The 451,393-nt window shown below is 42.2% G+C and overlaps 5 protein-coding genes and 2 non-coding genes across 20 annotated transcripts; 3 read left to right on the top strand and 4 right to left on the bottom strand.

Annotated features, from left to right (window-relative positions):
• Positions 1-11,265: 11,265 nt before the first annotated feature.
• CNGA3 (cyclic nucleotide gated channel subunit alpha 3) lies at positions 11,266-71,180 on the top strand. Of its 2 annotated transcripts, none has more exons than XM_042932056.1 (8): positions 11,266-11,307; positions 40,408-40,529; positions 49,854-49,967; positions 52,206-52,385; positions 61,900-61,971; positions 63,302-63,409; positions 65,674-65,780; positions 68,560-71,180. In XM_042932056.1, the coding sequence occupies exons 2-8, from the start codon at positions 40,444-40,446 to the stop codon at positions 69,969-69,971; spliced, it is 2,079 nt and encodes a 692-aa protein (XP_042787990.1). In that variant the 5' UTR covers positions 11,266-11,307; positions 40,408-40,443; the 3' UTR covers positions 69,972-71,180. The 2 variants fall into 2 exon arrangements, with proteins under 2 accessions (XP_042787990.1, XP_042787989.1); XM_042932055.1 differs by lacking the exon at positions 11,266-11,307 and adding an exon at positions 25,219-26,237.
• LOC122216685 lies at positions 32,796-32,904 on the bottom strand. The gene has a single exon (XR_006201044.1). It is a non-coding gene; the product is annotated as a U6 spliceosomal RNA (small nuclear RNA).
• Positions 71,181-81,520: 10,340 nt separating the features above from the next.
• On the top strand, positions 81,521-237,722 carry INPP4A (inositol polyphosphate-4-phosphatase type I A). Of its 10 annotated transcripts, XR_006200627.1 has the most exons (26): positions 81,521-81,732; positions 155,348-155,418; positions 156,263-156,471; positions 157,023-157,067; positions 165,966-166,084; positions 168,337-168,453; positions 168,734-168,813; positions 170,388-170,499; positions 171,304-171,394; positions 171,874-172,021; positions 174,885-175,015; positions 176,869-176,973; positions 177,502-177,610; positions 182,437-182,620; positions 183,866-184,084; positions 185,153-185,408; positions 189,050-189,082; positions 193,185-193,357; positions 194,368-194,491; positions 195,666-195,792; positions 196,103-196,243; positions 198,646-198,743; positions 201,996-202,108; positions 205,719-205,873; positions 232,389-232,559; positions 237,694-237,722. XR_006200627.1 is itself a non-coding variant. In XM_042932045.1 (25 exons), the coding sequence occupies exons 3-25, from the start codon at positions 156,366-156,368 to the stop codon at positions 232,402-232,404; spliced, it is 2,802 nt and encodes a 933-aa protein (XP_042787979.1). In that variant the 5' UTR covers positions 81,521-81,732; positions 155,348-155,418; positions 156,263-156,365; the 3' UTR covers positions 232,405-232,657. The 10 variants fall into 10 exon arrangements, 9 of the variants coding, with proteins under 9 accessions (XP_042787979.1, XP_042787978.1, XP_042787973.1 ...); XM_042932045.1 differs by lacking the exon at positions 237,694-237,722 and having other exon boundaries at positions 232,389-232,657; XM_042932044.1 differs by lacking the exons at positions 232,389-232,559; positions 237,694-237,722 and adding an exon at positions 215,064-220,701 and having other exon boundaries at positions 185,153-185,291.
• On the bottom strand, positions 136,106-136,209 carry LOC122216695. Its single transcript, XR_006201051.1, has one exon. It is a non-coding gene; the product is annotated as a U6 spliceosomal RNA (small nuclear RNA).
• On the bottom strand, positions 229,654-238,203 carry LOC122215963 (cytochrome c oxidase assembly factor 5). The gene is made up of 3 exons (XM_042932054.1): positions 237,771-238,203; positions 231,721-231,804; positions 229,654-230,139 (listed from the first exon to the last, which is right to left on the bottom strand). The coding sequence occupies exons 1-3, from the start codon at positions 237,867-237,869 to the stop codon at positions 230,098-230,100; spliced, it is 225 nt and encodes a 74-aa protein (XP_042787988.1). The 5' UTR covers positions 237,870-238,203; the 3' UTR covers positions 229,654-230,097.
• UNC50 (unc-50 inner nuclear membrane RNA binding protein) lies at positions 238,112-256,325 on the top strand. Its single transcript, XM_042932052.1, has 6 exons — positions 238,112-238,188; positions 239,869-240,152; positions 240,938-241,058; positions 254,180-254,319; positions 254,405-254,506; positions 255,974-256,325. Exons 2-6 carry the CDS (start codon positions 239,873-239,875, stop codon positions 256,108-256,110), a joined length of 780 nt encoding a protein of 259 aa, XP_042787986.1. The 5' UTR covers positions 238,112-238,188; positions 239,869-239,872; the 3' UTR covers positions 256,111-256,325.
• A 6,248-nt stretch (positions 256,326-262,573) lies between these two features.
• MGAT4A (alpha-1,3-mannosyl-glycoprotein 4-beta-N-acetylglucosaminyltransferase A) lies at positions 262,574-377,986 on the bottom strand. Of its 4 annotated transcripts, none has more exons than XR_006200628.1 (16): positions 376,852-376,955; positions 373,146-373,472; positions 335,561-335,728; positions 333,058-333,198; positions 311,364-311,497; positions 291,706-291,752; positions 289,840-289,953; positions 288,132-288,207; positions 279,394-279,508; positions 278,189-278,319; positions 275,188-275,295; positions 274,868-275,061; positions 270,385-270,463; positions 269,669-269,758; positions 262,775-262,887; positions 262,574-262,667 (listed from the first exon to the last, which is right to left on the bottom strand). XR_006200628.1 is itself a non-coding variant. In XM_042932050.1 (16 exons), the coding sequence occupies exons 2-16, from the start codon at positions 373,237-373,239 to the stop codon at positions 262,641-262,643; spliced, it is 1,608 nt and encodes a 535-aa protein (XP_042787984.1). In that variant the 5' UTR covers positions 373,240-373,472; positions 377,912-377,986; the 3' UTR covers positions 262,574-262,640. The 4 variants fall into 4 exon arrangements, 3 of the variants coding, with proteins under 3 accessions (XP_042787984.1, XP_042787982.1, XP_042787985.1); XM_042932050.1 differs by lacking the exon at positions 376,852-376,955 and adding an exon at positions 377,912-377,986 and having other exon boundaries at positions 269,692-269,758; XM_042932048.1 differs by having other exon boundaries at positions 269,692-269,758.
• Positions 377,987-451,393: the final 73,407 nt, after the last annotated feature.

Genomic DNA, 451,393 nt, shown 5'->3' with positions numbered 1-451,393 from the left:
CAGATAAAATGTATGTAACCACAGTTTCCAAAACATTGGACATAGGCAATGAAGTACAGGATCTCTGAGAAACAAGTGAGGTAAGCCCCATGAGTGTGCTGCTTATTTCCTGGAGTCAGTTTCCAGGCTACAACAAAAGGATCAGGAACCCAGGCAGAGCCCGGTACCTTCTTTGAATGAAACTAGGATTCTGGAAAGACCAAGGCAGCTGGAGTCTACAGGATAGAGGGCTGGAGAAGAGACAGCTACTCACAGAAACAACTCTGGATATATGTACATAAGCTCCTTTGAGTCTTCAACTCTGTACTTACTAGTGCATGGCTGTGAGGGAACTACTCAAGGTTGGAGAAAGAACTTTCCAGAAAGGTCAGAGGGAACAATCCTTACAGCTCACATAAGGCTGGGAATACCTCCTGTTTCATCCAGTCAGTGTAGAAAACAGATATCTTTATTCAAGGAGCATCAGATAGAGTACTCAGAAAATGTTTGCTTCAATAGTGGAACAAAATTGGCCTTAGACTAAACACTTCTCTGGTCCCATATAATAAGGCTTAAAAGCAAACCCTAGAGGAATAAAATTGTTTCCAAATAACCTATGTCTCAACACAAAGCTCAAGAATATTTGTAGGGATTAAAAAAAGACCACCCAATAAAGTAAAATTTACAGTGTCTGGCATTCAATCAAAAATTACCAGGCATACAAAGAAACAAGGAAATAAGACCCATAATAAGTTGAAACTAACTCAGAAATTGCACAGATGTTGAAGACTACCAGAAACGGTTACTATGTTGGTATATATAAAAGATTTTATATTTTATTATTTAAATCACTTTTAAAGATAGTTGGCTGTGTGTAGTAATTTCAATAGTACACTAATGCATTTCATCCCCATACAGTGCACATACATCTGTATTCATTGCCTCAGGTGATTGTGTGTTTGATTTTCACTGAATAAATCTATGCTTTTTGCATATGCCAGCCAGAAGTAATAAATGGGGTTCAGTCTGTCAAAAAATAATAACAGTTATGTATCCAGATTTTATGGCCACCCCATATAATTGGCTTGGATCATAAGTAGGGGTGGGGCGAGGATGGAGTGATTGACAGCAATACAAGAACTATATGGAATGGGTACAGTTTGACTCTCTGAAAGAGATCTGCTCTTACTAGAAGAAATGGAACAGATGTTCAAGAGACTGGATGACCACTTAAGTGATGTAAAACAGATCCATGCATCAAGTGACAGACATTATCTCTGAGTTCCTTTTCAACTCCAGGAGTCTATGGATCAATGAGTTAGCCTACTACCAATTCAGAGTAGTTCCACATAGATGAGAAACAGTCCTAAAAGGGGGGAAATGTTGTAGCCAACACATTTAGACAAGAGAAATTAATTAAGAGAATAGAATTGAAAAATAAGTAAAATTATATTTGCACATGATAAAAGAGCATACCTGAAAAACCAGAGAGAATCAATGATAACAATAATTTAAATAATGTAAGAGCTTAGTGAGGTGCAGAATAGAAATTTGACATACAGAAATCAGTAGCCTTTGTATGCACAATGATCAGTTAGAAGATATATTGATAGAGAAAAATCTCATATACAGTTGCAAGAAATAAAATAAAATATAGCTGATTCTTGGGGCGCCTGGGTGGCTCAGTCAGTTAAGTGTCCCAACTTCAGCTCAAGTCATGATCTCATGATTCGTGGGTTTGAGCCCCACATCGGGCTCTGTGCTGAACGCTTGCTCAGAGCCTGGAGCCTGCTTCAGATTCCATGTCTCCTTCTCTCTCTGCCCCTCCTTGCTCTCACTCTCTCAAAAATAAGTAAATGTAAAAAAATATTTATAAAAATATAGCTGATTCTCATTATATGTGGTGTTTATGTCCTGTAAAGTCATCTATAACACTGAATTTAGCAAATACTGAATCATTGCCCATAGAGAAATACAAGGTTAAGTTCCTACAAGCCTCTGATCACATCATTTTCATTTATAAATATATAACCTTCTTTTGTCTCTCTGTTTAAAGATACCTTACTTAATATATATCTATAAACATAGAACCACAGCCAACAGCACTATTACTCATGCCTGAATGAAGATTGTATAATACATATTTTCTTCTTGCACTTAGGAACACTAGATAGTACTTCAACATTACACTTGGGGACAGTTTTAAACAGCGAGATCACTAACAACACAAAAATGTAGAAAATGTGACACTAAATTTACTATTGAGAGGACACTTTTTTAGAGCAGGAGAGCTGAAACAAGGCAGTCAGGTGACTCATTTTTTGCCACTCTGAGCATATGTATTTCTACAAAATGTATTGACTATTGATTTTAGAATTACAAATAAATTTTAGTGAGTAGGTAAATTCACAAATAGAATCCATAAATAATGAGGATCAGCCATACCTAAAATAAACTTAACAATAAATGTGCAAAAACAATGAGAAAAACTTTAAAACATTCCTGAAAGACAAAAAAGTAGATGTAAACCTCTGTTGGTTTTAGAATGGATGGCTTAATGTCATCAAGATGTTAGTTTTCTGTGAGTTCATTTATTAAAGTAACACAATCCCAATAAAAATAACTGCAAATATTTCATGGGGTTTAAAAAGTTGACAGTAAACTTCATATGGAAAAATAAACATGTGAGAGAGGCTAGAAAATACTAAAGAAGAAAAACCACAAGGAAAAGGACTCATGCTAATACATAAAACACTGTAACATCGTTATGCCTGTATGGTGCTAGCACAAGAAAAGAAGACTAATGGAATAGAGTAGAATCCAAAAACAGACAAATATATGTGGAAATTTAGTGTATTCTGATGATAGCATCTCAAATCACTGGAACTTTTTAGTAACTGATGCTGAGATGGCTAATGGCCATTGGAAAATAATAAAATAGATCCATGTTTCATACTACATATAAGAATAAACTCCAAATAGATCCAAGTCCTAAATGTAAACAATGAAAACATTCAAGTATTAGAAGAAAACATGATTGAATTCCTCTATAACATGGTTGCAGAGAAAGGTTTTTTGACTATGATTCAAAATCCAGATGCAATAAAAGATTGCTCAGCTACATAAAAGTTGATTTTCAAACATGCATTACCAAAGAGGATCATAAGCAAAGTCAAAAGACAAATGATACACTGGGAGACATTATTTGTACAGTATACCACACAAAGAGCTGATGTACTAAAATATAGAGAACTTTTAAAAATTCAGGTAAAAGAAATGACCAAAAAACCTGGCATAAAAAATAGGCAAAAGATATGAACTATTCACAAAGATTAAAGAATAGACCTTAAAATGTGAAAAGATGTATAACTTCACTAATGATAAGAAAAATGGAGATTAAAACTACATTTAGAGAACTTCTGGTAATATGACAATGTGAAGTGGTAATGCAAATCATTTCACAAATAACAATTTTAAGAACTGGATAAAATTTTTTAAAAATCAAGTATTTAAAGGTACAATAAAATGTTCAAAAGCAGGCAGAATATGAGGCGTTTATTCTCCAAAAACTATGAATGGAAAAGTTAAGAACTGTGAGGTTGTGACACTCTAGCCTAAGGACACTCCCCAACTTTCATGGCCAAGACAACAGAAAAATGTAGCCTGACTGGCTCAAGGTGCCAGAGATGAGTTCAAAGCTGAAGTGGAAATTTTAAAGAAGAAATCCTGGCATCAAGAAAGCACAGTAAGAATGAGCCATGAAATCTTGAGCAAAAACTCTGTTCTAATTCCTGGCTGATCACTAAATTATGCATGTGTAAGGGCAGACCCAGGAAACCCTGTTTTGTTTTGCTTTTTTTTTTTTTAATGGAAAGTAGAGAGGAATATACTTTTGCGAGATAGAGCTATGTGGAGCAAAGTCTGTGTACTTGTTACTTTTGAACTGAAATACATTTCCAAACCACATACAGTTTAGGCAGCAGTAATCTACTCTTAAGGGATTAAAGTGTCAGGGGAAAGAGCCTCAGGCTGGCAGAGCAGTTGAAAATTTAAGCAACTAAATTGCTGAAAGAGTATGCTCCAAAATCTGCCCAAATCTTTGGCTGACCACTAAATTATTGGCCATAGGGGAAACACTGAAGGTAGCAGGGTAAAAGGCAGCAGTGAGAATCCATAGAACAGAATCGAGATTTGAACTGCTTCATACTACAGGAAAGAACAGTTTGCAGTTTGAGTACAGGCATGATAATTTATTAGAATAGAAAAAAAAAAAGCAAGCAAGCCAAAAATTTTTTTTAATTTTAAAGCCTTGAAGAACGCAATAGAATCCAGCATAACAAGAATATAGTCCCTAAAGTATCCAGTTTTGAACCAAAAAAAACTGAGTAGACATACAAAGAAACAGGAAAATGTGTTCCATTTTGATGGATCAAAGACCATCATTAGAAATTTTTATTGAGTCCAGATGTTGTATTTAGCTGACTTTAAAGCAGCTATTATAAATATATTTAAAGAATTAAAGGAAAATATAGTAAATATGAAGAAATTAATAGAAAATCTCAATAGAAAAATGAAGGTATTAAAAATGCAAAAGGAAAATTCTAGAGCTGAAAAGTACAACAAAACATATACTAAATGGACTGTGAACAGCAGAGTGGGGAGTCTTTGAACTTGAATATAGGTTAATAAAAATTACCCAATCCAAAGAAAAGCAGAAAGGATTGGAAAAAAGCAAACAAAACCTTAGAGACCTGTCGAATGATTTGAAGTGTTTCAAAATACATAAAATTGGAGTCCTAGAAGAAGTAGAGAAAAAAATTTTAAAAATTGGAGACTTACAAAATGTTGTGGAAAACATTAGTAGATCTAACAAGCCTAAGTAATCCTAAACATGATAAATACAAATAAAACTGTTCCAAGGCACATCATAGTCAAATTGCCAAAAGATGATGATAGTGAAAAAACCTTGAAAGCAACCAGAGAAGGACAATATGTTACACTCAGGGGAACAATGACACAACATGAAATGATTTCTCAACTAAAACAATGGAGACTAGAAGATATAGGAATGGTAAAGTGCAGAAAGAAAAAAACTTGTAACAATTATATATTCAATGAACTATCTTGCAAATTAAAGGTGAGAGGAATTCCACTGCAATATGTTTGAGTAAACTGTTAACACAGTACCCTCTGACAGATAACTATAAACTCTGGACAAAATACAAGTAATAACTACCCAGAAACTCTGGAGAGTGACTTAAGGCAAGCAGATTCTGATGTGGCGAATTTCCTAGCATTACGTATTTTAGCTGGAGAGCAGGCTGGGGCAGGAAATGGTCAGTGCCACATGTGGAGGCTTACTCTCTAAATGAAAACACATAGTCTTTCTGGGTTGAAAAACCAGAAAACCAAGTTTGGAGATAAGTTCTGGAAAGTGCAGAGAGCATCCAAACAAGGAGAAAGCCAGAAACAGGGAGCCACAAATTTTGTGTATATAAACTTTGCCCAAATCTCTCACTGACTCCTTAACCACATATGCACAGGCAGGTTACAAGATCACCATCCAAGGCTAAAATTGCACAGAAATTTGATCTGCCATCCAAGAGGCAGAGATTTCCATTTAAGCTCAAGAAAGCTAAAATCTGCTTAAATAAAAATATCAAGGGTTCTGAGTGATGTTACAGAGTCCAGAATGTCTGCAATCTAATATTCATGAACTCTGGGATACAACTTTTAAGTTATTCAACATATAACCATGAAAATGTGATCCAGTTTCAAGAGAAAAGGCAATAAACCTGATATGACCCACATGTTGGATTATCAGACAAGGAATTTAAAGTAGCTATTACAACTATGTCCATTCAGGTAAGCAAAAGACGCTTATAACAAATGAAAAGACAGGAAATTCCAGCAGAGAAATGATAAAAAAAAGGAAATTCTAGAACTAAAAATTATATCTTAAGTTTAAAAAAAAAAAACAAATAGGGTTATCAACAGAAGTGTCAGTAGATCTGAGATAGATCAATAGAAATTATCTAATCTAAAAAAGAGATAAAAGAATTTTTTAATGAACAGAATTTCAGGGAATTGTGGGACTATACCCCAAAATTGAATATACTTTGTAACTGGTGTTTTAAAATGAGAGGAGAGAGAGAATGGAAAAAAATATTGGGAGAAGCATTGGCTGAAAAATATCCCAAATTTCTTGAAAGACATAAATTTATAGATTCAAGAAGTTCAGTGAACCCCAGATAAAATAAATAATAAGAAAATCATAGTTACAGTGTTGAAAAACAAACTAAAAGAGAAAATCTTGAAAGCCTCCAGAAAAAAAATGACAAATTATATAAAAGGGAACAATAATTAGAAATCACTGACCTCTCATCAGAAACTATAGAATCTAAAAGGTAGTGGAACAACATCATTAAAGTGTTGAAAAATAAAATTTCTCAACCCAGAATTCTATCAAATTTGAATATATCAAAGGAAAATATTTTTCAAAAACAAAAGCAAAATAAAGACATTTTCAGATAAAAGTAAACCAGGGGAAGTTATCATCCGAAGACTTGTACTGTAAGAAATGCTAAAGGAATTTTTTTAGGCTAAAAGAAATATATATAATATAGAAAATCAGATCTTAAGGATGGAATGACCAGCATCTGAAATGGTAAATATCTAGGAAATATTTTTTTAACTGTTTTTTCCTCTCAATTCCCTTGATATAGATACAATACATATGGCAACTATAGCATTAAAGGCAACTGGTTGAGTGGTAAATGGGTCTATATGGTTGCAAGGTTTCTAGATTTTAAGTAGTGGGTTTTAACTTCTTTCTCTCAGCTCTCAAATACGCCAACACACACACACACACAATGACTAAAGATATATACATCATCTTAACCTTGACTTATATTCCAAATTCTAGAAAACATTCTTTTCCATTGTGCTTGGTACTTTCACCAAGGTAGTCCACATGCCTCTGCCATGAAATAAGTCTCAATAAATTTAAAAGAATTTAAATCATACAGAATATGTTGTTGAACTGCAATGAAATTAAGTGAAAAACCAATGGCAATAAGATATTAAAATGTCAAAATATTTGGAAATTAAACATATTCCTAAGTATAGCACAAAGAAGAAATTACCAGGTAAAATGACAAATCAAAAAGTTAGTTATTTGAAAAAAATCAATAAACCCCTAATTAGTAAGAAAAAAGGGAAAGAACAGAAATTAACACAGAGTGGTTATCACTAGAGATCCTACAGACATTAAAATCATAATGAAAGAATAATTTGAATAAATTTTATCCTGAAAAATTAAAAAACTAAGGAGAAATGGACCTTGAAAAATAAACTAAACAAAACTGACATAAAATGAAACAGAAAATCTGAATGACCTATCTATCAAGGAAATTTAATGGGTTATCTAAACCCTTCCCACAAAAGAAGTTCCAGGCCTGGATGGTTTCACTGATGAATTTTGTCAAAGAGTGAAAGAAAAAAATAACATCAATTTACACAAAATCTTTCCGACAATAGAGGAAGAGGTAGTATCTCAACTCTTAAGAGCCTAGTAGAACACTAACATGAAAACAAGGGTTACAATAAAAGCAAAATACTATATAAATTAATCAACCTATATAATACTATATAAGTTAATCCAGCCATACATAATACAGATACTACCTCATGACCAAGTCAGATTCATCCCAAGAATGAAAGATTGTTTTAATAATCAAAACTCTGTTGATGTAATTCAATTTGTTGCAACATAAAGGATTATCTCACTAGGTACAGAAAAAATGATATGACACAACTCAAGATCCATTCATGATACAAACTTTCAGGAAAAATGGGAAAAGAGAAAAAAAGTCCTCAAACTATTAAAGGGTATTGTTATGTAAATGAGTCCAAAATGGCCCTCAGGTGGATTATCTCTTTACTGCTAGCTGAGACCCGTTAATGCAAGATCCTGATGGCACCAAATTCAAATTTAAGTTTATTTATTTTTTAGAGAGAATGCAAGCAGGGGAGGAGCAGAGAGAGATGGAAAGAGAATCTCAAGCAGGCTCCATGCTCTGTGCCAAGGCCAACACAGGATTGATCACAGGGTGGTGAGATGATGACCTGAGCTGAAATCAAGAGTCAGTTGCCCAACCAACTAAGGCACCCAGACATCCACAATCATTTTTAAATAGTCCAAACAAGCATTTTTTAAGCTATTGACTGCTTTGCATACCCCACAAAACCTCACTCAAAGCTCTTACCTATTGAGCCTTGTAGTTATTAGACTCCAAGCAACTGCTGCTCTTTGGAGCTCTCTCACCCAGAGATTGCCTGCCTTGATGCTGAGTGACATCACCTAGGCACATAAGCCCCCTCTCCAGTCTTCCTCTCTCAAAGCCTCTGAGAGGTTTCATGTGAGGGATACTCTCATTCAATCCTGTCCACGTGTCATCCAATAAAGTTTGTTGTGTGTAAATGCTGCTTCTGATGACATCTTTTTCCTTGATCAGTCCCTAAATCCCTCAAATTCTCTACCAAAAAAAAAAAATCTACAGCACTATGAATGCTTTTCCCTATGATTGGGAACAAGGCAGGGATACCCACTTCCACCACTTCTATTAAACATTGTACTGTAGTTCCTAGTCAATGCAATTGGCAAGAAAAAGAAAAGCCATTAAGGTCAGAAAATAAGTCTTAAAAAATCTTTATCTGCATAAGTCATAATTATTTACATAGAAAATTCTAAAGAATATTCATCACTACTATTAGAACTTGTATGTGAGTTTAGCAAAGTCACAGAATGCAAGCTCGACATACAAGACTCCATCGTATTTCTATATACTGGCAACAGACAATTGAAAATGAAAAATTTTAAATGACATTTAAAATAGTGTCAAAAACCACAAAGCACTTGGTAACAAATTTAACCAAAGAAATTACAACTTCTACATTGTAAACTACAAAACACTCCTTAGAGAAATTAAAGATGACCAAAAATAAGTAGATATGCCATGTTCATAGATTGGAAACAATCAAAATTATTAAGACGTCAGTTCTGAAATCTGTCTATAGAGTCAATGTAATTCCACACATAATTCCAGCAGACTTTTTGATAGTTGAAACTAAGAATCTGATTCTAAAATGTATGTGGAGGGGCACCTGGGTGGCTCAATCGGTTAAGCATCCAACTCTTGATTTAGCACGTATCTGCTAAATTCTGGGCCTGCTGCTTTCATCTGGGCTTCCAGGGACATTAGGCTCACTGTCTTCCTAAAGGGGCTACACAGGGTCATTCACTGTCCCAGGAATATTCTGCGGCTTCAGGGCCAACCTCAGACACTTGCTCACATCATATTTCCAACCCCCAGCCTCCAAAGAAAGACTTGTATCTAACTGGGAGTTCTTTTTCCTTTACTTTCCCAAGGGCTAGGATTTGGAGGACTGTGGTCAGGGACTTTTAGATCTGGGACTTCTATGGGAGGTTAACTGAATAAGGCTCTTCCTCCTGCTTCTTTTCCACATCTCCTCTCTTTGTTAATATATTTAACCTACACCTCATGCCCAGCAGAGAAATATCTCATTTGCTGTTTTGCTGTGATTGAGATCAAGGGAAAAACATCAAGGTCCACCAACAGCTCACTTCTCAAAGCATGTCTTGCATCTTTGCTCCCTAGGCAGTGATCTAGTCTACTTTTTCGATGAATTACCTGTTTTCATGTTTGAGTTATTCTAGACATCTGTAGAGAGCCATCTGGGGTTTCTTCTTAGTCTCCATCAAAGCTTGGGCATTCAGGCAAGGTGGTATCATTTAATCAGGACTCTGCACCAGGCAGGTCTTCTATGAACCCTGCAAGAGTGTTACTGCAAAATCTTTGCTTAAAGCAAAGGCTGGGATGCCTCATGCTCCTTGAGGTGGACTTTTTCACTTTCAAGTAACTCTGCCTTTATTTGGAATTACACCCAATCTGCTGGAGAGTGTCACAAGGTTTTAAACCTCTCCCTGGGAGTTTTTGGAGGTACAACCTAGCAATCTTGTCCACATTATCAGAAAGCTTCATTTGTGCTTCTCTGCTTCCAGAGTAAATTTGAATATATATGATTGCCTCTTGCCAGGAATCCAAAATTATATTCCTTATATGTGAGTCTTCCCAATACTCCATCCTTTTTTGTCAAAGAAACAGTCCAAGGTAGGAGTTATACCATACAGTGGAGGTTTGCAACTTTATATGATTATAAATTGCCCCGTTGAAGATGCAGAACCCCTGGCCCCACTCCCAGAGATTCAGATTTACTCTCTGGGCCTGGGGCAGAGCCTGGCATTCTGTATTTTTAACAGGTTCCTGAGTTGGATCTCAGCAAATCGTACCTGAGGACCCAGCACCTAAGCAGGTGATCTGAGAGGAAATGCTCCTCCCCACTATGCTTCTCCCCTCCCTCTCAGGTCTGAGCCCTGAGCACCCTCCCATCAAGGCAAAGGATCTCCAAGACCCAGAGCTGGTTTACTTCTTGATGTCAGGTTTGTGGTCCCTACAGAAGGTCCTCTGGGCACCTGGAGTGAAGACTATGCCTGCCTCACAGGGCTGTCATGGGCATAAAATGGATAGAGGGCTTGGAACAGAGTCTAGCACATAGTAAGAACTCAATAAATGTTATCTGTTCTATAATCATTATTCTCATTACCTTTCCTACTGCCATCACTCACACTCACACTGAGAAAATGGCAGGGGGCCTCCTAAATGCCTCCACCCTCATGCCTTGTGAGGAAGAGAACACCACTCAGAGAAGTCCAGAGCCACGTGGGACAAATGATAATCATGAGCTTGGCATCAGTACCAAACTCCTTTTACCAATTTCACTCACAGGCACTAGGAGAGTTTCCCAGGATCTTAGCCCCTGAAGGAGCAGCCCATGCACCCCTCTCAGCGGTGAACCATCCTGCCACTGAGAAGTTGGTATCCCACCACCCCTCTCTATAACTGCTTTCTTCCTATATGCCACTGCAATCCCCAGATCCCCTTCTGTACATCCTAGATATGTGTGGTGGTCTCATTCTGATCCAGCTCCTTCTTCCCAGGCACCAAGTAGTCAGTGGAAGCCCTCACCAAGCTCCCCCCCCCCCCATCAGAGTCAAAGTGCTGTGACTCTCCCCTCAAGATATTGATGACTATGTTGAAGTTGGTGCCCTTCTTGGTGTTCCTCAACCTTTGAAGCTCATCAACCTTTGTTCCAAGGAGTGAATGACTGTGTCTTGAGACTCCACCAGCCCATTCACAAAGAGTAGGAAGTCTTTCTCAATGTGATAAGATGAGCCAAGCACATAAGGTAGGTGCTAAATACATATTTGTAGAATGGTTGGACCTTGGTTTAGGCAACCTTCCTCCTGGGCTTCAAAATTCCCTGATGGGTGTGTATATTTCAGAGAAATTATTCAATCTAGGCCATAGCAGTGGCAGCATGGATGAGCTGGTGCCTCCTCCGGCAGTCCCTCTGGGATGTGGGATTATAGGGAGGATCTTCACATTACCTAGAGCCTGCAGGAAGGCCCTACCCTGTCCTTTACTATTTGGCATCTGGTAAAGAGGCATGTAGTATGGTCCTTTTACAGAACCTGTAGTCAGGAGCTTTTTGATCCCTACTTGATAATAGTTTGCATTGTATATCGAATATCCTCTGGCTAATATAACAAGTATGGGTGGGCCAGATGCTACAATCAGGAATAAAATAGGAGATCCCAATCTTGGGGGATTTGGCCAGGAAACACTCTTTTCCAGTACTCCCACCACTAGGTATGATTATCTAAACCAAAAGAGAAGATGTCTATCTCTCATAAAGGATTACTGTTTGGGGGCAACCAAGGAGAGAAGGCATCATCCATACTGGGGAGATGCCCATTTATTGATTCCTCAGTAGTTGACTCATCTGAAAGCTGGCTATTCAGGAAAAGATCAAAGGGACCACACCTTCTCCCAGCCTATTAACCTTCTCTGTGACTCTGCAGATGGGTTTAGATGGACTGAGAGCTTTATTCACATATCAACAACCATTTTTGTGGCCTAAGAGTTCACACCCTGGTGTGCGGCTGGATGTGTCTGGTGGGAAAACTCTGAGTCCTGAAAGGTTCCTGGTGTGCAGAAACCACAGAGACACAGTTTAAATGCGTGCTTAAGAGTCCGCCTCTGGTGCCAGGCTAGTCCTGCAGTGGTGGGTGCCACTCCTTGCCTCAGTTTCCCCCTTTTTTGTTGTGGAAATTCAATGAATTAATTTACAAGTGCTTTGCATAGTGTGTAACAGAGTAAGCACTGTGAACACAGTATTGCCACCACCTGAGTTCATGTTTTCTCAGCATCTGCCTCTAACAAGCAGGTTTCATTCTAGTAGGATTGTTGAAAAGTATCTTCTGTGAAAAGAGCAAACCTTAGTTCTTCAAAAACCACAAAGTTGTCAGTGTGTTTGATAGTTCTGCAAATTCTGTATTGAAGCCTCTTTTTAATAGGCTAGAGGCACAAGCAAACCTATTGGGCTCCCCATCTCCTGTCATAACCCTGAAGGAACTCAGGGGACATGTGGGACAGATCTGGCTAGAAAGATAGTCATGACCTGATCACAAAAGGTGGTCACTAGCTGAGCAACACAGACTTGCCATTTAACCTTGAGGGGGGGTTGTCTTTTCTGTACAGGAGGCGGGTTTGAGGAATGGGATCAGGTGCTTGGGAGGAGATCTACTGCATTCAGTGATCTCTAAAGAACTTCCCAGGTATCCCTCCTATGACTCCTCTCCCCCTTCTTCCATAACCCAAACTAGCATTAACAGTAACCATGGGGCCCACACAACACAGATTGTGAGCTCACAAGGGACAGGGAAGAATGGTAGCTGTACCCTCATCTCCAAAGGGGAGGTGGAAGCCAGGGTAGGGAGTGGGTGAAACAGAGAAGAGAAATGAAGAGGAGAGAGAGAAATAAAGAAAGGATAAAGATTGAGAGGGAAAAAAACAAAAGAAGGAAGGAAGGAGGGAGAGGCAGAAGAAAAAAAAGATAAATTCCTCTATCCACTTGTTAAGAAATCACAATTCAATAGACAAGAGAAATTCACAAGCAGCACTTCACAAAGAATCAAATGGAAATGTAAAATACTCTTGTCTCCTCTAAAATACATTATTCATTGCTCTGTGTCACTGCAGATGTGTGTACTGTGTCCACTCACAGATAAGCAGGATACATTTGCATGATTTAAATGTCAACCAGTTCCTGTGAATAATAAACTGCGTGAAGTCAGTCCAGAGGGTCTGAATCACTTTCCCTGGAAACTTACTTCATCAGCTAAGCTTCCGCTCAAGAATTTGAAATTCTGGGGGCCTAAAACTTCTTGTTGTCCTGTTTCATTGCTCCAAGAGGAATCAGGGTCAAAATAAACCATATTCTCTCCATCAGCAGCTTTCAAACACCCTCATACACAGGACCACTTCATCGTCATATCAAATAACTTAGTGTCTGGCCCCCTGGGAATTTTAATGTCCAGGATTGAAAGAGGTAACATAATAACTGCAGGATGAGAAACAAGTAAGGTGGTTATCAATATGTAGGGGAAAATGATGACCTTCTTCCAGAATGGCACTAATTGAAAGTTGAGCATTATTTATTTTTCAAGGCATCTTGACATATATTGTCCCAATTATCCATTATCTCTATGATGGAGAAGAAATTCCTCCTTTTATTTTGACCTACCTATAGTGTTGTACATAAAGTAAGTTTCATGTATATAGTATATCATTGGCTCATGTTATTCTATACACTCTGACAATCTGTTTTAATTGGTTTATTGAGACCATTTACATTTAAGGTATTTTTTACATGCTTGGGCTTAAGTCTTCCATTTTATTATTTGTTTTCTGGTTTGTTTTCACTGTTTCTCATTTCTCTATTTCTCTTTTCTGTAGAAGAATTCTGTGAAGAATTTTTAATTATTCTATGTTGATTTATTTATAGTTTGTGTTTTTTTTTAAAGAGAGTGAGTGTTCATGAGAGAGAGCAGGGAAGGAGCAGAGAGAGAGAGAGAAAGAGAATCTTAAGCAGGCTCCTCGCTGGGCATGGAGCCTGATGCAGGGCTCATCTCACAACTGTGAGGTTATGACTTAAGCTGAAGTCAAGAGTCAGACACTTACCAACTGAAGTACCCAGTTTTTTAACTATTTATAGTTTTTTAGATATATCACTTTGTATAGTTTTCTTAGTGGTAGCTGTAGGTGTTAACAGTGCATTTATGAAACATCATAGTCTACTGGTATTAATGTACCATTTTGATAGAAATGTAGAACATTTACTGTCATTTGGGTATCTTTACCCTTCCCTCTCTTTAAATATAATTGTTTTAAGTGTTTCTTCTTTATACATTGTGCACTACATCAGATGGTGTAATAATTTTTGCTTTAACCATCAGTTTTACCCATTCTGATATTACTTTTTTCTGAAGTTCCAAACTTTCTTCTGTTATTTCCTTTTCTAGCCATTCTTTAAGGGTAGATTTGCTAGCACAAATTCTCTTAGTTTTTCTTCATCTGAGAATGTTTTTATTTCCTCTTTCATTTCTGAAGGATAGTGTTACCAGATATAGATTTCAAAGTTGACAGGTCTTTTCTTTGAAAAACATTTGAAGACTTGTGCCCTTTCCTCCTGGCCACCATGGTTTCAGAGAGAAATCTTTTTTCATATGAATTGTTCCTCATCTACATATCTTGTGCAAAGCTTATCATTTGTCTCACAATAATATCCTTTATAGAAAAAAAAAAAGAATTGCTAGAGTCAGGATCCAAACCAAGATCGTGTTGCACTTAACTGTCATTAATCTTTAGACTTCTTTAATTTAGAACAGTCCCTCAGTCTGCTTGTCTATCTCTCTATGTATTGTCTTTCATGACTGACGATTTTGAAGAGTACACACTTTATTTTGAAGACTGTCTTCATTTTCTTAATGGTATCTTTGGGTGAGGAGAAATTTTTATTTTGATGGAATATAATTTATTGGAGTTTCTTTATGGTTAGGGCCTTTTTTTGTCCTAAGAAAATTTTGCCTACCCCCAAATCATGAAAATATTCCACTTTTTTGTTCCTATGCATTATGGTGGTAGCTTTATATTTAGGTCTGTGTATGGTTTTTCTCAAATTAAATTTCCTATGTGGACTGAGATAGGAGTTGAGATTTGTTTCCATTCATACAAATTCCAGTTGTTTCATCACCATTTCCTACAAATGAATTTTATTTCTCCACTGAATTGCCTTGGCACCTTTAGTAAAAATCAATTGACTGTATGTACATGGAATTTCTACTTTGTCCCACAAGGCTGTTCCTTATGCCAATACCACACTGTTTTAATTGTGCTAGCTTTATCCTAAATCTTGAGATCAGGTAGTATAAATCCTCAAGCTTTGTTCTTCTTTTTCAAGATTATTATGTATAGTCTAGATTCTTTGCATTTCCATAAAATTTTAGACTCCAGTTTCTTCAGAATAAAGCCTATTGGGATTTTGATTGGGATTTCGTGAAATTTTAAATCAGTTTTGGGGAAAAATCTTAAAACTACCGAGATTTCATAAGAGTATACCATAACATAGTATATCTTTACATTTACTTAGGTCTTTAGTTTTTTAGCAATGTCTTACAAGTCTTGCACATAGTGTTAGATTTATTCTTAAATAATTATGTCTATGACACTGTTGTAAATGGTATTTCTAAAATTTCATATTCTGTTTTTTGTTGCTAGAATATATAGAAGTACAGTTGAGTTTTGCATCCTGCAATCTTATTAAATTTACTTATTCTATTATTTTTTATAAATTAGATAGGGTTTTCTATGATTATGCTGTCTTTGGATAATGACAGTTATCTTTTTCTCATCTTTATGCCATTTATTTCATTTCTTTTTTTTTCCTGTGCTGTAGTGGCTGGGACTTGCACTACAATGTTTAATACAAGTGCTAAAACTGAACATCCTTGCCTTGTTCTTGATCTCAGTCTTCAAATTAAGCATATTATTAACAGTAAGCTTTTCTAAAATGACTTCTATAAATCTGAGGAAGTTCCCTTCTACTTCTGATTTGCTAAGAACCTTCCTTTTCCTTCTTTCTTTCTTTCTTTCTTTCTTTCTTTCTTTCTTTCTTTCTTTCCTTCCTTCCTTCCTTCCACATGAGTGAGTGTTGAATTTTGTGACATTGACCATATGTCCTGAAAGTCTAAAATACTTACTATCCAGCCCCTTAAGAAAAAGTCTCTGATCCCTTCTCTAGATAAAAATATAAAAGATACCCTGGTTCATTATATGTATATCAGTGTGGATCTAATCAAGAGACAGAAACCACACAATAATTCAAACAGGAAACGATTAAAATAAAGATTACTAAACATAAGATGTAGGAGAGTTTACATGGCACTACAGGACTGAAGGAGAGTAACCAAGGAAGGACAAACTTGGAACGGGGATCCCCCTCCCCAAGACTGGCATTTAAACCTTGTTGGAGCTGGTATAATTGCAGCTCAATGTATGTCAGAGAAATTCACAGGTTTGCACAGACCTGAGGTGGCCTGCAGTTCCTGAGCCAGAAGGAAGCAATCCCCAGAATGCAGGTAGGGCAAGCCACAGCTAGTGGCTGGCCACACAGGAGTGCAGAAAAGGTGGGGGCATCAGTGTGAGTACGAGGCTGGAGCTGTGGTGCTTGTATCAAAATGGTTGTGGCACCATAGGGTCACAAGAGACAAACCTGGGGGGTGTGAGGCTAGGGAAGCAGAGAGAGTTGGAATACCATTACAGGCAGGAGGGCTGCACATTGGGTGTCCATGCTGAGACAGGTGCAGGAAGGTGACCACCAGGTCCAGCTGGGGCTGGGACATCATCAAGGAACTGTATATTCTAGGCATGTGGCTGAAGCATAGCACCACTGGACATTATCACATGTCCACATCAATGGTGCAGCCACCAGAAACAACTACATAGTCCGCTCCTGCTTCAGTGTTTCTCCAGCATCCTCTACTGAGAAAGCTTACCATCGTGCTCACTGTAAAAGAAAAAATGCTTAAAATAATTCAATGCTGAGAAGTGATGAATTGATAACTGATATAGCATTGTTAAAGAATGGAGTATCCTAGGCAATCAAGTATTGGACCCACCGATATTAGAGATTTCTGGAATAAAAGTGAGAAGTAGGTACCTTTTTTATCAGATGAGGAAACTGAGTCCCACATTAAATTAATTGTCTACACCAATTGTATTAAAGAGTTAATATTAAAATAAAAATATATGAAACTATCAAAAAAGAGTAGAAATCATATATGTGAGGGAATTATGCATTCTAGGCTTTCAATGAATTAAATGAATCTCAGTGGGAAATGTTTGCAAGTCTCTACAATAAATATTATCATAACTCAAAAAGGCAAGCAGACTGGGGGAAATATTTTCATCAAATAAGCTAGGAGAAAGTCTCTGTCAGTATTGCACAAAAAGCTCATGAAAATTGAAAGGAAAAACATCAACTTTAATATAAATGGGCCAAGGACATGAATAGATGATTCACAAAGAGGAGACACAAGTAGCAAACAGACATAAGAAAATGTTCAACTTTACTATCTCTTATTGAGATGCAAATTAAAACTATAATGGGGTGCAGCTTATGAACAAAATTTGAAAAATAAAATAGAATGCTGGTAAAAAAAAAAACTGGTGGAACTGGTAAATGATTGATAGCAATAGAAATTGCTAAAACTTTTCTTGAATTCAGATGCTTATATCCCTAGGGTATATTCTGGGAATATAACCTGAGGAAATAGTTACAAAAAATAGGAAAAAATGTTTCTTGGCAGTTGCTTAAAGGATTGGAAATGGGAAATAATTTAAATGTACATAAAAATGTCAATAACTATATAAATCATTCTATTAATTGTGTAATTCATTTGGTCATGATCATGGCTAGTGATAAATAATTTGGACATTGACCTAAAGTCACTGGAAACTAACACAGTAAGATAGGCTATTTCTCAAGATATAACACCTGAATAAAAACTAGAATAACAAAATTGTATTTACATGTTAGTATCACCATGAAAGAGAATAATGTGTATGTGAAGAAAAACTAGAATATAACATAAAATGTAAAATTAATTTATTGAACTGATTTTAAAGTTCTATTATGAATATAATTTTGCAATGCAACCCTTCTTTAAAATGTGGCAACCAAAATGAAAATAATCCAGGTATGCTGAAAAGAAAATAGCTGATCAAGACTCATTTTTGGGGTGCCTGGGTGGCTCAATTGGTTAAGCATTTGACTCTCGGTTTCAGCTCAGGTCATGATCTCACAGTTTGTGGGATCAAGCCCCCCATGGGACTCTGTGCTGGCGGCATGAAGCCTGCTCGGGATTCTCTCTCTCTCTCCCTCTCTCTCTGCCCCTCCCCCACTCAGGCTGTCTCTGTCTCTCTCAAAATAAATAAGTAAACTTAAAAATTTTTTAAAGACTCACCTCTTTTATACATTATATACTTCTATTAAGTCAGCATTGTCTGTCATTAGCTTTTTGCCAGTTTTTGTGGAGACGTGTCATTCTCAGGCTTCACATCATGGTGAATGAGGTCTGCCAAGCAATGTCTCCTCTCTCTGTGTGTGGATGGCTGATAATTTTGGACCCTGCTGCAGAACCTTATATTTGTTCCTGTTATATTTTTTTCTCAGTCTGTATATTCAGCCCATCATTAAAAGCCCTCAAGATTTTTTTATATACTGATTTGCACTCCATATTTGCCATATTTCCTGAATGCATGTTAGCTATACATCCTATCCACATTAAAATATACAGAAGATTCCATACATTTACCCAAGGCCTTGATGAAAATGTTGACCTGAGCAGTACTCAGCCCAGGGCACATCCCATCTACTAATGAGCACCTTTGATGACATTCAGATTACAATTCGCTAAAATAGCCTTGTGTCCAGTACACATTTGCCAGCTGTAACAATTAGAAAAGGTGATTGTCCTTCTTTTGTAGATGGAAAATGAAGGTTGTAGGCTAGAGGAAAGCTCAGGTGATTTTACTGAGCCCGGACCAGGCTTAGCTGTGGTAGGGACCAAGTTTGCCCTCAGTATTCAGCATCTGTCACCCAGACCTTTGCCCCTGCCCATCCTACCTGCCCCTGCTGTGGTATCTGTGCCATCATACCCTTATTGGTCTCCAGGGTCATCAAATGCTTCCCTCAGTCACATGCTTCTGGAGTTATTTGCATTTTAAAGCTTCACCTGCCTGGCTTGGTGGGTGGAGCATGTGACTCTTGATCTTGAGGTTGTAAGTTCAAGCCCCATGTTGGGCATAGACATCATTTAGAAAACAACAACAACAAAGTAAAAGGGATAAAAATTTGAAACTAAAAGGATGAAGTTCTGATGGTGGAATTCCAGGCACTGATGGTCAGATAGATTTGGATGGTCAAAATGTGTAGCTTCAGCCTCTTCTGGACCGCCTTTGAGGCTCCAGAGCCTTACCTGACTCTCCCAGAGAGAGAGGGAGATAACAGACTCCACTACCTACAAGGCTGGCCTGAAGGGGCATCTTCAGGGGATGAGGTAGATTAGATCTCTGAAGACCACTCTCCTCCATAGCTCTTAATCATATTTGGACAGAATTTACAACTCTTCAAATCTCATTAATTTAACTTTATTTTCCTTCTATTTTGTCAACTGCCAGGTAGGTGAGGGAAACATACTATCATTTTTGTTGCCTGAGAAGCAGAAAAGGGAGCCTTAAAAACTGAAAACCACTGCCTCTGCCACAGCAGGGTCTTTTCCCCTGATGACTTTGCACTGACTGAGAAAATGCCTGGGGAAATTTATGCATCATTGCTTCTCATGTGAAGCTCACCTGCCTCTGAATAAATATTTTATTTCCCAAAAGCCATTCCTGCAAATTGCCCTATCATTTGCCAAGGATCTAAACCATCTGCCAGAGTAAGCCCACACTCTCCTCCTTACTGATAACTGGGCTTATCTGTTTGCATTTCTACTTATCATCTGCTAGTCTGGCTTATCTCCTTATCAGATTGTGTGTTCTTTAACACACTGGACACCGTATTTAATGTGCCTTTCAAGTCTAATCTATAAATATCAGATCCCCAGCACTTCTGAAATTTGTTTGGACTGGGTAGATTTTACACAAAATAGGAAAAATTTAATTCCTCCCCCCAATTTTTAAAATCAAAATGTATAATATGCACCCAGAATAAATAGCAAATTGTATATTTACACAGTAAAACTGAAATAACTATAGCTAGAAACAACAATATCACTGAATCCTAAGATTGGGGGGAAAAGCAAATCCCAGACTATGTAGACCATAATCACATATTTTCTAAAATTTAAAAACAATTAGGGGCACCTGGGTGGCTCAGTCAGTTAAGCCCAACTGTTGATTTTAGCTCAGGTCATGATCTCATACTTCATGAGAGCCTGATTGGGATTCTCTCTCTCTCCCTGGCCTCCCTGCTAATGCTTCCTCTCCCTCTCAAAATAAATAAAAAAACATTTAAAAATTTAAATTTAAAAACAATTAAAACTATATCTTACTGGGGAGTCCCCTAAACCACACCTGTTCATGCTCATGCTTGAACTCAATCCCTCTGGGCATGGCTAGTATTTACCCTTTTATTTCTCAGGCAGTGAAATCACAGGCAGGTAGAACTAGTCTCACCAGGTTCCCTGGGTCCAGTCTTCCTCAGCTATTGATGCCTGGGTATCACCTTTTCCCACACAGAACCCTCCTCATTTCCTTAAGAAATATTGACTGAGGCTAAAGCAACCTAGGATTGACCTAATCCTCCCCCACTCAGATATCATCCACCCAGTTAGAATGAGGAAGTGGTGCCTTCTCCATAGCTCTCTTCTCACTGATGTCTCCCTATTCTGACACAGGCTTTGGGTATCTGAGGATCCCTCTCCTGGGTCTCTTGGTGCCATGGACCTCTTAGGACACCCCACTCACTCATCTGGGATTGCTTGGTGCTAATTGTATCCTGCATATTGACAAAGGACTTCTGTCCCTTCCATGCTGTGCCATACATATTTGGTTGCACTTCAGATGAAACCTGAGCAATAGGACAGACCCCTAGAGGCTACCCCTGAGTCTTCAGCCGAATCTGGATCCTCCTTCCTGACAGCCCAGGATCCTGCTACTGGATGCCTTGTGCAGGCTAATTCACAGATATATCCCCTCTAGGCTCTTTCTGCTCATTTTCAGTCTCAGTTTATCTGTTTGTACCTTACAGGTATGGAAAATTCTTCAGTGATATCTATTGCCACACATATCATTTCCCAAGGGCCAATTATGTGCCCAATCCTGCAATGGATGCTCTACCTCATTTGGTCAGATTCAGTGCACTTCTCCACTTCATGGTTAATTTTATAAGGTCTTATTTCCCTCCTAAGATCTTAGGAATGGTCTGCATTTCAAAAACAAAGTCCAGAGGGATTTTTCACTTTCAGGATTGTGCATTAAAATTGTCTCATGGTAACAACCACCTTCCCCAATATCCGTATGTAAGATTCTTTTGAAGCTCTGAAATGTTTCTGGACAACAAATGATAACCATCTGCTTCCAATCTTCCCATCCTTTCCTATGGGAAACAGCTTTAACTTGTAGTGTAAATTACTGGGACTAGAGAAAATAAAGTATTTCCTGACAATGAGGGCTGTAAAAAAAATTGCACGAGGTAACTGATGTATGTTGGAGATTCTCTGGATTAAGGACACCAAAGGTCTTGATGAGGCATCATCTCATGAATTACGTCTTCTCTTGTGTTAAATCCACTTCATATTTCTTCCAGAAGCCCAAATGACAAAATAAGAACTCTCCTCTCCAACTTCTGTGGCTTCAACTTTGTTTTGTTGATTCACCATTTCCATTTATTTGCTTTCTCGCTACCAGAATCCCTTAAATCTGAACAATTAAGCTTGACTTTTCTTTGGGGAAATTTTTTCTGGGTTTTGCTTCCCTTCTTTAAGGAGTGTGTGTGTGTGTGTGTGTGTGTGTGATTCTAATTCTTTATTTCTCCAGTGAATAATATACACTTGATCTCTCCAAGTGTTGCATGAACTCGAGAACTTAAGCTTTCTAAAGACAATCTGTTCCATGAATACATAATTATTTTAATGTTTATTTATATTTGAGAGAGAGAGAGAGAGACAGAGTGTGAGTGGGGGAGGGAGAGACAGAGACTGAATCCAAAGCAGGCTCCAGGCTCTGAGCTGTCAGCACAGAGCCCCAGGCAGGGCTTTAACCCACGAGCCATGAGATCATGACCTGAGCCAAAGTCTGACACTTAACCAACAGAGCTACCCAGGTTCCCCTTCATGAGTAGATAATTTAATAGATATGTTCAGAAAATATCATAAGTTACAAATCCTCAAAGAAGCCTCTCCTTTTCAGGCTGCTGTGGGATCTGTTCCTGCAGTTTCTTCCCATAAGGGTGTCAGCCATGGGGACCTGGAACCCAAGAGGCTTCCAGACCTTGTCCCAGACAGGAAAGCTGGATTCCTCCTGGGACCTGCTCCTGCAATTCAGGACCAGAGAGTGAAGGGGAGGTGCATTTAGGTTTTCATCCTTGATGAAGAGGTGTGTCCTTAGATATATGCTTTCTGTGGGGAAAGTGAGTCCGGAGAAATGTGGAGGCTTTGTTGTTATTTTCTGCAAAAAGAGTTTAAATTCTTTTGGCTGGATTGGCGAGTTTTAATTTTTAGTTCAGGGAAGCTGGTGGTGTCTGCTGTGGTAGAAGGAAATAAATCTCTGCAAGGAGATATCCCTAAGAGAGATTCGTTTCTAAAACCCTTCCTAAGATTGCAAACAAGTTTAAGGGGATATATATTCCCACCTTTAAACTTCAGACTCCCAGATCTCCGCTGTGTCCTCATCCAGTGTGGATTACATTACTGGTAAAACATCTCAGGAAAGAGTCCAAGGTGGCGGGAAGCTCGCGGTTAGAAGAGTCCAGAGTTGACAGGCAGACTTTCCTGTTTTCTTGCTCCTGGCTCGCCCCCTCTTCTCTTGGAGGGTATGCTGATACGAATGAGCGGCTTCTGCCTCTTCCGGGACCGCCTTTGAGACTCCAGAGCCTCACCTGACTTTCTCAGTGAGAGACAGGGAGGCAACAGACGCCTTCCGCCGTTCGCAGAGGAGGGTCCTGGGGCCGAAGCGTGGGGGAGGGAGCGAGGCCAGAGCTGTTACCCAGAACCCAGAGGGAGCGAGCAGCAGAGACTCTCTGCCAGACAGAGGCGCATCGCGGAGAACTCAAACTTTGTCGGGTAAGGATTTTAGGGTCTCTTGAGCTGGGAGTTTTTAGGGCGCTGGGAGGTCTGCTGGGTCGCTGATTCCATCCAGCCCGGAGATGGATTAAAGAAGTCCGCGCAGGGCAGAGGGGTGGCTGAGCCCAAGTGCAGGCGCGGCGCTGTCCGCAGCCCCCGGTGCTGAAACGGGCTGCTTCTGGGCGCGCGAGAAAGGGGCCTGCCCCGGCATCTGTTCCCAACCCCGGCACGCACACAGTCCTCCAGCCGAGATCACAGGACAAAGCTCTCCGCTGTGCCCAAGTCCATCACACTCCTTACACTCACATCCGGCGGCCCCGCTGGGCCGATTCGGGCTGAGCCGTCGGGGCAGGAGGCAGAAGGAGCTGGACTGTCTCCCGCTAGAGACAGGAAGGGAGTCTGGCCACGATACTACCCTGGAGACACCTCCCTAAGACACCCTGTAACCCAGATGCCTGGCCACGCGCCTTCATGGCAGCCTGTCCTGGAAGAGGCTCTCTGGCCGCCTCGTTTCTGCGGCTTCAGATCTGGGACTAGAGCAGAGTCTCTCCGAGTATGCGCCAGGCGTGGGGCAGTTATGTCCATGGGCTTGGAAGGAGCAGGAGCTAGGGAGGTCAGCAGACTGGGGTTGAGGGACTGCCTCCGCTAGACCCAACTCAGCGTTGGGGATCCAAAGAGACATGTGGCTGAGGAGGAGGCAAAGAGTTCATATTATTTAGTGAAGTGAGCAGTCACTGTTTCTATTCTATTCTTTCTTCCTTTTTTATTTTTTATTTTTTTTTTAATGATGGACTCGTAATCTACAATCTTGGCCAGTCGGTGCTTGGGGGCTTAGTGTTTAGGTATGGAGGAGAAGGGGCAGCAGGCTCTCTGATCCCTTGCAATCCCCTAACCGGATAATCATATGGGCTCTCTGTCCTCGTCCTCAAGCTTTTCTCCTCAGCTCAGCTTCCACCCCCACCTCCAACACCAGAGGGGGCTAAGCCAGCTGGTCCTTGCTCTGGCCATCCCAGCAATCTCTGACAAGGGCTGGACTAGGTAACTAGGGGGATGGAGGGGTGTTTCATTTTTCTCCCCTTGTAATTCCTCAATTCATAACTGCCCTACTTTATGCTGTTGTCGAGATTTTAAACTTTGTCATTCTAAAGTGGCTATCTCCAGCTAGACATGAAATGTGGAGGAGGATGAAAGGAGGGAAGAGCAGAAAGGATCCGAAATCCCCCCCTGGGCCACTGGCCATGGGTCCAGCGCCTCCAATATGCAGTTTACTTGCTCAGGACTCCCAATGGGAGTGCTGCCACCTCTCTCCTGGAAAGGAGAGACTTTATGGTGGATGCTCCTCACCAAATCTTTCAGACGGGCAAACTGGGGTCAGTCCTTGGCACCCCAGACTAGTGGGCAGTTGCCCCTCCACCTGGGTTCAATCTCCCTCCTAGAGTGGGCTGTACAGACCCCTAACTTTATGGACAGTCTGCCAGCAACTACCCACCCCCCGCCCCGCCTTCCCTCGGCATACGCGCGTGTGCACACACACACACACACACACACACACTTTCATTCATAAAACCCAGTAACAACATCATTGTCTGGGCACGGAGTCACATACTCCCTCTGAGAAATCATTGGAGGGGGCAGTGAAGAGTTGGTCCTGTGAGAAAGGAGGTGACTACTATTGCCATTGCTCTCTGTACCAGGTCTTGTATGACAAAGTCATGGATTCTTGAAAATTCTGCCAGGCCAGGGAACCCCATTGGGATTTCGCTGAGCTGGTGGGAGCTCCTTTGGCAGGAATGGGGCCCTTTCTTCACATGAACGCCCAAGCACATGCACTTTTCCTCCTCAGCCTCTGTTCAGCTGTAAATGGGGTCCTTGCTGGGTGCAGGATGCCAGGATAGAGTGAATGGCTGCTCTGTGGGTAACTGACTGGTCAGAGCAAAATCTCAGTCACTTTAGGTGGGACTTTGGCCAGGACTGCATGTGCCCCATGCCTTTGATATGCCCTTTTTTTGCCTTTTCTGTCCTCATTCACTATCTGCCAGCAGTTGCTCTGCCTGGTTAATAATGGTTGCCATGGTGACCAATCTCCCGTCGCCATGGTACCCAGGAGGTAAACAGTTGGAAGCTGTAGAGGCTCTTCCTTAACTCCCCCAAACTGTGCAGGAGCTGTGGGTTTCCTGGAGGAGTGGGGAGAAGGATGGCAATGACCAGGGTGAAGACCCGCCCACACACACACACAAACACATACTCATGCCCTGCCTAGAGGCCTCTTCACCTGAAATCTTCTCTAATCCCTGCCAACCACTGTGCCCTCCAGGTTCAGAGGGGTCAAGCTTTTATTCTCCATGCCCAGCTGCATACACTGAGACCAAGGGGTAAATGGTTTTCCCTCTGACCTAATTACTGTCAGGTGCACACTAACTACTCCTGAGTACAAATCACAAGGCTAAGTCCAGTGGGAGATAGAATTACTTAAACAAACACAGTCCATGCTCTCTGGACACCACAGTGTAGTGTGGGAGACAAGCCCTTACATTTTCTGTTAGCTGGGCTCTGCTCTGGGCTGAAATAGAGGTAATAATAATGCCCGGAAAGTAGAGAGAGGTGCGAGTGACTGACTCCCAGGGGAGGACATACAGGAGTTGAAACTTAAAGGATGATAGGAATTTCAACTGGCAAGAAAGAGGGAAAACCTCTCTCTAAGCAGAGGGATGAGTAGGACCAAAGGTGTGTGGAGTCATCAGGAGAGGGTAGGTCCTACTCTGGTAACATACAGAACCTCTCAGGGGCTAGCCCATTCATCGCTTATGCAATTTCTGAGGTTAGGAGGAACTGGGGGAGTCTGCATCATGGGACAAGTCCACTGGCCAGAGCCTGTTATTCAGTCCTAACCTGGCCTGGAAGGGACACCGAGAAATACAGGAAGCCAAAGGTGAGATTGGGTGAGCCTGACAATAGGAGGGACAAGAAAATTCATGACATGCTTCAGGAAAGCATGAGTAATTTGGTTTGAATGGAGCTACCCCTTTAGGCCGAATGTTATGAAAACTCGTGAATGTTAGGTTAAGACTGCATGCTGGAGAAAACAGGCAATCTCTGAAAGTTTGAGTTATGTGATTCAAACTACCTTTTATAAAACCCTGGTGTTAGTGCAGAAGATTCATTCATTCAGTCAGTCATTCCATACCCACTGAGAACCTCCTAAGTGCCAAGCCTTGGATGGATTACAGACGTGAGACAATTATTTCAACAATCCTGGGGAGGGAGGCCAGGGTCTGGACAGAGTGGGGAAAGAAGAGGCCAGGATGCCCACCCTCGCTTCATTTCTGGATTAGTGAATGACTGAGTGGAAGGGGACACAGGGGACAGATAGTAGGTGATGTAAGTGACAGGACTTGGGGATTTGTGATCTGGGGAAGTGAGGAAGAAGGAGGAGTGGAGGCTCTTGCTGGGTCATCGGTTGGCTTGGGTGTCATCCGTGGTGTTGGCAAGACAAGGCTCAGGGGAGAGAGGGAAATTTTGAGGTAGTTGGGCTAGTGCCATTCAGTATAGTTTTGTACCAATGACACTCTTCCATGGCTATGCCGCACCCTCACACACTGCACCCTGGACTTCATCTAGTCCCCACAGCACTTTATTTGCCCTCTATTGCAGATTTCACACATTCCCTCTCTCTTGCATTATAACAATGCTCTGTAGGGGTTAAATTCAAACAGGCTTTTGTTTGCGTGTTCTGCCACTAGATGACTTTGAACAAGTTATTCAACCATTCGGAGTCTCAGTTTCTTCATAGGTAAATTGCAAGTAATGGTTATAATACCTGCTTCAGTGGGTTGTTGGGAGGAGTCAGTGAAGGTAATTGGAGTGAACTCCTGGGCACAGCACCTGTACAATGATTGATCAAAGTTAGATATGAACATCTTATTATTTTTCATAATGACAGCATATTACTTTTATAATCACATCACAAAAATTAATTAAAAAAAAAACAACAGTTTACCTCTGTGCCCACAGCTAGGCTCGGTGAAACAGGTCCTTGGGGAGGGAAGGGAGGTTCCTTGCCTGGCCTTGTTTGCCCTGGCTCTGTGTGTGTGTGTGTGTGTGTGTGTGTGTGTGTGTGTGTGTGTGTTGGGGGGAGGGGGGGAGACAGAATTCTGAGGAGAGCATTTATAGGGCTGGCTACAGACATATGGGTTCTCCAGCTCTAGCAACATCTGGAAAGCAGTTACATTCTCTTGGAATCTCAATCTGAGCAGCTGAATCTTATTGCAAATCACTTAGAAACTGAATACACTTAAAGTGGAGGAGGAAACCAGAGTCCCCATTAATTCCGAGTCATCTCTGCAGAAGACCAAGACACTTTCTAGGCATGAGACAGACCTCTCTCTGTCTGGTGGTTGAGTAACATAATTTATAACCTTGTTACAAATTCAGATCCTTTCATCCCAAATCTCTTCCTGTTCTTGGGAACAATGTTAATTTTTTCTCAGACAGGAATTGAAAATCTGCACCTGGCGTATGCAAACTTGCCTTTGCTTGCGTTATAAAAATTCACAGAGTTCAGAAGAGAGAGAAATCCACCTCATGGCCACTCAAAGGTTTCCTTGGAAAGCCAGACACAACAACCTTAACTCAAACTCTCTCTTCATATCTTGGTGTGGGGACATTCATGGGTTTGCCTATCCTCCACTCCGCAGAAAGGGGAGAACGTGAATTCTGAACTCCATTTCCCCTCATCACCTCAAAGCTCAATTTGAGCTTCTGGATACACCCTCATGGTCTAAGACCTGAGCTGCCCTTTTGGATCTTTATCGGGAAGATGGAGACGGCTTTGATACCTACCAGTCCCAGAAATTGGGCTTGTTTCTTGAGAGGCAGGAGATTGACTTTGCAGGCTCTAGGACTCAATTGCCTGCTATAGTCCTAACTGTGTGAAACGTGCACCTTGGCTTACTCAACTGTACGATAGGGATAATAACTTACCTCGTAGGGTGATTGTGGGGATTAAATGAGTTTGTCCATGTGAAGCATGTGAAACTGTGGATCAGTGCTTGGCATAGTGTGAGCCCTCAACAATGTGACCAATATCATTATTATTAATGTGATATTTTGACATTTCTCCCCTTTATTACACTTGTATTTTGCGAGTTTCTTATAGCAGATATTGTTAGTTTTACATTTTAAAAGCAGCTTTGCTATTATATTTAACATTACTTTTTTAGAATTAGTTCATAGGCCATAAAAGTCATCCATTTAAAGTATACATTTCAGTGCTTTTTAGTAATCTTCACAATGGTGCAGTCATCGCCACAATATAATTTTAAAACTTTTCAACACCTCCAAAAGAAACCCTGTAGCTATTAGCAGTCACTCTTTTTTCTGGCCACCCACTATCCCAACCCTTTCCCCAAGCAACCACTAATCTACTTTCTATCCCAGTGAATTTGCCAATTCCACATTTCACATAAATGGAATTATACAACATGTGGCTTTTTGTGTCTCGCTTCTTCCACTTAACATAATGCTTTCAAGGTTCATCCATGTTGTAGCATGTATCAGTATTTTGTTCATTTTCATTGCCAAATAACAGTTCACTATGTATATATACCACATTTTGTTTATCCAGTTAGCTGATGGACATTTAGGTTGTTTCCACTTTGGGGCTATTATGAATAATGCTGCTATGAATATTCATGCATAAGTTGTTGTGTGGATATATGTTTTCCTTTCTCTTAGGTATATCCTTAAGAGTAGAATTATTGGGTCATATGGCAACTATGTTCAACATTTTGAGGAATTGCCCCACTGTTTTCCAAAGTGACTGTACACTTACATTCTTACCAGTAGTGTATGAGGATTCCAGTTTCTCCATATCTTTACTAACCCTTGTTATTGTCTGTATTTCTATTATAGCCATTGTAGTTGGTATGCAGAGGTATCTCATCATAGTTTTGATTTGCATTTCCCCATGATTAAATATGCTTATAATCATGTGCTTGTTGACCATGTATCTTCTTCAGAGACATGCCTATTCAAATCCTCTTCCCAATATTTAATTAGCTTGTCTTTTTATTATTGAGTTGTAACTGTTCTTTATATATTCTTTATATATATATGCCTTACCAATACATGATTTTAAAATATTTTCTCCCATTCTATGGGTTGTCTTTTTACTTTCTTGATGGTGTCATTTGATGCAGAGGTTTTTTATTCTGATGGAGTATAATGTATTGTTTTTCTCTTTTCATTTATGCTTTTGGTGTCATATCTATGAAACCATTGCCTAACCCAAGGCCATGAAGATTGTGTTTTATTCTAGGAATTCTATAGTTTTGGCCCTTACATGTAAGCCTATGATCCATTTTGAGTTCATTTTTGTGTATGGTGTATATTCTTTTGCATATGGATATTCAGTTTTTCCAGCATTTGTTAAGAAGACTATTCTTTTTTCCATTGATTTCCAATTGATTGTAAATGTGGGAATTATTTCTGGACTCTGAATTCTATTCCATTAATCTATATACCTATCCTTATTCCAGAACCACACTATCTTGATTTTTATAGCTTTGTAATAGGTTTTGAAATCTGAAAGTGTGAGTTCTCCAACTTTGTTCTTCTTTTTCAAAATTTCAAGATTGTTTGGCTATTTGTGTCCCTTGAATTTCCATGTAAATTTAGGATCAGCTTGTCAATTTCTGCAAAAACTCCAGCAGGGATTTTGATAAGGATTGCACTGAATCTGTGGATAATTTGGAGAGTAAACACCATATTAATAATATTAATCCTTCCAATCTATGAGCAGAAAATATCTTTCCAATTGTTTATATCTTCAATTTCTTTCAACAATGTTTCATAGTTTTCAGTGTACAAATCTTTAATTTCCTAGGTTAAATTTCCTAGGTGTTTTGTTCTTTTATGCTGCTATTATAAATGGGATTGTTGGGGCACCTGAGTTGATTGAACATCCGACTATGGCTCAGGACATGATCTCACTGTTCGTGAGTTTGAGCCCTGAGTTGGGCTTTGCACTGACAGTACAGAGCCTGGTTGGGATTCTCTTTCTTCTCTCTTTTTGCCCCTCCCCACTTGCATGCTCTATCTCAAAATAAATAAACTTAAAAAATGGGATTATTGTCTTAACTTCATTTGTATTATTATTCAATGCTAATGTATAGAAATACATTTGATTTCTGTATGCTGACTTGTATACTGCCACACTACTAATCTTATTTATTAATTCTAATAGTTTTTTGGTGGATTACTTAAGATTTCCGATATACCAGATCATGTCATCTGCAAATAGAGATAATTTTACTTTTTCTTTTCCAATCTGGATGCTTTTACTTGTTTTGTTTTGTTTTTTCCTGTCTAATTGCCCTGGTTAGCAGTACAATGTTGCATGGAGGTGATAAGAGTGAATATCTTTGTCCTGTTCCTGATTTTAGGGGAAAGCATTCAGTCTTGCACCTTTAACTGTGACATTAGCTGTGGTTTTGTCAAGATGCCCTTTATCAGTTTAAGGAAATTTCCTTTTGTTCTTACTTTGTTGATTGTTTTTATCATGAAAGCATGTTGGATTTTGTCATATGATTTTCTTATGTCTATTGCACTCATCATGTAGTTTTTGCCATTTAATTAATATGGTGTATTACATTGGTCGATTTTGGGTGTTAGATCAACTTTGCATTCTTGGGACACATATCACTTAATCATGATATGTGACTAGATTTTTGTTCGCTAGTATTTTGTTGAGGATCTTTACATCATAATGTAATTTTCAAAGTGCCCTTTCATATAAGTTCTGATATTCAAGTTATGTTGTACCACGTCCAGAGAATTTTGACATTATAGAGTTTTGTCATTTCTGCTTTTGGAGCTCTAGAATGTTTTTATTTCTTCCAATAGGATCACATTCATGCACAAACAATGAGAGGACCTTTAGACACAATATTTGCATTCTACAGTTCTGTTCCATCATGAAACTTTTGAAATGGAAGGACCTTTCATGATCAACTGGGCCTTGGTTTTCAGCTCTGTTCCACAGAGTTCCCTAAGGTTTTCTGTGCACACTTTAAGTTTCTTTATGTATATTTAAATAATTAAAGAACCCAAATAAAGATAAAATTGACATGTGCCCCCTACCAAATTTTTTTAAATTTTTTTTCATGTTTTTACTTATTTTTGAAGGAAAGAGAAACAGAGCATGAGCGGGGGAAGGAGGAGGGGCAGAGAGGGTGGAAGGCACAGAATTCAAAGCAGGCTCTAGGCTCCGGGCTGTCAACACAGAGTCTGACACGGGGCTCGAACTCACCAACTGCAAGATCATGACCTGAGCCCAAGTCAGATGCTTAACCAACTGAGCCACCCAGGTGCCCCATCCCTACTAAATTTTAATATACTGGAAATCATGGTCAAAATTAACTTGTGTCCCACTGATTGTCTTTTTTTTTTTTTTAGAGAGAGAGAGAGAGAGAGAAAGAGAGAGAGAGGATGAATCACAAGCAGGCTCCATGCCCAGCACAGAGCCTGATGTGAGGCTCAATCCCACAACACTGAGATCATGACCTGAGCCAAAATCAAGAGTCAGAGGCTCAAATGGTTGAGCCACCCAGGGAACCCATGTCTTTATTTTTTAATTGAAGTGTAGTTGATCCACAATGTTACATTAGCTTCAGGTGTACAGCATAACAATTTGACAACTCTATACATTATGTGATGCCCACCACAAGTGTAACATCATCTGTCACCATACTACACTAGTATAGTATTATTGACTATAGTCCCTATGCTTTACCTTTTATCCCCATGACTTATTCATTCCATAACTGGAAGACTATATCTTCTACTCCCCTTCACCCATTTTGCCACCCCCCACCAATCATCAGTTTTTCTCTGTATTTATGGGTCTCTTTCTATTTTTTTGTTTGTTTTTTGATTCCACATGTAAGTGAAATCATATGATATTTGTCTTTCTCTTTCTTTTTTTTCAATTTTTTAAATATGAAATTTATTGTCAAATTGGTTTCCATATAACACCCAGTGCTCATCCCAACAGGTGCCTTCCTCAATGCCCATCACCCACTTTCCCCTCCCTCCCACCCCCCATCAACCCTCAGTTTATTCTCAGTCTGTAAGAGTCTATTATGGTTTGCCTCCCTCTCTCTAACTTTTTTTTCCCTTCCCCTCCCCCATGGTCTTCTGTCAAGTTTCTCAGGATCCACATAAGAGTGAAAAACATATGGTATCTGTCTTTCTCTGTATGACTTATTTCACTTAGCATAACACTCTCCAGTTCCATCCATGTTGCTACAAAAGGCCAGATTTCATTCTTTCTCATTGCTGAGTAGTATTCCATTGTGTATATAAACTACAACTTCTTTATCCACTCATCAGCTGATGGACATTTAGGCTCTTTCCATAATTTGGCTATTGTCGAAAGTGTGGCTATGAACATTGGGGTACAAGTGCCCCTATGCATCAGCACTCCTGTATCCCTTGGGTAAATTCCTAGCAAACTTGCATGTCATCCTTGCACAGGGGCCATGCTAATCTTCTCTGTATCATGCCAATTTTGGTATATGTGCTGCCAAAGTGAGCACTATCTTTCTTATTTCATTTAGTATAATACCCTTGATGTCCATCCATGTTGTCACAAATGGCAAGATCTCATTTTTTAAGACTGAATAATATTCTGCATCTTCTTTGCCCATTCATCTATTGATGGACACATAGGTTGCTTCCTTATCCTGGCCATCGTATATAATGCAGTGAACATAGGGGTGCATAGATCTTTTTGAATTAGTATTTTCACTTTTGGAAAGGAAGTAAACACTCACTAATTATCTTTATAAATGTTTTCAAGTACATTTATTTTTAAAATTTTTTAACATTTATTTATTTTTGAGAGACAGAGAATGAATGGGGGAGGAGCAGAGAGAGGGAGACACAGAATCTGAAGCAGGCTCTAGGCTCTGAGATGTCAGCACAGAGCCCGACATGGGGCTCAAACCCACGAACTGTGAGATCATCACCTGAGCTGAAATCGGCAGCTTAACCAACTGACCCAGGCGCCCCTCAAATACATTTAAATAAAATATATACGTAAATGCTTTATTCATTGGGTTTCTGTGGAAAATTTCATTTGCAATAAGTCCATGTTCATCAATGTATAAAGAAACTAAAATGCTGGTCACTTGCCCAAATTGTAGGCTGAGCTAAGAAGAGATCCAGCTTTTCTTTCTCTCAGTACAGTGTCCTTGACCACCTATATTGTCTTTCCAATGCCACTTGTCTCAAACAAAAGGTATTTTACTAGTGCTTTCCCCCTACATAAGCCTAGGGCTGCTTAAAAATACACAACCCTCATCATTGCCTATAGTAATGTCTGTTCTGTCCTTTGTGTTTGTTCTGTGGACTGGTTCACAGGTCTCAGAGTGATTAAGTGGCTTAGCATTGGATATTTTCCTTTCATCCTGCAGTTTCCAGATGAGATAGGGGAAGAAGGGAGAGGCAATCCAACTTTGGACGAAGTTCCAAGACTTGTAGATCCTGTGGGAGTTATTGACTTATCTTTGGCTTTTAATTTGACAAAGTGAGCCTGTCCAACTTCACATTACTGAGAATTTGCTGAATGCTTTTGCCCAAGTGATGCTGAGAAAGTTGAGTTGTGGAGAACTGAAATGAATGAAACCCAGAGAGATATTACTTCTGAGAAGATTGAAGACCTTAGGTGGTAAAAGTGATCTGTCTCAGCTGGAGAAAATGCAGGCTTGTGCCCAGTGTGCCTGTCCATCAGACTGTGGGGCTGTCCTCTGGTTGGGGTTGTCTTTTTGACATGGCTTTGTTCTAGACTCGGTTTCTCACTAATGGAACCTTCCAGCCCCTGGCTGCATAGATGTCATAACCAAAGACAATGATAACTCAGATAACCTCCAGTGAGTCAGAGGAGTATGCATCTTGGGCTCTTGGCACCTCTCTATTGTCTCAGCTGCATTTAAGTCTTGGGAAATGATAAGGTTTCAAATGACACAAATTGAACCAGGACTGGTATTCATGTTTAAGCCATAATAGAAAAGGACACAACATGGACAAATTTTTTTTTTAGTATAGTTAGTCATCGTAAGTGGGGACCAAGATTTTTTTCCAGAAGCACATTTTAGTTTAGAAGAAAGGGCTTTACATGTTTTGACCTCCTTTGTTGCTTACTTGCTTTCTCCCTTATAAAGTCCCATCCATTTCTAAACAAGACAGAAATGTTCAGTGTGACTCATTCACAGAGCATTGTGAGAATCAAGTGAGTTAGTACACATTTAAAGTTATTAGAACAGTACCATGCAGAGTGTAAATGCTCAGCAAATATACTGCCATTATTAGTGTCCTCATTGCAAGTACTCACCTGTTACTCCATTTATGCCACCCAATTTGATTACCCACTATGTGTATATATGCTGGTGTTTAGGAGAATAAAATATTTTTTAAGTAAAAGAAAATAGTTCTAGCCCTTAAATCTTTTGGAGTTAATAAAGGAATGAGAAAAGTATGAGAACAACTGGAGTACAGGTGAGGTATGTTAGATTCCTGACCTACCTAGGTGTCCAGGCCAAGAGCAAAGGAGGTTAAAGGTAGGCACCAGAGCACAGATATCACAAATTCTTAATCGTGCACAGCACAATGGCCAACACATGGTAAATGTTAAATAACATGAAATAATGCCCCTCATGAGAAGCCTCCTCAGACCTCGGTGGTACCTGAGGCAGAATTAGTGCCTCCTCCTTCCATACTGCTCCCCACCATGCCTCTACCTCTATTTCAGCACCTCTGTATTCTACCCCCCTCCCTGTTTCCATTCGTGTTTCCCCCATGCAGTTTTGTGTTTCAAAGACAGAGACCTATCTTCCTCTTCTTCATAATCTTCAGGGCCAAGTATGATGCCTGGGACATGGAAGGAGTCAGTAAGTGTGTTGGGGGGAAGAAAACATGCTGGATTTAGTAATGTTGTTAAAAAAGAGAGAGAGAGAATTGTCTGAAGTGATGTGTTGTTAGTTCCTCAGTCAAGCCCCAGAAAACTCACATTTGTTTGAGAGATGCTCACAAATCACTCTTAGACTCACACCTAAGATCCACTTCAAGGTCACCCTGGTAGTTGGCAGGACACATCTTCTTCCTGTGCTTGAAAATTAAAATTTTATTTGTGCATTTCTAATATCCTGCAGTGGGTGTGATAAACAAAAGAAAGCACTACATGGGTTTCAGGGTCAGACAGACCTAAGCCTGCATTTCCTCATCTGCAAAACCAGTGTTACTATTTATTACCTTTTGGGTCTCTTGAGGATTAATGAGTAATGGACATGCAAGTGCCTCACACTCAGGGGGCCCTGGCTGGGTGGCAGTTTTCATTTTCAACAGGCGCCTCAGGATCACTGATTGTAATTTCATGATCTCATCTGTGAGTTCTAGAGTTTTTCTGGGCCAGGAAATGTGAAAACTCACAGGGCAATTGGGGAATCACTTAGGATGTTATGACTTAAAAACTGGTAAACAAGGGGAAAAGAATTGTTTATTCCGCAATTCCTCTATGAACGGTACCACTGAACAGCCAAATAAGTTACATTTTATTTAAGAATATGTCAGCTAATCGCTGAAGAAGAAATGATAGAATGTCACCAATTTGCAACTCGTAATGAAAGCATATGTCCAGGCAATAATCATCAATGGCTGCTAACATCACACAAAGAAATGTTCTTGCGAAAAAAATTGAACCCAAATTTGACCATATCTCTGAGTGCAACTACCAGTTTACAGAAAACATGGTCAAGTTGGAATTGGCAAAAAATTCATACTATAGCAAACTCGGGAGTACAATTATGTTTTTTCCACAATGAGGAAGAAGAGAAATGCATGAAAAACTTTAAAAAGTACCAATCAGCAATCAGAACATGTGGGCCTTATTTGGATCCTTATTTTTAAAGTAATTTTTAAAAAAAGACAACCATTGTGGAGCCTGAGGGGCTCAGTCTGTTAAGTGTCCAACTTCGGCTCAGGTCATGATCTCACAGTTCATGGGTTCGAACCCCGTGTCGGGCTCTGTGCTGACAGCTCAGAGCCTGGAGCATGCTTCAGATTCTGTGTCTCCCTCTCTCTCTGCCCTTCCCCTGTTCACACTCTGTCTCCCTCTCTCTCTATCTCTCAGCAATAAATAAACTTTTTTTTAATTTTTAAAAGAATGATTAAAAAAAAGACAATGCTTATGATGTTTATAAACAATTGGGAAAAAATGATCTTATGACCTATCTTAAGCAAACATTTTCCTTTAATGACACACATTTTTCCCTGTCCTACCCTTCAGGGGCCCAAACCAGGAGTACATATAACCCACTTACCATTTACCTAAATATCTAAAAAAAAAAAAAAAGAAATTCTCTTAGCTGAGGTAATCACCTCCTCCTACAAAAACAAAACAAAACAAACAAACAAACAAAAAACAAAAGCCACTTCCCAAACCCAGAACCTTGGACAAGATCATGTAAGCAGACAGTTCATTTAGGGAGTGATTCCAAGGAAGAGAAGTGGAAGTCTCAGAAAAAAAAACAAGGGAGGAAGGGAAATCCAGTGCAAGTGTACATTATCAAACCGATCACCACTCTGGGCAACTGACTTGATCCTTCCAGGGCTTCTCCAAAGAGCCATGGAGAGAACCACTGAATTATCTTCCTGAGGAATAGAAGATAGAACCAGGGAATATTTACCCCTGGTTCCTGGGTTCTGTTAGTCAAGGGTTGTCCAAGGCAGGGTTACCTCTCTAGCACCTCTGGGTTTGCATGTTTGTCAGAATGGCATGAGCATCCTACCATATGTTCTCTGGGGGAAATAGGGAAGCCCCAGGAAAGAAGGTGAGCAATCCACAGTGTAGCTGAGGCAAGGTGCTGCTGGGTGACCCTGCACGCAGCTGGTTTCCATAGCAACAGCTGGACTGAAAAACGGTCAAGAAGGGTGTGAGGTAGAGGGCTAGATATGACTGTGACAGGGATCAGGGTACACTGTTGAATCAAACATGCCCTGTCCTCCCATCTTAAAAAAATCACTTTCACAATGACCAGGAGACCAGATTCATATAGAGTTCTTAGACCCCTTTGAGTTCAGCCTCAGAACATGGTGGCATGAGGAGATTTGATCTCTGGTCCACCATCCATGGCCTGCCTCCTTCTCTGCCTGCCCTGTGTCCACCCCATGTCACAAGGGGCCTTTCACACATGTGTGTGAACACCCTGTCCATACTTCTGGCCTCTACTCACTCCTCCCTCCAAACAGCTGCTCCTTGGCCACCTGTAGCTCTAGAGGAGTGCACACTGATGCCCTTTGAAGGAAAACAGACCTGGGAAGAGGCCTGGGCAGGCTCTAGAACCAGTCTAGAGCTTCCTGAGCCCACAGTTTGGGCGTCTTGGGCACCCAGAGCATAGTCTAGAGCACGGGGCAGGGGTGTAAGTGGGCATGTTCCATTGGTCTCATGGGCTGTGGATGAAGGAGAGTCAGAGTAGAGTCCTTTAAAGCATGGAGTCCCAGGCAGGGGCCCCTCCTACTCAGGCCAAAAGATAATGCCAGTTTTTTACCACCCATTAATTTTACACCATCGGGTTCTAGGGTCAGACCGAACTTTGTCAATCCTGGCTCAGGCTATAAGCAACATTAGGGAAATTATGCACCTGTTTGGTTTCTTCACTTGTAAAAGGGAAGAAAGGGAGAGGCTATTCTGAGGGTTAATGGAGCGGTATTGCATGAGCACCTACTCTGTTTCTGGCATATAGTAGCCTTCCATAGCAGGCAGGTAGATGTGCTGCCTCCATACAACGACATCTGGGGCCAGGAGTTGTGCAGTTGATGAGGGCTGAGGGAAAGGGACACAGGCTGGAGGCAATGAACTTTTTCTCCTGGAATTTTCCTGGAAATGTACAAAAAAGAATAATTTGATAGATTTTCTTCAGAGTCCCAAAACTTTTTTTCAATTTTTTTTATTGAGAGAGAGAGAGAGAGAGTGAGACAGAGCATGAGCAGGGGAGGGGCAGAGAGAGAAGGAGACACAGAATTCAAAGCAGGCTCCAGGCTCCGAGCTGTCAGCACACAGCCCAATGCAGGGCTCGACCCCATAAACCGTGAGATCGTGACCTGAACGGAAGTTGGACGCTTAACTGACTGAGCCACCCAGGCACTCCAGAGTCCCAAAACTTTTTTTAAGACTTGCTCTAGAACCCACTAGACTGTAAGCTCCTTGAGGACAGAGATGTGTATCCTTCTCTGTAAAACCCTAGCTCTCCATATTGTCTCACACATAGTAAGTGCTCAATAAAAAAGCATTGGATGGATGATTTCAAATTGGGATTATTGTTTTTAGTGGAAGACATTTATTTCCCATATTGGCTCTAAAATTTCCATAGACATCTCAAACTGGAATCGTTCTCTTTATCAAACCCACTTCTTCCCCTAGTTCCCTACCTCAGTGTGTAGGACCACCAACACCCCAGACTATCATTCTCATTACCTCCCTCCTCATCACCTCCTATACCTGATCAATGACCATGTACCAGTGAGTCTGTCTATATGGGAAGTTTTTTAATTTATCTGATTCACTGCCACAAACCTAGATCAGGCAACTATTCTCTCTCCGCTGAGATACTGCAGCATTTATCTGCTCATTTAACATCAATTTATGTTCCCTGAATATGTCCTCCCCAATGCAGCTGCAGTGGCCATTACACATCTGACCATATCCTTGATGGGCTCAGGGTAAAAGCCCAAGCTCCTTAACACAACCTGCAGGATCCTCTGATATCCATCATCTGCCCTGCTGGACCATAAGATCCTTGAGAGAAGTCTTCGTCTTATATTTCTTTGTATCTCCTGTGATAGGCCAGAAATTCACTAACTGTTACATAAATGGGTAAAGTATTTAAAAATCAAAACTATTTTTGATCTATTGGGAAAGTACAAAATTTAAATCATAGCCTTAAATTATCAAATATCAGAGATGAACCAAGACCTTTGAGCCAACAGTTGACCCTGAGTAAACCCATGGTGGATTGACCTTGATAAGCAGGAACTACATCCATCCTTTGGTGCAGTGTTCTGGGCTCCTTGCACTGACCTTCATTTGGATATGGAATTAATTTAGTCTTAGAGTGAGTCACTGGGCTCTTTCTAGAAACCACCATCTTTCTCTGAAGTGGTCTCTGGAGTGGTCTCTACTTAAGCCATCTGACTGCTCAAGAGAGCCTGTGTTTGTCCAAGAGAAACTGTACTCAGGGATTCATCTTCCACTTGGAGGGCTTTGATCAAGGATGATGGAACTGCCCAGTCTTTGTGTTCTTCACACCAGCCCTGTGCTCATACCAGCTTTCTTTTTTCATCAGTCATAGGGGCACCTTCCAATGTTTGCTGAAGGGAGAGTATTCACGGTCTGATTTCTAGCACCAGGATCATGCCATCAACAGGTTTTACCTATTTTTTTAACCTGGATAAGCTGCTTGACATCTCTGAGTCTCAATTTAGCCATCTTTAAATGGGGATAAAAATTGTAAATATCTGATAAAGTTATTTTTGAGGATTAAAGTAGATGAAGTGTGTTTTGAGTGTAACATTACATTGTAAAGGTTTTATGGATGTCAAAGATTGTTAGTTTTTCATGTTTTGTTTTGAAATGGGATTTGGGGGAGCTACTAAAACGTGAAAAATTATAAGATAAAAAAAGTAAATGAGAAAAAACAGGGTCAAGAGGAACATCACATCGTTCCAGGGAATCATGAGGATTTTAGCTTTCTTATATCAAATACCAACTTCACCAATCATTCATTCATTTGCTAGATCAGCATATAAGTTTGAGCAGCTCTTTGGCATGGGAGCATACACAAAGTGAAAGACCTTGCTTGTGCTTCAGGCTGGGAAGAAGAGTCCAAAAATACCCAACTAAAACACGGTGTAGCTGCAACTATGGGAGAAATGGAAGAGAGTGTGTGTGCCAGGGCTTGCCTGGGGAAATAGTCCTCACGCACAACAACGTGGGTTTGCAGCTGCTTCCTCATCCTGATGTGATCTGTGTTGTGTTCATGTTTCAGCAACAACCTTGAAGCTGAATGTAACAAAGCAAGAAGATGGCTAAGATTAGCACCCAATACTCCCACCCTACTGTAAGAACCAGGGACAGAGATCTGGACCACGTTGAAAATGGCCTCAGCAGGTGAGATGGGCTTTCCATTTCACACTCATTTTAGAGAGGTGGAAAATGAAGCTCAAAAAGTTATGTGACTTCTAAAAGGTAACAAAATGAAGATTCAAATTCAGCAAATTAAATTTTACTGTAAAACTTCTCCAAACTTCTCCAAACATTTTCCTGTGTACATATTAAACATTTGTTGGACTCTGCACCAGACATTGTCCTGGGCACTAGGAATGTGGTACAAATCAGATGCCCTGTCCCTTGCTTCCAGGGCAAGGTCAGGATTCATGCTGTGCTCATGGGCCTGCAGAGAGTGGGCTGTGCCTTGCCAGCGAAGCCATCAGCCCCATCAACCACATGCAAGCAGCCATAAGGAAATCTGGACCTGAGTTCTACTTCTAGCCCTGTTTGTAGCTTTAGTAGATTGGGGAAAACACACTTAATTTCTCTGTGCCTCAGTTTCTTCAACTGCAAAATGGAGCAGCATCTTTTCCAAGCTCCTAGCATAACAGTGAGGAAATGGGAAAGTACCTATTTGGTGCAAATAGACTTATATTTTTAGGTTTCTTAAACTCTCAACAAGTTGGTTGAGTTGAACTATAAGAAACCTTATTTCCAATATTTACATTATTGTTGTTATATATGATACACACACATATGACATACACACACACACACTCACACACACACACACACACACACACACTGAAAACTTCTCTCTCCCATGAAATCTGCAGAATATCATATGGTCACAAATTGCAATGACAGTCTCTCAGTGCTCATATCCCCAATACTAGGTCCTCATCCACCATTTCTCCTCAGTCAATTATATATATCACACCCTCTCTCAGATGCACATTTGGTTTTTACTCTGTCTAGATTCTTAGTACCAGAACCTTAGTTAACTGCTCATGAATGATGGACAACCATTTCCAAAGAGATTTGAGTTCCTATTATCATACACCTATGCAGACCCAGGACCCTACATTCTGGGATTCAGGCAAAGGGAGGAATATCTCAAAGCATCCCAACAGATATTTATTGCTGCCAACCATTTTAACATGGTACTGGAGCCCCAGGAATCTTGCTATGACTTAGGGCCATCAGAAATTCTCACCCTGCTCAAATTTCTCCCTCCTAACTGGCCTACTGTCAATACCAGGGTCCTGCCACTGGGGACTTATTCTTTTAGGTTGAGCCATTGCCCTTAATCTAGAAGAAAATAAGAACACTCTTAAGACACATAACTGCTTTAACACTTTGGTATGCATTAATAGCTTCTTTTTCACATCTGAGCTAATAAACCTTTGGGGGTGGGGTGTTCAAAGAAGATTGGGGTGGAAGGGAGAAAAGGTCCACAACAATAAAGTCAAGCTCCCTGGGCAGCACTGGGCTCCTGGGATCTTGGGCCCAATGTGAGAAGGACAGAGGCTGTTAGGATCAGGAAAAATTTGAAGTAAAATGGAACTTTCCCCCATTGCTCCCTTTTGCCTTGAGTGGGACATAATCAGAGCATATCATGGAACTTACAGACTCCCTAGGGCCAAGAAGGCAACAACAGGGGCTTAAGAGAAGACACTCAAGATACTGAGATACTCAAGAGAAGGTAGGCCCAGTTGGTGGGCTGGGGCTCCTGCCCAGAATGCCCTCTCAACCAGACAACAACTGTGGTCCAGCTCTGCCTGACTTGTCTTGCCTCTACCTCAGCCAGTGGCCTATTAGCCAAGCCTGATGTGTGGGCTGTCCAAGAGGGCTCACCAGGTCTCCTGGAAGATGACCCTTTGCAGAAGAAACTGTTAGCTCATTAAGCCACACAGATACCTGCTGATGAGCCTCTGCTTCCAAGGGACTCTCTGTGGGCTCACAGTGGGTTTGTGTACACACAGAAGATTAGTCAGCCACACAGTGGGGGGTTCTGAATTGATTCCCTGCAACAATACTATTTGCCATATTCATGGATGGGAATATGCCCTTCCTTCTCCCTCCTATCCCTTATCCCCTGACCAGCGTGATGACTAACAGGCTCAGGGTCAGACTGGCTGGGTTTGAACATTGGCTCTGCAACTGACCAGCTCCGAAAAATTGTGCAGCTGTTCCAAACCAGTTTCCTCATCTGTAAAATGTATTAGTACTGACTGCAGAGGGCTATAGTGAGGTTAAAACAGGTGAAAGCTCCCAACACAGTCCCTGCTGTGAGAAAGTACTCAGTCAGTGCTCACTGTCAGCCTTGGAAATGATTCTCCCTCCTGTGGTCCTTTCCTGGTATTCCAGGCTGGAAGACTTCTCCTTCTCTGACCTTACATAGCTCCAGCTGTCCTGACATCTGGATCTAGCCATTTCCTGCCTGTGACCAAGTCATGCTTTCTCAGCTTGACCACTAGTCCAGTCTCACTGAGCCTGCCCTGGGGACTTGCCCAACCACTGATGTGGTAAAAGCTTGTTGACAGATTAATACAGAATCCCATGGAGACACTATGGAGATGTCAAAAGGAGAGAGAGAAAGAATGCTCCCTTCATAAGACAGATGTTTGCTTTATCTTATGGAAGCAGGAGTGGGTTAACAAATGGAAATTTGCAGAATGGGTTCCTTGGTGCTACCAAGGATTGAGCATGTGTGTTCAGGCTGAAGGTGAAACAGCGTTCGGCCAGAGGCTGAGTCCAGGCCCCTCCTCTGCTTCCCAGTGCAGCCCAGCATCTGTCTATACACAGACTAGTTTTCCCTATAAGATTTACTTGAACAAGGGACTCTGGCAAATACACATAAGATTTTAAAGTTTCAAATCACTATTTTAGGGGAGAAAATGGTGCTTGAACAAACCGTAGATCTTGGCTTTAAAATTCAAATACATTTAGAAAGCTTATAGGAGAAAAAATTGAGGTTTAAAAAATGTTTATTTATTAATTTTGCAAGAGAGAGAGAGAGAGATCATGTGCACAAGCAGGGAAGGGGCAGAGAGAGGGGGACAATGAGACAGTCCCAAGCAGGCTCTGAACCGTCAGCACAGAGGGTGACACAGGGCTCAAATTCACAAATTGTAAGATCATGACCTGAGCCAAAATCAAGAGTCAGATGCTTAACCAACTCAGCCATCTAGGCTCCCTTGGAAGAAATAATTGCTAATGTGTGTCCTTAAATATTAATCATTCGGGAAGCCTGGGTGGCTCAGTAGGTTAAGTGTCCGACTTTGGCTCAGGTCATGATCTCACAGTACATAGGTTCAAGCCCCGCATAGGGCTCTGTACTGACAGCTCAGAGCCTGGAACCTGCTTTGGATCCTGTGTCTCCCTCCCCCTTTTTTCCCTCCCCCACTCATGTTCTGTCTCTGTCTCTGTCTCTCTCAAAAAAAAAAAACCAAAAAATTAATCATTCTTTATCCTCAATGATATCAATGAAGCTGTTCTGGGAACCTGCATGTCACTGTGACCCTTTGCTGAATGCCCCCAGCAGGGAGGAGATATCATGTCCCCATCCCCTAAGACATCCCTGTCTCCAAATTGGAAAGCCCTGTCCCCATCCCTTTCACTAAATTGGAAAGCCAGGTTTCTGTTTCTCCTTTTAAATTATTGGGATCATTTTCCTAGTGACAAGCCATAAGGAAGGATGGAAACATTTCATTTGAACAAAGAAGTCAAGTTTATACCCTGGAAATACCAGAAATAGAAATGTCTTGATTTTTTCCTTTCTATTAAATCTATTTAGTTGACTTGATTATTTAAGAGCTGTCTGGCATATTTGAAAAGATAATGCAGTAGGGAAAGATTTCAGAATCTGCTACAGAGAATTGCAGCTAGAACCGAGGGCACCTCAAATCTCAGATCAATCTCCTAGTGTAGCTATTTTAGTCGAGCTTTGGGGCATAGGGGTTTGTGTCCTACAGAAGAGAAGCCTTCTTCATGCTGCTCTCTGAGCAGAGCCCAAAGCAATTATCACCAAAGAAAACCACTTTCCGCCTGCTTCCCTAGGACTAAAGACAAAAATGCACTCAATTCAGTTCCCTGGTTACATGTGGCCAATGACAGTGCATGTCGGTCATTCACGGTCCTCAGGGCTTGAGAAGAGGAAAAGAAAAACAAGGTATCACATTCTCCACCCTTGTTCTCCAAGGTTTGTCTTCGCTTACGTCCCCAAAGTCACTGAAGGAAGACACCAGGTGCTCCACAAAGTACAAAGCTAATGACAAGCTGCAGTTCTGATGAGAACCCTGTCTTCTCCCAGTGATAAGGGAGACCTTTACCTCATGGACATGAATTCTCCTTTATAAGAAAACTTAGAAGATGAGCATCATAAGTTGAAAACTACCTTGTGTTTCAAAACAGTCGTATCATTGTGTTGTGCTGGTTGCTCTTATTCTTGCTGATTACCAACTTCATGGAGCTCCTTCCTGAAAAGGTATCATCACTACAGTCAGTCAGTCGGCAGCTTCAGGGGTGTCCTGGCCTGACCTGATTGTTTGTTTACAGATGAGTCCCTGTCAAGTCCTTGCCCCAGGCCTCTCCTCAAGCTCCTGGCAGGACAGCTCCTGACTCTCAGTCTCTCTTGCCTCTGTATTTCTCTGGGCGGTTCTGGATCCTCATTTTTTGCATTGGTGGCTCCCTTTTTTCAGTAACTGTGTGTCCACGGGGACTCAAAATGTCACCTCAAACTTTGGTTCTCTTCTCTTTCCATCTCTTCTTCCATCTGCTTGGTAAAATCAGTTTCTCTGAGGAATAACTAATCAGGTTTACTATTTAAATAGCCCCAGGCAAGAGGATGTGGAGAAACGGGAACCCTCTTGCACTGTTGGTGGGAATGTAAACTGGTGCAGCCGCTCTGGAAAACAGTGTGGAGGTTCCTCAAAAAATTAAAAATAGACCTACCCTATGACCCAGCAGTAGCACTGCTAGGAATTTACCCAAGGGATACAGGAGTACTGATGCATAGGGGCACTTGTACCCCAATGTTTATAGCAGCACTCTCAACAATAGCCAAATTATGGAAAGAGCCTAAATGTCCATCAACTGATGAATGGATAAAGAAATTGTGGCTTATATACACAATGGAGTACTAAATGGCAATGAGAAAGAATGAAATATGGCCCTTTGTAGCAACATGGATGGAACTGGAGAGTGTGATGCTAAGTGAAATAAGCCATACAGAGAAAGACAGATACCATATGTTTTCACTCTTATGTGGATCCTGAGAAACTTAACAGAAACCCATGGGGGAGGGGAAGGAAAAAAAAAGAGGTTAGAGTGGGAGAGAGAGCCAAAGCATAAGAGAGTCTTAAAAACTGAGAACAAACTGAAGGTTGATGGGGGGTGGGAGGGAGGGGAGGGTAGGTGATGGGCATTGAAGAGGGCATCTTTTGGGATGAGCACTGGGTGTTGTATGGAAACTAATTTGGCAATAAATTTCATATAATAAAAAAAATAAAATAAAATAAATAGCCCCAGGCATTTAACAAGGGTAGAGACTCTGGAGCTAGAAGACATCATAGAATTTTAAGCATCAAAAAACAAGTGGGGACTCCAAGTCAGGAAACTACAGATGCTGGCAAGGATGTGGAGAAACAGGAAACCTCTGGCACTGTTGGTGGGAATGTGAACTGGTGCAGCCGCTCTGGAAAACAGTGTGGATGTTCCTCAAAAAATTAAAAATAGAACTACCCTACAACCCAGCAATAGCACTACTAGGAATTTACCCAAGGGATACAGGAGTGCTGATGCGTAGGGGCTCTTGTATCCCAATGTTTATAGCAGCACTTTCAACAATAGCCAAATTACGGTAAGAGCCTAAATGTCCATCAACTGGCATGGATAACAAAGAGGTGGTTTATATGTACAATGGAATACTACTTGGCAATGAGAAAGAATGAAATCTGGCCATTTGCAGCAACGTGGATGAAACTGGAAGGTATTATCCTGAGTGAAATAAGTCAGTCAGAGAAGGACAGATATCATATGTTTTCACTCCTGTGTAGATCTTGAGAAACTTAACAGAAGACCATGGAGGACTGGAAGGGGAAAAAATAGTTACAAACAGAGCGGAAAGGAGGCAAACCACAAGAGACTCTTAAATACAGAGAACTGGGAGTAGATGTGGGGCAGAGGCACAGGGAAAATGGGTGCTGGGCATTGAGGAGGGCACTTTTTTGGATGAGCACTGGGTGTTGTATATAAACCAATTTGATAACAACGTATATTTAAAAATTTTTTTTTCATAAAATAAAATAGACTCACACAAAAAATAACAAAAAAACAAGTGGGGAGATGCAGCAAGAAGAAAAGGCCCTTTAGGTGCTTTGAATTGACTTCACAGAAAACTTTCCCTATTCTTCACAGCTAAATGTGCCTTTCTGGATTTGGCTGTTGGAACAATACTTAAGTTGATAAAAAAAAAATCACCAATTTTTCCTTATTTCCTTTTTGAAGACTAGGGAACTTTAGGGAGGGTAAGTGACCAGCCCACAGAACACCTAGCTAAGAGGTGTTAAGGTAGGGATTTGAATCCAGGGCTCCCGGCTCCCCATTCTGCCTCCTGCCCTTCGAGTGGGTGTCCTAGATCCTAGCCCTCACATAGGAGCCCTCACTGCTGCCAGTAGCAGGCCTGCTTTGGAATCCAGGGTCAGGTTTTGCCTTCCTCACATCCTCACCAGCTCTGATGTTACTGATTCCTTTGCTGCTAATGCAAAAATAAATCTATTCTTAGGATGTGCCCTCATATAATTAACAGAAAGCAGACTAGGCAGAAATGCTAGGCTGACTTCTTGGTGCCCAGAGCTCCCTGAGGATCTGCTGGTAGGGACAGAACACCTTCACCCTTGGGATTGCCTCCAGATCTTCCAAGCACACCTGCTCAGCTGTGGGCTGCTGCCCCCCTAACCTCACCATGTGCCAGCTGCCAGGATCCAGGGACTTGAGATATGGACTCACTTCTGTCACTGCTCCCTACACCAGTAACTGACCTGGGTGCCTTGGAATGCACATTCTACCTTCGTCGTATACAGATTATTAGAAGGGCAAGGGGATCAGAGCTTTCTGGACCGACATTCAAATCTGAGCTTTGCCACTTGGCAGGGCCTCTGACAGGGTGTCTCATACATATCAGGACGAAATGTGAGTGGTCTTTTAAAGGTGTAGAGGGAGAATTCAATTAGATGGTTTGAAAATAAAGAGCCACCCCCACATAGTGTAGCCAGGTGGATCAGAGCCATGTCTCTAGCAGCATGCCACAGGGCTCAGTCCTCAGCCATGTCCTATTAAGCTTTTTCTTTAATCAGTGCTGTATATGAAAATATAGACAGCAGCTTCATGGAGTGGATTAGAGCAGGCTTTGACATGGGATGGAATGCCATTCAAATCAGCTTTGCCACTTGGCCATATGATCTTGGGGAAGTCACTTAAGTTCTCTGAACCTCGGTTTTCTCTCTTATAGGGTGATTATGTGAATTAGTTGATAAGATCTATGTCTGACATACAGTAAGCAGTCAATAAAGGGCATATAGTTTGTGTATTGCGTGTGAAAGTGATGGAGTTTGGGAGAAAAGGCCAGTATGGTGCCACTGCATATCATGGGTCCCAAAATATCAGGTGACTCAGATCAATGGAAAGATCCAATACTTACTTCCCACAGATCAATTGTATATGCACAAGATAGGGCCTTCTGGCTTAGCAGCAGCCCGTGTTACAGGACTACCGGCTTTGGCTGATGGTAGTTGATAATGGGGACACTAAAAGCACATGAACTCACAAACTTACAAAGATGTCTGGTGTGGGGTCCAGTAACAGCAGTGTTCTCAGTGTCCTTGCCCAGTTGGGCAGGAATGCGGGAACCTGCTCACAGGAGCGTGACCATGATGGGGAAGAGCCTTGAACCTGGGGAGACATGGCTGGGTGAGCTGGGGGTTCTAGCCTGGAAAAACAGATGTGGCACAGTGTGACAGCTGCCCCATCATTGGAGGTGGTCATGTGGAAGATGAAGTGGCCTGACTGTGTGGTTCCAGCAGAAAAAAGGTAGCCTTGGTCTGCGGAAACTGAGGGAGGGAAGAACCTTCTACAAAGATGGCCCAGATGGGGCATGGGACAGTAGTGAGCACCCTGCTGCTAGAGACGGCAGGGATGTTGTACAAAGAGGAGTCAGCAGATCAGTGGCTGGGATTCAGGACTCTCCCTTCTAATCACTCACCAGGGAGAGATAGAGCCTTTTCCTGACATTAATTATTGCTTACTTCCTCAACTGTGTTGCCACCTTGTTAAGAAGGCTGATTAGGTTGGAATAGGTCACGTGATGGAATTAATTTGTCCTGCTTGGGCTCTTCAAGACTCCGAATGAAGTGCAAATCCCTAGGGGCCAACGCCTGGCTGGCTTTTAATCAGGCTGATCAAACTTCAGCCCTCGGAGCTTTTAAAAGACAGGGAATGAAAGAAAAATATGCCCAAACACACTGGTCTTATTCCACGCAGTTAAACAAACCCCAAGCCTCTGCTGATGTGAATGGTGCTCATCTTGAGTCGTGGGCACGTGTCCTCTATGTACTCATGCTTTTCATCCTGAATTGCACAGGTGAGTCTCTGGCCCAATTACCTCTGCACTGCAGGGGACAGAGGTTAGGCTTTGACAAAAGGGCACAGTGGGACTGAATTTTCACATGAAAGCACTGAACAAATGCACTTGGGGAATTAGGCCAATTCCGTACAATATTCCAGGATGCTCCTCTTAACCAAATACTGAATGGATTCCTAGGAAAGCTGCCGAGCAAGCACACAAACAACTGCCCAGGTGGTGTGGCTGTGGTGTCCACACAGTCCAGCCTTAGCAGATAGGATTTCAGTATGCAGAGATGTGTTTGAAACTGAATTCTTGTTCTGGAATCATTGTGTAGAAACAGCTGCTGTGGGTGTGGATGCTGGGCACTGGGACCCGCCTCCCCCTCCCCTGCCAGTGCTCTGATGAGGACCGGGTGCTGCCGGCCTGCCCCCTTCTCCCAGTCCATGGGCAGTGGCTCGGCAAACTACCTTCCCTGGTCAGCCTGGCTGTAAAGGAAAGGCCATGATTTTTTTGTTTTTTGTTTGTTTGCTTTGTTTTTGTCGTTGTTGTTTGTCATTTCTTCTTTTTTAAAAATTAATTAATTTATTTTTTAATTTACATCCAAGTTAATTAGCATATAATGCAACAATAAGGAAAAGCCATATTCATCCTAAAAGCCAGGATCTGCGAGATCCTGCTGGAGCACAGACTGACAGAGTGAAGACTGGGGTCCGCAGCTTTCCTCATTAAGCAGGGCATCTGGCTATCTCATCCCTGAGTGTGTCCAGGAGGCGATGAGCTTGAAATCAATTTAGCCTGCTGCATATTTGATTTCCTAGGGTCCACTCGCCTTGCGAGGAGACTTCATCAGAACTGCAGCAGGAGATCGCCATGGAGACCAGACGACTGGCTGAATCCAGGCGAAACTCCTACACCAGCCAGGGGCCCTCCAGGTAACCCACCAGGCTCAGCACTCACCTTGGGAAGGGGGAGACTGAGGCAGGAGGAAGGGAGATGAGTGTTAGGAAGAAACCGGCGGGGTGGGGGGAGGGGGTGGTGGAGGGGTGGAGGCAGCGTTGAAGATTTGGAGAAGAAAGGGGCAGGAGAAAAGCTGTCAGAAATCTATCACCGAGTAATTTCCTCTCAGGTCAAGTGTTCTGAGCTCAGAAAAATCTAAGAAAAACTGCTGTTATCTGAAATTGCTTTCATATAAAGTGATATTGAGGCACTTGCTCAATTCTGGAAGAATTTAGAAAAAGCCAGCCAGGAAGGGTTCCAAAAAGAATTGAGAAAAAAGACCAGCCAGCCGCAGGAGACCGCTGGTGGACTTCAGTGGCGTGCAGGTGGTACCAGTGGCACCGTCCGAAATAGCCTCTGGCAGGTCCTCACAGGTGTGTGTCCAGACTTCGTAGCATGCATCTTGCAAAAGGATGGGGAAGATTATCCAGCCTCCGAGCTGATGACATCTGCACTTGAGCATCAAGAGCTGTGCCACCTTAAAGAAGTCATTTCACCTTTCCAGGTCTCATCTGGAAACACATCAAACAGTGGGAGGGCTGCGCGGGAGCCAAGCACTGACTCCCGACAGGTGCTCAACAAATGCGGAGCTCATTGTTTCCTTCCACTAAATTTGTTTTTCTACCAATGCCAGAGTTTTATATAATCACGTGTTCTACAGTTTTGGCTAAGATTATTGCAAAAGTTAATTTGTCTAGTTATTCTTCATATTTTTCACTGCGGAGGAATGTTTCTTTCACCAGCCCCTTGTAGCTGGGCATTTACATGATTTCCAGTGTTTTTGTCTTACCAATACAATGTGGTCTTAAGGCTCATTGATTGCAAGGAAGAAGACACCTTCAAACCAGTTCAAATCGAAAGACCTGGGGTAGGGCCGAGGCAGGAGGCTGGTGCAAGCTCAGACAGACCGTCCGGTGGAAAGGGAACCAAATGGGGCTCATGAGACGGGAGCAGGGGAGGCACCTGCCCTCTCCCTTTCATTTTCTCCTGGAGTGTCATGATCGTTGTGATTTTTTTTTTCCTGCATGTCTCCTCTGTTTCAGGCTTTCTCTGTTCACACATCAGTAGGCACAGGCTGGAAATGGCCTTTGCTATACAATCTTGTGTTGAAACACCCAACCCCATCCTGGAGTGGCTTTTAATTCAGAGGCTTGGGTGACTCTCTGTGGGTCACTTGTTCATTCCTGAGCCTGTTGGCTGAGCTGGAGAAGGGGGTATGATCTTGGTTCCAGCCCCTCAGCACAGGGAGGATGGGGGGTGGGAAGAGTGTCCAGAGCAAAGAGGCTGGGCTGGGCAGGCACCTCAACATATGTCTGCAGCAGCTGTAAACATCTTTGAGCGTGGAATGTTTTCTTGCTTTAACTTAGTCTTCTTAGGCAAAGCTCTGAAGTGTGTTATTAGGGTGAAGGCATATGACAACTCATGATGTTGTTCTAGGTTGCTCAGAACTGATTTTGTTGGGAACAGTGGCATGCACTGTAGGTGCCAAGTCAGGGAAACCAGATGCCAAGAAAGAGGGTTCAGGCTGTCTTCCCATTCCCCTCTGGAGGAGACAGGGAAGGCAGGAGGCAGGGCTGAAGGAAGCCTTCTTACGGAAAGCTGGAGCTAAGACAGGCTCTGGAGACATAGGCTAGCTGGTCTCAGGCACTTGAGGGCCTAGCAGGGTCTGGTTCCAGGAGAAGGGTCAGGGAAAGCTGCAAGGAAACTTGTGCACAAGACTGGGAGGAAACAAGAATTTGTATAGCAAACAATGAGACAAGGGTTAGGAAAAGAATCTAAGTTGTATCTGGGTGCCTGTTCCCTTAAACCTTATTCTAAATTTTATCACCATTTACAAATTGTATTTTTTCTATTCCGGTGCCTACCAGTCATAAAGAGCTCTACAAAGGCAATGTAAGCAGAAAAGCTGCTAATTCCCCATTTGAAGGATCATGTCTTTGGCAGAGTCCTCGTGTTAAAAGGACAAAGCCATAATGAAGACAATGTCCCTTATCTGGAAAGCTGGGTCCCAGACTGCAGGTGGTATAGGACCAGGGAATAAGGCCCTGACAGAGTGGAGGTGCACATCTAAGCCTAGGATCCTGCCAGTCATCTCTGCTTCTGCCCCAGCCCTGGAAAAGAAAGCTTTCCATCTCCTTCCTCCCTGCACTAGCTGCCTGTCCATGTCCTTCCAGGTTGTCTCGCCTGATCATCTCACTGCGAACATGGGCCACCGGGCACTTACACCACGAGGACCAGAGACCTGACTCCTTCCTGGAGCGTTTCCGTGGAGATGAGCTCAAGGAGGTATCCAGCCAAGAAAGCAATGCCCAGTCAAATGTGGGCAGCCAGGAGCCACCAGACAGAGGGAGAAGGTAAGGAACCAAGAGGATGGGCCACTGGCACCAGGTGAAGCATTGGTTTGCTCCTGCAGCTTAGAGCCACTGTGTGGGTGGCCCGGAGCACCAGCCTCATGACCTGTACCTTGAAGAAGGTGTCTGTTGTGGAGGAATACTGCATGCTCTAACAGTGGCTGCCCGAGTCAAAGAAGGATTGCAGGAGAGGAAATCCTTTAACCAGAATCTCCACCCTCATTTGACCCTGCACAGAGTACCCACCAGTGCCCCCTAGAATTGGTGCTCTCAGAAACACATCTGGGGATGCTAGTCTCACTTGATCTCTCTCCATCAAAGGGCCCTCATCCCAGATTGCACTGTGACCCACTTTACTAAAAGCCAGGGGCTTTAATACCATAGCTTTGAGATTACCTAAATGGTACCCACAATTTTACATGTAATCTTCTGGGAGGGAGGTCTGAAGGTTGGTCAGAATTTTCAAGAGGAGCCATCATAACCCAGATCAGGATAAGAACCATGGGGTTGGGGAGTGTAGGTGGGGGTAGAATGGGGGATGGGGAGAATGTTTACTTTTCGGTAGGAGAGAGGTCTGCAGAACAAGGGCTCTGAGCATCTTCTTGCATGGCCCACTGCCTGATTGGGGGCTGTGGCTGGTGCTGTCTGGTGTAGACATAGTGAAAGAAATCTGCAGGTGCTGACTTATATCCCCCAATCCCACACCCTACACTCAGAGCTGCTGCCTCCCCTCCTCTCTTGTTCTTGGGAAGTCTCCCCAGCCTGTGACCAGTAGGGAGACCACTGGGCCACCACAGGTTGAATTGAGTGTGGCTAGTAGCAGAATGTCTCTTCAGGACCCTCTGGGCTGTTGGAGGGAAGGAGAGGTAAGACATGGAGGGGGAGGTTGACCGCCTCTGAGCTTCTCAAACAGGAAGCCTCTTGCTCAGAATCTGCTTTCTGAAAAAGGGGGCTGAATTCTGTAGATAATGCCAAGATTTATAAGATGTAAAGGTGAAAACAAGCCTGGTTATTGCAGACCAAATGGTCCCTATATAATTGTTGGAAAAAATCCTGTGTATTTTTTTGTTGAACGAGAAAAAGGGCTCGGGTGTGAGTCTCTCAAATGGGCATCCAAGGGCCCCTAGGGAGTGAAGGTCATGAGGCCTCAGAGGAAGCAAAATGGATCTTCCTGGTACTTCCATTTTGCTTCCATGTTTGTATATACGTGTTATAGGTTTATTATAGATTATGCAGTAGATTGCAAAATGTGCAAGCATATTTAAGATAAAATATGAGAGTTCAAGGAAATTTCTTGCTAGCAACCACTCTAGGGGAGCTACGTTTAGTCTCCCTGCTGGGAAAGGTGTGATAATTGGCTGGCTCACGTTTTCACCTGGGCTTAGACCACAAACCCTTGGGGTTTCTGGGCTTGGGGAAGGACCACCCAGGGCCTGGGTGCTGGTGGGAATGGGGATGTGTGCAGGGCCATCGCAGGTTCCCAGGGCCAGGCATCCTAGACTGAGAGACAGCTCCATGACTGCAAGGCCAGCATGCTGTTCACTGCTGAGCCATAAAGAAAGGATGGATGGCAGATAAGGGAGAAGAGAAGATGGGGGAGGAGGATGTGGGGAGAGAGGTTTGCTACTGAGCCAACCAGAGTGGTTCAGTTCCTTGTGGACGAGCAAAGACTTCTTTTGTTAACTTGATCAAATTATCCTATCTACAACCTTAGCCTAATGAAGATGAACATAAGCCTCTTTGTCCATTTCCCAATGTGACCAGATGAGCAAAGAGCTGGGCTAGGATCCCAACAGGGCCAGGTCCCGACTGTACCACAGATGCCTGGTCACTTGCCTGAGGGTTCAGAGTGGGCAGGCTCATGCAGGCTAGTGGCGGATCAATCAGAGAGGCTTCCTGGGGGAGGAAGACTTTGGATTTTCCAGGCAAATCCCATTGGCAAAGCAAAGTGTATGCAGAGACAGGTCTTGGTTATTCTAATGGTTTGGCCTTATGACATCCCAGACACAGAGATGTGGTAAACACAGGCCACTGCATCTTTCCTAACTTCATAGGAATTGGGAAATTGCTTGGCAGGGGAGCGGGGTGGGTCTGGTGATCAGAACCAATCCCAAAACAAATAGAGCCACGTAATGGATGGTGAGAGGGAGACTTGAGCAGTGGTGAGCAGAAGTACCAGGATGGCATTTGGCTGGATGTTCATCATCACAGAAGAGAAGAGGTGCTCTGAGAGTCAGGCAAGAGGATCACAGGCCACTGGCCTTGGTCCTGGAGGTCTTCTATGAGGTGTCTGCGGTGACAGCAGACAGGCAAGCCACCCACCAGCTCTGTGAGGCCATGCTGGCTTCCTTAAACTAGCTGTGTCAGAAACGTCTATTGGCAATTGAGCACTCTGAGATAATAGCTTTTCCTACAGAACGCCACAAAGGACCGTGTGATTCAGCTTTAAAAAAACGTGTAGCTGGGCGCAAAACCAGCCTCCACTTTCTAGCAGATTCTCACATAAATCTGGGGTAGCAAACCCTGAAGTTTTAAGATTAATGTGGGGACAAGGGCCAAGAGCAGGATAGATGCAGAACTGGGACAGTTCTGCTCATGGTCTGTTTTTTGCCCTGCAAGCCGGAAGTAGCTGCTGTGATTGGGTTTTTGAGGGAGCGCCTTTTTTGAGAGCTCCTGCCTGTGCAGATGAGGGGGGCAAGTTGCTGCTGCTGCTGCTGCTGCTGCCAAATGTGTCCATTCTGCTGCTGAAGGTGCTCGACTCGCTCCACCTGAGTGCACCCAGTGGGCAGGAACCACATAGGGTTCATGTCTGCATCCCTCAGAGCTCCTGGCACACTGTTAAACTGAATGAAATGGGGTGGAACTTGAGGCCAGGATTCTGGGTGGGATGTGCATAGTTAACTCTCATTTATTCAGAAGCCTCAGTTGAGCCAAATGTTCATCTTCTCTTCCCCCTAGAGCTAACCAGTCAAAAAATGTTTGTCCTGACAATAACAACACCCCAGGTCCTGAGAGGTGTGTGAAAAGGCCCGGGGGACAGGGTGTGGGAAGGTGCCAGCCTAACCACCTGGGACGAATGGTCCCCAGTAGTTGGAACTGAGTTCAGATTCCCATGCCGCGTTCTCTTTACTTTCCAGCAGTGGCTGGCCGCTGGCCAGAAACAACACCAACATGTGCAACAACTCAGAGGAGTGAGTACCTCTGCTCCCCAGCAGAACCCCCTCACCCTCCCTGGTCCCACTGGCCACCTACCTCCCCATAGATGTCCCAGCTTTGCCTCCCTGCTGAAATCCTTTCGCTTCCCACACTTCTAGAACACCACTAGATCATTCTAGAATCTTGTTCCTTTCTCTGAAATTCCATCCCCATGGACAAATGGAGAAGGGATCTGGTCTGTATGACTTCTTTGAGCAACCCTCATTTTTCTCATCTATAATGCATACATGGTTTAAGCTTTGACATCCTCTATCGCTTGTGTATTTGAGGGTGCAAACTCAGAGTTCCTTTACAGAGCAGTGGATATTCTCCTTCATGATGAGAATGCATTTTCCATTCGACAACCCCAAGCTCCAGGGTGCCAGTGAAATGCCCTTGTCATAAGGCCAATTCAGGCCAATTTGGAGGGAGTAATTAGGACATTGGGAAGAGGGGATCTAAATACTGTATTTCCAGAGAATAGCCTCTTGAAATGGTGACCCTGCTGTAATTACTTTTTATCACCAGACGCTGAGCTGGCAGATCAGTTTGATGTGTGATTCTGGCAAGTGCCACTCAAGAGCCCAGGGAGGAAGTGTTGCATGTGTGTGATCATACACGTGTGGGTGTGCACCATTCGCCAGACTTCTTTATGGAATACCCCGGGGGCAGGCACAGGAGGGAGTCTCAGTTGGAACTTAGGGAAAAAACCATCAATATCAGCAAGAAATCCAAATTACCTGCCTTCCAACTGAGGAGAAATGTGCCAAGGCTTTTTCCTATTTCCTTTTGTTCCTTGGATAGAAGATTTTCCCATTTCCCTCCATTAAACTTAGTTGCATTTTGTCTGCAGAAATGTGGATATCAAATCCAGAGACCCAAATGCCAGCAATCAAGATAAATGAAATTATTTAATTTGCAAAATAGTAGCTATTGTGATATGTGCTTGATCTAAAGCCAAACTTGATATTAAATACCCTTGAAACCCCCATGTTGAGTCCCACAGAGACAGGCTCAGGGCACTGGAAACCACGGACAGAGGTCCTGTAGGTCTCTAGGCTCCTCTGTTCTGCGGCTGGAATGTGGGCGAGGATGGGGGCGGATGGTGTTGGTTGCATCAGGCTCTTATAAATCTTTTCAGATGGGTTCAAATCATGGGTCCACACTGCAGGCCAAGGACCGAAGGAAAAAATTGTGGACTGTCCCAAAATGTGACAATCTGGGCACAGAGTTACAGAAACAATTCTGATGGACACCCTTCCCCATTTTTCCACCATGTTTCTGGCATTTTAACTTAGTCCCATGGGTCCTTGAATAATTTTTCTGTCTCCCAGAGCAAACTGCTCCCAGCCCAACAGGCATCGTTTGCAGCTCTGTATAGGTCTTTCGGGGCAGTGCTGGGTGGATTGGGGGATGCAGTTGGATGGTGGTGAGTCTTTCATGGGCCCACAGCAGGTTGGTAACCTCCCCCAGCCCGTCCACAAATTGTGGCCTGATGTAATTAAACTCACAGCTGGTCTGAGCATGCCTGATAAGCTTGTGGGCAGCGCCCTCTGCTGGTGCCTTGACATTAAGACTTCAGTGGCAGAAAACCTTTCAAAGGACACTTCATTATAGATTCAAGAGGAAAGAGGATGAGTGACTGTCCTTAATCTTCTCATTTAGCAAGTTTAATATTTTTTAATTTTTATTCAGTTTATTCATGTACTAACTGTCGAAAACTTGGAAAACACAGAAAAGCACCAATGAGCATACACCCTCAAAAAATATACTTCATTTTAACAGTAGAATCCCATTATCAGAGATAACCCCTCTTAACATGTTGGGAAATATCCCTCCAAGGTTTTCCATATATATTGAGTATATATATGTATATAGACAGAACATATTATATATGTAAATATATAATATATACTGGTATATATTATAATTATTATATGTTGTATATAATAATTATTTTATTATTACAGCTACACATAATTACATATATATGATATGTTTATATATTACACATAAATTACATATATATTTTTAAGTGCCTTTGTATCCCAATTCATCCATGAAGAGCTTTGCGACCATGGGCAAGTTACCTGACCTCTCTGCATCAGTTTCCTGACTTGTAAAGTAGGGTTTGTATTAATGTTTTACTTACAAGATCGAAGGAAGACTAAATGTACTAATACATGTACAGTGCTTAGAATAGTGCCTGGTTACATAGTAAGTGCCCAATAAATACTGACTAGTGATGCGAGCAGAGCAATTTCACCGCCACCTCCCTAAAGATGTCTACGCCCTAATCCCTGGAACCTGTGGAGGGGAGGTTGAGGTGGGGAGGTTGTCCTGGATTAACAGGTGGGCCCAATGTAATCACATGCATTCTTAAAAGCAGGAAGGGGAGGTGGGGAGAAGAGTGGGTCTGAGAGATGAGTTGGAAGGAGAAAGGAGGAATTTTTATTGTAAGAAGGACCCCATAATTGCTGGCTTTGAAAAAGGAGAAAGGGGGACACAAGGCAAGGAATACAGCAGCCTCTCAAAGCTAGGAATAGCCCTCCATTTTCCACAGCAAGAAAACAAGGACTTTGATTCTACAGTTTCAGGGCACTTAATTCTGCCCACAACCCAAGTGAGCAGGAAACAGATTCTCCCCAGAGTCCCTAGAAAGAAACACAGGCTGCCGCCAACACCTTGATTTTTATCCAGTTAGACTTATACCAACCAGACTTCCGATCTACAGAACTGTAAGATAACACATTTGGGTTGTCTTCAGCCACTACACTTGTTGTAATTTGTTAGGGCGGCAATAGAAAACTAATAACACAGCTTTTGATACCATGAGTGGGGTGCTGCTGTAACAAACAAAGGGGAAGTGGCTTCGGAGCAGACTCTAAAAAATTTTTGAGGAGCATAATTTTATTTATTTTATTTTTTATTTTTTAATGTTTATTTTTTTTGAGAGAGAGAGAGAGAGAAAGCAAGCTGGGCAGGGGCAGAGAGACAGGGGGAAAGACTCTGAAGCAGGCTCCAGGCTCTGAGCTGTCAGCACAGAGCCTGATGTGGGGCTCGAACTCATGAACCGTGAGATCAGGACCTGAGCTGAAAGTCGGACACTCAACCGACTGAGCTACCCAGGCGCCCCAAGGAGCATAATTTTAAAAAGGAAAGCCTAGATAGCTTTGAACAGATTGGTAGTAGAAATATGGATGTTAAAGACTCTGCTGGTAAGGGCTCAGAAGGAAATAAGGAGTATCACAAAGAAAACCTGTTTCGCTGAAGCACCTTGTGCTTGAATGGTTGTAAACTGACTACTAGTAGAACCCTGGGCTTCCAGGATGCTGCTGGTAAGGACTTGCACATAAGTGAGGAGCAGGCTATTGGAAATTGGAGAAAGGGGAATCTAGGTTTACAGTGGCAGAAAGCTCAGTGCAATTACATCCTGCAGGCAGGTGGATAGCAGATCGGATAGGCAATGAGCTTGAATATTTAGCTGAGGATATTTTCAACCAAAGGTGTTGAAGGTGCAGCCTGGTGTCTTCTTGCTGCTTACAGTAAAACCCAAGAGGAGAGGGAGATATTGAGGGAAGAACTTTAAACAGAAAGGAAGCAGGACTTCATGATTTTGGAAATTCTCAGCCTACTCAAATGGAAAAGACACTAAATTTTGAAAACTGTCAGGAAAGCGTGCTTTGGGAAAAAGTCGGGTGTGTGGCTGAGCAACCTGGTAATACCTCAGAAAGATCAAAAGTTCTGAGTATTCAACAAAAGGCTCTCTGAAGAGATGAAGGGTGTGACTCATAACTCCCCTCAGCCATCCCAGCAGAAGCCAAAAATACCAGAAGGGATTTCACAGATCCGAGGATGAGCCTCTTGTCTAACACAGTGAATCCCTCTGATATACATGACATGCAATGTTCTGGAAGATTCTATACCAGCAGAAACACTGCTGGCTGGGACGTGAAGCAAGAGAAACAATATGAAATAGAGGAGGATTATGGGACCCCTAAATTCTAGATGCAGGAAACATCTTGATTAGAATACTCAGCTACAAACAGACAGGTACTCCCTTAATGAGAAGGAAGAGATGGCTCAGAGAGAGCCTTGAGCCCAGAGCGTGGAGCCACCAAAACCACAGAGGATTATTCCTAGGCCTTGAGATGAACTGGCAATTGCCCTGCTGGATTTCAGAACTGCTTGGGACTAGTAACTCTTCTGTCCTTCGCTTCTCCCTTTTTGAACTGGAATATCTATAACTGATATCCTAAATCTGCCCTTCCGTTGTATCTTCAGAGTAGATGATTTTAGTGTCACGGGATCACAAGTTGAGCGACTCATGCCCTAGGATGATTCACACCTAGAGTCTCCCCTCGACCTGGTTTAGATGAGAGGATTTGGGACTTTTGAGCTGATGAGAATTTGATGCTACTTTTGGACTCTGAGTCGATTTAATAATGGAATGGAACTTTAGGGGTCTTGGAATGAGGGTGAATGCATTTAGCCCATGGGATGGATGTAAATCTTTGAGGGCCAGTGGACAGGCTGTGGAAGGTGACATAAGGGCTCCCCCAAATGCCCATGCCTTAATACCCACCACCTGTGACTTACCTCACACAGCAAAAGGGACTTTGCAGTTGTGATTAAATTTCAGGACCTTGAGATGGGGAAATTATCCTGGATTATCAAGGTGAGTCCGGTCTAATCGCATGCATCCTTAAAAGTGGAGAACCTCTCCAGCTGCAGAGAACCAAAGGGATGGCATCTCAAGAAGGACTCTACCTCTTGCTGCTGACTTTGAACACAGAAGAAGGATGCCAGGAACCAAGGATACAGCACCCTCTGAAAGCTGGGAAAGCCCTCAGCATACAGCCAGTGAGAAAATGAGCATCTCAGTCCTCTTCTTGCAAGCAATTAAATTCCACCAACAGTCCAAATGAGCAGGAAACAGAGTCTTTCCTGGATTCTTCAGAAAGGATCATGGCCCTGACGACACCTCAATTCCAGTTTGGGGAGACTCAGACTTCTGACCTACAGATCTGCCGTTTGTGTTGTTTTAAGACACTAAATTTGTGGCAGTCTGTTCTGGCAGCAATAGAAAACTCATACAGCTATTACTCTAAGCTCTTTTGTAGTCTGCTTTTAACTTGGAGAAATATTAAAAACGTTTTCCTGTGTCACCAGATATTCTTCCACAACATCATTTTAAGGGGCCTCCTAGAATTCCATGGCTGATGGATCTCCTCCGGTTGTAGGATTAGATTGCTTATGCTTTTGACTGGTAGAAATAAGTAGTGATTATTTTTCTGCATGCATGTTTGCACACATCTTTGATTATTTCCTTAGGAAATGCTGTGTGAAGTATATTGGTCTTTTTCAATGAGTGTTTAATCAACAAACACTTATTTTTCAACCCGTGACTTGCTCCAGGATGTGGAGTAGGGGAATCAGAGGGGTCTGTGGATGAGTCTGATGGGTTCCCCGGAGGCAGGGAGGGTCTTTTACCTTTCCCCTTGGTTTCCTCAACTGTTCGATGGGCAATAATGCCTGCTTTGCCGAACACATATGACTATTAACACATAACCTTTATAACAGCGCTAATCCATAACGTTGTGCAATAAAGAAGAGGAAGCAGAGTAAAGCCATGTGTTGAGGAGACACCTGCACTCCCAGAACCTTCCTGCAGATGGGACAGAAGGGGGCTATCCAGCCCCCAGCCTCACAGTCCAGCCAACTCTGGATAAGTGTCTGAACATGGCTGTGTTTGCCTCAGATGACTCCGAGATTTGCCATTACGTGGCAAACCTGTTCCTGTCTGTGCAGATTTTGCTTCCCTTTTCCTCCCTGGCTTCTCATCAAGGGCCAGCCTTTCATTTGATACACAGATGGGTTTTAAGAACAGCCAACAAGCCATATCCTTCCGTTCAGAACAAAAAACCTTTACATGTGACTTCCAAAACTGAGTGACTTTTCCTCCCTAAATGTGTGGATCTGGGTTCATTTCCCATTACCTCAAAATGGTCTCAAGCTCTTTGTGACTTCCTAGAGGCTCATGAAATTGGGTCAGAATTGCAGAACATCAGCCACTATGTATACTTTGATGTGTATATACAATGTATGCTTTAATGGGGCAGTTCACCTGGGGGGGGGGGGGTTCACCTCACTCCTCAGGAATAATAGTAACAAAATCAGTAGCCTCCTGTCATCCCACCGTGCTAGAAATATCCATTTCCTACACCACACCCTCTCCTCCATGTCGCTGTTGCCTACCCTCTCCACTGCGGTAGCATCCTTGGCATAGGAAAATTGCTAAATGTCACCCTGTATCATCCAGTGACAAGGCGAAAAAGGAGGAGAAAGAGAAAAAGGAAGAAGAGAAAAAGAAAAACAGCACAAAACAAGAGGAGTAAGTACTGAGAAGAGCTGCCTCCAAAGAGAGGGTGTGTGGTCATAGCAGGCTTGATCCCTGTATCGGTCCTGTGAGTCTGAGAGCCTTGTTGTCAGGCCTTAGTGTGGGCCCTTGGAGAAGGGCTGCCTAGGGCTGCGGGAGCAGAGTTGGACCCAGGTGGGGATCAGGCTTCCTGAGATGGTGTGAGGGGCCCACTCACTCTGCAGGGAGAGTCCTGCCCCAGCTCTGAGCACCTGGAGGGGGCTTATAGGTAAAGAGGGTTGTCTGCAGCCTTGGGTGAGCAATTAGGGGCTGTCCCTGGGAGACTCCTCCTGTGCTCACCCACCCCTCCCCCGCCCCCACCCCACATTCTGTTTGCCTGTCTGCACAGTCGGGGTAAGCTGAAGCCTAATCCTGGGCACTAGAAAATACTATATTCATAAACTTTACTCCACACGCAGGGGTGGTGTGCATTGGGAACATTCCAGAGACATGTCAGTGAGCTGTTGATCTTGTACCTGCTGAGTCAAAGCAAAGGTGGAAGGCATGCCGGTGTCTCCTCTGGGGCATGGGAGCAGCTCCGCAGGCCTGGGCCAGCACGTGGGACATATGGGGTGGGGGAGAAGACACATGGAGCCAAAGAAAAAGAAGAATCTCCAGTACCATCTAGAACCTCTAATCCTCAGAAAATCCTGACAATAAAAACAGAAAGCACCCTAAGCTATTGCTTCCTTCAGTGTTGGCCCACATAACCTAGAAGATTCCCAGGCTAGTTGTTTTTGATGGGAGAATGGCTCCAAGTGCTCGAAAATGTCTTCAGGTCATCTGCTCAAATGCAGTTAGCAAGTCAGAGACTCCCTCGGGAATGCTACAGGGCTCCCAAATGCAGTCCAGAGAGAAGCCGCCTCAGAACCACCGGGCAGTGTTTAAATGTACATTTTCAGGCCCCGGTCCTGGGCGGGGGCGTGTCTGAGTGGGCCCTGGGAATCAGCGTTTCACAGAACTCCCCCCAGATGGTTCCAACATTACCACGCGGCATTTTATTCTCAGCACGCTGAAGGATGTAGGTGATACCACAGGCACATGGGAAATCATCACCATGATTTTATTGTCAACTGTGGCTTCCTAGGAAGCTGAGCTAGGAGGGAAGGACCTCCAGAGTCTGCCTTCTCCAAGCCTGTCCCCTCCAGTGAGGCGACACCCCATGTGACCCCCTGAGACTGACAGGACCTGCGTCTCAAGTTTAGCCTGCAGTTGCCCTAGGGTCTCTAGGCTAATCCAGGTCTCTAAGACCCTCCAATGCTGTGATTTTCAACACACTGCACTGTTCGTGTGTCGGTGTTTCCAGAAACAAGAAGGACACCATGGTGATGGACCCCTCCAGCAACGTGTACTACCACTGGCTGACGGTCATCGCCCTGCCTGTCTTCTATAACTGGTGTCTGCTGGTATGCAGGTAGGGGATGGGGCAGTGTCTCCACATGGGCAGGGGGAGGGGTAGAGGGGCAGGGAGGGGTGAGGGCAGCCAGGCCTCAAGACAGAGCTCTGAGTCCCACTCAGGGGGCTGGATTTCTGGTCCCCACACAGCCACCATCCAACTGAGTGTCCCCATTTCTCCATCTATAAGGAGGCTCTAAAAGAAGACCACCAGAGTTCTCTGAAGCACTGGTGAGGGCCTCTGCTTGCTAGGGACAGCAAGGGTCCGGTCACCTCGGGGCCTTCTTAATTTGGCTGTAGGAGGAAGATGCAGGGCCAAGTAGCTACTCTTCTGAGGGGAAGGGGGGGGGGGCATTCCTGAGCAGCCTGCAAGACAAGGATGCAGGGGAGGTCACAGTTCTCTGACTGTAAGCTTTGGGCTGTGGGCCTCCCCCAAGCAAGTTGCAGGGCTGGGATGCAAGCTGCTGCTCTTGTGAGGGCAGCCAGGGCCTTTCGGGTGCTCCTGAGAAGGCCCACAGGACAGAGATGCAGGGTGAGGGTACACAGGGGCTTCGGGAAATTCCTTGCAAATGTACTTGTGAGATGCAGGGGCAAGTTATTGTTCTTCTGGGGAGAAGTGGAGGCTGTGGAACTTTTATAAACAAACTGTAGGAGGCAGGTGCAGGGTGAGCTGCTAACTCCCCTAATAAGGGGTCAGGGGAGTGAGGGTTTAGGGTCCCCTATGAAATTTGTGTTTTGGGAATACAGGAGCAAGATGCTGCTTCTCTGAGGGGGAGCTGGGGGCTTGGGCTTTTCTGAGCAAACCTACAGGATGGGGATGCCAAGGGGCTATGTTCTTCTGAAGGCAAACAGGACCTTTGAGCATCCCTGATTAAGCTGCAGGACAGAGATGCAGCTCCCTGTGGGCAAGGGGCTTTGGGGCATTGCTGAGAAAGTCTGTAGGAGAGAGATGTAGGGATACCTTGTTTCTCCTCTGATGGGGTTGGCGGGAGTCTGTGTGGCATTTCTGAGTAAGGTACAGGGCATGGAGGCAGAGACAACAGGCCACGTTTCCTAAATGGTGGTCTTTTGAGCCTTCCTGTGCAAGCCCAGGAGGCAGGCACACAGGGGCGGGCAGCGGCTCTTCCCGGGGTGGGCGGGGCTTGGGCGCTTTGCACTCGAGGGTGAGGCTAGACTCCTGAGGGGGCGGGGCCTGGGCTTTCTGTAGGGGGAGGGGGAGGCTAGGCTCCTGAGGGGCGGGGCTTGGGCGTTCTGCAAGGGGAGGGTGAGGAGGCTACCCTTCTGAAGGGGTCAGGGCTTTGGGAAGTTTCAGAGCAAGCGTTTGGGGGACAGAGAGGTAAGCGGCTGCTCTTCTGGAAGTACATGAAAGGCTTTGGGACTTTTCCAAGCAAGCTTTAGGGCAGGATAAGGGGAAGCTGCTACTCACTGAGAGTAAGTGAGGGGGTTGGGGGCCCTTTCAGGCAGGCCTTTAGGACAAGGATGCAGGCTGATGTGCAGGGAAGGTAGGGGGGCTTTGGGACAATCCTGAGCAAGCCTGCAAGACAGCCGCTGCTTCTGTGAGGTTAGGGAGGAGACCTACTACTGAGTGTAAGAGGGGGCTTTGGGGATTATCTGCATAAGGGGGGCATCTCCTGCTGTTCTGAGGGTAAGTGTGGGAGTGAGAAAGGGGAGAACTTGGGACCCCTCCTAGCCTGCCTGCGGGATGGGGATCCGTGGGCGAGCTGCTTCTGTGCAAGCCAGGCTCAGGGGCTGCAGGGACACTGCTATTCTGAGGAGGCAGCAGGGGGCTCCAGTTGCTGAGTAAGCTGCAGGGTGGGGACACAGGAGCTGGCTGCTGCTCTTTTGAGGTGAAGAGGGCGTTTGGGGGTATAGTCTGTATGAGAAATAGTGAGCATAAAGATCTAGAAAATAGAAAATATTTACTGGCTGGTTTGGTTGTTCATGTCTGAGCAATTCTTAGACCCTAGGAAGGGCAAGTGCTCAATCTCTTCACATGACTCCACCAGTGAGGCCTAGAAAAACTTCCCTTCCTGGGATCTCAACGCTTACTGTTGAGAGGCGACAAGGGCCCACTCTTTGGGGTCCATCCCAGCTCTTCGCAGGAGCTCTGTGACCTTTGGGACAGAAAAGCTTCTCAGAGCTGGGTCTCCTCATCTGAGTCTGGGGTGATGACACTGGGGCACGAACCCTGCAGGCAGGGCTGATACCAAGATGAAGGCACAGAGCTGGTCCCTGTGTTGGACCCAGCCCCAGACACACCCACTCCTTCCCTCGCGTGTTTAGGGCCTGTTTCGATGAGCTGCAGTCTGACCACGTGATGCTGTGGCTGGTCCTGGACTACTCGGCAGATGTCCTCTATGGCTTGGATCTGCTGGTGCGAGCTCGGACAGGTGAGTGGGCCCAGGCCCAGGGATTTCTCATGGCCAGGCCACAGATTGACTTTGTGCATCAGGAGGGGGACCACAGGGACCACAGGGCAGGTTCAGGAGATCTAAAGTGGTGAACATTACCTACCTCTGACCACAAGAGCCCAGGCAGGTCTGAGGATGTACCAACGGTGAGGGCATGATACCGCCTCAAGATCTCTCTACAATGACTCTTTAGCAGAGGTCAGGATACCTGGGTTTTGGTCTTTGCTATGCCAACAAACTGTGTGACCTTGAGCAAGTCAAGCTGTCTCTCTGGGCCTCATTTGTATGACCTGTGAAATAAGACCATCATCTCTCAAAGGATGCTTCCAGCAGTGACCATTCAATATCGCAGGAAACAGGAGGGAGAGCTCTGTCGATCTTGGAGTTCTTTTCCTGGACAGTCAGAGGATCCAGGACATGTTACTCCATGGCTTTTAGATATATGGAGGAATAAAATTGGAAACAGGGCCCAGGTGAATGATGACCTCTCTCAGATCGCCTCTGGTTGTGAGTGGAGGCTAAAATCCCTTAAGCTCCAAGCTGTTCATTCTTGGGGCACCTTTTTCTGACCTGCACAAAGACATCACATCAGCTGGCAGAGGCCCAGCTTGCCATTCTCAAGATTTTTGAGCTAGAAACCAGGCCATAGTTGTCAATATAAATACCACCAGATCCCAGCAGCAAGCCTCTGTGTGGCTTCACAGTGTACAAAACATTTCAAGTACATCTTGTTTTCTTATTAGAACCGCTGCATGAGACAAAAAACACAGGTGTGGTTATTTCCATCTTGCTGATTGAGAAACCGAGGCCCAGCAGCACCTGGGTGGCTCAGTCAGTTGAGCATCCAAGTCTTGATTTCAGCTCAGGTCATGTTCCCAGGGTTGGAGAATCGAGCCCTACATCACCACACTGAGGATGGAGCCTGCTTGGAATTCTCTCTCCCTCTCCCTCTGCCCCTCTCCCTGACTTACACTCTCTCTATAAAATTAAAATAAATTGAATTGAATTGAATTGAATTGAATTGAATTAAAAAATGTAGAAACTGAGGCCCAGAGACACTGAGTGACTGGCCTAAACTCCACAATCACTACTTCACAGGGCCAGACTGGCAACCCTGCTTCCACGTGGTGCCCAGTACCATAATCGAGAAGATCTCTAATATGCAGCTTGAGGCTTGTGTGGGTAACTTAGACAGTCCTTGTGGCCTGCCACTTCATGGTCACATAAGCCTACCAAGACACAGGAGCTCCGTGGGTGGCCCTACTCACTGAGCCACCTATCTCTATTTCAACCAAGTTTCAGTGGGACAAGTTACCTGCACTCGGACAGTGATCCTACCCCTTTTTGTGCTTGGGTACTATCCCTGGCAATCTGAGATTCAGCAGAAACCCTCATGGGGAAGGCAGGTAGGCACAGAAACCAAATGGCCGTGGATCATACTCCAAGGGGAAACATCTTCAGAATTGAGAAAAGATATTATTAAGAAAGTAGTGAGGAGCCCCAAGGCACTAGGAGTGCCACATAGTAATGTAAGTACTCAATAAACACAAGGGTAACCAAAGAATGAAACAGGGAATGGGGGACTGGGAAGCAGGGTGGCCCTACCATGTGACAGCAGACTTAAGGTTTGCTTTTCACAGGGGGCAATCCTACCTCCATCTAGCCCTCAAGTGTGGCCCTGGTTCCAGCAGCATCACCCAGACCTTGTTAAGAGGTAGACCTCGGACCTACGGAACCAACTTTGGGAACAGCCCAGCACTCTGGATTTTACAGAGTCCTCAGTATAATTCTGATGCTTACCAAAATCGAAAAAAAACCCATGCATTATATTATTCTCTCTACTTTTGTTCATGTTTGAAAATGTTTAAAAAAAAAAAAAGACGAAAGAATGCAAATCTCTGCCTATTTGATTGATTTCACCAGTAATAACGCCTAGTGACTCCCCAGTGTCCAGCTCAGCTCCAGTCTGATTCTTTGGGGGTGGATCTCAGCTTCATATGTTTTCAGAGCTCCTTGGATGACAGTAATGTGCAGGCAGAAAGAACTACTGCTTCCCTAGGCAATGTTTTTAAAAGACAGGTCCTGCCCCATTAGGGACGGGTGAAATCAGTTTGATAGGCCATGACCTATGCTCTTAAAATTTGTATCATTAGTATTTTCCAAACCTACACAAAATCAGAGACAGTAGGATCATGAATCCCCACGTACCTTCACTCAGCTTCAACAGTTACCAATATTTTGCTAATGTTTCATCTACCTCCCCACACCCTTTTCTTGGCTGGAGTATTTTAAAGCCAACCTTGGACCACTTTAACATGTTATCTCTAACTTTAAAGGATGCATCTTTAGAATACAACATCCAGGGGCTCCTGGCTGGCTCAATCAGAAGAGCATGTGACTCTTGATCTTGGGGTCATGAGTTCAAGCTCCACATTGGGTGTAGAGATTACTTAAATAAATAAACTATATATATATATATATAAAATATATATGTAGATATAAAACACCAGTCCACATTCAAATTTACCCAATTAATCTACATTTTTAACTGAATAAACAGGCTAGGACATCATAGACTAGAAAACATCAGAGTATATTTTCATAGTAATGGGTAAATGTGGCTTTTGAAATTTTTTCTGTTATGTATGTATAACTACATCTTATTTAGTCAAGGTGTATATCTTTCTATGGGCTATGGTTAAAAAAAAAAAAATAGCAGCCTCTTCCATGCCCAAGTGACTTCCATCTTTTTCTTCAGGCTTCCTTGAGCACGGCTTGATGGTCAAGGATGCACAGAGGCTGTGGAAGCATTACACAAAGACCGTGCACTTCAAGCTGGACATGTTGTCCCTGGTCCCCACAGACCTGGCTTATTTTAAGTTGGGTGTAAACTACCCAGAGCTGAGGTTCAACCGCCTACTGAAGCTTGCCCGGCTCTTTGAGTTCTTTGACCGCACAGAGACAAGGACCAACTACCCTAATTTATTCAGGATTGGGAACTTGGTCTTATACATCCTCATCATTATCCACTGGAATGCCTGCATCTACTTTGCCATTTCCAAGTTCATTGGTTTTGGGACAGATTCCTGGGTCTATCCAAACATCTCAAACCCAGAGTATGGGCGCCTCTCTAGGAAGTACATTTACAGTCTCTATTGGTCCACCTTGACCCTGACCACCATCGGAGAGACCCCACCCCCTGTGAAGGATGAGGAGTATCTGTTTGTGGTCATAGACTTCCTAGTGGGAGTCTTGATTTTTGCCACCATTGTCGGCAATGTGGGATCCATGATCTCAAACATGAATGCTTCACGGGCCGAGTTCCAGTCCAAGATTGACTCCATTAAGCAGTATATGCAATTCCGCAAGGTGACCAAGGACCTGGAGACACGGGTGATCCGGTGGTTTGACTACTTGTGGGCAAACAAGAAGACAGTGGATGAGAAGGAGGTGCTCAAGAGTCTCCCAGACAAGCTGAAGGCCGAGATCGCCATCAACGTGCACCTGGACACTCTGAGGAAGGTCCGCATCTTCCAAGACTGCGAGGCGGGGCTGCTGGTGGAGCTTGTGCTCAAGCTGCGGCCCGCAGTGTTCAGCCCAGGGGATTACATCTGCAAGAAGGGAGACATTGGGAGGGAGATGTACATCATCAAGGAGGGCAAGCTGGCTGTCGTGGCCGACGATGGGATCACCCAGTTCGTGGTCCTCAGTGATGGGAGTTACTTTGGGGAGATCAGCATCTTAAACATTAAGGGAAGCAAGGCGGGGAACCGCAGGACAGCCAACATCAGGAGCATTGGTTACTCAGACCTGTTCTGCCTTTCCAAAGATGATTTGATGGAGGCTCTCACTGAATATCCAGAAGCCAAGAAAGCTCTGGAGGAGAAGGGACGGCAGATCCTGATGAAGGACAACCTGATTGATGAGGACGTGGCCAAGGCTGGGGCGGACCCCAAGGATATTGAGGAGAAGGTAGAGCACCTGGAGTCCTCCCTGGACACCCTGCAGACCAGGTTTGCACGGCTCCTGGCCGAGTACAATGCCACCCAGATGAAAGTGAAGCAGCGTCTCAGTCACCTGGAAAGCCAGGTGAAGATGTGTGGAAACGACCTTCTGTCTGATGGGGGTGCTCCTGGGGATGCTGCAAAAGCAGAGACCAAACAAGAGTGAAATGCAGGTGTCCATCTCCTGCTTCCCGGAGTCAGCCATCCGTGTGATGCATTGTGGCCGCAGCTGCACAGCCCAGGACTCGACAGGGTTGCATTCCAGTTCTCCTTACCCTTTGCAATTGTGTGGCCCTGAGAGAGAGCCTCAGTTTCCTCATCTAGAAAGGGGGACTCATGCCAGCCCCACTGAAGTGGGAGGTTACTGTGATGTCCACATGGAACACTGCATAAGGCAGGACTTTGTATAATGTGAGGTGTCCCCAATCCACGCATATGAAAGTGTGGGCACAGAACACTTATTTTTTTAATCCACGAGGAATTTTGAGACTTTTGAACTTTATTTTCTTGTAAATGGAAGATTATTTAGTCATCTACCCCTTCTCGCACCCCACTCCACCAGCTTCTCATAAGGGAGATGTAACAGAAGCTAGAAGTGCAATGTGGGATCTCAAATCCATCCTTACACGAGACAGTTTGGGGCACATTTCTGAATCTGGTTTCTCCTCATGTACTCTTTGGGACCCTCAAAATCCTGGCCGTTGGTCATGCTATGATAAGCACAAGGGATGAAGCCAGGTCACCCCATTTGAGGTCACTTTGAGCCTATGAAGCAAATCCAGACTCCCCGCCATCCAGCCCCTGTGAAACTGGAATCTGTTTAGAAAATATTTTGATGAGAGAAAGAGACATCTCCTAACTCACCAAAGGATTTAAAGACAGCCTCTCCCCTCGTTCCTCAGTCAGGAACAGGGACAGCCTGTTCTGGCTTGAGGAGGAGAATTATGCTCTGGGAGAGCCTTTCAGGTGGAAGGTTGGAATGGGGTCCTGGGTCAAGCAAAGCTGACAACTAGAATTTTTAGAAGATCGGACCCTTAGGCCATATCTTTGCAAACTGCCCCTCCTCTCAAAGAAGCAGCCTCACTCTCCCTTGGAATTCTACCCCGAGGCAAAGCTCTCAGCTAGCAGGAAGTGTGCACAGTGAAGGACCTAGCTTTTTTCCTTTTTTAATCTGGTAAATAGAATTCCATTACCATCATATAAGGTATTTCTGTATTTGGGTTCTATGATTGCGAATTATAACCTTAATGGTCCACTTAAATACATATTGTAAATTACCCAAAGGTGAGTCATTTTTCTGTTGCAGAGAAGTTATATGTACAGGTTTTCCTTCTCTGTCTCCTCCTTCCCTCCCTCCCTCCTTTCTTCTTTCCTCCTTTCCTCTCTCTCTCTCTCCCTCCTTTCCTTCCCTCTCCCTGTCCCTCCCTCCCTCTCTTCCTCCCTTCCTTCTTTCTCTTCCAACTTCTCCTCTTCTCAGAAAACAATGCCCCATTTTGCTTTGGGAACTTCAAAACCTTTGTGGTCTGATGTTATAATCCATATGCTATATAACTGGACCCTAATGTAGTTCATACAAAAGGTGCTACATTTTCAAGTATGTATTTTGGATTTATATGAGTCTCTTCTGATTTTTATTATGGATCATGTGACCATTTTTAACTTTCTAAAATGAATTTAAAAGGACTATTAAAGGAAGATGTGATCCAAGCCCATATCATCAGCAAACTGTAACTAGCAATGTATTCTCCAAATGCATATATTTTAAAAAGCCTTAACTATTAATTATGCCTATGTTTATATTTGCACAAGAAAAATAGAGACCTGGATTTAAAAAATATTGAATGAGTCTTGCTTCATATTTTGTCATAAGGGAAGATTCGGTTCTAGATATGTGTCTAGGGCAGTGAGCCTACCTTCCCCAGGAAAACAGGCACTGGTGAATAGGGGACAGTGCACACTCCACGTGAAGGGAGCCAGAAACAGGTGAGACAATGCAACCAAAGCTGCAACACTTGTCAGAGGAAATAAGTCAAACCATTCAAATATATAAGAAGTGGGTCTCAGGTAGATGCTAAATTTCCTGGTATCAATTGTCCATCGGGGACATTTAGGCAGTTTGGAAAGGCATGAGTGGGCAGGAAGCTGTAGGCATGTCCCTGTTAAGCATGTCTCCAGATTCTTCCACTGCTTATGCCCTAGGAATTTAGGTGGTAAGTTAGAATGTGGGTTTTGGGGATTCAGGCCTGAGCTTGTTCAAGTCACAGCACTGCCACTCAGGCAAGTTACTTTCCTTTTCTGGGCCTCACTTTCCTTAACTGAGAAGTGGGAAGGATACTGCCCACCTCACCTCACAGGGAATGATCCTGTGAATAAACTTTCAAATAACATAACAGGCATGGCCTGTGAAACTCCTTGGGTGCAGAAAACATCACATTGTTTTCCTTGAGAGATAAATGAATATGGTATCATCTAGTTAATCTCAAGCTGCCAAGATTGTTGGGAGGTGGAATCTTGGGCTGTTTTCAGGACTCCTATTCACTGTCTTGGAATCTGAGACAGCCACTCATGTTCTTATAGTCACTGTGGCTGCTGACTGGAGGCCATCCTTCTTGCTGTACTGGGTTCAGCCACAGGGAGCTATGCTGGGAGATAGCTTTGTGCCTTTTGTGGGAGTCTAAGCTCATGGAAGTGTGTGTGTGTGTGTGTGTGTGTGTGTGTGTGTGTAGAGAGAGAGAGAGTATCCCTGAGACAGGAAAGGAAGAAAATATTGGTGAGCACTCCTCCAGGTATGGAGGGATGCAGGCTTCCTGGCAGAAGTCCAGGGACATGGGAGGCAGCAAGATCTCAGAGGAGAAGACTGAACTTTGGCTTTGGGGAACCCAACCTGGCCAAGATCCCAGTGTGTCAAGCTTGGAAAGTCCCAAAGCTGCCAGATAGCAAGGAACCACACAGAGTTAGACAAAGGGTATCTTGTCAGTAACCAGGATAAAAAATGTCTGAAGATATTCGTAACTCAACTAATTTATCAAGACAGATGCCTGCTCCATTGCCCTGAAGCATTGGCCCTCAGAGATCTGATGTACCAGCTATCAAAATTCAACAGGGCCCGGGATCTGTCATAGCTTTATCAGGCAAACTCTGGTCCATCTGAGACCCTTCTTCCAGGAATTTATCAAGTAGAAGCCAAGGCAGCTTCCTTCTCTGGGCCTCAGGGCCATTAGTATTACTCCAAGGAAGGAAAGGTGAAAAGCAAACTAATGAACAAAGTGGAAAATAAAATTCTCCTTTGAAGTGCAGGGGGTGACTTTTGTCTAGTAAAGTGAAGATGCTCATACCTGTGACCTAGCAACCCTACTTCTGGCTCTATATTACGGGAAAATTTTCACATATGTGTGCCCAGAGGCATGTACAAATGCTTATTGCATCGGTTTTTAATAGAAAAAAGGAAATAGCCTAAATACCAGAATCTAAGAACAAATTAGGAAAAATATGTTAGGTATTTCACCAAAGAGAATTTAATAGAGGGAATTAATCAAATAGACATCAGGGGGCTGAGAGAGCAGAAAAGGAGTACTGAGCTTATCCGGAAAGAGTACTGCAGAAAATAGCCATTACCCTTAGGGCTAGGGGAGCAAAAGAGAAAGGGTGCTCGGAGAAGAGCGCCTCAGAGCTGCAACCCAGACCTTTGAAGAGGGGGTGCTGCTGGCTGTTACTGGTAATTTAGGAACTCAGAGTAGTTTGGCAAACATAGGACTTTGGACATTTTCTGAAAGGGGGCATTGAATGGTGAGACTGGTTCTGGGGAGTCCCGAAAGAAGTTCCCAAAGGAGGCTGGATCCAACTGCCACTGCCAGGATAATCTGCCACAACTATGGCTACCTAAGCAGGACAGCAGGCAAACAGAAAAAAAGTCCCTTCACCCCTCCTCCTTCCTTCCAATCTTCCTCAGTTGTTGCCTAGTAGACAATTCTAGGAACGTGAAGACAGAGAAGAAGGAGGTCTTGGACTTCACAGACAGAATGTCTTCTACAGACTGGAAGCCCTACCTCAGATGTACTTAGACTAGGTGGTAAAGACCCTCTCTCCACTGACTGTTGTCTGGAAGCCTTCCATCAAAGATTTTTTCCTTTGTCCTGAAGCTTTTTCCTTTTGAGAATGCAGAAATCCCTGAGAAAAGACAAGATGGAAACAAGGGAAAGTAACACTTCTCAAGCATCTGTGCAAAGGCATTGCTCTTTGTGCTAAAGCATAAATTTCCTCAGCTAATGACTGCTTCCTGTTGGGGGAAACTTTTCACTTTCTTTTTCTCTAGGCATTTATTCTTTTAATATAATCAACATCATGTATCAATTGATTTTTTACAAATGCACACTCATTCTGCAAAGCAGTTTATGAATTGCTTTCCTAAAACTCATTTATTAGAAAGGCTAAATCCAAGAAATGAGCAATGCCAAACGTTGTCAAGGATGTGAAGCACCAAGAATTCTCATTCGTTGTCTGGTAGGTATGCAAAATGGTACAGCTACTTTGAAAAACAACTTGGTATATTTTATAAAGTTAAAAATACAAATAACATATGATTACAAAGGGGGCACAGGGGAAAGTTTAGAGTAATGTGTGGTATTGAGGTGGTGGGTATAAGACTGTATCCATGTGTCCAAACTTATAGAACTGAACATCACAAAGAGTGAACTTTATGCAAATTTTAAAATATCAAACAGGATGTGGTACAGTCCCAGGATGAAAAAGAAAATTGTGACAAATTAATTTAACTGCATTAAAAAATATGATGTGACCTCACTAAGGGATTTAGGGTAAAATGATGACCTAAGTAATTTTTGGTCAGAATAAGTTCTCCAACTTTGTTAATCCTTTTCAAGATTGTTTTGGTTATCCTGGACCCCTTCCAATCGCAGGCGGCTGGGATTTTGATTAGGATTGCATTGGATTACAGATCCATTGGGGGAGATAGTGCCATCTTATAACTATGGAGTCTTCTGATCCATAAATGCAGGATGTCTTTCCATTTACTTAGGTTTTCTTTATTTCTTTGAACAATGTTTTGGATTTTCAGATACAAGTCTTGGACTCCTTTTGTTAAATATGTTCCTAAGTATTTTATTTCTCTTGATGCTATATTGAAAGGGGTTGTTTTCTGAATTTCCTATTTGGATTAGTCATTGCTAGTTTATAAAGAATATTGATCTTGTATCCTGCATCCTTTTTGATCTGGTTTATTCTAATTCTTTTAAGTGGATTCTTTAGGCTTTTCTATACATAAGATCATGTTACCCACAAATAGAAATGGTTTTACTTTTTCCTTTTCAGTGTGAATGCCTTTATTTTTTATTTTTTCCTTGCGTACCTGCTCTAGCTAGAATCTCCAGTACAATGTTGCATGGATGTGGTGGGAGACATCCTTATCTTCTTGCTCCTGGTCTTAGGGGTAAAGCATTCAGTCTTTCATCAAGTATAATGTTAACTGTGGTTTTTCAAAAATACTCTTTATCAGCTTAAAGAAATTCTCTTCTATACCTTGTTTGCTGTGTTTCGGGTGTTGAATTTGGTTAAATAATTTTTCTTCCTTTAATGAAATAATCATGTGTTTTTTGTCTTTTATTAATATAGTATATTACCTTAATTGATTTTTAGATATTAAAGTAACCATGGATTCCTGGAGTAAATTCCACTTGGTCATGGTGTATAACCTTTTCCCTATGTTACTAGACTCAGTGTGTTAGCATATTTTTTTGGAGGATTTTTAAAATCTATATTCATAAGAGATATTGAGAATTATTATTCTGATGTCTATGTCTTGTTTTAGTATGAGCAATACAGGCCTCATAGAGTTTGGAACTTTTTTCCTCCTCTTCTAATTTCTGTAAGAGTTTGTAAAGGATTCTTTAAATAGTTGTTAAAATTCATTAGTGGAGATATCTGGGCCTGAGGATTTTTTTAATGGAATGTTTTAAAGTTACTAATTCATTTTTTATTTTTTTGTGGTTATAAGTCTATGCAGGTTTTCTATCTCTTTTATTTCTTTAATTTTATTTTCAGTTATTTTGAGAGATAAAGAGAGCAAGTGAGGGAGGGGCAGAGAGAGAGAACAGAATACCAAGCAGGCTCCATGCTCTCAGCTCAGAATCTGATGTGGGGCTCGAACTCACGAGCCACCATGAGATCATGACCTGAGCTGAAATCAAGGGATCAAGAATCAGATGCTTAACTGACTGAACCACCCAGGTATCAAGCAAACTTTCTCTTTCTTTTGAGTCTGTTTTATTTGTTTGTTTCTTTCTAGGAATTCTTCATATGGTCTAAGTTATACAGTTTGTTGAAATAAATTGTTCAGAGTTTCCTTTGTAATGATTATTTATGGAAGGTCAGTAGTGATGGCTCCTTTCTCTTTCCTTATTTTAATAATTTGAACCTTTTCTCTTCCTTTTTCTTGGTCAGACTAGCTAAAAGTTTGTCAGAATTGTTAATATTTTTAAAGAACCAACTTTTGGTTTTATTGATTTTTCTGTACTGTTTTTCCACTTGTATTTCATTTGCTTCCATTCTAATCTTTATTATTTCCTTTTTTTCCTTTTGGTTTTGTTATTTTTCTAGTTTCTAAAGGAGAAAAGTTAGGCTATTCATTTTAGATCTTTCTTCCTTTTTAATATAGGTGTTTGTAGCCATAAAATTTCCTCTAAGCACTGCTTTAGCTGCATCCCAAAAGTATTGGTATGTTGAGTTTTTATTTTAATTTTTCTTAAAATATTTTCTCACTTTCCTTTTGAGTTCTTTTTTGACCCCTATGTTATTAAGGGCTGTATTGTTTAATTTACACCTACCTATAATTTCTTTCTGCTCTTGGTTTTTATTCTAATACCATTGTGATCAGAGAACATACTACGTGTGACTTCAATCCTTTTTAACTTACTGAGTTTTCTTAATGGCCTGCCACATATTCTATCCTGGAGAAAGTTTCATGTATAACTGAGAAGTATGTATGTGTGCTCTGATACTGTCGGGTGAAGTATTCTATAGATACCTGTTACGGCTAGTTGGTTTGTAATGTTGTTCAAGTCTTCTATTTCCTTGTTGATCTTCTGCCTCATTGTTTTATCCATCATTAAAAGTTGAGTATTGACATTTTCAATTATTTTTATTACATTGTCCACTTCTTAAATTCTGTCAGTTTTGCCTCATGTGTTTGGGTCTCTTTTGTGGATGCATGATCCTTCTAATTATAATATCTTTCTGATGGATTGACCCTCTTATAAAATGTTCCTCTTTGTTTATTGTTTTGTTTGGTTTTGAGGTTTATTTTGTCTGATATTTGTGTAATCACTGAAGCACTTTGTTGGTTAGTGTTTCCGTGTTATACTTTTGTCCATTATTTTACCTTCAACCTCCTTATACTTTTGAATTTTAAGTTTGTTTCTGTAGACAGCACATGGTTGGATTTTTTTAAAAAACGCTTCTGCCAATCTCTGCCTCTTGATTGGAATGTTGAGTTTATTTACATTTAATATGACTTGTGATAAGGTAGGACTTATGTCTGCATTTTGCTATTCGTTTTCTATACTATATCTTACATCTCTTTTGTTCTTCTCTTCCTATTACTATTACTGTCTTCTTTTGTGAATAGTTATGTTCTAGTATACTATTTTAATTCCTTTTCTTTTAATCGGTAGCTGTATCTATATCTGTATCTGTCTATACCTATGCCTAGTGTTTGTCCTGGGAATTATCATTTTAATTTAAAACAATCTAGTTGGCATTAATACTAACTTAATTTCAGTGGTATACACAAACTTTGCTCCAATCAAGCAGTTTCTCCCACTCCTTTATGCTATTATTGTCATACACATTATATCTTTTTCATATTATGATACCATCAACACAGATTATATTGTTGTTTTATGTAGTTGTCTTTTTAAAAAAATATATTTATTTATTTCAGAGAGAGCGAGAGAGAGACAGACAGAGCATGAGCAGGGGAGGGGCAGAGACAGAGGGAGACACAGAATCTGAAGCAAGCTCCAGGCTCTGAGCTGTTAGCACAGAGCCTGATGCAGGGCTCGAACCTACAAACCAGGAGATCATGACCTGAGCCGAAGTTGGATGCTTAACCGACTGAGCCACCCGGGCGCCCCTTATGTAGTTGTCTTTTAAGTCAGAAAGAAGAGTGTCAGAAATTAACTTTTATCTTGCATTTGCCTTTAGTTTTTATTCCTTTGTGTGATTTTGAGTTACTCTCCAGTATCCTTTCAGTTTTAGTATTTCCTGTAGAGTGAGTCTGCTAGCAATGAATTATCAGATTTTTGTTTGAGAATATCTTAATTTCTCCTTCAAGTTTTTTAAATTTTATTTTAGAGAGAGGGTGTGTGAGTGGGGGAGAGGGGCAGAGGGAGACAGAGAGAGAATCCCAAGTAGGTTCCACACTCAGCATAGAGCCTAATGCAGGCTCGATCCCATGACCCTGGAATCACACGACACTTAAAACAATATAATATGGCAATTCTAGAAATCATTTTTCCTTCTACCTCAAGGTTTGTTGTTACTTTTTGTTTGTTTAGTGACTCTCTTGGAATAATTCTCTAAAGTCTGTATTCTTTGTAATTTTTAGCCACTGAAATCATTGCTTGGCTAGCTTAATGATTTGCTAATGATTAGACAAGGATATTCTCAAATGCTGGAACCAGTATGTCTTCCTGTCTTTATGGACAGCTGTGTGTGTATGTTGAGGCATGTCTTCAATGCTTAGGCAGGCACTCCACAGTTCTGCCTCAGCCTTCTTCTTGTTTGCTCAAAGCCTCAAAGTCTGCCGAAAGTGAGAAATTATGGTCTTCTCAAGTCTTTCCTGGACATGTGTACATGTCCACATGTCCTATTAGAGTCCCAGAATCTAAAGATTCTAGAATCTTCTCAGAAGTATGTCAGATCTTTCTGAAGTTCCCCAAGGGATAGCAATGCCTGATTATTTCCTTTTAAGATTTTTGGTCAGTCTTTTGTTAGCTCCAACTGGTGTCATTACCTTAGCCAGCTGCAGTGTTAGACAATTGCTGCTGGTTGCTTTTACCAAATGCCCTGTGCACAGGACTATTTGTGGAGAGTAAGCTCTCAGTCAAGTCAGTTAAAGGCAAGCCCTGAGAATGGAGCTTTACCTGTGAGCTGCCATACCAGTCAAATAGTGCATGTCTCTGGAGATAGGACTTTTTGAGGTGCTCCAAATACCTTTGTCCCCTCCAGTGGCTGCTAGGCTACTGGTTTTCACAGCTCTTATGACAGCAGGGCTGTTGGTTTTCAAGGCTACATATATTCTCTAATGAAAACATATAAACGTAAACATATCATGTTTAGTGGCCCAAAAAGAAATTCTTAAGTTGGTTGGTTCTAGTCCCCAAAATAACACTGTTCAGCTCTTAATTATCATGTGCAAATTATCTAAATCAGTTCTTTATTTGTATATAGGTTATCTAGGTCCATGTGTTTATCAGAATCCCCTGGAGGGCTTGTCAACATACAAATTGCTCTGAAAGGTCCCACTTTCAGAGTTTCTGATTTAGCAGGTCTAGGATGGGCCTGGGATCTTGTGTTTCTAGTAACTACTGAGAGGATGTTAGTGCTGCTGGTTAGGGACCTAAAGGGAATGCATAGCACCGTATTTACTAACAAGCTTGGTTCCCTTTTCACTTGATAATGTTCACTCTACAGTGGAATTGGGGCCCCATTCCTTGTCACACTGAAGCATGGTTCTTCTGCTTTTAAGACTATCCCAAATTACATACCGGCTAATTGGCAAATGTTTATCAGAAGCCCGATCCTCATTCAGTGTTTGTTACTACACTAAATGAATGAATTGTTGAAATTGCACTGATGTCTATCTTTAAATGTTTGTGAATTTATATGTTTCTTTTTTTAAAGCTTATGATTGAAAAATGCTCTTGGTTTGATTAAAGCTTGTATGGCCATAGGGTTGTCCAAACACTTTTAAGACCACTTTTGAGATGGAAAGGGAATCCTATTAATACTTTTGCTGGATAAAAGTTGTAAACTGGGCTGTTCCAGGTAAACCAGGGATATTGGTCACCCTAATTTTAGAAAATAAGTTATAAAAACATTTTTGCATTTCCACAAGTTTATTTGGCTTTCTTGGATTTAATTTTATACTAGGGTTAAGTATAATATATTTTCTTTTTCATATAAATTCTTTTTCAGAAGAGAAGTAATATAAAAAGTCAGTAAAAAAATTGAACTTTAAAAATAGTTTTATATTTATTTTTATTCCAAATTATTGCCTGCATTTGGTTTTTGGTGACACAGGGAGGCTTAGATCTAATTCTATTTAAAAAATTTTTTTTGTAACGTTTATTTATTTTTGAGACAGAGAGAGACAGAGCATGAATGGGGGAGGGTCAGAGAGAGAGGGAGACACAGAATCTGAAACAGGCTCCAGGCTCTGAGCTGTCAGCGCAGAGTCTGATGCAGGGCTCGAACCTGCAAACCAGGAGATCATGACTTGAGCCGAACAGACACTTAACCGACTGAGCCACCCAGGCGCCCCTAGATCTAAATCTAAATGAGATTACAGAACTTGTCCTTATTTCATTTTTATTTCTAACAAGTTATGTCTTTTCTTTTAAAAGCAAATTATAAATGCTTGCTTTTACACTGGAAGGATGTGAACTCTGATAAGTGCTCTGGCTTTTTGAATTAAAATAGTTTCCATTAAAAATTTTTTAAGGATAATTTTTTCTGATAAAATTTAAAGACTTCAAAATAAAATACATGCTTATAGTTAGTCTGGGATTTACCCTTGCTCAAGCAGAAATATTTAAGGTTTAAAAAAATTTTTTTTAATGTTTATTTTTGAGAGAGACAGAGCATGAGTGGGGTAGGGGGCAGGTGGGAGAGAGGGAGAGAGGGAGAGAGGGGGAGAGAGAGAGAGAGAGAGAGAGAATTCAAAGCTGGCTCCAGGCTCTGAACTGTTAGCACAGAGCCCGCAGGAACCTAACCCTGAGATCATGACCTGAGCCAAAGTCGGACTCTTAACCAAGACTGAGTCACCCAGGCGCCCCATAAGTTTAATTAAAGTCATATTAAAATGGAAAAGTTCTTCCAAAACTTTTATTTTACATATTGTTTTCCTATGAAAACACAGGACTTTGGGGGAGAAGCGTAAGGAGCTGATATTTGGTGAGAGTCTATAAATGAATATTCATACAGTTATGCCAGAACAGGTCTGCAAGGATGTTAGTAGTTTCTTCTTTTTGCTTATCTTTATTTTCAAAGTATGATTTTAATTTTTGCTGGGTTGAATGTTCCATTTCCTAAATGTCTCCTAGGGATTGCCTGCACTTGCACCACGCGAAGCGCGCTCACCACGGGGGCAAAGGGCCAGAACATTTCACCCGGCCTTCTGATGTGTCAGGGCCTCACAAGGCTCAGTCTATGCGAGGGCGAAAATGCCATCATCCGATTAAGTCCAGAAGTTCAAGAACTCCTTGCAGGCGATTCAGTCCCAGTTGAGAGTGGGGTCTTGCGGGAACCTAGGAGTTCAACCCAGCGCGAGGCGCTCGGACGCCAGGACTCCTTGCTCCACCGCCTGCCAGGCGGACCCGGTGGGTGGGGCGGCCCGGCCAGGGCTCGCGGAGCGCGCATGCGCGGCGAGGGGGCGGGGCCGGGGCGGGGCTACGCGCAACCTCCGGAGCAGCAGCAGTGGCGGCGGCGGCGGCAGCGGAGTTCGGGCTGCGTCTGGGGCGGCGGGTTCGCGGCCGACCTGGGCAGGAGAACCAGCACGTAGAGCCGGGCCGCGGCCCGCGACTTGGCGACCAAGCAGCGGCGCTGCTGCTGCAGGGCTTGGGCGCGCGGCCTGGCGGGACTGAGGACGTCGGGGCTGCAGGGCACGGGCGCCGCGGGCCGGGGCGCGCCAGGTAGGTGGGCCAGGCTGGGCTGGGGGCGACGCGGCTGCGGTGAGCTGCCGGGCGCAATGATGCACCCGGCGGGGCGGGGCGCGGCGCGCATCCTGATACCGGGGTGCTGGACTGGGAGGGCGCCCGCGGTTGTCATGGAGATCCTACAGCCTTGTGGTTCACCGGCGGTTGCGTCTTTGGAGAACAATCCAAGCCTGGCCGACCCCTAACTGGGAGACCCGGGCAGTCTCCTGCTGAGGGGAGTGCGGGGCTGGAGCGGGAGATGGGGAGCCGGGATGCAGGACGCGGCGACTCCGAGGCCATGTCTTGGCTCTTGCTTAGATCTAGTGACTTCAGACGCTGAAGGCCTTTCTGTGCATTGGGTGTAAACAGAACCGGGTAAAAATAAGCATGCATCTCAATGTAGGACATCTGGTCTCCCCGTCCTCTCAACTCTTCCCTTTTCTGCCTGCCCATAGTCCCCAGATATTTCTGGCATCTTTGCTTTTTGTATGTTAATTTTTTCTGGCAGTGCTAGTCAGTTAATTGAGGCCTGAGAAATTTGCAGAGATCTGTGACCGTCTCTTGAAAAGCCAGTCATGAACATGTAGGCCATAGAAGATTGAGACACTCAAAATGTCAAAAGTAAATTTATGTCTTTGTGGGCGAAGGGAGCGGGGATGGGTTTGCTTTCCCTCGGTCTTGTCGCCTGCCCTCTGACATTACATAATGTTGTGTTCCTCCTGCCCCGAGTTCATCCATAATAACAGATCATGAAAATATTTCTCTGGCTAAGAAAGAAGTATAGGCAGTTGTAAAGCCCATTTTCTTGTCTTTTGCTTTGCCACTGAATGTGTTTTTGTTGGGAGGCTGCTTAAGAGTAGAATGCCCATAGCACATCTAAACCAAGGGATTTGGGGGTGAGGTGGCCCTTTGAATGTTGCGATGAAATTCTGCCTGATTCATCTTGGTTCACAGTGGATTGTGTGGACTGTGGGCAAGCCAGTGGGATTGGGGCCTGAACAGGCTGACTTGGGTGTGAATCCTGGATCTTTCACTTGCTAACTCTGGTTCTCAATTTTCTCACCTCTAAAAGGTGAGAACAGAACCTGCTTTGCCATTTGTTTTGGAATGGAGATACTGTTGGCATTGGTAAATGCACATAGAATAGCTGTAGGTTGTCCTAGAAGTAAACTGAATTTCTCATTGGTTGAAGACAGGCTTTCTTTAAGAGGAATTTTGTTTTTGGATCTAGGTCCTTTGCTTTGGGGATTTTTGCTAGAATGTTTACTCCTGGAAGATGGAATCCGTTGGTTTCTCTGAAGAAAATGAATGATGGTGCCCACGTGGGAAGGCCAGTGTGATCTGTTGGAGGGCTGCTGTCAGAAGACAGTGATGCTGTCCCAGGGGTGGTTATTGCATGTGAACAGAGATCCACAAGGCCTCATTCCCTGTGGTGTCTTGTAAACACACCTCTGTAACAACAAGCCACAGTTACTGGGAGGATGTGCCCTGAAGATAGGGCTTAAATGAAAGGACGCCCGACAGATGCAGAGGGAAGGGAAGGCTGTATTTATTTCTCCTGGGCTCAGCAGTAGATTTGGCTCTGCTGATTCTAGTGGCTGCTCTACTTCTGTTTTTCATTAAGCTTATGACATCTCAGTGTTTATCTGCTTTAGACTCTGAAGTCAAGGGTAGACATTACATTTTATTCCATTGTTTGGGAAACTGGATATTTTCTTGTATTGCTGTTAAACTGAATATTAGGATTTTTAAAAAAAAGTTGCTTTCAGGAAAGGAGGAATAAAATAATATACACAAGAGCTTGTTGTAAACTGTAAAGCACCACAGAGGTGGGGAAGAGGTCAGAGGTCAGAACTACTGACCCTGCAAGTCCCTTTAGCCAGCGGCCTACCTGGGAACATCCTGCTCAGCCTGCAAACCTGTAAATGCAGCTGAGGATTGGAATGGAAAGGCACATGGGACCAGCTGACCCCTGACCCCGACCTCACAGCATCTCAAGAATCAGTAAGACAGAGGGATGTGGAGACTTTGGACCAAGGTTGGTCTTAGCTTCTTATGAAAAACTCCTTTATTGATTACGTATTCCACGAAAGTCCTCATAGTATTATCAGCTACTCATGGTATCAGGATGCTTTGACTTTCACGGAGGAGAAAATAGCACAAATCTGCAGGGAAGAAGGCTTGATTATGTGGTTGCTTCTTTTGTAGATTAATGAGCTGGTCTTGAGAGATCCTTCAAAACATATTTTTCTAGTGTCCTGGAACAAAAGCTCTGTGAGGAGAGCATATTCTGGGGAGACCAATATTAACACCAAAGCAGGCCTCCTTTATTTTGTCTGTGCTTTTAAGGAAAATGCCATCATGCATCTAATTCCCAGGAGTTTACCTGTATTTCTATACATATGCACCCCTTGCTCTCTTTAAATTGTTTAAAAAGTATTATTTCAGATTTACTGAGGAGTTGCAAGAATAATCCAAAGAATTCCCAGATAAACTTTACCCACATTCTCCAAATGTTGACATTTACTACATTCGCCTTATTCTTCTCTCATGTTTGTTAGTGTGTGATTCCTTTTTTCTGAACTGTTTAATGGTAACCTGCAGACTTGATACTCTTTTACCTCTAAATACTTTATTATGTATATCTTAAAAACAAGGACATTCTCTTACATAACAACAGCACAGTTATTAAACATTAGGAAATTAAACATTGATACAATGCTATTATTTAATATATAGGTCTTTTTCAGATCTTGCCAATAACTCCAATAATGTCCTTTAGAGAAAAAAAAAATCCAAGATTATACATTATGTCAAATTGTGCTCTCTCTTTAGTTTGCTTTCATCCGGAACAGTTACTGAATCTTTCTTTGTAGTCCATGACATTGACATTTTTGAAGACTGCTGCCTATTTTGTGGATAAAGTCTCCCAATTTGGGTTTGCCTGCAGTTTCCTTGTGATTAGATTCGGATTATGCACTTTTGGCAGGACTAGCACAGGGGTGACCCTGCAGTGATCTCAGCGTGTCCTATCAGAAGGAGGCATATGCTGTTGATTAGTCCCATTCACTGGTCAGGTTAACTTTGATCACTTGGTTAACGTGGTGTCTGCCAAGTTCCCTTACAGAAAAGTTACCATTTTCCCATTGTATTTAATTTTTTTTTTTTAACGTTTATTTATTTTTGAGACAGAGAGAGACAGAGCATGAACGGGGGAGGGTCAGAGAGAGAGGGAGACACAGAATCGGAAACAGGCTCCAGGCTCTGAGCCGTCAGCACAGAGCCCGACGCGGGGCCTGAACTCACGGACCGCGAGATCATGACCTGAGCTGAAGTCAGACGCTTAACCGACCAAGCCACCCAGGCGCCCCTCCCATTGTATTTAATATGTATCTGGTAGTAAGATAACTTGAGACTCTGTGATTATACTGTTACTCCTCATATTCTGACTCACTAGTTTTCGAATCCATTGATGATTCTTACCTGAACCAGTTATTCTGGCTGACAGATGGTGATTTTTCTTTGTCTTCTCTCCTCTTCTTTTTTTTAATGTTTATTTATTTATTTTGAGAGAGAGAGAGAGAGAGAGAGAGAGAGAGAGAGAGAATCCCAAGTTCTGAGCTGATTAGCGTGGAGCCCAACTTGAGGCTTGATCTCATGAACCATGAACGGCAATCAAGGGTTGGATGCGTAACCAGTGAGCCACCCAGGTGCCTCAGATGGTGAATTTTCTAATTCCGTATTTCTTTCTATACTTACCAGTTGGAATTATACTGCAAGGAAGAACATTTATTTCTTCCTTGTTTATCCTTTGATTTATACCTCTGCACTCATGAATTCCAGCTTTATGCAATAGATTATAGTCTCTTACGCTCATTATTCATCTTGTTGCTTAAATTATCCCGGACTTGGCTTGTAGGAGCCCCTTATGTCCTTTTGACATACCCTCATCCTTCTTTGAGGACTTCTTTACTCTCTGGTACAAAACCCTCAAGACTCAGCTTATACTTTCCAGCCTTGGAATTAGCCATTTCTCCAAAGAGTCTTGGTATTTAAATGGTATTTATGTATTTATGAATGGTATTTAAAAACCAAGATCTGGATCCTAGGCGTGCTCATTGCTACTGAGGTGTTGCTGCCTCTAGGCCTGTTTAGTGAACGTATTGCTCTCATTTACATATTACACAAAATTTTCTCTGATTTGCATTTTAAATTTAATGCTATGTCACTGTGTCCTGGAGATCTGTATTTACAGACATTAAAATATTTTTTTTGGTCTGTATTCCAGAATATGGGTTTATCACAATTTATTGAACTATCCTTTATCAGTGGACACTTAGGTTATTCCCAATGTCCTGCTCTAAAAGTAGTGGAGAATCTGTGAATCAAATCATTGTTAATACTCGCTAATATTTCCATCTTCTAGCTCCCTAGAAGTAGGATTTCTGGGTCAAAGAGTAATTTTAAATGGAGAGCTTTGCCAAATTGCCCCCACTTCCAGGAGGCTTTCACGTTGTACTCCTTCCATTAGGGTGTGAAACTATTTCTTTTTAACTCTGCCAATACTGAGTATAAATCTTGTCAATTTTTGCCGATCTAATGGGTAAAGAAGGCATTATTACTTTATGTTTCTCAAATTACCAAAAATATTGAAAACCTTCTTGTGCTAGCTTATACTTTTGCTTCTATGAATTACCTGTGCATATCGTTTGCCCACTTTTTTCTCATTAGGTTCTTCTTTATATTGCTGAATTGTGGAAGTTACTGTGACTTTAGACTTTATTTTTGGCAGCCTTAGAAGTCTCCTTTAAGGATGATCCATTTTTCATTCGAGGGGACAAGGAAACTACCATTTTCTGAGCCCCCCCTACATCCCAGGCTCTGGGCCGAGTATTTATTTATATACATTCCCTGCAAGTCCTGTGGGAAGTTGAGCTGTGGTGTTGAGAAAGCTTAGTGAGGTGTGGTTAAGGTATCCACCTAAAAATGGTTGTAAGAGCTTGAACTGGGACTCAAACCCAGGTCTCTCTGGATCTCATGCCATTTCCATTAAAGCATATAGCTTCCTGCACAGGATTTGAAAATAATTGCTGTACTTTATTGTATCAATGTAGGACCGGGAATTCATTACTTGGAGCCTCCAATATCAGTAATTTCTATTTCTAATATTTTGATTTGTAAGTAAGGAGCTTTGAACATATACATCTTTCAAAATCATTTATTTTATTTCTGGAACTATTGTAGACTCTGGAGCCAAAGTCCCTGTGAGCTTCCAATCAGCTCTGTGACTTTGGGCAAATAGCTTAATCTTTCTGTGTCTTGGTTTGCTCATCTGCAAAACTGGGCTGATGATAGTAGCAACCCCAGAGTCTTGTTGGGGGGGGGGGGGGTAAAGTGAGTTAATGCACATCAAGGGCTTGGAATGGCACCTGTTGCCGGCTAAGCATTCGGCAACATGAACCGTTATGATGAGTTCATGTGTGTAGCAAGTGCAGGCAGTGTGGAACTTGGAATTAGAGCAGCCATTTCTCTGCAGGTTTAACCATCTCTTTCATCATAAGCTGTCTGGGAAATGGGGGATCAGGGCCCCTGGGTGCTGTGTGCTTGTCTTTTCAATATGGTCTCTGCACACACCTTGCTCATACTCAGCCCAGCTGGCCCCTAGCGTTTGCTCACAGCCCTTAACCTGGGGCAGGTGAGACCTTGCAGCCCTTTCAACGTGCAATCTGTTCTTGAGGCTCACCTGGTGAAGTACTCAGAAGCAGAAGTCTCCAGTGGGGGAGGGTCTGTGGTGATAAAAATGTGTCCATTTTCTGGTATGGGGTCAGGAAGACAGAGGGGTGTCTTCTGGGAGGGGACCTCTGGAGGAGAAAAGCATTCAGTTCCTTGCAGCTCCCTTCCTGGGACACCATCAGAACCTTTACTTCAGACATATAGTAATTCTCCTGGCCTTTATGCAGTGCCCTTCCTGTTGTACCTACCAGGTAGAATTCTGAGGCTGAAATCCCCCGCCTCCCTCCCTGTTCCCCACACCTCCACCATAGCCCTTGTACAGCTGGTATCAGCTGCTGTCTGATAAAATTCATTCACTCCAGGATGTGGAACTCTTTCTTTTGTTTTGTGTTGCTTGAATTTCAAATGGTGCCTTCTCTAACCTGCTAATTAGAATTTTTAAGGAGGATGACCTAGGTGTACAAATTCTGAAGTGTGAAGGAAATACATCTAGGCAGGTGTATATTTCTGGAGTACAGGGTCCTCTTAGGAAACAGGGATGCCCAGCAGTTCATGAGTCTCCCTGGATTGTGGGGTGTGTCATTTGGGGTCTTTGGGCTGACAAGTAAACAGTAAGGTCATTTATTATCTCATAGAATCGGAGTTCTACTCTATCAACAGTTCTGCAGTTTCATCAAGGACCTGGATTCTTCTCTTCTTTGCAGCCATCACTGCTGGTGTCAACCCAGAGTGAGCCTCCTCATGATGATGAGGTTGTCCTTATGGTCAGTGGGACTGCATGTTTCCCCACTCCTGACACCAGCCAGTCTCTAGCCACAGCCACTCTGGTGTGTGGGAGCAGTGAGGACCACGTAGCCTCCCTTGGACGCGGACTAGGAGGCTGCGAGGATGCTGTGTGCTGATTGGCTTAGGAGTGTTCCTCCATGGGTGGGCCCCAGACCAGTGGAATCAGCATCCCTTAAGATATTAGGTGTGAGGCTCAGGCCCCACTCCAACCTACTGAATTAGAAATTCTGGGCTGGGGCGCAGCACTCTGTTGTAGCAGGCCCTCCAGGTGATTGTGATGCAAGTTCCAGTTTGAGAATTGCTCTTAGTGTAATCAAGGCCACTCCCATTCATCAGCTGGAGTTGGGACTGGCTTTTCCTGAATCCAGAGAGGATTGCTCCCAGAATAGGAAGAAGGGAGAAGAGCGCTGGTGGTCAGCCCACAGCGTAAACTGAGGAACCTGTGGGCACCTTTGTTCTCCATGTCTCCCTCCCCGCCCCCGGCCTGGGCCCCAGTTTACTGGCCCAACTGTTTCCTAGCCCCATGCCTGCAGCCTCTTCAGCTCCTCCGAGAGTGGCCCACATCCTCCCTGCATGGAATCCTCCCTGCAAGGAATCACCATGGTTATACCCCAGCCCCAGCTTCTATCTCTGGTCCAGCAAGGTTGGGAGTCCACTGGACCAGCTGCTGTGGATCTAGACCGGCCCTTATGACTCCCTTTCCAGAGGCATTCTGGAAGTATGTTCTGATGTATAGAGTTTGCTTACCATGCTACTCCTTGCTCAGTTAGAAAAAAATAGAAAGCAGTACAGTTAGTAGGGGCTTGAGAATGCTTAAGGAGTTGGCCTGGGGACAGCCTAAGGGACTACTTTCAATGGCAATTTGTAGTTCTCTCTGGCTTTGCCCAGTGTGACCTGCTTTGTTGTTCCCTTTTCAAGTACAGCTGCAACTTTATGTTTAGGTGAAGTGAAAGAGCCACCTCCATGGTGTAATCTGTGAGCTCAAAATCTCTCACCGTTCCACATTTTTCCAGAAACTAGTGAGCTGAGGTATTTCTAGATTTTCTTGATTTTCCAAGGTTCCTGTTAATCCAGGCAATCTCATACCTGCTGTACCACATCAGTGCTAATTGCTGAGGAAGGAAGAGCACCTGAGGAGGAGACCGGGTGGGCCAGGGTCCAGAACAGTGTTTTTCAAACAGCAGTGGTTCTGAAATCAGTTTGAGATTGTAACCAGCATTTAAACATATTTTTTTTTTGAAGGATGCCTGGGTGGCTCAGTGGGTTAAGCATCCAACTTCGGCTCATGGTTCATGAGTTCATGGGTTCGAACCTCATGTCGGACTCTGTGCTGACAGCTCAGAGCCTGGAACCTGCTTTGGATTCTGTATCTCCCTTTCTCTCTGTCCCTCCCCTGCTCACACTCTCTCTGTCTCTTTCTCAAAAATAAATAAACATTAAAAAAATTAAACATTTTTTTTGAAATAAAATAGAAAATATCCAAGTACATTTCTTATAGAAAGGGTTGGCATTTTTTGGTAAAAATGTAGCTATGTGCATGAGGTGTATGTTCGGGTACTGTTTCACTGTGAATGCTTCCTACTGTGGGTTTGGCAAAAAGGTGTAAAATCTGGAAGTTGAGCACATAGTGGAGGGGGCTACCCTGGCCATGTACAAAAACACATGCACACACATATGGGGTCTTTCCCCAGGGAGAGGGTCTCTGGCCTTCATCAGAACCTCAGAGGTCTGTGACTCACCACAGTTGGAGAACCACGGATCTAAAATAAAAGGGGACTTTTTTTTTTCTTGAGCAGCAGGCAAAAGTTTATTAGAGTATAAGATTAGAAAGTAAGAGTAGTAAGAAAGCTCTCTTCACAGAGAGAGGACATTCGAAAGTGAATGTCCCCAAAAAAGGACTTTTAGTGGTGTGGGCCAGTGGGAGTGGAGCTGGAGCCCAGGGACAGCAAGAAAAAAAGGCGTAGATGTTCTGGTCTTGCTCTGACTTATTATCTGTGGTATTTGATCAATCCTCCTGATGATGTTGAGGGTCCTTAGCATGGCTACTCTGAGGTGAGGAGGCAAGGCAGGGAGTGTGTGGATTTGTCAGAGGTTTAAAATTTAACCATGGACACCTGACTCATCCTTCTCCTAACAGGGTGGATCAGCGTGTCTGCCTAAACACACACACACACACACACACACACACACACACACACACACACACACACACACAGAGAGAGAGAGAGAGAGAGAGAGAGAGAATATGAGATAGGTAAATAGGTTGATATCTGGATCTCCCTTGTTTTGAGGCTGGCCCCATTGGAGCCATCACTGCCTGTGATCCCCCTGCAATCCTTTGTGACTTAATAACAGGAAAACTTCCAAGTCACCTTGGCTGCCTTTGGGATGCATTAATGTAGGTGTTAGTCTGGTTTGTGTTACAAAGCATATGTAATAATCTCTTTGGGGTGCCTGTGTATGTTTTTTGAGGGGGCATAAGTTGGATTATGAGACATGAACCTGAATATGCCTCCACAACCCATGGCGGGTTATGTAGGTTGAGATAAGCAGGAGATTTGTGCATTGCAATGCTCTGGACCAATGCAGGTGGGAAGTTACAGTCTTGCAGGAGACTTGGTATCTTTCCTCTCAGTTTTACAGTCTTGAAAGCCATTTTTCCCATAGTGCCCCTATTTTTTTTAAATGTTTATCTATTTACCTTGAGAGAGAAAGAGAGAGCGCTAGCAGGGAAGAGGCAGAGGGAGAGAGAGAGAATCCCAAGCAGCTCCATGCTGTCAGTGCAGAGCCCAACACAGGGCTCAAACTCACAAACCGAGAGATCATGACTTTAGCCAAAATCAAGAGTCGGATGCTTAACCAACTCAGCCACCCAGGCACCTCCATAGTGCCTCTATTTTAAAAAATGTACTGTGTTCAGTTTTCTCAACATCCTTCAAGTCCTGTCCATGCTTTAAGAAATTTCTCTGTAGGGGCGTGGAGCCTGCTTAAGATTCTCTCTCTCCTTCTCCCTCTGCCCCTCTCCTGTGTGCACGTGCACGTGTGCTCTCTCTCTCTCTCTCAAATGAAAAATAAATGTTAAAAAAAAAAAAAAAAGCATTAACAGCCATAAAGAAATGTATTCAGAAGGCTAAAGTACATCAATCTCTGACTCCTGCCCAGGGCACCTCTGAGGGGAAATGTAGAAGAAGGAGGTTCTGAGAGGCAGGGGACTGCCAGTAAAGGTCAGAGAAGGATGTGGGCAGAACAGGGAAGTAGGAGGAGCCTGGGCTCATAATGTTTTGTCAGGTGATCACTGACCCAGCTAAGCCTTCTCTTCTACTGACACTTTTTTTAAGCACATAAAAACTTGTGATTGTGTGAAGTGGATGTTGAGTATTTTCACATTTCTTATTCATTGCTTTGACTGTGTTCTGCATAGACATATGTTAAAATGATCACATTATGTAATTGGGTAATAATCAAATGGCTGATAAAATGCGGTAATAGAGCCCAATTAAGATGGGACTGTGTGCCAAAAAATGTCAGGGTAACCCAGAATCTTTCTAACATTGTTGCTCCTTGGTTTTGAAGAGGACAGAGTGATGGGTGAATGGATTGCCTTAGGGAAATACCGTGCTGGTAGACAGTGCCCACCTCAGGCGGAGGAGAAGCGTGCATTTGGATTTTGCCCCTAACCTGCTGGTGACTTGGTGAAATCATGCCTGAATCTGACCTCCTTCCTCATTCATCTGGAGCAGGTGAATCCCTCATTTCTTTCTTCCTTGACCCCCAGTCCAACAATGAAGCAGAGTTGTGATTGTGCCTGAGGGCTGCATAGGTAAAGTTGGCATCGAGGGAGACACACATACATACACAGTATTTAGGGAAGTACTTGTTTAGTCTGTGGCCTTGGAAATCAAGGTCCTGTCTCTACTCTTCTTTCACTTTCTGGCTCCCCTCTGCAGTGATTTATGAGTATCTTTCTAGAGTACATAAACTTAGTGTCAGAGACCCTGGAATACCCTGGATATGTCCATGAAGGTTGAAGCTGTCTGTATATCATGCAGACCAAACTCTTCCTGGTCCAAGTAGAGTGTCTGGTACCTTTCTCTGGCTCTTCTACCCTGCACTCCATCCCCACACCCGCCTTCTGAGGCCCACTGCATATAATCCCCCAGTACAGCTATAGGCTTTATGTTGATGCTCAAATCCTTGTCATTTTCCATGAACTGATGAATGCCACTTTACTCCCTGAAGTTTTCCCCTGATAATGTATGCACAGCTGTTCGGATCTGGATTGTCTCTCTCTGGCAGTTTGATATCCTCCCCTGAATACTTCACCTACCTCTCTGTGACCTCCTTTTACACTATTTTTGACCTATTTTATTTTCTATTATTCATTCCTGACATTTTACAGAAAGGGTGCATGGATTTAAAGTTATCAGTTAAAGCATAAACTGATTAAAAAGAATTAAAGACAGCTTCAAATGGATACAACCGTATGAGTGCCGTCCCTTCAAGAAGAGCCCTGAACTTATTTCAGGGATGCTTGTGTTACCAGAAGCTGTCACGTTCTTCATCTGTGTGTCTTTCTCCTTGAAACACTGCAGAACTCATGAGAAGAGGAACCTGACTTTCTTGATAATGCAAATAGTCTTGCAAATAGTGGGTGACGTACCAGTGATTGCCCAAGATACATATTTTCTGATTATCATTGTAGGCGCCTTCAAACTACATGATCTTTCGAATAACCTTCCTACAGGGAGAAAGATGTTTGCATTTTGAGTCAACTTGATTATTTAATCATTCCTTAATTAGTCAGATATCTTTACCAAGCTAGGTATTAGCCTCATTGGCCAAAAGGAATAGAAAAGCCAGCAGACAGGTTGTGAAGCAGTGAGAAGTCTTTGCAGCTTGTGGACTGGCTCAAAGAGAAAGGATGCTTCTGTGACGGCAGTGCCACTCTTGCACTGAAGGGGCTTCAGGCCCCCCTGTCTGGCGTTCGTGTCTGTCCTCATTACAGCAGCCAGCACAGCCTCAGCCCCATCTCTAGCAGAGAAGGTTCTAAACTGTCATGGAACAGATTCGTTCCAAACAGGATTAGATGAGATATGAAGTCCCAGGGCAGTAATCTCTGTGTCATTCCTTTTCGAGCAGGGCATCGCGGGGTCTCACCAGTATTACATACGCTCAGGCTGGCTGGTTTGTAAACTGTTAAGGATCGCACCCGTATTTATCATGGCCACTAGCAGCCTGTGGCTTAGACTCTGAACCTCATTTAATGGGCTCACTGAAATGAAAAAACAAAAAAACAAAAAAACAAAACGGGCTATTTTTGCCTCATAACCTAGATTCGTCTGCACTAAATATGCAAGCCAAGCTATTAAATGTTTGGGGCAGTCAACAGGAATTCGGCATATTAAGGCTTTTTGAATTTACTACTCAGACAGGCCTAGAAATAAGATAGGTTGCCTTTTTTAGATTATAAATGTTGATTATATTGGGGAGAAGCTATTTTATAAAATAACTCTACAACAAAATGAATTTTAATATGCTTGTAGGGTCTTGTGAGCATGCACTCACTTGAGCCTAGGACCTAGGGTAAATTTGAGAATGCTTTATTTAAGGCATTAAAGAAGGAGAAGGGGACTGTTCATGAACTTAAATCTAAAATAGTACCCTTCTCTGTCAGCATCCCAGTACGGTGACCTTTGCCACCATTGGATATAAGTGGGGAATGGTAAAATTGTGAGGATTAATATTTGGCTGCATATAACAGGAAAACATCTGAAGGAAAAGAGGCCTAGTCAGAGAAGGCATGTCTTTCTTGTTGTCAGACCTTGTGCTGTACCTGCCTGTGGTGAGGCCCAGTGCCTCCTGTCTGGGTTGGCAGCTAGAGGTGTGGTCAGCTCATGGGCCTTCCAGACACCAGGCTGGAGGAAGGCACACTTCCCAAGAACTCCTCATCAAATTTCTCCTTACGTCTTGTTGGCAAGAACCGAACTCCTGGCCATACCTAGCTGCAAGGGAGGCGGACAGCCCTGGGCCAACTAAACGTCAGGATCCTAGGGCTTCTGTGGAGGAAGCAAAGAATAGACATTGGAGGCAACTGTGTCTCTCCTGCAAGTTGTCTTTTTTGGAAGGTGAGTTTTTAATGCTTGTTGGAAAAATGTTGGCAAAACTTTGGGAAAACTTCTCTGGGGAGGCTGTAGGCATGGAGAGCTAACTAAAAAGTTGAGAACTTGAGACCTTTCTTGCTTCCACACTTCTTTCATACGACAGCCTGAAGGAGGTCACTTGATCCCTTTGTTCCTTCATTTCCTCATTTAGAAAACAGAAATGGCCAAGTTCTGAGCTAAATTCTCAGGGCCAGTGCCAAGGCTTACAGACCAGAGCTGCTTCCCACCAGTAGTCCCTCTGGTGCCTCTGGACCTGTGGGTGTGTCTGGAGGGAGGGGCTGCTTGGGTGGGGGGATTTCAGGAAGAATGTGAGATCCAGGCAAGGGCCTGTGGATGAGATGCCCTGGGGCCCAGGAAGAGGAAGACAAGCTTGTCCCCACTGTAGTCTCCAGGGCTGGCTTATCCTTCCCCACCCTGAACCCACCACAGGCAGGTCCCCTCCCCAAGTATGGGGAGGGCCAGCCTCATTAGTGGAATTGAGGGTGGCACCTGGGTCTGTGCTTCTCTCCTGCCTCTTTCCCTCCTTGCCTTGCTTTCCTTCCAGAAGGGAGATCCCAAGTGTCTGCTCTGTCAGATGAAAGGGATCAAATAACCAGTTTATTCTAGGTGTCAGCGAAATTTAATGTGTTCTTTCTGAGGCATTTGGATTTTAAGAAGGATATATGTGCTAGCAGTCCCTAAACTCAGAAGAGAGCCTCTCCAATGGTCAGATGTCAGGCCAAGGAACAGGCATGGATAGAAGTTGGGGCCCTCCTTGTGCCTGCCAGTCACTGGGTACAAGCATTTGTCTGCTGCACACCTGGGTAATGCTGGCCAGCCCAGCTGTTCCTGTCCTCTTCCCTCTACCCCAACCCAGCACGTGTGAATGACACACACACCTCTCTCACCTCTTGTGTGTGCTCACACATGGCATTCACACATGTACTTACAGCTGTCATTTGCACATGTGCATACACACCTTTTGTGTTCACACACACACACACACACACACACACACACACACATCCTAAAAAGGCAGTAGCTGCTGAGGAGCTATGCTTTGCTTTCTGTCTGATTGGAATCCCTGGGAGTTAGGGGTATAGACGTGCATGTATGTTCAAGAATCTTTATAAACACTCTTTGAATTCATGCCTCTGAAATACGGAAGTTTCTTTTTGTGTTTCCAAAACTAATGATGAAAATTTGCTAATCTGTAGTAATGTTTCCTAGCCTTAGAAAACTTTTTTAGGGGTGCCTGGGTGGCTCAGTTGGTTAAGCTTCTGATTCTTGATTTTGGCTCAGGTCATGATCTGATTGTTCATGGGTTTGAGCCCCACGTTGGGCTCTGTGTTGACAATATAGAGCCTGCATGGAATTCTCTGTCTCTGTCACTCCCCTGCTTACTCTTTATCTTTCTCAAAATAAATAAAAATAAACTTAAAAAAATTTTTTTAACTTCACATTTTTAAAAAGGCAAGGATTATCAAATGGCCCTTTCTCACTTTCTCTACCCTATGAGTGGCTTTTGTAGGCAATGGATGAACATAGCATCTTTCCTTGTATCCCAGCAGTAATCATCACTTCCTGGTGATTATCTTCAGATTGTTTTGCTATCCACTTTTTTCTCAGTATAAACATAGGTTGTTTTGTTTTGTTTTTTCATCTTTGAGAGTGAGATATTTTACTTAAGGGAGGTATCTGTCAAACTTCATAAAACTACTTTTCTTCCGCCTTCATGGGTGTGCTGGTCCATGTGTTATGTGGACCTTGCCTTCCCATTCCACAGGTGCCAAGGGTGGGTGTCTGGCCCCAGTGAACTAGATGCTGTACTTTTTCAGAAGAAACAAAAACCGTTGGGACACCCTAAGTGTGCAATGTAAATGAAGAAAGTGAGGCCCTGGCCAGGAGGGAAGTGGTTCTGATTTCCATGTTTCATCTTCCACTCTTAAAGGGGAAAGCACTTTCAAGGGAGTATGATAGGGGAGAGAAGTGCAGAGAAGGCAGAAGTTCTTGAACGCATTGCTGACTATAGAATGTTGCTGTCATGTGGCCCCTGGCCCGGTAACCCTTGCCAGGGGCGTAGCAGGCATTTGGGCAGCATCTGAGTTCAAGATGGTGACCACCACAGGCCTAGAGACACCTGAAGTGGAGCATCCATGGGGCACAGAATAAAGTCCCAGGTCGGGGCACCTGGGTGGCTCAGTTTGTTGAGCATCTGACCCTTGATATCAGCCCAGGTCATGATCCCAGCATTGTGGGATTGAGCCCTGTGTTGGGCTCTGTGCTGAGTGTGGAGCCTGCTTCAGATTCTCTCTCTCTCTCTCTCTCTCTCTCTCTCTCTCTCTGTCATTCTCCCCCCCCCCCCCCCAAAAAAAAGAATAAAAGTCCTAGGTCAGGATCATGTGATGCTCAAGCAGAGCTTTGTCCAGTGGGAGTGACACTCACTGTGAAACAGTGTGGATGGGGCAGATCTGAACTGTCCCAGGGGAAGGAGTGACACTGATTGAGTAGACCTGGGTCTAGTGCTCACTCCCGATGCTGGGAACTTGGCAGTCTGATTGCCTGGCCTGGGTCTGTTGATCGCCTGCGCCCCCAATTTGAGTGGCCTGAGAGAGGGTGGGTACACACTTCTGCTAACGGAGTGTAATTAGGGAGTGAGTGTTGGGCTGCCAAAAGGAAAACAGCATCAGAGTAAGCTAACCTAGTCCAGGCACCCTGAAGGCCTGGCTCCCCTGAACCACCTGTTTGGGAGCCCCCTTACCCTCTCCTTCTTGGTGTATAGCTCCTTGACAGTAACTCCTTAGGGGTCTAGAGGAATCACTTAAAATGTTCAATTCTTCTTTGCTGTGTTTTATTGAGAGGGAGGGTGTTGTGTCCCACAGTGGTACTGACATTTGTGAAGATTGTTCTCTGGGGACGTTCCCAGTGAACATAACAGATCTGGAGTGTCATAGGACATAAATGTCCTTCAGGGAAGGAACAGCAGCTCTGTTTTCTTTGTATCTCCAGAGTATCCCACAGTGCCTGGTACAGTATAGGTGTATAATTAGTGTTTGTCGAGTGAATGAATGAACAAAGCTGCCATTTCATTGTGGAAAGTGCAAGAAAAGGCTCAGCCTGTCCTGGGAAGACAGCCCATTTCCCGGAGGTCAAGTTGGGGTTTGGTCTAACTCAGGAGAGGGAAGTGAGACTGGGGCTTGTGGCACACCTGGTGTTGCAGTCAGTCTTTGGGTGAAGCCAAACCTGGCAGCTTGTGTCCCTGTACCTGATATGTCCTCCCTGTGCAGTGGCATTCGTGTCCTTAGCACACAAGCCCTGTCAGCCAGCTGGCTGTGACCTAGCAGCTGCTTCTGTTCCTCTGGGAAGAAAGTACCACACCTTAGGGCTCAGTCATCTTGGATTATTTTCTTTCTAAATTTTATCAACTTTCTCACATCTGCACAGGGTCGCAAGTGTGGTATCATAGGTGCTAAAAGAGAAGCCCAGTAGGGTGGGGTTCACAGGAAGGGTGGCCTCCTCCTCTTCTGGGCCTTGGGGACATCACAGGGCTTCACGTAGAGTTATGTGTCAAGGGTGGGGGTGATAGCTCGAGCTGGGAGTTTCAAGAGAGAAGCGTGGGGAGGACAGGGATAACGCATCAGGAAGGAGTTTCAGGAGACGCAGGGTCAGATCACCGAGGGGCTCACGGTCCATCATCAGGTCCTTTTCAAGTTTGGGACTTCATCCCACACAGGAGGTTTCTCAGACTTTTTAAAAAGCTTTTTATTGTTTTGCTTATATCATTGTTTTAAATGAAAAAAGCAATTCCAAAGTCTTTTTAGGGGTTTGAGGAGGTCCTTTCTTAGATGGTAATTGTTCTTGTAACCATACCTGTGTTCTAACCAGGTTTGTGGGCCAAGATGGGCTCCCTCATTTCCATTCAGTGGTGTGGGCACCGCAGTTCACTGAATCCTGATGCAGGGTCCCCAGAGCCCATAGTGGTGGCGATGAAGCCATGTCTGTGACATGATGGAAATGAAACCAGGACTGGGGAAGGATATTCTAAACCACCTGTAAAAATTGAGCTGGCTGTGAGGAAAAGAAAGTATTGGGGTGTGAAGAACCCCAGAAATCTGGGTTTCTAGAAACAAATATTAATTGTCTCAGGGTCCTCTCCCTGCACATTGAAACAGCTGAGCGGGCAGCTTCAGTTGGCCCTACCTCCTCCATAGTCATGCTCTTGCTATGACCTTGTGGGGTCTCTACACTGGGCAGGGAGGGGGGTGCAGTATAGACATAAAACATAGTCAAGCCTGATGGCCAGTGGCTGGGGGAGGGGATGAGGTAGTGAGAGATTATGGGGACAGGACTTGGCTTGTAGTTGTGTTAGGACATGCTCCTGCTCTAAGATTTTGTGACTTGGGGACTGGGAGCATAAACTTCACTGTGCCATATAGTGGGGTGATGTGGTCAGGGAGAAAAATGTGGCAGAAGGGCAAGGCTGGAGAATAAGGAAGTGAAGGGCAGAGAGCAAGGGACGAGGCGATGGAAATTGTTGCCAGCAGCAGGTGCAGCCTTGTCGATTTCCTCACCTGCTGGGGTGACACTGACCCAGAGAAGCACCCCTTTGAATTCCCACCCTCTTATTAGTGACTATACATTAATATCACGTGGTGGGAGTCCTCAAAACCTGCTTGTACTTAGCTTGATTTGCCACATTTGATAACATTTTATGTTCTGTTTTAAATAGGCATACATTTTCATGATTCAAAAATTAGAAGGTACAGCAGGGTATATGGTAAAGTCAGCCTCCTGCCGCAGCCACCTAGATCCCCTCCTGGAGACACCAATGCCATGTGCTTTTCTTGTGTTCTTCCCAAGATATTCTGTGTATATGCCAGCAGATGTGTGTGTGTACACATTAAAATGTTTTTATGCCCACAGTGTCACATTCCATGTCCACTGCACCCCTCACCATCTCCCGTTACTATTTCTGGGTACTCATTGCATAGAGTTTCTCTTTGTTTTGCCCAGCTACACAGCATCCCCCTGCCAGGCTGTGCTGTAGATTCTTTGACTAGTGCATTCTCTATCTCTTTTTTTTAATTAAAAAAATTAATTTATTTATTTTGAGAGAGAAAGAGAGAGAGAGTGCACATGCATGGGAGGGGCAGAGAGAGAGGAGAGAGAGAGAGAATCCCAAGCAGGCTCTGTGCTGTCAGCATGGAGCCCAACATGGGGCTTGATCCCACAACCCTGAAATCATGACCTGAGCTGAAATTAAGAGTCAGACACCTCACTGACTCAGCCATCCAGGCGCCCCTGACTAGTGCTCTCTTGAGCTTGGTAGGCTCTTCCTGGTCTGTGCCGGGCACTAATATGTTAGCTCTTTGAAAGAGCACCCCCCACCCTTGCCCTAAGGTGTGGATAGAGTATCCCCCTATCTGGAAGGAAAGTGTGGGATTGGGTGATATTTGGAAGTTCCCATTTACTGCTATTCTCATCTGGACTATAACTTTCTTTGGGGAGTAGAGGGCAGCTAATGGTTAGATACTATTGTTTGTAAGATACGCTTCTTTAGAATATTACCTTTCGTTACACATAGGCCTTTTAAACCCACCCATAGCATCCTGAATGAGGCTTGTCAAGGCCACATTTGACCCGAGCTTCAAGAGCAGTGGTTCCGAGGGACTTTGCAGGGCCCACTGCACGTTTGAGCTACTACAGGTGCTGCAGATGGTTCTGGAGGGATGTCTCTGACAGCCAGGACCAGGAATGCATAGTGCTTGTGGCATCGTGTTTGTGACATGATGATATCTAGCTGAGGCTGCTTCTTCCCGCCCAGTGAATCAGTTGCTCCTACCACCGTGCCATGTGTCTGAGAGGGAAGGGAACAGCCTGGACATTGTAAATATGTCAATATGTCTTGGAGTCATGTTGGATGGTCCCTGTCAGCTTCCAGATCTGCAAGACAGTCCTGGTAGTTTACCACAGTGGAGCCGGTGTGCAGTCATCTCACATGGCAGCATTGTAGAGGCAGCGGACATCTTTGAGGGCCCCACCTTCAGGCCTGGGGGAGGGGCAGTGGCGGGCTCTTGCCACATGTGGGGACGCTCCAGAGAGCAGGACTTGATGGTAGCCCACCCCCAGAGGGTTCACAGCTGCAAGGCTGCTTATCAGCCCCTGTGCAGGTGTCAGCAGGACACATTCAAGCCATGAAGCCTCTGTGGGAGGGAGCCAAGGGCTGGCAGATGTTAGACGTTAGCCCCTGGGGTCTGTTGTGTGCAGTGCCAGTGGCCAAGGGGCGCTGAGATGGCTCTTTCTGCCCCATTAGTGGCTGTCAGCTAGCTCAGGGCACCAGTCTGCTGGATAAACCCAGCTGTTGCAGAAGGTCAGAGAAGAATGGGAGCAAAGAAGGCAGTTCAGGGGGCCCGCCAATGACTGCTTTCAGGAAGTGAACAGGCTTATTCATGTTCATATTTTCTCTAAAATACTCTTGAGGTTTTGAGGCTCCACCCTGAGCCCTGTGTGGCCGAGGGCTGCTTGTCCTGGTGGAAGGGATGGTCTTCAAATCTTGTGCTAGCCTAAGTCTGGATGGCGGGGTCCTGGGGCAGCTCAGTCCTGCCTCTGAAACTGAATGGAGGCAGAGGGGAGGCAGAATTGCTGTCAGGGTCATGGGGCCTCCTGCACACAGAGCCCAGGAGGAGGTCGCTAACAGTGGAGGAAGTGGAATTATTGCACATGGTGCATTTCGACATTGGGACTCAACCCTCAAGAAGGAAAACCAAGTGTGGGGGTGCATGGCGCCCGGGCTGAAGAAATGAAAAGTGGGCAGAAGGCTGAACGTTAACTGCCTTGTCTTTTGCTCACCCACTTGGCCCTTCTCTTGGGCTGGCCCTGGCAAGGCAGAGTTATCTCACCCCACACCAGCTTCAAGGCCTGTGGCTGGGAGAAGTTCTCTTGCTGTGTTTATTCAAGGTAAGGGTTCTCTCATAACAGCTTGTGATGCCTGAGGCCAGGAGGGTCTAGTCCATGAGACATCAGGAAAGCTTTCCCTGTGAATACCTGAGTTAATTGTACTGGATGTTACAATGTGTAACATGCCTGTGGCAATATTGTACTTGTATGGGATGAGCTAAGAGAGTCCTTGAATAGCTTTGGAAACTCCCTTTTGGGATGTAGTTGAGAGAAGCAATAAATATGAGAGTATTTTTTAAATGTAAGCAAGCTAGGGGTATCTGGGTGGCTCAGTTGGTTAAACTTCCAACTCTTTTTTTTTTTTAATTTAAAATTTTTGAGAGAGAGGGACTGAGCACGAGTGGGGGAGGGACAGAGAGTGAGGGAGACACAGAATCTGAAGCAGGTTCCAGGCTCTGAGCTGTCCTCACAGAGCCCGACATGGGGCTCGAACTCACGAACTGCAAGACCATGACCTGAGCTGAAGTCAGACGCTCAACCCGCTGTGCCACCCAGGTGCCCCAAGCATCCAGCTCTTGATTTCGGCTCAGCTCATGGTCTCACAGTTGGTGGGATCAAGCCCTGCGTTGGGCTCTGTGCTGACAGTGTGGAGTCTGCTTGAATTCTCTCTCTGTCCCTTTCTCCCTCTTTCCTCTCCCCCACTCATTCTCTCCCTCTCTCTCTCTCTCTCTCTCTCTCTCTCAAAATAAATAATCATTAAAAAAATGTAAGCAAGATAATCACAGCATAAGGCAGTAGTTCTTCAGTACCGCTAGCTGGTGGTCTAGGGAGGGTGGCAACGATTGTCCTTCACCGATGGACATTTCTTCAGTTCCTGCTGTGCCAGGCACCTTGCTGATTGCTTCACATGCCCGCATTTAGTGTCCTTGTATTAGTTTCCTAGGACTTCTGTATCAAAGTCTTACAGATTTGGTGGCTTAAACCAACAGAAATGTATTCTCTCACAGTTCTGGAGGCTGGAAGTCTAAAATAAGTATCACAGGCTCCAAATCGAGGGTTCAGCAGTGCCATGCTCTCCTTGGTAGCATTAGTGGGGAGCCTTGTCCATCTTCGGGTGGCTGCTGGCATTCCTTGGCTCATGGTCCCTCCCCGCCTCCCCTACCTCCCCGCCTCCATCTTCAGTGCCGGCTGTGTAGCATCTTCTCTGTGACTTCTTCCTTCTGTTTCTATCATGTGCCCTTCATCTGTCTGAAATCTCTCTTAGTCTCCTCCTTGTAAGGGCACTTATGATTGGAATTAGGGCCCACCCGTGTCATGTAATCTGTCTACCTCAGGGTCCTCAATTTAATCACATCTGCAAAGTCTTTGCCATATAAATAGCATTCGCAGGTTCCAGGGATTAGAGCATGGACATTCTCTTTACTTGCCCTGCCACATCCCACAGCAGCCTTTGGAGGACACTCAGTGGTTGTAATGAGGAAGCCAAGGCTTGGAGAGGCTGAGCAGCTCTTGGGTGGCCACGGTTCTTTCTTCTCTCTGATGCCACATTTTGTAATGTTGCTGGACATTCACTGATGAACAGATAAGCCCCTGTCATTTTCCCATGATGTTACATTGGTTTGGAAAAAATACGAGCTTCGGGTCAGGTGTCATCGCTGCACCTTGCTAGGGACATGTTTGTTAAATGAATGAATTTGTTTCACTGTGGCCAGATGGCTTTGGGCAGCCTCGTTTTCCTCATCCGTACGTTGATGATAGAACAACCTGGTGTAAATAAGATGGTATCACATGGGTGAAATGGTCCAGCATGGGCATGTGTGCTGTGTCCTTAGTCAGTGTGAGTTCCTGGACCCAGCCAGGGAGAAGTCACATGGAGGCCAGGTGATGTCTAGGATGGATTTGGTTAATCTCTGAAAGAAATAGTGCATTGGGAGGTGTGCAGATAGCCAACTCACTGATAGGACAAACATCTCTCGAATACCTCCTTGTGCCGGTCAGTCTGATAGGTGGAAGGAAAAGAACAGCAAATAGAACATACTCTTCCTGCCTTGGGGTTGGGGGCCAGGGAGCCAGAGGACAGATATTTGAACAGTCTTTCCACGATTGTGGACTGAGGAAAGTTGTCTTTGATGTGTGTGTGAACAGATATATGCATTACATATTTATTTACATTTATATATTATAAATAACATGAAAATTGACAATAGCCCATGTTCCTGAGTCTGGTTCATATCTTCAGCTTCCTTCTTCTCTCACCACCTACCTCAGTGGCTATTTGGAGGTCCCTGATAGTTGACTGGGCCCCGTTAATCTCCTTCCCCAGAGAGTGGAGCCTTCTTCCTACCTCCTCTCCACGCTGAGCCCCTGCTCAGGTGGGTGGGGCCTGCGGTCTCTCCCAGGCTACCCTGGCCTTTGGGCCTCTGACCTCCCTCTGATCATCTGGCCTCACACCCAGGCCAGCTCTGCCCACCTTGCTCAGTCTGCTCTCTGTCCCCCACAAGTCTTGCTCCGACATCTCCCCAGATAGGAAGGCACCTGTCTTGTTGTATTTCTTAAGCTAACCTTGCACTCACTGTATAACAGGGCCTGACGGCTCTGTGGGGTGACCTGCATTCCCTGTCACAAATTATGAGCTACTAAAGGAGCCTTGCTGAATGCTGGTTGCTGTGCTCTATCCATGTGCACACCACTCGTCTTACAGATGAGAGAATTGGGGTGCAGAAAAGTTCAGTCACCTAGTTGGTCAGTGGCAGGGCAGGAGTCATGGGTCTTTCTGTCCATGTAGCTCCTTACTTACAGCTAAGCCAGGTAGGCCCTGCCCAGTGATAGACCAGCCACCAAATGCATAGCAGTGGCAGGTGCCACAGGTGACAGTGTCTGTCTGCGTGCTTTTTGATGGGGACCCACAGTTTCATTTCCAGCTCTCTTTTATTTTTTTTAATGTTTTTTTAATTTTTAGAGAGCAAAAGAGCAAGAGAACATGCACACAAGCAGAGGGGTGGGGGAGAGGAAGAGAAAGAGATCCTAAGGAGGTTCTGCTCAGCGCTGAGCCTGATGCTAGGCTCAATCCCACGACCCTGGGATCATGACCTGAGCCAAAAATCAAAAGTCGGACACTTGGGGCACCTGGGTGGCTCAGTCGGTTAAGCGTCCGACTTCAGCTCAGGTCACGATCTCGCGGTCCGTGAGTTCGAGCCCCGCGTCAGGCTCTGGGCTGATGGCTCAGAGCCTGGAGCCTGCTTCCGATTCTGTGTCTCCCTCTCTCTCTGCCCCTCCCCCGTTCATGCTCTGTCTCTCTCTGTCTCAAAAATAAATAAAACGTTAAAAAAAAATTAAAAAAAAAAAAAAAAAAAGTCGGACACTTAACTGACTGAGCCACCCAGGCGCCCTCCATCTCTCATTTAAATGCTTGTCTCATGCTATGTTCTGGCAGTCACTGAATGAGCATGCCAGACTTTTGGACTCTTGAGTCTCTTCGAGTAGAGCAGGGGAGACAGAGTTGCTGAGTTTTCCCCTTGGATGGCTGGAGCCCATGCAGTACACGCCTCTCCTTCCCCCTTGTCTGTTTACCCGTCACCACTCTGTTATCTTGATCTGTCCATCTGTTTACCTCCTTTCTCTGTCTGTGTTAACAGTTTAGACTGAGAACTCTCTGGCAGTGTTAGCGGCCACCCCCCTCCCCCCAATGTGGTACAGGTACAATGGAGACTCAGATTCATCGTGTCCTCCACCCTCGGAAGTAAGCAGAAAGTCTCTTCTTAACCTCTGTGGTTTAGCATCTGAGTGATGGAAAGCTTCTTTTCCTTAAGTAACAGATGTTTTGCATATACCTGGCACACATCCACTCACATTTGATTTTCTTGTATGTGCACATGTGAACACACTCTTGATTTTCTTGTATTCTAATAATATTTTCCTTATTTAAAAGAGCAAAAGAACAAATGAGTTAAATAGGTATTTGCCTATTGGCTTGGAAGCTTAAATACCATCTTAATGGTAATTTTATGTGAAAAATATTCTCTGGGTTCCAGATAACTTATAAATGGACTTTTGGAATGCAGCCTGTTGATTGAACTGCCCAGAAGTTCAACCTCTCCTTTGTGGAATTCCAGAACTGAGTTTTAAAATATTTATCAATTATAGTGCTTTGTTTACTTTCCACTGCAATGAGACCATGAACTAATTTAGCATGTGATAGCCATAAATAAGTGGAATAATAGTAAAATATTGAGGTTTTACAGTAAGGGGTAAGACACCCCAATTTTTTACTTTTATTTTTTTAAATTTACATCCAAATTAGCATATGTTGCAACAATGATTTCAGGAGTAGATTCCTTAATGCCCCTTACCCATTTAGCCCATCCCCCCTCCCACTACCCCTCCAGTAACCCTTTGTTCTCCATATTTAAGAGTCTCTTATGTTTTATCCCTCTCCCTGTTTTTATATTATTTTTGCTTTCCTTACCTTATGCTCATCTGTTTTGTCTCTTAAAGTCCTCATATGAGAGACACCCCAATTTTGATGTCTCAGTAAAGAGAACAGAAAATCTAAAGGTGCCATCAGGGAGGTGTAATAAAGGAATGGAGGGGAATAAAACCCAAACCAGAGTCAGTACTGTGTGGGGTGAGACTGGTGGGTCACGTTTTTGGTCCTGAGACCTGCGGCATTTCTTTTTTGATAGTCTCAATCCTGAACCCAGTGAGGCTTCAGTTTGTGAAGGATGAACAATACAGTCTTAAATGGTGAAGGGTTAAAGTCTATTACCCTTCATGGTTCACAAGGGGACTGTAAATCCTGCTGAGACCAGACACAGGGCTCACGGCTGGACATTGAGGGCAAGAGGGATCTCGGGTCACCAAAGACCCCTGTTACTGGGAACTCCCAGCCTTGGGGATTGGGTGGATGCCTCTGGAGATCGTGGCTGAGATGGCAGAGGAGGAGCCAGCCCGGCCGAACACCTGTGGGCAACCTGGGGGAAGGAGGTGCTGGGGGTTAGGGAGGGATGGAGACACTGCAACTTTCTCCACCATGGCTACACATTACACTCAGCTGGGGCTTTTGACAAACACGGAAGCCTGCTTTCCACCCCCTGCCCCCCACTCAGGGCCAGTAAAATAATGTGGGAGTAGGGCCAGCACTGGCATGTGTTACCTTTCCATTAAGTAATTCTGAAGTGCAGTTGGGGTGGAGTGGGTGGGCCCTGGGGGCTCAGAACTTGGGCTTCTACCCTGGGGCCAGCCTGTTTTGAATCCCCATGGCGTCCAGTCTTTTAAGTGCTGAGCCTCAGTGCTCCCATGTCTCGGGCTGGAAGGTGAAATGAGGCCATGTGCGCAGGGCTCTAAATTCACAACCACAGAGCGTGGGTGGGACCACTTGGCATCCAGAGCATATTTCGCCACAATCCTAGACCAGGGGTTGGCCTGCTTTTTCTGGAAAGGACCAGATAATATTTTAGGCTTTGTGGACCATACAGGCTCTGTCACAGCACCAGCCAGCTCTGTTGTTGTAGTGTGACAGGTGCCACAGACAGGGGCAACAAATGCATGCAGCTGTGTTCCACTAAAACTGTCTAAAAACAAATGGTGGGCAGGATGTGGCTGACTCCTATCCTAGACGGTCATTTTTATACCTCTCCTCAAACTTCTAATACCTTTGGTCTCCACCTCACCCGACCCTGCTCATCGCTGCTGGCCTCTCTTCCAGCAGCCTGGATTGTACTTCCGTAGACCAGCCACCAACATCAGTGCTGCTCCCATGGTCTGGGGCCAGCCTCTCATACACCACTCCCTGACCCCCAGTGGTGGCCGGTCTCCAGCCTTCATCACTCCCTCCCGCATCTTTGGAACATTCTCCCCACAGCTCCCGGGACCCCTCACTTTGGATTGCCCTCCTGTTTCACTCATTCTACTGGGCTGGTTTCTCCTCTACTCCCCAATACCTCCAGGGCCCAGTCCTAGGACCTGTCTTCTGCTCCGTTCTTTGGTGGGGTCATCCACTCTGGTGTCTCACTTAACTTCCTACAGGCTGACAGTCCCTCAATATACTACTTCAGTTCAGGTGTCTCCCCTGGACTCCAGGCTCTTGTATCCACTGCCCTCCTGACAGTAAACATCTCACCCATGACATCCCAAACCAGACTCATTGTCATACTCACCTGCTCTTCCTCACCTCTATGAATGACCACATGCTCCTTCTGTTGCTATAGTGGTCAGCGAAGCCTTGGAAGTGTCCTTGACAGCCCTTGACTTTCTGCATCATCTGGCAGGAAGTTCTGCTGGCTCCATCTTCAGAATACATACATATCTCCTTTCCTCATGCCCTCACCTTTGCCTTGGTTACTGCATGGGCTATAGGGCATCTGCTCTCCTTCCTGCTGCCCTTGCACCTGCTCAGGCTCTTTCTAGCAGAGCAGCCAGAGGACTTTTCAGAGCAAGATCAGATGAGCTTGCTCGTCTGCTCAGAACCGTCCAGAGGCTTCTCATGGATGTGAGCAGTGGTCATGGGGCTCCACAGTGCATCCTCCCTCCCCCCCCCCCCCCCCCCCCCCCCCCCCCCCCCCACAACTCATCTCCTCCTACTGTCCCTTCTCTCGGGCAGGTTGCCCCAGCTTGCCTTCTGCCTGGCATCTCTTCTCTCAGATACCCACATGGCTTTCTTGCTCTCAGAGCTTCCGTGGGTCTCTGCGCAAATGGCACCTTCTTCGCAAGGCCCATCCTGACAACTGTATTTAGAATTGTGATTCCCCTAATCCCTGCTTTTTTTTTTTTTTTTTAAATCATTCTCTGTAATGGTATCTTGGGTACTCTCCCTGATACCATGGCATTGGCATAGGATGCGACCCACATGAGGCCCACACCCAAGCAACTGTCTCCAGATCTCTTGCAACAAGGTGCAGCCATGTTTGTAGCAGGCGTCATGTGAGTGGCCCCGGGCATAGCTCAGCCAAGTGCCTGGCATAGTGTTGGGAGGCGAGGGGGAACAGCTGCAGGAAAGCCCCACTTGCTGCTTAATAACAAAGGCTACTTTATTTTTCATTAAGAGTTTAGGAATTATAGCCACAAAGTCTTCTTAGTGACATTGATTATGAAGATCATGTTCCTCTTAGACATATAAAGGAATAGTATGTGGGTTGAGGCTGTGAAGTATTAACCCATCTGGCAGGGTCTGTATCCCATAGGATTTGTGGCTGCTATGAAGACTTTCCTCCACCTTTTCTTTTTTTCCTTTTTCCTCTCCTTTTCACATCTTGAGATTTCATAATCCTACTCTTGCCTTGTCATGTCCCTGGATTTTAGGGAGCGCAGCCTCGACTTGGAGGTGCGGAAGTGGGGAGAGTTGTCCTGTGGGGCTGATCAAGCACAGATGTACCCCACCCTGGCTGTCTCCTGAACTCATGACCCCCATCTGGATGCCTCTTGCCTGGAGCCCTGCATGCCTGTAAGCGCCCACTGCATGAACGGGAGAGGGGAGGCCCATCTGCCACTAGTTCTGAGCTCTAAGGGAGCTGAGAGCCTGCCTGTGGGTCTGTGTCCCTGAGTGGACACCCCTCCCCTTACCCTCCATTGGGGGGCACGGGCAGAACTGGAGCCCGGAGCCTTAACCTGCTGTGCCTCAGCCCCATGCAGGGAGAGTTTGGTGGAATGTTTCTCCCTTCTGGGCCAGGCACTTAAGGAGCAGAAGGGGAAGAAGTATGACTCCAGGACTCTAGAAGAAGTGGTAGTGAGTTGGGTGGTCACTTCCTTGGATGTTGCTTCCTGTCAGGCATGGTGCAGGGAGAGGCTGTAGGAGGAACTAAAAGACATTTCAGGGAAAACTTTGCTGACCTTCTTTGAATAGGCTTCAATATGGATTTCGTTATTGCTGTAACCCACTCAATCAGTAGCGTCAGGAACCAGAATGATTTGGGCAAACTCTTGATTTGAGGTCACATTAAAAGGTTTTAGCCATGGGTGTTAGATGTGTGTGTGCAGATGGCCAATGTGAATGACAGTCTCATCTATTCCCTGTGAGAGACACTGTTTCATTATTTCACAGCCATTCCGTGGGAGGCTGTATGGGATGAATGACCCTGTGGGGTTAAAAAAACATTTGGGTTTTGCAAAGCTTTTTTTCTTTCCTTTAAACTTGGCAATCTCACTAAGCTATCAGGGGAAAATGTAGAATTAAAATATGTAACAGGTGGGAGTATTTTTTTTTAACATAAGATATCTGTCATATTTTGTCACGTTTGGAATATTCATGTTAGGCTGTCTGAGAAGTTTAAACTCTTGTGGATGAGGGTGTGGATGATGGTGAGGTGTGCTTGGACATTAGGCTTATGAATCTACTGCTTCTCAGAGGCTAAAATCCTACGTTGAGCTTTCAGGAATCAGGGATGAGCTCAGTGTTTGCTAAGTGGACTGCAGGTTTGACATGCTTAGCCCAGTTATCTGCAAGCTTCCCTCCATCCTCCCAAATATCCCATAAATATTGAAGCCCCCAAGGGGTGTCTGGGTGGCTCAGTTGGTTGAGCGTCTGACATTGGCTCAGGTCATGATCTCGTGGTCTATGAGTTCGAGCCCTGCATCGGGCTCTGTGCTGAGAGCTCGGAGCCTGGAGCCTGCTTCCGATTCTGTGTGTCCCTGTCTCTCTCTGCCCCTCCCCTGCTCACGCTCTGTTTCTCTCTCTGTCAAAAATAAATAAACATTTAAAAAAAATACTGAGGCCCCCAAGATGTCGTTGACCCTGTTAGTGGATTTACCCCTGCCCTTTTGGCCCCCAGGAGGGCCTGAGAAACCCCCATGTGGCTAAAGTCATGGCACATGGAGATCAGGTTATGGATCTGCAATTCCACCCTGTGCCGGACAAACTGTGCTGGAGGGTCTGGTAGGGGTGTGGGCTGATTTAAGCGGGGAACATCGTGGGCGACATTGAAAGTGCTGGGGAGGCCCTCCTGACTGTGGCATTGGTGCTATGCTCATATTTGAGACCTGCCTGTCCTTGTCTCTCTTTCTGTGCCCCACAGGAGTATGTGGGGACCAAGAGTATCGACTGGGCTGCAGGCCCCTCCAACAAGGCCCCTTTTCTGATCTCCTGTGTGATTCTGTTTTCTCTTCCTTTTCTGTGGCCAGGCCTGTCTCTGCCCGCACCTCCCTTGCACAGGACACTGGCAGAGAGCTGGGGAGGGCCTTGGTGGTGATAAGGAGCCACGGATGGGGTCCTTGGTGAGGGGAGGAGGGTGTAAGGCACATGGCTGGACTTGGACCCAGCACCCCTTGGCAGTTCCCTCAAAGCCTATGCGGAGCAGAAAGGTCAGTGGTGTGAACATGTACAAATTGTAGCACCCAGAACCTTGTGCCTTCAGCAGGTGCTCCCTGCCATTCCCCATGCAGGGCCCTGCCCCCAGCACCTCTGGGTACTGTAGGGAGAAAGGCGTTAGCATAAAACTCCTTGTGGGAGCTCAAAGCACAGGGGAGAAACTGACCCAAAATGAAAGAGGCAAGCACTGGGGCAAATATCCGAGGGACCAGGCGGTTCTTGCAAAGGGACCTGGTGCAGATGCCCATTCCATTCTCCAGTTGCTTCTGCCCAGGCGCTTTTTCCTTCATTTAGCCTTTTCGTGTGTGTCACCCTGCTCTGCAGACTGTGCCTTCATGAGGGAGGGGCCACAGTGGAGTTCTGCATCACCTCCCCCAGGCCTGGCCCACTTCACTGACCGTCTGTGGTGGGCCTTGGCGTAAGTCATCTGCAGAAACAGGCAAGTGACTAGGGATCCGAGGTACTCCTGTTGTAGAAGAGGGATCTGGAGGCCAGAAAGGCTGAGTGACTTGCCCAGAGCCGTGCAGCTTAGCCCGGGATGGAGCTGGATCTCAAGCCTAGGCTCCTGGCTTCCCTCTCTCCATGAGGTGCTCCTTTCTGCTATGCTGAGCTGCTCTTTCACTAGCCACAGAGCAGAGGGAGGGAGGGAAGGCATCACAGGTGCAGTACAGAAAGGGAAATAGCCAAGTCGTCGACTCCTGCCTCTCCCGAAATCTCTGGGCATTGGTCGTGGTGGGCTGCTTTAGAAAGCTGTGGTGTGGTCAGAAGCCTCACACAGGCCAGGCAGTGGCTGCAGGGCTGGTTGCTGCCTCTTGAGCCTTGGTGAGTCAGTGGGAGAACGTGACCCCTTGCAGTCTGGAGCACCCTCACTCCTGGCCCATGGACTACCCCACCTTCCCCGTGTCCATCCCCTCATCCTGCCTTCATCTGTCCATCTCACATCCTGGGGGTGCACCAACTCCCATTTGCACAGTGGACAGGGTGCTTTATGTCTGTCCTTCTGTCCCATCTAGCCTCCCCTGGAAACAGAAGGGCATGGTTTACTTGTTTCTCAGAAGCTGGAAGTGACACTTTTGTTAAATGGCTGCTCAAGGTCACACAGCATTAAAAAGCTGATCTGGGTCTTGAATTATCTTGACTTTCCACTTCACCAGAATTGAATGAAACATGCTTGAGAGTTAATACATATGATATTGGGAAAAATACAATTTGTTCACTGTGGGTCATTTTCAAAATTTGTTTGAGGCTATTACCTATCTTACATAGTTACATGCTATGAGGGTGTTACTTACCTGTGATCTCACTCAAAAATTACAAAAGGGTATAGAGAGAAAAATCATGGCCCCTGTCTTGTCTTCCATTTCCCCTCTCCAGGGGCAACCAGTGGGCCCAGCATTTTTGTGCATCCTTCGGGAGGTGGTCTGCCATATACAGACATGTATGTTTCTGTGTCTTCTTCCTTCTAAAGCATGCATCAATTTAATAGTTTGTGTGGAAAGTCATACACACAGGTTATGGAATCACTTGTGGTTTTGTTTTAGTCTCCCTTTATTTCTCTTTTTGTGTTAATAGTATCTAAAATTACCTTGTTAGTCTCAAGATTAGCCTGCTGCCAAGTGGATTTTGGTGTCCATGGTGCAGTAGGTGGGCAATCTCCCATCCTTCTGGGTGCTTGGTGGGGTCCGTGGCAGGTTTTGTTTTTTTAGGTAGCACTCCTGCATACAAGGATGTCCTCCAAAGTGGTTGGGCTTGGAGGAGTGTGGTGTTCTTTGCAACATGGAAATGCCTCAGAGAGACCTCACTGTGCTCTGAAGAGCCTGGGCTGACATGAGCCCTGACTAGTGCTGTGTGACCTTCACTCCAAAGCCGTCATTGAGGGCTGGAGCAGATAACTGGCTGCCCACCCTCTCCTGGCTGCTGAGTGACAGACGAGATTAAAACCAAGCTCCTGACCCAGGTCTTGGCCTTCTCGTATTCCATGAGGTGCTGGAGACTGCAGACCCATTTCAACGAGACTGCCATTACCTTGGCAGTTTGCCATCTCCCTGGCAGTCTGCAGCCTCTCTTTGCCCATTGCCATTGGCATCAGCCTAAGTGAAGTGCAGGAAAATCAGTTTCATTATTTTATAGTCATGGCTTTTAAGAAAACATCTATTTTATTGATTAAAAAAAAAACCATTCCAAATAATTTTTCTAATGTACTGAACCCATCTGGGGCACTGGAGATACAAAAGTTATTTTTTTCAGTCAGTCAGTCATTTAATAAAATCTTGTTTGGTGCTGCTTCCGTGGGTCAGCTCTGTGCTGAGCACTGAAGGGTTAAAGATGGAGATGACTCAGTCCCTTCCCTTGAGTACAAGGGAGATGGGGATTTACAGGGTATTAAAGGTTTTTTCCTTTATGGCTATAGAGAAGGCTGTGTCATAAAGAGCAGAGGGTATTTATTTCTGCCTGGATGTGGGAGAAGCTTCACAGAGGAACTGCTATTTAAAATGGTCATGAAGCATGAGTAGGAATTGTCAAGCCCAAGCCCACAAGAACAAGAACAGGGACAGCCTGAGAGAAGACATGGAGATACATACTTGAAAGCCTGAGAGAAACCACCTGCGTTGTGGCGTTTAGTAAGCCTGGGAAAGGTAGCTGGGCCGCAGGTTCATGCTGCTGAAGGACTTTGGATTGCATCCTGTGCGTCCTGAGAAAGCCGTGGAACGGATTTCATTTGAGTCATAGAGTTAGCCTGTCAGATTTCTAGGTCACAGAGAACCTTCCAAAACCCCATCCATGGGCTGTGGTTCAAGTACCGAAATCATCTCTGCCCCCCAGCTGTTGAAACTCAACTCTTGATCAACCAGGAAGACAGATGAGGTCAGAAAGGGAAGGGGCAGACCTTGGATAAAGCAAAATCACAGGTAATATAAAAGGAGTCAAAATGTAGTTCAAGATGAGTTTAATTTGGTAAAAGTTACATGTAAAATTGAGAAGCACGGTTGAACTTCACCGATACATTGTTTTTATACTTTAAAAGATCAGTATTTCACTGCATGACCAAAAATGGTTATGGCTGTGGCAAACAGGGCAGCCCACTCCTCATCCAGTTTTCCTTACTGGGGTGGGGATTCTGGGAGGAGGGGAGCAGCACTCTCCATGATGGGGAAGGACCTGTTTCTGTGGGGGCCCTGTGTGTCCCCCTTTGTTGTCAGTAGTTCCAAATAACTGTAGAGTGCAGTTGTAATGGTTTTAATTTTTTCCCACAGATACACTGCTTTCTCATTGTTTACCAAGGCTAAATCCACAAATGTTTAATCCACCCACAGGTAGTCAAGATCTGATGGTAGAATCTTACTAAAATCAACTCCAAATAGCTTGGTGGTAACAAGCGTCCTTAGCAATGAGATTTTGCCCACGTTTTTCTCCATAATAAAACGAGTCATACTTGCCACCTGAATTTTTTTTTTAACTCTCAAAACTTTTAAAAGAATTTAATTAGAATGGGCACATAGGATAATGAGGATTCATATTGATTCATATTATAAATTTTTTTTAATGTTTATTTATTTTTGAGAGAGAGAGAGAGACCGAGTGCGAGTAGGGGAGGGGCAGAGACAGAGGGAGACACAGAATCTGAAGCAGGCTCTAGGCTCTGAGCTGTCAGCACAGAGCCTGATGCGGGGCTCAACTCACAAACCGTGAGATCATGACCTGAGCTGAAGTTGGATGCTTAACCGACTGAGCCACCCAGGCGCCCCCATATTAACTCATATTAGCTTGATTTGTTTTTTTAAATCAAGATTGCAGAAACCTTTTAAAAATTTGAGTCTTGATACTTCCTAGAATTTGAGTTTTGCTGATTCAGTGCTAGGTAACCCCAGGTTTCTGGTCAGGCATTGCTAGGACACACACACAGTGCTGTGCTAACTGCACTGGGGTCTAAGGGTCTGTATATACTCACCCCTGACTGGATTCTCGGTCAAGTCTCAACATGGCTCCACACTGAGTGGAGGTTGCCCTGTTGGTCTGCCCTCAGGAGGTTTCAAGCCCAGGAGTTCCTCAGAGCAGAGACTGTCTCTAGCTGGGTTGTACACTTTATTTTGGGGGTGAGCAGCAGCCTCCCCCCATGCCCCATCAGGTTTCCGGTCCCCAGTCCTGGAGTTCAGCAGACACTAATCACAGTGCTGTGGCCCAGCCCTGGGTGTGTGCAGGGAGGAAAGGGCTGGAGGCCTAACTCTGCTGAGGGTGTGGTCCGGAGTGGAGTTCCAGGAGACCTGTCCAGCTCCAGAAGGGAGTGGGGCCTGCCTCTGAGTTCCTGGTTGCCAGAGTAGAAATTCTCAGGGGGCCCTCTGGCCTATTCTTTTCTAGCCAGGTTTTTAATGGGTGCTTTTAATAGATTTATCGACTTTCATCAAGGCCTTATTTCCTGTTGTAAGTTTTCTGTGTTCTCCGGGTGCTTACAGTCTTTCTCTGCTGTCCTTGATCCAGTGGCTTGGCACGAGTGCTTCCAGAACCCTTGTTTCTGAATGGATGGAAGAGTCCCGGGGGCTTGGGAGTGTCGCATAGCCTTGGTAGTAGTGATAGAATAGCAGCAAACGCTTGTGTGTGTGCCACGTACAGTTTACGGGGATGAAATCATCTCGTCTATGCAACAGCCGACGAGGTAGATGCTTCGTAGGACAGTTTCAGAGGGGGAAACTGAGGAGCAGGAGGTTGAGCTATTCAGCCCTGGTTATGTGTGGCCTGGGAGGTGGCAGGGCTGGGAAATGAACACAGATGGTCTGGTTCTGGGCTATGCTCCTGACTGTGGGGTAGGCCCCCTTCCAGGAACAGGAGGCATGCTGCGTCAGTCCACCTGCCGCCCTGACTCCCTGAGGTACCCGCAGCAGCACACTTGTGGCCTTGAGTGGTGCTGAGCAGGTGTGGTTGCACATTCTGGTCACCCTGCCTGAATTGGGGAAACCATGGTCTCAGCAAGTGACTGCTCCAGGCTCTGTTCCCCAGTTCTAGGGGCATCTTTGCTTTGCAGCTTCTCTCTGTATGAGGTACAATACCATGTTCGCAGACCACAGCCTAACAAGAAAGGATTAACCAGAGCCTTGATTCCAGCAGATCTTGAGCCATTTTGGCTGGTTGTCACCTTTCCCTGCCCCTTGTCCCCAGGACACAATGTTGGTGTTATGGGAACTTCCTTCCCTTTGTGAGAGAATAAGATTATGCTAGTCACAGTCCCTCCGTGAGTGACTCACCCTCTTTGGCCAAAAGTTTGGCTGATGAGCAGGGGCTTTCTCCCTCTGCCACACCCTGCTCCCACCTCTTCCTGCCTGTGTCCATTTATCAGGGTCTGCTGCTCCTGCCCCAGACACTATGGTGGGTGAGGGAGGACAGGCTGGGGGCTTCTCTGACTGCCACTGCCTGAGCCCCCACATGGGAGGAGAGCCGTGGAGGATAGAATCTGAGTCAGGAGGACTTAGTGTCTCAGTCTCCTGGGCCTTAAGTGGGCTGGAGTGGGAGGTGGTTATACACCATCTATAGCCTCTAACCTTGTGTTATTACATAGTCCTGACTTTCCAAACTCTGGGTCTGTTTTGTGGCCCATTTAGAAGCTGCCTTTGATCTCCCTAAAATAGGATGTGTTATTTTGGACATTGCTTTCTATGAGAGGGATGTGTGTTTAGAGCTAAAATAGGGTGTACTTTTTAATTTGTGGGTATTTCCTTTTCCTGTCTCAAGCACACTGTGTTTAAGTCATAGTATCCTCCCTCCCACCCAAGAGGATAGCCTCGGGCCGGCCAAACAGACAGACTGGGCTTGGTGAAGGCCTCTCTCTTCAAGGTGTGAGGGGAGGCCTCCTGCTCTGTCTGGAGCCAGGATGCCTCTGTGTCTGGGGGGAGCTTTTGCAACATTCTGTTTCTTATCTGTTGATCTGAGGACCAGGTCATTTGCCCAAGACCTGAGGGATTCCAGAGCATAGGCAGCAAAGAGCCTTCCTTATAGCCTAGTTGCTGAGTGGCTTTCCACCCAGCTGTGCCGAAGTTCCAGTCAGAGTGGGGACAGGGCAGCGCTTAGCCCAGATTCTGAGTTAACTGTGGGGAGGTGTTGAGTTACACACATACACACACACCTTGCACCAAACAGCGGTGATCTCTCTTTTGATCTTTTTCTTGGCCAACTTTGTGGCTGGAGAGGGTGCCCCAGTAGGGGGACGGTGGGAAGCTGGAGTGGGACGGCTGAGGAGGGTGCAGCTACCAGTCCCATTCTGTCCTGGCTTACTCTGCATTCCATTCTTCCATCACTGCACATGGATATAGCCCACACCCTTGTCTTTGTCTTGTGCTTTTTCAGTTTATTGAAAAGAGGGAAGTCTGATTTTTCATAGAGCATGAGGACTTAATTGAAACAGTTGTTTCAAGCTTCAAGCCTCTTTCTAAGACAGGAAACCAGACATATGTGCCCCAGCTTCAGTGCCATATAATCATCTGGAGGCCTTGTTCCAGGCACATTCCTGGGCTCCACCCTCAGGGAGTTGGCTCTAATAGGTCAGGCACTTCCTACAAGCTCCTGCATGACCCTGATGCTGCTGGTCTGTGGACTGCACTTCAAGTTGTCCTGGACACTTGTCCCTCTTCCAACCCCCAACTAGAGATATTACCTTATTTGTGTTACCTTCCCCAAATTGGGCTACTTCTTTCAGTGCCAGTTGCTCACACTTCTAATTCTAGGAGTGTTTGGAGGGGCTCCTGGGCCCCCTCTAGTGGGCAGCCATTCTGATGGGGGAGACAGAATCTGCTGTACTCTGGCAGGAGCTCCTCCTGCCTGTGCCTCATGAGATGTCCCAACGGCTACCCCACCACCATGAGTGGTAGCAAGGTGGCTTAAAAGCTAGGAGCCCACTTATTTCACTGTAATAATCACATGCCAATTCTAGTTCACAGAGGCCTCAGACATGAATGGATAGTTGGGTTGTTGGCATATTTTCATGGGAATAATTGGTCTGAGCCAGCTTGTCCCAGCCATGGGGACCAGAGTTGTGACCCCGCTGTTTATAAATTGGCAAGGTGTGCTGCGTTAGGTTCTTCTCAAGTGTGTCAAGAGGCACAGAACCCACTTGTGGCCTGGAATCCATATTGTCTGTGACACAAGCAGGTGGTCGATTGGCAAAAACCACGTGGACAGAGTGTAAAGATGAGGTCCCATTTGGTTTACTTTGATACATAAAACATCTGTCATGTGCCAGCTTCTCTGAAACAAATAACAATCACAAATGCAGTTTGGGGTACAGAGGATACCAACAAACTTGTTTCCCTCTCCTCTTCCCCAAGGGATAGTCATTTAAAAAAAAAAAAATACTGAGCCCTGCCCAGTCTCCTTGGTTCCTGGGTGGCCACTTGGGTTGAGCTGTTACCATGTGATGATCTTTAGAGCCCTATTGTGCCTGGCCCAATAAGCTGGACTCCTTCCTCAGGGTCTTCATTGGGCCATACCAGGTTTTAAAACCGCCCCTCTCCCTCAGGCCTGTTGTATGTGACTTTCTAGAATGCCTTTCCTAGACATACTTTTATCTTCTTATGGCCTTAGAAATTGCCTCCACGTAGTCCAGTGGGGGGTGGGTCTGTCTTTGGGGGTCCGTCTGCCTGAGGTCAGTCTCTCCCAGTGGGAGCTGCAGGGCTTCCTCAGCTAGCAGTGTCAGCATCCTTCCCTCTGGGCTTGCCCCTCTCAGCCTCTGGGAAGCAGAAAGCCTTTCTTCCTGATTTGCAAGGATACCTGGAAGAGCCCCTGGAGGATCCTGTGCCCTCACTGTCTTGGACAGGTGGAGGACTCCCCTGTCCGGAGAGGTTGGCTCACATGCCAGGCATCATGTCAGGTGTGCTTTGTTCATGAATCCCCTGCCACCTGATGAAGTAGTTATTATTTATTTCCAAATGCAGAGGAAGGAAGGGAGGCTCAGAGACAGGAGGCTCAGGTGACTAGCCTAGATTTTATCCAGTGTCCTGTCATGGTTTCTCTTGGCTCAGTATAGTTTTTGCTGCAGAAAGGACTCCTATTGTAACTTTACCTGTTAGGAACATCATTGCTGACTGCTCCCTTGCACTGTCAGTTCTGGAGAGCCGGGCCTCGGTCTGGGCTCCCTCTCATGCGGTCTCAGGTCTTGGTAGGCTCCCTTTGTGTTGGAGACTAAATGACCAAGGTGGCCAGCCAACCACTGTGCATTTGCACACTTGGTCCCTTGCGCCTGGCCGGCAGCCTTGTCAGGCAGAACGGGCCCCATCTCCAGCCCTCTGAGTAGCCAGCTGCAGCCTCAGCCCCTCCAGGGCACTGAATCTTCAACCAGCCTGACTTGTTGCTAGGTGTGGCCCTGGTGCCCGTGTGTCTGTCTCTCCAGTCACACTCCCCTTTGGAGGGATAGCAGGCAGGCAGGGCCGCCACATGCCTTTGACCTTCCAGCCATCAGAATGAGGAGTTGTGTGACCTGTTCCCATGCTCACATGCCAGGCACCAGGCATGCTGCCAGTTCACTTGCTGGTTACCTTTCAACTCCAAACTCTTTGGAGGTGGGGATCCTGACAAAACAGAATTTAACTAGAGCACCTGTAAAATTTTCCTGCATCTGGTGCTTCTATCGTGAGGTCATGGGTGTCACTGTGTGTCACTCAGTGTAAGTTCTCGCCCCACAGAGAGGCCAGGGGATTGTGAATAGGAGGGGTTGGAGGAGCATCTGTGGACATGGTGTGAGCCTCTGAGTGGGGTCAAGATATCTTCCTCTGAAAATGCTCCAGAAGGAAAGAAACTGCATATCTTTCCCAAAAGCCTCAAAGCATTTTATGTGGCAGAGCCAGCTCGGTCACTTGGCATGTTTCAAACATACCACTCTTGGCCACCAGAACCCTTATTCATTTGCAGTCACTGGGTCTGGTTGCCATCGACCCCTGGGTAATCTCGTGGCCCGGCGAGGGTGCTGGCTTCTTTGTGGAGCTGCATTTGGCTTAAGGTTGGCATGTGTTTTACCTGTCTGAAGTGGTTTTAGGTATAAAGATTCATTGACACCATCCCTCATGTAATTTAATGCCACAGTTCTCCATATGAGATGATCTTACTACGTTGAGCCTCGATAGCAGATTTATGAGGACGTTTTATTATATCTCCAAGTGACCCAGTGTAAGCAAGCAGGGTTATCCTTGGAGAGGTTTTCTAGGCATTTGGCTGTCCTTCCTGCTAAAATGGTGTCTTGCAGAACCCCAGGAAGGGGAGGAAGGTAGCTGCAGTCTGCAGTGGGATGCTTGCTGGATGTGAGCGTCTGGCAGCTGGTCTTCAGGGTGCGCCCCACCCCTGCCTCCGCGCCAGGCTTTCTGTTCTTTAGTGAAGGCTGCAGCAACAGCACTTTTTGCTTCTCTTTTCCCCTTTATTTCGGGTCTACCACATTGGAGTTGGGTTGTGTGATATCTTTTCCTGGCCTATTAGCTCAACACTGTACTTTAAAAACTGGAAAAGTTTCGATAAACAGAAGCAGTGGTAAAGAAAGTGGCACAGCAGGTGATGTGAGGGACCCTGATTTCTGATCCCTTTTTCCCCTGCTTTGTGCCTGTACCTCCTACATTATCACATTTTGGGGGTGAAGACCTTGGAGGTCTGGGTAAACCCACTCCTCCGCCCCAGGGATGGCAGGTTAAATCGCCACTTAGGAACCTCTTGGCCAGGAATGCTTTAACTTACTGGTGCAAGTCTAGGTGGGCCTTGTGGAGGTCAAGGATGAGTCAAGCCTGGTCTAGGGTGTGAGGGCCCCACGAGGAGGGCAGGCTGGTGCGGGTTGAAAATGAAAGGTGGGCACTTCTAGACAGGTGTAACTGGCTCTCCTGGAAGGTAGAAAGGGGCAGGCTGGGTGCAGCTGTGCGGTGGCCCCTCCACTTGTCACTGCTGCCTGAATGGAGTTGTCTCCCAAGTGGGCCTGTCATGGGGGATGGATGCCAGCAACCAGCAAGTCAGTACTGACATTGGGCAAGTGTGGTTGACATCCAGGGATGTGATCTAAAATGATGGGTGCATATCCTCTCATTTAACAGAAATGCATGGCTTTAGAATTTTATTACACCTATGTTACTTTTTTGAAAGAAAAGTAAAAGGATTGGTGAAAATATAATACAGATAGGGATTTGGGATCTACCTTATTTTAATAACAAAATTTTTAGGTGATGCTTTATGTGAAAACCTACAGGAAAAATAATACACGGAAATGTCTTCAGCTTGACAATTTAATTCCTGATACAACAGAAACTACATGGGCCCCGACTCTCTCCTTGAGGTTACCACTGTCCTCAATTCACATTTTATTGTTTTTACCCACTTAAACCTTTGTATTTTGTGACTCAGTGTTCACAGATTTTGGTTGCTGGGGGATGGGAAGCAAGCACTGCTTATTAATTCTCAGTTTCAGTCTTGAGATGCCTATGGTCAGAAATAGCTTGTATTTGGGCTTCTGGCTGCCTGGCCCCCCAAGTGGTAAGGGAATAGTCAAGTTCAGGGTGGGGCCAAGTCCCAATGGACTGTGCTCCCTCCTCTTTCTCATCCTGCCTGCCCTGCTGTACTGGGAGCATGCTGGGGCAGGTATGGGCCTGCCCTGATTCCCATGGCAAAGCACAGGCTGGTCTTGGGTCCACCTTTGCTTCAGAGTTGGCTTCATTTGGGCAGGTTCTGTCTGCCACTGAGCATCCCCTTGGTCTCTGCTTTAAACACTTGTCACTCACATGGCTCGTGAGCCCTGCCCTAAAGATAGCATCTCAGACAGGCTCTCTGTTCCCCCCTCTTCCCAGGCCTGTCCCACCTTCCTGTCAGCTGCTCTGTCCCCATTCACGGTGGGACAGGGACACACTCCGCTGTGCGGCCATCCAGGGTTGGGTGAACAAATGGTCTGTGTCTGACAGATGGCCTGTGTTTTTATTCAGTGAAGTCTTCCTTCCCACTATCTGCTGGGAGCCTTTCCTTTTGCATAAAGAAGCTCTTGCTCCCCACCTCACTCCCCCCTTTGCCTCCTCACATAAACTTAAATATGCATGATTCTCTCTAGAGAGCCAGAGGCCTCGAAATGAAGTTGGGGGCTCTTTCTCTGCTCATCCTACATCTCCTTCCAGAAGTGGGCTTGGGAGTCCCTTCCTCCTTGACCCATGACTGTGCCATACTCTCCACCTCCAGTCACTGCCCTCTGTCACTTCAGGTTACCCTGGGTTCCAGAAAGGACTCAGCACCTGCCTCTGAAGTCCTGTTACCTCCTTACTTTTCTTATGTCTGCAGGGATGTCTAGCATCACCAAGCTAGACTTCTGGACTTCTGCTTCCCTCTCTGTGGTTATTCCTAAAACTGCCCCCAGGGTGCCCATCCCTGGAACCCAGCCCTCTGAATCCCCGCCTCCCCTTCTGCTGTGTAGCCTGCTCTTGGCTCCCCCTTACTCCTTGTCTGCCAGGCTCACTGGAGCTTTATGTCCATTGGCCCTGCAGTACAGGCATGGCCAAGCCCCAATCACTGCCCTGAGAGCTGAGAGTCTGAGGTGTGAACTTGCCATGTGACTAGGGTGATGGAGGGGATGTGTGCCAAGCACTGTGTAAGATTGGGGGAGGGGTTAGGCATTTGAGGTCCCCTCTTTTCAGCAGAGCTCTTCCAGCAGAGTTTGGGAGGCAGGAGGAAGAATTATCCCCAGGAGCAGCGTGGGAAGGGTAGGGTACTACAAGAAGGCTCAAAATAGTGTGGAGATACTAAACCACCTAATGTGGGTACAGTTAATAAAATTTTGCATGCTTATTGTAAAGGTTTAGAAAAACATGGTCCAGTAGATAGACAATAAAATCATGGCACAACCATTACCAGTGTTAACATTTTAATATATTTTCTTCTTACGTCTTCCACTTTGTGTGTGTGTGTGTGTGTGTGTGTATGTGTGTATGTATGTGCACTTCTGTGTATTTATTCTGGTAGATCTTAGAATTTTACTTTTTCACCTGTCAGTTGTTATAAACTCAGTGATTTCCATTTCAAATTCTACACGGTTTTTCACCATATTTTACCATATGACTGAACCATAATTTACTGTGTCCCTAACAGGCATTTAGGCTGCTATTAAATCTTGTGATTTATGGTATAAAATACGTTACTGGCAGTGCTGTAGTGAATGGCTTTGCCTGAGATCCTGCCAGAGAGCAGGGGCTCCAGTCTTCTCATGCTCACTCTTGCAGCAAATGTACCCCCACCCCTCCAACACATACACATGGTGGCGGAGCACACTCCAGTTCTGCTATGAGTCTGCTTTGTGCATGGATGCTTTGTGCACAGGCCCGACCCGAAGGGATGTAACTGCATTCTACCAAGAGGTCTGGCCTTCACACCAGCAAAGACTATCCCTGCCTCCACCACCACCACCGCCACCACCACCACCACCACCACCACCACCACCACCACCACCACCATGCAGGGTCTTTATAGCCTTGCTGCCCGGCTGGTGGCTGCCTTAGAGCTGAAGAAATAGCCACACGATATCTTCTTCGTAAGGCATATTTTATTTTATTACTATTTTTTTTTAATGTTTATTTATTTTGAGAGAGAGAGAGAGCGAGAGAGAGAGCGAGAACGAGAGTGTCTGCATGTGAGCAGGGAAGGGGCAGAGAGAGAGAGAGAGAGAGAGAGAGAGAGAGAGAGAATCCCAAGCAGGCTTCTCTCTGTCAGTGCAGCCTGACGTGGGGCTTGATCTCAAACTGTGAGATCCTGACCTGAGCCAAAATCAAGAGTCAGATGCTTAACTGACAGAGCCCTAGACATAATTTTAGATTAAGTTAAAAACTGAATGTGCATGAAGATGTTGATGTGGTCTTTAATATATGAGCCTCATGCAGCCTGGCCAAGCATGAGATATGTTTACAATCTAACACGCAAATGAAAAAGCAGGCTGCTCTACCTTTTGTACACACTGGTCTTATCTGTAAAACTGGAGAGCTAACTGCAGTGAAGGTGTGGTTATGAGTGGGAATTTCCTCCTTTACTTTCCAAACTTGCAGTAAGAGAACTGTGGTGGTTTTTCCTTTTAGCGTTCCTGTGCTTGCTTTCCTTGGCTGACTACAGGGTCGGATTCCTCAAAAACCCCCAGGGTGGGTCCTGGCATGACGTGGGTACTGGGCAGCTGGCGTCTGTCTTGTTGTCCCCACCTGTAGGGCCAGCTGTCACTTAGGGACCACTGCTGCCATTCTTCTAGTGATGGCAGTTCAGCTGTGGGTTCCTTTATTTTGTTGATTTCAGAGTTTAAGCATCTTATTAATTTGAGAGTATTTTGATTTTTAAGTGAGACTTTTGAGAGCTTTCTTCATTCATCATACTTTGAATGGGTTAACCCAGAGTTCTGTTGTCATTGTAGAATATTCTTATCTTGAGGTAAGTCTGTAACTGAGAAAATAGTAATCTGTTGGAAACACCTTGTCTAAAGTACTAAAATGTGCCATTTGCTAACCCACCCAAATTAAATGATGTCTTCTTCTTAAAAATTATTTAAGTTTCATTAAAATGAAGGGAGGGGTGCCTCCTGATGAGAAAGTTAAATTAGAAACAGAACTCTGTAGAAGTTTTGAATCACCACCTTCAATGGGAAATTTGCCACAGCCCCATGGAGTGGACTGTGGTTTTCCAGGGTCCCTGGCAGCAGGTTTGTGTTTCCTGATTCCTCCCTATAACAGAAGGCTCAATTTCTAGCTTTTTCTGGTCTGTTTCCGGGTATCTTCCTGGGGAACTGTAATGACATTGACTGATTTTATTTTGTTTCCCGAAGTCTCAGTAATGAATTAGGCCAAGTTTTATGGAAATACACATACGTTGTGGGCGCTCTTACAAGATGGTCCAAGAATCCGACGTATCCTGTTGACAGTGATGACAGTGACGCTTTGTGAAACAGCAGAGGTGCTATGAACGCTCCTGGGGCTCTGCAAGTCTGGGCAGTTTGAAAAATCTTGCTCCTAATCCAGCACAGCGCTTCCTTGTTCTCTCATCTTCTCTCTTTCTCTTGCTTTTTTCCTGTCCTTTTCCTTTCCTTGCTCTTAGTTCCTCAAGGAAGAGGAACCCCTTCCATTTCTCATCAGCCTATGTACCCAAGCAGTGGTGCATCTCAGTGGCCTAAAAAGGTGGAAACTGGTGGATTTGCAGGGGAGCCAGAAGAAGGGAGACCTGGCTCAGGCCAGGCAGGGGCTTCCCAGAGTTGCCCAGAGGCCCTACAGCTGGGGTGGGTGAATTAGGCCCAGACCACAGAGCTTTTAGATCATGTGCTGGATTCCTGCAGATGAGTTACATCAGAGGAGTCTAGGAATAGAAGCCAATTCTTAGAAGGCTGGGTTGCATGAAGGGGAAGGCAGCTGCTTCTCAAATGTCTGATTGCTCTACTTCTGAGGGCCTCAGCCCGGTGGGAACTGTCGTGTGAGGAGTCTGCCCGCCTTGACCTGGAGCCATTGTATTAGTGACCTCAGCCAACAGCAGGAAGTAGGCATGGGCGAGACTGGAAGTGAACACTCAGCAAGCCCCCAAATGTGCCGTGATTGGCTCCTAAGGAGGCCAGAGGTAGTTAAGTGCTGTGGGGAGATAAGTATAGGTTACCATTCCTGCTTTAAGAAAAGGTGGGGGCGGAGGGAAGCCTAGTTGATTCAGAGCTAAGATTATTTTCTTAAATAAACTTCTAAATTTTAGAATAGTCTTAGGTTTATAGAAAAGTTGGGAAGATAGTACAGAGTTCCTCTATATCTCCTGCCCCCACCCATTTCCCATATTGTTAACATCTTACATAACATTGTTATCATGGTACATTAGTCACAACTAATGAACTGACATTGATATATTATTATTAACTAAACTCCATGCTTTATTTAGATTTCCTTAGTTTTACCTAATGTCCTTTTCCTGTCCCCAGATCCTTATCCAAGACACCACATTACACTTATCTTAATTCCTCAGAATCCTCTTGGTTGTGAGAAGTTTTGACTTCCCTTATGATGACCTTGACAGTTTTGAGGAGTACTGTCCAGATATTTATAACCCACCCTTGTCATGGGTTTGTCTGATGTTTTCCTCATGTAATGTTGGGGATGTGGGATTTGGAGGGGAAGGCCACAAGGATGATGTACCCTTCTGGTTACATCACAGCAGGGCACACACTGTCAACATGACTTATCACTGTGGACGCTGACCTTGAGCACCGGGCTCAGGAAAGGTTTATCAGGTTTCTCCCTTGTAAAGGTATACTCCCCACCTCTTGTGTAACATTCTTTCTGGAAGACAGTTGCCATATGCAGCCCACAGGTAAGGAGTGAGTGGCTTTACCTCTTTGAAGGGTTAGGACATAAGTTATTTGGAATTCTTCAGTATGGGAAGAATTTTATTTATTCACTCATTCATTTATGTTAGTATGGATTCATGGATATTTATTTTAGACTTTGGGTTATAAGTCAGTATTAGCTTAATTATTTCATTGCTCACATTGTTCCAGCTTTGGCCGCTGGAAGCTCTTTCAGTTGGCTCCTGGGACCCTTTGACATACTCCATTATTATGGGGCTTTTTACTGGGTTTTTGTTTTTTGTTGTTGTTTTAACACGTCTTTTCGACACTGCAAGATACTCCACGCTCATCTTGTTACTTTCCTGCCCCAGCCCTAGAATCAGCCATTTCTACAAAGAACCCTCATCCCTTTTATTGGAGAATGGTATTAGAAACTAGGATATGGGCACTGAGTGTCTAAAAGTGTTATAATTTCAGTTCCTGTGTACTCAACTGAACGACAATGACCAAAGCAAAACATGTAAGTAGCAATACTAGTAGCGGATAACTGAAAATCTTCTCCATTGACCAGCTCTGCCTCCTTGGGCTCTATACGTACCATCTTAAAGTTATAAATTGATGTGCCCCTCATTCTGAGTTCCGTTTTTGAAATTGTCACTTTAGCGGTGCTATCATGATGCGTAGGCTCTCACTCTGAAGTCACATACTTTCTTGCCAGTTCATGGTGGAGATGCTATGTCCTGAATGAATGATTCCTGCTCCCTGAGTCTTATAGTGACTCTTGGTCACAAGCAATAAAGTCTAACCTAAGAAAAGAACCCAATGGAAAAGAAGTTCCAACACAATGAGCTGGGTAAACAGGAAGCAGAGCCAGAGCTCCTTAAAGAGAGGGCTACTTGAGGCTGAGGTTCAGAAAGAGGTCTAGGGGCTGGGCTTGGAGCCAGCTCCTGCCTCTGGGTGTGGTGAGGAGTGCTGTGGGATCTTGATGTGAGAGCTATAAGATAGAAGCCTCACATCTTGACCTAAAGACTCCAGGCCCTTGCCTTTAAGTGAGTGCGTGCATATGCATGTGCATGAGTGTGTACATGATGTAGTTTTGGTTCTCAGCCTCACTGGGAAGCCAGTTATGGGCCTATTGCCTCAGTCCTGTGTGGGATGCCAGTGGTATTAGAGAAGAGGGTGATGAGAGCAGATAAACCTCAAAGGAAGAGGGGGCAGAACTGAGTGACCAGTTCGGTTGATGATTGGAAAGCTGTGTCAGATCTGTCTGAGCTCCTGAGCATGGTGGGGCCCCAAAGGGAAAGAATCCAGGAGAAGCCAATTCTGAAGAGAATGTGGCCTCACACTTCAGTGGGTGTTGTGAGTCCACAGCTGGTGGCTAGTTGACTTGGAAATGCTATATTGGGCCTCAAGGGAGAGGGATGTAGGCATCATCTTTTGGATGGCTTAGTGGATAAAATTGGTATGGTGTAGGAGAATGGAGGCACACACTGAGGACTAGGCCGGGCCTGCAACCTTTCCCTGTCTTTGTGGTTGTCCTCGGTGCTGGCAAAGGGCCCTATCATGCTGAATGACTCTGATGGGCACTGGTTCACTGAAGCACCAAATGAGAGCTGTCATTTACACTCCATCTGTTGGCACCATCCGTACCAAGTGGTTCAGCATCTTTTATCTTGGAGATTTTGGAACACTGTGCTGCAACCCCGAGGTGCCTGACTCCTTTGACAGTCTCGCTCTGAGGGAAATTTGGCTCTAAAGTTTTCTTCTTGGCAGAGAAAGAAAGGGGAAGGGGCTCCCCTCCCTGAAGCTGAGAGGATGCACAGGAACGCGCCTCCCTGCCATAACTGTGGGCACGTAACTTGTTTCCAGAGGGAGATGGTAGGGACGTCTTTAACTGTTTGGTTTGAATTTTTGTCCTTGGCTGACATGGAATTTTGTGTAGGGTTTTACACCCTCGCCCTGTGCAGCTGCCAAATTCCGTCTGCCTTTTCCACTCCCTCTGTTTGGAATTAACATCTTTGTAGGACCCATGTGCCTGTGGAGTGATGTGCACAGTCTAGAAAGGCCCAGGACGATGGAGTTCATCCAGAACTCCTTGTGACCTCCTAAGGTGTGGTGGCTGGAAGTGAGGTGGGAGCTATGGGGATAGTGAGCAGAGCTCCGGTTCTGGGTGTGTCACGAGGACTTGGTGGTGTGTTGGATGTGGGGGAGGGAAGGGCTTGGGGAGGAAGGAAGGAAGACTCCATGTTTTGGAGGAGGAGGAGACTAGACTGGAGCAGGAGGGAAAAGGAACAGCGCTGCCACCCCCAAAAAGTCAAGAATGTCCTCTTGAGGGCTGAGGTTTTCTGCTGGTTTCCTTTTCCTGACCATATTGCTCGTCACACGGGAATCTCTAAAAAGAGACAGTACCTGGCTCTGGAGTATGGATCCCCATGTGAAGATGAAGACACTGTATGGGAGGGACTGTGTCCATCCTATGATGGTCTTCTCAGTTGGGCCTCACAGAGGTACCCCAAGTCCCCACGCCTGTGGTATTATGGTAAACATGGAGGAAGAGCTTGGGGCTTCTGGAAGGGAGTTTGATTCTCATTGGTTAGATATGAGGTACTTCCAGAGGTATTTGTGGTCTGGTTTGGTCCTGAGCCTTTATTGTCCTTGTGGGGAGCCTTTCCTTCCTCGCATTCTGTTTGGAACTAGGACTATACTAGCCTGTGACACACAGGCTATACTAGCCTCCCAGTCAATGAGGTGGGAATCTAGAGGCCCTGTCAGTGGTGACAGCTAGGTGAAGGGGGGACACTTGCCACAAATCTGGCCAGATAACACTTTGAGGTGAAATATTCGCTCCTTCGGGTTTCACAATAGATCTTGAAGGGTTTGTTTGTTTTCTAAAATTATTATTTTACAATATGTGGACTCTTTCTGCTTAGAACAAAATAAAACACTTTCCAAAGAAGCATTTAAACTCTAACTTCATAATGAAAGAAAATTGTAGTGGGGGCGGGGAATAAAATGAAGCTTCATTTCTTTATGGTGGTGGAGAAAAAAAATCAAAACCCAAACTGTGTCAGACAGACAATAGTAGGAACACTAAGTTCCATCTGTATCTAATTTCAGTTGAGACCCAGTTAATCAAAAACAAATTGTATTTCCAAAAAGGAGTGGGAGGTGAGCTTTGTGCATTTCTAGAAGATTTTCACAGTATGAGTAGTCACATAGTCAGATGGTGGATTTTTTTTTTTTTTTTTAAGTTTGGGTTAAAGTCTTTGTTTTCAGCAACTGCCTTCCTGATAGCGTGCTGCTCCCTGACCCAGTAGCCCAGTAACATGTAAGGCAAAATTGTTTCATGAGCAGATACCATGGAGCCAGTGCAGGGCGGGGGCTGGGGAGCAGAAGGTAAACCAAGTGCCCGTGAGCCCCTATGGCCCTCATGTGGTGGGTAGTCTCTTTAAAGCATTCACACATGCTGTCATCTGGATGGTTTGGTTTCCAAGCCCTCAGGAGGGGGACCAGGGAAAAGCAGTATACTTCAGTTGACAAGAACATTAAAAGGACAGGGAGGGTGAAGAGAGGGAAGCCATCCTAATGGGTAGATGGAACAACAGAAAAAAAGCAGCAAGCCTAATGCACTTAATACAGAGATAAGCCTGCACCTTTGTATACAGTCACACACTTGAGTTGTGTTTCTCTTCATCCCCATACTGCAGATGGGAAAGGAGGCCCCACAGAGGGGACTGTCAGGGCATGCAGGTAGGGGACAGGACTGGATCTGTGTTGTGGGAAGAGTACAGTATATTTTACAACATTTTTTTCTAGTGTGGTTTGCTTTTTTGAAGTTGCCACCCAGCTGATAATCTCACTGGCCAGAAGCAGCTGCTAGAGATTTCCCTACTGGAACATCTCTCTTATTGTCTGAAGGGGTAGACCCTGCTGATATGCTGTCTCTGGGAGCCAGTACATTATGTCCTTTATCACTGATTCCCATCTCACACCTAGAATCTTTCCTGCCTCAGCTGGCCGGGAGGAAATCTCAGAAGGGTGTGAGGGCAGGTATCTGGATTCCTGTGATATCAGGGGGCCCTTTAGGGATGACTCCATTGGTACCTTCATGAAGGTGAGCACAATCAGGTCCTGGGGGAGGTCCAGGCACTGGCTGACTCTGGAAAGGGTGCCCATCCGGCCTGTATAGGAAGCACAACCTTCTGGCATCAGTTTGCTGTCTGGAGGGACCTGTAGGGGAAAAAGAGCCTATTGAGGAGCTCTGTCCAGAGTGATGGCAGTTTGCTAAGTACTGACTTTGGGCTTTGTGGGTGATTGAGGAGCTCCATTTTATAGATGAGGAATCTGAGGCTGGAAGGGTTCCAGGGTGCAGTCCAGTTCTCAGCTCCTGCATGGCAGAGCCAGCACTGGAGCCATCCTGCCTCCCACCCCCTGCCCGTCAGGTGGAGATGGTTGTCTGGTGTTGTCACATTCCCAGCCCTCTCCTCAATTTCATTTTCAGAATGCCATCTGCTGCTCTTGGGGAATGGACAACAGTTGGTGATTTCCAAGAATGTGCTAGCAACTTTCCTTTCTCCCCTGTCTGATTATCCCAAACCAGTTGTTTTTTGGGAGGGAGGAGTACCACATTTCTTTCAGATGTTGAATGGAACCCTTTTGGCCTTCTCAGCTGAGTGGCCCAGAATGAAATGAGCCTCATATGTGTAGAGGAGGTTTACTTGAGGGGTATTTATTGTGAGGGATATACGTGGTTCATCTGCTTCCTGATGATCTGATTTGTGATCACACACCAACCATGCATGATAGTGTTTCCTCACATTTTATAAATGACTTGCTACTCAGCAAGTCATATAAATGACTATTGTTATTAACAAAAATAGTGTATTTTTATTTTGTTATTATTTTTTTAAATGTTTATTTATTTTGAGAGAAAGAGAGAGAGAGAGCATGCACATGCACAAGTTGGGGAGGGGCAGAGAGAGAGAGTGAGAGAGAGAATCCCAAGCAGGCTCTGCTCTGTCAGCTCAGAGCCCCATGTGGGGCTCGATCTCACACACCTGTGAGATCATGACCTGAACCAAAATCAAGAGTCGGATGCTTAACTGACTGAGCTACCCAGGTGCCCCTTCAAAAATAATGTATTTTTATTTTTATTTTTTTAAAAATTTTTTAACATTTATTTATTTTTGAGACAGAGAGCGTGAACAGGGGAGGGTCAGAGAAAGAGGGAGACACAGAATCTGAAACAGGCTCCAGGATCTGAGCTGTCAGCACAGAGCCCGACGTGGGGCTTGAACCCACAGACTGCGAGATCATGACCTGAGCCGAAGTCGGATGCTTAACCGACTGAGCCACCCAGGCGCCCCTAAAAAAAAATAATGTATTTTTAAAGGTATGGCCTAGTTCCTCCTGAGGGAAGTTTCCTCTTAGTGTGTAGAATTCCTGTTCTGCTGGTTGATGTCAGCTTCCCTGACATGGAATATTAGACTAAAAGGAGCTTGCACATAGTGTTTTGTTCTTTGTTAGAAATTAAGTACACATTCTATCAGGATTCACTTCTAGAATGATATAGTATTAGGGGTTCTGCAGACCTGCTCCTCAGCAAAACAACAATCATTGATGAAAATTGTTTTTAGGAAATCAATTAAAGTATCTGGAAGTTGCCGTAAAGGCATACAACAAATGAAGAAACATTTATTCAGGAAAATCTAAATCACAGTAATAACAGCAAAAGTTCGTGGCACTTGAGCTGTGGCCTACTTTTTCCTGCCCAGGTCAGCATGACAGAAGCCATACCTTTGGCTGGATGTGGCCAAGAAGGTGTGGCTCCCTCTTCTTTGGGTTTCCATCAAGGGCTTCAGCATCTCCCTGAGAGGGGCAGCTGCCAGCATTTCTCATTCCCCTCTAGCTACATGTTGCACAGGCTAAATTCCAGGCAAATATAGCCAGCCTCTGCTTGTAGGGTGGAGGCTCTTCACCAAACTGAGAATCCTGAGGCCCTAATTGCCCTCTGTCACCCCAGTTTACTTGTAGGGCAGAGGCTCAATTCCAGAAGAGTCAAGCCTAGAAGATCAAGAGCTACTGCCCTCACCCAGCACTCTGTTCATAAAATGAGGGTGCCACTCTGAAAGAAGTGGGCCACTATCCTTTACCCCAGCTCTAGGGCAGTGGCTCAGAAATTTTGCCAAAGAGGGGACGAGGTAGTCCATAAGAAGAGAAAGCTCTGGGGCTCTCCCCAAAGGTGCTGAATTTATTTACGCCAGAGCATGGGGGAAGTTCAGACCTAATGATACTCTAAAAAACAAAGAGATTTTGGTGGTAAGTAACTAAGGAGGCTGGTAGCTCCCTGAGAGCAAGAGTTGAAACTTTAGGCTAGAGACAACCAGGGAAAGAGACAACAAGGAAGAACCCTCTTGGGGTCAGAACAGACCTCATACCCGGACATAAAAAATTACCCCTTCACAAAGGCTTCATTTAATTGGATCAGGCTGTGTAACAATTGATGCCCCAGATCGTTGTCAAAAACAGCTGGGTATGATAACATCAGAGGCAGGCAGGCAGCCTAAAAGAGGCCAGGGAAGAGGAGAGTCCTGAAAAAACCATGTCATCCCAGGGAGACTGGGCCCCCTGGGGAATACCATTGGAAGCTGAGCCCTCTGGGGGAGGGGGGACAGGGATGGACTTCACTAAATTAGTCCAGCCAACTCACTGAAAGAATAAACAAAAACAAGCCCCCAGGGAGGAGAGGATCACCATTCAGAACTGCTACAATATATTTAAAAGGTCCAGCTTTCAAAAAAAAAAAGGTAAGATATGCAAAGAAACAGAAATTTGAGATGGGATTTTTAAAAAGTGACCGAAACTGTGTGGGAGAGGGCTGAGATACTGGGTTTAACAGACCAAGACTTCAAAGCAGCCATGATAAATGTATTCAAAGAACTAGAGGAACATGCTTAACGGGTAAAGACCTGATATGATGACAACGTCTGACCAATTAGGGAATAAATCAATAAAGAGATAGAAAGTGTAAAAGTGAACCAAATGGTTAGGGTGCCTGGCTGGCTCAATCAGTAGAACATCCTACTCTTGATCTCAGGGTCATGAATTCAAGCCCCATGTTGGGCGTGGAGCCTACCTAAAACAGCACCACCACCACCACCAAAAAAACCCAAACTAAATGGAAATTCTGGAGTTGAACAGTAATAGCTGGTGTGAAGAATTCACTAGAAGGCCACAGCACTGGATGTTAACTAGCAGAAGATAGAATTAATAAGCTTAAAGATAGAGTGATAGAGGTTATGCATTTCAAATGACAGAGAGAAAAAATGAAGAAAACAGAGCCTCAGAGAAATTTAGGATGTCATTAAACACACCAACATCCATCTAATACAAGTACCAGAAGGTGAGGAGAAAGGGACAAAAAAAAGAAAAAAGAAAAAAAGAAAAGAAAAGAAAGAATGGCTGAAAACTTCCCAAATTTGTTGAAAGACAATCTACACATTTAAGAAACACAATAAACTCCAATAGTATAAATACAAAGAAGTCCACATCTACGCACATCAAAGAACGTTGAAAGAGAAAGTCTTGAAAGCAGCAAGAGAAAAATGACTCAAATTGTACCAACGAATCCCAGTAATATTAGCTGCTGACCTCTCATAGAAACAGTGGATGTGGGATGGAGAAGGCAGTGGGATGGCTTAGTCAAAGTCCTGAAAAGAAAAAAAATCCACTAACCAAGGATCTTATGTCCAGCAAAACTCTCTCTCAGTAATAAAAGTGAAAGAAAGAGATTCTAAAATTAAGAACAATTTATCGTCAGCAGACCTGCCTTATAGGATGTTTAAAGAAAGTTGTTGCTGAAAGCAAATGACCACAGACGATTATTCAAATCCATATGAGGAAACCAAGAGCGCCAACAGCATAGGTTATCATACGATTATAAAAGGCAGTGTAGGGGCACCTGGGTGGCTCAGTCGGTTAAGTGTCCAACTTCAGCTTGGGTCATGATCTCATGGTTCGTGGGTTCGAGCCCCATGTCGGGCTCTGTGCTGACAGCTCAGAGCCTGGAGCCTGCTTTGGGTTCTGTGTCCCCCTCTTTCTCTGACTCTCTCTCTCTCTCAAAAAATAAAAATAAACATTAAAAAAAATTTAAAAGGCAGGGTGAATGTGTATTTCTCCCCCTTTCTTCTTTGAACTGATTTAAAAAGCAATTTTATTAAATGATATGCATACATTTATGTTCTTGGGCCTGTAACATTTAGAAAAGTAATGTATTTGGCAGTAACAGCATAAAGGAGGTAATGGAAGCAAAGCCTTATTGGAGGAGGGAAATTATACTGCATTAGGTAACTTGAATCCATAGGACAGAATGAAGAGAACCAGAAATAATAAGGTTAATAGAACAGACTCTGTAAATGTATACTTGCTTTCCTTCTCTAAGCTTCTTTAAAAACACGAAGCTATGTAAAGAAATAGTAACACTATATTTTTGGATTTCTAGCATGTATAGATATGTGTAGAAATAATTGAACAAAGAGAATAGAGCTATATAGGAGGAATGTTTCTGTGTCTCACTGGAATAGTGTGGATAAGGTAATTAAAGGTTACACTAGAAAATATTATCGCTTAATGCAAAGGAGAGAAGTAAATGAGGAAACAACAAAAAAGACAGACATCTATGTTCTTACCACCTTCAGATGGTTTTTGTTATCCAGGCGTAAACTAAACATTCGAGTTTGGCTTGCTTTAATTCTGCGTGAAGAGAAACATTGTCGGCCTTCTCTGGATAGAGCCCTCATCTGGCTCTGGTTCATTCAGGGTCTTTTTGTCAAAGGTGGATTTTAAATGTTGCATTCAGAACATGTCCAGTCCTGACCTGGAGGTTGTAAAGATGGAGTGAGGGAGAAGCTTGGGGCCTAGAGTTTAGGCAGGATTGGTATGTCCTGGCTCTGGTACTGTCTGAGTTGTAGCCTTGAACTGGTCACTTTTCTGTCTCTGACACTGGATCTCAAATGTTAAAAGGTCACCCTGAGCACTCGGTGAGGTAGTGACTGGTGTGTGCTTGGCCACAGGCACCCCCAGCCCCATCGCAGCAGGTCAGATGTGGGGAGGGGAGAGAGGGGATTTGGGTTCTCTGCCTCATTGTGAGAGCAGTGCACCTGTGCAAGCAGAAAGTTGCTTTGCCACCTCTCATCCTTGACCTCTTACTGGCGGCATCCACCACCCCACATGCTGGTTGCAGTAGATTAGAGGATGACAGGTACAATCTGTAAGGCGTGTTGTTATGGACTAAACTGTTCCTCCCTGCATTCATGTTGAAGTCCTGACCCCCCAATGTGACTGTATTTGGACAGAGTCTCTCTAAAGGGGCAATTAAGGTTAAATGAGGTCATAAGGGCAGGGCCCTAATCCAATGCACCTGGTGTCCTTAGACGAGGAAGAGACACCAGGGAGGGGCATACAGATTAAAGGCCATGTGGGGACACGGCAAGAGGGTGGCCATCTGCATACCGTGGAGAGAGGCCTCAGGAGGAACCTACCTGCTAGCCCCGTAATTTTGGACTTCTGGTCTCCAGAACTGTGAGAAGACCGATACCTGTTGTTTAAGTCACCCAGGCTGTGGTGTTTTGTTACGGCAGCTGGATCAGACTAATAAACCTATTTAATTGTTCTTTCTTGATACCCACCAGCATGACTGCCGCGTTCTGCCCCACTGAGGAGCCGGGAAAGCAGTCCCACTCAAAATTACAAACGTGTAGGCATGCAAGATCACTACAAACAAGAAGGCAGTTTTGGAGATTGTTTTCTCTTTGTCTTCTTTCGGATCTATTTAATGACAGCTGGGTGACAAAAGCCATTTGAGTGGTGGTTATCACCCTGCCAGAAGGGGACTGAGGGTCTGGTTGTATGCACAGTGATACGGCTGTTCTCCCAGAAATGCCAGGCTTAGATTGGATTGTGATCCCTTCCCTGTTTTTCCCCCTAAAACAGTGATGGTGGATAATCATGTTGGTATTTTTAGAACTGCTTTGCAGTTTCTCTGTGCAAACCTTTCCCGGGTACATGGTTTAATCCTCTCATCCAGCCTTGTTTAAGATCTACAGAGTGCTATATTTATTTGACTTTACTTGAAATTTCCAGGCTTTTCAGAATGTTGCTCCAAGAAGTCTGATGCCTACAGAACTCTAGAACTTATGCCTTAAAAGGCTTAACTACTGGTATGTTTGTAGGCATTCTTTTTTAAAAAATATCAAACGCTGCATGACATTGCGTGGCATCCTTGTACAGGGGCCGTGCTAATCTTCTTGTGTTGTTCCAATTTTAGTACATGCAGTGCCAAAGAGAGCACTGTTGGTAGGCATTCTTATGACTTATTTTTCCCTGTTTTTCCTAGACCATCTAGGACAGGGCAGCTAACCCTGTCCAAATTAGTGTCAGGAAGTCTTTTTTTTTTTTTTTTTTTTTTTTAATAGGCTTTGTTTTTTAGAGCAGTTTTAGATTCATAGCAAAGTAGAACAGAAAGTAGAGACAATTCTCATATACCCCCGTCTCCACACAGCCTTTTAATTGTGCCCTTGTGATCTTCCAAGGACAGTAGGGGAAGATTCTCCATCCTAGAGAAGCAGGAAGTTTCTCGGCCAGGTTGATGAGTTTCAGGGATCAGGTGGAGGGTGAGGGTGACAGCCTGCCCACCTCAGTCTTTGGCTTGAATGTAGCTTGGGTCTGGCACCTAGCAGAACATCACTGTGTCTACAGTGGGCCCAGTGGTGTGTCACAAGAGATGCCCTTGGCAGGCCCAGATCTAGTTCCTTAGGGGATGCCTCACTACTGCTCACCACCTCAGGCTGTATCATTCTCCAGATGGAATGTGTCATTTAAAGATTAAAATCCATGGGGCGCCTGGGTGGCGCAGTCGGTTAAGCGTCCGACTTCAGCCAGGTCACGATCTCGCGGTCCGTGAGTTCGAGCCCCGCGTCAGGCTCCGGGCTGATGGTTCGGAGCCTGGAGCCTGTTTCCGATTCTGTGTCTCCCTCTCTCTCTGCCCCTTCCCCGTTCATGCTCTGTCTCTCTCTGTCCCAAAAATAATAAATAAAAAAACGTTGAAAAAAAAAAAATTTAAAAAAAAAAGATTAAAATCCTGACTGCTGCCTTTTTTTTCTTTCTTTTTAAATTTTTTTAATTTATTTTTTTAATTCTTGAGTTATTTTTGAAAGAGCGAGACAGAGTGAGAGTAGGGGAGGAACAGAGAGAGAGGAAGATACAGAATCCGAAGCGGGATCCAGGCTCTGAGCTGTCAGCACAGAGCCCAGCGTGGGGCTTGAACTTATGAACCATGAAATCATGACCTGAGCTGAAGTCAGACACTTAACCAACTGAGCCACCCAGGTGCCCCCTGACTGCTGCCTCTTCAAAGCATTTTTCCCTTTGTGTCTCATTTGACCCTTAGCCAGTCTTTGTGTCACTTAAATTTTACTTAGTACCTTGTGGTCTACAAAGCCTTCACACACACGCTTTCTTAATCAAGATTTGCAACAAACCTCTAAGGTGGGGCTGTCTCCCCAGCTTAATGACAGAGGACATGGGTTTAGAGTCCAGCCTTCCCACAGTGAAAAAGCTGGTTGGTGGTAGTGTTGGAGATGGGATGCTGTGTTCCATTCACTCTGCTTGAGGCCCCATGGCCTGAAGGGGCCATGTCTGCCCCTGGAGGGATGGATGCAAGCTTTATATCTGAATAAATTTGGTGTGTGTGTGTGTGTGTGTGTGTGTGTGTACATATATACATACACGCACACACTTAAATATTTAGTTCAAATATTACATGCAGGAAATTAAGTTAAACAATTTACTTAAGGAAAAATCTTTGGACACCAGTACAAGGTCACAATAGAAGTCATGACCTCAGTGTGCCTGCCATTTGGGAAGCACTGCAGTATCTGTGCTAACTTTGCGAGATGACCAGAGTGGAAAGCAGAGTCCTGTTGTCTGCCCCAGCCTTGCTGTTTGTCCACAGAGATGGGGAATAAGGACTCCCTCTGGCTGAGGCAGGCTTTGTTGGGAGGAGCAAATGACAGAGCAGAATAAACACAATTCAGACCATCTTGAACACTCTATCACTGTAGGATAGTAGACTGGGGGTAAGGGATGGGGAGGAAAGGCCACATCCAGCTGTGGGGTGCCAGAGTCTGTGATCCTAAGACCTAATAGCTGAATTAAAACCCAAAACAGACCAAGAGCCCAAAGGCTCTGATTCTTTTTTTTTTTTTTTAATTTTTTAATGTTTATTTATTTTTGAGAGAGAGAGACAGATTGTGAATGGAGGAGGAGCAGAGAGAGAGGGAGACACAGAATCTGAAACAGGCTCCAGGTTCTGAGCTGTCAGCACAGAGCCCGACGTGGGGCTTGAACCCACGAACCATAAGATCATGACCTGAGCCGAAGTCATGGGCCACCCAGGTGCCCAAGGGATCTGAGTCTTCATCAGTTGTGTTTCAGTGACATTTCTCTGCCCCTTATTTGTAGCCAATAAGTATACTGATGCATCTGACACTGTTAGCTGAGCAGTGCTGGGAGAGCTCTGGCCCAGTGCAGGGTGTCTCTGAACTGACCCAAGACGTTAGTTGTCTTCATATATCAGTGCCTGCTTCCTTCCTGCACAGTATTCTGAAAAAAAAAAAAAAAAAAAAAAAAAAAAGAGATATGTTCACACCTGCATCTGGCCCCTTTAAGAGCCTAGTCCTCACTGAACCCTAGTGATGGGCCTGGATAATAGTCCTGGAAGTGTTAGGTGGTACCTCTCTGGGGCTGGCTTAATTCTCCAGATGAGAAGATTCCATCTGGTGGAGGCCTCCCACCCTGGCTCTCTTGTCAGCACTCTGGCCTCCAGTGAAGGAGACAGGGCCTGAAGCCGCCTGGCAAGGGGGTTTGAAGTGGCTTGGAAGATGTATCTGCTACATGCTAGCTTCCAGTTTATAGTTTTTCTACAAATTTCTTCTAGTGGGAGATAGGAGCAGTTCTAGAAGTAAAGTTTGAAGGCAAATTTTTCCTGATCTATTACTTAACTGCCAAGAATGTTTAAAAAAAAATGTGAAAGCACAAGTAGAGATTTTAATTAGTTTTCATTGTCACTGCTCTTGGTGATGGTAATTTTACATATGATATATGACAGGGAGATATCTTATGGGGGCCTTTGTTCTCAGTGTGTTCTCTACATTTCAGAACTTAGCTGCAAATTTTGGAGAAAAATAATGGCAAAAGTACCATATGACGTCTTCCTTATTATTACATAGGTGCCCAACTGGTTAGCATTCTCTTTCTAAACAGAAGCGCAACCAACTTAGAAATCTTTCTGGAAAAAGGCCACAGAAGAAGGGAAGATGTTGCTGGCAACGTTGTTGAGCAGTCTCTCAACTACAGAGCTTAGAGTGAGGTCATCTGGGGCAGCCCGCTGAAAGGCAAGAAACATGGCCCTGGTGTCAGGTGTTTGCTTACAGACTTGAATTGCTTGGCCTCTTCAGTTATCAAGTGGTGTTAGCTCCTTTTGTGGTTGTTGATGTTGTTGGGTTTTATTTTATTTTCAGAACTGAATAGTGCTTCCTTCGAGCTAGTGAGTGTGTCCTGGCTTTAGGTTTAATTGTTGTGATGACAGAGTGACCTTTGGAACCCCTTGGAGACCTGCCAGGACAGGAGAGTTGTTTTTCAAGTGTTGGTTGTAGATGTTGTCCATCTGTTCTGTGCAGGTGCCATCTTGGCCCAGCCTTACCAGGCCTGCCCTGGTTTGTACAAAGTAAGCAAGAGGTTTGTTTTCAGAAGCCCAGGAGAGTTCAAGAAAGTACTGAGACTCTTCCAATTTATTTGAACAATTAGAATTCTAGTGAGTTCTTCAGCCTAGTAGCTGAAGCCCAGTGCTGTGGTCTAGTATCAGTGGCTCCCTGGAATTGACCCAGTCCTGGCTCTCCAGTCTGTTCTCTCTGTCCCTTAGCATGCTGGGCCTCCCTGATCCCTGAATTAATTTGTCCTTGAGTGTGCTTGTGCCTTTTAAAGTCAGATCTGTCCACACTGTGTCTGGATCACCTCTCTGTATCTGACTTACGTCTCTCACAGCCTAGGGCATGCGTTTCATTTTGTCTTACCTGAATGTCTTACTCCTTTGTTACACTGTTGGCTCTTTGCAGTAGGGGTCACTTCGGACTCACCTGTGTGTCCCCTCTAAGTGCGTGGCTTTGCACCTGTTGAATGAATGAATGAACGAACAACTGCAGTTCCAGATTGCAGGCTCCCACAGTCTCCTGTCAGAGGGTGTTGCAGGCCATTGGAGGGCCAGGCTTGCCAGCTGAGCACAGAAACACCTCTGTCCTCTCCCCCGCTGTTTTCTTCGCTGGTAGTTGGGAAGACGTGCCATGGCAGGTGTTGCTGTTTAGCATGAGGACCCTGAGTGTCCATAGGCTCCTTTCCCTGCCCAGCAGAGCTCACTCAACCTGCTTTGAACACTGCCTGAAGAAATGCCTGGGTCCTAGAGTCACCGTTTGTGGTTCTGTTTTTAAAATTACTTTTCTTGGGTTTTCATCATTCCTGCCACTCTCAGCTTTGCAGTAAGAGCTGTGACCCAGCTGCCATGGGAGGGTTCTCTTTGGCCTGTTCAGCCAGACACTCCAGACCACACTTTTAGGGGCTACCTGTGAAGAGGAAACTGATTAGTGGAGGAACCCTGGAACCCTGCTCCACCTCTGCTGACTGGTAGGCAATACTGGGGAGAGATCCCGACTTCTCCAGCTTTGGTGATGCCCTCTCCTCCTTGTACAGACACGTGGGAGAAATATGTGAAAGAAAGGTCTGTCTCTCTCTTTCTTTTCTTTTTTTTTTTTTTTAAGTTTTGTATATTTTGAGAGAGAGAGAGAGAGAATTAATCCCAAGCAGGCTCCACACTGCAATCGCAGAGCTTAACACAGGGCTTGAACCCATGAACCATGAGATCATGACCTGAGCTGAAATCAAGAGTTGGATGCTTAACTGAGCTGCCCAGGTGCCTTGAAAAGTCTCTCTTTCGTGACAGACTGACTTCCAACTGGTTGGTTAGAGAGCTCGTTTCCCTGTCTCAATCCTATCATATCACATCCTCAGAGAAACACACACACACGTTCTCTCAAAAAACAAAAAAAAAAATCCCCACAACAACCAAGAAAACCCAAAACAACCAAATAACTCAAGTGGGTAGCTAAAGCTATGAAATCTTCTCTCCAGAGAAGTCTCATATAAAAATCAGGACTGCTTGCTTTTTATTTTTATGTAAAAATATGGAGCACGGAAGTCTTTTCAGAGTCTTTTCTATGTGTTCCACCCAACATGATTGGTTAAAACAATATTCCTCTTCTGTAGCTAAAGTAAGCTGATAATATACCACTTTGCCAGAGATTTATATATGGTAAGGCTTACAGAATGTGTGACCCACTTTATTTCCAAGACTGAGACCTCTCTCAATAATTTTGGTTTGTTGGTGCAGAAGCTAAAACCAGCTTCATCGGTGCTGCCCACTTGGAGGCCTTGGGCATCCTCAGTCTCCTGGCTTATTGCCATGTTCCAGAAATAACTTTGTCTTCCCAGAATTTCATTGATCTGTGGTCGTTGCTTCATATTTATAGCCCTTTATGGAATTTTATGGCTGCTCTGAAAACTTTACATTCTCTTGTGAAGCCCAACCTTACACTTCTGAATTAGAAAACATGCTTTTTTAGTGATTATGAAAATAAACTGAATCCACCCAACTCCAGTCATCTGAGACACATTGGAACTTTCAAATTATTGTCAATCCTGCTCTGTCAATGGTCGAGAAGGAAATAGTGTATTTGGAGTGAGCCTGTAAGTAAGCGCCTCATTAGGCCCCATGTACCATGCTGCTAGAGGTGCTGGAGTGAGGCTGGTGAGGGGTTCAGCAGGAGCAAGACAGGGGCACTGGGGTGCTGCAGGTGGGGCTGGATTGGAAACTGCATGTTGTGGTGCAGGTGCACAGATACCAGGATTTGAAGTAAACCTGAGGCCATCTTATTTGGATTAACCCCATAGGTTGGATCTTCCTCTGTTTTCCCAAAACTCCATTAGTGTTAGCAAGGAGTTTTGAAAGTTGCCTGGATATTTGGTTCTCGTTAAACAAAACCAAAGCCTGGCTTCATGGTTGCTCCCTGACCTGGCATAAATCAGATCATAGAGCTTCTTGTTCTGAAAAGGCCCAGGCAACATCAGGCCTGGATCTCACTAACCCCTCTGGGAGCTGGTATGTGTGCCCAGCTTCCCTTCCAAAAGTACACTTTGTTTGTTAGGTTTGCCAAAATTACCGGCAACTCTTTGGGACTGTAGTATCTTCCAAGGAGGCTAACCTTGTTCAAGGCCTGCATTTCCCCACGTTCAGCCTGCCATTTGTATGTCTCCAGCCACTGTCTGGGTGGTGAGCTGATTCACTTTCCCTGCACTGCTTCCGCTGACAAGCCTCACAGAGGGTGTGGGAGTTTTTGTAAGGAGAGGAAGGATGCGTGTTTTATTCTTGAATCGTGGAGTGTGTGTCACCAGTGTGAGCTGGGGACAGCACAGCAACTATTTGCCAAAGCACCTTGACGTACCAGGTGCTTGCTCAACCAGGATATTCTACACTTGCTCAACCAGGATATTCTACAGTGAATAAATAAAACCTGTTGGGAACGGTAAAGAGGAGGAAATGGCAATAAAGCCACAGTAGTCCTACAAAAAGAGCAGAGGAACCCCTGCTAATCAGGTTAACGTGTCACTACAGAAACTAGGTCTTGAGTCGTGACTTGCTGGTTCGGGGGTTCCCATTCTACTTTTCTTCTGAAACATACTTCTGTGCAATATTTATATAAGTCCTTTCTCCACCATCAAGATACAGAGCATTACATATGTATATTTTTTTTACTTTAGTATTTGTTGGTATTGTTGGCTAGGTTTTGTCTTTTTACCCTGTTCACAAAGCTTTGTGTTTTTTAATTTTAATCCCTCCCCCCGAGATTTATATTTTTAAAAATTTATATTGAAATATTTTGACAAAATATTGACACTATTTTTCTCCCAAGGAGCTTAATTTCAGCTTTGAAAAGGAAATCAAACATGAATGATGCAAAAAAAGAAGTCACCCACATCCTGAAGTTCTCTCTTTTGCCTTCTCTAGGAAGGTCCATTTCCTCTCTGGTCTGTTGTGTTGCTTAACATGAAGGCTGGAGGAGAGACTGTGACCAGAGGGCCTTGTAAAGACTGTGGGTGGGGACGGACAGGGAAAGATTGGTTAGCATGTCTTGGATCTGAAGTGTTTTCTTCCAGGGTCCTGGGTCCTGAAAAGGGATGGAGGGAAGAAAGTAATGTTCTAGGAAACATTATAAAATAATATATGTGTGAAAGTGCTTAAAAATGAGGAACTTGCCAAGGGAAAAGACTGTGCCTTTTACCTGCATCTGGTTGGAGTTTGAATTAGTGTGCCCTGCGTGCTGTTTCAAGTGTTGGAAAGAATGCAGGAGGAGCAAGGGCTGACTTTAGTCCTGACTTTGCTCTGGGGCTCATGACCTTGAAGAAGCCCCGCTCAGTCAGTCATCTGCCGGCTCCCATCTTTCAGACAGCCCCCTTGGCAGTGAGGTGTGAGGACTGCGGGAACCAGGGGGCATGGGAGGAACTTGGTAGTGGAATTGTTGCTCTTGCTCACACCTCTGCCTGTGAGCTTTTCTACCTGAATCTCTGGACAAGGTGTTTCTTTCCTTGGATGCCAGATGAGGCAGGTGAGCAGCCAGAAGGCATCTTGGACTGAGCAGTTCTTGGTCTCCTCTCGTGACCTTCTCCCACATGGTGAGAAACTCCAGTAGGCAGCAGATACTGACTAAGTCCTGGAGGAGCATAACGCTGTGAACCGACTGAAGGGAGGGAAGACAGACGGTGCTCTCTCTTCACACAGGGAAGTGTTGCAGCCACCATCTTGTTGGCCACCTTCCGTGGCCCATAGCGGGAGCTCTCCACTGTGGAGACTCAAAGAAGGTGACCAGCTTCTTCAGTCTTGCATTTTTACACAGCGAGCCATCAAGCTGTGTTTTGTACTTGTTTTTCCCCATAACTCTCTTGATGTCATGCACAAGAGCAAAACAACATGTCCTGCTGTCCAGAACCCAGAGAGTCCTTGCTCACAGTCCAGGGAAGTGTCACCACATCTACGCTCCTCTGCCCTGCTCTGCAACTCATGTTTCTGGAGAGCAGTGTCTGTTATTATTACCACATGGCTGCTGGGTGGACTGAGTGGCCTTTGCGGGCATTTCTGACTCAGTCCAGGCAAGGGTGGAGTGGAGAGTGTGGCAAGAGAGGCCTTCTGGAGTCAGTCAGGGTTATGTTTGTGTAATGGTTTCTGTGCGTTGTCCCCATCTGCCACGTTACATTAATATAAATGTGAGTTCATTTTTGTGGAGGTCTTGCTGTAGATAATTTATAGATCTCTTTTGGTTTTATAGTAGTTGAAGAGCTCTAAGAAGAAAGAGTTTATACCCAATTTTATGTTTATGTTCTCTATTTTAAACAATATAAAAAAATATTTACTTAACAGTGGGAGTTCTTTGGGGGCGCCTAGGTGGCTCAGTAGGTTAAGCGTCCTACTTTGGCTCAGGTCATGATCTCACTGTTCATGAGTTCCAGCCCCATGTCGGGCTGTATGCTGACAGCTCAGAGCCTGGAGCCTGCTTCGGATTCTGTGTCTTCCTCTCTCTCTTCGCCTCCTCCTGCTCAGGCTCTGTCTCTTTCTGTCTTTCAAAAATAAAAATGTTAAAAAAAAAAACAGCAACAAAAAAAAAAACCAGTGGGAGTTCTTTGACTTTTTTTTTTTAATGTTTATTTTTGAGAGAGAGAGAGGGAGTGTGTGAGCAGGGGAGGAACAGAGAGAGAGGGAGTCACAGAATTCGAAGCAGCCTCCAGGCTCTGAGCTGTCAGCACAGAGCCTGACATGGGGCTCAGACTCACGAACCGTGAGATCATGACCTGAGCTGAAGTCAGACGCTCAACCAACTGAGCCACCCACGTGCCCCTTTGACTTTTTAAAGGTTGAGGAACACTTGCTATAGGGCCTCTCCATTTGGTTCCTAAAAGTTGTGATGAGTTGTAAGGGTTCTCTCCATCCTCCCCCAAGCCCCTTTGTGGGGTTCTCTCCCGCCAAACTTACTGGGTCTCATAGGAGCACTCATGCTACATTGTGACCCCAGCCTCCAGCCCAGGGATACCTGGACAAGCTAGATCCTTGGATTGCCTTCCCCAGAGTGAGCCGGAGTGGAGACTGGGAGAGAGTGCATGCATTTGACCCCTTCAGTGGCTAGACCTGGAGAGTAGAGTTGGGGGGCTGTCAGCTGCCTTGACACCACCATGAGCATAGGTTCATTTGCAGGGAGGAGGAGAATGGCATGGGTTAGCAGAGGAGAGCCGAGAAGAGTTGTCTGTGCTGCTGACATTGGGGTCTTTGGGCCAGCTCAGCCATATTTCCGTTCAAGTTTTATAAGTCAACCCTGAACCTTTATGACAAATGCCTCTCTGCTTGAACTCATCTGAATTGGGTTTTCCAGGCTGCAGTACAAGCGTCCCGGCTGGTAAGTGTGGTGTTTTGGCCATGATAGCAGGAGTACCCAGAACCTTCCTTCCCCATGATAGCCTCTTCACTGAACCCCAAGGACTGGGGGGATGGAATGGAAACACTGTCAGGGCAAGGGAAAGGGAGTTGCTGTAGCTGGGGTGTAAGCCACGGCCCCTGGGAAGGCACACCCTCTTTGCTCTGTGATACTGAGGAGCCTTGAGCAGCGTGATCACACTCACTCCCACATCCCCTTGTCTGAAAGGACCGACCCCCTCCCAAAGGAGAGAGGGGAGAGAAGCAGAGTCTGGGGGTGGCATCTGCCCTGTTGGCTGAAAGAAGTCAGGGCCCAGCTTCCAGGTGGCCAGCTCTGGTTGGGGGAGGGGTGGAAGTAGGCACCAGGCCAGACCTTACAGCCTTGGGTTTGGGTAGAAAAAGAAAAGGGAAGAGAAAGAACAGTCTCAGGCAGTGAATAGGGCACACCCAGCCCTCGAGGAGCCAGAGAGTTCTCTTTTAGCTGCATCTTCTGGAACCAGGCTCTGAGTAAGCGCCTTGGGGGCAGGGGCATCTGGGTCTGAGGTGATACCTGCCTTCATTGGCTGATAGGTCCTTTATGGAGCCTCACGTGGAGATAAGCTGACCCACAGGTCACAGGGAAGCTGTTGCCCTCATCTCTTTGGCTGTTGGTCCTCCGGGAACTGCATGTCTACACTGACAGTGATTGTTGATAGATACTGGATCCAGTCCTTTTACGCACCTATTTGGAAATTTCTCTGGCACTCCTGAGAGGCCTTCCTGGCCAACATATAGGCGAACTTTCAGTTAATTATGTGAGGGCTTCGAGTGGCCGAGTTGACAATGGAGCAAGACATGAGACTTGTCAACACCATGGACATTTCTAGGAGAGAGAAGAAGGCACTGACACTGGCGTGCATTGTCTCCGGTAATAAAGAGGCAGCTCTTAACAATGGACTACAATGCTTTGCTTAGTGCAGTGCGCCCACTATCTTTGCTTGTGCTACTCTGGTAAGCCTCCATGGCAGTCAAGTGACACGTGAAGGCTGGTGCTTGGGAGTGAGAGGATTCAATCAACACTGGGTTGATTCTCACTGAGAAAGAGGCTCCGTGCTTCTAGCACATGAGGCACCCCTGCCAGGAAAGGGAGGGGTGGGGAGCAGCAGGCCAGCCCTTCACACAAAGGAAGGTCTGGGAAGAGGTTTCACCGGCACCATTGTGGCCCTCAGATTGTCCCCCATTCATGTTTCTGTTGCAATTCCTGTCGTGCATTTGCTGACCAAGTCCACGTGTTCATGTTTGTATCCCTAAGGCCTAGTCCGTGAGAGACCCTCACTGTTGTTGAAGAGATTGTCAGTTTATAGAGAAGAAACAGCATGAGATGTAGAAGCAAAGAAAGTAGATGCTTAAGAAGAGGGGCTTAAGAAGTGTGGGGTGTGGAGGGTTCGGTACAGCAGAGATAGCCAGCGGCACCCCCCCCCCCCCATCCCACCGCTGCTGCTGCCGCTGCCCCCACCCAGCACTTGGTTATTGTTAACATGTCTCTCTCATCTCCCTGATGTGAGCCCCCAGACCCAGGGTTTGCACCTGTGTTGCTCAGCACACGCACTTCTAAACACTTTTGCAGGGTGATTTATTTTCAGGCTAGTTCTTACGGAAAATCCCCCAAAGGTCATGGCTTATAGATGAGCCACAAGTCAGCTTTAAACCAGGCTGTCCCAAAGACCTCCTGGAGAGGCTCGTTTTTAGGAAGGACATACCAGGGGTGAGGGAACTGCCTTCCAATGTCTTCCATGGAAGCGCAGCCTCAAGGAGGGTGGGCAGCCAGGGAGGTCTCAACAGCAAGGAAGCCAGGTGGGAGCCAGATGAAGATGCTGGTGGAGGGGTTCACAGCCTCGCCAGTGCTGTCTAAAGACAGACTGGGGGCTTCAGAGTAACTGTCAGAGAAGCCAGGGCAGTGGGGCAGGGGTGCTGAGGCAGGCAGAAGTCTGGATAGAGCGGGAGGATCACCCATGCATTGGGTGTGGGCTGTGAGAGCGTTGTTCAGGAGTCTGCACTGACTTTGTTTCTTGGCTGGAGCAAGTGGAGAGATGGAGCTGCCATTGACTGAGGTGGGAAAACTGGAGGGCTGGAGGGGAGCTGGAACAGTCTGGGCTTGTCCTGCTCCTGGGCTCTAGCCCCTGCTGTTGTTTAGGGGAATATGCACGGTGACTGACTCTTCCTGTTGGAGTCGGAGATGTGCTTTTGAATCTGGGTTAAGGCATTGTGTTATATCAGCTACCATATTCATTAAGTGGATGAGGCAGGCTAGTTAATTAGCTGGGGTGAACCCATGGCCACTGCTGCCTGTTCAGTGTCACCAGCAGAGAACAGGGATTGGGGAAGTGGGAAGCTGCAGATAAAAGATTGCGGAGCGCAGGCCCAGTGGGGCCCTGAGTGGGGTTGTTTGTGTCTGCAGGTGAGAAGATACACCAGCTGCAGCGCAAACCTTCTTCTCTGTGCCTCACTTTCCGAGGCGTTTGTTGCCTGCATTTCATCGCTGGCTGCCCTGGACAGCTCTTGCAGCATACTCGCTGGTTTGGCGGTCTTCTTCATGTAGGAGGTGTACTCACAGTGAACCCCTCTCCTGGGTCCAAGGCCCTGTGTAGCGTGGGGAGTGAGAAGTAGGAGAGAGCTGGGTCCTTGGCCCAGAAGAGGAAGGAGGAAGCAGGGCTCCATAGTAGGAAGGCTGTGGTTGCTGCCTCTCAGAACAGGATCCTAATGGATGTCCAGCCTCGGGGGCACAGAGCAGCCACTTCTCTTCCCTGGGGGTCTGGGGTGGGCTCGGACCATGGATTCCTTACACCTGGCAGTCTCCTCATTTTACAAATGAAAAAACTGAGGCCCATAGAAGATGCCTTGTGCAGGTGACCTTGCTCCCAGTGGCTGACAGCCTACAGAATGGTACTCCATTCACCTGTCCCTCCCCAATAGCAACCTTTGGGCCTAAATGTTGGGTTTAGAAAACACAGTCACTATAAACTGAAGCACGGGCAGAGTGCCATGGACCTGAGTGAAGAATTCTGGTTGAAGTTCAGACGGCTGGAGAGTTGGGTAAAAATGTTGGTAGACTTAGCTGGAGGGAAGGAAAGGCCTTCCAGGCTCATAGATGGCCCCAGTAAAACTGCAGCTCAGGACTAGACACATGAGAGGTTAGGTAGAGCCAAGGAGAGAAACTCTTCTATCTGATTCGAGTCTCTGCACAGGCTCTGTGTGGGTATTTTACATGTCTCTATGTATGTGCTTGCTCCTCAGTGTGTCCTGGTGAGGTGGGTGTTGTTACTGCTGTTTTACAGATTGTGAAACTGAGGCTTAGGGAAGCTCAGTAGCTCTTGCCCAGCCCCCTGGAGAGGAGTGATCCTAATTGATCAAGTGCCCAGCCTCTTGCACCCAGCTCAGGGCCTCTGCAGTTTGATCCAAGGGTCTAGGACACCGGAGGGAAGGTGTTGAGAGCCCTCTGTGGACCAGGGTGTCCGGGGCCTGCTGGGCTTGGGGCCAGGGCACAGGAGGGAAGAGACTAAGGCTCCCTGCCCTCTACCCTTGTCTTTGTGCCTGGGGTGTCTGGCATTTCCTGCCCTGTTAATACCTGAGTCTTGGAGGCAGGCAGCATTCCTTGCTTTTTATGGTAAGGAGGCATATTTGACTTTGTTTAAAAGATTAAGATCTTTCCTAGGCAACTTGTTTGAAAGAGAAAAAGATGAAAGATCTGCTAGCTTCCATGATTCTCTTGCGTTTTAGGGTGGGGGGGGGGCACAGAGGGGGTGGAACATTCAGTGGGTTAAGAAGTCCCTTAAATGGGCAAATTAAAACCAAGGAACCCTTACTGCTAAGTTCCAGCTTGGCCTGCCCCTGCCTCCCAGACCCTGTCCCTCTGCTGTGCTTACAATGGCTCATCCCACCTGAACCCCCTACCTACAACCCCTACATCACCTGGTCTTTGTCTCCACCATTCAACACCCTCTTTTTTAGCCTTTCTAGGCAGCCTGCTCAAGTTTGTGTTATTTAAGTCTTTAGTACATCTCCCTACCCCAGTGGCCCATTCCTTGGTTGACAACCATTCTGTAATTTTCTGTGCACCAAAACTTGATTCATTGCACTTAAATTTCTGGGATGTCATATAGAGGCACACATTCATTCATTCATTCATTCCAAGTATAAGCCAGAGGAATTTTCTGCTTCCTTTGGCTGCTGTTCTGGAAGCCAGGCCTTCCTGGTCCTTGCTCATATGCCGAATCTTCCCTTGCTGGTGACTGACCTGGTTGGAAACCTGGAGACAGAATATGAGCTGTTTTGACACTAGGTGCAGTGAGCCTCACACACCAGTGCTGCCTTTTCCCGGGAGGGGGGCCTCCAAGTCGCTGGTCACCCTTGCCCTTGTCTGTTCTGGAGACACTGCTCCTATTCCTTTGTGTTGGCCTTGCCCATGCCTGTTACCATAGCCACCATGGCTCTGGCCCATTCAGTTTTTGTCATGGGCATCTGCACCCCACCTACCCTGTGCCCACCTGAGGTTTATGCCCATGTTGTGGTATTTGCACCCATGCTGTTGTCATTCTCTTATTTTCTGGAATTGAAGGAATTAGTGGTCCTGAAGCCCCAAGGGCTCCAAGGCCCTGTTGGATGTAGACCAGCTCTGGATAGAGCCCTGGGTAGCCTCAATTCCCAGTTGGCTCCAGAGGACTGTTGGGAATAGGCTGATCTTGGGTGTCCAGTGGGAGAGATGGGTCTCTTTTTCTCTCCTGGTTGGATTAGCAGCTCTAGGATCATATCAGAGAACTTGCTTTCTCAACATTAATGCCAGCTTCCATCATAGTGTGTGTTTGGGATGATGAAGTCCAGGGCTAGCCAGGTGATTTTGGGGGTGGGGGAGGGCAGGAGAGCTATCAGCATGCCTTAAGCCTGACTTGCAATTAGAGAGGGGACAAAAAAAGACTTGCCTCGTTGATTATCTGCTAAAGTGGGTTTTTTACTTCTCTGTGCTTTCATTTCTTGACCCCTGTGGTAGTCTCCCAGCCACCTGTGGGCTCTTTGCTCATGAACTGGGCATACCTCATTTAGAGAACAAAGCATTGTGTGGTAAGTGTTAACTGGAGGCTTTGAGTTCTGTTTTCATCATAACCATTTCTTGGGTGCCTGGTATGTGCCATACTTTAGTCACAGTAACTAATGTTAGCTGTTGTAACAACCACCTCCCAAATCTCCGTGGCTTCACACAACCAAGGGTCTTACTCAGGGTAAGCTCAGTGTAGATCGTCGGTGGGAGGCGGGGCCTCTGCTCTTCCTGGTCTCAGGGACCTAGTTTCTTTCCACAGAGTCACTCCCTTACCCTGGGGCCTTGGAATTATTCACTCAATCCCCCTGCATCCAGCTGGGAATCTGGGGGGAAGGGAGACTTGGAGAATCCCATGAGCGGCTTTCTCACCTTTATCTCAGCTGGTGTGCATCCCTCTGCACTCTCACACAGCTGCACCAAACTGGAAGGGTGCTGGAGAGGGTCACCTGTCAGTGTACCTGGGACGAATGTACCTGGTGAGCAGGGCCAGTCTGCCACAGAAGCTGACAGTTTGTTTACTCAGTAGGGGTTCGTTAGGCCCGTGGTCTATGTTTAGGCTTGAATGAGGTACCCAGGATGATATGGAAGAAACCAAGAGTTTAAGTCTGGCATTCATGAGACACAGGGTGCCCCACTGCTCATCCCATGGTCACACCAGGAAGTACGTTATCTTGAGGTACAGACTGGTTAGCTGTGTTAGGGAGACTGAGGCAAGGTCGTCGGCTGCTGGGCACTGTCTGCCTGAGGGGCTTTGTGCGGAAGGCGGCAGCTGTTGCTCTCAGGTTGTTATTAGTAGTGATTTGCCAGTGAGCAGTGTGACACTTCATTGATCAGTGATTGTGGCTGTCCTGGATTAGGGGTTTTGACAGAAAACTCTGCCTCTTTCTGCCTCCTGAAGTAGCCTCCTCCCCAGGGGCTGCTGATTCATGCTCTGACTCACGCAAGCCTTTCATCTGACTTTCTCTCCTGTGCTGCCTGTGTTTGGAGAGCAGAGGCCTGGAGAAGGTTTGCTAGGAGCCTATTTCCTGCCCACAGTGACAGCAATAGAGTGGGCTGGGCAGGGAGAGCGCCTCTACTTGTATTTGGGCTTTTGCCTTGGGTTGATTCTGATAGTTCATCCTTTAGCTCTGTGTGACCTTGAGAAAGTTACCTCGTCTGGACTTCTGTGACGTCATCCATAGAAGTCCTTTTTAAGACTGTTCTCAGAAGAACCCCCATCATATAAGACAGATGAAAATGGAGTTTTGTGGCCAGTCCTCCTTACTCAGCTCCAGCTCTGCAGCCCCGAGAGGTTACTGAGGCCTAGAGGGGCCACCAGAACCCTTTCCAGGCCTGGGAGCCCTTGTTCTGTGGAGGAGGAAGGCAGGCAGACCTTAGACTGGCTTCCTGAGAAGCTTGTGACAGTCACTGCCATTGGTCACAAATCCCATGGACCTGTATGAACGACCACAAGCCTCCTGTCTTGCTTATGCTCCCTCTACCACCATTCTCCTGCCCCCCTGGTGGAAGGGACATTATTGGGTTTGCTGTTGAGTTGATGACCTGTGTCCTGTTGTCAGAAAGGATGACACGTCTCTCACAGAGTGAGGAGAGGAGGCAGTTTCATGAGTTATTGCTTCTTTCTTTCTTCTTGCCCCCAAGAAAAAAAATTCCAGTCCCCGGAACAACTCCCACGCTCTATCCATCCTCTTTGATGTTAGTGCAGTTTTTCTTCCTAATGAGCTCCGGTCTTCAAATGGGGCCAGGAGGAAAGCCAGGGACCTTGGGAATATAAGAATCCTTGGCGAATTACTTTAAATTAATGAGACTAATAAGGAAAATCGAGTTCAGCTGTGCAGATCAGCTCTGTGTTCTGTGTCTTGATGACTTAAATTGCAGATCCTAATTAAATGCCCCAAATAACCATGAAGTGGCTTCTGAGGCTCTCTTGACTCAAAACTTCTCTGGTCTGTGAACCCTATCAAGTGTAAAATTAGTCTGTAGATGTTCCCCTTTAAGAATTTCTATCCCCAGGACCCCATGATGCCTGTAATATCCCCCACCCTCCTTAGGTGAAGGGGCCTTGCAAGGGCAAGAGGAAGGGGATAAGGGAGGGGGAGGGGAGGGCTGGCAGGTTGTCAGGGTACAGTTGTTGCCTTCTGTCAGGAGGCATATCTGTACTGTCCCACGTGAAGGGGGGTGACTGCAGCCTCACTACAAGCTGAGCAGGACATCCAGGCAGGGCAGTGGAATGCTGGAGATACACTGGGAAGAAGTTCAAGAAAGAAGAGCTCCTTCCTCAAGCTGCTTCACACCCAGGGTGCCACTTTTGCCTCTGGACAGCATGGGATGCAACTTTCAGTGATGCAAGAGGATGACCTTAAGCTAAGAAAGGGACCGGCTCCCTGTGGTCCCACACCCTCTTCTCCACGTGGTCTCCGTCTGTGTCTTGTCTTTTTAAATGGCTGTGACCAGAGCACAGGTAGAATATTTCATTAAAAGCACACATGTTGCAGAGCTGACATAAACATTTTTTCATGCTATGTTGTCTTTATTATAGTCATTAAAATAATTAAACTCTTTATTGAAGTAGAAGAATCATTCATTTACAGCTCATTGAATTTTCACACAGTAAATTCTTAGAACCAGCACCCAAAACAAGAGACCACAAGCCTTCTCATGCCCCACATGCCCTCCCCAGTCAGTACTTGCCCCTCAAAGATACCACTGTCTTGACTTCTAATACCACAGGCTCATTTGGCCTGTGCTTGAACTTTATAGAAATAGAATTGCCTAGTTATGCTTTTCGTCTGACTGGCTTTCCCCCTTGACATCGTTTCTAAAAGCATCTGTATTGTTTTGTTTATTCTATAGCTGATGGACACTTGAGTTGTTGCTAGTGTTTGACTATTATGAATATTATGCTCTAAATGTTCTACCTTTTTTTTTTTTTTTTTTGGTGAACATAAATATGCATTTCTCTTAGCAATTCCACTCTGAGTTACATACTAGGTCACGGTGTAGGTATATGTTCAGCTTGAGTAGACACTGACAGTTTTACAGCACGGCTGCACCATTTTACCCTCTGCTAGCAGTGTATCAGGGTTCCATTTATATCACATCATCACCGATACTCGGTATTGTCTTTTTTTTTCCATTTTAGCTATTCTAATGAGTGTGCAGAGGTATCTCATGTCTATAATTAGTGTTTTCCTGATGACTAATGAAGTTAAAGAAATTTTCATATGTTCATGAACTTTGTCATGATCATTTTAACAGCCATATAGTAATGCATCTTATAGGTGTTCCAGAATGTACTTGTAGCTGGGCATTTTGATTGGTTCCAGTGTTTGTCATTATAAGTAATGCTACAATAAGCGTCTTTGGACTGTTGGCAAGAATTTTGTTTTTGTTTATAAATATATTGGTAAATAATTTCGCATTGCTTTCTGAAATGCTTGTATGACTTTAAAATGTTATCAGCAATATAGAAGAGCCTTACAGAGTTTCCCCTAGGTCTGCCAACAAAGCATATTCTCATGAGAAGAGACAAACCTCTTTTGAAAGACAATTTTAGGTGAATATAGGAATATTTAGCGTTGCTTTAATTATTAATAATGAGGGCAGGGTGCCTGGGTGGCTCAGTCGGTTGGGCCTCTGACTTTGGCTCAGGTCATGATCTCTTGCTCTGTGGGCTCAAGCCCTGCTTCGGGCTCTGTGCTGACAGCTCAGACCCTGGAGCCTGCTTTGGATTCTGTGTCTGCGCCTCTCTCTCTCTCTCTCTCTCTCTCTCTCTCTCTTTCTCCCAAAGTAAATAAACATTAAAAAAATTATTATGAATGAGTTTGGTCACTTCTCCAAAACGTTTACCGTGTGTATTCCTCTTCTATGTATTCATACCTTTGCCACTTGCATTCTTAGTGAGGTTTTTTGTTGTTGTTAATTTGTACAAGCATTACTATAAACTATAGATATTAGTACTGCAAGTACTTTCCCTGTCTTTATCATTTTCATTCCATATTTTGACTTTGTATACCTCTTGATGTCAGCAAACTCGTCAGTCTTCCCCTTGGAGACTTTTACTGTGACTCCCCACCTGAGCCATTGCCATGTCTGCCGAGATGCCCGGACTAAAGGTCCCCAGGTGCTCCAGTGGGAGGGGTAGGAGGAGCCCAGTCTTCAAGGGAAACTGAGTTTGCCTGAGTGCCAAGCACACTGCCTGTCATCTATACCCCGGATGTTGGCCCTTTCAGATAGCTCATGTGCTGGGCCCCCGGGACTGACTTGGAGCCTGGCTTGTTCTCTTCTCCACAGAAAGGCACCCAAGGGCCAGGCAGCCACAGCAGGGCAGAGCCCTCTTCTGTTTTTGCACATTTGGCTCCCGCTGCAGCCCTGTGAGATGGGTACAACTAGCCTCATTGTAGACACCAGAAAGCAAAGCCTCAGAGGGGCCCAGCAACTTCTCCCTTGAGCTGACATTTGTGAGCAGGACTACTGAAGACTCAGATTCTTATCTCTGCATTTTCCCTCAGCCACACAGTGGGTGCTTTAGGGCTGGTCCATGTTCCCCTGGATCACCCCTGGATGGGGATAGGAATGTGCATTTCTGTTTCTCATTCTTTTGGGCTTGAGCAAGACCTTTGCTTTTGAGCCAAAAAGTTAGATGGTTGTGTGGAGCTCACAGGAACATGTAGTAACTCTTGGCTTCCCCATATCTCTAGGCATTAAGATTATAACATAAGCGTCTATTAATATGCATTCTCGAGAACTTCATGTTTGGCCACTTGTTAAGTTAATAATTTTCCATTTTTAGATGATGGATTTGGATGTGCTTCTATGAAGAAATGCCACGTGTCTCAACTGGCCCAAGAACAAACATGTCCAGTAAGTTGCTGGCTGAATATTAACTCAAGAGCGAGAACACAGGCCTTCAGGTACACAGGTGTTGACATACTTTGAGAAGACAAGAGTGTCTGGATACACGGAGAGCTTTGAGAGAGGTGTTTTAAACAAGAGAGGTTGGTTCCTTCTGGAGACAACAGGAATTGTAGCATATACATGGGCTGGAAAAACGTGAAACTCACTTCTTGCTGCTTAACCCACTTCTTAGAGCAAATGTATGTTCTGTGCCATGCCGGGGTATCCCTCTGATTCAGCCTGTGGTGGCACTTTGCCCAGAAGTTTCCATATCCATAGCACAGCACTATCCACTTTAGTTAAGTATAGATTACATGCACATGTTTTCTAAGACCAGGAGACCTGTGAAGTTCCTGTAGCTGTGGAAAGAAAGAGAGCAGGCTGGAGACGTGCCTTTGTCTCTCCAGGGTTTCACCATGCCAGTGGGTGGCAGACCCTTCATGCATCTCCTATCCTTCTGACAGAGGTGAATTGGTTTTATGTTAAAGATTCTATGAGACTTGTCAACAGAAAAGCATAGTAAAACAAGAACATTTCAAAAGCCATCTTTCATGATTGTATCTAAACCAACAGTTACTGTGGTATGTCTTTGTTGAAGAGAACATGATTTCCTTATGGGATCCCATGAGCATATGTGTTGGTGTATGAGTGTTGGGGAGTGCAGGGGAAGCACTCGAAGGGGCCTAGGTCATCAGACTCTCCACCCCTGGCTCCTCCCTTGCCTGTGTGAGGCATTTATACTGTCCATGAGAGCACAGTCTCTCAGTCACCATCCCTATGTTTCTTACCAGTGTCGGTGCCTTTTTCTCAGGACTACTGCCACCTTAGGGGATTAGGGCTTGGTGACAGCGTGTCCCGGGGAATCAGGCGTGGTCTGACCCAGGAACAGGAAACACATCATCACCAATGACATCATGACAGCAAGAGAGCACAGCCCTCGCCATGGTGCCAGGGCCCGTGCGATGCAGCGGGCTTCTACCATTGATGTGGCAGCTGACATGCTGGGCCTCTCTCTGGCAGGTGAGTCTCACAGGGCCTGCGCCAGGTTCCTGGTGCAAGGTCGTGGCACACACCCTGTATGCCTGCCTCCTGGGGTACCCTGTGGACAGCCAGAATGAGCCCCCAGTGACTGCCCACTCCAGGTGGCTGGAGGGCAAGCTTTTGGTTGAATCAGGGCGTAAGGGAGGGGGAAGTCAGCCCTCTTCCTGGGAACCACTTCCATTGGAATTGGACCGCCGTCAGTTTTCCAGCTTGAGTGGGCACCTCCAGGGCTCATTTGCCAGTAGATGATATGGGAATGTCCACGGTGTCTGTCTGGCAAGTGCCCAGGCCATGATCAAAGCCCTCCTTGTTGTGGCTTTGCAGAGCTTAATAGGAGGGGGGTTTGGTCTTGGAGTTTGAGACTTCTTAGGAATCTCAGAAGTGAAATGTTTAGAAAATTAAAAACCTATCTCATATAATAGTTTCTGAGGGGGGGGAAATGTAGAATGTTGACTCTTTTGAATAAAATCTAAATGCAAGGAAAAGTTTATTAAGCATGATTTTTTTCCCGTCATTTCCTTTTTATTCAGGAAATATCCAAGATCCAGATGAGCCCATTTTAGAATTCAGCTTAGGTAGGTATCTTTTTGCATTTTTCGTTTGCTTTGCAATATACGTTGCTTAAAAACAGAAACACGACCCTGGCTCAGATTTGTGTCAGAGCACTTGCTGCTACTGAAGTGTCTCTAAGATGAAGCCACCGGGCAGGTGTGAATGTCCTGTGGGTGGAGGGAGCCTGGAGCCTGCAGATTTCAGCCTCCTCAGCACATGTTCCCTCCAGGCTGGCAGTGGGGGTGGGGGAAGGGCAGGGGCGGGAGGTGAGCCCCCCAGAGCTTCGAGGACAGCCTTCCTAGGGATGTGCCCACGAGGTGGGAAAGCTGGCTCGGGGTGGGAAAGCTGGCTCGGGGCGGGCGTTGCCAGTCCTGACCATACAGCCCTGTGCAGTTGATTTTAGCCATCTGGCCCTTGGTTCCCTACTCTGTCGGTGGAGGCAATGATACCTAGTGCTTTCCCTCTTGGGCAGCATCAGAATGTCCTAAAAACTGTCCTGAATGCCCTAAGATTATCCTATAAAACTCTAGTAGTATGTCCTGGCTCTGGGATCAGGAAAGTAAGGTATTACTGTGGCTTACCCAGAAGATCGGACAGTGTGGTGGGGTCACCTACAGATGGTTCTCCTTCATAGCCTGACACACTCCTGTGTCCTTCTCCCCTTCCCTTGTCCCCTGGGCAGTGCTCAGCATTGGTCCCTGGCCTGGCAACGGTGTCCGGGAGGTAGTGGGACATAAAGGAAATACCTCCTCGAGAGCCAGATGACCTGGATTCTAGTCCGGACTGTGCCACACACTAACCACATGGCCTTGACCTTGCCTGACCAGTTTTCTCATGTGCTATAATAAGGGGTGTTACCGTTTGAGAGATAAAGAAGATCATGGTGGTTAAAACAGCAAAATCAGACCAATGTCTTTGACTAATGGCAAGCTCCATAAAAATGTAAGGGCGTTATTATCAAATTAATACTAAACTTTGAAAACATCGCCATTTCAGATTGAATGTCCTTAAACAAGTTCAGAGGGTTTCCCAACCCTGACTTAGTGGCTAGTTCTGCAGTGAGAGTGAGTCCTGCATTGTGAACTGGGAACAGGAGGGTAGGGGAAGCAGTCTTTAACCCTGCTGGGATTCCCACAACTGCCTGCCCCCAACCTAGAGCTTTATTGCTCTTCACAAATTATAATACTAACCCAAGGACTTCCACTTTCACAAGGGAACAGTGAACTTATTTCCACCCCCTTATCTTAAATCAGCACAGACATCAGGAAGAATAAGCCACAGAAACACTCTGTGCAGTGAGACATCTTTGGAACCCCCAGACTGTAACCTGTGAGGAGGAGGGAACAGGCGGAGAGGAACGTGGTCACACCTGCATGTCTGTGAAGGTGCTGGATTTGTCTGAGAGATACTGGGGAGCTCCGAGACAAAAGCAAGGGCTTATTGGAAAGCTTGTATAAGGAAGAGTTGGGGGTTCAGGTTCCCACCACACGCAGCCCTGCAGGGACTGGTGGTTATTCTCATGAGAAACTTGGGAGGCAGAGAGGCTCTGGGCTGAGGTCCATTAGCACGGAGGAAAGCATGGTGAAGGGCCAGAAGTCTACTGAATAACAACCCCTACCTCGCCCTCTCCAGCCTTCTTCCTCTTATCCTACTTCTACCAGGCTTATTCCTCCAGGCAGGAGGCTTTCACTCTGGAAAAAGGAAACTCCCACTCCCTGCAAAGAGACAGATGCCAGCTTTCTGGACCCCAACCAAAAGTAGGCTCGCCAGCCACTCAGCTCACTCTCATACTCAGCTTTTTGATACCTTATTCTTAAAGACAAACGGACATTCTTTTGTGCATATAAAGATTGGTACATGCATGCTGATTTCAGCTTTATCCATAATAGCCAACACTGGAAACAACCCACATATCCATCAGCAGAATTAACTATGATACATCCATACAATGGATTACCACTCAGCAAGGAAAAGGAATGAAGTACTGATACACACATAGATGAATCTCAAAAGCCTTGTGCAGAATGAAAGAAGCCATACTCAAAAGGCTGTATGCTATAGGATTATGTTTGTGTGTAACTCAGGAAGACCAATCCACAGTGATAGAAGACAGATCAATGATTGGTTGTCCAGGAGTGCTGGTGAGGGCTGCCTGGAAAGGGGACTGGGAACTCTTTGGGGTGATGGAAATGTACTGTATCTTGACTGTGGTGGTTATATAGATGTCTATGCTTATCCAAACTCATTGAGCTCTCCTCTTAAAATAGGCACATTTTATATATAAATTATACCGCAAAGTTGATTTAAAACAAAATGCAAGAATGGTTAAAGTTTGAAGGGCTTTGTGGAAGGCCCACACATGGAAGAGGAAGCAAGAAAAAATAGAACCTGGAAGAAATACAGATATTGAAGAAAGTGGAAGAAAACATCTTCTTGGGTATATAATTTATACCCTCAAGAGAATATGGCATACCCATAAAATAAAACAGGATATTGTAAAGAAAAAAAAATTGAAGAACAAGGGCAACCTTAGAAAGTTAAAATATGATTTAAAGAAAACTTTAAGAATTCAATAAACATTCAAAGATATTCAAGGAATTATCCCAAAAAGTAAACATTTTAAAGCAAAATAGACAATGGGAGAGAAATTGAAATGGGAAATTAGCAAATTCAGGAGACCTAACATTTATGGGAGAGAAAAGAATAGAAGGGAGGAAATTAACGAGAAATAATACAAGAAGTCTCTCATAACTGAAGAGTGTGGTTCTAGGTTAAAAATGCCTGCTAAGGCCCAGCATAATGATTGGAAAAAACCCATAACAAGGCACATCCTGGGGAAGTTTCCAAGCACTGGGAATAAAATGAAGATCCCAAAACTTCCAGAGAGGTGGGGGGGGGGGGGGGCGGTGTGGTGGAGAACAAAACAGGTCATATCCAAGGATCAGGGGTCAAACTAGTGTGGAGGGGATTCTCAGTGGCACTGGAAATTTGAGGACGGGGGAGCAGCACCTTTAACGTGAGTGGGAAAATATTTCTGACCCGGAATTCTCAAGCAGACTATCAGCCAAATGTGAGGGTAGAAAGAAATATATTTCAGCTTTGCAGACTCTCAAATAAACTTCTCCCACATCCTTTCTCTGGAAATTAGTGGAGGATGTGTTTTACCCAAAAGAGGGAATAAATTGAGAAAAAAGAAGACATGGGATCCAGAAAACAGGGCCCAGCACAGGACAGAAGTGAAGGAAATCCCAGTTGGCTCATAATGAATAATATTCTCTTAGCTTTATTAATGCAGAACATGGATTTAACAAAAACATCTCAAGGTAAACTGATTGAGTGTAGAGAGAGAATGAGAGTCAATGGATTTGAGGTAAAAATCCTCACCCCTATAACAGAAACCAAGATTTTTCTGAATTTGGCAAATCAAGGACAGTACTGTTGTCATTTGAATTACATACTTGGGGGAAGAAATAGCTTAAAAAGATGAGTGTGAATTTTATGTCAAGCAATTTTTTTTTTTTTTTTTTTTGAGAGAGAGAAAGAGAGAAAGAGAGAAAGAAAGAAAGAAAATATGCAAAGCAGGCTCCACGCTCTGTGCTGAGCCTGACGCAGGGCGAGATCCCACAAACGGTGAGATAATGATCTGAACCGAAATCCAGAAAGAGTTGGATGCTTAACTGACTGAGCCGCCCAGGCACCCTACCTTTTTTTTTTTTAATTGTGGTAAAAATCACTTAACATATCTGGGTGGCTATGTGGGTGGCTCGGTCAGTTAAGTGTCTGTTGGTTTCCACTCAGGTCATGATCTCGTGGTTCGTGGGTTTGAGTCACACGTTTGGCTCTGTGCTGGTAGCATGGGCACTCTCTCTCAAAATAAATAAACATTGAAAGGAAGAAGGAAGGAAGGAAGGAAGGAAGGAAGGAAGGAGAAAGAAAGAAAGAAAGAAAGAAAGAAAGAAAGAAAGAAAGAAAGAAAGAAAGAAAGAAAGAAAGAAAGAAAGAAAAAGGTGAAAACAGGAGCCAGATGATTGAATGGTCAAATATTTTGTCTTAAAAATAAAAGTTTAAAATTTGGAAGTGCTCATTTTAAAACCTATAATACAGAAAATGTTAGAGGAAAAAGTACCCTATCAGAGAGAGAATCACAGTTGGCATTTTGGTATAGATCCTTCCAGAAATATTTTTTTACACCCACTCAGTGCTATACAGAAGTTTTAATGATTTTTTTTTTTTTTTTTTTTTTTTTTTGGCCTGTGGAGGTGATGGGATTATCTCCAAAAATGTCATGCTGGTATTCTTAACATGTTTTTTTTCATGTAGCAGAAATGTCATTGGCATCTTTTCATCTTAATAAACACAGGAGTTGGGGCACCTGGGTGGCCGAGTCAGTTAAGCATCCAACTCTTGGTTTCGGCTCAGGTCATGATCTCATGGTTTGTGGGTTTGAGCCCTGCAGGCTCTGTGCTGACAGTGCAGAGCCTTCTTGAGATTCTGTCTCTCCTTCCCTCTCTGTCCCTCCCCTGTCACATGCTGTCTCTCTCTGTCTCTCTCGCAAGATAAAAAAATAAAATTAAAAAAAAAAAAAACACAAACAAACATGGGATCTGCCCCATCACTTCGGGTGCTTATGTAACTCTGTTGTATGGCTGTGCCATATTTGTTTTAACCAGTCTCCTGTTGTCAGATGTTTAGGTTCTTTCCAATTTGCCATTGTAAACACTACCACAGTGAACATGCTTGTATATAGATCTTTCAAACGCTTTGTTGATTATTTCCTCAGGATAAACTCTTGGATACAGAATTGCTGAGTCAAAGGCTATGTACTTGAAATACATTTTACTGCTTTGCCTTGATAGCACTTACTCAGCTGGGATTATAGATGATCTGGTTGGAGAGGCAAGGCATATATACTACAGACTCGTGGCTTCTGTGGAAATAGGCCAAAGCAATGTAAGAGACAGACAGGAGATGTGATTGTGGGCTGCTGAGGGAAAGCTTCACAGAAACACTGAGCAAGACTTAGCTGAGCCGGCTAGTGGTTGGGGCCAGAGAGTGGTTGGGGCCAGAGAGGAAGGTGTGTTCTGAAGGTGGCAGTTGGCCCATCAGCCCTTAAACTGATACCAGTCTTCCAAGCTTTGGCCACCTGTTATGCCTCAGTCTGTCCGCTGTCAGTTGTGCTTGAAAGACCCAAATGTTCCAGCTTCACATGGTTGTTAAGAACTCATGCCTGATGAAGGGGCGCGCCCAGAGAAACCAGGCCTTGAGGGTCTTAAACAGTAGCTTAAAGGAGAGAGAGAGCAAGTGAAATTGTCAAATCCCTGACTCCTGCTGAGTCTGACCTAGCAGAAGAAATAGAAGAGAACTTTAAAAATTAATAAAACGTTCAAGCTTTTAGAAGAAAACAGAGGATCACTCCCAACAGGGAGGCAAAGATTTCTGGGGCAGAATGCAGAAAGCACTAACTCTGTGGTTTAGTTTGCTGCTGCTGCCGAACAGATTACCAGAGATGGAACACCTGAAACAGCACAAAGATACTACGTTACAGTTTGCTTAGGTCACAAATCCACTGGGCTCAGCGGAGTCTCTGCTCAGAGTCTTACAACACCAAAATCAAGGTATCTGCAGGGCAGTGTTCTTTTCTGGAGGCTCCAGGGAGAATTTGTTTCTTTGCTTTTCATGTTTTTGGTGGAATTCAGTTTTTTGTGTGATTTTGCTAGCAGCCAGTTGAGGCTGGTTCTCACTTTATCAAAGCTGCTCACATTCCTTGGCTTGTGGCACCCTTCTTCCATCTTCAGAGCCAGCAATGGCAGGTGGAATGCCTTTCATGCTTTGACTCTCTCCTGCCCTTTTTTCCCCATAGTCACATCTTTCTGACTCACCCTTCCACCATCCTCTGCTACTTTTAAGAGCATGTGTGATTAGGTTAAGCCCACCCAGATGATCCAGAATCATCTCTCCATGTCAAGGTTCCATGACCTTAATCACATCTGTGGTGCCCATAACATAATATATTCACAGGTTCCAGGGATTAGGATGTGGATACTTTTTTGGAGGGAGGGACATTTTTCCTGCCTACCACTCCCTAAGATTAAAAGTCTAAAAAAAACACAACAAAAACAGAAAACAACCAAAAGTCTTTAAGAAAATAAATTGTAAGATATCAATCTTTTGGGGGAAAAATATTCACAACACATATACCCACCCGAGAAAGGACAGATCCAGAGTAAGATACAAATCAACAATAAAAAAGTCAACAATTCAGTTTACAAATGAGCAAAAAACTTGAGCAGACTCTTGACAAAAGTTTTAAAAATGAACAAGCACATGATGAAAAGATGCCTTGCATCATTAACCATCATGGAAGTGCAGATTAAAGCACATCCATTAGAATAACTATGAAATAAAGACTGACCCTACCGAATATTAGTGGGGATGCAGAACAACTGGAACTCACACACATTGCTAGCGGGATTGTAAAATGGTACAACTACTTTAAAAAAAGCTTAGCTTCTTACACAGTTAAACATATCCTCTGCTCTAATCTAGAAATGTCTCTGTTAGGTACTTAAGCAAAAGAAATGAAAGCCTATGTCCACGAAAGGAGATGAACAGGAATGTCTGTAGTGGCTTTAGTTACAGTGGTTCACAACCAGAAACAACTCAATGTCCATTAACAGAATGGTTAAATAAATGCAATACATTCACACAATGGAATCTAACTCATCAATTTAAAATAAGAGAGTGATGGCTGGCGAGGATGTGGAGAAATGGGAACCCTCTTGCACTGTTGGTGGGAATGCAAACTAGTGCAGCCGCTCTGGAAAACAGTGTGGAGGTTCCTCAAAAAATTAAAAATAGATCTACCCTATGACCCAACAATAGCACTGGTAGGAATTTACCCAAGGGACACAGGAGTGCTGATGCATAGGGGCACTTATACCCCAATGTTTATAGCAGCACTTTCAACAATAGCCAAATTATGGAAAAAGCCTAAATGTCCATCAACTGATGAATGGATAAAGAAGATGTGGTTTATATATATATAATGGAATACTGCGTGGCAATGAGAAAGAATGAAATCTGACCATTTGTAGCAACGTGGATGGAACTGGAGGGTATTATGCTGAGTGAAATAAGTCAGGCAGAGAAAGACAGATACCATATGTTTTCACTGTTATGTGGATCCTGAGAAACTTAACAGAAGACCAAGGGGGAGAGGAAGGGGGGAAAAAGTTACACAGAGGGAGGGAGGCAAACCATAAGAGACTCTTGGATGCTAAGAACAAACTGAGGGTTGATGGGGGGTGGGGGAGAGGGGAAGGTGGGTGATGGGCATTGAGGATGGCACGTGTTGGGATGAGCACTGGGTGTTGTATGGAAACCAATTTGACAATACATTCTGTTTAATATAAAAAATAAAAAAATAAAATAAAAAACAAAATAGAATAAAATAAAATAAGAGTGATTACGTACAACAATATAGATGAATCTCGAATACCTCCCATTTATATGAAATTCAAGGACAGACAAAAATGATGGAAATCAGAAATTGGTTGCAGAGGTAGGGGAAGAATTGGTTGACTAGGAAGTATGAAGAGGAAATTTCTAGTCTGAAGGAAAGTTCTCTATCTTGTTGTGGTGATGGTTGCATGGGTGCATATGATTGTCAAAACTAACTGAACTAAAAACCTAAGCTTTTTGTATTTTATTACATTCAATAAATGATGAAAATTCATAAAGTCATATGAGAAGATGATACAAGTAGATAATTAGTGAACCGGAATTATTTTTCAGAAGCAAAAATCAATTTCTAAATTGTAAATCGCCAGTGAACATTTTAGAAAATGGAAATGATGAGGGCAGGAATGGCATAGTGTAGGGACCTCCAAAGATCCTCTCCTCCATAAAGGCAATGAGAACACTGGCAAAAATGGCCACAGTCCATTGCTTTAGATCTCTGGAAATTGACCAAAGACTTGAAGTGGTCTGGGAAGCATTTATTACTCCTCAAAAAAAGGTGGTTGTTTGGACCAGTTTTGAAGTTTGATTGGCCACGTATTTCATCAGTTCTATGATGTATATTTTTTCATGTTTTACTCTTTAATCAGAAAATATCTTACAATCAATAGCATGGCATAGTCTAATGGCAGTGGGTCTTTTTTCTTTCAGAGTGCATTTCACAGATAGCATGTTCATTTCAGTGAAATGTGATCATCATTCTTATGGGTTCCTTCTGTGATAGAATTATCTGAGTCTTATCTATTAAAAATGCTTAGTACAATAAATTTGGTACCATTAGTTCCAAAAAGTAACATTTATAATAATATTGCACTTGATATGAGGTTTATAAGGAGAATAAAATGAGCAATAACTTCTTTAATAAAAACAAAACATAACAAAACTTTGTTTATGCTGCCACAGAATTTTGGATTTACTTCCAGCATACATTCACACAGAGACCTGTAGGGCACCACAGCTCAGGGCTAGCCACCAGTCATAGGATGCAGGCATGTGTAGCTGTGTCTTGATTTTATAGACTGTGTGGCTGCTTAGCTCAATTAGTTAACGGTTCAGTTAGTTATTAAGGTCACATGTTATGAGTCAGACCCCATGTGAGGTTGTTGGCTTTGTGTTCTAGTCCATGGACACAGAAAGCCCCCTTCAGCCCAGCTTTCTACTGACAGTTACAGCCTTGCTGTCATAGGGCTGAGAGATTGGGGGTGGGGTGTGGGCACATGCAAAGAGATTGCTTCTAGTTTAAAAGATCACCTTCATGTGATAACTGACAATGTAAGTGTCTCATCACTTTAGTGTCATTTACTTTTTTGGGGGGTGGGGGTTTCTTTGGGTGTGTTTGGAACAGAGAACTAATTGGAGCCTGATTTTAATGGATTCTTTTCTTTCTGATCTTGATTCTGTAGCTTGCAGTGAGTTGCATACTCCATCGCTAGATCGAAAACCAAATAGTTTTGTAGCAGTGAGTGTAACCACCCCTCCTCAGGCATTCTGGACAAAACATGCACAGACGGAGATCATCGAGGTGGGTGCTGCTAGCCCTGTCCCCTGGAGCTCTGCGATGGACTTGCATGGTGTTTGTAGCCCCCATGGGAGGGCTGTGAGTGACCTGAACACCTGTAGCTACAATTATGTTTATGTGAATTGTTGCTGCTTCCCCACGGGTTTTCAGTACATTGACATTTTTCTTCACATTCATCTGACTGGCATTTATATTTGCCAAGTTATTTATAATTATTGATTTGCTATTGGCTGGTTGTTCTTGAACAACGATCCCATAAGGTTATTGCCGTTTAAGAGGTAAGAGCTCATTCTTCCTTGTAATTTTCATTTGGCTGCTACTTTTGAAGAATTGTGTTCATTAATCAAAGTTTGGAGAGTGTTAACTATTAACTAGCCTTCTTACTGGACATACCCCCATTTTTATTGGCTTTTTTGGTATGTCCTTTTGCACTGTGTGTTATGCTTTCACCTTGGGAATTTTACAAACTTCTTTTAGATAATTTTGTACCTTATGTAAGTTATGAGAACTAAGGGTAGGAGTTATATGAGATTGTACCGGATTTTGTTTGTGATGTGAGCATCTATGCGAATTAACCCCTCCCTAGCAGTCTCAAACAAACTTAAACTACATTTCCTCCTCTTCTCCCATTTTATGTCAGATAGACTACCCTTTTTCATTCTCTTGGAAACTTATTTCCAAGTTCAAATGAACAATTTTGTTTTCTAGGCATCTGCTGAGCACTGCCTATATGCGGAGCACAGTGCTAGGTGCTGTGGATCATACAAATACCTCGGAGGCCTAGTCCCTGTCCTAAAGGAGGGTACCATCCTTTGGGCAGGGAGGGAGAGTGAACATGGTCCATCTCTGCACAGTTATGTGGGAAGGGGTAGAGTAGAGAGAGGAGGTCAACACGTGGGGTGTGGGGCCCATCCAGCTGTGAGGATTAGAGAGGCTTCCTTGGGTGGCACTGAGTGAAATTCTGACTTAAGAGATCTGCGTGGGGCCCAAGACCCTGCACTTCTCGCAAGCTTCCAGGTGATACCCATACTGCCAGTCTGGGGATCATGTGTTGAAGATCACGCCAGAGTTCTGTGGTCGTTACGCAAAGGCAAGTGATAGGAAAGCGTCATGTCGTTTGGGAAATAATTTTATCCTGTTCTGTGTATGCAAAAGGCCCAAGTGGAAGTGCAAGGGAGAGAAGACTTGAACGTCAGGGCAGGCATTTGTAGCGGGCCAGTGCAGGCTTTTCTGAGGGGAGTCACCTGACTAGATGTGTTTCAGGGAGGTACTTAGTTGATAGTCATTTGCAGAAGTATGTAGGGCCTTACTGTCAGTGGGAAGGAGTGGAAAGAAGGGGTGCTTGTGATAGGCCCTGGAGGTGGGTTTGTGGGAGCAGTTCATTGTCTCTGGGTGGTTGAGAATGACGGAGAAAGAGGCACCAAAGCAGACATTTGTGCCTCCTTGGGAAGAGAGGCAGAGATGGGCTTAACCAAGGGCAGATGGAGGGTGAGATTGGGTGGGCTGTGGCCCCAGCAGGCCACCCAGGAGGGGTTGTCCGGCAGACTTTAGAGACTAGGTCTGAAGTTGCAGAGGGAGCGCAGCTAGAAGCATGGAACCCACAGCAGGTACAAACAGGAACCATTAACCATTTGGCTAAGATAGTTAACCACTACCTGGGAAAGAGAATATGATATGGGGCTCTGGGGGGGGGGGGGGTGGTGGGCAGGGCTAAGCTGCCAGAAAATGACTACCTATGATCTGAAAACCAAGAGCTAGTCCTTTGAAAGGGATAGCCTTCAAAAGGTCAGGCCTTAATTATGCCAACTACAGGATTCTGGAAATAAGAAACGACTCAAGCCATTCATTTTCATCTGTCTTTGTACATCTTAAAGGAACAACCCACAGTGGTAGATCCAAGTATATAACTCATCGGAAGTTTTAATACTAAGAATACACATGTACATCCAACTTATTTCAATTTTGGAAAATCCCTTCTACTGAGTGAGAAACCCTTAGAGTGAGCCCTCAGGCATGTCTTGGGCGGTGAGCCTGCTTGTGCCTGGATCTATAGAGGTCTGTCAGACAACTTTGTCTTTTTGGAAAGCAACAATTTGGTTGGTTTGTATGCATCCATCTAAACCGCCATTAGCGTTTGTGTTGATCCAAGTTGGTAAGAACGTTAGTGTCTTGTTCTGAAAATTTGGGTGTGTTTCAAAAGCATTTACTTTTAAAAATCAAACTCTGTATTCTGATTATTCTCTTTTCTATTCCAGGGAACCAACAATCCTATATTTCTAAGCAGTATTGCCTTCTTTCAAGACTCCCTTATCAATCAGATGACACAAATCAAACTCTCCGTGTATGATGTCAAAGATAGATCTCAGGGAACAGTTAAGTAACATGTTGTGGTTCATGAGATTTTTCTTCCCCTTTTTTTTAAGTTCTGTAACCATTTGAGTGAGAGCTGAACACAGATTAACATTATTACTTTGGTCACAAATTAACTGATGTCCAAATATATTTGTTTTTAGGAATTTCTTCCCTGTTGGGCTCCTGAGATGAGGGTCAGATGTGTTATGGGAACCAGCCAGCTGGACTCCTCTGAGACCTGTTATTTGGACCAGAGGCAAAGCAAGCGTACTAATGCCTTCTTTCCCCCCTCTTCCTCAGATGTATTTACTGGGCTCTGGAACATTCATTGTCAAAGATCTTCTCCAAGACAGGCATCATAGGTTGCATTTGACACTAAGGTTGGTGTTTAATTTTATTCCCTTGAAATAATCTGGAATTATGATGTCCAGGCACGGATGTGGGGAAAGGCCCCATTTCCTGTATGGAAAGAGCGCCCAGCCCTGTCCCAAAGGCTGACCTAAGTGAGGAGGTGGTTTGTTCACTGAAGTGGGCCTATCAGGGAATGGCAATGCGTGGTGTCCATAGGAAATATGAGCCCAGTTGTACCTAAAGGGAATATGTGCCCAGCAGACCTAAAGGAAGTCTAGATACATACTATTTTTGTCTGTTGTCTCTTCTCTCCCCAATAGAATATGATCTGCTAGATAGCAGGGTTTTTGTCTGTCTTGCTTCATGGCTGAATCCTAACCACCTAGAACAGGTCCTGGCACTCCATAAATATTTATGGAAGGAAAGCAGGAAGGGAACCCGTACTGTATTTCTGGAAGGAAGATGAAAGAGGTCAAGATGTCAGCCGTTTCTAAATTCATTTTGGGGACAGTTCTCACCCAAACCCTAAAATGGTGTTCTCTTTTTCAAAATAATGTAGAATTTTGGAAAATAGTCCGAAATTGCAAAAGGAATTTGGCGATGGCGATTTAATTACCTGCTGGATAGCGCACAATTCTGAAGCTGTGGTGACGGCCACGTGGCAGGCATTGGGCTGCAGTCCTCAGTGTGCATAGGGAACCTGACTCAGGATAAAGGGCGAGTCTTAAGAGAAAACGTAAAGGGTACTGTGGGGCAAAGGGCTGCTAGAGAAAAATATTCAGGTACATCCTGTGATAGAACTAATTCTAATTAGATTAGAGTTAAATGAAAGAGAAGGACCTCATCCTTTTGAAAAGGAGCTATGTACGACTCTTGTGCAGAGAGAATGGGGAAACATTTTTCCAGGCATGAGAACAATGAGAAAAAGTCACAAAGGAAATTGTCGGTATATGTGACCACATAAAAATTGAGAACGTGGCTAATCAGACATCTGAAATAAAAAGGCTGAGGCTTGGGTATCCCTGGGGCTTCCCTGGATGAATCAGATGGACCCACGCAGCTGGCAGCCACCCTGAGGGGTCTTAGGGGTCTTAGGGGCAAAGCTGACCAGGGCTGGAGTGGCATTAACTATGTCATAGCAGGTTTCAGAGGCTTTGGGAAACCCTGGGTGACCTCAGCATACTTGGTGTCCAGATCTAGGTCTTGGGTCTACTCAGAGCTTAAGGATAGGTGGGAAGAAGCAGAAGGGGGTTCAGTGCCAGAAGGAAGTACTCTCCAGTCCTAGTTCTGAGATGTGTCCTCATCATTCCCTGGGGCAGGGTCAGCTCAGGGGCTGGTGGGCACCTCCCCTCCAACTAGCTACCAGGCACATCCACAGGTCTCTGTGGTGCTGTGTCCCCTCTCAGATGCAGCCCTTCTCTGTGCTCTCATGGTTTCCTTGTCTGCCTCCCCCGGAGCCTGTGTATATAGTGAATGCTGGCCGGCTGACCAGCAGGCCAGATCCTGGCACCCCTCGATGACCCAGGATGGCTGAGTTTTGCATTTAAACAGAAAATGAAGTGCAGGCACAACACTTCTTACCAGAGCACATTGCTCATTGCAGATCTGCAGAGAGTGACCGCGTGGGTAACATCACCGTGATTGGCTGGCAGATGGAGGAGAAGTCGGACCAGCGGCCTCCTGTGACTCGGTCTCTGGACACCGTCAATGGGAGGGTGAGCACACCACCTTGCCCCTCTCTGTTAGAAGGAGTAAGAGGACCTGTCCAAGTCGACTTTGCCTCTGGCCTCAGGGAAGGGAAAGACAGAGCCCCCAAGACAGGAGGTGCCAAGCACCCCCAGGCACTTCTCAAAATAGAAGGGGGTCCCCTCAGGGAGCATGGTATGCAAGGCTCTGCTGGGGGAGCCTGGCTGGGGAGTCTGCAGTCAGGAGGGGAGAGGGGCTACTCGTGGGGGGTATGGAATGACACTGGGATTACCTTTGCTGTTTTGTTCTATCTTCCCTCCCAGGCACACACGTGCCCCACAGCCACCTTGTGCACCTCTGCACCCTCTCACCTACCTTCTCTCCATCTCCTCCCCTCCCTCTCTGTCACCCTGTCTCCCATGCATCATTGCTCACACAGACCCTCTCATGCTCTCAGACTACAGTTCTAAGTAAGAGTCCAAACACTGGTAAGTGGTCATTACAGTAAAATTACTCCAAATAAGCCCAGAACATCAGGCTGTGATAACATTCCTGGGCATCATCTGTTTCCTCCCTCTCATTCTATACATCACAACAATGCAATACCAGGTGAACTGAGCTTGTCACTAGAAAATGGTGTGTGCGTGGCCTAAGTTCAGTATACTGGGAGGTGGATTAATTTGTGGCTTGGGCAGTGTGTTTATTGTAGAGTAAATGGTGGAGACTAATTTTTTAAGAGTAATATATGATGCACCTAGGCCACATTCCTACTGGGTGTTCTGGAGTTGTCTGGGCCTTACTGCTTCTCTGTGCTTTTCTGTACACATCCTCAGATGGTTCTGCCCGTTGATGAGAGCTTGACTGAGGCATTGGGAATCCGATCCAAATATGCTTCGCTGCGAAAAGACACTTTACTGAAATCGGGTAAACAGCTTCCTCCGTTGGTACTCTTGCCACTCTTGTGAGTGTCCTCTTGGGCCCGCGGTCACCCTTTCGTCCCCACCTGCTCTGGTTATCACGGCCAGGCATCCTGTGCCGCATTTTCAAAGGGCCGTGCCTTTTACCAGCATATGGAATTAGTAATACTCCAAGCAAGGCGGGGAGGGGGCGAGGGTTCCTCCTTCATTTCACTCTTTCTCATTTTGCCTTGGGTTTTGTGACTGAAAACCTCCCCACCCCAGCTCCTGCACTTTAGAGTTAGTTACACATCCTGGGACAAGAAGATTGCATGTCGCAGGGGAGGAGCATGCAGGCTGTCCCCTGGCGGGTTTTGGTTTAAATATTTTCGTTCCCTTGAGATGAGCAGTAAGAAGCCCTGCTGAGGGCCTGGGGAGGAGGGCCCGTGCGACAGGCCTGCAGCCAGCTCACACACAGCCTCGGTCTCCCCTGCCACCTCACCTCAGTGTTCGGTGGCGCCATTTGCCGCATGTACCGGTTCCCCACCACCGACGGCAACCACCTGCGGATCCTGGAGCAGATGGCAGAGAGCGTGCTCTCCCTGCACGTGCCCCGGCAGTTCGTGAAGCTCCTACTGGAAGAAGATGCGGCCAGGTGAGGCCATGTGGAGAGACCAGCCGCCTGTAATGCCCATGTCGTATGCCCCTTCCTTTCTGGAAAGTTAGATGTGGTGGGTAGAGCACTGGCAGCAGAGAGACCAGACTGCAGACCCAGCCTCCACCACTTGCCTGCTCTGTGGCCTGGGCTTGCCGGAGCCTGCGTTTGCTCACCTGTATCTTGGAGTTCCTGTGCAAGCCACGGTGCCAGAAGCACCAGATGTGTGCCCAGCACTCAGTACCTGCTCCCTTCCCTTCTCCTTTCCCCTCAGTTGGCCTTCAGAGAGTTGGGACTGGCTGATAGTTCTCTGGTCCTGGCTGCCTGGGTCAGTGGTTTCCTAGGGTAGGGCCACAATGATACAGGCTACAGAAGCCTAAGTACAGCCCACTGGGGCCCTCTGCTCCTCCGTATATCTCAGCCCAGGGCATATTCCAATGGTCCCAAGACAGGGAGAAGCCAGAGAGGTGATTCAGCACCACAGATTGTGTCTCCTGTCTTCTTCAGATGTCATTTCTACTCATCATAAAATGATGTTAATTGTGAACACAATATGACAGAGCATGAAAGGAAACAATGCAGTCAGAATCTCACTGTTTTAATACAGCTATTTTTTAAAATTTTTTTATCTTGAAAAAGAAATCAACCTCAGAGGAAAATGACAAGAATAATGCAATAAGCTGCTTTATCTCTCTACATGTACTATTTTACAGTTATTTTAATTTTAACATTTTTCCTTTCACCTTTTCCATATTTGTTCAGTTTTTCCTAGCTACCATCTGCTTTTGCATAGATCTTCGGTTTTTGTGCTATAATTTTTAACTATGGCACAAATTCCCATTATTCAGACTATATCTTGTGTGTGTGTGTGTGTGTGTGTGTGTGTGTGTGTGTGTGAGATGTATATAAGATATATATATACACACACACATATATATACATATATATATACATATATATATATTGTTTTTTAATGTTTATTTATTTTTTCTGGGGGGGGGGGAGCTAGTGAACAGAGGCTCCAGAGTGGGCCCTGCATTGACAGCAGACAGCCCCATGTGTGGCTTGAACTCACGAACCATGAGCTCATGACCTGAGCTGAAAGTTGGATGCTTAACCGACTGAACCATCCAGGTGCCCCTCAGACTATAACTTGAAAGCATTTATTCATTTCAAAAGCATTTTGGTTTTGAGGGCGTTGTTGCGTTTTACACACGAGGCTGGTGGTGTGCCTGGTATGGGAGGCTTCTTGAGGAGCAAGACAGACCGTGAGAGACAGACCCTCCGGAGAAGCAGGGGCCGTGCACAGAGCCCCGGCTGCACGAGCTGCGTACAGAAATCAGAAGGGGTGGTGAGAAGGAGGGTGGTCTGGGCAAGCCTCTGTGAGCCGTGACATTAAGCTGACACCCAGAGCATGAGAAGGAGCCACGTGACGCATGGGTAGACACCAGAGAGAGCCCAGCAGCAGCTGCAGCAGACGGGGCTCATGTGCTCGTGAGCAGACCCACAGCTGGTGGGCGAGCTGGCCAGCAGTGAGCAGGGACGGAGGCCTCACCACAGCCTTGCCCACGTTGGTGTTCTTTTACTTTGATGTTGCTAATTTAATAATAATAAAATGGTACAACTCTCTATTTACCTTCAGAGAATTTAGTAGATTACACAGAATTAGCTTTTTTTAATCCCCCCCAAAGGAAAACATGCACAGTATGAAAAAACAAATAGTGCCAAAACAGCATAATAGTGCCAACAACATAAGTCTTGAGGCCTTCTCCTCTCTGATCTACTTCCCAGAAACATCCACTTTTAGCCATTGTTTACCACTATGTTTCTAAATATAGTATTCTCTTAACTAACCAGTTTCAGGGATTAGCTACTCATTCCCTGTGATAAAGATTTTAGGTCTTTTGTAGTTTCCCATTACCCAGCTTCCTAATATGGTTATCCTTTTTTCTTTTTTTAAAATCCATCTTGTGTTTTCATTATTCTGATTATGTAGCTGTTATTTTACTGCTGAGCTAATACATTTATATTTCAGTTTTTATACAGCTTTTAATTTTTCTGGAGGTGACAGATCCTCTTTTTTCTTCTCCTCTTCTCCCTTTCCTGCCCTCATGTAACTTTTAGATTTAAACAACTCATTACTCCCATAGACAGCCAAAGGAGGCACAGCCAAAGTTGCTAGCTCCCCGTGGCCCTGGCCCCTTACCCTGAGGGACGGCACTGAAATAGAGGGGGCTGGGTAAGTGCGGCAGAGCATGGCCACCTGGTGCCGTCCAGCTGTAGACTGCTGCTCGGCAGCTTTATGTTTCGCTGCAATGTTCTTAGGGGCAGGGCAGGAAGGCCCAGGCCTCCCCAGAACGTGGGGGCAGTGAGAAGCTGTCTCAGCAGCTCCTGGGGGAGACAGGTGAATGAGATGGCCTCATGCAGTCGCTTACAGGCCTCCACTCCTCTCGTCTTCCAGGACGGTCCCACGTCCTTCTGTGCTGCCCAGACTCACATGGGCTGCAATCCAGGCCTTCACCTGCATGGCCTGTGTGGGTACCAGCAAGGAACCGCTCCCCTAAAGCCCCTCTCCTCCACTTGGTTTTCCCCGGACATTTGACAGAGTTTCTGTGAAAAGCTTCTCTGGGTGTTTTCCCACATGGTGAGTGGCCTGCCCTTCACACGGCCATTCCTCTTAGAGCGCTCTGTCATGCTGCCCCACTGCTTGCTCTGTAGACCTGTGGTGTAGCCATTGTGCGAGGCCTTCCCTGGCATCGGCGATATGTCCATGTCCATTTTGTTCTCCTGCTTGGTTAGGACTCCTGTGCACCTCGCAGAGAAGTGAGCCGGCTGCACGGCCTAATGTATGTGTGTCTTGCAGAGTGTGTGAACTGGAGGAGTTGGGGGATCTGTCCCCTTGCTGGGAGAGCCTCCGGCGCCAGATTGTCACTCAGTACCAGACCATTATCCTCACGTACCAGGAGAACCTCACTGACCTCCATCAGTACAAAGGTGGGTTCTGGGTCTCCCCTTTCCCAGCTAGAAAACCAGAACCTGGCTCCAGTACTGTCACTGACAGACACTCTTAATGGGTTTTTAAAAATAGATTCTCATGTAGGTGTGAACTCCTTAGAATATGGATTTCTCAGATCTTAATTAAGAAGACAAGTATGTGAAATGCATTGAAAATTCCTTCTCTGGTGTCATCTGCCAACTAACGTAGGATGAAATTTAAGAGAGATGAAATCACAGGCTGTTGGTTCAAGGTATTTTTTCATCTTTGTCTAAAATGCCCAAGGGAAATGCCCGAAAGACATAAACCATTTACTTTCAGACAGAGTGGTTTCCTAGACTTCCCAGTTTAAATATTTAACAGTCCTTGCATTGAACATCTGAATTGTCTAAGTGGAGCTCTCCATTTTAAGACTCAAAAAGGAGTGGAGTACAGAAACCTTTCTTCTTGAAAGATGCTATTTGATTTTCAAAACACTCTTAAGGGTAGATTTAGAAGACTATTCTTAACTAATTCCCTTTTTATTCAAAAACAGAATGAATTTTTTGGTTTTTCTTTATTCTCTATCTTCACATTCTTTCCTTCTCCCCGATTACATAAGGGAATTTTGGGGTTAATAGAAGATCTCGAGTCTTTACTGTGGTTTTGACACAGAACATAGGAACTTGTCCATGAACTTGGCTGAGAAGAAGCCAGATACAGGCATGAGGACAAGATGATGGTGTCCCGGGTTTGGTTTGAATCTGAAGGGCAGGTCTAAGTATATTGGCAGCATATGACTGAAGGAACTTAGGCACCTACCCATGCCAGGTACCTGTTACCTGAGAAAGCAGGAAACCCACACGAGCTTGAGTTTTCCAGAGCAGAGAATCTCAAATGTCAGTGTGCATCCTGGTCCTTGAGGATCTTGCTGCAGTGCAGATCTAGGATTCTGCATTTCTGACAGGCTCTCAGGATGCCACTACTGCTGATTTCTGGCCCACTGTGAGTATCAGGTCCTGGAGGACAGTCTCCTAGGGCAAAATGCAAAGCAGACATCGGCTGGTCTGCATTTTGTATCCTGGCAAAATTCACCTTTTATCACTAGAGAAAAAGTCTGTTTCTTCTGTTCTTCTGATTGTCGGTTAATTTATAATCCCTTTCTTTTCTAGGCGTGTAGTTCTTAATTAGTGTTGGATTCTGATCAGAGAAACAAGATCGTATTTGGTAGTTACAAAACATCATCCTCCTTAACTGCGCCCCCTCCCACCCGCCACCCTTTGTGTAAACAAGGGAACACATTTAGGTTTGTGTTTCAGAGGGTCGCTATCCATGCTGTGTGGCATCTGTTCATCTTGATAGATCTGAGGTGATGAGCAGACCTTTTCACCCCGTTGTAGAATTGAGATGTGTTGCTCTAGTCGAACCAATTTCTCAGCTCTTGCATGATGGCAGTCTCTAAAGTTGGAACAGGCAGTCCCTAGCATGGACCCATTTGCTTTTTATAGCAGCGCTGACATCGTGTTGCACAAAATCAGTCTTTGTGGCGGACCTTTCAGTTGAGAGCTGAGTCATGGGAAGGCAGGGCACCAGTAACCGTAGCCTTCTGAAGCTGCTTCTGCCCGGCTCTGCTCTCCACCTGACTGCCTAGAGCCAGTCTTCTGGCCAGCGAGCCGCCCTCCCTCCAGTGTTTCACCCACCCGCCATCTGGAAATGAAATGTGCTCATGGGTAATTCAGAATTTCCTAGGCCACTGCCAGCGCGTTCATGTTTACTCGTAGCGACTTCCTCAGAATATCTCTGTTCTACTTGCCATTCCTGAGTGCAGGGTACATGTCAATGGTCCTTGTTTTCTCATATTCCATTTCTTTAGGTCCCTCGTTTAAAGCAAGCAGTTTGAAAGCAGATAAAAAGTTAGAATTTGTTCCTACAAACTTGCACATACAGAGGATGAGAGTTCAAGACGATGGGGGGTCAGGTAACTATTTTTCTGTTCCTCTCGCTGAATCACACTTCACTTCCTTTCTCCCTGTGCACCTGACCCCTGAGTTGCCCCGCATATGTCCAGCCTTCCCTGTATGTTCTTCTGCCCGGCAAATGAAATAAGAGACATGTTACAGGACCTTTGTAAGGTCTTTGTGCCCTCGTCTTTTCCCTCCTTTTGTTCCTGCCCCCTCGTCTGTCCTCCTTCCAGCTTGCCTTTGTGTTTCTGTGGCAGAAAGTCGCCTGTCAGTTACCCTTCCCAAGGAGGGTTACAAGGTGAGTGTTGCTGGTGACTGCCTCCGGCCCTTTATGGCCCCATCTCGAGACCTGTAGGAACCCCTGCTGAGATGATGGTGCTGGGCTCCAGGGGCCCCGCAGACAATCCAAACTATGGGACTGAGGGAACAGGCTGCTTGGAAATGGGCCGGAGGGGCGGGGTCCCAGAGCTGCGTGCATATCCCTGTAGCTGGCTTGTCCACAGGCCTGAGCCCAGAGTAATGGAGGAGAGCTTTCTGTCATTCAGATCAGAACTATGACATCGTCACCATCGGAGCGCCAGCAGCACACTGCCAAGGTTTTAAGTCAGGAGGTCTCCGCAAAAAGCTGCACAAATTTGAAGAGACCAAGAAGCAGTAAGTATATGGAGGGTGTCTGTGGTCCTTGTATGGCTGTCTGGTGCTTCCTAGGCTAAAAAAAAAAAAAAAAAAAAAAAAAAAAAATCAAAATATGACTGCAAAAATCCAGCCATCCACTGTGCTTTTGTGTGGCGGGAGGAGCTGCCTCGTTGCCCCTGTGCTACTCTGTGTGTGTGGCTGAGCTGGGTGGTGATGAGGGCACCTGATTAGTGGTCCTGACCCCGCAAGTGAACAGCAAATTGAAATCCCCCTGGAAGGTGGCTACCCTTTGTGGGCTCTCCGCTGGCTCAGCCGTCCCTTAAAGCCCCTAGTCAGTCACACCAGGTGTGTGGTGTGTGTCGAATGCCACAAAGTGTGAAGCCTGCAAGAGATCGTTTCCTTTCCTAAAAGGACTGCAGTGGTAAACATTCCCCGTTTTAAGAAGGCTAGAGGGGGTGGGGGTGGGAGCTGCACACAGCTGCAGTCCAAGCAGGAAATTGCCAGGTAGGCAGGTGGGGGAGGGTGTTGTGGAGGATGCAGTGAGGTGTGGCTGAGACATGGTGTTTTGAGGAGAGGAGCTGAGGGAGAGGGCTGGCCTCGCTGGCAGCCTGCGCAGTGCAGGGCCACACGCTGGTGACCAGGGTTGTGGGGCTGACAGATGTAGCCCTGGCCCTGAGGAGCTCCCTGCCTTACCTGGGAGCAGACAAGTCAACTCCACCATTTGGAGCAAGCAGTGCCATGCCTGGAGCATGGGTGACATGGAGACAGCCATAAATCCCAGCTGTTGTGTTGGATATGTGGGAAGTGTTGGTACTCTTCCAGAATGTCACCCATCAGGATTTATGTAGGTGAGGGATGCGAGTGTAAGAGGTAGGGGCAAGAGTGTAAATGATCCTGTAAGATCCGGGGACCATGAAGTAAAGGAAGTAGCACAAAGGTGTCCCCTTGGGGAGAAGGGTTATTACTTGATCATGTGTTCAGGCTGATAGGGAAGATGAAAGTGAATCATCTGGAGATGCAAAGGCCAGACCAGGCACGTAGTCGTAGAAGGGACTAGAGAAGAAAGTGAGATGCAGAGAGATCTTTGAGGAATGAAGGAACAAGCTGCAGATACCATGGATCAGCCTCTGGAGAATGTGGAGTTGAAAGTGTCAGACTTATCAATGGAGAATGGAACAGCTGGAAGGAAGGTGAAGCAAAGGCCCAGGGGGCATCAAGAGAATCAACAAGGCTTCCAGGTGGAGAGCATTAGCACCTGCTGGGGGAAGTCGGGGGCTCTGTGCTTCCGTGGCCAGGAGTCAGGACACAGATTGAGAAAACTGACCGCAGACTGGGTCAAGGAGGGGGTGAAAGGTCGGGTGCAGTGGCCGGTCAGTGGGCTAAGGGGATCAGGGATGCAGGTAGGAGTTTCTCTACCCATGGGATGAGGCTCGAGGATAAGCAGGCAGGTGGAAGAGAGCACACCATGAGAAATCATCACTGGGATGTGTGCACAGGTTACCCCAAAACCAAGGGAGCCCCGGAGCCAGATGCAGGAAGAATAAGAAAGGGCCAGGGGTTAGGAAGAGGAATTTCAGCCTTAAGGGCAAGGCAACATTCTTGGGAAGCCCCCAGACAGTCTGTGTGACCTTGATTGATTCCGCAAGGGCTCTTCCTTGCCCAGACAAGCCATGTAACCAGACCCGCCTGAGGAGTCACTGACTCCAGGGTTCTCTGGGAATTAGGATGAAGAGGAAGCTTCCTGGGCCCACCGCAGCTCTGCACAGCCAGCCAAGAAATTGCGTGTCTGTCACTCCATTGCATGTGGCTGTGTGGGGGTTAGAGTAGGAGATTTGAGGGTGCTACAGGCCCTAGTGGGGGAAGCCCATCAGGAGGGCTCACCACTGGCTGTCCCTGTCCCAGAAAGGTCGGGATGTTAATACCTGATTACTCTGTATGTTAACTTTAGAACTTATTTTCAAAATGCCTCTGGAGTCTTTTTCACATAAATAATATAAATTTTCATTTAATTTCCTATTCCCATTATAAAACTGCTTGCAGAAATGATTTTCATTATTTGAACTTTCCTTTAAATGCAGACATAACTTGCCCACAGGTGAAATGTCTCCCTGGGGCTTGTGCAACGGCACTGATGTTGCTCTGATGACTGAGCACATTGGGCTCATGAGTTTTATTGTCCCTGCAGTGGGGGCCTTGACACTTCACTTGAAGAATTTTGACAAAAGATAACTTGGCTTTTTAATTTTTTGTTTTGCATTTAGTGTTTGCTAACTCCTAATATTTCGTTTTGGTTCTTTTCTTTAGCAGTTTTGAGGAGTGTTGGTGAGTTTTCTGTCTGTGGAGAGAGTGTCTGTTTGGGTCTTGCTCTCATGTAGAGAAAGCCTGTGCTGTCCCCTCCTCTGTGAGGTGCTTCACCCCTCGGTGCCGCCGGGGGCCCCTAGTTAGAGCCTCGTAGACAGAATTCTCCCTTCCAACTGCAATGTTCTTTGATAATGAATAGCCTGTCTCCAGTCCACCATTTTACCTTTAAAATCTGGCAGCAGTTCATTGCTGTGTGCGCTCCGCTCCGAGAGAAGAACCAGTCCTGTTCCTCCCAGGCCAGGCAAGTCCTGGGAGCTGGAATTTCAAGTCAACCTGTTGGTGTGGCTGGGAATCCCTTTCTGGCTTCTTTTACAAGAGTCTTAGGGCTTCAGGTTTCCCTTCCCCATCGCCTCTTTCGGGAATGAAGCCAGCTTACATTTTCATAATACTTAATAATTTATGCAGATTTTTAAAACAGTGTTCCTTGGGTCAATTTTCCCCCTGAGGGCAAACCAAGAGTTAATATAACCAAGTGACTTTTTCTACCAAAGAACTAGATGGCAGCCGGAAATCACTGCTGCCTGGGGTCTCCACCGCTCCCCCAGGCCCTCCGCGGTCACGCCCGACGTGCTGGCTCAGGCTATAGCCAGGCCTGTGCAGTGCCCTTCACTTGGTGACAGGCCCCAGAAGCCCCTGCAGCCCTTTGGAGCTGCTGCCATTTCAGAGCTGGTGAGGCTCAGGGGCCATGGCTGGGCCCTGCCTGAGATGTCAGGGCTCTGCTGGGGACAGCAGGTGCTGAGGAACCTCCCACCCACACTGAGGCCTCTGCAGCTTTCCCCACTTTTAGGACTAGGTGACTGTATATTCACGATCATCACTGAGCGGCAGCTCTTTGAAATTTACTTTTCCACACCCCCGCCATATGCTTCCTGTGTAAGTCCTGGATTACTGTTATTAGAACGTGGCCTGTGAGAACACAAGGTGAGTAGGGGGTGGTGCTTTCCTTCTGACTTGGGGGATGGTATGTATTGGTTGAAGTGTACACGACCATCTACATACACACGTGTGTATCTACATGAAGCACACATTGCATGTGTGCTCGAAATATTGGGGCCAGGGAAAAACAGATTTTTAAAAATTCTATTTGAGATTGTATTTTTAAGACTAAATTGTCTGAAATGGCAGCTATTCATTTGGAAGAGTGATTGCAGATTGGAAAGTAGTCATGTGCACATCGTGCTGTGAAATGACTTCTCAGATCACGTGGGCTTGGTTGCGGTCTGCTGCATGGGCTTCTGGCAAATCCATTGTGTTTTACTGTGGTGTGTGGGCTTGGGGTGTTGTTTCTTTCTGGGGTGCTTTGGTTTTTGGGTTTTGCATGTTTACACCATAGTCTGTCAAGGGAAGTTTCTTGGTGACCTGCCTTCGGGTTACCCTGGAAAGGGCCTGGCAGAGGAGGATCTCCAGCCCTCATCTCCAGGGGGAACTATGGAGGTTGTGCTCCTCCACCTTCACTCTCTTCCCCAAAACCCAAAGGACAGCCCTTTGAGGGAACCAGTCAGGGCTGATAAGGATGGGGACTAGAGCTCACAACTTCAGATTGCAAGAGACCTCCTCATCGGTGCTTTACCACTCTCTGCTTTCTTTGGCTTTCTCAGATGGTCTGAAAAATAAATGTGTAATATTAGATCGTTTCGGATCTTCACTGAGAGACTTGCCATCTATCACCTCCATCTCGAATGGCCAAACATGGTGCTCGCTTCGGCAGCACATATACTAGAATGGCCAGACACGTTAGCCAGGCCCCACACAGCCAGGATGTAGAGTCAGTTCTCCAGAGGCCCGTGTCTGTGCTGCGCAGGGGCTGGGCTGTAGCCTTGACATCGATCCTAAGATCACACACTGCTTGATGGTGAGAAGGCAGGGAAGGAGGAAGAGCCAGGTTTTCAAAGCTGTTGAGGTGCCCAGGCCTGGCCTCTGGCCTGGCACGTTCTGTACCTCCTCTTCATCTGATGGGACATTGTTTTTCCAAGTAGAGAAGCACTGGAGAAGGAAGTCCAGTTTGCTGTGGTCAGAGGTGTGAGGGAGGAGAACTATGTGGGTGTGCACAGAAAGTTTGAAGATTGGCCAAATGGAGAAATAGGTTTCTTGTGGAAAGTCCAGCACCCATGGCAATCTCCCTTCACTGTGGTAAACTGACCCCTCTGGGATTAGCAGACCCCGTGTCTCCATTTCTGTACTGCTGAGAACTTGACAGGTGAGGTTCTTAGATGAAAGATTGTTAGTATTTGGGTAATTACTGGGTTCAGTATCTGTGTGCACACTTACATAAGAATATAGACATGTACAAATGGAGATAAAAGACTTCATTGTTTTAATATTTTAAGGCTTCTACCATATGGACAGAAGAAATCTCTTGAGATGTGCTTTTGCACAGGTAGACTAGCCTAGGAGAACATGTTGGTTGTGGGCTAGGGTTGGGATACTGCTGCCATCTTCATACTTTGAGGAAAGCCCTTAGAATCTGTTTTTATCCTTTACAGTACACCATCCAGCTGCCAGTCCATAATCTACATACCACAGGACATCATCAGAGCCAAGGAGATCATTGCCCAGATCAATACCCTGAAAACCCAAGTGAGTTACTATGCAGAGCGGCTCTCCAGGGCAGCCAAGGACAGGTCTGCCACAGGTCTTGAAAGAACCCTCGCCATTCTAGCAGACAAGGTAGGAGGGACTACCCTGCTGCATGTGGGATGGGGGCTCCCTTGGGTTTCTAGAAACACTTGGGACACCCCATGTGTGCTTGGAGGTGTCCACAGAAAGGGTGACATTGGGATGACCTTGAAGATCTAGTTTCAGGTTTGGTTCCCCCAAAGGCCCTGGGAGGTTAGGTGATTTGCCTGTGGCCACAGAACTGGTTGGGGCAGGCCAAGGGCAGATCCCAGAGCATGTGACTTCCAGCTGCTACTTCATGCAGATATGTCTCCCCTCAAATCCATGGGGTTCATTGTTGAATCTGGCATAGTTCCACAGCTTTCTTAGCAACTGCCTACTCAGTATGTTTTTTGCCACATTTTTATTGACTTGGAATTTGAAAAAAGAAGCTGAATTATTACACAAACATACAATAAGGAAAATACAACTTCATTGGCCTAAATATAAACAGTAAGCTGTTTTCTAATTAACCAAAATTTGATCCTGATTAAAAATATATAAATATTGGTTTAAACTGGGGGATTAGATACACCAGATCATCTTGATGGATGATGCTTTTTCAAATTACTCAGTCTCTCAACACACACACACACACACACACACACACAGATTCTGATCACACTTCCCCACTCATACCCACTTTGGTGGGGTGAGATGCTGTTCCTGATCAGAATGTGCTATATCCTTCACATGTGTTCACTTAGCAAAAAGATTGAGAGCTGGGAATTAGATCCACTTAGAAAAGAAAGATGATGTTATCAGAAGGAAAATTATGAGCATACAGAATTCTGCATACAGAATTCCCCAGAACCACAATGCTGTGCTGAGAGCCCCACTGCTCAGAGCCCAGGGCTTCAAGGATTAGATGCAGAAAAGATAAGACTTCAGTCAGCGAACCAATGTCAGACCTGTCCCCTATAACCAGAGTGGACAGCTCAGGGAGTCGGTGAAGACAAGGAACCGGGGCTCTCTTCAGGCCCTTCCTGGAGTCCTGTCAGGCTCAGAGGCAGGCAGGGATCGAAGAAAGTCAGAGGTTCCTCGACCTCCGTCCATTCTCTCTGTGTCCTCCAGACTTCTTGTAGGAACCTTTAAACTGCTCACGTGGCAGCCTTTAAACTCTGCCGTCCTGAGGGCTCTTGCGCTATGGAGAAGGGTATGCAGCTGGGTCTCAGGACAGTTCTGAGCCCTTAGAGAGGACCGGCCTTGCAGCCCCTCACCTGGGGGCTCAGCAGCTTTGGTTTGTGTGTGCTGCAGACCCGGCAGCTGGTCACCGTGTGCGACTGCAAGCTGCTGGCCAACTCCATCCACGGACTGAACGCAGCGCGACCCGACTACATTGCCTCCAAGGCCTCCCCGACATCGAGTGAGGAGGAGCAGGTGATGCTTAGGAACGACCAGGACACCCTCATGGCCAGGTGGACGGGGAGGAATAGCCGGTCTTCTCTGCAAGTGGACTGGCACGAGGAGGAGTGGGTGAGTCTGCTGCTCGTGGCCCTTATTCTGCTACTGAGCTTGGGTTGAAGAACTCAGAGCCTCTTGCCTGCTCCTCCCCACCCGGAACTGCCTAACATGTCAGCTGCTTCGTAGACGTGCTCCACACCTATTTTCTGGAGGGCTGCCTGATTTATGGAAAGAGATGGCATTTTCACACCTTGTGTCCATCTGAGGGGCAGGGCTGCTGCAGGCCCGACTGGTGTCAGACCTGGTTGTAAAGGGGGCAGTGTTCTCTGTGGAGCCCTTGCCCTGCTGGAGGCCTCTCCCCTCACAAGGCCTCCTGCTTCCTCAAAGCTCTGCTTGCAGCCAGCCCTCCTAGGGCCGTTTGTATTTGGGGGGATAGTGAGGAGTCTGGAGATGCACCCGGACATTGCACACAGAGCATTCTGCTTCCTGACGGAGTGGCCCTGAGAGCAGCATCTGTCTTTCCTGTGGAAGCAACACATCACACAGGCCGTTTTTGCCTTTTGTTGGGACTATTGCTTGGAGGCAGTGTTCTGTGAGGCACTGAGTTACTAGTCACCAGCAAAGTGCTCCTCCAGCCCTGACCTGGCGTCCTGTATTCTGCGTGGGTTTCTGCAAATCACTGCTAGCCCTGCCTCACTGCTTTCCCACTTCCCCCGTATGAAGTGATCAGCAGTTTCCATTACCTTCCCTCAGTCTCGTGTGTTTGATGGTTGTAGGAGTTGTGTGGTGGAAAGAGGAGCGGATGCACTGGCTCCCTGGGCCCTGTGGCCTTTCTGCCAGCTCTGGAAGGCACTGGGAAGTCCTAGCTGGCCTCCGTGACAGTTATTAGCAAACGTGTCCCCAGCTTTAAAAACAATGAGCGCAGTACATTGATTTGTGTTTTGAAAAGCAAATGCAACGGTAATGGAGAACTTTGAATTAATCTTGATGTTCTAAATTCGTGGTATTTTAATGATCCTGGTGGCCCAGGGCAGAGGAATCAGTGTGTGGGGGCACCAGGGGTGGGGGTGGGTAGATTGTGCTCTGTTCTGTTTTTCCCACTGGGAGAGCTGACCCAAATGGGCCCTTTTGGTTTGGAAGGAGAAAGTGTGGCTGAACGTAGACAAGAGCCTGGAGTGCATCATTCAGCGGGTGGACAAGCTGCTGCAGAAGGAGCGCCTGCATGGCGAGGGCTGTGAGGATGTCTTCCCTTGCGCAGGCAGCTGTACCAGCAAGAAAGGTAACCAGCACAGCCACGCCTACTGGATCAAACCGGAAGACCCCTTCTATGATGTCCCCTCCTCGCCATGCCCCTCCACCATCTCCTCTGCTGCATGCCATCCTCGCCTGACCACACGTGCGTATGCATCCACGCTTCCCATTCACGCTGCCTCCACCTCACGCTGCATATGTCTGTCTGTCTGACTCCATGACCTCTTCCCCCACACAGACTGCAGGGAGGGCTGTCAGGCAGAGCCAGAGGTCACTGTGTGGAGCAGCGGGCAATGAGGGCAGAGGCTCCTGTAGTCCACGCCCCTGGAGCCCACGTGTGAATCTGCATGTCTGGCTAAGGCAGAATCAGAAGGCCCTCTTGGGTCTCATTGCCACATCAGTGAGGGGGTGCTCCTGGGCTTTGCTGGTTTGCAAACCAATCTGAGAACCTGAAGGAAGCAGAGATGCAGATGCTTTTCTGATGAGATTGTTTATTGAATTGGGAATTGATAGAATCAAGGAAAAGGTGAATCATGCAGGGACACAGCTGGATGAGAGCTGTTAGCAGGCTCAGCACACTTGTCTAAAGGCTGGTTGTCATTGGCTGGGCATGCTCTTCTCCAGCAGGGCATGCCGCCTTGGGAATTGCTGGTAACTCAGTCAGATGGCGGCACCTGTTCTTGGAGCTGAGTTTAGGTTCCTCTGTCCAGCACCACCTCCGAGGCAGTGCCCTCAGTAGATGGTAGGACGTTGGCATGAAGCAACATGCTTCAGAAACCGTCTTCTGCCTGTGGAGACCCGGAGCATAATCAGCCACTCTGTCCTGCATATAGCCCTAAAGCCAGGGGCTGCATGCTTTCTAAATAGGCACATCCTTGCCACTCAGGGACCTTTCCCTGCCACCTTTTCCTGTAAGAGCTGATGGGGGTGGGGTTATGTGCCAGGCAGCTGAGAGCTGGCTGCAGACCTTTGGGAGTGTTAAACTGTAGTTAGTAGTTAGTAGGGCCTACTAACTGTAGTTAGTAGGGTGTGCCAGGGTTAGGCTTCATACAGTGAGGACTTTTAATTTCTAAATTGCACAACTTTCATTCTAGGCAGAACCATGCTCCTTTATCAGAGCCTCTTGGTAAATCCTTCATTTGTAAGATGCCCTTCACCTTCGCAATCTGCCTGCAGTCTGTTTCCAGGGCGCGATTTCACTTGAGCCTCTGATTCAACAGTGTTCACATCCTCCACCCCTTCCATCTGTGAAGGGCTATAGTTTCAGTTCCCCAAACCTGTGATTGGTTTCATGGAGCTCTTTTGTCCTGTCTGTCTTCTCATTTTTTTTAATGTAAATTGTGCTTAAAAATAAAATTGGAAAGCTCATTGCTCATTTCTCTTCAATATAGTCTTGCTTGTAATTTTCAAGTTTTCCTGCAGATATAAAAAGAGTAATTTATTGGATTTTTTAAAAAATGCCAGACATAGTTTATTTAATCAGATATTCTGTCATAGCCATAACTTAAATGTCACTTTCTTTCTAGGCACATACTGTATTGGTCAAATGTAGACACATTTAAATGCAGTTTTAAAGTTATTTAAATGAGCATTTATTTATGGTATTTAGGGCATGACTTGTATTTGCCATGCAGATCAGCTCTGTTGTGATCATGGGAATATGAAGCATACATTTGAGAGAGGCTAACTTTGCTGATCAGTACTCAAAGAAACATATGAAACCGTTTGCCACTAAATTAACTGTGGATGATCCTTAATTTAAAAATCTCGAACATTCCTAGGAAGCTGTTCAGACCTGGGCGTGATCAGGAGGTTCAGAAAAAATGAGCCTGCAAGCTGTTTATTTTACTCAGTCTCTTATCCTCAAGGGCCAGACCTCAGCTCTGCCATGACTTTTTAGACCATTGCAACCTCCTGGGTAGTGGTTTTGGCCTAATGAGCAGGTTGTGTTCACACCAGCTTATTATATATGAATACCTCTTTGAAAGGCATCATCACTTTTCATTCTAGCTCTGTACCCTGTCCTAGGTCTTTGGTTTTCATATTCTACTAAGGAGTTGCCCTGCCTTCTAGCTTGCTGTCCTGCAGAACTCATCAGAGCCGTGCCTGGCACACACGGATCACTGCGGGACCCACTGACAAGTCCCTGCCAGCTGGAACCACAGAGGCTCCGTGAGCCTCTTTCCTTCTCCCGCTTTCCGCACAAGTGCCCCATGCTCTTCTGAACCACCACCCGCAGCCTCCCCGTTTGGTGGCTTCCATTATCTGCTCTGCACACATTCTCATCCTCTCCTCATTGCTGAAGAGCCATTCACACCCCGGACCAGGGTCTCGGGGTCTCAGGTTTGTATGCCCTCGAGATTATGTGTTAATCAAATCTCAGGGGACTCCATGGCCTAAGTTACCAGTCACTGGTACAAGAGTACCAGAGGAGACCCCTCCCCCAACACACATACACACACACACACACACACACACACACACACACACTTCCTGCTTTGATTGAAAGATCGAATTTACCCAGCCAGGTTTAACCCCTGGTGCCCTTTTTTGGGGAATGGCCACAACCCAGTCGTTTGGGATCACCACAGAAGATCATAAAACAGGCTCCTGGACCTTCCTGCTCACTCAGACCCAGAATCTTGGAGGAAGGGTTATGGGAGGCAGAAATCTGTATTTTTTTTCAAGGCCTGGAGTAATTCTGATTAGCTGGACAGAGGTTTAAACAGGAATGACTGTTCTGCATTACTGCACACTGCTGTGGGTTTCTGTCTTTGTTAGATAGGTAGTCTCAGGATATTTGGGCTCTAATGAAGAGGCTGAAATCTTTAAGTCACAGGAGCCTTTAATTTTGCTCTGTTTCTATTCCCTTTGCCAGTTGAAGAAATCACTGCCAAAGGTGACCAGAGAGGAAGGATCCCTTGGCACTCCTACCTCTGGACAATCCAGACTATAAAGTCTCCATAAAGCTGGTTCCAGCTATTCATGGGGCTCTGAAACCACCCACCTGAAGACATAAAATAAATGACCCTTTTCAGACTTGTTTTTTTCCAGTGGCACGCCCAGTTAACCAAGGAATTTTAGAGTTTTCAGGGGAAATGTAATATTGAAATGAGTACTTCACTTGCTGAAATGCGATTCATTGTAGGTGAAATTGAATTAAAATTGGCATTCCTTGAGCCACCTGGAGGGACATTATAATTTTAGTCTTTCCCCAAATCGTAGACGTTTTAAATTTGGTTTAAATTTTAAAGATTGGCATAGACATTGGTTGGTATATTGGTTTCATCGCTGGATCCTCACCTTGGGGTCTCAGCAGTCAGTCTGCAGCCCAGGTTCCACTCGAGAGTCAGGGCAGTGGGCTCTGAATTGGGGATGATCAATTTGCTGGTCAGTCTCTCTCACTACAAGTGTGCTTCCAGATGCCGTGAGCCAACATGGGCTCCGTCACATACAATGTGATCAGTGTGGGCACTTTATCACATTGTAATATGTTAGTTTGCTCGTCCTGAAGAGCATTTTATGTTGAAGTCTTAGCAACATGAATGAACGAATCACGGAGTCGGTCAGTGTTTACCACCAGGAGGGCTCGGCTGCGTCGGAGCAGCCCCGCGCCTGCGTGGGACTTCTTGGGGGAAGAGGCAGGCAGGCCTCCGACCTCTTCTGTGTTCAGTAGAGCCTCCTTACTGCCGGCTGCTTGATGCAGTTGCTGTAAGCGTTGAGTTGTTCGTGTTTGAACTTTGTGCTGCTCCTTAATCATCCATGTCGCCCTCCATTTCTGTGCAGATTGCAGCCCCCCTCCTGACGAATCCAGCCCAGGTACGTGGTTTCTGTTCAAGGCTTCTGCAGATGTCTTTATAATCCTCAGGTAGTGTTTGTAGCTGAATTATCCAAGATTCCCCTGTGCTTCCAGAGTTAGGAAAATATTTTAGGAGTTTGTTCATTTGAGACACGTAGCAACTTTTCTTAGGTTTGGTGAGGGACCAGTTGGGCTGGGGACTGTGGCCTGAAGCAGGCAACCACATGCAGTTTTTTCACTTTCCCATCATGTAACCTTTCCAGATGATTAACATCCGTGAGGGCATTGGGCTTCCTGATTCAGAACAGTACATATTTGTAAATGGTACTTCCTATGATTTCACCTGAACTTGTGAAGCATGTGAGCATTACATGGAGGGGGTGTAGCCATCCAAGTGTTGCAGTATTCATAATCACACAGCATCCTCTCTCCCGAGTCTGGATGCAGCTTAGAATTCTTAGTAGGCATTGCTGGCAGCTTTCAGTTGGAGATAGTGCTAAAAACGGAATCTTTTTGCTGCATTTGCACGTAGAAGTCAATGTGCATGGCTCTAGTTCAGGGGTCTGTAGACTGCAGCTCTGAGCCGAATCCTGTCCACTGCCTGCTCTGGTAAATAACATTTTATTGGAAACCAGTCATGTCCACTCATTCATGTATTGTCTATGGCTGCTTTTGGGGCAATGCCAGAATTGAGTAGTTGTGACAAGGACCCCATGATCCTCAAAGCCTAAAATACTTCCTATCTAGCCTTTTACAGAAAAAAGTGTGCCGACCCCTGCTCTAGTTCATGTTGAGTTTCCTAGTTGTGGCTTGTGGGTTTCCCAGAGTGAGCATGAGACCCCCCCAAATAATATGCTTTTGCTTACACCCAAAAAACCAGCTACCCAATCGGTCTGATGATTGCATATTTCTGACTGGATATAAATGTGAGGTAGCAGGATACCTGTGTTATATCTAGAGTACAGCGAACTGGTGATTTGGGAATTTACCAAACTCTCTGTCAGTTTTAGTGAACCCTCTCAGCTCACATAGCACCATGAATTTTATATCAGCTGTGTCATTTCTAGAAGCGCTGGTGGCTTGTCCACAGTTAATGTCAGCGAACTAAAATGGTTCCCTGCCAAGAGTTCCTTTGGCTTTTCCTGGAGAGCCATATTTTATCTTGGTTAACACACACATTTTTTTCTCTCACTCTTTCTCAATCTTCCTCCCTCCTTTCCAACTTCCTTCCCTCCTCTGTTAATGAGGGGAAAAAAATGCGAACGCAGGGTATGGATTTGAAAAAAAACTCTTCAAAGTTATCCAAAGTAGCATGGTCCATGGATTGACCACTAGTCAGTGAGCATTAACAGACTGTCAACTAGACAAGGAGCTTATTACCCCCCCTCCCCACCCAGAAGTGAATCAGCTGCATCACTAAGGACAATGTTTAGTTGGGCTGATTTTTTTTTTCATAGCAAGTCTTTCTCGACGAAGGGAGCAGAATATGACACCGTCACCAAATGTAATATCCCAGATACCTTTACTAAGCTAGGTCCTGGTAGAAGTCTCATTACTGTCCCTGAAATCCATTTTGTCTGGAAGTTTCTAATTATAATTTTTCTTCATATTCCCCCCCAAATTTATTTCCCCCTCAACCCCTACTCTCTATTTGGCAGAAGCAACCTGACACAATAAAAATAACATGGAGCTTAGGGTCAGTCAGACACATACAAATGCCAGTTCTTTTTGTGTCTGGGAAGACACTTAACTTCTCTGAGCCTGTTTCCTTACCTGTATTATTAATATTCTTTCTGTCGATTAAATGAGGAAACAGGTAAAGCACTGACAGGTTTTTTTTAATTTTTTAAAATATTTATTTATTATTTTTGAGAGACAGAGAGAGTGTGAGCAGGGGAGGGGCAGAGAGAGAGAGAGGGAGACTCAGAATCCCAAGCAGGCTCCAGGCTCTGAGCTGTCAGATGTGGGGCTCAAACTCACGAGCCATGAGATCATGACCTGAGCCGAAGTCAGACACTTAACAGACTGAACCACCCAGGAGCCCCAAAGCACTGGTTGGTTTTATGTACACGGTGGCTGGCACTCTTACTGAATTCTGGAGCCATCCAGGCGTGTGTGAGCCCTCCTCTGGGAAGATGCCAGGCTCCTCTCCCATCCAGACCCACATCTTTTCTTCAGGACAAGATCCCAGTGCTTCTTAACCATTCTTCCTTTATTCCCAATTTTTTTCAGAGTTTTTCCCCCCTAATGTAACAAAACTGCATCATACTTAAATGGATTTTTTTGAAAGAGAAGTAGAGAAGCAGGTAAAATGAAAAAGTATTGCATGGAGAAGATTTGCTTTGTCAGCTAAGACCACTTGTACTTTCTGATCATTTTCAGATTAAAATGATGATAATTTGCATATTAATTGCATAGGTACCTGCACGTTAATGGAAAAGCAAAGTAAAACCGGCAGCATTTGCTCTAAGAGCATTTACTTCTCAGTTAATGACTGTCTACCTTTCCCCCAATTATTTGGCTATGAAAATTTAGTTGCCATTGTCTTTTTTGATCGTTGCTGAATATAACTTGCATGCAACAGAGTTCTTCAAAGAAACAAAAACATGGCCTCTGAGATTTTTCAGAGGAAGAAAGAGACTTGGATGTTATCCAGCAGAGCTCTTCCATTTTACTAAAAAGGACTCACGTGGCCAAGGGGTCAAGAGACTTGTCCATGGCCAGCACTGCTCAGCGGCAGCTGGGGCCCAGGACACATATTTTCCACTCCTCGGTCCAGTGTTCTCTGTCACCATGAGTTCTTTGCTAAGACCTTTCCTGCTATAGACTTTCTAAATTTAAGCCTGCCTTTTTTTTTTTTTTTTTTAAATTACAGATATAAATCCTTGTCCACATACGGTGTGCCTGCATACACAGTTAGATCATTTCCAGACTTTGAATGGATTCACGTACTTGAAAATCTGCCTCAACTGAACACTGAGTATAGGGAAGTCCTTTTGCAAGGTTTAGGCATTTCTCTAAATCTGTGTCTCAACAAAGTGCTACCCATACAGTTTGAGAGAGTGAAGCTCGTCTCCCTTCACTCAGGGTTTTGGACTCTGTTTGTCTAAGACAGAGCTTACCCTTTCTCCCCAGTGCGGTGACGTCTGTGGGTGTGGTGTCACTCGCACCTCATCCTGAGTGCCGTGTGCTGCCTGGGCTCCACTCCCTGCCTGCGCAGCCTCTGCTGTGGTGGGCTCACCCAGTGGTGACAGTCAAATGCTTCTTTCTGGGCTTGGTGACCTGTTATAAATAGAACTGATGAGGGCATGTCTTTTCTCTTTTAAATGCCTTCTAAATAGGGAGGCAAAAAAAGAGCCAAAGCCCAAAATACCTTTGACTCTGTTTTTCTACCCTGAGGTTCTATTTTTTTTAAAAAAAAAAATTGTTTTGGTACAGGGTCACAATTTCCTAATACCTCTAAGAGAAAACTAAACTAGAAATAGAGGGTAGCGGGCAGGGAGTTTGGGGGCGGGGAAGAAAGCGCAGAAGCAGGGGATATTCTGAGAGCTGAAAACACGGGAAACCATGTGGAACAAACGGTCTTTCCTCCAGACGTGGAAAGCGAGAATGTACCACAGCCACACACTGGCTCTGCAAGGGTGGAGTTGTCCTTTGCTCTAGAAGGATGGGGGCTTTTGCCTTAATACCTGGGTCAAGAGAAGCAAGATAACAGGTCACTTTTCTGGGTGCCCTTCTCGCCCTGGGTGGAGGAACAGTGGTGAATTGCAGATGACTCACAGAAACTTTTTCGTCTTTTCCTCAAAAGGAATCATCCTGAGCATTTATGTATATAGCCCACAGTAGGTTAGGGAAACAAGGCCTACATCATTGGTCCCACAGTAGGTCCCCTCTTTGTTTACTGGAAAAGCTTCAGGCCAGAAGGTTGGAGACTGGGTTGGTTCCAGGCAGAACTTAGTGCCAGTTCTGGGCCGGAGCTTGGGCCAAGCAGAGATATAAGATGCAGAAGGGGTGGGGAGGGGGAGGGGGGCAGTATGAGGGTTAGGGTCAGGCAACTTGCTAAACTTATAGAACCTAATTCTTAAAGTTTTCCTCCTCACACGTCTCCTTTCTCGTGCCCAGGTGAATGGAGTGAGGCCCTTTACCCCCTGCTGACCACCCTCACAGACTGTGTGGCCATGATGAGTGACAAGGCCAAGAAGGCAATGGTCTTCCTGCTCATGCAGGACAGCGCTCCCACCATAGCCACGTACCTGAGCCTGCAGTACCGCCGGGATGTGGTCTTCTGCCAAACTGTAAGCCCCGGGAGTGGCACGGAAGCCCATGGGCACCTCCACCCTCAGAAAACACAGGCTTAGGAACTTGTTCTCTGGCTTCACCCTGGAAAAACCAAGGTTGACAATACTTCCACCTGCCTGTGGCTCTTGAAGTTATTTACTAGAGAGGTCTAGATTTCAACATGGAGGGAGGAATCCTACTCGATAAGTCTGTATTTAGGAGAGGGTCTGAGTCCACCCTTGTTCCTCCCCATGGAAGTGGCACTGGTGGGTTGGGCACATCCGCGGCTCCAGCCTGAGGCATGCTGCATTGTGCATGACACAGGCCTCTTTGCCACCTTTTTTCCTACAAAGGAGTTTAGTGAGGGAGACACGATTATTGCTGTCAGTGCCTTAGTTCTGCTGCTTGTGCACAACTGCTGTGATAATTTCTGTTCTCTTTTGGAGAATGTCACGAGTTTGGTAGATGCGAGTTACCAAAAGCAAAGTGAACAGTGATAGAAGGTCAGGCTGGTTCTCTGCAGGTCCACCGGCCCATCCTTGTGAGGCCTGTTTCATCCCACAGAATATCTCCCACTGAGGTAACTTGCAGAGTGACCGTGTTGTCTCTCACTTCCGTTCTTTGTTATGATCACTTCAGTTTCCAGCCAGAGCTGGTATGAATCTGTGAGTATACAGGACCTTTTCACGGTGGGAAATTAATTCTAGGCTTCCAGAAGGTTCTAGCCCAGGAGGAAGCCCAGGCAGTTCAGGTTGGAAGCTTAGCCAAAACCAAACCAGCCTTTGGGAGCAATAGGAGTGGCAAGCCTGGAGTGCTGTGCGCCCTCCCCATGGCCTCTGCCCCGCATGGCCTCAGAGCTGAGTGCTCCCCACACCCCAGATGGAGGGGGAAGAGGTGCTGCTGCGGCCCAGCCAGAGCCGTGAAAGTGGAGAAACTCAGGGCCAAGGGCAAGGCACAGGCTGGTAGCCATTTAGTGAGGAGGTGTCTGTCCCCCTTACAGCCGCTTCATCTCGTGTCTCCCCCACAGCTGACTGCTCTCATCTGTGGCTTCATCATCAAGCTGAGGAACTGCCTGCATGATGATGGCTTCCTGCGCCAGCTCTACACCATTGGGCTGCTGGCCCAGTTCGAGAGCCTGCTGAGCACCTATGGTGAGGCTCCAGGGGCTCCCACACACCCTATGCCTCCGGGATCCTGGGGGTATTGGGCAGTACAGACGTGTGTGATTCCCATTCTTTCTTCCCAGATAGTTTTCTAATTGCGCATGCTGATGAAAATAAATCTAAACATCATCAAAATATGCAAGAACCAAATAAAAGTCCTATGTAGTTACAGACACACACATCCATAGTTTGTTTTATTGTTGTTGGTTGTTACAAAGATCCTTCTGGTTGAGGATGGATGATAATTATTTAAGCAATGTTCCTGTGGGACATTGGGCCGCTTCTGAATTATTCTTTTTTTAAGGTTTTGTTTTTTTTTTTTTTAACATTTATTTATTTTTGAGAGACAGAGACAGAGCATGAGCAGGGGAGAGGCAGAGAGACAGGGAGACACAGAATCCAAAGCAGGCTCCAAGCTCCGAGCTGTCAGCACAGAGCCCGTCGTGGGACTTGAACTCACAAACCGCGAGATCATGACCTGAGCTGAAGACGGATGTTCACCCAACTGAGCCCCAGGCGCCCCTGAATTATTCTTATGAAAACAGTGCTGCCGTAGGTCTCCACACACAAGTCTGTGTGTGCCTCTCGGCCCATTTCTGCAGCCACTACATTATTGGAAGGAATGTTTCTGGGTCAAAGGGCAGGAATATTTTTAAATTTCATAGATATTCCCAAATTGTCCTCTAAAAAGACTCTTCTTCCTACTTTCATTTTTTTATTCTGAGAGGATAAAAATGGATAACTTTTTAGAAGTATTTGTTGGTCTTTAGAGTTATAAGACGTCAAGTAAATGCCAAGCACTATGGAGTGTAGGGATCCAGCCCCAGTGTGCTGTTTTGCTGTCTCTGTCCATTTCTAAAGCGCCAGCTTTGCTTTCTGAGACTCCATACATGCCAGTTTTCTGCCCCACACTTCCCCTCACCAGAGAGGGCTGTGAGTCGTGGTGCATGTTTCCACCAGCCGAGCTGCTGAATGTGGCCGTGGGGGATTTCAGTAGCTGCCTTTCCCCATGGAGAAGTGGGTCAGCTGGTGAAGAGGCTGAGACAGTCCCCGTCTCGTCACACCACGCCTGATCCCATCACCTCCCACAGCTCTGGCTGTGCTGAGCCCATGGGGCAGGTCCCCTCCACCTGACCTCCTTCCATCCGTCTCTCGCATCCAGGTGAGGAGCTGGCCATGCTGGAGGACATGAGCCTTGGAATCATGGACCTGAGGAACGTGACCTTCAAAGTCACTCAGGCCACTTCTAATGCATCAACAGACATGCTGCCCGTCATCACTGGAAATCGGTAGAAAGATTTTTTTTTTAATTCTCAGAACTAGCACTGTGTTTTAATTTATGTTCGTTACATGTGATGTACTTTCATTTTTGTTTTATTCTGTTTCATTCAGTTAAAAATCTTGATCCTAGCCTTCCACATTAATTTCACAGACCTGTAAATGTTCATGACCAGCAGTTTGGAAACCACTGAGCTGGACGGCCAGTCTGCACTCCAGTATCGAGGCCAGCTTGGTTTTCCTCTTCTCACTTACCTCCTCTCCTGCCTCTCCCCTGTCCCAGCCCTCACCCATCCTCTGGCTCTCTCCACTGTTTTGCAGTGATGGGTTCAACGTGCGGATCCCTCTGCCGGGCCCCCTGTTCGACGCCCTGCCCCGGGAGATCCAGAGCGGCATGCTGCTGCGGGTGCAGCCCGTCCTCTTCAATGTGGGCATCAACGAGCAGCAGACACTAGCCGAGAGGTGCGTGCCTGGCTCTCGTGGGGGTCGGGGTGGCTGGAGTGCTCTTGTGAGGTGCTGTAGAAAATGTCCTTAGCCCTCTTCAGGCTCTGAGTGCTGCGTAGACTTTGTCATACCTTCCTTCTTTTGGCCAACAGTCTTCAGATGCAGCCATATACCCAGCCCTGTGTTTGGTGCTAGGGACACAAAGATGAGCCAGATGTGGTCTGTGTCCTCAAGAGACTTGGGCTGGTAGGAGAGAGATGTGGACACAAGGATGAAGATGAATACAGGGAGTAGGGGTCCTAACAGGAGACCCAGGGAGAGGGTGTGAGAGAGGGCTTCCTGGAGAGGCTGATGGTTAAATTGGGTTTTGAAGAGTAAGTAGGAGTTGGTCAGATGAGGAGGTGAAGGAAAGACCTGGCATCTCAAGCCAATAAGCCTGAGCAAATGCAGGTGGGGACAAACCATCGGGGGTGCTGAAGGCCAAGGTCCCAGACCAGGATGGGCAGCGGTGAGGTTAGAGAGGCCTGTATGCCAGGCTGAGAGCCATGCCTTGATTCTAAAGGCCTTTGTCTTGTAAACTCCCTCCAGGGTCCCCTACCAGGCAACAGGGAAGAGTCACATGTGCCCATGTGTGCAAGTGTGTGTGTGCACATATTTATGTGTGCTGGAGAGGAGGAGCGTTTGGGCATGTGTAATGACCTTCCACTAGTAGGTGAAAATCTTCCCTGTTTTATCATTACATCCATGTGGCATGTGTGTTTTAGAATTTAGAACATGTCTTATTCATGTGGGTTTTTAAAGCACTTGCTGTAAAGGGAATTTGGTCGCTAGGATGATGTGCCATCTTCCTGTTGGGCCTCTGGAAACCAATCACCCCTACATAGGTGTAGGTCACCCCCACTTAGCAAATGTGGTTGCTGGTGGGAGACATCGAAGAAGTTTGAGTAGAGCAGGACACAATCTCATCTACGTTTTAAGTGGTTCACTTATTGGCCATGTGCTGGAAAGATATGAGGGTGACAAGTGTGATGAGGAGGTTGTTGGAAAGTCCAGGCCAGAGGTGGTGAGCTGGGTCAGGCAGGAGTAGTACGGGTAAAGAAGGGGCAGACTGGAGGGCTATTTCAGTGGTGAAATGGAAGGTGTGGTTTGTAGTTACGCAGGGTATGAGAGAGATGGTGGAGAGAATAACAGGCTTCCAGGTTGGTGGTGAGGGGGTGTTTCCATCTACTGAGCCCAGAAACCAGGAAGAAGATCATGCTCAGGGACAGATGGGGGCCACCTTAAGCTGAGGCCACTAGCTCAGGAAGCAGAGACCTCTGAGGTGCGAGCAGAGCTGGAAGAACCCACTTCAGGGAGAGTGGGCAATATCAGGGGCCCAGTCAGGAGGTGTCCCAGGGAAGACGGTAATGCTCCCTGTGTCTGGCAGCTGCCGTTCTTGATGACTGCAAGAGCAGTTTCTGGCAAGGGCTGAGGCAAGGCCATGTCACAGTGAGCAGAGGGGCAGGTAGAGGAGGGTGAGACAGTGGGGATGGGGAAGACTTGGTGAGCGCAAGGTCTTTGCTCATTTATCTGCTTTTGGGACACTCTCCCCTCAGCTCATAAACAAGCCCAGCTCACTGTGTCCTGGGGCAGTCCCCGAGGGAGCAGGTGCCTAGAGGAAAAGCCATTGTGGGCATTGGGGTGAATGGACTGTGGTGGACCCACAGGAGGGAGTCCTGCTCTTTTAAGGGTGACATGGGATTGTGAAGAGGCTGATGTGCAGGGAAGTCCCTCAGCAGAGCAGTAGTGGAGCTGGACTGGGCATCCGGGCCTTAGACTTCAGAGCCTGCCAGTATTAATGACCATCTGGGGGTCTTTCTCAAAGGTGACTTTCCTCTTCCTCTACCTTACACATCTGGCATGTCCTGGCTACCTGTGAGGCATGCACAGGATGAGTCTGCATAGAGAGAAGAGAGCTAGGGCCTCCCATACAGTCCAGGAGGAACAGCTAGTCGGGTGTGATTATTTAGTGGGCAGTGTGACTTCAGCTTCAAGTACAGGACTGTGTCCTCACATCCCAGCCAGAGCCCCATTGCCATCCCTTCTCCTAAGCACCCCCGGGATGGGAGGATGGGGACTCACAGTGAGTGGCTGTGAGAGGGGTTTCTGTGTATGCTGCACCAGGGTCTGGGACAGATGGAGTTCTGTAATCTTTTAGGCACATTTGTAACAAATGTGTGTGGTTCCTGCTAATGAAATGTATTTAAACATGTCACCAACACAGCAGAGATGACCGTATGCTTGGGAGGAGGGAAGTGGCTTAGAATATAGATGTGCACAAATAATGCTTGAGAGAATCCATGTTGTTAGCTTCAAGGCAGTTATGTTCATGCTGGAAGGAAGTGTCATTCACTAATGGTGTCCCCGTATGACCTCCGAAGGTTTGGTGATACGTCTTTACAAGAAGTTATCAATGTGGAAAGTTTGGTGCGGTTAAATTCCTACTTCGAGCAGTTTAAGGAAGTTTTGCCTGAAGATTGTAAGTATTTCTTCACTCACGGTAGGTTTCTTTTTCACCTGCTGTCTGTCTTGTGTCACCCTGGGTGTTTGAGCCTTTCCTGCCCACCAACCATCTGGATGCTGCATCCATGTGCACGACTCCTCCTTGGCTTCCCTGTCCCTCTGGAAGCCTGTTCATCTGCTCAGACTTTGCATGGTGTGAATCCCCACCCAGAGAAGCTTCCCTCAGGCCGCCGCCCTTGCTGATTCTTCTCTGGCCTGCCCGTTCTAACGCGAGGCTTTGTCACACGCTGTCCCAGTCCCTGGCGTGCATTGATGCCATGGTGCATGTTGTGCTCCTACTGGTAGGGCAGATGGGATCGCAGAGGCAGGGCCCCCACTCGGCCCCGCGCTGGTGTGAACTCCCCCTGCACCTGCATCTATATAGCACATAGAGTAAGATGCTGGGCAGACACTTATTGCCGTGGGGGGCGAGAGGGCCCCTGTCTGGGTGTCCCTGGAGGCAGTGGAGAGTGACAGTAGCCATCACAGCTGACAGCCCTCTCTGTGCTGCTGGACTCAGTCAAGAACCCAGGGTTAAGCACACTATGTGTACATGGGGAACTCTCTCCTGATGTCAACCCCGGTACATGTTTACTGAGCACCTGCCCCATATGAAGCACCACGGGACCCAGTGATGAAAGAGACTGGACCCTGCCTGGATAGGAATAGGCTCTGCCTGTCTGTGCTGGCACTGTCCCAGCCAGTAGGGGGGCACCCCCAGGTGAAGGAGGCAGACTCCAACCCTGGGTAACACCAGTGTCCTCTAAAGGGGACTGCCAAGAAGGGAAGACGTGAAAAGGCTTCATTTGCATTCCCGGATCACTGATGTGCCGGGGCGCTGTGCTGTGCTTTGCACACATTCCGCACTGACTCCCCATGATAGCACAATGAGGTAGGTGTTAGTTTTGGTCGCAGGGAAGAGTTAGCCTGGCTCTGAGGCTTGGCGCTTAGTGGGCGAAGGTGTCCTGTTAGGAGATGCTGTGTTACAAGGGACCGGGCTGGAGAGTTGACTTCAGGGATTCATCTCAAATCAGCTAGAGTGTGCTGATTGACTTGGAGGAGGGGTGCAGACCACCGGTGCAGTGTTTTCTCCCAGTGGAGGTGGCTTGGGAAGAAAAGGTTCAACAGACAAGCCAGAGAGAGAGTCCTTGGAAGCAGGAGAGAAGCAGTGTTACCTGGGCGCTGAAGGTGGGTGAGAGAAGGAGTGCCTGCTGACTTCTGAGGCTCATTCAGTGTGGTGAGGGCTGCAGCCAGAGCAAGTAAATGACTAAATGGTACTACCTCGATGGTCCACTCTTCCCAGAGATCGGCAGAGATGTTGAGGTGGGCAGTGAGGGAAGGAGCTAGAGAAATACTGGCTGCAAGATGCAGGAGCAGCTCAGGACTACAGATTGGGGTTCTGCAGGGGTGGCAGTGTTCCCGTCAGGAAGGGGAAGAGAGTGGGCTGCTGTGGACAGGAGGAGATAAAGGATGTTCACGTCAGGCAGCATCAGTGTCCCCAGGTAACTACAGAAGTGCCAGCCCTCACTGTATGCTGGATTCACCAGGGAGGCTGGACAGTCCTGATGCCTGATTGGTGGGCGTCAGACGTTCCAGAAACTGCCCAGGTGACCAGGGTTGACAGCCGTAAGTCAAAGGATCCCCTGAGGCTTCAGCTGAAGGTCACCAGTACCTGGGCCTTCGAAAACCCCCAGGTAGTGAGGCGTCCTCGTGTGCTTCAGCAGTGATCATAGTTGAAAGTTACAGATTTGTCAAATCCTTCCCAGGCCATCTACATACTTTACGTGGATTAGCTAACGTGATCCTCACAGCAGCCTTGGCAGGTGGGCCTGATTCCACACCATTTGACATTTGAGGATACCAAGGCAGAGGGTGAGTCCCCCAGTGAGGGAGCCCAGGCTGGAGCCCATATTCCAACTGCTGCAGGGGTCAGAGACAGTGCAGCCACCCAAGCTTGGACCAGAGGGACAGAGGCCATGCAGAGGATAGAGTGGGCACAGTGAGCCATGTGGTCAGGAAGTGGGAGTTCTGTGCTCAGCATCTTGGAGGGTGGCCTGTTTCCAGTGATGTGAGACCCCAGGAGATGTGCACATAGGCTGGTGATGAAAGTCAAGGAAGGGTGTGGCCTATAGGACAAAAGCAGCCCAGGTGTGGGCCTCTCCAGGGTGGGCCAGTAGCACTGGACCGTGAACTAGGATGCTGGGGAACAGCAACCCAGTGTGCCTTCAGCCCCAGGAGAATCGGGGCTCTGTGAGGCTGAGGAAGTGGAGCCCAACCAGTGAATACCTCCTAAGTCTGCTCAGTTCATCAGTGGACAGATGTGCTCTGAGTGGGGCCGTGGGGGCCTGGGGAAGAAGCTGCGGCCAATTTGGGGAAATAACATGCTATGTCTCCTCCAGGAGACAAGCTTGCCTCCTCTGGCCTCCCACAGCCTCCATCACAGACTGAGCCCTCACAGCGGGAGCCCTGTTTCCATGTCTGTTTCTGCCCCAGTCTCCTGATCATCATGGTGCTGGGCACATACCAGGTGCATGAAGTTATTAGCATAAGATCCTTGGTGCACCAGGGTGAGCTTGTGTGGTAGAAACTCTATGTGCAGCTGGATCTCAAAATTCCATGTGTTTGGTTTTAATTTGGGAATTCAAGCACCATGGCTGTTTTCCTTGGATAAGATCTTGAGGCTCTTCTCTTTTTCTCTGATGATCCTGGTGTTTGAAAATCCCAGGTTTCTTCGGTGAGGTGATCGGACTGATTTTCCGCTTCAAGTGGTCCTGGAAGGGCTGGAGACTGTCATGGTGGCAGAGGGAGGCTGTCAGAGTGGGTCACTCCAGAGTGGACATTCGGAGTGGACGTTCCCTAGGGCTTGCCAAGCCCACTCAGTGGTCGAGACCCACTGTCCTAAGTATCCTCTCCCTGTGGGGGCACTGAAGACCAGATGGATCATCTTAACTCCCTCCCACCCTGGATGACCCCATGTCTGTGCTCCAGCCTCACTGACAAGCTAAAAGAAGATGAGTGTTTGCGCTTTGCAGGTGGGCCTGAAGTGGCCTTGAAAGTTATTTAAGTGCTCTCCATGCCAGCAGCCAGGACCAATCCCTAAGCACATCCCCCCTTCTTGTTTAAGTCACACTACACTGTCAGCTTGGCCAGGAGCTCATGCCACAATGGCTCCCTTGGTCCGCAGTTCTGGGTGCAGCGCTGGCTCTCATGGACTCCTCCTGTCTTGCAGGCCTACCTCGATCTCGGAGCCAGACCTGCCTCCCAGAGCTGCTGCGATTTCTGGGCCAGAACGTACATGCCAGGAAGAATAAGAACGTCGACATTCTCTGGCAAGCTGCTGAGGTAGTAACCTCGTTATAGTGAGGGAAAGAATGTTATTGTTGCCCTTGTTGCCAAAAATAATTATATTAATAAATAAAAATCTCAGCCAGGAGTGGAGAGAGCAAATTTCTCCATATGGACACAGAAGAAAGTCACTGAATATGTCCAAAACTCTGAGAGACACTGAAAGTTTCCTGTGAGTTCATTACTTTAGGGCTGCCTGAATTCTGATAAGCTTGACACACACTCTCTCCCCTGAGACATTTAATAACCAAGCTGATGACAGTTGTCACCTTCAGAAGCCTCGGCGATCGATACCAGCTAAAACTCACTGCCGACTGCATCTTTTAATAGGTTCAAAAGTAGACCATAGTGACCTTGGCAATCTCTTTTCACACAGTATTTTTTGTACGTTGCAGTTTGGATCTCCTCTTTTCCTAAGCACTTAGACTTCTGGTATATTCTCATAAAAGTAATTGTGTAGTTTCATAGCTAGCCTTTCACTCTCCCCTGTTAAAGAGGCACTGGGACCTGCACGCGTACACTCAGGAGCACGAGTGATCCCCAGAGGGCATTCCAGCTCCCAGCCTGGCCTGAGCACAGGGGAGGGATGGACACACGCCCTTCTGCTTCTGGAGGAGGAGTAGACACCGCACTGCTCACTCACACCCGGTTACCCCCCAGTTCACAGATCCCAAGTAGCAGGAGGGCTGTCCCCTGCTGCCAGTGGCTTTCCAGAGCAGCCCATTCCAGCGCTTTCCTGTTCTCCTCATTGGGAAGGGTCTCTTCCACTGCAGCAGACGGTCTCAGCTGGCCATGCCGGTTGCCGGCTGTTTGGTAGACCCTGTGTTTTCGAACCTGTCTTCATGGAGCCCTCTCTTTGAACATGCCCCACTCTGTGCCTTTGTTAGTAGCTGTGGCCACTGATGCCTCTCTGTTGAATGCAGCTGTGAAGAGTGGACGCTCCCCTCTGTATATTAATCTGTTCATTGAGCCTTTCAAGTGCCCCAGCTGGGAAGACTCTGTTCATGACAACTGTGGGCTGGGGAGCTCCCCTTTCTGGGCCAGACTGCCCGTGGAATCTTTTCACAACAGAACACATTTTGAGGCACTGAGTGACAGGAAGACAGGATATGTTTCAAATATCCTCCTGGTTCTGGGGCCTCACCTGCCCTTGCTTGCTCAGGCTGGGCCCAGCAAATAGGGTGTAGGGTGGGCTCCTGGGTGCTGGGGTGCCTCTGCAGCAGGCTCCTTTAAGGCAGAGGAGCCCCTTACTTTCTTTTAGTATGTTTTAGGGGGCTGCCCCTTGGCTGGCTGTGACAAGCCTGTTACACAGGTATCTTTGCAAGACTTCAGACACAGAGCAAGCCTTTTCTCACATGACACAGAGGCCAGGGGGTGACAGCCCAATCCTCTACAGTGGCACAAGGCAGGCACCCCCCTGATTCACTCTCCTTAGAACAAGCATGCAGATGGCTTTACATCTGACAGTGGGTGCCGAGACCTGTTTGGGAACTGGGGTTCTGTTTTCCTCTCTCTAGACCATAGAAAAATCATTAGCTATGGCAATGATCCACCATCCTCTGTAACCAGGTCCCAAAAGCAGCCCGTGCAGTCCCATAGTTTTTGTTCCCAGCACGGGTTCAATGTACAGATTCAGAGGTGGAAAAGTCTCAGCAGCCCTTGGACACATCACTTCTTATATTTTCCAGCTGGGGAGAACAGATATTTGTGCAATGCCAAGTCACTATGGCCAATTTGGCCAGAGCTGCCCTCCTTTTCTAGGTCTTATTTATTTTCACTTCTGTGTATAATAAGAGGTCCCTGGCTAAACAGTTAGGATATCATTGGTCAGGTCTAGGCCCTCATTTTGTGGATGGGGAGACCAGCCAGAGCTCTCAAACTGGCTGATGGCCCCCTAGAGACTGGAACCTGGTGCTACAGATCGCCCTGTTGGGCAAGAATGCACCTTTGGTCACCCCTGCCTGCCTTCTGGAGTTTCATTTTAGTTATGGATGCACCATTTATGAATGTAAGTGCTTACTACACATTTCTGGTTCATGAACTCTGCAGTCTGTAGAATTTAGTGAGCAGGTGTACATTCACCCTCACCTCGTCAGTTACGGTTTTATGCATTGGGATTATATCACTCTTCAGCAAGCTTAGGGGATGCTTAGGGTCTTTTTTTTCCCCCTTAAAAATTTTTTGTCTATTCTCAAAAGAAGGCTGTTTTCCTCCAGATGGCCTTGGCTGAACTCGTTTCAGCATCTTCTCTTTGGTCTTTCTCTAGACACAGTGCTTAGGACCATACTGTGTTCTCTACCTAGAGGCATTCCTGACAGTGGCTACATGTTCTTGGCTTTGAGAAGCAGGTGTGGTGCTGTCTCCAGGGCAGTCTGCAGTGGCTCTGATATTTCTCTGGAGTGTGACAGGGTTTTGGAGCCCACTGTCATCTAGCTTTGATTTTTCACTAACTGCGAGTATTGTTGTAGAGGTGCAGTACCTGGTACAGGTCCACAGCCCCTTACCTGAAGCTCTTGTGAGTAGATGTTTTGTAATTCACAGTTTCTGTATTTTAGAAAGGTGATATGGTATACAGTTGTGCATATATGTGTAATACAGTGGCACATCCCCTTTGGTTAATGTGGTACATATATATGATTGAACGTAACCGGGAGAGTCTGGGGCAGTGCTCTGGAACTAAACTCGTTAATATTGCTTTATTGTAAAGTGTGAATATTTATACAAAATGGGTTAAATGAAGATTATAAATAGTCTCACATTGGCTCAGATATGGTCATGCTGCCAAATGAAGTTGCTGTAAACTTAAATTTTTTTTTAATTTTAGGGCTTTCAGCATTTGGGGAATGTGTACCTGGAATTATATCTAGTGGTTCAAAGAAAATGCCCCCAAAAGCCCTTCTTGTGGAAAAAGAAGGTGCCCTGGGGCAGCCTTTTTTCAGCTAGGAGGCTGCCCCACCGTGAGCCCCCGACTTGTGAAGGGAGAAGCACACTGGCACCTAACCCCATGCTTGGCCCTGAGTGAGGTGGAGGATGGCCTGTGGGGCCTGCTGGTCAGGAGGTGGCAAAGGGGAAGCTCTTCTGAGCTCTTCCGGTCTATGCGGGGGGCATGAAGAGAGTAGAGACAATGGGTCTATGCTATGCCTTCCAGAAAGCCCTGGAGACTTGGCCAGGGGCTGGGCATCCTGTGAGATGCTCTGACCTCCTGGGCTGGTCTTTGCTGCCCTGCTCTGCTAAGGGCCTGCAGCAAAGGCCTGAATGTGACGAAATGGCCTGGGCACAGTTTGGAAGAGGACAGCTGGTAAGGTCAGTGAACAGACAGTGATGCCCCAGAAAATAAGGGAGTCTGGGCCTTGAAGGAGTGGCCTGGGGGGTAGGGAGTCACATGAGGGACTGCCAGGGATGAGAGGAGGTCCCATGGGCAGTGAGTTCATTTCTGCTGCTAGCTCTGGCAGGACATAGAGTCAGGGAGCAGAAGCAGAGGGAACGCTGACCCTGGGAGTTGGCATTGCCACACGCTGCCGTTGGCCATCCGAAGCCTGTGTCCCGCGCGAAGCATGTTTACATTCTGCAGTCTCCCTCTGAGCACAGCTTGTGTTCCTCTTGGCAGATCTGCCGCCGCCTTAACGGGGTCCGGTTCACCAGCTGCAAGAGCGCCAAGGACCGCACGGCCATGTCGGTGACTCTGGAGCAGTGCCTGATCCTGCAGCACGAGCACGGCATGGCCCCACAGGTGTTCACCCAGGCCCTGGAGTGCATGCGCAGGTGAGTCCCACTGCCCAGGCCGCCTGCCCCGCCTCCCCTGGGCTCCGTGTAAACTGCAGATGAGCCGGCCCTGCCGGGGCTCCCCCTGCCCAAGTCCCCTTGACTCCACCTGGCATGCTCTAGTTTGACTTTGGAAAATTCACTGATGTCTGCCAAGTCAAACTGTTGGCACTTTCAAATTGAGACCGTGTTCTCTCCTAAGTCCAGGGGGACAAGAGAGCTAGCAGTGTCTGTGAGCAGGACTGCTCTGAAGTCAGATGACCTCGGGGCAAGCTTAGGTGTCAGGAGGTTGCCGAGGGGACTCACGTGCAGCCGTGTGGAAGTCCTTTGGCACACGGCTCCCCCTGCCTTGCCCCCGCCTTGCTGCGGCTGGAAATTAGGGCCAGAGCTTCCTCAGCAGGCATCTGCTGTTTCCACCGTGCACATATCTATCCCCTTTCAAACTTGAGTGAAGAAAACGCGTCTGCAGGTTGCACCGGTTTGCTCTGCTTCTTCTCTAGCCATCGACACAGTTTGCTTTTCTTAGCAAAGTGTCAAATGAGTGTTTTATGGTAACAGCAGCAGCCCCCACTTGTCCGTGTGCCGTGGCGACCTCACCCTAATGATGTTCTGATTCTGAGGCAGCAGGCGTGTTTGCAGAATGAAACCCGGGACTAAAAACTGTCTACTGTTGATCGATGCCTTGTTTCAAGCACTGCTGGGGAGCACCTTACCTCACATACCAAAAGAAAGGATAAGAAACCTGGTTTTCCCGTCTCCTTCAATGTAGCCACCAATGCTGTCCAAGTCTCGTTCCCAACGGTCACTCCTACTGAATGTTCTGTATCGTTTGTCCTCTCACCAAATTCTTTAAAGCGTTCAATTCTCTTATCCTTTCTGTATGTTTCTGCTGTTTGACCTTCTCACAATAATGCACAAAAGTGATGCCTGAGCTCCTGCCTCTTGATAATCGCATTTTGTAGAAATGGAATTGTGTTTTCCCTGTTTTGTCTTCCCCCAGTCCTACAGACCTCTTTGTTTCCTTGGGGCTTTGTTTCCTTCCGCTGAGCCTCAGGGAAGCAGTGGAGACTCTTGAGACCCCTGCTTGGGCACCCTTGACTAAGGACCTGTCCTCACGGCCTGCCCTTCAGGCTCAGCATCCTTGATGCCATGGGGCTGGGGGGGCCTGGGATTCCAGCCACATCTGCACCCTCTTAGCTGCCAGGTGATGGGAGGGACCTCTCTGGTGAGATGCAGACCTCCACCAGAGAAGAAACATGAAAAATAGAAGGGAGATACCTGTGGTTGTCAGAGCAAAGATGAGGATCAGGTCCACTTAGTAAACCAGGCCCTGAGTCAGGTGTACAGTTGATGTGTAGACATCTATCCAGTCTCGGCCTCTGGAACAGATATGATGAAAATAATTCATTCTGACCATATCTGAGCACAAAGGTCTCAGGAGACCAGGGAGAACGGGGCTCTTTGAAAGACACAGGGGCTGCCACATCTGCTGACCTGTGGCCCACCATGGGGCTGAGTGGGCAGTACCCACATGTGCACAGATCACCTGTTGTGGTTTTCAGTGCACACAGCAAATTTTTATAACTTTTATCACATAGAAATGGGTACCCCTTGTAGCAAAATTTAAAAATACGGATAAGCCCCTACACCAGTTGTTCTCACACTTCCCCCCCAAAATTCTCCATATTCCTACTATTAACAAGAAATGGTGCTAACATTTGATGCTGACTCTGTCAGACATAGTCACATACATACACATACATGCAGGTGTGAGTGTGGTTAATGCACACGTTGGTTAATCAAGTCCCTAAATAGTGAACAAAACACATGTGTGCGCCAACAAATGCAATTATATTTGCAGTTATGCCTGTTGTTTTAGCCTACTTTTTTCATTTAACTGCTTGTGAGCACTTTCTCAGGTTAACAAATAGAGACCTTGCCATTTTCATTACATCATAATTATCCAGTTTGCTGTCATGGAATATTTAAGCTATATGTTGTTTTCAGCACCTTAAGGGTGTGGCGAATAGCCTTATGTACGCACCTGTTCACATTTGCCGCATTGATCCCTCACGTTAGAAAGTATACACCTTTGTAGGGCTTTTAATACAAATTGCCACACTCCCACCCGCTGTCCCGAATGCCTGCTCGTCCACCCTCTGGGTGTTGTCATACCTGTCACTCGTCCGGGCGCTTCTGACTCTGAAGTCGGTGTTGCTTTCCTGTATGCCAGGTGGGGACCCTGCGTCCCGAGTAGGGAAGGACCTTCCTCCCTGGGCCTCCCTCTGCCTCTCTAAAGCCCCCACTCAGCTCCAATTATGGAAGTCTTTTTAAAGATTCCTATTTATGTTTTTCTGAATTTTCTAAAATCTCTGTAGTAATGATGTATTACCTTATAATCATGTAAGATACTATTACATAAGAACCAAGGTTGGTCCCGGCCGCCTGCACCCTGGGACCCTCAGGACCCAGTAGCCCCAACAGCCTGGACGCCATGCTCACTGCCACCTGTCTGCCTGACCACACTGCAGCTCAGGCTGTCACCGCATGTGGTTGTTTTTAGGTGATTTTTTGGATTATCCCCTGTGGGGAAGGCATGAGTCTATTTGTAGACAGCAAGCCTGAGGTGGCCAGGTCGCTAGCCAGTAGTTCTGGCTGCAGTGTGGCCAGAACCTGTGGCTCAGCCAGGGGCTGGAAGGAGGCAGCAGTAAACACTGGCCATGCCTTGAGTGGAGGAATGCATTTTGGTTCTCTTGCTTTCTCGCTTGCATCTTACCAGATAGAAGAGTAGAGCATGCGGGCAAGGGTGCAGGGTGGGGAGAGGGGGTGGAGTCAAGGGGCAGAGCTGACACTCGGGCTGTATTTCTCCCAGAGGTCCAGGGTGAGCAGTGGCCAGTGCTGTGCTAGCAAATGTTTAACAACCAGCTCCCCCCCCCCCCCACCAAAAAAAATAGTGTTTGCCAATTTCTGTGGCATAAATCCTCCCACTGGGGCTGATTTCGAGCTACCAGTGTGATACCATGGAACATGGAGCTGGGAAGAGATTCGTACACTCGGCTCTTGTGAGCCACTGCCAGCTCACCGCCCGTGGTGCCCCTCTGTCCCCAATCCGGAGGCTGAAACTCACAGAGCGGGCCTTCTTAAGTAGCCACAGTGATACTCCCCCACCCCCGAGACTGCCCTGGCTGCGAATGTGACAGTCAGTCAGTGCTCACATTGGAAAGAGGCCCCAGTCAGAATGGTACATCCCAGCAGAGCCGTTCTAGGGCTTCCAGGTTCTTCTGGGAAAGCCCGGGAGGTCTCTGTTTGAGGAAGGACCCCATGCTCCTCATCTCTGCGTGGATCCTCTCAGGCCACCTGCTGTGTCCCAGTGTCTCTGCTTCTGTGTCACTGTTGCCACTTTGGTGGACAGTCATAGAGGATGTGGTTCCAGAACCATTGCACCTCAGTGTATTTTTTCTGTGACAACCTAAAGGGGGAGAAAACCCAAAACTTCCAATGTGAGCTCGGGTGGATTCCATTCTCAGGGATCACCCCGTAGAGCAGTAACTCGGATAGTCGGGGACACCAGCAGCTCATGCCCTGCCACTGCTTAGCCTGACAGCCAGGATGAGTCTGAGGAGGGCTCTGCCTTTGACTGATATTTGAGGTAAATGGTCATTGTTCGGATGGTCCATCAAGAGGCAGCTCTGGCAGTCAGTGGCACCGCCCCCTGCTCAGGCATCTGTGAGAAGGTCAACCCCCCTCCCCTCAATGGTTCTTCATGTTCAGCTTGCGTTTTGGAACCCATGTCTTGGCAGCATGTGAGAGCATGGCAGGGCAGCATGGAGTCGTGCTTGGCCGGCCGAGAGAGGGCGAACATGGAAAACCATTTAGTCAACCTACATGTGTTTGTTTTTGGTAGACGACAGTATTTTTTTCTTATTTTCACTTCTCTTTCTCTCCTTTCTCCTTGTGACTGTGCTGGTTTTGTTTTGGTATTCCTTCCACACCCTTTTCTGCATATCATCTTTCCTTTCTGTTGTGGCTTCATCCCATTTTTTTTTTTTTTTAATCTTACCATTTGGTTCTCCTCTTTTTTCCATACTTTTGATAAAATCCATTGCATGTATCTCTCTTTTTTTTTTTTTTTTTTTAATTTCCTTTGCCTTTTTCTTTTCCTTTCTCCCAAACTTTTTCCTTTTCACAGCATTGGAACACGGGAGGTAGTCACCCAGAAGAACTTGAGCGGCCTGGTGCCCATCCGAGACTTAAGACTAGACCCCAGCCTCCTCTGTTCCATCCCTTTGTTAGCCTTGAGCCCCAATTTACTGATTGTGTGGCTCTTCCTGAGCATAGCATACCTGGTGACCAAATTACGTTGCAAATGAGTATCATTACAAAAAATCAGTAATAAGTCACAGGAAAAACAAAAGTGCCAGAATATGTCCAGCCACCTGTGTACCTAACTGGACAGAAGGAATGTGTCAAAGCGTGGTCTGCCAAGAAATATCTCATGCCTTACAGTTTGATGTTTTGTTGTTCTGAACTGTAAATACCTGCCAAATTATTTCACCAAGAGGACTTGTTCATTTAACTTCCGTAGAGTTTTCAGTGCTTGTAACACATTCTTACAGGGCCCTGTCACTGCATTGTTTAGCTGGCCTGGAATTACTTGTACCAAATCTCTCACCTTCTGATGTAAAGCTATTTATTACCTGTATATCTCATGTGCCGTGTTTCTGAGAGAAGCGAATTCTGTCTGGAAAGAATTTGTATATTTGATACTATTCTTTAATGTACTGCTAAACTTTCCTTTCCTTTTAAAGAGAAACGAAAAGGATAGATGCTTTATAACTGGCTCTTCAAGATAAACCTATTTAATAGGACATGTACTTTCTGCTTTCATTTCAAAGCGTAGTCCCTGAACTCAGAGTAGCAAACACTTTGCAGAACCGTTCCATTCCTTGCTTGTGTTCATGATTTCCAGTCCAAGACGACACAAAACTGTGACTGTAGTAGCACATTGTACCAAATCGGGCACATCCAAGTAATGCTGCATGTGACTTTACATTTACTCTTTTAAATCTCTAAGGATCACTAAACTGACTCCAGGAATGAACGCATACAGGAACAAAAGGCTGTTCAAGTGATAGACATTTATTTTTCTTGAAGCAGGATTTTTACATTTAAAACATTGCATCTTTAGTTACAGATTAAAGTCCAGACATCTTTTTCTTAGAAAGCAAATGTGATTCATAATAATAAGCAAAAATCAAAGGAAAAATGACCCATAAAATGAGGCCTAACCTTTGGGCATTTGTGACAGATGGAACTGGAGAAAGAAGGAGTTGCTTTGGTTTCTGCTATTAGCGCTCTCTTGGTGTAACACGGCAATGTCCAGAAAATGGGATGGTTGGTAAGCCTAACTTTTACATTCGCCAGAAGGGTAGTTGAACATCTGTAAAGGTAATACATTAAATTAAGGGGAATTCCTCAGATTTTCTATAAGAAATACTCAGTGGCTTCTCTGTTTTCTAGTTCAAATTATGTCATACTTCTGTTTTTGACCGCCAACCAGTTCCCCACACACTGTATTTTATGAAAGTGGATTTCTTTTTACCAGTCTAGAAACACTGGAGTGAATTGAGAGAAGCTGTGTTTCCCAAAACTTTTTACTCATTTGTGCCCACAAACCCAGTTTACCACAAAATCTGGCCTCCCTAGACCCTCCCCAAGATGTCCAGAACTTACCCTAGGACTCCTCTGGTTTGCCATCAGTTCTGAGTCTACTAATTATAGAAGCAGTTAGCATGACAAATGATAGATTCAGACTTTAAATTCTAAGATAGAAGACTGTCCTCGCACCGCTGGGAGGCCCTTCTTCCCCAGACCCCCTGAGCACTGCTGGAGCCCCAGGGCAGGGCTCCTGCCTGTAGGTGGAGCCAGTCTTCTCACAGGTACAGTGTGGCCACTCTGTCTTTTCCAGAACAACTGAGGTGACCATTCCATGGCATAGCTCCTGACATCCTTCACTAGGGAGTCTCTCCGTATGCCAACACAACACTGGTCACTGTCTAACCTGTGATTCTTTGAGAGGTGTGTTCACCTCCTGCCTCCTTCAAACTGAGGCATGTGCATCAGTGCTCCGAGGCCATTTTATTTACACTATATGAATGGGAGAAAGCAGAGTCTGCAGGCCCTTTCAGCTCCCATTCCAGGCTTCCCAGTCCTGCTCTGGCTCAAGTGCTCCTGATACCCCACGGTGGCGACACGTGCTTGTGCCCACCTCCAGGCCTGGCAGAGATTGCGCCCAGGTGAGGGAGGCCCTTCTGATTACAGAGAGTGTCCTCTCCGCTTCCCAGGCCCATGGGTGTTCCTGTGCCAATCCCCAGAGCCCCTTTCCAGGAACCCCCACCCAGCAAGGGGAGGCCGTGGCCTCTGAGGGGGCCTTGTGGACAGCCCGGCCTGCTCCTCACTGCCATGGCGCCAGCCAGGCCTTCCTGCCTCATGTAGAATTGGCTGCTAAGTTGACAGAGAAATAAGTTGGACAGGGTTCTTTGTCTCTTCAGGGGCTGAGTCAAAAGGCAGTACATTCTACCTGTATGCTTGTGAGGGTAGCACAAGAAAGGACACCAGGAGGTCAGCCTAGGCTGTGAATTGTTGTTGTTGTTTTTCTTCAGAACATCTGAGGAAAGAGACTCTGTATGCTCGCCATTTGTGTGCTGAGTTTTAGTATCACTAAGGCTTTTTACTTACAAAGTCAGACTAAATACATACGTCTTTTCTGCTTTAGTGAGAAATAGGCTGGATAAAACAAACATGGGAAGATGATTCAAGAAAGGGGAGTCTGGTACTTGATGATGATGGTTTTCAGGCTGCCACTGAGGTGATACTGGCTCTGGATGGGACACGGTCAGTGGCTGCCAGCACTAGATATTCAGGATCACTAAGACCCTAGTGCGTTCAGATGGGTTCTAAAGTGGAAGATCCACACCAGAAAGGGAAAACCAGAGGACTCCCTAGAACCAGTTGTCATTTGGGTTTCCATTCTAATTTCTCATTCAAAAAATGGATGTCCTTGAAATAATTTACCTATAGAATAAAAACAATCGGGGAGCTTTGAAATAATTAAATCCCTCTTTCTAAACTCTACCCAAGACTTTCTCAAAGTGTGCTGTTGACAACTAAAAACTATGCAGCCAATGTGATCTATAGAAGTGTTCTACCTTAGGACAGGAGGCTGGCGGTGGGGAGCCTTCTCAGTGGGGACTGCCAGTTAGCACGGCACGCCCTCTCCTCTCTGCACATAGCAGCCTCCAGCATTAGTGCCAGAGCTCATGCAAACATGTGATGACAGTGTCTACGTGCCATCAGCCTCACCCAGGCAGATTTGGTAAATTCAAAACATTTGAGAAAAGTAAATACGATGTGCTTTAGAAATTAAATTGCATTGAAAGTGTAATCTTGATTACAATTTCGTGTGTAACGAATTCAGCCAGTTAACCCGGTAATTAGCTTCCTTAACATATGTAAATAAAAGATAATGTCCGAGTGGACAAATTATTCTTCTTCGCTCCTCAAAGCAGTTCGGCATTTAATAGTGATAGGTGGTGTTTGAAAAGTGTGTGCATTTGTATATAAATAGAGAAGCCATATCTGAAATAGTTTGATAATGTGAGAGCTTCCAAAGATTAAGACTAACTGTGCATAGGAACTTATAGCTTCTGCTTTAAATGGAATTATATTTTTATCCGATTGCTGGATGTTAGACAAACATGATCATTATTGATTCTAGGGCCTCCCTGCTCGTCTGGCCTAGGCTTTCAGCTCTGATGACACACGTCTCGCTGAGGGCTTGAGGCTCTGGTGACAAGGAAGCATAGCTGAGTTACTAAATTACTTAATAACAAATCAGGTGGATACTTTTCTAAAATACCTGAGCTTATCTTTTGAATAAAATTACTGTCTTACCAAAAATATTTTACATGTTCTTGATAATAAGACTGTCATTTTCACTTTAAAAGGCTTGAGTAGTTGCCACTGATATTTTTTTAAAATGCATGACATAATGGTCTTCATAAAATTTGAAATATTTTTTTTAAATCACTATTTCTTGGTAACTCCAAATTTTACATCTCATAAATGGGGATTTTTGTACTGAATTTGATAACTAGTTGACTTAATTGCTAGTCTTCGAATAATACAAAAATGTAAAGTTGTACTGTGCTTATAGGAAGCCGTTTATATTTAGAATTGCTTTTGCCTGTTAATTTGGTGTCTACAGCAGACCATTTCCCAAAGAACTCCCCTGATGCTCTCATTTGGGAACGAATGTGAGGCCTGCCTGATGTCTCATCCTCCTGTTCAGCATTTGCTCTGCCCACTGGGTTGCCATGACAACCCTCCATCCAGTACAGCTGGGGATGGTGCTGGTAGCCGGTTCTCTAGGGAAGGGCACCTGTGGGCTCTCACTGGCTCTGCGGCACCCCTGTGAGAGGTGACCACAATGAGGACAGCCCGCCTAGAGAAGGTGACTGGCTACCACGGGGAGATCTCAGTGGGATGACTCCTTCATGACATGTCTAGCCCTGATGGCTGTGCAGACCCCTCGTGCCACCACTGCATGAGCCCACTGATTGCTCTGTACCCAGGACAGCTGCCTCCTCAGTGGGGACGGCATGTTAGAGCAGCCTTCTCGGCCAGATGGCTTTGCTACATTCTGCAAGGAAAATGAGCATTTTCAATTTGAGGTGATTCATAGCTGTTGCTAATAAGAAAAATGCAGCTCTTTAAAAGCTTTGGTAAGAGTAGCAATATTTCTTTTTCCATTTAATTTGTGACATAACAGAACCTTTGAACTGCAAATTATGATAGAACCCTCAAATTACTGGACATGAAAACCATTACGTGAAAACCATCAACTTAAAACCACAAGTTTGCTTCTACTTAGATACAGTGCTGCCTCTGGAAATGCCAGGCTCACAGCCCCATACAGCATGTGTCCATCTCTGTGCTTCTTAGTTGCCTTCCTTGTTTAGAAGCCCGCCATCTTGCGTGCGTATTGTTGTAAATGAGTCCGGCACCCATTTGAATTAATCAACATTTTTTTTAATGCTATGAAAATAATCAATTCATTTCATTTTAGTTTAAGTCTTTTCCTTTTTCCTTTTTTACTGCTGTCATTTCTTGTGCTTGTTTTTTTCCCCAGTGAGGGTTGTCGAAGAGAAAATACAATGAAGAATGTTGGAAGTCGCAAATATGCGTTTAATTCCCTGCAGCTGAAGGCTTTCCCCAAGCATTACAGGCCTCCCGAAGGGACTTACGGAAAAGTTGAAACATGAACACACGGTTCCTCTAATTAGCTGTCACATACTAAATGTGGGTACCCTCTAGTGTCATATACGAATTCTTCAAGAAGACCTGAAGGATTGGTTTTTATTTTTGTGTTTTCAAACAAAATTCACTAAAAAGTCTATGGAGCATGTTTTTTTCCACTGGAATCAATAGGAGGTAATGTTTGGCTCAATAGCGTGGATAGTAATGACTGCCCATTTAAATAGCCTCAGCCATAACCACACAGATATCATCGATAGTTACCTGTATGAATCAAGCTAGGTATGTCTGAAATGCTAAAAGACTTTTTAAAATGCCCACTTAGGCAGCTGCACACCTAATGTATTTTTCTACCGAGTAACTCAAAATTGAGCATTGAATTACAGTCTACTTTAAAAATTTTTGAATGTAAAACAGTAAATAATATATTAAAGAATTGGATCCTGGGCAGATCAGTAAATGTTGAATGTTAACTCAAGTTTTGGGGAAAGAAGGTAGCTCCAGCTTGAGCAGTGAGAGCAGTTGGTTCCGATAAATTGTCTTATCTGTAGCATCACAGGTGAAATCAGAAGGTGAAGTAAAGGTTGCTAAATCAGCCCGAGGTAAGACTTCACTGGAAGGTAGTACCTGCACAGCGGCCCACGCGGGGGGCCCACCTCCGCCCCCGCTGCGCTGTAGCACAGGGTGTGTGCTGGAGAAGGAGGCCACTGGCCTGTTCTCCCCAGCTCCGTGGCTGGTCCTGCCCCCAGGGCTCGCCTCCCTTCCTCTCCTGGGTGTTGAATTCTGCCACTCCAGGACCCCACACATGAGGTGTCTGCTGCCTTTTAGACAACACTGGGGGATTTATGCGTGTAGGTGCTGGAAGCCTAAGTATTTTCAGAACAAATGTCGTTTTGTGGGTTTCCCAATTTATCGTCTTCTAGAAGACAATCCTGTTGGATTGTCTGATGAAAGTGTCTCTTAGGTTTGCAGTAGTTGTTACTGTCCTCTTTACCTTCTGTTATGTAAGATGACTATTGAGAAAGTTGAAATTATCTCCTACAGTGAGATTTTGAAAGGGATTAATGGGCCATAAACTTAGGAATTTCATAGAAAATTATGTCTGATCATCTATTATAAGATGATGATGATGAGTCTTATCTGCACATAGCAGAGATTTTTCTTAGTTTATGTGTTTATCAATTCTGTTTATCATAATTATGTTTACATGTTATTTAAAAGGCTGTAAAATATATGTGGCACATATCCATGATGCTAATCTTAATGATTTGTGAACCCTTAGGAAATCCCTAGGTCTAAAATTATAGATATTATTCTTGGGCTCCTTTAGAAATGCCAGTTGGAAACATGTGACAGACTTGGGTTGCTGAGGCACAGGCAATGCCACCCACAGGCAGGGACACAGGGGTGGGCGCAGGCGAGGGGCTGCATAACCTTCCAGACCCTTCCTATACAGTGTGCAGACAGAGCCTCTGCTCCTCCTGCCCATTGGACAGGTGTGAGTGGATGTGGAGGATGCACCAGGAGCAATGGTCACAGCTCGCTGCCTCTCCCACAGCTGGCTCACTGTGGAGGGTGCAGGTAGAGACACTCCTATCCACCAAACCCGCTGCACAGGTGGCATCAGCTGGCATCACATCATCCTGCTGTGTCAGTCCCTGTTCAAAGATGGTTTCCAGTATGGGTGATTTGGCCTCCTGCCTCCCCCCCATATCATTTAATTTGTAACTTTTCTAGTACCTACATATTTCCGTCTTTTCTTATGTTAACATCACTACCTTTCAAAAATTCCCTTGTCTTTTTAAATTAAATGTCACCCATATTGTTTCCAGAATTTTTTTTTTTTTTTTTTTTTTTTTTTTTGTCTGATGAGCATTAAGCACCTGCATTGGTCAAAAGGGAATAGAGCAAATGTCGAGTCATCCGTTAGCAATTTTGCATGTGGCACCTTTATGTGAATTATTTTTTGAACTTCAGCTTCATATTAAGGATCACCACAAAACTCGAAGACTTGGCTAACCGTGTAGAGAATGTTCAGGTTTCAGTGTTCTATGTGAGCGTCCCTGGGCCCCAGAGGGAGAGCAGCCTCTGGGCGGCATCACGCCCTTCTTCCGCTTGCCGCGCGAGGGCGCCCTTCGTGGTGGCCGGGGCTCCTCGAGTCCGGTAGGAGCGCTGAGTTTCCAGCTGCGCAAGGAGAGCCGTTGTACAGGTTACCATAAAACAGAGGTTCCGTCCAGTGTACCTAGAAGGCCTCTCGTTTAAAGAGAAACGTTGAGACATGCTGAAACCCCGGGATGTGGCGTGGATTCTAAGTACCTGCAGCACAGTTGCCTTTGGTTTCCTTCAAAAATGTACAAATATTGTATAATACTGTTTTGTCCCTACACAATTGTTATTTGCCAAGCTTCGTGCATTAAAGTACTTTTATTTATTTGTTTTGGGTGGGCAGTAGTAATATATATGAACATATAGTTACTGTTTTATATATTCTGGGTTCATTCAAAGCCATGTATGCTGTAAATGTGCTAGTCTTTAGAATGACAAATAATAAATAACTGACAAGAACATTAAACTTGGCATTGCCTCATTCATTCTGTTGTAACTGGGGACTAGTTTCATGGCCTCATCTGACTGGGCCGTCATTAGTGGGCATTGCATCGAGCGCTCAGGTGTTTGTAAGCATGAGATCATGACAGACTTCTGTTTTATAACCTTGTTTTCACTTAATTTGAAGCAGAGGGGCAATGGGCTGTGGGATTAAGAGCACGAACTTCAGCATTGGACAGATCGAGCTCTGACACTCGCCGGCTGGTGACTTTGAACAAATTGCTTGCCCTCTCTGAGCCTCCATTTTCTCATGTGCGAAGTGTGGACACAATTCGTAAGGCAGTTGTGAGGTGCCTTGGCAGTAAGTGTTCATAACTGTTAGCTGTTTTTGTTGTTACCTTCCCACATCCATAAATATGGATCATGTCTTCCTGTGGATTGCCTGGTCGTCTGGTGTGATTTGCTAAAATGTAGTTCCATTTGTGGTTTGATTGTTCATTATAACCAGGACTGCATCTTGTACTTTTACCCCTTTTTCTCTGCACATGTGCCAATGATTTCCCTTGGATGAATTCCTGGCAGTAGACATTTACAATTAAAGGATAATTTAAAATTTTAAACCTTTTTGAATTTTAATGTTACCAAAGTGCTCCCAGAAAATTAAGCTACCCTCTATAGCATGTGCCTTTCCCCCTTTATTCTCATTGATGCTGGAAATGGCAACTGGTTTCAGTTTCCATTTCTTTGATGACTGTGAAAATTGAACATCTTTTATACTTTCACTGATATTTCTACTTTTGTGACTTCATTGGAGTATTGGTCTTTTTCATATGCAGTGTTTGTAATATTTAGTATATTAATCCTTCTCTGTTGCAGCTTGAAAAAACCTGCTCGTCAGTTGTCTTTGGTATTGTTAATAGTAGAGAGTCGAGAAAAGTTTTTATGTAATAAATATGCCTGTCTTTTTCTTTTTGGTGCTTGTTGTGAAGTCAAATCCTGGCTTCCCCCACTGGAGGTGACACAGACAGGGCACCCTGTCCTTGGTCCGTGAAATGGATGTGGTGCTGTGCACTCAATGAGGGACTACACTAGCCTGCACCATGCTGGGTAGAAAGCGCCCTACCCATTGCTTAAGATGAAGCAAATGGGAAATAGCTTTGTCTTATTTTTATATAGCTGTCACTCCTCAAGCTGTGACACATTCCTGAGAACATAGGATCAGAATATCCACATTTCAAATACCCCCTCGGACCCCTTTTATGCCTCAGCACTACTTTTGTGATGATTTCTTCCTGCACCAGGCTCCTGGTGGGCCTTGTGGCCAGTCCAGGCAGGTCTGAATTCAAATATAGACACACCTCTGTGGTATCTTCACTCTCTGTTGTATCGTTTAATGACATAAAACACTGAGACAGGCTAGAGAGGACCGGAAACTTGCTTGTTCCCACATCTAGGAAGACAACATCTGTATCAGAGAGACAGATGCAGAAAGATAACACTTCCCCACTTCTCCCTTCTTGCTGCTCATCCTTCCCTTGGCTTCCCTGGCCTCATTTGTCCCCTAGTTGTCCTCACTGTCCCCTGGTTGCTTGTCTTCCTCCACCCACTCTAATATTCTGGTGATCCCCAGGTTTCTGTCCATATTTTTCTTCTATCTCATTTCTAATGCTCTTTCTGAAAAGTCTGAATCATTCCTATGGAATAAATTGCCACTTATTTGCTAATAACTCCCAAATTCCTAGGTCTGTCCCAGACTATCTACGTCCACATCCCTCTACACATCAGCCACATCCTAGTCATTCTACTTGAGTGTCTGCTTTGGTGTCCACAGCATGACGACAATAAACTTATGCTTTCTCTCCAAGCTGGCTGACAAATGACCCCACATTCCACTCAGTGGTCATCTTCTCCCTTCCCCTCTACATCCTACCAGCTACCAAGATCTGTATCTCTTCAGTACCCCCTTCAACCTATCCCATAATTCCACCCCCACACTCACAGCCCTGGTCCACATCCTATCCCCTCTTGTCCAGACCAGTACCCTTTGGCCTTCTCATCACTCCTTCAAGGCCCATCTCAGGCCTGTCCTCCTTTACGGCGATTTCTCTCCACAGAACGAGTTGGTGCCTTTAAAAAAAATTTTTTTTTCCTCATTCAATTTTGAATACAACCATTATATCATGTATCTCCTGCCCATTGTGTTACTTTTTACTTTGTCCAGCATGTAATTTTGTGTTCACAACCGAATATGTAATTCCTGTCATTCAAAAAAGCTTAATGAAGGGGTGCCTGAGTGGCTCAGTCAGTTATGTGCCTGACTTCCGCTCAGGTCATGATCTCACTGCTCATGAGTTAGAGCCCCGCGTCAGGCTCTGTGCTGACAGCTCATAGCTTGGAGCCGGCTTCTGACTCTGTGTTTTTTCTCTCTCTCTGTCCCTCTCCCACTCATGCTCTCTCTCTCTCAAAAATAAGTAAACATTAAAAAAAAAGTTTACTGAATGAAAAGGTAAATAACTGCGTTTCTAGGGGTGTTCAACTGAAATTTTTCCCACTCCAGTGCTAGACCATGTTGCTTTTGTCTCTGTATATAATCCGTTATGCAAAATACATGACAAGGAGCCAAATCTAACAGACTCAAAGGAGAAAGCAAACTTAAGACCAGCAGAGTGTGACAAACCCAAGGACAGTGGTTTTCTCTCATGGAAGAGCATTAGGGTCTCTGAGGAAAGTCCAGTATTAAAGTGGGTTCACAAAATGTTCTGGTGATCTGGATGGTAGTTACATGATGATTTACTTCATGGTTATTTGTTAGCATTATACAAACATCCTGTGTACTTTTCTGTATGTTTACTATATTTAACAAAATTTAAATGTTAACCCATCATTACTCAATAAACAGTCTGAAAAGCGAATCAAGAATACAACTCCATTTACAATAACATAAAAAAGAATAAGATACTTGGAATTAACCCAGTCGAGAAGACAAAAGTCTTCTACACTGAGAACTACAAAATGTTGTGGAAAGAAGATACCAATGAATGGGAATACATCTGTGTGAATGGATTGAAGACTTCATATTGTTAAGATCCCAATACTACCTAAAATGATGTACAGATTCAGTGTACTCCCTATCAAAATTCAAATGGTACTTTTTTGTGGAGATAGGAAAATTCATCCTAAAATTCATCTGGAATCTCAAGAAGCTCTGAGTAGACAAAACCACCGAAAAAGAACAAAGCTGGAGGTTTCACACTTCCTCATTTCCAAACGTATTACAATGCTACAGTGATCAAAACAGCGTAGCACTGACATAAAGACAGACATACAGACCAATGAAAAAGAAGAAAGGGCCCAGAAATAAACCCTAATATGTATGATCATGTAATTTTCGACATAGGTGCCAAAACCATTCAATGAGCAAGGAGAAGTCTTTTCAACATACGATGTTGGGAACAGTGGATATCCCCACACAAAAGAATGACCTTGTACCCTTACCTTACACCATATGCAAAAGCAACTCAAACTTTAGGGAAGACCTAAGGGGAAGAACTAAAACTAGACAACTCCTGGAAGAATACTTAGGGGGAAACCTTCACTAGGCCAGGCAATGACTTGTTAGGACGCCAAAAGTACAGGCAACAAAGTAAAAACAGATAAACCAGATAACATCAAAATTTAAAACTGCATCAACAGAGTGAACGCAATCAACAGAGTGAAAGGAAGTGGGAGAACCTGTCGATCATCTCTGCTAAGGGGTCAATAGTATATACACAGAACTCCTAGAACTCCAATCATTTGTCTTTAAGGAACTTGTATACACCATATATAAAGACCTTATAACACAATAATGAAGAGATAAATAACTTAAAAATGGAGAATGGATTTGAAAAGACATTTCTCCAAAAATATACAGAAGGCCACATCTGACAACTGAAGATGGCAGAGGAGTAGGGGGACCCTAAGCTTGCCTCATCCCTAAAACACAGCTAGTTATCAAATCATTCTGAACACCAAAGATATCAGTCAGAGGTCTGAGAGAACAAAATCTGCAAGTCTACAAGTAGAAAAGTAATCACTTTTTGGAAGGTAGGAGGTGTGGAGAGTTGACTTGGGGGAGACAAAGCTGTGAATACAGCAGTGGGGAGGGAGCCCTGATTATGGAGGCTACTGCAACGTATTGTAAGCAGTGGAGAGCAAAATCTCAATTTTTAGAAGTCCAGTACTGTGGGGGACATGCCTGACTTAAAGGTGCTCATGTGGCAAAGTGGAGTGGAGTCCCAGAAGTGACAGCATGGCCTGAGGATTCTTTGGTTGCAAGGACAGGTGGCGCCAACTTGCTGTGCTGTTTCCAAGCTTAGGAAGCAGGGACTCATTTGAGGGCAGCAAGCAGGGGTGCCGACTTTCTGCTCTGTTTTGCTATAAGCTCTGAACTGCTATGCGATCGTGTGGCCATTTTATTCACATGGACCAGCAAAGAGTAAAAGTATAACAAGACCCTACCCCAGAGGAACAGCGAGCATGGGTCCATGCCATGGGAATCCCTAAAATTAGGAATTTTGAAACTGAGTGGTGCACCTGAGATAAAAGCTCAAATCCTGGGTGAACGCAGGGTTCTGACAGAAGCTGGGGGCACGAAGGGTAATTGATTGCTCTTCTGTGAGGGTTCCCTGGAGTGTAGGGAGTTGCAAACTTCCAGCTCTGGGGCTGAGAGCAGGCACCGCCATATTCATCCCACCTATCAGCACTGAAATCCTTCAAAGAAAAAAAAGTAGTGCTACCCAATGGAGGCCAGAGCTGCTTACACCAGGCCTCACCCTGCTGCACCTTTGAGGCCCATTTCCATTGAAATAAGTCAGCCTGAGAATCAGTGCAACAGGCCCCTCCCTCAGAAGACCAACAAAAACAACTCACTCACACTAAGTCTACTGATCACAGAGTGCTGAAAAGCTCCAGCTCTAGGGGAAATAGAATCTAGCTTCCTTTTTACTTTTATTCTTTATTGTTTTTTTTTTCATTTTTTTCAGTTCCTTTGAAAATTTTTAAAAATTAAAAAAAAATTTTAAATATATTTTTATATATAATTTTTAAATTTATTTTCATTGTATTGTATTTTGTATTTTTGGATCTAGATTCTTTTAACAAGCAGACCAAAACACATCTGTGATCTAGTTTTGTTTTTTTCTTTTTTTGGGCGGGGGGTGGTTCTTTTCAGGACAAAATGATAAGATGGAGAAATTCACCCCAAAAGAAAAAAACAGGAAGTAGATCCTCATAGCCAAGAATTTAATCAATACAGATATAAGATGTCTGAACTAGAATTTGAAATAATTATAAAGATACTAGCTGGGTTTGAAAAAAGCATAGAAGACGCTAGAGAATCCCTTTCTACAGAGATAAAAGAACTAAAAGCTAGGTTAAAATTAAAAATGCTATAACTGAGATGCAAACCCACATGGAGGCCATAAAAATGAGGATGTATGAAGCAGAGGACTGAATCAGTGATATAGAAGATACAATTATGAGAAATAATGAAGGTGAAAAGAAGAGGGAAACAATGGATCACGAAGGTAGACTTAGGGAACTCAGTGACTTATTAAAATGGAATAACATTTGTATCATAGGAGTCCCAGAAGATGAAGAAGGGACAGAAAAAGACGCAGAAGGTTTATTTGAACAAATTATAGCTGAAAACTTCCCTAATCTGGGAAAAGACAGACATCAAAATCCAAGAAGCACAGAGAACTTCCATTAAATTCAACAAAAGCTGACCATTACCAAGGTATATTGTAGTCAAATTCACAAAATACACAGACAAGGAAAGAATCCTGAAAACAGCAAGGGAAAAAAAGTCCTTAATCTACAAGGGAAGACAGGTCAGGTTTGCAGCAGATCTGTCCACAGACACTTGGCAGGCCAGAAAGAGTGGCAGGATATATTCAGTGTGCCGAATGGGAAAAAAATATGCAGCCAAGAACTCTTTATCCAGCAAGGCTGTCATTCAGAATAGAAGGAGAGATAAAGACTTTCCCAGACAAACAAAAACTAAAGGAGTTTGTGACCACTAAACCAGCCCTGCAAGAAATTTTAAAGTGGAGGGGGGCCACTCTGAGTGGAGGAAAAAGAAGACCAAAGCAATAAAGACTACAAAGGCCCAGAGGACATCACCAGAGACACCAGCTGTATAGGTAACACAATGACATTAAATTCATCTTTTAATGATCACTCTGAATGTAAATGGACTAAATGCTCCAATCAAAAGACATAGGGTATCAGAATGGATAAAAAAAAGAAAAAAAAAGCCCACAAGACCCATCTACATGTGGCCGACAAGAGACTCATTTTAGACCTAAAGACACCTGCAGATCGAAGTGAGGGGATGGAGAACCATGTATCATCCTAATGGAGGTCAAAAGAAAGCCAGAGTAGCCATACTTATATCAGACAAACTAGATTTTAAACCAAAGACTGTAGCAAGGGGTGAGGAAGGGTGTTATATCATAATTAAGGGGTCTGTCCATCAACAAGATCTAACAATTGTAAATATTTATGCACCCAACTTGAAAGCACCCAAATATATAAATCAATTACTAATAAACATAAAGAAACTCATTGATAATGATACAATAATAATAGAGGACTTTAATGCCCCACTGACAACAATGGACAGATCATCTAAGAAAATCAACAAGGAAACAATGACTTTGAATGACACACTGGACTGGATGGCCTTAACAGATTGATTCAGAACGTTTCATCCTAAAGCAACAGAGTACACATTTCATGTGCACACGGACCATTCTCCAGAATAGATCACATGCTAGGTCACAAATCAGCCCTCCTCAAGTACAGAAAGATCTAGATCATACCATGCATATTTTCAGACCACAACTTGATATCAACCACAAGAAAAATTTGCGAAGCCCTCAAATACATGGAGGTTAAAAAACATCTTGCTAAAGAATGAGTGGGTTAACCAGGAAATTAAAGAAGAAATTTAAAAAATACATGGAAGCAAATGAAAATACAACAGTCCAAAACCTCTGGGATGCAGCAAAGGCAGTCCTAAGAGGGAAGTATATTGCAATACAGGCCTATCTCAAGAAGCAAGAAAGGTCCCAAATATATATCCTAACCTTACACCTAAAGGAGCTAGAAAAGGAACAGCAAATCCTAAAGCCAGCAGAAGGGAAATAATAAAGATGAGAGCTGAAATAAACAATATAGAAACAAAAAACCAGTGGAACAGATCAACAAAACTAAGAGCTGGTTCCTTGAAAGAATTAATAAATTGATAAACCCCTTGACAGACTGATCAAAAAGAAGAAAGGACCCAAATAGATAAAATCATGAATGAAGGAGAGATCACAACCAACAGCACAGAAATACAATTATGAGAATACTATGGAAAATTATATGCCAACAAACTGGGCAATCTGGAAGAAATGGACAAACTCCTAGAAACTTACAAGCTACCAAAACTGAAACAGGAAGAAATCAAAAATTTAAACAGACCCATAACCAGCAAAGAAATTGAATCAGTAATCAAAAATCTCCCAAAAAACAAGAGTTCTGGGCCAGATGGCTTTCCAGAGGAATTCTACCAGACATTTAAATAAAGTTAATACCTATTCTTCTCAGACTCTTCAAAAAAACAGAAATGGAAGGAAAATTTCCAAACGTCTTCTACAGGGCCAGCATTACCTTGATTTCAAAATAAAAGACCCCACTCAAAAGGAGAATTACAGGCCAATATCCCTGATGAATATGGATGCAAAAATTCTCAATAAAATAGTAGCAGATCTACTTCAACAGTACCTTAAAAGAATTATTCACCATGATCAAGTGAGATTTATTCAGTATTTGCAAATTAATCAACATGATACACCATATTAGTAAAAGAAAGGATAAGAACCATAAGATCCTGTCAATAGATGCAGAAGAAAGCACTTGACAAAATATAGCATTCCTTCTTGATAAAAACCCTCAACAAAGTAGGGATAGATGGAACATACCTCAACATCCTAAACGCCATACATGGAAGACCCAGAGCTAATATCATCTTCAATGGGAAGAAACTGAGAGCCTTTTCCCTATGGTCAGGAACAAGACAAGGATGTCCACTTTCCCCCTTACTATTTAACATAGTATCAGAAGTGTTAGCCTCAGCAATCAGAAAACAAAAAGAAATAAAGGGCATCCAAATTAGCAAAGAAAACGTCGAATTTTCACTCTTTGCAGACTACATGATACTCTTTGTAGAAAACCCCAAAAATTGCTATAACTAATACATGAATTCAGCAAAGTCACAGGATGTAAATCACCATTCAGAAATCTGCATTTCTATACACCAGTAATGAAGTAGCAGAAAAAGAAATCAAGGAATTGATCTATTTGCAAGTGCAAAAACAGTAAGATACCTAGGAATAAACCTAACTAAAGAGGTAAAAGATTTATACCCTGAAAACTATAGAACAATTATGAAAAACTGAATAGGACACAAATGGAAACACATTCCATGTTCATGGATTGGGAGAACAAACATTGCTGAAATGCCAATACTACCAGAAGCAATCTACACATTTAATGCAATCCCTATCAAAATACCACCAGCATTTTTCACAGAGCTAGAACAAACAATCCTAAAATTTTTATGGAACCAGAAAAGTCCCCAAATGGCTAAAGCAGTTCTGAAAAAGAAAAAACTGGAGGCATCACAATTCTGGATTTCAAGCTGTATTACAAAGCTGTAGTCATCAAGACAATATGGTACTGGCACAAAAACAGACACAGAGATCAATGGAACAGAATAGGAATCCCAGAAATGGACCTACAACTATATGGCCAACTAATTTTCAAGAAAGCAAGAAAGAATATCCAATGGGAAAAAGTCCCTTTAACAAATAGTATTAGGAAAACTGGACAGCAACATGCAGAAGAATGAAACTGGACCACCTTCTTACATCATGCACAAGTAAACTCAAAATGGCTGAAAGACTTAAATGTGAGACAGGAAACCATCAAAATCCTAGAGAAGAACACAGGTAGTAACCTCTTTGACCTTAGCCAGAGCAACTTCTTACTAGACATGTTGCCAGAAGCAAAGGAAACAAAAGCAAAAATGAACCATTGGGATGTCATCAAGGTAAAAAGCTTTTGCACAGCAAAGGAAACAATTAACAAAACTAAAAGGCAGCTTGCAGAGAAGATATTTGCAAATGACATATCTATTAACAGTTAGTATCCAAAATCTATAAAGAACTTAGAAACTCAACACACAAGAAAAAACCCAATTAAGAAATGAGAAGACATGTATAGACACTTTTCCAAAGAAGATATCCAGATGACTACAGACACATGAAAAGATGCTCAACATCATCATCATCATCATCATCATCATCATCATCAGGAAATACAAATCAAAAGCATGATGAGATACCAGCTCACACCTGTCAGAATGGCTGAAGTTAACAACACAAGAAACAACAGTTGTTGGTGAGGATGTGGAGAAAGGGGAACCCTCTTGAACTATTGGTGGGAATACAAACTGGTGCAGCCACTCTGGAAAATAGTATGGAATTTCCTCAAAAAACGAAAAATACAACTACCCTACCATCTAGCAATTACACTACTAGGGTGTTTACCCAAAGGATACAAAAATAGATTTAAAGGGGTACGTGCACCCCAATGTTTATAGCAGTATTATCAACAATAGCCAAATTACAGAGAGAGCCCAAATGTCCCATCAACTGATGAATGGATATATTCAATGGAATATTACTCAGACATCAAAAAGAATGAAATCTTGCCATTTGTAATGACGTGGATGGAGCTAGAATGTATTATGCTAAATAAGTCATTCAGAGAAAGACAAATACCAGAAGATTTCACTCATGTAGAAGTTAAGAAACAAAACAGATGAATATATGGGAAGGGGAAAATGAGAGAGAGAAACACACCACAAGAGACTCTTAATGATAGAGAACAAACTAAACAGAGAGTTAATGGAAGGAGGTGGGTGGGGATGGGCTAGATAGGTAATGGGTAATCAAGATAGTGAGGGTACTTGTTATGATCACCACTGGGTGTTGTATATAAGTGGTGAATCACTGAATTCTCCTGAAACCAATATTGCACTGTATGTTACCTAAAATTTAAATAAAAATTTTTAAAAAAATCTGACACCTGAAAATAATGATAGTTTCTCAAATAGAATAAATATAATTCAAGAAATGCTTTAAAAAAAAGGTATACACAAGGCCATTAAGCACATGAAAACATACTCAATATCAGTAGCCATTAGGGACATGCTAATCAAAATCCCAATTAGATACCGGTTCACACCTTATAGAATGGCTATAATCAAATAGATGAAATGTAACTGTAGCTGATCTGGAGCAATGGAAATCTTCTTTTGCTGGTGGGAATGTAAAATGGTGTAGCCACTGTGTAAAAGTTTGGCGGTAATACCATTGTTAGGTATTTACCCTGGAGAAATGAAACCTATATCCATGTAAAACTTGTTCATGAATAGTCATAACATTAGTCTTCATAGCTCCAAAGTGCAAAAAACCCAAAGTCCATCAGCTGATGGATACATAAAATGTGGTCTATCTGTACTATGGAAGAGTATTCAGCAATAAAAAGGAATGGACGGATGCTACATATGGATGAATCTTGAAAACATGATAAGTGAAAGAAGCCAGTCTCGACAGGCCACACATAACTCCATTTTTATGACATGTCCAGAATATGCAAATCTATGGATATAGAAAGTATATTAGTGGTTGCTGGGAATTGGGGGGAAAGGAGGGATGGGGAGTAACTGCTAATGGGTATGGGATTTCCCTTGAGAATGTTCAGGAATTAGATGGTGGTGATGGTTGCACAAACTTGTGACTATACTCCAAAAAACAAAATTGTATGCTTTAAGCATGAATCTATGGAATGTGAATTTCTCTAAATGAAGCTTTCAAGCTGCTACTAAAAAAAGAGGGTTCTATAAAATAATTCTGGAGTTTCTTATCAAAGTTCTTTTAATAAAAGTTGGAGCACTTAAACAGGGAAAAAAAATATTTTTCCCTTTTCCAGTGAAAAGCAGTACCACACAAACACAACAGCAGACCTCAGTGATACTCTGCAACAGGGACCAGTGTGGAATTCTCACTTTAGGGGAACCTTTAAAAAACCAGTTGAGCTATAGAACACCTTGATTGCTTGAACTGCAAAGAACCATGGCCGCATAAAGAAGCTATGCTTCTTCATTTATTCTTCACCACTGAAAGGAGAGTTGAAACTTGGATTATATTTGGCTCTTGATTGTATTAAGTGATCAGAATAAAATTACTATGATTCTAAACTTTTTCAAGCATTTCCTGGTTTTTGCTCATGCTTTCTCTATGAACATCTATTGTTTCAGTTTTCTCTGAATACTTTCCTTTTGGGATAAGGCCCATCACTCATCCAATGTGCTTCTGTTGGGGGTGACCCATTACCGTGTGTAAGACGCAGGGCAGGCCAAAATCATGTGGCCTCATCCCTTTCTCCACAGGGGCTGGTCTAATTCAGAGGCATGTGATCCAGGGAAGACAACAGTCCTTTTGTAGGATTTGATTAGTGGACCCTAGAAAAGGTTAGCTCTTTCTTTTGGATCATGGATCTTAAGGATGTGCACTTTTGGCTGCCAGGCCTCTTCCCCATTATGTGAGAGAGGACCAGCCTGAAAATGAAGCCCGAAACAAGAAAAACAGTCCCAAAATGGAGGACAAGAGCCCTGGCAACAATCAGAGGTTTGTATCCAGCTACGCCTACTGTATGATATTAATATTAAAGTTGTGAGGTTGTTACTCTAGTGAATCGGTGCAAATGAAGCATTTCTCCTCCAAGGAATCAAACACATTTTTAGAACTAAATAGGACAGATTGAGTAAAAGAAATCTTTATCCAAAGCTTTCCCAATAGACATTTTCTCCCCACACTGAATGTTATCAATTTTAACAGTCCCATCAGTGGCCTTCATAATATTCACAAAGGATGTACCAACTGAGTCATCTGGTTGAAGAGTCAAGTTGGAAAATAACAATCTTTCCACTTTTTGTGGTTTAGAACAATTCTCAATACACATTATGTTGCTCTCAGCTCATAGCGGTTCGATTAAATTTTTCTTCCAAAAATAACTTAGAGGAAGAATCATTTACTTTATACATATTCAAAAACAGAACTCATCCATTTTCTCCAGTGTTTGTGGAGGGAAATACTGGTCTAACCCATTAGATACAGCAAGTCTGTCTCCTATTTTGGTTTCTCTGTTTTAAGTGATCAGAGAAAATCCTTTGTTGTTTTCATTTTGGTTTCAGCATATTGGCGTCAATATCCTTTTCTTCCTCGGAATCTTGATCTGGCATCCAACTGAAAATAAACATATAATTAAATCAGATTTTGTACAACACAATTAAACACAGCTTTGGTAAGTGGTCTCAATCTGTGACAGAACTAAACCACTTTCCAGCACAGTCAAAAAGGCAACTGTCAGAGCTACCAAGAAAAAAAAAAATAAAGATGGCATTAAAAACAAAAGTTCCATTTAAGGTCCCAATAAGGATTTTCTTCTCAAGTAGAATCTGAATTATATTTATATTTTTCCCTCAACTATACTCAATATGTGTGCTTCTAGCAAACTTAATTTTTTTTTTATTAAGTTTTGTTTGGGTTAATATTCAGATGTATTTGAACTGCACCAAAAAAACATAAAATACGTAGGAATAAACCTAACCAAAGAGGTGAAAAATTTGTACACTCAAAACTATAGAAAGCTTATGAAAGAAACTGAAGAAGACACAAAACAATGGAAAAACATTCCATGCTCATGGACTGGAAGAACAAATATTGTTACAATGTCGATACTACCCAAGCAATCTATATATTCATCCCTATCAAAATAACACCAGCATTCTTCACAGAGCTAGAACAAACAATTCTAAAATTTGTATGGAATCAGAAGAGACTCTGAATAGCCAAAGTAATGTTGAGAAAGAAAACCAGAGCACATCACAATTCCGACTTCAAGCTGTATTACAAAGCTGTAATCATCAAGACAGTATGGTACTAGCACAAAAACAGACACAAAGATCAATGGAACAGAATGGAGAACTCAGAAATGGACCCACAAACGTATGGCCAACTGATCTTCCACAAAGCAGGAAAGAATCACCAATGGAAAAAAGATGGTCTCTTCAGAAAATGGTGTTGGAAAAACTGGACAGCAACATGCAGAAGCATGAACCTAGACCACTTTCTTATATCATACACAAAAATAAACCCAAGGGGCGCCTAGGTGGCTCAGTCTGTTAAGTGTTGGACTTTGGCTCAGGTCACGATCTTGTGGTTGGTGGGTTCGAGCCCTGCATCAGGCTCTGGGCTGGCTCTGGGCTGACAGCTCAGCCCAGAGCCTGCTTCAAATTCTGTGTCTCCCTCTCTCTCTGCCCCTCCCCTGCTTGCACTTTGTCTCCATCGAAAATGAATAAACGTTAAAAAAAATTTAAAAATAAACTCAAAATGAACATTGAAATGTATTTGAAATCTTTAAACAGTAAATCACACCTAACATTTAGGGATTAAAAATGTTTAAAGTATCTACTCATAGGATGACTACATGTTCTTTGACTTAAAGCTCACAGTGCAGCCTCTTCCAAGGTTGTGGGGTACGTAGAGGGTTTTAAAGTCAGTATATAAGGCAAATTGGCATCTTAGAGGACTAATAGTGAATCACTCTTGGACAAAGGCTGTACGAATCTATTAGTCCACTCAGGAGTTCCCTAGATGGCGCTTTCTAGTGTCAAAGTAGAAGTAATACATAAATAATATTATCCACATTCTTTTTTCTGAATGATCTCACTTGCAACATACATGTAATTGCTAGGTCATTCACATAATTTTTAGCATACCTAAAATTTTTAGCATAAGCTTTGCAAAAGCTATATAGCCTCTTACCATTGATCTTTTACATTCAAAAAATGAGTATTTCAAAGCTTTGCAGTTTCCTTCCTTCAGACACTGTCGAGGGGATTTCCCTTCCTAGGACACAGAAAACAATATAAATACCTGGAGAATTTCCTCACAAAGTACAAAATAACTATCGTTTTGAAAGTAGTGCTTTTTTTTTAAAGTTAAAAAAAGTAGTAAATTATATGAGAAAATATTTTGTGATTCATTTTGACTGCTGATGTTTAGGGAGAACAGGATAGAATAAAAAAATGTATCAAATAATTTTGGAGCACTTTTTAGGGTGCCCTTGAGTTCTTGAAAATACTAGTGTCCATAAGATACTTTTCTTTCAAATTTTTATGTGTCTCGCAACTAGTATTATTAGCTCCTTATGGGTAAGAGAGTAAAGGTGAAAGTAATATTTTTTTTTTCCCTTCAGTGTTTCTAAAATTTTTACACTCCAGAACTCATCAAGATAGATGAGTGGACATGCATACATGTACACATGCATGTACATACGAGAGATCAGGCCGGCTGTAGTGGGAAATGGGTTTGTTCTGGAAGGACCTATCAAGTGGCTTTAAAGCCTCCAGGTATATATCCTTTTAGTGCAAGCACTATTACCTCCAACACATCCCTGCCCCCCACCCAACGGTCAAATTCTCTAATTTCAGAAGCACAACCACATAGAACTGGAAGAGGAAGGGGAGATGTTAACAGAATTGAGACATATTTGTGAGAGAAGATCTGCCTGGGCCTGATGTGAAATGAACCCAACTTTAAGCAGTGAAAGCTAAAAGAAGGCTAAGAAGCAAACTGGACTAAACCATTCCCTTCCTGCCAAGGTAAGAAGCACCTATAAGAATGCTCACTGGAGAAACTTATTTTTGATTCTTAAATAAGATTTTTTAAACTATAACCATTAAAAATCAGACTTGACAAAATTATATCTGCAAAACTAGGTGAGAGCTAGAATTTAGTATGGGTTTTTCAAGGTAAACATGGAACAAAAATTTTAATACCTCTTCATAATCTTAAAATATTTTTTAACAAAGACATGTTTAACTTAACACGAAAGCATTTAAATATGCTGGACACACAGAACATCAATAATGTGCTTCAGAATTCAGGGGCGCCTGGGTGCCTCAGGAGGTTAAGCGTCTGACTCTTGATTTCAGCTCAGGTCACGATCTCATGGGTCATAGGATTGAGTCTGGTATTGGGCTCTGCACTGGCAGCATGGGGCCTGCTTGGGGTTCTCTGTCCCTCTTTCTCTGCCAAGCCCCTGCTCAGCCTTTCTCTGTCAAAATTGATAAATGGACATTTAAAAATATATATACTTCACAATTCAAAGAGGCAAGATTAAAATTTAATTGCAGCAAAACTTCTCTTTTTGGATGCCCTATCTTATTAATTTGTCTATTAACTAAGCCCTCACAACAACTAATTTACTTTAAAAAATATTCAGAATGGCCCCAGATCAGTTCAGTGGGAGGTTAAAAAATGTTAGATATTCCTGCTCAGACAGGGCTTTTACAACCAGGTAGCAAAGAAGGTATACATGTAGAAATGCCAACCGGCAGTGTGGCATGTCACATAGTAGAGAAGTGCCAGAGGGTAACAGGGAGAGGTGCTAAAGGGGTTCTGTTTCCCAGGAATGTAAATATATAAAACAACATCTGGAAAAAGTTGACAGGACTTAAATTTTCTGAATTACCTGAGCTTTAATTACATCAAACTGTGATACGCAATTTGTGAAGAAAAAAAAAATCAAAACCTTAACATTATGACTACCTATTAAGGAAATAAAACATACACTGCTTATAAACATTAGCCTCATGCAGTGCTTGGCAATATAAAGGAAAATGATGAAACCTTCCTACTCAAGGTGAGTTCCAGTGTAAAATGGGTCAAGCAATTCTGACTGAGAATAAAATGACCCTGGCTCAGTGTTAATTTTAAAAGCTCAAACAGCCAGAATTAGGTGCCCTAAAATCAGAACGTTGTTAGTGTGGTACTGAATGCTTAGAATGTTAATAAGGAACCTAGAATACTTACTACTCAAATAGAAACATCTGGTGCATTCATGCACTGGGAAAAATGTAACCCCAATTTCATCAACTCTTCATCATCCAGGGTTTACCTTCAAGCAGATTTTGGCACCTCAACCCCACCACTGCAACCACTCCTCCAAACCTTTATTTTGCAAGTGCCATGTCGCCCTTCTTGTTTTTACTGTGAAAAATGCTACAGGGTACCATATCTGTGGCATTCCCAATTCTTGGGAATCTTGCCACTTTCTAGTCTGTCTGCCTGCTTAGGTTCTAGATTTTAATTGTCATCTATATCAGTGAATCACAAAAGTGAATCAGAACAGAGTAGCAAGCTTTCCTGCACTGTGTTCCACCCTAAAACTCTGTAATAAGATGTTGCCGATGGGATGTTTGTTGCCCATGTGAATGATGTGAAGGCAAATAGAAGAGTAAATAAAACTATACCAAAGACTAGAACTCTAAACTGATGCTTCCCCAAACGGTATCTTTTTCATAAGCTTTCATGCCAGACTGCCAACTGCCTAATGGAAAGATCCATCTAATTCTAAGAGAGATAGAGACAGGTTAATTCATCCTCCTTCACCTCTACACCAAATGGCAGACTGCCAGTTGTCCCTTAACATTTAACTCTTCCTTTCTTGTGAGGCATATGGCTGCGCTAGATTTCCCAGCCACACTTGCAACTGGGTGTGGTCATATGACTAAGTTCTAGCCACTAGAATATGTGAGGAACTGAAATGTAAATCTTCTGCGTTGGTCCTTAAAGGCAAGTGACTTGCCCCCTCTTATCACTTCACGTCATCACGTCATGGCCTGATGATATGGAAGGAAGGCAATCTTGGACCACGTGTGTGAGAATAACATCCTGTCTCCCATCACAGCACCTAAAACCACAAGATCAACAGTGTCTGGGTCTATGGAAGGCTGAGGGGAGCTGTCCAGGACCTATTTACAGGCACACACAAAAAGCAAAAGAGAATTTTCTTTTTTTTTTTTTTAATTTTTAATGTTTATTTATTACTGAGAGAGTGTAAGGATGGGAGGGGCTGAGAGACGGGGAGACACAGAATCTGAAGCAGGCTTCAGGCTCTGAGCTGTCAGCACAGAGCCTGACACAGGGCTCGAACTCACAAATCGAGAGATCATGACCTGAGCAGAATTCGGACGCTTAACTGACTGAGCCACCCAGGCACCCCAAAGAGAATTTCCTATCTTGTTCAAGCCAATGTTATTTTGGGTATCTGTACCATGTACCCGAACCTATATCCTAACTAATACACTCCCAAGCTTATTTACCTTCTGAGGGCAAGATCAGTGATTCCTGGGGCGCCTGGGTGGCTCAGTAGGTTAAGTGACTGACTTCGGCTCGGGTCATGATCTCACAGTCCATGGGTTCAAGCCCCGCATTGGGCTCTGTGCTGACAGCTCAGAGCCTGGTGCCTGCTTCGGATTCTGTGTCTCCCTCTTTCTCTGCCCTTCCCCCACTCACACTCTGTCTCTCAAAAAATGAATAAATGTTAAAAAAAAAAATTAAAAGATCAGTGACTCCCAAACATGGCTGTGCCCAAGAATCAACATGGGATACTTTTATAGGGGTAGGAGGAGCAGTGGGATCTATACTTTTAAGCTCTCTGCCCCATCTCCAGGTAATTCTGATTAAGTCAGCAGGTCTGAGAGCTTGTTAATGGAGACACACAGGAGATAACCTGTGATTCAGGTTTCTTGAGCATAGTTTCAACCTTTTTGATTCCCCAGGAGTCATAAAATCCTAAGAAGTCTATCCAAGAGCTGCCTTTTGAATCTTTTTCCTTGCTTCTCCTTTCCAGCCCCACAGGGGTTGACATCCTCACCCCCATTACCCTGAGCTTCTCTCAAACCCTATAGTTCCTTGACTATTTCCCATTGTAGCACATAGAACTAAATATTTATTTTGAATTCCTCCTGAGAGTCAGGTCCAGCAGCTTTTCCAGTGGGTTAAAGATTAGCAAGGAAGACTACAGCATCCATCTGCTAAAAGATCAGATTAACTTTATACAAGGAGCTAAATCTTATCATAAATGAGGTCATTCAGGGCAGACACAGACCTCAGCAGAATGTCCCTTGGTCTTCAGAGTCCCTAGGAGGGGCATGGTAGGCTGTAGCTGCCAGTGACACTATCTGACAAGGTATCTGTCCTCTTATCTACAGACCTCAATGTTTTGCCTCAATACTGCCCTTTTACACTCCTCTTGAAGTCAGGATGAATTTAACATAAACTGTACACACATTCCCATTTAAAGTACTTTTTACAAACATCATGTTCTCTTAATTGACCAGCATCGATAAAGCCACATATTCAGCTAGGGAAAGCAAAGTCTGTGCCGTGTGTCCTGGCCATCATCTCTGCCCAGTTTTCCAGAGATCTAATTTCTACACAGGAGGGAATGTATCCCAATCATCTGTATATCCTCTGAATTAGAGCTTGGCACTCAAATGCTGACTAAATAAATGGATTATTGCAAAAAAGCAACTTGGTATCCTCCTTGCCTTCAGTTTCCTCCTCTACAGTTTCTTTTCTCAGTCCCATCGTGTACTTTTTTCCCTTGACTGCTCATCTCTATGGCCTTCTGATGCTGAGTGTCAGGAGAAAATCTAGGGCCCTCACTCTGACATACAAGGGCTTTCACACGACAGTCTTCCTCTCAAGCTTTCTGTCACATTCCCTATCACCCAGGCCTAAGAGGGCACTACTAGCTTCTCTTGGTCACATCTCTCTGATTTGCCCATGCTGTTCTTTCAGCTTCTTTCCTCAACCACCACATTCCCCACTCTTTTACTTGATAATCTACTACTCCAACTTTAAGACTCAGATCAAATGTCACCTTTTCTGTGAGAAGTTTCCAAATTCTCAAGTTGCTGTTCATTGGACTCCTGTAGCATTTGTTTCCAAATCTCATCATTAAACAAATATTAACTAAATGCTTACACAGCCCTTATTACAGGAATTTAGCTCCTTACATGTCTATTCTTCTCATCCGACTAAACTCATTTAAAGTAGTGACTGAAACAATTCATCTTTGTATCACCAGTGCATGGCATCATGCCTGCCACTTACCGGGCGTTTACTAAGAGCTGGCTGAATATCTGCACCAATGAAGCAGCAGATTGGAAACAGCCCTGGACAGGGGAGTATAAATACAGGGCACCTCAGTTTCCTCATCTGTGTAAGAGAGCTGGACTAGAGAACCTTAAATTCATAACAACTCAAGCTTTACGACACAACACACCGGAGTGACCAGTCTCACTTGACTGCTAAAATCAGTGAACCAAATGTAAAACATTAATCAGTAGAAATACTGATACAGCTTTATGATGGATATCCATTTTGGGGCAGTTGTCTTTCCTTTGAAATAAGAGCAAATTACCCAGGTCCCCAGTTAACTCTGGACCTCACTGCTTGCCTCACTACACTAAGATTGAGAAGACGTGGCTGTAGTGAGGGGAATGTAGTGAAAGCAAGATACAAAATAGTGGGAAAATGGAGCTGCTTCGTTTACAACTTATCCAGGAACGTATCGAACTCCAACTCAGAAACAAACCCAAACCAAGAGAAAGTAAATATAGCATATATTCAGCCATAACTGAACGGAGAAAGGAGAAACTACTAGTCAATACAGTGTACCAGGTTTACGTAATTCTCTGTTAATTTAGAGTCTCATTTCCTAATACGCAAGAAACCTGTCTCATTCTCCTTTCTATCTCCTGAAGCTAGCAGTGGCAGGCAGCATCTAATACATGTTTCTTGAACCGAAATCGTTTATCTCCAATTTAACACCGGAGGGAGCTGAAGCTCCGACAGCGGATGTGCCCAGGTTCATTAAACTGGAGCTGTGATCTACACCTAGGACTTCTAACTCTGGGTCCCGTCTCCCGACCACCACCGCAGGCTGACCGGGAAACCTTGGCCGGGCCCTGCCTCTCCGGTTCCAGCGTCTCATCACCCCGAGCGCCCGGCTGCGCTACCTGGAGCACACAGTCCGACTGCAGCAGACATGCGCCCAGGTCCTCCTTCACGCCCGCGCACGCGCCGCCCTCCGGCTTATCCTCGTAATACCGGGGCATGACTGCGAGGGGGCCCCAGCTGCCGAGACCCGCTTCCGTCCGCAACGGCTGCGACCGGGTTGGGAGCAAGCGACACTCGCGACGGCAGGAACCGGAAGCCGGCAGAAACAACTTCCGACTGGCCCCCGGAAAACTACGGGGCGCGAGAGGCCGCGGGCGCGGCGGAAGTGGGCGCAAGTGACGCGTCGGCCCCCAGCGCCGGCTACGTTGCGGGAAGGGAAGTCGCACCGGCGGGGGCTGGGCTGGGCTGCGGGGTTGGGCTGCGGGGCGGAGGTGGAGGGCTGGCTTGGACCCCTTGGAGGCCGCAGCGGGGCTCCAGGTGAGGCTTGAAGACCGCTTTGCCGGGGCGCGGCTCGGGCTCGCTAGGTGTCTTTTCCTCCGGCACCTCCCGGCCCGATGTCCCTCGGCTCTGGAGTGGCCATACCCGGGTCCGGCTGCTCGGCCTGCGGTAGAGTTGTCAGAAACAATTAAGGACGCCCAATTACACTTGAATTTCACATAAACCACGGACGACGTTTTAGTGTATGTCCGACACAATGTTTCGGACATGCTTATGCTAAAAACTATACCTGTATCTGAGATCCAAATGTAACTGGGCGTCCTGTGTTTTTATTTGTTAAATATGGCAACCCTGCCCGCAGCCCCAGGCTGACGTGAGCACCTGGGCCCCGCGAGGCGCTGCTGGCGTCTGGGGGGCTGGGGAGTGGAGCGGGGAACTGGGCTGCCGGGACGTGGGGGCTGGACGGTGACCTGCGCTCACTGGGCTTCTGGACTGATTCCAACCGCTGCCATTCCCTCTGCTGAACTATTTCAGGGAGTAAAACACTGTGGACTTGAGTTTTGTTTTTATGTCACATTCTAGTGAGAATTGCTTGATGGTCTTGCACTGATGGACCTGTGTGAACAGGCCATTTATTTTTACCTTGTCGATAACGTTTCTAATTGGCTGTTAAAAAAACAACAACAACAAACCTCTTCCCTTAAAGACTTGATGGTTAAGAGCACAGGATTTTGGGGGCGCCTGGGTGGCTCAGTTGGTTAAGGCGGGCCACTCTTGATTACCGCTTGGGTCGTGATCTCAGGGTTCATGGGTTCGAGCCCCAGACTCCCTGCTTACAGCACGGAGCCTGGTGGGAATTCTCTATCTATATATCTATATCTATATCTATATCTATGTCTATGTCTATATCTATATCTATATCTATATCTCTATATATAGTGTGTGTATATATATATACATATATATGTCTATATATATGTATATATATACATACATATATATATCTATATATAGTGTGTCTATATATATGTATATATATCTATAGTGTGTGTGTATATATATATACATACATATATATATGTATGTATATACATATATATGTATGTATATATATATACACACACACTATATATAGATATATATATACACACATATATAGATACATATAGATATATATATACATATATATATAGATATAGATATCTATCTATATATATGTGTATATATATATATATATATATATATTTTTTTTTTTTTTTTTTTTTTAAAGCACAGGATTTTGCACCCATAGCTATATCTGTGCTCATGAGGGGGTCATTTTACCTCCTAGTGCCTTTTTTCTCTCCCCTTCTGCCGGTGCCCTTTGTCTCCTTACCTCTCTTCTTCCTGCCTCCTCCCTCCCTCTCTCCTCGTTAACAGTAGTTACCTGGGAGGGCTGCCTGATTATTGAGAGAGGTGAAGTGTGGGAAACATACTGACCCTGTTATAAGTGCTATGACGGTTCAGAAGGGTGTGCTGCTGCCCTTGCCTGAAGAGCAGTGATGAGTTCTTGAGCCCCCATACAAACCTCAGAACCATCTCCATTAGCTTTTGACCCCTGTTATCAAGGATTGGGATGGAAATGTAAGATACCATCCCTCCTAAATATCTCACAAGAGGGGTGTTGGTAGCCGATAGGTTCTTAAAATTACACGTAAAAGATTTTTTTCTTCCATCTAGGAAGATGTTACCAAGTACTTCAGTGAATTCCCCAGTGCAGGGGAATGGAGTGTTGAATACCAGGGATGCAGCAAGACACACAGCTGGAGCAAAACGCTACAAATACCTGAGAAGACTTTTTCGTTTTCGGCAGATGGACTTTGAGTTTGCTGCATGGCAGATGCTCTACCTGTTTACTTCCCCACAGAGAGTTTATAGAAATTTTCATTATCGAAAGCAGACAAAGGATCAGTGGGCCAGAGATGACCCGGCTTTCTTGGTCCTGTTAAGTATCTGGCTCTGTGGTAAGTGTTAGTTTCTCTATAAGAGGGTTGAAGAACAAATTGAGTGTTTTAGATTGAATTTGTCATTTGCAGGATCTTTTGTTATAAACATATTGTGGGTCAGAATTTGGGATATTTGAATCTATTTCTTCCTTTCTGAAGCCTCAAAAATCTCACAAGAAAGAATGTTATATTCTTTCTGGTTCTAACGGTCCCAAGCAGATGCCAGAGTAAATTGTTCCCTTGAACTTTGAAGGGAAGAGGACAGAGTCACTCCGTGTCTTTATTTACCACTACTATGGTAAAAAATTGATACCAAATGCAAACTTTCTGTGAAAAGGAATATCAAGACTGGAAATTGCATTCCACAGGCAAAATCCAGAGTGAGAGCTCTAAAAATACGGATGTGAACTTGAGAAACTACTTTTAAATTCTCCGATAAGGTAGTGTGAGAGTCCTAACCATCTTTAGGGTGTTAGATGTAAACATGTAAGATCTTTTTCACCTTTACCTGGACTTAAATATGTGAGTGCCTTTCCAGAACTAGTGGTGTTTTAAATGTTGGGACCACTCTGGTGAACCATAGACTCCACAGTAAACTTCAGATACCTCAGTAGCCATTCTGTGTTCCAGGGTAGTCTGCATTTCTCTGTTAGTTATATATACATATAACACGTCTTTGGGGTTTTGTTTACATGACTGTCTCCTCCACCACACGTGTGGGCATCTGGAGGGCAGGGATTGTGCCCCACATCCCCCAGAACTTAGCAGAGTACCTGAATTTATTATGTAAATCTTTGTTTCAGTGTCCACCATAGGATTTGGCTTTGTTCTGGACATGGGATTTTTTGAGACAATAAAGCTTCTCCTTTGGGTTGTATTCATAGATTGTGTAGGCGTTGGTCTTCTCATATCAACTTTAATGTGGTAAGTACCATAATATTAGTTTTTCAAGTACTGCTGTAGAGCCTACTACATTTGCTTCCTTTAGAGATAAAGTAGCTGATGTAAATTGAAATGAGATAGATGAATTGAAAGCATGAATTAAACATTTTTTTACTATTGATGGATAGTTGACATACAGTGTTACAGTAATTTCAGGTGTACAACACAGTGATTTGATAATTACGTACATTGTGAAATGCTAAGTGTAGTTAGTGTCTGTCACCATGCAGTGTTGTTACAATATTATTGATGGCATTCCTTATGCTGTATTTTTTATCTTCGTGTCTGATTTATTTTATAACTGGAAGTTTGTACCTCTTAATCCCCTCCACTTATACCACCCATCCCCTCAACTCCATCTCCTCTACTAGTTCTCTGTATTTGTGAATCTGTTTCTGCTTTTTGTTCATTTTGTTTTTTAGTTTTCACATGTTCGTGAAATCATACCGTATTTGTCTTTTCTGACTTATTTCGCATTCCTCTAGGTCCATCTGTGTTGTCACTAATGGCAAGATCTCATTCTTTTTTTATGACCGAGTAATATTTCAGAATGTGTGCGTGTTTGTGTGTCTGTGTGTATGTATATATTTATACACCACATATCTTCTTTATCCATTCAACTATTGATGGACCCTTAGGTTGCTTCCGTATCTTGACTGTTGTAAATAATGCTGCAATAGATATTTGTGTGCATATAACTTTTCAAATTAGTGTTTTAATTTTCTTTGGCTAAATACCCAGTATTGGTATTGCTGGATCATATGGTATTTCTGTTTGTAATTTTTTGATAAACCTCCATACTGTTTTCCACAGTGGTTGCTCCAGATTACATTCCTACTGGCAGTACATAAGGGTTCCCTTTTCTGCACATCCTTGCCAACACCGGTTATTTCTTGTATTTTTGATACTAGCCATTCTGACAGGTGTAAGGTGATATCTCATTGTGGTTTTGATTTGCATTTCCCTGATGATGAGTGATATTGAGCAACTTTTCATATTTTATTGGCCATTTGTATTTCTTCTTTGGAAAAATGATCAGGTCCTCCGCCCACTTTTTAATTGGATTTTTTGGTGTTGAGTTGTATAAGTTCTTTATATATTTTGGATACTAACCCCTTATCAGATATATCATTTGCAAATATCTTCTCCTATTTACTTGATTGCCTTTTATTTTGTTCATGGTTTCCTTTGATATGCAAAAGCTTTTAATTTTGGTGTAGTCCCAATGGTTTATTTTTGCTTTTGTTTCCCTTGTCTGAGGAGATAGATCCATAAAAATGTTGCTGAGACCAATGTCCAAGAGATTAATGCTTATGTTTTCTTTTAGGAGCTTTATGGTTTCATGTCTCATGACTAGGTCTTTAATCCATTTTGAATTTATTTTTGTGTATGGTGTAAGAAAGTGGTCCAGTTTCATTCCTTTGCATGTAACTGTCCACTTTTTCCAACACCATTTATTGAAGAGACTGTCTTCCTCATTGTATATCCTTGCCTCCTTTGTTATAGGTTAATTGGCCACATAAGTGTGAGTTTATTTCTTGGCTCTATATCCACTTCCATTGGTCTGTCCTTTTTTGTGCCAGTACCATACTATTTTGATTACTATAGCTTTGTAGTATATATTGATACCTGGATTGTAGTATCTCCAGCTTTGTTTTTCTTTCTCAAGGTTGCTTCGGCTATTTGGGGTCTCTTGTGGTTCTACACAAATTTTAGAATTCTTTGTTCTAGTTCTCTGAAAAATATTGCTGGCATTTTGATAGAGATTGTATTGAATCTGTAGATTGCTTTGGATAGTATGGACATTTTAACAATATTGGTTCTTCCAGTCCATGAAAATGGAATATCTTTGCATTTGTTGTGTCCTCTTCAGTTTCTTTCATCAGTGTCATACAGTTTTTAGAGTAGATGTCTTTTATCTCCTTGGTTAAATTGATTCTTAGGAATTTTTTGATACAGTCATAAATGGGATTGTTTTCTTAGTTTCTCTTTCTGCTACTTCATTATTGAAATACAGATTTCTACATATTAATTTCGTGTCCTGCAACTTCACTGAATTTATTGATTAGTTCTAATAGTTTTTTGGTGGAGTCTTTTAGGTTTTCTCTATATAGGGTCATGTCATCAACAAAGAGTGACAGTTTTACTTTTCCTTACCAATTTGGATGCCTATTATTCCTTTTTCTTGTCTGATTCCTTGATTGCTATGGCTACGACTTCCAGTACTATGTTGAATAAAAGTGACGAGAGTGGACATTCTTGTTTTGTTCCTGATCTTAGAGGAAAAGCTTTCAGCCTTTCACCATTGAGCATGATATTAGCTGTGGGTTTATCATATATGGCCTTCATTAGGTTAGGTACATTCCCTCTAAACCCATTTTGTTGAGAATTTTTATCATGAATGAATGTTGAATTTTGTTAGATGTTTTTTCTGTATCTATTGAGATGATTATATGATTTTTATCCTCCATTTTGTTAATGTGTATCACATTGATTTGCAGATATTGAACCATCCTTGCATCCCTGGAATAAATCCCATTTGTTGAAGTGAAATATCCTTATAATGTATTGATGAATTTGGTTTGCCAATATTTTGTTGAGTATTTTTGGATCTATGTTCATCATGGATATTGGTTTACAGTTTCCCTTTTTTGTAATGTCTTTGTCTGGCTTTGGTACCTGGGTAATGCTGGCCTGATAGAACTGATTTGAAAATTTTCCTTCCTCTTCTGTTTTTTGCAATAGTTTGAGAAGAATAGGTATTAACTCTTCTTTAAGTGTTTGGTAGAATTCATCTGTGAAACCATCTGGTCCTAGACTTTTGTTTTTGGGGAAGATTTTGATTACTGATTCAGTTTCATTACTTATAATAATACATCTACTCACATTTTCTATTTCTTCCTGATTCAGTTTGGATGATTGTATTTTTTTAAGAATTTATCTATTTCTTCTTACTTGTCTAATTTGTTGGCATATAATTTTTCATAGTAGTCTCTTATAAACCTTTGTATTTCTTTAGTGTGAGTTGTTACCTCTCTGCATTTCTGATTTTACTTATTTGAATTCTGTTTCATTTTCTTGATGACTCTGGCTGAAGGTTTATGAATTTTGTTTATCTTTTCAAAGAACCAGCTCTTGGTTTCATTGATCTTTTCTATTGTGTTTTAGTTCCTATTTCATTTATTTCTACTCTGATTTTATCGCTTCTCGGCCTTTTGGCTAAGATCAAGTGTATTTCTACTCTGATTTTTATTACTTCCTTCCATTATCTTCAGGCTTTGTTTGTTCTTCTTTTCTCATTTCTTTAGATGTAAAGTTAGATTGTTTGAAATTTTTGTTTTTTCCTGAGGTATTCTTGCTAGAACTTCACTCTTAGAACTGCTCTTGCTGTGCCCCAAAGATTCTTGGGATGTTGTGTTTCCACTTTCATTCATCTCAAGGTATTTTTTTATTTCCTCTTTGTTTTTTGTTGTTGGCCCATTGTTTCAATAGCATGTCATTTAGGCTTCACATGTTTGTGTTTTTTCCATTTTTTTCTTATAACTGATTTCTAGTTTCATGCTATGTGATTAGAAAAGATCTTGATATGATTTCAGGCTTCTTAAATTTATTGAGGTTTGTTTTATGGCCTAAAATGTGATATGTCCTGGAGAATGTTTCATATGCACTTGAAAAGATTGTGTGTTCTACTGTTTTTGGATGGAGTATTCTGTATATATGTGTTTGTTTTTTTAACTTTTTAAAATTTTATTTTAGAGCATGAGTGGAGGATGAGAGGGAGAGATGGGGAGGGAGGGAGGGAGGGAGAGAGAGAGAGAGAGAATGAGAGAATGAATATCTCAAGCAGGCTCCACTGCTCAGCAGGGAGCCCAATGCAGGGCTTGATCCCATAGCCCTGGGATCATGACCTGAGCTGAAACCAAGAGTTGGATGCTCAACCGACTGAACCACCCAGGCACCCTATTCTGTGTATATGTGTTAAGTCCATCTGGTCTAATATGTTGTTGACAGCCACTCCTTCCTTATTGATTTTCTGTCTGGGTGATCTGTGCATTGATGTAAGGGGGGTATTAAAGTTCCCTATTTTATATAACTGTCAGTTTCTTTATATCTGTTAGTATTTGCTTTGTGTATTTGGGTGTTCGTATGTTGTATGCATAAATATTTACAGTTGTTATATCTTGTTGGATGGAGCCATTTATCATTGTGTAGTACCTTTTTTGGTCTCTTAGTCTTTTTTTTTTTTAATTTTTTTAAATGTTTATTTACTTTTGAGAGAGAGAGACAGAGCGTGAGTGGGGGAGGAGCAGAGTGAGAGGGAGACACAGAATCCGAAGCAGAGTCCAGGCTCTGAGCTGTCAGCACAGAGCCTGAAGCAGGGCTCGAACCCATGAACCGTGAGATCATGACCTGAGCCGAAGTCAGACACTTAACCGACTGAACCACCCAGGCGCCCTGACAGTCTTTTTTTAAAGCGTATTTTGTGCGATAGAAATATTGCTACCCAGGCTTTTTTTTTTTTCAGCTTCCATTTGCATGGAGTATCTTTTTCTATCCCTTCACTTTTAGTCTGTATGTGTCTTTAGGTCTGAAATGAGCCTTGTTGGCAACATTCAGCTGGGTCTTGTTTTCTTACCCATTCAGTCACCTTATGTCTTTTTTTTTAAGTTTTTATTTTAATTTCTGATAGTTAACATACAATGTTACATTGGTTTCAGGTGTACAGTATAGTAATTCAACACTTCCATACATTACCCTGTGCTCATCACAAGTGCACGCCTTAATCCCCATCACCCATTTAACCCATTCCCCCACCCATCTCCCCTCTGGTAATCATCAGTTTGTTCTCTATAATTAAGAGTCTGTTTCTTAATTTGTCTCTCACTCTTTTTTCATTTTGTTTCATAAATTCCATGTATGAGTGAAATTATATGTTGTCTTTCTCTGACCTGTTTTGCTTAGCATTATACTCTCTAGCTCCATCCATATGGTTGCAAATGACATTTCATCCTTTTTTATGGCTGAATAATATTCCTGTGTGTGTGTTTGTGTGTGTGTGTGTGTGTGTGTGTGTGTGTGTACACCCATGCATGCACACACACACACGCACACCACATCTTCTTTACCCATTCATTAACCTATGGATACTTGGGCTGTTTCTGTATCTTGGCTATTGGAAATAATGCTGCTATAAACATAGGGGTGCGCATATATCCCTTTGAATTAACATTCTTGTATTCTTTGGGTAAATACCCAGTAGTTGATTGCTGGATCATAGGGTAGTTCTATTTTTTTTTTAAGTTTTTATTTATTTTTGAGAGAGAGAGAGAAAGGGAGCAGGGGAGGGGCAGAAAGAGAATTCCAAGCAGGCTCCATGCTAAGTGCAGAGCTCGATGCAGGGCTCAAACCCACGAACCCTGAGATCATGATCTGAGCGAAAATCAAGTTGGATGCTTAGCTGACTAAGCCAACCAGGCTTCCCTTGGGAAGTTCTATTTTTAACTTTTGAAGGAATCTCCATACTGTTATCCAGAGTGGCTACACCAGATTGGTTTCCCACCAACAGTGCACAAGGGTTCCTTTCTCCGTATCCTTGCCTACATCTGTTGTTTCTTAGGTCGTTGATTTTAGCCATTCTGACAGGTGTGAGGTGATATCTCATTGTACTTTTGATTTGCAGTTCCCTAACGATTAGTGGTGTTGAGCATCTCTTCATGTGTCTATTGGCCATCTCTTTGTCTTTGGAAAAATGCCTGTTCATGTCTTCTGCCTATTTTTTAATTGGACTGTTTTTTGGGCGTTGTATAAGTTCTTTATATATTTTGGGTACTAATCCTTTATCATATAGGTCATTTGCAAATATTTCCCATTCAGTAGGTTGCCTTTTAGTTTTGTTGATTCTTTCACTCTGCAGAAGCTTTTCATTTTGATAAAGTCTCAATAGTTTATTTTTGCTTCTGTTTCCCTTGCCTCAGGAGACATATCTAGAAAGAAGTTGCTACGGCCAATGTCAAAGAAGTTACTGCTGTTACTGCCTGTGTTCTCTTCTAGGAGTTTTAGGTTTCTAGTGAAACCTCAGGTCTCACATTTAGGTCTTTAATCCATTTTGAATTTATTTTCATGTAGAGTGTTAAGAAAGTGGTCTAGTTTCATTCTTTTACATGTAGCGGTCCAGTTTTCCCAATACCATTTGTTGAAGAGACCGTCTTTTTGCCACTGGATATTCCTTCCTGCTTTGTTGAAGACTGACCGTACAGTTGTGGATTCATTGCTGGGTTTTCTATTCTGGTCCATTGATCTATGTGTCTATTTTTGTGCCAGTACCACTGTTTTGATCACTACAGCTTTGTAATATAACTTGAAATCTAGAGTTGTGATACCTCCAGTTTTGTTTTTCTTTTTCAAGATTGCTTTGGCTATTCAGGGTCTCTTGTGGCTCCATACACATTTTAGGATTATTTGTTCTAGTTCTGTGAAGAATGTTGGTGTTTTGACAGGGATTGCATTAAATGTGTTGATTGCTTTGAGTGGCATGAATATCTTAACAGCACTTGTTCTTCCAATCCATGAGAATGGAATGTCTTTCCATTTCTTTTATCAATCTTTTCCATCTTCTTTTATCAATGTTTATAGTCTTCAGAGTACAGATTTTCCACTTCTTTGGTTAGGTTGATTCCTAGGTATCTTACTATTTTGGGTGCAACTGCAGATGGGTTTTCCTAATTTTTCTTTCTGCTGCTTCATCATTGGTGTATAGAAATGCAACAGTTTTCTGTACAGATTTTGTATCCTGCAACTTTACTGAATTCACTGATTTTGTATCCTGCAACTTTACTGAATTCACTTATCAGTTCTAGAAGTTTTTTGGTGGAGTCTTTCAGGTTTTCTATATATAATATCAAGCCATCTGCAAACAGACAAAAGTTTTACTTCTTCCTTACCAATTTGGATGCCTTTTATTTCTTTTTATTATTTGCTGTGGCTAGGACTTCCAGTACACCCTATGAGTTTTGATTGGAGCATTTATACCATTTACATTGAAAATAGTTATTGATAGGTATGGACTTATTCCAATCTTGTTAGTTTTCTGGGTGGTTTTGTAGTTCTTTCTTTTCTTGCTGTCTTCCTTATAGTTGATCACATTCTTTAGCGTTATGCTGGATTCTTTTCTCTATTGTTTGTATATCTGTTAAAGGTTTTGGTTTGTGGTTACCATAAAGTACATATGTTAACATTCTGTGTATATTGCAGTCTCTCTTAAAGTTGATAGTCACTTAAGTTGGAACACATTCTAAAAGCACTATATTTTTATGTCCCCTACATATTTTATGTCATATTTTACACCTTTTGTTTTTGTTAAGTCTTTTAACTAATTTTTAGATGTGATTGGTTTTACTACTTGTCTTTTAAGCTTCATACTGGCTTTATAAAGTGATTAATGTACTACCTTTATTGTACATTTGCTTTTACTTGTGAAATTTTGTCTTTCACATTTTTCTGTTTATGGCCTTTTCCCCCTTGCTTAAAGAGCTTCCTCTAACATTTCAAGGCCAGTTTTATGGTGGTGAACTCCTTTAGGTTTTGTTTGTCTGGAAAACTCTTTATGTCTCCTCCAATTCTGAATGTTTACCTTGCTGGGTTGAGTATTTTGGTCGTAGTTTTTTTTCTTTCAGCACTGTGAATATAGCCTGCCATTCCCTTCTAGCCTGCAAGTTTCTGCTGAAAAATCAGCTGATAGCCTTATTGTGCTTCTTTTGTACATAAATAGTTGTTTTACCCTAGCTGCATTAAGATTGTCTTTATCTTTAATCTTTGACATATTAATTATTAGTTGCAATGGTATGAGCCTTCTTGGGTTGATCTTGTTTAGGGCTCTCTCTGCTCCTGGACCTGGATGTCGGTTTCCTTCCCCTGGTTAGGGAAGTTTTCAGCTATTATTTTTTCAGGTACATTTGCTGCCCTTTCTCTTTTCTTTCTGGGATTCCTATAATGCAGATGTTAATATGCTTGATATTGTCCCAAAGATCCCTTAATCTATCCTTATTTTTGTTTTTAATTTTTCTTTTTGTTGTTCACCTTGGTTGCTTTCCATTTCCTGCCTTCCAGATCACTCTTCCATTCTTCTGCGTCCTTTAATCTGCTGTTTCTCTCTAGTGTAGTTTTCATTTCAGTTACTACATTCTTCAACTCTGATTGGTTCTCTTTTATATTTTCTCTCTGTTGAAGTTCTCACTAGGTTCATCAAACCTCTCTCGTTTCAAGTCTGGTGAGTATGTTTTTGACCATTACTTTGAACTATTTATCAGGTAGATTGTTAATCTTGTTCTTTCACTTGGAGTATATTCCTCTACCTCCTTATTTTGTTTTAGTTTCGGTATTTGTGTCTGTGAATTAGGCAGAACAGCTACTTCTAGTCTTGAAGGATTGGATTCATGTAGGAATGTCCCACATACACTGTGTATGCCTGCTGACTTTGGCTGGCCGGAGCTGTAGTGGGCCTGGGCTGGGTAGGGGCTCTGGGTGTTGTACACAGGGCGCACCCCAGTGGGCAATCCGAAGCTGAAGTGGGCGTGGGCCCGGGGTGCCCTGGTGGGACAGTGGAGTCGAAATGGGCTCAGGCTGGCAGGGGGGAATCCCGGGGCACTGTGCACAGCGGGAGCCCTGGTAGAATTGGAGCTGCAGTGAGTGTGGGCTAGGTGTGTGGGGTTTACTGAAATGCTGGCCAGTTAGGACATCATACCCTGTTCCAGTCAGAGTGATCAGGTGAGGTGGGGGGACATAAATGGTGGCACTCACCAGCCCGTTTGGCCACAGAATGTGTTCCCACAGGCCTTGGCCATTAGGCAGAGGGTTAGGTTTTTTTAATATTCTGGTTGTCTTTTAAACCACTGCTTTTTTGTGTGTGCCTCAGTGGGGCTTGGGCTGGTGTGGGCTAGGGTCCCAGGGTTCCCTGAAGTGGCCTGCCAGCTATCTGTGCTGTCAGTGTTGGCTTTGGGGGAGGAAGGAGACATCAACGGTGGCACTTGCCAGCTCTCAGACCACTGGAGACCGATTCCTGAGATTCCAGCTGTTTGGCAGATGCTCAAGGGCCGGTTCCTTTAAATTCAGGTGGCCCTTTTAAACTGAGGCTTTTTTTCTATGCCCCGCAGCTGTGGAATCTGTTCCTGGTTCTGTGGCTCTGTCCCTCCACACTGTAGCTGGCAGCATCAGGGGTGGGTGCTGTCACTGTGTCTCTGTCTGGTCCTTCTCTCCTTTGTTGTGCAGAAACTGTTGTCAGCCCTCAGTTTTTTTTTTTTTTTTCCAAAGGAATTAGTCCATATGTTGGTATAGATTTGGTGTGTCTGTGGAGGGGAGGGAGTTCAGGGTCTTCCTCCATCACTATCTGGACCTTGTCTCTTGAAAGCATCTGTTTTGACTGTCAAGATGATTATAACTTGCCCTCCTATGTCAACGTTTGTATCAGAAAATACTCTAAGGGATGGTCTGTATTGTCAAAGTGCAGCAAATAAGTGAACTGAAATCATGATTGTCTCATATTAACAAAGTCCCTGGTTTTGCAAAAATATGCAGTTAGCCAGTTCTGCTTAGGTTGTGTGGATGATGGCACGATTTCCTCCTACATTTGTCAGTGGGTCATTTCTAGATGTTTAAGCTATAGAGGATTATTTCATGGAATCTTACTCTGAATATCTGACATAAATGAAATACATTTGAAAAAGGATTTGTTAAGCTTTTGGTGCCTTCTTGCTCATACACACACAGGTTTTACTGAACAGGTGCGCAGTCTGACTTCTGGGTTTGGTTTAACAGCAGTAGTGTACTGGTGTAAGTGTAGAAATCCAGCATTTGGTGTTTCCAGCATTTGGAGATACAGGCTCCTCTGTGGTTGGCATGCCAGATAAGGGGAATGGATGTGTCGAGTGAGTTCACAGAGGGCCAGCGGTTGAGTAGAGGTTGTGGTCATGTGTATCAGAGAAAACACTATGGAAATTTTAGTCACAGATGGGCCTAGGTTCAAATGCCAGCTCATTTACGTTAATTTAGTCCCAGTCTCCTCTTTTGTAAAATGGAGTTAGTTATCTAATTTTATTTGAAAAGATTGTGGTATGAAAAGTACCTAGCATAGCAATTTTAAACAGGATTTTAAACAAAATCCTAAGACTGTAACCTCTGATGATACGAATGTGTTGTTTTCATTTGTAACTTCTGACTAGTACAGGTTTTGTATGTGCTTGGTAGTCAGGACCCTATGTCATCAATTTAGAATTCTAAAATCTGGCTTAAAAATAATACTAACTAATGTAAGTCACACATTCATTATGAAAATACTCATGAAAAACATGGTATGTGAAACAATTCCAATAAATAAGGCTTTCAAAGGAATCGTTTGTAGCAAACAGGGACTCTGGAGGGCCACAGAAGCCAAGTCATCCTGGAGTTCAGCACCTTTACTATGAGTCCATATTACAGTTTCGGTTACATAGAAAAGGACTCTTTATATTTTTGAAAGCTTACACTGTGTTGTGAATGGTGTTAGAAATATGAGTGATGACATGTGGTTGCTGTACTCCCAGAGGCGCCATAGGAACCAGCAGGAGGAGGTGTTTGGGGGAGATGGGATCGTTGATTCCTGGTACCAGAGGCACAGGCCCAGAAATGAGGAACAGCATGCTGGGTCTGGTAGCACAGGGTGACACTCACCAGTTCAGGAAGGTATGTGGCCTTCAGTGCCGTTCAGAAGAAAGAATTGGACTTTATCTCATAGCTTGTATGTGTTGGTTGGGGAGTGGAGAGAGGTGGGGAACTTGGAGGCTTTAGGGTAAAGATTTAGGAAAAACCTCTTCTGTGGCTATGAAGGAGCTGAAGAAGAGAGGCAAGGCTGGATTTGACTGTGGGGGCCAAATGTAGAGCAGGCCCAGATAGTGTAGGGAACTCAGGAAGAAAGGAGAGAGAGATGAATCAGAGAGCATCCTGTGGTAATCAGGTATGGTGAGAGGAGGGAAGAGTGGGGAGGAGGCAGAGGCCTCCTGTAAGAGAGCCTGCAAGATTTTTGGCTCAGAAGTGACGGATGAGGATGAAGCATTCCATGTTGGACATGTTGAGTTCGGGTGGCTTGAGGATTTTACTGGAGATAAAGGTACAGTAGACACTGGGGTGGGGGACTCCGAACCTACTACAGTCTGGGCCAAGATGAGGACATGGCTGGCATCATTAATGCGGAGGTGGGAGGTGGAAACCACAGATGTCTGAGCTCTCTCAGAAGGAATGTCTGTGTTCTAGAGATAAGACTGGGGACAGAAGCCCGGAAGGCGCTCATGTAAGAAATAAGCAGAGGGGTAGGAGCAGCAGGAGGATCACAGAATGCATGGGAGCTCTCGGGTAGTGAGCTGAATGGTTATTCTGTTTTGTTTTTTTTTTAATTTTTTTAATTTTATTTATTTTTGAGAGACAGAGAAAAACAGAGCATGAGCAGGGGAGGAGCAGAGAGAGAGGGAGACATAGAATCCAAAGCAGGCTCCGAGCTGTCAGCACAGAGCCCAACGCAGGGCTCTAACTCATGAACTGTGAGATCATGACCTGAGCCGAAGTCAGGTGCTTAACAGACTGAGCCACCCAGGCGTCCCTTATTCTGTTTATTATAACGGCCCATGTTCTTAGCTAAAATGGAAGACGTGTTGGTAAGTTAGAGTTTGTTCAAAGTTGCATTATTTTGATATTTTCAGATAACCATGTACAGGACTGGTTTATTAGTATTATATACCTCTTAGTTTTTCTTTTTATTTCCACAGTAGGCATAGCATTTTCTTTACCCTTGAAATGAAACCACACACATAAAAGTCCACTGAGTTTCTGCAGTTGTGTTTATAAAACAGATGATCCTCTTTGTTATTTTCCTTCGAAGGTCTAATTTTCTATTACCTGGGCATTTTACTTTTCATTCACTCATCATTTAACCAAACTCATAGGCCATGCTGTGGAACCAGTGACAGTTGTTCTTACGGCTAGATCTGTCACTGGCCACTTTTTCCTTCCTGGTTCCTCTGGATTTCTGGACCTTTTAATAGAGGGGTGACCTTTTGGGTGTTAGGCCTTGCACCTATTCTATGTCTACATTCTTTCTTTGGGGAGGGTGTCATTGAGGCCCATGCCTTTCAATATCTATACATGGATGAGTATCTCCATTTCCGACCTCCTCTAAATTCTAGATTTCATAGACTTCTTCATGTTAATAGGTATCTTCAGCATAACAGGCCCAAATCCAAACTCCTGCACTGCCCCAGACCACTCTTTCTGCAGTCACCCCACTGTAGTTAATGGCAACTCAATCTTCCATTTGTTTCAGGCAAAAATCAGTCATCCTTGACTGTTCATTTTTTATCTTATTCTACATGCAGTAAACACATCCTCCTGGCTCTGCCCTCCGGTGTAGCATTTCCTGCATGTCACCATCTCCTCTGCTATCACCCCTGCTCATCTCTTACTTGCAGTAGCCTCCCAGCTGGTCTGTTTCCCCTCTTGTCTCTGGAGTCTATTCTCAGATCGGCAGTCAGAGGAACCCCGTCCAAACAGCGAGTCAGACACTCTTCTGAGAACTCCAGTGACTTCTTATTTCATCAAGAGTAAAAGCCAAAGGTCTTAAAGTGGCCATAGGCTTCATACCACCTGGCTCCCTGCTTCATTTCCTACTACTCTTCTCGCTTGTTCCAGGCACACTCGTCTCCTCATCCACGCCTCACACAGGCCAGGTACCCTGCCACCTCCTCTGTCCTCCACCACCTCTGTGTTCGGACTCCCCTCTGCCTGGAATGCTCTACCCCAGGTAATTCCCTCCTTGCCCTTGGTCTTGACCCAGATATTACCTTCTTAGGACTATCCTATTCAATATCGCATTTCAACTATTTTCTATCCTTCTTTATTGCTTAATTTTTCTGCATAATGCCATCTGACGACTCTAACTAGATCAAAGGCAGAGATTTGTGTGTTTTGTTCACTACTTTATCTCCAGTATCTGGAATAATGCTTGGTACACAGAAGGTAGTCAGTAAATATTTATGGAATTAACTTTATTGTATCGTGAAAGAAATTTTAACTTTGCTCTTTAGGTTTATCTCTAACAAGTATTTAGTGAAACGGCAGAGCAGAGACTATGATGTGGAGTGGGGCTATGCCTTCGACGTGCATCTGAATGCTTTTTATCCTCTCCTAGTCATTCTGCACTTTATCCAGCTTTTCTTCATCAACCGTAAGTAGCAGGTGCTTCTCAAATGATCGTGAAAAGTCATCACTGTATGTACTGAAGAGATTCAATGTATGCATCTCTTCCACAGATGTTATCCTGACAGACACCTTTATCGGATATTTAGTTGGAAATACCTTATGGTTGGTGGCAGTTGGCTATTATATCTATGTAACCTTCCTAGGATACAGTGGTAAGTCACAAATCGTTTGGGTTGACTGAAAACATAACTGGGAGAAGCGAAAGTTGCTGCAATAGTAACACAGTTGCTTTTATATGCATTGCCTCATTTAATCTTCACAGTTAGATTTACTTAACCCCATTTTTCAGATGAGGCCACAGAAATTGAGTAACTTTCCCCATGGCCTTGCAGCTGCAAAGTGGCACGGCTGCTCTATAACAGATTTTGTAATTCTGAGGAACCACACGTTAAACCATATTCAATATCTCCCAAGTTACTTGCAGAAACACACGACCCATTTCCTTTTCTCCCTGGCTTTCTGTTTCTTGGTCCCAGCTGCCGGTTAGAGTGAGGCACGGGCTGGGTCTCAGGGATGCCCGTGAGGTATAGAAACCTTTACATGCCTTTCAAGGTGTTAAAAAACCTTTGCCTCACTTTGGTTTTACGATCACTTTATGGTTCTGCAGATGGTCACAGATCAGGCCCAACCTCTACTGATTGGAGGATGTGTTTTCAAATTTACTCTTAGATCCTGCTAGAAGCTTATTTTTCTTAGTGTGAATGAGAAATTTACTCAGTTCTTCCTTTCTCGTCACTCTGAGTGATTAGGACCTTACTGTAAATACCCCTGGTGCTCATGTACGACTGGCTTCTCTGGCCCTTCCTACCCCACCCCCATAGGCCTCTTTGCCAGGGACCACATAACCCCCTCAGATTGTAACACCTTGTTCTGGGCATGGGGAGTCCTTTCTCTAATCCAAGGGACAGGTTTGTGACATATTTGTAATGAATTTTCACATATTTTGAGAAAGTTTTAAATTGTGAATAGCATACTGCAATGTGGTTTCTCTAAATGGGTATTTGCTCACTCTTGGCAACTCCCTCCAATTTAGTTGTGTATGGCTCAGTTTCACTTTGGGGGCTTCCTAGAGGAGAGATGTTCAGGTTGGGATGCATGTGGTAGGGACCCACTAAGTAACTACTGAGCAAAAGGAAACATGGATATCTGGGGACAGATTTTATATCTGAGAGTTTTAGCTTTTTCCTGAAGCCTCGGATGCTTACCGGCTGAGCTCTCCCCTTCTCAAGGTGGAGGTGTGATGCTTTGTATACTGGGAGATCTCAAATAGCTCCGTTATCTTAGAGGTTTCTGAGGCAGTCACCTGTTTAAATCCACCACCGTCTTCATTAATATTTGTGATGTTTTGTCCCTTACTTGTAACCTGTCTGAAGTCCCGAATCTGCTTCTCACTAGGCTTTTGTGCTGAAATAATCCCTCGTCCTGGTTTCTTCACAGCTGTGAGGAGGGGGCAACACAGTGAGAGTAGTCTGTTCTGGCTTTAGAGCAGCATCTCCTGGATCCAAAACATCTTTTGGCTTTCTTTTTGGCCCCACCTGTTGTAATAAGAGCTTTCAGAATGTTCATTAGTCATATTTGCTTTTTTTTTTAAATTGAATCTGGATTTGTTTCTTTTCCAGCATTGCCATTTTTGAAAAATACGGTAATTCTTCTTTATCCATTTGCACCTCTCATTCTGCTCTACGGCCTGTCACTAGCTCTAGGATGGAACTTCACGCACACACTGTGTTCTTTCTACAAGTACAGAGTGAAATGAAAGTGGCGGTGAGACTATCCTGTCTTCCCTGTGCAGCAGGCAGTCTTGGGGAAGTGAGATTTCTCCTGAAACTTGTAAATAAACCATCTTTGTAGATACCTTCAGGGTGTAAAGTTTGCAAGTTTGAAGAAATATATATGTTAACACTATTGTCAAGTACATTCCTTAAAACTAATTAAATGTACATTTCTATAATAAATATTTTTTAAACTAAAGTTTCACCTGTTTTTTGAAAGAATAACCATTTGGAGGACATGGGGATAGTCATGTGCTTCTCACCACTGTTCCGAGGTACTTAGTCTGGCCCCATTGCTAATGGGCTGTATTTTAAACATTGCTGTAGACCACACGATCCTACTATAACCTTCAAAAGCCTCCTCAGCCTGTAATGTAACTCAAATTAAAATCCTTTACAACATTTTCTCTACAAAAGAAACCCCAATTATAGTAGATCAAAGAGGCCTATGGTGGTTACTCTTCTTAGTGTACATGTGACTGAACACCTGTATCTCTTAACACTAAGGCTTTTTCTTTCTTTGAAGACCTCTCCAAAACCCACATAACTAAAAATAAATAATCAATGTTAAAACTAATGATAAAATTTGCTACTCATTAAAAGTTTTATCTATTTTTATTAGAAGAACTCTTGAATTCAACATGGCTTCTTCTTAAACTTCTTTATTTCAAATACACATGAACGGTCGTGGCACAGAGAAACAGTGATGAAAGGCACAGTCAACAGGACCAGTTATTAGGTTTTCAATTATAGCAGCAAATTTGAAAATAAATAATCTTCCTTGAAAAATCTAACAGGTACCTAAAATATTACTACAGATATTACCCATTCACCTAATGAAAACATTTTAAGGAAAATATGTACATTAAAGGAGAAAACAAAAATCTGGTACAACCTGGAAAAGCAATTCCTCAGGCACCTTCTCTAACAGGTGCTTCCAGAAACAGCCATAACCTTACCGGCGTTCTCAGAAACACATTAGTTTTTCATTCCATAAATGAAACATAATTGTTTTATGTTTAATCAACTGATTTCTAAATCTTTCTTAGAAAACATCACTGTACTGAAATGAAAAGTATCAAATCTGCTGGCAGTGCATCTTACAGTACTGTCGGTATCAGCCATTTTTAAGGCTCAAAGAATGTGTCTTCAAAAGGTATTTTCACCCAATTTCCAGCAAACACTGAACATTTCAAATAATGGAATGCTAATCAAACTAAAATACCAAACCTTTTACTCCAGGGGGATTTGCTAATTACTAATCGGAAAACAACGAGGAGCAAGAGATATATAAAGTAGCCTTCCTAATGTCCAAGATACCATTAAAAATTCCCCACAACAAACAATGCTTATTTGGAGAACAACTTTAGCACCACTATTAACATTTTTACTGCAATGTGAACAACACTGGGAAGGATACTTTGCACAGAGTGCTTTCCATTCAATTCCCAGCTTATTTTCCTAAACAATGTTTTTTAAATTCTCAACACGCACGCGCACACACGCATGGGAGTGCCAGCTCTTTCCTTTTTGTTTCCTTGAAAATGATCTAGTTAGTGCCCAAAAAGGTGGAGTGTTTTAGGCAAGAAGAGTTTATATATAGGTACTGATGACAGGGATATATATAACATCCTTTTTTTTTTTTAATACTGTGGTAGTAGTCTTTTCAGCATTGTTATGTTCACATGCATTAAAGAAGTAAACTAAGCATACTAGTTATCATGGCATATATCAAGATTATTAAAATTGTACAGCTATCAAACTAAATTTCACACACTGTAAGTAATGCTACATAGCTTGGAAAAGTTTCTTTTTCTATAAAAGAAAGAGCTGGGCTATTTGAGTTCCCTTAGAACACTTAAGATGATTATGACTCCAATTTCTCACCTTCTGACAGTCTCAGCATCTCATTTTCTTCCCTTTAGCTCTGCTTTTCTTCTATTAAGGGTATGGCAATATAGTAAAAATAAGCACAAAAATTAATGTACAAAATAAAAACAAGCTTCACCAGCAATTAATGGCTTGGAAGCAGAGAGGTATTTTGGACAATATTTGCAAAGTATAAAAATTTGGTTGACACCTACAGAATTTGATCTGTGCTCAGACAATAAACAAGTGGGTTTAAAAAAAATTAAGTTCTTCAGTACGGAGTAGATTATCTGATCTCTTACATAAAGGCAGAAGTTTTTTCTCTCTCCTAATATTTAAAATACCACTGTCCATCATTCTTAAATAGTATACTGACAGGATCAGAGCAGACTAAACCAGCACAAAATAACACCTCTTCCAGGAAAAAGATTCTATATACACTGGATCCTGGTGCTAGTACGAGCACAATACCACTCTAGCAGTTTCTTTACAAAACACTGCTAAGATACACTGCTAAGATGTTTTTGGCGACAAACTTCCAGTCAGAACTACTTGAGATTCTCTGGGAGGGAAACTCCAAAGGATGCCCAGGTAAAAGTTTGCTAGTGTAAGACTGGACCCCTGTGGTTATCGAGAAATATCCAACTTAACTCCAGGCAATCACGTATAAAGACTTGTCACCTCTTTTCAATATTATATTCATTTTCTACTGTGTAACAAATCACGAAATCAGAAGCTGAAGACCATACCTATTTATTATCTCACAGTCTGCAGGCCAGAAGTCAGGGTGGGCTTTATTGGCGTTCTCGGCAGTGGGTCTCACAAGGCTGGAATCAAGGTGGTGGTGGGCCGGGTTCTCTGCTGGAGGGGATTGTAGTTGCAGGCTCATTCAGGTTGTTGATTAACTGAGTTCCTGTGGCTGTAGACCTGTAGTACCCACTCCCTGGGCTGTTGGCTGAGGCCTCTGTCAGCTCCTTCCGGGCATCTGCATTTCTTCTCGTGTGCCTTGAGTTCTCTTGCTGTCAATCCCTGACTTCTGCTACCAGCCTGAGAAAACACTGCTTTTAAGGGGCTCACATGATTAGGTAAGCTGTCCCCAGATAATCTCCCTTTTGCTGTATAACATAGTTATGGATGGTATTCATGGGTTCCACCCACACACAAAGGGGGAGAATCTCCTATAGGTACCTGAGGGTCACGTGCAGACTTCCGGCTACTACAAATACACACGGCTATTACCAATCGCTCCCAACATGCTGTTTCCACATAACCAAACTTGTCTTTGAGGACAGTACTGTTAGGAGACAACCTTTTCATTACGATGACAGATTTAAAAGAAGCCTTCAGAATGTTGCTGAAGCTTTTTAAAAATAATGACATCTTCTAATCCCTTGCTGGTACAACTACTCTGAGAAGCCATACCTTTTTTGAAGACCTCTCCGGTGGTTGAATTAATATACACATACGTGTCTACAGACTGGCTGCTAAATAATCCACATGCATTCACTTTTTCCAAAGCTTTTCAATCCCACTGCCTGAAACCACCGTTTTTTGACTACACAGTGCAGCACTGTGTGTGCTGTACAGAACGCGGGAGACTTCGAGAACTCCGAAATCTTAGATCTTAGAATCCTAGGAACAGTCCTCGACCTTCTCACCTACCATACCCATCATCTGCACTGTGATATATTCTGCATGTCTGCTTTTAGCAGACACGGTTTACTCTGGTTTCTGAAGCGTTCATAATTGCACTCCTGACATGGCGCTGTCCAGCAGAACTTTCTGCAATGAGGGAAGGCTCTAGATCTGTGCTGTCCATTCCAGGGGCCACTAGCCACATGTGTCTAACAAGCATTGAACTGTAGCTAGTGTGACTGAGGAGCTGAGGTTTTATTAATTTAAATTTAAATAGCTACCATGTGCCTGTATACTACTGTATACTGGACAGCGCAGCTCTAGAGTCTTAACAGTTGATGTGTTTATGTTTACACACCACATGCAAACCATGTTTGATTTCTCTCTCTATGTTAATAATTAGTTCCACCACTGGACGCATTCCCCACTCACTGCTCTCATAAAAGTGGCTCCATGTCCTCTCAAGGCTAAGCACCTCCTTCCCTCAGTCTCAGGTACTCTTCACCTCCTCGAAGGCTCTGTCCCAACTACTCTTCAGGGCTACCACTATGATGTCTTGCTTGAGGAAAGCATGGCTGTTTCTAACCTTCTAGGGAGGAAGTGGGGGAAGGGAGAGACTAACAATGAGACGATCCGAGCACCTGCTGCATCAGAGGACAGACGCAAAGGATGAGTCACAGACTTGTCCCCAGGAGCTTGAAGCCTGGTCAGTTGGAGAATGTGTGCGCACACACGTACACACACAAACACATGCCCTGTGAACAATCAGAAACTCGACAGCCGAGTGTGTAAGAGGGTGGCAAGGAACGTGGGTAAAGGGAGTTAAAAAGAAAGAGGAGTGTGGGTGACCCGGACTGGGCACCTCCCATGTGCCAGGCACTGTCCCAGGCGCTACTAGGCACTGGAAACAATTCATGGGGAGGAACACACAAGACAGTTTCCGAACGGTGGGTAAGATTTGGTTCAAACTATTCTTGGGAATGGGGGCGGCGGGGCGATGAGCTAAGCCTGGGAGAGGAGACTGAGCATGAAACAGGGAAATGCTGGCTAGTAAGCCTCGTCAGTCTAAAGACAGACGCCCTACCAAATGGTGACAAGCTGTGATAACTGTCACCTCCTTAGATTTTCAGAGCACGGCTTTCTCTCTAAAATCAGAGTGGGCTACTGTGGAAGCAGGGAAACACGAGGACGTCTCAACCCACCTCCAGAATTTCCCCCCGGACACTTAGTTGTCACAACAGTCATTTAGTATGTGAAGCAGCTGCCAAAATTTTGCAACAAAAGGTTAGTTTTTAAAATGAAATCTGCCTGCAAGGATCCGGCCAGGGAAATACGAAATAAAAAGTAAATTAAAGAAAACGAAGAGTAAATTTTAAAAACCCAATCAAGATTTTTAACTAGACTTTGACATAAAGATTATTGGCAAAGTGTACCTCTTTAATCAAGAAAAGTGACTAACGACGATTCAGATGTGAGTAATGGAAGTAACTACCCTTTCAGTGTTTTCCAACAACTTTAACCCGCCACACTGTACAGACAACAAGGCTGTCTGGAAGCTCTTGCTGCAGGATCCTCGCTAACCACACGAAGCTGCTCTAGGCGAGAGGCAACCAGGTGGAACCTCCAGCCACCCGAGGCTTCAGCCACTGGCTAGTCTGCGAGTTCGGGGGATCAGTCTCTGCACATCTGTAACCCATCTGGCACCCTGCCTGCGGCACACCAGACTGGTTGGGAACTGATGCTGATAATTCATGACTTTTTAAAAATAAAATACTTTTGTAAAGATCACTGACTGCTAAGGCTGATAGTATTTTTGTTTACAGTAGTAATAACATTTGGAATTACATGTTTAAGAGTAATAAATACTCTTCAGATATAAATTTACTTAGAAGTTTATAACGCAACAGAATAAACCACTTTGGAAAAACATACAACTGCTACAATACCTCTCCCTAAAAACCAATATTACAATTTTATTTTTCTTTAAAATTAAGTGATTTTGACTCATACAATAACATTACCTAGAAAACATTTTGTCAGAACTCATAAAATGGGTGCAGGTACAAAAGGACCGACAAGAGATAATGCATCTAACTCATGGAGTAAAGACAAAGATTAAAAGAGAAAAAAGATCTGTCATCTTACATATCAGAGGGAATGTAATGAGTTCAGTCCATGATAATTTGGGTTGAATGCATGACCCCTGCACATTAAAATTTATCAGACTGATTTTTTACACCATAAACAGTATAGTAAAATAACCCTCAAGAAGGACATTGGTCTTTAAAACCTTGGCTTTAAGGAATGACAAATGCCTTTGAAAATATTTTGTTCAGAATCACTGCAATTATAAAAGTACTTCAGTTAGGAAATCAATCTAGAATCATTCTTAAATGGCAGTGCATTTGAAAAATGGCATTAATTTGTAATGTTTGCATTTCCAAAGAAAAATATAGAAAGAACTTAAAAAAGCAAGGTAACTTTCCAAAAAAAGTATTGATTCAAAAATTTACTGCACAAAAATATGTACTTCTTAAATGTTTCTAATAAATTAACTCCATAACATTTTTATGTATATTTATATATTTATATATATATAATCCCTGATAATCTATAAAAGAGGGTCTATAATAGTAAAATAAATGAACTTCAAAAGTACCCCCTTCATAAAATGTATTTAACATTAATTTTTCTCAAATTTAAGGAATGTAACAATATGTACAACTCTTATGTATTAGTATAATACCAAAATAGTACAAGTCATATTAACAGGCTGTCGTAACTGTAAAATGTTTGAGTCAAGTTAAAATTGGAGGACAGCTTAGGTTCGAATGAATGCAATTACCCATGGGAGGTTCACTTTCCAAGTGGAAATGACAATCATCTTATCTACAGTAGATTTCACAAGAGGTAGTGTTCAAGTAAAAAAAAAAAAAAAAAAGATACATGCTTAACTATCTTTAATTAACAAATTCACAGGAAAAAAATGAACTGGTTTCTTAGCGGATGATCAGTTGGTGACTTTTTTAATATGAATCTGAAATACAAAATAATGAGAAATACAATAAAGGCCTTATACATGAAATCAAAATGTGGTAAAAAAGAAAGTACAATCTGTTTCACTGATATTTCATATTGTCTTACCTCGTTAAGAATGGCCCAAACAGCAGAATTCTGAATGACTGAAAGTCGAAAGGCTGAAATGGGGTTTAGACTGGGATCCACCATTCCTTCAGCAACGCCATTCTCAAATTTTCCTTCAAAATAAAAATCAACATACGTTGGGTAGACTGAAACAAGCACACATAGGACATCACTGACTTAAAGCAGGAAAGAAAAACAAAATATTTTCAGTGGATGTCTTTACACAGGGCCTGGGTGAATTTTTTCCCCTTCTTTCTACTTTTATTCAACTTTAAAATTTTTCATGAAGTAGTGTAAGCTTTCATTAGAAGCAACCTATTAAAACAGGCAGAGCTCTGCTTTTTTCCTATTGCAAATTAGAAGGTATATATTTATTTGTTCTTGCATCAAAAATGTTTTAACATGCAGGTTTTTAACAAAATGTGACTTCACCAAACCTCACCCTATGAGTAAGGAAGTATACCCTATACCATCACTCAGTCTGACCCCTCTGAGGGTTACGTTAGAACAACAAATTTCAATGCTTTTAAGACGTACATACAGTAGGTGAACTTAGAGCAGGGGTTCAATCTTTGTGTATTCCTTCCAAGGTCACACTTAGAAGGAATTAACAAGTGATACCTCCTCTAGGCAGTTCTAATAGAAAAATCCATTATAAATGACAAGCTAAAAAAGCTCTCTTTAGGGATAGGACCAAGAAGTTCTATAAACAGGTTAACATGCTCTTTACCTACTTTTTCTTGCTATGTGGAATATTCTTCAAACAACAACAAAAAGCTGTTGAAAAAGTGACAGAAAAATGGTGTGTTCTTGGCCACATTTCTCTATGCCAGGAACTGGCAACCCTTTTCTAATTTTTTTTTTTAATTTTTTAATTTTTTTTTTAATTTTTTTTAACGTTTATTTATTTTTGAGACAGAGAGAGACAGAGCATGAACGGGGGAGGGTCAGAGAGAGAGGGAGACACAGAATCTGAAACAGGCTCCAAGCTCTGAGCAGTCAGCACAGAGCCTGACGCGGGGCTCGAACCCACATACCGCAAGATCGTGACCTGAGCCAAAGTCGGACGCTTAACCGACTGAGCCACCCAGGCGCCCCCAACCCTTTTCTTATTATAAAGGGCAGACAGGGGTGCCTGGATGGCTCAGTTGGTTAAGCATCTGATTCTTGATTTCAGCTCAGGTCATGATCTCACAATTTGTGGGATCGAGCCCCGTGCCAGGCTCTGTGCTGACAGCATGGAGCCTGCTTGGGATTCTCTCTCACTCTCTCTGTCCCTCCTCTCTGGCTTGTGCACACAACTCTCTCTCAAAATAAACAAACATTAGGGGGAAAAATAATAAAGGGCAGATAGTAAATATTTGGGGCTTTGTGGGCCAGGAGGAAAACTGAAGATATTAGGTTGGTACTTATATAAAGAAAAAGTTCCACAAAGTTTTTATTGATGAAATTCATATTATAAGAACTACCACTGAGTTCTTTTGTCTTTTGCTAATGCAGGTGTACTAAGGAGATCATAATTCCTTTTGCAAGGGTTAACATTTTAGTTATCTGGGATTCAAAGTGATCCTCATCAAAATCGACTGCAAATGTTCATCTGTTAAAATGGGTCTATAATGAGATTTTATGTATTTTATCTTGGATATTTCCTTTCACACAGCCTACATACTGCGAAATACTGACACCAGTCCATAAGTACGTGATTTTAATGGAGCGTATTCATCACTTGGAAGGTATTTATGGAATTCCATTAGGTTCTTCTCCTTGATATTTGCCTTGTATGTGTCACTACATTGCAGATGAGTCACTTCCAAGCAAAAGTTAGCTGGAAGCTCCTTGATTAGTTTGATATTACTTATAGTTCAAATAACAACTGTCATCAGTGATTTGACTGAAACATAAGGTTTTTTGCATGTACTATTTGGTCTTATAATTTTAGGTTGAATTAAGAAACGTTATCAAGCCTGCAGGAAACACTAATTTTCAAAGAGAGAACAGTGGTTGTGGGCAATTCTTGCCACTGGGAAAAATTTCAATCTTGTTGTTGAGGTTAAAAAAAAAAAGGTTTCTTTTTTCACAATAAATGTGATCAGTGCTAAGCCCCAGAACTGCTATATGGTACAACAAGTCATGCTATTCAGTTCCTATTTCTGACACAAGTTCACAGAACTGATTATGGTAAAGTCCAAGAGAGTGAATGGTGTTCACTGCTGATGCTGCTGGTTCAATAAAATAATGATATAGGCACACCTGCGTGGCTCAGTCGGTTAAGCATCTGGCTCTTGGTTTCAATTCAAGTCATGATCCCATGGTTCGTGGGTTTGAACCCTGGGCTGGGCTCTGCACTGACGGCATGGAGCCTGCTTGGAATTCTCCCCCCCACCCCCGCCCCTCCCCTGCTCTCTCAAAATAAATAAACTTTAAAAAAATGATATGTGGCAAATTCAATTATTTCCTGTAAAATACATGATGAATAGTAAAATAAATAACCATAGGCTTTAAACACCCTACATTTTCACAGGCTTCGTAAATTTACCCAACTAAGCTTTCTTTTCCATACATATTTTTACCACCGTTCATTATAACACATCCTGGCATATTCCACTTCAGGTTGTACTCAATTTGTGTTTTCTCAGCTTGTTTGAAAATATTCTTGCCTATACTTGGTGCCATGCAGACTTTTCAGAGGCCAATTCTTTAGTCACTTCAAGTTTGGCATTGACTCCAAATAACAACTGGGCAGTACCAGTTAATATCTATCAACTCATCAAGACCCAAGGAAATAATATGCTTTGTTTTTTGACTAATACCATTCCCAATGTCTTCAATTCTTCACTCAATTGTTGCTGAAAGCTCGATGGTCTTAAAAAAATTTTTTTAACGTTTATTTATTTTTGAGAGAGAGGGAGAGAGAGTGAGCTGGGGAGGAGCAGAGAGACAGGGAGACACAGAATCTGAGGCAGGCTCCAGGCTCTGAGCTGTCAGCGCAGAGCCTGACACGGGGCTCGAACCCACAAACCATGAGATCATGACCTGAGCTAAAGTCAGATGCTTAACCAACTGAGCCACCCAGGTGCCCCTCAATGGTATTAAATAAGGTTAATTGACCTACACATGTATCTTTGGCTACTTCAATTAAATAGGATTTAACTGGGGCGCCTGGGTGGCGCAGTCGGTTAAGCGTCCGACTTCAGCCAGGTCACGATCTCGCGGTCCGTGAGTTCGAGCCCCGCGTCAGGCTCTGGGCTGATGGCTCAGAGCCTGGAGCCTGTTTCCGATTCTGTGTCTCCCTCTCTCTGCCCCTCCCCCGTTCATGCTCTGTCTGTCTCTCTCTGTCCCAAAAAAAATAAATAAAAAACGTTGAAAAAAAAAAAATTAAATAGGATTTAACTCACTATTGGTAACTGATTTTACTTGGCTAACACACAAGCCATTCTGAAACTCACTTTGGTTATATCCTCATCTGAATTTTTTATTTTTGTGAAGAAATTATGCTGTAATAAAATATTCTAATTTTCTGAACATTGTATTCCTGTGAGTTGGGAATATTATGAGTGCTTAGAACAGTAATGTATTCTCTAGCACAGCTATTGCATCACTGCCTAATAACCACAACAATCTGTCAACTGATTTTGTGAAATAATTACATTTCACACTGTTAAAAAGCACTGACATTCAAAGTCCACTTTTATTGTTTTGACATGATGGATAAGTACTGGTCATTTTTTAAAAAATGTCACACTATGGTGGTGTGTGGGTGCGGGGGGCACTTGAAACTGTCAAATTATGGGGCGCCTGGGTGGCTCAGTCAGTTAAGCATCCAACTTTGGCTCAGGTCATGGTCTCATGGTTCATGAATTTGAGACCCACATCGGGCTCTGTGCTGATAGCTCAGAGCCTGGAGCCTGCTTTGGATTCTGTGTCTTCCTCTCTCTCTGCCCCTTCCTGGCTCACATTCACTCTCTCAAAAATAAACAAACATTAAAAAGAGAGAAACTGCCAAATTATGAATGTATCACTGCTATTTTAGTGCACTAAGCGTCAAGTGGAAGCAATCAGTGCACCACCTCAATCACTATTGGAACTACTTGCTCACCTCTGCTGTTGCAGCACAAAAGCACATAGACAGGGGCGCCTGAGTGGCTCAGTCAGTTAAGCATCTGATTGCTGATTTTGGCTCAGGTCATGTTCTCACCATTGTGAGACTGAGCCCCGTGTGTCAGGCCCTGTGCTGACATCGTGGAGCCTGCTTGAGAATCTGTCTCTCCTCACTCTCTGCCCCTCCCCTGCTTGTGCTGTCTCTCTCTCTCTCTCTCTCTCTCAAAATAAATAAACATTAAAAATATTTTTAAAGAAAGCACACAGACAATATGTAAACAAATAAGCATGGATGTGTTCCAATAAAATTTTATTTATGGACACTGAAATTTAAATATTTATAAGTTTTACATGCCACAATATATAATTCATTTTTTCAAACCATTTAAAAATAAAAATTAAAAAAATGTTAAACATTCTAAGCTCATGGTCCATTCAAAAACAGGAAGTGGGGGGAAAAACAGGAAGTGGGCCTGATGTGGCCCATGAGCTATCATTTACTCATTATTCAGCAGTCTATTCTAGAGTTTTACGATATAATGATTAGGCTCTTAGTAAGATAAGATACGTTTAAAGTGAAAACCATACTAGAGAAGACATGCATTCATATGTATAAGAAATATTAAATGTATCAACTTACAAAGTAATGTGTTTATTAAAAAGTTATTAATACACTATTTCATAAAAGTATGTACACATATTGGGGCTGGACTGGGGTAGGGAGCAATGCTACAAGAAAGTATTACTGAATTATTAAGTTAGACAGGGGGTTTAGGGCTGAAAAATACTGTGAAACTCACAACACTTAATGAGACATCATACTGTCATCTGATGAGCTCAGTTAATTAGAAAAATAATTACCTAACGATATAACTGGTCTCATTCAAACACTTTGACCCCACAATTTTATCCTGCAGATATACTCTCGCATGTCCAAAAAGAATATATGTATCGCAGCAAAAACTGCAAACAACCATTCGTCGCTAGGTGACTGGCCATATCAATTAAGATATGCTAATACAAGGGAATACTAGGCAGCCAATTAAAAGAGTGAAGAAAGAATACAAAGAATAAAGTAAAATTGAAGATAATGCAGCTAAAGACCTACTTGCATTCCCAATGTAGAGAAACTCCCTACATGTGCAGAAGAGTTCAAACCAGCATTGTTTATAACAGCAAAAGAAAGGAAAAAGAAAGAAAATGGAAACAAACATTATAACCAAACAAGAGAACAGTGATATATTCATCCATGAAAATTTGCACAGCAGTGAAAATAAATGAGCCATAGATACACGCACCCACATGGATGAATCTCATGATGGTGAGAGAAAACAAACTGCAGGCTACAGAATGATACCATTTATCTCAGATTTAAGAACAAGCAAAATAACACTGTGCAGTGTTCAGGAATATATCCTACATATGTACTAGAAATGTACATGCAAATGGTAACCACCAAATTTATGACAGTAATTACCCTTGGTGGAAAGGGAAAAGATGTTATTAGGGAAGAACAAATGAATTGGCAAATCTTAAACCAGATCCACAGATATTCACTCAATTACTATTTGTATCTTCTGTGCACCTGAAATAGTACAACTTTTTAGAATGTTCATCTTCCATATGTACATATGTACTTCAGTCAGTGAAAAGATGCCGAACAAAGATCATAGAGTATGTATGTTATTTGTGTGCTACTGTGTGTTTTTGAAGAAAATATTCCTACTTTTATTTGTGAACAGAATACTTCTGGAAGGACACAAATCATCATAAGAATTGCCTCTGGGAAGTACTGGGTAGGAGGGAAAAGAAGAGGGAGGGAGACTTAAGTTTATGCTTTTTAAAACATGTGCATGTATTATCTTTCCAGACAAAAAATTTAACTTTTGTCCTTAACCCGGTGGTCTGATAGGTCAGCATTAAAAGAAATAAACAAAGGAGAAAATAAAGGAGGAAATTACTGAAGCCTGCCTAGAATTCCCAAACTCTGGCACTGGGCAGGACTTCCAAGGTCAGGCTCCCTGTGGCCATACTCCTGCTGCACCCTGACTGTGGTCCATTCCTTCCTTCCAGTGTTTCTCTAAAAAGGCTCTTCTCCTCACAACTTGGGTTTCTTTCACAAGACTGCCCTTAGCAGGATGCCATACCATCCACCCTACTCCACCCTCAGCCATCAGGTTTCCACTAACTGTCAGCTGACTGTTTAGTTTTCAACAACGCCTTCAAGTATAAATTGCTGTACACTCTGATCCAATTAAATCCAGGCCCCTATGTAGGGCCAGTCTTTGTGGATTGTTCCCATCCAGCAAGGCTCTTATTAGCTCTCTTTCCCTGGTTCTCTCTGACTAAAAGAAATGACCACATTACAGATGCTCAGAGTAGACACCTGTATGACCTCCAGGTGGCCAGGTCCAAAAGCATCTCAATACAGACCTAACATTCAGGAGGGACGCAAGAGGCTAAAGGCATAGATTCTGGCACGTGGATGTTGCTGAGACCCTGTAAATGGCAAAGGTCACCCACCCAGTAAGAGACTGTGGAAGGCAGCAGAAGGCAGCAGAAGACAGATTATCAGTGAGAATCAACAATGAAATAGCGGGTGGAGAAAGAAAGAGGAACCAGCAAATGAACCTTTGATCGGAAACTCTGGTTGGGTCAAGATAATAAAAGTATGTACTAAAACATGAGAATACAACTTGGAGGACGTTGGTAATTGTAACCCTAAAGCTGCTTAACATCTGACAAGAGTTTAAAATTACTTTAGGATTAAGTCCAGACAAGTCAAAAACAATTTACCAGTTTAAAGTAGGAGGTATTACCTATTCTGAAATAACCATCTTCTAATCGTTTGTCTTTGGTTTCTTTGCTTATTTCCAAACCTTCACTCTAAAACAGAAAACATTAATTTTACAAATGATTACTTCTATTTAAAACAGAGCTAATTTAGCTTAATAAATAGAAAAGTGGCATTTGTGGCACAGTTATCTTTAGAAAAGGGAAAATGTCATGAGTCTTGAACTTTAAAAAGCCTAACAATACAAGTATTCTTTTAACTATCTGAATTTCTATATACTAGTGGCTAAAAAATTTTAATTTTAATAAATTTTAAATTTAAACCAATTTAATAGGGCACTATTTTTTATTAAAAATACATGGAACTGTGTTAACTCAAAAGAAATCTAAGCACTCCTTAAAAACCAATAAATTAATTTTATGTATTAATCAACAGGCATTAAAACCACATGGTATTTTGGGACTCAAAATATAAACATTAGAGTAAAATGATGATTCATTTATTTTCCTGGTAGGAACTTCCAAGTTATTTTCCAACAGGAAACAAAATGAAGGCTCTTTCTATGAATAAGGCAAATAGGACAATATATTAATGTTGCTTGCCACTGAGGTCCTGCAATCATGAAAATTTTCCCTCATCTTCTAATCAAGAATAACCTCAAGATAAGTCTACTACTGATCTTAGTTCTTAGGAAAAATCAGGGGGAAAATAGGCATACCTTAAGAGGCAAAACTTCCACAGTTGTGTTTAGGAGAATATCTCCTGGATGTTCTTGGTTGCCACTATGGAACAAATAACTGAAAATACAAACGTAAAAATAAAAATATGAGTCAGAGTAGACTTTACGAAGATTTAAGAAGATGCTCTTACCTCTGAGTAAGCTTTATCAACAGGACTCTGACTACAAAGCTGACAGCACCAGAACTTGGTGCAAGGGCACATTATTATGTACTCCGAATAGTTGCTGGAAGGTTCAAAACTTAAAGACTCAACCTTTCGGTGATGTGCTAATTCCTTTCTTTAGAAGGGTCGTGTGTATTGCTTAACATAATAATGTATTTAACAGATTTTTTTTTTTAAAGGACAGTTTTATGTTGCTGTTTATACTCCTTTACATACATAAACCTCTCAAGAAGAATAATCAAAGCTGCAGCACCTATATAATACTACTGTATCTTGCATCAGAGAAAACGTTCACCAGGACAGCCATGATCCATGGTAAGTTCAAAGACTAGCTTTATCCAATACAAATAGTAGCCTGTAAGCAAATTAACCAATTCTAAATATCTGAATAATTCCACTTATCAGTATGAACAAACATTTGAATAATGACTATGGTAAATCTAAAATCCTCTCTGGGTATGAGAATAATATCCTCAGGTTCTGATATCCTGAAAATTAATGTGGATATGTAAGTATGGGTGGGGGGTGGTAAAAACCAGACAGGGCATACAAAGCATATCTAAATCTAAATCTAAATCTAAAACTTAAGTTTAGCTAAGTTAAATGGTTACAAGTTTATACTTAGAGTCAGAAAGACCTGGATCCAAATTCTAGGACTCTCACTTAATAGAATTTTCACCTTTAGAAAGTTTTATTAGCCTTCTGAGCCTGAGTTTCCTCTATACAGTGCAGAGAGTCCTACATAGCTCACATGACTATAGCAAGGAGTTGATGAGAGGCTGACAAAGTGCTTTGCATACTAAAAATACCCAGCAGGGAACAGTTACAGTCTGGCTATGATATAGTATGTTATTTGTGGGCAAAAAATCACCTGCGATGAAACATGATTTTCAAATGTTACACAGGGCAGGGCACCCTCTAAGATTAGCTCCCTCTAAGCTACAACAAAAAATAATTCCAACATTTCCAGATAAGAGACACTCTTTTTTTTTAAAGGCATCTTTGATTTGGAATGCTGCTTCCTATAGCTATGGACCACTCATTATTTCACCTATAGGTACAACAATATGGGACTGGGGAAGCCACTTCTAAGAAAAGAGGGATGGACAGAACTTACAGTTTAGATAGACTGATTCAGAGGTGTTCACTATGTGATAGCTTATAGTGAAAAACTCAATACCATCTGCAACGTTTAACATTAGAAGAAGTAAATGATGGTACAGCCAGACAATGGGATACTGTGCAAGCATTAAAATGTTTACGAATCACTTATGACAGGATAATTGCAAATATAAGACACAAATAATATACAGATCATGATGGTTTTCAAAGTAAAAAGTGCACAGAATTACCAAGAAAAAATGTGCCAAAAGGTCACAATGGTGGTGTTGAGGCTGTGTTTTTCTCATTTTTCATATTTTAAAATTTTTACATAATCAAAACATATGTTATATAGTCAGAAAATACTGTTCCTAACACTTCATTTATGTACTGACAAATACAACTTCTGCTTCTCCCCTTCTCAGCAAACAAGTTATTATGCAAGTTGAAAAGTGATTCCTTTTCTCTATTCTAGGAAGGGTGGGTCTCTCCAAGAACTCCAAGAAAATTCATATGTACTCTGATTTTAAAAGAATTGTGTTTTACTATCGGGGCACCTGGGTGGCTCAGTAGGTTAAGCGTCCGACTTCAGCTCAGGTCATGATCTCGCGGCTTGTGAGTTTGAGCCCTGCATTGAGCTCTGTGCTGACAGCTCAGGGCCTGGAGCCTGCTTCAGATTCTGTGTCTCCCTCTCTCTGCCCCTTCCCAGCTCACATTCTGTCTCTCTCTCTCTCAAAATTAAACATTAAAAATTAAAAATAAAATTACGTTTTACGATAAATGTATTCTCAATAGGGGCAAGTAAATATTACTTTACAGAGGTTTACTGAAAATATATTTGTTATGAAATGTGACCTCCAGGGGCACCTGGGTGGCTCAGGTGGTTAAGCGTCCGACTTCGGCCCAGATCACCATTTCGCGGTTCGTGGGTTTGAGCTCCACATCGGGCTCCGTGCTGACAGCTCAGAGCCTGGAGCCTGCTTCAGATTCTGTGTCTCCCTCTCTCTCTGCCCCTGCCCTGCTCGTGCTCTCTCTCTCTCTTGCTCTCTGTCTCTCAAAAATAAATAAACGTTAAAAAAAAATAAAAGAAATGTGATGTCCCATATGAGTTCTTTAGCAGATTCTTTGCTGGCACTATTTTAATTTGCTAAAAACAAACCAACAGATATGGTTTAAGACTACTCTTCTTTATGAGATGAAAGAAAATTGTTTCTAATTCTATGATGACTCTGCTTTAAAATTTTTTGAGTACAGTCGAAATACAATGTTACATTAGTTTCTGGTGTACAACATAGTGATCCAACCTCTCTATGTTATATGCTGTGCTCACCACAAATGTAGCTACCACTTGTCACCACACCGTATCACAATATTACAGTATCGCAGACTATATTTCTAATGCTGTGCATTTTATTCCAGTGACTTATTCATTCCGTAACTAGAAGCCTGTATCTCCTACTCTCCTTCACCATTTTGCCTATCCCCCACCTTCTCTCCTCTGGCAACTGGTTTGTTTTCTGTATTTAAAGGTCTGATTCTTTTTGTTTATTTGTGGGTTTTTGTTTGTTTCCTTCAGATTCCACTTATGAGTGGAATTAAATGGTGTTTGTTTTTCTCAGTCCAACTTATTTCACTTAGCATAATAACCCTCTAGGTCCATCCATGTTGTCACTAATAAGATCTCATTCTTTATGTGGGTATGTAATGTTATTTGTGTATATATATACACCACATTTTCCTTATTCATTTGTCTATTGATGGAAACTTGGGTTGTTTCCATATCTTGGCTATTGTAAATAATGCTGCAAACAGAGGGGTGCCTTTATCTTTTCGAGTTAGCGTTTTCCTTTTCTTTGGGCAAATACCCAGCAGTGGCATTATTGGATCATACTGTATTTCTATTTTTAATTTTGGGGGTAACCCCCATACTGTTTTCCACAGTGGCTGCACCAGTCAGCATTCCCTCCAACAGTGCACAAGAGTTCCTTTTTCTCCACATCCTCATCAACACTTGTTATTTCTTGTCATTTTGCTTTTAGCCATTCTAACTGGTATGAGGTGATATCCCATTGTTTTGACTTGCATTTCCCTGATGATTACTGATGTGAGTTTCTTTACGTGCATCTGCTGGGTATCTGTACATCATCCGTATGTAATAGGAAAATGTCTATTCAGATCCTCCGTGTATTTTTTCATCAAATTGTTTATTTTTTTGGTGGTGAGTTATAGAAGTTCTATATGTATTTTAGATATTAAAACCTCATCAGATATTTATGACTCTTTTAAGTATGGTAAACACTACCTCAAAGTACTAAGTATCACACTATATACTATGAAAATGAACATTAACTAACAACAAAAATATTATATGCTCATACATGCGAAGAATTACTCAGAAATATTTTCCCAGTGATAGTCCATTGCCAGATACAGTTTTATACATTTAAATTCCTCTTTAGAATCAGTTTAGAGTAACAAAATAAAATTAATAACATTATAACTATGCACTGTTTCTGACCACCTTAAATAGAATTATCCTAGATGATTTTTGGCGGGTTCTAAAAACTGGATGGCCCTCATGTGAGAACATGTAACATAACTACAGAATTAGTTTTAGGGGATTACATTTAAATGTATCATAGACTATCTAGAGAACACACCCAAAGCTGAGGAGAGGTAGAAGGAATCATCACTATTAAAAAACAGGGAGAAAAGAGTCCTAAATTTTGCGAAATGAACATAAATTCTGAAAAACACAAAAGGGTTACCATGGTCGTCTAAAAGTAATCCAGCATCTGACTGACCAGGGATAGTCACAGTCTGTCAAATTTATCATTTCAGCCAAACTGCTAGGTAACTGACTAGCTCTCAGTTAAATCCTAAGGGATAGCCAATAATAAGGACATGAAAACTAACTTTATATTTTGAGAGTTCCACATAAAAGTAATTTTAAAAAACTATACTAAATAAATGTTCAGAAATACCAACAGAATTTAATAAACACACTAAAGGCTGATATTATATCTGAAAACAACACATCCATTTGATTACTGAATTGTAGGAAATATATTTTATAACCTAACATTTGAGACTCACTACCTCCTCACAGCTATTATACACACAAAAAAGCCATCATAAATCACACATCTTAAGACATGTAAAACTATAAGACCAAATAGATTTTAACAGTCACCAACCTTTCTACATTGACTGGCTTATCAAATTTGAATAAGATGTAGTCTCCGGCTATTGGGGTTATAGCCCAGAAGAAATCTTCCCCCATGTAAGTTTTCTCCAGTGTATGTCCTTGGTACACCTTCAAAGAAGTAGATATCTCTGCAGGTGGGTTTACATGGATCTTAAGAAGTAATGGTTTCATGTAATCTTTATCCTAGGAGGAGAGACATGTATGCTATTAAACAACTTATAGATTATTTATACTTAAGAAGAACAATAACTGTATGTGCATGTGAAACAAACTATATGTGCATGAGAAAAATAAAATTAAATCACCAACCGTGAGTTTCTGAATTTTTCCTGATAGAGAAGAATGCAGACCAACATGTTGGAAAAGGGAAGGTCTGAAGCGAATTCGTAGATTGGCTTTCTGTCTATCACAATGTTTCTAAATAATAATAATAAAAAAAAAAGTGTCACAATGCAAAGTGAAATCTTGTCCTCATCAGAAAAACCAGAAGCCCTTTTAAAGAATATTGCAAAGAAAGAGGAGCCTGGGTGGCTCAGTCAGTTAAGCGTCCAACTTTGGCTCAGGTCATGATCTCATGGTTCATGGGTTCAAGCCCCATGTCGGGCTCTGTGCTGACAGCTCAGAGACTGGAGCCTGCTTCAGATTCTGTGTCTCTCTCTCTCTCTGCCTCTCCCCCTGCTCGCGCTCTGTCTCTCTCTCAAAACTAATTAACATTTAAAAAAAAGAAAAAAAAGAATATTGAAAAGAAAATCCAACTTCATCTCATAATTCCAAGTCATATTTTTTAAGGGTCCTCTTTAAGATATTAATAGGTTTGCTACCTACTTGATAAACGGATATGATATAGAAATTTAAAATAAGTACATCTAAGAGAAGAGTTAAGGATTTAATTCTAACCATATTTCAAGATATATCAATGTAGATTTGACTTTTTTTTTAAGTTTATTTATTTTGAGAGAGAGAGAGCAAGCAGGGGAAGGGCAGAGAGAGGGGGAGAGACAGAATCTCAAGCAGACTCTGCGCTGCCAGTATGGAGCCTGAAATGGGGCTCAATCCCACCAAACCATGAGATCATGACCTGAGCCAAAACCAAGAGCTGGACAAAAGGCCTGCAATAATTTACTGGGTATTAAAATGCTGCATTTTTCTCAAAAGGTTTTACTTCATTACTATTACTACTAACACTAGAACAGAGGTAATATAACATTTTACAAAATATAAAACAGAGGTAATATAAAATTTTACAAAAATTCAACTACTCAAGTGAAAAGGAGAGAGAAGGGTTAAGGATAGGAGAAGAGCAAGGGGTAGAAGGAGGGAAGGTGTGGGACAGAGAGGAAGAAGAAAAGAACAGTGCCTGAGACTGAGCCCACTTGTGCCTGAACAAAGTGGGTTAATAAACCTGTGAAAGAATGTGTGAATGCTCTGTGGGGTTTCCCAAACCACTGCCAGAGAGATATTGTGCTGGAGGCCAGCAAGTTTGCGGTGACAGTTTCCCTGACATTCTAGAGGAAGCAACTGAAGAATTATGGGCCACAGAAAAACATGGCCTAAGAAGGAGTGACAGAATAGATAAAATTCTCCACAGGGCTGTGTGCTAAAATTTACAGATGATTTTAATTTTTACTATTGGAGATTTTCACCTCACAGGCTCATTTTAGAACCTAACCATATATTAGATAAAACTGCACAGGACCAATTAAATGCAAGTATACTGCAGAAGTATAAAGATCATATGATTTTATTTGTGTCCTACAATACAAATTCCTGTGAAGTACAAAGAAAATACAGGTCAGGACTTACATCATAAAAACAAATTGTTCAAATCAATTTATATGTAATCACTGTTGGAAAGTAGATACTTTGCTATTTGGCTATACTCTATGATTTGCTCTAAAAAAGTGATTAGAGAGAGAGAGAGAGAGAGAGAGAGAGAGAATGGCTTATAAACACAAGACAGTGTCCTAAAAACTCACTGGCAGGTAGGATGATTAAACTATTTTAGAGAATATAATACAGTCATGAAGTCAAATTAAATGTTTGTTAGAATGAATGCTAAGTCATCCTTATGAAGACACATGCCCATAATAAATATTTCCTGTTATTACATGTCAAAATTGACTTATTTCTAAGAATGTGTATTCACATTTTATTTATGGTTACAGCAAATAAATAAAAATTTATTTTTTTTCCAGTGGTACAATTCAAATTGGACAAAGAAAACATATCTAATTACTTTTTACAATAAGATCTCTATGGAAATAACATATTTGAATAATCAAAGCAAAAATCATTCAGTTACTTACCTACCATAATCCCAAAGGTCAGCATATTAATATGAACACTGGTTTCTTGCAAGTAATACACTAAAAGGTACTTTTTTTCCTTGCTATTGTTTTGGTATAAAATATTACTTCTATTTTATTCCTTATTTACAGATGTAGTGGGGTCTGATTCTGTCCCCCAAGTGTTTGAAAAAGGAACAATGACAGAGAGTATGAAGAAAGCTGAAACAATACCCCTGGGACAGCTATGAGACCATCTATAGCCAACAGTAACCAAATAACAAAGCCTAAAGACACTAACATTTATCAGCAATTTAAAGAAGGGTGGACTTCACTGATTTACAGGATTTCCCACTGTTATTTAAAAATCCCTCTAATTTAGGAACTTTTTGTCAGTTCAAGAAAGCAAGCAAGCACTTCAAATGTTAAGTGAAAACACTTCATTCAGCTCTTTAACTGTTCATTTATAAAATCTGGCTCCCTGCAAGTCCCTTTCACAGGATACAGAAAAGAAGCCTCTTCCACGGTTAGAAGGCGGGAGAGGGACAGTAAAGTGTCCCTCCAACTGAGAAAGCACAGAATTTTATTCAAGGTAACTGACGTCGGGGAGGAACTGACTGGGATGATGATCCAACTGTGCAGTTTTTCTCTGCAAAGTCTGGACCTTAGTCCACAGATTTTACTGTGAGAGGACACATTGGAGTGAGCAAGGGCCATGTAGGGAGGTCAACGGGTGTACATGCACTAATTGACAGCTAACCTTTAAGTAGATCTTGTGGTACCACCTGTGCATGAGGAAGGGGAAAGACTGTATTATCTCTAAGAGATACATGCGAAGCCAAAACAAGCCTCTCGTCAGCCCAGCCTTAGCTGGCACTTCTAACCTATGTTTATTAATCACCATGGGGCCTTGAACATGTAGCCCCAAGAGAGGTGATAGAGTGAACGTGAACACAATGATGGGCCAAAGATGGAGGCCGTGTGGTCAGCACTCCTACATCCACCCTCATAAGAAATTAACTTACTGCATCTTTCTCAGGGTTGCAGACTTTTACCCAGAGTATGTGGTCCAAGAGCCAATCAATGGGTTTCTCCTTATAGAACATAAATATGAATTCCACAATCAGAGTGAGGTCTGGTGCTTGAAACATTTTACCTGAAAAAAACATTCTCAGTCAATAGCTTTCATAAAGAAACCAAGCAACAAAATGGCTTAAATAAATGAAATCTATACAACAAATAAAGCTTGTGCTCTCAAATACAAATCATTATGAATAATTTCCCTATTTGTCTTATCAAAAGCAAACAAACTTGCTTTAGCTAAACATTTCTGGGTTGTCACACAACTACGAAACTCCTGACTTTCTCCATCACAAAATCTATCATACAACTACTGGCTCAAGAAGCAAGTCAGAGATTTTTCCTTTGTGTCTTATTAACATTCTTCCCATTAGAAAAAAAGGAACTTTAGGATCCTTTAGGTTTAGGTAAGAAAAACAAACAAACAAAACATTTAACCTAATAAATAAATGCAAAAAACAAGGCATTCCAATTCTGCCTTCACTGAAACCTTCACAAAGATGTTTCTAACTCTTAAGTTTTGAGATAAATGATCAACAAGGTCAAAGGCCTAGCCTCTAATATTTAAAGTACTACAAGAAGTGAAATTTTATCCTGTTTCTTAAAACCTGTAAACTTCCTGAAATTCTTCAACTTTAAACATATTCTAATTGTATAATTTATGAACTTTAGTGAGAAAAAATTTTTCAATGAGAACCTTGTCTATGAAAGTAACAAATGATTATGAATGAATCACTGTCAAGTACTACATCAAATACTAGGTATTCATACTAGAAAATATTTAGTGTGGCATTCTTTTTAAAAGAACCCCAATGCTGCAAAAGCACTGGGCCATAAACAGGGAGCTGGAGGTGTGAGAGAAGAAATCAGACATGCTCAGGACCATGGCTGGCTTTACGTGTGTACACAAGAAGCCAGAGGGGCTGCCTGGAGAACTCCACAGCAAATATTACAACCTTAAAAGTACCCAAATACTATTTTGGGTTGATTTTCATCACTTTATACATGGAAGTTTACCTAAATTAAATTTCCTCACAAGCAATCTATTTCCAGAGAAAAAAAAGACAGTTTGAAGGTAAAAGAAATTAGTTTACAATTCCAAAAGTCACAGTTATTTCTGAAAAGTAGATAAATCTGACACTTTTCTTACCAATGAAGCCCAGCTGGGAGAATTCTAGGATCATCCATTCCTCAGAAGAAAGTTGAAGTGCAAAATTTTTTATAGTGTTAAAGTAATTCTGTTTGACAATAATATCATCTTCAAGCTAAAGAAAGTTGATCAGATTAATAAATCAAAGAGATGGAAAGGTTTAAAGGACATTCTTTATTATAAGAAAACTCAAGCATACTTTTAAACACAAATCAAGAAAACAATGGCCAAAAATGATGAAAATGTAAAAATAAATTTTATTAAAAGAAAACGAGGAAAATAAAATGGAAGAGGCACACACAACAAGTCACCTAAACCACTCCATTACTATGGGAGATCACAGCACCACTCCACAAATTACTCTTTTCTGGTCCTTTCTGAGCACCCAACATGACTTCACACTATCCTTTTTTACTTTTCAAAGGAGAAGAATTTTTGTGAGCCTTTAATTTTTTTTTTTAATTTTTATATAATACTTGTTCGAGGTCAAAGAAAAAGCCAGCAGCTTTCCTTCTCTGCCCTCCACCCTGCTAGTTGAGGTAACCAATGTTAAAAGTTGGGTGTGCATCTATTTGCTACCTCTTATATGGACACACAGCACAAAAAGGTCCACACACACTTGCCCATCCACATGTACGTTTTTATAATAAGGGATCATATTATCAAACTGTCTTTTGTCTCTTAATATATCATGAATATCTTTCCAGGTTGATATTTACTAAATGCATAATATTCCATGTTATAAATGTGAAACAATTCATTCAACTCTTTCCTGATCATAGACACACATCTAGCTTATTTCTCATTTTTTGCCAATGCAAACAATGATGTAATAAATTTGCTTATATTTACATATTACTGCTTTTCATTTCTGTAGGATAGATTCCTGAAAGCTCGCTTCTTGTATTTTTTTTTTAAATGTTTATTTATTTATTTTGAGAGAGAGAGAGAGAGAAAGAACACACAAGCGGGGTAGGAGCAGAGAGAGAGAGGGAGAGAGAATCTCAAACAGGCTCTTCACTAACAGCTTGGGGCTCGATCCCACAAACTGTTAGATCATGAACTGAGCCAAAATCCAGAGTTGGACACTTAACTGACCAGCCACCCAGGTGCCCCTCACTTTTTGTATTTTAAAAGTTATTTTCAAAATACTTAAGAAGCTGTAGCAATTCAGAGTGCCAGTTAATTCCACACAGTTGGCCCATGTGTTATTCACACTTGGGATTTTTACCAATTCAACTGGGAGTTGACAAAGGATCAAGGATCACAAGCATATGCAAAGACTTCCTCCCTAGAATCTCCTCTCATAAAAATTTTAAGTCACAAGATGATTTTAATGACCTTGAAAAATTTTTTTTCCTTTTCTTAATGTCACATTATCACTTCCAGTTACCTGCCAAGCAATTTTCACTTATTTTAGTATTTATATTTTTCAGGTATTTAAGTCCTACAAGCTTTCTTCTTCCTATCTGTGAAGAAACAGTAGGAGTACTTGGAAAGACATGATAATGACTCACCAAATATTTATTGAGCTTCTATTGTGTTCCAGACACGATACTAAACCCAGGGAATAAGACATCAGTGAACAGGCAAGGCATGTTTTATGCTTCAGGGAAGCTGGAGGGAAAACCAGACAAAGCACAGAGCTATACTGGCACCTAACCTTGCTTTCTGAAAAAAAGAGGTGCCTACACTCACATCTAAATACTATCTATACCCCAAGGAAAGATGATCCCTAACATCAGGCCATTCCAAATTATTCTAATAAGTAAATCCAAAAACAAGCTATTTAAATGCACAGAGATGTAGATGAAATAGTCAAATGCCTATTTGAAATTCAATACACTAATTTTGGTTACCATATACAAATTCACATTTAAAAAAAATTTTTTTTACGTTTATTTATTTTTGAGAGACGGAGAGAGACAAAGCACAAGTGGGGAGGGGCAGAGAGAGAATAAGACACAGAATCCAAAGCAGGCTTCAGGCTCTGAGCTGTCACCACAAAGCCCGAGGTGGGGCTCGAACTCACAAACTGTGAGATCATGACCTGAGCCGAAGTTGGACGCTTAGCCAACTGAGCCACCCAGGCGCCCCCATAAATTTACATTTTTACATTAAATTAGGAAAACTGCTTTGTTCCATTCTCACATCTTATCAAACAACTTCGCTTTTATTTCTGGGTTCTCTATTCTGTTCCATTGATCTATGTGTCTATTTCGGGGCTTATACCATGCTGTTTTGATTACTATAGCTTTGTAGTATATCTTAAAATCTAGGATTGTGTTACCTCCGGATTTGTTCTTCTTTCTTCAGATTGCTTTGGCTTTTCAGGGTATTTTGTATTTCAGTATAAATTTCAGTATTATTTGTTCTAGTTCTGAGAAAAATGCTGTTGGTATTTTGATAGGGATTGCACTGAATCTGTAGATTGCTTAGGTTGTATGGACATTTTAACAATATTAATTCTTCCATTCCATGAACATGGAATATCTATTTGTTTGTATTATCTTTAATTTCTTTTATCACTGTCCTATAGTTTTTAGAGTACAGGTCTTTCACCTCCTTGGTTAAAGTTTATTCTTAGGTATTTTATTCTTTTTGGTGCAACTCTAAACAGGATTGTTTTCTTAATTTCTCTTCCTGCTACTTTGTTATTAGTGTATAGAAATGCAATATATTTCTATATATAAGCAACTTCACTTTAAAAAAAAAACTTCTTGGAAGGGCACCTGGATGGTTCAGTTGGTTAAGTGTCTGACTTTAGCTCAGGTCATGATCTCACTGTTCGTGAGTTCTAGTCCCATGTCAGGCTCTGGGCTGACAGCTCAGGGCCTGGAGCCTGCTTCAGATTCTGTGTCTCTTTCTCTCTCTGTCCCTCCTTCATTCACACTCTGTCTCTCAAAAATAAATAAACATTAAAAAAATTTAAAAAAAAAATAAAAAAAACTTGGAGTACCTGGGTAGTTCAGTTGGTTAAGCATTGGACTCTTGGTTTCGGCTCAGGTCAAGTCTGCTTGGGATTCTCTCTCTCTCAATAAACTGACTCTGATACAATTTGATGACCTTATTACATTTCACCAGTTTTACATGCATTCAGGTTTGTGTATGTATTCGTGTATGTATTTAGTTCCATGTAGTTTTTGGGAGACAGTTCCATCGCGAGGATTCTTGTGCTACTGCTACCCTTTATATTCACAGCCACCTCCTTCCTTCCCCACTTCCAGCATCTGGTAACCAATAGTCTGTTCTCCATCTCTACAACTTTGTCATTTCAAGAATGCCACATGAATGGAATCATACAGTATGCAACCTTTTAAGATTCAATTTTAAAGTGCCCATAATTACCTGAGATCCCAGATGTGCTGTGTATCAATAGTTTGTTTCTTTTCATTATTTAGTATTCTGTGGTATAGATGTGACACAGTTTGTGTAACATTCACTGGCTGAAGAACATATGGGTTGTTTCTAGATTTGGACTATTATGAAAAAAGCTGCTATAAGCCTTTATGTACAGGTTTTTTAGTGAACATATGTACTTCTCTGACATCAGTGTTTTGTCATGGCAAGAGCCATTCTTTAAAAAATCTTACATCTCAGGGAGCCTGGGGGGCTCAGCTGGTTAAGTTTTGGACTTCGGCTCAGGTCATGATCTCACAGTTTGTGAGTTTGAGCCCTGCATCAGGCTCTGCACTCATAGAATGGAGCCTTCTTCAGATTCTCTTGCTCTCTCTCTGCCTCTCCCCCACTCACTCTCTCTCTCAAAATAAACAAACATTTAAGAAAATAAATAAAATCTTACATCTCATTAGTGATCACTAGTTTACAGAGGGAGGCTAAAAAACAAGATGCAAAATATTGTTTTTATAGTATGCAAATGCAGTATCAGAAAAAAATATATATATTATATTTTTGCTTAAAAATTTTAAAAGTATAAAAAGCAATAAAAAATTAATGGTGGTTACCCATGGGAGAGGGAGGAAACAGGGATAAAAGTGAGACTTCTGGGGCACCTGGGTAGCTCAGCTGGTTAAGCATCCAACTCTTGGTCTCGGCTCAGGTCATGATCTCACAGTTTGTAAGTTCAAGGCTCTGTACTGACAGTGTGGAGCCTGCTTGGGATTCTCTCTCTCTGTCCCTCCCCAACTCATGCTCCTCACTTTCTCTCTCAAAATAAATAGAATAGAATAGAATAGAATAAATAAAATAAATAAAATAAAAGTAAAGTAAAATTAAATTAAATTAAATTAAATTAAATTAAATTAAATTAAATTAAATAGATAAATAAAGTGAGACTTCTGTGTATCTTATATAAGTTATGATTTTGGAAAATTTTTTTTACAACTAAAAAGGATAAAAAATGCTAAAAACTGAATACAAAATGAAACAAACCAAATTTCATATCAATTTGGCAGCATGATCATACAGTATAAAGAATTATTTCCAGTTATTTTAAAACATAGTATTTTGACAATATATCCATATTGGTATAAATTCTAAGAAGGGGGGAAGCACAAAGAAAATTTAAATTGCATTCATCAGTCTAATAGTAGTGACAATGGTATCATTATTTTGTAAGTATTTCAGCTATACTATAGAATAATATTATTAGGATAATGTGATTAAAAACCAAGACTTTCAATGTAAAAGAAATACATGTATAAATTCAAAAAAGTCAAGTAAAAACCCCCAAATCTTCATTTGATTTGGGAACACTAATATGAGCTTGTAGATTTTTCTCCTGAAAAATACTCTTTCCCTTGCTAAAAGTTTAGCCTGGAAGCAAAGACACCATAATAGCAATAAGCATCTCGAGCACCTGGATTGGGGTCCTAAATACTATTTGCTTCTAAATGGAAAAGAGCTCCTTAGAGAAATGGCTGATTCTAGATCTCCCATAGAAAATGTGCAAATCTTGTGCCAGTCAGCAAAGAAATGATCTAAGATTACTAGACTTACATTGAAGGACTACAAGAGCCAATTTGAAGAGATTCCCACCAGCTTATGATGTACCAATGTAAGCATCAATATGAATAGTGACTGCAAGGTCTGAGGCAAATCAAATATATTTAAAAATCCATGCGTTCATAACAATATTTTTTAAATGACCGCCACTGGTGATTTCTAGGATACCACCTTTGAAATTTAATGAAGAGAAAGAATAGGCATTTATTCTGCCTTTCCTTTGTGAACTATTTTTCAAGGTAACCAAAGAGTTGAGGAAAAGTTCTTTACAGATGAACTCAACATATAAGAACATTACAAGTTACACAATTAGAAAATTATCACTCGGCACCTCTAATGAAATAACTGATCTGGGGAAAAATAATCAAAGAATGTGGAAATCAGAGGAGTGGCTGCTGGGAAGCTTTATAAAGGACAGATGAGGCTGACACCACCAAGCCCACTGATTAGTGTCAGCATCAATACAAGTGGGTCAACTAGACATAATGTGCCTTGTTACGTGATACAGCAGGAATTACTCGGCGCCATCTAGGAAGTACCTGAATCACCCAACAAGTGTTCCAGAAGACATGGTCTTCAATTCCAAGTCGTCTGTGATACAGGACTTTATGAAAGTGTATGATTCTGTCACACGAAACTTCATTTCAAGCCAAAACGTAACATTAGCACGGGTGACATTTTTTCCACCTTTAGGAGTATGCCTGTGATGACCACAGAGTAACCTCTGGTTCTTTTGCTTTTTTTATTTATTTATTTTTTTCCAAATATTTATTTTTGAGAGAGAGATACAGCATGTGAGGGGGGAACAGAGAGACAGGGGGACAGAGGATCTGAAGCAGGCTCCATGCTTTCAGCAGCGAGCCCAACATTGGGCTCAAACTCACCAACTGCAAGATCATGACCTGAGTGGGAGTCAGATGCTTAACCAACTGAGCCACCCAGGTGCCCTACTGCCTTTTTTAAAAGTACTCTCTCAAAAACCTGGGTAGGACATACTCCAGCATATGCAACCATGAAGTCACACACCTAGCACTGCTAGGAATTTACCCAAGGGATACAGGAGTGCTGATGCATAGGGGCACTTGTACCCCAATGTTTATAGCAGCACTTTCAACAATAGCCAAATTATGGAAAGAGCCTAAATGTCCATCAACTGATGAATGGATAAAGAAATTATGGTTTATATACACAATGGAATACTATGTGGCAATGAGAAAGAATGAAATATGGCCTTTTGTAGCAATGTGGATGGAACTGGAGAGTGTTATGCTAAGTGAAATAAGTCATACAGAGAAAGACAGATACCAGTTTTCACTCTTACGTGGATCCTGAGAAACTTAACAGAAGACCATGGGGGAGGGGAAGGAAAAAAAAAAGGTTAGAGAGGGAGGGAGCCAAAATATAAGAGACTCTTAAAAACTGAGAACAAACTGAGGGTTGATGGGGGGTGGGAGGGAGTGGAGGGTGTGTGATGTGTATTGAGGAGGGCACCTGTTGGGATGAGCACTGGGTGTTGTATGGAAACCAATTTGACATAAATTTCATATTTAAAAAAAAAGAATAAAAAATAAATAAATACATTTCATGAAGTCATACACCTAGGATAATTATCAAGTCTGGATTGAATGTCTTTCCTTCCCCACATTAATTTTTCTCCAATTTTGCCAGGTGATTTCTATCCTTCACAAACATTCAAAACTAGTATGAAACTGAAGACTTTTCAGGCTAATGTGTTTTCCCCACCAGTACTTTTTTTTCTTTAAGCTTATTTTATTTATTTTGGGAGAGAGGGAAAGGGAGAATGTGCCTGCATGCACAGGGGAGGGGAAGAGGGGGAGGAGGAGAGAGAATCCCAAGCAGGCTCAGCATTGTCAGCGAGGCTCCAACTCACAAACCATGAGATCATGATCTGAGCTGAAACTAAGAGTCAGATGCTTAACCGACTTACCCAGGTGCCCCTTCCCACCAATATTTTGCAAATTATAATGAACTCACTGAAAGAATTCTATGTAAAATGAAATTATGTCAAGAATTCAATGTAAAGCTATTCCCTCTTTTTGGAGGCATGATTTTTGGGAAAATTGGGTAATTTCCGGAATGTTCACTGGATTCATCTGTGACACAACTGAAACGTTAGGAACAATCTAAGTGACCAACAGTAAGGTCATTATGATATCTGAATAATGATATTTCAATGAGATTAAAAATTATTCCAGTCTGTAATTACTGGCATGTAAAGATATCTATAATATGTTAAACAATAGTAAAACAGATTACAAGACAGTATGTACAGTATGATCTTGCTCTTGTGAAAGAGTTGTATTAAATGAGTTAATATGTGTAAAGTCTAAGTTGTAAAGAACAATGCATGACACATGGTGTAAGTGTGCAATGTTAGTTCACAGCTACTGTTGTTATAACACCATATATACATGCCCTGCTTAAAGTTTTCCTTATCCTCTTTCTTAACCACATCCTTTCCTTAATTTCCTAAATGCTTACTTTTCCTATACTCCACACCAAAAAAAGCTTTAAGATTCCATTCTTTCCTTAGAGAGAAATCTAAAATAAAATTTAAAAGCAATATAACTACACGTTTTAAAGTTCTCTCTATAAAGTTCTTGGTCATAGTGTAAATATATATTGGCCCTAGAACAAACAGCAAGCTTCCACTACAATAATAGGAGACATGTTTAATAAAATGTTTTGAAGTTATTATTTTGAAATTAAAGACTTCTCTAAGACATTTAAAGGAAATGTACTAATTTTAGGATACCATGTTTTTACACTCATAACTCTTGTATACTGTTACATACAATGCCATATTCTGACCCTATCATCATTTACATTTCCCAGCCTGAGAACCAAGGAAAAAGGTTCATCATGCACATTTGAACACAGGTGGCCCAAGATAAAATATCAAAGGAGACAAAGTCTGTCCTCAGTAAGTCGGCCTTACCAGGTGATAGGAGGCTTTTCCTTCTTTCCTTCCCTCCCAAACCTATGCCAGCAGTTGCAAACCATTTATTTCCTTTCTGATTAAGGGACCCAGAGCCCCTTTTTTACCACTCCCATCAATCAAAGTGTACTTCCAGGGAAATATCTAATGAACTTTTTAACTAAAAAAAAATGACAGGCATAGTGTGCAGTATCTGCATATGAACAAGGAATAAAGACCTTTGGTTAAAGAAATGAAATTCCAATTGTAATGTCACTAAGGAGAAGGAGATTTAGAAGAAATAAGAGCTTCCTAGAATTATTTAAGTTGTTGCCTATCTGGCTAACTTAAAACCCACATCATAACAAACTTATTCTTATCTTCAATATAAATGTAAATGTACTGTAGCATGCAAAAAACAACAAAAACAAAAAACCTATCCTACTGTAAGACCACCAAAAAAAAAAAAAAAAAACCTGTAAAAAAATCCTTCTTTAAATTTTGCCGAGTAACTAAACCTTAGTTCTTTTTAACAGTAGAGAGAGGGAGAATGAGAGCAGAGATGGCGGGATGAGAGAAAAAGAGGTGAGTGACGCACCCACTGTCACACCGTTATCTGGAAAGCTAGTGTTGGGCTAAACTGGAGAATGGAAATGCAGAGCCCACATTATCAGTGACTATGACAGACTGTTCTGCTTTCTGATATATTATTATCAACATATACATCTTAGAGGGTTTACACTTTCCAAACTTCCTATTTCAATGAACATATACTCTTGGTACTACTTCTTCAAAAGTGTGAAAAACATGAAAGGAAAACAAAAACCACACTTACCTGAATGTAATATATTCCCTTTTCCTGAGCATACATCATTAGAAAACAATAATCCAGGTTTTGCTTTGTTCTCCATCTGAAAAAAATTTTTTCAAAAATAAGTTAGGAATCAGACTCAAATTTAGCAAAATAAGATTAGGTGTAAATATTTTAGAGTACATATTGTATGTTGTGATATTTTATAATACACACACGTATATACACAGTATATAATATACATGTATGCAAATTATCTACCTATAGATACACAGATACAGGCACACACATACATACACATGTAGAGGAGCATGAAAGAGACTTCACTTTTCTCTAATGAAGCCTTTATCAAAACATATTCCCCAAAACACTAATCCTCAAGACATCCTGAGGAAAAATGAAGTCAAGTGTCAAGTAAATTTGGGAAGCACATATATTCTCCTTCTGGAGACATATTAATACATTAGAGGCATTGAAATAGTCAATACATTTGTTGGGAAAAACTTTTGGGGCGCCCGGGTAGCTCAGTCGGTTAAATGTCCAACTCTTGACTTAGGCTTGGGTCATGAACTGTGAGGTTCATAAGTTTGAGCCCTGCGCTGGGCTCTGTGCTGATAGCACGGAGTCTGCATTGGGCTCTGTGCTGATAGCACGGAGCCTGCTTAGTATCCTTTCTCTCTCCCTCTCTCTCTGCCCCTCCCCCACTGGTGTTGGCACTCTCTTTCTCTCTCAAAAAAGAAAAAAACTTTTTAGTCCAATATTTTCCAAACTTTTTTGACCATAGGACCTTTTTTCAAATTTAACATTTTAATGTCTCTGGAAACTGGTGCTTCAAAAATTATACTTCGGGGATCACTGCTTTGGTGACCAGGGCTGTGCTTTGCATACAGGTGGAAATTAATAAATACTGTACTGAATGCTTAAAAACCCCAAAACATATTAAGGTTTACAATATTAAGTCCTTTCAGTGAATTCCTGGTAGCCTGCAGAAACAGACTAATGTTGAACAAGAAAAGTGGTTGTAAAAGCTAGTTAAAAAAAATAAAAGGTTTAAATAATAAGTAAACTTCTCCAGAATATACTTTATAAACTGTTTTGAATTTAATGAGATGACTTAAAATTTTTTACCAAATTCATCCCTAAATTTTTTAAAACTAAAATTATATTTATTGAGACAACCAACTATGTAGACACATCTTTCAGAAAAATTCACTCAAGAAACACAGTAAGTCTCTTCCCAAAACTGTATTTTTCCTTTTTTTCTGCCTATAGAAAATCCAAAACTAATGTCAATGTCTCTTAGATTACAATGTTTTTAATAACAACACATTGAAAGTTTTAAGTCCTTCAATTTGAGAGAGTCAGAGACAAATAAATCCAGTTGACTAAATACATTTATTACAATATAATTCTGCAGAACAGTATTATTGTTTTTATCACTTTCATTGAATCAGTTCTCATTTATTTTGCATACAAACATTTGATTTCTATATGAACTAGCTTCTGAATTGTATTGAAAATACTTAAGAAAAGTTATACCACAGAAAAGCAGTTATACAAGTTATTGAGCATACCAAATTCAACCTCTCATCAGAATTTCCAATAAAATAACCAAAATTCATTAGCTCTCACAAATTAGCTCAACCCTAAAATGTGGTACATTTCAATAAATAAGGATTACATTTATTATGTATCATACTCACAAGGGTGGGGGATCTTAACACAGGCTCACCTTACTCTTTCTTTAGAGTCTCCAAATGTCTCCTTTAAGTTTGTCAGGTCAGGATAATAGCTTTCAGGAGGTGATATTATTTCCACCAAACCAGAACTGATTTCTTTAGAAAATCTACCATGAGAAAGGATAGCTGAGTCATTTAAGTTCTGTGGGATTTTATTTATCTTAATGCTCAACTTACTGTGTTTAACATAAAACACATCAGTAACGTATACTGTAATGGTCACATCACAGTGTCTTCAGTGAAGTAGCTCATCATTGATTTTACTTGCCAGAAAATGCAAATTTTTCCAATAACAAAAGGGTTTTGGTGGGTTTTTTTTTTTTTTGCTTTTTTTTTAAAAATAATGCTTTAAAAACAGTGTAAAATGCTACTATCCTTAGAGAAGCATAGAAATCCTGGGCCAACTGCAGATATTATACTCCTAAAAAGTATCAGAATTTTTAAAAATCAAATCAAGGTATCACAGAAAATAGAGAATTGAAAAAAAAAAATAAACTATTGACTGTGTGTCTCTATATATGTATGCAAAAACCAGTTATTCAACTTTCAGAAAGGTTTAGTTGTGAGTTATAGATTATATGTCATTCTAAAGTAGTCATTTCTCAACTGGGGCCATCCTGTCCCCCAAGCAGACACTTAGCAATGTCTGGAGGGATGTGGTTGTCCTAACTGTGGGTACTACTACTGACATTTAGTGGGGAGACACCAGGGATGCTGCTAAATATCCTACAATGCATACAACATTCCTCACAACAAAGAATTATCAAGCCCAAAAGGTCAACAGTGCCAAGGTTGAGAAAATCTGTTCTAAGGTTTTTATAAGCAGCTTTACTAACTCAAATGTAATTTCTTTCACATTTGCATTCTCCCTTATTTAGTTTTTGCCAATCTGCACAAAATTCTTGTGCAGCTACCTGCCTTCGCACATATGTCCTTTGTGCTTAAATGTACCTTTTTCTGGGCTTGGTTTTCCTATACATTGAGGAAGAAGAGAACTGACAAAATCACAGCTTAAGCCCCAGAGACCTGTCCACGTGCTCTGTGGGAGGAGGGGCCAATAGTTACTGCCTTGTTCCTATATTTAAGGAGGCTATACTAAACTGTATTTATATAAAGGCTGCCAAGAAATCGAGCACTTGAGGGAAAAAAAAAAATCTAACAAATGCACAATTCTGAACTCTGCATATATTTTTAAAAATCTCTGGTTTCAGCATTTTGATGGACAAAGAAAGAGCCGCATTATTTTAAATCTAGAGTTGGCAAGTAATTGTTGCTTCTTTTTGTCTTTTTTAAGTAAAAGATACATTTTTGGGGCTAAAACATAAAACTCAGTGAAGAAACCCTTATCAAGACTAGTTTTATGATATCACTATTAAAACTATGAAGATGATATAAACACTAATACCTGAAACTTACTAAGATTTCCACCTGTTAGCTGCTAAGCGCCTTGCTCACAGCAAATTGTTACTCAATTTTTGCAGAACAGTACAGATTCAGCCATAATTTAGCACTGAGGTTTGAAACTGCTGCAAGACTATCTACCCTGACAGCAGAAGTTTTTTTCTTGGTCAACAGACTCTCTCTATATTCACTATCTTCAAGATTAAGAATTTATTGGATAGGGTCATATATGTAGGACATTCAAATCTTTTCTATATTGAAATACACCAATTTATCCACCATCAGAAAACTGGATATATATGCACCTACTTTATGATAAGGTTAAAGACCAATTATAGATGGCCCAATGAAAAATGAACTTCACAGAGAAAGGAACTAAAAAAAGAAAGCATTTTCTTTTAGCAAAAAGCCAAGAAGTAACAGTAACTAAAAGATCATTTTCATATTTAACAACTTACTCTTTCTCCAGGTTGGCTACAACACTGTGTACATAATCACTATCTGTCTGGGAAAAAGAAAAAAAATTGTACATACATTAATGTTTTTAAATTTTTATTTAACTTTTGATAATGAATTCAAATAAATAATTAACAGCATTCAATTAAAGCAGTGCATTAAAATTTCAGACAGCTTATAGATTTGCATTTCTACTTTATTCTACTTTATTGCACTACGATATATCATTGAGTACTTACTAATACAATAAGCAGATGTCAGTTTTATTACCTTCAACTGTCCTTGTTCGATTCAGTAGAAAAAACTGAGTACAGAAATTATTTCTACCTCTTCTCAACTATCCAAACTGGAAGTAGTGAATAAATAATGGAATAAACAATAGAGAAAGATTTTTCCATTTTTATTAAAAAAAAATAAAAGGCAGGAGGAGATAATATCTTAGCGACTCTGACATTAAATGATGAAACTATGTAATAAAAAGCAGTCATGGTCTGTATTATTATGATTCTCATTATTAGGCTGATAATGATTAGAACCCAAGTCAAAAAGCACTTTACACACAGTTAGAATTATATACAAATAAAGATCTAATACCCCCTACCAATTTTAAATACAGTCACAGTTTATATTAAAATGCTAAAAAGAATCAATCATACATAAAATATGATCTATGTTATAGATTGACAAAACACTTAATACTTGATAAAAAGAAAACAAACCAAAACAAAAAGATAAATTTTGGAAATTACAAAACTATTAAGTTATAAAAAGTTGTAGTATAGAAGATGGTCTATAAAAGTATGTTAACTTTAATTTCTGTTGACTGCAAGTAATTCCTATTTTTATTGTTAAATTTAAAGACTTAGGAGTGAGACATTAAGACCACATTCTTCAAACTCTTAACTATGGAGATACAACTGGCACACCGCTCAAAATCTTCTGTACTTCCCCTATATGAACCAAATGTCAGCGATCTCTTTTGAAATAATTTATCACCAACATATATAACTAATGAGTATCTTTTCACACATCAGCTATAATTCTCGAGAATATGATCAAGGTTGGTTTATATAGATATTAATAAATTTAAAAAACAACCTGGAATTCAATTTGTTAAGCATTTATTGAGGGCCAGTGATTTGCCTATCCAAGGAAAACAGGAATACAGAGATGAACAAGACCACCTCCCTATTCCCAGTTGGCTGTCCAAGAGGTAGGTCAAGAAGAAAAAGTAAATGTAGATTCATTAAGTAATGTGTAATAATACATATGAAATTCACATGAGCCAAATCTAATATTATATGTAATCCTTATGCTGTAATCCTTATGCTAATCAACAGAACTAACAAAAGGTTTGCTTAAACGACTGTAATTGATATCACTTTTCCACCAGAGAATAAATCCTTTCTGGTATCAGCTAAGGGAATTCTGGGAATCTTCTGAAGAAAGCTAAATGTATAACTGGCCTAGAAACAGCCAGGCAAATCGTTATCTCCATTATACAGTTGTGGTTGGAAACTGTTCTTGCCTCTCCCCCACTCTTAAATGTTGATAATAAGATAGGCAATATCAGATCTTTGGGGCTTGCTTGCATTAAATTAAAAGAGAGCACTTTTTCCTGAATCTTTTTTAAAAGCGTGTGGAGACTTTTTCAAAGGCAATATTATCACTCAATTCTCGGAATGCATCTACAAATATAAAACTGAGATGTGTGTATTCTAGGGGTACGTGAATGGTATATACGTGGGAAAGGTGGGAAGGAAAGTGGACATACATAGAAAAAGAAAGAGCATTTTTTCCTGGAGAATCAAGTGTTCCTCATGGTTAAGTAAAATTAAGTATTTTATATTAAAACTATATGCTATTGTATTAGTATGTATATGCATTATTAATACATACTACAACAGGGATGAACCTTGAACACGTTCACATTTGTTCAATGTGTGACCACATGTTATATGCCTTTACTTGTATAAAGCATCCAGAATAGAATAATCTACACAGATAGAAAGTAGATTAATGGTCTCCTAGGGCTGGGGGGGAGAAGGGCATTAATGGGTGATGGGTAAGGTGTACAGAGTTGTTTTTTGGGGTGATTAAAATGTTTGAAAATTGAGATGGTGGTTGCATAGCTGTGACTTTAAATAGTTAAATTACAAAAAAGTGATTTAAAAAGTTAAATGTAAAAAAATATTAAAAAAGAATGTTCTATTTTTCTATTTTTGATATATTTTAGGGAGTACAATATGCTATTAATAGCATATATGTGTGATTTGTAAATATCTATGTACAAATTGGGAATACCTAATCAATGGGATGCTTAACAGAAAAGCTTAGATCATATTGCTGCACTGGACCAGTCCTGGTGAGACAGAGCACAGAATACTGCACTCTAAACCAGCAGAATACACATTGTTTTCATGGAACATGAAACATGGAACATTCACCAGGATAGATCACATGTTAAGCCACAAAACAAGTCTCAATAAGTTTAAGAAGACTGGAATCACATCAAGTATCTTTTCCAACCACAACTGTATTAAACTAGAAATTAAATGCAAGAAGAAAACTGGAAAAAACCCAAATACGTGGAGAGCAAACAATCAATGGGTCAAATAAAGAAATCAAGTAGGCAATCCAAAAACAGCTTGAGACAAATGAAAATAGAAACTCGTCCCAAAATCTGGGACACAGCAAAATAAGTTTTAAGGGGGAAGTTCATAGTGATACAGGCCTCCCTCAAGAAACAAGAAAAATCTCAAATAAGCAATCTTATTTTACATTTAAAGCAACTAGAAAAAAAGAAAAAAAAAAAAAAAGGCCCCAAGTTAATGGAAGGAAAGTTCAGGGCAAAAATAAATGAAATAGAAACTAAAAAGTAAAGGTCAATGAAACTAAAGCTGGTACTCTGAAAAGATGGACAAACTTTTAGCCAGATCCATCAAGAAAGAGAAAGCCTAAATAAATAAAATCAGAAATGAAAGAGGAAAAAAAAAAAACCATATCACAGAAACATAAAGGATGTTAAGAGAATACTATGAACAATTATTTACAAATTAGAAAACCTAGAAGAAATGGATAAATTCCTAGAAACATAATCTTCCAACACTGAATCATGAAGAAATAGAAAATCTGAACAGACTAATTACAAATCATGAAGAAATAAAATCAGTAAAACAACAAAACAACAACAAACTCCTGTGGTGCCTGGGTGGCCCAGTCAGTTGAACATCCTGACTCTTGATTTTGGCCCAGGTTATGATCCCAGAGTCGAGGGATCAAGCCCTGCGTCAGTCTCCATGCTGAGCATGGAGTCTGCTTAAGATATTCTCTCCTCCCTCCCTCTCCCTCTCTCTCCTCTCTCTCACTCATCTTCTCTTTTTCCCTCTCCCTCTCTCTACCCCTCTCCCCCACTCATGTACACTCTAAGAATAAAACAGATCTTTTTTTAAAAAAATTTTTTTTAATGTTTATTTTTGAGAGAGAGAGAGAGAGAGACAGACAGACAGACAGACAGGGTGTGAGCTGGGGAGGGGCAGAAAGAGGAGGAGACACAGAATCCAAAGCAGGCTCCAGGCTCCAAGCTCTGAGCTCCAAGCTTCGAGCTTCCAGCACAGAGCCCGATGTGGGGCTCAAACTCACAAACTGCGAGATCATGACCTGAGCCGAAGTCAGTCGCTCAACCAACTGAGCCACCCAGGCACCCCTAAAACAGATCTTTAAAAAACCTCCCAACAAACAAAAGTTGGGGACAAAATGGCTTCACAGGTGAATTCTATCAAATATTTAAAGAAGAGATAATATCTATACTTCACAAATTATCCCAAAAAATTGAAGAGAAACACTTCCCACTTTACAAGGCCAGTATTACCCTGATACAAAAACCAGACAGATACTACCCCAAAAAAGCAATTACAGGCCAATTTCCCTGATGAACACAGATACAGAAATACTCAACAAAACTATCAGCAACCAAATTCCACAATACATCAAAAGGATCATATACCATAACCAAGTAGGGATGCAAGAATGTTTTAATATCCGCAAATCAATTATTGTGATACACATTAAAAAAACGAGAGACAGAAATTACAAGATCATCTCAACAGATGCAGAAGATGCACCTGACAAAATTCAACATCTATTTATGATGAAAACTCTCAACAAAGTAGGTATAAAGGGAAAGTACATCAACATAAAAAAGGCCATATTTGAGAAACACACAGTTAACATAATACTTAACAATAAAAGGGTGAAAAGCTGAAAGTTTTTCTTCTAAGATCAGAAACAAGACAAGGATTCCTGCTGTCAATACTTTTATTCAAAGTAGTATTAGAAGTCTTAGCCACAGCAATGAGGCAAGAAATAAAAGGCATTCAAATGGGAAAGAAAGTAAAACTGTCCTATTTGCAGTTGACATGATTATGCATAGAAAACTCTAAAGACTCCACCAAAAAAAACAAAAAAACAAAAAAACAAAAAAAACAACAAACTATTAAAACTAACAAATTCAGTAAATTTGCAGGATACACAGTTAACACACAGAAATCCGTTGTGTTTCTATACACTAATAATGAACTATCAGGGAAAAAAATTAAGAAAACCATCCCATTACAACTGCATTAAAAAGAATAGAATAGGTAAGAAATTTAACCAAGGAGGTCAAAGATCTGCACTCTGAAAACCCTAAGACCGTGATGGAAGAAATTAAAGACAACACAAACAAAGGGAAAGATATACCATGCTCTTGGCTTGTTAAGATTCATATTGTTAAAACGTCTGTACTGCTCAAAGCACTCTACAGATTCAGTGCAATCCCTACCAAATTTACCAATGGCATTTTTCTCAGAACTAGAACAAATAATCCTAAAATTCATATGGAGCCACAAAAGATCCTAAATAGCCAAAGCAATTTTGAGAGAGAAGAAAGAACAAAGCTGGAGGTAACATGCTCCTGATTTCAAACTATACTACAAAGCCATAGTAATCAAAACAGTATGGCACTGATGGAAAAAAGACAAATACTCAATGGAGTAGAAGAGAGCCCCGAAATAAACCCACCCTTAAATGGTCAACTAATCTACAAAAAAGAGACAAGAACATACAAAGGTATAAATCAGTTTCTTCAATCGTGTTGAGAAAACTGCACAGTCACATGCAAAAGAATAAAACTGGACCAGAATAAAATCTTACACCAAAGACAAAAATTAACTCAGAATTCATCAAAGACTTAAATGTAAGAAATTAAGCCATAAAACTCCTAGAAAAAAAATAGGTGGTAAACACTTTGACATCAGTCTCAGAAATACTTTTTTGGATATTTCCCCTCAGGCAAAGTAAACAAAAGCAAAAATAAACAAATGGAACTACTTCAAACAAAAAGCTTTTGTGTGACAAAAGAAACCATCAACAAAATGAAAAGGCAACCTACTGAATGGGAGGAGATACTTGGAAATGATACATCTGATAAAAGGTTGCTATCCAAAATATATAAAAAAACTGATACAATCCAAAAACAAAAAACTAAAAAGCCTGATTTAAAAATGAGAAGAACTGAATAGACATTTTTCCAAAAAAGACATACACACAGGCACAAGAGAAGATGCTCACCATCACTAATTATCAGGGAAGTGCAAATCAAAGCAATGTTAAACCTGTCAGAATGGCTAGCATCAAAAAGACAAGAAATAACAAGTGTTGGCAAGAATGCTGAGAAAAGAGAACCCTTGTGCACTGTTGGTGGGAATGTAAATTGGTGCAGCCACTGTGGAAAACAGTACAGAGTCCACAAAAAATTAAAAATACTGCTACCATATGATTTAACAATTCCATTTCTGGGTATTTATCCAAAGAAAACAAAACCACTGATTTGAGAAGATATAGTTTCCCTATGTTCAATTCAGCATTATTTACAAAAGCCAAGATGTGGAAGCAACCCAAGTGTCCAGTGATAGATAAATGGACAAAGAAGATGTGGTATAGAAACAACATGGAATATTATTCAGCAATAAAAAAAGAATGAAATCTTCCCATCTGTGTGACAACATGGATGGACCTGCATTAAGTGAAACGAGTCAAAGACAAACACTATATAATTTCACTTATACATGGAATCTAAAAAACAAAACAAAACAAAATTTACAAACAGAATAAAAACAGACTCATAGATACAGAAAACAGTGGATGCGGTTGGGGGCATTGGCAAACAGGTGAAGGACATTAAGAGGTACAAACTTCCAGTAACAAAATAAATAAGTCATGGGGATGTAATGTACAGCATCAGGATATAGTCAATAATATTGTAACAATTTTGCATGGTGATACATGGTAACCAGATCTATTGTGGTCATCATTTTATAATGTATAAAATATTGACTCTCTATCCTGTACATCTGAAACTACTATAGTATTGTATGTCAATTATAATTCAATTTTTTAAAAAGGTTGAATCACTCCAATAGACCATAAGATAGTCTCTGGAAAGATGTCATGAAAATAAAAACAATATCCACCACCTTTGATAGTTACCTTCTAAATTACCTCTTAAGATTTTATATCATTAGGCTGATACTATTGTTTAAATCATCTCTATCCTTACTCATTTTCTGTTTATTCATTCTATCAAGAAATGAAAGAAATGAAACAAAGTCTCAAACAAATATTGTGAAAGAACTTGCTTAGAATTCAGAAGCCCGTGACATAGCAGGAGACCAGGCAAGTGAGCACGGTGGAAAGGCCCTCAGGTGGCCCACCCGTAGAAGGGATAAAGGTGCCCTTTGATTCTCTGTTCTAGTTCTCAGAAAAATGTCATTGTTATTTGGATAGAGATTGCACTATATCTGTGTACTGCTTTCACAGATGCCCGCACACCTGGGTGTCATGAGGTTGTATGTAGCATGAACACTTAATACTAATTGATTAAATACAAGGCAATTCAACTAAAACCTTAAAAATGAAAAAAAAACAAAAAAAAAAAAACGGGCTCCCCCTCCAACACTTTAAAGATGATGTTCCATTGTCTCAGGCCTTCATACTTTCTAACAAGAATCTAGAGTAGTATTCTTTTCTTTTTCTGTGCATAATGTGTCTTTGGCTTCTTTCAAGATCTTCTCTTTATCTCTGGTTTTCAGCAATTTGATTAGGACATACCTGATAATGGTTTTGTGTTTATTCTGCCTAGGACTTTTTGGACTTCTTGAATCTAAGGGTTTATACTTTTCTTGTTTCCAAAAAGCAATTATTCCTTCTTTTTCCTCTCCATTCTGGAATTTCGTATGGTAGATCAATTAATATTATCCCATTGGCCACTGAGGCGCTATTCTTAATTTTTTCAGTCTTTTCCCCTATTTAATTTTGGATACATTCTATTGTTATTTTTAAAATCACTGACCTTTCCTTCTGCAGGGTCTAATCTGTCTTTAAGATTATTCAGTAAATTTTAAATTTCAGATATTGTACTTTTCATTGCTATATGTTCCACCATTTGGTTCTTTAATACATCTTCCATTCCATTCCTCATTGTTTTAAGGACTTGAAAATGTTTGTAATAGTTGTTTTATTGTCCTTTCCTGCCAGTTCTATCACCTCTGTCATTTCTAGATTTGTTTCTATTAGCTAAATTTTCTTTTAGTTATGACTCATTTTTTTCCTTGGCATATTAACCATTTTTTATTTGATAATAAACATTACAAATGTTACATTGTTGAGTGTCTTAACCTTGTTGTTTTTAAAAAAAGTACTGGGCTTTATTTTAACAGGCAGTTATTTGTTCATTAGTTGACCCCCCATAGGCCTCTTTTTAAGCTTTACCGGGATGGGCCTAGAATAACCGTTTCAAGGATATTTTAACTCCTCTGGAGTTGCCACTAAATGCCCTGCCATTCCAGTTGGTCAGAACCCATCCTGTGTGAGCAATGGGAACTGTTCGGGTTATAGTTCCCTGATCATTCCCCCTCCCCCCAGACTTGTTAATTTCACCCTACATATGTGTGGCCCTAATACAACAAAGACAAAAAAGGCATCATCATTTTCTGTGCAGCAGTTTCCTTTCTGCAACTCTAACCTGCAGTTTCCACTTGCTCTATTTGCAACTGCCCTTCCTGCAATGTGATCTGGAATGCATCTCCAGGCAGAAAGTTGGGGGAATTGTGGTATCCACTGCACTTATTTTTCTGTCTCTGGGAATCACATCATGCACAGTCTGTTGTCCAACGTCTGAGAACAAATGAATCATATTTTGTTCAGCCTTCTAGTCACTTACAGCAGGAAAATAAGCCCAGTCCTTATTAACTCTTTCAGGGCCTGAAGCAGATGTCACTTTACATAATAAGAAACCAATGAAAATTCCAGAAAGATAATGTGTACAAGTGGCAAGTCAAAAGGAATAAAAGACAGGTGCTAGAATGGGGCTGGCAGCTCATAATAAATTTTACTTCCCTAAGGTCCAAGGAAAAGCTATTCCCACCCATTTAATGCTTGGCTTTATGATACTTTAAATTCAATGCAAATATGGCAACAAAGACTAACAAATACTAGTTAGCTTTACTAGCTTCTAAAATGGTCAAGTTGTTGAAAGATAAAAGAAAGAATAAACAACATTAAAAAACAACAACAAAAAACAACTTCATTTCTAATATATCTGTTATAGCCTTTCTTCCTTTCCTTCTCCTAAACAGTTGATGCTACAGCAATAGTTCTCAAACTTTTCTAATCAGAACCCATTCAGTTCAAATTCTTAACCACCTTTACAATTATCCTAGTCCAAGCCTCACCTGGATTATTACAAGTCTCCTAAGTAATCTCCTTGCTTCTTCCCTTTCCAAAGTAGTGTGATCCTTTTAAAAGTTAAGTCATATTATTCTCACCAAAAATGCATAACTACAATCTAATCATGAAAAAATATCAGACAAATCCCAACTGAGACATTCTATAAAGTAACTGACTAGTGTAGTCACTAATGGTTTCCAAATTCATGAAAGACAAGAAATGTGCAAGAACTATCAGGGATAGAAGGAAACTAAGGAGTCAGAACAACTAAATGCAGTGTGGTATTTAGGACTGGATGCTAAAATAGAAAAATGACATTAGGTGGAAAAATACCAAATTTGAATAAAACCTACAGTTTAGCTATAATTAGTATTATAACAATGTTAACTTCCTGGTTTTGATCATTTTATTAGGGCTGCATAAGTTAACATTACAACAAGCTGAGTGAAGGGAATATTCTCTATTATAATTTGTGAAAATTTTCTGTAAATCCAAAATTATTTCAAAATAAAGTATTTTAAAACATTAAAGGAATAAAAAGTAAGTCAAGTGTCTTCCCTACTTGAAACCCTCAAATGATTTTGTCGTAATTATATCAAAACAGACCCACTGCCTGTTTTTTTTTTTTTTAATGTTTATTTATTTCTGAGACAGAGAGAGACAGAGCATGAGTGGGGGAGGGGCAGAAAGAGAGGGAGACACAGAATCTGAAACAGGCTCCAGGCTCTGAGTTGTCAGCACAGAGCAGGACGCGGGGCTCGAACTCACAGACCACGAGATCATGACCTGAGCCAAAATCGGACACTCAACCAACCGAGCCACCCAGGTGCCCCCCACTGCCTGTTTTTTTTTTTTTTAACATTAAAAAATTTTTTTTTAATTTTTAAATATTTATTTATTTTTGAGAGAGAGAAAGAGAGTCAGAGCATGGCCTGGGGAGGGGCAGAGAGAGAAGGAGACACAGAATCTGAAGCAGGGCCCAGGCTCTGAGCTATCAGCACAGAGCCCAAAGTGGGGCTCAAACTTGTGAGATCATGACCTGAGCCAAAGTCAAAGCTTAACCAACTGAGCCACCCAGGCACCTCCCACTGCCAGTTTTCATAAAGTAAAATCTTATTGGAACACAACCCCACCCATTCATTTACATATTGTTTCTGGCGGTTTTTAGGCTACATCAGCAGAATTGAAAAATGTACGGCTTGTAAAACCAAAGATATTTGCCATGTGGCCCTTTACAAAAAAAATCTGTTAGCCCTCTGACTCAGAGTAAAAGCAAAGTTCTTACAATGGCCTGTAGCGTCCTACGTGACCTTGCCCACCCCACTCCTTCTCTGACTACTTCCTACTACTGAACCCTTCACCTTTTCTGCTCTAACCACACAGGTCTCTCCTCACTGTTTCACAAAATGTGCCAAGCAATGTTCTTGCCTTGGGGTCTTTGCACATGCTGTTAGTCAGCTTGGATTGTTCAACTCCCACACCTTCAAATCTTTCCCAAATGTCCTGACCAGTCTAATAAACCATCCCCTGGAAATCCCATACTCCCTTTCCGATTTACTCTTATTCTTCTAGCACTTACTACCATTTAATGTATTATATATTTGTTTTTTAATATGTATTTTTCTATAATGTAAACTTCATTGGGCAGAGGCTTTGTTTTATTCAATGATATGCCTGGTACTTACCAGTATTTTGGTAAATATTTGTTGAACTATGAGCAAATTTTATAGGTTATTATACATGTACAATTTCTTCCTAATTGGCATCTGTATGATTTGTAACAAATGTATAAGTAAACATCTTAAAATATAACTGCTAAAGAAATTATAGGTCAAAAACACTACTGATGCACTAACACAGTAATCTGTAATTTAAAATCAAGAATAGAAACACTAGACAGATAATCAGCAAGTCTACAGAAGACTTGGAACAACACTACGAACCTGACCTAACAGACACTTATGAAACACTCCCCTTGACAATAGCAGAATCCATTCTTTTAAAGCACACATGAAACCCTGTCCAGGATAGACCATCTCCTGGCCCATAAACAAGTACTGATAAATTTAAAAAGCCTGAATTAGAAATCAAACAACAGAAGGAAATTTGGGAAATCTACGAATAGGTAAAAATTAAGCAACACATTTCTAAATAATCCATGGGTCAAACCAGTAATCACAAGGGAATTTAGAAAGTATTTTGGTCTGAATGAAAATAAAACTTAACAAAGTTTATGAGATGCAGCTAATGAGAAATTTATACATTAAAATTGCCTCTACTAGAAAAGTTCTCCAGCCAAAAATGTAAGAATTCACCTTAAAAATCTAGAAAAAAGAGGGGCGCCTGAGTGGCTCAGCTGGCTAAGCGTCTGACTTCAGCTCAGGTCATGATCTCACAGCTCATGAGTTCGAGCCACACGTCAGGCTCTGTGCTGACAGCTCAGAGCCTGGAGCATGCTTTGGATTCTACGTCTCCCTCTCTGTCTGCCCCTCCCCCACTCGTGCTCTGTCTCTGTCTCTCTCTCAAAAAAATAAACATTAAAAAAAAATTGAAGACACTCTAGAAAAAAGAGTAAACCAAACTAAATGCAAACAGAAAGAAAGAAAAATAAAAAATGGAAATTAATGCAACAGGAAAATAAAGAAATGATAAAGTTAACAAAACTAAAAGTGAGTTCTTTGAAAAGATCAAAGAAAAATGTCAACTGAAGAGCATTAGAGTGAGGTCTGTCTACTTTGCCTGATTGCCAGCAAGCCAGGGCTAGAAGACATAAAAAGTCTCAGAGGAGAAGGAAATGGAGAAGGGAAAAGAAGCAAACGGCAGGGGAGGTAGAAGAGTGAGGACAGGAGACTACTGTTTAGTATAACAAACTCCACTGACTACTGGGATTCTTCAGCCATGTGCATTTACAACTAATAAATATTTTTTTGAAGTGCAGAAAAACAAGAAAAGTAGAGAAAAAAAAAATGTCCCTGTGCAATGCTAGATTACACGTTAAGGGGACAATCTATTGTCCAGTGGGTTTCTTTTTTAATCTCTTCCAGTACCTTCCTCATTTTGGTACTTCAATAAGTGTTTGTTCACTGAATACTTAGCATGATATCTGTACTTCTGCCTTTATTAAAAAAAGATGGCTAACAGGTAATTTATGAGAGTTTGAGCAAACCTAACTATACAGAGGACTACTGTTTCTGAGGCTACTATACTCCTCCAGTACTTTGGGTGGTAACAAGTTCTGAAGCATTCAGGTAACTAAACTCTGGCTGAAAGCACACTAAACTACCTAACTAGAAAAGACTAAACCACTTATACAGAATTTGCCTATAAAGATAGCATTGACATTATACAGAATTATCAATGAGAAATGGATACAAAACTGCAAACTCGATTTTCAATACTACCGATATTAACAACCAAGCTTCTCAAGCTCAAAAGGAACCCAGCGTGGTTCCAATAATCAGAGGTAGCCTGAAGAACTGCACAGACTAACTATATTTGCAGGAAGCAGCCTGACTCTGTAGCAGCCACAAAGAGAGTCTTTGACTAGAAAGAAGAAAAAAAAAAAAAACCCTAGTCTGGAACACTACTCTGCCCCCTCCTCTTCCTATAAACCAGTGGCCTAGGGAAAAAAAAGCCACTTCCTTCTATGATGATTCATAAAAAAGGAACCAGCACAGCAACTGTACAAAAAATGAGAAAAAAGGAAGAAATTCAACAAAACCTATGAACGAATAAAAAAAAAAAACTATACTGAGAGCCACAAAACAGAAAAAAATTGTGACCAGATATTTCCCATTAATTTAAAAGAAAAAACACACAGCTGAAGCACTTGTCACCATGAAGCAATACCAGATATTAGAAATGATTGTGAGGATTCTAAAATGTATATGGAAATGCAAAGGACCTAAAATATCTAAATCAATCCTGAAAATAACAAAATTGGAGGACTTAACCCAACCTGATTTCAAAACTTAATTCAAAGCTATAGTAATCGAGAAAGTAAGGTCTTTGCATGAGGATCAACCAACAGGTCAATGGAACAGAACAGAAAAAGAGACCCACACTTATTTGGTCACTGGATTTTCAACAAAGGCACCAAAGCAATCCACCTGGGAAAGGAAAGTGTTTTCAATAACTGGTACTGGAAAAACAAACACCCAACATGAAAAACAATGCAAGTGAATACTTTGTTACACCATAACAAAAATTAACCCAAGATGGATAACAGACCTAAAATAGAAAAGTTAAAACAAAGTTTTCAGAAAATATGATCTTCACAATTTGGGGCTAAGCAAGGATTTTTTAGGTCATAGAGAATAATAATCACAAATGTAGAAGACACTGATAAATTAGATTTCATCAAAATTAAAAACTTCTACTCACCAAGAAAATGTGAAAAACATAAAAAGACTTCCACAGATTGCAAGGAAATACTCACAAAACACCCCTAACTGACAAAGGAATGGTATCCAGTATATATAAAGAATTCGGATAACTCAAAAACAAAATACAAAAAACAACCACACATTTTTTTTTAAATGGGCAAATGATTTGAAGAAACTTCCCCAAGGAAGATACATAAATACAATGGATTAATGATGGATAAAGGATGGATAGGTAGAGGTATGATAAATAAAAATACTAAAACCTTAGTAGTACATTGCAGGTGTTATGTATACAGGTGTAACTGTAAAATCCTTTCAACTTTGTTGTATATCTTAAATGCTAATAGAAAGAGCATTCAAAAGTTCTTTCCTTAAGTTAAGATATGATATGATCTTATCTACCTAAAGAGCATATTATGTGCCAGGGAAAAATGATCCACAATGGTTGAAACCAAGACATGTTATAGCAAGATGACTAAGCTTTAAAGACAGAAAAAGAATCATTTGGGCAACTGGCAATATGAGTTTCTTACAGCAAGGAGTAAGAAGTGTGGAAGGTCATCTGGCTAGCCTCAGCAGAAGCACTACTCCCCATTCACCCCAACTCCTCAAAAAAGAAAATGTGACTAAAAGCTTCTATACTTTTGCGAAGAATAAAGACAGAAGATAACATTTTTGACTGCACAGAACCTCAGGGAAAACTGGTTATATGGACCTTTCTTAAGAAATTAGAAAATGAACTTTTAAAAAAAAATTTGTAATTTTTTAAATTTATTTTTGAGACAGAGACAGACACAGCATGAGCAGGGGAGGGGCAGAGAAAGAGGGAGACATAGAATCCAAAGCAGGCTCCAGGCTCTGAGCTGTCAGCACAGAGCCTGACGCAGGGCTCAAACTCACGGACTGTGAGATCATGACCTGAGCTGAAGTCGGACGCTTAACCGACTGAGCCACCCAGGCACCCCGGAAAATGAACTTTAATCAGTAGATTTAAATAGGTTAGCAATTCAGAAACTACTTTACGTTTACTTAGGATTAAGCAAGTTAAGTAGATATACTGTGAATCACAAGAGCCAAGTTTCCCACTGAGGGGGAAATTAAGAATAAGGAATTGGAAGAGGCTAGAATGAACCCTACAGTACTGCATTGGGATCAAAGGTATCATAACAAACTCATAATTTTTAACATATACAGATAGATGGACATAGGACCTAGATAGATGTACAGGTGTGTATGTATGCATACAAGTATTTCCTAGTTCTGCTCACTGAAAGGATTAGAAGCACTGATCCCTCAGAAGCAATGAGCCTATCTAGAACCCAGGTCTTGGTTTCTAATACTATTCTCCAATTAATAGAACCAGGTTGCTTGGGGACATGGCTGATTCCAGGTTTGGGGTAGGGAAAATACAAGATAAGCCTAGAACATCTTACACTGTTAGAATATAAGGAAAAATGATGGGACATATTGAAAGGACAGAGTAGCCAACTCCAAAGGACAGTCAATGGCCAAAAATGGAACAATTTTAGTAACAAAGTAAAAAATTTATAGTAATATCCACAAGAGCACCCTGATATCAATAACTGACAAAATAAATAAAATTGGACAAAAGGATAGCTTTTCCTTATAGAATTCCAATGAATAAATGTGAAAGGAACTAGAAAGTCACCATTCAGCAAACATAATAATTGTTACAGGCAAGAATCATCAAGGATGATTAGTTGGGAAAAAGTTATGAGGAGAAACAAGATATTTGCAATTATCTCAAGGTATCACTCCAAAAGAAAGCTTCTAAGTACATAAGGAAAAAGAGTATATTTATAGTAGAGAAACCTGTCAGACACCAATTTAATCAAGTGTGATAAGTTAACAATGCTGATAATGAGATATATCAACATCATCTTAATATGACAGTCTGAAAAAGAATACCATATCACTTGTATGGTGTTCTTGCTAAAAGAATGTAAAACCTGAATTTAATCATAAGGAAACATGAGACAATCCCAAACTGATACATATTCCACAATCCCTGCTTCTTTAGAAAATATATTTAGAAAAAATATTTTTTTGTGACTAACATACAGAAATATAAATTGAACCTATATCCAGCTACCTTGATAAATTCCCCTATTATTTCTAATAATTTGTTTATTCTTTTGGGTTTTCTGTGTTATCAGAAAATAATTAAGCTCCACTCAAAGTACAGGATAGGAATATCAAGTGGCTGAGTTCATGTCATAGGCCTGAACTGGTAAAGCAATTATCTAACATTTTTAGTTTCATAACGGGAGAAAAGTTTCCTCCCACCAAAATTCATAAAATAGAGAATTCTCCAAATACTTATATTTCTATTCTTATATAGAACAGGAAAAACAAATTTTGCTAAAATCCAGAGTACAATATAGGAAAATGTTTTGTCAAAAATGGTCATGAGCGGCAGAAATAATATAAATGATAGTACAGTACAAGAAAAATTATAAAATATATAATAGGGAGGCATACAGACAACAAATGATCATTAAAATACAAAGGTTATAATTAAAGTAAAAGTAGTAAGTAAAAGTAAACACAAAAATGATATAATCTTAAAATCTAAATATCACACTTGGATCATATCATGGATCCTTCAGAGCAACTGGAATTTATTCCTCTTAACTCCTACAATTCTAGAATAGAGCTAGTGAACTTTCAAACAATACATCAAGAGTCAACTGTTCAAAACTTTGCATGTTCTATAAATGTCTCATCATTTATGCCTAAATGACCCAAAGAGAGAAATCACCAGAGAAGAACAAAGAACAAAGAGCTAGTAACTACTTTTCTGTCTCTCTTCTCCTCCCAGAGGGGCTTAAGGATGATTAAGAAAGAGAAAGGAAGGGGTGCCTGGGTGGCTCAGTCAGTTAAGCGTCTGAATCTCAGTTTTGGCTCAGGTCATGGTCTTACGGTTTTGTGAGTTTGAGCCCTGCCTTGGGCTCTGCGCTAGTAATGTGGAGCCTGCTTGGGATTCTCTCTCTCTCCGCCCCTCCCCTACTCACGCTGTCTCTGTCTCTCTCAAAAATAAATAAATAAACTTAAAATAATTTTTAAAAAAAAGAGGAAGGAAGAGGCAATGTTTCAGGCTAAGGAATAACACAAATAGAACTGAGAACACACTGAGGTCTACATAACAAAATAAGAGTAAAATGACTGGAACACAGAACTATTAATTCCATGATGTAAAGAACCTTTAATAAACACATGGGAAACCTGGAAGAGAAGCAGTTGGAGAAAATCAGATTAACTTAGTTATGGAGAGATTAAAAGTTGCTCATAAAACATTCAACTAATGTTATCAAGTAGGCAGTTGAAAATATGGGCTTAGAAGGATGCTAGAGACATAGTTTAGATCTGGACCATGCAAACTTTAGATCAGGTCACAGCCACAGTATATGCACTTGTTACTAGTGTTAATGAACCACAGGTTACCAGACACTTAGATTAAAACTACTAATCAAGGCAGAATCAAATACAGTGATTAATAATTTTAAATTGCCTAAAAGCAATTCAATGGATTCTATAAATTATTCTGTTCAGAATAGACTTTCTTACAAATAACTGAAATTCTATATAGATACATATACAAATACTGCAATTCAGGAGAGGAGTCTTTGGAGATCAGATTACTGCGGGCACTTAAACTGCAGTCAGCGCACGACACCTCTCCGTGTGTGATCTCATTGCACCTGCAGGCAACACTGTTGAGCTTAAAAGGCTCAATAGCAGAATTCTCATTTTAGAGATGACAAAACAGGATGAAGAGAGAAAAAATGACCTACTCAAGTGGCAGTGACAGAATTCAGGCCCTGAATATGGGTTGTCTGATTCCAAAACCCATGTTATTACATCTGAGTGATGTACACACATCTGTGCCTGAATACAGAATTCTACTTCTAAGTTATAATATTGTGATTTATAATAATACGTATATATTTGGTCTTTGTCCCATTTCTGGCACAGAGCTCCGGAAACCTGGGAATTTCCTAAGTGATGAGAACAACAAAAGTGTCTTTTGTTATGTTAATGAGATCAGTTTTGGACACACCCCCCAATGAAGGATGGGGGCTGGCTGCCAGGAGAGTCAACCATTGATCAGAGGGTTGAAACTTTCAGTCCTACCCCTCTCCAACCTTTGGGAAGGGGAGAAGAGCTGGAGGTTGAATCAATCATCGATGGCCAATGATTTAATAAATCATTATTTCATAAATCATGTAATGAGGCCTCCATAAAAACCCAAAAGGGGGGCGCCTGAGTGGGTCAGTCAGTTGAGCATCTGACTTCGGCTCAGGTCATGATGTCACCGTTTGTTGGTTCAAGCCCCACGTCAGACTCTGTGCTGACAGCTCAGAGCCCAGAGCCTGTTTGCAATTCTGTGTCTCCCTCTCTCTCTGCCCCTCTCCCGCTTGCACTCTGTGTGTGTCTCTCTCAAAAATCAATAAACATTAAAAACAATTTTAAAAAAAACTAAAAAAAAAAAAAAAAAAAAGGACAGGGTTGGACACCTTCAATGCTGGTGAATAAAGGAAGGTGCTGGGAGAGTGGCACCCTCAGACAGCATTGAAGCTCCATGCCCCTTCCTACATACATTTCCCCATGCACCTCTTCCATCTGGATGTGCATCTGTAGCCTTTAATGAATTAGCAAACAGTAAGTGTTGTGCAGAGTTCTGTAAGGCACTCTAACAAGTTAGTTGAACTCAAGAAGGCACAGGGGAGTCTTTGGAACCTCCAACCTGTAGTTAGTTGGTCAGAAATACAAGTGACAACCTGGGCTTGCAACTGGCATCAGAAATATGTGCATATGTGGGGGTAGGGGCTGGTTTTGTGGGACTAATCCCTTAACCTAGGAGATCTGATGCTAATTTCAGGTAGATAGCATCAGAATTAGGTTAAATTGTAGGACACCTAGCTGCTGTCACAGAGAATTGCTTGGTGTGGAGGGAAGCTTCCACACATTTGCTGACCAGAAGTGTCAATAAACTGCTTACGTAAAAGTAGAGACACACAGGGAAGAAACACACAGTAGGAAAGAACTGAATTCTTCCTGTATGGAAGAAAAAAACTGAGGTTTTCCTTTATGTAAGTGTATATTTTTTTCTTACATAGTGTTAAGGCTTTTTTCCCTCATTAAAATCAGTACAGGCTCAAAATTTTATAAAATCGTATACAAGAGAAGGTGGCATAGTCCCATAATCCCAACTCTCACGATATCTGCTACTAATCATTTGGAGTATATTCCACAAGATCATTTTCTCTATTCATCTAATTAATGCATATGTAGGAGCTATATAAATGTGTGTATGAGCCTGAATATATTTACACATGTGCAAATGTTTCTATTGGATCAATTTTTAGAAGCAGAATGTTAGGTCACTGAGTATAGCACTTTAAATTTTAATAGCTATTGCCAAATTGCTTTCCAAGGATATTGTACCAATCTCTACCGACATACAGTATGTGATTAACAAATAAAATTTGCATAAATACAAATAGTCAAAAGACACACATAAACCAATACTTAATCCCATTTGTAAGGAAATCCAAATTAAACAAAAGCAGTATATTATTTTTGTCCATCAACTTGGCATAAAAATGTAAAGACTAGTATTACATAACAGAGTGTGAGGACAGGAAAACAGGCTTTCTCACAGATTGCTGGAAGAGGGATAATCTGCTTTCTCCCTTCTGGTGGAACCCTGCTGGTTCAGCTTCTGCAGGGCATTTTGGCCATGTATGAACATTTTAATGTATATAGACTATGACCTGGCAATTCCACATTTATGACTGGATCCCACATCAGTAACTACACACGTGCCCAACAATTTACTTAGGGTAATGCACAGTACAGTCTTTAAAAAAAAGAGCAAATATTTGGAAACAGTCTAAATGTTTATCAATCAGAAATTAAATCAATTATGTTAAACCATACAATGGAATATTTAGCAGTCATAAAAAAATGATGTTATGATATTTGTTTTAGTAGAAAAATGTCCATGATATGAAAAAATATAGAGAAAAATCCCATTTATATATATGTATACAAGCCACAGGAAAAATATCTTAAAATGTATTTCAGAATATCAATAGTAGTTATATCTACATGGAGGAGTAACAGGTAAATTTTCATTATACATTTCTGTAATAGTTTTAAACAGTATGCATGTATTCACTTCTACATTAAAGAAAACATTAAGAACATTATCCTTTTAAGGAATTCACTGCTCTTAAAAGATTTATATGTATAATATTATCCTATTCACAACAGATTACTGTTTGTGGATTGTTACTGCAGGAGAGAAGCTAAGGCAAACACCAGTTAGACTTACATTTAACTATGAGAAGGAATATATTATCTAAACTTTATTCATCACATTTTAAAAAGATGTTTATAAAAGCATATTAAAACATTCAATTATGGTTTCAACTCTTATAGATTATATGTGGTAAAAAAAATAATAAGAATTAAATAATTACCTCTCCTATGAAGACTACTATAACACAGTCCAACTTCTCTTCAGGATACAGATTATCAATAAGGGAATGAAGAGTTTCTATGAGGTAAGATTTAACTTCTCTCTTCACTGTGGGAATTCCCATTACTATTGACACTGAAACAAAATAATGATAGTAATTATATAAAAATATTTCACAAGACAGTATAGAATAACACTATATTTCAAAAGTGATTATACCCTCTCAAATTGATAGAAATAACTGAAAAATCAAAATGTACTACCCAATAATTAAGGAATCAAAATAAACCACAAAATAAACTACTTTACAAAGAAAAATAATCAGAGGATATAAAGGGATACCCATAACAGTATAATCCTTTTTACAGGGCTTATCCATAAAATATGTCAAGGTACTGATAAAAATGAAGACATTAAACCTCACATTAAAAACAGTGACTATAAAGTGTAAACAAATATAAATTATACAACTACAAGAAACACTGAACACATCTTAAAAATTAACATCTCAGATACCATGTATACAATGCAATCAGAAGGACACAACATCCCTTCTGTGGTTTTCCTGCCAAAAATGCAAACTTCAACCTAACTATGAAGAAATATCAGACAAATCCACATTAGGGGGATAATCTACAAAATAATTGTCCAGGTACTCTCTGAAGCGTTAAGATCAGGAAAGACAAAGAAAGAACTGTCCAAGATGGCAGAAGACAAAGGAGACATGACAATTAAATGAAATATGGAATCCTGAGTTGGATCCTGGAACAGAAAAAGAAAAACAATGAAAAAAATGACAAAATCTGAATAGGATCTAAGGTGAGTCAATACTATAGCATCAATACAAAGTTCCTGGGTTTGATCATTATATTATGGTTACATAATTCGAACATTTAGGGGAACCAGGTGAGGTATATGAAAACACTGTGTATATTTGTGCAACTTCTTTTAAGTGTAAAATTACATCCAGTTTTACTATAATGCTTGTTTTTCCAATGCAAATTTTTTCCTGAGTGACTAATACATCAGGCAAATATCTGAGCATAATGTGGATTTCACATTTGTTTACATGCAATTTCTCCTCTGGGACAAGCATTCACTAGGTAAACAGAAAACTGCATCCACTTGAAATGAGTTCAAAAAACTGAACTAAGCAATGTAGAAATACATGAATGGTATATACCTCCAACCTCTACCAGCTGCCTCAGTTCACTGCATGCTAAGAACCACACCTATCCACAGCTGGTGTTGAAACTTCCACCAGATTGCATCACCTCTCAAAACCTTCCAAACTGCAACCCTTCTGAAGTACATTTTAACAGGCAAACCTCAAGTATTATTCAAGGTAGAGTACTATATTGATTATAGTACTTTTGTATTAATCATTTAACATGTGTAAAACTGTGCTGTTTTTACTATGTTCTTATCTTTCTGTATGTGTAATTGACAAAGTTTCTAACTATGATATTAACTTCATTTTTCTTCTTTTATTGCACAATTCAGCATAGCATAAATTTTAGGAATGCATATATTGTGTTACAATAGGACTGTATTTCTCAGAAAGGTTTTTTTGTTTTTTTTGTTTTTTTGTTTTTTTTTTAAATAACACCTTTGAAAAAGCTTTAGTATCTTGGGGCACCTGGGTGGTTCAGTTGGTTAAGCATCCAAGTCTTGATTTCGGCTCAGGTCATGATCTTGCAGTTCATGGCATCAAACCCCACATCAGGCTTGGCACTGGCAGCGCAGAGCCTGCTTGGGATTCTCTCCCTCCCTGTCTCTCTCTCTCTCTCTCTCTGCCTCTCCCCAGGCTCACTTGTGCGCGCATGCTCTCTCTCTCTCTCTCAAAATAAATTTTTAAAAAAGCCTTAATATGCTGTTATACAACAGCAGAGATATATTTTACAAATATTAAAAATGCTTAAGTCTTAATAATGAAACAATTTATTGGAAATGCTAGAAAATACTTAGAAGTCATGAAATTCTAAAGTTAGAAGGAAGCTCGAAGATCATAGCTCAATGAATCTACCACCATGATTCTGCAAATAAGAATACTAAGATCCATAATTTGGCTATATACAAAAGAATGAAACTGGAACACTTTGTTACACTATACACAAAAATAAACTCAAAACGGATTAAACACCAAAATGTGGACATGAAACCATAAAAATCCTAGAAGAGAGCATTGGCAATAACTTCTCTGACATTGGCCAGAGCAACATTTTTCTAGCAATGTGTCTCCTGAGGCAAGGGAAACAAAAGCAAAAATTAACTACATCAAAATAAAAAGCTTCTGCACATCAAAGGAAAAACTACCAACAAAACTAAGAGACAACCTACTGAGTGGGAGAAGGTAATTTACAAATAATATGTATGATAAAGGGTTAGTATCCAAAATATATGAAGAATAAACTAAACACCAGAAAAATGAATAATCCAATTAAAAAGTGGGCAAAAGATATGAACAAGTATTTCTCCAAAGGGCGCCTGGGTGGCTCAGTCAGTTAAGCATCTGACTTCAGCTCAGGTCATGATCTCAAGGTTTGTGAGTTTAAGTCCTACATTGGGTGAGTTTGAGCCCCACTCCTCTCTCTCCCCTCACCCATCTCTCTCTGCCCTTCATGGGATTCTCTCTCTCTCCCCCCATCTCCCTGCCTTTTGCTCATTTGTGCCCTCTCTCTCAAAAAAAGAAAAAAATGTCTCCAAAGGAGACATACAGGTGGCCAACAGGTACATGAAAAGATGCTCAGCATCACTCATCATCAGGGAGATGCAAATCAATACCACAATGAGATAACACCTCATACCTGTTAGAATGGCTAAAATCAACCACAAAAGAAATAGCAGGTGTTAGCGAAGATATGGAGAAAAAAGGAACCCTCATGTACTGTTCATGGAAATGCAAACTGGTACAGCCGCTGCAGAAAACAGTATGGAGATTCCTCAAAAAATTAAAAATAGAACTACCCTATGATCCAGTAATTGGACTATTTGGTATTTACCCAAAGAATATGAAGACACTAATTCAAAAAGATATATGCATCCCTATGTTTATTGCAGCATTATTTACAATAGCCAAATAACAGAAGCATCCCAGTGTCCATAGATTGATGAAAGGATAAAGATGTGGTGTATATTTATACAATGGACTATTACTCAGCCTTAAAAAGAACGCAATCTTGCCATTTGCAACAACATGGAAGGACCTAGAGAATATAATGTTCAGTGAAATAAGTCAGTAAGAGAAAGACAAATACCATATGATTTCACCCATGGGTATAATTTAAGAAATAAAACAAACAAAAAAAGAGATAAACCAAAAACAGATGGTTACCAGAAGGGAGGTGAGTGGGAGAATGAATGAAATAGGTGGTGAGGAATAAAGAGGACATTTACCATGATAAGCACTGAGTAATACATAAAATTGTTGAATCACTATAGTGTATACCTGAAACTAATTTAACACTATATATTAACTATATTGGAATTAAAATTTAAAAAGAAATACCAACCCCCCCCTCAAAAAAAAAAGAATACTAAGATCCAAATGGTTTAAAAGATATCCCCAAAAATCTATGCCACAGTCTTCTCTTCCATTTTGAGATGAAGAGCTTCCAGGAGCTCAAGAGATCTGTCATATTGGGACTTCTGGGAAGTCCCATCTGGGAAGATGGCAGAGTAGGAAGATCCTGAGCTCATGGACACACTGAGACAAAAGCTACGTCAGTGCAACTAACTCTGAAAAAGACTCAAAGACTGGCAGAACAGACTTTCCAGTTAATCACAGAGAATGCCACATTGAAAAGCATAGGAGGGGTGGAAACGCACCTAGGAACCAAACCCCAGTAAGACTAACCCCAAACAGAAGGGAAAGGAGCAGAACCCATACCAAGCACCACAGGCATGAACCCACACTGGAGAGACGGGTCCCCATAACATTTGGCTTTGAAAACCAGTGGGGCTTAACTTCCAGAGTTTTTATAATCAAGAGGTACTTAACTCCAGTTTCTTTAAAACCAGGTGGTTTAGCTCCAGGAGAGCTGGAGATCAATAGGAAGCTAAGTCCCCATGCTTAAAGAGCCAGCATAACAACCCTGCAGAGACACTGCAAGGAAGCAGCAGTTTGAAAAGTGCCTAGGGTATCTCAGATTTTGCACTGCAGGGGAAGGAATCTCCAGGAGACTTCTCCCAGAACAGAAGTGCTAGCAAGTGCCATTCTTTTACCCCTGTCTCCCCCATTTTCCCTGCCTACATATCTAGACACTTGCAGGAACCAGCACAAACACTCCCCACTTATCTTGCTAGCACCAAGTGCCCCACCTCTGCCCCACCCACCAAGTGCCCCACCCCTTCAGAGGCACCCCATCCGACCCACCCCACTTAGCAGGCATCCCTCCAAAGCCACTTTTTTTTTTTTTTTAAACGTTTATTATTGAGAGACAGAAACAGAGCATGAACATGGGAGGGGCAGAGAGAGGAGGAGACACAGAATCTGAAGCAGGCTCCAGGCTCTGAGCTGTCAGCACAGAGCCTGATGCAGGGCTCGAACTCACAAACTACGAGATCATGACCTGAGCCAAAGTCGGATGCTTAATTGACTGAGCCACCCAAGGGCCCCTCCACTTCTGCCCCAGTGCACCATGCAAGCAACCCTAGCAGGGACCAGAGCCGCTCCAAAGTGACTCCTGCCCTGGAGAGAGGGGGTTATAACCATACAAACTAGTGTGCTCACGGTCCCAGCAGCCAAACCTTATAGCTGACAGTACAGAGATAGTGCCCTGCGGTTCACTGCGACTGTAGTCCCACCACATGGACTTAATGGCAGGCACCTGGTCTGACTGCTGACCTACTACAAAAGCCCACTAAGAGCACAGACACTAAATCCTGTCCAATGTGCCCCAAATAGGTAAAGTGGGCCTTTGCAGTCAAATGGACTGAAGGCAAATGCAGCTCAGTCACACAGTAGGGCCTACACAGCCACATGGGAGATACCCCTGAAGTGCCTGGTTCCGGCAAACAGAGGTTATTGTGCTCCAAGGCACCAGAGGACCTCCTCTTCATAAGGCTACTACTTGCAAGAGCAGGAAGATATAGCTGACTTCTCTAATATGCAGAAACAAACACAGAGTTAGACAAAATGAAGAGACAGAACAATATGGCCCAAATGAAAGAATAGGACAAAATCACAGCAAGAGAGCTAATTGAAATGGAGACAGGCAAATGCCTGATAAAGAATTCAAATTAATGGTCATAAAGATACTCATTGAACTTGAGAAAAGAATGGAGGATCTCAGTAAGACCCTCAACAAAGTTACAGAAAATATAAAAAAGAACCAGTCAGAGATTAAAAAATTCAATATCTGAAATACAAAATACACTAGAGTAAATCAGTAGCAGAATTAAGAAGGTAAAACCAAGCAGTGATCTGGAAGAGAGAGTAATGGAAAACATCCAAGCTGAACATGAAAAAGAAAATAAGAAAAATAAAAAATGAGAATAGGTTCAGAGAACTCAACGATATCATCAAGTGTAGTAACATTCACATTACAGGGATCCCAGAAGGAGAGGGAAGGTGAAGAAAAGTTATTTGAAGAAATAATCACTCAAAATGTCCCTAATCTAGGGAAGGAATCAGACATCCAGACCCAGGAGGCACAGAGAGCCCCCAACAAAATTTACACAAGGAGTTCCACACCAAGACACATAATAATTAAAATGACAAAAAGGAGTGATAAAGGGAGAATTTTAATAGCAGCAAGAGAAAACCATTCTATATAAGGGAAACCATATAAGTCTATCAGCTGATTTTAAAACAAACTCCTCAAGGCAGAAGGGAGTGGCATGATATATTCAAAATCCTGAAAGGATAAAATATGTAATCAAGAAATCTCTACTCAGCAAGGCAATCATTCAGAACAGAAAAAGAGATAATGAGTTTCCCAGATAAACAAAAGTTAAAGGAGTTCATCACCACTAAACCTGCCTTACAAAAAAAATGTTAAAGGTAATTCTTTGAGTAGTAAGAAAAGGCCATTAAGTGTAAGAAAATTATGAAAGGAAAAAAGTTTCACAGGTAAATACAAAAATATAATAAAAGCAGTAGATAATCACTAATAAAACCAGTATGAAGGTTAAAGCACAAAAGCAGTAAAATTAATTATAACTATAAAAATCAGTCAAGAGAGTAATAGAATAAAAGTATGTATGACATCACATACATAATATGTAAGAATGGGGTAGCAAAAATTCAGTGCTTTTAAAATGGGTCCAAAAACTTAACCATCAATTTACTATAGACTGACATCCACATGAGATGTTCTAAATGAACCTAATGGTAACAAATAAAAAACCTATCACACACACACACACACACACACACACACACACACACACACACGAGAGAGAGAGAGAGAGAGAGAGAGAGAGAGAGAGAGAGAGAAGGAATCCAAGCATAACACTACAGAAATCCATCAAACCACAGAGGAAAAAACTAGAGAAGAAAAAACCAGAACTACAAAACAACCAGAAAACAAGTAACAAAATGGCAGTAAGTACAAACTTATCAATAACTACTTTAAATGTAAATGGACTAAATACTCCAATCAAAAGACATAAGGTGACTGAACAGATAAAAAAAGCAAGACCCATCTATATGCTGCCTGTAAGAGACTCATTTCAGACTTAAAGTCATATGAAGATTGACAGTGAAGGGATGGAAAAACATTTATTACACAAATGGAAGTGAAAACAAAACTGGGAAAGTCATATTTAAATTAGACAAAACAGACTGTAAAACAGAGACTATAAAAAGAGACAAAGGACACTACATAACGACATAGGGAACAATCCAACAGGAGGATATAACAATTGTAAAATATTTATGCATCCAACATGGAAGAACCTAAATACATAAAATAACTATTAACAGACATAAAGGAAGAAATTGACAGTACTATAATAATAGTAAGGGACAACCCATTTACAGTAACGGATAGATCATCCAGACAGAAAATCAACAAAGAAACAGTGGCTTTGAATGACATATTAGGTATATTCAGAACATTCAATCCAAAAACAGAAGACTACACATTCTTTTCAAGGGGATATGGAACATTCTCCATAATATACCATATGTTTAGACCATAAAACATGTCTCAATAAATTCAAAAAGACTGAAATCATGTCACCCATCTTTTCTAACCACAATAGTATGAAACTAGAAATCAATTACAAGAAAAAAATCTGTAAAGAACACAAATACATTGAGGATAAATAACAAGCTACTGAACAATGAATGATTCAACCAAAAAATTAAAGAGGAAATAAAAAAAAAATACATGGAGAACATGAAAATGAAAACACAACAGTCCAAAATCTTTGGGAAACAGCAAAAGCTGCTCCAAAAGAAAAGCTTATAGCAACACAAGGCTACCTCAAGAAACAAGAAAAATCTCAAGTAAACAAACTAACCTAACACTCAAAGGAGCTAGAAAAAGAACAAACAAGGTCCAATGCCAGTAGTATAAAGGAAATAATAAAGATTAGACCAGAAATAACTCAGAGACTTTAAAAACAATAGGACAGATCAATCAAACCAGGAGCTGGTTCTTGCAAAAGATCAAGAAAATTAATATACCTTTAGTCAGACTCATCAAGAGAAAGAGAGAGACTCCAATAAATAAAATTAGACTCCAATAAATTAAAATTAAAACAAAGAAGGAGAAATAACAACATCACAGAAATAAAAAGGTTTATAAGAGTATTATGAAAAATTATATGCCAACAAATTGGACAAGCTAGGAGAAATGGATAAATTCCTTCCAAAACTGAATCAGGAAGAAAGAAAATTTGAACATACTGATTACTGGCAGTAAAACTGAATCAGTAATAAAAAAAAAAAAACCTCCCCCAAAACATAAGTCCAGGACCAGATGGGTTTCCAGGTGAATTCTACCAAATATTTAAAGAAAAGTTAATACCTATTCTTCTCAATTTATCCAAAAAAAATAGAAGAGGAAGGAAAGCTTCCAAATTCATTCTACTATGAGTCCAGCATTACTGTCATACCAAAACCAGATAAAGACACTACAAAAAAAGAAAACTAAAACCCAGTATCTCTAATGAACATAGATGAAAACCTCCTCAACAAAATATTAGCAAACTGAATCTAACAATAAATAAAAAAATCATTCACCACAATCATGGGGAATTTATCCCAGGGATGCAAAGGTGGTTCAAAATATTCATAAACCTATCAACATGATAGATCATATTAACAAAAGATTAAAAACCATATCTCAATAGATGAAAAAAAAGCATTTGACAAAATCCAGTATCTGTTATGATAAAAACTCAACAACGGGGATCCTGGGTGACTCGGTTGTTAAGCACCCAACTTTGTCTCAGGTCATGATCTCGTGGTGCATGAGTTTGAGCCCCGTGTCTGGCTCTGTGCTATCAGCACAGAGCCAGAAGCCCACTTTGAGTTCTGTGTCTCCCTCACTCTCTGCCCCTCCCCTGCTCATACTCTCTCTCTCAAAAATAAACATTAAAAAAAAAAAATCTCAACAAAGCAGGTTTAGATGGAACATATCACAACATAATAAACACCATATATGAAAAATCCACAGTTAGCATCACACCCAATGGTGAAACATTGAAAGATACTCTCTAAAATCAGGAACAAGACAAGGATGTCCACTCTCACCACTGTTATTCAACCCAGTATTGGAAGTCTTAGCTGCAGCAATCAAATAAGAATAAGAAATAAAAGGCATCCAAATTGGTAAGGAAGAAGGAAAACTTTTACTATGTGCAGATGACATACTATACATAGAAAGCTAGACTCAACCAAAAAACTACTAGAATTACCAAATTTACCAATTTGGTAAAGTCACAGTATACAAAATATAAGGAAATCAGTTGTATTTCTATATACTAACAGCAGAAAAAGAAATCAGGGTGTGCCTGGGTGGGTCAGTCAGTTGAGTGTCTGAATCTTAATTTTGGCTCAGGTAACGATCCCAAGGTTGTAGGATCGAGCCCCATGTCAGGCTCTATGCTGAGCGTGGAGTCTGCTTGAGATTCTCTCTGTCCCTCTCTCTCCCTCTGTCACTGTCCTCTGCTCGTGAATGCTCTCTCTAAAATTAGTTAATTAATTAAAAAAATGAAATTTAAAAAAGAGAAATTAAGAAAATCCCATTTACAATTGCACCAAAAAGAGTAAAATACTGAGGAATACACTTAACAAGGAGGTGAAAGACTACTCTGAAAACTAAAAACCAATTATGAAAGGAAGAACTGAAGATGACAAAAATGGAAACATATTCCATGCTCATGGATTACAAGAATCCACACTGCTAAAATGTTTATACTACACAAAGCAATCTACAGAGTCAATGCAATTTGTATCAAACTAACAACAGCATTTTTCACAGAACTAAAACAAAGAATTCTAAAATTTGTATGGAACTACAAAAGACCCTAAATAGGCAAAACAACCCTGAGAATGAACAAAACTGGAGGTATCGCAATCCCACATTTCAAGATATACTCAAAGCTATCCTTATCAAAATAGTGTGGGTACTGGCACAAAAACTGACACAAAGACCAATGGAACAGAATAGAGAACCTAGAAATAAACCCACACTTATATGGTCAATTAATCTATGACAAACGAGGCAATATACAATAGGAATGGCACCTGGCTGGCTCAGTCAGTTAAGCATCCAACTCTTAATTTCAGCTCAGGTCATGATCCCACGATCGTGGGATCCAAGCCCACTGTAGGGCCCACTACTGAGCGAGGACTGTTTAAGATTTTTTCTCTCTCTCCCCCCCGTGCCTCTCCTATGCTCTTGCTCTCTCTCTCTCTTTCTAAAATTAAAATAAGTTTTTTTAATTAAAAAAAAACAGAATATGCAATGAGAGAGAGAGTCTCTTCAGTAAACAGTGTTGGGAAAACTGGACAGCTACATGCAAAAGAATGAAACTGGACCACTTTCTTATACCATACACAAAAATGAATTCAAAATGGATTAAAGACCTGTGAGACATGAAACTATAAAACTCCTAAAAGAAAAGATAGGCAGTAGTAACCTCTTGGACACTGGTCTTAACATTTTTATGGGTCTGTATCCTCAGGCAAGGGAAACAAAGGCAAAAATAAACTATTGAGACTATACAAAAAATAAAAAGCTTTTGCACAGCAAAGGAAACAATCAACAAAATAAAAAGACAATGCAGTGTATGGGAGAAGATAGTTTTGCAAATGATATATCCAGTAAGTGGTTCATAATCTAAAATATATAAAGAACTTCCTACAACTGAACACCAAAACACCCCACAAATAATCTAATTAAAAAGTGGGCAGAGGACCTAAGAAGACATTTTTCCAAAGAGGACATACATGTCCAAGAGACATAAAAAGATGTTCAACGTCATTATCAGAGAAATGCAAATCAAAACCACAACGAGGTATTACCTCATACTTCTAGAATGGCCAAAATCAAAAAGACAAAAAAATAGCAAGTGTTGGCAGGGATGTACAGAAAGACAAACACTCATGCACTGTTTGTGGGAATGCAAGCTGGTGCAGCCACTGTGGAAAACAGGATGGAGGTTCCTCAAAAAATTAATAATAGAACTACCATATGATCCAGTAATTCCACTACTGGGTACCCAAAGAAAAGGAAAACACTAATTCAAAAATATATATGCACTCTTACGTTTAATGCAGCATTATTTACAATAGCCAAGATATGGAAGCAATCTAAGTTTCCATCCATAAATGAATGGATAAGGAAGATGCAGTATATACATACAATGGAATATTACTCAGCCATAAAAAAGAACAAGATCTTGCCATTTGCAACTACATGGATGTACCTAGAAAGTATGGTAAGTGAAATAAGTCAGACAAAGACAAATAGCATATGCACTCACATGTGCAATTTAAGAAAACAAAACAAAACAAAACAAGACAAAAAAATGGACTCTTCAATACAGAGAGTAAGCTGGTGGTTGCCAAACAGGAGGTGGGTGAGGGGATGAGTAAAACAGATAAAGAGGATTAAGAGTACACTTATGATGAGTACTGAGTAATGTATAGAATTATTAAGTCTTTATACTGTACACCTGAAATTTATACTTCAATTTTAAAATTAAATTAATTAAATAAAATAAAACTATTTAAAAAAGAGATTTGCCCTATTTGTTCCAAACATTCTTACTGAACACCTATCAAATGCAAGACATTATTCTAGGTGATAGGCATAATAGTGAACGAGGTCCCTGCCCTCAGGGAATTTACATTCTAGAAAAGGGGAAAAGATAAATAATATAATCTTAGAGGGTGATATGTACCATACAAATTAAAATATGGCAATATTAAAAAGAGTGGGTGGGGAACAGGGGAAGAGACAGGTATCTCTATAGTGAGGTAATGGAAGGCCTCTCTTATATCAACATAACTGATAACTAATGATGAGAAAGAGCAGAGGAAGAAGACTCCAGAAGAAAAAACAGCAAGGCATCAAAGAAAGAATGATCTTAACAGAGTGAAGAAATAGAACAGAATGTATCGAAAGCGGAATGAGCCTAGATTCAGAGAATTAGTTAGAGTCTTAACTGAGTATAAGAGAGAGCCATGGTAAAGTTGTAAGTAGGGGAGTGACATTTTCCAATTTTTAATTTTAAAAGACTACCAAATTTTGTGGCAAACAGATACAAAAGCATTCAGAGTAAAAGCATTTTGGGGAGATCAGTCAGCAGTTAGGTGGTCTGCAGGGAACAAGGGTGGCTCAGTCGGTTAAGCATTCAACTCTTGATTTTGGCTCAGGTCATCATCTCACAGTTCGTGAGATCTAGCCCTGTGTCTGACTCTGCACCTGTCAGTGAAGAGCCTGCTTAATACTCTTTCTCCCTCTCTCTGCCTCTCCCCAGCTCACTGCATACACACTCTCTCTTCCTCAAAATAAATAAATAAATAAACTTTTAAGTATTTTATTTTTATTATTTTTAAAATGTTTATTTTTGAGAGAGAGAGAGAACGTGCAAGCAGGGGAGGGGAGAGAGAGGGAAACAGAATCTGAAGCAGGCACCAATCTCTGAGCTATCAGTACAGAGCCCAATGCGGGGCTCAAACTCACAAAATGTGAGATCATGACCTGAGCCAAAGTCGGGCACTTATCGACTGAGCCACCCAAGTGCCCCCAAAAAACTTCTTAAAAAAAGAAGTTAGATGGTCTGAAATAGGGTCTGGAAAAGGGGATGAGTGGATGAATTTGGGATATATTTTGGAGACAGTTACCAATAGGGCTTAAGACTAGAGAAAATAAGAAAGAGGAATAACTGTGACCTGATTAAATGGATGAGAACACCACAACTGAGGAGAAAAGTGTTCTAAATCAAGATTTCTGTTTTATTCTGAGATTCCTACAGGCAGGATGAGTTACCCTGGAAGCAGATTCCCATATACAGTGACTCTTGAATGTGGGTTTGAACTGTGCAGGTGCACTTATAAGTGGACTTTTCTCATAAATACAGTCCAGCACTATAAATGTATTTTCTCTGCTTTATGATTTTCTTAACATTTTCTTTTCTCTTGCTTACTTTATGGTAAGAATACAGTATGTAATACACATAATAAAAAATAGGTATGTTAAGCAACAGTTTATGTTACTGGTAATGCTTAATGGTCAACAGGCCATTAGCAGTTAAGTTTTGGGGGAGTCAAAATTATACATGCATTTTTGACTGTGCAGTATGAGGGGGTGGTCAGTGCCTCTAACCTCACATGGTTCTAAGGTCAACTTTACCTCAGAATTTAAATTAAAAATATTTTAAGTGTTTAGAATACAGGCTAAAAATGTAACAACTGTCATGTGAAGCATTCCAAAGAAATGTTAGTTGATACAGAGTTCAAAGACTTTGTTTATGGAAAAATAAAATACATACTGACCCAGAGCATGCAAACAAAAATGATATAAAATAATAATGCAAACTCTATCCCTATCATGGTCTTGAGTTGTTTTGTTTCTGTTTTAAGTTTAAAAGGCATGTGTAGAGAAGAAACCATTTCTCCCCAAATATACTGTCTGAGATCTGAAATGTAAATTCTTTAGTTTAAAACCAAGGCACTCAATATGTCCAAAAGCAATAAAAATGAAAATACTAGGGGCACCTGGGTGGTTTAGTCACTTAAGCGTCTGACTCTTGATTTTGGGTCGGGTCATGATCTTACAGTTAGTGAGTTCGAGCCCCGTATTGGTCTCCATGCTGACAGCATGGAGCCTGCTTGGGATTCTCTCCCTCTCTCTCTTAAAATAAATAAACTTAAAAAATTTTTAGTTAAAAAAAAAATTAAAATACTAATTCCAGCTAAACCTACAGAATTAAAGGTATTCAGGTTTGTGGTAATTCACAAAATTACCACAAAAATTTTTTTTCATGCCTTCTGGACCAAGGTAAGATTGCCCTTTCTGGTCCACTTGTTCTTCTAGTCCACAACATACTTTTATGGTTTATAATCTAGAAAATGTATGTATTCTAAGGCAGGAGAGTTCAGAATAAATATATCAGCAATCTGAACAAAATGGCTATATCATCCTAAAGGAGATATCTCCCTAAAGGCTATATCTCCCTAAAGGAGAAGCAAGGTGGACCAAGGAACCCAACAGAAATAGAGCCAAAAGGTTGAACTCAGTGCTTTGTTCCACTTATTAACTGTCCAATATTTCCTATTCAATTGTGCAGCATCTGTGATACATCTATTATGCACTAGACAATCTAAAATACAGTTGTAAAATAGGACAGAGCTATCAACTGTTGTTATTTTTGTTTTCTTCAACCTTCCTGATAAGTTTTCAAATTCTAGTACTTCCTTTAAAATCAAGAAAAATTCTGGGGTGCCTGGGTGGCTCAGTTGGTTAAGAATCCGATCTCGGCTCGGGTCATGATCTCACGTTCATGAGATAGAGCCCCACACTGAGCTATGAACTGACAGTGTGGAGCCTGCTTGGGATTCTCACCCTCTCTCTCTGCTCCTGTCCCACCCCCAAAATAAATAAATACACTTAAAAAAAATCTTTAAAATCAAGAAAAATTTAGGAACAATCTTAATTTTGGATCCTCCATCTTCAATCACTACTCTACCTTCTATTATAACTAAATTATTCTCTTTTTAAAATATTGGTTGTTAGTCAAGTATTTTTAGCCTATCATGTGTCCTTAGGTTTTTATTTTAGTCATTTATTTCTCATTCCTTTCCCTATATTCCGTGACAATATACTTTATCTCTACTGCCTAGTTGTACCTTCTTCATCTTCCTTGGCCTTATCTTCCTCTTTCCTGAAAATTAACTCTGAAAAACCTTCAAGGCTCAGGCTTAGGCCCTATCCATCCCTGTATCTTCAGTTATTCGCAAATGATGAGCCATAAAATTAAATCTAACTCAGATCTTGAGTCCCTGATCTAAATATCCAACTGACTACCCTCCACAATCACCGCCTGCCTTAACATATCCAGATTCAAGTTATGATCTCAAAAACCAATGCTGCAAAATATTTTCTTTTGTCCCCTATCTCAGTGAAGAGTGGCCACCATCCACCCAGTTACATGATCTAGAAACCTAAGACTTCATCCTTCACCACATCCTTTACCTCTGTCCATCATTATGTGCTCCCATTATATGTCCCCATACATTTCAAACAACTCCTACATCCATCTTCTTGTTTCCATCTCCACTATTATCACTATTATGTAGTCCACGCCTATCCTTTTTCAAGGGGATCAGTACAGTAGCCTCTTATTGGGGCCTTTCAAATCTACTCTCCTTCCCACAAATTCAGTCACTCTTCCCACTGCAGCAAATGTGGTCTCTTAAAAATTTAAATCTTTTTTTTTTTAATTTGAGAGAGACATGTGTGCACACACACATACGTGTGAGTGGGGGAGGGGGGAGGGGGGAGGGAGAGAGAAGTTTGGGGGGGGGAGGGAGATCCCAAGCAGGCTCCACACTCAGTGTGAAGCCTGGCAAGGGGCTCAATCCCACGACCCTGGGATCATGACCTGAGCCAAAATTAAGAAACCGACACTCAAATGACTGGCCACCTAGGTGCTCCTGCAAAATTTAAATCTTATAAAGTTATCCTAAGTAAGTCCTGCTTAAGACCCTTCAGGGGCTTCTTAACTTTTTTAAGTTTATTTATTTTGAGAGAGAGAATGAGAACACAAACAGGAAAGGAACAGAGAAAGAAGGAAAGAGAATCCCAAGCAGGCTCCATCCACACTGTCAGCACAGAGCCCACTGTGGGACTCAAATTCACTAATGGTGAGATCATGACCTGAACCAAAATCAAGAGTTGGATGCTTAACCAACTGAGCCACTGAGGTGCAGGGGGGTTCTTTCTGCTCTTGGGTAGGATAAAAGTCCAAAACCAATAAAAGGTCTGCAGGTTCCTGCACTGTCTGACTCCAATTTATCTCTAGTCTCATCTTATTCCATGTTTCTCCCTCACTCTACACTTCATTTATAGCGACCTCCTTTCATTTTCTAGAACATTCCACACATGCTCCTTTCCATCACAGGGCTTTTGTGATGCTCTTCTCCTTTTCTGGAATACTTTTTTCTCCCATGTGGCAGCCATAATAATGCCCCCCACCATGTCCATGTCCTAATTCCTAGAATTTGTGAATATATTACCTAACATGCCAAAAGGGACTTTGTGGATGTGATTAAGGATTTTGAGATTGGAAGATTATCCTGGATTACCCAGGTGAACCTAATGACTTCACAAGAGTCCTTATGAGAGAAAGGTAGGAGAGTTTGTGAGAGAAGGAGATGTGACAATGTAAGTAAAAGGTCAGGGTCACAGAGAGATCTGCAGATAAAGCAAGGGGCACTAATGAAGGTAGGTAGTCAGCCTCTAGAAGCTGGAAAAGGAAAGGAGGTGGACTGTCCCTTAAAGCAACAGAAGGAACACACCCTAGTCAACACACCGATTTTAGGACTTCTGGCCACCAAAACTATAAGATAATAAACTTATGTTGTTTTAAGTCACTGGGTTTGTGGAAATTTTTACAGCAGAATTAAGCAACTAAGAAACCCACCTTCACCACTGAATGACATATTTCACTGATTTCAGGTCAAATGCATTTTTAAGACTCCCCTGAAATCCTTAATTGAGGCAAATCCCCCTTTTATACATTATCAAGGTATCCTTTAAATCACCAAAGTTGTAACTGTATAATTATTTACATAATTGATTATTTGACTCATGCATTCTCCCTTATTTAGATTGAAGCTCCACAACACTAGGAACTCCATCTAATTTTGTGTACCTAAGTACCTGGCAAAGTACCTGGCACATAGCAAGTACTCATGGATTTTTTAACCCGCTGTCCTCTACCCATCAGTAATGCCATTTTGGTAGGTAACCTATGGAGGGTCTTTTCTCAGCCATCTTGCTTGGCACTAAATGGGCCCTAAATCTGAAGAGCAGGGAGTTTCTTCAACTCAAAGAAATTTTCTTCTATTACATATTTGCTTATTTCCTCTCTTCAGTCCCTTTGTTCTCTACTTCTGAAATTTCTATTAGATGGATTATTAGAACTTTTGTATACCCCAATTCTTTGTGCCCTTTATGCAGCATTCCAGAACTAGAATTATTCAACTTTCAGACTGCTAATCTGATCTTCAGCTGTATCTACTCTGCTTACCAGTCCATTTATATGTAAATTTTACATATAATCAATGAAATCAGAACACAGAGATTTCCAATTGATCCTTTTACAACAGTCAGTTATGAACTAGCCTCTCATCCTTCTAATATATATTATGTTTAATTTCTAAATTATATTGTGCTTGTTCTGCAAATTCAATTTCCTTTGAGTATTAAGTCATTCACGATGTGGGTTTCCTTAAATATTTTGTAACGCTAGTTGTACAATATGCCCTTTTACCTATCTGCACACACTGTATCTACTTATTGCAGCCTCCTCTGCAAATTTTGTGGGAGGATCTAGATGTGGTTTGGGTAGGGTGGGGTGGCAGTTTTTTTGTTCTTCACTAGGAATTCCAGCCCCTCTTTAGACAGTCAGTAGCTTTCCTGGAGCACTCTTCTCCCTGGAGCACTTAGGAAGACTTAGCTGGTCTGAGTGCTGTTCATTAATCAGCCTGACCACTGAAGAACAGAATTTGTAGCAAGAAGCAGTTTTTCTTTGATCTAAAAAAACAGAAGTTCTTAATATAAAGTCCCTAAAAAAGTTTTGGGAGTTCTACAAAATCCCAGAAATTACATCCAAAATTACTTTTCTTATGTGCATTTTTCTAAGTAGAAGGTTTATAGCTTTCCTACAATATCCAAAGGGTTCTGTGACTCTAAAAAAGTTAAGAACCAATGCTTAAGGATTTAGGAAGGAAGATTTTTAATGTAAATCTGAGGGTTTTCTTTTTTTTCAAGTTTTCTGTGTTTTCTTCCTCTCAAAAATAGTGCTAGCTTAGTAAGAATGTTAACTAGTGGAGCTGGTTGACCAAGATTTCATTATATTTATATATGTTATGATAAAGTCATAAACAAATGGGATGGAACCATCTTCAAAAAGGATAAGAGAGAATGTTATATTCACAAAATAACAACGAGCTACTGCAGGAGAACTTATCAGAGGTTCTTTTTTTTTTAAACTTTATTTATTTTTGTGACCCAGTATGTGATCTATCTTGGAGAATGTTCCATGTGCACTCGAGAAGAAAGTATATTCTGTTGCTTTGGGATGCAGAGTTCTAAATATATCTGTCAAGTCCATCTGGTCCAATGTATCATTCAGGGCCCTTGTTTCTTTATTGATCCTGTGTCTAGATGATATATCTATTGTTTAAGTGGAGTATTAAAGTCCCCTGCAATCACCACATTCTTATCAATAAGGTTGCTTATGTTTGTGATTAATTGTTTTATATATTTGGGGGCTCCTGTATTTGGCGCATAGACATTTACAATTGTTAGCTCTTCCTGATGGATAGACCCTATAATTATTATATAATGCCCTTCTTCATCTCTTGTTACAGCCTTTAATTTAAAGTCTAGTTTGTCTGATATAAGTATGGCTACTCCAGCTTTCTTTTGACTTCCAGTAGCATGATAGATAGTTCTCCCTCCCCTGACTTTCAATCTGAAGGTGTCCTCAGGTCTAAAATGAGTCTCTTGTAGACAGCAAATAGATGGGTCTTGTTTTTTTATCCATTCTGATACCCTATGTCTTTTGGTTGAAACATTTAGTCCATTTACATTCAGTGTTATTATTGAAAGATATGGGTTTAGAGTCATTGTGATGTCTGTAGGTTTCATGCTTGCAGTGATGTCTCTGGTACTTTGTGGTCCTTGCAACAGAATCCCCCTTAGGATCTCTTGTAGGGCTGGTTTAGTGGTGATGAATTCCTTCAGCTTTTGTTTGTTTGGGAAGACCTTCATCTCTCCTTCTATTCTGAATGACAGACTTGCTGGATAAAGGATTCTTGGCTGCATATTTTTTTCTGTTCATCACATTGAAGATTTCCTGCCATTCCTTTCTGGTCTGCCAAGTTTCAGAAGATAGATCTGTCACTAGTCTTATCAGTCTCCCTTTATATGTTAGAGCGTGTTTATCTCTAGCTGCTTTCAGAATTTTCTGTTTATCCTTGTATTTTGCCAGTTTCACTATGATATGTCATGCAGAAGATCGATTCAAGTTACGTCTGAAGGGAGTTCTCTGTGCCTCTTGGATTTCAATGCCTGTTTCCTTCCCCAGATCAGGGAAGTTCTCAACTATGATTTGTTCAAGTACACCTTCAGCCCCTTTCTCTCTCTCTTCCTCTTCTGGTATCCCTATTATACGGATATTGTTGTACTTGATTGCATCACTTAGTTCTCTAATTCTCCCCTCATACTCCTGGATTTTTTATCTCTCTTTTTCTCAGCTTCCTCTTTTTCCATAATTTTATCTTCTAATTCACCTATTCTCTCCTCTGCCTCTTCAATCCGAGCTGCTGTCACCTCCATTGTATTTTGCACCTCATTTAGAGCATTTTTTACCTCCTCATGACTGTTTCTTAGTCCCTTGATCTCTGTAGTAATAGATTCTCTGCTGTCCCCTATACTTTTTTCAAGCCTAGCGATTAATTTTATGACTATTATTCTAAATTCATGGTCTGTTATATTGCTTAAATTGTTTTTGATCAATTCGTTAGCTGTCACTACTTCCTGGAGTTTCTTTTGAGGAGAATTCTTCTGTTTCGTCATTTTGGATAGTCCCTGGAGTGGCGCGGAACTGCGGGACACTTCCCCGCAGTTCTGTCTGGAGTAACTTGTGTTACTGTCTGTGCTGTCTGGAGTAACTTGTGTTCGTGCGCGGGGCTGCAGTCAGACCTAATATCTGCCCCCAGCCCACCACTGGGGCCACAGTCAGACTGGTGTGTACCTTATCTTCCCCTCTCCCAGGGGTAGGACTCACTCTGATATGGTGTGGCCCCTGTCTGGGCTACCTGCACACTGCCAGGCTTGTTGTGCTGCTTTGATGGGATCTGGCCTATTAGCCGGGGTGGATCCGCAGGTGCACAGGGGTGGGAGGGGCAGGCTTAGCTCGCTTTGCCATCGGTGGTCCCCTGTGGGAGGGGACCTGCAGCACCAGGAGGGAAGCAGAACTGTCAGAGGGATGGATCCACAGAAGCACAGCGTTGGGTGTTTGCACGGTGCAAGCAAGTTCGGTGACGGGAACTTGTTCCCTTTGGGATTTTGGCTGGGGGATGGGAGAGGGAGATGGCACTGGCCAGCACCTTTGTTCCCCACCAAGCTGAGCTCTGTCTTCCAGGGCTCAACACCTCTCCCTCCCGGTGTCCTCCCGCCCTCCTGCTCTCCAAGCAGAGCTGCTGACTTTTAACATTCCAGAAGTTAAGTCCCGCTGGCTATCAGAACTCACACAGTCCGGCCCCTCCGATTTTGTAAGCCAAACTCAGGGGCTCTGCCTTGCTGGGCAGGCTGCCCCTCCACCCTGTTTATTTATTTTTGAGAGAGAGAGAGAGAGAGAGAGAGAGAGAGAGAGACAGACGGCAGGGGAGGAGCAAGGAGAGAGGGAGACACAGAATGTGAAGCCGGCTCCAGGCTGTGAGCTGTCAGCACAGAGCCCAATGAGGGGCTTGAACTCACGAGTAGTCTCAAGATCATGACCTGAGTGGAAGTCAGGCGTTTAACCAACTGAGCCACCCAGGAGCCCCTCCTTGAACCTATTAGAGGTTCTAAAGTCTTAAATAACTTTAAAAATACTCGCACTTTCTTTTCATTTGATATTCTTATTAATGAAGGTATCCTCTAAACCAACAAATGTACTGAATGGCTGAGACATCTGACCCAAATAGTGATTGTTCAAGGGAGAGACAAAATATCAATTTCAGAAATAATTAATGATCAATGTTCTAAGGAAAATAATTTAGAGTACACTACACATCTTGTTAGTCTTTGCACATCCAGTACCTGCTGGATAAATATTTAGTGAATCAATAAAGAAATGGAAAAATGATTTAGTTTTAACCTAATATTTTAAGAATTATCACTTCCTTAGGAAGATTTTAAATGATTCATAAAGTAGAAAGATAGCAGAACTAAAAAAAGACAAATATAAAAGCTTATGCTAATAATATGGTAAATGCAACACACAAAAGTAAAATACCTAAGAATCCTATTGAATCAAAAGCAGATTAAATCAACTTTTCAAAAACATTATCACAAAGATATCTTTGTGTATCTATTAGGTAATGGTTTTGTCATTTGTCAAAGACTTATTAGGGGAGCAAAATGATATTTTGGTCTCTACATTTTAAAATCTCCAGAGAAAAGATAAACAAGATCAAAAGAAAAGAATAAAAATCATAAAAAAATGGTAAAGAGGGCCCACAAGGAAAATTCAAGAAGCTCTGGTGGTTCTAACAAAAGGAATAAAATATGCAGTAACTACCTTTTCATATATTAGAAAAAAAGCAGGGGCGCCTGGGTGGCTCAGTTGGTTAAGCATTTGACTTTGGTGTAGATCACGACATCATGGTTGGTGAGTTCCAGCCCTGCATCAGGTAAACTTGAGCCCTGCTTCAGGTGAGCTCTGCTTCTCTCTCTCTCCCTCCCTCCCTCCCTCTCTCTCTGTCTTCTGCCCCTCATGGTATTCTCCCTCTCTCTCTGCCCCTCGCTCACTGGTACCCTCAATCTCTCTCTCAAAAAAAAAAAAAAAAAAAAGGCAAACCAAAGTATTTCTATTATTGTATGAAAGGTTAAACAAAAGTTTATATATGCCTTCTGGCTAAGAAAAAGCAGGGGCAAACATAAGAAAACCTCTCTTGAAAAGACTGAAGAGCTATTAATGTTGAAAGATGATAAAAGAAACAAAGTCATCTCTCTACATCTAAAATTTTTAAAACTGAAAAATTAAAAAGGTTAAACATTTTTCTGCCTGGAGATGGGGCTTAAACCAGATTTCTCATGAGCTTTTTCAGTTCTACAGTCTGATGTATGGAGAAAAATGTCCAACTCCTTTCAACGTAAAAGAGTCCTAAGTTACTACGCATAGAGAAGGAATTTTTCTTTTTTGACCTGCCAGGTTTCTAATGGTCAATGTTATATCCCAAGATCCAATTAAAACCAGCAGTACAACCACAGTAAGGAACAAAATAAACATACCTCCTGTTCTTCCATTACCAATCTGCAGAGCAGGCTGAAGGCTTCTTTCATTTTGCAATAAATGAGGCAAATGATAATAAATGCTTGGCACTTGAAGAGATTTTTTGCTTGTTAACTCCTTTAATAGTTTTAGGGTATTATCTAAAACAAAAAAGCAAAATTAATGCACAGGGTCACCTTACTTACAGAAATTGCTGATTTCGCAAATACAGCAGTAAAAATTTATGAGAACTAGAACTAAAGAATTTTCTTTCTTGATTTCATACTTTGGTAAACAAGATCTCCCTTTAAAATGAAAAAGACACTTCAGCCAGAGTCTCGGAGTCTGATGCTGACAGCACTTGAAGGAAGCTAAAAAGGTCAGCCAAAGTACCAGGAGAAGGTAGAAGGCTTTCATCACTTGCTATTGTAATGGCTCAGAATTTAGGCCCTGCAGAACACACACTAATAAACATGCTACCCGTTGGGGTGCCTGGGTGGCTCAGTCGGTTGAGCGTCCAACTTCAACTCAGGTCATGATCTCACACTTCGTGAGTTCGAGCCCAACGTCGGACTCTGTGCTGACAGCACAGAGCCTGGAGCCCGCTTCAGATTCTGTGTCTCCCCCTCTCTCTGTCCCTCCCCTGCTCATGCTCTGTCTTTCTCTGTCTCAAAAAAAAAAAAAAAAAAATTAAAAAAAAATTTTTTAAACATGCTACCCGTTTATGAAAACATAGTAAGCACATTCACCACCCATAATTTTCTCTTTCCTTATGCTATTCTATTTTACCAAATTTTCAAATGGAAGATATTTTTTTCAAAGAAATTCAAGTACAATAATTTAAACAGCACAATTTAAGACAGATCCTAACTTTCAAATCATTTTCCAGTTTTTCTTGGAGGAATTAATGAATCTTTTAATATAACATGAAATAAAAACTCTGATCTGGTAGGCAACATTTTAAAATCCCAACAGTAATTTAACATTTTAAATATGGAAGTCAGCAATAAGGACTTAAAGCTTCAAAAAAGATTTCATGTGAAGCAATATGAAGACTCCATTAAAAATATAAGAACCAAAAATTCACCAAAAACTGCAAATGACTGTGATATGTTTAATGAAATTAATGTTTAATCTTATAAGTAAAGAAACAATTATAAATTACAAGGCACCAATTTCAATCTATCAAGTTAGCAGATCAAATGCTATTAAATTTTGGTGATAATCTGATATATGTTACAGCTATTCAAGACAGCATCAAAAACCCTAAAACATTTCTGTCTTATTACTCAATCATTTCCCTTTTAGGAATTTTACTTTCATGCTCTCAATAAATATTTAGCGATCATCTACTTTGTCCCAGCCACTGTGTCATGTGTTTGGAAATCAACAGACATTAAAACATAGATCCTTGTTTTTAAGGAAGTCATAATCTAATAAAAGTAACTTAAGGGCTACCAGAAATGTGACCAAGTTATACATAAAGACATCCATCACAGAGTTATAAACTAGGGAGAGAAAATAACACAGAAAAATCTTATTTGCCTAATAGTAAAATTGTTTAATATATTATGGTATATGGTTAACTGACAAAAGGCCATTAAAAACGGTATTTTTGAAAAATATTAAATGACACAATAAATGCTAATAGCATAATTTCAAAAGTAAAAATCAGGCTATAACAATTACAATTTTGAAGATAAACTTGCATGGAAAAAAGACTAGAAGGAAATGAAAAAATGTTAAGAGAAATCACTCGACAGCAGGCTTATAGGTGATTTTTTATTATCTATTCCATTCCATACTTTTAAATGTTATTGCGCCACAACACAAATTTCACAATCAGGAGGAGAAGACAGAGCATGAAAATTCAAAAGTAAGGTAATGTAGTGGAGTGCCTGGGCTGGTTAAGCATCCAACTTTGGCTCAGGTCATGATCTCATGGTTCAAGGGTTCAAGCCCTGCGTGAGCTCTGTGCTGACAGCTCAGAGCCAGGAGCCTGCTTTCGATTCTGTGTCTCCCTCTCTCTCTGCCCCTCCCCTGATCACACTCTGTCTCTCTTTCTCTCAAAAATAAATATGAAAAAAAGTTTTTTTTTTTTTAAATAAGGTTAGGTAGTGAATCTAAAGACAAGAAGAATAAATGGTAAAAGATGATGCTAAATGAAAAGGTATATTAATCTTGAAAGACTTATGTGTAAAAACACATTTATGTGTGTAAAAACACCAAGTTAAATTTTAATTTCATTTGGAATATATTTTTGAAGAGATCTGGGTTTTTGCTCTAGTTGGTGAAATTTACACAACTGAAATCTAAATCAATTATTACTCTCTTAAAATCAAACTTAGCAATTAATAAAAATTGTTTTATAATTTACCATTATACAAAGTTTTGTGCAATGTTTCTCTCTGAAAAGAGTAATATATGCTGGTTGATAAGCTACTTTATACAACTTTCAAATAAATTATTTCACATAACCCTTTGAAAACATAACTTTTATGAAACTAAAAATATCATTTGTACCTGAAAACTTATTTAATGCATCCTTACTTCCATTTGTTTCTGCTCCTACACGCTTGAACTGCTGTACAATGGCATTTAATTCAGAAGAGCGCTGCGAGATTCTATGTTCAGCTATACGAAGACGTTCTTTCAAGGCAAGAAACTCTCGTTGATAAGCAATCAGTTTTTCTAGAAGCAAAACCAAAGGTTTTTAATATATTTCTTTAAAAAAAGAAGAAACATAAAACCTAACTGTAAGATTAGAAATTTTAAAGTCACATTTTTCAGAAAGATGTTCATTTACGTATTGATACAGAACTGAAAAAAGAGCCCCAACCCTTATACATAGCAAAGCTACAACTAACCCTAATGCTCTTAATATCTGTAAGAATGCAAACACTTTCTACTTAGTCTTTCAGAAATGTAAAGACAGGGAGAAAAAGGACAAAGTTTTTAGAATTAACATTTCAGGCATACTACTAACATCATTTCTCAAAAGGTTCAAACAAATATAAAGACCTTATTTGTATTAAGATAAAGTATTGAAACTGATAATATAATTAATAAAATGAATATTACCTTTTTTATAGCATTATCATTAATTTCTATAGGCTTTTTCCTCTGTACTTCCAATTCTGCAAAGATTTCCCTAAGCCAGACTTTGGTCAAATTCCTGATTCCTAGGGGCGCCTGGGTGGCTCAGTCGGTTAAGTGTCCAACTTTGGCACGGGTCATGATCTCCTGGTCAGTGGGTTCGAGTTCTGCGTTCAGCTCTGTGCTGACAGCTCACAGCCTGGTGCCTGCTTTGGATTCTGTGTCTCCCTTTCTCTCTGCCCCTCCCCCACTCATGCTCTGTCTCTCTCTCTCAAAAATAAACAAACATTACAAAAAAAAATTTTTTTTAATTCCTTATTTCTAAAACTTCTTATTAGGCAGGTGTAAAATGACTCCAGTTAACAGTCATCCATTTTAATTTGAGAGAATCACAGGTCAGGAAAACCTGGTTTGGGAAATAAAGTGTATTTCATGAGGATAAATGCAGGCATTGAAACAACAGTATCAGACAGCTCAGAGACAAAGTGCACAGTGAGACGATGCCTAAGGACAGAATCTGACATTAAAATCTAAGAGATGGTGGAAGACAAACCATTCATTAATTTTGATCAGCAATGCTGAAAGGTAGTTGAGGGATATGGGAGTAGTATGAGCAATTTCTACAACCTCATTAAACTAAGAGAAACCAGAACAATGGTTTTCAACTTCTGTATCAAGCTGGATAATCCAAGGCTACTATTTTGATATCTAAACAAAACACACCTTAGAAAGACTACTTTTTATTTAATATTATTATCTCTGCCTTCTTCAAGGACAGACTCAATAAGAAACAGACCTAAAAAAAATAAACCTACATGGTTATAAAGATATTCTTAACAACAGGCAATTATCTTGTTCCTTGTCCCTTACACAAAAGCTCACACAATAAACATCTCTTCAGAATTCTGTGGCAGGGAAAAAAAGTCTGCCCTGCTCAATTGTCATTCTTCCATACATTGAACAATCACCATATAAGCAGCTATATTCTCCTTAACTTGCTGGCTTTAGGAGGGAAGAAAAGAAAAAGAAGGCTGTGATTAGGAGGGGCATATAGGGAGCTTCAGAGTGCCAGCTAGGTCCTATTGACTGCTCTGGGTAGTGGTTCAAAAAAATTCATCACTATACATTCATATTTTAGGCGCATATATTCATAATAAAAGAAATGTTAAAAACATACTATTCACAAACACAAAACTATAAACAATTATACTCTAACAAAAACTAAAAGAATTGTAACAAGAGATATGCAAGATTCATATGATGGGGGCACCTGGGTGGCTCCATTGGTGAAGCGTCCGACTTCAGCTCAGTTCATGATCTTGCAGTTCGTGAGTTTGAGCCCTGCATCGGGCTCTGTGCTGACAGCTCAGAGCCTGGAGTCTGCTTCAGATTCTGTGTCTCCCTCTCTGTCCCTAACCTGCTCACACTCTCTGTCTTTTAAAAATAAACAAGCATTAAAAAAATTTTATAAGATTCATGTGATGAAAACTACAAACCCTTTACTGAAACCTCTAATGGAAGAGTTAATGAAGTCATCTCTCAATCCTAAGCGAGAAGATTCAATCTTGTAAAAAAAAAAAAAAAAAAAGATAAATTCTACCCTAAGTTTAATTATAAATTCAATTCATTATCTTTCAAAAGAACACTGAAACTTTTTTGGTATATGAGTTTTGACACATGACTCTAAAATTCATCTACAGGAGAGAGTGTTTCTGAAGAGTCAAAACAAACAAACAAACAAACAAACAATAAATAAATAAATAATAAAGGGGAATATGCTCTGAGATCAGAACACACTAGAAGGCTACAGGAATTAAAACAGTGTAGACTGCCAGGTCCGGACAGTGTGGATAAGGGCCAATTACACCAAGCAGGCTGTGTCCAAAATTAGCATGAGTAAACTTCCTCTCAGTTCTTCCCTCTTTACGTGAGCAATTTAAAATCCTCTTCTTAACACTTACACAGTGCTGAGATAGTGGTTTCTTGACATCATCTGCCCAAAAGAGAATTAGAACTCTCTGGAGAAGTAACTTTAAGATGAACCTGAAACAATTTGGTGTAAACTAAGAAAATGTTATTTACAAAAAGACAGGACTTGTCAAAAGGGCACAGCATGGTACTTAATGGGCCCCTATTGGCCAAATTAGAGACAACTTAAGTACCAAAACAAATATTGACAGTAATAGCTTATACCTATTGAATAAAATAAGAATCCATGACCTCATATATATAATAAATGAGGGGCACCTGGATGGCTCAGTCAGTTAAGAATCCAATTCCTGATTTAGGCTCAGGTCATGATCTCATGGTTTATTGGATCAAACCCCGCGTCTGGCCCTGTGCTCTCAGCTCTCAACCCTGCTTTGGGTTCTCTCTCTCCCTTTCCCTTTGCCCGTCCCCTGCTCTCTCGCTCAAAATAAACATTAATAAAATAATAAACAAAAATTAACAAGTGAGGGAGATGTGTTTCTTTTAGTAGAATGCAAGCTAATAAATGTAGAAGGAATGATGGATGTTGGAAAATTACCATTTTACAACTATCATAGCAATAACTGATTCAGGCAAGAATCAAAAATGGATGCTAAAACCAGCAGATCAAAGTTTTCTGAGGAACAAATGGGGTATGTATGTCACCTCAGGGTATCTCCCTACAAAGTACTTACTAATTTACAAAAGGAAAAAATGCTAACTTTACTACGAAGAAACCTGCCAGATATCTAACTTATGTGATCAAAGTTCATGTCAGCACCCAGAAAACAGATACAACGTGCCTCTGATATGATACACAGAGGACACACCTCATTTATGTGGCATTCCTGCCAAAAAATGCATGATCTGAATCTAATCTCAAGGAAACATCACACACATCCAAACTGAGAGATAATGTACAAAACAAAAAGCTTGTATTATAAAAAATGTCAAGGTCATCAAAGACAAAGGCTTACTAGGAACTATCACAGATTAAGAGACTAAAGGAGTCATGACAACAAAATGCAAAGCACAGCCATGGACTGAATCCTAGACCGGACAAACTAAATGCAACAAAGAACATTACTGGAAAAAATAACAGAATATACAGTAGATACTGTGCCAATGTTAAATTCCCTAAGTATGATCCTTATACTGTAGTACTTAAACAGAATTCCTTGTTCCTAGGAAACAAACATTAAATTATTTAGGGGTAAAAGGCATGATTTCTGTAATTTACTCCCAAATGGTTCTGAAAAGAAACTACAACAAATTGATAGAAAGGTTATGTTCATAACAGATGATATGTATAGAAAAGTCATTTTGTACTACCCTTGTAACTCTTCTTCAGTTGAAACTTTTGAAAATAAGTTTTCAAGGGGCTCCTTAAAGTCGGTTAAGTGTCTGACTTCGGCTCAGGTCATCATCTCACAGTTCATGAGTTGGAGACCCGCATCAGGCTCTCTGCTATTGGCATGGAGCCTGCTTCGGATCCTCTGTACCCCTCTCTCTCTGCCCCTCCCCTCCCCCTCTCTCAAAATAATCAAATAAATAAACTTAAAAATGTAAGTTTTTAAAAAGTAAGCAGGAGGGACAGGATGACATACAGGTTAGGTCTTTTAGCAGCTCTTGAGTGGGAAGATGGGATATGGACTTGAGGGCAGTCTCTGTCCCTACATTTTCTTGGTACTTTTTGAAACCAACTTCCCAGAGGCCAGCTTCACCAAGTAAAGAGAGTAACCAGTCCCAATGGATAAATACCCCCATCCCTAATTCCAAAGTGCTGTCCTGCTTTCAGATGACCTGGCCATGCTTGTGAAAAGACCCCTTGGGCCCATGAAGTACTGGATAGAGTCCTAAGTATCTTCTTTCAGGGCCAGATACTAGTGCTGCTCTTAGCCCAAAGCCCACAGCTATGAAAGGGTTCCAATTGGGCCATTTCCCATCTCTCACATCCATCCTTTGTTTCTAACTCCACCCTTCCGCATTCAAAGGGTTCTCTCCATGACATCAGAGCAAGTCCATACTCCAGCCAGAAAGCCATGTCAGTGAAAAAGAGTATGTGTGGTGTAAAGCCTTGAGCTAGTCCTGCCAGGAATACCACAGAACGCTGTTGGCTCCTCCAAACAGAAAGGAGTTACATATGATCTTTACACAGCTCTCCTGTGCAGTCCATCCTCCATCATCTACCCAAACACAGGCTCACTAGTGACTTCTAGAATTTTCTCCACCTATATTTCCCATAGTACTATACTGCTCCCTTGAGGAGAGTAGTGTATCATCCCAGAAGTTCACACTTTAGCATAACATAAAAACAGTTTCTTCAAATTTGTGATTACGTGTTTGACAATTCTCTGTTTTCAACATTACTAGCACAATTCCTTTTTTTTTTTTTTTTTGCTTTTCTTTAATCATTTCAATCAGTTTCTATGGGGGAGGGGACATGGCAAGACGGTGTGGGAAACTCTTATATTATCATCTTACCAGGAAATGCCTAGTTTGTTTGTTTTGTTTTATTGTAGACAGAACCTAACTTAAAAAAAATTTTTTTTTGTAAGTTTATTTGAGAGAGAGAGAGAGGGAGAGAGCATACAAGCAGGGGAAGAGAGAGAGGGAGAGGGAGAGAATCCCGAGCAGGCTCTGCACTGTCAGCTCAGGGCTTGAACTCACAAACCATGAGATCATGACCTGAGCCGAAATCAATAGTCAAACACTCAACTGACTGAACCACCCAGGTGACCCGAATCTTTTTAATTGTAGAAAATTATATATCCAGATTAGACAATGAAAGTACAAATCATGTTCTGTGAACCTAAGACTCTGAAACATACAAAATTTCCAGAGAAACCACTTTAATTCCTTCAAATCAAATAATCAAACCAGTTTTCCAGTAAAAGTGTATCTTTAGGTCTTCAAAGACTTATTAGGTTGAACCATATAAAATCGCTGATATTTGATTATTTTTAACAAAAATGGCAATTTTATATGATTCAACAATTTAAAAATAACAGCTTTGGACTCAACGATTAAAAAAATGTATAAACAGTATAGATGAAAAATTAACACAAACAAAAAGGTGCTATAAACTAAAACCCAGTATGTTATATATAAAAACAGAACAAAAAATTTCATTTTCAAACAATAGTACTTTTTTATTAGCAAGATGTGGGGGATACTACTGAGTTCTATAAGCCAACATTAAAAACTGGCTTCTGAGTGGCTCAGTCGGCTAAGCATCTGACTCTTGGATTTGGCTCAAGAAATGATCTCATAGTTCATGAGTTCAAGCCCTGTATATGGCTCTGTGCTGACAGTGTGGAGCCTGCTTTGCATTCTCTCTCTCCCTCTCTCTCCACCCTTCCCTTGCTCTGTCTCATTCTCAAAATAAAAATAAAAACAAAAACTGCCTTATGTTAAACTTAAAATTACCAAAAATTAAACCCACTTTTAAATTTCTTAATTTTAATATATATTAAACAATAAAATCCTGGCACTGGAAAGAATGTTGGTAAGTCATCTGGTCCATCCCTCTGTCCTTTAATACTACAATGAACTACTTCACACAAATATTAAAATATATATGTGTGTGTGTGTGTGACATACATACACATATATGAGCGAGGAGCTCCCTTAGTAATAGATTCCACAATTTAACAAGCTTTATTTTTCAGGAAGTCATTGCCTTTGAAAAACATTTCATTGCACATTTACCATTCTTATGCAACCATTTTTTAAAAGGAAGAAGGCCCAGATGAAATTATGGGCAATTTCCTACTTAAAAATCTCTTAAAAAATAAAAGAACTGAATTCAGAAAGGTTTAGAACTAGTCTAGAAAAGGGGAGCCTAGGTGACTTCAGTAGGTTAAGTGTACGATTTTGGCTCGGGTCATGATCTCACAGTTCATGAACTCGAGACCCATGTTAGGTTCTGTGCAGACAGCTCAGAGCCTGGAGCCGGCTTCATATTCTGTGTCTCCCTCTCTCTCTCTGCCCCTGCCCTGCTTGCATTTTCTTTCTCTCTGAAAAATAAACAAACATTTTTAAAAATTAAAAAAAAAAAAAAAAAAAGAACTGGTCTAGAAAAGCCAAAAGACATAGTGAATAGGAGTCCAAAAGACAGAGGATGAAATGAATTTGAACAATTCTAATTAGAATGGACAGCTAAAAGTTACAAACAAGACTAAGTATCTTATTCTCTAACATTACTGCTCTAACATTACTACTTGGATTGTTAAAACACAGATTGTTAAAACACAATTCTGGACCCCCACCTCAAGAGATTCTGATTCCAGTAGGCCTAACATGGTACTTAAGAATTTCTAACAAGCTCCGGGTTACCTGGGTGGCTCAGTCAGTTAAGTGTCTGACTTTGGCTCAGGTCATGATCTCACAGTTCGTGGGTTCGAGCCCTGCCATCGGGCTCTGTGCTGATAGCTCAGAGCCTGGAGCCTGTTTCAGATTCTATGTCTCCCTCTCTCTCTGTCCCTCCCCCACTCGTGCTCTGTCTCCCTCTGTCTCAAAAATAAGTAAACATTAAAAAAAATTTTTTTTGATTAAAAAAATAAAAAAAGAAGAATTTCTAACAAGCTCCAAGGTGATGCTGAGCTACCCACTAAACAGCATTAAGCCAATACTGTCCTCAAAGTAGGTCTAGACTCAGGCAGCCTGGACATTTGTGTGGTTCTGCTCCACTATGCACTAGCTGCTTCTCCTCTCTCTGGCTTACATGTTAAGAGATCCAGGGAGAGAAGGGAGCATTAAAATGTTCAGGACATAATCCTCAAGATTATACTTGGGGCATAGACATATTTTAAAATATTCAGTGGACACCTATTTCCAAGGACCTCTTAAGAATTATGTAGAATTAACAAGACCATTCAATGTCCCTAGAGTATTCCAGTCAGGATCTACCATACAAGCACGGATTAAACCTGCAGCACCCTTCTAAACTCAAAGGGAAAATGGAGCCCACTGATACACAAAATCATATACTTTATTTAGATTAAAGCAAAGAGTAAAATTCCTCTGTTCCCTTACATAATGTTTTCACTATGCTTACAAAACAGAATCCTAACTAGTGAATGAATACCAGAGAAGCTATGGGTGAGAAGTTTTCTGGAATACAATCACTGTTTCCAAGTTGTCCCCTAAGTAGTATAATCATTAACAATATCACTCAAAACAGACTTCCAGGTAAAGGCTTAGTAAGTTAAAATCTATCCACTGATCATATAAATAAAGCACAACACCTTAAGATAATCAAATGATGCTGCATATACCTATTACAACACACTCTTAGATGTAGTTTCCCACTAAATAGCTACAAATCATTTTCCTTGATTTCCCTGAAGTCAGGGAAATCTCTTTTTAGCAATTATCATAAAGTTCTAAATTCCATTATCATAGTGAAATGAGATGAAAAAACAATAAATTGCATAACTTAGGATAATGGTTTCTAGAGTATACTTAGCCATATGTTTATAACTGTTCTTTACTAAATTATATTGACCATGATTCTATTAAACCTGATTTTTAAAAATTCAGTAAGCTATAAGGAGCTTGGAGTAAAAATTATCAGACAGCCATGAACTCTTTTCCTTAAGTACTTAAACTTACTGGCAGACACTTTTCCAAAGAGGTGTTGCTTTATTCCCAAAACAAAAAATTTGTATTCCAAAAGATACAATGGTATGTATTTTCCCATGAAGTATCAAACTCAATGAACTTTTAAAATACAATCCATTTTTACATTGGAGTTATCTGTGCAGCAGTTTCTTTACAATTGTACATAAAATACATTTTCTATAAGTTAATGTATAAAATACTGCTTTATGCCAGAATAAAAGTATTAGTATTTACTATTTTAAAAAAAATCCCTTAAGACAGAGCATTTATTCTACATTAGAATCACCTTTATTTAAAAAGCATAAAATTTAAATAGAAAATAAATACATACTTATATACCTTTAAAAAATAAAAAATAAAAAGCAGGATACTAATCACTAGGCAACCCTACACTATGGACTAGCCCTACCAGCAAACGTCGTGTCCGCTTTCTGTATCTCCCTCACTAGATCTGGTTATTCATTTTTTGCTTTATTTCATGTTTTCTTCCCTCTCTTCACTTTTCTCTGTTCCTTATTATCTACCTTTCCTAATACTTTTCTGCAAAACTCTTTTCAAATTCTTCTATGTTTCTTTCCACACTTTTCATTATCATCCACAAACTTCACATCTTTCACCTCTTTATTCTTTCCTATTATTCATGTTCCCCCTATCCACCCAGAAATATCCCCACCTTTTCTGTTGTCTTTATTTTGAATTACTGAGAACTTTTTTTTGTCCAATTGACATAAATACAGTTCACTCGCTTGGAAACACTAACTTTGTAGTCTTTTGTAAACTTCACTGAAAACAATTGAGAATTTAGGATTTTTCCTTCCTGTAACCATAATGGCAACAACAACAACAAAAAGGAAACTGACAGGAAAACATTTCACAATTACTAGATAAATCAGAAAATGAATGCAGAGACAGGTAATATTACCCTAAACTCACTGTTGGTGAAATGGATTTTAAAAGTAAAATCTCAGACTAGGACTCTTCAGATGACTACATCATAAATGAATTCTGTCAAGTTCAAGATCAAGACTCCAGTTACAGATCAAAATAGACATCTCCCTATTCTTTCCACTAAGGAAAACAAAAACCCTGGACATTACATATTACAAACACAAGGAAGGTTCTTAAAGGCGTACAGAAGTCAGCAGATAGAAGGGACAATGGAACCTAAGGAACGACACAATAGTGAGTTCTCTTGAGTTTTCTTTTTGCCTCATATATTCCAGACAGAGTACTGGAGAAGCCACCATCCAGGAAACACAAACAGGAGCACACAAAAACATCCCAAGAAAAACCCACTCTCTCTAAAAAGGACTAAGGATGGGACAACCTAGCAAGGGAGAAACCTTTTAGACAATAACCACTATATTCCTGACCAAACACCATGAATACCACCATGGTCCAATCCCTACCTCACTAGCAAAAGCGAATTGGGGAGTCTAGACTTCCACCCTTATCCAAGTGTAACAAAGCCCCCCCCCACACACACACACACACACACTCACACACACACGGGCCATATCAGAAAAAAATGTACGAAGAGCCAGGACTTTCATTACCCTTCAACAGTAAAGTGCCCCCACAATGAAATATCAGTGGAGGCCAAATGGAAAGTAGTGACAGGTTCCTCCCCCTCTGCCAACCAGAGTGGCGTCACCAGATGCCTAATGGGAACCAACCTCCTACCCTTGCACAGCAGAAATGAGATGCCCCTTCCTAATGGGTATCAACAGAGGGAAAGTAAGGAGGTTGGACTTCTATCCTCACCTGGCAGTGATAAAGTGGCACTCCAACTTCCCCCCAAAAAATCGTGTAAGAGAAGGCCAGCTAAGACAGACAACTTAAACAAGGCCCAGGGTCTCATAACATAATATCTAAAATGCCCTGGATACAGCTGAAAATCACCCATCATACTGAGAATCAATAAAATCTCAACTTGAAAAAGAAAAGATACGGGGCACCTAAGTGGCTCAGTCGGTTGATCGTCCGACTTCGGCTCAGGTCATGGTATCACGGTCCGTGAGTTCGAGCCCCGCGTCCGGCTCTGTGCTGACTGCTCAGAGCCTGGAGCCTGCTTCGGATTCTGTGTCTCCCTCTCTCTCTGACCCTCCCAGTTCATGCTCTGTCTCTGTCTCAAAAATAAATAAACATTAAAAAAATTAAAAAAAAAAAGAAAAAGAAAATATAATGAATACATGCCATCACCAAGATGACACAGATGGTGGAATTATCTGACAAGGATTTGAAAGCAGCCATCATAAAAATGTTTCCACGGGCAGATTAAACAAATGACAAAGAGAAAGAAAGAAAGAAACCCTACACAAAGAAATACGAAATAAAAATTATAGAAACAAATGAAATTTTAGAACAGAAAATATGATAAATGAAATAAAAAATTTAATGTGTGGGCTCAATAGCAGAATGAAGAAGACAGAAGACAGTATCAGGGAATCTTGAGAAAGACCACCAAAATTGCCCAATCTGAACAACAAAGAGAAAAGAGACTGGAAAAAAATTTTTATGAGTGTCAGGGACCTTTGAAACTGTAACAAAAGATCTAAAATCTAACATTCTTGTCAACAGAGTCCCAGAGGGAAAACACCAAGACAGTGGGGTGGAAAAAGTATTAGAAAAAGTAATGGCTAGAGTATCCCAAATTTGGTAAAAGATATGAACATACATTAAGACGTAAGAAGCTGAGAAAATTCCAAAAAAGATAAACCCGAAGAAATCTATACCAAGAAACACCATAAATGAACTTCAGAAAACTAGAGACAAAAAGTCTTGAAAGCAGCCAGATACAAGCATCCAGCACTTCTCCCAACAGAGTGGTACAGGACACACTTCTGCTAGCAATGAATTTTGACACACATGCAAAGTGTTGTCCACCAGTAAAGCTCATTAGAGACTCAGTGTCCAAGGCTGTTATTGGAGGCTGGTCATGTAGGTAAGCTCTCTGCCTAGCACATACCAAAATTCCTGACTCTAATAAGGAAAGCAGGTGTTCAGCATAAACCAAATTGCTTGTATAAATAATTTAGGCACAATAAACCACTCTTACAATGTAGAGTCAGTTTTATATCAGTGTTTACCAAGCAAGTTACCAGATGTGAGCCAAGGTCCAGCCTTGGAAGCAGGTCTTTCTAATAATAAGCAGTCTCAGATCTGTTGTTAACTCTCTTTACAGCAGGAATCACATTTTAGATTTTTTCATGTCAATGCCTTGTAGAATGCTAGGTAATAAGTAGCTATGCCAGCGAGCTGCAAATCCTCTTAAATTAAAAAGAAAATTATCATAAGAAACTGACATGTGCAAAATTTGTCAGCATTATTTATAAGGTTAAGCTAGTGATGGTAATTATATAAAAGAATGTTATGGACCCAATAAAAATAATGACATGGGAAACATCTGTGACATATTAAGCAAAAATGTGAGCTACCCAACACTCCCAATATGATGCCAATTACATTATATTTACTATAGTAGCTCTCAAACTTTTTGGTCTCAGAACCCCTTTACAAAATTTTTCAAAAATTAGAGGACCCCAAAAGATCTTTTATGTGAATTATATCAACACTTCTCATATTAGAAATTAAAACCAATTAACATGTAAAATATTTAAAATTCTTTAAAAAATAAACCCACTACATGTTAACATAAATAACATATTTTGCCAAAAATAACTATTTTCTAAACCAAAAACATTTAATAGAGTGACATTTGCTCAAATCTCTTTAATGTCTGTCTTAACAAAATACAGCTGAATTCTCATATCTGCTTCTGCTATCTCTTTTGAGAATAAAAAAGGCAAATAACAAAATAAGTAGTATTTTTACAAAAATAGTCTTGATTTCATGAACCTCCTGAAAAGGTGTTGGGACTCATGCCCTTGAACCACACTTTGAGAATCACCAGTCCAGAAAAATGAAGGAAAATATATCAAAAATGTTAACACAGCTCTACCTGCTAGATAGATTCTGTTGACCAGGATTTTCACATTTCCATGCATTTATATTCTATTAAATAAGAGTGATATGCTAGCTTTTTTTTATGCTATTCTTGTCTACTGCCGGTTTAAGGGTGCAATGCACTTTATCCTTGTACATCATTAAACAATGGAGCCCAGAACTAGACAATTACTCATATCCCCAAAGCCTGGCTGGCAGTCTTTCGAAAGCATCACAAAAAATTCAGTTAGCTAATGTTCTGTAATAATCCAGTGTTCTCAATTTAGCCCTCCTCTAATATGTCAACCATGAATAATATCCTTTCAGAGTTAAGAATACGTCAAGCGTAGATTTCCAGACAACCTCTGAACACAGCACATGCTTAAGCAGCTTTCCAACCTGGAAAAATTAGATTAGGAAAGTGTTTTAGGAAATGGATGGTAGCCAACTAAGCTGAACATAAAATAATACCACACCAAGCCCAAGGGCTAAATCTGCCAACTTTAATACATAAACAAGAAAGGCAGCTGGCGTACCTGGCAGAATTTAGGTCTATATTCTAACCCCCTTCAGGTCCTATTTTAACATTAGGTCCTTATTTATAATACCTCAGATACTAAAGACTTTTCTTTTTTTAGAAATTCACTATGGCAAAAACTTTACACCATGATTTTATGTGTACGTATTTATACGAGCTTGGAGAATCCTAGGTATAATGGGTCTCAAGCCTGCCTGCAAACAGAATCACCTGACGGACTTTTTAAAAATGCCCAGGGACTTCTAACTTCTAGCGCAACAAATGGAGGAGGTCCACAGATTTCTCTTCCCCAAGAGCAACTATAAAGCTAGCCAAACGAGTCAAAAACAACCATTTCGGTGCTCTGGCAATCAACCAGAGACATACAACAAATTGAGAAGCGTTTATTCATGAAAACGACTGCACTTTGGGTAAGAACAGCGTAAGTATGTGGCTTTCTTGCCAGGAGCTGCCTCATCCCACCTCAGCTATATTACTTCAGAAGTTCAACAAGGAGGGGGCAGACCTTGAAACCAGCAGATTCACTGTCATTGCCAGAGGGGACTCACTTGATTGGGACTACAGGTCAAAGTGGCAATCTCTGAGGCAAATGAAAGGGTGGACCAGTGGCTCTGCTAGCCTGAGGCTACTGTACCATATGGAGCAAGCAATGGACTGGCAGACTTAAGGAGACTTAACACGGAGTTCTAGGGAGTTAGACAGTGAGAGGGAGCTTAAAAAGCTCTTCACAGTTCAGGTTGATTGTAGGCTATGAGCACGCACAACAGAGACCAGAGCAGGCCCAAGCTACCCACACGTGCCTAGCTGACAAAACCCATGGACACACACAGAAGAACTGAAATAGAAGCAAGAGGAAAGTAAAGCCAGAGCTGACTTGAAAACAGCCCAAAGTAGGACTGCTCCACAGCCCACATGCACCCATCAGCAGAGAAGAGAGGTCTTACTGGCTCAAAGTGTTTGACTCCAAACCCTGATCGGTCTTTGACTGAACACTATTCTGTGCACTTAAAAATAAAAACAAATCAAAATAAAAACATAGAGATCAGTAGTCACATACTATGGGACAGACAGACTTTGGAGATTTAACCCAACCAAGTCACTGAACAAATGAGCAAGCAAAACCACCACCACCATCAGTGATTAAAAAAAAAAAAAAAAAAAAAAAATCTAGAGTTGCATCAATATATTATCTAAAATATACAGTGGTCAACATGTATTTACAAGACATGCAAAGAAAAAAAGGAAGTGTGACCCATAATTGGAGAGGGGCAATTAAAAAGCAGTCCATAGAAATGATCTCTGAGTATTCCCAGATGTTGGATTTATCAGATGAAGACTTCAAAACAACTACTAAAAAAGAACCAAATAAAACCACATTTAGAGAATTAAAGGAAAGTGTGATAAAACTGATGTAATGAACAGAGAAAATAAAGAGGTAGAAATTCTAAAACAAAATGGAAATAGTGGAGTTGAGGCTCAACAGATTTCTGATGGCAAAAGAAAAAGAGACTAAGAGCCAAATGCTCATCTATAATAGAAAGTCCATAGATTATATCTAAACGTTTTTAAAAATCAAGAAATAATAACATATATATGTCATTTATAAATATGGCAATATCAGAAAGAACAGCCAAAAGTACTAAAAATAGCCACTTCTAGGAAATGAGACTAGGACAGTACAGAGAAATGAAGCTGGATACCATTCTTTCAATATAACCTTTGAGGGTAATCATATATTTTATTAACTACAAGCATATTACACTTTAATAAAAATGTTATTTAATTTATAACCACAAAACAGCAGGGCTCAGTTGGTTAAGCATATTTTTTTTTAATGTTTACTTACTTATTGAGAGAGGGAGAGAGAGTGAGCGAGCATGAGCAGGGGAGGAGCAGAGAGAGAGAGAGAGAGAATCCTAAGCAGGCTCCATGCTGTCAGCGCAGAGTTGACATGGGGCTCAATTTCACCAACCATGAAATCATGATCTGAGCAGAAATCAAGAGCTGATGCTCAATTGACTAAGCTACCCAGGCGCCCCTAAGCATCTGACTCTTGATCTCAGCATCACGAGTTCAGGCCCCACATTGGGCTCTACACTGGGTGTGAACCTTACTTAAAAGTACAAAACACATAAACAGATAGCAATACCATGGCTTTAACTGAAGGACCTAGAAAGTAGAACCAGAAGACCCACTCCACTTAATAAGAAGCCGAGGAGAAACAACCACAAAAAGGTGGTGATCACAGTACTCAGAGAATGGAGTTGGAAAGAGAGAATGAGGAGGTACCGTGATGCAACACCCTGGGAGATACTGACAGGAGGCTGAGGGTGAGGGTATTTCTGTACTCAGCTCCAAGACTAGTTCTTGGCCACCATGGAACACAGATGACATGCTGGCAAGGAGATGCCGTGACGGGTCAAAGGGAAAGCTAGAGATCATGGGGAAGCTAAGGTGGTTACACTAAAGTGTACAGGAAAGGCAAGGCTATGGCAAAGAGGGTCAGGGGAGGAACATTGTGAGAGTAAGAAACACAACACTTTTGGGGTACTAGTAAGTACTCAGGATGGTGACAACTTAGGAGATGAAGGTGAGCTAAACCCTGGAGACCAGTGAGATGTCAGAATTAGAAATGAGAGTTGTACACAAAACTGATCTGTCCTCACATCACACAAGCTTTCAGCAGCGTCCTCCATGACCGACCACTTTTCTCCTTCTTGAAACACTTCCCTCAATTGATTTCTTTGGGATTACAATGTCCTAACATTCTTCCTATTTCACCAACTGCTTCTCCTCTTCTACTTGACCTCAAAGATAGAGTTGACAGGGCTCAATCCTGTAAATTATCTCATCCATTCCTAGGACTTTAAATTTCATCTGCATGCTGATAATACTAAAATCTGTATCTCTAGCCTAAGCGTCTCAAATTTATCACAGAACTCTTGATGCCCATCTCTGCCATACCCCCCACACTAGGCTCTACCCGCACTGATTTTATGTTCCTTCAACATGCCAAGCGCATTCTTACCTCAGCACTTTCACACCTGGTATTCCTACTGCTAGGACTCCCTCTTCACTCTACTGCTTTGGCTTATCATTTAGGCCTCAACGAAACTGCCACCTACTCAGAAAGGCCTTCTCTGACTATCTGTATCTTAATAGCCTTCATTCCTACCTCTGGCATTCTCCATCACATTTGCTTATCTTAGTGTCAGTATTCACTGCTATCCAAAATAATCTAGTCTGTTCAGTTGCTCAAATATTATTGGGTAACTCTCTGCCTCCACCCTCAGCATCTCTATAAACATCTCTATAAATCTCTATAAACGTAGCTGTCACAACGACTATCTTGTTTACCACTTTATCACCAGTGCCTAGTCGAACAGTACCTTGTATACACTCAATAAACACTGGCTAAATGAATGATTTAACTAAGCTAAAGAGAGCAAAAGGAGCAATATGAAGAAAGCTACTAACAAATCCAAGAACACAATGCCTGTAAAACCCTAATACCCTGTAACTGACATTTCCCTCACGATCTAATTCACTACCGTAGCAGTTTAACCACTAAGATAGTTTAGCATATTAACTTCTAGAGAGTCCACCAAAAGAACATAGAAAGAACAATTCACATGCAAGAAGAAACTTTCTTTAAGGAAGGTGACAGGATGACATCTCAGAGTGTCTTATTTCTCCTTTATCATCAATCTTGGTTTTCTGATAAGGAAACCCACGTTATCTTTACTCTTGTGTCCAATTGGTTCAGAAAGGGCAAAACTCATTTCCCTTGAGAAGAGAGTTCATTAACCTTCTAGAGCTTAATCAACACACTAAAAGAGAACTTCCTTTCATTATTGCTTCAACAAATGCTTGCCACCACCTCAGGAAATGTTTCCCCTCTCCTCACTCTTTATACTTCCTTCCTAAAGCACTGATTGCAATCCTGTGCTGGTTTCACATGTTTGATTCATACTCTGGATCATGCACTCTCTCAGGTACACAGGTTCACACTGATTCCGAATGATGGCTCGAGATCACTGAGCTATCACTTCCCAGCACAACTGAATCAGTTTCCCTGTTCTGTCCAAACATGGCCAATCACTGTCTATCACGGTCTTTCACTTTACTACATATTTCTTTGCTCAAGACAGTTCCAATTTACAACCATTACCCCACTGTAATTGTTAACAGCACTCCCTTTACTCTCAAGTGCCTCAGGCTGGACATTATATCATCACCCTAATTGCAGAGGAAATAAATAATGTCCATTGAAAATGTTATTTATGGTCACCCAACTGATTATGTGATCACTGAATAATCTGAAATTAATGAAAATCAACAATAAAATTCCTATTACTAGATACCAAGAACCAAGGGTACCCAAGCACTGAAAATGAGAAATACAATGTGGATGTTGAAGAGACTGATAACACAGAGGGTTTGATGTCATGTCCCAACCATTACCTATGAAGTGTGTAAGGACAAAAAATTCACATCTGCCATGCCATGACCTAACCTCTAAAAGACAGGCTCTTGAATGAACAAGGATGAAAATGTTATATGCCCACTTTAGAATAACTTGGACCAGAATGTTGCTGGGAACTAGAGAACAGAATGGTATAAAAAGTGGCTATAGTGTGACATCAGCGAAAATGGTAGAGTAGGGATTTCTAGGGGATGTCCTTCCCCAGAAACACAAATGATGTGAGAAAAAAAATTCAAGATGTTTTTATGAATACAGAATAATGTTTGCATAGTACTAGTACATATATAGCATAAAGCTATTTGTGTAAACATTTTAAACACACACCTATATACAGACACACTTATACACACAATTTATATACATAAATCAATGTATAAAAACTGGATTAGAAGAGTACACAAACATGATATGTTTACCTTGATCAAGGTAGGGGGCAAAGGTGAAATACAGGTGTGGGGGGAGGGGAGACAGAATGAAAAGTGACTGCTAACAAGTACAGGGTTTTCTTCTGGGTTAACAAAAATGTTCTGGAATTAGTGGTGATGTTTGCACAACTTCATGAATATATTAAAACCACTGACTAGCATACTTTAAAATGGTTAGTTTTAGAGGCTCCTGGGTGGCTCAGTCAGTTAAGCATTTGACTCTTAATTTAGGCTCAGGTCATGATTTCACAGTTCGTGAGCTAAAGCCCCATATCAGGCTCTGTGCTGATAGTGTGGAACCTGCTTGGGATTCTCTCTCTCTTCCCCTCTCTCTCTCTGTTCCTCCCCCACTTGTGCGTACTCTCTCTCTAAATAAATAAGCCTAAAAAAATTAAAATGGTTAATTTTATGGTATTTGAATTGTATCTCAATTTTTTAAAAAGAGTATGTATCCTCTAAATTAACATAGGGAGAAAATGGAAAAATACTTAATTGATCCAAAATAAGCAAGAAAGGAATGAAAAAGGATGAATAATAAACACAGTTGACATAGTGGGCTTTGCTCAAAATATTAATAAAAAGATGAAATGAAAAAAATAGGTGGGAGATTTTAGGTAGGTCTGCCATGCTTTATTAATTAAAGGTGAAAAGATTGGAAGTAAGTACAAACAAACATCTAGAGAAAATACTTCTATATTACTCACTATATTTTTCTGTATACTTTTAAATTTTTAAAATGGGGAAGGGTGGGGTGGGGTAAGAAAATGGTCTCTGTCTTTAGGAAGTTGATTGTCTAGATTAAATCCTAGTTCAATTTTGCTGGCTACTAGCAATCACTGCTTATTCTTGTAAGTATTCATCGTCACAAAGTGTCTGTCCCCAAATGCCAAGTTCTGTAGTCAGCAATATCCACCTTCTTGTCCTTTAAAAAAGAAACAAAACCCTGTTTGCCTACATTTTGTCTTCTAGCACTTCTCCCAATCTTTAAAATTTCCCCATGATCATAAAAGTAGAATGAAAATTAAAATTAAAAACCATTAAAAAAAAGTCTCAAGAGAGCTAGAGTGACTTTTCCAAAATCAAGGAGGAAGGCTACAAGGGAAGCAAGGTGTCTAGATTCTTACTTCTCCCAAATGATGACAGTGCCATTATTCCTCAGGAAAAGAAAACCATGAAAAGCATCTTAAGAATTTAATAACCTCTACACCCACCCTGTCTTTCACTTCTGGAAAGAGACACAATCTTATTAATTCCAGAGTAAGGCTGGTCATTTGCAATCTCTGGAATTCTTTCTGGATCTCTCCATGACTTAATCCAAATAGTTAAACATCTCTTACAAGTCAAGAAGTCCACACATTCAATGATATATCTGACTCTCAACAGGACTCACTCATAGAAAATGGTTTCAAAGTAACTTAAGTTCCACACTGCAAACCTACATTTTCTAACTACCAATAAAAATTTTGCCTTAGGCTTACCTTAATCAACTTTGTTATAGATCAAAATATATACTCAAGCCTATGCACCCTCCCTCTGTGATTTCCTCAATGTCAAGATTATTTCAGTGAGCACAACTGACAATGGTCTGATTTTCACATCCATAATAAAAAGAGATACACACTAAATTTCAGACAGTCGTGGACAATGTGTTTTATTTTAACCAAAGTCACCAGATTTATAAGTATCCTCCTCTGAATCAAAGCAATAAAACCTAAATTCCTAAAGATTAATATTCTGTGTAATTACCTCTGGGTTGGGGGGCGGGGGGGAGTCACGCCATTCTAAACTCTAAACTCTTAAACACAATTTGCTAGGAAAACGTTTTAACAGCTCTACTCAGTGACAAAACAAAAATCCATCATGACTCAAGTTAACACAGACTTCTAGAAATACTGGCAACTAATAATACAGACATTTCAATTTAAAGGTAACTTTGTTAGAGTATACAACAGATTGTTTGCAAAAGTTAAGTATCCTTTAACTAATGGTGAACTAACTGTTTAACCTAAAAACAATCAAGTAAAAATGGATTTTTGCTAAATTTATTAAAAATTGAAACCTCATCCTTTGAAAAGAATGTAACATAAATAGAGTTACAACAGACTCAAGTACTAGTGAAGGAAATACTGCTTTAGAAAAAGCACATGAAAAAGTCACATTAGGTAGCCAACAAAATGAGAATTCCACAAGTTCTTCTAAGGAGACTCCACTTAAGTAACACACTCAGGAGGTAGCTGGCTGTCTGTCTCTAAGATCTGCTTCTGGTGGTACAAGCATGGCATCAGACACACCTGGGCTCACGTCTTGTATTCTATCATTCTCCAGCCTCATAATGGATTGGGATTAAATAATTTACTGGCTGCCTGAATATCTCCATGTCAAATAGGGATTTAATATTCACCTACTTCCCTAGAGCTGTTGTGAAGACCAAATGAGATCGCGGATGCAAAACACGGTCGACAAATGGTATTCTTCATTGTTCCCAAATACCAACTCTGTACTTATTTTCAGTCATGAACTACAAGCTGATTTCTCCTGAAATGGCAGCAGTATAGGGCAATAACAGAGTTCTAATCAGTCTTATTATTTCTCTGCAAAATCATATGCAAACAAATAGGACCTTACCACTGATTAAGTGTAAAAAGTGGAGGGCAGGATAGGAAGGGTAAGAGATTTGGGGGAATATTGAAGAGCTACAAAAGAGGTAACTTGAGATAAATACAAATTAAGACAGGCAACAAAACCAGGAAACCACACCACAAGTTTTGGAGGTCAACTTTTCAAGCTTAACCTCAACTGGCATAATGAAAGAACAAGGTACCAGGAAAAATTCTGTCATGGCAGCAACCACTAGACATCCAGTTTAGGATTATTTTATTTCCTGGAACATTTACCTCCTTTTTCCATAACTCACACACAGGATTTGTGGGCAACTTTTTTTCTTTTTCTTTTTTTTTAAGTTTTGGTACTCTGAAATAGCAATCCAAGTGCCAACAGAAGTTTCTCTGCACAGACATTTGCCAGGACTAACAAAGAGGTAAATTCAAGTAACAACTGGCTGTTTGCCACAGTGAAGAAAGAGATAATCTAGCAGGCAAGCTCTTTTCCTCTCCCGTACAACTTTCCACATTCTCTTTTAAGTAACAAGTCCCAGACTGCCAGTTTCCCTGCAAAACTCCAATCCTATTGGAACTTCTCTTTAGAAAGCTGCAGTTCATCAACATAGAGCAAAGTTGGAGTGATCGATGAAACCTTACACAGAAGGGAAAGTAGGACACAGCAATGTGATCAGTTAAATAAGAAAAATCAACCAATGACCATTTCCTAAGAACAAGGGCAACATTTTTGTCCATCACTAAGTATCATGGGCACCCAAATTTTGGTCTCTAATACAGTTCCTACTGAAATGAACTAGAAGTCTTAAGATACAGCTAATTTCACATCTACTGATGAAGGTGGGGTGGGGATCAGGATGTGTCTAGAAGCATGGAATTAGGCTAAGAAAGCCTGGAATTAGGCTAAGAAAGCCTAATAAAGATGTCAGGGAGAGTTCTAAAGAGATAAAAGAAACAGCCTAAAAGGGCCTCCAGTGGACAAGTTGTGACAATGTGGACATTTGAAGAAAAAAAAATTACATTTAGTGGATATACACTTATTTGGTAAATAGTACTGAAAAAGAGAAAAATAAAATATTCAGAAACAGGTTGAAATGTGGAAAAGGTAAAGAAAAGAATATGGTTAATTTTCCCCCTCCCCCCAGAACATGGTTAATTTTTTATTGATTTAAATAAATAGAAGACTGTCAATATACTGGAGTATTTGTTTCCAGAGACATAAATTTCTATCTGTGTCTACAAAGAAATGAGCGGAAATTCTGTGCAAGACCAAAAGTTTTGAGGAAAAAAAACGGTAACAAGAACAAGGAGGGGAAAGGGGAATGATCAGAATAAGGTCATACAAAGAAATTTAGTTTAAAAAAAAAAATATTCCATGATCTGTCCTAAAATGATCAAACTCCTAGACTAATCCCTTATCTCAGAGGAAGAAAATTCTAGGCAGCCTTCTAATCACAAGATTCTAATAAGGCATGCTTAAATTTGTAATAATCTCTACCAGGACAGGGTAATGATAAGAGGACAATTAAGAATTTAATCCAGAGGAAAAATACCAGCATGGAATTACCAGCCTGGAAAAAAACGAAAATCTATATGAGCAATGGGAACTTAAGTGGCCTTATTAACCTAACAAATTAAGTTTAATTGCAAAAAAGGACCCAACTAGATAATAAGCAGTCCAGATTTAAATCGTCTTGGGAGAAGCAACCAGGTCCCCTACTCCATTCAAGACTCAGTCAATAACCCTGATCATGTGTAACATGAGTGGTCTCAGCAGACAGTCACTTTTTTTTTCCCCCCAGGCTGGTGAGATTTCTAAAACCTCAGAAAGGTATAAATAAGAATTCCATAACCTTAGGGAGGTTCAGAAATAAAGAAATGTGTGAAGCCCATGGTACTGATGGTTCAGAAAAGTTTAAATATAAATATGGGAGGGGCACCTGGGTGGCTTGGCTCAGTCACTTGAACATGAGACTCTTGATTTTGGCTCAGGTCATGATCTCACAGTCATGGGATCCAGCCCTGCATTGGGCTCTATGCTGAGCATGGAGCCTGCATGAGATTCTGTCTCTTCCTCCCTCTGCCCCTCTCCCCAGCTCGTGCACTCTTTCTCAAGTTAGAAAGAAATATAAATAAATAAATAAATAAATAAATAAATAAATAAATAAAAATAAATATATGTATGTACGTATGTGAGTAAGTTTTGCAATATTTGTACTTTTTTGTCTGAGATGTCTGAAGTTCAAAAGAATCAGCTGTACTTTTAAGCAAAATTATGAGAAAAAAGATGTGTGCACGCACATGTATTAGTGTCATGTCATCACCTACCCAAAAAAATGTACCCAAGTCTAAAGAAATAGGATATATTATTAGAAGTAAAATTTAGGACAAAGTAATAAGACAATGGCCCTCTTTTATTTTTTAAGAGGTATTTTCTTTTTCTTTTTTTTTTTAATGTTTATTTATTTTTGAGAGACAGCGGAAGAGAGGGGATGGGGGTCAGAGAGTGTGGGAGACAGAGAATCCCAAGCAGGCTCCTTCCTCACTGTCAGTACAGAGCCTAATGCTGGGCTTGAACCCACAAACCACAAGATCATGACCCAAGCTGAAATCAAGAGTCAGACGCTTAACCAACTTAGCCACGCAGGTGCCCCAAAACAACGACCCTCTTCATCATCAACTCTTTCCTAGCTCTTCAGATCTCTCATCTCCTTCACCACCATCATACCTACTTCTGATCTAACAAAAGCTTCCAGTACCATCTTATTCCCCAGTCTCTTCCCATTTCCCTTCTACCCTTTATGCATAAGGTCAACACTTCTGGTCCTGAATAGGTCAAGTGTTACTGCCATTCAAGTCTTCTGCCACTTGTACATACCTGATTCAACCCAACATCTACCTTCTCTATTATCACAGGAAGTGCCTTTTTCCTATCAAATTCCTACTTATCTTTCAGACCAACTCAAATATAACTGTATTAAAAATGTTTTGTTTTGAGAGAGAGAGAGAGATGGAGAGCAAGCAGGGGAGGGGCAGAGAGATAGGGAGAGAGAGAATCCCAAGCAGGCACCACATTGTCAGCACAAAGCCCAACACTGGGCTTGAATCCACGAACCATGAGATCATGACCTGAGTCAAAACCAAGAGTCGGACGCTTAACCGACTAAGCCACCCAGGTGCCCCTCGAATACAACTTCTTAAAAGGTTTTCCACAACCCCTTATCAGAATAAACTGTTTCTACCTTGATGCTATCATAGCACAGGGTCCATACCTCCATGAGAGCAGAAATAACAATAGTACTTATTCTGAGTATTGGTCTGGTCCCTGAAACTAAGTTATTCCTTCATGGGGCAGGTTTTGTGTATTAATCATCCTTGCCTTCCTATCACTTGGGAAGGTTCAAGATGAGCAAACACAACATTCAGTAAATCCTGGGCAAGCAGAAAGCCTAAATGCAAACTGCAATAGAGAAATGAATCCAAGATTTGGTTCCTTCAGAGAAGTACCGTGAGAAAGGCTGTATCAGCAACTTCTAGGTAAAATGCCAAAAATATTAGGTACCAACACACACCAAGACATGTAGTGCTGAAATGTTCTCCTTCCAGAGTTTGTTACACAGATGTAACCACTTTGTGACAATTTATAGAGCTATATTCCTTCAATTATGCACTCTTTATATGTATGTTACACTTCAATTAAAACATTTACTTGAAGAAATAAAATTTCTCTGAAGACAGTAAGTATCGAAACCTGTTGAAATGAAGATCAATACACATGCCAACTCAGTGTCCCCTTGGCTAGAAAATTTTATCATATCGCCTAAACTGTGAGAAGGTAAAAAACCTGGCACGTGAATATTTATTACTTTTTAAACTGGAAAAATAAGAATACTGATTGCATTTGCTCTAAGTTACTTTATAGCTTCTTGTCAGAAAGGTATAGAATAAAGCTTCTTAAATATTGGCCTACCTTTTATCTTTAGGTTTTGAAACTAAATATTAACTTTAGTAGGCAAACAAAATATACTTTAGCAAAAGAGAGACAAAATCTACTTTTCCTGAATAAGTTATTCAAATCTAAATGGTAAACAAATCAACTCTACCTCTAGACCTTCATGTTTATATCACAGATGGCAACTACAGTTTTCTTCCAAAAAATTAAGTTCTTGATTTCTCATGGTTTGGATAAAAAATTAAAGCTAAAATTAAACTTAAGATTAAAAAAAAATCTATAAACTATATTTCCTTTACTTAAGGCCCAGCACAATGCCTGAGAGAAAACATTCACTTAAAATACTAAATGAATGCAGTAAAAACCTAAATGCCCCTAAAGAGGAGAGTGGTTGGATAAATTATGGTTATGGTACATCCACACAATGGAGTATTATAAAGTTGTGGGAAAAAAAACAACAAATAAACAAACTTTTTAAAAAAGCAAAAAACAAAAACAAAAAAAGAATGAGGACAATCTCCATGAACTGTTATGGAATAATCTCCAGGGCATGTTGCTCAAGTGGGAAGAGCAAAGCACAGAAGGGTATCTATAGTACACTTCCCATAACACAAGAAAGAAAAGGATACGAGGAAATATTCATGTACCGGCTCAATTTGTGCAACAAGAAATACAGAAAGGTTAAAACAAAATGAGATTGAATACCTTCAAGGGATAGATGGAACTGGGTAGAAGGAAGGGAAATGGAGTAGAAGGAATGACGAGTGGCATTTCTCTTAGGTGATCTTTTTTTACAGTTGAGTGTCAGAACCACGATGTTTCACATGTCCAAAATGTAAATGACTGCAAATAAACAGGAGTGGTACCCAAAATACAATATAAGCAGTAATAAATGTGCTCATGTGTATTATAAATGAATGGCATAACCACACTGAAAAGAAAGTGGCTAAGAAATAAGCTAGGTAACTTTGGAAAACAGCATTTCACTCTATACTTACAAGACAAAAAGTCCTATATGAAGATATGGTACCCCAACAGATTAATTTTTCACTTGGATATCGGTTAGAAATTCTGAAACTACTATCTTTATATACTGCAATTGAGCAAATAAGTAACTATATTGGGATACTAACAGCCTTTTTTTTCTTTTTTTTTACTGTTGGAGAAATGTAGAAACCAGAACGAACTGGATTAAAATCAGAAGGATTAGTATGAACTCATGTGTTGTTGTTGTTTTTAATATATGTGTAGACATACATATACTTTCTTGCACTGTCTACTTAGGGTATAAGTGGTGACACCATAGTAGGAATGAGCACACCAAGACTCCATTCTTTAAAGGAACTAGAGGGTCCTCCTTGAAGAAATGACTACTTCCAGGGCTGGGGCAGAGAAAATACAAGATAAACCTGGAGTATCTTATAGCACCAGAGAGTCAAAAATTACTCAAAAAATGAATAAGAACTAGATAGAAGTGCTGGTTGCACAACACTGTGAATGCACTAAATGCCAATGAAGTGTTAATTTTAACATACTTTATATTTTATGTTATGTGAATTTCACCTCAATAAATTTGGAAAAAACAAGAGGGGCATGTTGAAGGCACAGAAGCCAACTTGAAGCTCCCAATGGCCACCTCTGCAACAATTTAAACACCAAAATAATTAATGATAATAATGTATTATAGCCCACAAAACACAATAAATATCAATGAGTCCATACTCATATCAAGATACAAGAAAGAAAGAAATGATGGAGAAGTGACACCTCTTCCTTTCAGCAGAGTTCCAATTACTAAATATAGAAGAAATGACAGAAATGGAAAATCACATTTGGCAAACACCACAGTAATAATTATTGCAGACAAAAATAATCAATGGATGTTAAAATTTGTGGGCAAAAGTATGATGAGAAACAGGATATCTGCTTAGTTTTAAAGAAGCCTCCACCAAATGCTTATTAATTACAAAGGAAAAAGAAAACAACAGTAACTTTACAGTGGAGAAGCCAGGCAGACACCAGTTTAACCAAGTGATCAGAGTTAACATAACCAGTGGTTAAGACATTTCAGCATCATGTACCTTGTGATATGATGCACTATGAAGGATACAATGTCACTTCTGTGGTATTCTTGCCAAAAATGCATTACCTCAATCTAATCATGAGAAATAATCAGACAAATTCAAAGGGCTATTTTTAAAAATAACTAGCCAGGGCTTCAAAAGTGCCAAGAACATAAAAGAAAAGACTAAGGTAACTTCCCATCAAGGAGGAGAGAGGAGACTAGAAAACATGACAACTGAATGCAATGTGGGATCCTGGACTGGATCCTAGGATAGAAGGGCATTAGGGTAAAAACTGGTGAAATTCCAATAAGGTTTGCAGATGTAATACTACTATATCAAAGTCAGTTTGGGGTTTAGAACATTATACTCTGTGGTAATGTAGGTTGTTCATATTAGGGGGTATAAAGGAATTCTGCATACTATTTTTCAGATTTATTGTAAATCTAAAATTATTTCAAAATAAAAAGCTTAAAAAACAGTTATTATTGGGGCGCCTGGGTGGCTCAGTCGGTTAAGCGTCCGACTTCGGCTCAGGTCACGATCTCACGGTCTGTGAGTTCGAGCCCCGCGTCGGGCTCTGGGCTGATGGCTCAGAGCCTGGAGCCTGCTTCCGATTCTGTGTCTCCCTCTCTCTCTGCCCCTCCCCCGTTCATGCTCTGTCTCTGTCTCAAAAATTAAATAAACGTTAAAAAAAAATTTTTTTTAAAGTTATTATTCATCAGTTTACTGTTTATTTATTGTTTTTTAGCTATCTCCTTTTATCCCCACCCCCCCCCACACACACACTAAAGCAGGGATTTTTCTCTGATACATTCAGTAATATAACCCAAACCTCTAATAGTGCCTGACAAACAGAAGGCACTCAACAAACACGATTATACAATTTTGATGAGCCAAAACTATGACAGTGTACTCCAAATCCTAGATTTTCTATTAATTTCCCTTATACCCTGTTTGAAATGAGCTTTCTTATTTTGTAAAGAAACACTTAAAAAATCTAAAAAATTTTATTTACTGCTTTTATTTGCAAGTAAGACTCATAGTTTTAAATAAAATGCTTTATTTAGCCTCCATAGTTTTACACCTAACAGGATAGGACATCTGATCTTATCATGCACCCAAGTCTCTATCTTGGATGCAGCATACTGAGAATACTGGAGCCCCTAAAGCCATTCCACTGCTAGTGAGGCAGTGGTTCCATGCCAGGAGACATCCTCAGGCTGCTGGGCCCCTCCCCTCACCAGTGCTCAGCTCCTAGAGTGGGGGTACCACTCAGAGAGAAACTTGTCATTGTCCTCACCCCCACCTCCAGAGCCCTGGCTCAGAAATTCTGCCTCGTGGAAAAGCGGGCCACAAAATAGATGGCTCCTAATCTCCTCCCAAAGGAACTACCTTCATTTGCAATAGAGAGCTGAGGAGTTTAAACTAAGAGCTGTCTCAAAAACAGCAAAGGTTGTGGTGAAGGGAACTGGGAAAATTGTGGATCTTAAGAAGATGGAACCTAGACTGTAGGCATTGGCGGCTAGTTTGCAAGAAAGAACTAGGAAAAGGGATAGCTAGGAGGAGCATTCCTGTGGTCACGACAAATAGAAAAATCACTGAACTCAGAAACATTTCTTTAAAGGAACCACAATTTGATTAGATTAGTTTGTAGCAGAATTTATGCTCCAGTGCACTACTGTAAACAGCAGAACAATCAGCCAGCAATTAGTGTGGTGGTCACTGAAAGAGTGGAAGAGAATCCTACCAGTAATAACAGTCATCTCAGGAAGACTGTGGCATACCCAAAACTGTGTCTCCCTGAGAAACAACACACAGACTCAACCTCGTGGGGGCGAGAGGGAAGATACACTAAAATAATCCAGTCAGTAACTAAACAAATAAATAAGCAAATAAACAAGCAAATAATAACAAGCCCTAGGGGTACAGGTGGGAGAGTATCCAGTGTTTCTACATTACCCAAGATGTCCAGTTTACAACAAAAAATTATGAGACATGCAAAGAAATACATAAATATGACCCATACACCAGAAAAAAAAGCAGGCAGCATAAGACATTCCCTGTCAGTATGACTCAATATAGGATTTAACAGGTAAATATTTCAAAGCAGCCATCATAAATATGTCCACGGAACTAAAAGAAAACTTCACTAAACAAGGAAGGTAGGACCATGTTGCATTAAATAGAGTATCAATAAAGAAACAGAAATTTTAAGAAAGAACCAAATGCCAACTCTGAGGTTGAAAAGTACAATAACACAAATAAAAAATTCACTAGAGGCCTCAAAAGTAGATGTGAACTGGCAAAAGAATCAGCCAACTTGAAGACAGATCAGTAGAGATTATGTAAACTGAAGAAAGAGCAAAAAGGATGAAGAAAAATGAATAACCTCAGAGAAATTTGGAATACCATTAAGAATACCATCATAAAGTACTGGGAATACCAGGAGAGAGGAGAGAATGGTAAAAAATACATATATATTCAAAGAAAATGACTGAATATCTCCCAAAGTTACTGAAAAACAGTAATCTACTCATCCAGGAAACAAGACCCAAAGACACATCATGGTAAAACTGATAAAAGTCAAACATAAGACAATCTTAAAAACCACAAAGGAAAAATAATACATCACTGATAAAGGAACCCCAAGGAGATTAACAGCTAACTTTTCAGAATACTGGAGGCTAAAGGCAGTGGGATAACACAAAGCACTTCAAAACAAAACAAAAACCTTGTCAACCAGGACTGCTAAGTCCAGCAGAGTTTTATATTAAAAAAATGACAGTAAGGGGCACCTGGGTGGCTCAGTCAGTTAAGTGTCCGACGTTGGCTCAGGTCATGATCTCACGGTTGCTGGGTCTGAGCCCTGCATCGGGCTCTGCACTGACAGCCCAGAGCCTGGAGGCTGCCTCAAATTCTGTGTTTCCCTCTCTCTCTGCCCCTCCCCTGCTTGCATTCTGTCTCTCTCGCTCTCTCTCAAAAATAAACATTTTAAAAAATTTAATAAAAACTAAAAATAAAAAATGGAGGTAAAATACACATATTCCAAGAGAAACAAAAATTGAAAACATTCATTGCTAGCAGACCTGCCTTACAAGAAATACTAAAGGAATTCATTAAGCTGAAAGCAAGTACTCCTAGACAGTAATTTAAATCCACACGAAGAGCACCAGTGATTACATAATTTTAACAGACACTGTTAAGGCATATTTTTTTCTTTCTCTTAAATGAGTTAAAAAAGAAATAGTAGGGGTGCCTGGGTGGCTGAGTTGGCTAAGTGTCCCACTTAGGCTCAGGTCATGATCCTATGGTTCATGAGTTCAAGTCCCACATTGGGCTCTGTGCTGACAGCTTAGAGCCTGAAGCCTGGTTCAGATTCTATCTCCCTCTCTCTCTGCCCCTCTCCTACTTGAACTCTCTCTCTCAAAAAATGAATTAACATTAAAATAAATAAATAAAAAATAAAAAGAAATAGTATATCGGGGAGCCTGGGTGGCTCAGTCAGTTAATTAAGCATGTGACTCTTGATTTTGGCTCAGGTCATGATCTCACAGATCTTGAGATAGAGCCATGCGTCAGGCTCCGTGCTGACAGCATGGAGCTTGTTTGGGATTCTCTCTCCCTCTCTATCTGCCCCTCCCCTGCTCACACCCTCTCACTCTCAAAATAAATCAATAAACTTTTAAAAATATATAAAAAAATAAAATAAAATAAAAACAGTATAAAATGATATGCATATAACATATTGCTGAGTCTATGACACATGGAAATGTAATATACTTGCCAATAACAGAACAAAGGAGGTAAGTGAGAATAAAGCTGTAATGTGCTAAGAAAATAACAGATGGTAAAATAATAATACTGTATTGTTGGGTTTATAATATTGACAGATGTGAAGTGTACAACAACAACAACACAAAAGGGGGGGTAAAAGAGCCCTATATACGAGTAACATTTCTATATATTACTGGAATTAAGTTAGTATAAATCTGAAACAGTTTCTCTTGAGACTGTATATGATAAACCCTAGAACAACCACTAAATTTTACTCAAAATAGAATGAAAAAAGTCATTAATGAAATTAAAATGCTACATTAGAAAACAATCAATGCAAAAAAAGTAAAGAAGAAAAAGAGGAACTAAAAAGATGTGAGACATATGGAAAACAAAATAATGGCAGAGGTGCCTGGATGACTTAGTCAGTTAAGCATCCGACCTCCTCACAGATCATCATCTCATGGTTTGTGAGTTAAAGCCCAATGTCAGGCTCTATGCTGACAGCTTGGAGCCGGGAGCCTGCTTCGGTTTCTGTATCTCCCTCTCTCTGCCCCTCCCCCACTCGTGCTCACTCACTCTCTCTGTCTCTCTCTCTCTTAAAAATAATTTTTTTAAAAAAACAAAAGGATAAAGCAAAACGATGGCAGATATAAATCAAACTATATCAGTAACAGTAAACACGGATGGATAAACAGCCCAATCAAAAGGTAGGGGCACCTGGATGGCTCAGTCAGTTAAACATCTAACTCTTGATATCAGCTCAGGTCATGATCCCAGGATCATGGGATGGAGCCCATGTCGGGCTCAGCGCAGAGCATGGAGCCTGCTTGGGATTCCCCCTCTTTGCCCCTCCCCTGCTCATGCTCTCTCTAAAATAAATAAATAAACTTAAAAAAAAAAAAAGACTCATTAAAAAAACCTCAAACAAAAGGTAGACATTGTCAGACTAGATCCAGAACATCATGATCCAATTATATATTGTTTACAGGAGACAAACTGTAGATTTAAAGACATAAATAGTTTAAAGTACAAGAATGTAATAAGGCAAAACATACAAGCAGAAACCACAGAAAAGCTGGAGTAGCCATAGTGATATCAGACAAAGCAGACTTTAAAACAAAAATGTTCCTAGAGATAAAGTGGGAATATATAATAATAAGTAAATAATATAAAATAAAACTAATATAAATATTTGAAAATAAGAGGCGCCTAAGTGGTTCACTCAGCATGATCTCACAGTTCATGGGTTCCAGCCTTGCATCAGACTGTGTTGACAGCTTGCGGCCTGGAGCCTATTTACAATTCTGTGTCTCCCTCTCTCTCTGCCCCTCCCCTGCCCATGCTATCTCTCTCTCTCTCTCTCTCTCTCTCAAAATAAATAAACTTAAAAAAATTTATTTAAAAGTAAAATAAAAAATATATGCACCTGATAACAGAACACCAAAATACATGCAGCAAAAACTAACAGAAATGAAGAGAGAAATAGATAATTCTACAATAGTTGGTGACTTCAATACTCTACTTTCAATAATGGATAGAACTAGATGGGAGGTCAACAAGGAAACAGAATGCTTGAATAGCACTATACAACAGCTGGACCTGACCGACATCTACAGAACATTCTACGCTACAACAACAGAATATACAGTTTCAAGTGCACATGGAACATTCTAGAGGACAGACCATATGCTAGGTCATTTTTAAAAACCTAAATAAATTTAAAAGGATAGAAATAATACAAAGCATGTCTTCTGACCACAGTGGAATGGAATTAGGCACCAATAACAGAAAAATCTGGGACACTTACAAATATGAGAAAATTAAACTAGACTCTCCTCAACAACCAACTGGTGAAAGAAAAAAAATTTAAAAAGAAATCAGAAATTACTTTGAAATGAATTAAAAGCAAGACATAACATACCAAAACTTATGGGATGCAACTAAAACAGTCCTTAGAAGGAAATTTATAGCTATAAATGTCCACATCATGAAAGAAAAAAGATCACAAATCAATAATCTTGCCTTCTAAAAAAAGTCTTACCTGCACTAAAGAAGAGCAAACTAAACCTAAAAGAAGCAGAAGAAAAGGATCAAGATTAGAGTAGAAAGTAATGAAACAAAGAATGAGTAGAGAAAATCAAGAAACCAAAAGCTGGTTCTTTAAAAGATCAACAAAATCAACACTTTTATATAGTTTGACCAAGAAAAAAAACCTAGAACTATCAGAAAAAGAAATAAAAGAGGGGCACTTCTACTGAGCTTATAAAAGTAGAAAGAATTACAAAGAAATATTATGAACTGTACACCAACAAATTAGATAGCTTAAACAAAATGGACAAATTCCTAGAACAATACAACCTACAGAAATTGACCAGAGAAGAAATACACAATCTGAAAAGACCTGTAACATGTGTGAGATTCTATCAGTCATCACAAAACTACCCACAAAAAAAAGCTCAAGCCCACATGACGTCAGTGCTTAGTCCACCAAATGGTCAAAGAATACTTACCTTCCACAAATAAAAGAGAACACTTCTCAAATCTCTGTAAGATCAAGACACAGATGTCAGCTCTTACACCACTCCTATTTAACACTAAAATGGAGGTTCTAGCCAGACAATTAAACAGCACAAAGAAATAAAAGGCATCCAGACTAGAAAGAAAGAAAGAAAATTATTTCTATTCACAGATGGCATGATCTTGGACACAGAAACTCCTAAGGAATCCATTATTATAACTAATAAATAGGGGTGCCTGGGTGGCTCAGTTGGTTGAGCACCTGACTTCGGCTCAGGTCATGATCTCACAGCTTATGGGTTCGAGCCCCACATCAGGCTCTGTGCTGACAGCTCAGAGCCTGGAGCCTGCTTCAGATTCTGTGTCTCCCTCTCTCTCTGCACCTTCGCCACTTGTGCTCTCTCTCTTTCAAAAATAAATATTAAAAAAAAAATTTTTAAGGAATAAATAAGCTCAGCAAGGTTGCAGGATACAAGATCAATATATAAAAATCAATGTTTTTTTCTATACACTTGACATGAAAATTGACAAGTAAAATTAAGAAAACTCCATTCAAAAAAAACAAAACAACTCTAAAATGCTATCAGAAAGTATACAATACCTAGGAATAAATTTAATAAAATCATAAAACTTACACTGTGGAATCATACACAAAAATTGTTGAAAAAAACTAAAGACCTAAATAAATGAAATCTTCTGCTTTATGGACTGGAAGACCTAACTAACATTGCTAACATGGTAATACAACCCAATCTGATCTATAGATTCAGTGCAATCCTATCATAATCCCAGTTGACTTCTTTATACAAACTGGTAAGTGGATGCTAAAATTCACATGGAATTGCAAAGGACCCAAAATAGCCAAAAAAATCCTGAAAAAGTATAGAGTAGCAGGGCTTACACTTCCCAATTTCAGAACTTACTACAATGCAACAATGATCAAGATAGTGTAGTACTAGCACAAGGAATATCAATGGAATAGAATTGAGAGTTCAGAAATAAATCCATACATCTATGATCAACTGATTTTTCAGTAAGAGTACCAAGACCATTCAATGGGAAAAACTACCCTTTGAAACAAAGCGTGATAGGACAACTGGATAGCCATGTGCAAAAGAATTAAGTTGGACCTTTACTTCATACCACACACAAAAACTGACTTAAAATGGATCAAAGGTCAAGACTCTAACAAGTAAAATAGCAGAATTTTCATTATCTTGGATTTGGTAATGAATTTTCAGATATGACACCAGAAGCATAAGCAAGAACAATAACAACAACAAAATAGACTGAACTTCATCAAAATTTAAAACTCTTGTGCTTCACAGGACACCATCAAGAATGTGAAAGACAACCCATGGAATGGGAGATAATATTTGCAAGTCATATATCTGATGAGGAAATTGTATCTAGAATATACAAAGAACTCTTACAAATTAATAAAAAGATAAATTACCCCTTTTTAATGTAAGCAAAGGATCTGAACTGACAATCTTCCAAAGAATATACACAAATTGTTCAAAGTATATTAAAAGATGTTGGACATCATTAGTCATCAGAGAAATGCAAATCAAAAGCACAATAAAATACCATCTCCCTACCGCTAGGATGAGAATCAAAAAGCCAGATAGGGGCACCTGGGTGGCTCAGTCAGTTAAGCGTCTGACTCTTGATTTCGGCTCAGGTCATGATCTCATGGTTTGTGAGATGGAGCCCAGCATCAGGCTCTGTACTGACAGCAAGGAGCCTGCTTAGGATTCTCTCTCTGCCCCTCCACCAATCATGCTCTCACTCTCCCTCTCTCAAAATAAATAAATATTTTTTTAAAAAAGCCCGATAATAAGGGTTGTCAAGAATGTGAAGAAATTGGGACCCTCACACCCTATTGGAAGGAACGCATAATGGCCCAGCTGCTATGGAAAACAGTCTGGCAGCTCCTCAAATGATTAAATATATAGAATTATTACATGATCCAGCAATTCCACTCCTAGGCAAATACCAACAAAAATGAAAACATATGTCCATGCAGAAACATGTACATGAATGTTATATATGGAGATACAGACTGCTTGTTTGGTCTTCCCCAATTTCTGGATTGTTCCTGACCAAAGGAGAAAGTTCACTAGGAGAACCCCAGCTACAAGTGGGATGTGTAATAACTCTAGTCCCACTCTCACAACTTCTTAAAACTTTCCCAACCCGTCCATTCCATGTAATTAGAATTCTGCCGCATTTTTAGGTAGGAATTCTGCATACCCTGCAGACCAAAGTCCATCTTTCCTCAGGCTGAGTTCCTAACATTCTCCCAAATTTATACCAATCCCACTGACCAGCTCATGTATTCTTCCAAGTGTTGAATGAAGACCTGTGAAAAAATATGATAGGAACTGCACTGCATTTACCAACTAAACTTTGACAGTCTAGGAGTCCTATGTGCCAATCAAACTGAGTGTTTCATAATTCCAAGACACAAATACTTTATGCCACTTTAGAACTTTGTGGTTACACATAGAACTCCCTCCACCTGATATGCCCACTGTCTACTACTCTTCCCAGCATCACCTTCATATTTATTATTCCTCTGTGAAATGACTCAAGAATTAGTAGCCTCTGTCTCTGTTCTTCTGGGCAGCAGACCAGTAGCTAAGAGCATAATCTCTGGAATCAGCATGATTGAGTTCAAACTTCACTCTTCCACTTAAATGTATGACCTTGGCAGGTTTCTTAACCACTCTGCCTTGGTTTTCTCATCTTTTGAAAGGGTGTATAATTCTTCCCAGGGTCATTATAAGGATTAAATGAAATCATACATAACATGTAATATGCTTCCCCAGCACTGTTCTATTACTTGTATCTCAATCTATTGATGGTATCATATTTGTGTACCTGCATCTTCCCCTAGAAGTCCCTGAGTTTAGAGGTGTTAAGTTTCTTATTTCTTTTCATATTCATAGCATTTAACACAGTGCTAGGCAGGATAGGTAGCTATGAAAGGGACCAATGAGTGAATGAAAAATAAAAACTACTAGCCCAGCAAAGTCAGTGATAATGGAAACTGTGCTTTCAATATAAAAATCAGAGCACATGGTTTATGAGTAAACTAGAATCGAGTATCTGGAATGAGGCCTGCTCTGGAAAATCCAGGCTATCTGACCACCAGAATGATCTAGAAAGTATCCAAATGTTCAGCAGCTAAACTATTATATAAATGATAACATTAAAACACAGAGGATTTTACATAACCATAACAGGAGTCCTCTATTGACACCTGAAAAAGTACGGACAAAACACTAAGAAAAACAGAGCAGAAGAGTATGCATGGAAGGATTACAGAGATGTTCAAAGAAAGATAATCAAAGACAACAGACTGTGTATCTAATACCACAGTTGAAAGAATCTTTATATTTTTAAATTTTTTATTCCAAAGACAACTTAATACAAAAAGAAAATAATGCTTACAATGCCTTTACCTAAGAAACAAGATGAATGAAATGGAGATTCCAAAAATTTTAATCCTTTAAATAAGACACAGTAAGAAGGGTCAAGTTTCTCCATTACTATAACTCTGACTAGATAAGTTTCCTGATAAGAAAAAAATCCATATGTTCTCCTATGGTCAATTCTCTTATTTCATAAGTAAACTTTTAAGGCCAGTAATCTGTTTTGTTCATGTCTGGGACAATTAACAGTTTGATTAAATTAACTAGTTAAAGTTCTTCCTAAGTATGTCTTCTTATGATACAATTAAAAAATGACATCTAAAATGTATATATTTGTCCACAAAGAATAAAGGTCTTCAGCAAGTTTTTCATCAATTTTTACCCCCAATAGTTCCTCTCAAAATTACAGCCCAACTCAGAAAAGGGAACTAATATACTTGCTCAAAGAACAGATCATATTTTTCACTTTAATCAGTTTACTTTATAATACATACTCACACAGATATATACACATGTATATATACATATCTATATATACACCAGAGGAAAATTAAATAATGAATCCACCTTTTCAGTTATCCTCACACAAGTTAATAAAATACTGCCAGCAATAGGACTCTCAAAGAACCTGGTGGTGATGACTACTCTAACTTGATTCTAACAAACCAAATACATACCTCCATCCTTCTTTGACATCAACAATCCTTAGCTTAACATGAGGAATGGAGACAAGTAAAAAATGTGGGTGGGAATTTACTCCAAATATTTTCTCTTCAAAAAAGCAAAGAAAGGCTAGGTGCCTGGGTGGCTCACTCAGCTGAGCCTCCGACTTCAGCTCAGGTCATGATCCAGCTAGCAGGTTGTGAGTTCAAGTCCCACATCAGGCTGGGGCTCCCTGCTGTCAGTGCAGGACCCACTTCGGATCCTCTGTCCCCCTCTCTCTGACCCTCTTCCTTTCATGCTCCCCCACATTCAGGCATACTCTCTCTCTCTCTCTCAAAAAAAAAAAAATAAACATAAAAAAAAAAAAGCAAAGAAAGGCATTATCCCTGAATATCACTGAACAAATATCCTTCCTTAAAAGCACAGTTCAAAAGTCTGAACACAATAAACTTAAAACTTGTTTCTAATTTTTGAATAAGAATTTATCCTCACCCACTTCATAAATTCTCTTGCCCAAAAAGCAATCTGTCAACACATGTAGTTTAAATCATTAACTACACAGCACCAAATCATTAGTATAATCAGCATGTAAATTTCATGAAGGCACTGATTGTGTCCTTTTAAGTACTTTATACAACATCCAGTACAAGGAAGCTTATTAAACATTTATGATGTTTAATAAAAATAAAATGCCAAAACAAAAGTCTTTATTATTCAACTTGGCTGTCATGTATAATATAACCACTGATCAGTATCCATTTCTCCAAGTGTAATTATAAGAAATCGAAAACAAACCCCATTCAAATTAGAAATTCTCCATCTCCTCTGTCCAAGAACATGGTTTCATTGCTGTGTCAGAAATAAACTAGCAGGCCACCAGCAGAGAACATAAAACATACAGATTGTTGGGGTATTTAACCTAAGCATTTAAGCACCATCTACAAAGCAAAAAGCCTACTACATTTCATGCACTTTTTTGGAGATATTTTCCTTACCTTTCCCATTTTGCCACGTGGTATACCAAGATAAAGTAAGGAACGAAGTGATAAATGCTAAAACAGTAGCTACAGTTCCATTTCGGAGCCTCATCTCATTTCACCATCACAATGGTTCATATGTTTATGATGGTAACCAAAACTGTTTTCTTTTAATCGTGAAGTCAACTGAATCCAGTACTCCTGGCTCTGGGCCAATAAAAACAATCAATAAGAGAGGTTCATTTCAGATGCTCTGCAGAACAAGACTAGCAGCAACACCATTCATAATTGCTATTCAGGATGGTCTTCAGTCTTCATAGGCTGATGTCTCAGGCTTCTTTCTTCCTATTGAGGGAAAAAAAAGAAAGAAAAACTTGTTCAATAATGCAAAATATTAGTTTCTTCATTTATTATTCACCATTATAAACAGACTTTTGGTTGGGCTAAACTCTACCTACAAAGATTATCCTCACATCTAAACAACTCATTTAATATACTAGAATTATGTGGTTTTTCTCCTCCAGAAAAGAAAGTAATGGTTCGGGGCGCCTGGGTGGCTCAGTTGGTTAAGCATCTGACTTCAGCTCAGGTCATGATCTTGTGGTTCTTGAGTTCAAGCCCTGGGTCGGGCTCTGTGCTAACAGCCTGGAACCTGGAGCCTGCTTTACATTCTGTGTCTCCCTCTCTCTCTCTGCCCCTCCCCCATTCATGCTCACTCTCGCTCTCTCTCTCTCAAGAATAAACATTAAATTTTTTTAATTAAAAAAAAAAAGAAAGTAATGGTTCATTATTTAAAGGGGGAAGTTATGAGACTTGTTAAACAAATAGTAAGCCAAAGATTCCAAGCTGATAACTCCAAAGATCACACAACAGTTCTAAGTAGCATAACTGTCGCTCTCCTTAGATTTCCTATTGCAAAGTAATAGTTAACATTTTAAAAATATTAAGAAAAAACGACAGACTACAATATGCAAACATCAAAAAAACCTGAGCTCTAGATACAGCAACATCATTACTTATATGACTTCCAGTGTGCACTTATCTAGGCCTTGCAGTTTCATCCATAAAGTGAGAAAAAAGCCCCTCCTGGCTCCTCCTCTAGGACACACATAATGTTATAAATAATAGGTTACAGTTATTACTGCTATTTATCATAATCATGAAATAAGTGTAGTTTTTCCAGTAACTAACCTACTCCTAAGGTGTAAATTGGGAATACTCAGGCATTTAGAAAATGCAGCAACCAACCAGCGCACTGTATCACCTAGGACCATCAGTTAGCATTGTTTTAACTCAGAAAATCTGGAGATCACCACCCATCTAACAAAGCTGTTGAGAAAATCAAATTAAATCAAGTCCTTATAAGCACTTACGCATATCACCCAGCACTTAATAGGTTCTCCATAAAAGTTAACTATGTAAAAATAAAAACAAACAAAACACTGCAGCCAGCCACTGGTTTAGTCTACTCTACGCACAGCCAGTGTCATTCCCTTGGGAGCATGTCAGGCACTCTAAGATGTGCATTGATTCCCAGTGGCCTCAAAGGGACCACAAGATGCACTTGGAAATATACTAAGGCATACTCTAGTGGGTTGAGTTAATGCACCTCCAAAAATGCCGAACAAGCCCAAGGGACAATTTCCTCAGCAAGAAAGTATGGCTGATTAAAGTGGCCATTTGTAGGCAATTCAGAAACTACCATCTGAGCTACTTTGTAAAACTGAACATTACTAGAAATCTCCACTGGTCTAGAGCATAGTACTAATGGTATCAATGATAAGACACTACAACTCACCAAGTGTTTCCTATGCATCTATTATATGCTTTAAATCTTCACAAAACCCTATGAGGGAGGCATTTTTTTAACTGAAGTATAATTGACACACACAAGGTTATACTGTTTCAGGTTTAATGAGACAGGCATTACTAACCCTATTTTACACACAAGAGAAATGAACTCAGAGAAAGAACCCTAATTTGTAGGACTCCAAAGTTCAAGCTCTGACCTACCACCCTTTCCCTCTCAAACTAGGTGACCAGCAGCTTGGAAGAATGAAGAGAAGGGCTGGGGACACTCAAAGTCTAGAGACCCTTCCTGAGGCATCATCTTTAACTGTGTGAATTTAAAATATTTTCTATACTATAACAAATATTGATCTATTATGAAAAAAGATGAAAATTTCATAGGAAATTTCCAAATTTAAAACCTGAAACTTTAAAAGAATTTCTCACTTCCTGTAACCTTTGGCTAAGCACCCCTCCCCCCATCCCACATACACACCCAGCATGCCTTTTAACTTTCCTTGGCCAGTAGATCTCTCACTATAGTATAATATTCTAGAAGCACTGAACTCTACTTCCTTGCTCCCTATTACTATCTGAAAACAAGGAACTCCAAAGGTATTCTCACAAGTTATCAGTATTTTTTAAAACCAAAGTTATTCACCTTCTATAGTTAAGACAAATGAACGTCAAACACACCCACATTTAGTGGTTTAGAACTTAAAACCTTCGTGGCATTATCTTATATCAGTAAGCACACAATGAGTTCTGATTATAAAAAGAGATATGATAACTCAGTGAATTATATAACGTAGAATTATAATCCTGGTGTGACATTATATAAAAATGCATATAACTTTCTGTTGTTATATACTTAGCCCTACCCCTACTTCAGGAAGGATTTTGTCCTGGTAAAAGATCTAAAAATATACAGGTTATTAAACATCCAATTAATAATTATGGGGAAGTAAAGAAAGAATCCTAAAATAAAGGATATTTTTAAATAGTTTTATTAAATACAAAGTAAGCCCATATGATAAAACTCAGTATAAATACGTAGAGACAGTAAAAGTAAATGACTTCTAAAATCAAAGTAGACTACAGATATACTATTAATAACGTGTGAAAAATATATGGAATATTAAATATTTGATCCAGGAAGCTATTAAGCTCTGGTTTGAAGAAGATACTTATCAATTCTACTAACAAATAAGACCTGAAATTCTGCAGGAGAAATGTAAGAGCATTTTACTCAGTAGGAATGTAGTCATACATTTTAATTAGAGTTTCCACACCAACGAAGTTTAACTGCACAGTGTAAGTGAAGACTCCACAAAAACAAAACTAATGATCTCCACGGTCTTCAACCAGAAGAGGCAGTCACAGGCTGGACAGCCAAGAGCCCTATGAATTGACCAACTGCCTAAGGCAAGAAACAAAGTGACGCCTATTCTTTATCGATGTCCACATTTGCAAAAATGGTAATCTAACACCTTAATCTCTGAGATTATTACTTACCACATCTGAATCTTGAAAAACAAAAAAGGAAGTGGCTAAAATTACTAATATCTTCTTCACCCTGACAAAGATGAATGGAACTTCAACTCTAGATCTCAAACTGAGAAGTCTGTTTTAGTTAACTTCCCTTTAAGGGCTGCAGTCCTGTATTTTATTATGAGATACAAGAAACTGTATTTTAAAGTGTTCTCTTAAATATTCACTATGTTTTATGGCTGAGAACACTTTGCTGAACACTTGGCATATTCCCTAATAATCCCACAGACAGGACAGAGGTGCCTGAGGAATGAAAGGCAGAAGCATGAAATCCATAATGCTTCTATATAACTATAACCTATATAACTTTATACACAGTATTATGGAAAAATTAATTTATTTTAAATTTATAAAATGATTAATATTTTTCATCAATACAGCTTACATAATTTCATCATCCAGTGCGTTTTCAGATTTACAAGTGTGGGCTAAAGAAACCTCTGCCATGATAACCTGTTAATAAAACTATTTTTTTAACATTCAGAAAGACCAAACCAAAAAACGCATTATTGATTCTAAATTTAGGTTCTAAATTCCAACGAACGTTGTTGTCATTATTTTTTATGAGAATTCGTCCGACGGCAAAAGCACAACAGCAAGATACATGGGAAGCATTAAAAACATATATTATGTCTGCTTATATTTCGCAATTCGGATTGTAAGCAATGAATGGGCTCCAGAGAAACACACGCTTCGAGAAATAAAAGCGGGCGCGCAAGTGGTATGACTGCCAGCTCATAAAACACGCCTTGGAGGTGTCACCTGGTACACTCTGTGCAATCACCCAGACCCAACCTAAGGGTCCCACTTGCAGCTTCCTCCTTCAGGGGGAACTGGGGCCTGAGGGGATGGGGGTACTCTTTCATACCGGACCCCCGCATCTTCACTTTGTAGAAATATTCAGTACGACAGCTGCACGCCTCCTCCGCCACGGCGGGAGCAGCCCTTGCCTCAGTGCCCGGGACCTCCTGGCCCCCGCCTCACCTGCCCCTGGCCCGGCGAAGGCGCCGACTCCGGGACCGGTGTGGGCCCTGGGACTGCCGGGTCCCGCGGGCAACTCTCCCTTCTCCCCAGTACCCCCCAAGCCCACACTTTCCTCCACTTTGCCCCAAAGTCAACGAGCCCCGCCGCGCCGGGAAACGCACCAGGCGCCCTGCCGGCCACCGGGAGAGAGCACGGCACCGAGGGTCTGTAGCAGAGGCAGCGGTGGCGCGGGGCTGACCGCGCGGCCAGGGCGTCCCGGCCCGCGCCCCGCCCCGAGGCCCAGCCCGCGCCCGGAGCCGGCCCCGCAGCAGCCTGAGACGCGCGAGCTCCGGGTCGGGCCGCGGCGCGGGCGGCTCCGTTACCAGCAGGTGGATCTTCCGCGACCCCAGCGTCTCAGAGCCCAGAAACCGGCACCGCCCCTCCATCCCGCGCCCCTCCGCGCAGCCGCCCTGCGCCCCTACCTCGAGGCAGCCCGTGCGCCGCCGCCGCCACAAGCCGCGAGCCGCAAGCCCCTCACCCGCCGCTGGCGCTGCCAGTCCTGCCGCGGCCGCCGCCAAGGCTGCTGTGGCCGCCGCTGCCGCCGCCGCCGCTGCCGGGCGCCCCGCCTCCCCAGCGCGACTCCGCCCCCGCCGCTGGAGCGCCGCGGCCGCCCCGCCCCTCGGCCCCGCCCGCGACCCCGCCAGCCATTGGCCGCCGGTGCTGCGCGCCCTCCACTGAGCGCCCCCGCGCGGCCGAGCTGCTCGCATCAGTGGCCCGCCTGGCTGTCATTTAGGGGCGCCGTCTCGCAGCCCATATAACTCTCCTGAGATCCTTTTCTCCCCCTTCATTTAATGTCACGGCGAGGTTTGGAGCGGCGTGTTGGTCACCGGCCCCAGGCTCCGGGAGCTTGGCGTCTCCGCGCCGCCCCGCCGCCACATCTGGTTTTAATCCTCCCCGGCGTATGCAGAGGCAGCTCAGGCTGCCAACGCAAGGCCCCAGGGAGCCCTCGGCCTCCGCCTGGGCTCGCGACCCGACCACCCGGGGCTGCCTCAGTCCGAGCCCCTAGCCCCAGCTGCTGTCCCGTTACCCGACCGTCCAGCCTGGGCAGCATTCCTCCGGGCGACAAGTCCCAGGGGCGGCTCCCGCCCTAATTCAAACAATAGCTTCCGAGGCCCCGTAGTTCCAGCCTCACCGTCCATCTCTGACCTTCAGGGCATCCCCAGCGACTGGCATCGCTATCCCCAATTTGCTGGGACTCAGGAAGAAGGACTAGCGTAAGCATAGGAAGGAGAAATACAAGATTTAAAGGCAGATCATTTGGGTGTTAACGCCTTTGATTTTTCCGCTTCATCACCTGTCCTGACCCTTTCTCCTGAGCCCCGTGTTCCAGTCGTTCACCATGTCAAAACGTTTGAAGTTAACTTCAGAACCAACTAGATAATCAACTATAGAGAGCCTGAGCGGTCTGCCTCTGTTTTGCTTAGTATTCATAGGTACTGCGACTTGGGTTAATAGTAACTACAGTTGGGCACATCATCTTTTGGATAATACACCAAAGATGTGTTATTTTAACCATTACAGTAATCCCAACAACAACCCTGCAAGTTAATATTTACAGGGAATTGAGAGGCCGAAGATCAAGGAGACACCCTTCTTCTTGCCAAGCTCCCAAATTCTTTTTAGAAAACAGCAATCCAAAAATTCAAAACTAAGAGGCAAACCTCAATGGTTTGTTTCCCCAGAAAAATCCAACCCCCACCCCCGTGCTTTTTTTTTTTTTTTTTTTTTGTCTCAAGGTAACAGTAATTAACAATCAGCTAAGATATGTATGAGTTTCTTAGTTCTTCCATGGTGATATTTCTCTCTGAATGTTGACCTGTTTTAAAGGTCAGGGAAGAGATACATGATTCCCTTCCTCCTGTGGTCCTCTCTTGATTCAGGGGAAACAGACAAAAAGGTTCATCTACTATCCACCACCATGAACATAACTTAGGCATGACAGCCATGACATTAAATGACAACTTTTCTCTCTGCTTTGGTGGCCTGAGAGTCAGATTTACTGTATTCTATGACAAAGACATTTCCTGGTAGCAAGCTGGCAATAAGATTTCATGACCAGATGTAAGCAATAAAGACTGAGACCATCTGAGACATTGTTTAATACATCTTGCCTAAAATATATTTTGGGATTGGAAAATCCTAGGTCTTATTATACATTGCTCTTAATGACAGACAAGCACACTCCCTCTTGCAAATGGAGAAAGCTCTGCCATTTGACAAATGATGAAGAAAGCCACCAAGCCATGCCCACAGGACTGGCCAAAAAGTCAAATAGCACAGGTAGCTACTGTTCCTATTTTACAGAGGAAGGAACTGAGGCCCTGGGAGACTAACTTGGCAGATACAAATAGTAATTTAGTCAGCCAGTAAATGATAGAACCAGAATTCACATCCTGGTCTGTTTGATTCCAGAGCCCCTACATCATTCCACCACACTACCTCTCTGCTCAAGCCCTCAGCAATTGACCAATTTTGTTGAATGGATGAATATTAAAAAGATATGTTTCTCTCCACTTTCTCCATTTTTCCCCTTCTCAGTGAAAGAAGGAAATGAAAGCATTCGCAAACATTCTGTAAGCAGAGGCATATGTCAGAGGAGAAAGGAAAGCCTGGAAGGACAAGTTTCAGTTACAGACTCAATGGGCTTATTCAGGAAGACAGCAGGAATTCCCTTTGGACACTGGTTAGTGGAGAAACCTACAGCAGAAGACAGAAGGTGAGCAGAACAAACAAAAACAAAAACAAAAATCACAACTGCTTTCCTTTGGGGGCCTTTTTCATAATATGTTGCTTCTCCCTGTCAGCAGGAGGGCAGGTTTGGGAAGAAATCTGGCCATACAGTTAAACTGGTCACAGACCATTCACATTTTAGCTCAGGAAAATCTGGATTTCAGTTCATTGTCCTAAGAATTGGAAAGACATGGAATATGTGCCTCCAAGGCATTGATCATAATTGGCTGTTCATTCATCCTAACTGCAGAGCACACGATTCTGGATTTTCCAGAATCTATGGTATCTGTTTAATAAAGGCAGTCATTCCAAACCCCACTGAGTCCTTTCTCTTTTTCTTATCTTTTCTGTGATGATTCTCCTCCTCTATTATTCCCTTTTTGTTCCTTCTCTACTCTACAGTTTCTCTTTTTGCCTTGTCCAGGCCTTTAATTCAGTCAGTGGAAATAAGGGAAATGCTTAGGCAAGAAGTTCTGCCTGTAACTTCACCATTCTGTATTCTGTCCCCAACAAAACTGCTATGTTCTTTCCATGTTTTCTGAGTATTTATGAGGTACAGAGGCACCTGGCATCTAACCACAGGACACTCACAAACTAGTGGGAGTGGTGGGTAAGGAATTAAATCCCAAGACAGTGCCACAAATTCAAGGCACTAGAATAGAAGATAGGATGGGGCCATCAATCAGATTCTCAGGGCAGGGGAGTCTTCCTGAAGGTAATACCTGAGCAAAAAGCCGAGTACACACCAGAAGCTAATCTTTTCCCTTTATTGCTCTCATGGTGCGTAGTTGTTGGTGAGGCCATGCCTACAACAATCAACTTCTAAGAAATCAAGCACATGATCTTTAGTCCTCTTTAACTCCAGTCCCTTCCATACATTAGCAATCAAACTGCATCATATATGAGTGCTTATCAAAGTGATTCTGGTTTGTTGGCTTCTTGCTTAAATGGGATCTTCTTTAAATTGTAAAGGCTTCAAGAGGAATCACACCGGCAGGTCCTTCCTGGCTTTTTTAAATGGTTTCTGAGAAGTGGCAGGAACTCTCTCATTTCACTTGATAAACAGTGTGCTCTATCACTATAGTCTAGAAGCTACAGGGGAACCAGGACCAGGGTAGGAAGTAAAAGGTTATGTGTTTCAGGCACAGTGTCCCAACTGTTTCTGTCATGTAATCAAACAGAGCACACAAAGGCCAAGAAATTAACAAGAGAATTCAAATAGAACCAACCTATTTAATATTCAACTCTAGGTGGACATTAAGGCTAATCCAGATGAAGGACAGCAGAGAACTAAATTATTTTTATTTATTTTTACCCTTCCTCCTCACACCTTTGCTCATCTCCATGTGAGAGAAACCTTGAAAGATGCCTTTCCTATTTCACTCACATTCACACTGTTGGAGTAAATGGGTCTATCAGATTGTTCAGACAAAAGCCATCTTGTGTGACTATGTAATTTTGGAATTATAAGACCTCACTATTAAGTGTTATGGTCAGTGGTGTTTGCATATGTGTATAAGACATAGCTAAAATTTGTTCAAGGAAAGCCCCAAGACAAAAGAAAATCCAACCATCTTACCAGGAAAGGGCTCTCTTCCAGGCATTGTTAGAACAATCAGCAATGCCTTGTGGCAGGAAAAGTCTCTGCCAAGAGTGTTTAGGAGGGTTGGAGGGATCACTCCCTTTTTAGCCACACCATTAAAGCTGACTCACTGGTTTTATTATATTTGATGTATACTCTGAAGGCACAGTGGAAGAGAATTGTGCACCAGAGAATTAGCACGCTTTAGAGATTTTTTTCTTTTTTCTTCCTGTGTGAATTTGGTACTTGTAAAAGATGCTGGATCAACAGACCTGCATCTGAAATCCATCCATGCATAAAACCAATTCCAACAGTTCAACTGTGCTACTCTATCAGTTTATTTCAAACAGAATAAAAACCTTAACTCGAAAAATACATTCAGGGTCACCTGGGTGGCTCAGTCAGTTAAGCGTCTGACTTTGACTCAAGTCATGATCCCCCAGTTCGTGGGTTCGAACCCCGCATTGGGCTCTCTGCTGACATCTTGGAGCCAGGAGTCTGCTTCGTATTCTTTGTCTCCCTCTCTGCCCCTTCCCCACTTGCACTCTGTGTCTCCTTCTCTCTCAAAAATAAATAAACATTAAAAAAATTTTAACAAAAATACACTCAGGATCATGACTTCCAAATAGTATGCCATTTGGAGCTATGGATATCTAGACAACATAATCTTTGTCCCTTTTTTCATAATAACCCAGTATTTCTTTACCCTCTTTTATAGTGACTGATCACAGCCCTACAAGTACATGTCTGTATCAGCCAAGGACCAGTCAGAGAAGAAAAAAGAAACTATTCTAGGTATTTTGGACAGAGGAATTAATACACAGGAGATTGATTGCAAAGGTATTGAAAGGGCTGGATGAAGAAAGAAGGGGGTGAAGAGCAAAGAGAAAGCAGGATGGATACCCAAGGATCAGGGGCTGCTAATGCCCGTAGGTGGAAACTTTGAGCTTGCATCTGCTACTGCACTATTGAAGAACTACTGCTATTGGTTATGGAACCCTTAAAAAATGCTTCCTCAACCTGGGTGGCAGGCAGCAATCACCCTACCCCCTCAGCTCATGCAGCTGTTGCCAACAACCTCAAGCAACTGCCACACTGTTGGTGGCAGAAGCAGGAAGCTTCTCTCTTTCATATGCCTTCTGATCTCCAGCTAGTGCCTCCTGTTGGCAGACACTAACAGAAAGTTCCAGGAAGCCGGGGGAACTGTAGCTAGCTCACTCCCAGCTCCAGTATCGCAGAGCCGAGGACACAAAGGCAGCACGTGTGAGACCAGAGACGATGGGTAGATAACTGACCCAGTGTCAGAATAAAAAGCTATGTCAGGCATTCTTGAAAGCGAAACCAGAAGCTTGTCCTGGAAACATGAGGGAATGGAGAACTGTAAGGCTGTCAGATCTTTCCGCTCCTGTGGGACTTATACAAACTCTAGAAAACACAGTTCACATTCACATTGTTCCCAAAAGAGACCATTAACCTGTCTCATGGGCAGCCATCACAACACTGTCGCTAGTAAAGAGAGACTTTTCTATCAAATGATGCTGTATTAAGCCCTTACGTGATCAGTAGTCTAGAAGACACGGAATTGTAAAATATGGTCTTAACCCTCAAGGAGTTCACAGTCTATTTGGAAGAACACCCAAGGCTCTCATTGTCTCATGCCTGCTTGCCACTGGAGCCACATTCTTCTAACCCTCAAGCCAAGCCATGCCATCCTGAACCATTCCCTCCCTTCCACAAAGTGGCACAGGCTCAAGCAACTCACTCCCCATCCCCATTCCACTGCCCTCTTTGGCTAGCTAACATCCCTCATGATTCAGCTGGTTGCCACTTCCCTGCAAAGCCCGTCCTTACCTCCAAACCTGGGAGAGGGACCCATGGCAATCCTATCCCTACTCCTACCTATGGATTCATCACACTGTACCATTTTCCTGAGATTCCAGGCTGGTGTTAGCTGGAGGAAGAGCAAGCTTTGACACCTCTCAGCCTTTCGAGTGGTTGGGTCAGATCTGGGGCAGTCGGAACCCTCCAGCTGCAGGCAGCCTGGGGGCCATGAAGAATGTTACCATTTTCTCTGTATTTTGCTAAGTGAAAACAGCTGGGCCGCCCCAATATACTCTGCTGACTTAGGTGCCTCATTCACTCAGCTGTTATTGCTTGTGGTTAGGGAACATCTTATTAAGCAATGTATGGCAGGCACAGGGGAGCTACTCTGCAAGGGTTCATTGATGGATTGAAGGAGGACTCTGTGAAACAAGACACACTTGCTCTGAGCCTTCAAGAACAGGTGTAGGATTCAAGCAAGTGTAGGGGGAAAAGACATAAGCATTACAAGAGAAGGAGCACACACACACAGAGGTCAGTGCACACTGGTTGTTCAGGACACCTGGGTGGGAGGGAGTAAGCAGAGGCACTGTGGGAAACGGGGCAGGTCACGGAGGAGAATGCAATAGAGTTCCAGCCTCAGGATCAGATAAGAGGAAAGCACTGATGATTTCTGAGTTGAAAAGCAATATTGGGGCACCTGAGTGGCTCAGTCAGTTGAGCATCCATCTTCAGCTCAGGTCACGATCTCAGGGCTTGTGAGTTCCAGCCCCACATCAGGCACACTGCTGTGAGTGCAGAGCCTGCTTCGGATCCTCTGTCCCCCTCTCTCTCTGCCCCTCCCCTGCTTGTGTGCTCTCTCTCAAAAATAAATAAAATATTTTTTTAAAAAAAGCAATACTATAGGGGCGTCTGGGTGGCTCTGTCGGTTAAGCGTCCGACTTCGGCTCAGGTCATGATCTCGCAGTTTGTGAGTTCCAGCCCCACGTCAGGCTCTGTGCTGACAGCTAAGAGCCTGGAGCCTGTTTCGGATTCTGTGTCTCCCCCCGCCCTCTGCCCCTCCCCTACTCATGCTCTGTCTCTCTCTGTCTCTCAAAAATAAATAATTTTTTTTATTTAAAAAAAATTTTTTTAAGCAATATTACAACAAATTCTAATATTCAAGGGTAAAGAAGTTCTCATGTCATTGATACCAACTACAGAATTGCTGTAGCATTTTTATCTGAATTTAAGAAAATGGGGGAACACCGGGATGGCTCCTTTGGTTGAACTTCCAACTTCAGCTAAGGTCATGATCTCACGGTTCTTGAGTTGGAGCCCCACATGGGGCTTGCTGCTGTCAGTGTGGAGCCTGCTTGGGATCCTCTGTCATTCTCTCCCTTGGCCCCTCTCCTGCTCATGTGCACTCTCTCTAAAATAAATAAAACATTAAAAAAAAGAAAAGAAAATGGGTCTTATGAGTTTTAGGATTATCAAACAAATATTTACTGAGCTGCTATTATACAGTCCATCTGCACACCTCTACTAGAGGTGCTTAGTAAATATTTGCTCCTTGCCTTGCTTGTGCTTCCTACTTTAAACTTTAAATTGATCTAGGATCAAAATCACAAGGCATATGATAAGCGAAAGGAGAATAGAGAAAGACGGTTGTCTTCAGTAAATTAATGTTCTAATATGGGTGTCTCAGATGCAACTGAAAATGCCATATCACTTCAGAAATGAACTATAGTGAGAACTCAGGTGTCTCTTCAGAGAAAAGAATCTTCCAGAATTCTGAACACTCTATCCAATAGATTTGTTCAGGTCATCTTCATTATAAGGAGTTCGGGGAGGTGGAAACAGTGTAAGGACTTGAGAAGGTCTTCTGAATATAAAATCTTGGTGCATGGAAGTACCAGTTTAGACATTCCAAGACAATCTCCACAGAGTGGTTTGTAAAATGAATTTTTAAGAAATTCTCTAAAAGAAGTTTTTGGGGGGCGCCTGGGTGGCTCAGTTGGTTAAGCCTCCAACTTCGGCTCAGGTCATGATCTCACAGCTCATGAGTTTGAGCCCCACGTCGGGCTCTGTGCTGACAGCTCAGAGCCTGGAGCTTGATTCAGATTCTGTGTCCCTCGGCGCCTGGGTGGCTCAGTCAGTTAAGTGGATTCTGTGTCTCTCTCTCTCTGCCTTTCCCCCGCTTTCACTTCATCTCTCTCTCTCTCAAAAATAAATAAACATTAAAAAAAGTTTTAAAAAAGTTTCTGGGCAGCCATTTGTTTTGTGTACTTAACAAATGCTTATTGAGGGTACATGCTATAAGAGTGACCTGCCTCTGGTTCTGTATGAGAAGGGGATGAAGGAGCAAGGTTCAGTTCATACCCTAGAGGTAAGAGAGGTGTCAACAAGTTTTCCCAGGTCAGGGAGCAAGAGAACAGGTCTAACAGAGGTACAAAAAACTTGAACACCGTTGAGTTAGAAACACGGAGGCCTCATTTTAGGTAAACTCAAGTCTTGTGCTAGTTGGGCCCTGTTTCTTTTCCTCTGGGCTCCCAGGCCTGGTTCATAGCCTTGTGTCATCTTCCAGACAGCCAGCCTGGCATTTCCTCAGATGATGTCTTTCTCCAACTGAGTAATTGCCCCATGCTTTCATTGTGGAGAACCTTTTGTTCCTGTTGGTTTTCCTTATAAGCACTCCATGTTATCTAAAGCTTTGCATATCAAACAGGCTAAATACATTGAGTAATCATTTTCCTAGTTTAATTCAATGATATATAGATCTACAGATAGACAGATATATACATAATCAAGAGTTCTGACTCACAACAATGTGATGGCCAACTCACACATGTCTAGCTATTAACAGACTAGCTAGTGTCCCAGGATACAGAGTCCTAACACTTGTACCCTGCCCTATAGAGGTGATTTAAACTGGACCAAGACCAACAGAACTCAGCAAATCTCTTCTCTGAAGGGTTTTGAAACAAAGACATACTGGGGCACTTGGGTGGCTCCCTTGATTTAGTTGAGCATCCAACTCTTGATTTAGGCTCAGGTCATGATCTTAGGGCCATGGGATTGAGCACCACCATCCCCCGGCCCTACCCATCATCGGGCTGCATGCTGAGCGTGGAAACTGCTTGGGATTCTTTCTGTCTCTCCCTCTGTCCCTCTCCTCCCCTCATTCTCTCTCTCTCTCTCTCTCTCTCTAAAACAAAATAATAATAATAACAATGAAAAGGACATGCAATGTCATGCAGTATCAGGGCAGAAGCTGAAAGACAGAGGATGGAGAAGACAGAAACTTTGAGCAAAAAGGAAGCCAGAGGTAGAGAGGAAAGTAGAGAGAAGAGAAATGAGTCCACAAAAGGGTAAGAAGCAGCAGCCTGAGGGAGAAGCAGACTAAGCAGTGGAGGCACGACTGAAGCAGTGTTGGACCTGTCTATCAGGTCAAGCCAGTGTAGGAGGGGAGTGTGTACTGCAGGCAGGACAAGGACAGTCAGACTTGAACTTGTCTAGGAGGCTGAAGGCTTGATTCCTACCCTTCTTAAAACTACCCTCACACAACTCTTCATGAAGGGCAGAGCAGAGGGGTCAGGGATTTGAGGAAGGCTGCCGGGTCTTCAAAAATAGGACTTGTATTTTAGATTACCCACAGTGTATATTATGTGCTCTATTATTCCATTCTCCTGTCACCTGTGCATTGAAAAAAAGTAGGTAATTTTACTTATTTCCATTTTGAAATTTGAATTTAAAACAATTAGTCATGGGCTGAAGAGATAGAGAGGCCAAGCCACCAAACCTCATCAAGGCAGCCAGAGATCCAACAAGGCCAAGGTTTGATAAGGGCATGACTTATTGATATACAGATTCTAAAACTGTCATACAGAGGATAGAAATAATCTATTTCTGGGGTGCCTGGGTGGCTCAGTCAGTTAAGCATCAGACTCTTGATCTCAGCTCAGATCATGATCTCAAGGTTCATAAGTTCAATCCCCACATCAGGTTCTATGCTGACAGTGCAGAGCCTGCTTGGGATTCTGTCTTTCCTTCTTTCTGCCCCTCCCCTGCTGTGCTCTCTCTCTCTCTCTCTCTCTCTCTCAAAATAAATAAATAAACTAAAAAAATTTTTTTAATTTTTCAATGTTTATTTATTTTTGAGTGAGTGAGAGAGAGACAGAGCATGATGGGGGAGGGCCAAGAGGTGGGGGGGGGACACAGAATCCGAAGCAGGCTCCAGGCTCCAAGCTGTTAGCACAGAGCCTGACATGGGGCTCGAAGTCACGAACCTGCAAGATCGTGACCTGAGCCAAAGTTGGAGGCTTAACCGACTGAGCCACCCAGGTGCCCCAGAAATAATCTATTTCTAATAATGATGATCATAATCTCCACATTCCATTTATTTCCCCAAAACCCAAAACAGGAGATCAGTCAGATAAATCCTCTTGTATTTTAGCATTCATTAGAACTGTCTATGTATGGGGCACCTGGGTGGCTCAGTTGGTTAAGCTTCTGACTTTGGCTCATGTCACGATGTCATGGTTTGTGAGCTCAAGCCATCCATCAGGCTCTCTGCTATCAGCATGGACCTTGCTTCAGATCTTCTGTCCTCCCTCGCTCTGCCCCTCCCCAGCTTGCACTCACCCTCTCTCTCTCCCCCAAATAAATAAAAACATTAAAAAAAAAACCTGCCTGTGTGGTATTATTTTTTTTATCAGCCTTCTAGTTTTCCAACCTGAATTGTATCTCACTGGTCCCAAACTTCTAGCACAATGTGGATTTGGCATCATGGACTTAGAATGAAAAAATATAAGAACCGCTCCCAGCTAATGGAAAAATAAATTGGAATTGTATTGGGAAAGTGCCCAAAAGAACTTGCCTCAAATGAGAATTGAGTTTTTAACTAGAAAAATCTGATAAAGGTAAAAAAAAAACCCATCCTATAATTCCTCTAATCATCTAATGGTCCTTATAATTTACTGTTTCATTGCCCTCCTATAAAGGGACATTACACTTGAGTGTCTGTCAAATGTTTTTATAATTACGAAAGTACCCCCTGCCCAGCAATGTGAAATAATTTCTCCTTTCAAATGAAAGCTTCAACCTTGCAGTGAAAGTACATGTGCCAATTTCTTCAAGTTCCAAGGCTAAAGGAAAAGTCATCATCTTGGCCTCTGCAGAAAAGAACAAATATTTAGAAAACTTCTTCCCCCTTTTAGCATTTGCCATAGTTGTCATTTGACTACGTATCATATTTCTTTCCTGTTTGGCACATATTTACAGAGTGTTTACTATGTTCTGGGCACAAAGAACTCGGTGGCACACACAACTGAACACAGCTATTCAATTTGTCTGGAGTGTGGGGAAAGGGCAGGAATATAGCAGGAAGTGAGGTTGCATGGAAAGAATGATGTTTGGGGTCAGGTGGTTGGGGATGGGATACTGGAAGAGTGCTTCGGTGCTAGCAGAAGGGGTATGAACTTCGTTCAGTAGATAAGGTGCAATCATCAGATGTTTTTGAGAATGGCTGGTCAGAGCTGTGGTCAGAAGGTGGGTCCTGATCCTCCTGGTGGCAGCCTGCACAGTGGGGGATGGGGGAAGGAGGTTGGATCCTCTGGGCAAGAGCTAATCAGTCCTAGCTTAGAAGACCAAAGAGAGGAAGTGGAAAAAGTGGCACAAAGATTTTGAACCCAGCGATGGGGCTGATTGCTACTAGCATTCCAAACCAAAGCAGAAGTTACAGTGTTGGAGATGTATGGGAGGAAGATGACTTCAATTCAGGCTCTGCTCCCCTCAGAGTTGTTAAGAGATAAAGAGCTATTGCTCTTTGGCAGGAGTGGGAAATGAACATCAGACTTCAGAAGAAAGATCAGGTGACACCAGCAAGATGGAGAGGGATGGGGGTGAGTAGAAGCCATGGGTTTATCAGCTAGGCCACTGGCCACCTTCACAAGAGCCATTTCAGTAGAGTGGCTCTCTCTCACTTTCTCTCTTTCTCAAAATAAATAAATAAACATTAAAATAATAATATTTAATTTAATCTTCACAACAACTCTAAAAGGCTGAAACTCTCATTTTGCCTGTTTTACACACAAGAAAACTGAGGCAAGAGACATTAAATAACTTGCCCAAATTCATGCAACTAAGAAGTCACTAAGCTGGGAATCAGCCCAGCCATCCTGCTGGAGTCTGTGTCCTTAATCATGACGCTGGCCTTCCCCATGAGGTATAAAAGGAGTCCTAGGAACTTTGCAGAAACTAAACACAATCATAGAAAGCTTTCAAGTAGGTATTTATTTAAAGGCTGGCTCATTTTAGAGAGTGACTCAGGCTAAGTTCATCCTCACTTGTTATGGGGCCAAAAGTTATGTAGGAAAGCTGAAAAGTCTGCCAACATCCTAAGCCTAGAATTGAGGACCCTAGGAGCAAGGAGGAACCCTGAAGTCTCTCTGGGAAAGTGCTTTTTTCACATAAAAAGAAATCACTGTCCAGAGCAGCAAGGTGGCTTGGCTAAGGTCACATCACTGGCTTAGGGTCAACAAAGCCCAGAACTCAATATCCTGAGTCTTCCCACTATACCCAAAGGAGCTGGAGGTGGAGGAGACAGAGGAGAGGGGTGTGGCGACAGAGGAAGGAAGCAGAAAGGTGAGCCTGCACCCCAGAACCCAGGTCAGGGTGAGGGTGAGTTGTACCAACCTATGCACAGGCTACCGCCCAGCTCAGTCCTTTTCCTGAGAGAGCTCCCTGAGGTTGCATGTTCCAGTCGGCCATTTAGCATGACTCTAATTTCTTTTCTTTCTCTCCATCCTCACTCCCATCCAGGGTCTTACACTATTTATGCCCAGAAGAAAGGGTGGATGAGGCCTGGCACACAAGTGCTAGGTGAATGTTTTAAAATTAATTAATTGACCCACCCATGAGTGAATAGTATAGGAGAAACATGCAAAGGAATAGCAGCTCCATGGATTTCCCCTTGATCCACTGGGGAAGCAAGGAAATAACTTCAGCAGAGGCCTCTTGGATCCTCAGAGAAAACACGTGGTTTGTACCAGTGACGAGCTACACAGAGTTGGTACTGGTCCTTCTTCAGGTAAGTCCATTTCTTTACAACATTGAGGTTCTCACCATACGAGCTGCAGTTGGTAACTTTCACCTTTTACTGGCATTTAATTTTGCTGCCAACAGGGATACAGCAATGTGAAAACACTAAGTGAGTGTCTCTCTCAAAAACAACTTTCCACAGAAAAACTCACTGTGCAAACACGGCTGCTCCCTAAATGGCCCTACACATAAGGCCCAGAAACAGAAAGTACATTTTGCAAAATAACGGCGTCTCCCAAAACTGTTAAAAAGCTTTTGGGGTGGCGTTAAATCTCATAAACAGGAGAGGGCAAAGTCATTATGATCCAGTGATCATCTTCTGTATTTGGCTTGGCAATGCATTATGTTTGGAGACCATTCTATTTGTATGATTAAATGAAATGACTTGAGGAAAATACAAAAACAATGTCCTCATCACAAGAAAAAAACTTTTTTGTAATGATATGTGATGATGGATGTTAACTAGACTTACTGTAGTGATCATTTCACAGTATCTCCAAATAGCAAATCATTCTGTTCTACGCCTGAAACTAATATAGTGTTATATGTCAATTATACCTCAAGTTTTTTTTAAAAAGCCAGAGATAAGAGGTCAAAACAAATGAACAACCCACTTTTTACATAAAAAAATGTAACAAGTTTCCAGCTTGAATTTGAGAGTATGCAGAAATCAGAAGTTATTTATATGGGCTTAATTTTAGGGGAGAACCCCAGACAAAAAATACTTGGTGATTCTCTGTTGCCTGAACATTATTAGTATTTTGTTATGACTTATCACTTAGGTATAAGGACTTTCTCTTTGATAATTATCTTGATGTTGGTAATCATTCTACAATACATATGTTTATCAAATCATGTCATACACTTCAAATACATACAATTATGTTTGTCAGTTATTCCATAACAAAGTTGTTTTTGTGGGTGTGCTTTTGTTTTTTTAAGAGTGAATGTCCCTGGAAAGGACACTGCATCACACCAAGGCAGCACAGGCCTTTGGGCCCAGACAGGTCATCAAAGCCAGTGACTATAGTCAGGGATGAGTATACTTCCACCCAGTTGCCCAGTGTGAAGGGGCAGCCCCTACACGGCTCTGACCACTTATCACCTCCTGGGGATAGAGACCCAGAGGAGCCAGATCTGCTTTTTCAGAAGAAACTGAAATTCTGATTCTAATGTTAATTTTCCATATTTTAAAATAGCAGGTGGACCAAACAAAACACATTTTCTAGCCATAGCTGAACAGTAGATCTTGGCTTCCAACCTCTCCAAAATCTTCTTAGTTCATAATGTCTTCATGGGAATCAGTGGACCTGAGCCTCAGGCTTAGTTTGAATCCCAGATTTTCCATTTAATCAATGTGGTATATAGGAATATGTGATATATATTTTAATAAGGTGTGTGCCTCATATCAGTATATATGTTATAAATTATATTATGCATATTATATTAACATATCAAGTAATTAGGCCTAGTTATACTTAATGTTCAGAAGCCCAGTTTTCACATCTGTAAAATAAATACGATATTGGTCACCTTGCGGGGATGTTGTGAGGGTTTACCGCATACAGTCCTTGCCATTCTGATTGGGGGTCCTGGGGGAGCTACCTGAAACTTGAGGCCTCCTAGGCTTGATATTTTGTTAAATAGCTTGTCCTTAGAGCAGCAGAAAGCAGATGGGAATGGGATCAGGGGCCTGATGGACATGGGGAAAGTCTGGAGCAGTCACAGAAAGGATTACTAAAGATTAGACACAATTTCCCATCTTCGGTTCTCATCTTTTCGTGACTGGCTGAGCCTTTGTGAACTTCAGTACAGTGTCCTCTCCAAGAGCATTCACCCTTTAAGATGGGACAAAGGATGGATAGAAAGAGTGCTCTGGCAGGGAGGGGCTGGGAAAACCACACCCAGGGCAGGAAGGGGTCCCTTCTTCTCCCACCATGCTTTGCAGCCTGAAGGCCTCTGCAGCTCCTGTATCATCAAGTTCTGCCCTAACCCAGACCTGCCCAGACACTATAGTGATCACTTTATGTTCACTTTAATAAAAACAACTTACAGTCAATGTGTGAAATACAATTCCAACCTTGAACAAAGAAAAGGTATACACATGCATGCAAGTATGGAAACTGTCCTGGTGGAGAACACCAAAGTGTGGTGGTAGTGTTTGGAGGGTGGGGGTGGGGTTGCTAGGAGAGTTCCAGTTGTATCTTTATGCTTGCAGAATGGCCAGTTTTTCCCAGGACCCTCGAATGCTCGACCTGATAGTTCTCAGCCTGGATTTCCCCCCTCTTCCTTCGAAAAGCCCTCTGCTGTACTGTGCACAGCACTTCACTGTTCTGTGTCCTTTCTAGTTTTGAGTTTATGCCTTCTTCCCACCCTGCCGTGTTAATGGGTCCAAGTTCTGCTACTCAGTGGAGGCCCTTTGTCCTCTTTCTCCCTCTGCTTTTTCCCAGTGTGCCTCCTCCATCCCCATCTCTGCCCCCAGCACACCTCTCCGTAAGTCAGCGTAAGGCCTCATGGCCCCTCCTGTATCTCTGTCCGATTCTCTTCCCACTGTAGACTTTCCAACAAAGAATGAGCCCAGAGGGGACTCCCTTTCCACATATGTTAGCGACCAGCTCTGGTTGTTTTTTCCTTCTCAAACCAAATCTTTCTCCACAATACATCTTTTCCTGCCCATGTCCCCATTTATGGGGTTAGTATCCCCCCTTGCTCACAGTGACTGAGGCAGAAGTCTCAGACTCAGCCTTTGCTCCTCTCCCTTTCTCTTCCTGCACTTGGGGTCAGCTGCAACTCCCATCTGTCTGTTTCACACAACCGGCACAGGCATTTGATCTCATTTCTCCTGCCTCCTCATTAGGACAAGACCTCTTAACATCAGCCTTCCAGCAAAGGGTTACAGAAACCCTTGCCGTCTAGCTTAGACATACAAAAGGGATACATCTGAGCTTCCTGAGGGATGGAACCAAGAACTAGAACCAAAAACTGGGGCACACCTGGCAATAAGTTAGTCTCTATTGGAGAGAAGGACTGGGGAGTGGTTGGGGGTAAGGAGTGCTCCATCCACCGCAGAGGATGAGCCCCAAACTCTGCAGCGTGGCACTCAGAGCCTGCCACGGGTGTGCTGTTTCCTGCCTGGCCAACAGTACCTTATCATAGTTTTTCTCAAAAACACATGACCATTTTTGATTCTCTTTCCTGATACTATTCAGAAAAAAATATGATTTTTAACTCACAAGGGGCCTCATGCAATAAAAATGTCTGAGAAAAGAAATATAGCTCTTTAAGCTGAAGACCTCTTTTTCAATAAGACATATGTAAAAATATGGTTTAATATGTCTTGATCTTTTTAGAAAACACACTTTTATTTCAGTTATAATTAGATTGTGTGGCATATGTGTTTCTGCCACTATACACTGAAGGGGTCCCAGGGATATGAAGAGAACGCTCTCGAATGGGTATCTGTTGGTTTTGTTTCATAAGCAGACTCACAGTAGAAACAGTTGCCTTTCCAATATCAGTTCTCCACTTTTCTTTACTAACAGAACCCTGATCTTTTTGGGAACAGAAATATCCCAACTTAATAAATACATTTCCCAATCTCCCTTTCAGATGTGGGTGACAATACGATGAAGTTCCTGCCATTGACAGTTACACAGAAATTGTTAAGTGAAGACTTTTACCCTCAACCTTCCTCCTTCCTATTGTGTGAAATAGGGACCCAATGGCTGGTGCTTTAGCTGTTATTTTTTGACTACACCCCCAGGGATAGTAAAGCTCAAGGTTAGGAGGAATCTGGTTTCTTAATGCTTTGTGAAGCTGCCACACCAGCCTTGAACTGCCTAACTTCAGACTTCTTGTCATGTAAAAGAAAAGTAAACCCTAACTGGTGGTTCCCAGCTTGAGCTGCCCATAGGACTCATCAGAAGAGATTTAAAAATTATTGTTGCCTGGATCTCACCTCAAAACATTCTGATGTAACTGATATGGGGTACAGCCTGGGCATGCAGGTTTTTTGTTTTAAAGCTTCCAGATGATTCTAGTGCACAGCAAAAGTTGAGAACTACTGCCCTACTCTATTTAAGCCATCACTTTCCCAATGTTTGTTACATACGGCCAAATGCAATGGTTCACAGATGATCTTCATCCTCAGCCACCCAGCGTGTTTCTAGTTAGAATGATAATTAAGAGCTGTTGATGTGGGGCACACAAACTCTGCATAAAATCAGACCCAAGGGTGGATGTATGACCTAGCCGGGACCAGTAAAACAATAAAATCTTGAGAAGCAAACATAGGAGAATAACTTCATACCTTGGGGCAAAGATTTCTCAAACAAAATATAAAAAGCACTAACCATGAAAGAAAAAAATTGGAAAGTTTTTCTTTTCATTTTTGTTAAAATAAAAAACTCCTGTTCGCCAAAAGACACTAATAATAGAATGAAGAAGAAAGCCACGTGTGGGAGAAGATATTTGCACCATGTATGTAAGGTGGACTTATGTCCAGAGTATACAATGAACCTCAATCAGTCACTAAGAGGCAGTCAACCCAATAGGAAAATGGGCTGAAGACTTGAACAGACACTTAATGAAATACAGTCTCCAAATAGCCATAAATATATGAAAAAGTGCTCAATTTTCTTAGTCATTAGGAAAATACAAAGTAAAACTATAATGTGATACCATTGGATATCCATTGCATAATGGTATCAAAGAACTCAAATAAAATAGACTGACAATACCAAGTATTGCTGAAAATATGGAGTAACTGGAAACCTTCTATACTGCTGATGGGAGGGTAATTAATACCACTACTTTGGGAAATTGTATCTATAAAGTCTTTTGACAGGAGAAATGTAGAAGAATTTTTGGACACCTTTTATAGCCACCAAAAATCCCACCCCAACCCCAAATTCTGACTACTTAAAAAAAGAAAAAGGAAAAGAAAAACAACCCTGCAAACTTTGACACAAATAAAAGCTGGAGGGCCAAGTAAATTGCACACTGTTTATAGTAATGGTACATGGTAGTGCCATCTTGGCCAGGAAGCAAATACCATCCAGTATAAAGTGTCAAAAGGTCTTTAGGAACATACCCCTGAAGTAAAATGCAATTTACTGTATACTTGTTTATATTGATTGCGCATGACCTAACTTCACTGTAATGATTAGGACAACTTTGGTTGTAAGTGCTGGAACCCAATTAGAACAAGATTTAACCAAAAAGGGGATTTTATGGACAATTGCTAGGTTAGAAGCTGTAGGAGAGTAGGGATGAAGACAGCCTCAGGAACAGCTGAACCCAAACACCCCTGGGATGCCTCAGCTCTGCATCTCTCCGTGTGTGGCTTCCTTCTTGCTGACTGCATACCTGCCTCTGTCTACATAGTTCTCTGTACAATTTTATCCACTGGGAAGACACTCGTTTTTTTTCTCATTTCCAGTCTTAAAATTCCAGGGGAGGAGGGTGATTGGCTCACATGGGTCAAGACCCCATCCTAGGACCACTCAACTGTGGCTTGGAGATGGGACCTGACAAAGGCACTGTGAATGTCCAGCTCCAGCCTGGAGCCCAGTCTGCACTGTGACCAGGGGGCATAGTTTCAAAATGCCCACTCCTGGGGCGCCTGGGTGGCCCAATCGGTTGAGCGTCCGACTTCAGCTCAGGTCGCGATCTCACCGTTGGTGAGTTCGAGCCCCGCGTCAGGCTCTGGGCTGATGGCTCAGAGCCTGGAGCCTGCTTCCGATTCTGTGTCTCCCTCTCTCTCTGCCCCTCCCCCATTCATGCTCTGTCTCTCTCTGTCTCAAAAATAAATAAACATTAAAGAATTAAAAAAAAATGCCCACTCCTGTGTTATCATGAAGATGAGGTGAACATTAAAGGAAGCAATGCCAAAAAACATGAAGCACCAGATGGCTGAAGGAAAGCACGTTCAGTTTAGGGAAACATAGATTTTCCTACTGAACACCAAGTTATGTGATTGTGTTTTTCTGTATGACTGTTTCTCTAATATTGCCTCTGTGGGGACTGGAATTGGAAGAAAATCAGCCACAGCCCCTAGTCACTACACACCTGGAGATATACCCACAGAGAGCCTGGGATGCCTAAAACAATGGACTGCCACACTCCATAAGCTATAAGCGCTACCTCAAATTATGGGATTGGGAAGCAATGTGTACCCAGAACAGAAAAGGTCAAGCATCAAGACATGTCCTGCATCAGAAAATGTAGACCATGTAGTAAAAACAAAATATGGAGGCAAAAAATGTGTCCTCAAATACAAAACATGGTCTCTGAATACCCATATCCTAAAAAATGGGGATCAGGCCGTTCCCCTGTTCCCTACAGAGAATTTTGGAATGTGTGTGTTGGTGTCATTAGCTGAAGAAATCTAAGGAAGGGCCATGAGCTCCAAGACTGGGTGGACAAAGGTCATAAGGAACAAATTCTGTTTGTGCACTGGATTTCTCTGAAAGTAGTAAAACTTTGCACTCTGTATCACATGTTTCATCTACCAAGTTGGAGTTTCACAGGAAGCTGTTCTTCCTGTGTTTTTACCAGTAAAGTAGATGCACTGTGGCAGAACTCAGTCTAATCCCCACCCCGCCCCCCCACCCCCCCCACCACCCCCCATCAGCATTGTATCTATCTGCTCGTGGCGTGGCCCATGAGTGCACAAACATGGCAGACTTCTGCTGTGTGTCTGGGCTTTTGCATAGGTGGAAGCATATATTGCTTCACTGAGTGTTTCTTAATTCATTTCCTGAAAAATACAGCTGTCTTCTTTCAATTCCTTAAAATTAATATCTTTTATAGCTACATTGTAGTTCTCAAAATTTTGGCTTCACGGCATCAGTAAGAAAGTGGTCTGGAGTGACTTCCTATGGACAGAACTCAGTTTGTGACTTTCTCAATACGACAAAACCAAACAAAGGCACAAAAACCAAACAAATGACCTGTTAGGCTCAACATAGCCAGTTACCTAACTGAATTTTACTTAAGGTCTTGTTGGCTTATGCAGACATAGCCTAGGCTTCTCTGGGACCTCAGGGCATGTCATCAAAGACAAAGTGTCTGGTTGAATGGGGGAGAGCATTAGAAGGCAGGAGGCCTTCATCCCAAAACAAGTCCCAGATAAGGGAGCATATTGCCAGAGATGGGTGGCCCATGGAGAGCTGGGAATAGGGTAGGGTGAATGGAGATGGGTCAGGCATGCCTTTATTATTTTAGCACTATCTTCAATCAGAAGGAGAGGAATTCTGAATCCTGACCTGGAATTCCTCCCTTCTTCTCTCCTAAGCCACTGCCCCCTGGGCCATGCCTTGGCAATGCTATACATAAACCATGCAAAGGGAGCTTTGCCCCCACTGTCTTACAGATGAGGATGTATTGTCAGAAAAGACCCATTACTGACTCCTGTTCATACTTCCTCTTCTCTCTTGGTGTCTGGAGAATTTCGAGTAACAAGGAGAAGTACGCACAAAAAAGAAGAATCTGGAACACTAATGATTAAGGTGGCAAATTAGTGTCTAGTCCTGGAAATCATAACTGATACAAATGCTATATGCAATGTGCATGGTGTGGTGAGGGGGAGAGAGAACAAAAAAGAATATGGGAGAATAACAGTTACAGTACCTTCCCACAAAGGTCTGCCATTTATATAGGTAAACAAACAAGATCAGAAATTATAAACAGCCTGGTTGAATTGGATCAATGGAAGGATTCCCTTAATCCTCAAGTTTTTATTATTATTATTATTATTTTTTTAATCTTTATTTACTTTTGAGAGAGAGACAGAGTGTGAGCAGGGGAGGAGCAGAGAGAGAGGGAGACACAGAATATGTATGAAGCAGGCTCCAGGCCCCAAGCTGTCAGCACAGAGCCCGATGCGGGGCCTGAACCCATGAACCGCGAGATCATGACCTGAGCCAAAGTCAGATGCTCAACTGACTGAGCCACCCAGGCGCCCCAGTCCCCAAGTTTTAAAATCATGAGATTTCCACATTAAAATCTGGGAATTTGACTTCTTGTGAAAAATCAGAGTATGTAACAGCCCCAGATGTGCATCCTCACAAGGCAATGACCTGCTTGGGTCTGGAGGGCCCGGCATTCTTCACACCACTCCCTGTTGCCTTACTCTTCATCACTGTAACTGCTGGGCACTGTAGCATACTGCATAGGAATTTGTCATTCCTGACTGGGACGTCAGAAACATGGAATTAGAGGACAGTTGCGTAAATTCAACAAAAGTCCACTTATATCATATAGCCACCACAAATTCATGTGGAAAGAGGAACAGCATAAATCAATTCTATAAATTATCTCAAGTTCCTCGTTCAGGAGTACTGGGCTGGCTGCTGGATGAATTCATCCATCTTCTGGCAGTTGGACAAGTAAGCCTAATTGTAGCGGCCAGTTGCTGGGTCCACTTGGAGGACAGCCAGTTCTAGGATGGGGCACTGACCCTGTACATAGCTGCTCAGCAGGGGGGCCGGAGAGGGAAGTGCAGGTCCTGTCCTGACATTAACCTGCAACAGAAAGGTGCCAAGGGGAAATCCATAAATAATTCATATCACGACCAGATAGATGCTCAGTGAGCTTCAATGGCAATGAATTACCCTGTGTGCATTTCCTGCCTACATGTCAGTCCATCTTTTTACCGGCATCTGTGGCAAGTTTATGAATGGGTACATTCTCTTAATGCTTCTGCTGTAGGTAAGGCAGTTTCAGGATCTTGGCCTGAGTTTTCAGATTTCTGACTTGCTATTTACAAACTGTACACCGTAAGATTTTGAATAACTCATGACTAAAAACATGCCCTTGCTGAAGAGGAATCTGGATGGAAACAGAAGAACAATGTTCCTATTAAAGCCTCTAGAAATTCACCTATGTCAAAGTCATGACGATTGGGTGTTCTGGTGAGGAAATGTGGTGGGGGGAGGAACAAAACCATTTATACAACACTTGCTACTTGGGCACCTTACATGTGTTCTCACTGTAAACTTCACCTTATAGATGAAGAGATAGGTTCTGTGACACTACTGTCCAGCTGAAATGTAATGTGAATCCCATTTGTAATTTAAGATCGTCTAGTAGCCGCATTTTAAAAAGGTAAAAATAAAAGGGTGAAAAGAGTTTGAATAATATATTTTGCTTAACGTATCCCAAACAATCATTTAAATATGTAATCAATACAAAAAAATTATGAAAGATATAGTTTACATTCTTTCTTCAGACTCAGTTTTGAAGCCCAACACAGAGTTTACACTTATAGTACATCTCGATTTGGACCAGCCAAACACCGAGTACTCATAGCAACAGTCACATGTGACAGTAGCACAAAGCTGTCGTATTGAACAGTACAGCTCTGAGAGATTGATGCCCTCATGACCTTGGGCAAATTGCTTAACATTTTTGTCCCCATATCCTAATCATAAAATGTGAAGAATAATAGTTGGGCTTTGCCCAACTCAGGCTTGAGTGCACAGTTCCTCCTAGGTCTTACGATAACAAATTAGCAGCACAACAAAGGACACAGTGGCCATTGTTACATGGTGGCAGGATAAATGCGGGTGCAGACAAATGGCAAAATGACATATGTGACATAATTACAAGTTGTATCTCAAATCTAGGTGACCTCACAACCATATGGACTCCGGGGTGACACATAGGAGTATTCGAGGCCTGGTCAGTCCCCCCCTGGGGCTTCCCGCAACCTATCAGGCCTTCACCTATACAGGCAAAATTCTAATGCCAATAGCCACGAGCATCTTCTATGAGGAACTGGGGAGATGACAACCTTCCTTAACCTTATGACAATGAACTGTAACTTGTCTAACATTTGTGTGTTGGATATTTGTTTATAATTATTACTGTACCAAAATAATAAAACACAGGCAAGAATGCTATAATTCAGCTTGTTGGAACATTCATTTGTTCAATTTTATTCAGACCAATCAGGTTGCCTTTTTTTTTTTTTTTACTACTTTTTTAAGTTTTAGTTAAATTTTTTTTAAGTAGGCTTCATACCCAGGACGGAGCCCAATATGGGGCTCAAGCTCACAAACCTGAGATCAAGGCCTAAGCTGAGATCAAGAGTTGGAAGCTTAACCGACTGAGCCCCCAGGCAACCCTAGGTTTTTATTTAAATTCTAGTTAGATAACATACAGTATAATATTAGTTTCCAGTGTACAATATAGTGATTCATCACTTCCATACAGCACCCAGTGCTCATCACAACAAGTGCCCTCCTTACTCCCTATCACCTATTTAACCCATCCCCCCACCCCACCTCCCTTTCGATAACCAATTTTCTATAGTTAAGAGTCTGTTTCTTGGTTTGCCTCTCTCTCTCCCCGCCCCCCACCCTTTGTTTATTTGTTTTGCTTCTTAAATTCCACATAGAAGTGAAATCATATGGTATATGTCTTTCTCTGATTGATTTATTTCACTTAACATAATACTGTCTCATCTACGTCATTGCAAATGGCAAGATTTCATTCTTCTTTATGGCTGTGTAATATCTATATCTACATATAGATATAGTGTACAAAATATACATATCTCGTATCTTCTCCATCCATTCATCAGTCAATGGACACTTAGGCTGTTTCTATAGTTTGGCTATTGTAGATAATGCTGCTATAAACATCAGGGTGCATGTGTCCCTTCGCATTAGTATTTTTGTATCATTTGGGTAAATACCTAGTAGTGCAATTGCTGGATCATAGAGTAGTTCTGTTTTTAACTTTTTGAGGAAACTTCATACTGTTTTCTAGAGTGGTTGTACCAGTTTGCATTCCCACCAACAGTGCAAGAGTGTTCCTCTTTCTCCACATTCTCACCAACACCTGTTGTTTCTTGTGTTGCTGGTTTAAACCATTCTGACAGGTGTTAGGTGTTATCTTGTGCTTTTGATTTGCATTTCCCTGATGATCAGTGTGTTGAGCATCTTTTCATGTGTCTGTTGGCCATCTGTAAGTCTTTGGAAAAATGCCTATTCATGTCTTCTGCCCATTTTTAAATTGGATTATTTGTTTTTTAGGTATTGAGTTTGATAAGTTCTTTATATATTTTGGATACTAACCCTTTATCAGATATGTCATTTGCAAATGTATTCTCCATAGGCTGCCTTTTTGTTTTGATGATTGTTTCTTTCACTGTACAGAAGCTTTTTATGTTGATGAAATCCCAATAGTTCATTTTTGTTTTTGTTTCCCTTGCCTCAGGAGACATATCTAGAAAGAAGTTGCTACAGCTGATGTCAAAGAGACTACTGCCTGTGTTCTTCTCTAGGCTTTTATGGTGTCTAGGATTTTTCAGGTCTCACATTTAGTTCTTTAATTCATAATGAATTTATTTTGTGTGTGTGTGTAAGAAAGTGATCCAGTTTCATTCTTTTCACATTGTTGTCCAGTTTTCCCAACACCACTTGTTAAAGAGACTTTTTCCCATTGGATATTCTTTCCTGCTTTGGCAAAGATTGACTATTTGCTTTCTGGATTTTTCTATTCTGTTTTATTGATCTGTGTCTATTTTTGTGCCAGTACCATATTGTCTTGATCACTACAGCTTTGTAATATAACTTGAAGTCCAGAATTGTTATGCCTCCAGATTTGCTTTTCTTTTTGAAGGTTGCTTTGGCTATTAGGGGTCTTTTGTGGTTCCTATAGATTTTAGGATTGTTTGTTCTAGCTCTGTGAAAAATGCTGTTGGTATTATAATAGAGATTGCATTAAATGTGTAGATTGCTTTGGGTAGTGTAGACATTTTAACAATATTTGTTCTTCCAATCCATGAGTATGGAATGTCTTTCCATTTCTTTGTGTCATCTTCAATTCTTTCATTAGTGTTTTATAGCTTTTAGAGTACAGGTATTTCAGCTCTTTGGTTAGGCTGAATCCTAGGTATCTTATAGTTTTTCGTGCAATTGTAAATGGTATTGATTCCTTAATTTCTCTTTGTGCTGTTTCATTATTGGTGTCTAGAAATGCAACAGATTTCTGCATGTTGATTTTGTATTCTGCAACTTTACTGAATTCGTGTATCAGTTCTAGCAGTTTTGTAGTGGAGTCTTTAGGGTTTTCTGTATAGAGTATCATGTCATTTGCAAATAGCCAAAGTTTGACTTCTTCTCACTGATTTGTATGACTTTTACTTATTTTTGTTGTCTGATTGCTGTGGCTAAGACTTCCAGTATTATGTTAAATAACAGTGGTGAGAGTGAACATCCCTGTCTTGTTCCTGATCATAGAGGAAAAGCTCACAGTTTTTCCCTACTGAGGATGATATTGGCTGTGGGTTTTTCATATATGGCCTTTATTATGTTGAGGTATATTCCCTCTAAACCTACTTTGTTGAGGGTTTTTATCACAAATGTATGCTATACTTTGTCAAATGCTTTTTCTGCCTCTATTGAAATGATCGTATGGTTCTTTTCTTTTATTGATGTGGTGTTTCACGATTGATTTGTGAATATTGAACCATCTTTACAACCCAGGAATAAATTCCACTTGATCAGGGTGAATGATGGTGCCTGAGTGGGTGGCTCAGTTGGCTGAGCATCTGACTTTGGCTTGGGTCATGATCTCACGGTTCGTGAGAGCCCTGCATGGGCATGCTGCTGTCAGTGTGGGGCCTGCTTCGGATCCTCTGTCCCTCTCTCTCTGTCTCTCCCCTGCTCATGCTCTCTCTCTCAAATGATTTAAAATGTATTGTTGGATTCGGTTTGCTAGTATTTTCCTGTGAATTTTTTCATCCATTTTTATCAAGGATATTTGTCTGCAGTTCTCTTTTTTAGTGGAGTCTTTATCTGGTTTTGGTATCAGGGTAATGCTGGCCTCATAGAATGAATTTGGAAGTTTTCCTTCCTTTTCTATTTTTTGGAATAGTTTGAGAAGAATAGGCATTAACTCTTCTTTAAATGTGTGGTTGAATTCGCCTGCAAAGCTACCTGGCCCTGGGCTTTTGTTTGTTGGGAGTTTTTTTGATTACTGATTCAGTTTCTTTGCTGGTTATCAGTCTGTTCGTTCCCATTTCTTCCTGTTTCAATTTTGATAGTTTATATGTTTCTAGGAATCAGGTTGTCTTTTTACAATAATTATTTAAAGAATTGACACTCTTAAGGTATACTTAGCTTAAAAAAGTCAGCTAGAATGAGAATTTTATACAAAATAGATGTCTTTGTTATCAAAGGGGAAGTTTATTCTGATAAAACAGAAAGCCCCAGTATAGAATAGATGCAACTTACAAGCATCACAAATAGCAGGGTGCCTGGGTGGCTCAGCCAGTAAAGTGTCTGACTCTTGATTTCCACTCAGGTCATGATCTCACAGTTCATGGGATAGAGCAGGCTCAGCGCTAACATGCAGAGCCTCCTTGGGATTCTCTCTCTCTCTGCCCACCCCCTGCTTTGTGCATTATCTCTCTCTCTCTCAAAATAAATAAACTTTTTAAACAATATCACAAATAGGGATGGAACAGAGCAGGAACTGGACTCAGATCCCCTCCAACCTGACCACAAAATCCAGCATATAAATAAATAAATAAATAAATAAATAAATAAATAAATAAAAGCAAGCTCAAACTCTATGCCTCCTGAGTAGCACACCTTTCAGGGAAGTGGAGGGAGGATACCTACTACAAAGACTGGTGAAGACAAGACCAAACCAGTTTGCACAGAGGTCGACCCCAGCACTGACCTTTCATCAACTTTCCCCTCATTATAATACTAAAAATCACCCCCAGGGGTGGAGATTGAACATATTAATTAGACACAAGACACATGAAGAAGCATGACCTTTAGGTGCACAGGTGCTAATAAATCCTCACTTTAACGTGCTTAGATGTCACCCTTTTCCCACCTAAGTGTCTTTAAAAAATTCTCCCTGCCCTCTCCTTGGGGAGTCAGCCTGAGGACACTTTCCTCTGTGCCGTCTCCCCTATGCTGAGCACAAGCCCTGATAAAGCCTTGCCTGAAACTTACATTTGGCCCCTTGTCAACTTCTACTATTCAGTAGACCCAAGGACCCAGTTTGGTATTGTATTTTGGGGGACTCTGCCAGGACCCCAGGGGTTCTTTTTCCCCCTCAAGGAGAGAGTATGGGACCCCTAGGGGCAGTCAGATGCAGCTGACTAGCCAACTCCTGAACGTCTGTTGCAGTGTCCCTGCACAACCTAAGGCTGTCTCCTGTGTCCCGTGGTTCCCACTACTCTCCTTCACGCACAGTCTTCCTTTTTCTCTTCCTTCCCAATTTCCTTTCCTCATCACCTCCAAACCTCTCTCTTCTTTTGCAGGTTCTTTCCCCTCCTTCTCATGCTCTGGGGTGGCTACAAGATGGCTACAGATTTATCCTGATTAGCCTGTGCGAGCGTGCCCTGGGCCTCGTAACTGACCAGCAGAGGTAGGGGTGGCTGCATGGCACCCGCAGACTTGGGTCCCACAGGCGAGACAAATGGATGTGTAACCCTCACATCATGTAGTGGCTGGAAATCTGATAGTCACCGGAAACCCCATTTTCCCCCTCTCCTCTGTGAGTTGCCTGAATAGACACTTGCAGGAAGGTGGGTTGAGGCTGACTCTGTCATAAAGTGCCTTCCTCCCCTGGCTACTGTTTGGTTATTTTGCCTGAATAGACATCCCTGTGGGATGGGTGGAAAGACATTTCCTTCCCTCCTTACTTTCTTTCTTTTCTTTCTTTCTTTCTTTCTTTCTTTCTTTCTTTCTTTCTCCTTCTTCCTTCCCTTCTTCCAGCTCCCTATGCTCTGCCCACTGCCCACTTCCAACCTGGATATTCCCTATTTTGTTACTTTCTTTGAAACTCCTGGGTAACAGAAAAACAGACATGCAGATCAGTGGAACAGAACAGAGAACCCAGAAATGGACACACAAACATATGGCCAACTAATCTTTGACAAAGCAGGAAAGAATACTCAGTGGAAAGAGTCTCTTCAGCAAATGGTTCAGGGAAAACTGGACAGCGACATGCAGAAAAATGAACCTGGACCACTATCTTACACCATACACAAAAAATAAACTCAAAGCGGATGAAAGACCTAAATGTAAGACGGGAAGCCATCAAAATGCTCAAGGAGAAAGCAGGCAAAAACCTCTTTGATCTTGGCCACAGCAACTTCTTACTCAACACACCTCCGGACGCAAGGGAAACAAAAGCAGAAATGAACTATTGGGACCTCATCAAAATAAATAGTGTCTGCACAGCGAAGGAAACAATCAGCAAAACGGAATGGGAGAAGATGTTTGCAAATGACATATCAGATAAAGGGTTAGTATTCAAAATCTATAGAGAATTTATCAAACTCAGCACCCAAAAAACAAAAAATCCAGTGAAGAAATGGGCAAAAGACATGAATAGACACTTCTCCAAAGAAAACATCCAGATGGCCAACCGACACATGAAAATATGCTCAACATCACTCATCATCCAGGAAATACAAATCAAAACCACATTGAGATACCACCTCACATCTGTCAGAATGGCTAACATTAGAATGGCTAACATAACTCAGGCAAAAACAGATGTTGACAAGGATGTGGAGAAAGAGGATCTCTTTTGCACTGCTGGTGGGAATGCAAACTGGTGCAGGTAGTCTAGAAAAAAGTATGCAGGTTCCTTAAAAACTAAAAATAGAACTACCCTATGACCCAGCAATTGCACTACTAGGCATTTATCCACGGGATACAGGTGTGCTGTTTCGAAGGGACACATGCACCCCAATGTTTATAGCAGCACTATCAACAATAGCCAAAGTATGGAAAGAGCCCAAATGTCCATCGATGGATGAATGGATAAAGATGTGGTATATATATACAATGGAGTATTACTCGGCAATCAAGAATGAAATCTTGCCATTTGCAACTACATGGACGGAGCTGGAGGGTATTATGCTAAGTGAAATTAGTCAGTCAAAGAAAGACAAAAATCATATGACTTCACTCATATGAGGACTTTAAGAGACAAAACAGATGAACATAAGGTAAGGGAAACAAAAATAATATAAAAACAGGGAGGGGGACAAAATATAATAGACTCTTAAATATGGGGAACAAACAGAGGTTACCGGAGGGGTTGTGGGAGGGGGGATGGGCTAAATGGGTAAGGGGCATTAAGGAATCTACTCCTGAAATCATTGTTGCACATGTGCTAACTAACTTGGATATAAATTATAAAAAATGAATAAATTATTAGTTAAAAAATAAAATAAAATAAACATTAAAAATTTTAAAAAAAGAAGATTAAAAAAAAAAAGAAACTCCTGGGTACTTCTCCAACCTCTGTTCCCACATGTGGGGAGAGGAACCATGTGGACTTCCCTGTTGCCTCTCTAGTCAGATTTGTCACCCAGTTAGATTGTCATTGTCTCTGTGAAGACCACCTAAATAATACCTGGGCTCCCAAGGAAGCTATACTTTAACATTTACTAAGGTCAAAATGACTTGACAAAACCTCAGAGCCTGGGCTCTATTTCTACCCTGAGCATACATTGTACATCTGCTTCATTTTAAAAATAACTAAAATGGGGGCTCCTGTGTGGCTCAGTCGGTTGAGCATCCAACTCTTTATTTTGGCTCATGGTCGGTCATGAGATTGAGTTTCGTGTCCGGTTCAGTGCTGAGCATGGAGCCTGCTTGGGATTCTTTCTCTTCCTCTCTCTCTCTTCCCCTCCCTTGCTCATGCTTGCATTCTCTCTCTCTCTCTCTCTCTCTCTCTCTCTCTCTCTCAAAATAAATAAACTTCAAAAAATAACTAAAATGGAACATTAACATAAAGAGTAAAACCTCTCAACTTCCCATGAGATAGAAGCCATATAGCCTTCCACATACTAGAAGGTTAAGATGAGGTCTACAACTTTCTGAAATGTCCTTTGTCTAATGATTTGTAACTTTTTATGTTAACCCTGCACCAAACGTTCCTTCCCTGAAGGACTCTCTTCTTTGTGAAAATTGTGCACTCTGAGCAATTATCCTAACTTGTGCTCAAATGGAACTTGTTTCCTTTCACTTTAAAATTGAAAAAAAAATTAAAAATTGAAATTAAAAAATCTAAATTAATTTTTTTTAATTAAAAAAAGTTTGTTCATTTTGCATTGACATTTCTTGACATAGTCGGCAGGATAGCAGAGCAACTACCTGAGAACACCTGAGGGTCCATGGAACTTGGCATTCGGTGCCAGCAAAGGCCCTTTGTGCCTCTCTGGCTTTGCAGCATCTCACAGGTGTATTCACATAGTCTCCTGATATCTGGACCTTCTCAATTTGCATTGACAGTCCTGACTTTTATTCTAGCTATTGTGGGTTACTGGTAATGTTCTGTGGGAATAACCCAGAGGGGCTAAAGTTAATGGGTTTATTGTTTTATATTGGCATTATACTAATTGACGTTAGTAATATAAGGCTTGAATAAATTTTTTGGCAAGAAATATGAGTGACTAAGTCATTCAGCTCCAAAGAGGAATAACTCAGAAGTGACTCCATAGACAGGCTGTCCTTGAAGGAGGGGAATCTGTCTGGTTGAGAGGTACCTCATCTGTCTGTCTGTTTCTGGAATCTGTATAAGGATGGGAGGACTTAATTTTGTCCCATGTCAGAGCCACTGGGGTGAATTCTGTCTGATGGGCATACTTACAGCTATGACCCATATCCACAGGAAATGACTTTTTTCATTGTAACACTGACTGGCCTGGGTGTATGTTAAGCTAAGAGAAGAAAAGATGGCCACAGAATGACTTTCTTGAATCCCTTGTTCCCATTCGGTTGCCTTCAAATAGGGGATTTTGGGGTGCCTGGGTGGCTCAGTCAGTTAAGTGTCTGACTTCGGCTCAGGTCATGATCTCGCAGTCTATGGGTTTGAACCCCACATCAGGCTCTGTGCTGATAGCTCAGAGCCTGGAGCCTGTTTCAGATTCTGTGTCTCCCTCTCTCTCTGCCCCTCCCCTGTTCGTGCTCTGTCGCTGTCTTTGTCTCTGTCTCTGTCTCTGTCTCTCTCTCTCTCAAAAATTATTAACATTAAAAAAATGTAACAAGTAGGGGGGTTTGGTTTGATTCTCTTAGCGTATCAAGAAAGCCGTTTAGTTCACTTAGTGAAGCTCCAACTTTTCAGGAGAAAAAAATGTTAACAGGGGTACTCTGGACTTCATTTATAGTTCTTTCTGAACTTTTGCCTAGGAAGATGGGGAATACTCCTATTCCACCCCCCTCCCAAAATTAGGAGCGCATGTCCATTAGGACATATTTTATTTGATTTTTTAAAGTTTATGTATTTATTGTGAGAGCAAGAGAGAGCGCGAGCCAGTGGGGAAGGGGCAGAGAGAGGGAAAGACAGAATCCCAAGCAGGCTCTGCACTGGAGAGCTTGATGCGGGGCTGAACTCAATAAAGGTGAGATTGTGACCTGAGCCAAAGTTGGATCCTTTACCGACTGAGCCACCCAGGCGCCCCAGGACATATTTTAAATAAACAGTACAGAAGAAAAGCCTGTTTTGCGGGAGGGAGAGATAGGAGACAGAGGTAAAGGAAAGTTAATTCAAACCTTAAATCTGCCTCCAGCCTTGCCAGCTGCACCCCTACCACCTCTGCCCTCGCCTCTTCTTCCTCCTGTTTCTGCACCACCACCTGCACCACCACATGAAGGGCTTGAGTACCCAGCTCCTATACAAGCCCTGTGCCTCCTACCCTCACTGTCAAGGAGCACAAAACACCCCAAACTTTTGTGCTACCTCCTTACGAGGTTCAAATTAAAGCACCTCCCAATTCAACATGAAGGGGCCCAGGGGCTCCTCTGGACTTAAACTGTCTACTTCAGATTTCCCCACAACAGTGCCCAACGGGCCACAAATCGATGACTTTTTAGTGGACGCAGCTAAATAATTTGGTATTAACGCTAATTTAAGTTTGTTGGTTTAACTGAAAGAGGCATGTCTTTAGAGTGATCAGCAGCAAACCTAACACTTTTATTCTACCAAGGTTTACTCAAAATCAAATAAGCTCGTATTATCTCTGTTGCGGTTTGTCAACAAAAAGAGGACTGAAAATGATGGTTAATTTTGTCTGTTTCACAAAGTTTTCATGGGTGATTGTTAAGAACAAGTAGGTTGAGTAAACAAAAAGGTTTATAGCTTTTACAATCTTTGATAACCTGAAACTGAAGTTTTGCTAAGTTAGATGATAAAGTGGGTTATATTCATTAAATATCTAAGTCTTTTCCAAATAAGATAGAATACTAGGGCATTGATTACTAAATACAGGTTTATCTGCTTTGGCTTTTCTTTCTTTCTTTTTTTTTGCTTTGATTTCTTATTACAAAGAAACCAAAGATAAATTTAGGTCTGCTAGTAAGCACGTCTTATGCTTTATTGAAAGTTGTACTATATAAAAGAAACCCAACATTTCTAAAAATTATGAAAAGTATGCATAAATTTCCAACCTAAAGAATGTAACAATAGCTGACTGCTCGGTTTTTACTAGAAACTGAGGTTTCTAAGAATTAAAATTCTGGTAAATGTAACTGATATTATAGAAATGATAAGGAAATCAGCTCTGTAGGCAAGGAAAGAAAGCTATGTTTTTTATAAGAAAGGTACGAGAAATGAAAATATATTTCTGTTGAAGGAAGAGAAAATAATTTTGTCCTAAAATGAGACTGGTTATTTTGAGAGAGAAAGCTTAGGGCAAAATCTAAATTAAAAAAATTTTTAGAAAGCTTGTGGAAAAAGAATCTTTAGAAAAGAATTTTATGTGTGTTAAGGACTAAGATTGAAATAAATGAATTTTTAAAAGTACACTGGTATAAGATTAAAATTTGGCTTTTCTCTCTGTTAAAAAGACAAAGTTTTCTTAGAATGTTGTTCTTTTTTGCAAGAAATTGTAAACAAAGGTATTTTTTTTATCCACCCAGGATAACGAAGTTTCAATGTTTTGTCTTTATCAGGTCTTTGATTCCTTAATAAGGTTAAATCTCCTCAAAATTAAAGAGCTAAGTTTTGTTGACAGCTATGTACATCTAGCAATTGCACTACAAGAGATTTGTGCAAAGGATACAAAAATACTAATTCGAAGGGATACATACACCCAGATGTTCATAGCAGCATTATCCAAACTGTCCCACATGTCTGTGGACTGATGAATGGATAAAGAAAATGTGGTGTGTGTATGCGTGTGTGTGTGTGTGTGTGTGTGTGTGTGTGTGTGTGTGTGTAATGGAATATTACTCAGCCATAAAAAGGAATGTTTTTGTCTTCAGAATCTCTTATTGCCACCTCAGTTAAATATATCATTAAGTTTTGAGTTTTGTAATGATCTGTGATCCTATTTAGGCATGGGTGTTAAAACCTTCTGTTTTGTTTTGTTTTTTTAACAAACTTCCCAAGACTCAGATTCTGAATAAAGTCCTTTTTGACTAATTAAGCTTGCTTATTTGATTTGTTACATGGAAAACATTATCAAACAAATGATGATAGACCTTCTTAGGTTATATTGTATGTGTAAATGCTATAGTTATAACTGTTCCAGAAAGCACATAAAATTCTTAAAGTTTTAATATGTCCTGTTAGAATGTCATCACATGTAATTCTAATTATTAAAATGTGTGTCACAGAAATAACTAGAATTCTTTGTCAATTGCCTTATAATGAGCTGTCATCAGGTTTTTAACCAGGTCATTTTTCGAGTTTTTGTCCTTTATAGTTATTGTTCTGATGCTCTTGAAAATGCATTTCATCTTCAAGGAGATTAATGAAAAGGACCGTTTGTTTGTTTGTTTGTTTGTTTGTTTTTACAAATACAGATTTCTGATATCTTCTTTTTAAAATATTTTTATTTATTTTTGAGAGAGAGAGAGAGAGAGAGAGAGAGAGACAGAGCACAAGCAGGGGAGGGGCAGAGAGAGAGAGGGAGACACAGAATCTGAAGCAGACCCCAGGCTCTGAGCTGTCAGCACAGAATCTGACGCAGGGCTTGAACCCATGAACTGTAAGATCATGACCTGAGCCGAATGTTTAACCAACTGAGCTACCCAGGCGCCCCTATCTTTAAGATCATGACTAAATTGGGTAAGAATTTCCAGAACTAATGGGAAAACCACATTCAGACAGAATAAGAATTAGTAGCATGGGACCAAATGAATTAAGAAAGATGATATAGTTTTTATGACTCTTGTTTAAAACATTGCTGGTTCTCTAATTTTTACTCTTCCAGATTTAAGAGGAAACTTTTTCTCTTAAAATATCCATAACTTCCAGAAATATGATAAAATATTCCTGTGTGAATAAATTGAAGCATTTATCTTTTCTCCCTACCTGAACCCTCCAGAATCCAGATACTCTCAGTGAGTATTCTTTCTTTCATGTAACAGGACACCATTGGAAACTTTGGTTATTTTACCAAGGCTTTGACTAGAATGTCATATTTGAGAGAGACATACATTGGCACAGAAATGACCAGACAGCTTCAAGGAATTAAGGTTCACTTTATGGAGTCAATAGAACCCCCTGGAAATGTTGGCCTGATACCTTGCTTATAGAGTTCCCAGCAGCCTTACCAGGTAAATGAAGACTGTCACTTCCTGGCAGGTGCAAGAACTTCAGGATATGTTGGGGAGCTTGAGAATACACCCAAATCTACAGGTATTACAGGCAAATCTGATGGCAGGTATCTGGCTGGGCTTCAATCTAAAATTCCTCAATTCCTTTTAAAAAGTTCCAGCAAAAAAAAAAAAAAATTCTAGCAAAGCAGATTTAAAAACAAACTAAAACCTATATGGTCAGTTACTATTCTTGCTGGCTTATGTAAATAATTAGGCCACGTTTGTTAAAACTGTACTTCTTTTAGAAATTAGTTTTAACTTGGTATCCTTGACAAAAGTGAGGGTAACTTTAGAGAGACAGATTACATTTCAGTAACACACCCTTTTGAATATTAGATTCTAGTTCTGGGCATGTTTGTTTTTTAAATATCTTTAAATGTTTGTTATTTGCCTATAAAACTGGACTGGATCCTAAATTGTTCTGGTTTCCTCAAATATCTGGTTATGACTCTCCAAACCAAGGCTTCCAATTTTCTTTCATTTTCTTGACTTGGAATCCTTCAGAACTAAAGCTAAAAAGGTTCTTTTTCCCAAAGCCCTGCAAACTAAAGCTGGACAACTTGAGGTCAACTTCAGAGAAACTGCCACAATGGCCCATGTTTACACAATCTTCATGCCTGTTACTCTGTGGGAATAATAAAAGGCCCCCAAGGACATATGATTATTTAAACAGCTGAACAAGGGGCAGGCTCCCCGACAATTGTGTAAGGCTGATATCATCAAGGTCCAGATCAGAATAGGTCTGCCGATTGCCAAAATAGTCAGTTTGGTTGGTTGTTTCCTTGATAGGACTAACCAGGGGTAACAACAATGCTATCATGCAAAATGTGACAGCCACTGTGTCCACGGTAGTGACCCAAGACAGGACAAGATTCTAAGCTCATACAAAAATCATTAGGTTCTCTGGCTTCAATAGTCTTAGACCACTGATTCACTTTGGATGGTACACTAGCTAAACAAAGAGGAATATGTGCTATTACAAATATATTTGCTTGTACAGGACGCCTGGGTGGCTCAGTCGGTTAAGAGGTCGACTTTGGCTCAGGTCATGATCTCGTGGTCCGTGAATTTGAGCCCTGCTTTCGCTCTGTGCTGATAGCTCAGAGCCTGGAGCCTGCTTCTGTTTCTGTGTCTCCCTCTCTCTCTGCCCCTCCCCCATTTGTGCTCTGTCTCTCTCTGCCTTTCAAAATGAATAAATGTTAAAAAAAATTTTTAAATAAAAAAAGCAAATATAGCTGATTGTCTCTTCATTAATGTTTCTGGAGAGATGGAACAAAGGGCAGACATCACCTTCCAACGGGCTATATGGCTACGTAATTTTAACAACCCCACCACTCAAACCATCTGGGACTCTATTAACGGTATCTACCAAACACTACTTGTTTCTTGCCTTTCCTTGGGCTCTCATTTTATTGCTGTTACTTTTGGGGCCCTGTCTCCTTAACCTTCTGGTACAGTTTGTGTCTTCCAGGTTTCAACAATTCCCAGTCAAGGGAGTCCACCTATACTAATACAGGAGGATCCGAGTCCCTAGAAATCATTAGAACAGTTAGGGAGAGATTTTTACACCTCCAAGTAGGAGAGGGACAACAGCTCCTGCTCAGTAGGAAGCACTTTCAGAAGATGAGACCTTTGTCCCCTTCCCCTTAGGAATAAGGAAGGTAAAATCTCTCAGGGGGGAATGAGACAGAGCAGGGACTGGATTCAGGTCCCCTAGACCCAGATCACAAAATCCAGTATTCCTTGGATAATAAGGAAAAAAAAAAAAAAGCCCAAACTCTATGCCTCCTGAGTAGCACACCTTTCAGGGAAGTGGAGGGAGGATACCTACTACAAAGACTGGTGAAGACAAGACCAAACCAGTTTGCACAGAGGTCGACCCCAGCACTGACCTTTCATCAACTTTCCCCTCATTATAATACTAAAAATCACCCCCAGGGGTGGAGATTGAACATGTTAATTAGACACAAGACACATGAAGAAGCATGACCTTTAAATCCTCACTTTAACGTGCTTAGATGTCACCCTTTTCCCACCTAAGTGTCTTTAAAAAACTCTCCCTGCCCTCTCCTTGGGGAGTCAGCCTGAGGACACTTTCCTCTGTGCCGTCTCCCCTGTGCTGAGCACAAGCCCTGATAAAGCCTTGCCTGGAACTCACATTTGGCCTCTTGTCAATCTGGTTTGGTATCAGGGAGAGCAGACAGCAGACACACCTTTAGAGCTGATGGATCTGTTCTCACACCCTGGTTTCTCCACACTTTTCTTTGTGAATTTGTTTCCTTACAATTAAAATGGGAAAAATATGTCCCTTTGAAAGCTGCAGGACAGAATTAGCATCTTAGCAGGATAAATGTTAGTGCCCCCTTTTTTCTACATCAAGGAGAAAGGATGGGGTGAGACAGTTAAGAAAAACATCCAGCTAAGGCCTTTTGTGTTTTGTTTTTGCCTTTCTTGTGGCCTAATTTCTTTTAACAAATAACAATAATTGTTTCTCTGATTAGGAGAATAGCACATTTGTTGCAGAAGATTTGCAAAATACAACAAAATATATTTTTTGAATTGCTAGTAATTCTACCACCCAGAGATAAATACTATTTAAAAAGAGAGAGAGAGAGACAGAGAGAGAGAAATACTATTAATGTTTTTGTGTTTGTCCTAAGCATGCCCACATGGAAATATTTTTCTTTCTTCTTACAAAATTGGGATAATATTATTATATAAAGTGGTATATCGCACTTTTCATTTTATATGTATTTTTATTTTTCTAGTTTTCTTCAGAAGTTTTGGAATTTCTCTTATTTTAAATTTTTTTTTTTCAACGTTTTTTTATTTATTTTTGGGACAGAGAGAGACAGAGCATGAACGGGGGAGGGGCAGAGAGAGAGGGAGACACAGAATCGGAAACAGGCTCCAGGCTCCGAGCCATCAGCCCAGAGCCTGACGCGGGGCTCGAACTCACGGGCCGCGAGATCGTGACCTGGCTGAAGTCGGACGCTTAACCGACTGCGCCACCCAGGCGCCCCTTGGATTTTCTCTTATTTTAAAAATATTGTTCAAAAACATAACTTAATGGTTATATAATATTTCACTATATTGATGTACCATATTTTGTTTAGTCCTATTTTTGGACAGTTAAGACTGTTTCCAACTTTTCTCAAAATAGAAACTCTGCATGATATTCTTGCACACAAATTTTGGTGCACATCTGTTGATGTCTTTAGGACAAATTTCTAGGAGTGGAATGAGTAATTCTAAGGGTTTTTAAGTGGTCCTGGCACACTACTAAATCACCCTTCTGAAAGACCGTAACAATTGACGAATGATAATTTTTGTACCATCTGGTCTCAGAAATGAATGATCAACTACATTTGAAAGTAATAGATTGAGAAATGATGGATTGTAGGTACATATGGGAGTTCTATTTATCTTTCTATGGAGCTCTATATGTGATTTTCCACATTTTGTAATTAGGAATATAGAGCTGCAGAAATTTGGGAGTAAGCCAGATAGTTTCCGAAGAAGAGACTGGCATGGGCATAGAAGACGGTAAACATTTGTCAGTCCTGGAGATCAAACACAACCAAGAACTAAGACTGAGGAAGGCCCATACAATTAGCAAGATGCTGGGTCAGCCCCTAGTCTTAAAGGGGAACTTGCACTAGACTCGACTTCCGGGCTTGGTGGATGAGGCTTTTGGCTGCCTGCCAGTTAGGAGCAGACAGAAACAGAGCAACATGAGAAACAGTAAGCCAAAGAAGGGGCTGGGAGACAGTAGCATGGGGTTGGAGGAGAGGGGTCACGGTGAGGAGGTGGGGGGAAGCTTTGAGAAGGAGGGGCTGGGTTTGTGTGGGTTTGCCATGCCTCTAGGCCAGCTGGACATCCTGCTGCGGCCATAGCCCGAAGACTACTGGAGTCCAATCGCAAAACTTTCCAGAAAGGCGAGGGTACTCCAGTGCATTCTATGAGAATAGTTCTGCAGGTTCCTGGAACTGTTAGGAGGATGTCACTGACTGATATGGGGAACACCTAGGAGGCAGCGTCACACCCTAAGTCTGGCCTGAGCCAGCAGCTGCTACTGCCAACAGTGGGCTCTTGGAGAAGATGATATGGAAGTAAAGAATTAATTCATATTTATTTAAATTAGAGATATGCACAAAACACAAGTCCTGGAGATCTTTAGAGTGCCTAAAATTGCCATTGATTTTGATAACTTTTGGAGAATTAGGAAGGTAACTAAATAAGAAACTGGTGAAAATAATTCTCGGGTGGGGGATGGGTGAAACAGGTGAAAGGGATTAAGACAGAGGCACAAACTTCCAATTATAAAATAAGTAAGTCACAGGGATGAAAAGTACAGCACAGGGAATAGAGTCAATAACATTGTAATAACTTTGTGTGATGACAGATGGTAACTACACTTAGATTGTGCTGCACATTTCCCGTATAATTGACAAATCATTATGTTGTACACCTGAAACTAATAAAATCTTGTATGCCAACTGTACTTCAATTAAAAAGAAAAAAATAATTAGAAAATAATTCTCAGAATTGTCACAAAGGAAAATACCTGACCCTAATAATTATGGATCCCTTACTACTTAACCCACCCGGGGAATAAGCACAAAATGCTACTCAATGGCTTTGGGAATAACAAATCCTGCCAGACTGGTAAAACTTTGCTGGTTCTAAGTTTGGTAAATCAAAGGCTATCATTTACATGATGCATATTAACTTCAGCAAGGGGTTTAAACTCATCTCACACAAACCACTCAACACACCAGAAAAATATGGTCGAACGGTTGGTATTAGGAACACAAAGAGACTGTTTTCATTGGCTGGTCTTGGCCAGTATATCTTAAATTTTTGTCAATGATGGTAAAAGATGGTGCATGAATCAATGAATCACAGAGATGACCCTGTATAGGGTTAGAATCTACTAACATACTAACTATCCATCTAAGATGGGAGATAAAGACTTGGAAATCAATAGTCACAGATATATGAAATGGGGTTTGATAGCATCAATTACCTTTAATAATAAAGGACAAATTAAGCAAATAAAAAAATGGAGTGAACACATAGTATAGTAAAGCTTTCACCATCTGGAGTCTCCAAGAACAAATCATTCTAGAAAGCCAAGTTTCCAGCAAGTGAGATACAGTTAAGCATAAATTTTAGATTTTTATCTATTTTTTTTTTAAGTTTATTTATTTCAAGAGACAGAGAGAGAGAGGGAGAGAAGGAGAATCCCAAGCAGGTTCTGCACTGTCAACGCAGAACCCGATTCTGGGCTTGAACTCACAAACTGTGAGATCATGACCTGAGCTGAAATCAAGAGTCAGATACTTAACCAACTGAGCCTCCCAGGCTCCCCGGTTTTGATCTATTCTTCATGGAAAAATTTCAAAAAGGTATCATTCACTGTTTGCTTCAAGAATTTGATGAATGTCTTGCCATTTGCAACTATGTGGATGGAACTAGAGGGTATTATGCTAAGTGAAATTAGTCTGTCAGAGAAAGACAAATATCATATGACTTCACTCATATGAGGACTTTAAGACATAGAACAATGAGCTTCTGCACAGCAAAGGAAACAACCAACAAAACTAAAAGGCAACCAATGGAATGGGAAAAGATATTTGCAAATGACATATCGGACAAAGGGCTAGTATCCAAAATCTATAAAGAGCTCACTAAACTCCACACCCGAAAAACAAATAACCCAGTGAAGAAATGGGCAGAAAACATGAATAGACACTTCTCTAAAGAAGACATCCGGATGGCCAACAGGCACATGAAAAGATGTTCAACGTCGCTCCTTATCAGGGAAATACAAATCAAAACCATACTCGGATATCACCTCATGCCAGTCAGAGTGGCCAAAATGAAGAAATCAGGAGACTATAGATGCTGGAGAGGATGTGGAGAAACACGAACCCTCTTGCACTGTTGGTGGGAATGCAAATTGGTGCAGCCTCTGTGGAAAGCAGTGTGGAGGTTCCTCAGAAAATTAAAAATAGACCTACCCTATGACCCAGCAATAGCACTGCTAGGAATTTATCCAAGGGATACAGGAGTACTGATGCATAGGGGCACTTGTACCCCAATGTTTATAGCGGCACTCTCAACAATAGCCAAATTATGGAAAGAGCCTAAATGTCCATCAACTGATGAATGGATAAAGAAATTGTGGTTTATATACACAATGGAATACTACGTGGCAATGAGAAAAAATGAAATATGGCCTTTTGTAGCAACGTGGATGGAACTGGAGAGTGTGATGCTAAGTGAAATAAGTCATACAGAGAAAGACAGATACCATATGGTTTCACTCTTATGTGGATCCTGAGAAATGTAACAGAAACCCATGGGGGAGGGGAAGGAAAAAAAAAAAAAAAAGAGGTTAGAGTGGGAGAGAGCCAAAGCATAAGAGACTGTTAAAAACTGAGAACAAACTGAGGGTTGATGGGGGGTGGGAGGGAGGGCAGGGTGGGTGATGGGTATTGAGGAGGGCACCTTTTGGGATGAGCACTGGGTGTTGTATGGAAACCAATTTGACAGTAAATTTCATATATTAAAAAAAAAAAGACATAGAACAATGAACACAAGGGAAGGTAAGCAAAAATAATATAAAAACAGGGAGGGGGACAAAACATAAGAGACTCTTAAATATGGAGAACAAACAGGGTTGCTGGAGGGGTTGTGGGAGGGGGGATGGGCTAAATGGGTAAGGTGCACTAAAGAATCTACTCCTGAAATCATCGTTGCACTGTATGCTAACTAAATTGGATGTATATTAAAAAAATAAAATTTAAAAAATGGGGAAAAAATAATTTTATGAGTGTAATGTAGCCTTTTCTTGATGACTCAGGGCCATCATTTGTGATCAATTTCAATTCAATAAGTGTTTACTGAGCATCTCTACTTTGTGCCAAGTACTGTATATTGAACTTTAACCATTTTTCATTTACTTTAAAACCAGATTTTGAAAATATGATGCTAAGGGAGAGAAGCCAGCCACAAAGGACCACATAGAATATGATTCCACTCATATGAAATGTTCAGAAGAGGAAAATCTGCAAAGACAGAAAGTAGATGGGTGTCTGCCTAAGGCTTAGAGGGGATGGGTGTTGGGGTTGGGGCATGATGATTCAGGAGTGCAGGTTTCTTTTGGGGATAGTGATGATGTTCTAATGATTCACAGCTTTGTGGTATATTAAAAACCATTGCACTCTACATTGTAAATGGACAAATTCTATGCATATGTGAAGTATATCTCAATAAAGTAATTACAAAGAAAAGCAGGTTGGCAATAGAGAACAGGAAGAGACAACACCTGAGCAAGGACGAGAAGGGACGCCTGCATGGCATGGCTGGGGAGGAACCAGAGATATTAAGCTCCTACTCAGTCTCTGCCCAGGACGACTCTGTTCTTTCCTCTCCCTCCTGTCCTCGTGTCTGCTTGTAACAGGTTCTATGGCATCAGCTGCTTACAATTGATTCTGGTTCTGGAAAGCACAGAGGTTCAAGGCCAGGCTCAGTAGTCAGAAAGACCTGGATTTAATGAGTGGGTTGTGACACCATCAGTGTGATGTGGGCAAATTTTTTTACCTTCTCTAAGCCCCAGTTTCCTCATCTGTAAGATAGTGATCATCATATCTACCTCATAGTGTTGTTACAAGAATTAAATGAGATAAAGCTCAGATTGTGGCCTTTGTGTCTGACTCATTGTAAGTGTTGAAAAGAACTTTGTGTCTGGGAAGTGAAAGTGTCACTATGAAGAAGCCAGTCCCCAGAGCATGACCTTGGTGAGACTCATTCTGGCTGTTGGGCTATTTAGACTGGTAAGCACATCTGTGTCAATGATGTTCCCGCCAGATGAGGTGTTACTGAATTACCAGCTTTTCTTAACATAGTAGAAAAGGAATAAACATTAGCTGAGCATTACTATGGGCCATGTGCTTGATATTTAGTATCTCATTTAGTCCTTATAATAATAGCTCCATGTATAGATGGGGAAACAGGCTCACACAGCTAATCCTGACGATGATGGCTATTGAACACACTTACAGTGTGCTATGGTCGAGTACTAACTCATTTAATCCTCACTAACCCTGTGAGGTCATGTGATATGGTGATTTATATAAAATACATATGTGATCTTCATCTCCATTTCTGGCACAGAGTTACCCAAACCCTCAGAATTTCCTAAGGATGGAGAGTGAGAAAGGTCTTTTGTTATGTTAATGAGGTGAGGTTTTGGGCCACACCCAAGGGCCAGAGACCCACCCTGATTAGAGGAGGGGAACTTTTAGTCCCATCCTCCTGGCTTCCAGAGAGGAGAGAGAGGCTGGAGGTTAAATCAGTTGTCAGTGGCCAATGATTGTATAATGAAGCCTCCATAAAACCCCAAAAGGACTGGGTTCAGAGAGATTCCAGTTTGGTGAACATGGAAGATGCCAGGAGAGGGATGCACCAGAGGGCATGGGAGCTCTGTGCCCTTTCCCCATACCTCACCCTCTGCACCTCTTCCACCTGGCTGTTCCTGAGTTATATCTTTTTACAATAAACCAGTAATCTAGTAAGATGTTTCTCTGAGTTCTGTAGACCATTCTAGCAAAATAATTGAACACAAGGGGGAGATCGTGAAAATGTTTGATTGAAAGCCAGCGATCAGTGACGGGGTTTTGGGGTGATGGTGGGGGTTTGGAGCTGATGGCCAAGAAAGAATTCTTGAAGACATCTTGGAGGCAGAAGGTGATCTTTTTTTTTAATTAAAAAAATTTTTTTTAATGTTTATTTATGATTGAGAGACAGAGACAGAACATGAGTGGGGGAGGGACAGAGAGAGAGGGAGAAACAGAATCTGAAGCAGGTTCCAGGCTCTGACTTGTCAGCACAGAGCCCGACATGGGGCTCGAACTCATGAGCCGTGAGATCATAAACTGAGCCAAAGTTGGAAGATTAACCGACTGAGCCACCCAGGCACCCTGATGTAGTAAGGTGATCTTAATAAAGCATGGGGCAGGACCCATGGGCAGGAAGAGCTGCACTGGGGTTGTGCAGAGTGACTGCTTATATACTGTGTAGTTGGGGGAGGCTAAAGAGGATTTACACATTACTGGAAGCCTAGCTATTGTCAAACTAAGGTTGTTTTTCCTCTAGCAAAGCATTATCATTAAGATAGTGGGGAGTTCCTAGAGATTAGGCTATTGTGAGATATTTGTAAACCGATGGAGACTCCATTTATTTTCTGTCCTTTCTTTTGTTCTTGGGAAGCCAGGAGTGCCTGAGGAATATCACACATATCCCATTTTGGGGCAGGGGTGTGCCAGCTTGTGCTTGGCCCTCAGCTTGCCTTATGGTCCCTCATCAGTCAGAAGCACAGGTAACAATCTGGACTTGCAACTGGCACCTGAGGTGGGGGGTGGGAAGTCTTATAGGGCCAACCCTTAACCTGTGGAACCTGAGGCTTTCTCCAGGGACATAGTGTCACAATCAAGTTGAATTGTAAAACATCCAGCTGGTGTCAGAGCAGTGCTTGTTGGTGGTGTGGGGGAAGCCCTACACACACACACACACACACACACACACACACACACACACAGTGAAATTGGTCTCAGAATACCAAAAGAAGTAGTTATCATTATTATCCCATTTTACATATGAGGAAACTGAGGTACAGAAAGAATTAACTTGCTCAGGGTCACATATATTAAATTGTAGGTCTGGGACACAAACAAAAATAAATCTGATTCCAAAGCCCATGTCTCTTCCATGCTCTTCCATGTCTCTTCTGTCCACTAAGAAGACAGCAGAGGTCCTAGTGGTCCCCGTATCTAACAGGAAGGCCTGCTGCCAAAGGCCCAGTGTATGGAATGCTACACAAATTAAAAGAAGAACAGTCCCTAGCTTCAATCAGGGAGTCGGCTCTTTTGGGGAACTGCGGAATCTTCATCAGACTCTTCTAAACCTTCCTACCTGAGAATACACACAGAGTACCAGGTTTTAGCTGAGGGCTACTTGTGGTTTGGGGTTTATCAAATGGCTCTTAGCAGTTGTTAGCTATTGCAAGGCTGCCGAGTGGCTGAATTTCTAACATTTTTCAGCATGTTTTTTATTGTTGTTGTTTCTCACATGGTTTTGATAGCAGAGAGGAAATCCCTGGGGATCTGAGAAGGTAGGTGAGCTCTGAGCATCACCAGCCTCACTTACCTCCCCATCCTGCACTTGAAAGCCCAGGTTGGTCTTAAAATTTGTGTGTAGAGGAAAGAGGTCAGGACTCTGGTTAGATCTCCTATTCTTCAAGTCCACTCTAAATGGGGAAAGGAACAGTCCTTCATCTGCTGCCTTTACTCTGTTTGGCCAATTCCATGTTGGTGACCTCTTGAATCTGGGTCAGGGAAGTTTTCTCACTTGTAGACATCCCGTGATAGTAGCCAGCTCTTCCCAATCTCTGCAGAGCCAGAAATCCAGGCAATAGGTTAGTACCTTCCACCTGCTCCTTAAGCCATCCAGAACTAATTCTCCTCACCTGCCCCACTTCTAGGTCAGGCCTCTTTGACAAGGCTATCCATAGCCTCATGATAACTGCATTTAATTGGTTTAACTTTGGGGGAGGGGTGGGCTTGGCGGAATATGTTTAAAAATGCTTTTTCATGCTGATATGACTAGATGAATACAATTATAATATCCAGAACCCTTCCTGAAATGTGTTTTCTCCAGATTGAGGATTATTTTGTTGGGGTTCAGGGGCCTGCAGAGAGTAAGAAATTCCCACAAAGCAAATAACTGTTAGGGCTTTTTCCTTTGCTCTTTCCAGCAGGATGTAGAATATTGTGTAAAAAAAATCCCTATAGTGGTACCTGGGTGGCTCAGTCAGTTAAGCGTTTGACTCTTGATTTCTGCTGAGGTCATGATCTCACAGTTCATGGGTTTGAGCCCTGCATCGGGCTCTGCACTGGCAGCATGGAGCCTGCTTGGGATTTTCTGTCTCCCTCTCTCTGCCCCTCTCCTTCTCACACTCTATTTCTCTCTCTCTCTCAAAATAAACAAATAAACATAAAAAGAATCCCTATCCATATTTATGTGAAGAGATTATCCCAGCCATGGTAGCAGGGGCAGTGAGAGTCCTCCTAAGCCTCTCTCCCACCCCGCACCAGGGGTGTTTCCAGATCCCCCACTGCAAGAACAGACCCCAATCCCTTTCATTAGGATGGGGTGGCCCAGGACGAGGAAACAACTCGGGGTGGCCTGAGGGAGCACCTAGCTGCAGTTACTATTTGACTCCTTAATCAAAGGACCAAAATTCAAAGGGCTTCCAGGGAAGAACAGTGACCACCTGGGACTGCGGATGGCAGTTGTAAACATGCCCTGGGAACAAGGCAGGTGCAAGATATGGCCTTGGGTGGGGACAGATCAAATGGGTTCCTCTGCTCCCCTCGAATCTACTGTGTGTTCAAAGGCAGCCGATGAGGTTCAAAGTACCTCTCAACCTGGTTTTTCATTTCCTGGTCTGGGTCACTGCCATCATCAGAGTAATATATTAAGCTATTCAAAGTCTCTTACACTTTAATAATCTCCAAAGCACAGCTGCCCAGAGCCTGTTTTAAAAAAGAGAAAGGAGATAGATCTACATGAGGGCAAGCCTAGGTAGGGACTCCTTGGAAGCAAAGCTGACACACTTATGAGAATACCAAACATGGTAAGGAAGGGGGCCCAGACTGTGTATTAGTTTGTGAAGACTGCCAAGACAAATACCACAGATTGGTGACTCAAACAACAGAATGTAGTTTTCTCACAATTCTGGAGGCCAGAAGTCCAAGATCAAGGTGTCAGCAGCTTTGCTTTCTTCTGAGGCCTCTCTGCTTGGCTTATGGATAGTCGTCCCTCTGTGCATTTGTTCCTAATCTCTTCTCACAAAGACGTCATCTGGCTCTTAATGGAATGTTTGACTCCTTAACCACAGGGTCAAGAATCAAGGGGCTTCTAGGGAAGAACAGTGTCCACCTGGGGCTGGGGACAGCTGTTGTAAACATGCCCCGGGAACAGGGCAGGTGTTTACAATCACGTTTTAACTTCACGATGTCTCTAAAGGCCCTGTCTCCAAATACAGTCACATTCTGAGGTACTGAGGGTTTGAACTTCAACATATGAATTTTGAGGGGGATACAATTCAGTCCTTAACAGATGAGGAGGAGGACAAACTCCAAACACAGCGTCCTCCTCCAGTTTGTGACAAACATCAGGGTCACATGCTCCTGTGGAGAATTTCCTGGGAGTTGGGTTCATTCTTCCATCCAAGAAGATGTCCTAGGCCTGAGGTGCCCTGCAGGATAGGGGCAGTAGCTGTGGGTCAGGGGCTGGCCTCCCCGGGGGTGGGGGGGTGCTGCTGGATGGGCTTCAGTTTTGTCTGAGCAGGAGACCCAGCGGGGAACAGAGGTCCTCTCCCTGCTCCATAGTTACAAAACAGAACTTAGGGGAGAATCAAACTCCATGCTAATTTAATTGTTCTTAATAATTGATAACATCCCTTCCTCAAGGATTGTTTGCACAGTGCACGGAGGCTTGAGAATTCGTGATAATAACATTTCAGCATTAAGATAAAACTGGGTTAACAGTTTCCCTGCCTTCATTTTAAATGTGTGTATATATAAAATATTCATTTTAAGTTATAAACTAATAAAGATGTCCCCCCTAGGCTCCCATGTGTAAAAATCTAATGTGAAATGGTAAATCTAGAAACAGTAATAAAGAAATTATAAGAAAATGATGCTGTGGTACACAATGAATAAATTATTGGAGTAATAGGTTGACACAAAGAATATGAACAGAACGGGAAGGGGAAGGGGCTGGCATCTTCTCCTGCCCTGTCACCTGCATTGGTATGAGACTGACCTGTAGATTTAGGTTTCATCTTTACCACAGACAGGCATCCACTGGGCAGGTGCTGGGCTAGGCTCGCCACAGCTGGGAGATGGGTTCCACGTGTGGCCCTCGCTCACCTTGTTGCCTTGCTCTTCTGGTTCATAGCACATTCTATGAATGCCAGAAAGAAAAAAGGTAAAATGCAAATACGTTTGGTCCTGAGGCCCGTAGCCCCTTTTCCATTTCAAACCTGTGAGGGCAGTAGATGCAACACCATCTCCCCAGCTTGCCTCTGGTGGGCCCTCCTACCCAGTGTCCAAATGTGGGTGTCCCTCAGCGTTCTTCCTAGAGCCTCTGCTCTTCTCTCTATCCTTTTCCTAGCTGGTTTCTTCCCTTCCCTTGGCCTTAAAACATGTTGACACTGACAACTCCCAATTTACATTGTTGGGAAAATAAGTAAAGTTATGAACCATAAGATGGCCTATGGGACTAACAAGCTAGTCTAGTTCCTAGCTTAGGAACTCCTTCTGGGTTCTTCTTCCTGCCCTGCTTGCCGTGTGAAACAAATTACTACTAATGCGGAATGCAGAAGTAACAGACGATAAATTGTCTCCCATGCTTGTGCTGGGGACTCAGATCTCTGGAGAAGGATCTCCTCTGAGCCCGCCAGTGTAAAATAAAAGTCCGATCCACCAAGATCTCTGAGTGCCACTTGGTTTTTCTGCCAGCGATCCAGTTCCATAACACTATGTCAAGCCAAGAGCCTCCTCTGAGCCCCAGACACACAGATCTATCTCCTGGACATCTCCACTACAATTCACTCAATTCTCAGGGCTTCTCAAACTCCTCCCCTCCCTTCACCACTCCTTCTTCTGTCCCAGGAAATGGCAACACAGTTACTCGCTTGCTCAAGGCAAAACCCCAAGAAGCATCCTTAATTCCTCTCCTTCTCTCACTGCCCATCGCCAACCCATTAGGGAATTCTTTCAGCTCTACCTTCAAAATCCATTTAGAGTCTGACAGGGTCTATCCATCTTTTTGGTCACCACACTGATTCTGGTCACCATCATCTCTGGATGACATTTCTGCAATAGCCTCCCAATGGGTCTCCCCACTGTTACTTTGCCTACCCAACCAGCAGCTTGAGTGATTTAGAAACAAAAATTATGCCATGTAATGCCACTTCTACTCCCTACTCTGCATAAAATCCTGCATGAGTTCCTCTTATGCTTAGAATAATATCCAAGCGTCTTATTATACCCCTAGGTCTTGACTGAGCATGCCCTGCCCACCTCTCCAGTCCCATCTTGAGCTATTCTCACATCTCTCATGACATTCTGACTAGATTGGCCTCCAGTGGTCCCCCAGGACTTTCCCACTATGACTGAAATTTCTGGATCAGCACTGTCAGAATTACCTGGAGCTTGTTAGAAATCTCAAACTCTACTCCGCCAACTTCAACCAGGTCACGATCTCACAGTCCGTGAGTTCGAGCCCCGCGTCGGGCTCTGGGCTGATGGCTCAGAGCCTGGAGCCTGTTTCCGATTCTGTGTCTCCCTCTCTCTCTGTCCCTCCCCCATTCATGCTCTGTCTCTCTCTGTCCCAAAAATAAAATAAACGTTGAAAAAAAAAAAAATTAAAAAAAAAAAAAAAAAGAAATCTCAAACTCTACTCCAGACATACTGAGCCAGAATCAGGATTTCTACAAGATATCCGGGTGATGTGTATGCAAATAAAGTTTGAGAAGCAGGGGAGCCTGGGTGGCTCAGTTGGTTAAGCCTCTGACTTCGGCTCATGTCATGAACTCACCATTAGTGAGTTTAAGCCCTGCGTCGGACTCTGTGCTGACAGCTCAGAGCCTGGAGCCTGCTTTGGATTCTCTCTCTCTCTCTCTCTCTCTCTCTCTCTCTGCCCCTCCCTGCTTGCTCTCTCTCTCTCTCAAAAATAAATAAACATTAAAACAAATTTTAAAAAAAAGAACCAAGTTGGTTGGTAGAGTAGAACACAACCAACTCTACCTCAGGGCCCTTGCACATACGGATCTTCAAATAGCTTGTTCCTCGAATATCTCTGGAAATGGAGGTAATAAACCATAGCTGCTTCTAGAGAGGAAATTGGAGTGTGGCATCTGGGATGGGAGGGAGAGTTACTTTTTATAAGATACTTTTACTCACCTTCTACTTTAAAAAGGCCATTTTAAATGGATTTCTCCTTTCCAGTCTTCAGTTCTGTTTATGGCCATCACCCTATAAAAAGTAAACCTACAATTACTTGGTGTCACAGCATCCTTTTATTTCCTTCATAGTGTCTGCCACAATTCTGTGATTGTTATGTGTCTTCCCCCATTGCTTGTCTTCCTCCCCAGAATGCAGGAGGATGAGGAACATGTCTGTCTCAGTCACCACTGTGTGTCCACTAGCTTCAGCTCCATGCCTGCACATGGGCAGCTCTCAGATACTTTCAAAAGGGACTGCTCTAAAGTCTTACATCCAGATACTCTCCCTACCCCTTCCATCCCTCCCATGCAGTTTACTCCCTCATTTTCTCCCATCACTCTGGTGTCATTCCTCCTGATGGCCTTGGGTCTCTTGCCTGGTCTCTTTCTGCCTCCGACCTCTTCATCTTGCAGCCTCTCTGGTTTGGGTCTCCAGTTCCATGCTTCTTTCTTCCTTGGCTCCCTCACACTCAGCCCTTGACTCTGCCCTTAATGACACACAAGAATGGAAGTCACCAGGAAAAAAGTCCTCACTTCTCTGCCCTGAATCGCACAAACCCATCTGTGTTTGTTGCCATCTTTTCTCCTTCTTGTTTGCTACCATAACAACATGACTCTCCATTAAGTGCTCTCAGGGACCTATGGTGTTCTGGTGAATGCCTAACACCTGGCTCTCTGGGAATCTAGAAAGCTCTGATTTGTACAGTCCACAGATTTCTGTGGTGGGAATACTCCCACATCAAGCCCAATTTCAAGCTACCAGTGTGATATCACTACAACACAGAGTATGAAGACACGCACAGAAGTGTGTCCCTATATGGACACAATAGGGGTAAAATGACCTCAAGAGACTAGCTGTTTGTAAAATGCAGTATAATCATTAGGGAGGGATGTGTTTTGAGTATTTATTACTGTTTTAAAATGTGATTCACTTAACTGTAACTTTACATAATTTTTTTACATAATTTTTAATACCGACTATATTTTACAACTGGCTCACAAAATTCTTGAAAATGTAACATTCAGCTCTCCTGCTGCCAATCACCCTCACTGGCCACTTTTTCACCTTCCATTCAGTTCTCCAGCCACCACAGTCTGGCTCTGTTACTTATGTTTACTCATTTACTATAAGGACACAACTCAAGAATAGCTAAAAGGAAGAGATATGTAGGGGAAGGTTTGGGGAAGGGGGTGCATTTTCCAGGCACGCCACCCTCCAGCTCACTAACTCAGAAGCTCTCCAAACCCTGCTGTTTATAGTTTTTATGGGAGTTCTGTTATGTAGGCACGATATATTGAATCATTGACTTTAGGTGACTGAACTCAGTCTCCCACCCCTCAGCCCTTCCTGGAGGTCTGGGGGTGAGGCTGAAAGTGCATGGTTCCTTCCTCTGACAACTGGCCCCCATCCTCTGAGAGTCCCTTTGCTAGCATGCTCTGGGGACTTTTGAAAGGGACTTATGGCAAATAGCAAAAGACTCTCCTCTCCCCTGTATCAGGAAATTGTAAGGTTTTAGGAGCTCTTGTGCCAGGAACCAGGACAAAGAGCAAATATGTATTTCTTACTATATCACAGTATCACAGGAAGTATCACTAGGAAGACCAGACTTGTGTGTAGGGAAGGTGTCTAGGTCTCCTGGGCTTCTGGAGGTGCTGGGAAGGCAGATGGAGTTCAGAGTAGCAGTCTGGAATGAAGACACAGAGCTGGGAGTCGTTAGCCTATGACAAAGGTCCTGTCACATGGATTGAAACAAAAACGTTGCAGTGATTTTTTTGTGGATTTTAGAATAAATTCTAAACTCCTGAACATTCTCTCCATAGTGCCCCTTCTCCCCTCAGCTAATTCCTACTCCTGGTTTGAGGCTTCATGCAAACACCTCAGATGTGGCTTGACTTCCTCTGCCCTCCCCCGAGCCAATGTCAGGGACACCTCTTCTGCCTGCCCCCTGGGGTCCTCTGTCACCACAGCAGTTGTTACATTGTGTCACTGCACAGGAGGGGCACGCTGTCTCTGCCATGGGATCTGAATCTTTCCTCTGTGAGTCCTCCAGTGCATATCTAGTACCCAGCTCATGGTGGATGGTCAGTACATACTTGTCCAAAGAAGCCATAAAGAAGAGTTTCTGAGGCCATGAGCCAGCCTCAAAGAATGCAACTCCCAGTGTTGTTGGTGTTGGAAGCATCTGGTCACTGGAGTCCCGCCAGTCTCTCCTGGGTGCTGTGGACTGTGTACTCAGGGAGGCCTGAGGACTTTCAGAGATGCCAGGCTCCCAGAGATGCCAGGAACACGTGCCCATTTGCTCCCTCAGTGTCAACCTCCCCTTTTCTGGCTACATCTCAAACCTGTCTTGAAAGCCTGACCGTTCCATGAAACTTGCCCAGGCCCACCTTGGGCAAATACATAGCTGCTACCCCCTGCCTCTCACTCGTGGCTCTCACATGTATTTTCTTCAGAGCTCAAGCAACAACTTATTATTATTTTGATATTGTGCATCCATTTACAGCTTGGTTACACCCAACAAAGTGTTGATCTGCTTCATCGAAGTGTCATAGCTGTTGGGTTATAAACTGCTCTGGCAGGAAAGCCAGACATGGTGGTTGGCATGAGGCCTCCTTGGGTAACTCAAGGATTCCTCAGGGTAGTTATAACAGCGGTGACAGGAAAGAATGTCTCTTCATTCCAGATTTATTACCTGTGGCTGTGGTAGATGCTAAGCAGAACAGAATTTGTCAGGTTCCTGGAAGCCAGTATCAGCTACTCAAATCAAGTAGGAAATGTCTGTACCTGATCTTTTTTTTAATGTTCATTTATTTATTTACTTATTTATTTATTTATTTTTGAGAGAGGGGTGGGGGGAGAGAGAGAGAGAACGAGCAAGGAAAGGGCAGAGAGAGAGGGAGACACAGAATCCAAAGCAGGCTCCGGGCTCTGAGCTGACAGCACAGAACCCGACATGGGGCTCAAACCACAAGATCATGACCTGAGCTGAAGATAGATGCCCAACCAACTGAGCCACCCAGGCACCTCCGTACCTGATCTTTATTAAGCTATATACCTAGCTCACTATCAAGGTGCCTCCAGAGTACCCTGGGAGGAGAACAGCCTTGAGACACCAGGAAAGGTCTGGGTGCCCCAGTACCCTCTTGCCCCAATCGAGGCCCACACTGGGCAGTCACCTGCAGGTGGCTTTCTGGCAACAGAGAAAGCAATCATGGACTACAGCCCCTCTAGCCTGGCTCTCACAGCAATACTGCAGGGCTGTGGTTTAGTTTTAATGAAGGTATAAGACTCCAACAGCTTGTCATGAGAAGGCCCATGACCACCTGGGTTTTATAGACTTGTGTCACTTCAGGGACCTGGAGGTACACTCTCAGAGAACGACAGTCAGCTGTGTGTGGGAGGGTGGAGGCAGGGATGATAGTCCTGATTGATGCCCTCCTCTTCCCAAGCCTTCCTTTTGAGCAGGAGGCAAACCTTTGCACATCCATGGGTGAACGCTTACCTTTCTCCAAGCTGGCTTCTAACCAGACAATTCCCAGGTCAAATTAAGCACACAGCCTTGTTCCTGCCTCTGGTTTCAAAGTGGAAGTTATCCAAACATTCTCCTCGGGCCCCTCTTGTCCCACACCCCCACCCTCACATCTGAATGGGGATGGCTTCACCCTTTAGTGAACACACATTCTGGTCCACCATGTTTCACTAACTTGTTTCCAAAGTGGGCGGAAATGATAGCAGGTAAATTATCAGTCTGAACAAACATTTCCCAATGTCATTCCTGAATAAAATGTGTGAAAGACAGACAAGATAGTTATTATCCTTGAAATACAACATTTAAATTTTTTTTTAACGTTTATTCACTTTTGAGAGACAGAGCATGAGCGGGGAAGGGGCACAGAGAGGGAGACACAGAATCTGAAGCAACATCCAGGCTCTGAGCTGTCAGCACAGAGCCCGATGTGGGGCTTGAATTCATGAACTTCGAGATCATGACCTGAGCCGAAGTCGGACGCTCAACCCACTGAGCCACCCAGGCGCCCCTTGAAATACAACATTTGAAATCACTGTTAGGTGGTGTATTAGTAGATGGTTTTCCAGAGAAATGGAACCAGTAAGATTTGTTTGTTTACTTCTGAATTTAATCTAAAGTATTGGCTCACGAGATTACAGAGACTGTGAAGTCCCAGTCCTACCACAAGCTAGTGGTGTAGTTGCAAGGCCTGGGAGCCAGAGAGCAGGTGGGGAGATTCCAGTCCAAGTCTGAAGGCCTAAGAACCAGGAGCCCTGAGGGCAGGAGAAGACTGTGGCTCAAGCTCAGCAGTCAGGCAGCGAGAGGGCAAATCCAACCCTTCCTCTGCCTTTTTGTTTGTCCTCAACAGATTGGAAGATGCCCACAGTGGGGAGAGCCATCTGCTTTACTCAGCCTACCAATTCAAATGCTAATCTCTTTCTGGAAACATCCTGACAGAAATACCCAGAGGTAATGTTTAACCAGATAGCTGGGCATCTGGGGATCCAGTGAAGCTGACACACAAAATCAACCATCACAGGTCATGGTGGCTTTCTCCCTCAAAGGGGCTGAAATAAAAGTTAGACAGTATGCATTTTACACTGGTACAAAATGCAAACTTATGAACACCTACACGCTTTGGCACGTTCAAAACAAAGTTCCCTGTCTGGCGTGTCCCTGTGTCAGTACTAGAAGCTGCTTTTTAATCCTCAGGCCCAATTTGCAGACGATATTTAAGTGGTTAATTATAGAATTAAAAAGGAAAAAAAAGTCTTCATTTTTTTCCTATTTCAAGTAACATTCTTGGCAACATGGTCATGCTTTTCGTACAGAGAACATAAGTGAATATTGTGGCAAACACATCTGTATACCTTCTAAGGCCTTAATGATCATGGCAGTTATCAAAGGCTCAAAAAGGCACCAGCACTAAATCATGTGGCTTCAGAAACACAGTAATAAATCTGTAGTCCAGTCTTTCCAGAAGAAATGTAAACTGCAAATCAACTGACCTCAGACAATTCATTTATTTAATTTATCCTTTAGATTTATGAAGGAGTCCAATTAATTTAAAGATGCCTTCATTACTGCTGGCTGCTTTTGATGGTTCTTCATCAAGAATGTTAAGTTCCTGGAACCAATGACTCACATCTCACATTTCTGTGCATCCTGCTCAGCCCCCTTGTACACAGCTTTCTGTGTCTCAGAAGGTCAAGGGATTAACCCTTTCAACACCTTAAAGGGGATGTGACATCTGGATTGAGATGCTAGAAGGACTTTTCTCCCAAGGGAGAATCCTTCAAGGAGACAGTCCTGGCTCAGAAAATACCCATTCAATTACCAAATGCTCACTGAGGGTTTCCAGAGCCTTTGCTCTGACCACTGAGCACCGGAATCACATGAGCCAGTGTGTGAGCTCAAAGCTCCTATAGGATCAACTTACTCCTTACTTAGTGCAGCTTAGTCTGCTGACTTCGCTTTTAGCTTTCCAGGCTGATAATATGATTAATGATATCAATGCACAGGGAGGAAGGAGAAAACAGTTTTGCCTAAAGGATTAATAATATTCTTTCAAATAACCCCTAAAATATGAAGAACTGTGGCCAATAACTTACTCTTTGGAGAAGGGGAAATCCAGGTTGAACTTTTGTGTTAAAGACATTTAGGCACAGACAAATCTCTTTTTTTAGAAGTACTTATTCCTTATATTTAAACAATGAAAAAAATCTGAGCAATTGTTTTATATGAAACTGTCTAAGTTTATTCATGCTGTATATTTGTATGAATTATTTGGTTTAAGATTTTGCCAAATCTTAAATCTACCTTGTGTATTTCAACCATTGGACAAATGCACCCCACAGCTTCATGTTTTCTAGGTTGCCTGCTGATGGCTTAAAAGCAAAAGAAGGATAAGGTAGAAGAGGAAAACACACATTTACCTTGCTCCTTCCCATAGTTTCACTGAGAAGACTGAGAAGACTGTAAAATGGAGTATGAAATGGAGTAATTCCACAAGAGAGCAGAGAACAGAAGGGGATACAACAGCAGATAAGATTTTGATATAATTCTGGAAGGTAGAAAGTAGATGTAATGACAGAATGAGCCTCAGCTCAGAAGATACAGAAGAGAAATCTGCCTGACAACAGAGCCTTTGTCTTGGCTCCCAAAACCTCAAGGTTCAGAATTCACAGTTCAGTGCCTGGTCACAATTAAGCCTGCTAGTTGACCTTCCCTGTCCATGGACTTGCTCTTCCTATTCCAGAAGGGGAGTTGGGGAGAAAAGGGCTACACAAGTGCAGAAGAACCTGCAACACACACTCTAGATCAACCAGTCTGGCTTTTGTCCATAAATACAAAAGGACAATAAAGATAGCCTTGAGGATAATCAACAGTTTCAAAGAGAAGAACTAAGACAAGAAACCCAAAGAGGAGGTTCCCAGGGAAAGGATAGAGGGGATTCAAAAAATGGCAGTCTCAGAGCTGCATGTGAGAGCACTGATTCTATGAAACAAGAATAGGTTAACCCGGAAAAGGAGCAAAAAACCAGGGATGCCTGAGTGGCTCAGTTGGTTGGGCGTCTGACTTCAGCTCAGGTCATGATCTCACAGTTGGTGGGTTGGAGCCATGCATTGGGCTCTGTGCTGACAGCTCAGAGCATAGAACCTGCTTCACATCCTGTGTCTCTCTCTCTGCCCCTCCCCACTTGTGTGCATGTGCTCTCTCTTGCTCTCTCTCTCAAAAATAAACAAACATTTTTTTTAATTAAAAAAAAAAAAGGAGCAGAGAACCAGAGTTCTTGAAGATTGATGATAGGATTTCCAGGATAAGACTGCAAACTAAGATGTGATTTGATTTTGAGTATTTGCCGGAGTATAAGAAAAAACAATCCACATGGCTTTGATGCTTGGAACATTCTCTGTGAAGAGATGGATTTAGTACCAGAGAATTATATTTATTTCTCCAATCATACTACTTGGTTATGTGGTGATTAATATTTACATAATTAAAATGTTGTAAATGCCATTTCTTAGTTTGCATTTTTAGAATCAACTTCTGGCAGAGCACCAAAGACCTAGTTAATTTACAAAATGGAATGCAAACATTAAAACATGGGTACTGCAAAGATAACAGGGGAATTGACAGCAGTCGGGCAAGGATGGAGAAGAGTACAAGGTGATGAAGGAATCATATCTTATGGAGAATCAAGAGGAGTGCTATCCTGTTAACAGAAAAAGAAACGAAAAGTAATAAAGGTAAATAAAAGAAAAACTATAAATACATATGTTTATAGAAGATGAATCTTGGGGAGTAGTGGAGGGAAGAGGTAATGTGAGTCACGCAATTTTCTCACATTCCATAAGGGGCTTGGTAGATGCTATGTAAAATTAACAAATCAGGAAATAGAGGGGCACCTGGGTGGCTCAGTCAGTTGGGCTTCCAACTATGGCTGTCTGCCCCTCTCCCACTTGTGCTCTATCTGTCTCTCTCTCTCTTAAAAATAAATAAACATTTTAAAAAATTAAATAAATCAGGAAATAGAGTTATAAGCATATTACCTAGAATTAGGGTGTAATAACCCAAAGAATACAAAACCAGCTAAATGTGGTTATTCTGGTGAGTGGGACTACCTGTGGGAGTGCCAGGCTTTACTTTTTAATTTCACATTATCCTGTAGCTCAGGTGTCAGCAAAATATGGCCTCCGGCTGGCTGCCTATTTTTGTAAATAAAGTTTTACTGGAACATAGTCATACTCCTTTTATTAGCTATGGCTGATTTTGTGTTAACAATAGCAGAATTTATTAATTGTGACAGATATTGTATGGCCTGCAAGCCTAAGATATTTACTACCTGGCCTTTTACAGAAAAAGTTTGCTAGGATTAAGATACAGATTATGATTTTTTAATACTGCATGCATTATCTTTAAAAAAATTTTTTTTAGTGTTTATTTATTTTTGAGAGAGAGAGAGAGACAGAGTGAGAGCAGGGAAGGGACAGAGAGAGAGGGAAACACAGACTCTGAAGCAGGTTCCAGGTTCTGAGCTGTCAGCACAGAGCCTGATGTGGAACTCGAACTCACAAACTGCTAGATCATGACCTGAGCCAGTCAGATGCTTAACCGACTGAACCACCTAGGCACCCTGCATTATCTTTTTTTAATGTTCATTTATTTTGAGAGAGAGTAGGGGAAGGGAAGAGAGAGAGAGAGAGAGAGAGAGAGAGAGAGAGAGAGAGAGAATCCCAAGCAGGCTCCATGCTGTCAGCACGAACTGTGAGATCAGGACCTGAGTGGAAATCAAGAGTCTGACGCCTAATTAACTGAGCCACCCAGGCATCCCTCTTTTTTTTTTTTTAAAGTAATCTCTACATCCAGTGTGAGGCTTGAACTCACAACCCAAGATCAAGAGTGGCATGCTCTACTGACTGAGCCAGCCAGATGCCTCGCATGCATTATCTTGATTTTTAAAACAAGAAAATTAAAGTTGGGCGGGGAAGGGCAGGGGGAAAGTACACTTCCTACTTTTCTTTCTTTCTTTTTTATATATAATTTATTGTCAAATTGGTTTCCATACAACACCCAGTGTTCATCCCAACAGGCGCACTCCTCAATGCCCATCACTCACTTTCCCCTCTCCCCCACCCCCATCAACCCTCAGTCTGTTCTCAGTATTTAAGAATCTCTTATGATTGGCCTCCTTCCCTCTCTCTAACTTTTTTTTTCTCCCCACTTCTCCTCCCCCTCGGTCTTCTGTTAAGTTTCTCAGGACCCACATATGAGTGAAAACATATGATATCTGTCTTTCTCTGCCTGACTTATTTCACTTAGCATAATACCCATATTCCATCCATGTTTCTACAAAAAGCCATATTTCATTCTTTCTCATTGTCAAGTAGTACTCCATTGTATATATAAACCACATCCTCTTTATCCATTCATCAGTTGATGGACATTTAGGCTCTTTCCATAATTTGGCTGTTGTTGAAAGTGCTGCTATACACATTGGGGTACAACAAGTGCCCCTATGCATCAGCACTCCTGTATCTCTTGCGTAAATTCCTAACAGTGCTATTGCTGGGTCATAGGATAGATCTATTTTTAAGTTTTTGAGGAACCTCCACACTGTTTTCCAGAGCGGCTGCACCAGTTTGCATTCCCACCAACAGTGCAAGAGGGTTCCCATTTCTCCACATCCTCGCCAGCATCTGTAGTCTCCTGATTCGTTCATTTTAGCCACTCTGACTGGCATTAGGTGATATCTGAATGTGGTTTTGATTTGTATTTCCCTGATGAGGAGCAACGTTGAGCATCTTTTCATGTGCCTGTTGGCCATCTGGATGTCTTCTTTAGAAAAGTGTCTATTCATGTCTTCGCATTTCTTCACTGGATTATTTGTTTTTTGGGTGTGGAGTTTGGTGAATTCTTTATATATTTTGGATACTAGCCCTTTATCTGATATGTCATTTGCAAATATCTTTTCCCATTCTGTCAGTTGCCTTTTAGTTTTGTTGATTGTTTCCTTTGCAGTGCAGAAGCTTTTTATCTTCATGAGGTCCCAATAGTTCATTTTTGCTTTTAATTCCCTTGCCTTTGAAAATGTATCAAGTAAGAAATTGCTGTGGCTGATGTCAGAGAGGATTTTCCCTGCTTTCTCCTCTAGGATTTTAATGGCTTCCTGTCTCACATTCAGGTCCTTCATCCATTTTGAGTTTATTTTTGTGAATAGTGTAAGAAAGTGATCTAGTTTCATCCTTCTGCAGGTTGCTGTCCAGTTCTCCCAGCACCATTTGTTAAAGAGACTGTATTTTTCCATTGGATATTCTTTCCTGCTTTGTCAAAGATTAGTTGGCCATAATTTTGTAGGTCCAATACTGGAGTCCCTATTCTATTCCATTGGTCTATGTACCTGTTTTTGTGCCAATACTATACTGTCTCGATGATTACAGCTTTGTAGTAGAGGCTAAAGTCTAGGTTTGTGATGCCTCCCGTGTTGGTTTTCTTCTTCAATAGTACTTTGGCTATTCAGGGTCTTTTGTGGTTCCATACAAATTTTAGGATTGCTTGTTCTATCTTTGAGAAGAATGCTGGTGCAATTTTGATTGGGATTGCATTGAATGTGTAGATAGCTTTGGGTAGTATTGACATTTTAACAACATTTATTCTTCCAATCCATGAGCATGGAATGTTTTTCCATTTCTTTGTATCTTCTCAATTTCCTTCATAAGCTTTCTATAGTTTTCAGCATACAGATCTTTTACATCTTTGGTTAGGTTTATTCCTAGGTATTCTATGCTTCTTGGTGCAATTGTGAATGGAATCAGTTGCTTTATTTTTCTTTCTGTTGCTTCATTATTGGTGTATAAAAATGCAACTGATTTCTGTACATTAATTTTGTATCCTGTAACTTTGCTGAACTCATGTATCAGTTCTAGCAGACTTTTGGTGGAGTCTACCGGGTTTTCCATGTATAGTATCATGTCATCTGCAAAAGTGAAAGCTTGACTTCATCTTTGCCAATTTTGATGCCTTTGATTTCATTTTGTTGTCTGATTGCTGATGCTAGAACTTCCAACACTATGTTAAACAACAGCAGCGAGAGTGGACATCTCTGCCATGTTCCTGATCTCAGGGGGAAAGCTCTCAGTTTATCCCCATTGAGGATGATGTTAGCTGTGGGCTTTTCATAAGTGGCTTTTATGATGTTTAAGTATGTTCCTTCTATCCTTTCTCTAGGGTCTTTATTAAGAAAGGATGATGTATTTTGTCAAATGCTTTTTCTGCATCAATTGACAGGATCATATGGTTTTTATCTTTTCTTTTATTAATATGATGTAACACTGATTGATTTACAAATATTGAACCATCCCTGCAGCCCAGGAATGAATCCCACTGGATCACGGTGAATAATTCTTTTTATATGCTGTTGAATTTGATTTGCTATTATCTTGTTGAGAATTTTTGCATCCATATTCATCAGGGATATTGGCCTGTAGTTCTCTTTTTTTGCTGGGTCTCTGTCTGATTTGGGAATCAAAGTAATGCTGGCTTCATAGAATGAGTCTGGAAGTTTTCCTTCCCTTTCTATTTTTTGGAACAGCTTGAGAAGGATAGGCATTATCTCTGCTTTAAATGTCTGGTAGAAGTTCCCAGGGAAGCCATCTGGTCCTGGACTCTTATTTGTTGGGAGATTTTTGATAACTGATTCAATTTCTTTGCTGGTTATGGTCTGTTCAAGTTTTCTATTTCTTCCCGTGAGTTTTGGAAGTGGGTGGGTGCTTAGGAATTTGTTCATTTCTTCCAGGTTGTCCAGTTTGTTGGCATATAATTTTTCATAGTATTCCCTGATAATTGCTTGTATTTGTGAGGGATTGGTTGTAATAATTCCATTTTCATTCATGATTTTATCTATTTGGGTCATCTCCCTTTTCTTTTTGAGAAGCCTGGCTAGAGGTTTATCAATTTTGTTTATTTTTTCAAAAAACCAACTCTTGGTTTCATTGATCTGCTCTACAGTGTTTTTGGACTCTATATTGTTTGTTTCTGCTCTGATATTTATTATTTCTCTTCTTCTGCTGGGTTTGGGGTGTCTTCACTGTTCTTCTATTTTGTTTAGGTATGCTGTTAGATTTTGTATTTGGGATTTTTCTTGTTTCTGGAGATAGGCCTGGATTGCAATGTATTTTCCTCTCAGGACTGCCTTCGCTGCATCCCAAAGCATTTGGATTGTTGTATTTTCATTTTCATTTGTTTCCATATATTCTTTAATTTCTTCTCTAATTGCTTGGTTGAACCATTCATTCTTTAGTAGGATGTTCTTTAACCTCCATGATCTTTCAAGGTTTTCCAGACTTTTTCCTGTGGTTGATTTCAAGTTTCATAGCATTGTGGTCTGAAAGTATGCATGGTATGATCTCAATTCTTTTATACTTGTTAAGGGCTGTTTTGTGACCCAGTATGTGATCTATCTTGGAGAATGTTCCATGTGCACTCAAGAAGAAAGTATATTCTGTTGCTTTGGGATACAGAGTTCTAAATATATCTGTCAAGTCCATCTGATCCAATGTATCATTCAGGGCCCTTGTTTCTTTATTGATTCTGTCTAGGTGATCTATCCATTGTTGTAAGTGGGGTATTAAAGTCCCCTGAAATTACCACATTCTTATCAATAAACTTGGTTATGTTTGTGATTAATTGTTTTGTATATTTGGGTCCTACCAAATTCAGTGCATAGACATTTGTAATTGTTAGCTCTTCCTGATGGATAGACCCTGTACTTATTACATAATGCCCTTCTTCATCGCTTGTTACAGCCTTTAAAGTCTAGTTTGTCTAAGTATGGCTACTCCAGCTTTCTTTTGACTTCCAGTAGCATGATAGATAGTTCTCCCTCCCCTGACTTTCAATCTGAAGGTGTCCTCAGGTCTAAAATGAGTCTCTTGTAGACAGCAAATAGATGGGTCTTGTTTTTTTTTTATCCATTCTCATACCCTATGTCTTTTGGTTGGAGTATTTAGTCCATTTACATTCAGTGTTATTATTGAAAGATATGGGTTTACAGTCATTGTGATATCTGTAGGTTTCATGCTTGTAGTGGTGTCTCTGGTACTTTGTGGCCCTTGCAACATTTCCCTCACAGAGTCCCCCTTAGGATCTCTTGTAAGGCTGGTTTAGTGGTGATGAATTACTTCAGTTTTTGTTTGGGAAAACCTTTATCTCTCCTTCTATTCTGAATGACAGACTTGCTGGATAAAGGATTCTTGGCTGCATATTTTTTTCTGTTCATCACATTGAAGATTTCCTGCCATTCCTTTCTGGCCTGCCAAGTGTCAGTAGATAGGTCTGTTACTACCTTTATGTGTCTACCTTTGTATGTTAAGGCCCGTTTATCCCTAGATGCTTTCAGAATTCTTTCTTTATCCTTGTATTTTGCCAGTTTCACTATGATATGTCACGCAGAAGATCGATTCAAATTACGTCTGAAGGGAGTTCTCTGTGCCTCTTGGATTTCAATGCCTGTTTCCTTCCCCATATTCTGGAAGTTCTTAGCTATGATTTGTTCAAGTACACCTTCACCCCCTTTCTCTCTCTTCTTCTTCTCCTGGAATTCCTATGATATGGATATTGTTCCATTTGATTGCATCACTTAGTTCTATAATTCTCCCCTCGTACTCCTGGATTTTTTTCTCTTTTTCTCAGCTTCCTCTTTTTCCATAATTTTATCTTCTAATTCAATTATTCTCCCCTCTGCCTCTTCAATCTGTGGTGTGGCCGCCTCCATTTTATTTTGCACCTCATTTATAGCATTTATTAATTCATCATGACTATTTTTTAGTCCCTTGATCTTTGTAGCAATAGATTCTCTGCTGTCCTCTATGCTTTTTTCAAGCCCAGCAATTAATTTTATGACTATTATTCTAAAGTCTTGTTCAGTTATATTGCTTAAATTGGTTTTGATCATTTCATTAGCTGGTGTTAATGGAATTTCTTTTGAGGAGAATTCTTCCGTTTCATCATTTTGGCTAGTTTTCTGTCCCTTATGCATTTTAAAAGCTTGTTGTGTAAATGAAATAAGTCATACAGGGAAAGACAGACACCATATGTTTTCACTCTTATGTGGATCCTGAGAAACTTAATGGAAGACCATGGGGGAGGGGAAGGGAAAAAAAAAGAGAGGGAGGGAGGCAAACCATAAGAGACTTTTAAAAACTGAGAATAAACTGAGGGTTAATGGGGGTGGGAGGGAGGGTAAAATGGGTGATGGGCATTGAGGAGGGCACCTGTCGGGATGAGCACCGGGTGTTGTATGGAAAACAATTTCACAATAAATTTCATATTAAAAAAATGAAAATAAAAATAAAATTTGGAAAAATTAAAACAAAATAAAAATAAAAAATATAAGCTTGTTGTGTGCTCTGCACCTGTGAGCACTGCTATATTAAAAGAGGGTCATACACTGTCCAGGGCCTGGCTCTTCAGGAGGTGTTTTTTCGGAGATTGTTACTTGCTCTCTGTTGTGACTTTGGTTATTTTATTACCCTACTCTTAGTGATATTTTGGCCCTTCCACCAGATGTGCTTTGATTTGTTCCTTGGAGTATCCCTGTAAAGGAAAACAGACAAATAGGAGACAAAAACATGTAAACACACAAACAAATAAACAAAAACAAAAAACTAAAGACTAAAAAGAAAAAAAAAACCCAAACACCAACTACAAGTAAAGAAGAGGGTGGAGGTGGTGCTGATAGAAGAGCACTTACAAAGAGAGAAATGACAGAAGCGGGGGGGGGGGGGGGGGGGGGGGGGGGGGGCGGGGAGGGAGAAAAAATAAACATTGGACTAGGCAGAGAGACTAAAAAGCTTAATCCAGAGAGAGAGAGAAAGGAAAATAAAGAAGGAGGAGAGGAAAACGAAACAAAGATAAAGTTACCCAGACAGAGAAACTATATGGTTCAATTATTCCAGAAAGAGAGAAAAGGAGTGTAAAGAAGAAGGTGTAGAACATGTATCAAGACAATGGATTAAATATGTCTGTTTAGACAGACCAATAACCAGAGTAACCAGCATAGTGGAGGGAAGAGACAAGGAGGAGGAATGGGGGGTTGGGGGGTGGAGAGAAAATACCTAAAAATCCAGAACTGACCTAGAGTTAATCCAGGCAATGCTGCATCACTTGTCACGAGGAGCTGTCCCCAGGATCTGTGCTGCTCCGGTGGATACGCAGTTACCCAGTGCAAAGGGGAGTGGTTTGGCGTAAAGTGGACCCACCTCCACTATGGGCCCCGGAGTGGGCGGGGGGGTGATCCCTGAGGCCCTGCCTTTGTGGTGGTGATTGGGGGGGAATGGTGATCCCCCAGTCTCTTTTCCATGGAGCTGGACCCGGTGGACTCCGAGTCATCCTCACTGTGCTGCGGGCGCAGATAGGGCAGACCTTCTCGCTCTGCCAACTCCCCGACCCTGCGCTTAGCTAGGATTCAAAGTCCTGCTCTGTGTGCTCTGGCACTGGGTAAGTGCCTCTGAGTGCGGCCCGATATGTGGTCCCGGCTGGCTTTGTACTACAACACTTCTGGGAGGACCGCCTTCTCCTTCTGTGGACTGAGCCACCGCCCTCGCTGCTGCAAGCCCCTGGGGTGGCGGACGCAGGCTGACTTTGTCTTTTCCCACAGCACTCCAGGGAGATGGTTGCCTTTTCCTCCTGCAGACTGCGCCCTGGGCCCAGACACTGCGCCCCCGGGGGGTGGCGGACTTAGGCAGTTTCTGTGCTATCGCGCAGCCTTCCCAGGAGGGAACCACTTTTTCCAACCGCGGACTGAACCCCTGACCTACCACCACACCCAGAGCTGGCTCCCCTCCTCCCCAGGTGCACGAACAGGGAGCCGGCTCCAGTCCAAAGAAAGCCCTTCAGTTAGAGATCGGATCCCTCTCAGTCTCAGTCCGCGGTCTTCCTCCTGTCCAGATAGGGTCCTGCACTTCCCTAGCCTCTCTTTCTCTTCCCTTTGTCTCTCCACAGAAGGGGGTCCCTCCCCTCCATGCCTCATGGCCTTTTTTTTAATCTCCCCCAGTTTGTAGTTACTCACTAATCTTTTTTCCAGCTTTCCCATTTTCTTCCTAGTAGATTCAGTCTCTTTTCCTCCCAGGCTCTGGTGTTCAAAGTCCTTTGGCTTCTGCCCTTCTTTGTTTGAGAGACACAGGAAGTATGGATCCTCCTACTTCTCTGCCATGTTGGCCCCTGAAAGTCTCCACTTCCTACTTTTCAATACTTATTTCCAAACCACTGTGAACTTGAACTCTAACCCCTAAGTATAGATCACACTAGACCTGTGTATTAGTTTGCTAGGGGGCTGCCATAACAAAGAACCACAGGAATTTTCACTCAGCTCTGGAGGATAGAAGTCCAAGGTCAGGGTATTAGCAGGATTGGTTTCCTCTGAGGCCTCTCTGCTTGGCTTGTAGATGGCGGTCTCCCTGTGTTGTCACATGGTCTTCCTTCTCTCTGTCTCTCTCTCTCTCTGTCTCTGTGTGTGTGTGTGTGTGTGTGTGTGTGTGTGTGTGTGTATGTGTCTGTGCCCTAATCTTTTCTTCTTAGGACATCAGTTATATCGGATTTTGGCTCACCCTAGTGAGCTCATTTAATTTAATTACCTCTTTAAAGGTCCTATCTCCAATTGCAACCACACTTAGAGATACTGGGGGTTAGGACTTCCACCAATGAATTTGGGAGGATGCAGTTAAGCCTGTAACAACTTGCAAGTCCAGTGCCTTAAGGGAAGAGATCATAAATAGAAGAGAATGTCTGGAAACCAGCTATGGCCAGTGCAGAAGTGTCCCGTAGATGCACAGAACCATAGCCTTTAAGGGCTGGAGCTGCTGGAACCTCCAAGTTCACTAGGTGACCCAGCACATGTCTGGCTCCAGCCACTACCAGGAAAGCTGGCTCCTGATTTGACCACTTCGAGTTTAGTGCTTGGCCCCACATCCTTTATAAGCTCTTCCTGTGCTCGGAGATCTGAAGGGACACGGTAATTCAGTCAAGGAGAGGGTGGCACTCTGAGAGTCGCTATACTCTGTGGTTGTAGGCATCCAAACTCTCCTCCTGCTCTGGTCTCATGGGAGCCTGGGCAGCCCACCCAGTGGAAGTGTCTGATCCTTACAGACAAGATGGTAGATGAGGTGGCGGGGGTGGGTGATAGTGAAAACAATCTGATCATTTCCCTCCTCCCCTACCTTTGGGAAAAAAGATGGGGCGTCTAAATTTAAAGGCTTCAGCTTCTGAAAGATTGGCTTTATTTTGTCTAAATGCCTCCCTAGTGATTTGCCTCTGGTTGTCTTTGTCTCCGTAGCAATTCTGCATTTTCCTAAGTTTGATCCTGGAATTCTTTTCCTTGTGGGGAATCTTTCAGATGCAAGTTGTTCTTTATTGAATAGCGGGCTAAATGTTGAATTTGTTTTTCTGCAAATGTAATAGCAATTGTCAAACTAGGCACCTGGCAGGGAGGGCAGCTCGTGCTCATAGGCGTGCAAGTCTGGAGGCCTCTTGTCTCTCTGCAAATACTTCAGGGTGCTCTTAGGTGATGTTAATAAGCAAACTCCTCCAGCACACCCCAACCACCAGCCTGACTGTTGTTGTTAATAATCTTCTGGGCATCACAAACATATCTCTCCTTTATTTCCATGCTAATAAGGATAATTTCCCTATGGAGAAGGCAGGAAGGAAGCTAGACAATGCATATAAAGTGTCAACCACTGCCTGAGCACCTGTGCTATCACCCAAAATGCATGCATTCAGCCTGCATTATTTCTGCTATTTGGTCCTAAAGAGCCTATTCACCAGAGACGATTTTCGTCTTCCAAGGAATAAATAAATATTTCCCTCCACATGGGAGTTAAATAGAACTGACAGGACGATTCAGGAGTGCAGCTGGAGAAGCTGATCTGCATTCCTCCCCCCATCACGTTCATCTGTCGGGAGGGACTGGGAAGGCCCCATCTTCTGACTAGCTGGTTCTGCATGGCTTCCTTCTTCTGGTAATAAAAAGCTTTCAGAGCACTCTGGACAACTACATTCTGCATAAAAGCCCATTTGGATCATTTTATGGATGATTACTTCTTGGTAATAATTAGTATTAAGAGCAATGTAATGTAATTACATTACAAAAGTAATGTAAAAGGCCCTGCCTCAGACAACTACATGTTGTAAATACAGAGTATCTCTAGTCTGGGGAGGCTGCCTGATCCAAACTCCTTTCCAGGGTGAAAGTCTGGACAGCATCCCAGAGTGATGGCCATCCTCTCTCAGCTTGCTCACTTTGAGTGTTGGGGAGCTCACTCCTGACTGACATCCTGTCCCATGCTGGACAATGAGTTAGAACATTTCTTTGTCCTTCTCTTGAACTTTCATTTCTGGTCCTGGTTTGTTCCCTGGGGAATTAAACAGAATAAGTCAATTCTTTCTTCAAACATCTGAAGATACCTCTCCTGCCTCCCCTTGGTTTTTCTGAGCTAAACTCCTCCTTTCTCCAAAGTCTCTTGCACAGGACACTTCCTTGTCATGTTGGTTATTTTCCCCTGGACTCTCTCTAGAAAGTTAGGGCTTTGTGTGTGGGACACACATCACTGCCACTCAGTCCATTAGCCAGAACTCAACAACAGGGTCCCATGTGTAGGTAGATGTATGTGTTGGGTAGGAGATGGCTGAGGCTGGACATGTAGTCTCTGGCTGGACATCTGTTTCTAGAAACAACTTCAAACTATGCAAGGGTCTCACAGGTCTTTGGTGGAGCCCACTCCCCACACCAGCTATCTCTGCCACAGACCCTAAGACAGACTGCAATTTGGGAGGCGTTAAGTAAAAACTCTCACACTGTGCTTATGGTCACATTCTTAACCTCAAGGAAAATACAAACTTTAAAACAATTAGGGACTTTTCACTTTCAGACCCAGAAAAAGCATATGAAACTGCTGTATTAGGTACCGGTTACTATGTAACTTCAAAATGTAGTAGCTTAAAACTGTATTCAACATTTGTCACCTGACAATTTCAGTGGGCCAGGATTGGGAGCAGCCTCACTGGACAGTTGGGCCTGGGATCTTGCGTGAGGTTGCAGTCAGTATGTCAACTGGGCTGCACTCATCTGGAGGCTTGACTGGGGCCATAGAGGCCAATTATAAGGTGGCTCATTCAAATGGCTGGCAAGTTGGTGCTGGTGATTGATGGGCGGTGTTAGTTTCTGGGACTGCTGTCAACACAGCAACACAGACTAAGTGGTTTAAACAACAGAAATGTGTTTTCTCACAGTTCTGGAGGGTGGAAGTCTGAGATCAAGGTGTTGGCATGTTTGATTTCTTCTGAGGCCTCATTCTTTGGTTTGTAGATGGCCATCTTCTCCCTGTGTTGTTACATGGTCTTCCCTTTGTGTGTATCTGTGTCCAAACTTCCTCTTCTTATAAAGACACTAGTCATATTGGATTCGGGCCCACCCTGATTACCTCATTTAAACTTAATTACCTCTTTTTTTAAGTTTATTTTTAGAGAGAGAGAGAGAAAGAGAGAGAAAGAGAAATCCAAGCAGTTCAAATCCCAACATGGGGTTCAAACTCATGAACTGCAAGACCATGACTTGAGCCGAAATCAAGAGTCGGACACTTAACCAACTGAGCCACCCAGGTGCTCCAAAATTTAATTACCTCTTTAAATTTCTTGTCTCCAAATACAGTCACATTCTGACATACTGGGAGTTGGGTTAGGACTTCAACATACAACTTTTGAGAGATACAATTCAGCCCATAACGGGAGGTCTTGGTTCCTTCTCGATGGGCTTCTCCACAGGCTGTTTGAGTATCCTCAAGACATGGTGACAGGCTTCTCTCAGAGAGAACAGTCCAAAAGGTAAAAGTAGCAATGTCTTTCATTACCTTGCTTCAGAAGTATTACATTCTCATTTCTGCTACATTATCTAGAGTTATAAGTGGGCACAAAGCCCATCTCACACTCAAGGGAAGGGGAATTAGGCTCCACTTTTGAAGGCAGAATTTCAAAGAATTTGTAGACATATTTTGAAGCCACTGCAGCTGCCATAGAAATATTTCCCTATTGTCTTCTCTTAGGATTTAATATAAAGAAATTAATTTTTCCATTTTTTGTTTATTCCTCCATCTTCCATTTAAAACTGTTGCAAATCTAGAGCCCACCTCACTGATCGTATTTTTCTTAAAATTTCACGGACACATGTATTTATGTATTATGTTTTTTATTTTTTTCTTCTTCTTGATGACTTGTGTCCTATGAAACAGATGAGTGTTCTCCCTCAGTGTGGATGAGGGAGCCTTGGTTATTCTCCAACTGGCAGCCTTACTCAAGCAGAGACAGTGACTGTGGTCTTAGGGAGAGACTTATTCAAACCTATATGAAGTCGAGAGGGAGAGTATCTCCAGGGCTTTATACTGAGTCCTATAATATGGATGCTTTGAGGAGCGAGGTGTGACAACTCAGGATGGGTGGAGTCACAAGAACTTCCCAGGATCCTGCTGCTGGTGGTTTTAAACATTAATCAAAGGATAGGATTGGATGAAGTGGAAAAAAAATGTATTCATCAAAATTTCCCTTAAAAAATGACTCCATTTGTTTTGAAGAAATTCTGTTAAGCCTCTTGAAGTGGTATATGACTGTGAACGAAGAAGATAGGCCTGATGTGGTTGAGACATCCAAGAGAAATTTGTCCTGATGGTGGGGGTGGACAATGGAACTAGGAAGCTAGGGAGGGGTTATGTCTTCCGGGATTGGTCTACACTGTGTGACTCCACCATCAAATATTTAATAGACTTGACCAAGGCAAAGAATGCCAGGTGTACCTAGATTTCTTCTGCAGACCGCCAAGAGTCAAGTTCTGGGAAAAGACAACAACAAAAATGCATGAGTCTCAAGTATGAAGGGGGCTGTGGGAATGGAAGACCAGGGCAAGCAGGGGAAGAACACACTCAGGATATTTCCATCACCCTGGGTCTCCCTTGACAGCTGGATCAAAACCTGGGGCTCCTGTTTCTAGGACCAAGGGCAGCCTACAGGTGTAGGCATTCATCCTTGTGGGAAGCGCTGGAAGGCAAGGTGTGCTTCAGAAAGACCTGCTTCCACAATATTCCCTTCTTTCCTCCTACACATTGACTCCCATCCACATATAAACACACTCTTGTTTGTCTTTTCTAACAAACAAATGAACAAACAAATGCTCTGTTGCCATATGCCCCTCCTCCCCTCTACTTCCATTTCTTCTACCATACACAGTAACATTTTGAAAGTTGAACATAGCTGATGTCTCAATAGGCTAGCTGCCCTTGACTCACTATTTGCGCTTCTGTCCCTAACACTCCACTGAAATTGCTCTGTCAAGGTCACCTATAACTCTCATTCCCAATGGTCACTCTCATTCCCATCTGGCTGGATCTCCAAGATCCCAGCCTACACAGCTGAGTTCTCCCTCTTCCTTCCAGCACTTTCTTCTCTTGCCTGCTTTTCCTCCTCCTTCAGAGACCCTTCCTGCCTCCTTTGCTGGCTCCTGTCTCTAAATCCCTAAGTGTTGCTGTGTCCTAGGACCAATTCTGAGACCCTTCTCTTCCTCTTCCAGACCCCTGAATTCCTATTCCATCTAAATCATCCCATGCTGATCATTTCCAACTGTATAACTTTATTTTGTGTTTCCATTTAGTTGTTTAATGGGAATCTCAAATTTAAGATGTCCAAAATCATACAACAAAGGAGGTGAGCATATAATGAGAAAAAGGCAATCTCTTCCACAGATCGTATTGGGAAAACTGAACAGCTACCAGCAAAAGAATGAAACTGTACCACTTTATTACACCATACACAAAAATGAGCTCAAAATGGATTAAAGACCCACATGTGAGACCTGAAACCATAAAATTCCTAGAAGAAAACATAGGCAGTGATCTCTTTGACATCAGGTGTAGAAATCTTTTTCTAACAATGTCTCCTCCGGCAAGGGGAACAAAAGCAAAATTAAACTATTGGGACTACATCAAAATAAAAACTGTTGCACAGTGAAGGAAACCATCAACAAAACAAAGAGACAACCTACTGAATAGAAGATATTTGTAAATGACATAACTGATAAGATATTAATATCCAAAATATATGAAGAACTTCTATAACTCAACACCAAAAAACCAAATAATCCAATTTAAAAATGGGCAGAAGACATGAATAGACATTTTTCCAAACAAGACATACAGATGGCCAGCAGATACATGAAAAGATGCTCCACATCACTCATCATCAGGGAAATTCAAATCAAAACCACAATGAGATATCACGTCACACCTGTCAGAATGGCTACTATCAAAAAGACAAGAAATAACAAGTGTTGGCAAGGATGTAGAGGAAAAGGAACCCTGGCACACTGTTGGTGGGAATGAAAGCTAGTGCAGTCACTGTGGAAAACAGTATGGAGGTTCCTTGGAAAATCCAAAATAGAACTACCATATGATCCAGTAATTCCACTAGTGGATATTTATTTATCCAAAGAAAACAAAAACACTAATTCCAAAAGGTATATGCACACCTATATATATTGCAGCATTATTTATAATAGCCAAGATATGGAAGCAGCCCAGGTGTCCATCCATCCATAGATGAATGGATAAAGGAGATGTGAGATACACACACACACACACACACACACACACACACACACACACACACACACTGGAATATTACTGAGCCATAAAAAGAATGACATCTTGCCATTTGAACAACATGGATTGATCTACATGGTATTATGCTAAGTGAAATAAGTTAGTCACAGAAAGACACATACCATATGATTCCATTCATATGTGGAATTTAAGAAAAAAACCAAACATAACAAAGAAAAAAAGAGACAAAAAACCAGACTCTTAACTATAGAGAACAAACTGGTTACCAGAGGGAAGGGTGATGGGTGAATAAAGGGGATTAAGAGTACATTCATCCTGATGAGTACTGAGTAACGTACAGAATTGTTGAATCACTATATTGTCCACATGAAACTAACAGAACACTGTATGTTAATTACAATTGAATTTTTAAAAATGTCCAAAATCAAACTCCTTTTTGTGGCATATCCTCCCTCCACCTCCATTTCTGTAAGTGATATCACCACTCATCCAGGAGCTCCAACTAAAACTCTAGGTGTCATCTGTACTTTCATCTTTTCCTTCTCACACCAAATCAAATCCACCAGCATTATGGATTTTATACTCTCTTTAAAAAGTATTTTGAATCCATCCACTTCTTGCCACCTCCATCATTATTGTAGACCTGACCACCATGATCCCACATGGACTATGGAATAGGCTTCTAGCTTTCTGTTTCCCTGTGTCCCCATACGGTGTATTCTCACCCAGAAGCTACAGCCATCTTCTTAAAATGTAAAGCACATCACCTCCCATCACTTCTCTTCACTGACTTGCCAAAGCACTTAGAACAAAATCCATCTCCCACATGGTCTGCCAGCCACCCCACCCACAAGTGGTCCGGACTGTTTCCTGATGTCTGCACCTGCTTCTCCCCCTTGTCCTGTACATGCTGACTACACTGCTTCCTGAACATGCCCGGTAGGAGGGCATGGGGCTTTATAGAGCTGTCATCTCTAGCTGTATTCCCCCAGATCTCTGCAAGGCTGGTTCATTTTTATAACTAGGTCACCTCTTTAGCAAACCCTTTCCTAACCACCCACTCTCAAATAGTTTTTTTCTGCCACAACCAAGTCCCTCTGTTTTATGGCCCACCACTGCAGGTATTGCTGTTTTCCCATGTTTTTCTCATGTTTCATGTTTACTTATTTTAGTGCTCCTTCCCCACAACTATAAGGCCTATTATCCATTTGTTCCTCAGGGGAATGAAAACATCTCATAGTTCATGAAGGTACTCATGATTAAAAATTACAAAAGAACCCTCATACTCTCTCCAGTCCCTCTTAGGAACTGAAGGATAAGGGTGAATGTGGTCACCCAGGGAAGGATCATGCAGTATGTATGTACTTGTCTCCAGGACACATGTCTTAGTCTGTTATGGCTACTGTAACAGAACACCATAAACTGGGTAGTTTGTAAACAATAGAAATTTCTTTCTTACTGATGTGGATGGAGTCTGGGAAGTCTAAGGTCAGGGCACTGGCAGATCCAGTGTCTAATGAGAGCCCGCTTCTTGGTTCATAGACAGCCATCTTATTGATGTGCCCTCACATGGTGGAAGGAGCAGGGAGATCTCTGGGAACTCTCTCATGAGGGCACTAAACCCATTACGAAGGATCCACCTTTAAGACCTAATCACCTCCCAAAAGATCCCACGTCCTGATACCATCACACTGGACATCAGGATTTAACATGAATTTTGGGGAGATGAAAACATTCAGTCTACAGCCACATAAGATCCCACATAGTCCCCTTGTCTATATTATGCTTTTAAGGACACAGACTCACCATGCTAATACTTTTTAAAAATGGGGAGGGGCCCCTGGGTGG

Source organism: Panthera leo, chromosome A3 (genome assembly GCF_018350215.1).
Source record: "Panthera leo isolate Ple1 chromosome A3, P.leo_Ple1_pat1.1, whole genome shotgun sequence".
In the NCBI taxonomy this organism is placed as follows: domain Eukaryota; kingdom Metazoa; phylum Chordata; class Mammalia; order Carnivora; family Felidae; genus Panthera; species Panthera leo.
The sequence above is the reverse complement of the archived record's forward strand: the minus strand, read 5'-3'. Positions and strand labels throughout refer to the sequence as shown.

Excerpts from the sequence above, each read along its gene's own strand:
- CNGA3 (XM_042932056.1), top strand. The coding sequence starts at position 40,444 with ATGGCTAAGATTAGCACCCAATACTCCCACCCTACTGTAAGAACCAGG. Across the intron at positions 49,968-52,205 it reads ACCAGCCAGGGGCCCTCCAG|GTTGTCTCGCCTGATCATCT; the intron begins GTAACCCACCAG and ends ATGTCCTTCCAG. Across the intron at positions 63,410-65,673 it reads TGGTGTCTGCTGGTATGCAG|GGCCTGTTTCGATGAGCTGC; the intron begins GTAGGGGATGGG and ends TCGCGTGTTTAG.
- INPP4A (XM_042932039.1), top strand. The coding sequence starts at position 156,366 with ATGACAGCAAGAGAGCACAGCCCTCGCCATGGTGCCAGGGCCCGTGCG. Across the intron at positions 168,454-168,733 it reads AAGATAGATCTCAGGGAACA|ATGTATTTACTGGGCTCTGG; the intron begins GTTAAGTAACAT and ends CCTCTTCCTCAG. Across the intron at positions 202,109-205,718 it reads TTCTCTGGCAAGCTGCTGAG|ATCTGCCGCCGCCTTAACGG; the intron begins GTAGTAACCTCG and ends TCCTCTTGGCAG.
- LOC122215963 (XM_042932054.1), bottom strand. The coding sequence starts at position 237,869 with ATGCCCCGGTATTACGAGGATAAGCCGGAGGGCGGCGCGTGCGCGGGC. Across the intron at positions 231,805-237,770 it reads AGTCGGACTGTGTGCTCCAG|GAAGGGAAATCCCCTCGACA; the intron begins GTAGCGCAGCCG and ends TCTGTGTCCTAG. Across the intron at positions 230,140-231,720 it reads TTGAATGTAAAAGATCAATG|TTGGATGCCAGATCAAGATT; the intron begins GTAAGAGGCTAT and ends GTTTATTTTCAG.
- UNC50 (XM_042932052.1), top strand. The coding sequence starts at position 239,873 with ATGTTACCAAGTACTTCAGTGAATTCCCCAGTGCAGGGGAATGGAGTG. Across the intron at positions 241,059-254,179 it reads CTCATATCAACTTTAATGTG|GTTTATCTCTAACAAGTATT; the intron begins GTAAGTACCATA and ends TTTGCTCTTTAG. Across the intron at positions 254,507-255,973 it reads AACCTTCCTAGGATACAGTG|CATTGCCATTTTTGAAAAAT; the intron begins GTAAGTCACAAA and ends TTTCTTTTCCAG.
- MGAT4A (XM_042932050.1), bottom strand. The coding sequence starts at position 373,239 with ATGAGGCTCCGAAATGGAACTGTAGCTACTGTTTTAGCATTTATCACT. Across the intron at positions 269,759-270,384 it reads TGGAAGTTTTGCCTCTTAAG|AGTGAAGGTTTGGAAATAAG; the intron begins GTATGCCTATTT and ends TTTCTGTTTTAG. Across the intron at positions 262,888-269,691 it reads AGATGGTTATTTCAGAATAG|GAAAATTTGAGAATGGCGTT; the intron begins GTAATACCTCCT and ends TTTATTTTGAAG.